The sequence below is a fragment of the Tribolium castaneum genome, chromosome 2 (assembly GCF_031307605.1).
Source record: "Tribolium castaneum strain GA2 chromosome 2, icTriCast1.1, whole genome shotgun sequence".
NCBI classification, from domain to species: Eukaryota; Metazoa; Arthropoda; class Insecta; order Coleoptera; family Tenebrionidae; genus Tribolium; species Tribolium castaneum.
The window spans coordinates 23,489,250-24,034,123 of record NC_087395.1 but is presented as its reverse complement, the minus strand read 5'-3'; the positions used below and the strand labels follow the sequence as shown (position 1 = coordinate 24,034,123).

General features: G+C 36.1%; 74 protein-coding genes, 3 long non-coding RNA genes and 2 other non-coding genes across 128 annotated transcripts; 50 read left to right on the top strand and 29 right to left on the bottom strand.

Moving 5' to 3' along the window:
* The first annotated feature begins 1,473 nt into the window (after nucleotides 1-1,473).
* On the top strand, nucleotides 1,474-21,435 carry fng (fringe). Its single transcript, XM_008200061.3, has 10 exons — nucleotides 1,474-1,836; nucleotides 3,972-4,175; nucleotides 6,165-6,213; nucleotides 6,529-6,631; nucleotides 11,433-11,583; nucleotides 15,262-15,347; nucleotides 20,507-20,577; nucleotides 20,636-20,730; nucleotides 20,867-20,949; nucleotides 21,037-21,435. The coding sequence occupies exons 1-10, from the start codon at nucleotides 1,690-1,692 to the stop codon at nucleotides 21,089-21,091; spliced, it is 1,044 nt and encodes a 347-aa protein (XP_008198283.1). The 5' UTR covers nucleotides 1,474-1,689; the 3' UTR covers nucleotides 21,092-21,435.
* A 240-nt stretch (nucleotides 21,436-21,675) lies between these two features.
* Nucleotides 21,676-23,627, top strand: LOC135265414 (uncharacterized). The gene is made up of 2 exons (XR_010333071.1): nucleotides 21,676-21,736; nucleotides 23,128-23,627. It is a non-coding gene; the product is annotated as an uncharacterized LOC135265414 (long non-coding RNA).
* A 593-nt stretch (nucleotides 23,628-24,220) lies between these two features.
* On the bottom strand, nucleotides 24,221-61,601 carry Orc5 (Origin recognition complex subunit 5). Of its 4 annotated transcripts, none has more exons than XM_015983622.2 (3): nucleotides 61,469-61,601; nucleotides 54,248-54,278; nucleotides 24,221-25,567 (listed from the first exon to the last, which is right to left on the bottom strand). In XM_015983622.2, the coding sequence occupies exon 3, from the start codon at nucleotides 25,535-25,537 to the stop codon at nucleotides 24,248-24,250; it is 1,290 nt and encodes a 429-aa protein (XP_015839108.1). In that variant the 5' UTR covers nucleotides 25,538-25,567; nucleotides 54,248-54,278; nucleotides 61,469-61,601; the 3' UTR covers nucleotides 24,221-24,247. The 4 variants fall into 4 exon arrangements, with proteins under 4 accessions (XP_015839108.1, XP_008198282.1, XP_974215.2 ...); XM_008200060.3 differs by having other exon boundaries at nucleotides 24,221-25,547; nucleotides 61,469-61,600; XM_969122.5 differs by lacking the exon at nucleotides 61,469-61,601 and adding an exon at nucleotides 61,037-61,205 and having other exon boundaries at nucleotides 24,221-25,547.
* On the top strand, nucleotides 26,000-45,230 carry LOC663028 (uncharacterized protein). 4 transcript variants are annotated; one of them, XM_008199940.3, is made up of 10 exons: nucleotides 26,000-26,695; nucleotides 36,725-36,925; nucleotides 38,214-38,350; nucleotides 40,755-41,034; nucleotides 41,325-42,243; nucleotides 42,298-42,540; nucleotides 42,601-42,774; nucleotides 42,820-43,246; nucleotides 43,398-43,801; nucleotides 43,857-45,230. In XM_008199940.3, the coding sequence occupies exons 1-10, from the start codon at nucleotides 26,686-26,688 to the stop codon at nucleotides 44,200-44,202; spliced, it is 3,141 nt and encodes a 1,046-aa protein (XP_008198162.1). In that variant the 5' UTR covers nucleotides 26,000-26,685; the 3' UTR covers nucleotides 44,203-45,230. The 4 variants fall into 4 exon arrangements, with proteins under 4 accessions (XP_008198162.1, XP_064216127.1, XP_064216128.1 ...); XM_064360057.1 differs by lacking the exons at nucleotides 26,000-26,695; nucleotides 36,725-36,925 and adding an exon at nucleotides 39,136-39,232; XM_064360058.1 differs by lacking the exons at nucleotides 26,000-26,695; nucleotides 36,725-36,925 and having other exon boundaries at nucleotides 39,688-41,034.
* Nucleotides 45,264-46,574, top strand: LOC663004 (annexin B9). The gene is made up of 5 exons (XM_969071.5): nucleotides 45,264-45,412; nucleotides 45,463-45,633; nucleotides 45,684-45,888; nucleotides 45,941-46,020; nucleotides 46,069-46,574. The coding sequence occupies exons 1-5, from the start codon at nucleotides 45,401-45,403 to the stop codon at nucleotides 46,546-46,548; spliced, it is 948 nt and encodes a 315-aa protein (XP_974164.1). The 5' UTR covers nucleotides 45,264-45,400; the 3' UTR covers nucleotides 46,549-46,574.
* On the top strand, nucleotides 46,772-47,848 carry LOC662978 (KRAB-A domain-containing protein 2). The gene has a single exon (XM_969046.1). It carries the CDS (start codon nucleotides 46,772-46,774, stop codon nucleotides 47,846-47,848), a length of 1,077 nt encoding a protein of 358 aa, XP_974139.1.
* LOC100141696 (uncharacterized) lies at nucleotides 48,105-51,461 on the top strand. Its single transcript, XM_008200056.3, has 3 exons — nucleotides 48,105-48,572; nucleotides 48,656-48,826; nucleotides 48,877-51,461. The coding sequence occupies exons 1-3, from the start codon at nucleotides 48,360-48,362 to the stop codon at nucleotides 51,394-51,396; spliced, it is 2,904 nt and encodes a 967-aa protein (XP_008198278.1). The 5' UTR covers nucleotides 48,105-48,359; the 3' UTR covers nucleotides 51,397-51,461.
* LOC661404 (annexin B9) lies at nucleotides 51,653-54,181 on the top strand. 2 transcript variants are annotated; one of them, XM_962050.5, is made up of 6 exons: nucleotides 51,653-52,019; nucleotides 52,173-52,217; nucleotides 52,387-52,800; nucleotides 52,852-53,233; nucleotides 53,283-53,791; nucleotides 53,843-54,181. In XM_962050.5, exons 2-6 carry the CDS (start codon nucleotides 52,185-52,187, stop codon nucleotides 53,897-53,899), a joined length of 1,395 nt encoding a protein of 464 aa, XP_967143.1. In that variant the 5' UTR covers nucleotides 51,653-52,019; nucleotides 52,173-52,184; the 3' UTR covers nucleotides 53,900-54,181. The 2 variants fall into 2 exon arrangements, with proteins under 2 accessions (XP_967143.1, XP_008198279.1); XM_008200057.2 differs by lacking the exon at nucleotides 52,387-52,800 and having other exon boundaries at nucleotides 51,659-52,019.
* On the top strand, nucleotides 54,625-56,382 carry LOC662920 (annexin B9). Of its 2 annotated transcripts, none has more exons than XM_008200058.3 (5): nucleotides 54,625-54,760; nucleotides 54,977-55,186; nucleotides 55,235-55,616; nucleotides 55,663-56,180; nucleotides 56,231-56,382. In XM_008200058.3, exons 2-5 carry the CDS (start codon nucleotides 54,983-54,985, stop codon nucleotides 56,285-56,287), a joined length of 1,161 nt encoding a protein of 386 aa, XP_008198280.1. In that variant the 5' UTR covers nucleotides 54,625-54,760; nucleotides 54,977-54,982; the 3' UTR covers nucleotides 56,288-56,382. The 2 variants fall into 2 exon arrangements, with proteins under 2 accessions (XP_008198280.1, XP_974085.1); XM_968992.4 differs by lacking the exon at nucleotides 54,625-54,760 and adding an exon at nucleotides 54,776-54,927.
* On the top strand, nucleotides 56,450-58,889 carry LOC662891 (annexin B9-like). 4 transcript variants are annotated; one of them, XM_968965.5, is made up of 7 exons: nucleotides 56,450-56,646; nucleotides 56,936-57,012; nucleotides 57,106-57,141; nucleotides 57,291-57,725; nucleotides 57,775-58,156; nucleotides 58,202-58,710; nucleotides 58,759-58,889. In XM_968965.5, exons 3-7 carry the CDS (start codon nucleotides 57,112-57,114, stop codon nucleotides 58,813-58,815), a joined length of 1,413 nt encoding a protein of 470 aa, XP_974058.1. In that variant the 5' UTR covers nucleotides 56,450-56,646; nucleotides 56,936-57,012; nucleotides 57,106-57,111; the 3' UTR covers nucleotides 58,816-58,889. The 4 variants fall into 4 exon arrangements, with proteins under 4 accessions (XP_974058.1, XP_015839106.1, XP_008198281.1 ...); XM_015983620.2 differs by lacking the exon at nucleotides 56,936-57,012; XM_008200059.3 differs by lacking the exon at nucleotides 57,291-57,725 and having other exon boundaries at nucleotides 56,456-56,646.
* Nucleotides 58,991-60,463, top strand: LOC662862 (annexin B9). Its single transcript, XM_968937.4, has 5 exons — nucleotides 58,991-59,126; nucleotides 59,188-59,226; nucleotides 59,275-59,671; nucleotides 59,725-60,233; nucleotides 60,291-60,463. The coding sequence occupies exons 2-5, from the start codon at nucleotides 59,194-59,196 to the stop codon at nucleotides 60,345-60,347; spliced, it is 996 nt and encodes a 331-aa protein (XP_974030.1). The 5' UTR covers nucleotides 58,991-59,126; nucleotides 59,188-59,193; the 3' UTR covers nucleotides 60,348-60,463.
* Nucleotides 61,602-61,722: 121 nt separating the features above from the next.
* On the top strand, nucleotides 61,723-66,584 carry LOC662836 (uncharacterized protein). The gene is made up of 7 exons (XM_968913.4): nucleotides 61,723-61,881; nucleotides 61,933-62,840; nucleotides 64,548-64,750; nucleotides 64,995-65,098; nucleotides 65,148-65,369; nucleotides 65,417-65,589; nucleotides 66,196-66,584. The coding sequence occupies exons 1-7, from the start codon at nucleotides 61,857-61,859 to the stop codon at nucleotides 66,382-66,384; spliced, it is 1,824 nt and encodes a 607-aa protein (XP_974006.1). The 5' UTR covers nucleotides 61,723-61,856; the 3' UTR covers nucleotides 66,385-66,584.
* Nucleotides 66,520-69,775, bottom strand: TpnC73F (Troponin C at 73F). Its single transcript, XM_968886.4, has 4 exons — nucleotides 69,643-69,775; nucleotides 69,559-69,586; nucleotides 66,691-67,086; nucleotides 66,520-66,641 (listed from the first exon to the last, which is right to left on the bottom strand). Exons 1-4 carry the CDS (start codon nucleotides 69,643-69,645, stop codon nucleotides 66,610-66,612), a joined length of 459 nt encoding a protein of 152 aa, XP_973979.1. The 5' UTR covers nucleotides 69,646-69,775; the 3' UTR covers nucleotides 66,520-66,609.
* Nucleotides 69,776-70,134: 359 nt separating this feature from the next.
* Nucleotides 70,135-71,823, top strand: rogdi. 2 transcript variants are annotated; one of them, XM_008200055.3, is made up of 7 exons: nucleotides 70,135-70,464; nucleotides 70,514-70,585; nucleotides 70,629-70,763; nucleotides 70,813-70,967; nucleotides 71,016-71,136; nucleotides 71,184-71,393; nucleotides 71,442-71,823. In XM_008200055.3, the coding sequence occupies exons 1-7, from the start codon at nucleotides 70,429-70,431 to the stop codon at nucleotides 71,508-71,510; spliced, it is 798 nt and encodes a 265-aa protein (XP_008198277.1). In that variant the 5' UTR covers nucleotides 70,135-70,428; the 3' UTR covers nucleotides 71,511-71,823. The 2 variants fall into 2 exon arrangements, with proteins under 2 accessions (XP_008198277.1, XP_973922.1); XM_968829.5 differs by having other exon boundaries at nucleotides 70,140-70,464; nucleotides 70,813-70,973.
* A 1,565-nt stretch (nucleotides 71,824-73,388) lies between these two features.
* On the bottom strand, nucleotides 73,389-75,516 carry LOC103314325 (odorant receptor 43a). Its single transcript, XM_064360063.1, has 6 exons — nucleotides 74,909-75,516; nucleotides 74,404-74,864; nucleotides 74,260-74,359; nucleotides 74,103-74,213; nucleotides 73,897-74,052; nucleotides 73,389-73,851 (listed from the first exon to the last, which is right to left on the bottom strand). The coding sequence occupies exons 1-6, from the start codon at nucleotides 75,041-75,043 to the stop codon at nucleotides 73,789-73,791; spliced, it is 1,026 nt and encodes a 341-aa protein (XP_064216133.1). The 5' UTR covers nucleotides 75,044-75,516; the 3' UTR covers nucleotides 73,389-73,788.
* A 120-nt stretch (nucleotides 75,517-75,636) lies between these two features.
* On the top strand, nucleotides 75,637-77,179 carry LOC103314324 (uncharacterized). 2 transcript variants are annotated; one of them, XM_064360062.1, is made up of 7 exons: nucleotides 75,637-75,936; nucleotides 75,988-76,081; nucleotides 76,130-76,173; nucleotides 76,219-76,537; nucleotides 76,582-76,707; nucleotides 76,759-76,818; nucleotides 76,867-77,179. In XM_064360062.1, the coding sequence occupies exons 1-7, from the start codon at nucleotides 75,807-75,809 to the stop codon at nucleotides 77,138-77,140; spliced, it is 1,047 nt and encodes a 348-aa protein (XP_064216132.1). In that variant the 5' UTR covers nucleotides 75,637-75,806; the 3' UTR covers nucleotides 77,141-77,179. The 2 variants fall into 2 exon arrangements, with proteins under 2 accessions (XP_064216132.1, XP_008198275.1); XM_008200053.3 differs by having other exon boundaries at nucleotides 75,640-75,936; nucleotides 76,870-77,179.
* Hpd (4-hydroxyphenylpyruvate dioxygenase) lies at nucleotides 77,138-80,040 on the bottom strand. Its single transcript, XM_968742.4, has 8 exons — nucleotides 79,910-80,040; nucleotides 79,836-79,862; nucleotides 79,624-79,791; nucleotides 79,458-79,583; nucleotides 79,295-79,384; nucleotides 79,145-79,245; nucleotides 78,527-79,079; nucleotides 77,138-77,245 (listed from the first exon to the last, which is right to left on the bottom strand). Exons 1-8 carry the CDS (start codon nucleotides 79,910-79,912, stop codon nucleotides 77,171-77,173), a joined length of 1,143 nt encoding a protein of 380 aa, XP_973835.1. The 5' UTR covers nucleotides 79,913-80,040; the 3' UTR covers nucleotides 77,138-77,170.
* A 3,312-nt stretch (nucleotides 80,041-83,352) lies between these two features.
* On the top strand, nucleotides 83,353-91,586 carry LOC662624 (ras-related protein Rab-37). 3 transcript variants are annotated; one of them, XM_008200050.3, is made up of 8 exons: nucleotides 83,390-83,652; nucleotides 83,702-83,888; nucleotides 87,251-87,361; nucleotides 89,655-89,765; nucleotides 89,814-89,922; nucleotides 89,972-90,082; nucleotides 90,126-90,267; nucleotides 91,157-91,586. In XM_008200050.3, exons 2-8 carry the CDS (start codon nucleotides 83,712-83,714, stop codon nucleotides 91,266-91,268), a joined length of 873 nt encoding a protein of 290 aa, XP_008198272.1. In that variant the 5' UTR covers nucleotides 83,390-83,652; nucleotides 83,702-83,711; the 3' UTR covers nucleotides 91,269-91,586. The 3 variants fall into 3 exon arrangements, with proteins under 3 accessions (XP_973803.1, XP_008198272.1, XP_008198274.1); XM_968710.4 differs by lacking the exon at nucleotides 89,655-89,765 and having other exon boundaries at nucleotides 83,353-83,652; XM_008200052.3 differs by lacking the exons at nucleotides 83,390-83,652; nucleotides 83,702-83,888; nucleotides 87,251-87,361 and adding an exon at nucleotides 87,433-87,776.
* Nucleotides 91,587-93,529: 1,943 nt separating this feature from the next.
* Nucleotides 93,530-116,292, bottom strand: LOC103314300 (uncharacterized). The gene is made up of 20 exons (XM_064354923.1): nucleotides 116,163-116,292; nucleotides 115,961-116,115; nucleotides 115,777-115,907; nucleotides 115,104-115,592; nucleotides 110,557-111,360; nucleotides 107,786-107,934; nucleotides 107,563-107,734; nucleotides 107,282-107,512; nucleotides 106,803-107,120; nucleotides 106,507-106,752; nucleotides 106,241-106,456; nucleotides 106,054-106,194; nucleotides 99,906-100,465; nucleotides 99,789-99,860; nucleotides 99,551-99,737; nucleotides 98,007-98,150; nucleotides 97,752-97,960; nucleotides 97,356-97,699; nucleotides 94,917-95,143; nucleotides 93,530-94,863 (listed from the first exon to the last, which is right to left on the bottom strand). The coding sequence occupies exons 1-20, from the start codon at nucleotides 116,267-116,269 to the stop codon at nucleotides 93,550-93,552; spliced, it is 6,216 nt and encodes a 2,071-aa protein (XP_064210993.1). The 5' UTR covers nucleotides 116,270-116,292; the 3' UTR covers nucleotides 93,530-93,549.
* A 2,974-nt stretch (nucleotides 116,293-119,266) lies between these two features.
* On the bottom strand, nucleotides 119,267-121,692 carry LOC103314323 (uncharacterized protein). Of its 2 annotated transcripts, XM_008200049.3 has the most exons (5): nucleotides 121,552-121,692; nucleotides 121,036-121,506; nucleotides 120,835-120,989; nucleotides 119,700-119,873; nucleotides 119,267-119,643 (listed from the first exon to the last, which is right to left on the bottom strand). In XM_008200049.3, exons 1-5 carry the CDS (start codon nucleotides 121,619-121,621, stop codon nucleotides 119,509-119,511), a joined length of 1,005 nt encoding a protein of 334 aa, XP_008198271.1. In that variant the 5' UTR covers nucleotides 121,622-121,692; the 3' UTR covers nucleotides 119,267-119,508. The 2 variants fall into 2 exon arrangements, with proteins under 2 accessions (XP_008198271.1, XP_064211298.1); XM_064355228.1 differs by lacking the exon at nucleotides 119,700-119,873.
* A 211-nt stretch (nucleotides 121,693-121,903) lies between these two features.
* On the top strand, nucleotides 121,904-124,762 carry Mps1 (Monopolar spindle 1). The gene is made up of 4 exons (XM_968654.5): nucleotides 121,904-122,038; nucleotides 122,082-122,618; nucleotides 122,666-123,053; nucleotides 124,409-124,762. The coding sequence occupies exons 1-4, from the start codon at nucleotides 121,944-121,946 to the stop codon at nucleotides 124,676-124,678; spliced, it is 1,290 nt and encodes a 429-aa protein (XP_973747.1). The 5' UTR covers nucleotides 121,904-121,943; the 3' UTR covers nucleotides 124,679-124,762.
* On the bottom strand, nucleotides 124,687-134,377 carry NSD (Nuclear receptor binding SET domain protein). 2 transcript variants are annotated; one of them, XM_008200047.3, is made up of 10 exons: nucleotides 134,184-134,377; nucleotides 132,310-134,024; nucleotides 132,150-132,260; nucleotides 130,825-130,964; nucleotides 128,919-130,776; nucleotides 128,681-128,867; nucleotides 126,249-126,768; nucleotides 126,020-126,200; nucleotides 125,205-125,362; nucleotides 124,687-125,158 (listed from the first exon to the last, which is right to left on the bottom strand). In XM_008200047.3, the coding sequence occupies exons 2-10, from the start codon at nucleotides 134,006-134,008 to the stop codon at nucleotides 124,790-124,792; spliced, it is 5,223 nt and encodes a 1,740-aa protein (XP_008198269.1). In that variant the 5' UTR covers nucleotides 134,009-134,024; nucleotides 134,184-134,377; the 3' UTR covers nucleotides 124,687-124,789. The 2 variants fall into 2 exon arrangements, with proteins under 2 accessions (XP_008198269.1, XP_064211297.1); XM_064355227.1 differs by lacking the exon at nucleotides 134,184-134,377 and having other exon boundaries at nucleotides 132,310-134,061.
* Nucleotides 134,378-134,853: 476 nt separating this feature from the next.
* Nucleotides 134,854-139,252, top strand: LOC100142393 (cystic fibrosis transmembrane conductance regulator). The gene is made up of 8 exons (XM_015983712.2): nucleotides 134,854-135,792; nucleotides 135,839-136,039; nucleotides 136,087-136,448; nucleotides 136,503-136,659; nucleotides 136,708-138,118; nucleotides 138,168-138,318; nucleotides 138,365-138,583; nucleotides 138,628-139,252. The coding sequence occupies exons 1-8, from the start codon at nucleotides 135,734-135,736 to the stop codon at nucleotides 139,242-139,244; spliced, it is 3,177 nt and encodes a 1,058-aa protein (XP_015839198.1). The 5' UTR covers nucleotides 134,854-135,733; the 3' UTR covers nucleotides 139,245-139,252.
* Nucleotides 139,253-139,386: 134 nt separating this feature from the next.
* Nucleotides 139,387-140,278, top strand: LOC662390 (uncharacterized protein). The gene is made up of 4 exons (XM_968488.4): nucleotides 139,387-139,578; nucleotides 139,625-139,720; nucleotides 139,769-140,051; nucleotides 140,102-140,278. Exons 1-4 carry the CDS (start codon nucleotides 139,490-139,492, stop codon nucleotides 140,189-140,191), a joined length of 558 nt encoding a protein of 185 aa, XP_973581.1. The 5' UTR covers nucleotides 139,387-139,489; the 3' UTR covers nucleotides 140,192-140,278.
* Nucleotides 140,279-141,940: 1,662 nt separating this feature from the next.
* On the top strand, nucleotides 141,941-164,763 carry sprt (sprite). 4 transcript variants are annotated; one of them, XM_008200043.3, is made up of 8 exons: nucleotides 141,941-142,048; nucleotides 147,110-147,263; nucleotides 152,260-152,322; nucleotides 155,633-155,982; nucleotides 158,099-158,251; nucleotides 158,303-158,455; nucleotides 163,303-163,582; nucleotides 163,628-164,763. In XM_008200043.3, exons 2-8 carry the CDS (start codon nucleotides 147,123-147,125, stop codon nucleotides 164,705-164,707), a joined length of 2,220 nt encoding a protein of 739 aa, XP_008198265.1. In that variant the 5' UTR covers nucleotides 141,941-142,048; nucleotides 147,110-147,122; the 3' UTR covers nucleotides 164,708-164,763. The 4 variants fall into 4 exon arrangements, with proteins under 4 accessions (XP_008198265.1, XP_064210928.1, XP_008198266.1 ...); XM_064354858.1 differs by lacking the exon at nucleotides 152,260-152,322; XM_008200044.3 differs by lacking the exon at nucleotides 147,110-147,263 and having other exon boundaries at nucleotides 141,963-142,048.
* A 9,872-nt stretch (nucleotides 164,764-174,635) lies between these two features.
* Nucleotides 174,636-177,080, top strand: LOC103314321 (transcription factor HES-2). Its single transcript, XM_008200042.3, has 2 exons — nucleotides 174,636-174,780; nucleotides 176,639-177,080. The coding sequence occupies exons 1-2, from the start codon at nucleotides 174,733-174,735 to the stop codon at nucleotides 177,029-177,031; spliced, it is 441 nt and encodes a 146-aa protein (XP_008198264.1). The 5' UTR covers nucleotides 174,636-174,732; the 3' UTR covers nucleotides 177,032-177,080.
* A 115-nt stretch (nucleotides 177,081-177,195) lies between these two features.
* On the top strand, nucleotides 177,196-186,128 carry LOC662280 (ileal sodium/bile acid cotransporter). Of its 3 annotated transcripts, none has more exons than XM_968389.4 (6): nucleotides 177,196-177,368; nucleotides 181,251-181,533; nucleotides 181,581-181,807; nucleotides 184,109-184,546; nucleotides 184,586-184,848; nucleotides 184,904-186,128. In XM_968389.4, the coding sequence occupies exons 2-6, from the start codon at nucleotides 181,251-181,253 to the stop codon at nucleotides 185,007-185,009; spliced, it is 1,317 nt and encodes a 438-aa protein (XP_973482.1). In that variant the 5' UTR covers nucleotides 177,196-177,368; the 3' UTR covers nucleotides 185,010-186,128. The 3 variants fall into 3 exon arrangements, with proteins under 3 accessions (XP_973482.1, XP_015839042.1, XP_015839041.1); XM_015983556.2 differs by lacking the exon at nucleotides 177,196-177,368 and adding an exon at nucleotides 177,707-178,016 and having other exon boundaries at nucleotides 184,890-186,128; XM_015983555.2 differs by lacking the exon at nucleotides 177,196-177,368 and adding an exon at nucleotides 177,724-178,016.
* On the bottom strand, nucleotides 185,817-188,915 carry LOC662241 (uncharacterized). Its single transcript, XM_968353.5, has 7 exons — nucleotides 188,732-188,915; nucleotides 188,469-188,566; nucleotides 188,279-188,419; nucleotides 186,930-187,107; nucleotides 186,641-186,776; nucleotides 186,361-186,590; nucleotides 185,817-186,309 (listed from the first exon to the last, which is right to left on the bottom strand). The coding sequence occupies exons 1-7, from the start codon at nucleotides 188,913-188,915 to the stop codon at nucleotides 186,188-186,190; spliced, it is 1,089 nt and encodes a 362-aa protein (XP_973446.3). The 3' UTR covers nucleotides 185,817-186,187.
* Nucleotides 188,848-197,900, top strand: gammaCOP (Coat Protein (coatomer) gamma). Its single transcript, XM_968321.4, has 6 exons — nucleotides 188,848-188,982; nucleotides 189,031-189,161; nucleotides 189,212-189,606; nucleotides 191,555-192,400; nucleotides 194,968-196,064; nucleotides 197,722-197,900. The coding sequence occupies exons 1-6, from the start codon at nucleotides 188,943-188,945 to the stop codon at nucleotides 197,850-197,852; spliced, it is 2,640 nt and encodes an 879-aa protein (XP_973414.1). The 5' UTR covers nucleotides 188,848-188,942; the 3' UTR covers nucleotides 197,853-197,900.
* Gas41 lies at nucleotides 197,845-198,816 on the bottom strand. The gene is made up of 4 exons (XM_968288.4): nucleotides 198,676-198,816; nucleotides 198,333-198,614; nucleotides 198,098-198,287; nucleotides 197,845-198,052 (listed from the first exon to the last, which is right to left on the bottom strand). Exons 1-4 carry the CDS (start codon nucleotides 198,721-198,723, stop codon nucleotides 197,889-197,891), a joined length of 684 nt encoding a protein of 227 aa, XP_973381.1. The 5' UTR covers nucleotides 198,724-198,816; the 3' UTR covers nucleotides 197,845-197,888.
* A 165-nt stretch (nucleotides 198,817-198,981) lies between these two features.
* Nucleotides 198,982-202,419, top strand: LOC103314318 (uncharacterized protein). Its single transcript, XM_008200035.3, has 5 exons — nucleotides 198,982-199,116; nucleotides 199,163-199,280; nucleotides 199,333-199,532; nucleotides 199,578-200,127; nucleotides 201,590-202,419. The coding sequence occupies exons 1-5, from the start codon at nucleotides 199,019-199,021 to the stop codon at nucleotides 202,199-202,201; spliced, it is 1,578 nt and encodes a 525-aa protein (XP_008198257.1). The 5' UTR covers nucleotides 198,982-199,018; the 3' UTR covers nucleotides 202,202-202,419.
* LOC103314319 (uncharacterized) lies at nucleotides 202,368-204,813 on the bottom strand. 2 transcript variants are annotated; one of them, XM_015983558.2, is made up of 8 exons: nucleotides 204,626-204,813; nucleotides 204,398-204,580; nucleotides 204,172-204,351; nucleotides 203,983-204,128; nucleotides 203,317-203,935; nucleotides 203,095-203,271; nucleotides 202,897-203,051; nucleotides 202,368-202,580 (listed from the first exon to the last, which is right to left on the bottom strand). In XM_015983558.2, exons 1-5 carry the CDS (start codon nucleotides 204,647-204,649, stop codon nucleotides 203,893-203,895), a joined length of 576 nt encoding a protein of 191 aa, XP_015839044.1. In that variant the 5' UTR covers nucleotides 204,650-204,813; the 3' UTR covers nucleotides 202,368-202,580; nucleotides 202,897-203,051; nucleotides 203,095-203,271; nucleotides 203,317-203,892. The 2 variants fall into 2 exon arrangements, with proteins under 2 accessions (XP_015839044.1, XP_015839043.1); XM_015983557.2 differs by lacking the exons at nucleotides 203,983-204,128; nucleotides 204,172-204,351; nucleotides 204,398-204,580; nucleotides 204,626-204,813 and having other exon boundaries at nucleotides 203,317-203,698.
* Nucleotides 204,814-204,992: 179 nt separating this feature from the next.
* Hecw (Hecw ubiquitin protein ligase) lies at nucleotides 204,993-247,414 on the top strand. Of its 4 annotated transcripts, none has more exons than XM_968154.4 (11): nucleotides 204,993-205,608; nucleotides 222,848-222,949; nucleotides 223,001-224,362; nucleotides 224,951-225,225; nucleotides 225,276-225,461; nucleotides 225,518-225,619; nucleotides 225,706-225,959; nucleotides 245,132-245,617; nucleotides 245,940-246,237; nucleotides 246,288-246,538; nucleotides 246,591-247,414. In XM_968154.4, the coding sequence occupies exons 1-11, from the start codon at nucleotides 205,326-205,328 to the stop codon at nucleotides 246,847-246,849; spliced, it is 3,858 nt and encodes a 1,285-aa protein (XP_973247.1). In that variant the 5' UTR covers nucleotides 204,993-205,325; the 3' UTR covers nucleotides 246,850-247,414. The 4 variants fall into 4 exon arrangements, with proteins under 4 accessions (XP_973247.1, XP_008198259.1, XP_008198260.1 ...); XM_008200038.3 differs by lacking the exon at nucleotides 204,993-205,608 and adding an exon at nucleotides 215,024-215,181; XM_008200037.3 differs by lacking the exon at nucleotides 225,518-225,619 and having other exon boundaries at nucleotides 204,994-205,608.
* Nucleotides 231,837-240,114, bottom strand: LOC135265352 (uncharacterized). The gene is made up of 2 exons (XR_010332978.1): nucleotides 239,308-240,114; nucleotides 231,837-234,108 (listed from the first exon to the last, which is right to left on the bottom strand). It is a non-coding gene; the product is annotated as an uncharacterized LOC135265352 (long non-coding RNA).
* Nucleotides 247,415-247,710: 296 nt separating the features above from the next.
* Nucleotides 247,711-248,344, top strand: LOC661992 (uncharacterized protein). Its single transcript, XM_968120.4, has 2 exons — nucleotides 247,711-248,039; nucleotides 248,089-248,344. Exons 1-2 carry the CDS (start codon nucleotides 247,904-247,906, stop codon nucleotides 248,262-248,264), a joined length of 312 nt encoding a protein of 103 aa, XP_973213.1. The 5' UTR covers nucleotides 247,711-247,903; the 3' UTR covers nucleotides 248,265-248,344.
* Nucleotides 248,345-248,490: 146 nt separating this feature from the next.
* LOC661947 (death-associated protein kinase-like) lies at nucleotides 248,491-275,402 on the top strand. The gene is made up of 4 exons (XM_968077.5): nucleotides 248,491-248,914; nucleotides 273,459-273,919; nucleotides 273,978-274,224; nucleotides 274,939-275,402. Exons 1-4 carry the CDS (start codon nucleotides 248,793-248,795, stop codon nucleotides 275,231-275,233), a joined length of 1,125 nt encoding a protein of 374 aa, XP_973170.1. The 5' UTR covers nucleotides 248,491-248,792; the 3' UTR covers nucleotides 275,234-275,402.
* A 635-nt stretch (nucleotides 275,403-276,037) lies between these two features.
* Nucleotides 276,038-300,367, top strand: LOC661905 (serine/arginine repetitive matrix protein 2). Of its 3 annotated transcripts, XM_968036.5 has the most exons (10): nucleotides 276,038-276,201; nucleotides 276,268-276,506; nucleotides 276,547-276,651; nucleotides 279,971-280,279; nucleotides 281,978-282,037; nucleotides 282,477-282,636; nucleotides 297,891-297,946; nucleotides 297,997-298,848; nucleotides 299,514-299,693; nucleotides 299,945-300,367. In XM_968036.5, the coding sequence occupies exons 2-10, from the start codon at nucleotides 276,268-276,270 to the stop codon at nucleotides 300,114-300,116; spliced, it is 2,133 nt and encodes a 710-aa protein (XP_973129.2). In that variant the 5' UTR covers nucleotides 276,038-276,201; the 3' UTR covers nucleotides 300,117-300,367. The 3 variants fall into 3 exon arrangements, with proteins under 3 accessions (XP_973129.2, XP_008198255.2, XP_008198256.2); XM_008200033.3 differs by lacking the exons at nucleotides 276,038-276,201; nucleotides 276,268-276,506; nucleotides 276,547-276,651 and adding an exon at nucleotides 276,736-277,176; XM_008200034.3 differs by lacking the exons at nucleotides 276,038-276,201; nucleotides 276,268-276,506; nucleotides 276,547-276,651 and adding an exon at nucleotides 279,770-279,920.
* A 781-nt stretch (nucleotides 300,368-301,148) lies between these two features.
* On the top strand, nucleotides 301,149-301,221 carry TRNAV-UAC (transfer RNA valine (anticodon UAC)). The gene has a single exon. It is a non-coding gene; the product is annotated as a tRNA-Val (tRNA).
* Nucleotides 301,222-301,255: 34 nt separating this feature from the next.
* Nucleotides 301,256-341,298, bottom strand: IP3K1 (Inositol 1,4,5-triphosphate kinase 1). 7 transcript variants are annotated; one of them, XM_064355084.1, is made up of 7 exons: nucleotides 341,280-341,298; nucleotides 339,880-340,023; nucleotides 338,678-338,743; nucleotides 334,625-334,678; nucleotides 304,974-305,174; nucleotides 301,767-302,621; nucleotides 301,256-301,709 (listed from the first exon to the last, which is right to left on the bottom strand). In XM_064355084.1, exons 2-7 carry the CDS (start codon nucleotides 339,949-339,951, stop codon nucleotides 301,626-301,628), a joined length of 1,332 nt encoding a protein of 443 aa, XP_064211154.1. In that variant the 5' UTR covers nucleotides 339,952-340,023; nucleotides 341,280-341,298; the 3' UTR covers nucleotides 301,256-301,625. The 7 variants fall into 7 exon arrangements, with proteins under 7 accessions (XP_064211154.1, XP_064211155.1, XP_973087.3 ...); XM_064355085.1 differs by having other exon boundaries at nucleotides 334,625-334,660; XM_967994.5 differs by lacking the exon at nucleotides 334,625-334,678.
* Nucleotides 324,402-326,112, top strand: LOC135265487 (uncharacterized). The gene is made up of 4 exons (XM_064355090.1): nucleotides 324,402-324,661; nucleotides 324,714-324,907; nucleotides 324,958-325,667; nucleotides 325,732-326,112. Coding segments are annotated over exons 1-4 (1,269 nt in total). The 5' UTR covers nucleotides 324,402-324,660; the 3' UTR covers nucleotides 326,096-326,112.
* LOC135265274 (uncharacterized) lies at nucleotides 326,057-328,365 on the bottom strand. Its single transcript, XM_064355082.1, has 5 exons — nucleotides 327,768-328,365; nucleotides 327,583-327,715; nucleotides 327,330-327,521; nucleotides 326,633-327,276; nucleotides 326,057-326,569 (listed from the first exon to the last, which is right to left on the bottom strand). The coding sequence occupies exons 1-5, from the start codon at nucleotides 328,105-328,107 to the stop codon at nucleotides 326,136-326,138; spliced, it is 1,743 nt and encodes a 580-aa protein (XP_064211152.1). The 5' UTR covers nucleotides 328,108-328,365; the 3' UTR covers nucleotides 326,057-326,135.
* Nucleotides 328,460-330,776, top strand: LOC135265486 (uncharacterized). Of its 3 annotated transcripts, XM_064355083.1 has the most exons (6): nucleotides 328,460-328,629; nucleotides 328,688-329,065; nucleotides 329,118-329,250; nucleotides 329,312-329,503; nucleotides 329,557-330,200; nucleotides 330,264-330,776. In XM_064355083.1, exons 2-6 carry the CDS (start codon nucleotides 328,726-328,728, stop codon nucleotides 330,695-330,697), a joined length of 1,743 nt encoding a protein of 580 aa, XP_064211153.1. In that variant the 5' UTR covers nucleotides 328,460-328,629; nucleotides 328,688-328,725; the 3' UTR covers nucleotides 330,698-330,776. The 3 variants fall into 3 exon arrangements, 1 of the variants encoding a protein (XP_064211153.1); XR_010333177.1 differs by having other exon boundaries at nucleotides 328,462-328,629; nucleotides 329,121-329,250; nucleotides 329,557-330,776; XR_010333178.1 differs by having other exon boundaries at nucleotides 328,466-328,629; nucleotides 328,688-328,877; nucleotides 329,121-329,250; nucleotides 329,557-330,776.
* Nucleotides 330,721-332,427, bottom strand: LOC107399149 (uncharacterized). Of its 2 annotated transcripts, XM_064355089.1 has the most exons (5): nucleotides 332,172-332,427; nucleotides 332,103-332,119; nucleotides 331,926-332,050; nucleotides 331,166-331,875; nucleotides 330,721-331,101 (listed from the first exon to the last, which is right to left on the bottom strand). In XM_064355089.1, the coding sequence occupies exons 3-5, from the start codon at nucleotides 331,980-331,982 to the stop codon at nucleotides 330,738-330,740; spliced, it is 1,131 nt and encodes a 376-aa protein (XP_064211159.1). In that variant the 5' UTR covers nucleotides 331,983-332,050; nucleotides 332,103-332,119; nucleotides 332,172-332,427; the 3' UTR covers nucleotides 330,721-330,737. The 2 variants fall into 2 exon arrangements, with proteins under 2 accessions (XP_064211159.1, XP_064211158.1); XM_064355088.1 differs by having other exon boundaries at nucleotides 331,926-332,119.
* On the bottom strand, nucleotides 334,699-336,232 carry LOC103313364 (TLR4 interactor with leucine rich repeats). The gene is made up of 2 exons (XM_008196417.3): nucleotides 336,094-336,232; nucleotides 334,699-336,048 (listed from the first exon to the last, which is right to left on the bottom strand). Exon 2 carries the CDS (start codon nucleotides 336,046-336,048, stop codon nucleotides 334,780-334,782), a length of 1,269 nt encoding a protein of 422 aa, XP_008194639.1. The 5' UTR covers nucleotides 336,094-336,232; the 3' UTR covers nucleotides 334,699-334,779.
* On the top strand, nucleotides 340,030-340,979 carry LOC103313288 (uncharacterized). Its single transcript, XR_010333180.1, has 2 exons — nucleotides 340,030-340,649; nucleotides 340,694-340,979. It is a non-coding gene; the product is annotated as an uncharacterized LOC103313288 (transcript).
* Nucleotides 341,299-342,205: 907 nt separating the features above from the next.
* Nucleotides 342,206-342,843, top strand: LOC103314316 (hypothetical protein). Its single transcript, XM_008200027.3, has 4 exons — nucleotides 342,206-342,340; nucleotides 342,389-342,433; nucleotides 342,554-342,712; nucleotides 342,758-342,843. Exons 1-4 carry the CDS (start codon nucleotides 342,247-342,249, stop codon nucleotides 342,787-342,789), a joined length of 330 nt encoding a protein of 109 aa, XP_008198249.1. The 5' UTR covers nucleotides 342,206-342,246; the 3' UTR covers nucleotides 342,790-342,843.
* ana3 (anastral spindle 3) lies at nucleotides 342,429-353,199 on the bottom strand. Its single transcript, XM_064355081.1, has 22 exons — nucleotides 352,776-353,199; nucleotides 352,539-352,726; nucleotides 352,226-352,494; nucleotides 351,964-352,180; nucleotides 351,780-351,920; nucleotides 351,517-351,732; nucleotides 350,876-351,045; nucleotides 350,602-350,821; nucleotides 350,292-350,553; nucleotides 350,041-350,246; nucleotides 349,777-349,986; nucleotides 348,395-349,380; nucleotides 348,177-348,349; nucleotides 346,962-347,240; nucleotides 346,508-346,915; nucleotides 346,299-346,462; nucleotides 345,551-346,049; nucleotides 344,349-344,540; nucleotides 343,784-344,308; nucleotides 343,525-343,736; nucleotides 343,209-343,476; nucleotides 342,429-343,093 (listed from the first exon to the last, which is right to left on the bottom strand). The coding sequence occupies exons 1-22, from the start codon at nucleotides 352,816-352,818 to the stop codon at nucleotides 342,846-342,848; spliced, it is 6,096 nt and encodes a 2,031-aa protein (XP_064211151.1). The 5' UTR covers nucleotides 352,819-353,199; the 3' UTR covers nucleotides 342,429-342,845.
* Nucleotides 344,570-345,556, top strand: LOC103314317 (uncharacterized). Its single transcript, XM_008200030.3, has 4 exons — nucleotides 344,570-344,720; nucleotides 344,771-344,938; nucleotides 344,987-345,148; nucleotides 345,378-345,556. Exons 1-4 carry the CDS (start codon nucleotides 344,679-344,681, stop codon nucleotides 345,531-345,533), a joined length of 528 nt encoding a protein of 175 aa, XP_008198252.1. The 5' UTR covers nucleotides 344,570-344,678; the 3' UTR covers nucleotides 345,534-345,556.
* On the top strand, nucleotides 347,625-348,393 carry LOC135265488 (uncharacterized). The gene is made up of 2 exons (XM_064355094.1): nucleotides 347,625-347,795; nucleotides 347,847-348,393. The coding sequence occupies exons 1-2, from the start codon at nucleotides 347,648-347,650 to the stop codon at nucleotides 348,188-348,190; spliced, it is 492 nt and encodes a 163-aa protein (XP_064211164.1). The 5' UTR covers nucleotides 347,625-347,647; the 3' UTR covers nucleotides 348,191-348,393.
* Nucleotides 352,959-354,719, bottom strand: LOC661659 (odorant receptor). The gene is made up of 5 exons (XM_015983588.2): nucleotides 354,591-354,719; nucleotides 353,834-354,546; nucleotides 353,696-353,795; nucleotides 353,534-353,638; nucleotides 352,959-353,485 (listed from the first exon to the last, which is right to left on the bottom strand). The coding sequence occupies exons 1-5, from the start codon at nucleotides 354,606-354,608 to the stop codon at nucleotides 353,270-353,272; spliced, it is 1,152 nt and encodes a 383-aa protein (XP_015839074.1). The 5' UTR covers nucleotides 354,609-354,719; the 3' UTR covers nucleotides 352,959-353,269.
* Nucleotides 354,720-355,519: 800 nt separating this feature from the next.
* Nucleotides 355,520-357,415, bottom strand: LOC661614 (serine/threonine-protein kinase VRK1). Its single transcript, XM_967765.5, has 5 exons — nucleotides 356,979-357,415; nucleotides 356,735-356,928; nucleotides 356,479-356,689; nucleotides 356,262-356,435; nucleotides 355,520-356,211 (listed from the first exon to the last, which is right to left on the bottom strand). Exons 1-5 carry the CDS (start codon nucleotides 357,253-357,255, stop codon nucleotides 355,571-355,573), a joined length of 1,497 nt encoding a protein of 498 aa, XP_972858.1. The 5' UTR covers nucleotides 357,256-357,415; the 3' UTR covers nucleotides 355,520-355,570.
* A 101-nt stretch (nucleotides 357,416-357,516) lies between these two features.
* On the top strand, nucleotides 357,517-359,687 carry LOC661571 (syntenin-1). Of its 2 annotated transcripts, none has more exons than XM_008200023.1 (4): nucleotides 357,517-357,782; nucleotides 357,875-358,089; nucleotides 358,134-358,732; nucleotides 359,334-359,687. In XM_008200023.1, exons 2-4 carry the CDS (start codon nucleotides 357,898-357,900, stop codon nucleotides 359,386-359,388), a joined length of 846 nt encoding a protein of 281 aa, XP_008198245.1. In that variant the 5' UTR covers nucleotides 357,517-357,782; nucleotides 357,875-357,897; the 3' UTR covers nucleotides 359,389-359,687. The 2 variants fall into 2 exon arrangements, with proteins under 2 accessions (XP_008198245.1, XP_972815.1); XM_967722.5 differs by having other exon boundaries at nucleotides 357,576-357,782; nucleotides 357,863-358,089.
* Nucleotides 359,688-359,735: 48 nt separating this feature from the next.
* On the bottom strand, nucleotides 359,736-377,215 carry Akap200 (A kinase anchor protein 200). Of its 3 annotated transcripts, none has more exons than XM_970911.4 (6): nucleotides 377,058-377,215; nucleotides 372,032-372,193; nucleotides 371,304-371,615; nucleotides 360,914-361,789; nucleotides 360,649-360,696; nucleotides 359,736-360,599 (listed from the first exon to the last, which is right to left on the bottom strand). In XM_970911.4, the coding sequence occupies exons 2-6, from the start codon at nucleotides 372,185-372,187 to the stop codon at nucleotides 360,570-360,572; spliced, it is 1,422 nt and encodes a 473-aa protein (XP_976004.1). In that variant the 5' UTR covers nucleotides 372,188-372,193; nucleotides 377,058-377,215; the 3' UTR covers nucleotides 359,736-360,569. The 3 variants fall into 3 exon arrangements, with proteins under 3 accessions (XP_976004.1, XP_064211157.1, XP_008198242.1); XM_064355087.1 differs by lacking the exon at nucleotides 377,058-377,215 and adding an exon at nucleotides 374,438-374,564; XM_008200020.3 differs by lacking the exon at nucleotides 377,058-377,215 and adding an exon at nucleotides 372,301-372,520.
* A 275-nt stretch (nucleotides 377,216-377,490) lies between these two features.
* CSN5 (COP9 signalosome subunit 5) lies at nucleotides 377,491-379,016 on the top strand. 2 transcript variants are annotated; one of them, XM_008200021.3, is made up of 3 exons: nucleotides 377,491-377,811; nucleotides 377,856-378,034; nucleotides 378,084-379,016. In XM_008200021.3, exons 2-3 carry the CDS (start codon nucleotides 377,877-377,879, stop codon nucleotides 378,958-378,960), a joined length of 1,035 nt encoding a protein of 344 aa, XP_008198243.1. In that variant the 5' UTR covers nucleotides 377,491-377,811; nucleotides 377,856-377,876; the 3' UTR covers nucleotides 378,961-379,016. The 2 variants fall into 2 exon arrangements, with proteins under 2 accessions (XP_008198243.1, XP_064211163.1); XM_064355093.1 differs by having other exon boundaries at nucleotides 377,494-378,034.
* Nucleotides 379,017-379,663: 647 nt separating this feature from the next.
* On the top strand, nucleotides 379,664-384,439 carry S6k (Ribosomal protein S6 kinase). The gene is made up of 7 exons (XM_015983473.2): nucleotides 379,664-380,216; nucleotides 380,401-380,441; nucleotides 380,497-380,886; nucleotides 380,935-381,126; nucleotides 381,172-381,262; nucleotides 382,456-382,815; nucleotides 382,868-384,439. Exons 1-7 carry the CDS (start codon nucleotides 380,133-380,135, stop codon nucleotides 383,372-383,374), a joined length of 1,665 nt encoding a protein of 554 aa, XP_015838959.2. The 5' UTR covers nucleotides 379,664-380,132; the 3' UTR covers nucleotides 383,375-384,439.
* Nucleotides 384,440-384,545: 106 nt separating this feature from the next.
* Nucleotides 384,546-386,200, top strand: LOC107398701 (protoheme IX farnesyltransferase, mitochondrial). The gene is made up of 6 exons (XM_015983809.2): nucleotides 384,546-384,749; nucleotides 384,794-384,995; nucleotides 385,044-385,239; nucleotides 385,289-385,464; nucleotides 385,636-385,950; nucleotides 385,998-386,200. Exons 1-6 carry the CDS (start codon nucleotides 384,669-384,671, stop codon nucleotides 386,171-386,173), a joined length of 1,146 nt encoding a protein of 381 aa, XP_015839295.1. The 5' UTR covers nucleotides 384,546-384,668; the 3' UTR covers nucleotides 386,174-386,200.
* Nucleotides 386,201-390,810: 4,610 nt separating this feature from the next.
* On the top strand, nucleotides 390,811-408,497 carry Gsc (Goosecoid). Its single transcript, XM_008200019.3, has 3 exons — nucleotides 390,811-391,533; nucleotides 396,021-396,265; nucleotides 408,055-408,497. Exons 1-3 carry the CDS (start codon nucleotides 391,284-391,286, stop codon nucleotides 408,220-408,222), a joined length of 663 nt encoding a protein of 220 aa, XP_008198241.1. The 5' UTR covers nucleotides 390,811-391,283; the 3' UTR covers nucleotides 408,223-408,497.
* A 9,233-nt stretch (nucleotides 408,498-417,730) lies between these two features.
* pea (peanuts) lies at nucleotides 417,731-422,378 on the top strand. Its single transcript, XM_008200016.3, has 6 exons — nucleotides 417,731-417,907; nucleotides 417,962-418,554; nucleotides 418,725-419,893; nucleotides 420,035-420,995; nucleotides 421,298-421,803; nucleotides 422,123-422,378. The coding sequence occupies exons 1-6, from the start codon at nucleotides 417,814-417,816 to the stop codon at nucleotides 422,343-422,345; spliced, it is 3,546 nt and encodes a 1,181-aa protein (XP_008198238.1). The 5' UTR covers nucleotides 417,731-417,813; the 3' UTR covers nucleotides 422,346-422,378.
* Nucleotides 422,370-423,831, bottom strand: rswl (roswell). Its single transcript, XM_967456.5, has 3 exons — nucleotides 423,332-423,831; nucleotides 422,997-423,285; nucleotides 422,370-422,949 (listed from the first exon to the last, which is right to left on the bottom strand). Exons 1-3 carry the CDS (start codon nucleotides 423,665-423,667, stop codon nucleotides 422,387-422,389), a joined length of 1,188 nt encoding a protein of 395 aa, XP_972549.2. The 5' UTR covers nucleotides 423,668-423,831; the 3' UTR covers nucleotides 422,370-422,386.
* Nucleotides 423,832-423,947: 116 nt separating this feature from the next.
* Nucleotides 423,948-428,251, top strand: LOC103314297 (odorant receptor 94a). Of its 2 annotated transcripts, none has more exons than XM_064355091.1 (8): nucleotides 423,948-424,077; nucleotides 424,126-424,392; nucleotides 424,444-424,512; nucleotides 424,560-425,872; nucleotides 427,213-427,312; nucleotides 427,365-427,469; nucleotides 427,527-427,682; nucleotides 427,737-428,251. In XM_064355091.1, exons 4-8 carry the CDS (start codon nucleotides 425,085-425,087, stop codon nucleotides 427,788-427,790), a joined length of 1,203 nt encoding a protein of 400 aa, XP_064211161.1. In that variant the 5' UTR covers nucleotides 423,948-424,077; nucleotides 424,126-424,392; nucleotides 424,444-424,512; nucleotides 424,560-425,084; the 3' UTR covers nucleotides 427,791-428,251. The 2 variants fall into 2 exon arrangements, with proteins under 2 accessions (XP_064211161.1, XP_015839178.1); XM_015983692.2 differs by having other exon boundaries at nucleotides 424,126-424,395.
* Nucleotides 428,252-428,657: 406 nt separating this feature from the next.
* Nucleotides 428,658-447,250, bottom strand: LOC107398679 (uncharacterized). The gene is made up of 2 exons (XR_001575477.2): nucleotides 447,065-447,250; nucleotides 428,658-428,880 (listed from the first exon to the last, which is right to left on the bottom strand). It is a non-coding gene; the product is annotated as an uncharacterized LOC107398679 (long non-coding RNA).
* Nucleotides 429,520-433,256, top strand: LOC661072 (guanine nucleotide-binding protein subunit alpha homolog). Its single transcript, XM_008200015.3, has 2 exons — nucleotides 429,520-430,079; nucleotides 432,004-433,256. Exons 1-2 carry the CDS (start codon nucleotides 429,603-429,605, stop codon nucleotides 432,625-432,627), a joined length of 1,101 nt encoding a protein of 366 aa, XP_008198237.1. The 5' UTR covers nucleotides 429,520-429,602; the 3' UTR covers nucleotides 432,628-433,256.
* On the top strand, nucleotides 435,100-436,099 carry LOC103314314 (brachyurin). Its single transcript, XM_008200014.3, has 2 exons — nucleotides 435,100-435,245; nucleotides 435,293-436,099. The coding sequence occupies exons 1-2, from the start codon at nucleotides 435,186-435,188 to the stop codon at nucleotides 436,064-436,066; spliced, it is 834 nt and encodes a 277-aa protein (XP_008198236.1). The 5' UTR covers nucleotides 435,100-435,185; the 3' UTR covers nucleotides 436,067-436,099.
* On the top strand, nucleotides 437,701-438,766 carry LOC661012 (brachyurin). Its single transcript, XM_008199933.3, has 3 exons — nucleotides 437,701-437,841; nucleotides 437,888-438,105; nucleotides 438,151-438,766. Exons 1-3 carry the CDS (start codon nucleotides 437,785-437,787, stop codon nucleotides 438,707-438,709), a joined length of 834 nt encoding a protein of 277 aa, XP_008198155.2. The 5' UTR covers nucleotides 437,701-437,784; the 3' UTR covers nucleotides 438,710-438,766.
* On the top strand, nucleotides 441,028-448,638 carry LOC660956 (uncharacterized protein). The gene is made up of 8 exons (XM_967150.4): nucleotides 441,028-441,441; nucleotides 443,882-444,128; nucleotides 444,334-444,459; nucleotides 444,690-444,783; nucleotides 444,957-445,001; nucleotides 445,053-445,377; nucleotides 448,100-448,174; nucleotides 448,230-448,638. Exons 1-8 carry the CDS (start codon nucleotides 441,247-441,249, stop codon nucleotides 448,548-448,550), a joined length of 1,428 nt encoding a protein of 475 aa, XP_972243.1. The 5' UTR covers nucleotides 441,028-441,246; the 3' UTR covers nucleotides 448,551-448,638.
* Nucleotides 448,639-450,217: 1,579 nt separating this feature from the next.
* Nagk (N-acetylglucosamine kinase) lies at nucleotides 450,218-454,910 on the bottom strand. 2 transcript variants are annotated; one of them, XM_064355092.1, is made up of 4 exons: nucleotides 454,641-454,910; nucleotides 454,401-454,584; nucleotides 451,110-451,429; nucleotides 450,218-451,061 (listed from the first exon to the last, which is right to left on the bottom strand). In XM_064355092.1, exons 1-4 carry the CDS (start codon nucleotides 454,729-454,731, stop codon nucleotides 450,496-450,498), a joined length of 1,161 nt encoding a protein of 386 aa, XP_064211162.1. In that variant the 5' UTR covers nucleotides 454,732-454,910; the 3' UTR covers nucleotides 450,218-450,495. The 2 variants fall into 2 exon arrangements, with proteins under 2 accessions (XP_064211162.1, XP_972191.1); XM_967098.5 differs by having other exon boundaries at nucleotides 451,110-451,362; nucleotides 454,641-454,804.
* Osi14 (Osiris 14) lies at nucleotides 454,817-458,714 on the top strand. Of its 2 annotated transcripts, XM_015983824.2 has the most exons (4): nucleotides 454,817-454,927; nucleotides 457,828-457,969; nucleotides 458,017-458,377; nucleotides 458,443-458,714. In XM_015983824.2, exons 2-4 carry the CDS (start codon nucleotides 457,947-457,949, stop codon nucleotides 458,635-458,637), a joined length of 579 nt encoding a protein of 192 aa, XP_015839310.1. In that variant the 5' UTR covers nucleotides 454,817-454,927; nucleotides 457,828-457,946; the 3' UTR covers nucleotides 458,638-458,714. The 2 variants fall into 2 exon arrangements, with proteins under 2 accessions (XP_015839310.1, XP_972144.1); XM_967051.4 differs by lacking the exon at nucleotides 454,817-454,927 and having other exon boundaries at nucleotides 457,040-457,969.
* Nucleotides 458,715-460,280: 1,566 nt separating this feature from the next.
* Nucleotides 460,281-464,019, bottom strand: LOC660796 (uncharacterized). Its single transcript, XM_967000.4, has 2 exons — nucleotides 463,518-464,019; nucleotides 460,281-460,997 (listed from the first exon to the last, which is right to left on the bottom strand). The coding sequence occupies exons 1-2, from the start codon at nucleotides 463,700-463,702 to the stop codon at nucleotides 460,400-460,402; spliced, it is 783 nt and encodes a 260-aa protein (XP_972093.1). The 5' UTR covers nucleotides 463,703-464,019; the 3' UTR covers nucleotides 460,281-460,399.
* Nucleotides 464,020-466,491: 2,472 nt separating this feature from the next.
* On the bottom strand, nucleotides 466,492-467,399 carry LOC660742 (uncharacterized). Its single transcript, XM_966949.4, has one exon. It carries the CDS (start codon nucleotides 467,359-467,361, stop codon nucleotides 466,588-466,590), a length of 774 nt encoding a protein of 257 aa, XP_972042.1. The 5' UTR covers nucleotides 467,362-467,399; the 3' UTR covers nucleotides 466,492-466,587.
* Nucleotides 467,400-470,858: 3,459 nt separating this feature from the next.
* On the top strand, nucleotides 470,859-471,899 carry Osi15 (Osiris 15). The gene is made up of 2 exons (XM_064354789.1): nucleotides 470,859-471,132; nucleotides 471,560-471,899. Exons 1-2 carry the CDS (start codon nucleotides 470,859-470,861, stop codon nucleotides 471,850-471,852), a joined length of 567 nt encoding a protein of 188 aa, XP_064210859.1. The 3' UTR covers nucleotides 471,853-471,899.
* A 572-nt stretch (nucleotides 471,900-472,471) lies between these two features.
* LOC660624 (ras-related protein M-Ras) lies at nucleotides 472,472-475,924 on the top strand. Of its 2 annotated transcripts, none has more exons than XM_966840.5 (4): nucleotides 472,472-472,634; nucleotides 472,687-472,941; nucleotides 472,989-473,305; nucleotides 475,281-475,924. In XM_966840.5, exons 2-4 carry the CDS (start codon nucleotides 472,755-472,757, stop codon nucleotides 475,371-475,373), a joined length of 597 nt encoding a protein of 198 aa, XP_971933.1. In that variant the 5' UTR covers nucleotides 472,472-472,634; nucleotides 472,687-472,754; the 3' UTR covers nucleotides 475,374-475,924. The 2 variants fall into 2 exon arrangements, with proteins under 2 accessions (XP_971933.1, XP_008198232.1); XM_008200010.3 differs by having other exon boundaries at nucleotides 472,681-472,941.
* An 84-nt stretch (nucleotides 475,925-476,008) lies between these two features.
* Prim2 (DNA primase subunit 2) lies at nucleotides 476,009-478,526 on the bottom strand. The gene is made up of 3 exons (XM_966785.5): nucleotides 477,577-478,526; nucleotides 476,353-476,869; nucleotides 476,009-476,299 (listed from the first exon to the last, which is right to left on the bottom strand). Exons 1-3 carry the CDS (start codon nucleotides 478,291-478,293, stop codon nucleotides 476,130-476,132), a joined length of 1,404 nt encoding a protein of 467 aa, XP_971878.3. The 5' UTR covers nucleotides 478,294-478,526; the 3' UTR covers nucleotides 476,009-476,129.
* Nucleotides 478,527-478,541: 15 nt separating this feature from the next.
* On the top strand, nucleotides 478,542-488,328 carry LOC660503 (uncharacterized protein). Its single transcript, XM_008200011.3, has 13 exons — nucleotides 478,542-478,687; nucleotides 478,798-479,573; nucleotides 480,081-480,323; nucleotides 480,377-480,606; nucleotides 480,658-480,934; nucleotides 482,453-482,617; nucleotides 482,666-482,920; nucleotides 482,989-483,871; nucleotides 483,921-484,078; nucleotides 486,645-486,901; nucleotides 486,951-487,105; nucleotides 487,155-487,623; nucleotides 488,177-488,328. The coding sequence occupies exons 2-13, from the start codon at nucleotides 478,803-478,805 to the stop codon at nucleotides 488,277-488,279; spliced, it is 3,966 nt and encodes a 1,321-aa protein (XP_008198233.2). The 5' UTR covers nucleotides 478,542-478,687; nucleotides 478,798-478,802; the 3' UTR covers nucleotides 488,280-488,328.
* Arl8 (ADP ribosylation factor-like 8) lies at nucleotides 488,327-489,744 on the bottom strand. The gene is made up of 4 exons (XM_966673.5): nucleotides 489,515-489,744; nucleotides 489,313-489,467; nucleotides 489,108-489,269; nucleotides 488,327-489,063 (listed from the first exon to the last, which is right to left on the bottom strand). Exons 1-4 carry the CDS (start codon nucleotides 489,635-489,637, stop codon nucleotides 488,943-488,945), a joined length of 561 nt encoding a protein of 186 aa, XP_971766.1. The 5' UTR covers nucleotides 489,638-489,744; the 3' UTR covers nucleotides 488,327-488,942.
* A 104-nt stretch (nucleotides 489,745-489,848) lies between these two features.
* On the top strand, nucleotides 489,849-490,499 carry LOC103314313 (hypothetical protein). The gene is made up of 3 exons (XM_008200008.3): nucleotides 489,849-489,998; nucleotides 490,042-490,235; nucleotides 490,282-490,499. Exons 1-3 carry the CDS (start codon nucleotides 489,995-489,997, stop codon nucleotides 490,387-490,389), a joined length of 306 nt encoding a protein of 101 aa, XP_008198230.1. The 5' UTR covers nucleotides 489,849-489,994; the 3' UTR covers nucleotides 490,390-490,499.
* Nucleotides 490,405-519,729, bottom strand: Mkp3 (Mitogen-activated protein kinase phosphatase 3). 2 transcript variants are annotated; one of them, XM_008200006.3, is made up of 5 exons: nucleotides 518,725-519,729; nucleotides 499,853-500,101; nucleotides 497,767-497,882; nucleotides 497,573-497,708; nucleotides 490,405-492,354 (listed from the first exon to the last, which is right to left on the bottom strand). In XM_008200006.3, the coding sequence occupies exons 1-5, from the start codon at nucleotides 519,098-519,100 to the stop codon at nucleotides 491,906-491,908; spliced, it is 1,326 nt and encodes a 441-aa protein (XP_008198228.1). In that variant the 5' UTR covers nucleotides 519,101-519,729; the 3' UTR covers nucleotides 490,405-491,905. The 2 variants fall into 2 exon arrangements, with proteins under 2 accessions (XP_008198228.1, XP_008198229.1); XM_008200007.3 differs by having other exon boundaries at nucleotides 497,767-497,873; nucleotides 518,725-519,722.
* Nucleotides 519,730-521,842: 2,113 nt separating this feature from the next.
* LOC135265359 (uncharacterized) lies at nucleotides 521,843-523,556 on the top strand. Its single transcript, XM_064354796.1, has 4 exons — nucleotides 521,843-522,105; nucleotides 522,158-522,351; nucleotides 522,402-523,111; nucleotides 523,176-523,556. Coding segments are annotated over exons 1-4 (1,269 nt in total). The 5' UTR covers nucleotides 521,843-522,104; the 3' UTR covers nucleotides 523,540-523,556.
* LOC103314959 (hypothetical protein) lies at nucleotides 523,501-525,867 on the bottom strand. 3 transcript variants are annotated; one of them, XM_015984925.2, is made up of 5 exons: nucleotides 525,212-525,867; nucleotides 525,027-525,159; nucleotides 524,774-524,965; nucleotides 524,077-524,720; nucleotides 523,501-524,013 (listed from the first exon to the last, which is right to left on the bottom strand). In XM_015984925.2, exons 1-5 carry the CDS (start codon nucleotides 525,549-525,551, stop codon nucleotides 523,580-523,582), a joined length of 1,743 nt encoding a protein of 580 aa, XP_015840411.1. In that variant the 5' UTR covers nucleotides 525,552-525,867; the 3' UTR covers nucleotides 523,501-523,579. The 3 variants fall into 3 exon arrangements, 1 of the variants encoding a protein (XP_015840411.1); XR_010332988.1 differs by having other exon boundaries at nucleotides 523,501-524,720; nucleotides 525,027-525,156; XR_010332987.1 differs by having other exon boundaries at nucleotides 523,501-524,720; nucleotides 525,027-525,589; nucleotides 525,648-525,867.
* A 603-nt stretch (nucleotides 525,868-526,470) lies between these two features.
* Nucleotides 526,471-530,194, bottom strand: LOC103314296 (uncharacterized protein). 2 transcript variants are annotated; one of them, XM_064354794.1, is made up of 8 exons: nucleotides 530,105-530,194; nucleotides 529,963-530,051; nucleotides 529,739-529,922; nucleotides 529,520-529,689; nucleotides 529,292-529,470; nucleotides 529,137-529,247; nucleotides 526,709-527,143; nucleotides 526,471-526,663 (listed from the first exon to the last, which is right to left on the bottom strand). In XM_064354794.1, the coding sequence occupies exons 1-8, from the start codon at nucleotides 530,157-530,159 to the stop codon at nucleotides 526,528-526,530; spliced, it is 1,359 nt and encodes a 452-aa protein (XP_064210864.1). In that variant the 5' UTR covers nucleotides 530,160-530,194; the 3' UTR covers nucleotides 526,471-526,527. The 2 variants fall into 2 exon arrangements, with proteins under 2 accessions (XP_064210864.1, XP_064210865.1); XM_064354795.1 differs by having other exon boundaries at nucleotides 529,739-529,909; nucleotides 530,105-530,166.
* Between the last annotated feature and the right edge of the window lie 14,680 nt (nucleotides 530,195-544,874).

Below are 544,874 nucleotides of genomic sequence, written 5' to 3'. Positions count from 1 at the left end.
AATTTGACTTTTTACCCTGATTTTTAAAGTCCTAACTCAGATTTTTCCAAATCATCAAATCAATCATCAATTTTTTAGGAAAATGAGTCGATTTTCAAGTAATTAACTAAATTCTGGGAGTATTAATTAGCAAGATTGTTTTAAGGGCAGTTTTCCTTGATGTTTTGGGAAAATCTGACTTAGAACTTAGGGTTAAAAATCAGGGTAAAAAGTTGAATTCAATGTTGTTTTTTGATGTTTTGGTAGAAATACGGGTTTTTGTTGAAAAAAATTCATAGAACATAGGAAAATGACTAAGAAAACTAGGCATAATAATCTGAGATAAAAAGTTACACATATTAGACCACTAATTATGGTAATTGAATCGAATGAGAGAAACTAGAATCGTCAGAATGACTCGAAAACGTCAGATTACCTCTTGTTATTTGATTATTTTTTAAGAAAATGCTGAATCACCCTGTATAATTATAATTATCGTCCCGAAAAGACTGTTTCATTTTAAAGAGAAAATGATCAAGAAACTCGCCCATTACAACTCGTCAAATCTTCGATAAAAAGCAACAAAATTACAGAAAGTCGTTTCCTGTGAAACCTCCGTTTTGCATGTTAATCTAGTTTGAAAAACGCCTGCTCCACTTTCATGCCCCGTGGGTGCACCGTTGGATGGGAACACAACAATCAATTAACATCTTCATTAATAAATATTTAAGAAGAACGTTAAGCAATGTAAATGCCTGAAAAGACGTTGAATTTATTACCGCGCCCGAACCTTTTAACTGAAAAATTTACATTTCCTCGTATTTATTAAAGTCAGTCGATTTGCACAAAAGCCACAACAAAACTGTTGCGAGCGTAGTAAACAACGCATCGGATATAACACCGAATAAATGATTTCTCCAAAAAAAAAGAAAAATTTATTACGTTACAAGAATCTTTATTCCGTCGGAACGTTATTTATAGGGAAATTATTCCGAATTCTGGTCAGATCTAAATTATAAAACAAATAAATACGTAAATGAGATTGTGACAAAAACTAGTCCGAGATAATTATCTCGAGTAAATTATTGTTATAGTTTCGGTGTTAATTCAAATAAAACTGGAAAAAATCTGACAAATGTCAGGCGCGAAATATGGGTTCAAATGTAGAACAATTAATTCGTGATTTAGCTTGGCATTCTGCGTTAAAAAAAGAAATAGGTAGTCCCGAAAACAGTTTCAAGAACGAGATATGCGGAAATTTCAATGCTAGCACACATTATCACACCGCCGTAGCCATAGATCTAGTAGATAATAAAAAATGGAAGAAATATTCGTTTCTATGCCATGGTTTTCCAGTGATTGAGGCTTTTTCTTTCACAAAGAATGAAACCAATGCGAGACTTTGCACTTTTCCCTTTTCGCCCCTAGTGTCGGTACGAACCTGCGGGCACCCTTTGCCCACGCACCCATCAGTCCTTTACCATTGAAAGGTAACCATCGTGGTCGTGCTTGGCGTGTGCCCCACCACAACTTGGAGGGACGAGGGGGACCATAACAAACAACAACCAGCACACAACATGGTGCCCGAGTCAGTCACACATCGTCTACTTCTCGGAGTCGTTAGTCTCCATAGTGGCCGTTGTTCACGTTCGGCAACACTTGTGCCCTTTTCCACTCGAAAACTATGTTGTGGACTTGTTGTTCAGCCCCATGTCGTGCTCCGGTGACCAGGTGATTTTCGAAATGAACGCCAGACATCGACGATTTTTACAGACTCTTTCGTTGGCCGCTCTTCTCGCATACACCGCGCTCTTCGCCTACCAAACGCTCTCACGTGGAGGAGTCGCCGACGAAGAGGTGAGTTGGGAAAAGTGTCACGTACTTCGCGCCCTCATTGGTATTCTCACAGTTTTTTACTTTTTGAAAATGAAAACTCAGGTGTGGTGCAAAAAACACCTGCCAACGAATTTTCCAAAAACCGACCTTAAACGTTGTGGTCACAATAAAAAAACTGGAAAGCAATATTTTTTTAAGAAGAAATCACGATCGGATTCATGCAGTTTTCGAATCTTTATCTAATACAGATAAGTTTAGTAAGAAAAGCCGTGTTTTTTATAAAATTGCCAAGATCCGTCCCTGATTACTCTGATACAGGAACTCCTCGTTTGTAAACTGAGCCTCTCTCACGTGGATGTCGATGAAGACACACGCACGTTGGAAAAATTGTCACGTAGATTTGACGTTCTCATTGGTATTCTTGGTTGGGAGTGTCACCACTTGTTGATGCGCCTGGCACCGTCGTTTTAAGGGTGCTTTTCTCCCCCAGGATACGCACGCGAAGAGATAATTTCAATTTGTCAACGGCACGGTTTTAGTAGCTGATGTTCATAGAAAACGACTTTCGAGATTAGAAAGTGTCGTGTTTTAACGATGGCTTTTTCACTATTAACAAAGTGAGGAATTTTTGCTCATTTTCTAGTTCCGACGCGCTACAAATCTTCCAGTTCAAACATTCTGTCACGGCCAGAAATTTATTGCTTACAACCCTTGCATATCATTACGCGGGGGTCATTAAATTAATGATGTAAACATACACCAGACATGCGGTTCAACTCCATATATTCGTACAATTAATGTCATAAAAACCTCAATTCCCCATTGAGAAATGATTCTATTGGAGCCATTGTGGGGAATTTTATTTCCTTTACGCACAACACGAGTAAAATCGATCTCCTTTCCATTAAGAAGCTTTAGTTTAAATACATGTTTTTTACAATCGTTTGAATACGTTAAAAGGCATTTTTGTCGCACAAACCCGATTTTTAAAGATTAATGGCTTTATTTAGTACAATTGGGAAAACTTTTCCGGGTAAACACATTCAAAAAATGATCGGTCCTCAGAGAGTAACAAAGCCACTCGTTTGATCACTCCTCCCTCAAAAAATTCTATTTAGTTCGGTTAAAATATCACTTTTCATAATTGAGTTTTGGGCCTTTGGAATGATGTTTCACTTATCATGATTTGAAAAGGCGAGAAATGGCGAAATGGGAACAAACTATTAAAAGTTTTATTGTAACACATGCCGAAGTTACATCATTGATCGATATTCTTTTATTCTCTTTGATGGAACGAGAAATGTTGGCAGCAGAGACGTTGTCAAATGGAAGAAAAACGACCTTTGACCAACACGTTATTTATTCAAGATATCACTAACATAAATAAGATTAATAAATACTTCTTTTTAAGGGTGGTTAGCCATTTTTTGACTTCGGAACCAAGCTTGGGCGCCAAACTAACGGAAGAATTAATTTTAATTAACGAGCTGGCCGATTGTGCAATCTCGGATCTCATAACTTTTGGGTGTTGCTATCCGAAATTAGCCCAAAGGCGTCCATTGCAAACGTAAAATTAATTATAGCTGAATTAAATTTTTGACAGGAGGTATTTTTCGAGATCACCAGATATCAGAATTATAATCCTGAAATGGATATATTAATTTTGACATGCAATCATTAAATTTTATCATATTTCTGATCTGATATTAGCTAACACATTATTTACATTTCTGTGGTCAATAAACATGTTTAAGTATTATTTTCTCATGTCATTGAATAAGGCCCCAGATTTTTTAAACTTGGATCAATATTAGCTTAAAATGCGTAAAACTTTTCCCATTGTCGTCTCTCTTGAACTAGAATTATCTCTTTCACGACTCGTAACGCAACCATAAATTAAAATGATGTACGTGAATAGGTCAATCGTTATTATTTCGGCAACGTGTGAATGAGAACCGCCCCCTACTTTTCGCCCACTTTCAATGTCCCACGGGAAAATCGAAATATCCACAAAGCGTCGAAAACCGCGTAATAGTAGCACCTAATTCGTCGATTAAATTGCTCGGAGGTGTAAGAGCGAATTCTTTCAATTCCGATGTCCAGCTACCGCTCGAAAACAGGTCGAAAAATCCGACTTTTATTTGGCTTGTTTTCAGAACGTCCTCGCCGAGAAACGCCACCAGAGAGCCCCTCTCGAGGAGGCCTCCGTGACCAGCGAGAGCTCCTCGGCGACGGCGACCCTCCGGCCGCCCTCCACCGTCCTCGACGACGTCTTCATCAGCGTAAAAACGACCAAAAACTACCACCGCCAGCGCCTGCCCATCATCCTCAAAACGTGGTTCCAGTTGGCCAAAGCCCAGGTAAAAAACTTGACGTTTGACGCGTGTCACCCTCGTGGGAATTGTTCCCCCTTTGGGGCGCTATCGCCGACCGGAACGCCCTATTATCAACGAAACAAAAACTCTGATCGCACTCCCACGGGTGCATGCCGTTCGGACCCCCGCCGAATTCGTTTGTCCGAACGGTAAATTGACGACATCCTCGTAATTATTATAATAAACATTGCCCGGTCCGGAGTCTAACTAGGTTCATTGTGTGGGAACTACAATTCCCACGGGTTTTATCTCGCGTTAACAAATTTCGATGACCAAGGCCTTATCGACCGAGAAGACGCTGAATTTACTTTAACTCGCTATCTTATTCTTAAGATTGTGTTTGCTCAGACGGTGGATAAGGGAGGCATTGTTGCGAATCGCGAAGGAAATTGCGTTGACGATAAGATCCGACAGGTTCCCACCTGCATTTTTCACCGCGGAAAAATCGCAAACAAAGCCGAATTAGAATTATAATTGCGCGAGGAACGGTAAAATCATCGTTTTATTGAGGTACTAGAACGGAAACCCGCTCTTTTATTTACACCCGAGATTGCGCATTTTTTGGCGCTCGTTTTGTTTGTTCGGCTGATGGTTCTTGGTCGTAATTAGATATCTTGACTGAATTATGAAGCTTTTACGCATAATCGAGTTAATGTCGTAACTCGTTAATTTTTTTATCCTGTCATTGCCATGAAAGATGGTGCACTAACGAGCCGATTCAATGCAACAAAACGCTCGCAAATGAACGGAAATTCGAATCTTTTCCGAAATATTTCACAAATACATCGAAAAACCTAACTGGTAACTTAATTCACGCCCTGACAAACGATACTTGCTCGTTATATTATTACATAGATGCACAACTCGCTATCGATTTTAGATGACGTCAAGTGTTACTCAGATTTCAATAGTCACAATAATTGACTACTTTACTAATTGTTTATACTACAACAACAACCAGTTTTGGCAAATGTATGAAATCGCATGAATTCAATTTTTCCCTGTATCTAGCAAATCTTGCACAACATTTACACAATGACTCAATATATACTTTACATTTCACGGCCAATAAGTAGTAGCAACTCAAAATGGTCAACAGCCTTATCTAATGCCACATCTGCTCACAACTCTCAAAAAGATAAGACAAAGTATTAAAAGAATCAAACTTTTCCTTTTGACCCCTCACGGAGCGATCCGATCCATCATTTTCGGACAATCACTGTCACAAAAATGGTTATTTTCGCCCCTATATCGTTTATCTAGTGAATTTTTGTTTAATGAGCGAAATTAAAACCCTCATGGCCTGAAACAGGGCTCTTTGTGTCTGCCCGCTTCAGGTGCGTGCTTAGATGCAAACATCGATTAGAAATTCGATATAGTCCCCGGGGTGTTGCTGAGTAGGCATATGGGGGTGCGAGACATTTTAATGGTTTTAGGCTTGGCAAAGGCAACGTTTGTTGTTTTAATTTGAGAAGGGACCTGGTCCGCCTCAAATGTGTGTGCTCAAGCGTTTTCCGGATACCTCCTTTTGTAAAATATTTGGATAAGTGGCGAAGGGTTCGAGCTTTACATACAATCAAGTAAATAAATAAGGAATGTACCTGGATGCGGGAGAGGCTCTATTTGCCGTAAAAATGCATTAGAATAGGTTTCGCGCCCCCGACAACGATTTTTCTTTTAGATGGATGAGTGGAGGGTTGCAAAAAACTCGAGGGGGATAAGCTTGGACAAATATGGACACACGTAGGCAAATATTGCCACTTTTATCGCCGGTTTAAAGGCTCCGTTCGGGCACAAATCATGAAAATCATTATCTCGATTGAATTTTTCCCCAGAATGGAGTAAAAGCGAGATCTTGAACATGTGTGAAGCGTGGGAAACGACGCACTCCCCTTTAATGTGGCGCCGTTAATTTTTTAGCCCAACATCATGAAAATAACTCCAGTGACTCAAACATTTTCTTGTCTGTTGCAGACCTGGTTTTTCACCGACACGGACGATCCGGAATTTCAGCACAAAACGAGTAAGTCTATTTTATGTAAAACACTAACAATAAAGAAGATCTCTAATCAAAGAATTTCCTGTTGTTATCCGCCGGTCGGTGATATTATGCAGGTGCTCTCCATGCTTCAGTTACCGCATTTATTTATAAAATCGCCACATTCCAAACCCTTTGTGTCGGTCGTAGTCTTTTTCCCTCCAAAAATCGCTTTGTTTCAAAGACCGAGTTCTAGGTCATTGCCGTCGCTTTTAATTTCTTTTTTATGACAAAAATGTAGTGCATGTGTTCGTCTAGCATGACAGAACTTCCAAACCAGTAATTCACTCTCGATTCCAGATGGCCATATGATCAACACCAACTGTTCTTCGTCGCATAACAGGAAGGCACTGTGCTGCAAGATGTCAGTCGAGTTTGACACTTTCATTGATACCGACAAAAAGTGAGTACATTTTCGAAGCACTTTCCACCATTTCAATTATCATTTTTCACACTCGAGGGAGCACAAAGATTAATGAAAATCGGGGACCGAGCCGATTTCAGCTATTATTCTAATTCGAAACTTTGTAACAGTCACGTGATAAATGATACTCAAATTAAGCTGTAAATTATCCTGAAATTCATATACAAAGAGCCAAGGGAGGCCTGAAATATTGTTTCTTTACTGGAACGTCGCCGACGATATAGAACTTTGGGATTGTGTGACGGGAGTTGGGGATTTTGATGGGTTCTTGCACAACTCGGCGACGCTATTCACGTAATAGGAACGAAAAAAGTGTCTTTCGCTCGGTAAGCGGTTTTGTTAGTTGCTCTGTGATACCTTTAAACTCTCCCCAATAATGAAGACAGAAAATCCGATTCTTAAGAAATTTACTAGTTTCGCTAAACCGTATCGAAAGGACTTTATTGAACGTTATAACAGTTACCTTTCAACGGTTTTGTCCGAGAAACCCTCCTATAGTTTTCAATTAACCCAAGAAAGAGAACACGAAACACATTTTTTCCCTGACGCGAATATCAAATTATTTTTCGGTATTTTATTCACATACATATTTCGTTTTTTCAACCAATTCAGACAATACAAAAGCTTATAGCCAACCGAAGCGCCATTAATGGTTTTCGCTTAAAATAAACATGGAAGTTGTTTTTACAAAAAAGATAAATCACTGAAGATTTTCAATGTGACATTCCAAAAGACAGGTGGTAGCAAGGTAATCTGAAATTTAATACACGAACACCTGAATGACATTAAATGTGCAAGGTTAAATTGGAACCTGACTACCTGAGGTTTCAATTTATTCCTAAATATAGTCTTCCTTCCTCAATCCTCTCGACAAATCTCGATTTCTGGTAATTTACCAGCGAGCAAAAAATAATTGGACCCCACAGCTCTTAGAAAATTTGTAAAACATCTGTTCCAAATTGGAAGCTATTATTTATGACAGATAATTGCCAGATCTCATAACTCGTGTCGGCGGGTCTAGAGGGCACCCTATCTCAAGTGGGACATACATTATTTTTTATCCCCAAAACTTAACCATTGAACGAACGGGTGTAACAATCGCGAAAGAAGCGACCGGTTGAAGCAATTTATTCACCGATTACGCCTCATAAACACACAATTGAAACATCCGCTCTTCATTACCGAGCTGAAGGCAAAAACGGCACAACAGCATTTTACGTTTTAAACCGATCACAGTTTGATATAAAAGTGGCGTCTGCGTGCGACACGCAACCTTTCATTCCCAAAGTCGCCCCATTTGCACGTGAAAAGAAGCGGTCCCCAAGGCGACCCGTGTGGAACGGCCCCAAAATTGACACGTAAAGGCGTTGCATCCGGACTTAAAATTTAAATTTGAATGCGTCTGGCGTCGCCTTACAAATTAAAATTTACGATTATAATCTTGATAAAATGGGCGGATCATGGTGATTACTTTGTATATATTTGTGTTCGAGTTTTAACGCCCGGATTTTAATTGGAAAGCTAATTCGTGATTAAAATTGACCTGTGCGAGGGGAAACATTTTTTTCTTGGAAATAAATCACGACTCGTGATTAAAATCGATCGGATTCGGATGATTTGCGGCCGGTCTGCAAATTACATCGGCTGGAATTTTTTACGGGAGCTTTTCTCAAGTCCATGCATGGAAATGCGCCGCACGTAGTGGGTCCGGTTTTCGGTTTTTGTGCCGCACTGTCGGAATTATTGTTTATGTTTACCGTTACGGTTTAATTAAAGCGCGTCTGGTTTTAATATCGGGGAAAAACGTGACACTTCCGCGACGTCCTACTGACTGCGCCAATGATTTCAAACTCGCCTAGAATTACGCACTTTGAGACCAACTATGAAATAATAGTCTTGATGGACGATGCGGGCCCCGTTCAAAATTCTAAAGCTCTGGCACCTCGTCACCCTTCCTCATCACCGTTTGAATAATCCTTCGTAGCTGTCGGCTTTTGAATTCACCACAAAGATAAACCATCTTTCTTGCATTATGTCCGATAAAAAGCCTGTCTTTGTTGCATCGTCAGACGTTCGAGGGTCGATTTTTTCCCCTCTCTTGATCGATAGAGAAAATATTAATTACCGTGTTTAACACAACCGATCGGAATAATCAAAAGAACAATTAATCTGAGCCTGTATCGATAAAATCGGACGTCCTACACGATTCGTACGTTTATTAATCTTATTACGTTGGCCAAGACTGATCTTTCTCATTTTTCATTCGAAAACGATTATGTCTGACCCAGGGGGTAGCGCAACAAGTTCTGCGCGACTTGCGGAAGAATCACTACATAACTTGTCATAAAACTGGCACGTGACTTAACCTAACCGAACCGAAACAGTTTTTCCCATCCATGAGACACAAAAAAGTCGAAGAGAAAAATAACAACGCACCGCGAGCGCATACTCCTTCTGAATAAATTATAAAATCGCAACGGGGGCACCAATTATCCGATCATTGCGTATCCATGGTAGTGATTTATAATATCCGATGGGGCGACGTCGGGCAGATGCGGACAGGATTATAATTAACAGAACCCGTTCTCTTCACCGTCCACTCAAAACCTTATCTAACATCATTAAATATTAAGCAGATTCGATTTCAATTAAACCAAGGACGAGAAGTTTCTTAATTTGCTAAATTGTCCCGCTGGAGCGTTTCCCAGCCGAAATAAATCCCGATTTTAGGAGAAAATGGTTTTAACCGAGGTTTCGGCTTCTTTTTCTAATCGTTGATTAGTGACGAGTTTGACACGCTTAATTCTTAATGCCGCGCCCAAATTATTTCACTGTTTCATTAGTTATGGGTCTTTTTTTCTCGTTTAGTGTTTAATGGTTTACTTTCTAGTCTGACTAGTGACTATCATCCATCAAGTTTCTTCTAATACTTAATTAAAGCGGAGGCAGCACTTCTTCGTTAATTATCGACTGTGATTTCTTCATATCGAGACGAAAAAGAAGAAATAAGCCACAAAACTGGTACGTGATTGAGTTACAAAGAACCAATCGATCGCCATTTGATTAATTAATTGGCCACTTCAAGTAAACTGAACGTGCCACCAGACTCACTGTTACATGTAAAACTGTGTTTTAATTTTGTCATTTTGAAAAATTCAATAAAACTGCAGTATGTATCCTCTTTCGTCTTTTCTAAGCCTCTTACATTAATATGTTTGCGTCACCCAGAAGATTACAGTGCATGTCACCGGGGAGACGACGGCGACGCTCCGTCGGTTTCTCAAGGAAGTTAACCATTTTCTTCAAAACACGAAATTGTGTGTTAATTGTTCCATTAAAGAGGCGAATCCGATCCGGATGATACGCTCCAGGATAATCCGGCATACTATTCCGAAATGAATTAAATTTTTATGCACGATTTCGTCTTTTAATAGCGCACAAATTTCAAAATTAACCGCCTCAAATTGGATTGTTTTGATCGGTTTTATGACGGAAGAAATTGCTACTGTTGTCTGACAGCCATATGGCGTCCCGTAGATTGGATTTCATGAAGTAACGTGAGATACCGGAAAAATTCGAGAAGGGAAATTTAAGGCTAAATAATACCTTCCTTTTACTGAAAAATAATCATTTTTGCCCACACTGAGGGGAAAACGATGCTTGCAAAAATAACATAAATCAAAAGGCGTTCATAGGTGATTATGTAATGGATATCTCAACTTGCAACATGTGCGAGCTACGCCAAACGATTTGTAAATATTTATATTACGTGGCATATTTTATCTATTTTTTTTATCCAATGACCAGGGACGGTTCATGCCAATTTTATAGGGGGAGATGAAAAATACCACCATTTTTCGTTATTTTTTAATCAATTTCTGACCAGTAACAACGTGCTCGGACAAAAATTATTAGCTTGCGTATAAATTGAACTTAAAAAAAACGTGGATAAAGGGTCCTTGCGACTCATTTCGCCTAACTTTCGGCTCATTTTTATAAGAGAAATAGTTGGTTTTGGATAAAAAATAAATACTAATCTATAAAGCCCGAAAGCGACGAAAGAGTATAATAATCCACCAAATAATTTAACGGTGTTAGAAAAATGTCGAAAAAAATTCACTTTCTCTCAAAAACGATTTACAAACATAAAAGCAAAAAAATTTGCACCTGTTCATCCATTTCCTGGATACTGAAACCGCTCAGAGAAAAAAGGAAAATTACAAATTGTAGTGGAAATAAAAGAATTATGATAAGGACCGTAGAACAAAAAATAAATTACATTTCTAAAAAGCTGGGAGACCAGATTTATAGGAAGTGGGAGGAGTCAATAAAAATGGTATCTTAGCCGACCATTAACACCTGCCTATGGGTTGATCCCGCCCCTCGTAGGTATTGATCTAATTGCTAATTGTGGAATTTTATTGGTAGACAAGATTTTTTAGTCACAATTTGTCTGGTACCCACGAAAACAAATTACGTCCTCGCTTCAAGTTATGTAAAAATTAGCATATCACGTTCTTTAGCATCATCAGCGATCCGATTTGATCGCCGACATCTGTTCGCTGTCTCTCAAACATTTTCGTATCAGGCACACGTCATCCCCGGCAGCCCCTTAACATTATTCTCCGGGTCGGAGCCGTGTTTTGTCAACTTGATTATCGTATTTTTCTCTTTTTGTCCGTCTAATCAAATAAGAAATCTCTCCATTCGGACATTCATCAGTCACGTCTCTTCGTAATTCATCATGCACCCAAATGTACGATCGATCATTTGTTCGCAGGTGGTTCTGCCACTTCGACGACGACAACTACGTCAATGTACCCCGACTAGTCCGCTTCCTGGGGGATTACAATCCGAGAGAAGACTGGTATTTGGGCAAGCCCAGCATCCAAGCACCGTTGGAGATAATCAATAAGGAGAAAAAACCGACGGTGAGTGGAATTAAATGCGGAACTCGGCTTTGGATGGCTTCATAAATCGTGACCTGGGCCGGTAGCGATGCCGCGAGCTTTTCCTGGTGAAGGACCACGCCTTGGTATGCACGCGAGCGGCGTGCGTTACAAGGGGGGCGGAAAACTTACAACTAGCCTTGTTTGTATCGAGTTTCAGCCAAACACAATGTTTGCATTTAGATGCTTTCGGCGAGGCATCGCTCTGGTCAAACTCTAGATGTATCCACAATGCAATAATAAAAAATTGCTTAAACCGGGGACCTCCCCGCGTGGGCGTCCGCCGAAGCGATCTCATCATCGTCGGCCATAATAATACGTATCGAGGTGCACCCAGGGCACCCGTTGATGAACGGCTGCGTGTGCCAGATCTCTAGGCGCGTTCAGCCAAGTGGAAAGTCCGTCCCTATCACCTCCAGCTATCTGCGGACGACCTGGCTGCCGGCCAGGAAGCGATCCACAACTGACTGCAAAACTTAATAAATCGCCTTTTACCGATCAAACGTATTTTTGCCATTTCTAATTGGAACGCGTCTTTTCTTCTTGTTAACCGCTATGAAAACGCTCAAGCCAGTTTTATGACCGCCAAGCGGTTGCGGTTTTTAATTGTAATTATGTAACGCCGCAGGAACACGCATAACGAGAAACGAATCGACGAAACAATGATCATAAAATTCATACAGGGACCTCCGGGTGAAAAAGCCATAACAAAATTGAAACTAAATCTTTCGCGCCGCTCCTTAAGTGCAACGCCATTGCTAATAAAACCAAAAAATTATCTTCAACAATTAAGTAAGAATTTAAACCAAAAGGGAAACTGCATTGTTTAGATAAAATGAAAAAGCATTTTGAATTTATTTCCGTATATTCTTTACCAAATTTCTCAAAACAATTACGGTTTCGCTTGAACAAAGCGAGTAAAACGTTTGAAAAATGGAAAAATAACGAATTTAAGTCCAATCCAGCGATTGTGTGAGTAATTTTTGCCGAAATTTCGGGATATTTTTACATTAAAAATGTACATAAATGCTCGAAAAACGCAAAACCAACACTTATTTTACACAAATTTTTGACAGAATTTAGTTTTAGGTCAGAACAGTGTGTTTTTATCTTAAAAATTATACTATAAACGCTCGAAAAATGCAAAAATTGCCCCTATTTTTGTAATTTTTCGGTTGATTCTTGGTGAAATTTTCCCAAATAATCGCGTTTTTAATTGAAAAAAAAAATGTATTGAGACGCAGGAAACATGTAAAATGTAAATAAAAAAGTACAATATAGAAAAACTACAAATGACACAGAATTTGGTATTTGCTATTAAATACTTCATTTTTTCGCTAAGCATGAATTTTTTTAAAAAGAGGTCCAAGAGAAAAAATACCAAATGTCCTAAAAAATAGAAAACTAAAACTACCATTTTCGACTCAATTTATTAATTATTTGATAAATTGAGCTCTCCGTAAAAATTTTTCTAGACTTTAAACTAAAAATTCGGAAAAGACTGTTATTTATACAAATGTAGCACAGAATTACGATGAACTGAAAATTATTAATGAAATTCATCCATTATGAAATAAGGAGCTGAAAATTTGCTGTACCACTTTGAGTTAAAAAATGCAATTAGGTTTTCTCGGCAATTGAATTTTTTGTTTTAAATCAAGAAACTGATTGAAGCCAGAATGTTTATTATTGTATGGTGTAACAACACCGTTTTTTCGATGCAATTACTAATGTTTACACAGATGTTCATAGCGAGGGATAAAGTAGATGCAAAGTATCAATTTGCACGTAATAACGTTCAAAAAGTGTCAAAAAGCTGTTTTGTGATTACATATTCCACATTAACATAACACGTTTCATATTTCTCGGCTGTGCATCGAAACATTATTTCGAATATTACGTCTTATGTCCATTTGTCTGCACATTTCGGTGTAGATTCGCATTTGTCGGGGGCTCGGTTTCCTCTCGCCCATCACGTCTGATTTATTTAAGGCCTCATTTAACGGTCGACCGCGCTCGACATTTGCTTTGAAAAGTCGAAAACTGGGCGTGTTCGCCGAGATACTGACGACCGACAACGTTGCTAACACACATGTCGGATGGAAAATAAATTGATATACAAGACAAAGTGCGCGGATCGTGACTGGAACACTTAGGCCTTTCTAATTTCTGCACAGAGAGACCGGTCCGTTACAGAGCCACGGGGATCCTCGCCAACGCCCATCATAATCAACTCGATGGTAGTTGAAGAAATAAAGAAAAAAATCTAGGCTTCACTTCTGGTATTTCCAAGTGGCGTCGGCGATTACGTCTATCATTAATCTCGCGCTATTTTAAAAATCGTGTGATTCGGATTTAACAAATATGGCCTCGTTTGGCGACAAGCTATGAAATTAATTGGCTGTTAAGGAAGCTCCAGTTCTTGGTAAACGTGGCGACAATTGGCGACGTTTTCAGAAAGTGATAAAAATAGTGCAATTAGCAATTTTCATGTTAATATAATTGGTCGCTTAATTTATTCCAAGTCATGAATAATAAATCAGGCAAAACATGAGCGCAATTGTTGTGATTGTTAAAATTAATAAATAATCAAGTAAATTCCATTTCATTACAATACTATTTTATCCACGACCGCATTAATCATTCCTACACATTTTACGATTATTTCGAATTCTAAACTATTTTTATAATGACCGGAAATCCAGACCTACGTAATTTCGTGCGAATGCGAAAGTAAAATTGTTTCTTATCTGTAATTATTTCATGTCAGGACGAAACGTTCCAATCGTTAATCGCCGTAAGTAGTACCGCAGTTGCATCCTTTTAATTGTAATTTATTATATGCACAGGTGTTCCACCAGGAAAAACTTCACCCTCGAGTAATTCCTGATCTCGAGACAGTGGACAACATGTGGTTATAAATTTTCAAATGATTTCAAAAAGCATTACTAATTGATTACGCTACGTGTACGGTACGACTTATAAGCCGACATGTCCCATAGTGCGTGAAAATGAATTAATGCACAATTTGTAAAAAACATAATAAATTTATAGTCGTGTCATTTCGTTGCGCAAGCAAGGAATTGTAGGGTCCGGGTGATTTTAGGTCGCTTTGGACTTGTAAGGAGGGTTTTATTCCTTGCCGCGCGCCAGTTAATAAATTTTCAGCAGTCGCAAGTTGCATTTGCATGGAGATATGATGATTATATTACAAGACCTCCCGAATTGAACTTTTAGTTCAAACGCCACTCTGCCATAAAATATGCCTCATGCACTCAAGTAACATAATCTATTTTTATTAACTAGAATGTGAATGTGCATTTGAGAAAATAGAAAAATGACACGTTCATGAATAATCATGTTTCATGGCCGACCGCGATCACGAAACATCGTAATTTTTCACATATTCTACAGGGTGTAGCTCAAATAATTCCATCGGCGGATGTTGTAAATAACGGCTTCGCGGTGGGCCGTGATTTAGTCGTCTCTAATGGCCGTAAACAAGACTGGCGGGTTTTTTCGTTTACGAGTGTTTGGAAATTTTGATTTGTGTAATAATTTATTCGATTCGATTCGTAATTAGATTAAAGCCGAGGCGCGGCGAATGTTGAAACTCATTTGATATACTTTTGGTCTAAGATGTATTTTTGATTTTTTCAGCAAAAAGTCAAGTTCTGGTTCGCCACGGGCGGCGCGGGTTTCTGCTTAAGTCGGGCGTTGGCCCTCAAGATGATGCCGGTAGCCAGGTGAGTCCGAAAAACGATCGACCATGATTCCGGGATGTTGTACAATGTTGATGGGTATTGTACATTATGTGCAAGTTAATCAAACGCGACACCAAAGTGTTACTTCTACCTCGGTAAAGCGACGCTAATTGCCAGACGAGCCGTAAACAATATCGCGTGCACCAAAGGGAACGCCGATTTGGATTATCCCGACATGAAAAAAGCTTTGTAGTCCGGGAAAAACAAAAAGGAATGCAATAGATTGGCCCAGACAAACACTTTTATTTTATTTTGCAATCAATGCTCAAAAATAACGACTCCAAAACGACCTTTCCCTATCTTAAGTACAGTGGAACCTCGTTAAGGCGTATCCAGAAAAAAGGATCGAGTTATCGAAATGTAGGATATATTTATTGTTAGGTATATTTGCAATGTATAAAGTGTTTACAAAACTGAACTGCATTCCGCAAAAAATATACGTACACATAAACATAAATTCTTAAAGTATTCAGGTATATTACGTAGTAATATTTTTTAAGATTTTGGGGTAACAAAAAATCTGATTGAAGACTATCTCATACCTTCTCAGACCTAAAATTTTGCATAATTTATTCAGTATTTTCAGGATTTTTGAGAAAAACAATTTTCACAATTTCCAAAGCGTTTACAATATCTTGGCTAAAGGTATTGTTAATTTTTTTACTTGTCAAAGGTCCACTCCATACATTTTATATTCAAAAATAGACAAAGTTTTCTTGTGACATGCTGTTGTTACTTGGGTTCGCCAGCTTGTGTTTAATAACAATATATGAGTGAGAATCTTAAACTGTAGAATTAAATCCAAATGTCCCAATGCAATAATAATCACTTTTTTGTTGAGCGTTTCGCAGGAATGTGGTGGTATCTTTCCTGGTAATTTCTTCACTCTCTGAATATCCTTTTCACTTCTTGCATCATCTCCGCCTTTTATTAAATGAAAAATCGCGTGCACGCGTATTTTACGACGTTGATCGCTACTTAAACTACCTCTCGGTAGTAGTCTTGTCGCAATTATGTCATTAACTGGTCCGGTTTGATGTATAATTACGTCGGGTTGGGCCGTTAAACCGTTAATAAAATGGGTCTATGAGTGACCACTTAGGGACTGGGACACACTCGAGTCCTTCGATCCCGAAAATCCGTCATTTGCCGTGAGGAAAAGTGGCTTTCAGCCGTCTTGAATCTTTAAAAAGTCTCCACGTTAATAATTCAACAAAAAAATACTCCAACCGGACTGAATGAAGTGTTTGTAAGCTTCAAGCTTTATTAAATTTACCGTACATTATATTTACCTCTGAAGAACCGGTTGACTTTTTTTCGTGTCGTGGAGTCGGTGGTTATTACCGAGCGTTTAGTTTAATTAAACCGAGCTATTACAGAAATTGTTTAGAGGCGATTTTTTTGGTTCACTGAGTAGACAAGACAGTGGTGATTTTGGGCCATAAAGCCACAGGTCCGTAAATTCCGGTAATCGCCCGAGTAATGCCCTCCTAAAAAACATTGTACTCACTATGAAGATGGGTCGACAGCGTCTTATTACAGGGCTAGACTTCGCTGAGCTTTTGAATCGTTTTACGACGTTGTAAAACTCCCGGCGTAAAAAGGGGTGATGTCTTTCGAAATTGGATCGAAATTTTTCGATCGGTCGCCACTTAAAATTCCGGAATCCGACGCAAAAACTGTCGGTCCGGCCGAATCGATTAATCCCTCACTAAAGCCTGAAAAGAGCGCTCATTACGGAATACTCCGGACGTTCTAATTCCGACAACAACAGAAACACAATATTTTATGGTCTCGTTAAGGAACGACTGGCATATTTCAGATTATCCGAATTACTAACGGCGATTTCGTCGGCCAATTACCGGCCAAAATCATTCTTTTAAATGTGTATAAAGATAACTCCGCATTTCAATATCTCATTTTTTTTAATTTTTACACGTGAATGAATTGAATTGATGGGAAATTCGATTTTTTCCGGTGTTTGTGGTGGTGTTTGTTCACAAACGAAATAACCGCGGATTGACGACGACGCAAACGTGGAAGAATCCGGCGAATAAATTGCTTTTGTTCATTTCACACTTGTCCATTATCATAATAGCGAGACAGGAACGAAATTACGCGGTTTTATCGGAATGGGTGGTCAGAAAAAATCGAACTGTTCCACCCACAGGGGCAAAAAAGCACCTAATTGAAACCTAATTCAATCACGACCAAAGAAGAAATTTAAATATTTCCCTGGTCATAATTGGCTCAATGTAAATTCCAACAATAAACCTCTTTTAATTAATTTAAGAGCACCTTAATAAGTGTGGGTTATCGATCATCCTCTGTCAATTAAAATTTAATTTATTAAAAATTATTGCCGTGTTTTTACATGGGATTATTTCGAAAACCTGGCCGACTCGTAAATATTTTCGCTAATTATGATGTTTGCTCCGGGATATTAATAAACAACCGAAATTAACGGAATTTTTCATCCGGGGCCAGAGCAATGCGCGACTCACTTAATGACAATAATTTGACACTTATTTATGCAGAAATGAAGCCATTACCGCACTCTTGGACGCAAGCATGGTAATTTTTTCAGAACTTGAACCGAATGTTCGGATCGTTCAATTTCAATGGGCCACGCTGTATTTTAAGCCAAAGGAAATTTATGTTCCTATTAATTAAAACACAGCCCTCACTATATCTGTCGACTGTCCCAGTAACGTGATATTTTATTTCATTCAAAATTAATGTCTATTTCAGGATATAATAACATGTGGTGACAGTTGAGGCTGCTTCAGCCCTACTATTTCGTTATTTATTATCGAATAAAATTTTCTCACCTTTGGTCGTGGACCGTACTTTCAAAAGTGAAGCAGTTTGTTTTTAATTCATTACGAATCCTTTTATGAATTAACATCGAATCACAATCTCGCCAGGATTTTTCGCCTGGAGAATCGTGTTTTATTAATAAACTTATTAAAAAGTAGCGTGCACGTTTTCGCCGTCAAAAATTATTAATAATAAACGCTTCTTCCGGTGAGTATTGATTCTTGATTTTTTATTTCCGTCGTATAGTTTTGCGGGTCGCTTTTATTATCAGTCATCCTTCATTTTCTTTTCAATCACGATAAATTCGACACTAATCCGAAAAATCCGCCATGAATCAATCGGATGTTTTTTGATAATGTCCATTGTTCGTAAATTTCGCCAGCAAACAGGAAATTAAATAAATTTTAATTTAACCCAAACGAGGAAGTTGCAATAATAAACTAGACCATCCGAACGTTTCTATTTATTTTAATTAAGTCGGCTACCTATTTCCAGGATTTTTCATCCCGTCGTCATCGTTTAAGTGCTTCATTAGTGTAATTGTCGACAATCTCTCGGTTCAAAATTGATTTAATTCACTCTGAGTCATTTTTCTTAATTGCAAGTCCACTTTCCTCCATCACACATCGAACTTTTCCATCGATCGAGTTTGGAACCCACGCGCTTTTAATTGGGTCCGGATTTTTCGGTCCTCATTAATTTTTATCTTTGAAACGAAGACGTTTTAAGAATTTTTTCCGAGAGACAAGGCCGCTGCATCCGTCGATTTAATGCCTCCTATCTAATCACTTGTCAATTAAAAAGATCACCTCTTGAAAATTTGTCGGATGGTTGGAACGCGAATTTTTCAGTCGAGCCGAACGCTCCTCTTCTTCTTCTTCTTTGGAGCGATCGACCGTGGCAATTTCGAGATAATGATGGACTCACACGACCACCACCTGCCACCTGCCGATTCTCTATCTCAGAAACGGACACTTATAACACATGTGGCGAACCAGTGGCGGAGATTTAAACGACTTTCCACAAACCAACGTTTCACACATCGATTCATCATCCCACAGACACGCTGAATATTCATTTATTTGCGCGGAATCAATAGATTAGGTAATGAAAATTAATGCGATAAAATTCCAATGAAACAATTTTCATAAATTTCACCAAAAGCATTTTAAGCCTATGCTAATTTGCAGCAAATACTGTAATTAGCAGATAGCAATTGTAATTATATCGAAAATAAACCAAATTCACAGCCGTCTATTAGGTACATTTTTGTGATTTTATGGGTTTTAAAATATTTAAAAAGTCGCTAGAAAATAACAGAGGCAGCTCAAATGAAAACCAATTCATTATTTCAATAATTGTAGTCCACGGACGTAAATTTGATGAAAAACCTCCGCCAAACTTGCTCGAAACGATGTCGGTTGAAGTGATCAAACAAAGGACCAGCGATTTAAATTTTGATCAAAACCGAAGTAAAGCCAAATGAAATGATGTCAGAATTATGAAGTGACCTTTTTCACTATCGTGGTTACATTTGTTGCAACAATTAAATTTTATTTTAACACAGAAATTATTCCAGTGACCGTCAAACCCTGCACCAATACTTTGAGTTTTTTTCGCAGTAGACCGTAAACACCCTGTGTAATTAATGTTTTGTGCATTTATAAAATTGAAATATCGGCCGAGAAATTTGCTTTTGCGCCCGCAAGTGGCCACAAAATGAGCGACAAAAACGTAATGAAGTCTTAATTCCATGCAGTGCAAACTGTTGTTAACATTCACTGTTTCAATTAGTAAAGTTTTAGTGTGCGCTACGTAGAAATTTCTGCTATTGTTGGGAGTTGAATAAGTTAAAATTGGAGTAAAAAAGCTCCGTTTGCTTAAGCTTTAATGCATATTAAATTTTTTCCCGGATAATTCTGGAGTTAAACAGATGAAAGGAAGTACGTCGTGATATTTTTACTTTGATTAATACAAGAACTGTAATGAGCGAAGAAAATTGTAGGAAAGAACGTAGAGAAAAGGAAACGATCCAAAGTGGCTCAATTTTTTCAAAGAGAAATTTCCTCCGGAAGCCCATAGCACTGTGATTAGAGGCGCAGGGGTCTGTTTAATTTTATTTGTGTTTTGATGGGATTAAAATATAATCAAATCGAATGAATTTTTTTTCAAAGTTTTCGTAATCGCATTAGGAGTCACAAAGATCGCCGCCACCACTGGTTCGCCTCGCTCGAGGATTACAAACTGGTTGTTTTGTGTACGCGTTTATCACTTCTACCACTGTTTTTTCCTCCGTAATGATTTATTTCTCTTATTTCCAGTGGCGGCAAGTTCATCAGCACCGGGGAGAAGATCCGTTTGCCGGACGACGTCACCATGGGCTACATAATCGGTAAGATTTCCCTCCGGAACTGTGCAATTTAATCGACACCCACGTCGAATCATTACAGAGCACCTGCTGAAGAAGCCGTTGACGGTCGTCGACCAGTTCCACTCGCATCTCGAGCCGATGAAGTTCATCAGACGGGAGATACTCGAAGAGCAGGTAATTATATTTTCGAAAAATCAAATTAATAACCGAGGAATGCCCATCCGCCACCCCGGGGCCGGAATTTATGGCTTCCTTTCGGCCGGCTAATTGGTCGGGTCTCCCGCTGGACTAAAAATGTGGGCTTTTGCAGATCTCGTTCAGTTACTCCCGGAACAAAGATGAATGGAACGTCGTCAAGATCGAGGGATTCGATACGAAATACGACACGAACAGGTAAATTTTAATTAGATACAATTTATCGCACCCAACGATTAGATGTTCCGATGACGGACGGTTTAGTAAACAAGGGGGTTTTTACAGGTTCCTGTCACTGCACTGCTTCTTGTTCCCTCATTTCAACTTCTGTCCGCGATGAGGGGGCGCCGGAGCACCACTAAACTATCTGTGATTTTTGTAAATAGAGTTGGTATACCTTAATTCTACGTCGGTTTTTTGGTGACTAGTCTAACGGATTTTAGGCTTCTAGTTTATATTTTAACAATTCGTTAACAACCAAGAATTAACATATTAACAATTTTAGCTGATTGCAATCTCTTGTGATACTCAAATCTTGTGTAGCTATTTTTATATTATCTCACATAGGTTTTAGGTGCAATTATATTATATTTTTGCTCAAAGTGTAAATTGTACATTTTTTGTAAATACTGGATGAATGTTGAACGTTTTTATATATTTTTAAAAATAAAGAATTACGTTATACGATCTCGTTTCATTTGCCAACCCACGTATTTTTCCCTATATTTATGTTGAAAAGATCCATAAAAAATCCCTCTGTTGGACTACAAAGCTTACGAATCGGGCGGACCGCAGACTAGACCAGATAAAGAGCTCTAGATTCACGTTTTTGCAAAATAAAAAAATCTCCTCGGGCTTCCATGCAATTTTTAAATTTTCTGATCTTTACATAGGCAACCAATAATCCCACTCGCTTAGTAAAACCCCTGATCCAGCAGAACCCTCTTATTATTCTAACGAAAGTGCATCAGTTACATCATCTCGGGTGATTTATTTTAAAGTTCTCTCTATGTCACGTTCCGGTCCGTTTTTTCGCTCCTAAGTCTTGAAAGTTCTTTCCTCCGGGGTCTGTTATTGACATTTCGACGCGAATGTGCCTGGATCTTCTCCAGATGGCCTTTATTCACTAGTTTCCATATTTGATTCGGAATATAGGTGCAGTAGCGCCACACTTTTGAGAAATTTATTGCTTATTGCAATGAGACAGACTGAATTTTTTACATGATTTATTCCAGAATACTTTTTTTTGCTAAAGTTAGGCGAAATTGCTACGGACACAATAGATGCTTCTGGGTTTGTAATTTGAATAATCGCATTTGATTGTGTTTGCTTAAGCTTCGGTTAAATATGGCCGGGATACTTAATATAAGCGGGTTTAGGACTGCAACTAACCGTTAATAAACCAATTGTGCACTTGTGATTAATTCAGGTCTAATTTATCGGCGATTAAATTTTACACGAGTCGTTAAGTTTTTTTAAGTTTCTCTAGACGAATTAAAATTTATCAGATCGGCGCAACTTCCCGTGCATTAGTCGTGAACTTTATGTAAAACTACATAATTTACTTTTGTTGATTTCGTGTCGAGATTAAGGGTGTTTTTAAGTCGACAAGAGAAGTTTATTGTACAGACCGCCACGAATTTACTGTCCAAATAAATGGATCTTTTATGTTCCAGTTGAAAAATGAGTTTTTTTGAGTGGTTTACGTCGCTAAAATAATTCTCCGGCTTCAGTGATCGTCGATGAACGTAATCCTTTTGAAAATTACACAACGATGAGCCCTTCGTTTATTTTTAATCAGAGCAAACTAATCCGTTGCCCTCGTGAACTTTTCGATGATCAAATTAACGACGACATGGAAATAGCTCCTCCCGCCTTGTAAAGCAATTATGCACATGCTAGCCACATAGTGATGGCAAATTAACAAAAGTAAAAGCCGCCCCCACCGATCGATACAACTGTTGATGATAGCGAGACGCGCTTAAAATCACATTTTTGACACCACCCTATCAGACTCGCTCTCTCACAAGCGGTCTTTTATATAACAAGATATTTCGCTGCAACTTCAGCACTAAAAGTTTGCCTCGAGAAAACAAAATAAAAGGATCGACTCGAAGAAGTTTTATTGTTCGAGGGGTTTTTAAAATTGCAATTGTATGCGTTTGTTTTGCAGCAGAATAAACAAAGTTAAGTTTTCAGACGCTGCAAGACTGTTGAGACGAAACATTCAATTGAAATGTCCAAATGACCGATGACCGACTAAATCCGAACAATAGCTTTATTATATTGCATGATATTCCGCAAACAGGAGTAATCTGTTTTGCGCCATTTCTCTAATACACTCAGAAATCCTGAACGAAGTTCATACTGTTACAGGACCCAACTCTAACTTACTTCAACACTTTTGGACCGCATGTACTTCGCAATTCGCACTGTAACAGAAGTTTGAAAAGGAGACATTTTCCATATTCCCAAGAAAGATCTGAAGATGAATTTATCAAATAATTTAAAGAAGAGTCCAGATTTTAAATCATCAAGCGGCTTTAGAAGAGAATCTTAAGAAAAATCTAGAGAAGAAAACAGACACAATGCCAAAGAATAATCTGGATGGAATCTAAGGGAAACTAAAGAAGAATTTTAAATATGGAGAATTATGGTGATTTTTATCAAGCTCGTTTGGCAGACCAAGCCTCCGACACAACCGAATCGTTTCATAATTTGACAATGTAAAAGCAAAATAATATTTTGTAATTATAAACTAAATGCGGCTGGTTTGATTCATCTAATTTATAAAGAAAAACTCTGTCACAGCTGAAACGCTCGAAACCATATTATATTGTTCACCACGTCACTAGGTCAATATAATTTCACCAAACTTTACTTCCTTAATTGCCAACAATTAATAATTATTATCCAATCATCAGCCGTCCCGAACCAAATAAACCGAAATAAAATACCCGCAAATTGCGAATTCCCCTCAGTATGGACAATGAACAGTTAAAATATCATTCATCAAACGCCGACTGGCCCATCAATCCCGCTCCGTCCCGTTACCCCCAACGTTTGTACCCGCTGTGCCCTACACACAATGAAACGCATCGATCGTTGCATCGAGGCCGCGGCCTAATGACATAATTCCTCCGTCAATACCATCAAATTTGATATACGCGCGGTCGTAACCTCGCATTAGCAGCTTATTACATCCCTTGCGCGATTTTTTTAAGACACTCCGTGAATATCCATTGACGATGCTTTTACTGCGTTTACCGAGCCAAGCTCTGATTTCCCCTTTGGCAAAAAGAAGACAATCCTCTCGAGACACCCACACTCCTTACCTACCTCGTAACTTCCAGCTATAAACGTTCGCCTCGATAACCAATAGTAAAAATCGGACCAATCGTAAAACAAGGCGCATCATAGAGCTAAGTGATTTAACTTCCGAAGGACGGGCATAAAGAAAAAATCAATCTTATATTAGAAAAATGTATTAACTCATTCACATGTGACTGAAATCACTCAAATATTTGCGAATGTTGAAACCCACCATCTTGCACACTGTTTGGATGAAATCAAAGTTGACGTTACATTTGTATTTGGCTCCATCCAGGCTTGAACTATCGGATAAGCTCGATAGCAATTGCAGTTCCACTAGACTTGACACTTGTACCAATAGATTGTTATTAAAACCGACTTTGTCCTCAACTATGGAATAAAAAATCGCCAGCAATCTATCAAAACTGAAGGGTTTGGGTCCCAGGACAGTGTTCAGCTGTTCGCTCACTTTACTTTTCTTCTTAACATCTCTCAAAGTTTTCGTTTTCTTTCCGTGATACTTCATGAACAGTCTCTTATCGTCCTTTGCAGGATTATAGCTGGCTAGATAGGCAGCAATTAGTAGATATTTGGCATAGAAGGGCAGTTCGAGGCTCTGCGGTAGAGTGACTGTTGAGACTCTCAGATAGAGATTCTGCAGGGCTTGTTTGAGAGTGGGTGCGACTTTTCTCCACAAAGCCAGCGAATCGCTGATGGTGTTTTCTTTACTGATGATCGGTTGACAGTAGTTGAGAAAGTTACTTCTGGCGATATAACGAAGTTCTGTCAAGTCCCGACAGTTTCGATAAAAAACCGAAAGAAAAACATTCAAGTAATTTCGATAAAAGTCGACGTCAAATTCAAACCCTCCACCTTTCGCATTATTGATAATCAGATTTCGGGCATAATCGATATCCAACGTGAGGATCTCCAGTAATTCATCTTTGTTGTATTGAGGAAAGGTGATTTGAATCGGCTCGACGATGTTAGTTTTGGAATAGAACTTCTGAAGGATGATTTGTGAGAGGAAAATGACGCTTATGTGAATCCCTCCGGTGAGCTCTTTGAGTTTGAGAAATCCCGGAAATATGTTGAAATCCATAGTCCGGAGCTTGTCGGCTTTGTCGATAATTAGCACAGATCGGTGTATTTCGGACCGATTCCGCTGCAAATGATCAATGAAATCCATCATGTTCTCGCATTTCGTATCCACTAAGCCACAAAGCTTGCTCAAAATCGTCTCGTACAGGATTTTACTGGTGTAGCATTCGATCATATTGATAACTGCATGCTTAACACCAACTTCCTCCAAAACTCGACTAACAACAATGGATTTGCCGACGCTCGGACCTCCGCTAATGTAAACGCTGCCAGGAAACGGCTCCTCGTTGTGCCCGAAGAGATTATAAAGTTGGCCTATTTGGGAGGAGCGACAGGGCAAAGTCGACTCCAGGCGAGATAGTGTGGACATCATCGCTATTAACCTGCAACCAGAACAAATCCTCTGCTCAAATGTCATAATGCCAAACCAAAAACATATTTCATCTAATCTACTGTCAAACACTCTTAACTTGGCTCCAGTAGAAAAATCATCCGTGGACATTTTAATAACAATTGATGTTCCGGTTCATTATTAATTTTGAAAAACGTCAGCAAAAATCGTCTTGGTGACAAAGAGGGGGGTGGTTAATCTTGAAAAATTCATAAGCTTTTTTTGGACCAAAGTTCTTGAATATTTCACACTAATAATTTCGGTCTTGGTACTAATTTCAAGACAAAACCACGACTTTTCTTGTCTTGCTGCGAGCCATACGTTTCTGGAATAACATTTTGGTTGCATTTAAATAAATAATTTAAATTTGGCAAGAACATCGCATTTCTCAGTTCGAGTGCTCTGTAGACTTTGTCCAATTTTTCCTCCAATTAATCGAAAAAATGATTTATTAAATCTACGTCAGTAGCCGTCCGGCAAAACAATCCCATTCCGAAACATTTCTCCTCCAAAGAATCGATACCAAACACACGAATGCAATATCCGCATCAAATTACTAATCCGACCGAGGAAAAAGTGTATCGTAGCCTTTCGCCCGCCCAACAAAAGCTCACGTCGCCATCAATTCCGGACGATGGGAAGCGTGCCCGGAATACCATCTCCTTCCCATCGACTTTCTTCGATTATCTCTTGATTTACACGCGAAAGCCCCGTTGTGCAAGTCGCCATTCTCGTCGCCTTCATTTCGTCAAAACTTCTTCTTTGGGTAATTATCGTCGAAGTAAGTGCGTCTAATGTCCGATTGCGGGGCGATAGTGTCTAAAAAATGGTGTGTGCGGGGCGCCAGTGACAGTGGAGCTTGCGTAGTCCGCCCTCATCGATTTGCGACCCGCTTGCAGACTCCTGGTGGAAGCGGTTGTGACCTCGAGCCTCCTGCAGTCGAGATTCGTGCTCGCGAAGACGATCATCTGCCGCCGCGACTTGTGTTCGTAAAAGCACCACTGCCACGCCACACACCGACCAAAAAAAGGACGTTGGGAAGACGCACCGCGACGCTGCCGCCGCGACGCGATGTGATTTCTTGCTCCAAGATAAATAAAGAAATGACATTACGGCGCGATTGAGTGACGATGGAAAAGGGTGAGCGATTTTTCCCTTCCATTCTTTGCTTTGCTTACCGCCGCCGACGACAAATATTTAATGTGATCTCGACTGGATTAAGGACGAGATATATAAACGACGCTGAAGAGAAACTGGCCCTTCTTTGACGTTATAAAGAGTTATAGACTTGGGGGAGGTTGCTTTATGGACACATAAAAAATCGGCTTGTCACAGATCTATTGATAGGAGACGCACGGTGGGGCAATAAACGACTAAATGCATTAGGATAAGTGGCTTGTGATGTTTGGACCATGAAATTTCGGAAATTTACGGAAAAAATTGCTCGTAATGCGAACTTAATTCGGTTACTTTTTTATTAACGGTTATAATTACCTCCGAATTTGCAAAGTAACTGAACCATTTGTAACAATATAATGAAATCTTCCCAAATTGCTGATAATTCTGTTATGTAGTTGGAGTTTGGTCTGAAAAATAGATTAGCTTTCAGCAAAAAATTCGGTTTTGTTGCTACAGCGCACAAAAATTTGGAATTCTTCCAATTTTGAGCTCAAGCTCTTTATTTTATTTGGGTTTCAACTAACTTAAAAATTAAACCGTTATAAAACGAAAATATTTGCCGAAATTTAATTTTCGGACATACTCAGAAAATGTAACACTTTTTCATAATTTTTATTTTTAAATAAAGTTTGTGGGTTTTGATTCATTCAACTCCAACAAGAAGATGAATTACTTTATTACTGAATTATTTGTAATTTTTATTTTTTGCTGGGTTTGAAACCTAAAATTACAAATTACCACAGAAAATTGATTATTTTTTCGTTTATTTTTTAGCTTTCTTTTTATTTGAAAAAATTTTTGATTGATGCATATATTGGCCCCACTCTGTGCATGTGATCTTTTCTTAGAAGAGACTCTTAGACTGAATTACAGTTGACCTTTCCTGCAATACATTTGAAAAAGGTGCAGAACGAATTTTTATTACTATTGCTTCCGAACTCGCAGTGATATTGGTTTAGATTTTAAATAATAGACGACAGAAATGTTCTCTATACCAAACATATGTTACAAAGTTTTTATGAATATAATTAAAGCTTTAGGCATCTTAAATCGCATGCTTTCATGTCTTTACATTTTTTCTAATTACTGCCTAATTAACCAGTCACGAAATCTCAAATTTTGTGTAATAACTTGGCGAACATGGTAGGTATAGTGTAATTTGCTCGATTATTCCACTTACATGTGAAAAGCCGTAACAACTCGTATTCAGTTTTCAAACTCATTTTACGTAGAAAAGAAAATTGCTTCGTTTTTCCTAAAAGTATATAACAACCAATCCTGAGGCAAAATTTGTTCTTTTATTTCTCCTTTACGACCCCACCAATTATCATAACATTTCACCCTTTGACTTTTTTTAATTACCTCTTTTAACAACATTTTCAGTTCTTATAAAAATAAAGGGATAAATAAAATTAATTTCCGTAACATCTGACATTACAAAAAGGCGCGTCTAAATTGCTTTTGCCATTTAATCCCCTAACGATATTAATGTCTCATCTTATTACGTACATTAGAATCTTTATTTAAAAGAGATTTTAGGTTACCCTCTAGTTTACCACTCGCCCTAACAAGCGGATTTTCTTGTGATATTTAAACCCCCACGCAGTACTAAATTTAACCCTTACAGCTTGTCGTTTTATTAGGAATTGGAGCATGAAATTTGTTTTTTTGTAAATTTCCGATTTTACCACTACAGCATGTACAAAAAAATGACATGTTTTGGGCCGCTTATATGTAAATTCAGCTATCGAATGATGGACATGAGTGGCATATTACCATTCATTTTGAACGCGAAACGATGGAAAAAACTTGTCGGAATTCTCGATCGGGCCAAGCACCGTTCACATATTTTTATTGAATCACACGGTATGCGTTTAAACTTTCTACCTATGAATATTAGGAAAGTTTTAAAAATTCAGCACTCCTTTTGTGGTTTCGTGTGTTGATTTAAAAATTCAACAATTCCGCATCCGTGCTCTTACTTCCTCCCGGCACTGTTCATCATCTTCACGGCGGAATTTATTACGTTGAAGAACAAATAACACGAGACGTTACATTTTCTCGAGCGCTTTCAAAGTATCCTCATTTGTTACGACACTTTTGTTAGCCGAGATCTGACTCCGTAATAAAAATGTTCGCTGCTCCCGTGCCAGTCCACAATTAAAATCCACGTCGAAAAGGCCCTCGAGGCCTCTGCTTTCGATCCTGATCCGAGGTCGGCGATTTTCAGTCGGCCACCGCAATTACTAAATAAATCATGCACGCGGTGATTACAGCTAATGGATGCTTAATTAGAACGTCCCCGGCGGCACGTTCCTGGGGTTGTTTCCACGACGACTAGATAAAGCCCGATTGTGAGCAACAAGATGACCACCGGATTTGGCATCGAGCCAGTGCTCAAGGTTACAAGCGATTGAAAAAAATCGGGGGATTGGACAACAGCCAAGTTCTGGACGATGGACGGAAGAAGGAGGATTGTTATCAAAAACGAAAGATCTTCGATTTCATAGTTTCACTCCGGAGTTTCTCGACCGGAACAATTTTAAAGGGCTGTGGGGCACCCCAACTGAAATTACTTTGCTCTCATTCAACAAACAAATGGCACTTTCCCACCTGCACAACTTGATGAAACGACTTTTGTCATAACACGGGCGGTGTGTTTAGCAAAGGAAAACAAAGTTTGTAATTACGCCAAAAGACGATTGATGCAAAAATTTTCACCGCATTTAGCTCCTCTGTATTGCAGCACAATTTACCCTTTACACCAACAGCAACAACAATAACACAGAGCGAACGAAATTTCAAATGCGATTTTCTAATAAAAATTGAAACAGGCTTCAAGTTAGCATACAGCACCCAAAAAATATAAAATAAGTACAGTACCCTTTCATTTTCAAAGGTGGGAAAAAATTAGAATTTATTGGACAACGTAATCGAGATAATAATAATAATAATAAGAGGCTTTTATTGCGAAAAACAACAAATAATGTAGGAAAAAATTCAAATAAGTGCAGGCAAAATCAACAAAAAACAGAAAACAAATCCCTAAAATTAAAGAAAATGTAGTATAAAACAGACATTTAAACTGACAGTGTTCTTTATGAAACAAGAAAATAGTTACTGGCACTAAACCTCAAGCAATAAATTAATCTTAGCTGGAATGCCCTGCATGTTACAATTTTTGCGCCGGGAGTACGTAGAGTGGGAAATTTCCCATTTAGAGCCACCCTTTCATCTCCGGCTAGAACTCCGTTAAACCCAATCAATTAAAATTATCAGCGTTAATAAAGTTTCCCGAAAGCTCCTAGACGGCTCCTAGAACCCGAATAATTCCATTCGAGAAAAAAAAGGACTCCTTCTAGCCTTGATCAACGTTCACTTCTCGGCACCTCCCTTCCAAACCAAATTTAAACGACAATCCGCCCCCGAATGAGGCAAACAAGTAGTGACGTAATCGATAAAGCACCAGGTTGTTGTCGTCATAATAGGCTGATTATTTCACCCATCAGATAATTACAGCTTTAATTACCTCGACAATGACAAAGACAGAAAGCGCCCGATTCCATATTCACCCTTTCCACACACACTCACGAAAAAAGTAACGAAGTGAGAATCTCAACACCTGAATCTGGGATTGATACCGCACCGTGGGAATATCAGTGTCGCGTAAAACAAAGCAAAAGATTGGGATACAAAAGCTGAAATTTACAAACACGACTTCTTGTGTAATTACTTCCTACACGAAAAATTTAATTTTCCGGTATGGGCGTAATGAACGTTAAAATCCTTTCATCCCGCTCTGCAGATTGTTACTAATTACGGGTAAAAATAATTTGATACAAACAAAAAAGTGTGGGAGCGTTGAGACATCGCGACGCTGCTGCTTTGATCTCGTTGGTGATAAAAGCACGCAATCAATATTTAAAACGCGAAAGCTTCGATTATCATTGAGCTCTGAAGTAAATATTTTTTCTTTTACGATTTGATCCATAACGTTAAAAGCGATAACTCCGTGACTTTGTGACGATATTTCAAGTAGCTAATACTAGTTGGAAAAATTTCTTTATGTCGAGTTTGCGAATACAAGTAAACCGATCAGTTTGGCTTTTATCGCTCCTACGTGTAACTAATACTTTAACGATATGTCAAGACCCGGCGCCTCCACCATTTCTCTTGTCTCTTTTTAAGTTGAAAATATTCCAGAAGGGGATAAAATAACACTAATAAATGTACGAGACTAGCATTCTCACAATTCAACAATAAATATGGCGTTGTTTACGAGTCAGTTAAAGCATTACTCGCTGAGAAAAATTTATCGGTTCAGGGTTAGTAAAGAAATACAGGAGAGTCTTAAATCCATCCAACAATTTACTTTGTCGCTTTAAATTTTGCTTTGAAAGAATCGATCGAGCCACATGACGGCCTCTTATTACCCCAGCTAACGAACTAGTTAACTCATTAAACGCACCGTGTACCCGATTGCTCGACTCGGTACAGTAAATTATCCAAGAAGTCGGGACAATAAAGTTTTTAATTCGATCGAAGCCCCCCTTTAATTAATTTCGTTCCATCTCCGGCATAAATTTCTCTCATAGTATGCGACTTGCTTCACAAAGCTGCCGCAATAAAATTAATAAAACAACTAAGATAGGGATAAACCAGGACCAAACATCTATCAATGTCCGTTACGTAAAGCTCGTCTCTTCCATAAATCTTTGATTTTTCGAGCGCACATTTCATCCCACTTTTCACTTTAATGTCGCGGAAACGTCGTTGCTTTTGTCCGCAAAAATGGGAAATTATCTATGGGAAAAAAGGTAGCTTGACTCTCGAATCAAGAAATTATTCCAATTGCGAGACATCGCGTCTCTGTTTACCGCCACCGGTGATCGATACCCCTTTTTCCGCCGATTCCTCTTTTTCGCTTTTTCCCCAACTCCTATTTATTAAGTTCATCGAGTTTATATTTCGAGCGGTGGCGGCGCCATTATTAAACGAGCGCTTGATTGACGTTTATACAATTCGCAACTAGCACAGACAGAGGCATTAATAATTCCACCGCTCAACACCACCCAAATTCGAATTAATCGAATAGGTTCGGAAAAACGAACATATGAGACTAGTCACTTTGCTCGATCGAATACGATGACGCGTAACGAGGGCCTGATTGACACTCGCTTAATTAAACTCAACTTCTGAACAAGCAAAACTTGGACTTTCGGGAAAATTACGATGTCCTCGTGCGAGATAATGCGGCTTATCGGCGCACGCCAAGCGAAAATGACGACTTTTCCGACATGTTACGTATGCAAATTACCTATGTGACAAGGGTGGAAAAGTCGGATTACTTCCCAAAGGACGAATTAATTAGTCCGGAGCACGACCAAGAAAAATTACCAGTCGAAAAGAGAACTAAACTTGAAATTCCCCGGAAATGATGGACGAGGAAAAAGTTCGAAAATGTTTAGATTAAAGCGCACCAAAACACTAACAAAGTAGAAATGAACGAGTTAATTGAGAATTAAAAAACATAGTAAGTGTATAGTAACAAAGTCGAATCAAATATCAATTTACAACGAACGCTGAAATATTGTCGATTGGAAAAATATTTCGTTGATTCTCATATTTTCCATCGATTTCTGTGTGGCGTTGGTATGAAAAAGCGGGGAATTCCCTCGAGGGTTGTAAAATAAGGGCCTCCGGTTCAAATTCGAGAAGCTAATCAAAACTTCATAAAACTCTCTTTAAAATTTCACTCAAATATCTGTCAACGTTTGCACGATTTGTAACAAAAGTGTTAATCCTTATTAATATAACCAAAAACATCAAACAAAAAACTTCATTAAACTTGAATCATTAAATAAATGAATAATTTATTCTTCCCGGCTTTGCAAATTCACAAAAATTTACTGAAACTTTATGCCGAAAGTAAGAGTTAATTTGCATAATTACTGCTTAGATTTGGTCAGTGGTTCACAAAATGGGGTTGTTTATTTTCTCGCGATCAACAACCCTACTTCATTTATTTAATGTCGCCTATTATTATTTTGCTTTTGTGTTGTTTATTTCACCCGTTGCCGATCGATCACTTCCATTTTTCTTCCACAACAATCACCATTATTCTTGCATCAAAATTTTATAGTATTAATCTTTTTTCTTATTGGTGTTCCAACTTCATGTAATTATTCATCTTTTCCCATCAGGTGTATTCAAAAAAACCTTCATCTTCATTACTTTCGCATCATGTCATTATTACAATCAATTCTTTCGCGAGATCCGCCAATATTGAGGATCATTAGTCTTCCCCTTTACATAATCCCGATCTATCACCCAATTATAATCCAACTTTGCGCGTGGGTAACTTACCACTGAAATTAGGTACGAGAAAAAAATCACGTGGATCACCATACGATTAAGTTTTAAATCACTCCATTAGCTTAAACGCCTGCGAGATTTATGGTACGACCCGTTAAAATTAACGAGGCGCGAATATATTTTTTAATATCTCTACTAATATCGGAAGCGGTGCTACGTTGTAATGAAAATAAAAAAAACACCGCCGCGCCTCCAAGAAACTTTCTAATTTAATCACGTTTCAAGTTTGAAACTTTATCAATCATTTGTTGCCCTTTTTGCAAATTATTCATCCCTTCATTTCCATGCGAGTTGGTCGTGTTAAACGTCATCGTCGCCGCCGGCTCCGGAGCAATTAGACCGCGACAAACTCTCCCCGGAATATTTCCAAGGTGGCAAATCTGTAATTCAAATATCGTTCGCGTGGTCGGTTATTATTCGGACGAGCACTCGAATGAAATGCGATCTGCAATTACGCGAGATTGTTTGACATGGGTTTAGCCGCAGCGGCCGTTAGTTAACACTGCCCGGATTCGTGACGTTTTCCATTACGTTTGCAGTTTCGGATCCGGTATGACGACGCTAAGTGAACGGTCAAAACGGAAGAGGTTTCCGGAAACAGATGCGACTCGGTCCCGAATTTTATGCCGTTAGACCAATACGATACATCACTGGAACGCTTGAGGTCGACTAAGACCGCAATTCGGACCCTCTTCCGACGTCTACCACTGATAAATACCTACCTGAAAGGTAGCGAAAATTCAATTTGGATACACGCAAGATGAAAATTTTAACAGACGACCCCGAAACCGACGTGATAACGGATAATTAGGAGGGATGTGTTTACAAGGAAACTCGCGTCCGAAGCAAAGGCGAGAAATATAAGATTTCACACAATTTACAAAATCCTTGAGCAACGGCAAGCAAATAAATGATTTGACAAAAATCGGTGTTTCATGTACCCGTCAACCACCCGGAATTCCCCAATTTTCTCAAAGGAATTGAGGTCCCGGAACATGGAGACAAATCAAAGCATTTCTATGATCGGTGTGCTAAACCACCCGATATTTTCTTGTTTTCAGTGAAAATTCGATTTGATTTTAATACAAATTAATATTGAGAATTTGTCTTGTTTTCATTCAATTAAAATACTACCAGAAAAAACAAGCTTTGCAAAAACGTTGCAAGGATAAAAGTTCAATAGGAAGCAAATTGCGGGTTGTACTGGCAGACAATTTAGTAAAATTAGCCTTCATGTTGACCCCAAAAATGAGACGTTTATCTTTCTATCGATCCACCTTATACCCTGTAATTTCGTTATGAAGCATCGTGACGCGAAATGATTATAAATCACGGCATAATCACTTCTTTGCAAGACTATACAGATATTAGCTCTAAATTTAAATACAATTCCAAATTCAGAATCATATTTCCCAATTTCTATAGCAAATGACATCAATATAACTCGACACAGTTGGTCATAAAACCTTCCAAACCTAATTTCCAGCGTCGATAATTTAATACAAACTTTCAACCCCGAATATCCCTAGATTTCACAAATATTTACATCCCCATGGAATTTAATGAAACTTTCAACTATCCAAGTTGTTAAATTAATATCACAATAGATCCAAGTCCTCGCAAGCGCACTCTTTTTGAGTTTATTAAAATTGTTGTACCAGGTTAAGCAACTCCATTGCTCCGGGGAAGGATTAATCCAACTTGAAGCTTATGTTCCATTTTCGTGCATTCGCTTCGAGCACCTACTATTAGTTGTAAAATTCCGGACTCCCGAAGCGCATTTGTCCAAATTTATGTACGTCGGAGATTTCCCCGTGTGACATTCGTCTCTCTCAATCACGCACGTGGCTTTCTTGTTCTTGACACGAGCGTTATGAAAAAATTTCAAATAGAAAAATGCACGTTTTACTTGAAGGAGGCTCGAGATGATGTGCTCCAGTGCTATTTAAAATTTTAAACTTAGGGTCGGCGTCAGAGCGAATGCTAAAAAGGCTCGCTTTTATTTTTCCCACTCGCATGTTGGTTAAATATTTGAACGTAGTTTTTGACACAAAATGTTCCGAATAAAAGTTGCAAATGGTTTAGTGACACAATTTAACTAACCGACTAGTTACTGCGGCATAAACCGGATTACTCTCACTGCAAATTTAATTTTCAATTTTAAGAACGGTCCATTTTGCGAGTGGCTTTTTGAAAATTATCCCTAGCGCAAACTTTATAATGAAATTAAAATTACGTATTTGAATATGAAATTACAAAGTCTTTCTTACGCGATGTACCCTCGAGACTAGACTACATTTATTACGTTTCCTCTTAATTATTTTAAGCAACAATTTCAAGTCGAATCAAATTCTAAACTTTTTCTTTTAAATTGCATAAAGCGACGTTCAACTTCTTTATTCTCGAATTTGAAAACTTTTTCATTAACATATTGCTAATTCTTTTCCTTTTGTGTATAATCCGAGGAATAAATCTAAAAGTTTGTGACTCGTCTCCGACCTCCTAATCATATTATATCTTTTCTTTTTGTGGCGACAACTTTTGAATAACAACTTAACTCGACGGAAATAAATACGACGATAAATTTTCGCTTCTAAAATAAAACGCATTGGTACGATTGTTATTTCGGAGATTTGATCAAGAAATGTCTACACTAGTGGTAAAGCAAAATTGCTTTCTAAGATTCCATCAGAATACGGATCGTTCCTGTCACACAAATCGTCAATCCTTCTGTCTTATAAATTCACACGCAATCAATCCTCATTCTTTAAATAAAATCGTTGCGTGCACGCATTCCCCACCCGCAAAAAACTTGTTATTTAGTCGCAAAGTCAGACCCAACTCTCTTATAAGTACTAAGAACGTAATACTCTTATCTCGACGATCCTCCATGAATTTCTCGACTTGTTGGGACGTTTATGGCAGAGTCAAAGCAACAATAAAAGGAATGACGCTATTCCTTCACTCGTATCCAACTAATTATAGCCTAGTTATACGCAAGCCCATTCATAAAAGAAACAACCGACGTGTCAGATTAACTTAATTTAGACCAACTCGTGAAAAAATAATTTTTGTAATTTTTAAATAAACCACTCATAACTTTTAATAAGCAATTATGCTTCAAACTGTCGAAAATAAAATTTGCATGTTTTTAGCATAATGGTGATAGGAATAAAGTGTTCCTCCGCGTTGTTAATAACGCGGACGGTGCTTTAGAAAATGCCTTCTTTCCCTAATTAACCGATCCACTTTTTATATTCTTCCGAGTTCGCCAACTTCGCAGAATGCGCACCGTAATTTTTAAAAAGCTGTACAAAGAATTGCCTCCCGGCGCATCCACCATTTTTATATCATAAATATTGCCAAATGTAAATTCCAGGCTTTCCCTCGATTCACCTGTCCACTCCTTCTTATTCCTTTGGTCATCCTCTCACCCAGGAATCCAAAAAACCGCATTTGCATAATCCCGTCTCATCAATCACGCTTCCTGCTAGTCGCTTGATATGCAAAACACCTCGTCTTAAATCCACAATAGCGACAAGTTCGTCGTGCAAACGGCGGTAATCTTGTACCACGCTAGCGTTTCGATGATATTAATCACACGTATTGTTCCAGGGCTGCGCTGGCAAATGACGAGCCTAGCGACTGCTGTCTCTCTGCTCCTGCTGCTGTTGGCGGAGGTAGCTGGCGCGCCCGCCACAAACTGCAAACTATCGGAATTCGCCTGCAACAACGGTCGATGCATCCCCCTCAACAAATACTGCAACATCGTGAACGATTGCGGAGATTCGACTGACGAACCGAGATATTGCACGCGTAAGTGTTGCGATATTTAGAGGCCCTAATGAAAAAACCTGCCGAAATGGCTCGTTTATATTCAGCAGGAATTTAACTCGCTGATCCAGAAAATAAAACGTTTTAGAATCAATTCGAAAATACACTATTTATGACGCACCAAAATACGATGTAAATATGGTGGATGCGCTGGGAGAAAACGTAGACGTTGTAAAATGCGACCGAGTTGTTGTTAGTTTATCAAGTTGGTCACACAGGAACGAATGTGAAATAATGTAATAGCACTTTCGTTTGAAAAATTCCCACCTTGACATTCACACCAGAATGTAATTTTGTCGAATCGCTTTCACGGGAAATAATTACACAGGTAAACAAGAAGAAACAAACAAACTAAGACAAATGACAGAACCAATAATGGAATCAGATTACTTTTCGTTGGGTGTAAGTTTTCGTTAGTTTGTCGACTCATCTGTCACGTAAAACGTTATCAATTATTCAAAAGTGACTTTTATTACTAAATTCAATTTGGACGCAATCTGCTCCTGGATTTAACTTTCCAACTAATCTCGATATGCATACCTACACAGACTCGATTTCTGTTCTGGTTATTTTACTCAAAAATGAACTAGAACGTTTTTATTTGTTGCGTACAATAATTACATTTGAAAGATCATTTTAATTATAAATGAATAAATAATTAAACACAAGTCCAATTAATTATTTTATTATAAAATTCATGGGAAACAATCCTGAAATTGTCCTCGCCTGTGGCAGCTCGCATTTTTAATTTTCTTTTTTAACGCCACGACCCCTATAAAATTTATATTAAATTGAAAAAACATGTGAATGTCATAAATAAATGTCAAGCTAGAGTAATACCAACAAACCGCTTGAAAACTTTATGTCTGTAACATCCCAAGAGTGATAAGATAACGTTTGCAATCTTGTTTCACCCTGCTGAATTATTGAATTCTTTATTAAAAATACTATTTGTGATTTTTTATCAACGAAGAGAATTCTCCTCTCTCAATATACATCAACACAATTCACCTCGCAATAAAACAATCTGACCCAAATAGTTCCAGCTTTAACAAACACAAATCCCTTAAGACCTTAGCAATTGTATCTATCTCGACGTGGCTCTCTCATTACCAAAAATCTTATGTTTGAACTCGGGATGTGAAAATAGGTGAAGCATTAAATTTATTTCCTGGGTCAGGAGCAGAGACACTCTTTTATGATTTATAGGTTTTAAGCGCTCGCAGGCATTTTCTCGAAAAAAAGCGATCGATAAACCCCGTTGTTTCAGGATGTAATCGCACCTATTTCGGAGAAGCTGGAAAAACGTACGATTTGGAACTACATCGTCCAAAAGAAGACAAGATACCGTTCATCTGTCACCTGACGTTCACGGCTGGAGGAGACGAATTCGGCGAGCTCGTCCAGGTAAACTTAAAGTCGGTGTGTTTATTAAAAGACGCAGGTGTTTCTCGTCGAAATTAAATCAAGTAAAGCTTTTTAATCGAATCATTTCGGTGTAGTGCTCATAAATTCGATAGCTTTTAATTCGCCCTTGTTTTCGAATGATATTCACTACCGGAAGCTTCCGCTTAATAATTCAAGGCTGCCTAATTACACACTCAATGGAATACACAACAGTAGGACATTAGTTGTTACTGCTGAACCAGGACATTTGGCGTCTTAAAAATCAAGATTGCATCTTACAAATTTAGCTGTTTTCCCAAATGTGAACAACCGAAAAAGTACCCAAATATTATAATCCACTGTAGACCACCAAAACTTGGGCACACGAAAAAAATTGTTGAAATCTCCCAAAATAATGAAAAATTACTTCAAGAACGCTCTAAAAACTAACAAAATACCTTGTTTTTACACACCCCAAAATGGCTTTTTATTTCTGACCAAGCTATTTAGCGCATGCAAAAACATCAAGTTGGTACCACGTCTTAAAAAACTAGGCACAATCCTAAAAATTTATATTTGAATTATCAAATTCAAAAAGGGCCTTATGTTTAGTCGCAGACTGCAGTGAGCTTCAGCTTAATCTTACCTGTTTTCACCGAATTGTATTATTTTCCGCTAGAAGGCAGGTTTTTATTAACAATATTAACAATCGTAGAGGGGAGCGTAATAGATACTTGGTCCAGAAATAAAAAGCCATTTTGGGGAATTTAAAAACAAGAGCTTTTATTTGTTTAATATTTTTACAGGTCGCCATTCCGACCGGTGAATTTTTCGCATGCGCCAATGGATTGGTCTAGAAGTAAAAATCCATTTTGGGGTGTCTCAAAACAAGGAATTCTAAAGGTTTTTTGGGTGCTTTTAACGTAATTATGTTTGATTTTGGATTTTTCCCATGTGAACATTTTCTGGTAGTCTATTGATTTTCGAGTATTTTTTGGGCGCATAAAAATTATGTTTTTTGAAGGATTTCGTCTTTTTCGGTTGCTTACTTTTGGGAAAGCATATAAATTTTTAGGTACCAACTCTCCTTGATTTGGTATTGTTTTTAAGAAATAAAAAGCCATTTTAAGGTGTGTAAAAACAAGGTATTTTGTTACTTCTTGAAGTAATTTTGCATTATTTTGGGAGATTTTTCGTGTGCCCAATTTTTGGTGGTCTACAGATATTTAGGTATTTTTGGGGTGAATAAAAATTAATGCTTTTCTATAAATGTGTAAGATTCAACTTAGATTTTTAAGAAGACGCCAAATGTCCTGGTCCAGAGGTGACGATTATGTCCTACTCACAACGCTGTTTAGTTTAGGACCTTATTGCATTCGAGAGAGCGACTATGGTGCATATTAATTTCCACTCGATGGTGTAAAGAGCAATTCCGGTCGTTCCGGAAAGGAAAGAGCTTCACACACGTGCGACCCGAACAGATGCCGATCAAATTTAACATACGGCGAAAGCCCGAAATTTGCATTTCATGAAACAGCGCCGTTTTTTAATGCCAAGTAAGACGCTTCCTAATCAAAAGCCACTCTTGAAGTGTTTCCGGGCCGGGAAACGGCTTTTGTTTATGGGAAAATCAACTCGACTGTTCAATTCAAGTTAGCAAATTGGAGCAAATAGTTCGAGCTAATCATCTTCTTCGAATTCCCCCTCGTTATCTCATTGATATCGCCCGGAAATGTCATTCATTAATATGCATGAATCGGGATAAACTTTAGCTATTATGGCCACCCTTCAGCAAACTTTGCATCCCACCCGAAAAATTAACCGTTTCAGACGTGTGACGATTAATTAAAAGCCTCGAAAAGTCAGGTCGAGGTGAACAAACTCCCTTTTCATTCGAAAATGGAAACATCTCATGGGAGCCGCGTTATTCATTTGTAAAAAAGGAGTCGTCGACGTCTGCGTTGAAATTCCATCAGACTGACTCGTATTTATCTGGGGATTTTTGAGGACTACACCAGACGATTTAAATGCGCAACGGCGATTGCCGCAACTGAGATTAAAATTCTCCGGAAGCGCCGCATTACATACATCCTGCACCGGTCCACCGCAGGCACGCGAGGACTGTTTGTGTCAACTTGCATCTCGCCGACCGTTTCCACATTTTTACACAAACCAAACCGAAGAAATCAAACGCAAAAGAATCCTTTTGTACGAGAAACATCTCGCAAGAATTATCCAAAGAAGCGGTTTCAAGACGGGCAAAAACAAACGCAACGTCTTGCATGATTAGTCAAACAGATATGGCAACAAAAGTCAATTGTTCCCCCCTAAGTGTAGTTTGAAACTAAACTATTTCTATTTTATTAGAAACTGGATTCGAATTCACTGGAAATGGTTATTTTAAATGGAAAAATGTCTCTTTCAGTTGACGTTCGACAGTTTCACGTTGGGTCGTTTCGTGTCTTTCACGTCCGACGGTTGTCCAGACGGTGCCTTACAAATAACGGAATCCAACAGGCCCCAAGTAGGAGGATCGTGGTGCGGGACGTCATGGGGCCCCGCCATCTATTACAGCGAAACGAAAAGTGTTACGATTTATGTTAATCTTCTTCGTCTTTCTAAAGATCAGAACGGATATAACTTCGACTTTCGTATGGAATACAAGTTTCTCCGGAAAAAACTGGCAACTGTTCGATACGGTGGAGGTGAGTGGAATGGATTTTTGCAACTTTTCAGCGTCGAGAGATAACGTTCCCGGGTCAACCGGACCTCGACCACTTTTATCGATTATGTAAAAATCAGAAGTGAAATAATCCCAGACTCCCGACACTTTATATCCCGTTATCTCTTTCTTGGAAGTTAAGTTCAGCCGCATCATTATTATTAAAGAGTTTTTGATGCAAAATACCTCGGATGATTGATGATTTTGTCTATTTCGAATCATTTTCGCACGAAACAATACGTTTTGTGTGATTTACGGTGCAATTCGTTATAGGTCAGCCATTCGTGAATACAACGGCGCCCTCAGTTGAGCCCGAACCCGAATACTACTTGGGAGATTTAATAACGGGTACATATTGTTCCCGAATTTTCAGCGACTGTGATAGGAAGCACTGCCGTCTCCAGTCCCCCAACTTTCCGGGGGTTTACCCGCGCAATTTAACCTGTTATTACGCAGTGCGTCAGCACGAAATTCCTCCGGGTAAACACGCCCTCATCATTGTACGTCAACTAAAAGGCCAACTGATCTCAATACGAAGCCAATCAGCTCTCTACGGTACCGCGAGCACCCGCGAACTCAAACTCTGGAACGACTGTGACGACGTCCAAGACTACGTCACCATCTACGACGGTTACACGACCCGGGACCCCGTCATTTTAAAATTTTGCGGCGGCGGCGAAGCCGTCCCTGAAGCCGTCTCCAGCGGTCACGAACTCCTCGTCGAATTCTCAACGTCGCCATATGGGACGTTCCTCTACCCAGCCCCAGCTCAAGCTCTCCACGGCTTCCAGCTGGAAGTTGAAGTCAAGTTCGTCGATCAGCAATCCCCGACTTACGTCAAAACGAAACGCCAATGCGAGTTCTCTTTGAGAGGAACTAACAAAGGGGTTTTGGAGAGTCCTTTGCATTCCTTGCCGGCAAACACCACCTGCCTCTATCACCTACAAGGCATCGACACTTCAGTCTCCCCATCCCCGATCCCTTTCCGGCCTCTTTCTTCCCGTTATCCCGACTGGAGGCACGCCGGGATGATCCTCCCGCCGCCTCGTTACCGCGTCTGGCTCTCCATCGTCAAATTCCACGCGTCTGGGCCTCGCGACCCGCAAAAGCCCGACCAGGAGTTGTGCAGAAGCTATCTGAACGTGTGGGATGGACAACTGTGGGCACCCTCCAACTGCAACGATCTCTTCTGGTGAAAAACTCCGAAACCGCCATTCGTCTCCCGTTTAAATCAGATCTGTTTCAGCGGTGGCAGAGATAAATCGAAAAGCATTCCCAGAACGAGTTTATCGGGCTCTTCAGCCGCCAAGAAAAAGAACGTGACGCTATTGGCGCGATACTGCAGGGAGCACGTGCCTCGAAGCTGCGACCATTCACTCCTAGCTAATTCGACGAGGTTCCCTAGGCCTTGCAGCCTCGCTGAAAGTTTCCTCACGTCAGGGGATAGTCTCACCCTGGAGTTGAAGTTGGCAGACTCGACGGCACTCAGGTTATTACTTTGAATAAATTGACACTGACTCGAACCGGGGATTTTTATCTGTGTTTGCAGACCCGTGCAGTTTCGGGCCTTGTACGAATTCGTCGATTTGCACCTCGACGGGGAACCCTACGGACCCGGACCGTGTTCCAGAAGGTTCAGTAGTTTGAATCAGGATGGGCCTCAGAAATTTCGCTCGCCCAGGGATATTTTTCTTTACGGGAGAGGTGGAGCAAAAAACATAAGGTACTGTGATACGTTTATTTCACCAATTGTTGATTGTGTCTTTAGTTGCGTGTATCGCTTTGAAGCTCAGAAGGACGAAAGGATAAAGATAACTTTAACAAGTCTGACTATCAAAAATCGCGATTGCAAGACGAAATTAAGTAAAGACACGGATCGTCTCGAGTGTTTTGGGAATACGACAGCTACAGTTCGTCTCTTTGAGATTCCATGGATGGACGTACCAGGCGTTCCCCGCGACTGCCTTTGCTCGCTCGACAAGGATAAACTGTTACCGTTCAGTTACGTTTCCACGTCTAACGTCGTCGAATTGCGTTTCGACGTGACCGGCATGAACGCATCCGACGATTTCACTACTTTGTCGTTCGAGGGCACATGGAAGTTGATACAAACCCCCGTATGCCCTAGTAATTTACGGATGAAGGGACCGAGCGGAGAACTAGCTTTCATCTACCCGAACAAATCACCGCAGGAAGTAAGTAAACGTGCCATTGTTCTAGCTGCAAGTGCTTTCGGTGATAAAAATCCATCCAAACTTCTCAATTAACCTCCCGATTCCATTAAAATCGCAAACTTTTTGCTTAGGGAGGAGAATCTAATCTGTTCGTCATTTCCTGAATTTCCAGACCAACTGCGAGAACAGTCCTCGTGTGATAATTCCATCGCCAAACAAGTATCTCTACGTGAAGATCAGCGGCGTGATAATGAAACATTCGAGCCGACTAGGCGATGGCGCATCGAGGAGCGTTTCTCCCGTGAGATGCGGAACCTCTAATCGGATTAAGGTACACACGGCCCTTTATTCAGCTCTCATATGTCCCTACAGCTCCTCGTCGCGAAGCAATCTCGTTGAGGTTTTCTCCGAAGGGTGGAGCGTAGGCAACGTCGACGGACACTCGGTCGGAAACATGGCGCTAGACAAGATCGAAATCGACCGACTGGGAAAAGAGCTCCCGAGATCGATCGTCGTCGAGTTTATTGGGAAAGAAGAGGGCTCCTACTCCGTCATGTGGCTCGAACTCGGCCGAAGGTCCGAATTTACACAAAAAAATTTCCTTATCTCCATCGAAATAATGTTTTTCCAGACGCGATGTGCCGCCCAACGGCATGGGCCTCTTCCTGCTCAAGCCCGACGAATGCCAATACCGCTGTCCAGAGCTGGACGCTTGCATCAATGCCACCGTCTGGTGCGACGGCATCGAAGACTGTCCTTCCGGCATCGACGAAGCTCTCACTCACTGCTCCATAATCCTGCAATTGCCGCCTCTTTATCTCTTTTTGGGCGCTTGTGGGATCCTCATTTCGAGCTTCGCCACCTGTATGGCCGTGTGGAAAGCTTGTCGTCGAAGACCGCGTTCGATACTCCAGACGCGTCTGAAGAGTCTTTCATCTGACACTGCCATCATCGACGAAAAGGGAGTGATTTGCTGACACAGCGACAATTCTGTGCGTTATGTCGAAGTCGATCGCGTCACAACCGTGTGACACGTCGAAATCGACCTAAAACACAGAATTGATAAACGGACTTTTATACATTTCGTAATTTAGAAACGGACCAAGCAAATTAAGCGAATTTCTTAGCGTTGTGATTACGATAGGCGTACCTGGTAGAGGATTGAGGGTAGGGCTTTTTGCGAATCGTGGAGTGAGCTTTTTTTAATTAAAACGCATTCGTTACTAAACACACTTTTATTTTCATAACAGAAAGGACGTGACGCAAATCTTTTGGCACTGTACTGACGAGTACAATGACTGATCACACGTTTTGTATATAGTACTTAGGTAAATCAAAAAATTTAGCGAATTTCTCAAATTTGGTAGGTAATAAAGAGCGTACCGAGATTACGTGAGTAGTCGAGCTTTACTTCTATTTTGACAATTTTTAGTGTAATCGAGGTAACGCTGAAATATTTTCAGCTGAAAATAATTACGAAAATGCATATCAAATATGCTGAAAATGCTTAAAGTTCACTGCCATAACTGTGGCGAAAACATCGTTTTATTCTTTTGCTCGATTTTTCGAAATGACGACTTGAGTTGAATTTTTGTTAAACGCACAAGTTATAAAATTCATATCAAAATTTTACACCAAAAAATCGTTGATTTCATTTCTGCAATTGTTACGATAACATTGTTTCAACTTTTATTATAGTGTTTAAAAACAATATCTTGTAGTGTTGTTGAAAAAATAGAAAAAATTCCTAGTAAACACGATTTTCATTGTACATAACTTCCATTAAAAAAGTCTTTTGAATACGTATATGGAGCTATTTTAAGTGGTAGCACAAGTTGGTCAGGTGAACTGACAATAAAGTAGATGAATTTAAGTAACAATAAATCTATGACTAGAACGAAAATTTTGTTACAAAAGTAAGCAGAGAAGAGTTATATTGACGAGTGTGTTGTGACTGTTAAATCTACAATATAGAAAAATAAACTATTTTAAAAAAAGGCCAAAACGGTTTCATTCCCTCCCCTTTAATAAACGAAAACAAAAGAAATAAAACGCCAACATTTATCACCAGAAACTGGTTTTAAACCATCACCACTATAAATAACTTCCTGCAACGCGCAAGCGTTCAATTCCTGCGAGGTTATTCATATTTTAATTTACTCCCACAATAAGAAAATGACCGGCACGGTAAGCACACATTTATCACTTAACCCCTCAATATGATAGAATTCCTGCAGCCTACAATCCGTCCTGCAAGCAATTTCGATCCGGATCAGGATGCCACGGCTCTCAAAACGGCCTTTAAAGGCCTGGGATCGGATGAAGATGCAATCATAGATATCATAACTCACCGAAGTAACGAACAACGTCAACAAATCGCGGCTAGATTCAAAACGATGTATGGAAAGGTAAGTCAATACTGCAAGTTAATTACTTATCCAAACTCAATCCGCTCCAGGATTTAATCAAAGAATTAAAAAGCGAATTGAGGGGGAATTTAGAAGACGTTATCGTCGCTTTGATGACTGAGCCGATCGAGTTTCAAGCCAAACAACTCCACAAAGCGATCAGTGGGTTAGGCACCGACGAGGGGACCATCGTCGAAATACTCTCAATCCATAACAACGACCAAGTTATCAAAATTTCGCAAGCGTATGAAGGATGTGAGTCACTAAATAAAACGCCGTTTAGGTATTTGATCAAAAAATTCTTTAGTGTATCAACGTTCCCTCGAGAGTGATATTAAGGGCGACACCTCTGGTACAGTCAAAAGACTCCTCGTCTCCTTATCGACTGTAAAGTGTCACAAATAACTAAAAAAAATCTGACAAATCCAATTTTAGGGCCACCGCGACGAATCGGGAACCACCGACCAAGAAAAAGCCTTCAAAGACGCACAAACCCTTCTAAGGGCCGGCGAACTGATCCAAGGGACCGACGAATCAACCTTCAATGCCATTCTATGCCAAAGAAACCCCTCCCAACTTCGACTTATTTTCCAAGAGTATGAAAAAATCACAGGCCATCCGTTTGAGAACGCCATAGAAAACGAATTTTCCTTGACCTCGAAAGACTCGCTCCTGGCACTTGTCCACTCTTTGAGAGACCGAATCGATTATTTAGCCACACGTCTCCACGACAGCATGGCCGGAATCGGCACCGACGACCGCACTCTTATCAGAATTGTGGTCGGGAGGTCGGAAATCGACCTGGGGGACATCAGGGACACGTTCCAGAACAAGTACGGGAAGACACTTGCCGAATTTATACAAGACGATTGCTCGGGTGATTACAAAAAGTGTCTCCTGAGCGTCGTTGCATGAATAATTAAAGTGATTTAATTGCAAAACCGAGTTTTATTTCTGCGATAAGAGTGGAAATTCTTACGGACAATTATTACGGTCATAATTTTCGAGCGATAAGGACGATTGCGTATTCCTGGCTGCATAACCCACGATCAGTAAAGTGAATGACTAAAAGTGTTGTGGTTCACGTTTTTTGGCTTCCGGTGGTGTTTGGTGTACAATTGACCAAAAACAGTTACAAATGTTACACTCGCTTTTAAAGAACTCGGAGCAAGCTTTTAAGGCCAAAATCCGGGAGGACCGAGCTTCGGTCAATCGTTTAGGAACGAATCTAACCTTAGATGAATACAAATTCATAATTTCGAAGGTTTTGAAAGCCAAATCGAATCAAGAATTTCAATTACCGAGTGACAAAACTCTATTAGATAAATACGACGTCCTTGAAGTTAGTAACGGTGCGAAAAAATTAATCGTTCCGTCGAATGAAACCTCCAAGACTATTTTTTACGTTCATGACAACGAGCTTTACCAAATTTTACTCGAAGCTCACTTACATTTAAATCATGGCAATTGTGACGAAATGTTGCAATATCTCAACCATAGTTACAAAAATATTACATATAAAGACGTATCCATATTTTTGAGCTTTTGTCAAGACTGTGACGACAAAGCTGCGTTGGATGAGAAAGACCTGATCGAAAAATATTCACATTTTAACACCGTTTGTCAAATCGAATTGATCGACTTTGAATCGTGCCCAGACCACGATTACAAATTCGTGATGATCTACCAGGAATTATTAACAAAATTCGTGCTTCTCAAACCGTTAAATTCGTACGAATCTGAAGAGGTAGCCGAAAATTTAATCAACATTTTCGGTACTTTGGGCCCTCCTATTTATCTCAAATCTAACGTGGGGGGCGACTTCGTCGAGGGGATAATAGACCGGCTGAAAGTCCTCTGGCCCCCTGTCAAGATCGAACATTTAAAATCGGACCGTTGGGATGACTTAATCGGGCCCGAAATCGAAACTATGGTCAAAGTTTGGATGACCAACAATAAGAAAAAACAATGGAGTGAAGGACTTCGGTTTGTCCAACTGAAAAAAAATACAACGATTCATCCCAAATTGGAAAAAACACCCTATGAGGCGCTTTTCAGACATCCAGTTGAGACACTTGACCAGAAAAAGGAAGAATCGGAGGATTTTCAAGAAACTGAAATGGACGTGAAGGAGGAACTGCTGGATGAACCCGAACATGATCCCTTGGAACTGTCTGAAGCTCTCGAGATTGCGAAGACTGAACCTCATGACTAATTTTTTATTTTCCTTTGTATGATATAATTACAAAAATAAATCAATCAAATTTTGGAGTCATTCATTTTTATTTGAGTGGATTTGCTGTTTCAAAACTATAAAAACGCCAACGTCGCATTTTCTCTCACAATTAGCTGTTATAATTATTCATGCACTTCAAAAAAATTAATAGCTAACGTAATTTATGCTTTATTAAAAAAAATAATTTGGTAATATGCGACGTTGGCGTTTTTATAGTTTTGAAACAGATAATGCAAGAAGTGACAAGTTGCGCAGCGCTTAAAACAGTCAGCTGTTTATGAAAAAAGTATTTTTTAACAAAATAAATCATAGTCGAATAAGGAAACTGTCTTAAATTTCGTATAAAATCATTTACAATCGAAAAACTGTTCTCTTCGTGTGAATATGAAAAAATGAGTAATTGCATAACCTCAAAGTGTGCGAATGAGACAAAACAAGTTGCCCAGCTTCACATTTAAATTTCCAAGTTACACTCAATGTAACGCTGAAAATGGTAACAAGATGTGTAGTCCAAGGTTGTAGAAGTACGTCGGACTCCAGTAAAGAAAAAGTTTCGTTTTTTCATGTCCCTAAAAATAAAGTAGAGCTGTGGCAAAAAATAATTCGGACCAAACAACGGCCTCTGACGACTAAAGACAGGATCTGTGAGAAACATTTCAAAAAATCGGACATTATTAAAGAAATTGTAACACCCCTTTACTCGGTAATCTAATCACTAATCATGAAAATGACAATTAATATAAGTTATAAAATTTGACAATGTGTGACCTTGACTTTACTTTTCAGTACAAATTGGCCAGAAATCGACTGAAACCCAACGCATTACCATCGATGTTACCCATTTACCGTAATTACGAACTTCGGTCGCGGAGTTCAGCCATGGAGCCCCCTATCAAAAAAAACAAACTCGAACAACCACCCATCGAGTTTATCGAAATAGACGAATCGGACAAACTTGTTAGGTCATTTTGATGTTAATTTCAGTAAAAAATAAAATCTGTTTTCAGGAAACAACACCTGAAGAAGTTTTCAGGTCCGGGTTACAAATAGCACGTTTAAATTACAATCATTCCAAAAGCTTGACTTTAGAGCAATACGACCAATTGGTGGCTAAGGTTTTGGAAGCGAAAAAAAGAAAAGACGATACTGTATTATCAAAATTTAATTTAGTTGATATAAATGGGCAAAAAAAATTAATAGCGACACATCCGACTGACCTTCAGTATTACGTCCACGACGATATTCTTTTTCAAATTTTGCAACACACTCACATCGCTTTACAACATGGAAATCAGACGCAAATGATGTCAGAATTGAAAAAACGCTACAAGAATATTACCGGTGGTGACGTGGCCACTTTTATCAAGTTCTGTCCCCGATGTTTACGACGACGTCCAAGAAAAGACAGCGAAAACGTACCAATGATTTACAGTAAAATTAGCTCGATTTGTCATGTAAACTTATTAGATAATCGGGCTTGGCCTGACGGTGATTATAAATATATTCTAGTCTATCACAACGAAATGACAAATTTTTGTCAATTGAAAGCACTAAAAACAAAAAAACCTAGCGAAGTTGCCGAACATTTAATCGATGTTTTCACATTTGTTGGGGCCCCCACTGAAATCCACACAAACGAGGGCGAATCCAATTTTCTCGAAGACATTCTGAAAGAATTGAAGAAAATTTGGCCAAGTTTGGTCATAAAATCGGTCGAGCGTCACCAACAGGAAATTCTAGCCAGAATCAAACGCATCGAATACGAAACAAGATCGATTCGAAATCGCACACGGTGGAGTTCGCTATTGCCGTTCATTCAGTTTGAGAGAAACAAAGACATCTCGTCGGGGGTGCGGCCATATGAGAGACTTTTCGGGTTTGTGGAACCCTGCGAAAAACCGGCCTTGCCTGTGCAAAAGGTCGAAACCCCGAGTGTGGAAAAAATCGACCAGGGAATCCCCCGATTTTTTCTCCCGCCATTTTTCAAAATCCCCAAACCGACAAAAACGAACAAAGCGCTCGAGGAAGCTTTCAAAAACTTGGTTCGAGACAACGAAGCCGTTTTGACGAAGGCGGATTATTTGAAATTAATCCAACAAGTTAAAGTTTACCGAAACTTGGAACAATATGACACTCTCGAAATCGAAGGAGTTGTACGGCTTATTACTTCTACCACTCATGGGAAGGGCACCATTAAATATTACATCCACGAAGACGAACTTTTCGATATACTCCACTACACTCACATTAACTACGATCACGCAAGTTACACCGAGATGGCAAAGAAATTTAAGAAAAAATTCGAAAATATAACAAAGGAGATCATTGCCGCTTACCTGTCCTTATGCCCGGAGTGTAACACAGGCATGTATTACATTAATTACGGGTCACCGACTAAGGTGGTTCGTGAAACTATTCCTGTCAATGAGATGTCTGCGAAATGTGCCATCAGTTTTCTGGATTTTGAGGCGCAACCTGACAATGATTACAAATATGTGATGGTTTATGTAAACATGCTGACAAAATTTCACATCCTTAGACCGTTGAAAGATAAAACGTGTCAAGAAGTTGCGGATATTTTGTTAGACATTTTTACTTTCTTGGGCATTTCGACAAAAATCTTCACACAGGAGAGACGTTTAGTGTGGCTTGCTATCTCGCAAGTGAGACAATTATGGCCCGGATTTTCACCACTTGTTGTTCAAATAAGACTAGGTCGTATTCCTAGATGGATCGAAAAAGAATTGAAACAAAGGATGTGCAGTAACGAGTCACACGAATGGACTAAAGGACTCGACTACATCCAACTAATGCTAAACAAGTACTACAATAATAAGATTGGGAAAAAGCCCTTTGACGCACTCTTTGCTGTGACCGCAGGCCAGGACAAACGGCCCCAAACGATATATTCCTCCCAGGACCCATGTACTCCCGAAGTGGAAGAAGTAACAATTCCAGCACCCGACTTGGAAGAACCTCCCCAAATCAAAAAACGAAGACGAACTCGTCGAAAAACGCCCTTTAAAGTTCTCCAAACCTTCGCAATGAGTGAACTATCGTCCCGTTGTTCCGTCAACCTGATCGACTATCACACGAAACCAGACGGCGACTACAACTTTATCATGGTTTATCAAAACACTTCGACAAAATTCTCGATTTTGAAACCCCTCAAAACAAAATTTCCGGAAGAAATCGCCGAAAATCTAGTCGATATTTTTACCCTAGTTGGTGCCTCTAACGTGGTCGAGTCGTACCACGGCCGAGAGTTTGTTCATAAATTGGCAAAAAGTGTCAGTCATCTCCACCCGAATTTAACTTTTGACTACAGCTTGACCACATATCGAAATTACAAAAGTGTGTGTAGTATTGAAAAAGAAATTCAGAAATGGATGTTGCAAAATGGGTCAAAACAGTGGACACGTGCGCTTCCTTTTGTACAATTAGTTAGGAATAAGTGTTTTGATGAAGAGATGGCTATTGTGCCTTTTGAGGGATTTTTCAAAGGGTTGAGATACGCAGGGAGATAGTCTTCAATAGTGTTATTTTACTACAGTTATCATTGTGATTAATAAATTACAATACAATCGTGGAATTGTTTATTACTTCCCGATAATTGAATCATGAGCAAAAAATTAATTATCTATGATGTCTCACATTGAAAAAATTTATGTAAGCAGCAAAGATTATGTGTTTACAAAGTTATTTTTTAACACACTTAAGTGATTATTTATGGCGTAAAGATAAGACAGATAGTAAACTCGCAAATCCCTGATAAAAAGTAGTAGTTATTGAGTTTCCGTTGCGTATCTTGAAAATTATGCCATAAGATAATTTTTTTGCTTTTCAACTGCTTTTATTGTCTGGTGCAATGGAAGTTGCATAACCATGAGTAATCATGGTGGTTTTATCTTAAAAAAATGACCTCCATTTCCATTATCGACCCATTGGTACACTGTTGGTACCAAATTAATTTCCCATTAGAGTAGATGACACAACTTTCACTATAACAAGTCACGTGATGAGTCGACCTTGTTTTGTTTCAGTGTGACGTTAGCAGAGAAGAAGTAACTTCTGAATCACTAACAACGTCTGTGAAAATTCTAATTACTCACGACACGTCACAAGTAAAAACAAAATCTTAATATAAAAGGTGCGTTTGATTTATTTTCTCAACTGTATCGAACTGACGTGGCAAAAAATTAACCATTTCTATTACTAAAAATAGCACAATCTTAACGCCGGTATCACTCAACAGATGTTGTTAAACCGATTTAATTAAATTAAACGATTTGTTGTTTTTCAGTGTAATTACAAAATGAGTTATCCAGGATATCCACCCTATCAAGCGGTAAGTTATTGCGCATCAAAATTTCCTTTTTTTATAACACTTCATAAAATTTGATAACAATTTCCTTCCGTCGCACCTTGATAATAAAATTAATAAAAATATATTAACACATGTCACATGACCATCCAGCCACTTTGGCGCCAAACATTCAACTATTGATTTTCCCCAGGGCTCAAACTACCCGCCGAACCCAAATTCCGGGTCACCTTATCCCCCCAATCCCCCTTATCCCCAACAAGGGGGCGTTTATCCCCCCAGTGTTGGGTATACTTCAGGCTCCCCCATGTACATGCCGCAACCCTACGGCGGTGGCGGGTATCCTCCTCAAACCGGGGGTTCCCCCTATCCACAACCTAGTCCCTATCCCAGTCAAGGGGCAGGTCCCTACCCAGGTCAGGGATCCTCTCCCTACCCCAACCAGGGGGCTAGTCCCTATCCTCCTCCAGGTGGCCAAGGAGCCGCTCCTTACCCCAGTCAAGGGGGCCATCAAGGACCCTCTCCTTACCCCTCCCAACCCTATGGCCAAGGACACCAGACCCCTAGCTATACACCCTCTTATAGTCAAGGCCAACACACAATCAAGGTAGGTCCAAGGGGGCTGAATTAACCCGGAGGATTCAATTCGCGGTTACAGAGATCCCCGACTGTGGTTCCCGCGCACCCTTTCAACCCTCGCGAAGATGCCGAAATCTTGCGCAAGGCTATGAAAGGTTTCGGAACGGATGAAAAAGCCATCATCAATGTCCTAGCCCGCCGTACCAACGCCCAGCGATTGGAAATCGAAGTACAATTCAAAACCCTCTACGGCAAGGACTTGATCAGCGACCTAAAGAGCGAATTAACTGGAAACTTCGAAAATTTAATCGTGGCAATGATGACTCCACTCCCGCAATACTACGCGAGGGAGATTCACGACGCCATCAGCGGCGTCGGAACCGACGAAGACGTTCTCATCGAAACCATGTGCACCCTTAGCAATGCGGAAATCCGTACAATTCGTGACGCCTATCATAGAAGTAACCCACTTATCCCACAATTAAAACTTTGCTAATCGTGAATTTTTAGCCTACTACCAAAATCTGGAGAGCGACTTGAAGGGCGACACCAGCGGTCATTTCCGCCGTCTCATGGTGTCACTCTGCAGTGCTGGACGTGACGAAAGTATGCAGACTAATCCTCAGGCTGCGACAGCCGATGCCCAGGCCTTGCTCCGTGCCGGAGAGCTTCAAGTCGGGACGGACGAATCAACATTCAATATGATACTCTGTCAGAGGAATCATGCCCAACTTCGGTTGATTTTCGAAGAGTACCAGCGCTTAACCGGGCATGATATTGAAAAAGCCATCAAGAATGAGTTTTCGGGTGATATTGAAGAAGGGCTTTTGGCGGTCGTAAGGTCGATTAAGAATCAACCGGCGTTCTTTGCGAAGAGGTTGAATAAATCAATGAAAGGGATGGGAACAAATGATCGCGATTTGATCAGATTGGTTGTGACGAGGTCGGAGATTGATATGGGGGATATCAAGAGGGAGTATCAGGCCAAATATGGGGAATCACTTGCTGATGCCATCAAGGTACGTTTCTTTCTTACAAATTAACTGAGAAATCTAACGATTTTGTTTTAGGGCGACTGTTCCGGTGATTATAAAAAGTGTCTTTTGGCACTTATTGGAGAATCGTAAACTGTTAAACTTATTGTGTCAAATTTTTAAATGTTTGGTGCTTTATTCCATGTATTTTTATCCACATTAATGAAATTTATAGTACATTGTTCTCTATTGTTCAATATGTATTAAACTGTATTTTTATAATGTTATTATTAAACTTGAAAGAATATGGCCAATAAAGACGAGAAAAACGTATTCTATGAGCGAAAGTTCTATATATTGTACAATGTTGATCTGCTATTTATGTACACGTTTTTGCTACTGTTATACAATTTAATAAATGTAACGTGCAACATGTTTTTTCATTTTTATTCCCCCGAGTTCCATACGCACATATTTACATAATTAAAATTAAAGACTTACCTTTGAGCAGATCAGGAAAGCCCAGAATAATCTGAAAAAAAAAACAGTTAAAACCTAGTTTAGATGACTAACTACTGATGTTCAATATTGAAAAGGTAAATATCAAATATTATTCTAGCCCAAAATTTGCTTTCCTTATCTAAAAAGTACTCAATGTTTTAAGCAAAAATAAATATATAAAACAAAAGGCAAATAATTTCCTGAACAGAACAAATAATTTACTTCAAATAGTGCATTATAATAAGCCGTTCAAAGTTTAATACAGATTTTTTCTGAATCCAAAAAGACTTTAAAAGGCATAACATGTGAAATAAAGAGCGCAGTTATAAAAAAAATTACTGACGAGAGTAGTGATGTCACGTCATCGATCAGAATAATTCAGCTATAAAAAAACAGCTGACGGATAAACCATTTCAGTTTTGGAGAACAGGCCCACAATTCAGATTTAAATTAAAATCGCCGCACTGTCGGTGCGCGATTCCAGAAAGTCATATACGAAAACAAGGAAATAAGGTTAATTTTATGTTAAATTTTTAGGTTACTTTTGTATCATAACTTCTTTGATTTTTTTTGACATGGTTACGCTAAAAACTCAATAATTTAATAAATATTATTAAATAATATTTTTTGCGTTGCCCAGTGTCAACAGGCCTTAAGTGTCTTAGCTTACTGAGATCCATGTATAAAAAATGTTAATAGGAAAAAATCGAAAGGAATAAAAATTTTCAGAGCAATATGGGCGATTATGGGGACCCCCCACCTCTATACCCCACAAACCCAACGAAAGAACAAGTTTTTTCTCCCACTATTGGTTTCAACGTTGGATCCCTCATGTCTCCTTCTTTTGCACCAAGTGCACCCCCCGACCCAGGTCTAGACCTACATGAAGACCAGACAGTCCAATCAAACTCTTACATGCCCCAATCATCACAACTAACGGTTTAACTAATATATTTTTAGGGAAAGTGGGCAAATTTTGACTTTTAGGTAACACCAACTGTGGTCCCTGCCGATTACTTTGATCCGCAAGACGACGCGAACATTTTACGAAGAGCCATAAAAAGTTTCGGAACGGATGAAAAGGCCATTATTAACGTTCTAACAAAGCGTTCAAATGCTCAACGATTAGAAATCGCAGACCAATTTAAAGCTCTCTATGACACAGACTTAATTAACTTGATACAACGCAAGCTTGGTGGAAATTTTGCAAAAACGATCATTGCTTTGATAACTCCACTTCCACAATTTTACGCTAAGGAGTTACACGACGTCCTTTCTGGAGAGGTAAATGACGAAACAGTCCTTGTAGAAGTCTTGTGTACTCTAAATAATGCCGAAATAAAGGCAATCAAAGAAGCATATCACTGCAGTAAGAACCCACTTTGTCACCATTTCACCTAATTTTGATTGTCTAGCCTATCGTAACACCCTCAAAAGTCACCTAAAAGATGACACCAGAGTTTTTCGGCGCCTTATGTTTTCGCTATGTAATGCAGAACGAGACGAAAGTATGGCCGTAGACCCTCTTGGTGCAACTGCAGATGCTGAAGCACTTTACAATGCCGAGAAAGAACATTGGGGTAGCATCGATGAATACACCTTTCATACGATTTTGTGCCAACGAAATTATAGCCAACTGAAATTGATATTCCAGGAGTATCACAAGATCTCAAAACATGATATTGAAAAGACCATCAAAAGAGAATTCTCCGGTGATAGAACTCAAGAAGGTCTGTTTTTGGATATTGTGAGTGCGATTAAAAGTCCACAAGGTTTCCTTGCAAAGTGTTTGCACAACAGTATGAAAGGGCTGGGGACGAATAATCGCGACTTAATTAGAGTGGTAGTCACTAGGTGTGAGAAGGACATGAAGGAGATTAAAAGAGAATATCTCTTTAAAAACCACGGAGAATCGTTAGCTGATGCGATTAGAGTAGGAGGCATGATTGTGGTACAATCTGAAAACTAATTTGTCTATTTCAGGAAGATACTTCAGGTGATTACAAAAGGTGCCTCTTAGCCCTCATCGGGGAAGCCTAGTTTTAAACTCAAATATTTAAAATAATTGTGATCGAATATTATTTTTGATATGTCATTTTATTACATGTTGTATTAATAAAGAATCAAATATTTAAGGAGTCTTTGATATCAATAAGATAGACTACAGCGCCATCTCAAGTTTTGCGGTCGTGAATAAATAAAATTAATAAAAACAAAAGAATCGTAAACAATCAATTTCTGGCCAACCTAAAATGCAACAAAATAGTCCTGAAAGAATACATCAGGGCGTCTTTTTTCAATCAAGTAAACAAGTCACATGACCCAGATAATAAACAATTCCGAAACATATGGTGTTAGTTGGCTAAATAAGTTGTTCGACTGTTTTTGTATGACGTTTGGTAAGTTTCTTTTGAAGTTATTCCCCATTGATTTAAAATGTGATAATTAATCAGCGATAATAATATTTACAATGCAGATATTTATGTCAGTAGTTCAAGGTTTTATACAGAGTGATTTTTTAACTCACAACAAATTCAGCCGTTTTTGAGCAATTTTATTATAATGTTGCGCAATAAAGGGCACAATTTTCTTATAAAATATTGACGACAATCATGATGACGTCACTATTAGTCACCGTTTACAATAATGTTTTAAGTAAGCTTGTCCACTTTAGATTTTAACTTTCAGTGACGTATGCGCACCCGGTCTTAAAAGTCGTATCTAGCTCACTGTTGTTGACTTCCAGAGCATAAACAAATCAAAGGGTAGGTATGCATATTTGAAATTAATTAATTTAAAAATGAATAAATGTACAAGGGAGAAAAGAACAGACAGAAACATTTTTGTATTTTTTCTAGATCAAAATGAGTGGCTCCGGATATCCGTACCCCCAGGTATGTAACACAAGTCTTACAAAACATTACCAAATTTTCACAATTATTACATAAAACCCATTTCGCTAAGTAAAACTGATAAGTGATAACATTGTTAACTAGTAAAGAGATAAAAATATCACGGAAATATAAAAATGTATTCTTATCAGGGCTCGAATTATTCACCTTATCCACCATACCCTCCAAATTCGGCACCTCCATACCCTCCAAACCCCCCTTACCCCACGCAAGGAGGAGTTTTTGCTCCCAGTTTGGGCTTCAATGTTGGCTCACCCATGTACATGCCGCAACCCTACGCCGGTGCAGGCTACCCTTCGTCAGCAAGTGGAACGTCTTATGCTTCAAGTGCGCCCCCTTACCCAAACCCCACCCCAACTATGTACCCCAACCCCCACTCGAATCCATATCCAGGTCCAAGACCCAATCCAGGCTCATACCCGAACCCCAAACCGTCAACCCCATATTATGGCTCCAATCCAACCCCAAGCCCCCAGCCAGGCCCATACCCACACCCCAAACCATCAACCCCATATTATGGACACCAAGCAACTCATTCGAATTCGTATCAAACGCCAAAAGTGAAGGTACAACTCCGATTTTTGATGGAAAATTTGACGAAATTCTCGCTTGCAGAGGTCTCCAACGGTGGTTCCCGCCCACCCTTTTGACCCACGAAAGGACGCGGAAATTCTGCGCAAGGCCATGAAAGGCTTCGGAACGGACGAAAAGGCCATTATTAACGTGCTAACGAAGCGTTCAAATGCCCAACGATTGGAAATCGCAGTCCATTTTAAAACTCTTTACGGAAAAGACCTAATCAGCGATTTGAAGAGCGAACTGAGTGGGAATTTCGAGAAAACGATTATTGCTTTAATGACTCCACTTCCACAATTTTACGCTAAAGAGTTGCACGATGCAATTTCCGGGCTTGGAACCGACGAAACCGTCCTCATAGAGGTCATGTGTACCTTAACTAATGCCGAAATCAGGACAATCAGAGAAGCGTATCATAGAAGTAAGAAACAGATTGTGGCGATTTGACCTAACCTTGATTCTTTAGCCTACCACAACAACCTCGAAAGTGACCTCAAAGGGGACACCAGTGGTCATTTTCGACGACTGATGGTCGCACTTTGCAGTGCGGGACGTGACGAAAGCATGGTCGTGGATCAGGCGGCTGCCATTTCCGAAGCCCAGGCTCTTTACGAAGCCGGGGAGGGTCGATGGGGCACCGATGAATCCACGTTTAATATGATTCTGTGTCAGCGGAATTATGAACACTTGAAAATGGTATTTCAGGAGTATCACAGAATTTCAGGACATGACATTGAGAAGGCCATCAAAAAAGAATTTTCTGGTGACATTCAGGATGGTCTTTTGGCTGTTGTGAGATCGATTAAGAACCAACCGGCTTTCTTCGCCAAATGTTTATACAAAAGTATGAAAGGTTTGGGGACCAATGACCGCGATTTGATCAGACTGGTGGTCACGCGGTGCGAAATTGACATGGGGGACATTAAAAGGGAATACATTAAAAACCACGGAGAATCCTTGGCTGATGCCATCAAGGTAAGGGTCACTTCTGGGAAGATTTGCAACTAATTCTGGTAATTCCAGGGAGATACGTCAGGAGATTACAAAAAGTGTCTTTTGGCCCTCATTGGGGAAGCGTAATTTGGAACGAAAATCTTCTTTTGATATCCTTATTCATGTATTAATATTTGTGTAAATAAATGAATCATATTTTGGTTTTGTATTTATTTCCCGAAATTCATTTATCACAAAAATTACCGCCGTACCCATTCTGTGAAAACTGCTTTGTTAATCGGCGATTGACTTAGCCCCCTTCCAAACATTGTGCATAAGGAAGCAAAAATAATCATTCCGATAAGCCGTTTTATTGATTCTAATGTTTAGCTTCACTCAGTCTTCTAAGGTTTCCACTTGCAACAACTTGTCCCAATTTCGAGTCAACAAATTTTCAAGTAAGTGCAGTTAATGAACACATCATTAAAAAAAATTCAATATTAATATAAAACTATTTAGCCCAAAATGAATCACTTCGGATGTTCCAAAATACCAAAGGTATGTTAAGGAGTAGATAAAAAACTAGTTAATATCTTTATTACCCAGCACTCCCAAATTGCCACATCTCCAACAGTAACACCTTCGAAATTTTTCCTCTCAAGTGAAGATGCCGAAGTTTTACACAAAGCAATGACAGGGCCCGGAACTGACGAAAAAGCCATCGTTAACATTATCACGAAACGGTCCTTAGCCCAACGTTTAGAAATAATGTCTCAATTTAATAAACACCACAATAACAATTTAATCTCCGAGCTTAAAAAAGAATTAAGCGGCGACTTGAAACAACTAATTTTGGCCCTAATGACACCACGTGAAGAATTGTACGCTGAGGAATTACACAGGGCTATTAGCGGGTTAGGAACCGACGAAGATGTCCTAATTGAAGTTTTATGTACTTTGAATAACGCAGAAATTATGACCATCAGACATGCTTATCACAAACGTAACTCGTTTAGTTATTGGAAAAATATCACTTTTTCGTACTATTTTTTCTAGTGTTTCACAAAAGCCTCGAAGGTGACATAAAAGGGGACACCAGTGGCTACTTTAAACAACTTTTGGTAGCCCTCTGCGGTGTTCAACGTGACGAGTGTGCCGCGACCGATAAAACCGAGGCAGTTTCCGAGGCTGAAAATCTATACAATGCTGGGGAAAACCAATGGGGGACTGACGAATCCACTTTTACTAAAATTCTAACCGAGAGAAGTTATCCTCAACTTCGGCTTATTTTCGCAGAGTATGAAAAATTGACTGGTCACGGGATCGAGCAAGCAATTAAGAGTGAATTCTCCGGTGATATTAAAGACGGTTTATTGGCAATTGTGGAGACAGTTCAAAATAAAGCAAAATTTTTTGCCAAAAAATTGCATAAGAGTATGAAAGGCTTGGGAACTAATGATCGAGATTTGATAAGAGTGGTTGTGACCAGGAGTGAAATTGACATGGGGGAAATTAAAAATGAATATCAAAAAGAGTACGGGAAGACTTTGGCTGAGGCTATTAAGGTATGACAATTTAATTCTAGGAATGATTAAATTAATTTGTAAAATTGGGCGTTATAGGGCGATACATCCGGCGATTATAGAAAATGCCTTCTAGCTCTTATCGGCGAAAAGTAATTGTGGGGCCAGTTGAGTGTTGCCATTTTTTAATATTCTATTTATTCACTGTATTATTATTATTATTACTATTATTAGATTTTACATTATTATCAATAAAATTTTATTAAATTTTATTCATTTGGTTATTTTTTTCCAACATCTACACCTTTATTTCCGCATGAATCATTCACTTCAGGTGACCCACTGATAACAGTGATAACATAAAACCTGTTACACGAAATACTAAAAATCTTTCCGCTTGCAGTAAGTGGGAAATACTATGATAAGCATTTTGGTGAAAATAAATCCTTTTATGAAATGGAGTAAAAATAAAACTGTATTGATAGCTTAGATAGCTTAAAAATCGAGTGATATTTAAAAAAAACTTGGTTTAATTCTGAATTAAATCTTAATTTTGCTTTCTGTAAACAAAAGTCAGATCACGTGGTCAAACTGAACCAATCAAATGCTTTGATTGACGAACTAATTGGGAATTAACTTTTACCAGCGAATTCACTTTTTAAAAACTGACCCTAGACCTAACATTCCCAGTTTATACATTTCCAAAGCAAATAACTTGGATTTTACACGCATTTATCGACTTTTCCAACAATAACCAACTTTTACGCAGTTTTTTCGCTGGTAAAAACAGTACACAAAGCCGCCTTGTAAATGGGCAAAATGTTTCGTATTTATAAAACACAAACCTTTCCAACTTCCGAAACAAATAATTCTCGAAGCACAAAACACTTTAAACTTGCACGAGAGCCAAACTTTAATGTTTTAAACCGTCACGAAAGGCACAAAACGCAAAATGAAAAATTTGGGAAAACGCTACTTGAATTTTTACGCCGGTGGACGGCGCCACCAGCGATACACAACCACTTGATTTGTTCAAAAAATTCACTCAACTAAAATATAAAACCATTTAAATCGGCAAATTATTCCAGCCAAACAGCTAAAATCATGCTAAATTCTATCATGCCCCCAATTTTTTTATTGAATAAAATTATATATTGCCGGTTTGAGCGCCTATTACCTAACCTTAAAAAACACAATGTTGATTTTTTGTCCACTTGTCAGCAAGTAAATAACTAGTCGAGAATAGCGTTAGGTAAAATAAGATAAATTCCACTTACCCAACTGCTGTCAATTCAAAACAAACAGTTTTTTCGTACAAACAGGCACAAGAATCAAATTTGACGAAAACCTTGAAACTCAATGTCGCCACCCGTAAAAAGTTTCACCAAATGGATTTGATTTCACAGAAATACAACGTACAATGAACCCAAGGTACAATTTTCGATATTTGTGTGAGACGAGGGGGTTGGTTTTGGTAACAATTTGTATAAGTAAACGTGAATTAAAAAAATAAATTTGAATTTGACGGATCGGGTCCTGCGGCTAGTGCACGAGCGAGCACGATCCAACAACATAAACAAAAAAGAGGCGTGACACATTTATTTGTCAAAACAATAATTAATCCAATTATTACTTTCACTTTGGCCGCTTTTACGTAACACCACCATGTCACAGAAGATAGTTTTAACAGGTGAGCCCTTAAAGCGCCTCTTTTTCAATCGCCACCCCATTAATAAATCAGGCACCCTCGACATGCTCCACAGTCTCTACGACTTCAAAGCAACGTACGCAAAAACCCTCAGTTTTCGCACCAACGAATACTTCATCCTGCACCAAAGCAACACCAAGCACAAAAACTGGTGGGAAGTGATAAACGAAGCTGGGGAAATGGGGTTCATCCCCTCGAACTACGTCGAGACTGTCACTGTGAACCCCTCGTTTTACCTCCAGTTCGTCGACAACTGTCTCGAGAACCTGAAGAAGCGCGCGCCGGTGGAGAACCTCACCGACCGCCACGAAATCATCCTGCGCTTGAAAGAAGTGAAGAAGGAGATCGAGGAGCTGCCCGAGGTCGGGGGTCACGGGGACGACCTCAAGACGTTACATTACAAAAACTCGGATATGGGGCGGTTTGAGAGCATGAGCTCGCAGTCTTCGCTCCTAACCGAACTAAAAAACGACATTGAGGAGCCCATCAAGCCTGTGAAAGCGAACAAAGAACGCGTGAGGAAGTCCATCGAAAACATTCACGAGGAGGTGATTTCCGAGTGTTGCAACGACGTGAAAAAGGCAGAGCTGCCCTCGCCCGCAATCACAGACCAGTCCGTCTACGAGCTGGTTGAGAGTGTGAGGATTAATACGCAGTTGTCTTACGAAATGTCGCGGGTGGCTGTGGTTACGGTCGTTCAGGGGCTGCACGAGCTGCTGCCAGCGTCGGTGTTTCCATACTTAAGCACGATTCTGTCACAAGTACAAAAATCGCTCAATGTGGATGACGTCCAAATTGACCAAACGCACGATGCTAGTCGACTTAAGATCATCTTTAATGAGCTCACTTCGTGTAAGGAGGACTCGCAGCAGAGGAGTTGGATGCTTCATGAAGATGAGGATGTGATCAAAGAGTATCTCTTGGAGTTAATCTCGATTTTGGTTGGTAAAATTTGAGACGGTTGGGTTAGCATGGCTTGGATTTTTGAATTTGTTTAATGTTTTCTGAGCTTCAAAATGCAGAAAACCATGGTTTGTTCCACTGATTTTTTTGTTTAAAATTGTGATGGTCAAGCCAAATACCTTCATAAGAATGAAAAAAAAAATTAACTGACTCTAGCAAAGCTTTATGGACTTTTATGTTTTAACACCCACTACAGTTGTTAAAAGTTAAAAGTCTATTTGTTCGATTTTTTTATGTTTGATTGTTCCAATTTTTGTCGCGATTTTGGTCGATTCCGGGTACCCGGAAAATTTATCGAGCAATAACTCCGGAACTATTAGAGATAACCCTATGAAGTGTATTATCGTTGGAAAGCTCTTTAAATTATCTATCTTTTTGAAAAAAGATCATTATTTTCCGACTAATGGTTTTCGAGAAAATTGCAGAAAAAAGCAAAAATAGATAAAATTTTAAAAAATTCATAACAAAAAAACTATTGGGAATTTGCCAATTTTGTCGATGCTAATCGATTCCCCGGATCATTTTACATAGGTAAGGGTTAAAATAGTTTCACTTTTTTGAATTCTTTAGCCGTAATTGAGAAAATAAAAAAAATTAAAAAAAAATTAACACCCCCCTCACAAAGTGGCAAAATTTTTGCGTTTTTCTCGGAAACTGTAAGACATAGGGGAACAAACAACAAATCATCGGAAAGCGCTTGAAATTATCTATTTTTCCGTCTAAACTCGGAGCCGCTCCGGGCAGCGGTTCCGATTACAGAGGCGATTAAAGTTTTACACTAAAAAAATTCATAACTCAAAATCTAAAAGTCGTAGAGCAATGCGATTTGTTCCATTGAATTCTACGACGCAATTTACATATTATATCAATTTTTCACAAGAAATAAAAATTAAAAATTTTAGTGGAAAATTTTATTCATCAAAAAAATATTTTCATAAAAATGAAAAAAATTTTTTAGCTCGCTTTAGCAAAGTTTAATGGACTTTTAAATGTCTTAGCAACCCACTAGGGTTGTAAAAATTTCAAAAACAGTCCATTTGTTCGATTTGTGATGTTTGATTGTTTCAATTTTTGTCGCGATTTTGGTCGATTCCGGGTATCCGGAACATTTATCGAGCAATAACTCCGGAAGTATTAGAGATAACTCTATCAAGTGTATTATCGTTGGAAAGCTCTTTAAATTATCTATCTTTTTCAAAAAAGATCATTGTTCTCCACCTAATAGTTTTCGAGCAAATTGCTGCTAAATGCAAAAATTGGTAAAACTTAAAAAAATTCATAACTAAAAAACAATTGGGAATTTGGCAATTTTCTCGATGCCAATCGATTCCCCGGATCATTTTGCATAGGTTTGGATGAAAATAGTTCCACTTTTTCGCAATTGCAAAAATTTAGGTCGTAATATTTATGCTCGAATTAATAACACGAAGTCGTCGTTGCCGTTTTTCGTCTAAAAAACTTTAAGAGTTGTGCGTTCAGTACACTTAGTTTTCTTAGATTTATGTTGTGATTAAAAATAAAAAAGCCAAAAATTTGGTTTTAAAATACATTTGATTTGAAACACCTGTCCCCATTAGTCTCGATAGATTTTTCATTTAAAAATTACAACTGCGAGAAAATAGAAACGCTATGCTGACTCAACGACGCTCTTTGGACTTTCCCAACCAAAAATCGCCAAATTTCAGTCAAACGCCGATGCGAGCATTTCTCGCCATGTCATTTCCCGAGACCAATACCACTGTATCGTCACCCTGATCCAGTTTTACCAAATGGAAATCCGCTGGTCGATCCGCCAGCTCTTACTCCAAACGTTCGGCGTTCTGTGCAGTCTGGACAAAACCGTCGTCAGCATAATGCTCAACTCGATCCTCCCAGGAGAGCTTGCCAGGTCTGGACTTTTTCTAGTGTCATTAAAAACGTATTAATTCCCCTCCGAAAATAAGCATCCGTAAATTTTCTTTGGCATTTGTTGTACACAATAGTATATTTTGCCGAAGCGTGGGCGTCTCGAAATTCGAACAATTTGACAATTATTTGTGTGTTTTTCGGCGGCCGCCAAGTTTTCGTTCGTGTAAACAATCTCGTGCAATTGCATTTGTTTTATTGTTCGATCAAAATAGATTTTATTGCAGGGATATGATGGCGAACGCTCGCAACATTCCCAAATTAAACTACTCCTCCATTCTCCTCACCATGATTTTCTCCATGGGCGAGCCCATGCCCATCACCCACCACGGTAAAGCCACAAACCACGCTGATCACCACAAAGTAAACCAAATTTTTAGAACTACTCGGGGCGAATTTCTTGTCATTCCTCCTCAATAACATTGAGTATCCGCCCGATACGGACATCGACGAGCAAATCCCCGATTTGTTCCTCAATTGCGTCATTTCGTTCAATTTGCAGTTTGAGGACTGTGACGAAAATCCGGTCCTCAGCGCGTTAGAGGAGCGCGACGTTGCGAAAACCTTCACGGAGAAAATCCTCCTCCTCCTCAACCGCGAGCGTAAGTCGGCAGGAAGTGGGAAATGGGGAAATAATTGAGGTTTGCAGACGATCCGGTTCGCATTTTTGAGCACGAACCGGCGCCGCCTCACGCCCTCCTCAAGCTTTTTGTGGACTTGCTGAGTCGCAAAACCACTGCTGCGCTTTTCTACACCAATGATATCAAAGTTTTGATCGATATCGTGGTGCGGAATGTGGCCGATTTGTCGCCAGGGGACAAGGTTTGTGGTTTTTCGTTAAGGGAACTGGTCATGACGTTCTTTCACTCTCATGCTCGCACAAAAGTTTTTTATTCAAATAATTTGCCTCTAAATCAAAACTTGTTTATTTAAAAAATAAAACTGTTGGTTCAATATTATTCAAAACAGGTAAAAGAGGAAAAATAATTCTAAGAAGCTAAAGCTCTTTGTGTGTAATCTAATCATTATAATTATTATAATTATTATTATTATTATTATTATTATTATTATTATTATTATTATTATTATTATTAATTATTAAATAAAAGTTTATTTTTTTAGATTTAGGGCCGGTTTATAGAATGGTCAATTAAAGATAACTGCGTTGTTGAAAGTTACCAATGGACCAACCAAACTGCTTTAATTTGGTCACGTGGTCAGTGACGCTTCTATAAGCCGGTCTTTATTACTCAAATTGTAAGCAAAAAAATGTACTTGTAGCTTACAATCAACTGATAAACTAGTAAATATTTTTCTTCGGTGTATAACTGCATAACTGATGTATTGTGCGGTAAAATTCCGAATGAATGAAGTCATGGCCAGTCCCCTTGGGGCCAAAATTCGCAAATAAGACGTTAATTTTTGAAGCGGAGGCAACAGTACATCGAATTGTGCCGGCTGGTGATGCGGAACACGAACTACGACGAGCACCGGCACCGCTTGGACGACATTCTGAAAAGCTTCACTCGGATTTTCTGCGAGGAGAGCGAGTTGAGCAAAACCGACCAGCAGCTGGTCCGTGAGATTTCGCACGAGTTTCCGCATTTCTTCAAATAATTTTGTGATACTTTCCGATTAAATCGATCAATGTGTTAGCGTTTTTCATTCCTGGGAATTGTATGTGATATCCTACCTCACGTAGTGGTTTTAGGGTCAACGCGCTTGTGTTAGTCGTGCCAAAGAAAGCGACGATCGAGTCAATAAATTTATTTATGAAATGAAATACAAATTGTAATTAAAATAAAATGTGTACACTTGTCGGGCGTTTTCCTGTCGGCCTGTTCACACCTCCCCGGTCATCATCTCCATGAATTCTGAAAGCAATCACGCTGTGACGCCAGCGCTGCCAAAATTAGCCCTCACCATCGAAGTCGACGGTTCCCGAGCCGTCGGTGTCGATTTCCTCAATCATCATGTCCAGCTCCTTGTCCGTCAGCTGGTCGTCCAGCTCCCGCAGGATCTCCCGGAGGCACGTGGTGGGAATGTAGCCATTGCCCTCCTTGTCGTACAGCCTGAAGGCCTCCTTCAGCTCCTTCTGCATGGCCTCGTCGTCCTCCTCCACGATGAACTTGGCGGCCAGAGTGACGAACTCCTCGAACTCGAGCCGGCCCGACTTGTCGGCGTCCACCTCCTCGATCAGCTCCTCCAGGATCTTCTTGTCGAAGGGCTGGCCCATCAGGCGCAGGATGTCCGAGACCATGTCGCAGGGGATGCTCCCGGACTTCTGGTTGTCGAAGGCCTCGAAGGCTTTGCGCAATACTGAGCCAACCGGAAGATAAAAATACAGTCTGTTATTGTTTTGGGTTTTTCTTGGCGCGGAAAGTTTCCGATTTATTTAGGTTCACACGGCCAAAATAAGCGGGGTGTGGGTGCGGCGGACACGGGGTACACCTGTCTCGGGCGGGCGGAGCCCCAATATTTCAGTGTTGCAAAAATAAAAGTTAACAGTCACGGTCTATTCACTTTTTCTTAATTCATTGTCCTCTTTGCAACACAATCTTACGAATTCGATTTTTTCAGAAACGGGACTAGTACCAAGTTTTTTGAGTGTGTAACGTATTTCTTACGAGTTTTGCCTTTTTTCTGCATTTCCTTGACGTTCAGGAATTATGATCAATAAAATTGCCGACGGGATTATCCCAAAATGTTTCAAAATACAGTTTATATCTCATTTCAATTTATAGTAAAATTGCAAAGTAAAATTTAAAAAAAATCCATTTCATTAAAAAAAAAAAACGCAAATGCGCCATTGCAAAGTTCTACTATGAACTGAAATGGGATATATTTATATAATAGTCACTGTTTATACATTTTTTAAACATTATTTCTATACGATTGCGAGAATTCCACCGAAAATAGTTTATTGAAAAGCGGTTATTTTGTGTACGGTCATATAAATATCTACAAAATAAATAACATTTTGTAACATTTTTTTTTATTTTCACGGTAACGCATAATTGAAGATCGTTTTTTATCACTGTTATGTGACATTTTGTTAAAAGTTTTGCATTTTTTTCTGTATTGTTGTATAAAAGCCATAAAAACTCAGACCACGATATTTTTTTAAATATTTCATCAATATAGCAAGTCAGTAATAACATCAGTAAGTTCTCAAACTGCCTGTTAAAAAATTTAGCACCAGTTACCATTTTTACAATTTTCGTGTTGTGTTGTTAAATTCTTTATTTTTAGGCATATTTGTTCTATTTTGTTGTGCCAAAGGCGAGGAAGTTACGGACAGGGGAATATTTCAGAAGATTCAAAAAGAGAAAATAAATCAACACATTATCAATCAGTGTTTATGTATTTTTTGAATTCATTTTCTATGTTTACAGTTTTGACGGTAATTTTTTTAATCATTCATATTTGGAATTTGACCCAGACAACAAAATTAGCTAAAAAAATGAATATTAAGGCGATAAACTGAAACTGAAAATGGTTCTTTAATATTACGTTTTGCTCGCTTTTTGTTCTTGTGTAACATTTTATTTCAAATTGTGTTAAAAATTTCGTCCCGCGAATAATTTATAATCAATAGTATTTCAAAATTAGAAAAATCAGTATCCTTTTTTTAGGTATAATTTTTTTTAATTTGTATGAAACAAAAATCAGAGCTTGGCGAATGTTTTTTTTTTAATTTTTGTTCTGTTATGTGGATTTTGTTGAATTCTTTATTTTTTTCCATATTTATTTTATTTTGTTGTAACGAAGGCAAGGAATTCATTATACAAACATTCCAGAGAAATATTTCAAAAGATTCAAAATTAAAAGATAAATAATTTGTAACAGTCACTGTTTATAATTTTTTTTTTAATTTATTATCTATGCAAATAAGACGGAAATTGTTTCTAAAAAGGGCTTCAGAAGGAACTGGGATTTTAACGTCGATTTTTATTAATTTGTATACAACTGTACGAAATTTTTAGGAGCCATAAAATTCCAAGCAATAATTTCAAAGAATTTAAAAATAAAAAATGTACTCACACTCACCGTTTATTTCTTTTATTACGTAACATTTGGTTACAATTTTTTTCATATTCTGTTCATTTGTTGTACAAAAGCTATTAAAATTGAAACGACGAATAATAATTCAAAAGTATAAAGTCAGTGACGGTTTATTATTTTTTATTTAGATAGAATTTTTCTAAGCCAAGAGTCTTCATTTTTTCAACTTTTTGTTCTGTGGAGTGGCATTTTGTTAATTTTTTAATTTTTCCCCTATTTATTTTATGAACAACTTACGGACAGAGAAATATTTCAAAAGATTTTGAAATTTCTATATTTTCTATAATCTGATGGAAACTTGTTTTTAAAAGGCGGGCTCTAGAAAAAAAAGATTTTACCGTTGATTTGCATGTTCTTTACGCTTTTTACTCGATTGTTTAAAAGTAAATAATATTCCGAGCAGATAATTCAAGCGATCTTAAAAATAAAAAATATGTGATGCACATTCACCGTTTGTTCATTTATCAAAACAAAGAAAATAATTTAGTTTAATTTATTTCAAAATGTTTTAGAAATAAAAAACTATACATTGTTTTGGAATTTTGTCCGAACTCCCAGATCTCAAAAAAATCGAAGCGCCCTGTTCATTAACGCCTTTTAATTTCCAAAAGTAGACCGCAAACACTTCGAATTTCAAAGCAAAAAGTGAAAATCCGGCGTTTTATTTTCCAACTTTGCTGCACATTTGCGCGTTATTTTCCCCGTAAATATTTATTGCTTACTTACCGGCGATTTGTTCTGGCGGAAGTTCATCCTGAAACGAGAAAAAGATTAGTCTGTTGCAAGACTTGTCGCACTATCACCGTGTACCATTTCGTGTTAATGTTGCAAGTGCTAGCGAAGAACTGGATGGGCCCCGTTCTGTAACCTCTGGTTATTATTTTCGAGTTATAGTGGATTTCTAGCGTTTCCCCGTCCCCCTGGTTTCAGTCTTTTGCAGAGTGTATTTCGGCCCACACTCGAGCATCCTCCTACCAATCGCAGCCGTTGGGAAAACGGCAGCAAAGTAACCCATCGTGGTATTTTTAGCAACAAATGCAGCCTGAGCCCGAGCATTAATCTCCCTCAACTTGTTGATTTTTGCGAAATCGGGCAAACCTCGGGCCTGTCGGTGTTGAATTACCTGCCCCGTTTTGAGCATTGGCGCCCACGCCCCTGTCGCTCACTCTTCTATATCTGTCCGAAAATAAACCCACATCTGGCGCGCCACACATTTCTTTCAAGTGTGTAAAACATTTTAATCTAATTGATCCTCTGACGCGCTCGATCAATTGCCCCAATTGCCGGCAAACAACAGCATTGCGGGTGAGAATTGGCACGGGCCTGCGGTGCAACGAACGACTTTTTTCGAAACGCATTTATTTCGGAAAAACAAGCAGGTGCTCGCCGTTTATCACCGCAATCAACAGGCCGTGTTTGTGTTTCGCGAATTCGTCTAATTAGACAACATCACGGCCTCGGTTTGAATTTGGCGCGCGTTGCGGACGTCGCGCAGGCGTACAAGCCCGGTCAAATGTTGGGTTTATCAAACGTTTGATTCAATTTCGACCGCAGGAAGTGCCTCAATAACTGGGCTTTTTGCAAGTTTTCGGGATAATGGTAGAGTGCGAGAAGGAGGAAGCGCTAAATTTGGTACGTTGTGCCGTTGTCGAAAGTGAGGTTATGTCAAGTTTTTTTGAAGCAAAAGGAGTTCGAGTGGGTGCTGCACCAGGAGGTGCACAAGGGCCTCGACCAGATCCACCAGATCCTGACGGTGAGTGGCTTTGTTGTGTTTGCGGTGCTTGAAGGGGTTGTAGGAGTGCGCAGGGAGGTTTCCTGTGCGGTTATACGGTCATGACAATTCGAGTAAACAGGACAAGTTCGTGCTGTCTGTGCCCTCAGACCAGGTCAAATGCGTCGTTACGCTGACCGGGGACAGCATCACGCATGCTGTAAGTGTGCAGCGTCCGCAGAGCCCCGACCTAATTGTCAATTTTCAAGGATATTACTTTTAAAGTCACTAGACAGACGAACACGACGATGGTTCGCACAACCATCCAGAATGACTGTCCTTGGAAGCTGCAGCAGGTGCAGGATGCGGCCAATCACCTCCAACAGGCCATAAATCACATTGACGATGTGGGGAAAAATTACAAGTTTAAGTGAGTGGGTTGCGGTTGTGTCAAGGGCTAACGGGGTTGTAGGTCCTCGGACGAGGTCTTGCACGTGCTGGGGAACATCTTGGGGAGCCTGCAAAGGGGGCGCACTAGTCTGATCGTGCCCCGGAAGCGGGCCATTGACGACCTGATGCGGAGTCTAAATATGGTAGTTCGGGCGTTGTTTGGCGGCTTGCGCTTATTTTGCACTTTTAGAAATCGCTAAACCCCAATTTGAGCGAAGATCTGGCCATTAGTTTTTACATACAGAGCCATAAATTGATTTTTGCGATCTATCAACTGACTAATAGTCACGGGACCATGAAATATGACTCCACACATGCCGAAAGCTCGGTGCCGTGGCTTAACGAGGTGCTCGTGTTTTTCACAGTAGGCTTGCAGTTGTGCCAGCAACTTAAAGATAAGGTTTGATTTTGATAAGATTTGTGGCGGCGTTTATCTCGATTTTTTCAGATCTGTGTCTTTTCCCAGTATAAGGACTTTACCGTGGGCTCACGTCCGAGCAGTCCGATTCAGACATAATCTCGTTTTTTCCTAGATAATGTTGATATTGTCAATTGCAAAGTGTATATAGACGTCTTTGTTGACGTAAGGTGGATCTAATTTACATTCTAGAGCGTTATCAATAAATGTATTTATTTATTAATTTTTTTCTATCGCGTCATCATGAATTACTCAACTGGCCATAGAGCATGTCGCTTGTACATTTTTAAATATGACTGTTTTGAGTGTAATTTCTAGTTTTATAAGACAATAATTCAAAGTTGCACTTTAAAAATTTACACGTGTATGTTTGTAACTGTTGAAGAAGCAATAAAGTCTTGTTTCATGTTCACTTAGTGTTTCTTCACCTTTGTTTCCTTTCCCCAAAATTATTTAAAAATAAAACAAAAAATCCTACCCATAGATTTTCTCTACAGGCAAAATGAAAGTTCCAAAAAACGAAAACTTTTGAAACAGTTCAGAAATAATGGTTTAATTTTGTTCAATGACATTTTGTTTCGAATTCTGACGTGAAATGTAATGTTGGTTGCTTCAAAAATTTTTTCAGGCTCATTATTACTCGTGGACCACCCCGTATAATTGCAATAATTCACCTAAAACGCAAATACTTTCAGTTCAAAAGTCGGTGAATTAGCTCGAGAAAGCATTTTTTTCCACTTTTTTCAATTTAATTCTCTAATTTTTCACCAGATTTCATCAAAAGATACCGGGCGTTAAAGTTGATTCTACAATTTTAAAATTGTTTTTACCTTTTTTGTGACTTTCAGCACGTTTTTGACCGAAAATGGACATAATTTGTCAAAAAATCACCAAATTTGTGTATTTTCCAGTCAAAAATAGTGGACGTGTGCAAATCCTACTGGATTCGCAGTGGCCATGATTTTTATTAACAATGTTTTTCGGGACTTTACCAAACAAACTTAGTTAACTAAAAATTTTTAGAGATAAATTAAATATTTTCGTTTAATTTTTTTTATAATTTAAGAAGTAAGTCATCTAAGGATTCAACTAAAGTTTGAAGTCATGCTTCACCTTTACGTTCATCTCTTTTTCTCTCTAAACAAAAGGTATTTTCTCTTTATTATAATGTGCTCTTACGTTTACAATTTGGTGCCTTTACGTACTTTTACCTATTGCCGCATTATTTCTTATTTCTATCAGTTTTATGCTCCGCTTTTCGTTTATTCGTCTATGTGTTTTTTCATTCTCTTATTTTTGTTTATGTGTTGTTTCACTTACCTTTTCTACACTTTTTTTCTCAGAAAAATTGTTACCCTGATCCGGGTGCGAACACCCGACCTCCCCCGTCGTAAGTGGCGCTTATACCACTGGGCCACCAGGGCCCTAAGTACTGACCGTCTTTTGCAGATATTTAAACACAAACTTTTTAAATAAATCAACATTACAAACTATATAATTGCAATAATTTACCTAAAATGAAAATACTGTGAATGTTTCAAAATGATATGAAATTCAGTAAAACTTTAATTAAAAAATTATTACAGATTTTTTAAATTCTTATCGAAAAATCAAGTAAAAACATTTATGACGAGAGATTAGTTTGGAAAAATGTTAGATTTTTGCCCTACTTTTATTAATTTTAGTGCGATTGTGTGACAATTTGTTTTAAATTCAGCAATAAATTGTGCTTGCAATTGTTGAAGGAGCAATAAAGTCTGGTTTAGTGTCCATTTTATAATTTTTGTCCCAGCGTTCCTATTCCCCAAATTATACAAAACAGTTGCTACCGAATACATCACTCTAAGGTACTAAAAATAAGCCACCATTCATTTTTTTATTGCTGTTTCTGACGTCTTACTTTTCAAACACAGAATTAGAATCTAATTTGCCGAATCCCACCAATTTTATATTATATTATAATTATATTATTATAATATCGTGGAAATGTTGACAACGAACGACACGTAGAACTGAAAATGGAAAAGCGTCCTAAACGAAGTTTTTATAGATTTATTGACGAATCTGCAATTTGGCAAATTTTTGTTAATACGAAAAATGCGATTTATTTGTTTGGCCGCAGTCTCAATTTTTCCGCAATCAGACTCTGATTTGTAAACTTTACAACAGTGTGAAAAGAGGAAGCCAAACTGCGAAAAACAACTGGAGAGGTAACGTGGTCATGAAAACAATTTCCACGACCTTTCCACAAGTGTGGTTCGGGAACAGGCCCTTATTATTAATTATGAACGATTTTAACTATTTATTTATTGCTTTTTGAATTACAGTCTAATATAATTAATAATTATGTATAAACGAGTGACTGCAAAAAAGACATTCATTTTTTTCCTTCTCTGAGACTGCACAGGACCGTCGTGGTCGAATAGATCATTTTAACGTACTAAAAATAATAATTAATTTTTGTGAGTGCTAGTAATTGGCTCACTTCCGAAACGGAGCTTGAATTCAAACGTCCCAACCCTAGTATATTTATATAAATAGGTTGCACTGAATTGGTCATAAAAATAAGCAGAGTCCTTCTATTTTTACTATTCCATAAGTGCCACGGAAGTTCGAGAGTTGTGTCAAAAATGCGCCCCGTCTGAAATACTTATCAGATAAAACAATTATCACCAAAATTATAATTGTTACCATATCAGGGATCTGTAAACACAAAACAATCAGACACGTTGTCAGCATAAAACTTGTGACAGTGATACACAATGGGCGAAGATTATGTTGCCAGTCACTCCGAGAAAATGACTGAAAAATTAAAACCATGACTGAGCTTTCGAACGGTTTCGCTCACGTTTATGAAGAAGAAAAGCATCGAAATGTTGACGACGAGAAACATGCAGACTTCGACTTGCAGGAGGCCCCAGTACGTTTTAACAACTTTCCGAACGAATCTACAATTCCGTCAAGACATTTTTCGTGAAACGATAATTATTACCCTGTCAAACAAACGTGTCGTCTGATAACAGAATGCAACTTTTCTTTGACCATGCTCTGGTGCCTCAAACCCTTCATCCCTTTTATTTGATAAAGTAACAATGACAACTGAAATTTTATCCCGAAAATTGCGTAAGCTAGCACACAAGCGATCAAAATCGCCCACACAGTCTGAAAAAATAAACCGGCCCAAAACACGACTTCTAGGATTTGCCCCCAATTATGGAACATTTCTCTGATCAGGAATATGTCTTTTTCGTTCTTAAATACGGGAGAAACGAGTAAAACTGAAGTTATGAACATACCACCAGTAACGAATGAAATAACATACAAAAACCGAAATTGTTTTAGAAATTTGCCAGGATTGACGTTATCCAGCGGCCAGTATAGGGAATAGAATTCACACAAAAGCTCTAGGACAGTTTTCTCGTAAACTGTTTGGGCAAGCGCTTGGAAAATGACCTGGAATTAACACTTTTTCCAAAAATTTTGCAATTCCAACTTACAAAACACGAGAATCCCATCATGGGCCCATAAGCTGACATTAACAATATTTTATTAGTACTGGTAATGATGTGAATCGTTTGTAACAATAGAAGTGTCGAATTGAATGAGCAAATGGCGAAATTTAGTTTTTTCATTACGGTGTGAGACACGATGTCGATGGACAGTTTTTTCAGGACCCAAAAAGGGTCGTCTGAAATTAAAATAAGGGTTAGTTGGCTTAAAATTCAATCTACCTTTCTGAACGTAAGGCATGACATCAGAATTAGTTATTTTGGAGCGAGAACACGAAAATTTTGATTGTCTCAAATGAGCATAGTTTTCTAATCAAATTCTTCGTAATAATGGTATGCCCGAATTATTTATATTTCAATTGAAAACCAATACTCGTTAGAGTTATTTACGAAACTTATTACCGAATTACCGATTTGTAAAATTGGTGAAGCCTTACGTATTTGAGTAGTTTTTTATTCTTTCAAAACAGTTGTGATATTTGAAACCATATTTTTAATTCACTTTTGAGATGAAAATTCGTTACATACGTATGTAGGATCAGTTTTTTATTCTTTGAAATGATACAAAAGCGTCGTAATTTATTAATTAACTGATATTGTTAAGAAACCAATGTATAATTTGAATAATTTTAGGAAAAAATGTTGGTCTAAATAATGACTGCATTATGTAACCGACAGTGCAATTCCGTACAGTTGGTTGCATAGTTACATTAATTTTTTGATGCTTAAGAGTGAATAACTGATAATTACCAAATAGTCGACACAAGAATTTCTCTGAAAAGCATAAAATCTAGCAAATTTAATTGTTTATAAGCATTTATTGTAAATAAGAAGTTATTTGTGGTGACCGGCGACATAACCTGAAATTCTGAACTGAAAGTGAAAAATGCCTTCAGATTCTTACAAGGACTGGATTTCCATTTACAGTGACGATATTAAGACAACATGGGAGGCAGAAAGGTCAGAACTTCGAAAAATTTGTATGATTTATTGTGCGTTTCAAACGGAACTAAACAGTGAGTCTTAACAAAGTTTGCTTATTTTCCCCAACCCCTCGTTAATTCCAGGACTTAAAACCACGTTAAACGATGAAATATCGTCCGTTAAGGCCGAATTGCAAAAGCGGGACTTGCTGCTTAAGCGGAAAACCTTCAAAGGATTGTAAGTGTTCTAATCACCTTAAAACCCATTTTTTGTTACATTTCTTAGGGCACAGTCGGAACAATTCACCGAGTTAATTCAGTTGGGAAAAGGTAAATTACGACACTTATGGGATGTCTTACATTACCAATTTTCAGAAAACCAAAGCCCTTCTTTAAAACAGCTTAATGACTCCAAAAGCGAGGCGTTTCTTATCGAGTCGCCCAACACTTGCGCGTTTGTTAAATCGCCCCCAAGCCCCATTTTGAGCACTCGCACTAAGCATTCGCCCCCTTCTTTTAATAAAACGCCCAAATGTGACGACTCAAACATCATGGAGTGTTCCATAATCGAGGACACGCCTGATGTCAAGCCAAAAAAACGGCCAAAATTGACGCAAAAAAGACAGAAATTGAAAAATAGGAGTAGACAAGACACCACTCTCACGCAGATGTTTCTGAAGCCACGGAAGCCAAAGTACGTGAATATTTCACAAAAATTGAGCTAATTGTTTTTTAAAGGGAAATTGATTCGAATTTGCCTTCAATGTCTCTCGACGCAATGATTAATTTGATCAATGAAAGCAGTGGTAGTGAGACTGATGACGAGCTGATGGGGCCCCCCGATGGCCGTGAAAGTCCCGACAAGTATTTTTCTTTCATCTTATTTATTTCGTTTTTTAATTAATTATGTGGTAGAGAGCCGGAGCCCGCTGATGTGACCATTGACGGCCTTGAACCGAGGGACAGTCCCGTCAAGTATTTCTTTCATTTTGTTTTTTTTTTTTTGTATTGATTTTGGTGTGGTAGAGAGGAAGCCCCAAAGATCGCGTTTGAGGAGGTGGTGCGGGGCAAACAGCGCAAAAAACTGAAGGGGTGGTCGTGCCAGGAGTGCGAAAATTATTACGGAGCCCTAAATTTGCCCCCCGAAGAGTTGGAGAAGCGGAAAAATGAGTGCTCGAGACATAGGCGTAGGTTTAAGAGGAATGAGACGTATAGGGGATTTTGGGATTTGACGTTCGGGCCCTCGCCGAGGACCCAGAGTCCGGAGTCGATGGTTTTCAATTATAAACGCAGCTAATGATTATTATTTATTAGGTACATTAAACTATTACAAGTTGCCACGTTTCGCTTGTTCTATTTCAATCGCCTCGAATAGTGCCTTGAAATTCCCGGCCCCAAATCCCTGAAAAAATCCCAATCAGTGAAAAAATTCGGACGTTTTGGCGTCTGGTGATAGTCACGAGAGTCGTAGTTATTTTTTTGAAAGAAATGCATTTTTTTTCAATCAATTAAAAACAGTTTTTTTGGGAGAAATACCGAAAATGATATTTTTTGCCGGCTAAAATGTTTTCGAATTGAAAGATTAATTAATTAGTATCTTATCTCCACTTTATTGTCTGGACTACGAAGGACAAGGTACAAAATCGGACCAAAAAAAAACAGTACACTTCACTAATTACTTGGAAAAAAATGCAGAAATGTTGACTTTGCATTCTCAACAGACTGAAAAGAACTGAGGACTAAAATTTTCATGAGAAAAAAAAATTCAAAATTTGTGCTCTTTCCTGTATTTTTTAAAACGCTGCGAATACGGTTAAAGATACAAGAAAACTGTTCAGAGGAAAGTTGCAGAGAATAAATTTCCATTAAAAAATTCAGCGAGACCATATCTTTGTTTTCAACGGTTTAGGCTTTGAAGACGTTCAAAGATGCTCAAGCGACGGATTTCCTTCATTTTGATTTGATTTTTCTTTTATTTCAAAGATTGTAGATTTAGAAAATTATAATCAGGAATTATAATTTCTTGCTTCTTCGAATTATCTTATTTTTTAACTGGGACTACCCTTAGTAAAAAATTTCGCTCAGATTTATTATATCTTGATTCGTCCAATCTGTTTTTTTAAGAGTTTTGGAAAAGTTGTCGTCAGATAATGGATGAAATTCATCGGGTTTCGGTCGATTTTGAAAGATTTTTTAAGAAAATTTAAATTAAAAAGAAATCTTACAATACGACAAAATTATGTTTTTTGAATCCTTATGCGAGTGCAGGACACAAAAATAATCAATAAAATGTTAGTTGGTTGATTTTGAAAGAATTTTTTGCTTTTTCACAAACGACAAAGCTAGAAATATTCAAGACTTTTAAAAAAATCTGTAATATGATTTTGTAGTCGTAAAATCATGGTTGGAGTAAGATGATGGAGTAAGAATAGTTTTTGAGCGATTTTGAGTGCTTTTGAAAAATTTTGCAAAAAACACAATTGAAACATTTCGAAGTTCTAAATTTGTTTTTTTTTTTTAGAAAAAATTATTAAACATAGGCATAGGGAATTTATGTATATAGATGCAGAATAAATTTCCTTTTATTAAGTCGTCCGTTTTTCGGGGCAGTCAGATTTGAATTTTGTTGAAAACTTAATAGTGTTTTATTTGAATGAAAGGAAAATTTCGCGTAAAATCTTACGTTATGGTTTCTTCTTTGAATAACCTCCAGGAAGAGAGTCGGCCGGTCTTGCATATTCTTGGTGAAGATTTGCAGCAAATACCCCTTGTCGTCATAATCAATCAGAATCTTCAATTTTTGCAAAATATCCAAATCCTCGGCAATCTTCACCTTACTGTGCTTCAGCTGCTCGCGCAGAATGTCGTAATAACTGTCCGGCACTTGGAGAAACTCAACCCCTCTAGCCATCAAATTCTGCACCGAGCTGATGATGTCCTGCGTGTTGAGGGCGATGTGCTGCACCCCCGCGCCCCCATAGTACTCCACGTACTCCTCGATCTGGCTCTTCTTCTTGCCAGGGGCGGGCTCGTTGATCGGCAACTTCACATTCTCCTCCCAGTTGCTCATCACAATGGACCGTAACGCCGAATATTCGGTGTGCACTTGCTTGTCGTCCACCGACCAGAAGCGGTGGAATTGCAGGACCGTCTCGTACCATTTCGCCACGGACTCCATCTCCCCGTCGGGCTGGTTGCCCACGATGTGGTCGATGAAGTCCAGCCTGGCTACGGGCCTGCAATTTTCACTTAGTTGTAAAGCACGAGCGGCGTAGCGAGTGACTCAAATGTTTTAACGTACAAATTTTTCGCCAACTTGTCCTCTTGACACATGACGTAGCCGGGCAAGAAGGGGCCCCGGTAGAGGCTGCGGTCGATGAAAGTATGGGTAGTGTCGCCGTACTAAAATTAAATTTTTTTTTTGGATTTTTTTTTTTTTTGGCAGGGTTACCGTTTGGATTTTGGCGAAGCGGACGATTCCGTGAAAGTCGCTCTCCTCCCAGATGTCTTTCAGTATTTTGGCACCTTTTTGTTTGGCTCGCTACAATAAAATAATTTCCCCTCCTTGTTTGACTCATGGCGTTCGAATCGCTCGCTCCTTGTCTAACACTTACCGCAACGATTCCCTCCAAATTTTCTACAGCCATCGCGATGTCCTTAACGCCGTCCCCATGCTTGACCAGGTGGGGCCCCACCTCGGAGTCCCCGGGTTCGTAAGGGGACATAAACACAAAAATGACCTAAGACAGTTTTTGGGTTTTTCTCATTTTTTGGACTTACTTTGTTCTGGCGGACGACATGGGCGGCATATTTGCGGCTTCCGCTCTCCAGGCCTTTGTAAGCCAAAGGCTCGAAGCCCAGTCTTGTTATGTAATAACTAGCGGCTTGTTTCGCATTTCCGACGTAAAACGTTAAATGGTCGAAGCACAAAAATTTGCCGTTAGTTGGCTAAAATATTTATTATATGAGGCGGTCTTTTTTGGGGGGCTTACCTTGGGGCCCTTGTCTGTGTATGAAGTCTGGGGATTGTTTCGGTTAGTTGTGTACAGAAGCGGCCGATACTTACCATTTTCACTCACTGAAACTTGACTGAAATCTGCTGAATAAGACACGGACTTGTCTTTTATAAGTTCGCGCAAACAACGTTGTTTATCTGATTTTATAATTAATTTGGTGAAATGCAAATTATGTGTAAAAGCAAGGAGATCAGGATTTGATACACTCGTGCTGCTGTGGAAGAAATGTGCTGAATAATAGTCAGCCTGAAACTGACTTTTGGCCAAAATAAAACTTCTAGGGGAAAATCGGCATTTTTTGAAAAATTCTCTCACAAAAAAATGATTCGTCATGGCCCAGGATGGCCGGTAAAAGCCAACAGTCTCGTAATATTTCCTCGTGACTTGCATTTTATCACAATAAATTATTGACTTGAAATTTATTTAAATTTCGAAAAAACAAGATATCTCCAAGATGTGGTGTGTCACCAATAGAGTGTGAGAGCCTTCCAGCGATTTATTCCTGTTTAGCAAGAAACTGTTTTAATTATTTAACAACTTTTTCACATTTACGGCTTTTAGTAACGTTTTGTTTTCATTTTTCAGGCTTAGGACGCTTCAAATTGAGGGCTTATCACGCGCCTTGCAAATATTTAAATTCCATTAGCTTTTTAAACAAATTTAAGTGATGATAAAATGGAAATTATACAGTAATGTCAGGTACAGACAAACATTAATTAAAATTTTGCGTCTGACACGAGATTTGATTAAAGCACTAATTATCGCATTACGTTTCAAATGAAATCTAATCAATAAAAATGGCTGATAGTGGACTGGAAATGCATTCATTGGGCGGAGATAGGCGACTCTGCAATAATTCCTATTGACTTTAGCTGATAAAAAACACGTAAACAAATTATGAATCGAAAAATACTGAGCACAAAACGTACAATTTGCAATTTTGGCTTACTAGATTTTTTACAAGAATTCTTAGACCCACTTTAAGTACTTAACTTTGATAAAAAAGGATCATAATAGTTATCGCGAAAATTACACATGTAGCCGGTCGCCAGGAGCCGCGGCAATTTTACCTCAACACTTGCTGACTTGAAAGAGGCATCCGATAGATTAAAGCTTTTTTTAAGACTCAGAAGACCCATAAAGCAGGAATTTGACGAAAACATTTTGAACAGTAAAAATGTGAAATTTTTATATGATGAAATCAAAAAAAAGTCCACAAAAACATGCTTTAGACAGAAAATAATGTTATCACATTAAAGTATTGAAAGTTCTAATAAAGATATTTATTTGAAAGTTGATACTCAGCCATAATCCGTGAGTTCGGCTCAATGAAAATATTTTCAAGATGGTGGCACTTCCGGTTATACCGGAAGTCGCTATCAGCGTTCTTACTTTAAATGGAAAGTTATGTTTTTCGCTGCGTTTTTGGATTAGTTGAGTTATTTTAAGGCCGTTTTTATCAGCTTTTCCTATACCTAAGTTTAACCGTTTTTGAGATATTTAAGATTTTTTGAAAATTTTTGGATTTGCACCTGTCACTTAAAAAATCGGTAACTCTTTTAGTTTTAGAGATTTCGAAATCATATTTGGAAAATTAAAAGAGAAAGCCTGTATCTGTTCTCCAGTCTGTTCAAAATTGGAAAAAGTTAACAAACCCAAAAATTTTAAGGTTAAGTTTGGACAACTTCAAGTACCCATAATTTATTTTTTTCAAATGGCATGTCCAAATTTTTATTTCACTAGATGGAGGAGAATTTTTTCTGCATCGATCTTATTAGCATTCTTTATACCTATCTGTGATAATTTTCAAGTTATGCTGTTTTTTTTGACATTGTTAATAATTTCTTATTGACCACAGCTATTTTTGCATAGTTTATAATTTCTGATTAAACAACGACATGCTTTGTTCAAAATTGCGTTTATGGAATATTGGTTTAAAAAACTTTAATTTCTCACATTTTTTTCCTCGTTTTCATGGCAACCTATGAAAAACGGCTTATGGCTAATGAATTTCTCAATTCCAACAAAAAGTTTTGTTGTAACTTGAAACCGATTAAACATTATTATAGGACGATCGATGTAGAATTAAAACCTCTACGGTTTAATGAAATAAAACATTTATTTGAAAAAACTGAGTTATGGGTGCCCAAAGTTCTGAAAACTTAACTCTAAAGGTTTTGGAATTCAAAACCACCTACTCTAATTATAAATTCAAATGATCGCTTGGTACTTGTAGAATAAAAATGTTGTTTTAGAATTATTTCTAAAATAGAACAAAAAAATTGAATGTTGAATGACTTAGCTATTAAATCACACAATCACAAGAGTTAAGTTTGTCGATAATTTCGAATTACATAAAAAAATGACAATTCATGTAGTTTACTTCACTTTTCAATTTTCCGATTAGAGTAGCTTGTGATTTTAAAATGAAATTATTTATACTGTATAATTTTTTTGTGTATACAGGATGTTTTACTTGTAATTTTGTACTATTAAATCATTAATTTTTCCTTCACGGTTTTTTGAAAAGTCTCAAACTGGTCAACCAGTTTATGGTTTCTTATACTTTTTTATTTTAAATAAGAAATTACCAGACGGTGAATACCAAACTGAAACACCCGGTATATTATTCGAAAAATCATAAATTGCAGACCATAACGAAGAATTCGGTTTTATTAAAACATTGTTTTAATTCATTAGGAAAACATCAAAGCATTGAAACAAACAAAAAGCTTGATCCTCGTAATTGATTTTTCATTTCAAAATAAAATGATTTTACCGAAATTGCCAATAACGTTTAAAAATATGAAAATAAATAAAATTACATAATGTTCTGACAACGCATGTATTCTGACCGTGACCTTGACATACTTTATTCAAATGAACATCATTATTTTCATAAATGAGCCAAATCAAATTTTTCTGTTTTTTTCAATCCGATACGCAACAAAATAACCGCCAATCGATGCGATTATTAAGGGCAAGAATTCCTCTGTTTCGCATCTAAACGGCAAAAAGTCATTAGCTGTCACATATTTTGTGTACTCTACGTCAACTGGCCAGTCAGTTAAAAAACTGAGTTATGGGTGCTCAAAGTTCTGAAAACTTAACTCCAAACGTTTGGGGTTTTTAATTTTTTTTTTAATGGCAGAATTACTTTTGAACTGAAAGGTGCAAATCCAAAAAAATTAAAAACTCTAAATATTTCGTAAACGGCTAAATTTAGGTATAGGGACACCTTATGAAAACTGCTAAAAATAACTGTACTAATCCAAAAACGCATTAAAAAATATAGCTTCCTATTCAAAATAAGGAATTTGATAGCGACTTCCGGTATAACCGGAAGTGTCACCATCTTGAAAATATTTTCATTGAGCAGAACTCAAGGGATTATGGTTGTATACAAATTTTTAGATGACTATCATTGTTAGAACTATCAATACTTCCAATGTGGGGTTAACACGGCACACCCTGTATATTTTTTTAAGTTCACTAAGTGGTATTGTTTTTTATTCAGACTCGTTTTTTAAGTAATGCTTTATGGAATTTAATCAAAATTTCCAGCACCGAAGCCAAAATAGTCGCTCAAAGCTCGAATCTTCAATGAGCTTTGGGTGTGTGTGTGGGCGTTCATTGATCCTAGCGAGTCCTTATCAGAGTAGGTCGACGGGATCAACATGGCTGCTACCTGAATTCCTTCAGTGCTTAAAACCGCGCAAAAAGCGTCACCAATTCAATTAAAACCTGTCCCTTATGCTAGTTAAAGTGGCGACGGACGGAACTTCACAATTTGGTATGTTTGTGTGGCTGTTTCGATGTGTTTTTCGAATCTTGCGATTCAGTGTCGTCAGGATGGCAGCCGACGATAGCATGGACGACGACGTGTTCGAGGATGTCGATAGTCTGAGAGTTTCGGGACAGAAGAGCACCCCCTCTCCGACGGGGTATAGGGATTACAAGCCCCCGGCTGAAGTACTCAAACTTTGCCAGACTGACGTGCTCGAAGACTGCGAACAGATCGTCCATAAGGTACGGTCTAGCAACAAGTTTTCGATCCTTGAACGCTAAAATAGACGCATAAATAAATAATCGCGCCGATAATCAGCTTCCTGGCGCATATTTTTAGTTTTATTCTGATTCTAACTAACTTGGATTAACAAAGGGCCAACTAATTAATTAGAGAAGCACTGTTATGTAGAAAATTCTTGTCTTTTTATCGTTGTTACGGATCATTAAAAAAATGTCCAACGAATCGATTTTATTTCGGTAAATGCTATATTTGACATATTTAAAAAAATTATGATATTTTTGGTTTTTCAATGACCTTATTTTTATTTTTTAAATGACAACCAATATTTTTTTAATCACTACAATCTTTCTGTTCTTAGTTTATTTTGTAAGTGGTGATTGTTTTTTGTACTTTTTTGTATTCATATTTTATTTTATTTTATTTTTGTATTTTTAGACAACAAATCGGTATTTTTTAATTTAAGTTACTTTCTGAGCAACTTCGAAAAAACTACACTAAAAATACTTATGATGAAGGAAATTCAATTCTCTACAACTTTCCTCTCGACAATTTTTTCTACTTGTAACTGTATTTGCAGCGTTTTGAAAAATCTGGGGCAGAGTGCAAATTGGTAAAACTTTGAAATTTTTTGGAGTGGATAAAAATTAATGATTTTTGAGAGGTTTTAGGCCCTATTCGGTTGTTTGCTTTTGGGCAAACAGCTAAATTTGTAAGGTTCTGACTTGTTTTTTAAGACGCCAAATGTTCTGGCCCAGAAGTAACATTTTATTTTTTAACATTCTTTTTAACACACAATGTTGACGGGAAATAATGTTCAAAGTACACCATTTTTTTTTCAATTTTCGGGATTTTTTCTTGAATTAAATAAAGCATTTACAGCATTTTAAAACACTTTTGGACCTACAGCCCGAACAGAAGAATGTATCCTGTAAATAACTTTCAAAAAAGTTACTCATTGCGGCTGTAAAACACCGAGGAAAATGGCTGAAATGCTTTAAGGCTAGACGCTGGACCATCTAAAATTATTTTCCATTTTTTAAAGTTATTTATAGACCGATTTTTTTCAAAATTTGCTATTACACTTAAAAAAATATTCATTTTATCGTAGCAGGCTTAAATTTTTTTTAAATAATTTTTTAAGAAAAAAAGCTCGATGATTTTTGCTTTGCTCCTTTATATTACAGGGTTTATACCTGCTGTAGTGTCAAATGCCTCAGCTTTGGAGCTGTGTACAAAGTAGAAAAATTATTACCGTTTATCCAAAAAATAAGCTAACCGTTTACTTAGCTCAGAATTTGGCTGTGGTGCTTCACCTCCTGGAGCAGTGATCATGAGGACATTGTTAATAAAAAGCACAGAGATTAGAGAACTTAAAATTAAAAATTGTGAGATCTTTGTGCATATTTTATTACGAATACCCATACAGCGTGCTCAAAAACTGGCGCACCAACTCAATGGTGTGTGGTAGAGAAATGGTTACATATAATGGTAAAAATAGTAAAAAAATTCTTTGTATTAAAGTTATTGATAAATAACTAATTTTAGGTAAATGACATGTGGCAACGTTGTCTAACAGTCATGATCGCTATAGAATTTTATGGTAGCGCTCAGCTCCGTTTGCGTGTGCGTCATCTGACATTTCTGTCACTACGTTTACATAGCAGGGGCATAGCGGTGACAAACTATCAAATATTTTTTGAGGTTACGAAGTGTTTAAATTATGAGTTGTTACAAAAAATACAGATTCACAAAACAAGAACTAATAAACGCAGAATCAAAAACCTAACGAAACGCAAATCACAAAACACAATAAACGAACAGAAAATACTTGCGATTAACACCAATAACACTTTCGACAACCATGCGACGACGTCTATAATTTACTGTCAATGTCAGTTTGACAAATTCATGACACTTGACGGTGTTGTCGAAGTGCACATGTAAATTAATGTTCAAGGATACCACCCTTAGATAGCCCATAGCTGTTTAAATTTGCATTGTTTTTGATAATTTTTTTATAGCTTTGTGTTGGTAATGAAAAAATTAAATTGATGACGCACACGCAAATCGAGCTGACCGCCACTATAACAACGATAAAAATAAATTATTTTGGAAAGGGTTTCCTAGGAAATAATTCCCAGTGTTGGCACATCTAGGGCACATCTACACATTGTGATTTTTTGGATGAATTTTAATTTTTTTAAATTAAAAAATTGCTAAAATCTGCTAGTAAATTTTAAAATAATTATTCATCGTTTTGTTACGGAACGATTACCTGGTATGAAACATAAAAACATAAAAAAATAATGAAAACTAAAGAAGTTAACACAATAAGTTTGTAGCTCCAGATTTTTTAAAATATAACTTTAGGAATTTTTTCAACATTTTTCCCGTAATCTGCACTTGCTTTTTAATAACGTACCACTGAGTTGGTGCGCCAGTTTTTGAACATCCTGTATATAGTTGACAAGTATTTATAACGAAAGTGAAAAATCGAGAAATAATACTAAAACACAGCCACAAATTATTATTAGTAAATACAAGGTCAGTTGGCAAAAAAGCCAAAAATTTTTTTGTTGTTTTCCTATTTGGACTCCACTATAAACTGAGATTGAAAAATTTTTCATTTTGTATAAAAAGCTTTACATACCATACTTACTAATTACTAAATCAAGAGACGAAGAATTTGAAAAATGTCACCTAAACCTAGATAATACCTAGGTATGTATTTTTATCTGTGGGTTTTATTTGAATGTAATGTCACCAAAAAAATTAAAATTAAAAAAAAATAACTATTATTATTATTATTATTATTATTATTAATTGTTAAAAGTTAGTAAACCTCCTTGTATCCATATCTACTCTTCTTCTATAAATTTTCAATTTCAGTTTCTAAAAAAAAGTGGAATTTTGGTAGTGGCACGGATCAGATCATAAACCCATTGTTTATTTTAGGCCTAGATTCGGAAATTTGTATTCCTGTCTCTTTTTTTTTCGTGAGACACTCCAGAAGTAAACGTCCTTCAAATCGGAGTTTTAGCAAAACCAGCGTCTAGCCTTAACTGGCAGTCATTTCATGCCCATTTCGGCATTTTCACCAATCATGCAAGCTTTTCCCCAAGTTTAGAATCACGGTTACCACCCTAATTGCGAGTTGGAGGAATTAAGCTGTGACCACAAAGCGGCTATAAATGAAAATCGCCTTCGGCGGCCACTTTGTGATACCGCTTTTCGATCATTAAAAACTCGCTTGATGCAATCAAAGCCCCAACCAAATTTGAATCAATATTCGCAACTCTGTGCCAAGTAATAAGATCCTATCGCTCTCTCCACCCCTGCAACCAATTCAACTTTGCTCCAGACGATCCTTTTGGGCGACAGCGGCGTCGGCAAGACCTCCCTGCTGGTCAAGTTCGACACCGGGCGCTTCCAGTCGGGAAACTTCTCCGCCACGGTGGGCATCGGCTTCACGGTAAGTGGGCGAAAAATGGCCCGATTTTCGAAAACCATCGCGGCTGATAAGTGGGGCGATAAAGCGCCAGGTGAACAGTCTCCATAGAAACATCAAAATGACTGGGTTGTAGCTCGCGCAATATCGAAAGCTTTCATTAAAAGCTCAGTGCCGGAGGCTGGCGCGCTTTCCCGTGCAAAATCTATCGCAAAAGGAAGTGGCTTATCGCGAAATGGGCTCATTGCGTGGTTAAAGTGGCGACGCGATGGACACCGAAGCCAATTATCGGAGAGTTGTTCGCGTTAAAAGCACGAAAAAGTTGGCCGAAAATGAGCGGCGGAATAGTCAAGGGGGGCCGGGGCCGCTACTCGAGTATAGTTTTTTCAGTCGGAGGGAGTCGCTCAAAAGTGACGAAACGTACGAGCTCTTCGCCAAGGTAATATACAGGGTGTCTGAGCCGAAAACTGGTGGCCGGAAACGAAAAACCATTTTTTGCTTCTTTTCGGTACACCATTTTATTTTCTTACATTCTTGATTTTTGTTTCCCCACTTTTCGATTGCATTTATTTATTTTTACGCCTTTTACTTTTTTATTTTCACTAACGTTTCTCCATTTCCGTCTTTTTTACGTTTTAACAAGATATTCTTGCGTCTATGCGATCTTTTTTTTATTAAGTTTCGTTTATTTTTCTTATCTATTAATGAAAATCACAGGCCCAGTTGCTGGTAACATATTTAAATGAGAGATAAATTTAAACGGCAGTTTAAACACTATCTTAGCAAATTTAAATGAACTCAAGTTTAACTTGAAAAAAAAATAAAAGTGTAAGCACTTGTCAAAGAAAAAAAAAACTAATGTACATAATTTGGAAAACTGAAAATTTTGAGGAAATTCCTAATTTTTTTGTTCTTCATTAATAATATTCCGCAATAATTTAATCCATTTTTTATTGAGCTAACCCGTTTCCTCTTCGACTTGTTTCCAAAAAAAACAAGCCGATATCTCAAAATCATTTCAGAATTTTTTATTTCCAAGTATACGTAAGTATTACGTAATACAAAATATTTTTTTAATTAATTGTAAGGACATTCTGAAACAAACGTAAAAAAGTCGCTGGCTTCAAACATATTAAAAGTTAAGTTTATTCATTGCTTATTAGCTTACATTTTAATCGTACTTTATAAAATTTTAAATTCGCCATTAATCTAAGATTTGTTAAGTAAATGATGGCAGCGAAATTTAATTGAGCACGTAGACTTAATTGATTCATAATTACACAAATTTGAATTAAATTGCCATTAAATAGGAAAAGACATATTAATCAAATTAAAGCTACTCAACATTTTTGGGGGGCTTTTTTTTAGTTAGCGACAATTTTTTTTCCTAATTCCCTCACAGAACAACTTTCAAGGTTAGAATGTCATTACTGATTAGAAATAGATTTTTTTTTCAGCAGCTTAATATTAATTAATCTTGATTATCAGAAATTGTGGAAAAGTTCTGAATAAAGTATTTAATATCAAACGCTTGTTTCTGTGTGATTATTCGTAGTTTTTGAGATACAGTAAAAATGTAAAGTCTTAAATCTTGATTTTTTGTTTGCTATTTCTTCGTTTTCAATTCTAAATTTGTTTGTGTTTTTACGATCCACCTAATATTATTAAAAAAATTACAATAATTGTGGTGAATAGACAAATAATTATTAACCGTTTTAATAAAAATTTGATAGAAAAGGACCACTTTTATTTCTTCCCATTACATAACTATCTTTCACAAGAATTGATCCAGATAATTATTTTTTTAACATTTAACACTTGTTATGTATTATACAAGACGATAAAATTTTACTTTATTTTCGAGAGCGGTTTTCAATGCTTTGAAACGATAGCGAAGATAAAGGTGAATTTTATTATTTCGACTGAATTACTACGTTATTTTGATTGATATTAATTATAAACGTCAAAAAATTCAACAATGAATAAAGCGTCAAAAACAGAAAAACAACAATAGTTTTTTCAGACGATAAAAAAGCTGCCAATTTTCATGTTATAATTTTTCTCGTTCAAGTATTTTTGCCCCAAAATTTTACTCATAAAGTCTAACTTTGTCCCTTTTCACCTCAAAAAAGCAAGTGAGATGTCATTTCCTTCAGAGATTTGCAACGCAATTTACATAAAAACTCTTTAGTTTACATAACGTTTTCCTTCAACCCTCAAGTTTAAATTTTTACGATGTTTTTTTTAATAACCAATACACTAGTTGCCTAGAAGTGAAACTTGCGCCACTTTGTACGTGTTTTTTGGCCACCTGTAGGTGATGCTTTTGGGCGACTCCGGCGTGGGCAAAACGTGTATTTTGATGCAATTCCGGGACGGCCTTTTTCTTTCCGGAAATTATATTTCGACAGTAGGGATCGATTTTCGGGTGAGCCAGCCCTTTCAAACTCCCGCAACTCAATTTCATTTTTTGCAGAATAAAGTAGTTACAGTCGATCAGACCAAAGTGAAACTCCAGATATGGGACACGGCGGGCCAGGAGCGCTTCAGGAGCGTCACCCACGCTTACTACCGGGACGCTCACGGTAAGACTCAGCTCAAAGTCGAATTACGAGCCCAACGGGCCATTTTCAGCCCTTCTGCTGCTGTACGACGTCACGAACAAGACCAGCTTCGATAACATCCGCGCCTGGCTCAGCGAGATCCGCGAGTACGCCCAGGACGACGTCGTCATCATGCTCCTGGGTGGGTGTCGGCCCTTTTTGCCCTTAACTGACTGCTTTTGCAGGGAACAAGGCGGACTGCGGCGGCGATCGGGCTGTGAGGAGGGAGGACGGGGAGCGGCTAGCTCGGGAGTACAACGTTGCGTTCATGGAGACGTCGGCCAAAAGCGGGCAAAACGTCGAATTGGCCTTTTTGGCCGTTGCGAGGTACTTGAGTGGGCGCTTGTTCTGTTATACAGCCTGTTCCGTCTTTCGCTTAATTTAATTCGGAAGTAAAAATACCGTTGGGGGCGCCACTGAGCTAGGTCGAAAACAGTAACCATAAATGGCGGGAAAATGTTTATTCGGATATTTTGAGCGTTGTACGAATTTTGGGGCTTCACAATTATTACATTGCCTATGCGGAATGATTATTGCATCTTTGATGCAAGAAACTTATGTTGACAAATGAGAGATGACGAGGAAGACACGAATAACGAATGACTGTTTGGTTCACTTTCTTTATTGGAAAATTATTACAAAGACATTGAAAAGCCTACCTTTTGGCATAATTTACGTTTAAATGTATCAGCAGTTGTTAATCTTTATTGTAGTTTTGTAGATTTACCGCAGCATTTCATGATTTTTTCAGTGGAAAATTCTAACCTAAAATTCATAACACTTCACTAATTTATTGGTTTCTTGAGCCAAACTTTGTGTTCGCTGTGATCCATTACTTATAATCTTTAATTAGACAACTGTTTGATAACACTTTGTAATCAAAATTTAAATATTTTTCACTTTTTATCCACTTTCAAGTTCCAATAATAAACACTTTATACCACGAAAAACTACAGAACCAAAGTCAACGCTAGTTTTTACCACCACGTACTTTTAAAGTGATTCTTTCTATTGTAAGTAATTAACACTATACACGCAAAATTGTTGAACAATTCATTAAATGTCAGTTAAATGTGGAATTTTTACTGTTTTCGACATAGTTCAAAAGTCATCACCAGAGGGCGTCTAGTTAATTTTATTTCCGAATATCAAACTGATTTCAAATTAATTTGGTATAAATTATCCCTTGGCAAAAGATTTTTTTTGTAATTTTTAGGGAGCTGAAGTATCGGCAAAGCGGCAACCGCGCCGATCGCAACACGTTCTCAGTCCAAGACTACGTCAAAGAGCAGACCCAGAGACCGCCTTGTCCTCCTTGCACCACTTAGACTTTGCACATTTGGGACCCAGAACAATACGAATTAACACCAAAGGAATTTGGATGGAAGACAGTCTGTGATAAAAACAGACTGGGTGGACTTGTAGTTGCTTTTATTAGTGTGCCATCTCTTGTTTTGGTAGGTGTGTACGTATCATATCACGTGGGGCGGTATTGATATTAATGATATTGTTAGAACAATAATTTTTCAAGTATATACACCTTGTATAAAAAAATGGATTCGTTTCACAGTTATCGCTAGGGAATCAAATATAATATATTCTGTTAAGTGGTGTACGGAGTCTTTAAATAAATTATTTCTATGGCATTTGCAATTATTATTATTTGCCTTTCTTATCTAATCACTGGTTTATCTGAATAAACAACGTAAAAGGTAATAAAAAACGCCACACTGGAAGGGACAATTGCCATTTATTCGATAAAATTCATAACTCGGAAATCAAAACCAACACTAATATTTTTTTACATAAATTTACGAGTTCACTGGTCATAACTCATAACACTTACCTTCAAAAAATCAAAAACTAGCAATGTTTTATACACTTTTTACGACCTTAGAATCCCCTCTAGTGGTTAAAATGCAAGAAAGTAAGCTGCTTCTGATGTTTGATTTTTTCAATTTTTGATGAGATTTTCGGAACCCGGAGCATTTATCGGGCAGCAACTCCGGAACTTAGGAAAAAAATTCGTAACCAAAAAATATTGGGAATTTGCAGTCCATTTCTCAGATCATTTTACAGAGTCATACATCAAAATAATTCCAATTCTACGGCTTACTTTACGTATTATGCTGATTTTTCACAAAGTTTACAATTTTGAAATTTTTTGCCTGAAAAATTCGTAATACAAAAACTAAAAATCCTAGAGCAAAACGGTTTGTTACGGCTCACTTTACGTATTACATCAGTTTCTCACGAGATATAAACTTTTGAATTTTTTTGCCAAAATTTCCTGAGTAATACATTTATTTACCTCCAAAAAAGTTAAAAAAATATTTATTTAAACTCACTCTAGCAAAGTTTTATGGGCTTTTATATGTCTTAACAACTCACAAGAGTTGTTAAAAGTCCAGAAAATGTCCATTTGTTCGATTTTTTTATGTTTGATTTTTTCAATTTTTGTCGCAATTTTTGTCGATTTTGGGTACCCGGAACATTTATCGAGCAATAGCTTCGGAACTATTAGAGATAACCCCATGAAGTGTATTATCGTTGGAAAGCTCTTTAAATTATCTATTTTTTTCAAAAAAGATTATTGTTCTCCGACTAATAGTTTTCGAGCAAAATGCTGCTAAATGCAAAAATTGGTAAAATTTAAAAAAATTCATAACCAAAAAACTATTGGGAATTTGGCAATTTTCTCGATGCCAATCGATTCCACGGATCATTATGCATAAGTATGGATCAAAATAGTTCTACTTTTTAGAATAGTTTAGCCGTGAATGAGAAAATAAAAAAAATTAAAAAAAAGTTAACACCCCCCCCTTAAAATCGGTCAATTTTTAAAGTGTCTCAAAATCAAATGAAACCTATTTCATCTTATAGGTTTTGATCTGCTTTTTACGATGGAACAAACCGTTTTCTTCTAGCTCTTTTAGTTTGGCCGTAATCGGCGTTTGAAAATTGAAAAATTTTTTGCGAGATATTGCCTTGAGTCCTATGCCATTTTGTAGAGTTTTTTATTCCGGTTGCCCTCCATTTTTCCGTTTCTCGATATCTTTAATAGTTTCGCCGTAATTGGCGATTGAAAATTGAAAAAAAGTAAAAATGGAAACCTTTTTTTGCGTTTTTCTCGGAAACTGTAAGACTTAGAGCAACAAGCAAAAAACCACCTGATAGCGCTTAATTTTATCTATTTTTTCGACCAAACCCGGAGCCGCTCCGGGCAACGGTTCCGGCTACAGAGGCGATCAAAGTTTTGCACTAAAAAAATTCATAAAAAAAAACTAAAAGTCGTAGAGCATTGCGGTTTATTCGATTGAATTCTACGGCTCATTTTACATATTATATCAATTTTTCACAAGAATTAAAAATTTAAAATTTTTTGCTTAAAATTAGGGTAGCCATTTTATAGTGGAAAATTTTATTCAACAAAAAAATTCATAACTCGAAAACTAAAAGTCGTAGAGCAATGTGGTTTGTTCCATTAAATTCAGCGGCTCATTTTCTGTATTATACCAACTTTTAACGAGATCTAACATTTTAAAATTTTTTACTAAAAATTAATATAAGCAAAGTAATCACGCTCCTCAACTTTTAACTTAAACGACTTTATTTCAACACACTTGTCAGCTCTAACTCAAAACTGGCAAACTTCTCATACAACAGCTTCAGCTCCAAGTCACACTTCCCCAAAGTGTCTCGATTTCTCCTAATCATCGAAACGCACTCTTCGTAGCTTCGACTTGCCTTAACTTCTCCTTCTTCCTCCCTCACTGCCTCCTCGGGGCCTCTCTGTGCCAGCAACGCGCTCACCACACTCGCAATCTTCCCCACTTTGCGTTCGTCAATCAGCGAAATCTTCTTCCCCGAAACCCTCCCTTTGAAGAACACCTCCACTTCTTTGGGCGGCGCCTTCACCAAAAACCGCCGACTCACTCCCAGCATCAGTCTCACGTCCCCGTCGGCCAGTCCCGCGCTCTCCCGCCTCACCATGTTGCGAAAAACGCACCGGACGATGTACTTCATCGTCATCATCCTGGACGTCACCACCGAGAAACTGTTGTCGTACAGGAACTTGTCCGGCTTTGGCTCCACTTGCCTGTGCGCGGTTTGGCCCGACCTCAGCCTCTTGTACTTGTACTTGAGGTACTTGGGGAAGTAGTTGAAGCGCTCTTGGACGTAGTTCTTGATAGTGTAAACTTCAAGTTCGTTGGAAAACTCCATCTGGACCGTGGAGTAGGCCATCATGATGATCATGATATAGATCAGGAAGACGATCTTCACGATAAGCCCGTACAAGACGATGTAAAACGCCGAACTTCTGTTCCGAATGAACTCCTTCAACGGAAACTCCCCGGCACTCAGCGCCATGATGAACATCGGGCGCACCACCGTGATTATTCTGTTCAGTATGGGGATTTCGGAGCCGCGGAGCAGCACCAGAGGCAGGGCAAAGGCGGACAGCAGGCAAATGAAAGCGACCGAGAAACTGAGCAGCGGTCCCAGACTCTTCCAGATGGTGCACTCCATCATGCGGAAGAAGAGCCCAAACCGGAGGAACTTCCACAACCGCACGGTGGCGATGCACACCAAACTGGCGGCGAACACTTGCAAAAAGTCCTCCAAATAAAACAGGAAAAAGTAATTGGAGAACTCGTTGTGCTTCAGCTTGTCCAGGTGATCGAGATACCGCCCGATCATCTTCATCCGCACCACGAACAGCACAGTGCAAGCCACACTCATCAGTATTATGACGCAGTCGACCATAAACCACACGTCTTTGTAAAAGCTTTTCCCTTTGCGAATCACGCCGACCGACTGCTTGAAGAAAAGCACCCCAACCCAGGCGACGAACATGAAGAACACGATCACGGTGATGCTCTCCAGCTCCCTATTGACGAAGAGCATGCGAACGGCGTTCACCTGAAAGCCGAATGTGGTCAAAGTTTTGCCAGAAGGCACTTCGAACGCGCCACTTCGACTGTGTTCACACTGTAGCCGCTGGCACTGTGCTCGTACATCAATCTAATGGCGTTGAAGACGTTGTAGTTGGTGTTGTAAGTGAGAAATTCGATGAAAATGCAACGACTGCCGTGGTCGATCCAGACTTTTTGGAAAAAGCGCCGGAAGTTGGCGTAGGTGTTGTACAGGGTGCGGCCCAGGTAGCCCACGTAGCCGCCGCCCGTGTACGACGATATTTCACCTAAAATTGGAAAAGTTTGGGGATTTTTGGTTTACTATTAGACACGATTTTCAATAATGCGGAAGTGTCCATTTTTTTAATTAATACCATTAATAGTTTCCATTATTGTAAAACTAATAATACTTTTTGTTTTTTTATTTCTATATGAGACCTCAAAGTTCGAAATTTGGGGCTTAAAATTGACATGTTTTCAAAATACTTAGATGTTCCTCAATTTTTTCCATTTAGATATTGCACTCCTATATCTGTTATGAATGTTTAATGAACTATTAGCCCTAAATAAAATAAATAAAATTCAGGAATCTCACGTTATAAAATCGTTTGATATCAAAAAATGAGAACATTCCATTAATTAATATTTTTAATTTTTTTAAATAAAATAATATTTTATTGATGTAAATAATTCTCATTAATTAATATTTATTATTTATAAGAAATTGTAGAATTAATTCGAAGGCATACAGAAAGAAATAAAGCAAAAAAAAACGCAAACGCTGATTTTTGTGTGATTATTAAAATGGATTATTATTAGTTATTAGTGATTTATTACAGTATCTACTTAAACAAATTACTTCAATCATCACAAATAACACAATATCACAAGTAACATTGTTACCTCAATTCACTTCGTCACAAGTAGCAACTCATAAATAAAATTATTTTTTAAAGTTCAAATGTAAAAATCTGATTGATATATTTTTTTCGCTAATTTCGTAAACAATTATCCGAAGTAATACGCGTAGTTTAGTATAAAATTCAAAAAATGACTTTTTGGTCAAAAATTACTGTTTTTCAATCATTATCTTTATCTGTAAGTCAAAAATTACCAAAAAATTAGGGGAGACACCTTTTGAATAGAAATTTTGAGGAAATTTCTAATTTTTTTTGTTCTTCATATTATTAAAGTTTAATAATTTTCCGCAATAATTTGATCCATTTTTTATTGAGCTAACCCGTTTCCTCTTCGACTTGTTTCCAAAAAAAACAAACTGATATCTCAAAATTGTTTCAGAAATTTTTATTTCCAAGTATACGTAAGTATTACGTAATACAAAATATTTTTTTAATTAATTGTAAGGACATTCTGAAACAAACGTAAAAAAGTCGCTGGCTTCAAACATATTAAAAGTTAAGTTGATTCATTGCTTATTAGCTTACATTTTAATCGTACTTTATAAAATTTTAAATTCGCCATTAATCTAAGATTTGTTAAGTAAATGATGGCAGCGAAATTTAATTGAGCACGTAGGCTTCATTAATTCATAATTACACAAATTTGAGTTAAATTGCCATTAAATAGGAAAAGACATATTAATCAAATTAAAGCCACTAAACATTTTTGGGGGGCTTTTTTTTAGTTAGCGACAATTTTTTTTCCTAATTCCTTCACAGAACAACTTTCAAGGTTAGAATGTCATTACTGATTAGAAATAGATTTTTTTTCAGCAGCTTAATATTAATTAATCTTGATTATCAAAAATTGTGGAAAAGTTCTGAGTAAAGTATTTAATATCAAACCCTTGTTTCTGTGTGATTATTCGTAGTTTTTGAGATACAGTAAAAATGAAGTCTTAAATCTTAATTTTTTATTTGCTATTTCTTCGTTTTCAATTCTAAATTTGTTTGTGTTTTTACGATCCACCCAATATTATTAAAAAAATTACAATAATTGTGGTGAATAGACAAATAATTATTAACCGTTTTAATAAAAATTTGATAGAAAAGGACCACTTTTATTTCTTCCCATTACATAACTATCTTTCACAAGAATTGATCCAGATAATTATTTTTTTAAACATTTAACACTTGTTATGTATTATACAAGACGATAAAATTTTACTTTATTTTCGAGAGCGGTTTTCAACGCTTTGAAACGATAGCGAAGATAAAGGTGAATTTTATTATTTCGACTGAATTACTACGTTATTTTGATTGATATTAATTATAAACGTCAAAAAACTCAACAATGAAAAAAAGCGTCAAAAACAGAAAAACAACAATAGTTGTTTTAGACGATAAAATTTCATTTTATCATGAAGTAATCAAAAAGCTGCCAATTTTCAAGTTATTATTTTTCTCGTTCAAGTGATGAGTATTTTTATTTTTCACCTCAAAAAAGCGAATTTAATGGCCTATTCTTTCTTTAAGTTGTGTTCAAAGTTGCTTAATTATTTGAACGACGTGTCGTATCTTAGAAAAAAAACCAATCTACCAATTGATGGAAAGGTGCCAGTATTGATAGCCCCCGAATAGCGCCAAATCTGCTGCAGCCGATCGAATACGAAATAACTGCTGAAATTGCCCCAACCATAGCCATATGGCCTGTGCTCCTGGCGCCACCACGTAATTTCCGGCTCGCACGTCAAATTCAAAAAAGCCAAAATTTCGGGTGGATCACAGAGTTCCTTTTTGAGTCGATGTTGGCGCAAACGGGCAATTCCAATAATTTTGTTGTTCATGTCAAGCATTAAGCCCGGCTCAGCGACCACGTAGTTGCCATACCACCGTGTTGGTTGTATCACTGGTACTAAAGTTTCGTTCAGAAAGTCGTAAAAACTGAAATTTCGGTACCACTTTGGGGGTTTTGGCACACAAACAAAATTTTTACGCTAAAGGGGTTCCAGCGTTCCTAAATGCCAAAGTGCGGGTGTGATTGCCGGCCATTAGGTCCTGCATCGTTTCCTTGCTACCGATGATGAGTCGGTCCTTGTTCGACCACACCACAACGTACAAAATCACAACGTAGATTCCAAACATGACCAAGTCTTCTAATTCGGATATGACGTTGCGGCGGCGCTCCACAACCACCTGTTTTTGCTGAAAAAATGGGACTGAAACGGTGGAAAAGACCGGTGGTACTAACAGTAATTCGTTTAGGGTCCAGTGGTTGGTACAAGTGCAGGAAGTACGGCCTCAAAATAAAATCACCAAATTTCCGATGCAGGAACCCCCTCTGGTACTCAACATTTTTCCAAATGTCTTTGAAACCCCACTCGATTATATCTCCCTACAAAAATAATATAAAATAATATAAAATATAAAATATAAAATATAAAATATAAAATATAAAATATAAAATATAAAATATAAAATATAAAATATAAAATATAAAATATAAAATATAAAATATAAAATATAAAATATAAAATATAAAATATAAAATATAAAATATAAAATATAAAATATAAAATATAAAATATAAAATATAAAATATAAAATATAAAATATAAAATATAAAATATAAAATATAAAATATAAAATATAAAATATAAAATATAAAATATAAAATATAAAATATGAAATATAAAATATATAAAAATATATAAAAATATAAAATTTATTCTACATTTTTTGCATTTTAATTTTTTTCCAAAAGTTGATAGTAAGGACAAAAATGAAAAACAACGACGGCACTACCAGAGAAAATATGCAAAAAAGAGTTATAAAAGCTTTGCGCTCTGCGATTTTTTAATAATGTGCCTTCAGACGCACTAAATCGTAGAAAAAAATTAAATAACTTCTGAACGGTTAAAGCAAATTGCAAAAACTAAAACTAAATATTAATAATAATAATTAATAATAACAATAAAAACCAAAAACTGTTACCTTAATTAAGCGCTTCCATATAAGCAAATTTAGTACTATTAGTATTATTATTATTAATGTTATTGTTATCAATATGACGACTAAAGACCACTCTGAATACTTTAGTGACTTATATGTCTTCTCCTTTTTCCTCTACTAAAGTGTTAGACCCAATTAATTTAGTTTAATTTCAGTTTTTCAAACATTTTATTTTAAAGCAAATTTTTGTTAAAGATTATTTATATCCAACTCTATAACTCGCTTATGGTTGGTCCTACAAAAAAAATGCAAATAACTATTTTGTAGGAAATTTTATGAGCTTTAATTTTGAAAAAAAGATAAAAATTGATAAGAGTAACTGATTTCGAGATATAAGCAAAAAACCAGTAAGAAAACTGTAACTGTTACTGAACAAAAATGTAATTCTGTTTTCAATGTTTGAGACGAAGACGAAAATGCAGCATTTAAAAACGACTCTGAAGACTTCAGTGACTTTTATGTCTCCTCCTTTTTCCTCTAATAAAGTGTTGGACCCAATAAATTTAGTGTATTTTAAATCACAAGACATTTTCTGTTAAAGCACATTTTTTTTAATTATTAATTATTTTCAAACTTATATCTCGCTTATGGTTAGTCCTACATGAAAAATGCAACTAACTATTTTGTAGGAAATTTTATCAGCTTTAATTTTGGTAAAAAGATAAAAATTGATTGGAGTAACTGTTTTCGAGATATAAGCAAAAAACCAAAAACCTAAAAAAGTGCACATTTAAATATGTACTAATATACAGGGGGTGGCATTAAAAAAAACTATATTACTACCTTTTCAAGCCTCAAATTCCACAAAATACTGAGGAAGAACAAGAAAAGTGTTTCGTAAACAATGGCACCAGCAGCAACACCGATACCACTGGAAGTCAACCATCGCAAGCTGTGATTGGGTGGCACCCAAAAGCCCATAATCACCAATGCAGAAATGGAGACACTCATCACAACAATGAGGAGCAACCTTGAAGGTGTTTGGACAAGGTGGTACCACTACCACACACAACATACTCACCAACAAATTATAGTTACATGAAACGATAACTTGGCGTAGTCTTTATCTCGCGAAAACTGCACTTTTGAAAACCTGAAACTCGTTCACTACCCGAACGAAAAGCAGTAATTGTGGTACCTGAAGCAGTACGCGATCGCAATATGGCACGTAAAGGCCACAAGCGCGCTCAACAAACCCACCAGGACTGTGAAGGAATCGACTTCAAACTCGCAATTGTCGAGACCGTCCTTTAGGGCAAGACTTGGTGTTCCGTGGAGGAGAAGGGCGCTGAGGTAGGTCATAAACACCGAGGAGAAAATAGCAGTTAGTTTTTTCGCGTATCCGAAGTTCAGCTCGCTTTGGCACAGGTTCCAGCTGTGGTTGGCGATCCGAAACTTCGGTACGTATTTCCTCTTTGGAGCTTCCTGTCCGCTCGGTGTGGGGGTTAACGAGATGTAGCTTTCGCCCTTCGTGACAGCCAGCCGCTTTCTCACATTAAAGTACCACTGCTGTGTCGTTTGGACGTCGTAAACTATGATGAAACGGCAGTACCAGTCAGGGTTCGGTCCAGTGCAGTCGAACCAAATCTCGATTTTGGTGATGTCGCCCAAATGGGCGCTTGTGGCTAACACAAACACTTCGCGGTTGTTTCGTTGCAAGATGCGCATTTTGGGGTCAGGGTAGTTCAAAACATGGGGCTAAAATAGAGTTCTTAGCTTTGGTACTTCCAAAAAGCGGCCGTTAACTTTGGAATTGTTAAAATCATCTTTGGAATTTATCGAATTTCTGTCGTGCTTTTTGAAATTATTCTGATCCGAGGATACTTGTAATGGAAATATCGTTGTAGGTACGTCTTAAAACCTATCGGATTTATTTTTAATTACGGGAATTATTCTGGAGTGACGAATATTAAATTGTAATTATTTTAGAATTTTGGAATACTTGTGGAATTCCTTTTAAAACTAAGTACATAAATTCGCAATGAAGTTACAGTCGAACTTCGATTAGCAAAATAACTAAAAAGGGGAACTTATCATTTGAAAGCAAATGTTGAATTAATATTGAATAATTGTTGTTGGACACATTTTGATAAGTTAAAGACTTAATTGTGGCACTCATTCCACTTTGTCGTGCTCCAAAACCATTCGTGCCACAATAGAACGTCTTATAAAACTCGCATAATAATATTCTATTTTTTTATTTCTTATAATATTAGAGTAAGGCTACACAAATGTTCAAAGTTTTCCACTAAAAAATTCTTAACCCAAAAACTAAAAGTCGTAGAGCAATGCGGTTTGTTCCATTGAATTCAGCGGTTCATTTTCTGTATTATATCAACTTTACACGAGATTTAAAATTTTCAATTTTTTTGCTCAAATTTCATTTTTCCACTACTTACCTCCAAAGAGGTGAAAAAAAAATTTTTTTTAATCCAACTCCAGAAAATTTTTATGGACTTCTACATGTCTTAACAACCCACTAAAGTTGTTAAAAGTTCACAAAAAATCCAAATGTTCGATTTTTTTATGTTTGATTTTTTCAATTTTCGTCGTAGTTTTTGTCGGTTTTGGGTACCCGGAACATTTCTCGTGCAATAGCTCCGGAACTATTAGAGATAACCCCATGAAGTGTATTATCGTTGGAAAGCTCTTTAAATTATCTATTTGTTTCAAAAAAGATTATTGTTCTCCGACTAATAGTTTTCGAGCAAATTACTAGTAAATGCAAAAATTGGTAAAATTTAAAAAAATTCATAACTAAAAAACTATTGGGAATTTGGCAATTTCCTCGATGCCAATCGATTCCCCGGATCATTTTGCATAGGTGTGGATCAAAATAGTTCCACTTTTTAGAATAGTTTAGCCGTAAATGAGCAAATAAAAAAAATTAAAAAAAAGTTAACACCCCCCCCTTAAAATCGGTCAATTTTTAAAGTGTCTCAAAATCAAATGAAACCTATTCTATCTTCTAGATTTTGATGTGCTCTTTACGATGGAACAAACCGTTTTCTTCTAGCTCTTTTAGTTTGGCCGTAATCGGCGTTTAAAAATTGAAAAATTTTTTGCGAGATATCGCCTTGAGACCTATGCCATTTTGTAGAGTTTTTTATTCCGGTTATCCTCCATTTTTCTGTTTCTCGATATCTTTAATAGTTTCGCCGTAATTGGCGATTGAAAATTGAAAAAAAGTGAAAATGGAAACCTTTTTTTGCGTTTTTCTCGGAAACTGTAAGACTTAGAGCAACAAACAAAAAACCATCTGATAGCGCTTAATTTTGTCTATTTTTTCGACCAAACCCGGAGCCGCTCCGGGCAACGGTTCCGGCTACAGAGGCGATCAAAGTTTTGCATTAAAAAAATTCATAAAAAAAAACTAAAAGTCGTAGAGCATTGCGGTTTGTTCCATTGAATTCTACGGCTCATTTTACATATTATATCAATTTTTCACAAGAATTAAAAATTTAAAATTTTTTGCCTAAATTTAGGGTAGCCATTTGTCAAAGTGAAAAATTTTATTCAATAAAAAAATTCATAAAAAAAAAACTAAAAGTCGTAGAGCATTGCGGTTTGTTCCATTGAATTCTACGGCTCATTTTACATATTATATCAATTTTTCACAAGAATTAAAAATTTAAAATTTTTTGCCTAAATTTAGGGTAGCCATTTGTCTTAGTGGAAAATTTTATTTAACAAAAAAATTCATAACTCAAAAACTAAAAGTCGTAGAGCAATGCGGTTTGTTCCATTGAATTCAGCGGTTCATTTTCTGTATTATATCAACTTTTCACGAGATTTAAAATTTTCAATTTTTTTGCTCAAATTTCCTGAGTAATACACTACTTACCTCCAAAGAGGTGAAAAAAAAATTTTTTTTAATCCAACTCCAAAAAATTTTTATGGACTTCTACATGTCTTAACAACCCACTAAAGTTGTTAAAAGTTCACAAAAAGTCCAAATGTTCGATTTTTTGATGTTTGATTTTTTCAATTTTCGTCGTAGTTTTTGTCGGTTTTGGGTACCCGGAACATTTCTCGTGCAATAGCTCCGGAACTATTAGAGATAACCCCATGAAGTGTATTATCGTTGGAAAGCTCTTTAAATTATCTATTTGTTTCAAAAAAGATTATTGTTCTCCGACTAATAGTTTTCGAGCAAATTACTAGTAAATGCAAAAATTGGTAAAATTTAAAAAAATTCATAACTAAAAAACTATTGGGAATTTGGCAATTTCCTCGATGCCAATCGATTCCCCGGATCATTTTGCATAGGTGTGGATCAAAATAGTTCCACTTTTTAGAATAGTTTAGCCGTAAATGAGCAAATAAAAAAAATTAAAAAAAAGTTAACACCCCCCCCTTAAAATCGGTCAATTTTTAAAGTGTCTCAAAATCAAATGAAACCTATTCTATCTTCTAGATTTTGATGTGCTCTTTACGATGGAACAAACCGTTTTCTTCTAGCTCTTTTAGTTTGGCCGTAATCGGCGTTTAAAAATTGAAAAATTTTTTGCGAGATATCGCCTTGAGACCTATGCCATTTTGTAGAGTTTTTTATTCCGGTTATCCTCCATTTTTCTGTTTCTCGATATCTTTAATAGTTTCGCCGTAATTGGCGATTGAAAATTGAAAAAAAGTGAAAATGGAAACCTTTTTTTGCGTTTTTCTCGGAAACTGTAAGACTTAGAGCAACAAACAAAAAACCATCTGATAGCGCTTAATTTTGTCTATTTTTTCGACCAAACCCGGAGCCGCTCCGGGCAACGGTTCCGGCTACAGAGGCGATCAAAGTTTTGCATTAAAAAAATTCATAAAAAAAAACTAAAAGTCGTAGAGCATTGCGGTTTGTTCCATTGAATTCTACGGCTCATTTTACATATTATATCAATTTTTCACAAGAATTAAAAATTTAAAATTTTTTGCCTAAATTTAGGGTAGCCATTTGTCTTAGTGGAAAATTTTATTTAACAAAAAAATTCATAACTCAAAAACTAAAAGTCGTAGAGCAATGCGGTTTGTTCCATTGAATTCAGCGGTTCATTTTCTGTATTATATCAACTTTTCACGAGATTTAAAATTTTCAATTTTTTTGCTCAAATTTCCTGAGTAATACACTACTTACCTCCAAAGAGGTGAAAAAAAAAATTTTTTTTAATCCAACTCCAAAAAATTTTTATGGACTTCTACATGTCTTAACAACCCACTAAAGTTGTTAAAAGTTCACAAAAAGTCCAAATGTTCGATTTTTTGATGTTTGATTTTTTCAATTTTCGTCGTAGTTTTTGTCGGTTTTGGGTACCCGGAACATTTCTCGTGCAATAGCTCCGGAACTATTAGAGATAACTCCATGAAGTGTATTATTGTTGGAAAGCTCTTTAAATTATCTATTTGTTTCAAAAAAGATTATTGTTCTCCGACTAATAGTTTTCGAGCAAATTACTAGTAAATGCAAAAATTGGTAAAATTTAAAAAAATTCATAACTAAAAAACTATTGGGAATTTGGCAATTTCCTCGATGCCAATCGATTCCCCGGATCATTTTGCATAGGTGTGGATCAAAATAGTTCCACTTTTTAGAATAGTTTAGCCGTAAATGAGCAAATAAAAAAAATTAAAAAAAAGTTAACACCCCCCCCTTAAAATCGGTCAATTTTTAAAGTGTCTCAAAATCAAATGAAACCTATTCTATCTTCTAGATTTTGATGTGCTCTTTACGATGGAACAAACCGTTTTCTTCTAGCTCTTTTAGTTTGGCCGTAATCGGCGTTTAAAAATTGAAAAATTTTTTGCGAGATATCGCCTTGAGACCTATGCCATTTTGTAGAGTTTTTTATTCCGGTTATCCTCCATTTTTCCGTTTCTCGATATCTTTACAAGTTTCGCCGTAATTGGCGATTGAAAATTGAAAAAAAGTGAAAATGGAAACCTTTTTTTGCGTTTTTCTCGGAAACTGTAAGACTTAGAGCAACAAACAAAAAACCATCTGATAGCGCTTAATTTTGTCTATTTTTTCGACCAAACCCGGAGCCGCTCCGGGCAACGGTTCCGGCTACAGAGGCGATCAAAGTTTTGCACTAAAAAAATTCATAAAAAAAAAACTAAAAGTCGTAGAGCATTGCGGTTTGTTCCATTGAATTCTACGGCTCATTTTACATATTATATCAATTTTTCACAAGAATTAAAAATTTAAAATTTTTTGCCTAAATTTAGGGTAGCCATTTGTCATAGTGAAAAATTTTATTCATTAAAAAAATTCATAACTCAAAAACTAAGAGTCGCAGAGCAATGCGGTTTGTTCCATTGAATTCAGCGGTTCATTTTCTGTATTATACCAATTTTTCACGAGATTTAAAATTTTCAATTTTTTTGCTCAAATTTGCTAAGTAACACACTTACCTTCAAAGAGGTGAAAAACATTTTTTTTTTTTTAAACTAACTCCAACAAATTTTTATGGACTTCTACATGTCTTAACAACCCACTAAAGTTGTTAAAAGTCCACAAAAAGTCCAAATGTTCGATTTTTTGATGTTTAATTTTTTCAATTTTCGTCGCAGTTTTTGTCGGTTTTGGGTACCCGGAACATTTGTCGAGCAATAGCTCCGGAACTATTAGAGATAACCCCATGAAGTGTATTATCGTTGGAAAGCTCTATCAATTATCTATTTTTTTCAAAAAAGATTATTGTTCTCCGACTAATAGTTTTCGAGCAAATTGCTGCTAAATGCAAAAATTGGTATAATTTAAAAAAATTCCTAACCAAAAAACTATTGGGAATTTGGCAATTTTCTCGATGCCAATCGATTCCCCGGATCATTTTTCATAGGTATGGATCAAAACAGTTCCACTTTTTAGAATAGTTTAGCTGTAATTGTGAAAAAAAAAATTAAAAAAACCATTAACACCCCCCCTGTAAAGTGGTCAATTTAAAGAGTGTCTCATAATCAAATGAAACCTATTTTATCTTATAGATTTTGATGTGCTCTTTACGATCGAAAAACCCGTTTTCTCCTAGCTTTTAGTTTGGCCGTAATCGGCGTTTGAAAATTGAAAAAAAGTGAAAATGGCAACCTTTTTTGATGAAAATTAGTTTAGAATTACCGAGATTAGTTTGGAATTACAGGAATTAATTTGAAATTGTTGAAATCAGGGTTACACAAATTGTTTATGAATTATTAGAGAAGCTCGGTAGAATTTTTTTGGAGCTACTATCGTGAATTTTTTTAGAAACTGAAACAATTTTTTAATTCTCAAGTTAACAGCCTCTCGGTCTATTGTAATTATTTAGTACCATGCTGGCCATTTTGGTACCAACTAGACGAACGGTCACGTTGGAAGAGGTAGAAGCATATCGTCCAATCCCAGTTTTAATAACAACAAGATACGCAAACCGGCTTTTTCGGTCATTGTCGGGCAAAAAATACACTTGGTACTGAAAATTTCACTGACTGGTACCACCATCCAAAAATGCTACTTACCTTCTTCCCGATCAATGCAAATAACATGAGAAATAAATAAAGCCCAAATGTAACTACGACAGTTATAAAAATAGTAAGGGTACTTTTAAGCACCAGTTCCAGTTCCGCGTCTTCGACTTTTTGCAAGTCGGAGCGGTAATCTCGCAAGTACCCCGCGAGTACGGAAAACTCGTTGCATTCGCAATGAACAACACTGCTATTACCGTGTTTCCCTGACTAAGAATTTTAATAAAAAAAATTAATTGTGGCAAAATTTGGAAACGTACCCTACAGGCAAAAACCCACGAATTGTTCTTATCGATCCATCGAAGGCACGTTGCCACCACGTAACTACTATTATAAGCGAGGCTTCCCTCAGAGCCCACTTTCTTGCTGGCTAGAACCCCCACATAGCCCCAAATGGCGTACTTTCGGTCATTGACAAATCTCAAACTTGTGGCGCCTCCAGGCTTGATTGTGGTGGCATTAGCAAAGTGTTCAGAAGTCGGGAACTCAAATTTGGTAAACACGACCTGGAACACACCACTAGTACTGTGGTACCGCCACCAAATTGCCAAATCACATCGAAAACGTCCGAAACAGCAAACTGGACGTCTATTGCTTGAAAGGGCGGTAGGGCAATCCTTCGGACCTTCACACTGCGGTCCAAAGGCTCACCAGTCAGGCCGTGGTACCCAGCCGGTACCACAAACGTGTCCTCCAGCAGTTTCGGCTTAAATCTGGTACCGTTTTTCACTTGGAAGTAGATGTCGGCCGGTTTTTCGAACTTTGTCACGCGTTGCTTGCACGAGGAGTGCCAGAATTGCACGCTGGCGATCTCAGTGGAGACTCTGGTCTTCGCCGGGTTCCACCACATGATGTCCTTCCACCAGCTGGTGAGCTAAACCATACAACTTAGGAGACAGAACGAGGCACAAAATCGTACCCAAAAAGATATAGTACGCCATAAATTAATCACAATTCACTACAAACTTGGAAAAAATGCAGAAACGTTGAGCTCTGCGCTGCAAACAGACTGAGAAAAAATGAAAAATATTTTACCAAAATGTCATAAGAATGTTTGTCGTCCTTGAAGTCTGGAGACGGAACGACTGTAACTCCGTGCGATTTCACTTGAACTTTAACCAATTCGTAACCAAAATCCTTCGCCGCGACTGTCTTACTTTTCAAGCCTTCGGTTTCGCTGAATTTTTCGCCGGCCACAGCCACAAACGCCATGGTCTTGGCCGCCTGAGCCGACGCATTGATAATATTGTAGGTTGATTCTTTCAACTGAGGAAAACTGATAAATAAAGCACCAAGACAAACCAAAAACCGCGCACGTAATCCAAGTTCTTGTAATAATCGTCACCGAAGTCGACGTAATTTTCATAGTTTTCCGTGAGGATTGGCTCGTCGATGACTGCAGCCTCCGTGGTTATGTTTATATCGTCCAAGGGCTTGATCGCCTTGTAATTTGGATTTGTGTTCGTTTCCAAACAAGTCGTTATAGAACTGAATTGGGAATTTTTGATTATGTGCTACCATGCAGGATAAGTGCGGCACCTTGACATTCTGCTGACTTTATCGACGAGATCGAGAGGATAGTCATTGTTCTGGACCATCTCCAGGTGTTTGTCCATCATTTTTTTGCAAAATGTTGTCGTGAATTTCGAGAACAGTGGATCACTTTCGGGCGCAGCGTCGTCACTTACCTGCGATTTTGAATCATTTAATTTTTTTAAATTAATCATCACGAGTTTAGTTTGTATGTTTCTAAAAAACTAATTCTTTTTGTGAATATTGTTTAGACAGATTCTGTACGTCTGTATTTCTGATCAAAGTGGGCTGTTGTTTTAAAATTAAGTTGGCAACAATGAGATAAGACATGTCAGTATCATACGTGTATAAATGTGCAGCCTACTAAGCATTTTTCAAATATTCTCCATAAATGAGAACCATTTCACTAAATTCAATTACAATTACTTTTCAGGCTCATTATTGCTCGTGGATCACCCTGTATAGTTGATTTATTTAGAAAGCTTATATTAAAATATCTGCAAAAGCCGGTCAGTACTTGGGGCCCTGGTGGCCCAGTGGTATAAGCGCCACTTACGACGGGGGAGGTCGAGGTTCGAACCCGGATCAGGGTAACAATTTTTCTATAAAAAAAGTGTAGAAAAGGTAAGTGAAACAACAAGTAAGCAAAAATAAGAGATTGAGAGAACACATAGACGTATAAACGTAAAGCCGAGCATAAAACTGACAGAAATAAGAAAATAATGCGGCAAAAGGTAAAAATACGTAAAAGCGCCAAACTGTAAACGTAAAAGCACATTATAATAAAGAGAAAATACTTTTTATTTTGAGAGAAAAAAAGATGAACATAAAGGTGAAACATAACTTCAAACTTTAGCGTTGAATCCTTAGATGACTTGCTTCTTAAATTATAAAAAAAATAAACGAAAATATTTAATTTATTTCTAAAAATTTTTAGTTAACTGAGTTTGTTTAACAAATTGTTAATAAAATCATGGCCACTGCGAATGCAGTAGGATTTACGCACGTTCACTATTTTTGACTAGAAAATACACAAATTTGGTGATTTTTGGAGAAATTATGTCCATTTTCGGTCAAAAACGTGCTGAAAGCAACAAAAAAGTTAAAAACAATTCTAAAATTGTAGAATCAACTTATATGCCCGGTATCTTTTGATGAAATCTGGTGAAAAATTAGAGAATTAAATTGAAAAAAAGTGGAAAAAAATGTTTTCTCGAGTTAATTCGCCGACTTTTGACCTGAATATATTTGCGTTTTAGGTGAATTATTGCAATTATATAGTTTGTAATGTTGATTTATTTAAAATTTTGTATTAAAATATCTGCAAAAGCCGGTCGATACTTGGGGCCCTGGTGGCCCAGTGGTATAAGCGCCACTTACGACGGGGGAGGTCGGGGTTCGAACCCGGATCAGAGTAAAAATTTTTCTATGAAAAAAAAGTGTTGAAAAGGTAAGTGAAACAACACGTAAGCAAAAATAAGAGATTGAGAGAACACATAGACGTATAAACGTAAAGCAGAGCATAAAACTGAGAGAAATAAAAAATAATGTGACAATAGGTAAAAATACGTAAAGGCACCAAATTGTAAACGTAAGAGCACATCCTAATAGAAGGAAAATACCTTTTGTTTTGAGAGAAAAAGAAATGAACCTAAAGGTGAAACATAACTTCAAACTTTAGCGTTGAATCCTTAGATGACTTCCTTCTTAAATTATAAAAAAAAAATAAACGAAAATATTTAATTTATATCTAAAAATTTTTAGTTAACTGAGTTTGTTTAGTAAAGTCCCGAAAAACTTTGTTAATAAAAATCATAGCCACTGCGAGTTCGGTAGGATTTGCGCACGTCCACTATTTTTAACTAAAAAATACACAAATTTGGTGATTTTTGGAGAAATTATGTTTATTTTCGGTCAAAAACGTGCTGAAAGTCACAAAAAAGGTAAAAACAATTTTAAAATTGTAGAATCAACTTATACGCCCGGTATCTTTTGATGAAATCTGGTGAAAAATTAGAGAATTAAATTGAAAAAAAGTGGAAAAAAATGTTTTCTCGAGTTAATTCGCCGACTTTTGAACTGAATGTATTTGCGTTTTAGGCGAATTATTGCAATTACATAGTTTGTAATGTTGATTTATTCAAAAAGTTTGTGTTAAAATGTCTGCAAAAGACGGTCAGTAATTGGGGCCCTGGTGGCCTAGTGGTATAAGCGCCACTTACGACGGGGGAGGTCGGGTGTTCGCACCCGGATCACGGCGACAATTTTTCTATGAAAAAAAGTGTAGAAAAGGTAAGTAAAACAACACGTAAGCAAAAATAAGAGATTGAGAGAACACATAGACGTATAAACGTAAAGCGAAGCATAAAACTGACAGAAATAAGAAAATAATGCGAAAAAAGGTAAAAATACGTAAAAGCGGCAAACTGTAAACGTAAGAGCACATCTTAATAAAGGGAAAATATTTTTTATTTTGAGAAAAAAAAAGATGAACGTAAAAGTGAAACATAACTTCAAACTTTAGTTGAATCCTTAGATGACTTGCTTCTTAAATTATAAAAAAACAAAAACATTTAATTTATGTCTAAGAATTTTTAAAAATCTAAAAATCATGGCTACTGCGAATCCGGAGGTGCGATTTTCTCCAACGCCAGTATTTTCGTATAAGAAATCAACATACCTAAGTTTAAAATTTCACAGCAAGAGTTAATCTAAAATTTTTTTGAACGCACTGTACGATCTGAGGATGTAAAGTTGTATCTTTTGTGAAACTTTACCAGCTTTGAAACTGCATTGCTCATTTGAAGCACTTGATCGAGGTCGTCCAGCGGCGCCGCCAACATATCCTCCACCACATTAAACTTCAACTTTGTGAGAAACTCCTTAAGACCTGGACTTTTAAATTTTCTATCGACGATATCGTCAATCACCGCCTTCAGCACATGCAGCCCTCGTTTTCTCTTGTCGGCGTTCTCGGCCAAAATATTCTTGCGAACTTCATTGTGGCCAAGTTTCGCATAGCGATACGTGAGTGCCATTTTAAAATTGTAATCGTTGTATTTCTTCATTTCGGACGTGATGGTGGCTTTGAGCTTAAACTGCTGCGTTGCCCCTCCCAAACTCTTAATTTTCAAAATATACTCGTAGGTGTCCGAGTCGGGCAGCTGGAACTCCTCGTGGTTAACTAGCGGATACGTCCCCGAAACCACCAAATCGGCGTCGGCCAGCTTCCCCGTGTTGGGCTTTTTCACGGCGTACAGCTCGTAGACGTTGTTCTCGTAGATGTTGGTCTGGATGCAGGACACCTTGAAGAAGTGGTGCGTGAGGCCCTTGGGGGGCGAGATCTGGCAGTTGCTGATGCGGGGCATGCCCGCGAAGCTGAGCTCGCCCTGCGAGTAGCCCTTCAAAGGGTGCGACTCTCTGAGCCGCACCGTCACCAGGTAGTCGCCCTTTCTGAGGGCGCTCGCCTCGATCACAAACTTGGACACGTTTCGCCCGAATTGCGTGCTCTTTTCGTAGTCAAAATCCAGCGGCTTTTTGTCCTTCCTCTCGATGGTCCACAGGTAGTCGTCCTCTTTGACCTGCTGGGAAGCGTGGCCGCGTCAAAAATACTTCGCCAAATACGCACAAAGCACACGGTGTGAAAATATTTTCAATTTCCGGTTATACCGGAAGTCGCTATCAACTTCCTTATTTTAGTTAGAAAGCTATGGTTTTTAACGCGTTTTTGGATTTCTAGAGTTATTTTAAGGTGTTTTTGTAAGTTTTCCCTATACCTAAATTTAACTGTTTACGAAATATTTAGGATTTTTAATTTTTTTTTGGATTTGCACCTTCCAGTTCAAGAAACGATAATTCTGCCATTATTTAAAAGTTTGCAAATATTTTTAGCTCATTTGAAAGAGGAAGCCTAGATCTTTTCTTTGGTAATTTCAATTTTCTAAAAAAAAAGATAACGAACGTCAAAAGTTAAGTTTTCAGAACTTTAAGCACCAAAACTCAATTTTTTCAAATAAAGTGCCACAAGTTTTATTTCATTAAAACGTAGAGTATTTAATAATCGATTTGTATTGTTGAATAATATTCAAGTTTTTATAACTTTTTATTAGGATTGAGAAATTCATTAGCCATGGGCTTTTTCTCATAGGTTACCATGGAAACGAGAGAAAAAATGTGAGAAATTAAAGTTTTTTAAACCAACAATCAATACATTTATTTTGTTAACATTACAATTTTGAACAGAGTTTGTCGTTTGTTTAATCAAACTATTAAGCAATTTTCGACAATGTCAAAAAACCAACATATCTTGAAAATTACCACAGATAAGTATAGGGAATGCTAATACAGATCGATGCAGAAAAAAATTCTCTTCCATCCAGTAAAATAAAAACGGAGACATCTCATTTGAAAAAATTAAATTATGGGTACTTGAAGTTATCCAAACTTAACTTTAAAATTCTTGGGTTTATGAACTTCTTTTCCAATTTTGAACTTACTGGAGAACAGATATAGGCCTTCTCTTTGAATTCTCCAAATTTGATTTCAAAATCTCTAAAACTAAGAAAGTTATCGATTTTTTAATTCACAGGTGCAAATACAACAACTTTCAAAATATATTAAATATTAAATAATAAAATATTTTCATTGAGCAGAACCTAACAGATTATGGTTGTATACAAATTTTCAAATGACTATCATTATTTCAACTACAAATACTTTTAATAGTGGTTTAGATGGAACTCCCTGTTTAAAATTACAAGCTAAAAAAGGGAACTTAATTAAACCGTCTTTAAACTACAGTAAGAAATAAGTAAAAATGAAATTATTAGCTGTTTCAAAACTGTAAAAACGTCAACGTCTTCGACCTCAACGGAAGAAAGGGATGTGTAACAAAATGTAAATTTTACAGGAGGGGCAAAAAATTATTAAAGGTTTAGATTTCAATACGTAAGTAGTCCTAATCTAATGCTGTAGAAAGAGATGCAAACGTTGCCATGGAAGTTAGAGACGTTATTAAATTTAATAATGGGATAAGAATTTGGGCCATTATGTTGACGAAATTCATAATCAATGCTACTAATAATAAAGCTGATTCCAATTACAATTGTCATTTAATTCGTATTGAGAATAAAATTAATCAAAAATGGAAATTTTAATATTTGTTGATTCCAATAGTTGACTCGAATACAGTTGCTTAAAAGATCTGATGTTTCTAGTAAATTTAACCGTCGAAACCCTTGGCCGATGAAACCAATTTCAATAAAGATGTTGTTTAATTCGCGTTGCTAAATATGTAATAAAAATAATAAATAATAATAAAAATAAAAAATAAAATAAATGTTCTCCCTATGATATTCACCGAAAACTAATTGCATCACTTTTTGTAACAAAAATCCAAACACGATTACCAAACTGACAAACTGTAAACAAATTTCTGATAAACATTTGCAAATAAAAAAACATAGTTTTGTTTTTAACTGGAGCCATCTTTTCTTTTAATATATTCTATTTCTTGTTGAAGAAATAATAATAATCATTGAACAAGTATCAAAATAGGTAGAATTCTTAAAACGCACAATTCACAAATAGGCCTTTAGAAGCAATTAAATTTTTGTTAATTCATTAATTATTTTTTTTTTAATGTGAAATTAATTTTATTTCACATTGAGAATTAAACGACACCTTCATTAGAATCGGAAAAGGGAATAGAATTATTGGATTAACGAGTTTATTAACATAATGATTTTTAAAATTTCTGAGAACATCATAAAATTAAATCTTATTTTAAACAGTTGAATTCAAATTGAAAAGTAAAATTATTTCCTGACGCAAGTTTAGTTTATTGCCACAGATGTTTGCGGTCCGAGTACCTACCAATCCCAAACCGGGGTTTATTGGCATGACATTTTCAAATCACTCTGCTGTACTTTTAGTCCGAAGTTTGAGTTAAATGTCGCGTGTGTCAAAAGTCGCAAACAAGCTTTTGAAAGTGGATTCTACTGATCACTCAAAAAATAATAAAAAAATTATAGCTCCAAAAAATTATAGATGCAGTAAAAGTTGCAAAAAATGCATACTTTTGCATTATTCCTAATGATAAATTTTAATGTTTACTTGACTTATTATCTAAATTTTCAAAAAAAAATGTCGGAAAACATTATGTATTTATAATACATAGTACATAGCAGTGGCGGCTCGTGGTAATTTGAAGGCTTAGGCAGGCAGGGCTAATAGAAACCGACGCCCCCCCCCCTACCCCCCAAAAAAATATTAACACGTACATATTTAAATTTAAATACCTTTCATTTTTATTCAGAATATTAAACCGTTTTTTATTTTCTTGAAAATAAAGTAAGGATAAAAACAGACATTCCATTTTACACTTTCAATTATTGTATCAGCGTAGGCTGGTAATTTTAATTAAAGGTTTTACTACAATATTTTTGAACAAAATTAATAAATACAACTGAATTTATTCTATTTTCTATTTGATACTGTTTCATTATTTTTTTTCTAAATGTAAAATATTTATTGGTATCCAAAATGTTTTTTAAAAGCATCCAAATTTTTGTATCAACAGCAAAGAATATGACTTTAACATTTTGACACTGCTACATATTTTGCGAAATAAAGAAAAAAAAATCTTTGTTTTACAGTTTAAAGCTCAGAAAAGTTTCAGTTTGGAAAAAAATTGTTAAGGCTTTAATGATTGATTAATTAATTCCGCTAATAAGATTCTCGATTTATGGAAAAATACAGCGTGCTCAAAAACTGGCGCACCAACTCAATGGTGTGTGGTAGAGAAGTGGTCACATATAATGGTAAAAATAGTAAAAAAATTCTTTGTATTAAAGTTATTGATAAATAACTAATTTTAGGTAAATGATATGTGGCAACGTTGTCTAACAGTCATGATCGGAATAGAATTTGAGCAACAATAAAAATAAATTGTTTTTGAAACGGTTTCCTAGGAAATAATTACCAGTGTTGGCACATCTACACATTGTGATTTTTTGGATGAATTTTAATTTTTTTAAATTAAAAAAACTGCTAAAATCTGATAGTAAATTTAAAAATAATTATTCATCGTTTTGTTACGGAACGATTACCTGGTATGAAACATACAAACATAAAAAAATAATGAAAACTAAAGAAGTTAACACAATAAGTTTGTAGCTCCAGATTTTTTAAAATATAACTTTAGGAATTTTTTCAAAATTTTTCCCGTAATCTGCACTTGCTTCTCAATAACGTATCACTGAGTTGGTGCGCCAGTTTTTTAGCACCCTGTATAAATTAAAAAATTTTACAGTTCGTCTCCGACCTGTTCGCAGTTCTGCAGACACGTGACGCGGAAAAAGGTCATGGCGCGAAAATTGGCCGCGTACGATTTTGGCACGCAGTTCTTCTCGCAGGCCAGCTCCAAAGTGACCGAATTCAGCTGAACTTCGATAATTTTTATGGAGGTGATGGAGCTGATGATGTCGCCTTTGCCGGAGTCTTTTGTTGTGGCCTTCACGGAGACCTGGATCACATCTCCGTCCAGCACGTGGGCGGCGGGGATCACCAGGCGGTTGTCGGTCGAAACGGACAAATGTTTGCAAAATGACGATTTTTTCTGCTTGCAACTCCACTCGAAAGCGAGGTCTTTGTAGCTCCGCTTGCGCAGATTCGTGTCAAAGGAGGATTCAGCGCTGACGATGAGCTCACTTTGGGGAGGCACTATCTGGTGGGCGCCGCCCGCGAACAGAATCGTCGGCTTTTTCGAATAATACAAGATAGGGCAAAATTTTATTATTGCCTTCGGAACATCCTGAGAGAAACGAAAATCATTTTGTGTTTAAATTGCTACGGAGGATTATAAGTTAGGAGACGAAACTGCAGGATTTTCTGAACCCAAAAATAGTACAGTTGAGGAAAATGGGGGGCGCTTGGAGCTTTAGACCAGTTCACTAATTACTCGGAAAAAAGCAGAAATGAAATTAGTTGTAACTCACGGGGGTTAGGGGTTTGATGTTGGGGTAGATTTGGTATTTTCCGGGCCGGAGCGCAAAAGCCGGAATGATCATCCTGGCATTGTGTAATAAGTCTATCCATTCAGAAACGTCAACTTTGTGCACGGTATTGCCTGTAAAGTTCGAACACAAATTGCAAAAAATCCAGTGGGAAAACACTATGTACCGTCAATTTGTTCCATCTCCCAATTATAACTGTAATTTATAAAAGGCATGTCAGGAAAATTTAAACGTTCCTGATAATCGTTCCATCTGGGACTAAGGTGAACCGCGTAATCTGTTGGAAAAGGATTGCGCTCCATGATTTTCCAGTTCCAGAAACTGAAGCATTGAATGGATAAACAACGATTTTTCAATCCTGAGATTACCAGTTATGAATTCGGGGGTCTCCTTTCCACCCTTCAGCAACATTTTTTAAATTTAGCGCCGAACACAGAAGGAAACACCTTACTGCGAGTTGCGCAAAATTCGACATTTTTGACGTGAGCACAGCCAACTTTTTTCATAAATTCTACAATTAGTTTCAAGACTCTTCTACATTTTTCTACATTCTTTACCATTATTTCTGTATTTTTTTATATTTCGTAATACTCTTTTCAAAAAGCGTCGGTAGATCGGAAAACTGAACTTTTTTTTATATTATTTTATAAACCCATCTACACTATCGGACAAAAGTAAGGCAACATTTTGAAAAATATAGAAATTAATGTCTATCTAATGTAAATAAATTATGATCAGGCAAACTATGGTATTATTAAAAGAATCAAAAGAAGCTACTGTCATTAATGTCAAGTAATTATTTATTAAGGTTGAAAAAAACCGCTTTGTTGACTTGTGGTGTAAAAAAGGATTATTTTAAGACGACAAAAGTAAGGCAACATTTAGATTTTTTTCAAAAAATGTTGTTATAATGAAAAATTTGTTAGGCCAATATTAACAGTTTGTCTTGTGCAAGAAGAGCCATGCCAACGGGTACACCAATTGGTAAAGAGTTGAAAGAAAGAGTGATAGATGCTTTCTTAAACAATGAAAAACAAGCGGATATTGCAAGAAGATTTCAACTGCCTAGATACAGCGTGTCTAAAATAATTATTCGCTACAACGAAAGAGGACATTTAAACAATAATCCAAAATCGGGAAAACCATGAAAAACCACTATAAACATGGACAGACGCATTAAAAGAATTTCGGAAAACGATCCATGGAAATCTGCATCTAAAATTATAGCGGAAATACCGGAAGTAGGAGTTAGTACACGAACAATTCAAAGAAGACTGGTTGCAGCAAAGCTTTTTAGTAGACGTCCTGCTAAAAAACCTTTGATTTCCGAAAGAAATAGACGCGCCAGACTTCTATTTGCAAGAGAACATTTGAATTGGACAATGCAAGATTGGAGGAAACTTCTGTTTAGTGACGAAACTCGATACAAATCATTTAATTCGGATGGAATGAAACGTGTGAGACGGCCAATCAATACATGATTCAACCCCAAGCATGTTACACCCACTGTTAAACATGGTCATGGTAGCGTTTTTCTCTGGGGGTGTTTTTCGTGGAATGGTGTGGGTCCGTTGAGCTTTATTGAGGGTAATATGGATCGGTTCATCTATAGGGACATACTCCAAGATGTAATGCTGCCTTATGTAGAATGGGAAATGCCTCTTCGTTTTATCTTTCAGCAAGATAACGACCCCAAACACACTTCTGCATTGGTCAGTGAGTGGTTCCAAAATAATAATATTCATGTTTTGCAATGGCCTGCTCAATCACCAGACCTCAACCCAATTGAGAACTTATGGGAAGAGGTAGAGCGACGAATCCGGATACAAAGATTTCCCAACAAGCAATCTTTGATAGATAAAATCAAGGAAGTGTGGTCAAATCTGGATGAAAATGTTATTCAAAAATTAATTTCTTCAATGCCCAGACGGTGCCAAAAAATTATACTTAATAACGGCTATGCCATAAATTATTGAATTTTTCGTTCTATTTATTTAAACTTTAGTGTTGGGTAGTGTTATGTAAATGTAGAATCAAATAAAATTTGAGTTGAAAATATTTTCTGACAATGTTGCCTTACTTTTGTCGCATTAATATCTGGCTTTTTTATATTTCAAGCTAGTAGTATGTCATAATAATTACCCATAGGTTATCCATTTTCAACACGAATAAGAATATCTTTAAACATTTATTATGAAATTAAATTCAAGGTAAATACCAACTCTTAAAATTTAAAATACCAATATTTGTATATTTTTCAACATGTTGCCTTACTTTTGTCCGATAGTGTATATACTAGATTCCTTTACGAATTCTTCTCCTGATGTTTTTTAATTACTGCCTAGACTACTCAAAACTATTTTATATTCTTTTACATTTTTAAATTCCTTCTACATTCTACCACTTGTACATTTTTTTACCTTATAAAAAATTTTTAATATCTTTTAGCATTATTTCTTTACATTTTTAGATATTTCTTAATGTTATCATTTATACATCTGTAGATCGGAAATCTGGACTATTTTTGACATTATTTTATAAACCCATCTTTAGATTTTTTATAAATTCTTCTCCAGATGCTTTTCCAATTACTTTCTTGTCTTTACTCAAAATTATTTTATAAACACTTTTACATTTTTTCGACTTTTCCAAATTTTCTAGTTATTCTTTGGCATTACTTCTGTATACTTCTTTAGATATTACATAATATTCTGTTCTTAAAATTGCTTATTGCACTGTTATTGATGTTGAATATAATTGTGAAAATTAACCAGGAACAACACTGTTCTTCTCTATAGACACATACAGTCACGATCAAAAAGAATGACACTCTTAAAACCGCAGCCACAATTTTTTTCAATATGATAGGGTTAATGTGTATGTTTGACTAATTTATGAACCAGTTGGATATTGTGTAAATTAGCTGGACAGTTTGTAAACTAACTTGTTGGCATTTATTAGCTAAAAAATTTGCTATCCATTCTTTTTGAACGAACTGTACCTGCACTTTTTTGTTATTAACTCGGGAAATACTGATTTGTAAGTTTTAGATCTTTAGTCGATTCTTATTCATTACACTAAATTGATTTAGTGGAAAAGTGAAATTTCCCACATGAGCACTTTGTTTGGTGCACGAGCGCAGCGAGCACTTTGTTTGCCTTGTGAAGGAGGCCTGGTTTCCTTGACTCCAAGTAACCACGGAAAGTTCTTTTCATGACGGTTTCGGGAAAATGATTTTATATTTTACTTTTTTTTTTCTAGTTATTCTTTAGATATTTGTTAAAATTCTTGTCAAAAGCCGTCTGTAGATCGTAAATCTGAACTTTTTATTTTAGAAATCCATGTTTAGACTTCTACGTCATCCTCCAAATTCTACTCTGCTTTTTTCTAAATCTTAGGATAGTTTTTTTACCATTGTTTCTGTTGATAAAGGGCGCAATTTCAGTTGGTGGGGTTAAAATGAAAAAAGTGGTATTACATAATCGTTTATTGTTTCACAACTTGATAAAAAATATAAATAGAAATTCATAATAGTTATAAAAACATTCTAGTATATAAAAATTCAGTATTTGGCAAGTAGACTTGTATTTTAATACTGACATGCGTTAGTATTAGTAAATAAATTGTACAAAATTGTCTTTTTACACAAATCGATAACAATTCACTTTCGTAGCAATCTAAGTGGAATGTACCCCCTCCCAGTTTCTTGTACTACTACCTCGAGGGAAAAAGACTTTCATACGACGGTGGCAAATCCTTATCTGCTTCGATTTGATTGGCACTAGACGCATTCGGCGGAGGGGCCGAAGCCCTAGACCCCGTCTGCTCATTCAATTCTATTACCCTAGGCTAGAAAACAAAAAAATATTAAACATCAAATCGTGCCAAAAATTGCTACAACTTACTGCATCGCTCGGATTTTGGGAGGAAGAAGCGGGATTTGCGAAACTTTGCGACCAGCAAAAAATTTTGTACGACTTGCAGATCCACAGGCATAGGATGAAAAGCGCAAACACCACAAAGACGGAAGACACAGCCCCGATCAGGACTTTATTGCCATAGTAAACATTGACCACTTCCTGTGTTTAAAATAATATGACCGATTTTCAGTCCGTTTTTAACGAATTTTTGCGAAATACTAGTTTTATTTGTAATTAGTAAACGTGTTAAACTAAACAAACAAGCAAAATTGTTACCATTTTCGAACAAAAGTCAGTGTTTTTTCAAAACAAAAACACAATTTTAAATTATGTTATAAATGTTTTTTTGATGATTTTTTGGTTCATTTCTCGCAAGATTTAAAGACAAAATCGCTTAAAACGCTTTAAAAAGACAAAATCAATGTCATTTTTGATCCGATTTGGTAATATTTGGCCTAATTTAATGAAGTTTCACAAAAACATGAAAACTTGGTGTTAAAAACAATTTTCTACCAAATTTTCGGTTTATTTCAATCAAAAAACAACGAAAATCGAGCGAAGCAAACAAGATGACATCAATTTCGATGTAATTTCGTGATTATTTTTATATAAAAAAATAACAGTACAAAGCCAAAAGCAGGGCTAACTACATTTGTGAGATGTGTTAAAAACAAGAGATGTTATAGAAATTACATGTTACGTTAGTTTATTTATAATTTACTTCAGTTTTGTTAAAATTAAAATGATGGCCAGATTCAATGTAAAGCCAAGCTAGTTTTATCTTTTTTATTTATTCCGAAAGAATTTAGTAAACTGACCATTAATAAAGTAATTAATAGTAATTCTTTAAATTAGAAAATGTTTGTTATATTTTCTAAGTTTTCTTCCAAAAAGCTCTCGTGACTTTTTCCTAACATTTTTATTGCAACATATGGGACAGAATACAAATTGGTAAAAGTTTGAATTTTTTCAAAATATAGTTTACGACAAAATTTTTGTTTATCTTTTACTACAGAGAATTTAACTCTATCTGCCTTGTGCTAACCGTTATCCAAGCATTTTAGTTCCGAAAACTTGCCCGATTTGTGTATAATTAGTTTTAGACGTTTTGAAAACTTACGATTGGCGTTTGTGAGCAGCCTTGCTCATCCTCGCAGTCCGGAAACGGACAATTGACGAAACTGTCCATGAAAAACCCGGAATAAATGCAATACTCGCGCCGTTTCTCGCTACACGGCCTGTAACTCGTGTCTCGCTTCAGGACTTGTGAACAATCTGCAACTTTGCGTTAGAAAAACCCAAACAGCCACGACCGCCGTACGCCTAAACGCTGTGAAGACGATGCTCAAATCCATCTCCTCGTCGTTCTCCAGGTGCTCCCGCGACACCGAGATGGCCACCTCCAGCTCCCCGCTGTCGTCCACGAACGCCGTCCCGGACGAGATGGGATCGGCCGTATTCACGAAGTTGTGGTCCATGTAGAGGGCGGCGTTGAACCGCCCACAGTACTTCTGGCTCGAGGAGCCGTCTTTCCGCGTGAATTGCACGTAGTCCACGCACTCATCCGTGGAGGCATTCTTGCGAAAACTCAAGTGTTGTATCACAGCTATTACGCCCTCGCGCGAGCTCGAAGGAGTGACTTCGAACCGACATTTGAAGTTCCTAGTCCAGTCTAAACTGTGGTCCTGCAGCCGGAACTGGCGCACCACGAGCCCCGACCGGTGCCCCTTGTCCAGTCGGACCCGACGTTTCTTGTTTATAGGCGAACACAACTCGTCGTTCTCCATGCTCACTGCAAAGAAGGCGTTACAAAGGACCACAAGGGGGCCGCACTTACGCTCCTTGTACCCCCACGACTGCCGCACCACGCACACGACCAACACGAAACCCAGCAAAGACACTCTCATTGTATTTTTCTTACATTGTTTGGTAAAACACTATTTACAATTTCAAGTGACAGCTGTCAGAGTGACAGTGACTGGTGATTTTAGCTCCGTCACGATTGGCAATACAGTCAATCAAAAACCATTTTTTTTCCAATTTAATTGAAACAATTAGTGCGGCCACGAGTAACATAGCGTTGCTTTACCAATAATACGATGAAACACCAACGATTTGCCCCAACAATGCGCGAAAGTTAGCCGTATTACGTTTGAGCGCAGTAACTTTGTCGTTTCGGTTGGCGCCCCGCCAACATGGCGGAAAACCGTTGAAAAACAAATTCAAAAAATGAGTTCTCTGACTAGTGAGTTTTCTTCAGTGCGGAAGCCGAAACGGGAGGGCAATTTAACGGAGCCGCCGTTCAGCCTCAGTACGATCAAAGGGTGAGTGCTTGTCCCGGCTTGCGCGCCACTGACCGGTTTTTAGGCGGTCATGCCAGCGCCTCAAGTTCATGTCAATAAAGCCGCTGCGGCTTGACGAGATCCAGAAAGAGATCGAAGAGGCGGAAAACAGCGCCGAACGCGCCAATGTGTACTGCCCCCCCAGCAAGGAACCCCGGGGTTGCGCCCCCTTGCAGGACAGCTTCGACCTGAACTTCTCCCCGCTGGCCACCCCGTCCAAGGAGCCCCCGTGTGACAAGTTCGTGACCCCCGATAACAGGATCCCGGCCAAGGTGCAATGCAGTGTGAGGGTGAAGCCCGCACTGCCCGGTCTGAGCGCCGGCTCTCCGGAGGTCTCGTTTCGGAGAATTCGGGTCAATGAGGTGGGGTATGTGGTGCTGAATGAGTTGGGGAAAGGGGGCAGTTCGCAGGTTTTTCACTGTTTTAACCCCGAGACTAAGCAACATCGGGCGATTAAAGTCGTTTCACTGGAGAATAAGGTCTCGGCTGTGGGGTTCATCAACGAGGTGAAGATGCTGCAGACGTTGCAAAAGTGCAATCGCATCATTAAGATGTTCGATTAGTAGGGTAGTAAGTCGGTAGTTGCCCGAAACTCAGTTCTGGTTTTAGTGAGATTAAGGAGGAAGAGAAGAAGTTGTTGGTGGTGTTGGAGGTTGGAGGGACTGATCTGTCGAAGATTTTGAAAGAGTCGGCGCTCAACAACGCCCATATGCCCCTCTACATGCTGCTCTACTACTGGATGGAGATGTTGTACGCCGTTAGGCAAATTCATGAAAGCGGAATCGTTCATTCGGATTTGAAGCCAGCGAATTTTCTCGAAGTGGAAGGTTATTTGAAACTGATCGATTTCGGAATCTCCAGTTGCATTCAGAGCGATATGACGAGTGTCATAAAGGCGGTGCCTGAGGGCTCCTTCAATTACATAAGTCCCGAAGCGCTAAGCAGTGAGACTAGTTCGAATGCCAGCAGCCCCTCGTTCGGAAAACCAAAGTACAAAGTAATCATGATTCCAGCAAACGTTATGTTGAAAATGACTTATAGCCCAGTCAAATTAGACAAAAACAAGGCGATCGGTGAAAAAAATTCCTAAAGAGTTGGACTTTTTTAAACCGGACGGCTTGTTGAGCCTTCGAAAGCGATTTCTTTGCAGTAACTGCTGTCCATTGCCATTAAAGTGGCTGATAATAATTATCAATAACACCAAATGTTTCGAAATGAACATCGTGGTCGTTTCCGAAATTCACTCTGTACACATTTTTCACTTGCGAGTTTGCGAGTTTCACCGAAACACTTGAAACAAATTTACCTTAACGCCGGTAAAAATACTCTCCTACCACTTTCACTTGGAAAGTGGTATCGTGGAGCCGTTCGATTTTATTCATTCATTTAATTAAATTCAGATGAATATATTGGGAATTTTGTTTAGGAAGTGTATTTTTCGCCAAACAAATTCCAATTTAGAAATTATAATTTCGTGAAAAAACGTTTAAGAAATTTTCCAAACTTGTTGATTTATAATTGGCTAAAACAGTTTTTAAAATAAAACAATAAAGAGATGTGTGTCAAAAGGAAAAAGTAGTTATTATTATTATTGTTTTTTGTAAATTTTTATTTATAAATAATGTTTTTGTAAAAAAAGTAAATTTATTTATAATCTGTCTAAGAATTAAAGATTGAGATGCAAATTTTTGTCCTTTGTATTAAAAAAAAATCAATTTAGTTTTTTTGATTGAACACCGTGTTAATTTTTTATTATCTATTTATTAAAATATCTGTCATTTCCATAAAAAAAAGAAAAACATTTGATTGGCATATGGAAATTTCAATATAGGCAGCATTTAAAAAAAAGGTTTTACTAAAAATATGTATAGTCTACTTTTAGTTGACTCACCTTGTTTACATTTTCTGGAAACTTTTTTTAAATGCTATCTATCTTAATTTTTTTTAATAAACACACAGTATGCAGCGTTTGCTACTTATTATATATATTTTATATTTTTTTTACCCCTTTAATATTTTGCAGAAATTTTCTATAAACTTTACAGCTAAAATGAATGAATGGAATAATTAAAAAAAAACATTATTTCCTAAGTTATTTAAGAACAAGCGTTGCTTAAAAATTTTTTTGCAATCAATCGCTAAAAAAATGTTACTAACCCCGAAAAATTCGACTGAATTAAGTAAAAAATAAAAATTTGTGGTCGAAATTGGTGAAATAATTACGTGGTTGTCTGAAAAACGTAGGAAATACTCAAAATGTTTGGAAAAACTTAAACGTTCAGTCTGAGCAACTTTAGAAAACAAACCAGGGACAATTTTGTCGATGTAATTTAAACGTTAACTTTGTTTCAGATTAGTTATAAGTCTGATGTTTGGTCGCTGGGTTGCATCTTATACCAGCTGGTCTACCGCCGCACCCCCTTCCAGCACATCACCCAGATCTGGGTGAAACTTTCGGCAATCGTGAACCCGGACCACAAAATCGACTACCCGGACGCCCACTGGGTGCCCCAAAAACTGATAAATACCATAAAAAAGTGCCTTCAACGTAACGCAAAAGCCAGGCCCTCGATCGACGAACTAATCACCGACTACGAAAACATGTTCCATAGTTTAGTGTAAATAAACCCTTTATATAATTTTATACAAAAAATTTATTACTTGCCTTTACAAACACTGAATAAATAAAATAAGGCATAATTAAAAGTTTACAAATAATTAAAACCCAAATTTCTACAACGAACTTCCACATCTAAGTCTGGTACGTTTTCGAATCGGGAGGTCCCTTTCAGGGTCACTATTCCTACTCCTACTAGTCCTCAAATACTTCACGGGCGCGAAATTATTCAGCTTGACTTCGTTTTCGAGTAAAAAATTGGCAGTGTTTTCAACTTTCTTCTTTTTAACCTTCTTCGGTTTCTTTTCGGACGAACTCACCACACTCTCATCGTACGAATTGTCGTTTTTCTTCACCGGCGTGGAGGTGACGAATCCGTTCATTCGTGAATCATCGGAAGTCGTCGACGTGACCACGCCCTCATCACTGACGCACGAATCGGGTGCGGGCACGTGGCTCGTCACGACCGCGTTGGACTCCTTCGACTAATCAGATTCGTCAAAACTCAACCAATCAGGGGCGAATACTCACCGAGTCATGCTCACTACAGACGAACCCTAGCAGCTTATCGTAACGGACGTTGCCGTCAGAGTGAGACGGACAATACGAGTTAATGCATCGCACGCAACAGCGAATTGTGCGCTTGGTGCAAATGTTGCAATTGTGCCACTGACACACCCACTTGTTCCCTAAAATCACGCACTTGGTTTCAACCGAAATTACAGAAGCCTGCAATTCCAACCAACGAGGTCCAGAGTGCTCCGCAAATTTTATGAACGCATGAAGTTCATTATTTTTTATCGTGCTGACATTAAAAAACTTACTGACGACACTATATTTAATAATTCTTTTAAACAAAATTATATTTTGTCAATATTTTTATTAATTAATAATTATTATTTATAGGGAATTGTATAAAAATTCGCAAGCATACCGAAAGAAATAGAGTATTTTATTGCAAACACTATACGCTAGTTAAACAACACTTCCTTTTCTGTCAGGCTGGCAGCCAAAAAAGCTCATATTTTTGTTATTTTCAAATTTATCGAATAATTTTTTCTTGTATTTGAGTACTATTATGCTGATATTAAATTGGGCGCAACAAAGTTGTAGAGAATTAAATTGTCATGTTTCTTATGAAATTTTGGTCGTCAGTTGATCTTAATTCTGCAAGTAATTAGTGAACTGGTTTCGCAGTCGTATTTTTCTGGGTTCAGAAATCGTGCAATTTTGTCTCCTAACTCATAGTCCTCCGTAGTGAACACATTAAAATTTACGCAATGCAATACATACGCTCATGAAGTTTTCAGATCACTCTGGGCCATGTTTAAATTGATTGTTATTACCTTCCGGCCATGCCTCAAGCCCCACACAGGCTAAATGATAATACTTTGTACAAATCTTATTATTGCACGCGGCAACGTCGCCTTGCTTGCCGCAAATAAAGCAGGGATTGTCATTATCGACATATTCAAGCGGTGGTGTTTTCTTCTTCTTGGCTTTAGTCGACTTTTTCGGGGGATTATCCTAGAGTCACAATCGTTATTACCAACCTAACAAACGGGAAAAACTCACCGTTTTCACTTTAACACCAATAAAGCCACTACAATTGGGGGCGCCACAGTGACAGATCTTCTTTTCTTTCCCAATGCATTCTAAATTGTAATTGAAGGTGAGCTCAGTGCCGGCTGGAATGTCGCAATTTGCGAATAATCCAACTCTGGTGTCGCCATTCACTGTCCATTTTTGTGTCTCACAGTTCGGGTCACACGAATGGTTCATAAATCTGGCAACGTTGCCTTTCGGACCGGCATCCAACATCCTGTCCTTGTCGATCGTGAGGAAATAGTAGTTTTCTTCTTTTTGTTCGTGCATTTTTTGGACGCGACGTTGGTACTCCTGTTCGTCGATCATTTCGCCAACGTATTCGATTACGAATTGGCCTTTTCGGATTGGAGCAAGGGTTTTGAGGCCCCAACCGCGGTAAAGTGTGCGGTGGGGCACCAAAGGGGGGTATTCGCGTTTTTCAAAACATTGGTTGTTGCAACGGTCGCCGGCCGGGCACACGTCGGGGTTGCATTCGGTCAAAAGCAGCCTTGAATTTAGTTTATTCTTTAATTTCTCTCCAAATTCAACCAGTTGGCAACACTGCATTGTCTAATAATGTACATGATTTTCTTATTTGTATTTTTTCAAACATCTAGTAAGAGGTATCGTATTTTCCTCCCACAATCGCGATTATTTCTATTTTTATTATGTTCGTTTTTTGAGCGTTTAAAATTGGTATAAAACATCACATTTTTTTATTTCTTTTATTCGGAAGTAAAATTACCGATGGGGGCGCCACTGAGCTAGGTCGAAAACAGTAACCATAAATGGCGGGAAAATGTTTATTCGGATATTTTGAGAGTTGTACGAATTTTGGGGCTTCACAATTATTACATTGCCTATGCGGAATGATTATTGCATCTTTGATGCAAGAAACTTATGTTGACAAATGAGAGATGACGAGGAAAACACGAATAACGAATGACTGTTTGGTTCACTTTCTTTATTGGAAAATTATTACAAAGACATTGAAAAGGCTACCTTTTGGCATAATTTACGTTTAAATGTATCAGCAGTTGTTAAACTTTATTGTAGTTTTGTAGATTTACCGCAGCATTTCATGATTTTTTCAGTGGAAAATTCTAACCTAAAATTCATAACACTTCACTAATTTATTGGTTTCTTGAGCCAAACTTTGTGTTCGCTGTGATCCATTACTTATAATCTTTAATTAGACAACTGTTTGATAACACTTTGTAATTAAAATTTAAATATTTTTCACTTTTTATCCACTTTCAAGTTCCAACAATAAACACTTTATACCACGAAAAACTACAGAACCAAAGTCAACGCTAGTATTTACCACCACGTACTTTTAAAGTAATTCTTTCTATTGTAAGTAATTAACACTATACACGCAAAATTGTTGAACAATTCATTAAATGTCAGTTAAATGTGGCATTACGAAAATTTCTTTACTGTTTTCGACATAGTTCAAAAGTCATTATCAGAGGGCGTCTAGTTAATTTTATTTCCGAATTTAGAATAATTTCTCAAAACTACGCGTAATCATCGCTAAATTGAATTGTAAATAAAGAGTCCTGAGCTAAAAATACCCAGTTTTTAAAAATTGTCAGTTTACCATAGCAACCCTTACCTAAAAATGAATGGATAAGCCCCGTCCCCTTACTCTTCTCATTGGTGATACTTTGGTGATTATTCGAGCAGTTTCGGGGAAATACACAAAGGAATATTTCGTTATACTCAAAAACTCAAAAAAAAACAAGAAATACACCATTTATTGCCAATTTTAGAGTCTTTTCAATGAGTTTGTAACAAAAAGTTGCGAAATATTGTGAAAAACGCCCCAAAATGCATGAAAATGGCAAAAAGTATGTAATGTAATTTTCAAGGCAAAAATAACACAATTTTTGACTAATTTTGCTCAAAAATTAATTAGATCGAGCAAATAAGCTAAAACAACTTCTCTGTCTGAGAGAAAATACGAAAATACACCTACTTTTTACCAGAAAACGTGCTTAAACATTCAAAAAAGTCAAAAAATACAGTATTTTCACACAAATTTGAAGTTTTTAAATTGCAATCCAAGCCCTAAATCGTAAAGAAAGGCTTTAAAAAAAGCAAAATTTACGTAATTTTCGAGTAAATGTGGCGATTGTAACGCTTGTAAAGACTAAAATAACACAATTTTGATCAAACTTCGCTCAAAAACGAACATCATTGAGCAAAAAAGGGTAAACAGTATGAATTTCGGCCTAAATTCTACTCTGAAAAATTTTGCAAAATAGTTACTTTTTACCTGAAGTCGTGCTAAAACTCAAAAAGAGTAAAAAAATTGAAACTTTTCGAAAAAAAACGTAAGATTAAACCTTTGTTTGATTATTCAGTGCTGCCAACGTGATTTTAAAATCACTAAAAAATGTTTTTTTCCAACAAACCTGTTTAGACAGTCGCTATCAGGTCCACACGGATGCGGCTGGTTCGGATCACAATCACAAGAGGTCGTATTACTCGTATTCCCATCAAACACCCTCACATTCCCCACGGGTTTATTCACCTTAATCCGAACGTACGGTGGCGGTTTCATTCCACTATTCTTCTCTTCAAATTTCCTCGCCTTAAATTCTAAAAAAAAAAAAACTCTCAACCCAAACCTCCACAAATTAAATTTTTTACGTTTCTTCAACTCGTGCGCTGCTGCCGCCTCCTCAATCGCCTTAACGAACGCGTTATCGACTCGCTTCTTCACCGAACCCGAATGTCCCCGATCGCCTTCCTGAAACAAGAACGTCCTCCCTCTCCCGACCCAATAATGGTCGTACGTCCCGTAAAACTTGACCACAAACTCCCCCTTACTATGCGGGATATTTTTCACGTTATCTGGAACCTCATTCGGGAACAAGATCACGGCCGGCCACCACCGAAACGACCCGAGCTTCACCCAAACGATCTCATCATAGAGGGGCAACCGCCCCGATTGGCAGTCCTCACAGAAAAACGTCTCAACCTCGCCCAAATCACCCGGAAGACACTCCCTGTGCACACTGGTCGGACACGTCTCGCAGCAGATCAAGTCGCCCCCGTTCGAACAAATGAAACACCAATTGGCGTTGATCGTTGATTGGTAGTTGCGCTTGTTTCTGGTAAAATGCCTCGGGCATATAATCTGGGAGGCGGTCAGAATTTCCGTGCCCGCAGGCACGCAGTAATTGCTCGAGTGGTAGGTGGCGGGGCATTTGAGGCATTTTACGATTTTATCGCTCGAACAGCGCGAGTTCGCCGCTCGGGGATCGTCGGAAATGCACGTGTGGCACACGTGCCGAGGACACACGAAGCTGTCCGACGCGTTCAGCGACCACTGCGTCTGCGGCCACAGTTTGAGGCACTCGGGGTGGTAGAAACGGCCGCATTGGTGCAGCGAGCACTTCTGGCGCCCTTGGGCCCCCATCTCCCCACACACGAGGCACAAGGGGGCCTCGTCTGAGGCACACCACGTGCATTTCAAACCCGTGGTGTCCTCCTTTGGTGCCTCATTACTCACGCAAATGTAACTGATATTGTCGGCAGTGACGTGCTTTATGATTGGTACTTCCTTCTTCGTGGGCGTGGCGGTGACGGTGAGGGAGAGTTTCGATTGGGCTGGGGGCGAGGCTTGTCTAACCACCTCTTCTACAACGTACTCATCGCTACTGGAATCGGTCGATTCGCAATAAACCGATTGGTCAAACTTTTTCATTATTTCTTTCATCCGATGGTCGATTTTCTCAGCTAGGGACATTCCCGTGTAGTTGGGGGAAGTACCCAGGTCGGGCAAGGGTTGCTTCGATTCGAGTGAGATTATTTCGACGCTGCTTTTTTGTTCCACGACGCGATTCATGGCACACTCGGGGTGGTAAACGCCGTTACAGGGGCCCTTGCATTTGAAGATTTCCCCGGATTTTTCGCATATTTGGCACACTTTCTCGCGAGGGATTCCCCGGAAGATGTTGTTGCGGCGAAACAGGGCCGCCTGCGATTGCATGGAGGGTGGGAGCGAGCTGTTGTCGCTGAATTTGGAGTCGGTGTCCGAGTTTGAATTTTCACCTTGGGGCTTTTTACGCAACTTCGGGGCGCTCGAAGGTTGGGGGATTTCTTCCCGCACTTGTGGATTGCGTAGTTTCTTGCGCGCTTCGAGTTGTTCGTCGGAAAATTCTTCCTTCTTTAAGAAATTCTTCTTTTTGGGGGGTTTTATTAAAGTGTCGGGGCTCGAAGTAACTTCGACTGGTTCCGGTTTGATCAATTCAAGTGTTTCAATTTCTTCGATTTTCACTTTTTTCGACAAGTTTTCGGCGGCTGATAACCGCGCACGTTTCAGTTTTTGTCTTTCTTGCTTCAGTTCGTTTTTTCTGGCAAACATCTTCGAAAAGTAATTCAAGCGTTCGTCGACTGTTTTGAATTGTAAAGATTCGGCTTCAGCGACTCCTTCTTGCCATTTCTTCATTAGGGTGCGTCTTATAAAGCAACATTCATTGATATAGGATGGTTTAAATTTTCCCTAAGCAAAGTAAAATTAAAAAAAAAAGATATTGAAGTGATTAATTACCTCGACTTCGAGCGTTTTTGCAAGACGTTCGAGATCGTCTTTGGCGTAAAAAGGCATCACGTTTGGGCCATGCACCCATGACCTTCGGCCTTTATCACCGAAAAATCTCACGTGATAAAGCGGATGGATCCGATTCACAACTAAAATAATTTAAAAATATGACACAAACCAATTTTAAACGAGACGTGCACATGCAAATAAACGAACACAATCACAAAAGACGTGCAGTCTTGCTGTTTTTATCGCAAAAAACTGATAACTTTTGAGATAAATATCTCAAGTGAAGCAGACAAAGATTCTTAGGAAAAAAACGGGCAGGTATTAAATAAGTATCTGGTTCAAAAACACACGAAACGAAGCAAAATAAGTCTGATTTGATAATTTCTCAGTCAACTTTATTGAAATTTGGTAAATTCTCGCCTTATCCATACCATAATTTTGCGAAATAATTGGTTATCTGGCAGTGAAACGTAAAAAATTGACGGAAATTTTTAACTGAATTGGGTGATTTTTCTGTGTGTTTTAGCAAAATCTAACAAAAAATTTGGTTCAAAAATGCGCTCTGAGATCTTGTCAAAAGCAAAATGAACACAACTTTTGCCCGAATTTAGTAGTTTTTGGTGTATTTTGACTACGAAGAATTTTTTAGTCTAAATCTTTAGTTATCTGTAACGAAATTTTGCTCAAAACCAATTAAGTCAAATGAAACAAGAATTTGTGGTTTGGTATTTGTAAAATTCATCGAAGAGTTGAGATTTTACGACAAAAACATGTTTTAGCACGGCTTGTTTCAACCAAAACGCCAGAACAACAAAATTTTCGACTTAATTTGTTAATATCTCAGTCGGTAATAGCGAAATTTGGACGAAACCTAACTCTTTTACTCCTAAAACCTGCTAACCGGCTTGGGAAAGGTTGAAGAAACAACATTTACAACAAAATTTTGTGTTTCTTCTGCATATTTTAAGATTAAATCAGAATCAACCTGAAATTACATCAATTTCAGTATGATATGGTCAGTGTAATTGGCAATTAGGGTTTTTATGAAAAACTGTTCGGGAAATCTTTTATTAATTCTTGCAATACGTTTAATAATTTCCGAGAAAATAGCGTGAAAAAATCTAGATGGTTTAGAAAGTGTTTAGTCTGCGGTCCGCCTAATGTATTTATATCAATTTTTCCGGTAAAACGCATTGGAAATAACTTCAAGTCAAGAGCAATTCTTCCATCATCACTACGAGTTTCTAACCAGAAAATGTTTAGTCTCCGGTCCGTATCAACACCGTCAGTTTTTAACAACCACGTGACCAACTTAAACCAATTACCGTATTTTTGATGCGTTCCACTCGCCGGTTCTTGCGTAATCAGACACGGCCAGTAGGGAAAATTGCCAAGTTTAGCCCAGGCCAGAACCCCAACTTCGAGCTCTATTACTTCTGCAAAAAAATTATACCTAATTTTTTGTCGAAAAAATACAATACCGACCTTGTTTAATAACTTTCAATTCCTCTTTCGTCTCATTTTCGGGTACTTGATTTGTTTCGGCGGAAATTTCTAAGACTTCTTTTGTTTTACTTTGTGTCATTGACGGCTCGCTTTCTGCAGCCTCAGGGCCGTCGTTTTTTACAGCGGAAAATTCTTTCATGATTATTACAGGATTTAAAAAAACTTCTTTTGGTTTATTTTTTGGACCACTTTCCTCCGTCCTGTTTTCTGCCACATCTTCCTGTACGTTATTCTTTTCGGGAGAAATCTCTGTCACTATTACTACAGGATTGAAGACTTCTTTTGTTTTAGTTTGTGTCATTGTCAGCGCGCTTTTTGTCACGGCTTCAAGTCCGTCGTTTTTTTCGGCGGAAGTTTTCACCATTTTTACCGGATTTAAGGCTTCCTTTGTTTTACTTTTTCCAGACGAGCCATTTTTTAGAGGATTTTCTTCCGCCGCATCGTCCTGTACGTTATTTTTTTCGGGAGAGATCTCTTCGACTGTTACTACGGGATTTAAGGCTTCTTTTGTTTTACTTTTTTTAGGCGACTTGTTTTTTACAGTACACTCCGTCCCACCAACCCGTATTTTATTTGTTTCGGTGGAAATTTCTTTTGCTGTTTTTACCAGATTTAAGCCTTTTTTTGGCTTACATTTTTCAGGTGACTTGGTTTTTATTTTATTTTTTTCGTGGGAAATTTCTATTCTTTTCTCGGGTGACTTGTTTTTTAGAGTGCTTGATCTTAGTGACTTGTGACTTATATTTGGCAACTCCTCTTCTGATTCATTGCCCGCACTTGGCAACTCTGCCTCCACTACACTATCATTTGTTTCATTTTGTGGTGAAACAGACGACTGGATTTTCACATTTGACTCAAAATTCGACCTGAGAACCCTCTTCGGGGGGCTACTCCCAACTTTGGCTTTCTTTAACACTGGTGAAACTGTAACTATTGTGCCCCCTTCCTCTGCAGAACTGCGGAACAACCTCTTCTTTCCTGTAGTACGTTCGAAGGCGTTTTTGGCCCCCTTGGGGGTGAGCGTTTGTTGAAAATCGGTGTTTTCATCAAAGGTTTCTCCATTCGTGGGTCCCTTCATCTCGTTGGTAAAAATCTCATCAAACGTCCACGGATTCGGCAAACTCACGTCGTTTTCGGCCGCAAAATCGACATCAATTTTGCTATGTCGCTGGAAAGCGTGGCCTTTCACTGGAATGATCGGTTCGTCCGGCAAACCAAAACTCTCAACAACGCGCTCGTTCTCGGCGTGTTTCCGCCGATTTGAGTACGTCTTCAGGACGGTTTTCGGCGGGCTTTTGGCCTGGGCCTCGGCACCGGGCGTCGAAACCAACTTAAGCACCTTGCTCACGTCAACAACATCCACCGCCTTGCTTACAACCGCACTTTTGAAAAACTTGCGCTCTTTGATCGAAGCATCCAAGCCTCGGTTCGTTTTGAAGTTGTTCGCCACTTTCATCCCCAAGTCGTCGAGTTTCGTAAACTCGTCCTTGATCTCGAACACGACATCGCGGGCCTTGAGGGGCGACTTCACTTCCGGGGGGTTATCGTCGATGATAACGTCGTCGATGTTGCAAAAGTCGTGCGAGATTTTGGGGCGCCTGGTCCGCCCATAGCGGGACTTGCCTCCGGGGCTGACTATTTCGGGACTAGAACTCAGGCAGGCTTGAGGCGAAGCCATCACACAAGCCAACAGCCTGCGGACGAAAGTGAGGTTATGGCGCCTTTGGCGACCTTTTGCAAGAATTAAAACGACAAGGGGGCCATTAGCTACACAATTAAGGGGTCTGGGGGGATTTTTCAGGGTAATAACGAAATTTTCGCACGAGGGGAAAAGCTAGCAATGACACACTCACCATTTAACTGCCTGGACGTGGACCCTGATAATAATTTTGAACCATTTTGGGGCGACAGTGGAATAGGAACTTATCAATATTTTTGTTTTGGATCGGTTTTTAGTGCAAGTTTTTGGATGTTGTGACGTGAAGTTGGCGCCGATTCTTTTTTGCACTTTCCCGCTTTTTCATTTTTTGGATGGCGTGAAGTTAGCCGCTCGGACAAATCGATAAAAATAAATGATTTAACATTGAATTATGTCCGTTTTCGGTACTACTGTCCTAGTACGTGCTTCTAACTCATTATCAAACGTTTCAGACTCTAATTTAATTTATTTTTAATTTTTAATGAGGGTGCGTTCAACAACTAAACCGGGGTGAATGACACCTCGTGACCCTAGTCTTGCACTCTTGATGAATTCACGTCATAAAGAAAATAAAAATAGTGGACAAACATTAAATATGTCAGTTGTTACGCAACTAGTGTGAATTGCGTTACTTTTGTAATTATTTTAAAGTCTCAAATACGAGTACGTTCACAAAGGAAAAGCTAACCGCCCGCTTTTTCCTTGACTAACAAAAAAACGGCAGTAACCTCCTGCATCACGGTTGTTTTTACCCCGAATTTCATGTTACAACAGTTCGTTTTTATTTTGGTTTTGTTTTAATGATTAGTTTGAAATTGAATGTCACTATGGCTGTGGAACAGCAGCGGCGGTCGCCTTGCCAACGCCTGTAAACAACTCATTTTCGAAAAACCTTTCGCGCAGTTTAGCTGTTCAAAGTCAAAATTCTCAGTGTTTCAACCCAGTTTTGCAAAAACCAGGAAAAATGTCTTGCTGCCCTAGCCCCTGCTGCGCCCCGTGTTGTGCCCCCTGTTGCACCCCGTGCTGCGCCCCCTGCTGCGTCCCGTGCTGCCCCCCGCCCTGTGTGTACGTGCCCTGCGTGGTGCCCTGCTGCGCCCCCTGCCCGTGCCCCTGCCCCCCGCCCTGCTGCCCGCCCTCCAACGGGAACGGAAACGGAAAAAAATGCTGCTAGAGGAGTAGACCAAAAAAGTCGCATTTTTTAATTTTCGGAAGTTTGTCAAAATTTTTGTAATTCTAAATTTCATGTAAATATATTAATAAATCAAAAACCCAATTAGTCGCCTGTGACCCCCATCGCCCTGGTAACCCGCGTAAACAACTCAGTTTGGAAAAAAACCTGAACCGTTTAGACGCGTTTTTCAAAATTCCCAGTTCTTTTCCTTAAAATGTCGTGCCCCCCTTGCTGCTGCCCGCCTTGCGCCCCCACGTCGTGCTGTGTTCCTGTCCAGGTGTGCCCGTGCGCGCCGCCTCCGCCGTGTCCCTGTGCGCCCCTTTGCGTGCCCTGTTGCCCCCAGCCGTGCGTCCTGATGCCCTGTTGTCAGATTTGTCCGCCGACTTGCGCTCCTTGCTGTTGCCCCCCATGCTGTGATGGGGGCTCCTCCTGTTGACCCAATGCGCTGTAATAAAGGCTCTTGACGAAATTTGCGTTTTATTTTGCGCACCAGTGATAAGCGGTTATTATGCGGTTAGAGAGTGATAAGAGTTATGGAAAGTGTGTTAAAAGCCGAACGGAAAAAGAAAATTAACACAAAAAGTTTCTTTTCGTACGTATGGTTTGATTCTGATTAATTTTTAACTAACTAAATCCAGGGGTTTCGTGAGAAATGAGCACTTGTGTGAATTACCAGAGAGTTTAAAATCGAGGTTTTTGAGTGAGAAATTGGAAAAGCTTTGGTTTGGTTTGAAACCAAAAAAGAAAAAGCCTTCAATCATTGAGCCGCTCTTAAAATGTCATTTCTTGACTTACTTTTTCTTAGGTCTGACTCAATTAATCGTTAAAACTTTGTTAATGTTAGTTTTGTTAATCAATAAGGCAAATTACTGAAGTGTTTTTCCAGTGTTGGGTACCCTTTCCTTATTGACAGATTTTTCGGCATTTCATTGGTTGTTTTATTTCTTTTGGAAACTGCCTACGACCAGTGGTATATGTTTAAACTCAAAATTTTGCAATTACAAGTCGAAACGGCCCTTTGTGGCCTCATTTACCGCAAAAGTCTAAAGCTGCCCCAAGTGCCTTTCGGCAAAATTTTGACTTTTATGACAAAGGATTGCCACAATCTTAACACTTCTCTACGAAGAGCAAACGACGTCTGGATCTATACTTTGCAGTCAATTTTCTTGATTTATTTGATTTTTAGAAATGTTGGTTTGGCGGTTTTAGTGCCATTGTTCTGTTTCCTAATCATACTACCACAGCAGAGTACTGTGAACACTCCTAAGTTTGAGCAATGTATTAATTTAGTACCATTTTTAGTCCGCTTGGCCCTCAAATCAAAAATTTTGAAAACGAAATTGTTGCAAACAACAGATAGCCGGTTCAAACTCGCTCAAACCGTCCTACCCGGCATAAAATCGGTGAAATTGAACAAGGCGGAGGCGTATTTCGGGGAAAAACTCCACAAAATTCGACTGTAACCCTCAAACTTGGATTTAGTCATTGATTTACTCAGTTTTTTAAGGGAGGAGGTCGGTTTCACTCACAAACTCTTCCTCCTCAAGTTCCTGATCGCCTCAAACGCCAGTCTCTGGATTTGCGCCAGTTTCTTCCCCTGGACGGCCATCTTCCTCAAAGACACGTCCCTGGCCGTGATTTTCTACCTCTTCCAGATTTACCAAATTTTGGGACACGTGCTTTTATCAACCGTGCCGTTTTCCATAAGTCAGAGTGCGCAAACTTTGGCCACCATCGCGCGAATCGACGATTTTTTGCAATCGGGGGAAGTACCACCAAAAGCACAAGCGTTTAACAAAACTCCACAAATAACCCTAAAAGGGGTGACAGTGGCCGTGAATAGGGAAACCGTCCTTCGCGACATTAGCCTTGATCTCAGGGCGGGTCTACACCAAGTAATTGGCGCAGTCGGTAGTGGCAAAAGTTTCCTTTTGAAAACCATTCTTGGCGAGTGCCGACCAATCAGAGGCGAGGTTTTGGTTCAAGGTTCGTGCTCTTATTCGGCGCAAAAACCTTGGGTTTTTGCCTCCACGGTGCGGGAAAATATCGTATTTGGGGAAAATTTTGATGAGGGGAGGTATAATAGGGTTTTGCACGTTTGTAGTCTCCAAAAACTGGACTTGGACACGGTTCAAAGTTTGAGTCAGGGGCAAAAAGCCAAGATTAACTTGGCGAGAGCTATTTACAAAAACTGTGATGTTTACTTACTCGACGACCCTTTGGCTGGTTTGGATTATGCGACCAGGAGGTTGATTTTTCAAAAATGTGCCGCATTTCTTCGAGGGAAACTTGTGATTTTCGCAGCGAGGGAAATGTACGACTGTGCGAATTGTGTGGTTTTGGAGAAGGGAAAAATAATATGTTTTGAAAAGTTTGATACAATAAACGAAAATTTTGACCACCAGTGCCCCGAAGGAACAATTGAGGAAGACAGTGTCGAAAACGCGAGCGAGGAAACTCAATTGTTGGCGAAACCTTTGCTCGGGATTTTTTTTGAGGAAAAAATTAAACTCGGGAGAGTTGATTTAAAAGTTTACAAGAAGTGGACCAAAACAAGCGGTTTTCCGCTCTTCATTTTTGTCATTTTTCTAGTGGCTTGTTTGCCACCAATGGCCAAAATTTTTGACTCGTCTTTAACTTCCTGGAACACCGCTCAAACCGAGCGAAAGAATGTCATAACGAGACATATCGCTCTATTTACGATCTATCTCATTTTCGTCGTACTTTCCACTGTTGTGTTCCTCATTTTTGCCAAAAAGGCCTCAATCAAGCTTCATAAATTATTGTCACAAGCCGTATTAAACGCCGATTTGGCGTTTTTTGACAAGAATCTAAGTGGGCAAATTTTGGGTCGATTTTCGCACGATTTGCTCGTTTCGGACGAAGTTTTACCGTTCTTGTTTTACGACTCATGTCAGGTTTTTATCCAAAATAGTCATTTTTTGAGATAATGTCACAATTTTTTAGACATTGTTTAGCGCAATAGGGGGCATGATTGGGCTAATTTTGGTACAAAAAATATTTATAGTGGGTGTTATACTTCTTATTTTTGGTGTCGCAACTTTGCGAAGAAAATTTCTTTCGGTTGCGACTGACTTGAAACGACTGGAGGCCACAGGTAGTATTAATTAAAGAGGAATAAATCACGGTTTAATTATTTTTAGCCAAAAGTTCAATTATTGATTATTTTAACTCAAGTGTAGTTGGATTGGCAACAATAAGGGCCAGAAACAACAATTCTTTGTTCCACCAAGAGTTCGAAACCCGGCTCGATTTGTACACATCTGCCTCTTTTACGTATTTGTGTACCAAAAGTATTTTTTTTATTTCCTTCAATTTACTTGTTTCGGTCTTCCTTGGTGTAACAGTCACCCGATTTTTGGGTACTACAAGTCATGGGTCAAAACCTTACTAAATCACTTTTTAGAGCCACCTGTTATACAAGCTGCCCTTTTTGCCGTCCAAATTTTGCGCAAGGGGTTGTTAAAATGGACCGAATTCGAAACAAACTTAGTTTCAGTGGAGCGAATTTTGAACTATTCTGATCAGGGAAAAATCAAATCGAAAATCGACAAAATTCCATTCGGAATTTCCCCTAAAGCAAAACTTGGCATAATGGGCGAGAGTGGGGCCGGAAAAACAGCCCTACTTTTCACGCTAGTCGCTCGGCATGGAAAAGTTTCAGGTTTTTCAGAAGACTCGATTTTTTTTCAGTCAACAGTGCGCGAAAACGTTGATCCGTTTAGAAAACACAGAGATGCAGAAATTCGGAGCGTTTTGAAAACTTTGAATTTCAATAGATTTGTCTTTGATTTGGACGAAGAATTGTTTGATCTCAGTGAGGGACAAAAAGAATTGATTTGCCTGGCAAGGCTAGTCTTGGACAATAGTGATTTCGTAATCATTGACAATCCTAGTGTTTTTCTCGACCTCGAACTTTTCTCGGGCCGTACTGTTGTAGTCGTTAGTCACAATCCCCGGATCTTGGAACAGTGTGACAAAATTGTGTTTTTGTCCGGAAATGGTGTATGGTGTGTTGCATAACCGAATCAATAAATGGCAAGGACACGTTTCGAGGGGCACAAATATTTGAGCTTAAACCAAAGTGTTTGTAAATTAACAACAACGAGCACAATAAAAATAATAGTGATTAAATAGTTTAGAAATTATATCTGTTGCAACCAAGTTGCCATGCACCCAAATTGCCATTGCTCCGAACTCCTTGACTTTTAACCCAACATAGATAAAAAAGTGCATTTTAACCGTCCTAATCCACAACAACAACAAAAATGGTCCTCTCGAAGCCGTTATTCAACGCTTTAGGTTTTTATTTCGAGCAGCTATTCAATCACCCGATTCGAACCAAAGCAATTACATGGTAAGCACCCTGAGCAGCAAAAACCCGATAAAAAACACAATTCTAGCTGTGTCATAGCCACTGCCGGGAACTACGCCTCGCAATGCATCTCCGGGAATAAGGTCCTCAACCAGCACAGCCTCCTGGCTTATGGCATTTTCGGGTAAACCCCTTTCAACCCTCACTAACAAAACTACAATTGTTGTCACAGCTTGCTCTTTGGGGGCACCATCCCGCACTATTTCTACGCGTGGTTGGAGCGGGTGGTCCCCGAGGAGGCGGCGTTCCCCATCGCCAAGAAGCTGTTCCTCGAAAGACTGATTTATTCGCCTTTGTACCAAGCGTTTACGTTGTACGTTCTGGCACGGTTGGAGGGCAAAAGCCACGAGGGGGCCCTCGACCAGTTGCAAAGCCTGTACTGGAGCGTCCTTTCGTCGAGTTGGAAGTATCTCACCGTCATACATTTGCTCAATTTGAGCGTTGTGCCCCCGATGGTACGGACGGTGTTTAACTGGTTGTCTAACTCTGATGATTTTTGTTGCAGCTGAGGGTCTTTATCATTAATCTTGTGGGATTTTTCTGGACGATTTATATTGCCAATAAGAGGCGTCAACAAGCCAAGCGGGATAAATAACGTTATAAAATTGTCATTCCGTAATTTAAGGGTGTTTGAAATATTGTGTAATTTGGTTATAAATAAATAAAGCGCTACTCAAGTTTTGTTGGCTGTTTAATTTCTGCGAATACGGTTATAGATCCAAAAAATACGTAAGGAACAGAATTGTAGAGAAGGTAATTTCTTCTAAAGAGGCCTCACTGGCATTTTTCTATCTTTAACGGTTTCGGTTTAAATTATGTTATTAAATGCAATGGACATGAAAAAGCCGCTTGATCAAAAAAAAAAGTATTTTCTCTTTATTATAATGTGCTCTTACGTTTACAGTTTGGCGCTTTTACGTATTTTTACCTTTTGCCGCATTATTTTCTTATTTCTGTCAGTTTTATGCTCCGTTTTACGTTTATACGTCTATGTGTCTCTCAATCTCTTATTTTTGCTTACGAGTTGTTTCACTTACCTTTTCTGCACTTTTTTTCATAGAAAAATTGTTACCCTGATCCGGGTTCGAACCCCGACCTCCCCCGTCGTAAGTGGCGCTTATACCACTGGGCCACCAGGGCCCCAAGTACTGACTGGCTTTTGCAGATATTTTAACACAAACTTTTTAAATAAATCAACATTACAAACTATATAATTGCAATAATTCACCTAAAACACAAATACATTCAGTTCAAAAGTCGGCGAATTAGCCCGAGAAAATATTTTCTCCCACTTTTTTTCAATGAAATTCTCTAATTTTTCACCAGATTTAATCAAAAGATACCGTGCGTATAAGTTGATTCTACAATTTTAAAATTGTTTTTACCTTTTTTCTGACTTTCAGCACGTTTTTGACCAAATATGGACATAATTTCTCCTAAAATCACCAAATTTGTGTATTTTCTAATCAAAAATAGTGGACGTGCGTAAATCCTACTGCATTCGCAGTGGCCATGATTTTATTAACAATGTGTTTCAGGACTCTACTAAACAAACTCAGTTAACTAAAAATTTTTAGAGGTAAATTAAATATTTTCGTTTTTTTTTTATAATTTAAGAAACAAGTCATCTAAGGATTCAACTAAGGTTTGAAGTTATGTTTCACCTTTACGTTCATCTTTTTTTCTCTCAAAATAAAAAGTATTTTCCCTTTATTATAATGTGCTTTTACGTTTACAGTTTGGCGCTTTTACGTATTTTTACCTTTTGCCGCATTATTTTCTTATTTCTGTCAGTTTTATGCTCTGCCTTACGTTTATACGTCTATGTGTTCTCTCAATCTCTTATTTTTGCTTACGTGTTGTTTCACTTACCTTTTCTACACTTTTTTTCATAGAAAAATTGTTACCCTGATCCGGGTTCGAACCCCGACCTCCCCCGTCGTAAGTGGCGCTTATACCACTGGGCCACCAGGGCCCCAAGTACTGACCGGCTTTTGCAGATACTTTAACACAAGCTTTTTAAATAAATCAATATTACAAACTATACAGAGTGGTCCACGAGTAATAATGAGCCTGAAAAAATTTTTGACGCAACCAACATTATATTTGAAAAAAAATTACTCAATTTTTTCCAAAAAACTTACACAATAGATAGTAATGAGTCGGTTGATTTGAATAAATTACCAGTGCTATAGTCACTTCATTTTGCATTTTGTGTAAATGGTTCTCTAAAATTTGAACCAAGCCTAAATGAGGCTTTTTAAATAAATCGTTAGAACACGTTCCTTAGCACATGTTATTAAATTGGGGGTCTCGTCCCCTCCAGCTACCACGCACCGATGGTTCTTCAGCGGCCAAAAGCACGTCAGTCTCGCGCTGGCTTGAACCGAACCAACTCTAGTGCTCCAGTTTCAGTGTTGTGACCGCTTGAATGGATTATTTTTAAAACAGGGTGAGGGTCGCAAAAATCGCACGCTTAATTAATTGGCCATTGGGCGTCCGAGTAGGCGTCCGATTTTGCAACAGCGTATAATTGAACTCGTTGTTTAAATAATTCATACAGCGATAAGATTGTTAGATGAATGGTGAAGCGAACACTCGGTATTATGTGCTTTGTTGGAGGGTTTTAAATCGGATTGGAAGCGAGCCAAGCGCTTTCAATGGGCTTTAAATCCGGTGAATGTTTTGGTCGGGTGAGCGATCGATCCATATTTGAATAATTATTCAATTTTTAGTCAAGGTTCTGTTTGTAAATAAAGCATTAAGGGTACGGGAGAGTGGATTTTTATTCAAATTGAAGTTATTTATTGGACTGGGCGCGAAACGGTAAACATTTATCAAAGTTTACCAGAAATGTCGACTGGTTTTGACGAAAGTGGAGGGTTTTACGTAAACATTTGGATTATTTAGCGTTTTATTTATCTACTGGTGTGGTGTTGAATTTGTTTGATCATCATGGAAAGCTCTGAAAAAATACACATTCGCAAAAGATCTGTTGAGTAATTAATTAAGTATCATATGTGAAATCCCATTTCTCGAAAAAAATTATAAATAAAAGTTTATGTTTCTAAGTACAGGTTGTCTTAGATTGCAACTTTGTAGACTGGAAGTTCGTTAAAATAATAGAATAATTCCGAAATAGCATCCATTTAACTTGTTGGCAACTTTTGTGTATCTAAATTTTATATACAGGATGTCCGCTTTTCGAGCTCCACCATGGGGATCCCAGTTATTAGTCGGTTAAATTAGGGCAAAGTTGCGCATTTTTATGCTGAACAGTTATCTGAAAGAAACTTTTGTGTCATTTATAGTTTTTGAATTATTGAAAAAAATCTAAAATTTGTAATTTTTGGTTTTATTTTTTAAGCGAAAACTAAAAAAACGAGACGTTTTCAAGAAGAATATTTTTCAGGTACTTTTTACAAGTAGTTTAATCTGTCATCGCCTTTTTCAAGGCCTTCAGTTACAACACCCTACTTTGGTTTTTCTTATAGACGTCATGTATTTTTGAAGACTTTTGTTCCAGATATGATCGCAAATGTTTTGAGCTAATTATTTTAAACGGTATTGTTTTTCTTTTAAGCGGACGCTTCAATAAACGGACGCGGACAATGCATTTTGGATCCTTGGAAAAATCGCTCTTTTAAGCGGACATCATATCATATTATTATTATTACGCTATTAAGTAGTTTTTCTTAAGACTGTCCCTCAGAAAATTCGGGAGTTACATAAGCGAGTGCATGTTTTATTTTAGTGGTAAACTGATTCAAATTCAGTCAGAACAATATAAGTTTAAATTACATTTCTGACGAATCTGCGAGTATTGATAAACAAGATCTAGTAAAATTTGAAGAAAAATTATGATTTTTTTCTATGAAATAGTTTATAACTTTATAAGTATTGTCGCATAATCATGCTGTTACCTCCATTAACCGGACAAAAATCGTGCCATCGCCGGTGTCCGCTTATGGGAAATTTTACTTTTAGTTTTGGTTTTACATCTATCTAAAATAGAATTGTTAACGAAATATTTAGATTTTGAGAAATGTTAAGTCAGGTTTTCCTCGTGTCCTGAAAAATTAATAAACGTGGAGACTACATGCACTCTGGTCTTACAAATTTTTGTTTTTTTCCAATCATTCAAAAACTAAAAAACTGTGCTCTAATTTAACCGACCTCGTATCTCTTATAATAATGGTGGAGCTCGAAAAACGGACACCCTGTATATTTGTTATTAAATATATTATATGAAATTAAATCGTTGTTTTATTCTTTTAATTTTTTTAAAGTCCAAGTAGTGTTGTATTAAATTATATTATAATCAATCTCTTAAAAAAATTGTGGAATTTAAAAGGCTTTAAAGACTTATTGCGGACTAAAACATTACTATTGGGAATTGTTTGGAGCGAAAGAAAGTGAATCTTATTTATCCTCGCCCGGGCGCTGTAGCAAACAAATCATCGAGTCGAAACGGGTTTGAATTTTTTCGTCCGATGGGAGGAACACATAATAAATCATCTGTTTGGAGAGAAAGAATGCTGATAATCTCACACTCGGCCGAGTAATCCGATCCTCTAAGGGCTCGCCTTGATTTACACAAACTCCTCAACATGCCTCTCCAGCCGGAAGAACAATTAAAAACACTTGAAATTTAATTAAATCCCATCATTACACGTAATGATTCCACGCAATTTGCATTTAAATTATCCGGCAAGGACAGCGTTTCGCGTCTATGATTTAGAGCTTAATTCCATGGAATTACCGAGGGCTGGGGCCCTCCGAGTCAACGGTCGGTCGCAGTCAGCCGTGACACCCATGGCCGACCTTCGACCCGAGAAATTTGGAAATTGTTGACGAAAATCACGATTGTGCAACTTAACGACGGTTTCTTTGCGATTTTTGGATGAGTTTCTTTTTACGTAACCCAGAATTTGTTGCCTAATGGCCTAGTAATTGCGGTAATTTTAAGTGTCTTGCACCTGGTGGTCGCCACAAAGACTATGATAATGACGGCAGTTACGGAAGGCATTTAATTGTCGCGAAGAAAAGAGAAATAACAATATAAATTTTATTGCGATTGTTTTGTTGCCATTTTTGTCGAATGTGTCCATTACAGCGAAACAAAACGGCGAAAAATTGCAATAAATCGTTAAAATCGCTTCATTTGCTCACGGTATTGATAAAACTGCCCAAGAAGGACTGAAATTCTCGGAATAACACTGCCAAACTAGAACGCAAACATAGTGAGATCAATGCCACATCAAGACATAAACCCAAAAAATAGAAGAGAAATTTTTGCTTGCTCGCAAACGTGTGCGGAATATGAATTTTTTACGAATCTCAAACTGCTTCAGAGAAGTTGGTTTGATAAAATCTCTGAAAATTTTATTTACAACTAAACTATTTTAAACTTGAAAATTGTAAAGAAAAGAAATGTTTTATTTTTATTTTTTTGAAGCATTTGAATTTAATTCTCAATTTAAACCTTGGGGAAAACACGAAATAATTTTTACCTAAGTACACCTGTCAATATTTAGGTTCGTGTCTTCATCTAGCATTGATATGACAATTGTTGTGGTTGATTTCATCTGTTTTTGTTTAAAAAAAAACACATTTTTGTTTGTGATTTAGTTTTAATTTATTTCCTCTTTGACACGGCATTACGAGGTCGTTTTACGAGCGCTTGATCACGTCATAAAGTCATTACCAGTGGGAAAAAAGCCCTTAATCGCCTCCAAGAACAAAATAAAGCGAGTAGGAGAAAAAAAATGCTTGCAAAGTTGTGTCAGAAGCGAATCGACAACTTTTTCACAAATCCATCAATTTGTTGACATTTCCTCAAACAAGCAAAACGTCCCAAGCATCCATTTATAATTTAATTAAGCCTGAAACGGCCGCTTCTTGCATTAATCCATTCCGACATGGAAATGACGTCGGTTTAATTACTTCCACGTTTTTTACCGCCGATCCTGAAAAGGCTAAACGAGTTTTCAGCCGTTTCAGTAATTGTATTAGGAACAATAACAGATTTGTTACAATTCATCATTCCATTGCATAACGCGATTTCTTAAAGGCACTTCATCGGATTTGATTCGAATATGAAATTTATTGCGAAAGTCGCTCGTTATAGCCGCTAAAGGAAATTATTACTTTCTAACGAGAAGTGTCTCTGCTATTTTGCAATTGCAGAAAAACACTTTTCGGCCGGAATTTCAGAGGAAAAGTTCAGGCTTCGGGCCACGCTCGTCTTTCTTTTGTTCTGTCATTAAACATGCGTGCCGTGCCGTGTTATAAATTCACGTGAAGGTCGAGGATGGCCTCTGAAGACACGCCAGTGAAATTTTTCAGAGGAGTTGATTGCTTTCACGGTGTCATTGCACGAAATGATGAGTTTAATCGGTGCAGGAGATATCGAGAAAGAATGAGAGATTGTGTTTACATCAACTGGGAAAAATTCAGACCACAAAACCTTCATAATACGGAAGAAAAAATGATAAATTAGCTTGTTTTTGCTCGCTTAGTCACGATTTGTGTGTTGATCTAGCATTGAAGTCTCCAATATATTACGGTGTAATTAACTTTTTCAAAATGCTAAACTACCGAAATGCCTGAAAATGTGTGGTCTAGTCGGCATTGAGGTCTCCAATAAATTATCCCGTAATTAACTGGAAATTAGTGAATACACCAAATTGGTTAGCGATAGCAACGCCAGATCAGAACACGAACCCAAAACTTCAGGTTATTTTAATGACCCCATGTATAAACAAATCTATATCGATGTAAACTTTGTGGACAGAAAAAATTGTAATTCTAGAAAACCAGATTTTGCATTTTTGGCAATGATATATAGGGTCACCCAAGGGTGTGTATCGGTCTATAACTATTTTAATAATTGAAATATTGCCATGCTGTAGTTTTTTTATGTTTTCAAGTTTGAATTAAAAACCTTATTTCTTACATCAGGAATAAAAAGCAAAACAAAGCTTCGAAAATAAAACAAGAGATTTCAATGCAAAACGAGAACACAAATCTGGTGATATCAGTATTATCAATGGTAGATTAATAAGAAACAAACTCAAACATTCAAACAAATCATGACATACTTATTTTCCAAAATAAAATTTTTCACAAACACAAATTCGGATATTTTGCGGTGACGTTAATGCAAGAAAAGCGGCGAACCTAAAAAGAAAAATTTTTTGATAGTTTTTGACTTTGAAACTTCCTAATATTTTTTTCGAAATGCGTAATAAAAGTGCCAGGAAGCTAAAGTTTAACCATAACTGGCGATATGAATGCGAAACGAGGACACAAACCCGGCGATTTCGATGCCCTATCAGAAATGGCTGGACTATTTTGTGCTCGTTTTGAACGCTGTTCCCAGCCAACCACTCATAAATTCCCTTGCAACCCGATCGCATCACCGGCGCAATTTGATCCTAATCGCGTCTGTTCAGTCATCGAACTCCCCATAAAGTGATGATCGGGCAATGAAAGCTTTGTTCGTTCGTAGGCGCGATGCTGGGATGAATTCGCCGCTCCCGCAGAGTCCCCGGACCCGCAGGCAATCCGGGGGTCGTCGTCCCCCGACCCACCTCCACTCGGACTGTCCTCCGGAGCCCGAGGACTGCGACGCGCCCGGACTGGGACAAAGATCGGTCTCTTTGGTAAGTGACGAGTCACGAACTCGTGCACGGAGAGGTTGCAGAGCGTGCGAACTTAATTGGAGGACACAGCCTCACTGTCAAGGTTCCGTTGACCCTTTCCGGGATTAAATTCCGGGCGGAAACCACACCGAAAGGTGGCGAAGGCCAAATTTTTTTGCAGGGAGATTCTTTTTTTTGAAACAAAACTCCTGCAAATACTCCTGTATCACTATTCTGTATAAAACTCCCTACATTAAAGATGAAAAACTGAATTTAATTAACTAAAGGAGTGGAGAAACAATAAAACGGTTTTCTTATCTAAAATGACTCGCATTTAAATTGTTGACTAATTCACCAATGCAAAAACACAATTTTAAAACACCCATGCTTACGTAACAATAAAAAAAATAAATTATGGTAATAAGCGGTTGGAGACTTCAACAATGGATCAAGCACGAAATGATAGGTGACTTCAATGCCAAATTAAGAAATATACAGGCTCGCTAAAAGTTTGCATACAGTTAAATATTTTCACTGAAATTTGAAATTCCACCATCTGAGGAATTTTTCAAATTTTTATCGTCATTTATTTTTGAAATACAAGGCTAACTTGATTTTTTTTAATGGCACGAAGGGTCAAATTTTTTCATTTGTAAAAGAGCATTTTTTTGAATTCAGTAATGTAACATAATACCCACCTTTACTTTATAAAAGGTAAAAAAATAAAAATTAAAAATAAAAAATGGAATAGTAAAACTGAGAGAGCTTTGAGAATACTGTTATTAAAGATATCTGTCACTTGTATATTGGTATATTTTTGTTGGTTTATCATGGAGACAGAAAACCGAGAAGTTAGTGGAAATCATTTTTGTGGCATAAAAATCAAGTATTCCGTGTTTAATTTTTTTCAATTAAAACGTGTTTTTTTATTTTAACAATAATTTTCAACTTTTACTTATTTTTTGGCCAATGTTTAAACGGCAAAGAGCTATCGATAGACAAGACAACATTTCCAGGGCTAACAAAATTTTTCATTTTTCAAAATTTTCGATTTTTTTTAAGTTTCCATTAAATTAAACTATGTGTTATACCGAAAAATGCTCTTCTCGTAGATATTAAATTTGACCCTTGTTGCAATTTAAGAAAAATCAAGTTAGCCTTGTATTCGAAGAACAAACGGAGATAGAAATTTAACAAATATCTGAAACGACAGAATTTATACACTCTTAAGCATACACCAAATTTCACTAAGTTTTGATTCATAGTTTTTATAATATTTAACTGTATCCATAATTTTAGCGTCCATGTATATTTGTTATACACTATACAGGATGTTTGTATTAGGTGTTTTTGAAACAATCAAGCAGGAATTTTGTGTTTCTTAACGTTTATGTAGTTTTTAATAGTGGAGATTGAGAGATTTTAATGACAAATTACGACACAAACTCTTCAACATTTAACCTTTTTTGTCACCATCGTAATTAATTCTTGCAATTATTGTTGAAGATTAATAATGTATTTAATTACGACGTTATGTAGGAAGTAATCATAAATTTTCTTCAATTCCTCGGCGGATTATTGAGTCCTTGGGCAGGATATACCATAATAGTAATAATCGTATCTGGATGTAAACACTTTTACGCCCTAAGTTTGCCAGTTTGTAACAAGAAAACATAGATTCAAATACGAATAATACAAAATAAAAAAGTTTATTATCATTATTCTGTTCTGGTCTTCTTATTAAGTTTCATATTTTACTTGTTATTATTTAAAAATTATAGAAACTAATCGCCTTTTTATAAAAAACGGATAAACCGTTTTGTTGAAAAAACTGAAAAAAAAAACAAAATGTTACCATATAACTTCGATAATAATTAGGAGATTTTAATGATAAATTAGACACAAATCCCGTCACACTTTACCATCTTTGTTACGACGGTAATTAACACAAGTATGTAATTATGAATGATTAATTAAATAAGTTGCCATTCTATCGGATGTTTGAAGAAATAAATTTTCTTCAATTAGGTGCTACTAGCGGGTATTTAGTAAATTGTAAACAATGTGTCGATTTTCGTTCGTTCAATTGGAGATTAAATTCACTTTGTCTTTCAACAAATAAATATGCAAAATAGCAGCCCACCTTATCCATCATGTAAATCCGACCTACATTTGAGTCAAATTATTAGCGATTTCAATGCCACATTAGACCGCATTCTTTTTCTATTTATTACCATTTTTACGAGCAAGAAATTTCGCAACAATTTTGGGCTTTCTCGCAATTTCCAGCGTCTCGTAAATTTATCAATTTGTAATCTAATCCTCTGCCGGTCTTTTTCCTTTCCGATCGTGCAACAGGCCAAGTTTACGATCACGTCTCCGTCATTTGCTCGTACGCGGAAGGAGTTAACGGCCAAAGATGAAAAAATCCAAAAATTCCCACAAACACTTCGATCGGCCATTTTTGGCATCGTGCATTTTTCTCGCGACATTCCTGGCAGAACCGGTGCATCGGCTCGCATCTGTTTCAAGCGAACCGCAATTAACCGGCGAAATACAGACATCAGGAGAGGACGATAACGGGCGACAGTTAGCCAGCTTCCGCGTCTTGGTGTAATCAGTGACACGGTTTCAAAATCGGGCGGTTTGACAGCAAGCTGGGCGTGGGCGGGTTATTTGTCGACAGATCGTTATTAGATTCCGCACTAATTAACATACAGGAGGTCGCTGGCGCCGCAGCGTGGGCCCCCATTGTCTCCAACCCACCCAGCCGGAGCCCGACTTTTCAGCACTTTCCCTTTCGAAAAATACGGGAAATTACAACCCGATTTTCACGGAAAGCTACTAACTTAATGAGTTTCTCGGGCTTACGAACATTATTTTCTAAAAAAAAATTCTGAGAAAAAATTTTAATTTTATAACCAAAATATTTCAGTAGATCAGTATTGAAGGTTCCAATAAAGATATTCATCTGAAAGTTGCTACTCGGCTTTAATTTGTTAAGTTCTGCTCAATGAAAATATTTTCAAGATGGTGGCACTTCCGGTTATACCGGAAGTCGCTATCAACTTTCTTATTTTATATGGAAAGCTATGTTTTTCAGTGTGTTCTTGGATTAGTTGAGTTATTTTAAGGCCGTTTTTATCAGCTTTCCCTATGCCTAAGTTTAACCGTTTTCGAGATATTTAAGATTTTTTGAAAATTTTTGGATTTGCACCTGTCCCTTAAAAAATCGGTAACTCTCTTAGTTTTAGACATTTTGAAATCTGATTTGGAGAATTAAAAGAGAAAGCCTATATCTGTTCTCCAGTGTTTTTAAAAGTGGAAAAGAAGTTAATAAACCCAAAAAATTTAATGTTAAGTTTGGACAACTTCAAGTACCCATAACTTAATTTTTTCAAATGGGATTTCCAATTTTTATTTTACTAGATGAAGGAGAATTTTTTTCTGCATCGATCTGTATTAGCATTCCCTATACCTATCTGTGATAATTTTCAGGTTATGTTGGTTTTTTGACATTGTAGAAAATTTCTAACTACAGCTATTTTTGCATAGTTTTTAATTAAACCAAAAAAAAACTATGTTCAAAATTGTGTTGTCCGTCCGATGTAAACAAAATAAATTCATTGAATATTGTTTTAAAAAACTTTAATTTCTCACATTTTTTCTCTAGTTTCCATGGCAACCTATGAGAAAAAGCCCATGACTAATGAATTTCTCAATCCCAACAAAAAGTTCTTGTAACTAAAAAACTAACAAAAATAGGTATAGGGAATGATAATACAGATCGATGCAGAATTAAATTCTCTACGATTTAATAAAATAAAACTTGTGGCTTTTTATTTGAAAAAATTGAGTTATGGGTGCTTGAAGTTCTGAAAACTTAACTTTGAACATTTGGGGTTTGTTATTTTTTTTCAGAAATGTGAAAACACCAAAGGAAAGATCTAGGCTTCCTCTTTTAAGTGAGCTAAAAAATATTTTCAAATTTAAAAAAATAGCAGAGTTATCGATTTTTGAATTGGAAGGTGCAAATCCAAAAAAAAATTAAAAACCCTAAATATTTCGTAAACGGCAAAATTTAGGTATAGGGAAAGCTTATGAAAACTACTTTAAAATAACTCTAAAAATCCAAAGATGCATTAAAAAATAAACCTTTCCATCCAAAATTAGGAATTGATAGCGACTTCCGGTATAACCGGAAGTGTCACCCTCTTGAAAATATTTTCCTTGGGCAGGACCTAAGAGATTATGGTTGTATACAAATTTAGTGACGTCTATCATTATTAGAACTACTAATACTTCTAACGTGGAGTTTAGACGGTACACTCTGTACAACAATTTCTTTCAATATTCGCTAAATTTCAGAATTGATTTTTGATTGTTAAAAATCCAGTTAATTTACATTAGTAATTAAATATTAAATTGGTATCAATTTTGAAATTTAAAATAGTAACCACATATTTTTTACATTTTTGAAATCAAGTTTAAAAAATAAGTAACAAAAAACGAGTCTTCTAACTAGGCATTATAATTTTAACAGCGAGAGAATTTCCAATCTGGATGTTTTCTTGTACATTTTTAATTTTGCAGAAAATTTGAAATAAAAAGCTTCCTAAGTTACGCGCAAATTTATGATGTGTTTTTTCTGCTAAAGGACATACAGTTTTCTGATAAAAAAGATAGTAAAAAAGGAAAAAAAAGAGTTAAAGTAGAAAAATTAAAAAGTATGAGGAGAAAATCTGTTTTCAACAGCATATGTTAACTATGATTAGCATCTTAAATCTGTGGAAAACTGCAGGTGTGTATCCAGTTCAGTAAAGTCAAAAATATTAAGCTGGCAAAAGCTGCAAACCCACACCGTCATTATCACTTTCAAATGCCTGATATTTCACACTTTTACCAAGAAAATCGCTTCTTGCGCAACTCTCACTAAATGAAGAATCATCTGGCCGCCGGCAATCTATAATTAAAAGGCGTGTAACAACAAATCGTGCAATAGAATTATTTGTTTCAGACGACTCTTCAGCCGACCATCATCCAGCCCAGAATGGCCCAACTGGAGACACTGGAAGCCAAGGTAGGCCGAATTCCGGGCGCGGATTATCATGCGGTACCGTTAAAGTCGCGACATTTCGTCAGAAATATTGTGTTTTATGGAGTCATTTTGAGCAAGTTGTTTAAAATGGGATGTCGTGTCGTGCGGTGAGGCTGCGAGGTAATTAGCGAGTTGCGAGGTCTAAATTGGCTCGATGGGAGTACGGCTACGTACTGGGAGTAATTAGAGAGGAATTTCAGGAGTTTGCCTAATGGCCTTTTGTAATTATGGTGTTTTATGGGATCGCAGCGAAATTTGCTCGCTACCAGTTGTTTTACCGAATTTTTACTCGCTTGGACCATTGGTGGCAAAACTAACATTCCGGTGTGAAATTTCACCAATTAAAAATGGTGAAGAAAGGTGCGAATTTACAGTTTTTTGATACATTGTTATGTACCATTTTAATATCTGCTGTTGTTACCAACAGTAAAAACAATAAAAATATTAGTAAATATTGAAGTAAATGTCTCATTTTTTAAAATATTTTCTCAAATTTTGAAGCCGACTTTTGAGACCTAATGTACTAAGTTCGAATAAAATTGGCCAAAAAATCGTCGAATGGAGTCAAAGAAAATTTTTTGGGCACCAGATCGCCATTTTTTGAGACATTTCGTTTTTTAGAAATGCATCAAATATTTCTCAACAATCAGACGAAAAAACACAAAATTATTGGATCGAAAAGTACATTATTTTACCTTTTCGGTTGTTTCAGCACACTTTTGGTCAGTAAAATTTTGCTAAAAATTAACCGGAAAACGGCAAAATGAGTTCAAAAATAGGAGAGTTTTTACATTTGCTGGGCATTTAAGCCTATTATTGAAATAAAAACATAAAAACTTTGCTAAAACGGGATGAGTATTCAGAAATTTACCTAATTGTATTGAAAATGAAATGATTTTAGCAATTTTGCCTTGTAAAATAGCACGGTTTTTTATCCAGAAACGCAAATATTTAAAATTTCGTCAAAAATTACCCAAAAAAAAAACAATTTTTTGACATAAATGTGATATTCTTGGCCTTGGCAAAGCCTTGTCAGGTGTTTAAAGACGATTTTGAGTTGAAAACTCACTTTTTGAAAAGTTTTTTATACACATAATAAAAAAAAAACACCAAATTGAACCAAGTATACTGTTAGTTTTGATCTATACTAGCATATCACATTTTTCAGTCAGACAATCGAATTATTTAACGAATTTTTTTCAAAAAATGCCAAAAAAATTGTGAATTGGATTGGAAATGATGTAATTTGAGTTTTTTCGGACGCTTAAAAATATGTCAAGACTCAGTGTTTGGAAAAACCAGAAAAGCGCCGCATTTGGTTGAAAATGTTGGTTTATTTTACCATTTTTTTGCCTACTTTTACTACAAAATTACGAGCAAATAGTTTAGTTTGATAAGTTAAACTAAACAAAATCAAACAACAAAAATAGAAAGTAGAAAAAATAGTATAATACACTCGTTTTATAAGACTAATTGTGGCACTCCTTCGTCGTGCTCCAAAACCATTCGTGCCACGACAGGACGTCTTTAGATTTATTTTACCAATTGTTTAGTCAGTGTGGTACCATTTCAACCAACATGCCTATCTAGTATGAACAAGAAAGTACTTTTTGCATAACGTTTTCCCAACCGTTCCACAGCCTGCGTTGGTGGTACCACCACATAAAATTGCAAACACCGTCCGATAAGTGGCAATTTTGCGAATTAATAGCAGCTTTATCCTTGTGGAACTAAGTACCATCGTCCACCCGCGCCACCTCTCCCATAAATCATGCTTTGTTTCCAGGGCCGGATTACCCACTAAAATGGGGCGCCAACGAAAACAAATAAAAAAATTTGTAACAATTTAAAAATAAAATTAACTTAAGTAAAACACAAAACCTTTAAAAGTTGAGGCGCACTTTTTCCAGATGTGGATGTTTTCCCTTCGACGGGCTTGATAAAAAATAAAATACCAAGTTACCGACACCAGTTATGCATAAATACCCCAAAACATGCGTTGTTTCTTTTCTGGATATGAAATCACTTGAAATACATTTTTCTTTGCAAAATATAAGCACAATAAGTATCAAACGAAACTGACGAAATTACAGTTGTGTACAATAGTTTTCGAGTTTATAAATTAATAAAAACTTATACAAAATCAAAATGTGAATAATAAAAGTTTGTGAGGAAAGAAAGAAAATTAGTTTCTAAATCCTATACAATATTAATTACGAGGTGAGTTTTCTAAAAATATTTTGTATTACTTATACCTATCTCAAAAAAAAAAAAAACTAATCACACAGAAATCAGTGTTTGTTATTAAATACTTAATTGTTTTTTCTATTCATTTGACTTTTATTAGAATTTTTCTACGATTTCTCATAATTGAAAATAATTAATTAAAAAAAAATTAACAGTAGACACATTAATTTAAATAAATACTAAAATATTCACGAATTGAAATTTGTAATTTCTAGTCTCATTCCAATAAAACAAACGATGCTTAGTGCAGCTTGCTAGTCTCAGAATTAGGTTTATTTCAATTTTCTATATTTGTTTAATTAATTAAATGTTGAAACTAGTGACACTTTTTTAACATATTTTTTATACAACCCAATATTTAAGCATGACTTAGCCAATTAAAAACGTACATGGACAAAATGGTATGCCTACTTATTTTTTTATTAACTCGTACAATTTGCTTGAAAGTTTTACATTTATCTTAAAAAATTAAGTGTGCACATAAAAAATTGTACGGAGCGGCAAAACTTCAATTTACTACTCTGATACCAGTAGGTTAACAAAAATTTAAAAACCGTTAAAAAGGACACACTTTAAACCTATTTAGTTTTGTGTAAAAGGAGTCGTACTTTTTTCAATTAAGAATTGTAATTTCTGTATGAAATGTCGTAAAATTCGATTTATAGCAAGTAGGTAAGGAAGACTTTTTTGTTTATTTTTAATTTTTTAATGTGTTTACCTTGGTTAAAAAACTACACTGTTTAATAAATCATATAAAATTAAACATGAGTGAAGGGGGCGCCGTGTCAGATTAGCCCAGGGGCTCCCACAACTACAATCCGGCCCTGCTTGTTTCTGTTTATCCAAGAGGATGTTCCGCGACAGCACCTCCTATTAATAGCAATGATTTATAAATCCGAGCACCGGCACTACATGAACATTCCGCTCTATTGTGTTTTAGGGCATGTGGGTGGGTGGTTGGTTGCGAAGTCGGCTTTGCAACGCCTCAGGTCAAACAGGTCCATGCATATTCTAACAAAGAAATTTTTTCGTCTTCTGCTTGCAGATGGCCAGCATCGAGGTGTCCCTCTCGAGCACACCCAGACGCAAAAAGAACACCGGAATTAACGCCTCGATCCGGTCCGCTCCCAAGGAGATCGCCGCCAAGGAGCTGGAGACGTTGAGGAACGCGCTGCGGGACAAGGAAAATATCATACAGAGCTTGAAGGGCCAGCTGACCATCCCCGGACTGAGGCTGACGCAGATGCGCAACCCCTCCAACACCAATCGGGAGCTGACAGAAGTTGAGAAAAAACAAGCCGAAGAAAGGCTCAATAGGCTCAAGACGGACGTGGATAACAAGCGCTTGGCTATCAAGAACCTCAAAATGGCTCTGGAACGGCTGGATATCACTGAGTAATTATAATTAATTTTTAGCGAAGACCGAAAAAAATTTGTTTCAACAGCGGCAGCGGTAAAAGTTAATAATATTTCCACACACTTCCTAGCCCATAGTGGACGATATAATAAATGGACGATTAGTTATTTTACGAAATTTCTTCAGACAATACCGAAAAAATTGACTCAGTTTTAAAATTTTGTCAAAAAACACGATTATATGATAAACAGTTTTTTGGAAATTTTAATATTTGCTGTTATTACCGACAATAAACACAATAAAAATGGTAGTAAATATTGAAGTAAATGTCTCATTTTTTAAAATATTTTCTCAAACTTTGAAGCCGACTTTTGAGACCTAATGTACTAAGTTCAAATGAAATTGGCCAAAAAATCGTCGAATGGAGTCAAAGAAAATATTTTGGGCACCAGATCGCCATTTTTTGAGACATTTCGTTTTTTAGAAATGCAATCAAATATTTCTCAACAATCAGACGAAAAAACACAAAATTATTCGATCGAAAAGTACATTATTTTACCTTTTCGGTTGTTTCAGCACATTTTTAGTCAAGAACACAGTAAAATTTTGCTAAAAATTAACCGGAAAACGGCAAAATGAGTTCAAAAATAGGAGAGTGTTTACATTTGCTGGGCATTTAAGCCTATTATTGAAATAAAAACACAAAAACTTTGCTAAAACGGGATGAGTATTCAGTAATTTACCCAATTGTATTGAAAATGAAATGATTTTAGCAATTTTGCGTTATAAAATAGCACGGTTTTTTATCCAGAAACGCAAATATTTAAAATTTAGTCAAAAATTACCAAAAAAAAACACTTTTTTGGCATAAATGTGATATTCTTGCCCTTGGCAAAGCCTTGTCAGGTGTTTAAAGACGATTTTGAGTTGAAAACTCACTTTTTGAAAAGTTTTTGATACGCATAATACAAAAAACACCAAATTGAACCAAATATACTGTTAGTTTTGATCTATACTAGCAATCATTCACATTTTTCAGTCAGACAATCGAATTGTTTAACGAATTTTTTTCAAAAAATGCCAAAAAAATTGTGAATTGGATTAAAAATGATGTAATTTGAGTTTTTTCGCAAGTAAGTATTTCACCAAATTTAGTCAGACAATCGCCAAATTATGTCTAAAATAGTGTTAATTTTGCTTTTTTTGCTAAAATGGAACGAAAATGTGGAAAAATATGTAAAAAACATGGTTCTTTCTTTTTCAACCGCGTTTTAAAACGTTATTTTTTAACAGATAAGTTTTCGATAAAAAAACGAGTAGGGTTAATTATCTTTTTTACGTTTTCACGTTTTTTAGTCAAAATGGCAAATTTGTGCTTAAATGTTTCAAAACTTTGTTTTTGGCAAAATTTGGTCAGTTTCCAAAGATTTTAATACATTGACAAGCCAGAAATCTGAAGGCAGTAAAGTATTACGCCAAATTTAATCCAAAATCCTCAAAAAAATCGTCGAATTGTGTCAAAAATAGTGCTATTTTTACTTTTTTGCTAAAACGGAACCAAAAGCTACTAAACAAAGGCAAAATATTTTCTTTTTGATTATTTTAGCACGTCATTTTTTAATTTTAAAGGCCAATTATGTTGAGAAATGTATAGTCCAAAATGTTAAATTAAAAGTCAAAACAACAATTTCAGGCGTTTGTTCGTTGAGATAGTGAAAACGGCATGGCAATATTTCAAATAATAAAAAAGTTATAGAGTGATTACGCACCCCTGTATATCTATGCCAAAAATGCAAGAATTAATGTAGTTTTCTAGAATTAGAAATTTTTTCTGTCCACAAAATTTATGTGCTGAAAAAAACACACCAAAATTTTGGGTTCCTGTTCTGATCTGGCGTTGCTATCGCTACCAGCGTCAATATTTCCGGTTTTCGCAGTTTCCATTCAGTGATTCGCACAATTTTTCAGAAATTTGGTGGATGATTAAATTAACTTATTCACTAGTTTCAAGTAACGGGGTAATTTATTGGAGACTTCAATGCCGACTAGAACACACTACTTATATCGGTACCAGACTTGTGTAAATGCCGCTGCTGCATTTTAGCATGAATGAAATTATGATTATCACATTTTGGCACCTACTCGATTTTCCAGCAACATCGACGTGCGGATCCAGCAGGCCGAGCTCGAGTACCAGCTGGGTCGCGAAGAGCTCAATTTGTTAACACTGCTCGAGGAAACGCGCGCTCTCCAATTATGTCTCGATGAGTCGAACAAAAACTCGTCGGAATCTCATACTTTGTACAGGTAGCATCTTCAAACCGTGCCAAATCGGGAAAATGGCGTTTTTGCTTCCAGTTGCGTTAACGGAAGCGTCCACGTGATCCTTCGAGGTGTCGAGGTCGAGTTCGACCCGAAAAGCCCCAAGTTCGGGGCGAGTCAGAAGGAGGCCGTGCCGGGCTTGTGGATAGATTGGGCGCTCGAGGAAACGGGGCTGTGCAAAGGAGACAGGTGAGCTGTGGGAAAAAACACCTAATCGACTATTATTTTTTCATCGCGATTGCGTGGCCATTGTTCGGGTACTGTTATTGATACAAAACGTATCTTAATTACCGATCGGAGGCACTTCACGTGGATAATTTCGTTTATGGCTGGGAATCGGGGCAGAGAGAGTCATTTTGTTTGCATAATTGGAGGAGTAGCTAGTACTTACGTGTACTCTGTACTGCTCGCAAAAATTGCAGGGATGTGGTCGTATGTAATTTATTTGAAATTAAACGAGATTAGTTGAACTAATTACCTTAAGTAGTTTTTATTTGTTTATTTTTGTTTTTTTGATTTTTGTCATTTACGTATTTACCTACAATAATTTGGTAGCAATCTTTTGAAAACACTTTTGCTTAAAATTATACAAAAATTCAATTTTTTGAAACCTTGCTCTGGCAAAGTTTAATTCACTTGTAAATATTGGAAAGGTAATAATTTTATTATTTTATATATTTTAAGTCGTAGATACTAACCCTCTGCTTCACCTAAAATTATTTTCAAATATACTGGGTGTTTCTGAAATGAGCTATAATACAAACTTATGTTTTACTTAAATGGAACACCCTAAATTTATTGCATTTTTTGCAATTGGTCGATTTTGCTTAGTTTTTGAAGGAAAACACGCTTATTGCAAAAATGTATTACTCAAAAACTAAGACCTCTAAAAAAGTGGGACTTTGATTACTTTAAAGTAGAATGTCCAAACATTAAGAATGTATTTTTTCTTAACTCACTTCGATCAAGAAAATAAAATAATAATAAATTTGTTAAAAGTTATATAACTTGAAAATTTTAAATGGAGCACCTTCTTTAATATTCGTATCTAAAAGACTTTTAAACTGTCTATCCAAAAACACTGACAGAAAAAGAATAAGAAAAAGAAAAAGAAAAAGAAAAAGAAAAAAAAAGAAAAAGAAAAAGAAAAAAAAAGAGAAAAAAAAGAAAAAAAAGAAAGAGAAAAACAAAAAGGAAAAGTAAAAGAAAATGAAAGCAAGAAAAAGTTATTACTTTCCTCACACTTATAGGTAAGACTAATCGACTTTACCAACTCGCTGGGAGACCTTGTAGAGTTTTTAAAATCAAAGAGAACGTTAATAGATTTTAAAAAATTTGATTTTACCGATTTTTGCCCAGATTTTGGTCGATTTTCGGTTATCGGACAATAACTCCGAAATTATTAAAGATGAAGGTTATTGTCGTTAAAAAGCTCATTTAGTAATCTATTTTCTTCAAAAAAAGACATTGTTTGAGAAAATTGCAAATAAAAGAAAAAATAGGTAAAATAAAAAAAATTATCAAAAAACTATTGGGAAATTGGTGATTTTCTTGACGCCAATCAATCGATTGGCCCCCGATCATTTTACAGAGATTAGGATCAAAATAGTAAAATTCGAAAAAATTGAAAAATTTGTTTTTACATTTTTATATTTATATATTTTATATATTTTAAGTCGTAGATACTAACCCTCTGCTTCACCTAAAATTATTTTCAAATATACTGGGTGTTTCTAAAATGAGCTATAATACAAACTTATGTTTTCCTTAAATGGAACACCCTAAATTTATTGCATTTTTTGATGTAGCTTTTAAAACTAATAATTTTGATTTAAACTTTTATTGGTCGATTTTGCTTAGTTTTTGAAGGAAAACACGCTTATTGTAAAAATGTATTACTCAAAAACTAAGACCTCTAGAAAAGTGGGACTTTGACCACTTTAAAGTAGAATGTCCAAACATTAAGAATGTATTTTTTCTTAGCTCACTTCGATCAAGGAAATAAAATAATAATAAATTTGTTAAAAGTTATATAACTTGAAAATTTTAAATGGAACACCTTTTTTAATTTTTGTATCTAAAAGACTTTTAAACTGTCTATCCAAAAACACTGACAGAAAAAGAAAAAGAAGAAGAAAAAGAAAAAGAAAAAAAAAAAAGAAAAAAAAAGAAAAAGAAAAAGAAAAAGAAAAAGAAAAAGAAAAAAGAAAAAGAACTAGAAAAAGAAAAAGTAAAAGAAAATGAAAGCAAGAAACAGTTATTACTTTCCTAACATTTATAGGTGAGACTAATCGACTTTACCATCTCGCTGGGAGACCTTGTAGAGTTCTTAAAATGAAAGAAAACGTAATAGATTTTAAAAAGTTTGGTTTTCCCGATTTTTGCCCAGATTTTGGTCAATTTTCGGTTATCGGAATAACTCTGGAATTATTAAAGATGAAGGTTATTATCGTTAAAAAGCTTATTTAGTAATCTATTTTCTTCAAAAATAGACATTGTTTGAGAAAATTGCAAATAAAAAAAAATAGGTAAAATAAAAAATAATATTAAAAAACTATTGGGAAATTGGGGGAAATTGGTGATTTTCTTGGCGCCAATCAATCGATCGGCCCCCGATCAATTTACATATACATATTAGGATCAAAATAGTAAAGTTCGAAAAAATTTAAAAATTTGTTTTTAAATTATTAATTTAAAACTGAGGTTGTTCTAACCAAATTTTTTTTCTTTTGTATCAAAACAAAAAAGGCTGTTACATTATGGTAACTTGCTGTTAGATCTTGTTACCATTCTCAAATATTATTCTCAGATATCTCTATATTTTTATATTTATATTCTTGTATATTGTTATTAATTATGCCTTTCTTCAAACTTTTATGGTGGGCTTGTTGTAGGTAACCCACGGATATTATCAGTTTTCTTCTTTAAACCCATCTTATCAAAATATTAAATATTGTTTTCCTCGATCTTTTAATAATATGGCATTTCAAACATTTAAAAACGCTGAATTAAATCGTTCTTCTAGAGAACGCTTTCTATTTTATTTCGTGATTTTTTCTGATTTTATTTCATGCTTTTACACACCCTTTAGGTAAATAACTCGAAACTTCGCCGCTAGTTTGTCACTGTCGGTTATTATTATTTATAACCTTTTTCTGTAATTTTGGTAACTGTATTTTTCAAATAGCGTGCGAGTTGAGATAGAACAAGTGCGGCCGGATATACGGGTGGAAGGTTACGTGTGTTGACTTGGGTTCCCATTGTCGGCGTTTCCGGTCGCTTATCTGACGCTTTCCAACCGCAAAATTACACAAGAGTTGCACTTGACATTATTTTTTGAAGCGCAAACTATATCGAGCAAAATTCGGTCTCACTTTATATCGCTGTTTTTTTCCGAATTCTTGTCATTTTTACAATCGCTGTAGCACTTTCTAAATATTACGTTATGCAAAAACCAATTAAAACGTCCGAATTTGTTCCTAGACATTGAGCAAATTGTTCCAAGTATCAGTGATTTCGTGAAGGATACGCTCTGGTTTAGTGCTTAATGGTGGTACCACAGGTCCTGCTGTGGCAGAATAATGCTTCAAACGGAAGTTTTCTGCTTTGTTTTAGGACCGAAAGAAAATAAATGAATAAAAATTAACATAAAGAAAATTATGTTAGGTGTTATTTATTTGAAAAAAACACTTTGCTCCCACAGTTTGTATCAAACATTCTCACAATTTTTCATCCATTTGTCTAATAAAAAGGAAAAGGATTTTTCAGTTTTATGTAATTTTGCATTCAACAAAGATTGCTTCACACTCGCACAACGGTAATTAATGTGGGTATACCACTTACCTGCGTGATCTACCTAATAGCAAGTTATCATTATATAACTAAAAAAACTACAAAAAATCTGCTCAGAATAGTCTAAGTTTTAAATTATTTTAAACTGAATTGAACCGAATAATGTTAGAACAGAAAGTCTTCTAGAACTAAGACTAAAACTAAAGACAACCTAAAGAAAAGTAACAGAAAATAACAAAAAGCAAAAGGAATTCCGGAGAAAAAATAAGATCAGAAATAAATGCTTTTATTTTATTGCGAAAATTGTTCATCAGAATTATTATTATCACTGGGTATTTAGATTATTATACCAAGCACTCACAATAACAATATTTTACTTTGCAAGTTTTACTCGTACTTATTTTAATACCAAGCCCTCTAGATTATTCCACCTAGCAGTATATTACTATCCTTTTTTGCTCAATCTTATCAGAAAATATAATTTTCCACCTTGCAAAAACCAAAAAGACTAAACGTTTTTAAGTAGGGCACTTTTCAGGCGCTTTTTTACAAGTAAACTAAATCTGTCATCGTTTTTTCCAAGGCGTTCTTGATGTTAGAGTTACAAAACACTCAACTTTGTTTTTGCTTATGGAAGCCATTCTTCCTTTTTGTATTTTTGAAAAGTGTTTTTATTCCTGATTACAACGATGTATCACATAATATGATCGAATCTTACTTGCTGATCAAAATTGAGAAAAAAGCATTTTTGCGAAGAGTGCTTTGGAAAAAACGTCAACAATTTTGTTTTTAAACAAACTAGATTTTAGACGTTGTATGGAATTCGGATCTGGAAGGTTCACATTTCTTTTATTTATTCTTTGACTTATTTATTCCTCGCAAAACAAAACAAAACAAAATTTTTGACGTTTTTTCAAAGCACTCTTTGCAAAAACCCTTTTTTCTTAATTTTAATCACCATGTGAGATTCCATCATAACATTACATCATTGTAATCAAGAACAAATAAATTTTTCAAAAATACAAATTGAGTATTGTAACTCTGACATCAAGAATGCTTTGGAAAAGCCAATGGCAGATTTAGATTTTTTGTAAAAAGTGCCTGACAAATGTCCTACTTAAAAACGTCCAGTCTTTTTGGTTTTCACTTAAAAAAATAAAAACGAAAATCATAAATTTTTTATTTTTCTCAATATTTTTTTTTCACATAATGGTTCAGCATAAAAATAAGGTAATGTCTTGCAGATTGGTCGAAGTCAACGGCAAAATCGTCTTGACCAAAAACCGAGACGACCTCACTCGCCTCCTTGCCGCAGCACCGGACCCAGCCCAGATAGTAATTTTGCGAAAACTGCCCCAAAACGGCTCCACCCCCACTATTGCCACCACCTCCAAAGAGGTGGCCTCGTTACGCTGCGAGCTGGAGGCGGTGCGCGAACGCGCCGAAGAGGCGCAAAAAACGAAAGAAAACCTCATCTCGGACAACATCAGACTGACACACCGAATTTCCTATCTGGAGGAACAAGTAATCTATTTTTTACTTAAAACACCCTCTATTCCACCATTCCAGGTTTCCGAGCTCCTCTGTCGCAAGAAATCCGACACCGACGTCCGGATCTTATCGAAAACTCCGGTGATTTCGACGGTGAAAACCAACCAAAACGTCACAAACATCAACATAACGACGCCACCACCGAAGGACCTCCAGGTGTTCCAAAAGGGCCAGGTTACGGCCCTCGTGGCCAACATCCCCGGGCTGGAGACGTCCAAAGACACGCTCCCAGTGCGCTCCAAAAGCAGTCTCTCGAACGTTTCCAACACCCATATCCCGGCGCCGGACCACCATTGCCACAAGCCCCATCGGCACAAGCACCGCTCACGCCTCCAGACCTCCACCAGCACCCAGCACCTGGACCAGAACGACTACCGCAAACACAACCACCACCACCACCACCGGGAGAAAGACTACAGCTCGGAGACCAACTCGGCCATTGAGCACGTCTCCAGGTACAACAAACGCAACACTGAGAACGGCTTCGAGCACATCATGGACCAAAGCTACAAGAAAGCAACGAAAATCGTCCACGAGCTCACGCGAGACACCCTCTACGAGAAGCACAGACAGAAGTGCCTCACAGCCTCCGAGAAGTACAACTCGGACATCCTCAAGCACTACAACGCCCGGAAGTCGGCGTCGGTGCTGGACTTCCGCTCGGAAATCCACATAGGGCCCAAGTGCCCAGACTCGAAGAGTGTTGAAGACCTGGAGGAGAGAAAAGCCAAGAGGATCCAAGACGCGCGCAGCGTCAAGTCGCTGGATTTTGACAGCGATTGCACGAGTCTCAAGTCCAAGTCGATTGATTACACTTCGGAGCCGACTGAGAGCCGGAAATTGTCGGGATATGGGGGGTGTTGCGAGGTGAAGGCGCGGCCGACGCCGCCGAAGAAGCCGCTGCGGCTGTCGCTGCACAAAACGCAGAGTTTGCAGTCGGTGGAGACGCCCACTCCGGGGAGTTCCCCCGGGAAGGGCGAGTCCCGGAAACGGAACTACAAGGGGGAGATGGGGCTGCAGAACGGCTGCCAGGAGGTCAAGTGGGCCGGGTTTGGCCACAAGCTGGAGAACGGAGTGGAGAGCGGGAGCTGGTGTTAGTGTAAATTTGTAGACTGATACGATTTTATAATAAATATTTAAATACCTACATTAAATTTTGTTTTCTTTACCTTATAATCATACCGACCAGTGCCGAAACTAGGTATAGGCGAAGTAGGGGCGCAGCCTCAAGGGACAAAAATTTGTGCAACCTTATACACAATGATTTTGCAGAAGCGTTTGTTTTGGAATCTCATTTTCTAAAGTTATGTACGTACTTTCTTTGTTTAGTTGTTAATCAATTTTAGTTCTGATAATTCTTCAATAAGGGATTAAGTACTTTTTGCTGGTTAAGCTACTCGTATACTTCAAGATTTAGTTCAGTTTGCATTTCGTCGGCAAAATGGCTTTCAGTCTTTTGGGTCGTGTCACTGAGTCTCTAGTGGTTGTGTTAAATTTGAGTTTCAAGTGAACTAGAAAAATTGGCTTAAAAATGTCAAAGAGACCAAATAAAAAAGCGTGAGGGCCGTTTTACAGAAAAATTCGTGAAAGCAGACAATTAGAGCGAGCTAGCGGTGCCAGGTTTTTACAAAATTTTGTTCAAACCGAGTCTGATGATGACTGGATGAACGCAGTAAGATAATTCATATTAAAAAGACTATTAAGGTGAGTTTTATTTTTGTTCCTGTACCAGTAACAAGTGCATCTTGCGAAAACATTTTTTCGAAATTAAAACTGATAATTAAAAATTAAAATAAGATCGTCAGTGGCACGAGGACGTCTGTCAGGTTTAAGCATTATAAACAAAAGTCAAATTTAAATTATGATGAAAAATAATAAATAAGTTTGCCAGGTGAAAGCAAGAAGAGTTTTTTTAAAAATTTCAATATTTGCATTAAATTTAGCGGATTCCTACATTATTATTATTGAAATATTACACACCAGTCTTATTTTTTCTATTATTTTTGTCTTTATATTCAGCTATATGCACATAGACTAAATCTCAAATTGGAAATTAAATGTGTACCTATTGTTTAAATAATTTTAAGTATGCCTTTAATAAATTGAAATCGGGACCATTTCTTTTTTTCAGGTTTTCATACTCTATAATTTTTTTGTTTTCATATCTTTCTAAGAGATGCCTCTCTTAGAGCCTATTGTCAATTAGCACCTAGTTTCGGCACTGATACCGACAGCGTTTGCACTATTAAATTATTTATATTTTTCGCTGTACAAGTGAATATTTTCAGAATTTTTCTACAATTCTTTATAGTCCGCAAAATAGGTACTAGCCAAAAAATATTCAAACAAACGTAATTTTGGGTATAATTTGACGTTTTTTTGCACAAGACATCATCAAACCACCAGTTGTTTTAACATAACACAATAAAAAGATAAAATTTCGATTAATAAAAATATTTTCATATTTTTGTACAAGGTGTCCGAATAGGAGATTTCCGAAAGTAAGAGGTTTAGAGAAAAACAAATAACACATTTGTGGGTCCGTTTGTCGACAAAATAAATCTAGTCAAAACCGCATCTCGCTATTGTCTTTTGTTATAAACAAAAGTTGACATTTTAGCGAAATCTTAAAAAAATCGAATCTTCCTTACTATAAAAGATGCACATATGAAACAAAGACATTAGGGCAATTTTTACAGAGAATTTGGAATGTTATCAGCGATTTTTTTAACTGCAATAACATAAAGTTTATTTTTTTTCAAAGGAAGCACAAAATTTCTAGATTATTCACACCTTTTATGTGAAATAATTTTTACATGGCCAACTACTTTCAAATATTTTAAATACAGGGTGTTGCCAAACGTTAGGATGTTATAGAGGTCTCTAAGATAGAAAAAATTTCTATATAAACCCCTGGTCGGAAATGAGCCGTTTTGTGTCTGCCTAGATCCAAAATGCAGCACCCTGTACATATAAATAATTTTTGTGAAGTTAAAGGCAAGCCTTGCAAAATAATCTCGACACTCTATACGTTTTCGTTTATTTTGTGTTGCATTTTATTTTTATATCACACGGTATGCGTTTCTGATTTTATGCAACGTGCAATGTAGCACAGTATATAATGTGGCCGGCGTTTAAAGAACTGATTGCCCCTCCCTTAGCTACCAATGAAACTGGTTGCTAGGGCTAAAATTGGTCAGTATAATCTCGGTAAAACACCAATAAAATAATAGAATCTGAAGCCCATCCCACTTGTCCGAATTTTTATTGGTGAATAATTATTTATCCTGCCCCATTTATTTCAAATATAAATTTAAATAAAGTGCATGAAGTCTCCACGTTTATTAATTTTTCAGGACACGAGGAAAACCTGACTTAACATTTCTCAAAATCTAAATATTTCGTTAACAATTCTATTTTAGATAGATGCAAAATCAAAACTAAAAGTAAAATTTCCCATAAGCGGACACCGGCGAAGGCATGATTTTTGTCCGGTTAATGGAGGTAACAGCATGATTATGCGACAACACTTATAAAATTATAAACTATTTCATAGAAAAAAATCATAATTTTTTTTCAAATTTTACTAGATCTTGTTTATCAATACTCGCAGATTCGTCAGAAATGTACTTTAAACTTATATTGTTCTGACTGAATTTGAATCAGTTTACCACTAAAATAAAACATGCACTCGCTTATGTAATTCCCGAATGTTCTGAGGGACAGTCTTAAGAAAAACTACTTAATAGCGTAATAATAATAATATGATATGATGTCTGCTTAAAGGAGAGATTCTTCCAAGGATCCAAAATGCATTGTCCGCGTCCGTTTATTGGAGCGTCCGCTTAAGAGAAAAACAATACCGTTTGAAATAATTAGCTCAAAACATTTGCGATCATATCTGGAACAAAAAGACTTCAAAAATACATGACGTCTATAAGAAAAACCAAAGTAGGGTGTTGTAACTGAAGGCCTTGAAAAAGGCGATGACAGATTAAACTACTTGTAAAAAAGTACCTGAAAAATATTCTTCTTGAAAACGTCTCGTTTTTTTAGTTTTCGCTTAAAAAATAAAACAAAAAATTACAAATTTTAGATTTTTCTCAATAATTCAAAAACTATAAATGACACAAAAGTTTTTTTCAGATAATTGTTCAGCATAAAAATGCGCAACTTTGCCCTAATTTAACCGACTACGTACTAAATCTGACCAAAAATTACTTAATTAAGCCTTTTGTCAATGCAGTTTAGACTTTTTCCAATTGAGAATGATTTGTCACATAATCATTCTTCCATCTGCGACGTGACGGGTTCATAATACAAAATATAACTTTTAGGCTATTTGACATTTCAGACGCAGGTGTTGGTAACTCATAGAAACTCATTCGACTTTGAAAATTACCATTCTTGTTATTTATAATAGACTAATACCGGAGTAGTCTATTGCCTGTCGGTACTTTAGACACGTAGCAACAATTTTCAAGTAATAAAAAATAGCACATTTGTTAAAAGAAAACAGAGAAATCGAGTCCTTGAGAACGTGGAGTTCTCTCAGACACCTCATCATTGACAATGGACACAATGCCGCCACGATCCGTCGAAAATTTCGGCGATTCTGGTAGTTTTGCCCGAGAAAAGAAGAAAGAGCAGCAGAGATTCTTAAATAGTCAATAATAAGCCACTTCCTGCCTAAACAAGAAGTAAACTGAACCGCTCAGAAATCAATAACAATACAGTTGTATTTCGCTCGCTCTGAACCCCATTCATGGATCGAGTACCTTCGCCCACCCCTCTTGCACTTGCAATGGAATAATGGACTTTACAATTTACTACGATGTCTATTATTACCCCCAAAGTCACGAATTCTTGCTCTGGCAGGCAGTGTCGGAATGTGGGCTACATTTTTTTTATACATATACCTATATATATATATACAAGGTGATTTCAAAAACGACGGCTGGCGCTGTAGAATTTTTATTTATAACCCAATTTAAAAAATTGAAATAAAATCGTTTTTGACGTTGTACAAGCTAATACTTTTAAAATTTTTCTAAATGTCATTATTTTTGGGCTATATTTATTAAACTTTTTTATTTTTTTTTTCTTCTCGATCCGAAAGATTTCAGTTTTTTGTACATTTGTAGTGCAAACACGTGCAATATTTGATTTTTAAAAAATTTATAAAGTTGGGAAAAGTTAATAAAAATAAGAGTTAATAAAATCTAGTTGCAAAAATTATTAGCGTTCAAATATTCATCTTACAAGTAATTTGAAAAAGTATTGGCAGTATTTTCTTTCATTTGCTTTTTAGAAAAAAGTAAGTCACACATTCTCAAGTTCTTGAGGAGATTTATTAAGTAATGAATGTACAGCTGGTTTACGAAAAAAATTTTTACATAAAGGCTGCAACTAGTAAAAAAATGCAAAATTATAAAAACAAGCTGAAGGTGGCGTTGATATTGTTAATCTTTCTACCACAGATAATTTAGAGGTTTGGTCAATTTTCTTGACGAGCAATAACTATTACAAAAAAGTACATCTAGTAATTTTATTTCATTGTTACTCGTACTTATAATTAAAAATTTCAAATTGTTTCAAGCCTAAATACAAACCAAAGATTAAAGTAATTTATGTAAGAAATAAAATGAGCTATTCAACACTACTACAGCCACCTATGGCTTTAATTTAAAAAACTAAACTTTACAACTGATCAACCCACTAAAAGTGAGAAACTTGATTACATTTAAATTCAAAGAAAAGGAAAAGAATTTTTTAATACATCTTCAAAATGTCGATGTGTGTACATGGAAAAATAAAAAGCGATATGATTTTATGTCCTTTTACATTTTTAAATTTTATTTGGTCTTTTCCAAATTTGCTAGTTATTCTTTAGCATTATTTCTGTATTCTTTAGATGTTTCTTAACATTCCTTTCTAAAATTCATCTGTAGATCGGAAATCTGAACTATTTTTTACATTATTTTATAAACCCATCTTTAGATTCCTTTATAAATTTTATTTTTTATTTTTCATTTTATATTTCTTTACAACTTGTTTCGCCTTTTCAAAATTTTCTAGTTATTCTTTAGCATTATATTTCTGTATTTTTCTTTAGTTATTTGTTAAAATTTCTGTCTAAAGCCGTCTGTAGATCGTAAATCTGAATTCTTTATTTTAGAAATCCCTGATTAGATTCTACTCTGCTTTTTCCAAGATTCTGTGATAGTTTTTTACCATTGTTTCTGTTGAATAAAGAGCGCAATCTTAGTTGGTGGGGTTGAAATGAAAATCGAGTGGTATTGAACAATCGTTTATTGTTTCACAACTTCATAAAAAATAAAAATTATATTATATATTTATTATTATATTTTTTTGCTTGACGGGCAATAACTATTTTTTCAACACTTTATGTTCACTAGAAATTAATCGCAAAAAAGTTCATCTAATAATAATTTCATTGTTACTCGTACTTAAATTAAAAATTCGAAATTGTTTAAATACAAATCAAAATCCTAAAAATTAAAGTATTTCATATGAGAAATAAAATGAGCTATTCAACACTATTACAGCCACCTACGACTTTAATTTAAAAAATTAAACTTTACAACTAACTAACTCACTGAAATAAGTGTGAAACTAGAGAATTACATTTAAATTCAAAACAGGAAAAGAATTTTTTAAAATATATCTTTAAAATGTCGATGTGTATAGATCGAAAAATAAAAAGCGATAACGGGTTTATTTTAATTTTATTTTATTATAATCATAACAAAAAATGACCAAGGCGGCTGGCAGGTGGCCTGCAAGGCCGCGAAAATCTCAAGTTTTGTCCGAAAAATCGCTTGATTTCCCCTGTTCAAAGGGGCGGATTAAGGGTGTCATCCCTCAAAGGGCCGCTGACCGTAGGTGCGAAAGGGTAGGATTACTTACACCCTCGCTATTGTGTGCGGTGTCCAGTTGGGCGCCTTTTGTTCAAACGGCTTAATTGGTGGTGGAGGGTTGGCACGGGAGTATCCGGTCAAGGATATGGGCGTTTTTCTGGCGCGAGCAAGGAAGCGTAGCGGACCCATTGAATATTGATGAGACGTGATTTCATTCATAAAACAAACAGTTTTTGCGCGTGGTGATGGAAAAGAGGGAAAAAATTTTCGGCTTGGTCGAGCGGAACGGACGAGGCGACAAGAAATGGAAGCGACAAAGCGGGCTCGACACACGACTGGAGTGTGGTGCACATTTTTCAACAAGCATTTACAACAATTTCAAGTAAACAAGAGACAGCAAGAATTTAAAATTGGGCATTTTAGAAAATTAAAATTTGTGCCATGGACCCATAATTACCAGTGCCGAAACTAGGTATAGCAGCCAAATTAGGTTTTCCAAATTATTTTGTGCAACCTTATACACAATGATTTTGCAGAAGCGTTTGTTTTGGAAACTCATTTTCTAAAGTTATGTACGTACTTTCTTTGTTTAATTGTTAATCAATTTCAGTTCTAATAATTCTTCAATAAGAGATTAAGTACTTTTTGCTGGTTAAGCTACTCGTATACTACAAGAGTTAGTTCAGTTTGCATTTTATCGGCAAAATAGCTTTCGGTCTTTTGAGTCGTGTCACTGAGTCTCTAGTGGTTGTGTTAAATTTGAGTTTCAAGTGAACTAGAAAAATTGGCTTAAAAATGTCAAAGAAACCAAATAAAAAAGCGTGAGGGCCGTTTTCCAGAAAAATTCGTGAAAGCAGACAATAGAGCGAGCTAGCGGTGCCAAGTTTTTACAAAATTTTGTTCAAACCGAGTCTGATGATGACTGGATGAACGCAGTAAGATAATTCATATTAAAAAGACTATTAAGGTGAGTTTTATTTTTGTTCCTGTACCAGTAACAAGTGCATCTTGCGAAAACATTTTTTCGAAATTAAAACTGATAATTAAAAATTAAAATAAGATCGTCAGTGGCACGAAGACGTCTGTCAGGTTTAAGCATTATAAACAAAAGTCAAATTTAAATTATGATGAAAAATAATAAATAAGTTTGCCAGGTGAAAGCAAGAAGGGTTTCTTTAAAAATTTCAATATTTGCATTAAATTTAGCAGATTCCTACATTATTGTTATTGAAATATTACACACCAGTCTTATTTTTTCTATGATTTTTGTCTTTATATTCAGCTATATGCACATAGACTAAATCTCAAATTGGAAATTAAATGTGTACCTATTGTTTAGATAATTTTAAGTATGCCTTTATTAAATTGAAATCGGGACCATTTCTTTTTTTCAGGTTTTCATAGTCTAATTTTTTTTTGTTTTCATATCTCTCTAAGAGATGCCTCTAACAGAAATTAAATTAAATAAATATGTAGTATAATAAAAACAGATCTGATAAAAAAATGAAGGTTTTTGATAACGACAAGTTTGAAATATAGGAAACAACCCGTGTGTAAATTTGTACAAAATAAAATTCCAATCTTCACTAATCCCTTTCTCGCAATAAAACGCAAAACCTCTTAAATGCCGCCTTATTATGTGCACTGCAACCGACACAAGTAAACATCCTCAAGCCGTCCGTTGCGTCTTTTAAAGCCTGTGCTTTTGTCCAACTCCAGGTACGCGAATCGCACACACGGCCACGCTTTTCTCCCACATCCACGCGTATTTTTAGTGCGCTTAAAAAGCTCCATTAAAGACTTTGAAATTTTATGAGAAGTTTCAAACATATAAGCTTCATGTTATCTTTGTCATTTGTCATACCACTAGTCGTATGTTGTTGAGAAGTATCTAGAAAAAAATCAAATTTTCAAAAATCTGGAGCTACAATCTTATTCTGTTAACTTCTTCAGTTTTCATTATTTTTTAAGGTGTGTATGTTTCACTAACAAAACGATGAATGATTATTTTTAAATTTCCTATTAAACTTGAGAAGTTTTTTAATTTAAAAAAATTAAAAACAAACAAAAAAGTCTTCCTTACCTACTTGCTATAAATCGAATTTTACGACATTTTATACAAAAAATTACAATTGTTAATTGAAGAAAGTACGACTCCTATTACACGAAACTAAATAGGTTTAAAGTGTGTCCTTTTTAACGGTTTTTAAATTTTTGTTAACCTACTGATATCAGAGTAGTAGATTAAAGTTTTGCCGCTCCGTACAATTTTTTTATGTGCACTCTTAATTTTTTAAGATAAATGTTAAACTTTCAAGCAAATTGTACGAGTTAATAAAAAAATATGTAGGCATACCATTTTGTCCATGTACGTTTTTAATTGGCTAAGTCATGCTTAAATATTGGGTTGTATAAAAAATATGTTAAAAAAGTGTCACTAACTTCAACATTTAATTAATTAAACAAATATAAAAAATTGAAATAAACCTAATTCTGAGACTAGCAAGCTGCACTAAGCATCGTTTGTTTTATTGGAATGAGACTAGAAATTACAAATTTCAATTCGTGAATATTTTAGTATTTATTTAAATTAATGTATCTACTGTTAAATTTTTTTTAATTAATTATTTTCAATTATGAGAAATCGTAGAAAAATTCTAATAAAAGTCAAATGAATAGAAAAAACAATTAAGTGTTTAATAACAAACACTGATTTCTGTGTGATTTGTTTTATTTATTTTTTTTAGATAGGTATAAGTAGTACAAAATATTTTAGAAAACTCACCTCGTAATTAATATTGTATAGGATTTAGAAACTAATTTTCTTTCTTTCCTCACAAACTTTTATTATTCACATTTTGATTTTGTATAAGTTTTTATTAATTTATAAACTCGAAAACTATTGTACACAACTGTAATTTCGTCAGTTTCGTTTGATACTTACTGTGCTTATACTTTGCAAAGAAAAATGTATTTCAAGTGATTTCATATCCAGAAAAGAAACAATGCATGTGTTGGGGTATTTATGCATAACTGTGTCGGTAACTTGGTATTTTATTTTTTATCAAGCCCGTCGAAGTGAAAACATCCCCATCTGGAAAAAGGGCGCGTCAACTTTTAAAGGTTTTTTGTTTTACGTAAGTTAATTTTATTTTTAAATTGTTACAAATTTTTTTTATTTGTTTTCTCTGGCGCCCCATTTTAATGGGTAATGCGGCCCTGTCTTTGGGAACATTTGCTCATAATATAAGTTTTGACTTCACACTATCCACGCTTCATATGTGCGAAATTCTGTCCCTCCAAGTGCCTTAGCACAGTCACACTCCGCCTCGCTCCACTAGCTCTCGCCACTCGAGCGTGCTTCCAGATTTGAATAAACCAAAAGTTGAAAAACAATCCGAAATTGCCGTAGTTTGACCGTTTTGAAGCTCTCTTTTCCCTATCAAAGAAAACGCAAGTGGAGCAAAGGTTCACTTGTCTCTTCTCAGTTTACAGCACCTCCTCCTTCCTGCCCTTTGTGTTGATATAAACGTTGGGCCTTTTTGCATCGAGAGCGACAGTATTCTAATATATCGGTTATCTCTAACGAATTTTTATTGTTGCTGAAAAGACAGGATATCGCAGCGCGCGCGGGCTCTTGCCCGAAAACGCCAATTTTCGGTGCTAAGTGCCAGAAAAGAGCACACAAAAGGACCATATTTTAAAGCAATTTGACCATATTAAAGGCAATCAATTCCGGGCCCAGCAACATCTGGCCAGGGCCATAAATCAAAGTGCCCTAAACGACGAAAAATCTCCAACTAATTGTTCAAACCCGACCTTTCAGCCATTCACAGCGGCTTCAATGAGCTGATGCCCTTTTGCCATTTGTCCACGCAACCGTAAAGCACACACAATATCGACCTAAGGCGGAGGAAAACTCCCCAGAAAAACATAACTAAGTCGATTTTTTAGCAAATATTTACAAACCCTTTTAAGCGAAAAAACAAAAATTGTGAAATATTTTTCCTTCAAGCCGCCGTGGCGTCTTGTATTTTCTGCTCTTTGTTTTATGTTTTTTTATGCGTCTCAGATGAGACTCCTTTGATAGATTTTCGTTCCCACCGAACGAGCTTTTGTAAATAGTTCAACAGGTAGCAAGGTGGGGCAAAAGAGAGGGGGCTGTTGAGCTTCTTTAAGACCATGTGATCCCATCTTTAACTGTCATTCACAAGAAGCAACAAGTACAAGCAAGTGACTACCATGAAAAGTGAAACCGAACGGAAAACTGTGATATCTGAGAGCCGAAAGGTATTTTTCATTTTTCAAAAAAAAAATTAATATTAGCCGTTTCAAAACTTTAAAAAAGCCATTTATTTTTTTAAAACAAGATTGATAAAATTGGAAAATAGTTACTAATGGTTAGATCTCTTATTGAAACTATAAATTACATTAGCTATTATTTTTTTAAGTGCATGAATAATTTTGAAAGAAAATGTGACTTTGGTGTTTTTATAGTTTTGAAACAGCTAATAAAAAATTTAGTATTTTTATTTTAATATTATTTAATAATTTTGTCCTATAGTAGATGTTAAAGTATTTCTTTATCAACTCTGTTGGGTTGACAAAATGTTTGAAGAATTAATGGGTTATTAATAACTTTTTCTCTTAAACTTTATTATCGTCTTAACTGTGGCAATAAGTGTAATTAGTAGGTATACAATCACTGAAATAAGAATAATTATTATAGGAAAGTTTGCATATTTTCTTAATATAAATTAGGTTATAAAAATTTCTTTGAATTATATCATTTCATTACTGTAAATTATTTTTTCTGTTTTTTGATTAATTAGATAGAACTGATAGAACTATGTTAATGAAATGATTCCAAGAAGTAGTTTAATTAAAATATTAATTTTGACATTAATGATAAGTGAGTTTACTTTTTCTTGACTGCTTATTTTTAGTTTACAAGACTAATATTTTAATTAAATTATAAAAACTAATAATGATTTTAAAGTTTATTTTATTATTTATATTTCTGAATGCATTAACAGTTTTTAATTTAAAGCGGAAGCATTTATTAGAGTATGTTGTTTTATCACTTTGTTTAATAATATTTTTGAAAATAAATTGAGAAATTAATTTTTTTTCAACAACTTTTTTAACTTTTGCTGTTTGAGGGAGCTGTAGGTTTATCTGTTGTTTTAATGTCTTTAATTCGAGGACATGGATTTTCAAAAGTTTAGCAAATTTTTATTAGGGTTATTATTAACTTTTTTAGGAAGATTCAATTTATTGAAAAATCAATTTATTTGATTTATTATGTCTTATACGTTTATTTACAGTTATTCTTTTAGATGATTATTTGTGAGGGTTTCTTAAAATTTGGTGAAGATTTACTTTCTTTTTTAATGTTATTTCTTAGCATTTGACTAGAGAGAATATTTATAATAACAAGAACTGATCTGCCTTATATTTATCTTTTAGTTTTTTAAATTTATTTATCTTTTATATTTTTTTCGAGGTTGATTTAATTCCGACTTTAATTTTAATTGTTGGTTGAGAATATCAACCGGAGCGTTTACAAACTGGTGTATATTTGCTATTTTATACTTTTTTAGCTTCATTATCGATAATAATTTCTTTGTTTTTGTGTTACAGTAAGTTTTATTCTGCACATTATTTTTATTTATCTGAAATCATTAATAATTTATTTACTAATTTATTGGTTAATATCATGTTTTTTTATTAAGATTCCAATGGTTTTTGATCATTTATTCTTCAATGCGAGATAAGAAATTTAAAGCAGTTTTAAACCTTGTTAAGTCTAAGTCGAAGAATAAAATGTTGTATTGACCTCGTGGATGATAAACCTCTCGTTATTTTTGGGGTATTCGGGAATTTCTTGATTATTTTTAAATTTGTTTGTTTTAAGAGGCGATTTATTGGTTTTATGAATTTGTTTAAAAAAAATTAGATAATTCATATTTGTTTAATTTTTCTGGATAGTTTTTATTTCCAAGAGTATGATTTATTCTCTTTAGAATTGATTTTGTTTTGTTAAGATTGACTTGATTTTTATAATCAAATAATTGCTTCATGTAGAGTTGTAATGACATTCTTATTTGAGTATAATAAATATAATTGTTTGTTATTTATTTTTTAGGTTCGCAAACCTCTGATGGAGAAAAAACGCCGCGCCCGCATCAACGACAGCCTGGAGGCCCTCAAGCAGATCCTCCTGGACTCGAAAACCACCCTCAAGGAGTCCTCGGGCAAGAAAAGCGGCCAAAGAACGGCGAAATTAGAGAAAGCCGATATTTTGGAAATGACTGTGCGCTACGTCCAACACCTTCGCAGCAAAATCAGCCAAAATGAAGCCCAAGACGAGCGAAAAAATTGCGATGCAACTCCGGCGATAAAAATGGGCGTTACGCTAATTCCCACCAAACTAACCAACGGTGACATTGTTTTCGTCATGCCCTCGAACCTGAAGACCACGCAGAACGGCCAAGAGTTCGGAATGAAAATTGGGGGAAATGTGTGGCGGCCGTGGTGAACTTTTGTACATAGAAGACTGGTCTCGTGCTGTGATATTCAAGTGTAAATAGACGTTTTTCAATAAATTATTTAAGAAATTTTGGATTTTCTTTGCTCGAGACAGGCAACCAACTATACACCTTTCACTTTTGAGGCGAGTAGAGAGGCGACTCTCGCTGTCTTCGTCCAACTCACGGTTACAAAACAGTCCCCTCTATTTATCCTTCGTTTATCAATTTTTTCAGTCTCCCATTGGCACTCGATTGTGATGTGCACGTGTTTTTTATTATTTTGCAATTATGTAAAATAACTTGTGTTTTGTGATTTGTGACTCGAAAAAGGTTTTTGTAGCTAAGGTAAGAGGTTATGTCACGTTGGCCTGATTGGGTGAAAATTACAAGTTATTGCAACTTTCTAAAAATCGGGTCCTTGGCCATAGGGAGGTCCGAACCGGATACAAATACTTTATTATTGCGCAACTAGACAATTAATCCTTACATGCAAAAATAAACAACTTGTTTAAAACCGAACTTGAGCGTCAACACGTAGCCGCAGTCCTGTGGGTTTCCCCGTTTATCTTTGGCGGTTTGGTGTTTATTCCAATTTAATAAAAATTTCTATCTTTTCTGATTACTTGTGAACACAAACCGTATAAAAGCCCAGTTTTGCCTGTCTTTTTGAAACACCTTGAACTTGCGTATTTTAATTCCGACTTAAATTTGAATTGGTAATGGTCGCGTGTCCCCGAATTTTGCATGTCCGGAGTCACTTAAGAAATTAATTCGATTAATAATAACTCCGGTGTCTTCGTTATTCATTCGAAATAAATTTCGAACACGAACAGGACGCTTGTTTATCGCGCGTACGTGCATTGATAAATGTTAATGCGGGATTATTTGCGTTTTTCGGTATCTTGGACATGACGATATTTTTTTAATCGCTTGAAAAAGTGAGAGGACGTAGTGAAAGTGGTCGCTGGTTGTCCTATAACTGGAGACAGAATGGTGAGTGTAGTAAAAAAATCGAATTAGATTCGTGCGTAATGTGCAAATAACGTTGTTATTGTCGTGATTAATGCCCACTCATCGTTAAAAGACACAATTTCAAACGTCTAAACGTTTGTTTGTCTAATGAATAGGGTATTTGCGTAGCAAACACCGAAACTAAATTTTTGTTGGTCTTTTTCCACTTGAAGCGATTGATTAATTTTGACTTTAAAATTCTGCGAATTTTATCCAATAAACGAGTTTTGAGATAAGAATATTTTGTTTAAAAATGAAAGTGTTGAGTATTTACGTGTTTTTTTTTCAACGGATTTTACAAATTTTAAAAAACTTGGGTTCCGAGGCTCATGGATGTCTCAGGATTAAAAAAAAATGGCGAAAAGTTGTAACTTGATTGAAGCAAATTTTCCAAAAAAAGTTTTCAAATATTAAAAAAAACATAATGTAGTGTTTTTTATTATCTACTTGTACGAAGTATCTTAATACTACTAATAATTTAATTTTTTAGTAATTTGATAATTACATTAAAAATCTAATCTAATTAAATAAAGTCAGGTCAGGTCAGGTTAGGTTATTATCTACTTATACAAAGTATCCTAATAATAATAATAATAATAATAATAATTTTATTTTTCAATATATTGCTTAGATATAAAGTCAGAGTCAGAGACTTCCTAGTTTTAAAATATCTACATTAAAAATCCATTTTTTATTAGATTCAGACAATAATTGTTCGCTTCATCCACATTCAAAATAAATAGCACAGTTGTAAAGGCCTATTAGTAAGGCTTCTGATTATCAAATAAAAATCATATCGTCACATTTAAAAAATTCTGTGATGACGCCATATTGGCCGCCATAACTGAACCAGTTATGTCAAATTTGAGCCCAATTAAAAGCTAAGTGGTAACTTACGCATTTTTTATTTTTGAAAAATAAAAGAAATATGTATTTTATACGTCACTTTATAATGGTGATTAAAAAAAATACGTGTTTGGTTCATCCATATTCAAAATAAGTAGCTCTTTGTAAAGGCCTATTAGTAGGGCTTCTAGTTATACAAGAAAAATGATTTCGTTCCATTTAAAATGTGATGACGTCAAGGCGCCGCCATATTGGCCGCCATGACTGATCCAGATGGGTCAAATTTTGCATATATTTTTTTTAATAAAAGACTTACCGATAATTACCAATTTTATGCGTACTTTTTTATAAGATTTTTGAAATAATTAAAGTGGGGATAAAAAATGACTATAAAGCGCAGGAATTGTTATATCGTCATTTTTGTTAACTGGCTAAACTGAAGAGATTTCGTTCTACTTACATTATGAAATGTCAAAACACTCAAAACCGGTCGAATGTTTCAAAACGTTAGTTGTCTTAACATGAAACTTAATAAAACTTGAGTTCGAAATTTAGTACAAAATATCATTATTAAAGACCTATTGCGATTTTTATGAGACGAATTGTTTTGAAATTATTTCAAAAAACACAAATTACTTCTCTTCTGTTAGAAGTATGGAAAAATGACTAGTAATGCAAGCAGTATTTTGATTTTTGAGCCGAGGTCGTTTACTCTCAATGATAAGATCCTTTTGTTTTTATTTTTTGTGTTCCCAAGACAAACTCCTACCAAACCTTAACCCACTTCCATTACGTTTCACATATTTACAAAGATAACAACTTAACAAAAAACGCTCAATCACAAGCGTAGACACTCGATAAGTATTTTTTTGTGTTGATTCATTTACACTCTCTTCAATTAAATTATTACAACAGCAATAAAACACCGATATCGCAATTGCTGCTAATCCTTTTTACGTCACCTCAAAGCAATGCGCCCAACGATGAATGAAAGAAAACCGGATTATGGAAAATAACACAAAAATAAGCGTTAAAGAAAAAACATAGTTACTATCTCCATGTTAATTAACCTTCTTGCTGGGTTTTCTTGATGTTAAGTGAGTCAAAAACCCAATTTTAGTAATTAATTTTATCAATTTATTTTTATACAGGGTTAATTTTTTTGATAACTCTGGCATTTTTAGGAGTTTGTAAATATTTTCTACCTCATTTAAAAGAGGAAGCTTAGATCTTTCCTTTGATGTTTTCATGTTTCCAAAAAAGAATAACAGTAAACCTCAAATGTTTAAAGTTAAGTTTTCAGAACTTTAAACAACCATATTTTTTCATGTTTCATTCATTCTTTTCAAATGAATTGTAAATCGTAGAGAATTTAATTCTGTATCGATCTGTATTATCTTTTCAACTTTTTGTTGGGATTGAGAAATTCATTAGCCATTAGCTTTTTCTCATAGGTTGCCATGGAAACGAGAGAAAAAATGTGAGAAATTAAAGTTTTTTAAAACAATATTCAATGAATTTATTTTGTTTACATCGGACGGACAACACAATTTTGAACATAGTTTATTGTTGGTTTAATTAAAAACGTTTTTATGGCAAACTATGCAAAAATAGCTGCGGTTAGTAAGAAATTTTCTACAATGTCAAAAAACCAACATAACTTGAAAATTATCACAGATAGGTATAAGGAATGCTAATACAGATCGATACAGAAAAAAAATTCTCCTTCATCTGGTAAAATAAATTGGAAATCCCATTTGAAAAAATTAAGTTATGGGTACTTGAAGTTGTCCAAACTTAACCTTAAATTTTTTGGGTTTATTAACTTCTTTTCCAATTTTGAAAACACTGGAGAACAGATATAGGCTTTCTCTTTGAATTCTCTAAATATGATTTCGAAATCTCTAAAACTAAGAGAGTTAACGATTTTTTAAGTGATAGGTGCAAATCAAAAATTTCCAAAAAATCTTAAATATCTCGAAAACGGTTAAACTTAGGCAGGGAAAGCTGTTAAAAACGGCCTTAAAATAACTCAACTAATCCAAGAACACAGTGAAAAACATAGCTTTCCATTTAAAATAAGAAAGTTGATAGCGACTTCCGGTATAACCGGACGTACCACCATCTTGAAAATATTTTTATTGAGTTGGATTATGGCTGTGAACCAGGTTTCAAATAAATATCTTTATTAGCACTAATGCGGGGTTTAGACGAAACAAGCTTAAACAAATTTTATAATCTTTTTCTAAAGTTTTTTCGTTGGTCTACAATTTGTTGGTTTGTGTATTTTTTGTTTCTCGCACTTGAAACCAAAACCCCAAACGCAAATATTTTCGCAACTATTTTCGCCGCCACACGTTGTTTCCACAGATGTGTCCCATCTCGGGAATGGTCCAATTCCTCATCGTCGTCGTCACCCTCCTCCTCCTCTGCCACGCGGCCGTCGTGCGCTCCCTGCAGGTCGTCTTCGAGCCGAAGAACGCCACCGTCCACATGCACGACACCATCCCCATAGCCTACCAGATCCTCGCAGCCCCCGACGAGAACCTCAGCCCGGTGCGGCTGTACACCGAGAACCCCAACGTGGCCAAAGTCGACGCTTTCGTCATAAAAAATCAGAGCGGGACGTTCAACTTGACTGGAAATTTTCTAGGTATTTTTTGGCTCAAGTCCAGCCGATTCAGACCGATTTGTCTGCAGGTAAGACGGAGGTGAGGTGTCAGGGGGCATATGGGAAGTTGGACGTGACTGTAATTCGCAAAAAACGAGTCATTGATACGGTTTTCACCTCGTCGGTGGCCACACTTGTCAGCATTTTGTACATCAACTTTGGCTGTGCGCTTAACTGGGGGGAAATGATACGGAATTTGAAGCGGCCAATTGGGCCCGCCATCGGCTTCGTGGGACAGTTTGTCGTAATGCCATTGGTAGGTCACAGTCGCAAAATTTCAAAAAAATTGTTTTTTTTTCATTTTTAATTCTTTTTTTCATGTTAAATTAAGGTGCATCAAGTAGGTTGTGGAAGTTTAAATGCACCTTTACATTTAATGACTGATTCACACATATGCTATTCAGAAAGACTTTAGTGACATTGCTTTTTTCTTCAGATTTTTTCGTAAAATTATTTTGTAGACAGCGTTCAAATTTTTTTATAAACACTTCTACATACCCACTCTAATTTTTTTTGAGGTTGCATTTTCTTTTTGTTTTTTTTTAGATTATCCTTTAGGCTTGTTTCTAGATTTTTCCTAAGATTCTTATTCTATAAAGCCGTATGAAGATCTAAACTCTGGAATCCACCTTTAGGTTGTTTTATAAACACTGTTTAAGTATTTTTTCAAAAATAGAAATTTTCTTTAAAATTGCATTCTGCGTATTTTTGATCTTTTTCTATGGTTTTGTTTAGAATTTTTCTAAATTTATTCTGTAACATTCTTTCTGCACTCTTTTCTATATTTTTCTGAAGGTTCTTCTCTGATTCTTCTAGATCTAAAGTCTTGACTGTCCTTTAGATTGAATTATAAATTCTTTTGAAATAAATTCTCCCTTAAAATTAGTAGACTACTCAAATTATTTTACAAACACTTCTACATTCTTCAAATTCTCTTTCAGATCATGATCTGCTCGTTTCAAAATTCCTCTATGGTTTAGTTTAGTAGATTTGAAATCTGGATTTTTTTGGTAGATTATATTTTATATATCCACCTTTAGATTGTTTTATAAATTCTGTTCCAGATGTTTAATTTTTTTTTTATAAACACTGCTTAAATATTTTTTCAAAGATCCAATTTTTTTTTTAAATTGCACTCTGCGTATTTCTTAAGTTTTTCTATAGTTTTTTTAACAATTTTCTAAATTTATTCTGTAGCATTCTTTCTGTACTCTTTTTTATTTTTCTTAAGATTCTTCTCTAAAATCGTCTTTAGATCTAAAATCTGGATTGTTCTTTATATTATGTTATAAATTCTTCTCTAGTAAATGCTCCTTTAGAATTATTTTGTAGACTGTATTCAAAATTATTTTACAAACACTTCTACAATCTCCAAGTTCTCTTTCAGATCCTAATCTGCTCTTTTCAAAGTTCTGCTATGGTTTCGTTTAGAATTTGTCTTGCGATTTTTCTAGATTTTTACCCTTCTTTCTGTACCTTTCTCTAGTAAGATTTTTTTTTCTGCTTCTTTACTAAATGTCATCGGTAGATCTGAAATCTGGACTCTTTTTTGGTAGATTATATTTTATATATTCACCTTTAGATTGTTTTATAAATTCTGTTCCAGATGTTTATATTTTTTTTATAAACACTGCTTAAATATTTTTTCAAAGATTAAATTTTTTTAAGTTTTTCTACAGTTTTGTTTAACATTTTTCTATATTTATTCTGTAGCATTCTTTCTGTACTCTTTCCTTTATTTTTCTTAAGATTCTTCTCTAAAATCGTCTTTAGATCTAAAATCTGGATTGTTCTTTACATTATGTTATAAATTCTTCTCTAGTAAATGCTCCTTTAGAATTATTTTGTAGTATTTTGTATTCAAAATTATTTTACAAACAGTTCTACAATCTCCAAGTTCTCTTTCAGATCCTAATCTGCTCTTTTCAAAGTTCTGCTATGGTTTCGTTTAGAATTTTTCTTTCGGTTTTTCTAGATTTTTACCCTTCTTTCTGTACTTTTCTCTAGTAATATTTTTTTCTGATTCTTTACTAAAGTCGTCGATAGATCTGAAATCTGGACTCTTCTTTATACATTATTTTATATATCCACCTTGAGATTGTTTTATTACAATAATTTTGTGGAATTTCCTTAATTTTATTTTATAAACACTGCGTAAATATTTTTTCAAATTGGACCCGAATTTTTCTATAGTTTTGTTTTGAATATTTCTAGATTTATTCTTCAGCATTCCTTCTGTACTCTTTTCGATATTTTTCTGAAAATTCTTCTGATTTTTTCTTAAAGTCGTCTCTAGATCTGAAGTGTGGACTATTTTTCAGATTCCTATTTAAACTTGTATTGTACACTGTATTCAACACTATTTTATGAACACTTCTACATGCTCCTTTAGATCCTAATCTGCTCTTTTCAAAATTGTTACGAAATTTTGTTTAGAATTCTCTTATATCAGTTTTTAGCGTTGTTTCTATAGAAAATTTAACATTCTAAAAATGGATTTTCTTCCAAATTTTATTAGTTGGATGCATATTACTATGATAAATTTTTAATATTCTAGCTCAGTTTTGGCGTGGGAAAGCTGCTGTTTCCCGCCAACCCCGAGATGCAGCTCGGTATGTTTTTCACGGGGGTTTCCCCGGCCGGCGGTGCCTCAAACATCTGGACGGTGGTCCTTGACGGCAACATGGACCTGTCCGTCACTATGACAACAATCAGTACCTTAGCAGCCTTCGGGATGATGCCCATGTGGCTCTTCACCCTCGGCAAAGTGATCTTCGATCAGGGCGACATCACAGTGCCTTATTCCCAAATCTCCACCTACGCCATCGCGCTGGTGATTCCCCTAGGCATCGGGTTTTTGCTGTCGCGCTATTGCAAAAAAGTCGCCACGTTCCTGGTCCGCATTTTGAAGGGTTTTTCTGCCGTCCTCCTCCTGTTCATCATTGTGTTCGCAATCGTGACCAACTTGTACTTATTCGAGTTGTTTTCGTGGCAGGTAGGTGGCATTTGGGCGCAAATAGCGTGATTGCGGTAGATTGTCCTAGCAGGGATGGGGCTGCCCTACCTGGGGTACCTTCTGGGGTACCTCCTTGCCAAGATCCTCAAGCAGCCCGCCCCCGACTGTCTCGCAATTGCGATAGAAACGGGGATTCAAAACACGGGGATCGCCATTTTTCTGCTCAGGTTCACACTGCCGCAGCCCCAAGCCGACCTGACCACAGTGGCCCCCGTCTCAGTGGCCATGATGACGCCACTGCCGCTGCTAATTATGTTCGTTTACAAGAAAATTAAAGCCAGGTTTGGGCCCAAGTCAGGGGCGTGCCTCATTTTTGCTATAGGAACGATGTTTTAGGTTATATCCCGCTCGCAAGAAGCTGAACATGGCGGTGCAAGAATTGACAATTGACGGAAACTCAAATACGCAAAAGGAGGATCGGCTTATACCGACCATTTCGTAATCTCTGTGATTGGTTAAAACGCGACTTAAATTACCAAAAATTCGGCTAATGTGCAAAAGTGGGACTCACCGCAATTATTTCCTCGCCAACTCACTCGTGAAGTAAATGAGTACCCGTTTCTGATAAAAACATTAAAATCATCGGAGCTTGGAGATTTTTTGCTCAAAACTGCGTGTTTAGGTCCAAGATTAACACAAATTTTGTGTTTTTTTGGCTAATTTTCAACCATATTTTCCCAAAAAAACGAGGTAAATCGAGTGAAACGGGCAGAATAACCCCAAATGCGATTTATTTTTGGGGCCGGTTTTATAAGAAAGCTCCATTAAAATTTAATGCGCTGTTAAAGTTAATGTAATGACTGATGAATAAGAGAAGCATCTGATTGGTTCAATTTGATCACGTGATCAGTAAACCAGGTATTGAATTACGGATTAAATTAATGACGCTTCTAGACTGTTTTAACATTATCTTGAGTGAATTTCGACTAGTTTTTTGCGAAATTTGAGATATGATCACGTTTAGCACTTAAGAAGTGCTAAATTTCATTCTTTTTTGGGTTTATCTATAACATAAATTAACTCAAAAATGTGCTTTCGAAACACAAAAATATCAAACACAATTTTTTGGGCCGATTTCGTAGTTTTTAGCTTGTTTTTAAGGAAATTTTGAAAATAAACCGCGTTTTTGGCTGTAAAGCCTGGTAAAATATTACAGGTTTTGAAAATTTTGCGATAATCATTGACTTCACGAGTGAGTAGTGGACATTAGCCGATTGTTTGACGGTGGCGGGAAATTCAAACAGCTTGACGCCTTTGAGTTTTTATTGTATATATGTTGTATAATAAATACATTTCGTTGAGTACACGTAAGTACATTCAAAAAACGAGAATTAATTGTATTATCACAAGTAGTACGTAAAACCCCACAATATGAGAACTGTGATGATTTCGCAGTATGTATAGTAATAAATAAATTGATTTCAGTATTACGTCTAAATTCCTACATTGTATAAAATTGTAAATAAATTAATAGACAAAATATACAATAATTACAAAAGCTCTCTACTATTTGTTGTGAAAAATTGCGACTTTGTATAAAATAAATTAGGAAATTATTTAAGGCTCACTTCTTTTCTATTCTACTAGAAAAAACCTAAGATCGGAAACCTAAAGCGGCAATTATACGTTGTTCACTCTCGTCGTCCCGTTTTCCTTGATTGAGTTGCTAACCGTTTGAGTGTGATTGTAAATAGACTGGAGCGGCACGTGGAGCAGTTCCACAATTTTGATAAACTCCTTTTCTGCAAAACATCCGATAACATTCTAGTTTATTCCAGTCGCGCGAAATTTACCATTCTCTGACGTAATCATCCCGTGCCTAATCAAAAAATCTAACGCTACTGGAACACTCGTCGTCTTAAAATCAGAACTAAACAATTTCTCTAGACACTGTTCAGCTGGAAGCAATTCAAAAGTTTCAACTTCCCCATCCGCATTTTCTGGAATAAAATCTAATGGAAGTTCCAAATCGAAAACAAACTCTGTATTGGGGAATAAGCCCCTTTCAGATTCGAAAAAAAACCTACAGAAATCCAATCAATCCTCAAAACGCCCCTAAAATCGCTGACTTACGAGACACATCCCGCGCTGACCAAGTTCTTCATCAACTCGGCTGGGATGGACGCCTCCTCCATGGCCTCCTTGTAGGCCGTCTCGAAAATGCCGTGCCCCACCGACAGCCCCCCGCCCACCATGTTGTCCCATTTACCTAAATTCGGACACCATTAAAAAACTTGTACACGTTAGCAGAAAAACGCGACAGATGCTTTTTGATGTTTTTGTAATACACTATCTTTATAATATTCTGAATTTTTGGTTTGTGTCTGTTTTTTGGAAATGTTCTCGCTGCTTGGCCACCTACCTGGCCAGGTCTGCTTGGTGGCGGCGCGCTTCTGCAGCCACAGACACAGCCCCAGCTTGGGGTGCCGCACGTACCCGTTGATGTCCACCCCGTAGTTGCGTATGCCGAAGAGACACGTCGCCGAGCGGTCCATCTTGAGCAGACTCTTCGAGGTGAAGTCAGTCTTGACCTCGTAGCACTGAAAGGGGCCCTTGTTATTGTTTCGCGGCATGAGGGGGGCTCAGTGCCGAAACTAGGTACTAATTGACAATAGGCGAGTTTTCACTTTGACGCACTTAAGCATAATTTTCTTAACACTAGATTGCTACTATTATAATTTCTGTTAGAGGCATGTCTTAGAGGAATATAAAAACCAAAAAATTATAGAGTATGAAAACCTGAAAAAAAGAAAATGGTCCCGATTTCAATTTATTAAAGGCATACTTAAAATTATTTAAACAATAGGTACACATTTAATTTCCAATTTGAGATTTAGTCTATGTGCATATAGCTGAATATTAAGACAAAAATAATAGAAAAAATAAGACTGGTGTGTAATATTTCAATAACAATAATGTAGGAATCTGCTAAATTTAATGCAAATATTGAAATTTTTAAAGAAACCCTTCTTGCTTTCACCTGGCAAACTTATTTATTAATTTTCATCATAATTTAAATTTGACTTTTGTTTATAATGCTTAAACCTGACAGACGTCCTCGTGTCACTGACGATCTTATTTTAATTTTTAATTATCAGTTTTAATTTCGAAAAAATGTTTTCGCAAGATGCACTTGTTACTGGTACAGGAACAAAAATAAAACTCACCTTAATAGTCTTTTTAATATGAATTATCTTACTGCGTTCATCCAGTCATCATCAGACTCGGTTTGAACAAAATTTTGTAAAAACCTGGCACCGCTAGCTCGCTCTAATTGTCTGTTTTCACGAATTTTTCTGGAAAACGGCCCTCACGCTTTTTTATTTGGTCTCTTTGACATTTTTAAGCCAATTTTTCTAGTTCATTTGAAACTCAAATTTAACACAACCACTAGAGACTCAGTGACACGACTCAAAAGACCGAGAGCCATTTTGCCGATGAAATGCAAACTGAACTAACTCTTGTAGTATACGAGTAGCTTAACCAGCAAAAAGTACCTAATCCCTTATTGAAGAATTATCAGAACTGAAATTGATTAACAACTAAACAAAGAAAGTACGTACATAACTTTAGAAAATGAGATTCCAAAACAAACGCTTCTGCAAAATCATTGTTATAAGGTTGCACAAATTTTGTTTAAAAATAATTTGGAGAACCTAATTTGGCAAGGGCCTACTTCGCCCATACCTAGTTTCGGCACTGGGGGCTCACCTCGTCGCGCCAGCCCTTCAGCGCGATGAAGACGCTGCCGGCGCGCAGTTCGCGCAAGACGCGGTCCACCTGCGAGCTGCGCTCCTCGTAGTCGCGGAACGCGGGGTTGAGCTCCACGCAGCCGGACGTTATGCGGAAAACCTTGAAAAAGTCGCGTTAATATCGGCCCGACCGTGCATAATTAGGCTACTTCGGGGAACTTGAGGAGCTGGCTCATGACGTCCGGCCGGACGAGCCCCACCTGGAAGCCCTCCACCACGAAGGGCCGGCAGTCGCCCGACGACAGACCTGCAACTTTCTGAATAATTGCCGAGTCGTGGCGATTTTTTAAATCATGGGTGTATGCCAGGATCAATATCACCAGCAGGAGTTAATGCACGACTTTTCCCGCGTTTGGTGAATGTGAGCCGGTGCGAAACGCCACGGAGGCGTTGTCGCGCGGCTAGAACTCACCTGACAAGTAGAAACAATTAAATTTTTGGGCGAGTTTAAGTAATCTTGACATGTTCTTGTTGGACTGTTGCACTGACATTGGAACACTTGACATTTTTATTGACAGCCTTGTTGACGTTTCTGGGGACTTTCGTCCCCACCTAGCCACAGAATTGTCAACCTCAAAACAGTGACGTGTAAACATTTCCAATTTTCACGGGATTTTCACGAAATGAGTTCGTTTAAACGCGACAAGAAGGAGGAAGAGGACGGTTTGTACCCCCTTTTGTCTAATTCTGGCCCATTGACCCAAATTTCAGGGGGCGGCAACCCTTTCCAAAACATCGAGAAAACCACAGTCTTGCAGGAGGCCCGTGTCTTTAACGACACGACCGTCAACCCTCGCAAATGCACCCACATTCTCACCAAACTCCTCTATCTCCTCAACCAAGTGAGTCCAAAACCGCCCTTTGAGACATTATTTTCCGGTCAAAATTGCAGGGGGAGCAGCTTGGGACCAAAGAGGCCACAGACGCGTTTTTCGCAATGACTAAACTGTTCCAGTCGCGTGATGTCATCCTACGCCGGATGGTTTACCTAGGGATTAAGGAATTGAGCTCGATTGCTGATGATGTCATTATTGTTACTTCAAGTCTCACTAAGGACATGACGGGGAAGGAGGATTTGTACAGAGCGGCCGCGATTAGGGCCCTTTGTAGCATCACAGATGCGACGATGTTGCAAACGATTGAAAGATACATGAAACAGGCGATTGTTGATCGGAACTCAGCTGTGAGTTCGGCCGCACTTGTCAGTTCCTTGCATTTGACCAAGTTGGCTCCGGAGGTGGTCAAGCGGTGGGTCAACGAGGCACAAGAGGCTGTCAATAGCGATAAGTAAGCAAAATACAAAAATTATTTAGCGAAGTTATGCAACCAATAATACAAGTTTTTTACTGAATTGTTATTGCACTGAAAAAATTACTTTATTTTGCATTTTGAAAAGTTAGAAACGCAATAACTTTACAAAATTTTGTAAAAAATAACTCGAAAAATCCTGTAATCGGAAATTACGTTACTGTTGCCTTTTTCGACCAAGATTTTGCTAAATCGGTTCGATAAATGTTATAAAAGAAAGGCCGCTGGAAAATAAACTCGCATGAGGCCAAAAAAAAATTTTCAAAAGAAGGTTAAAAATGACTTTATTCGTTTATTTTTCCCCAGGTTTGTTTTGTTTTGTAGCGAGAAACTCACTTTTTGGCAAAGTTCGTCAAAATATAACCAAATTAGACTGAAAATAAGCCGAAAAACTCCAAATATTGGTCAAGAAGTGTATCATGTTTACTCTTCTACGTACGTGTTTAAGCGTAAATTCTCAATTTTTTTGGATTCTAAAAACAAAAAATTACCAAATAGTCGTCAAAACGTACATAATTTTTGCATAATAGAGACGTTTCGCACGTTTTTCAGTCAGGTCAGGTCAGAATTAAAAATAATGGACTTTATCTATGTGGTGGTTCTTAACTTATTTTATAAGCGGCAATTGTTTTTTCTAATTTATCTATTCAATTAACATATTAGCTGTTTGAAAACTATAAAAACGCCAACGTCGTAACTTCTTCGGTCACTAGAGAGAGCGAATCAAAGAATTTTAACATCGCTAACATCAACTAATGAATTAGTCCAATAAGTGGAAAAACAGCATAAAACTTATTATTATACTTGTTGATGTCTACTTTTAATTTCCAAGTCCATCTTCTGTAATTTCTTCATTATTTTGGGTTTTCTTGTTGATAGTTCCGTGCTGACTGTTGTTTCAACATTAATTATGCTCTCAATTTTTAAGTATCATTTCTTTATTTTCTTGTGGTAATTTTTTCTTCCCTTCCTTACTATTTCGTCTTTCTTTTTGAAGAATATTTTTAATATTTTAAAGAAAATTTCTTTCGTTACTTCAAATTTTGTTAATTGTTACTCATTGTTTCTTCTGCACGCTTTCTTTCATTCTGTGTACTATTTCCAATACTCCTTCTTTATACCCTTATTTTCCACCCTGATTTCGTTTCGTTTTGCATTTATTCATTTTTTAATTAAATATTAGTTTTTCATTTTTCCAGTTATCTCCAGATCTGTAATTTCTTTCTATTTTCCTTTTTATTTATTTATTGTTCTTTTCATTTACCAGTTATTCTTCCATATACTTTGTTAATTATTTGACAACCTTTTTGATATTCTATCTACTCCTAATTTCCAAAACCTTCTTCTTTAATTTCTTGGTTTCCTTCCTGTTTAACAATGGGGTTATACAGAATTTTTTGGGAAAATTCTAAATTAGGGCAAGAATTTGCCATGAAAGTTGTCGCAACGGTTAAATTTACTCGGCATTAGCGAATGTCAGTAAAATGACTTAAGTGGGTCACCTGACCAGCGACAACTAAACAATAACAATATTTTTAAAATTTAAATGGACAAATTACTATTAGAAGGAACATTGTTTTAGAGTAACTGTTTTAGTTTATAAGTAATTTTTGTATATATTCGTAATAAAATCAGTATGAACTTAACCCCGAGTTCCACCCATTCATGGTCCTTCGAGCCGGATATGAATCAGCGACCTATGGATTCGTTTCCACTCTTATAGTTTTAACATTGTAGTATTAGTTCTGTTTTTTTTTATTATTTGCTACTGTCTCTGGTCAAAGTGTGTTTATTTTTTTAAGCATTTTAACATCGCTAACATCAACTAATGTATTACGTACCTCAAATAACTAAGCTTATTATTTACAATGTTATCAATAACTCGATAACGTAGGACAATTGTAAATTTTTTTCTCGTAAATTTCAGCATAATGGTGCAATACCACGCCTTGGGCCTCCTGTACCACATCCGCAAAACGGACCGCTTAGCTGTAACGAAGCTCGTGGCGAAGCTGACGCGCATTTCGCTCAAGTCGCCGTATGCCGTCTGCATGCTGATCCGCATCGCGGCCAAGCTGCTCGACGAGGAGGACACCGGCGCTGATTCGCCTCTGGCCGACTTCATCGAGTCCTGCCTGCGCCACAAGAGCGAGATGGTCGTGTACGAGGCGGCCCACGCCATCGTCAACCTCCGGCGCACCACCAGCCGCGAGCTGGCGCCCGCCATCAGCGTGCTGCAGCTGTTCTGCGGCTCGCCCAAGCCCACGCTGCGGTTCGCCGCCGTGCGCACGCTGAACCAGGTGGCGATCTCGCACCCGGCCGCCGTGACGGCGTGCAACCTGGACCTGGAGAACCTGATCACGGACTCGAACCGCTCGATCGCCACGCTGGCCATCACCACGCTGCTGAAGACGGGCGCCGAGTCGTCGGTCGACCGGCTCATGAAGCAGATCGCGACGTTCGTGTCGGAGATCAGCGACGAGTTCAAGGTGGTGGTGGTGCAGGCGATCCGGGCGTTGGCGCTCAAGTTTCCGCGGAAGCACAGCGTTCTGATGAACTTCCTGTCGGCGATGCTAAGGGACGAGGGCGGGCTGGAGTATAAGGCGTCCATTGCCGACACCATTATCACCATCATTGAGGATAATCCCGAGGCGAAGGAGGCTGGGTTAGCGCATCTGTGCGAGTTCATTGAGGATTGTGAGCATACGTCGCTGGCGGTCAGGATTCTGCATCTGTTGGGGAAGGAAGGGCCGAGGACCAAACAACCCTCGAGGTATGTTTTGGGTTTTTGGTGCTTTCTATCGCTGTTTTTTTATTTTTAATGTTTCGCCAGTCGATTCCCCAGGCCATTTTACGTTCAGAACATATCTAGTTTGGCTCAAAATTTTGCCCCAATTCACAAAATAGGAAAAAGATTTTTTGGGGACGATTACTTTTGCGTAATAGTTGTTTGAAAGGTGCAATTGTAAAATGCTTTAGTGTAATTTTAGGGAACTCTAAGGTTTAGGATAAAATTCAAGGAATCTCCTTCACTTTGCGAAACGTAAAATTTTTAGTTGTAAAATTTTTGCGAAAATTCACCTACCAAATTTCATGCGTTTGTGAGTGGAATTTTGTCAAAAATGAGCTAAAAACCATTGTGTTATTTTTTATTAAGCGAGAACATTTTTGGGACTCATAACTCAAAATCTAATAGTCTTAATTAGGTCAAAACAGTTTAGGCAGTGAATTACGTGGTTAGTTTTACGTCGTATGTAATAAAACATTATTTTTTTTACTCATGACTGCAAGTTTTTTTGAAAATTATCGCTTTAACTGTTGAAAATTCATTAAATCATATCGAAAGTGAATTTATTTTGTTTGTTTGATACGTTTTTGAGTGGGATTTTGCCAAAAATGAGGTGAAAAATCATTAAACCTGATAGAAAGTAGGGTTGCAAAGGCAGTATATTTTGTGGCAAAAATCGCTGGATTTTTTCGAGTTTTTGCTTTTTACGATAGTATTTGGTACATTTTACAGCCAAGTAGGCAAAAGCAAGTTGAAAAAAAAAGTATTAAATTCGCTTTTTTTGATTATTTTTATTCGAAAAATTTTGGTAAAAATGCCTAACAAATCTAATTTATTTTGAACCATTCATTTTGTAACACTTTATCAAGACACGAGTAATTTTTACAAAAATTAATCAAAATTTAAGTCATTTTATGTCCGTTTTACTCGATTACCTTGTTTTTGAGTGAAATTTTGTCGTTTTTACCTTTTTTAAGCCTTCTTTAAGTGTATTTTTAAATTAAATTATTGAGCATTTTTGCTAAAACAGATCGAAAAATTTAATAATTTTGTCATTTAGCGTCAAAAATAAGCCGGAAAACACAAATTTTGACCACAATTGCCTTGTTTTTTTACTACTTTTAAGTTTCTATGTACGTTTTTAAAGTAAATTAATTATTGGTAATATTTTCAAAATTAATCGAAAAATCGCCAAAGTAAGGCAAAAAATACAAAATCTGGTTGCAAATTGTCTTGTTTTTAACTTTTTGATGTTTTTAGCACGTTTTTGAACTAAGTTCTTGAGATTTTTTGCTAAAAGTAAGTCGGAAAATATGTTAATTTTGTCTTTTGTCGCCAAAAATAAGCCGAAAAATACAAATTTTGACTGAAAATTTATTTGATTTTTCCTTTTTCAAGTTTCTATAACCATGTTTTTAAACAAACTTTTCGAGAATTTTTTCTAAAACACATTGAAACACACGTTGTTTGTCTTTTCCAAGCCTTTAAGCACATTTTTGATTCAAATTTAGAAGAATTTTTGCTAAAACAGCTCGAAAAAACACCATAATTAAAAACAATTTGCTTTTTATCGTTTAAAATAACCCGAAAACACAAATTTTGTTGAATTAATATTATAGACAACTTTTGCCAAAATAGATCGAAAAATCACCAAACTAAGTTGCCTTTTATTTTTAAAAATAAGCCAAAAAAACATATTTTTGTTTAGTTACAAGTAGAACACAAAAACATCAAATTAATTCGAAAAATTTGTTAATTTTACATTTTCTTGTCAAAAATAAATAAAAAAACTACTAATTCATCGGAAAAGTGGTTTTTAATTTTTTCTAGCCTTTAAACACTTTTTTGAGCTAAATCGCCAAATTAAGTTGAAAAATACATTGATTTTGTCTTTTATCGTCAAAAATAAACCGAAATAACACAACTTATGGTTGGAACGGGTCTTGTTTTCACCATTTTTAAGCTTTAAAGCACGTTGGTGCATTAAATTATTGGGAATTTTCGCTAAAAGAGGTCGAAAATTGGGCCGAAAAATGTCAAAAATAAACCTTTTTGAAGGTGTTAAGCACGTTTTGAACGATTTTTACTGCCAATTTCTTCTAAAACAAGTAAAAAATCACTGAATTAAGTCGAAAATTACATTGTTTTTGTGCTTTATTTCAAGCAGAAACATCCGAAGGCTTCATAGAACAGTTCAAAACATGGCCTCCTTGATATATTGAGACAACTTCGTTGTCGAAGTTACTCAATACATCAAGGAGGCCATGGTTCAAAACTGTTGGAATATAAAATTGTCGCAGGTTGCTTTGGCGCCAAAAACAGTCAAAAAGTCAAAATTCCGGCGCATTTTTGCAAAATCCCCCAATGACCCGCGGCAACCAACGCGAACTCGCGCGCGCAAAATTCCAGAAGAGGCAAGAAAAAGCCAAAAGCAAGTTACGCAACGACGGCCTAACCCTCGAACAGCGCAAATTCCGCGACGCTGAAAAAATGCGCGAGAAGCAACGAAAAAAATCCGAGCAAAGCCCAACCCCATAATTTTGTAATTCCAGGTGCATTCGTTTCATCTACAACCGCGTCATTCTGGAGAACCCCACCGTCCGCGCGGCGGCCGTCTCGGCCATGGCCCAGTTCGGGGCCACTTGCCCCGACCTCCTCGAAAACATCCAAGTGCTGCTGGCGCGTTGCCAAATGGACTCGGACGACGAGGTCCGCGACAGGGCCACTTACTACAGCAGTATTTTGGGGCAGCAAGACAAGGGGCTGTACAATAACTACATCCTGGAGACACTCCAAGTGTCCATCCCGGCACTGGAGCGCTCGCTCAAAGACTACGCCCTGAACCCGGGCGACAGCCCCTTCGACATGAAGTCGGTCCCCATCGCGGTGATTCCAACCCGCGAGGAAGCCGAAGACAAGCACAAAGCCGACGGAATGATCATCTCCAGCGGCCCCCCGAAGCCCCCAACGGTCTCACGCGAGGAGAGCTTCGCCGAGAAGCTGGGCCACCTGCCGGGGGTCGCCGACCTGGGGCCCCTCTTCAAGAGCTCGGAGGTGGTCGAGTTGACCGAATCCGAGACGGAGTATTTCGTCAGGTGTATCAAGCACTGTTTCACCAATCATGTGGTCTTGCAGTTCGACTGTTTGAACACGCTGAGCGACCAACTGCTGGAGGATGTGCGCGTTCAGCTGGACCCCAGCGAGGGGTACACTGTTCTGAGGGAGATAGCGTGCCCCAAGTTGCCGTATAATGAGACAGGGAGCGCTTATGTCGTTTTGCAGTTTCCGGAGAACGATTTGCCGAATAGTGTTGGGACGTTTGGGGCCGTCTTGAAGTTTATTGTTAAGGATTGTGACCCCAATACGGGGCTGCCGGACACCGATGAGGGCTACGATGATGAGTATATGCTCGAGGATTTGGAGATTACGCTCGGGGATCAAATCCAGAAGATCAATAAGGTGAATTGGGGGGCGGCCTGGGACGAGGCCGTGGCCACGTGTGTCGAAATGGAGGATACGTATTCGCTGAGTTCGATGAGTACGCTGGAGGAGGCGGTTAAAAATATTGTGCAGTTTTTGGGGCTCCAGCCGGCTGAACGCACCGATAAAGTTCCAGAGGGGAAAACCACTCACACTTTGCTATTAGCAGGTAATTACTCACATTTTTAATTGCGTGATTTTTTTTGTTTCTTTAAACCAATATTAAAATTTCTGGCTAAAGGCTGGATTTTTGGTAATATGTATTAGGTTGTGTCACTTTTTAGCCTAGACACAGACCTTGAGCACTTTCCCGAATATTAATCTGATTTTTTTTCCATTTTTTCAGTTAAATTATTGAAAATTATCAAATTATGTACATAAAAGGTAATGTGATTTTAGCTGGTTTCCACCAAATAGGTGCCTTTTTGAAATTGCATTTATTGTATTTTCGCTAGATTTTACTCATAGCTCTTTTGTGAGCGAAATTCTGTCTGAAATACGCCTTTTTATGCTTGCAACCCTTTAGGCATGTCTTTGAACAGACTTTTTGCCTTTTCGAGAAACGCGATTATGTTGCAGTTTTATCGAAAGTAAGCCTACAGAGAAGACAAGGTAGGAATTAAAGCGAAAACGGTGTCTAAAGGACATTTTTCAGTAAGAATGGCAATTATGTCGCAAATTTTTGATAAAAACAAGCGGGATAATGAACGAATTAAGTCACGACGCTAAATTTATCTTTTCCCGCACGTTTTTGTATGGGTATTTTTCGAAAAATACTTCTGGAACCAACTGGAAGATTAATAACAAATTAGATCGAAACTAGATGAGCGATTTAGCTCTCTTTTTAAGCGGAATATAACGCCAAAAATAAACCTTTCAATAAGCTTTTCAATCATCTCTTATTTTTTTTGTGAAATATTGTTAAAGCAGACCAAAAAAATCGCGACACTGGGGCAAAAGATACTTTGTTTTTACATTTTGCGGAGAGTTTTAACACATTACTGGGTCAGAAAAGCAATTACATCGCAAACTTACATCAAAATTAAGCCGATAAATCACAGAATTAAACCAAAACCGGTGTCTAAAGGAAATTTTTCGGTTAAAAATGCAGAATTTTGGTAAAAACATGCGGAAAAATGAACGAATTATAAGGTGTTTAAGTACCTTTTACTCTATTAATTTGGAAAACTGACTGAACGTTCAACAAATTAATTATTAGATAGAAATTGATGTAACTTGATTTCCCTTTTTTTAAAGCGGAACTTCGTCAGAAGTAAAGCCTTTTTTCTTTTCAAGTCTTTAGCTACGACTTTGAAATAAATTCTTGGGTTCTATTTGCGAAAAACAATTTTTGTTCGAAAAATTTTAATAAAACTGGACCTCATTAGACCAATTATTTCGTTTGATCTACTCGATTTAGCTTATTTCTCACCTAAATTTGGGTTCTATTTGCGAAATTTTGCTAAAACGGACCGAAAAATCGCCACATTTTCGATCGAAAGATACTTAATTTTTGTGTTTTACCGCGAGTTTTTACACGTTTTTCAGTCAGAAATGCGATTAGTTCGCAAAATTAATACATTCGCCGAGAAATTCGGCCCAAAATAGCGTTTTAGTCTGTTTTTCAGCTAGAAATTGTATAAAACACACCGACATTACCGGAAGATCACCAAATTAAAGCAAAAAACGGTGTTCTATTTACCGTTTTCCACTGTTTTAAGCACGTTTTTGTATTTCTTTTTTTTTTCGAAAAATACTAAAAGGGACTGAAATATATTTTACAAAAAAATTGTTTATTCAGATTTGAGTAATTTCTTAAATTTCAGGAATGTTTAGAGGCGGCATTGACATCCTCGTGAGGGCCAAACTGGCCCTTGCCGACGGTGTAACGATGCAACTAACGGTGAGGTCAACAGATGGCGATGTTGCCGAATTAATTACGTCAACAGTAGGGTAAAAAAGTTATATTCATGTTTATTTCCTAATAAAGTTATTAAACCACGTATTGATTGTCTTGCACTTTGGCTATTTCCTCCTTGAACTGCGAAATCGTCTCTTTGGCCAGTTTGAGTCGGTTTTTCAGGACCCCAATCTCGGCCTTGACTTTTTGCTTCGCTTCTGTGATGCTTTTCAAAGTTTTCTCCTTCTTTTCCTCAACTAAAACACATAATTAATTCGGGAAAAACCAAAAAAGACGCCGACAATTCGTATTGTGCTCCCACCGCGCCAAAGTCAACTGTTTGGTGTTCGTCAGTAAATGGTGCATGAGCTGTGTGGGGTCCTGGAAGACAATCTCGTCGTAGCTCTCCGACAGGAGCCCCTTCCCCTGCTCCATCCCGATATCCATGGTGCCCCCCGAGTGAAACAACTTCAAAATGTGGTACATGGTGACCTACAACCCCAAATGAAACCAACCAAAAAAAATTTAAAAAAATACCGGGCGTTCATTGGGGTCGTGAAAGTGTATCTTTATGACGATTTCGAACTCGCCCCAGCCCGTTTCGCTGATTTCGTAAGGGGGCTTCACCACGATGCGGTTCTGGTTGGCGTAACTTTCGTGCAACTTGAAGTGGACCTTTTTCACGTAACAGGAGATGTCCTCGTTGTTGTAGGGCTTGACGTACACCGTCCATTGGTGCGTATGCCCGTCCTCCTCCCGTTTTTTCCCGAAATAGCGCGCTATGTTCCCGTAAACTATGGGCTTAACGATGCAAACCCCCTGCGGAAAACAACACAATATGCACAAATGGGGGCGTCCGGGGACGCGGAAAGGGACGTACTTTGAGTCTACCGCCGGAGTCGGGCCCAAAATCGGTCGGGAGGCTCATTTCCTCGACTCAAAAGAAATCCTTTGGGGGTTATGCTCGTGCTACCAACCTTAGGCAAGTGTCAGGTGGGATTTAATCGGGTTTTGAAAAATCCACGAGCGATATTGCGCCCCTATGGCCAACGTGTTGTTACAAGCGAGTGGTGGCCTATCGATTTAGGGGCAATTGATAATTTATTCGGCTGGTTTTACGAGTTGGTGATTTTTTGTTGTGTTGGCGCCGGTCTCTTGTCGGTGTAAGGTTATGTCCAAAGCCGCCAAGTTGGGGCGAGTTTGGGCATTCCCTTGTGTTCACAATGTTAGATTTACTTCCCTTTTTATCAACTATTTTACCCATAATAGCCTCAAGCCTTGTTATCTGCGTTTTTGTGGTAAATCTTTATTTGAGGATAAGGTGAGTGCAACTGCCGGTAAAACGTGACCTAAATTGTGACTTCCAGACGCAAATTTCCAATTAGTGTTAATTGCTGGTTTTGCAACTCATGGACCAAAGTACCATACGACGACCGGGACGGTTTCGATTGCCCAACTTGCTCGCAATATAACGGTTTCACGAGCGTGGGTTTCGCCCCATTTTCGCGATAGCTATTTGAATTTGATGGTTTTTTAGGACGGCGGTTACAATAAGATAATCCCAGAGCAACATGACGAGTTTATGAATAAATCGACGAGGGTTAAAAGCCGCAAAAGTGGCGCCTCGAATGGGCTGTGCGCTCTGTGTAATAACAACCAGCAGTTGAAGGTGTTCCAACTCGCCCACTTTGTTCCCATGAACGAGGAGAATTACGACGTGGAAATTGAGCATTTCCAGTAGGTCACACGTTTTTGTCCGTTTTCGACTTACATTCTTTGCAGGGAACAGCTGGAAAAGGCGTACAAGTTATGCAAGAAATGTGACAAGGTCTTGAAAAAGACCATAAGCAAGCAAAACGCCTGGATATTCGGAAACCGCGTCAGGGATTTATGCCACAACGGAATTTCCAAAATTGCAAGCCAGATCAGAAAGGAGACAAAACTTACACTAGTGAGAAAACTTGACGGCTGTTTATCAATTTTATGCGTTCTCGCGGTTATTTTTACCACTTTGTTGGGAATTAGAGTTTTTACGCGAAGTTTATCCAGTTATGTTCCAACGGCCTATTTACCTGTTTACAAAAGTGTTGTTGCTCTAGCCAACACTTCAAAAATCATCGAAGTTAAATTGTTCCCTTTCACGAAGAATCTCAAAATTGAACCTCATTTTGTCATTTCTGGCCTAGGTTTTTTGTTTCAAATGATTAGAATGTGTTTGAGTCAATACAATGTGAACACGAAAGTGAATCAGTTGCTTTGTTGGGTGATTCTTTTGTTAACGTCGTGGCTGCGTTTTAGCAAAACTTATACACCGTATATTTTATTTATTGAGGTAAGTTTTAATGAAAAATTAACACGGGGGACTGAATAGGGGGTGAAACAAGTCAAAACAAAAAAATATATTTGAAAATTTTTAAAACTTTACAAATACTCATTCTAGGATTTACTGTTTTCTTACAAGTGTAGAAAATCGTTTAAGCAATTTTTTCAGGGTACTTATTTAGTTTTTTTAGTCGCTGTTTTTGCAGCTTTTATGATTTTATTTTCATTATTGTAATTTCTTCTTCCCATTGTTGCATGAGTTCACATAAAAACTCTTAATTTGGTGTTTCAGTTTCTTCGACTTTCTTTCATAGCATAATATCTTGGGAAATCTCTGCTGAAGTGTGTTTAAACTTCAGTTTCTTCTTAATTAACTCGATAATTTATTCTTTACAAAATTTACATTTTTTATGGCCGCTGCAGAATTTTTTTAATTGATGTTTCTGGATAGTTTTTTAATTTCTTAAACAGTTTTTTTTCAGCTCGCTATTGTAAAAAATCTTCGCTGAAATATCATTTAACTGTCTATACTTTGTTAAAGTGCAGAGCTGGTTTTTCAGGTTAGTTTTTTCACAGCTCGATATTTCATATAACGAAGTAACAACATAGTGAAAAAAAAAACAAATTTTGAAAAATTTCTCTTGAAATATTTTTCAGTGTTATAGTTTATTTCTTACTTTGTTTAAAGGTTCCAACAAAATCTTAAGTTGCTTTTTCAGAATATTTTTTCAGTTTTTTTGACTAACTTTTATGGTTTGATATTTTAAAAAATCTCAGCTGAATCGTCTTTAAAATTCAAGTTCTTCTGTCTTTGCTTTGTTGCAAGTTTAAAATTTCATTTAGCTACTTTTTTGTACGATTTTTTACAAAACTTATGGTTTTTATGGCCACTATAGAATTTTTTCACTTGTGTTTCTGGATAGTTTTTTAGTTTATTTGACTATATTTTGCAGCTCGATATTTTGGGAGGTTTTAACAAAATCTTAAGTTGGTTTTTCAGAATATTTTTTCAATTTTTTTGACTGACTTTCATGGTTTGATTGAAAAATCTCTGTTGAAGTGTCTTTGAACTTCAATTTCTTCATTGCTTTGTTGCAAGTTCAGAAATTTGTTTGGCTTTTTTCCGTTCAATTTGTTAATTATTATTATTTTATTATTGTTATTTATCTATTTTTTACAAAATGGATTTTTCTAATAGTTTTTTAGTTTCTTTGACTATCTTATCTTGCTTGATATTTTGTGAAGTTTTTTTATTATTTTCATTTATTTTACTATAATTCCGTTCTTGCTTTTTTTAATCTCTTCAACTGAGAACTGAAAGATTCTTAGTCATAGTTCGATATTTTGAAAAATCTCTGCTGAAATAATTTCACACTCGCGTGGATTTAAATTGATTTAAACACCTTGGGCCTCGTTTCGCCCCAATTTTTAGTCCTCCGTGAGACGGATAAAACCTCACTCGTCAATTTTAGGCTTTTTCCTGCATTTACCTGCTCAGCACTGCCTTCACAAAACCCGAGCCAAAGAAGCCTAACCCTAAGCCAACCGGGATGCGCAAACTGGTCAAAAACCTGGAATACACAACCAGCGACATCTCCGACTGTAGCGACTTTGAAGACATTTCAGACAAGTCCAACTCGAGCCTTAACACTGCCACAGTACTTAACTCAAGTTTCAAAAGCGCCCCCGACTTGAACCGCAGCCTCAACAACCTGAGCCTAGGCTTCAAGCCGCCCCCGCGCCCAAAACCCGTCTTGTCGCCCCCCAAACTCCAAACCGTCAATTCGTGGGTGGCCGGCGGGTTTTGGCGCGAGGGCGAAGGCCTGCTCTTGCCCCCGGCGCAGCGGACCAACCTCAGTCGGTGCTCCAGCGAGAGCTCGGGCTTCGGCTCCCAACTGGAGGCCCCCTTTGTCCCGAAATACTACGAATTCGACCGATTCTCGCACGTTTCGGAGCCGAACTTCCGGGGGTTTCACCCGCGGTTCGACGCCTATCAGCGGAAAAGCTCCGAAAACTGGTCGGAGAAAATCAACTCGCAAGCCATGATGAGTTTCCGGGACTTGAGTCTGCGCTCGAATTATTGACTTTTATTTTGTGATTTGGATAAGTGTTAAGTTTGGAAAAATCAAAAACGAAGGGTTTTTTATCACTGCCATGAGCTACCTCGACTTTTTGATTTTCTACTAGATTTAAGAATAACGCGGTTTGAATTTGCCGCCACAACTGCCAAATTAAGGCACGACGTTTGAATTAATTGTATGAGATAAGCTGTATTTGTTTTAAATACATTTTTTTGAAACTTTTGGTTTTTCTGGTATGCATTCCCACGTTATGGGGTTCAGATGGGGGGGTCTGGGGACCGGGACCAAGTCTTGAGGGGGTACCACCTTAAATGTTGGTCGGTTTCTTAAGTTAAGGGCCATGGTTGTTAGGTTGGTAGCGTCCATTATGGACGAATTCGCCCTAAAAAACAACGTAAAAACGAAAAAATCACCAGGAAAATGGTGGTCAGAAAAAAGCTTACACGGAATAATGCCTATAAAGAAAAAAGCTCTGAAGGAAAAAAATAGTATAGTGAAAAAATTTCACACAGAAAAATACCCATTTACCAAAAAACTCAGAGAAAGGAGATAACTATAAGTTATGTTTAATGTAAATGACTCTTGTTTCTATTCGTTGATAATTTTTTTTTTCATTTTGTTACTTTCAAGTTAGTATTAGTTTATCCGTGAGCTTTTTTCTTTTGTAAATTTTCCGTGTGGGCTTTAGAAAGATATACAGAGGGATCGCGAATCGCTTAAATTTGTAAGCACTGAGTTCGGGGGCCGCGTAATGGTCACTGTAGTGTGTGACTTTATTCCGACGCGGGTCCTGCGTTTCGCACTTCCATTGTTCCTGCTTGCTCTCCACGAGTCCAAACTGCGTCATATTGCCCTAAAAAAAATTAGAAACATGTCCAAAACGTGCCCAAACTCACAAAAGTGGGCAAATACTCCTCAAGTGGGATACAATGACCGTTCCTTTGTCGTTTCCGCGCCAAACGCCCGTCCAGACATTTGGGAAAATGATTAAAGGACAAGTCGTAAATACTGGAAAAGTTGTCAAAGTAATTGGGGAAGTCGCTACGCCCGGTTTGGGGGATGAAATTACTGTCCTGCAATTTTTATATAACTCTAATCAAACTGTTTTTTTTTACTACTTCAGATTTTAGTTTTTGGTCCCAGACTGCCGTAAGGTCGCTTCCCGAATTCTGTTTCGGTTGAAAGTGGTCACGGTAGGTTGTCACGTGGTCTTTGTGCTCCGGGGGGCTGTACTGGGCGTTAAGACGGTCGTAAACCCAAGGCCCGATTAGCACTTTATTCGAATAAGTGGACGGAGTTATGAAAACTAGGCGGGATTGAGACACTGAGTTTTTGCCGCGCATTTTTAATCGAACCTTTCGACATAAAAAAATAATGACTGTTCGGGTGTCACGTTGACAAAAATTCAAACGGACTTAAAAAAACTACGGATATCTTAAAGTTAGGATACGAAACGACGTACAAATAAAACGGTCCCATCCTTGGTAGTTCTGTTAATGTCGCCAGAGAGCGCAGTTATTATTCTATTAGCGTCTAAGTTTTCAGAATAATGGTCGTATTTGTGTAACGGTTAACACGTAACAAACAAAAGAGTACAGGCAGATGTAATCCTATAATTATTTAGTCTAAAAAATGGCTTAAAATGGATATATTTCATAAAAATAATGTGTATAAACATAAAAATAAATGTTGGTTTATCGCTGTTTCCTACTTTTTGTGCCACTTACACAGTTGACTCTAAAAATAAGAATAAAAATTGTGATTAATTCAACAAGTGCCAATACTTGGGAAACAAGAATTTATCAAACTTGTAATCCTCTGGTCTAGGGGCCCTAAAATCAGCTTCGTAGCTTGTAAACAGTCCGAAGTTCTTCTCACACTCCCACTGGCTCTTTTTCTGTTTTACAAGTCCGAAGCTGGTCAAATTGCCCTTAAAAAACGTATCATTTAAGTCAGCCTGACTGCAGTCTTACAAAACTGGGGAGAAACTCGTCGATGGGCTCGTGCCACCCTTTTTTCATCCGCCACGTTCTGGCAATCGGCTTTTTGACACATTTTGGGAAATAATTGTAGGCCAAATCGTTGGTACTACAGTAGTTATCGAAAAAGTTTGTACTCTCGTAGCACTCGTTTTGAGAGATAAAATTACTGTCCTGGAATAATAATACAGTTTGTTTGTACGGCTTTACACATCCTGACTTCGTTTTTCATGAGGTGGTCCCACATGAGGGCCGTGTCCCATTTTGAGTAGGGTTTTGGAGTGAACGATTCGCGATAAACTGTGAGAAAATCGTGGTTTTGAGGCAACGGTGGTTTCACATTGTGGCGACGGTTGAACCATTCGCCGATCAGTACTTTTTCGGAGTACGAATCGGTGGTTTTCTGGAAATTGACTGTGTTTGAACGAAACACAGGTTTAGGACTCACCGAGTACAAAATTTTCCGATTCATGACATTAAATTATTGTCTTGTCAAATGGATTTTCCAACTGTTACGAGCAAGATTCAAAAACACAAGTACAAATCTCTGTTTTGTTTAATAACGTAATTGAGTAAATAATGGAAAAAGTGTGTCAATATGATAAAGTTTGAGTGTGGGCAAACAACCGATACCGTGTAACTTTGGTACTGTTAGTGTGTACAAAAAGATTGTGTTTTCATGTTTGTTCAATGTGCGTGGCCGGTTTTATCGGTGTTTTTTCCAAATTAGTATTTAAAAGTTTGAAATTATGGTTTTGGCGCGCAATGGCGCGCGCATGCGCTCTGGGATTTTATCTGTCAAAATACTCAAAATGCATCCGTTTGTTGTCAAATCAGCTGCTGTACACAAATAATCTCCCAAAAAGGCTTTAATTAGTAACAGTGGCACCAAACGGCCTAAAATGCGTCCAATTAGTGCGCTTCGCGCGTTCGCCTAAGTGCGTCAGTGTCGTGCGTCCGCTTGGCCCAACTGCCTAACCCCGAAAAAACTTTGAAAAATGCGTGATTCACCCAATTTGTGAGCCTTCGATTATGTTATGTGCACTCCCTGGTGCCCGGACGTCCGGCCCCCGACGCCTGGTTGTCTGTCGCCATGACAACGTGAGATGATAGCGCCGGCGACGATGGAGTTGGAACGGTGATGGGAGATGGACAAAAGCGCCGAAGAAATCGAACAAATCAATTGTGATAATACTGCCAGTCCTGAAGACGCCAATTGCCAGTTCCTCAAGTGCAATGTCGGGAAGGAGAAGCAGCCGATCTACGTGGAGGCCGTCGACGAGGAGCCGCAGAACAGGCACGAGGTGCTCAAGAGGACGAGGAATGGGGGCGACAGGATTTTCGCCAACCAGAACGAGGACGGGACCTGGCTGCTGCGCTGGGACGTGGGGTGCCAGAAGGAGGGCGATTTTGTCGCGTTGTGCTACCAAGGTAAGGGGGTGTTGGCAGGGCGCCAGGCCGGGGTCGATTTTAAGAAGTTTGATTTTTCCAATTTTTGTCGCGATTTTGGTCGATTCTGGGTTCCCGGAACATTTATCGAGCAATAACTCTGGAACTATTAGAGATAACCCCATGAAGTGTATTATCTTTGGAAAGCTCTTTGATTTATCTATCTACCTCAAAAAAGACTTTTGTTCTCCGAGTGATAGTTTTCGAGAAAATTGCAAATAAAAGCGAAAATAGGTAAAATTTTAAAAAATTCATAACTAAAAAACTATTGGGAATTTGGCAATTTTCTCGATGCCAATCGATTCCCCGGATCATTTTGCATAGGTGAGGATCAAAACAGTTACACTTTTTCAAATAGTTTAGTCGTAATTGGAAAAATAAAAAAAAATAAAAAAGTTAACACTCCCCCCTGCACTAAAAAAATTTATAAAAAAAAACTAAAAGTCGTAGAGCATTGCGGTTTGTTCGATTGAATTCTACGGCTCATTTTACATATTATATCAATTTTTCACAAGAATTAAAAATTTAAAATTTTTTGCCTAAATTTAGGGTAACCATTTGTCATAGTGGAAAATTTTATCCAACAAAAAAATTCATAACTCAAAAACTAAAAGTCGTAGAGCAATGCGGTTTGTTCCATTGAATTCAGCGGTTCATTTTCTCTATTATACGAACTTTTCACGAGATTTAAAATTTTCAATTTTTTTGCTCAAATTTTCTGAGTAATACATACACACTTACTTCAAAGAGGTGAAAAAAAAATTTTTTTAAACTAACTCCAGCAAATTTTTATGGACTTCTACATGTCTTAACAACCTACTAAAGTTGTTAAAAGTCCACAAAAAGTCCAAATGTTCGATTTTTTGATGTTTGATTTTTTCAGTTTTCGTCGCAATTTTTGTCGGTTTTGGGTACCCGGAACATTTCTCGAGCAATAGCTCCGGAACTATTAGAGATAACCCCATGAAGTGTATTATCGTTGGAAAGCTCTTTAAATTATCTATTTTTTTCAAAAAAGATTATTGTTCTCCGACTAATAGTTTTCGAGCAAATTGCTGCTAAATGCAAAAATTGGTAAAATTTAAAAAAATTCATAACTAAAAAACTATTGGGAATTTGGCAATTTTCTCGATGCCAATCGATTCCCCGGATCATTTTGCATAGGTATGGATCAAAACAGTTCCACTTTTTAGAATAGTTTAGCCGTAAATGAGAAAATAAAAAAAATTTAAAAAAAGTTAACACCCCCCCCCTTAAAATCGGTCAATTTTTAAAGTGTCTCAAAATCAAATAAAACCTATTCTATCTTATAGATTTTGATGTGCTCTTTACGATGGAACAAACCGTTTTCTTCTAGCTCTTTTAGTTTGGCCGTAATCGGCGTTTGAAAATTGAAAAATTTTTTGCGAGATATCGCCTTGAGTTCTATGCCATTTTGTAGAGTTTTTTATTCCGGTTATCCTCCATTTTTCCGTTTCTCGATATCTTCAATAGTTTCGCCGTAATTGGCGATTGAAAATTGAAAAAAAGTGAAAATGTAAACTTTTTTTGCGTTTTTCTCGGAAACTAAAAGACTTAGAGCAACGAGCAAAAATCCATCTGATAGCGCTTAATTTTCTCTATTTTTTCGACCAAACCCGGAGCCGCTCCGGGCAACGGTTCCGGCTACAGAGGCGATCAAAGTTTTGCACTAAAAAAATTCATAAAAAAAAACTAAAAGTCGTAGAGCATTGCGGTTTGTTCCATTGAATTCTACGGCTCATTCTACATATTATATCAATTTTTCACAAGAATTAAAAATTTAAAATTTTTTGCCTAAATTTAGGGTAGCCATTTGTCATAGTGAAAAATTTTATTCATTAAAAAAATTCATAACTCAAAAACTAAAAGTCGTAGAGCATTGCGGTTTGTTCCATTGAATTCTACGGCTCATTCTACATATTATACCAACTTTTCACGAGATTTAAAATTTTCAATTTTTTTGCTAAAACTTCCTGAGTAATATTATAAAACACTTACCTTCAAAAAGGTGAAAAAATTAAATTTTTTTAAAATTTGTTCTATCGTAGGTTTTAGGATTTGTATATGTCCTTACATTCCTCTACAGTTGTTAAAAGTCCAAAAAAGTCCTTATAAAGTTCTTATGTTCGAATTTTTGATGTTTGATTTTTTCAATTTTTGTCGCGAATTTTGTCGATTTCCGGTACCCGGATCATTTATCTAGCATTAACTCCGGAACTATTAGTGATACCTCTATGATGTGTACTATCTTTGGAAAGCTTTTTTAACGATCTATCATTTGCAAAAAAGATTATTCGTGTCCGACTTATAGTTTTCGACAAAATGCAAATAAAAGCAAAAATTAGATCATATACCCAAAAATTCATAACTAAAATACCATTGGGAATTTGGCAATTTTTTCGATGCCAATCGATTCCCCGGACTATTTTGCATCGCTAGGGATTGAAACAGGTTCAGTTTTTCGAATAGTTTTGCCGTAGTTGAGAAAATAAAAAAAATTGAAAACTTTCTGAATTGAGTGAAATATTTTCGATTGAGTTCACGAACGTAAAACCTTTTCATTCATGACTTAAATGGTTCCCCTCAATGAATAACTCCGTCAGACTTTCACTGCAAGCAACAATTTGTACATTTTTCCTGCTTTAATCAGCTCGTGGGTTCCCAACGGTACCAACGGCCTTTAGCGGCAACATTTTATCAAAATGAAACAATGCATTCGCAACCGCACATCGCCGGAAACGTCACCAATTAACAATCAACAGAACGCGGTTTTTCAACCAAATAATACACACACAAAAAAAAACAATGAATAATCAAATACGGATCGAACTTCTTCCATTGAAAACTAATCCGTTTGACGAAATCGGATGTTACGTAACGAACGGGGTCACCGGAATAAACACCATCATTCATTTCAGTCGCGATGAATGAAATCCTTTGACACGCACTTCCACCGCGTGACGAAAAAATCGCAAGTTGAGAAAAAAATCCAATTTTTCACCCAGCCTTCGCGGCCTTAATTTCACCCTTCCTACGCCTTCTTCATGGGCGTAGACACGCTCCATGTCGTGATTTGTGTAAATATTTGTTGAGTACGTCCTTGGCACCTGAAAAACACTCGTGCACAGCACAGGTAAGGATTGATCGAACGTTTTGAAAAAATCACTTGGCCTTCCGGCGGAGGCGGCTGCTTTTTCTTAATTTCGACGTCCGGTCGACCGGTAATCGGATTGTCTTTTATTCGACCTCCGGAGGAACACACACCTGTGGTTCTTAACGTTGGTCGTGTTGACTTTGGGCGGACGAAACGTGAGAAACGGACGGAAATCAAAATAAACACCACAACGGCCCAATTGGCTCAAAAGATTAGCGCCCAAAAATTAAATAAACACTGAAAAAGTGACTCGAATTCGTCCAAAAGGTCACGGCATGGTGTCACAAATCGATCACCTGTTCGCAACATCCGCCAGACGGGCTCTATTACAATACATTAGGGTCCATAGCCGAATAACATTATTCTAATTTGGAGCCGTTGACTCGTTTTTCAGCTCCGTGTGTTTGTCGAAACTTTTCCGTCGAAAAGTCGAATCGAATCGTGCGCAAATATTTAGAATATCGGTAATTTCGGGCGATTCCACCTGCACTATTTGCGTCAGGTATATTATGATTATCGATTTTTAAAAATAGCATCGCGCGAAACTATTTATTTACAAGAAATTTCAGAAGGATGTTATTCTTAGACCAACATTAAACAGGAACAGGAAATTAATTATAACGTAATTGTGAGAAAAAGTCCGCGAACGGCGGGGTATAAGCTGGAGGAAAAAGAAAGAAGACAGTGTTAGGAGTTGGAAATAATTAGATATTAACTGTAATTAGGGCCCACATCCGCCCTTGAAACGCACCAGCTTAAATCTTGACGAATTACGGAGGCAATTAAAGAGGCAAAAGGTCAAAGGCGGCGACGGTGACGAGCCAGAACTAAATATTCGAATATTACATTGTTAAAAGTTGGTCTTATACTACTATTATTTCTGCAAAAAATACATTTTTACTCTCTCATACAGGATTCTGGATTCGCTATGCATAAAAATTTTCAACAATTTTTTTTAATTAAAAATAAAGTCATTAATCAATTAAGTAATATTAAGTCCCTTCAGAAAAACTATTCTTTTTTAAGTCAATTTTTCAGCAGTTTCTTATAATTAATAATAAAGTAATTAATCAATTAAATCATACCTATTAAGTCTCTTCAGAAAAACTATTTTCTCTCAGGTCAGGTCAGGTCAGGTCAAGTCAGTTCCTTCAGAAAACTGTTTTTTCAGGTTTTTCTGTTTTCAGTTTTCAAGCTTAAAACAGTGGATTTGTAGTCCCAAAAAATAATTCTTAATAAAAAATAATTTTTAATGTTTAAAGTTAAATAATTAATTTTTGAGTAATCAGCAAGAGACACTTAACTGTTATTGTTTTTAGATGCAAAAATTGAAAATATGGTCTGGAAAATTTTCAATTATTAAACTTTCAACAAACCTCTATTTTTTTTCTTGATTGCAGTGATTCTAAAAAGAAATGTATCTATAAAGTTTGAATATTCTTCTTTAAAATGGTGAAAGTCTTATTTTTGTTTAAAAAACTAAACAATAGCAATAAAAGCTTAGGTCAAAATCATTAGTTCAAAAAGCTACGTCCAAAAATGCAAAAAGGTAACATAAGTTTGTATTGTAGCCCATTTTCGGAACACCTGTACATTCGAAAATAATTTTAGTTGAGGTAGGGGGTTAGTATCCACGGCTTATGGAAAAAAATAACATTTAGAGGTGAATAATGGACTTTACCAACTCGCTTGGACAACCTGTATATTAAAAATATTTCTAACAGACCCACCTTGTATACTCACTTTCAAGATTTTTGTCGTTTTTTAATGTGTGATGAACTACGTTTTGAGGATTTTGATTTAGTGAACATAGAGAAAAAGAGGTGAAAAAAATGCAGAGTAAATTTTGGGATGAACAATAAATTTATTAATTAACAATCTATGATATTTTTTTAATCTTTGTGTGTTAATTGATTTCACTTTTCTCAGTACAAGCTTGAAAAAATCGAAGATCCAAACGATGTCTTTTACATTTTTTTTTAATAAAAACTGGCGAAAAGTTTGTTAGAAGGAATGATAAAAAAAGAAAAATAGTTAATTTAATATTTTGGTTTTCTGTTTGTTTTTCTGCAAGCGAAACGTCGAGGCGAATAATGAGAGGTTTCCGTTCAGTTTTGCGTCTGAAACTTTCAGTTTTGTTCCAAGTTAATGATTTCAATTAATTATTTTTCAAATAAAATTACCAAATCTCGTTATAATGAGTCATTGAGTCATTATGGCCGTCATTAGAGAACGTTGAATTTCCGTCAACCTACTCGAATTACAAAGGAACCGCCATCGTAGACACACCTTAAAACTCCATTTCACCACGCTTTCACACAATTTATTAACTTAGTTAGTGGTAATGGTGGTGTATCCCACGCCAGTCAATAAATAAATTTTCATTTTTTTCCATAAGTTTTGAGTAAAGTCCCAGATTTGTTATTTATTGTGGGCCAACTGTTTTATTTCAAAATTTCGTTACGAAATAACTTTAAAATTGTTACACAGCGCGTGATTGAAAAATACGTTTTGCATTGAGCATAACCTTGACGAGATTCCGCGAGAATCCGGTACAGAATCGTCTCGGATGCAAGTAATTAAAGCTCCATTTGTAAGTGTGTTGCACTCGTTATAATTATTTAAATCTCGCACACTTAATTACGAAAAACCGGTCCGCGTCATTGAAATTTTTGCGAAATGCCAGACATCCAGCCGGTAAACAAATGAATTAAGTGTTTAGAAAAAAAAGAAACATGTGGAAAAAATAACACAAACCTCCAATTACCCATCATGTAAATAAAGCATAAATCTCGTGTGCGAATTCTACCAATTACGACTCTCTTCTCAGACATCATTTCTCATTAATACAATTGATTTTATTGACTTATCCGCCCGTAATTCAATCAACGTAAAGAGATAACTCGATGAAATGGCTGTCAGCGGGTCGCGCTCAATCGGACTCGGATCCGGTCGGTGCGAGGTATTGAATTTTGATGGGGAGCGATTTTTCGGGGAAGAACAAACATTTCCTCTGGCACGTGACCGGGGCTTCTGATGAGGGATCTGGGGGCTGCTAATTCGGTCAAAGACGAATGCTGTGAAATGGTTCAAGGACGACGATTGTAAGGGAGATGAGATGAGGAGCAATTTGGTCTAATGCGAGGACGCGTTGGTTTAATTCATTCGAATGTATAAAAAAATCATTAAATTTTAGTCAGGAAAAAAACACTTCAAATCAACATCTTGGCAGAAATACTCGTACATACTGTTATGTATGTATTTAGAAACGTTAGAATTTTTTCACAGACTCCTACATAGTCGAGATGAAATGAAAAAAAAGTTTTTTTTATAATTGAAGACCAAAATTCCAAATTAAAAAAAGAGTTCGAGTCCTTACTGAGCAGAAAATGTTATGATTTTTTCAAATGAATACTGGAAATCGCTTTAGCGTGTCCAAAAACCCCCAAATATTGAATTTCAGGACGATCGGAGCAAAAACACCAAATCCAAAATTTCGAAAATTTGATTTTTTTGAATTTTCAAGGTCGCCCAAACTTGACGAAATTCGCACAGTGTATGTAGCGGGGTCCACCGTGATTAAAAATGCAATCGGTTTTAACTTTTAATTTTTCATTTAGACGAAATGGTGCTAAATTAAATTTTATGATTCTATTGCATGTTTTTTTGTAAGTTGACACCGGAAATCGGCTCAACGTGTCTTAAAACCTCTAAATATTGACTTTCAGACCGATCACAGCAAAAATCCCAAATTCAAAATTTCGAAAATTTGACTTTTTTGAATTTTCAAAGTCATCCAAATTTGACGAAATTGACACAGTTTGTGTAGTGGGGCTCACAGTGATTAAATATGCAGTTGGTTTTAATTTTTATTTTTTGGTTTAGACGAAATGACTGAAAAACCACGTTCGAGTTTCATTTTTACGATTTTATTCTATGAATTTTTTAAGTTGGCACTGGAAATCGACTCAGCCTGTGCAGAAATTTTCAAATATCCATTTTCAAAACGATCGGAGCAAAAACACTAAATTCAAAATTTCGAAAATTTGATTTTTTTGAATTTTTAAAGTTGTCCAAATTTGACGAAATTTACACAGTTTGTGTTGTGGGGTCCACAGTGTTCATAAATGCAATTGGATTTAATTTTTATTTTTTGGTTTAGGCGAAATGACTGAAAAACCACGTTCGAGTTTCATTTTTACGTTTTTATTCTATGAATTTTTTAAGTTGGTGCCAGAAATCGACTCAGCCTGTGCAGAAATTCTCAAATACCCATTTTCAGAACGATCGGAGCAAAAACACTAAATTCAAATTTTCGAAAATTTGATTTTTTTGAATTTTCAAAGTCGTCCAAATTTGACGAAATTTACATAGTTTGTGTAGTGGGGCTCACAGTGATTAAATATGAAGTTGGTTTTAATTTTTATTTTTTGGTTTAGACGAAATGACTGAAAAACCACGTTCGAGTTTCATTTTTACGATTTTATTCTATGAATTTTTAAGTTGGCACCAGAAATCGACTCAGCCTGTGCAGAAATTTTCAAATATCCATTTTCAAAACGATCGGAGCAAAAACACTAAATTCAAAATTTCGAAAATTTGATTTTTTTGAATTTTTAAAGTTGTCCAAATTTGACGAAATTTACACAGTTCGTGTTGTGGGATCCACAGTGATCAAATATGGAATTGGATTTAATTTTTATTTTTTTGGTTTAGGCGAAATGACTGAAAAACCACGTTCGAGTTTCATTTTTACGATTTTATTCTATGAATTTTTAAGTTGGCACCGGAAATCGACTCAGCCTGTGCAGAAATTTTCAAATATCCATTTTCAAAACGATCGAAGCAAAAACACTAAATTCAAAATTTCGAAAATTTGATTTTTTTGAATTTTCAAATTCGTCCAAATTTGACGAAATTTACGCAGTTCGTGTTGTGGGGCCCACAGTGATCAAATATGCAATTGGATTTAATTTTTATTTTTTGGTTTAGGCGAAATTACCAAAAATGTGAAAGTTTGAGTGCTAAATTAGCACCGATACTAACTCGTCTCCCCCTTGATCGAATTGAACGAAATTTGTATCACACTTTTCAAGTGTCTCAATTAACTCATATGTAAAATTTGAAAACTGTAGAAGCGATAGAAGTGAAAATAAAAATAAAATAAATGGAAATAAAATATATTAAAATTTTCCAAGAATTGCTTTTTTAGCTTAAGTTTTGTCATAACGTTTTACAATCTATTGATTCCTAAATTAGATTTTTGAAAAAAAAGTATTATCACTGTTGAATTAATAAGTTTCTTTAAAATCACTACTTTCAACCAATATCAAAAAAATTAAAAGCGCATTTTTACGTAAAATTTGATGCTTTACTATTTTTATTAAGAATTATTTTTCCCAGTTTTAATAATAATCTTAAAAACACTATTTTCGGGGGTTTGAAAAAAATTCTTTGATTCAACGTTTTAAATAATTTTGATGTGACTATTTTCACCGTGTTGTTTGAAAAATGACATTTTAAGCTGTGAATCCATTAGAGTCGAGGGTAGATTTTTTACTCGATGGTTTTAATATTTCAACACTCGGAAGTGTAAAGAGTTCAGCTTTCAGTAGCGTATAAATCATTTTATCGCGTCTAAAAACCTAAAGAACAACGACTTGAAAACGCCAATTAAAGGTGGACTTTATTTCCTATTATAATGACGAAGCATTTAGCTATCAGGAACGGAAGTGCTTATAATGATTATCAATTCGCCTTGTTTTTATCATGAAATCTTAAGCCACTTAAGCAACTGTTTGTTTTACTACACTACTTAAATTACTAGAAAGAAACAATTAAACTTACTCAACTGTGAGCGCAATTTAATAATTCATGCATTTTAACCGGAAATAGCAATAATAATAATTCTCAATCAAGTGGATCAGTCCGTAATATTCGTTATCGGCTTCCGTTGTGATTACGATAAGCGAATCAATCGATCGTAATCTCGCTGATAAAAATTCCGGAAGCCGTTAAAGAGTGCACTTTCGTCCCTTGTGTGCAGACAATGCACTCCGGTGAAGAATTTTCGACGTATCAACCGTCCACGCTAAGGTAAGACCGGATCTGCCCCTCGGCCCCCGCCTCGTAAAGGTCGTGCGATTATGAATGAACGCCCCCTTGGCCCCGCTGCCCCTCGCCCAGCCCCCCTCGCTCCGTATTCTCGTTCATAACTCCCCACCGTCGGTTCGAAGGCGTGTGCTCAGTTGTAAAATTTGATAGCGAAGAGTCGGTCGTTTTGTGCGGTGAAACAAAGTGATAATTTGCGCAGTTGCTGGTAATTCGGGGGCGGTTGTTGGCGGCGGCGGCGGCCATGGCCATGGAGGCGGTTTGAAGTCGTAAGTTCAGTGAATGAGTACTGCGCTATGAATGGGTAAAGGTCGAGTCGCGCTGGTTTGTAGTAAGTCGTGTGTGCCACGTTGGGAAAGCGCGGGGGATTTTTTTCGAGAAATCGGGAGGAAAATCGTGACGATTCCGGTGTTGGTTGCCTTCTTTGGTTTACGAGAGATTAGAAAGTAAAGCGGCCACCGGCCGTGATATAATGGGGCTTGAATGGGAAATGTCGTGACTGAATGAAGGCAGAGAGAGAAAAAATCGTTGTTTGACATTTTCATTCTGGGGTTTCATTTTGTCAAGTGGGCGATGTTTTGATAGTGATATCAATGGGGTTTCTATTGTCACATTGCAAGATTGCGGGTTTGATAAGGTTTTGATAAGTTGTCGGAAAAGATGGGTTTTGATAATCTGGTTATCGCAGGTTTTCATACATTCTTTACATTGATAAGACTTTTTTCAAAAAGATGGAATGACAGTTATCTTACTTTTGGTGCCAATTTATTTTATTTAGTTTGGTAGCATTAGTTTTTTGAGTTCTGGGTCTCTAGTGCCTCTAGAGATGATATACTCAGTAATAATTGATAATTATTTTGATAGATTTTATTTAGTTTTTCTAGAATTTCTTTGATTGATGTTTTAAGTGAATCATAAAGGTTTAAACAAAAACTATCAAACAACTATTACTCCTGATGATTCTTGGCAAATAAGTCATTACTTATCACTTATTAGGTACATTTTAATAGGTTTTGATAATGTTCTTACTAAGTGATATCCGTGCATATTAATTTCTCCTACATATTGAAACTTGATAGATATAATATGATATTAAAAAAAATACGAGAAGCATAACAATATTGATATTTGATAGTTTTAGGATTTATTAAAATGTCATAAAACAGGGATTTAAAAAGGACTAAAAACAGTTAATATGAATGTTAGTATTTCTACTAGTACTTAGTTGTCGAGAAATTTTGATATTTTTTATAAACTTACTGAAAAAATGTTTATATTTATTAATAAGTTATAAAAAATCACTTGCTATAATTTCCTACATGACCTTAGAAACTTTTAAATTTTTACTCTTGATTAATATCAAATAGGTAAAGGAATGATAATAATAATTGGGCAATTGGATCTACAGAAGATAAGTTGTACTTTGATAATTAGTTTTTTTTTGGTCAAAAATATCGGTGGAGGACATACATAACACACTACATTATGTATTTATTTTTCTTGAACTGAAAGATAATTCACACTGATTTTGTTTTCTATTTCCTCTCTTGTCACTCTTATCAGCTTATCACGTGTTTATCACGTCCATTTTTTTAATATACTCAAAAAGTTTTGAAGGAAGCTACTGTTACTGCTTAAATGTTAAACGTTTTTTTTTGCTTTAACGTTCCCAAGTGAATGGAAATTAAGCCGAAACCACTTTTACTATGTTTGTGGTAAATTTTCCTAACAAATAAAAAGCACTAAAACTTTGGTTACTTCAAATTTTGGCGAGAAACTTTGATAAAAAATGAGTTGCTGGATTATTTTATGATAAATATTTAAAATAGACAGGGTGTTAGGGAATGGGTCAACAATTTTTTTTTATGATTTTTCCATCAACTGTTGAGAGCCACTGAGTAATCTATGGTAGTTTATTAATAGCTAATTTTTTTCTTAAACAAAATGGAGATAGTGGGGCATGGTTGTTTTGAGAATTTTGAAATGGTGTTGCCTATCATGTTCATTTGTGTAGAAGGTTTGAATCCCAGCTCTGGCATAATTTTTTTTATTTTTTGGTAAAATTTAATAATAAAACATAAATTGAAATAGAAGAATGACGGAGTAATATTATGTACCTACATATCAGAATACACAAAAATCTTGCAAATATTTCGCGAAACGAAGAAAAGTCGTCAAGTTTATTTCCATATTTTTTTTAATTTGATTAAGTCATTGGAAAATATAAAAATGTGTGTTTTAATTGTTATTTTTTTCACCGGCAAAACTAAATTTAAACAGAAATGTACAGTCACAATAAAAAAGAATGACACTCTTAAACCGCAGCTACAGATCCTAAACCAGCTGGATATTGTCTAAACTAGTTGATTAACTTGTTTGTTGAAATTTATGACTTAAAAGATTTTAGTCGGATTTTTGCTCATTCTTTTTGGTCGTGACTGTACCAGATTTTTTTTTGTGAAAGTGTAGAAGTTAATTTTTTGCGAATAATTTTGGTAGCAATCAGGCTCCAGAAATAGCAGGATGTGATGGAAATGAGTGATCCTTCCTGCGCCATAATTTGTTGGAATTTGTCGAAACCGTGACGCAGCGCATCTCCTATCACACGTTCCGACCATTTGTCGCTTCCCAATGAATTTTTTCGGCGAAAAGCTTACGGTACCCATAACGACGAATCATTAAAATCGCTTTAGCTAATTAAAACAATTTAGGCGTTTGCCGTATTCCAACCCAACTTCCGTTTATATTTAATAATCCTCGTATTGCGTCACGCAAATATCCCCCCGTCCAGAGACACAATCGTCGATAAATAACCGAAAAAGTGGCCGTTTCTTCACCGGAATCCCGCCTCCGCTCACCTACCGCCACCATTCAGGTGTTGCTTTTTATTGTAGTAATAATAATTCCCACACGAATCACTATTTTTAGTTGATATAATAAACGAAAATTTCCACATAATATCGAGCGGATGTTTACGTAATCGTAATTCTGTTTAATTTTGAAAGCGGCGCTGTTTATTATATTTTTTCGCCGTCGCTTCTTCGTGGCGAAAAGACGTATTGTTTCCGCCGAATATTCGCGCCCCGGAAAAAAAACGATTAAAAGTTAGGTGGTCAGGGAGATGGGACGCCCACACACATCCTGTCCGAGGAATGCGCCGCGCAGTGTTGCCAACCGGCGGAAATTTCCCGTCTTGTGCGGAAAATTAATTTTGGTTGGCAACGCTGGCCGCACACGCCGAACCACCTCTCCCGAGACTGGGCAAAAAATTATTCGGATTATTTTGCACGCCGATGAAAAAATTCCTCCGAAAAGAATACCAATTAACACCTGCATTCCAGCGGCGAAATTTCGGCCTCGGTGGGGACTTATTAATAAAATGATTAATTATTAACCGCATGTCCCACCGAATGCGTGTCATATCCGGCGGTCGGATGCTGCACATGTCGCCGCTTCCGGTCCGCGTCATCCTATTAAGTCCTCCACACATTGGTGGACACAGATAAAACGCAATTTCGTTGCGGAGATAAAAATTAATCTCGATTTTGGGCACTTTTACTTAATTTGTAAAAATATCGGACAGAAATTTTGTTTTTAGTTTTTATCAAAAATTGTGTCTGTACAGGGTGTTTCAAGTTTTATTGCTAGTCAAAAAGTAAATACTTTCACTTGCCCAATAGAAAAAAATTAAATCGCAAACGCATATTTGATGCTTTAACGTTATCTCGAATTCTATTGCCATCAATTTTTTATAATAAAATTTCTCCTATTTTTTTAAATGAAAATTCCGAAACTGAAATAGCAAAAAAAAGTTTAGTTAAATGTTTTATCTTTTTGAATTTTTGAAAAATCAGAGCTTGTGTCGGACTAAAAATAAGTTTGATTTGTCACTTAAAAAGTGCCCTAATTATTATTGATGAGAAAAAAATGAAAAAAATTGTTATGTATTTATTACAAATACAGAGCTGGCTGGGAAAACCTGGACTGAGGCGAAAAAAATAGAAAAACTGCCTTAAGTGGTCAGACTTCAAATATTAATATTAATACGAAGTAACTAAATAAATGTAATGTAGGTAATTTATTTTAAAAATGATTATCTTCCAAGCTTGATAACGTGCTAAAAAACTGCATTTTTACCTAATTTAGTGTTTTTTTCGGTTTGCCAAAATTTCGCGAAAAAACTGAGCTTTTATTTCAAAGTTAAACAAAGACAAAAATTGGACTAATTCAATTCAACGATTTTTTTTTCATATTTAGTAAAATCATCTATTGTCTGACTGAAAAAAATATGAGGTCTTTTGTAAAAAGCAAAAGTAATTTTCGAGCCAATTTGGCGATATTTTGGTTTATTTTTGTCAATATTTTGTGTTAGGTGCTCAAAATCCGGTGCACTAACTCAAGTGTTATAGAGAAATGCTTTTATAGACAGGTAAAAGTAGTAAAAAAATTCCTATGTATATTAAAGTTACTGATAATTTACGATTTTTAAATAAATGAATGTGACAACGTTGTCTGACAATCGTGATCACAATACAATTAATTATTTTCGAAACGGTGTTGACACATGTACAAATTTTTAGTTTTTGATTTTTTTTTTACTCAAAACACTGCTAAAGTTTGATAGTAAATTAGGGAACTATTATGGAAATATTAAAAAATAATGAAAACTGAAGAAGTTAACAAAATAAGTATGTAGCTTCAGATTTTTTAAAATATGTGTGACTTTCGGAATTTTTTCAAGATTTCTTCTATAATCTACATTCTATACTTTACTCCTCAACTACGTACCACTGAGTTGGTGCGCCAATTTTTAAGTCAATTTTTTTATACAATTTTGTGATTTTTCAAACTTTGCGAAAAGTGAGTTTTCACTTCAAAAATGTGTTTAATATGCGACTGTGAAAAACAATTGACACGATTGGGTGATTTTCTGGTAATTTTTACGAAATTTTGCAAAATAATTTGAATGAAAAACGTGTTTTAAAACGCAAAAATATCATTTTCGATGCGATTTATTGATTTTGAGAAAAACTCTTCAAAAACTGCATTTTTATCTCTTTTTATCAATAATGTGTTTTGAAAATTGCAAAAATTGCTCCATTTTTTAAGTAATTTTGAGATTTTTGTGACACAAAAAACAGGCAAAATAATGTACTTTTGGTCCATCAGTTTAGTGCTTTTTGAGCCGATTTTAGAAAAAAAGGCAAAACTGTACCTAAGTTGACGTTATTTTGAATTTTCGCCTTGTTTTTAAGGAAATTGTTTGAAATAATCGCGTTTTTGGTTAAACAAGGAAAATTAAAAATTTTATCCAATATATAACTTACACTCTGTGTATTTGAAAAAACTCATCTTTTTTTAAATATTGCGACATTTGTTTATGTAAGATTTAATTGTACACATTAGGTCACCGTCAAATCCAAGTGATTTTTTTTATTAAATATACGTACTATTTATTCCGAAACAAAGATGGTTTTAACGATATCAACTTTTTAAAAGCACCCTAAAAAACAAATATCGTTCGAGATTTCTTAAGACAATAAAAACATAAAATGTGTTACGCTAAGGGAATTTGATTCATAAAAAATCGACAAACAACGAAGCATTAGATAAATTAGATCTTGAAATAAAAATAATTACAGACCAATTCATCAAAAAGTCTTGATTGTTATTTAAACACATTTGCATTTGTGCGTAATTAACGTACAGTTTGTTGTAATTTTAATTTTTCATTTCGTGGAATTCATCAATTTCAATGTTATGCAGCCATTAGTGTTTATCTATTTAATTATGTTTCTTATAAGCCAAGTTAATTGTTTTATTCGCCCTTTCTCTTGTTACATAAAAACAGATTTTTCTCCCGACTTCTTCCTCCTTTACCACACACTGTAATAATGTGGGTACACGTCGGGTCTTTCACCGAGATGGGAATAGCAGGTTGAATGTCGCGTACGACACCTCTGCACGTTCTCATTACCATATATACCGTTTTCTATCTCGAACATGTCATATGGCCAGGTGGGCAGGCGATCGTTCGCCCCTAATTAACCACCTGGTGGGTTTCCAGGCGCCCGGAACGGGGAAAGTAGCCCGGAAGCGCGCTTTTCCCCCCGGAAAAGTCGGCCTCGACCTTCAAACGTCCTATATCTGATCAAAAAACAAAGCTTTCCCATTAGCGATAATTCGCGTTTTCGGTGTCGATCGTTGTGTGATGATGTGTGCAAAGAAATGGTGATTTGTGTTTTTTTCCCGCTTTGGCGTGGATTTATTAATAACCGCGCCGTTTTAAAAACGGAAACGCACCCCGCCGACCGGATACACTTCTCGGCAATTACACAAATAAACACAGGAAACTTTGGCAGTAAACATGGTTTTATTTGCGTCGATGCGGCATCGCTTCGCGATTAATCAGTTCGATTGGAATAAAGTAATGTTTCAAAGACGGATTCGAGGCCGCACGCACTGACACAATGACTCGCATATGCACTTCCGGCCGGAAATCTAATGAAGTTATTATTCCTCGGCCATTAGCGCAACCCTTCTTCCGTTTCTTCGTTTTCTCATGGGAATTTCTCAAGATCGAAATCGCGGACGTGAGCTGCATTAGTCGGAAAAATATTAATCACGACTTGATGATTTTTCTCGAAAGCGCCATGAAACGGTAAAAATAGCTTGACTTTTGGAAGCAGAAATTAGGGGTGCACCACCAGATGGTAGGAAACGGAACCGGTATTGTTACCTGCGATCGTAAAAGCCGGATCGGACGTCCTATTTCCGGCACACGAGGCACAATAAGACCGGAAGAATGGTTAAGCCATGGAATGTTGGCCATTTCCTAAAACCACAGATTTGACTCATTTGGGGTGATTCACGCTAGGGGCGGCTGTCGTGGCATTTATTTTTAAAATGACGCACATTTTCACACCTTCAAAGGTGTCTCCACGGAATTCTGAATATTTGAAGCGTTAAGAACAGAAAAAAGTAATGTGGTTTGTAAATTAATTGTTATCCGAGAAATATCAATACGTATTATTATTGCTACTTTTTTTTTTTGACTATGCAACAGGAAACAGTTTCAGGTGTATAGTTGGTTGCATACCACAAGGATTAAGACCACGGAGGACTATATGTTAGGAGGCGAACTTAGATGCAAAATCCCAGTATTTTAATTCAGCCAATGCGTTAGTAACTTGAAAAAAAAAAGCAAAAATGTTGCACTTTGCCCTTTTTACAGACTGAGAAAAACTGCCGACTAAAATTTTCATAAGAAACATGACAAAAAATTATTTAACATTAAAAATTTGCGCTTCGTTTTGTATTATTCAAAACGCTGCGAATACGGTTAAAGATACAAGAAAAATGTTGGGAAGAAATTTGTAGAGAATTAAATTTCCTTTAGAAAAGTCAGCGACACCATGTATCTATCGCCAACAGTTTAAGCCCCAAAGGCGTTCAAAGACGGCGATGCGACGAATTCATGTCGTTTTACCTATAGTCAAGTAACGGAAAGTTAATTTATACCTAAACCGTTGAAGATAGCGATTTGGTCTCGCGGACTTTTTTGTAGGAAATCTAATTGTCTACAACTTTCTTCCTAACATTTTTTTGCACCTGTAACCGCATTCGCAGCGTTTTGAAAAATACGTGTAAATTGGTAATAGTTAAAAAAAATAAATATAGTTTACGATTAAATTTTTGCATTCCGTTTAACTCTTACAATTGAAAATTTAATGCTCTATCTGCCTGTACTTTTTTGTTTGCTATGCGTTATTCGTTATACAAATACGCGCTCTGGCGGCATTAACGGAACTATCGAAGACGGGAACGTTTTATCTGTACTCCGTTTTGCATCCTAGCCTTTAGTTATCCGTAAAGTAAAATCTACAAATGTTAGAATTAATTGGACCAAGTTGTGAAAATGTGTTTTTTTTTCAGATAGCAGCAGCGCGGAAGAGTGCCTGGCTCGGCAAAAGGTGTCCGGTCAGGAGTCGAGCACCATGTGGCTCCACTGGCACCTCGATATCCCCCCTCACAATGGTACTTCCCCCAAAAAATAATTTTGGCATTTCGCTGACTGTCTTGTTTCAGACTGTGAAAAACTGCTGTGTTTCCGTTATTACGACGGCTCTACTTTAGATTATTTAGCACAGACCGACTCTCTGATAATAAAACATCCAACTGACAAATTAAAAAAACTGATAAAAGTGAAACAAAAACACAAGTGTAATGGTATCGAAAACAACGCGTTCCAGGACGAATCCGAGATTCCGACTTTGAAAAGTTCAAACTCACTCGAAGATTTGAACACTGGAGTGAAGAAAAAGGCGGTGAACGGGTTAGTGCGTTCGGAGAGTACAAATATGGGCGGTACGAAGAAAAAGATTCGCTCCAAATTGAACCAGAAGAGTCCGAACAAGGAGTATTATCAGATTTGGACGGCTTACAGTAATTCGAGTGCCAAAGACGAGGAGGAGGCGTGCAGTTTTGATTTGGGGGCGGGGTCGGCGCCGCCTTTACCGCCCAGGACCAATCACAGGCCATTGGAGCGCTCACATGCGCTCGTGGCCCCGCCCCCCGCCGTACTTCGGCAAAACAAACCGAAGAAAATGCAAAAACCTGAAGATACCTTCAATTTCGAACTAATCGACACCGATGAAGATTACAAGACGTCGTCAGCGGCGTCGTCAGCGTCTGACGACGCCACCTTGTCCACGTGTAAAATCAAAGCTGCCTTTCTCGAAAACGGGAAAAAATTAATCGGGAGTGACAATTACATAACCACGGTCCTATCGAAAAATTTAGACACTAATTCTAGTCCCAAAGCAAATGCTCATTTAAATTTAGAACCTAAAGATAGTCAAAGTTCAGTCTCGACTCAAAGTAGTAGTTCGCTTGATGGTGATAATAATCCAGAGTTGGTCTTGAAACCGCACAAGCCCCTCACTCGCCAACTCCCCGAAGACACGCCCGACACCCCCGTCCACAAACCGCGCCCTAAAGCACTAGATCGCGTTGCGGGATTGGCTGGTGCGCTGCCCGTGTGCCCGCCCACGCCCACTCACCGCTCGCGGAAACCACGCAACGCCGAATTGAGACCGCCCACGCTCAAATCGAGCGAATCGTCGCTGGAAGGGGCGGAGAATGCGGCGGGGCTGGAAGTGAAACAGGCGGATGTTAGGCCCTTGGAAAGTCTAGAGGGGTGGAGCGAGGCTAAACCGGCCAAAGACAATCCCAGATTGAGTCTTATCGCGTTGTCCGAATTGAGGAATGTTGATAGGAGGAGTCCGGAAGTGAGGAGTCATGATTTGGTGAGGGCGGAGGCTAGTGGAGGGATGCCGTTGACGTTGCAGAGATTGAGCACGACGCGGTTACCCTCCATTCCGGAAAGGAGTCACCGGATTTTGACCGTGGCCGAAATTCCGGGCGAGCACGAAGAGCCCTTGCCTCCTTGTAAGTCACTATGTTTGTTGTTTATTTTATAAAAGTGAAATTTAAAGAAAAATTATAAAAAAAACTCGCCGAGATCGGGGTTAGAACCTGCAATTTTTGAAGAAAAACAATGAAAAAAAAAAAACTCGGCGACGACCGGGTTCGAACCTGGAATTTTTGGGACAGTTTTTTCGAATTATGTTTTTTTGTGGGGATGTGCCACTGCCCCCTCGTAAATTTAATTTTATTTGGTAAATAAAAAATAATGTTTATCGTTTTTTTTTTGGTTTAGTTCATTTGTAAAGCCGGTAAAAGTGCAGAATTTTGAGACAAAATTTATTTTCCTGTACTGTAGATCTGCTATTTATTCGTAATTAAAAACGTGACTGTGAAAACTGGGTTTCGAACTTGCAATTTTTCGTGTGTTTGAATTCAAAATTTTAGGGTTTCTACTATTGCATCACGTTTTGGACGCTATTTATTGATAATTTAGCCGCTGTAACTCAAATTTGGGCAAAAAAAAATGCGAAAAAAAATTGTCCGGATCGGGGTTCGAACCTGCGTTTTTCGAGTCGATGGCTCCGAATTACAATTTTTTTTCGTATTTAGCGTGGGAGGCGAGGATGGATAGCCACGGCCGCGTCTTTTACATCGACCATGCGACTCGGACGACGTCCTGGACCCGTCCTGGGGGCAACAGTAGTTCAATTTTGGGTAGTGGTGGCGCTGAACAACAGCGCCGCCAACTGGATCGAAGATACCAAAGTATCAGACGAACAATAAGTTCGAATCGATTGGTGGATGTGATGGATTTTTCAGCCGCCCCTCCTGGGTGTCGTCTCTTGACACGGCCTGATTTTTTTACGATTTTACACATGAATCAGGTACATACTTTATTTTTTCTACGACTTTGAGTTATTCATTTTTGCCATAGGATGCCTTATCTTTATACAATCGAAACCCTACACTTAAGCATATGATCGTGAAAATTCGGCGCGATCCGGCCGTTTTCGACAAATACCAACACAATAAAGAACTAGTCGCTTTAGTGAATATGTTTGCCGACACTTCCAGTGATTTACCGGAGGGTTGGGATACGAAGAAAGACAGAAATGCAAAGGTTGGTATTACGGGTGGGTTTCCCCCAAATTACTAACACTACTAACCCTCGTTCAGCAATTTTTCATCGATCACACGCACAAAAAAACCACTTATATGGACCCGAGAGTGCCGACGGAACCGATTTCGTATTCGCGCCGAATGTCGGAAGATGGACAGGTAAAAAAATTAAAAAAAAATAATTTCGACTAACCTAATTATTTTTCGAAAATTTTGGTTTTTTAATATTTTTGGTTTGTTTACAGGTTCCTGTCCCTCCACCGAGACCTACAACTACAACGAGCTTCGTTTCGACGAATGTGCCCGAAGTACCGGTGGCTTACAACGATAAAGTGGTGGCCTTTTTGAGACAGCCTAATATTTTCGATATTTTACGCGAAAGACATTCGCCGATTGGAACAAGTTTGTCGCTGAGAGATAAAGTGAATGCAGTGAGGGTTGACGGAACGACAGCTCTGGATAGGTTGAGTCATGATGTTCACCTGACAATTCTTTTAAGGTAAGAAAAAATTTCCTTGTTTTTGTTACATAATGAATAGAAAGGTTTTCGTTTAGTTACAATTTGATTATGTGTTTACGCTGATTATTTAGAGATTATTTTGCGGTGGCGATAACTAAATTGTTTGTATTTTTGTGTTTAAAAAGTTATTTCATATAAATTGCGGCGGAATTCTGGTTAATTTTTTACATTTTGAATAAATTGAAAGCGGAAATTAATCATAAATGAGGAAAATGTAACAATAAAGAAACAAAAAATACTATAGAAATAAAAAATGCAATAAAATTTTATAAACAAAGTGAAAAAAAACATGAAAATTAAGATAGATCTGAAAGAAACAATAAAAAAATCAAATACATTTTATAAAGTACAGTAGAACAAAATAATAGCAAGAACGAAAACGACATACTAATCGAAAGTTAGAAAAAATTCTTCTGGTTTCTGATTATTTAAATTCAGGTTTATTGTAATTGTTTTGTAATGATAAATTATGTGAAAAATAAAAAGTTGAACTTCTGAGAGCTTTGAAACTGTTGATAACAAAGCTACATAATTCTCTGAATTAAGAAGAAAAGGGAAAAAAAAGAAAAAAAAAACGTACAAATTTGGAGGGTAAGAGACTGTAGAAATTCAATTTATCCTTATGTACATACAAAGCTGTATAGAACAATAACAATACAATTAATAAAAAGCAACAAATAATGGTAAATAAATAGTAAAAAATTTGAATAGAAAAGACGACAAAACAAAATGAAAGCATAAAAAAATAATAAAAAAATTGTGTGGAAGAGAAGGAATAAGTAAGTCAATGGATATAGGTGCATTTGTAGAAAAGAAAGAATAAGATATAAATGTGTAAACAGAACCTAAAAAACAAACAACAACAAGCATTAGAAAGGAAGAGAACTGAAAATCAAAAAATGGTATTTTAAAAGAATTTGAATAAATAAAAAAAGAGAAGCGAAAATTGCGTTTCTCACATTTTCTGGAATAAAAGTGAACAACAGATAAAAAACTTTAAGGGATAAACAAAATTGAATAGGAAATAGATGACAAAAAACTACTAAAGTTAAAAGTGAAAAGAAAAGAATTTAGTCATTTTTGAACACAAGAGTAGATAAAAAAATATTGCGAAAGAGGAAATCAATAAAAATAATAAGTATTATCGATAAATTTATAGATAGGAAAATCCAGATAATAAATAGTGATTTGAAAAAATCTTTGAAAAATAAAAAGAGAAAAGGTGTGTTGGAAAATACATGTGAAAAAAGTTAGCGGTAAAAGTTAATTAAAGAATCTATGAAATAAATAAATCGTAGCTGAAATAAATAATATGTATGTATTAAAATAAGCCGAAAAAAGAACAACCTAAAATTTTGAAAGAAGAGAAAATAATGGTAGAAAAGCTGGACAAATCTGAATAGAGAAGAGATGACAACAAAATTAAGAAAGTTAAAAGTGAAAAGAATTACGTCAACTTTCTAACGCAAGAGAGCATTAAAAGAGAATAGTCCGAAAGAGAGGGAAAAGCAAGGGAAAAAATAGAAACTAGAACAATAAGAAGAATATGCATAAGAAAGAAAAAGATGGGAAAATCTGGATAATAGTAGTTTAAAAAAATGCATAGAGAAGAAAGGATCATGAAAAAGTATAAAAGGTTATTTAAAGAAAAATATAAAAAAAGGCACATGGTAGCAGAAGTAAAGAATAATACAAGCAGGAAAAAATAGAAAAAAAAATTGAAAGGAGAGGTGGAAAAAAATCTAATTGATCGGAAGAAAACAATAAATACAAATCAGTAGACAAGTTGTGATGTAAATAACAACAAAAAAACTTAATTTAATTTTAGTTTAGCTGCTCAATAATAAAATATGGATGGAAAAAGTAGCAAAAAATTCTTAAAATAATAGAAGATTAATACAAAATTGGACGTAAAAAATGATGCAAAGTTGATAAAACAATAGTGTAAAACAAAGAAAGCGTAAAGTAGGAAAATTCATAATCTTTTACTAAACAAATTGCATTAAACATTAAAAAAAAAACTGAAAGGTATCAAAAATGGCAAAAACTCTTGGTGTTTGTTTATCTCCAAAAATAATGTTGTACGTTGATTGTGCGCTATTTTCCCAAAAACTTTGAGTTATCTAACACCGAAAAAGCGCGGAAGTGTTGGAAATTTTCTCGAAACACCACTTGGAACTTAATCGTTGTGTCGAAACAGCTGTCATTTTTGTTCGGTCAGGTGCTTTCCCTGCATTGTTAAATGTCCACAAATCGTCATATTTGGTCATTCTTCCGCACATATTCCCATTTCCCACCTGTTGGCTTGCAATCGCGTCGTCCTTGATTACCCCGGCAGATGTCTTTTGTAATTTTTCCGGCGCGCGAAGACGAGGGTGAATTAATAATTCGCGCTTGCGTCATTTCTAATCAACTCAACCGCCACTTCATGCACTAATTCACAAATACGTTAAATGTTAGGGCTCGTTTACACACGCACATACGGGCATCGGACGTATGTAGTTGATTGGATCACGTGCGGCGTCTTGAGCAACTCCGTTTTTTTGAACGATAATTTCAAATTGATTGTTTAAGAAATTATTTCAATACAATCGGCGGCCTCGCTACACTTTCAGTGGGCGAAAATTTGCCCAAATCAAATTTGTGGAAAAATTCCCTTGTTGCATTTGGGCGAAAATACAGTTGGTATGCAGGTGGGAGGATGCGGATTGAAAGGGCCGTAACGGTAAATTTTTACCTGGACTTGTCGAAATCGCATCCACTTTCCGTTAAGTTTCGAGAGTTTTGTTGTTGTTGAAATCGAAAGCATGCGTGCTCTCGCAATTATGCATACAATGAGTTGAAATGAATAAAAATTGTTTCTGGTGAGGTTAAATGCTAAAGGAAACAAAAACATTATTGGGTAAATGACATTCAAGCCGAGACACGAATGCATTATTGTATGTGAACGTCGAAAAATTGCTCGCTCATTAGTCGAATTAATTAAGATTTTCGACTTTTGCACGCGCTGGACGTTAAGGTCGCCCCGTAAGCCGATCCCGAGTTTTCAGTTACTTGCGAAACGCAACAGCGATGCTGAAAAGATTCGCCGATTTGGAGAAATATTCCGTCGCCTTGAAACATTTAGCACATGAAAATTGATTGCAATTTGAAAACTTATGTCACGCTCTGATTTAATTATTACTTGCGACGGGAGCGGTCTATTATATTTTTCGGAGTTGATATTTTAACGAGTTTATGACTTAATCATAATTTTTATTACTGGACATTAGTTCCACTAATGCACCATTTCGCTAAACGAACTAATTAGTTTTTTCAGGCGTTCTAAATTTCATTGCCTGAAAGTAAAAGGTAGCTATTACTAAGCGATTCGGATTGTTATTATTAAGCCCGATTTATTATTTAATAGACCCCTATGATTATCGCTTTATCTCGCCGATTTTTGGTAACATGTGGGACTCAATTATCGAATGGCCTCGATATGTGATGCACCTGCAGCACGTGCCAGGTTTTCCCGCCACTAATTTAGATTTTGGACAAAAATCGCCGTAAAAATACGAAACTATAAACGATAAAAAAATCGATAAAAAAATATATAAAAAAAGTAAATATATAAAATGGATGTACCTAACGAAAAATTATCAAATTGATAATTGATATTCTAATAAAAGAAAAATCGTTGCTTTCGGAAGATTTATCGATTTATCTACTCGATTGATTACACCTACTATGATAATCGATTCATTACAAAATGACGAAATAATCGATAAAAGAATTAGGCGCGAATTAGTTCATATGTTACCTGATTCTATTTTTTTAAACATGTGATTGATAATCGATATTGTATGATAAAAAAAGATCCTTGCTTTGTCGATTTATCGATTTATCTACTTCGTTGATTATGATTCGCTCTAATAAAAGTATACAAGATAATCGATGAAAGAAAGCACTGGGTATATTATTTTCAGTAATGATCTGTAATTTTGATGAATTTTTAATTTATCGATTTATCGAATTGGTTTAAAAATATATTCTAGAAATCTGTGATTATGGCATTATCAAATCGATAATCAGTTGCTTGTTAAGCAGAAATTATTGCTTTAACAATTTTTTTTTATCAAATTCTTATTTTTTGTTTTATTATTTAAAATGGTCATTTTGAAATTGTTGATTAAATGTTATTATACTGATAATTTATTTTGTATTTTGTAAATTATCTTTATAATGAATTTGGCGAAATAATCGATAAAGAAGCTCAATCTTGCTGTTAAAAAAGATATAATCGATAAGTTTAATGAGTTTTTGGTTTAGGAATTATTTACTAATTAATTCGATTCATTAAAAAATAGCGAAATAATCGATAATAAAATATAGTTGCGAATTGTTCCGAAAAATAACTCAAATTAATAATCGATATTATATGGTAAAAGAAAGATTTTTGGTTACTCGATGGACTACAAACCACTATAATCAAACTGTTTATGAAATAATCGATAAAAAAGTACTATTTTACTAAATTTTTTTATCTTTATCGAATTGGTTTAAAGATAATCTATTTATTATACCTATAGTTAACTAATTATTATTTTGATAATATATAATCGATAGTGTATATAAAAAGAGAGATTCTAAAATCCACAACAGCAAAAAATCGATGAAAACACATTCTTAGAAAATCGGTAAGTTGGGTGGATTTTTCCTTAAAAGTTTTGTAAAAAATTGTCTATTTTAATTTTTTTTATGAAAATTACGAGGATCTTACATTGATATTTATCTAGTCGATTGAGTTTTAATAAAGGCCTTTTCAATTTATCTTTGTAATAACTAAAGAAGCACATTATTATTACTAAGGATAATCGATAAGTTTGATACATTTTCGGTTTACCAATTATTTATTTGTTAATCTGATTAATTAAAAAATATCGAAATGATCGATAATGTAATATAAATTATCTGTTTTAAAAAATGTGCTGAAAAGTAATTCAAATTGATAATCGATAGCTATTTTATGGTAATAAAATAAAGATCATTGGTTTGAAGATTTATCGATTGAAGATAATCGATAAAAACAGTACGTAAATATCGGTAATTTTGATGAATTTTTATTTATTTTTATGGAATTGGTTGAAAAATAATATATTCTTTAAACCTGTGCTCAACAAAATATCTTGTTAATAATATAATCGATTGTGCTTTGAATCTCAATCTAGTCGATTGAGTTCTAACAAAAATTGGCAAAATAATCGACAAAAAGCACAAATTTAGTACAATCAGCAAAGATAATCGATACTTTTTAAAATTTTGAAAGTTATAATCGATTTTGTAAATGTTACTTTAGAAATATCGCTTTTTGAAATTTTTGCATCGATTATAAATATTGTAAATCGGTTTTAATGCGTTTCTTTCACAACTCGTGCTTTAATCGATAACAAATTTGCTGAAGTATTTCATTTGATAATCGATAATGACCAAACAATTCATTAGAAATCCAAACAGCGATAGCATCAGCTCAAACAGACCGAAGTTTGCGTTCGCTAAACACTCATCAATTGATAAATCGACATGAATCATGATGTATATGTAAATCATCTGGCGCACGCTTCACACACGAAAACCAGGTCACGACATCTCATTTCTTCACAAAGCTCTCGTCTTTTAAAACCTTTATAATCGTCTTAATTGTCGCATTAAATCAAATCCTTTTCGTATCGTTGACCCCTGGATTGTTTGATCTCGGACACACGTCCACCCATATTTCGAAATGTCGCCATGAAATCATCTGAATTTTATGCAAAATCGGCACTTTTCGAGAAACATGTGTGATGGTCCGGTGATGGGAAAGAGAAACTCCAGCACTTTACTTCTAACTACTACTATAATTTATTAAAATTTGGAATTTGGAATTGACATTAGGTCGTACAGTAACAACTAACTTATTCTGACTGCCCTATAACATAAAAATGATTTCTTATATATAGAGGGATGAAAGGCGATAAGCGGAAGAATGTACAAATAAAAGTGGACTCGAGATAGTAAAGTAATTAGGTACAAAGTTGAACATGCCGGATGTAGATGATACAAATTAAATTTAAGACGTTTGCTAATGATAATGAAAGATGTTTACTAATGATAATGATAATTATAACGTTAAAGGGATATTTATAATGGGTACATTACACCTCCCTCCGTAAAAGAAAATTAAGAATACGATTTATCGGTTCTTAATTTTGGTAGTGATGACGATGTATTTGGCGCAACCGGACTTATATCTACTGCTGATGAATGAGATTCTGAATGTGAGCCTGCTGAACTATCATATTTTACATTATAAGATGGAGCTGATGATGATTTTTTACATAGATTAAATATCGAGTGATTTGAGTGACGTTTCTTACAATATTTGGACAGCGAATATAATGAGAATATTATGAAAATTACGAAAATCAAAAGAAAAATATGATTAGTATAACTAGTATCCTGGAAGAAAGTTAAATCTTTATTTAATAATAATTCGTCTGTTGATTTGGCAATATCTTGTAATTTATGGCTTGCTTCTTTTAATGTGTCGATGTGAAGATTAGTAGGTGTTATAGGTAATAGATTTAAAGAAAAATTTTTTGTTTTAGTTAAATTAATGCAACAATCGTCATTTAATTTTAACTGAGGTACAACAGCATTGTGTGTACTATTACGAATTGTTTTATCGGTTAAGAAAGTTGCGGAACTTGTGTATAATTTACAATTTGAGTTAATTTTTAAAATTCCAGTATTTTCTAAGAAAAGGGTTATGTGTGACATTTGAAAGCAATTTAAGGCGATATCAGTTCTTTTGGGTAAAATATAAATCCATGTATTCGGTTTATCCAATTTATGCCAAATTTCTAAGCGAGAGGTTATAATTCTTATGTTGCAATTTATTGGGATATTGAGAGGAGATTTTAAAAGTTCGGTTTCACATATAGGTCTAGAATTTGTATAGTAGAAAGGTTCCGAAGTTACACAAATAAAAGTTGATTCATCTAAATTTTGACAATTAGTTAACTCATTTAAACCTAAATACAAATTATGGTTTTCGGAGATTGCTAGATAATTGAATGACGGTAAAATAAATTTATAATAAGAGGTTGAGTTGTCTAAAACCGGTAATGGAATTAATTTATAAAGATTAAATTGATTTCGATTTACAAGAGGTATTGATAGAACATAGCCAATTCTGTTGTCGGTGAAGAAACATTTGATTGTGAGTAATTCTAAATATTTGTGTGCATTTTCGCGGCTAACTGGTAAAGGATACGTAGATGAACTAGGTAAATGTGGAATTGTTTTACTCAATTCTTCGATCAATTGAAATGGTGTTATGACATAAGGGTGTAAAATGTTTGATCTAGAAAGTAAAATCGTGTCCATAACGGTCGTTATTTCGTTTTGTAATGTTGTAATAACTAGATTTAATAAAGAAAAGTGTTCGTCTAAATTTTGTTTTAATTCTAATGCAAGATACCTATTGTTTATTTTACGGGAATAGTTACTTATTTGTATAAGATTTTCTTCAAAAATTTTGGAGTTCTTATTCAAATCTGTGATGGTATTGTTAAAGTTCGCTATTGTCGAATTTACTACCATTATTTGTTGTTTTAAAAGTTTGCCTAAATTATATTCGTTTTTGTTTATCTGATTTATAATTCCATTATAATATTTAGCATCTGCTTCATCAAGTGTACCAAAAGCAGTTTTTAGAGCATCGCCAACGATATTTAACCAAGCGCGTTTAGTTCTCTTATTATTAATAAGATTTTTGAGATCTACTTCTGATTTATGCAAATAAGGTACTATATGTTTTAATAGTTTTAACGATGATTGACATAACGCCATTAATGAATGTTGATTACTTTGGCAAAGATGCAAAGTTTGATTATAAGCATGATCAATGAACGATAACTTATCTTCTAATGAACTTATATCGAGGTAGGATACTATTTGCCAATGTGTCTCTTGAAATTTCACATTATTTATGTGTTCAAAATATATACCAGAGAAATGGTTAATCGGTGTTACGGTGTACTGTTGTTGATCGGTGATTTGTGCGTATTCAAGTGTTGCTAATAAGCTGATAGACAGAATGAGTTGCCTGGAATAATAAAGGAAAATTAGTGATAAAAATTGATAAGTAAAAATAGTATAAAAATGCCTTAAATATAAGCAAGTTTTAATTTATTACTATGAACTTTATGTTTTTTATTTTTAATCAAAATAGTGTAATTTACTGGTGAATTAATTTCTGTAATTTCATAAGGACCTGAATAATTTGGAGAAAGTTTCCTTGACCTATTTAATTTTGATTGTTCGTTTAATAGGAATACTTTGTCACCAATTTTAAAATTTTGGTTTTGACAGTTCTTATCATAATATTTTTTAGATTGTTCTTTTGAATCTAAGATGTGCTTTCTCGCAATTTCGTGAGATTTTTGCAGTTTTAAAGTTAAGTTATCCATGTAGTCATCGTAAGTGTACTTAAATTCAGGAGATTTTGTTATGCTTGTAGGCAAATTTGCTTTAGTTCCGAAAATTAATTCAAAAGGTGTATATTTGGTTGAAGTATGAACTGTTGTGTTGTAGGAAAACATTGCAAAATCTAACCATTCATCCCAGTCTGTTTGGTTTTCTCTAATGTAGTGTTTTAAATAATCAGCTAAAGTGTGATGACTTCTTTCCAATGCACCATTAGATTGGGGATGGTATGCCGTACAGTTTATCTGTTTAATTTTAAACAGTTTTGCAATTTGTTTTAATAAATTTGAGGTAAAATCTTTTCCTTGATCAGTTACAATTGTTGAAGGTATACCGTGTTTGCAAATAAAGTCGTGAACTAATTTTTTAGCAATTGTTCCTGCTTCATGATTTGGAATTGCATAAGCTTGAGAATATTTAGAAAGATCATCCTGCAATGTCAAAATAAATTTATTACCATTTTCTGATAACGGTAGCGGTCCTACTATGTCCAAAAATATGCGTTCAAAAGGAGTTTCACTTGTTGTTGTAATCACCATTGGTTCTTTACTTTTCTTTCGAACCAATTTATTTTTTTGACATGACTCACACGTTTTTATAAAATTCTTGATATCAGATTTCATTCGTGGCCATTTATAATATTGTTTGATTCGATTATAGGTTCTATGAAAGCCCGAATGTCCAGCACAAGGATTTGAATGATATTCCGTTAAAATCTTCTTAATTTCTTCTTGAGTGTTCGGAATTACGATTTCATTTGAAAGTATGTAAATTTTAATGTTAGTTTTTCTAAAAATGTATCTTATCATTGAACGAATTTTGTGAAAATGGAGTTTATCAAAGGAAGAGTTTAATTTAGGTAAGCTTATGGATTTTACATTATCAGCAATTAATCGGTTTTTTAATTTTTGTAAAATATTAAACAAATCTTCGTATGATATAGATTCCCAATAATGTTCTTTTGTTATCATATAGTAAATATTTTTGTTATTTGCTGAATTTATTGGTATTTTGATTACTTCGTTGACGTTTAAAGTTTCTGTTTGTAACATTTGATAGCTGTTAGTAAATTTCTCTTTTATTTGTATTTGGACTAATTCCTTACATTCGAGATCCTTTGAAATGCATAAACAGATGTTATCGGTTGAGTCGATAATATTACCATTAACTTCTTCAATATTATCATTGGTGATAAGAGTTGTTCTTATTTTTTTTAAGAAATTCGCATATGATTCATCGTCGTCCTCAGTTCGGAAATGATTGACACACAGATTATCTAGAGGAATTCGGCTGAGGGCATCTGCATTTTTATTTAATTTACCTGGTTTATAGAGAATTTCGTAATCATACTCCTCTAATGCTAGTCGCCAACGTATTAATCTAGAACCCGGATCTTTCACATTAAATAACCACGTTAATGGACGATGATCAGTTATGATTTTAAATTTTCTACCATATAGGTACGGTCGAAAATGTTTTACACTCCAAACAATAGCAAGAAGTTCTTTTTCCGTCGTTGAATAGTTTGATTCGGCCCTATTCAAAGTTCTACTAGCGTAAGCTATTGGTAAATCATTAGGAGGTTCACTTTGCGACAAAACTGACCCGATAGCAAAATTACTTGCGTCCGTTGTCAAATAAAATGTTTGTGTAAAATCTGGATACTGCAATAAAGGTTCATTGGTTAATATTGATTTTAAATTTTCAAATGCGCGTTGTTGTTCACTAGTCCAAATAAATTCTGCGTTTTTTCTTAATAATTTGGTTAACGGTTGTGTTAAAAAAGAAAAATTTGGAATAAACCTTCTGTAATATCCGATTAATCCAAGGAATGTTTTGACATGCTTTTGTGATTTTAGAATAGGATACTCTGAAATAGCTTTAACTTTATTGGGATCAGGTTTAACACCTTGATCAGTGATTTTATGTCCTAAATACATTACTTCGTGACGTAGAAATTCGCATTTGTTTGGTTGAATTTTTAAATTGTGTTCTGATAGTCTTTGAAATACCTCTCTTAATTTTTTATTATGATTTTCTAAAGTATCTGCATGAATTACTATGTCATCTAAATAAACAAAACAACGGTTATTTTGAATTCCAGATAAAACATTATTCATTAATCGTTGAAATGTCGCTGGTGCATTTTTTAATCCAAATGGCATACGATTAAATTGATAGTGACCTGTGTGAGTAGAAAAAGCAGTTTTAGGAGCATCTTCTGTAGACATTTTTATCTGATGAAAACCTGATGTTAGATCTATTGTTGAAAAATATTTTGAATGTCCTAACTGGTCCAAAATTTCAGAGATATTAGGAAGCGGATATGAGTCACCGACAGTTATATCATTGAGCTTACGATAATCGACAACTATTCGCCATTTTTTCATTCCGGAAGAGTCTGATTTTTTAGGTACAACCCATATAGGAGAATTCCATGGTGAATTAGATGGTTCGATAATATTTTCATCGAGCATTTGATTAATTTGCTTATTGACTTCTTCTTTATGAACTTCTGGAAATCGGTATGTTTTAGCGTTAATTGGTACTTTCGATGATGTAGGAATATTATGCGCGATTGTATCTGTAAATGTTAGTTTGTCACCATCGATATAAAAGATATGATTAAATTCATGACAAATTTGTAGTAAAGATTGTTTTTCTTCTGAATTTAGATGATCAGTTCGTAATAAATTTGAAATTTTTTCTAAACGTTCTGATTTGAAATTATTATCAGAGGTACTCGTACGTAATGAGGAAATATTCGCACTATTTTCACTATAATCGATTGGATCTAATGTGACTTCGATATTTTTAATATTAACGATTTTTTCGGTAGTGTTTAAAATTGAGGTTATTATGTTGCTATCTTTGTCAACCTTTACAAAACTTGGACAGAGATAAACGCCTTCAAGTATATCAATATTTGGACAAATGCCTTCTTTTATTTCTCCGTTTATGGCTTTAATTTTTACAATTGTTTCTGTTCTAGGAGCTAGTTGAAATTTTACATTTGAATCAGTTTGATTGTTTTTTATTTTATTTGAAGAAAATTTTTCATTGTAAGCAGGAATGTTCTGACTTAATGGAGGATTAGAATTAGATTGTGAAAATTTTGATTTGTAATCGCGTTGAATTTGCGCACGTATGGGATATTCTAAATGGAATATATCTAGATGTTTATCATTTATAAATAGTTTATCATTTTGATAATCAATTAGGCAGTTGAACGATTTTAAAAAGTCGTTACCTAAAAGACCGTCGAAAGGAATCGGGAAATTATCGGGAACTGCATGAAAAATATGTGTAAATTTCTGATTGCCGATATAGAAATCTAAATAAGTATAGCACAATGTTTTCGTATGCTGAGTCACGTTTATATCAATACCCTTCAGAGTGATAAGATTGTCTTCATAACAATGAGTTTGACCTTTAAGATGAGAAATTTTTACAAGCGAAATGTCAGCACCGGTATCTAAAAGGAATTTACCTGGATGATTTTTTAATTGAGCAATATTTAATGGAATATAACTTGTTACAGCAGCAATGTTTAATGTTGCAATTCGGCGGAAATTTGGTGGGCAGTCCTCGAGTTCTCCGCCAACGTCGAAGAGCCCGGGCAGTTTAAATTACTGCCGTTTGAATTTTGTAGGGACTGTGATGAAGATCTAATGCGGGAATTATTATTTTGTTCCTTTCGCGACTGGTTATATTGTAATTTACGACACTCGTTAATTAAATGACCATTGTTCTTGCAGTAATTACAGAATTTTCTTTGAAAATCATTGTTAGATCTTGGCTGGATTTTAGAGGAAGAATTATTATTATGGAAATTGTTACGATTAAATTTTGAGGAATTACTGGTACTTGGAGAATTGATATGTGTGTGATTCTGAATTCGGTGAACATTATTAAAATTTTTGTTCTGGTTGTGTTGTTGATTTTTGTTCCGACAATTAAATGAATTATGACCCGATTTGTTACAATAATTACAAAATCTACTTGACGAATTATTATTTACGTTTTGATATTTATGAATTTCGTATTTGGATTTAAGTTCCTGTTCCTCGTTAATCGCGATCGAGATTGCTTTTTCTAATGTATCCGGTTTTTGAGCTTTAACTAAAATTGACAAATCTTTATTTAATCCCGTGATAAAAACGTTCAAAGCTTCATTTTGCAGTAAATCAATGTTTCCGTTGCGTACTTCTTCGGTTAAATTGTCACTTAACGAATTTATTAATTTTACGTAGCATGTTTCTACACGATTTGAAAAAGAAACGACACTTTCATTGTGATTTTGCCGACAGGAATTTAACTCCAATTGCCATTGACCAACTGTACGTTTATCTGAATACAAATCTAGTAAATGTTTCTTTAATTGTTTCCAATTTGCAAATTCTCTATTACGTGTTAAAGTTCTCGCGTTATGCGTTAATTTGGTTTTAATAATTGAAAGTAAAAGTGGTTGATTTGCAACTCCAACAAGATTATGAGCTTGATCACAATTATCTATAAATTCGAACAACATTGATTTGGTTCCATCAAACTTAATTAACATTTTTTCTGCTAACTCTAGTGAAATCGACATGTTGGTGAGATTTAAGTTAGGGTTAATTAAATTACTAGATGATTGAATACTTAAATTATTGAGGCTACTTTGATCCGAATTGGGCGTAACGGAATCAATCGTGTTAGTTTCTTCTGAACCGATTGAATGTGGATTAGACGCGGTAGCTCCTTCTAAATTCGTCGTAGCTTCCTTTTTGTGTTTTGACATAGATCTCGTTGTTGGCATCAAACAAATAAATTCACTTACACAAGGGAAGATAACTGCTGGAATCCCATTATGTTACACTGGACCACACGATTTTCGAAAACCTTCACGTCTGGGGTTGAATATCGCCGTTTGTCACCTATGGTAGCGACGATGCAGCAGGTAGCACGAATACACGAACCTTGAAGACCTGGATGTTGCACCACTGGATGATGGACGATAGCCCAAATCGAAGTTTCCCAAACTTGCTGATTGAAATTTCAAATTGAATTTGAAATAAATTTTCCAACCGCACTATTACGATCCCACTTCTGACACCAATTTTGTGATGGTCCGGTGATGGGAAAGAGAAACTCCAGCACTTTACTTCTAACTACTACTATAATTTATTAAAATTTGGAATTTGGAATTGACATTAGGTCGTACAGTAACAACTAACTTATTCTGACTGCCCTATAACATAAAAATGATTTCTTATATATAGAGGGATGAAAGGCGATAAGCGGAAGAATGTACAAATAAAAGTGGACTCGAGATAGTAAAGTAATTAGGTACAAAGTTGAACATGCCGGATGTAGATGATACAAATTAAATTTAAGACGTTTGCTAATGATAATGAAAGATGTTTACTAATGATAATGATAATTATAACGTTAAAGGGATATTTATAATGGGTACATTACACATGCTTCCATAGTAATATCCAGTGATTTACGGCCGACGTTTCGACGAAAGAGGAGAAAGTTCGGGGTTTATGACACCCCTGCTGGACGATTTTGTTATAAATTTTTACTGCCCAGAGAGCTATGATTACGAAAGGGTTCGGCCGGTAATAAGGGGTTGTGGGTAACAAAGGTTCGGCCCGTCAGAATTCGGCTCAAATTCCGGAATTTGGGGACAATGGCATGGTCGGGTTATTTTGCAGCACAGTGGCGGAAAAAATAATTCAACACACTGATAAGATAACCGCTCTTTTGGGTGTTTCGTCAACGGAAATTCGTCAGGCCGGGATTTTTCCCCGATTTGTACCAATTTTTTCCGATTTGTTTCGGAAGGGACTCGGCGAGCCCCCACCTCGTAGCGAGTAGTTCATTTCTGTCCACCTTCGAGCTATTAGAGTCGGTGTTACTCCTGCGTTAGTATGTAGTGGATCGCTCGTTTCGAGGGTGGATTTTTTCAGTGCGGGTTCAATGGCTTTTGTGACATAAAATGGGCATCGTGACCAAGACAATAGGAGTCATATTCAGTCTGTGAGTGAGGGAAAAGTCGCGTCTTTTCGCGCACCAATTGCTCCTCTAACCCTGATGCGTCCGTTTATGAATTAAAGATTACACTTTCGATCGAATTTTTCGGAGCGGAATTGCATTTCACGCGATAATTGTGGGATTGTTTATTGAGACTTTTAACGGAAATTTGGTTTTGTTTTGGCCGTTGGACTAATTGATAAGTTATCTATCGGTTGCGGGTCTTCTGCTCGCATTTGTGCGGAGTTCGCGAGCAGTGATCCCGTGCGGGAGTATTTTTGGACCGTCAGCATCCTGTGGGATTTTTTCCCGCAAATGCGCGATAATTGAAATAAATGGAATTCTCAAAGCATTACCTGCAATTAGAGTTATTTTAATTATGATACATTTTCTTAATTAGTACACTCAACGATTATTTATACTCGTACAGTAATTCATTCGCCAAGGACGGAAATATGCGGAGCACACGCTGCTGATGTTTGTTTTTGTAAATATTTTCGGCGCGCTGTGTCATTTTTGAACTTGGGAGGTAATTATTGCAAATAGAGTAGATGAACTAATCTCAGTGACTCATTACTAATTACGAGACTTCGTGTTGTCACTAATCTTGTTATAACATGTAGATGTGTTAATAAAAAATTGTAAAAATTTGCTAAATTGGTGGCCTTGAATGGATTAAAAAGTTTGTAAAACAAATTAATAAGTGATTATAAAGAAACAAAGCTTTTTTCAAAATTTATTCAATGTGAATTTTTCAAAATAAATAAAACTGTAATTGGCACATAATTGCTAAAAATGTCATTAACAGCCAAATTAATTTGCGTTTTTAATTAAATATGAACATTTCCATTGGAAGCACTTGGTGAAAACAAGTGTTTTAAACTTCTTGTACCACAATTTCACTTTTTCTACTCTAAAATAAATTAGAAACAAATGTTACGAATTTTTCATTTTGTCTACATTTGATTTTTTTTTCTAGAACTAAAGCTGGGAAACAATTTTTGACTGTCCTCAATTAATAGAAAGCTTCATTAAATTTTAATTCGTTGTTAAAAGGTAACAACGCAATTGACCAATCAAACTGGTTCAATTTGGTCACGTGATCAGTTAATTACGCATTTAACTGCGGATTAAATTAGTAACGCTTTTGTACATCTGCTGTCTAAAATCCTGAACTGTCATGTGTTCTGCTGTCACTCTGTCAGTAGACTTCGTGTTGGCTTTATCTAATCAGAGTCAAATTATTGGTAAAGTAATTTTGTTTTCAAACATGCATTTGTTTTTTAACAGGAAGTGCAGATGTTACGAAAAATTGTGGCCCCATTTGGTCATGAAAAATAAAATTATTGCAAAAGTATATTATTATTCTGGGTCATGGAAGTCAAGGGTGCTGCTGTCATTATTTTGTGAAATTTTACAGGTTATTTTTTGACAGCACTGTAGAACACTAACATAAATTAAATCGGGAAATTTTGTATTAATATGTATTTTTTTATTTGTCGATATCTGTTTTATTATAATCGATTAAGGTCTAATCTGGTTTTTATGTCACGTTTGATAACTGAATAAAACTTCAATAAATAATGATATTTTTTTACGGACGCAGTGTATATTAAATTTGTTAGCTTCTGAATCGAAGAAATCAAGGGTGCTTCTGTCATTATTTCCAAAATTTAGATTTCTTTGTTATTTTTAGGCTGAAATGACGTCGTTTTCAATTGAGTTGTTGATTTTTCAGCCTATTTTGAGTAAATAATTTTGAAAAAAAAATCGTTTTTACTTCAAAAATGTGCTTAAACACGTGAAAAAGTCAAATTTAACACTATTTTTGGCCCAGTTTGGTTCTAAATTAAGAAATGCGTAAAAGGCCAGGGATCGAACCCACAACTCTTGGACCGCTCTTTGATTTTTGTTGTCAACCGAAAACAGCTAAACCATCTATGAAACACAACAAATTGTGAAGGCTAAAAAAAATCAAGTGTTTTCCAGCTTACGCAGATCTAGTGCCTTCTTGTAATTGTTTGCGTAAAAAGTTACCTCTGTTTTATAGTTTTATAAAATATGGTAATTTTATCCAAATAGTTTGTGAAATTCAGTTGTAACCTCAAACAGATTAGAATCATTGACATTAGCCACTTTGTGGTACAATTTGCGTCTGGAATCTAAAAAATAAGGATCACAAGATTAGGGAAAAATGTGTTCGCAGTCGGCCATGAAAAGTAAAAGAGGTGTGAAAGTATTCTGATGGAAGAAATCAAGGGAACATTTGAGAACAATAAAATAAAGACGATAACAAAAAATTAATTATGTTTGCTTACGACATTAGCAGCGTCTTAAAATAAAAATCGGTAGATGAATTCAGCATGGGGTATTGAAGCTAAAACCAAATGAAGGCCACCGAATTGTCAAAGTTGCGATAATAAAATAGGAGTTGTGTCCTTTAGTTGCGATTTTTATTTTAATAAAAATTATGTATGGCATTGAACGAATAGAGCCTGCAAACCTCGGCAAACATTTTTTATGCGAAAGAGCATCAAATGTATCTGTAGCAACTGTGATAGCTTTATTTAATGTGCAATAACTTGGCGAATTGCCGTCTTACAGCTTGTTTGTCCTACATTCGTTTGAAAATTTCGGTTCCGAGTTGAAAAACCTCGCGTGTCAGCCACCCCATGTCGGGGACTTCCTACAAGCCTTGCCGCTATAATTTTGTTGCTATGAGTCAAAAACCGCATCACACAATCGATCCGCTTTATCACAAAGTCTACAAAGATTGGAGATAACGCTAATTTCGTTTTTCATATTGTTTACTAACAAACCCAGGATATGATTTCATGACGAACAGCACAAATGCCCGTTGCATAACGTCTATAAATACGACGAATAAATAAAACGTTTCGAAATTTTCCTCCTGCACATGTGGGCACCAAATCCAAGAGTTACTGTCTGACCTTGACCAACACTATAATTAAAAGGGTATCATCATTCCACAAACCTCCCTAACGTTTAATCAAGCCGTAAGGTATTATTCGCGACTACGGAAGACTATGAGTTAGGAGAAAATCGCAGGGTTTTCAGAACCCAGAAAAATAGTACGGCGGAGTAAATGAGGGCGCTCGTTTCGGCGCCAGATCCCAATTCTCCAATTACTTGGAAAAATGCACTTTTAACAGGATTTTCATAAGAAAAATCATTTAAGATTTAAAATTTGTGCGTCTTTTCGTATTTTTCAAGACGCTGCGAATGCTGTTGAAGATACAAGAAAAATGTTAGGGAAGAATTTGTAGAGAATTAAATTTTCTACAAAAAAGTCCCCGACACCATATTTATATCTTCAACGGTTTAAGTATAAATTAACTCCAATACTTGACCACCAGCAAAATAAAGCAAATCAGTCGCTTGAGCGCCTTTTAACGCCTTTGGGGCCTAAATGGTTGAAGATATGGAAATGGTCTCGGGGATTTTTTTGTAGGAAATTTTATTCTCTACAACTTTGTTCCTTACAGTTTTTTTGTATCTTCAACCGTATTCCCAGCGTTTTGATAATTATGCGACGGTGCGCATAGAATTGCCGCTTAGAATTATATTTTTGCGAACGCTGCGTATACGGTTGAAGGTACAAAAAAATTGTAAGGAACAAAGTTGTAGAGAATTAAATTTTCTACAGAAAAGTCCGCGACACCATATTTATATCTTCAACGGTTTAGGTATAAATTAACTCCAATACTTGACCACCGGCAAAATGAAGCAAATCAGTCGCTTGAGCGCCTTTTAACGCCTTTGGGGCCTAAATGGTTGAAGATAGGTAAATCGTCTCGGGGATTTTTTTGTAGAAAATTTAATTCTCTACAACTTTATTCCTTACAGTTTTTTTGTATCTTCAACCGTATTCCCAGCGTTTTGATAAATATGCGACGGTGCGCATAGAATTGCCGCTTAGAATTATATTTTTGCGAACGCTGCGTATACGGTTGAAGGTACAAAAAAAAATGTAAGGAACAAAGTTGTAGAGAATTAAATTTTCTACAGAAAAGTCCGCGACACCATATTTATATCTTCAACGGTTTAGGTATAAATTAACTCCAATACTTGACCACCGGCAAAATGAAGCAAATTAGTCGCTTTGAGCGCTTTTGGGGCCTAAATGGTTGAAGATAAGGAAATGGTCTCGGGGACTTTTTTGTAGGAAATTTAATTCTCTACAACTTTGTTCCTTACAGTTTTTCTGTATCTTTAACCGTATTCCCAGCGTTTTGATAATTATGCGACGGTGCGTATAGAATTGCCGCTTAGAATTATATTTTTGCGAACGTTGCGTATACGGTTGAAGGTACAAAAAAATTGTAAGGAACAAAGTTGTAGACAATTAAATTTTCTACAAAAAAGTCCGCCACACCATATTTATATCTTCAACGGTTTAGGTATAAATTAACTTGACCACCGGCAAAATGAAGCAAATTAGTCGCTTTGAACGCCTTTGGGGCCTAAATGGTTGAAGATAGGGAAATGGTCTCGGGGACTTTTTTGTAGGAAATTTAATTCTCTACAACTTTGTCCCTTACATTTTTTTTTTGTATCTTTAACCGTTTTCGCAGATTATGAACAAAAAAATTCTCTTGCAGCCTCTTCGAGCAGGAGATTATGTCGTATGTCCCTGCGGTGGACTCGCGCAGCACTGCACGCAGTCCTCGGGGGTCGCCCCAGCCCTCGCCCATCGCCTCGCCCGGACTGAGCCGCCACCGCGTCCCTGCGCCCCACAAGCGCGATTTCGAGGCCAAATTGAGGAATTTCTACCGGAAGTTGGAGAGTAAGGGCTACGGTCAAGGGCCCGGCAAATTTAAGTTGCACATCCGGCGCGAGCATCTGCTCGAAGACGCCTTCAGGAGGATTATGTCCGCGAATAAGAAAGAGTTGCAGAAGGGGAAGTTGTGCGTGGTCTGGGATAATGAGGAGGGACTGGACTATGGGGGCCCCAGTCGGGAATTTTTCTTCTTGCTTTCAAGGGAATTGTTTAATCCCTATTATGGACTTTTCGAGTATTCAGCCAATGATACTTACACCGTGCAGATCTCCCCCATGTCGGCGTTCGTCGACAATTACCATGACTGGTGAGTGGCAATTTTTTAACTTTCAATTTTTGATCAGTAAAAATAATAAATGCACAGTAAAAATGATGAGAGTTCCACATTTCGAAATAATAATATGTGGCTAATTGCTTTTTCTACAGCAGAAGGCATGTGTTATTATTATTATTATTATTATTATTATTATTATTATTATTATTATTATTATTATTATTATTTCAGTGCAGTCCAAATTGTTTATTTACGTCTATGGACGGTAGTCAGAGGTTTTGACATTGCTAGTTTTATGAAAAATCTATAAATGTGTTCTTTCGACCCCTAAACGATTTTTGTTCTTTGATTCCAGGTTTAGGTTTAGTGGTAGAGTCCTAGGTTTAGCCCTCGTCCATCAGTACCTCCTGGACGCGTTTTTCACCCGTCCCTTCTACAAGGCGCTGCTGCGCCTCCCGGTGGCCCTCTCGGACCTCGAAAGTCTCGATTTTGAGTTCCACCAGTCCCTGCAATGGATCCGCGAGCACGACGTCTCCATGCAGGGGGAGCTCGAGCTGACCTTCGCCGTCACGGAGGAGGTCTTCGGCCAGGTGTTGGAGCGCGAACTCAAACCTGGCGGCCGAAATGTCCCAGTGACAGAGAAGAATAAAAAAGTAAGAAACCGTCTCATCTAGTTGTGTTTATTTCAATTTTTCAATCACAGGAGTATTTGGAGAGGATCGTGCGCTGGCGGCTCGAGCGCGGCGTCTCCGAGCAAACCGAATCCCTAGTGAGAGGCTTCTATGAAGTCGTCGACCCAAGACTGGTGAGCGTCTTCGACGCTCGAGAACTAGAGTTAGTGATCGCTGGCACCGCCGAAATCGACCTGGCGGACTGGAGACAGAACACGGAGTACCGCGGGGGCTACCATGACCAGCACCCGGTGGTGGTTTGGTTCTGGCAGGCGATTGAAAGGTACTGTTTTTGTTCACTTATTGATTTTTTGTTTATTGTTCGATTTTGAAAGGTTTAGCAACGAGCAGCGACTGCGACTGCTGCAGTTCGTGACGGGGACGTCGAGCATCCCCTTCGAGGGCTTCTCGGCTTTGAGGGGCTCCATTGGCCCCCGGAAGTTCTGCATCGAGAAGTGGGGCAAGCCAAATAGTCTTCCAAGGGCCCACACGTGTTTCAATAGGTTAGATTTGCCCCCTTATCCCACGTCGGAGGTTTTGTACGAGAAGTTATTGTTGGCTGTTGAGGAAACGAATACTTTCGGGATTGAGTAGTTACTTAATTGGGGACTTGAGGACTGGCTGGAGGGTTAATTGTTGTTCCTTGCGCCGTTTAGAGCCAGTGTTGAGTTTGCTGCTGATAGCTGGTGTATTGTTCACGCCACAGCCTCCTATGAACCGAAAAATTGGAAAGTGACGTTACGTTCAAATGGAGGAGGCCGTGGTTCAGTTTACTTACCAAATAATTTGTACATTTTCTGTCGCATTTCTAATGTAAATAATATTTATTTGTCTAGAATCTGATTAGTTGTATGGGTTTCTTTAGTCATTTGTGGATAAAACTGTTTTTATTTATGTAATTTATTGACGAGTTTTAATAAGTGTTTCGTTGCTAGTTACCACATAAGATTAATCATTTTTATGAATCTGAAATACGAAAAGTTGTGATTTATGTAATTCTAGTCAGTTATCATTATTCTGGATTCTTTTAAATGCACAAAATGTTTTATATTAAGGTTTAAATATGCCAACGTTCTAGATTATAATTGTTTGTGTATTGGTATAAATATATGAGCTAAATTTGTAACATTCCAAGAAAATACATATTTGTTACACATTTTTCCGTTTGTTGGTATTACTGGAATTTATTACCTCCGCGGACGGAAGCAAGTATTGTTTGAAATGTTCGGACATTCCAAACATATTACAAGAGTTGATTACAATGTCTTTTTTGTTCGTATTTTAGTAAAACCAATTTCATTAACTGATTCAAATTTGTCACCAACTTGACTAAACGAACTACCAGGTATACCAATAACTCAGTGTTCCCAGTATATTTTTAGACACAATCTTTAATAGTCACCCAGTATATAAATCACATTTAGTGCTAAAATTCAGCCAAAAATTGCTAATTACAGTAGCTCTCACTGCATCATTTTGGAAGAGATTATTTTGGGTATACTCGAACTGAACATCGATACTCTTAAGTCATTCTTTGAAGAAATAGGAATTTGGTGTAATGGAACCCGACTTTAAACTTGGGGTTATGCCATAACCCTTCAAAAATAATTAATCAAGTCAATTTTTGTAATCTCCCAAGTGAGTGACAATGGCCCAGAGACCCCTAGAAGCGGACGAAATGGAGTTCGACTGGATCCAGCTCCAGAAGGAGATCCGGGCCGGCGATGAGACACGCAAGGAGAAACTACTGCGCAAAATTAAGGAGAACCCGATGATTCCGATAGGTGAAACAGCCCCCCGGGCGCCGGTTTATCAGTGAAAAAATGCTTTCAGGTTGTTTGGCCACAACTTGTGCCCTATGTTACGGTTTGTGGAGTTTCAGGACCGGGAATCGGAAAATGTCGCAGTATATGATGCGGACCCGAATCGTGGCCCAAGGCTTCACCGTCGTGGCCCTCCTCGCGGGCATCGGCACGGGGCTCTCCAAAATCGAGCGGCCCAAAAAGTAAACGGGGGCCCAACTCTTGTACATAAATGAGTGATATTTATTTAGTTACGTGTTGTCTAATAGATCCAATAAAGCCTTAAACTGTGTTTTTTATTTATATAATCATTGTTAGCATCGTTTTTGGTTAATTTTGGTGCGCGGGTACAGTTTCCTGTAATTGGGTACGCGGTTCGCTTACGAGATGGCGCCGGGGTCTGACAGCGCACTTCCGCTACCCGTCTTGACTTGCCGTTGAAATTGTTTGCTCCAGTCGTTCAGTTTGAAGAGGACATAGCAAGTGTACACAAGTTTGTTACCTTGAGTGTGTTCATGTTGTATGATAAGTGTCCCCGCGTTATGTGGCCCCAAACAGTTATCATGTAAACGCGTTTTTCTGTTAATCGAATCGATCAAGTCGCCTGCCCTATTGTTATTTCTCAAGGATCGCGTATCCTCAGGTAGTGAGGACCTGGCTAGTTTTTTCCGTCGTGTCAAATAAAACGTTTCAAATTTTTGCGATTTAGTGTGTGTTAAGGACTTTTGGAGCGAAATGCTGGGATTTAGTACTTCACGCGACGGCCTTCTGCAGCTGTCGGAGGAACAGCTGGCGGCCGTTGTGCACAAGGAGCCGATTTTGGACCATTACGGGGTGGATAAGACACCACTTGGCAGGTGAGATGGCGGCCTCTAATTTAGTTCCCCGATAACGCTATCTCTTATCAGCAGTAAATTAAAATCGGGCCGAATTCCCCAGTAATTAGTTGTCGCAATTTTTATCAAGTTGACGTGTGTCACTTTCTTATCACTTGACATTGGGCCGATAACGGAAATTAATGCTGTTTTTCGCGCCCGAAAGTGTCTATTCCTTCGATTTATTGTTGTGCAAAAAATTCCACGGCCCCGGGAGCCCGAGCTGCCATTTGGCCGAATTCGCCAACCCGGCCGCCTCCGATTCGGACTAATGCAAAAATTAATTAGGGAGCGTCTTCATTATTGCACACAGGATGCGCCAAATTAGATTCCCACAATTATTATCGGAATTTGATCGTAATTAGAGTACATAAAATGCGATTTTTCTACCAGCGGAAAAAACTAAGTGGAGATCCTGATGTGCCGAACAAAATCTCATTACATCTAATGTTCGTAAGAACAATAATGAACATAAATTACGATGCGAGCAAATTCCCCGAGTTATATCCGGTCGGTTTCTTCGTATTGCAGACAATAGGTGTAAATTAGTCGGTGATTTCAAAGAAATGTCACTCCGACAATTAAAATGTCCCGGTTTGTACCTGCAGTTAAGGGCTGGACGCCCCGTAGGGTCGTAGGAGGCTGCTGTCATTTCGTAAGTCATGGCTTGCTAGCTACGACATAAAAATGTAAATTTGGTTATTATTTACATTAATATTGTTAAGTGTAATAAGCTCGTGCTGTGTGAAATTTCATTTGATTATCGTAACGACTGTTTTGGAATTATTCGGCCGGAAATGCCGCGGAATAAACAGTCGACTTCTTGTCGATTTTATGGATCGTTTTGGATTTTATTGCAGGATGTTTTTGTTTGGGCATATTTTTAATTCTCTGTTCAAGAGAATTAGTTTCAAAATAAGTTTATAATTATCTCAAAATTTTGGTTACAACTTACTTAACACATCTTATGTCAAAATTAATACAGTAACATATTTAAATCATGTACAATATGCCAAAAAATAAATTAATAAAAAATAAAATGACTGAAAATTGAGTTTTTCTTTCACCTTTTTGTTTTCATTTTTTTTTTTGAAAAATGACCGATAACAAAGATGAACTTGGTGTTATTTTAAAACTCATCGTGAAAGCTAGATTATTTTTTGGCTAAGTAGCCATTTCAGGAATAGTACTTACAACGTGACGACGAACTTTTCAAAATAACTTTAGTATGCAAAGTTTCTTTCAAAATACATGATTCGGTTTATATTTAATGTATTTTGCGACAAAAGAGTTTTTTGTCGCACATTTAAAATGAAAGAGGATAATCATTTAAATTGAAGAAATACATCATAAAATACTTATTGAAATACATCTACTGAATAATTTCTGAAATGTTTTTTCAATTTCTGGTAGTTTTGAAAATGGAAGTTAGTAAATTGATTAGAAATATTATTTTTTTATCTTCGTAAATATTGCTCTATTTCTTATTTCGTAAAACAAGACCAATTTTTTTTCGCTGTCTAACTTTGATATTGTTAGAGTGTTTAATAATTAAACCATGTCTGAATAAATTTTTTAGAGTTATTTTCATACACAAGAATTTTTTGTCTCGTCCGTCATGTGTGAACAAACATTAAATTAAACGAAAGTTGTTACACGTTGTCTTGTTCCTCTGTTTCGTGGCTTCAAAAGTTTCAACAAGTTCCACTTTTTACTTCAAAAATTATTGTCGGAATTAGTGCCTTTTAAATTATCAGAATAATAAAATATAGTAATAATAAAAATATTGAACATTAAGTTTTGTTCTCTAAAAAATGAACCTATTACAAGTTGTATTTCAAATAACATTTACATTTAAATTAACAAGAAAAAATTAGGCTCTTGTTTAATCATTGAAATCAAATTGTCAGTGAATAAATTTGGCAGTGGTGCGACCGCTAAGACTTCCTTTTAATCAAAAAGCAGTTTTACAATGATTTGCGGTTTCGAGTGGGTTATGTTTACATTACATTGTTTCTGTAATAATTATATAAACTCAAATCTGGGTTAGAATAATTTCATAAATGCGCGCGCGCGTCACGTAATTCAGTGTGGTGAATTTTGCTTTCTATTTTTCCAACTTTTATCGCAAAAATCACAGAAAATGCGAAAAACGTCGGTGATTTTCCACAATTGCCTTATCAAATTTCGCAGTTTTGCGGCACAACTTTCACGATCCGCATGCATATTTAGTATTTTTTTGAAAAAAATAATTTTTTCGAAAGCTTAAAGTCGACTGGAACCGCTTTGTTTTTGAGAAATAAACACTTAGCCTACTTTCTCTGCAATCTCGAGTTGTTGCTGGCGCGACTCGACCTTCTATGTCCCCCGAGAGAGGAGACAACAACGCGTTTTGCAACGAAACGAATTTTGAATGGAAACGAGTCAACAACCCCAAAGATGATCAGCTGCCGTCGTCTGTCGGGGAATTAGTCGGTTGAGGAATGAACGGCGTGTCACGATTTTTTCCCGAAAAAATTTGCGTTTTTCAACACTTTGTGGGCGTTTTTGTGCGCGTTAACGCAGAAGTCGGTCGTTGTTATCTGGTCGTTTGTCGACCTCGAATCGCGCTCTCGGTTCACAGTTCCACGAACATTAACACTTTATTAAAAGAGAAGGATTTACCGTTGTTCAAACAGTGTCGTACAATGGGCATTTGAAATGTCAACATGGACCCGGAGCGCTCCGGACGAATCCGGGCCCATGGTAGGTTATGGTCCCAGATTTGGTACTTTGGAAAAATCGTCTAAATGCGTTCATTCACCTGATTGGGTCACGTGACGAGATACCGTACCAATCGTCTCGCTTGACAATTTTTTTTATCTCGGACACGACGTTTTGTGTCTTGCGAGGTGAGTGGGTCGTCGGTTTCATTCAGTACTGGGTTTATGAGGTCGATCGACTCTTGTGGTGACCACTCACCAAGAGAAGATCAGCTTCTTGTGTGAACGAAATGATTTATTTGTTTTTGGTCATAAATCCAATTAAAATTTAGTCGGAGTGTTGGTAATTGTGTCTAATGCGGCCATAAACTAAACTGACCTTTTACGTCCATTGAGATTTTAATTGTTTAGAAGCGGAACGGTCAAAGGAAATTATTATAAACAGCTGCACCATAATTTCGCTGAATAATTGCTCTTGATTAGGATAAATTTTTGATATGTGAGTGTGGATGCTGTTATCTCAAGGTCAAGACGAAGAAAACAAACAACTGACGCTTCATTAATTAATAATTACACCACCAAATTGATTTCATCCCAAAAACCAGAAGTCGAAACAACACTCCGGAAGCGCACAAATTGCCCAACTTTGTGAGATCTAATTCGCGAAACAATGAGCGCACTAATAATAATCAGGAACTTAATTGTATCGCCGAGGTCGCATATTTATCTAACCGAAAAAAGGAAAAAATCTCCATACAATGTACCAGGAAGGTGCTCCGCAACGATCGCAAAATTGGAAACAAATCATAAAATATGACTCGAATTATTAAAGGTGAAGGTTGTGCGATTAAAGTAATAAATAATTATCGCAGACTTTTGGCCGCGTTGTTTTCACTCATTTAGTGTGTTTCTCGTTTTTTCTTTTTGGGGCAATGATAGTTATTACCGAAAGCAATTACCGATGAGAATCCACGCCGAGCTGTGCGAAACATCGGCCATCCATCAATTTCTGCTCAATTAAACTCTTGAGTCCGACACGATCTAACGACGGGAAAAATGCCTTACTTTGTGACGCAATCGTTGTGAGAACGTGACTTTTCCGAAAAAAATACGCTTGTATCGATTTTATTAATATGGAGTGCACGGGTGTCACCGTGTTTGGGAGAGAACAATGGAACAAGGAGCTATTATTCCGCCAACAGCGCAAGCACACCGTCGATGATTTGTGAACGACACGATTTTGTCTACGAGATGATTGCGTACATACGAAGGCATTAATTATTGAAACGGAAAACGTAGGGGTAAAGCCGTTCACTCAAATATGTGAATAATGAGCACAGGTGCAGTTTGGAAGGAAAGTAGTTCGCCAAAACGGGCACGCAGACGGACACATACCAGACGAGATGAAGTGCCGACCTGGAATTAGCGCGATCTAAGCACCGAAATCTTATCGGTTGAAAACAATTGTTGTTGTTATCAGTTTGAGCCCTCGTCGAGTGTCGGATTCGAAAGTTCGCCTTGTTTTTCTATCGTCTAATTTTCTCGATTGAAAAGCGGGTCATCGCGCCACGGCGAAGACGCTGGTTTTGGTTTCCTCCCGAGATGCGTTTCCGCCGGAAACCCAAAGTCCTCGTCGTGTACAAATCGTCCGTAATTGCTCACCGTGTCGTTGAACCGTTTTAATAGAGCGACAAAAGTACGACCATATTCGGCCTTATATCGGTGTTGTGTTTTTCACAAAGCCGAGTAAATTCTTTACCGTTAGTTCTTTTATATTCCCTTTCAATCTGTTGCAAAGAACCGTATCTCATGGCATTAAGAAAGCAACGGCCTTGCAGTCGATTGTTATTCCGCCTCTTGTAGGTTGTCTATGCCCTCCTATATGTAAATGGTGGCGATTTCATAGTGTAAATGCAAAACAAGTGCTCTTTCGACGCGAATTTCCTTTATTCGAGATTCGTTAGATGGCCGACTTTATTTTTCCATTTTCAAGGCTTGTAATATCTATGAAATCATCATCGCGGTTTCTTCATACGTTGGTTGGATAATCGAATTTAAAAACAAACATTATGGTACCACCAAGAAGGTCATACGCGTTCGTTGTATACATGAATTTTTATGTTTCCTCTAACAATCCGACCAAACATCCGGTCTGTAATGGCGTTGAGGGGTGATTCCAGTCTTATTTTCTCGTTGCGAAATTAAAGATACTATGGTGAGATAATTGCAGCAAAAAAAATAGAGCTGGGCATCCGAACCCGGAACTTGTCTTGACCAAAACGGCACTAGATGATGATAGTCGCGACCGTAATTTCTTAATTATTCCACTTAATTGCAACTAACGGTATCATGGGACTTCTGCAATACATCTCAACTACTACCGGTATGTGGTACCATTTTGCGAGAAAATCACACCGAGATGAAACTGTTTTTAAACTTTGTTGGACGAACAATGTAAAGAATCCCAAGAAATATTAATAAATTCCATTTTATTCAATCCCAAAGTTGAATCAAGCTTATTTGAAATTTTTCGCCTTAGAAGGAAATTTCGCAAAATATTTGAACATAATTTTTTTGTTTTCGGCGTGTTTTAACGGAATTTTACAAAAAGTGAGCTTGTAATTTACAAAACCAGCCACAATAAAAATCAAAACATTGGTAGTTACCAAAGAAAAATTATTTCCGATCTTGAATGGTTTTCCCGAGAAAGGTTATAGTTTAACTTAAAATGTGCTCATTCATTTATTAACTATTATTGTGTTAAATGTAGGGAAATATCTAAATAACATTTTCGACCTTTATTAGAATTTTTTTCTGTATTACAGAGAAATTTTCTAAAATTTAGTTTGAAGATTAAGTGATTGTTACTTTTTTGCGAAATTATTCTAAACAGGTCAAAAGAATTTGAATTTCACGTAATTTATTCAACTTAGGCCCGGTTTCTAGTACGATTAAGCTTCAGTCAAATTTTATCGCTTCGTTGGTTGCTAAGGTAGTGCGTATCTGATTGGTAGAGTTTCGACTTTTTAGCACAAAAATAACGAAAATAAGCAAAATATGCAATAAAAAAGCACAAAGACTCTAAACATGCATACAAATCTACTCAAAACTTTTTTCAAACTTCAGCGTTATGCAAAACAAAACTTATTTATTGAATTTTTAACAATAACAAACCTTTACCTGTAAAAAATGACTAATTATTACATCATCAAGTAATTAAAAAAAAAACAGGAATAATTTTTTCGAAATTTCCTTTAAGATCTAGTTATTAAAACATTTTTTTAATGACACTCCAGTTCGAAATTTTTTTTTTATTTTGTTCTGGAAATGACTTCTAATAATTCAAAAATATTGCTTTCATTCGTCACATTTTTTGCTACGACACGACGTCTTAGTTCATTAGTTCGAAAAGTTGGAATTTGGAAAACTCTAAAGCTGAAAAAAACCATCAAAAACTTCAAATGCTTTATTTGAAACAGAAAATAGGCCCATGTGGAGAAAAAAAGGCCCGAATGTTGCAGAATAATTGAATGTCTTACTCGAATACAAGCTAAAGAAATAAAAACGACCAAAACAAACTTTTCGCTTGTGATAGAAAATAAATGCGTTTTTTTGGTCGAAAGTCGAATAAAACGCGCGAAAAAAGCTTATATAATTTTCGACTTTCATAGAAAATTTCCCAGTGGCGGGAATAGTGATTTTTTATTTATTTGTTGCTTTATTAGAAGGAAACTTTGCAAGATAGGTGAGTAGGGTTCATTAACATTGGAAATGAATTTTGTATTAGCTTTTCTGGTTGTGAATTTACGAACCGCCACTGGAACAGCTCGCCGTTGCCAAAACGTCCATTTCCTAATTAATCCGTTTAATTGCATCTAACTGTACGAAGTGACCGGTACCACCATTCAGTACCTCCACGAAAACAGTTTTTTGAACTCGAAATCGATCAACCATCACTCCAACAAAGACATTCCACGGAAGGACGCGGCCTGCCGATTATTGCATGCGTATCCGACACGCCATTCCTTCTTCTTTCAATCAAAAACCCAAAAATTTTCTCACGATTCTCTTCCATCATCATCATCATCATCATTGAAAGGAAAAAATACACACACGTCCGCGACCGTCCCATGAGGCATGATGTTTCGGCAAACCGTCAAAATGCCCATCGTCTTAGTCATCATGATCAACACACACAGAGTTTGTGATTCACGTCTGTCGAAGTAAAGGTGTGCGTTCATGTTTTATGCAACAAGGGGGGAAAAATCCGTACGGACGACCCGATACGAATACCATTGAAAAGCCTTGGAGGTTTTCCGATTACGCAAAAAAGCGATTGTTATGCCGTTTGTAGTGCACATAATTGTTGCGACATCGTGTACGCTGATCTAATATCGAATTCACATAGTGATAGTGTTGTTGGACTTTCACTAGTTCAATCACGTGTTTTCGTTTCTTCGGTACGGTACCATGAGATTTAAATGTGAGGCATGATCGTGCTCAACGGGCAACTCCCTCTCGCGGGCATTTTGTCGCGCCGTCGAATAAAAATCCGGTGGTTTCCGGTGCAAATAACACCAGCGATAAAACACCGTTTGTGTTTGTCGTCGTTGGTAACACTTTTGCTGATTTGTTTTCCTCGCAATAAAGATACGGCGATTCCTTTAATTATTTGTTTATTAAACGGAATAATGTGGTTTTAGCGCCGCACAAGCAAATATTTATGTAGATTGTTACACAGCTAGGAATTTTTTGTTTGTTTCTTGTTGCAAATTAGCATAGTCTGGTGCGTTTTTTCGCGCCGCAAGGCACCAAACGTGGCCCTCTTCTTTGTCGTAGGCATTGTGAGGTCGATCGCAGAGGCGGTTTATCACAGCATACACCGTGTGTGTAACTAACAGCTATTAATTTAGTCGCGGAAACGAGTCTTTGTCGCTAACCAACGGACCGTGACTCCTCCAACGTCGTTGGTTCTCGTCCGATTTTTCGCCAACCGGTCTCCAACAAGAGACACACTTTTATCAATCTTCTCGTGTTTGATTATGATTTCTATTTGGCTTTTACGAGTTTTTCTAAATTAATGACCTCACCCAAGACTCGAGAAGGAATTTCTAAAATCTACTTTCCCACCGTTTGTGATTTTTTTCTGACATTTCTGACTCGGTCATAAGGAAATCGATACGATTTTATGGTCGCATTGGCAATGAGCGTTATTGTCATCGATTGACGTCGATTTTGTTCTTGCTTTCACCGGCTAGGGAAACAAAACGAATTACTAGCGTTTTTTGTGCGACCTTGGGCCGTAATAGGGATGAGCACCGATTGAATCTTTTGTGCCCGAACCACTTAAAATTCATCCTTTGTAATTTATACGGCTCGCAATAACCCGATCTTAATTAACCGGGCGTCTTAATTAAAGCGAAATGTCAGTTCGATCGAGTCGATGGAATGCGAATCGATAATGGACTTTCTCTCGTCTCTAATAACACGACCGAAAAAACTCGATCGAACGAAAATATTTTTTTAGCCACAAGGTTGCGATTATTATGATTTTGATCGTTTGATTTACGCATTCTTGAAATTTCTAATGTGCGCAAATGCGCGCAATTGACGGCAAGGCTGAAACGATATTTAATCGGTTGTAACGGCTTTATAATTGTTCCAAGATTGGAATGGACGCATACACACGTGTGACTTGACTGTGTGTTTGTTCCTTTTGTTCCCGGATTGATTTTCTATACGAATATCTTGGTTGTTTGAATTGGTTCAAGGTAAAGGTGCTGGCGCTACCGCTTCGTGTAATTAGCGGTTGTAATGTAGCAAGCAAATGCCAATTCCGCTTAATGATCGTGATTGGAACGAGAAAAATCGTTTGTAATTAAATTTTTTTACGTGTTGGTAATTGTTGCACCATCGGGGACTTAAACCTGATCGCTTTTTTCGCAACAGGCTGTTGCGAAAAGGGGAACTTTCCAGCGCGAAAGCGCGATTTTCAATCCGAGAACCGAAAACGCTCACCTTTTTTTTTAATTTAAAGGCTAAACTACTCGTATAAATAAATGCTTAATTTAGGTACTTGTACGGCATTTCTTTCAATTTTTTTCGCACAAAACATTAATATTTTGAATTCTTTGATAATTACTACATACAGTCGAACTTCTCTAACTCGAATCGTCAAGGGAAACGAATATTTGTTCGAATTAGAGAAATTTCGAGTTACAGAAACTGAAAATATTTTTTTATTAGAAATGAACATTATTAAAGATTTGTATGAACATACATATATATTTTCTTTCTCAATGCATATAACTTGTGATCAGATTTTGACGTACAGTTTTGTTGATACAATTGGTTTCATAAAATCGCTCGATTTTATTTAGTGAATTATAAACAATATCAGTAGTCATATTGGCAGAATTTCCAATTTCCTGAGCAAGCTGTACCGTTGACGCTCTGTTTTTAATAATTCTAGATAATGTACTCGACGGAATTTCATATTTTTCAGCTATCTTTTTCTTTTTCACCTACTGTCCACTTCTTTCAGGATCTCCAACTTTTTTTCAATAGTTAGACTCTTAAGTTTACGTTTAGATGCCATTTTTCTAGAAAATGTGCCAATTTTTACGAAACTAAAACTTCACAAAAACAAGACAAGCTTTGACACGCATTCGAGGTTAGAATTGTGGGTATTCCAGGAAATGCATAACACTGGTCCGAATTACGACGAATATTTCCGAAAATAATTTCGAGTTAAGGAAGTTCGCGCATGCTTTGTTCATTAAAATAATTTTGAGTTAGAGAAATTTTCGAGTTAGAGAAATTTTAGAGTTAGAAAAGTTCGAGTTAAAGAAAGTTAAACACATGTAAATAAGATTGGCAATGAAGGGGAAACAAAAATTTTCGAGTTAGAGAGAAATTCGAGTAAAAGAAGTTCGACTTAAAGAAGTTTGACTGTATAAGGAATTGCACAGAGATACAGAAAAAAATATGAAGGGAAATAAAAGACAGACAAAACCGATTCTTTACTAAATGACTTCTAGATATTGGTGGTAAATTTTTATCTAATAAATAATTTTTTTCTATATCTTTGGAAATCTGCTGCTGTGGCTAATTTCCACACAGCTGCTTCCTAGCAGTGCCTTCTTCACTGCCCAACCAAAAGATGATTGAGGCAATTTTACAAAATTCGCGTTTTGATAACTTTTCCGTTATCAAATTTTGGAAACCAAAATACATTTGTGATCAGCAAGAAATGGAGATTCGTTGTATTACCTTGGTTTTCGAAAATAATTATTTTTTTAATTTCAGGTTTTTTTTCAAAAATAAGTCAAAAAATAAAAAACTGTTTCGTTGCCGCAAATTTAATTACGATTCTGTGATGAAAACTTTTTCCGTTTCCGAAAAAAGATAATAGAAAAACACAATAAGACGTGTTCCCCTGTAACCTGAATTTTTTTTCGAAATTTAAAAACGGATTGAAAGATGTGCAACTGGAACAGGGTTTTCGGTAAAAAATGCGAGAGGTTTGAAATTTTCTCTCGACCGGTTTGTGTCTCCTAATTTATGTATTTCAGCGCGATTGCATGATATAGAAAGCGTTTGACCCTTTCGTTCTATTGTTTATCGGTTGACCCCCTATTGCAAAATCACGAATTTAAAATGCTCCAACTCCGGTTTCTCCTCCTTGTACAAATTTACAACCGTCACGTTGTTGGCATTCCCTCCGACATTTTACAAGTGTTAAACACACTAACGAGTATGTTCCACCTCTAAACGATCATAATTCCCGAGTGTTAAGTGTATACATACATTTCATTGGCCGCCCTTCTTCAGACCGTATTTATTTCGGCGACAAGTGTGTAATAACACATTCACAACGATTTAACGATAATTACGTGTTAAGTGTCGAGATTTTCCCGACGCTTAACACCCATAAAACCCGTTGTTTTCATTCAAATTTCTCGCTACAGTGCGAGAAAAATCGTGACTGGTACATTTTTTCGTCGTCCACCTCTTCGAGGGGATGGACGTAGTATATGCCATTGTGTGCGCTTGAAACCGGCGCCGACTGGAGATGTTATCGGTTTCGGTTCGTCGGAGAGAAAGTGCATCGAGATTTTTCCGATCGACGAATGCGAAAGCGAATCCGACAAGGCTTTTCGGTTTCGAACGAATGACTTTTCGATTTTATGTTTTATGCGTTCTAATCGACACCGTGCGAGATTACAACAATAAAACGCCGACCCACGTACGGGTTTCACTTTTGACGCAAGGTTTTTTTTTTCAAAAATTTGTTTGGTCAATTATCGCAAGTTTCGAAAAAATGCAAATTGCGTTAGCCGGAGGTCGAATCAATCCATTTGTGATTAAACAAACCGTAAAGCTGGCGTTTATTAGCACCGTTCGATAATTTCAACTTTCGTTTACCTAATTCAGCATCAAAAGCCACCTTGAATGCGATTCTTCAATCAGCGCGGTGACTTTAGAGCTAAGGTTAAGTTTGGGCGTTTTTACGACTTAGATCATCGAAACGGCCAATTAACGTGTGGTGACCACCAGATTTCTAATTAACACAAGGGTTGCAGCCGCACGATAAATCAGCGATTTTATAACGAAATTACGAAAGATTTTAATTAAGAAAAAAGGTTGAGGGGATTAATGTTAATCCCGAAATAGAAAGTGCCTCGCCCAAAAAATATTTGTCCTTTTAAAAGAACGTCGAGTAACATCCTTGACGTGTCGTTAAGTTGGCGCCATCGAGACTCTCTTCACGCTATTTTTTTTCCAATTCCAACACTCGACCTCTGCTATCAATAAGAATAGAGGAAAATCGAACATGTGGCCTGTTAAGTGCGTGTGGGTGCGTTTCGTAACGTCTTTATTGCGCTATTAAACTTGGCTTTGAAATTATCCACTCCGAAAGTCGTAAAAACTTGGATTGGATGCACCTTGCACAATTTTCCAGGCTTCCAAATTAAAAATTCAATCAATCAGACATGTAATTTAATTTGCAAGCAATCATCTCGCGGCGGCAAAAATCAATCAATTACATAACGCTTCCGCCGAAATTTTCCCTTCAATAAGGCACCTCCCTGGAGGGAAAAAGCCGCACCAATTCGACCGCATCCGTTTCGGTACAATTCAGCTTTTTCGCTCGCAGCAAGGCCGAATAATGAAATGGTAATTGTTTTTTCCTATGGTATGGACGACCACGCCTATGCTATGGTCGGTCGTACGTGGCGCGAGATACCAACTACACGTTTACGTTGGTGTTTTTTTCTTACGTGAAGCGAAACCCAACCGAAAAATTAACCACAAGAGAAGAAGGGGAACCGAAAAATCATCGTCCATAACCGGAACAAAGAGCAACGCGCGTCCTTGCGTGAGTCAGAAGGCCTTGCCGTGAACTCTACACAGCGGCCGAGAGGTGGTGTTCTGCTGATGGACCCAGGAGGTGCAAAAACCACATTTTACCGAAAGTTATATCATTCGTTTTTCTGCCAAAAATTTACTTCTTTAGCGAAATTTCGTCACAAGAAATAGTAAAATGAAAAAATGGTGCGTCTTTGATCGTTGAAAGACGATTTTTGACGAAATAAGCTGAAAACTTACCCAATTTGACCGAATGAACTTATTTTTCATCCTAAGACCGATTTATTTCGCGAGTGTTTACGGAAAAACCTTTGAATTGAGTCGGAAATGAATTGTACAATTTTTGTCTTTGTTGCTGATCTAAAACGTAACAACTGTCTCGCAAAAATTTGGATCAAAGACTCAATTTTCCCTTAAACACGAACTTGAATTCACTAAATTACAGATAAGAAATATATCATTTTTCCATTTTTTTTTCGATTTTTTTCTTTAAAACTGTTTTGAGTTTTGCTTAAAAAGTCATTTAAAACACTATTGGAAGCTGAGAAGAGCCTCTTACAGTTAGTTCTACACTGGAATTTTGAAAATAATTTGCACATATTTTAAGAAAACAAGAGTTTTTAGGGTTATTATTTTATTTATTTATTTATTATTAAATAGGAATGACTTATCAATAAAATGTGTAACTGTCTTATTTTAGTCATACAATTCGGATGTTGCAAGAGGGAAAATTATGAGTTTTGCCGTTTTGAATCATCTTTATGTAGCTCCATTCTGGCTGTTTTGAAGCTCAAAAATAACAGAGATATTTTGAACTTGTTTATCGAATAATTCCGTCGTTTTTCATTAAAACATCTGGAGTGGCAAAATGCTTGCCAAATCTGAAGCTCTTAGATTACACTTTGAAGTATCCCTAGATCTTTTATTATGATTTTTTTGAGGGAAGTGTGTTGGTCGTTTCCTGCTTTCGACAGCCTGAGTAATAAGTGCGCTTGTTTTCTCGTTATTATTTGAATAATAAAATGGAAACGGTTTATTAGCGTTATAGATCGTCGCGGAAGCTTTTATTGATGACATAACTGATCGATTTTGACAAAATATCAATTAGTTTTTTGTTTTTGCGCTCGCTTGGCGAAATGGGCGTCATTAGCAATCGATTTCCTCTCTAGTGAGATAATTTACATCGCGAGGCGAAAGCAAAGTGAAGACATGAACAAACGTTACATATTACATTACGGAAACGTTATTGATTACATAGCTGTTTGATTTTGCGTAATTATTCCACTGAATGATCAACTTCCCACGAACGAAACGCCGTTTATTTGTGAGAGTTTTCATAATGTAATAATTTTTATTTTGTTGCAGGTAAGAGTCGTGGAATCGCCACTATATACCTACCCGAGGATAAAATAGTAAGGTGTAGTTTTTTCGTAATATTTTCTCAATCGAGAAATGTCCGTAAATTGAAACAAATTGACGTTAATTTTGCTCTTGGGCGGTCCGCAGACGGCTTAACCTTGTCGCAACAATAAAAATCGTTGCGCTTTAATGCACGCACTGATTTTTTTTATTATTATTTCATAAGGGGGGCAATTAACGTCGTCGAGGAATTCCATGGATTATGATTTTTGCCGCTCTGACAAAGTCTCATGCAAATAACTAAATGCACACGCTTGAGAGAAGAAAAATTCTCGCAATCTTAGTCATATTTTACGGATGAGTAACTGAGAGTCATTGTTGCGATTCGGTTCGTAACTTTGTCGTTTTCTCATTACGACAAGGCACAATTATAACTCGAAATGCAATCGCAACATTGCAGAGCGTTCTCGATTTAGACGCAACTGGGCTAAATATAAGTTAATAGATTCGTTGGGGAGTGATTCACGGTCTTAATTGTGGGACGATTTTAGCCTCGCACGCCGATGAAGGAACGACTGTTTTTTCATTCATAATTTTATTGCATAAAAGTTTTTTCGTCTATTGATTGTTTACGAGAGCGGGAAAATATTTATTCTGCAATTACCGCTAATTAGAGAAAATATTCGCTTGTTCCCACAGCTCGGCGTTCGATTTTTTCCTCTTCGTTTTCCGAACAAAGTACATAAATACGTCTCTGTAAATCATCGCAGGAATGTTCTTAATCGACGCCGTGCAATAAATGTAAATCACGAGTCGCTAATGCGGTTGTGCACGTAAATAAATAGCCGAGCAATCCGCTTACGGTACGTAAACTTTAACCGCATAATGCGTCTTGCGACGATTTTTATTCGCAATGGAGCGAATGCACGGCTGGGCATCGCAGGAATACGTCGTAAACATTCCGATCGCAAGAAGAAGAATCTCTTCTTCTTCTCCTCCTCCTCCTTCTTCGTTGGTTTTATTTCATGGGTTTTTTCCTTCTCTCCTGGCAAAGGTTCCCGGAATGCGGCTCCGGAACGCCGGGACTAATCTAGGATAGCGAATTTCAGGTTCAAGCCGTTATGTAAAACGTAATTATCCGGTTATGTTTAGATGTGCCGGAATGAGGCGCTCGTGCCAGAGGTACTTTGTATAATTAGACGCCGGATTGGCGATGGTATGCCATCGACAGGATCGTTTATCGTGGCGCCGGCTCCCACGACTGATAATCGACGCAAGGGGCGGAAAAATCGATTGCGATTTTCAGACCAAACTCACATGACGGTCAAATGTTGATAATAGATGTGATAGCGAGATAATGCTTGACTATCAATTTTCGTTACAAGATAACAAAAAAGCTAATCTTTGAGGTATTTGGAGTATTTTTGTAGTGAAACAATAACACTTTAAATTGTTTTTTTTCGTTCATTGAAAGATTTTCGATTTGGTTTTAAATGGTCATGTCACTTTTTCTTAACCTTTCGGCAGGTCGTCGGACCAAATTGGCGCGATCCGATTAGGCAAAAGCAATTTCAGCGCTCGATTATTATAATGTCACATTGTCTGGATCGATAATCGATTTCGCCGAGCTACCGTCGCAATTGGTCGGTCGTGTGGGCCGAAAATCGCCGCCTACAGTCGCCCCATGCAAAAAAGTGTCAAATATTTTTCGACTTTGGTCGCCTTTGTCACAAAAAAATCTCACGTGCCACACACCACCGACGAAATGAGTTGTGGTGGAATGAAGCCAAAATGTTCGGTCTCGTCCCGATAATTTACGAGTTTCGGTTTCGCTTCGCAAATTATAATTGATGATTCACTTTAAAACGTGCAAAAGAGATTTTCTGCTGCGACGACGACGACGTCGGAATTTCGAAACAAATTCCTATGTCAGAATAATTAGGAGACCGCGTCTTCTCCACAAACACGTTCTTGTATTTTTTTTAAGCGATTTAAAAGTCTTTTTTTCGATCGCGCCAAACCGGGCTAAATTTGGAATTTGAACTTGTCACTCGAGTTTATTTTAGCCCCCGGAAATTCCAGTCCGAAAACTCTTTGTCTCTAAGCGAGCATGTAGGCAGCGTTTCAATGACAAAATGCAAATCGCCACAGATAATGACCAAAATATTAAACGGAAAAGTAGTAAAAAACGAGTTTTTAATTTACGTGATGTGAATTTGGACGAAAGTGAGATTCGTAAATCGCGCACAAGTCGTAAATTTTCATTACACGAAACCGTCGCTTGGCAATAAATAATAATAAAACGCGCCCATATGGTCACACAAGCCCTTATTTCATTAGGACCCTCATGGTGCCAGGAGGCTCCCCATTGTGCGGCCGCACTGCGGGAAAACAAACAAAATATCGAGATGAAATCTCACCCTCACCCACGATCCGATTCATTTGCATGCTCTTTACTCCATTCTTGTAATTATCGTGACATGGTTTATGTTGTTTACGGATTATGTAAGTCGTTAATTTCCTTTTTGTATATGGGTGCGTGTATCAACAATGATTTAATAAGGAGTGCTGTCGCGAAATGTCGAAAGATTCGCGAGTAATTGTGGTAATTGAAAGGTCAAAGTCGGCCTTTGTGGAGGAGAAAACGGCACGAAAGTGCACTCTTGGGGGAAATAGAGGCTCTCCAGAGACCTCTAGGGGATTATCAATAGTGAACTTGTCTTTGTTTGGTTGGTTTTCGAGTTTTGATTGCGAGGAAGTCCCACTTAGCTTGGCGGTTTCTCCGAGGATGAGCGCAACAGGAAATGGGAACAAATGGATGTCTCGTTCCGTCGTGACGCCCCGAGGCGACCGTTGAACGGTCAAACAAAGCAGAAATATGCAAATTTTTAACGGGTCTCGCGTAAATTGCGCTGGCGGTACTAATACTCGTCCAGTTCCTCATTTCACGCAAATTTTGCCGTATGATATAACAAATATCGGCTTTCTATCGGCGTAAAAAATTACATAAAGTGTCGATCAATGATCGCGCGCGCGGGAGCGTCGTCCGGCGCCGTTTGAATGGGCGATGCGCTTGGCGTCTAGACGCAGGGCGTCGACACATCCTTTACGTTGTTTACGCATTCACGAGACGCTCACGTTCCGTATAAATAGAACAAGAATGTGCGGAAACGTCGAAAAACTCTCGAATTCTTTCCTCGGTTCGTTCTTTCTCCGTCTCTCCCATCGTTAATCACCGATTCTGGGTCAGAAGGTCTCACGAAAACCCATCACGAGGAGTTCATTAAAACGTACCATGGGAAAATATCGCCGCGATGCGAATTAAAACCGTCCAACATCCGTCCGGATTAAAGAAACTCGTTATCAATTAACGGACTCTGTTTTTGCCCAAAAAAAACGAATAGTAATGTAGGAGACACCGCTACTCGTTATTATTATTGCGTGAAGTATTGTTTAAATGGGAACTGGGACTGGGGGAGGCAAAGGTCGCTCGCACGGACCGAATTCTCCTCCAAGGCCGTCAGAGTTTGTCACAAACGCACGTTTTTGCCGCGAAACGAAAACAAAGACAAGGCCAGTGTGTGCAACAACAAGGTGATGGTGCGGAAAAAATTGGGGAAAGTCCGAATTGGAGAAAGTCGACCTCCGACCCTTCGTTATTCACACACACATACACACACATTACTGGCGTCGTTCCAACGATTCGGACGCATTCCACGGCTAATCCGTAAAAGATAACACATCAAAAGATGCACGAAATTAGCGACGTCGTCGATTCGCACGACCGAAAATCGGCGCTCTCTAATTAGAATTGTTTTGATACCTGGTGCCAAATACCACCAGCAAAAGTCGAGAACCTACACCAAGCGTTGAAACGATTGGTAAAGGGTTGGACGATGGCCAGTCCGTTATCACGTGCGCGACGTTTTTACCGTTATTTTAAATCGAGCGACACGTAAACGGACGCACGTGGGGGTGGATGCAGGAAGTTACTGACCTCACGGTTGCTACAACTTGGAAGGAAATGGACGGATGACGTGGCGTACCTGATGATGACACAAGGTACTTCCGCCACAATAAAGATTGTGCGACACGAAGAGATTAGGAAAATGTGTCATTTTTTTTTGATAATTTAATCACTGCAAGCTTCCTAATGAAGAAATAATAGCAGTGGTAATAGGTCATGGCTTCCTAGCACCGATAACAAATGACATACACGTGTGGACGTGCGGTACTGCAAGTTTTACCGCCCGCCAAAAATACTGTGTTACTTAAGAACAAATGTTATCATTACCTTAATTAAGCGCTTGCATATAAGCAAATTTAATACTATTAGTATTATTATTATTAATGTTATTGTTATTAATATGACGACTAAAGACGACTCTGAAGACTTTAGCGACTTTTATGTCTCCTCCTTTTTCCTCTACTAAAGTGTTAGACCCAATTAATTTAGTGTAATTTCAGTTTTTCAAACATTTTATTTTAGAGCAAATTTTTGTTAAAGATTATTTATATCCAACTCTATAACTAGCTTATGGTTAGTCCTACAAGAAAAATGCAAATAACTATTTTGTAGGAAATTTTATCAGCTTTAATTTTGAAAGAAAGATAAAAATTGATAGGAGTAACTGCTTTCGAGATATAAGCAAAAAACCAAAATGAAAACTGTAACTGTTACTGAACAAAAATGTAATTCAGTTTTTAATGTTTGAGACGAAGACGAAAATGCAGCATTTAAAAACGACTTTGAAGACTTCAGTGACTTTTATGTCTCCTCCTTATTCCTCTAATAATGTGTTGGACCCAATAATTTTAGTGTACTTTAAATCACAAGACATTTTCTGTTAAAGCACATTTTTTTTTAATTATTAATTATTTTCAAACTTATATCTCGCTTATGGTTAGTCCTACATGAAAAATGCAAATAACTATTTCGTAGGAAATTTTATCAGCTTTAATTTTGGTAAAAAGATAAAAATTGATAGGAGTAACTGTTTTCGAGATATAAGCAAAAAACCAAAAAACTGTTACCTTAATTAAGCGCTTGCATATAAGCAAATTTAGTACTATTAGTATTATTATTATTAATGTTATTGTTAATAATATGACGACTAAAGACGATTCTTAAGACTTTAGTGACTTTTATGTCTTTTTCTTTTTCCTCTACCAAAGTGTTAGACACAATTAATTTAGTTTAATTTCAGTTTTTCAAACATTTTATTTTAGAGCAAATTTTTGTTAAAGATTATTTATATTCAACTCTATAACTCGCTTATGGTTGGTCCTACAAGAAAAATGCAAATAACTATTTTGTAGGAAATTTTATCATTTGTTCAATTAAATGTTATCATTTAATCTGTCAAGATAACTAATTGTTACAAAGGTGCGAACAAGGTGCATCGGATAATTTTCAATACAAAATTCATTTTTTCCCAAACATATTTTTTTTCAACTGACCATGTATATTGCTATAAGATGCAATATGTACAAATCAAACAACCCGTTTTAACGTAACATAAAACTTTTAACCCCTTTCGGGGGCAATTAACTGTATAGAATTACATTATCATGCAGATAACGTAAGTATGTAAGATTTCGATTCATTCGGACAAGTGGACCCTCGCAAATTTGTCTCAGAAGATATGAAACTTAAAAAATCATCAAAATTTCTCATAAATGGCTAAAGTTCTGTTTTGTTTTGAGAATAAAATGCATTTGCATTTTTGCAAGGGTTTCCTTACGCAAGAAAGAAAAGGCGGTCGAATTCGTGCGGCACGTATGCACCTGCAGCACTGGCATGCAATTAGTTTTCGATATTTGAGCACCTCGAGGGGTGCGTCGGGTACGACCCCGGGGAGTCTCCGTAATAATCGTTTGGAATATAAGGAACGTTAACTCTTGTGACCCCGGCTCGTGACCTAGCCGGAGGCACCGAATACGCGCGTGAGAATCGCTCGTCTTTGTGTGTGTGGAGCGACCGACGAACCGCGTCCATCATGATGAAGTTGAAGAGATGGTACTACAACTTCTACGAAAGTAAACTAAGCGTTACCGGAAGCCGAATGCTAGAAGTTGTACCGGGGTTAGTGTACTTGAAAAAATCGGCAGTTGACAAGTCACTTTATGTGCACATGCGGCGTGCCTAATGCCTTGTCTACGACGTGTACCCGGTACTATTTCATGATTTTCATGCTGGTGTTGTATGTTATTACGCACGGCCGGGGGGCCTTTTGTGAGAAAACGAGCGAAAATCACGACTTTTGGTTGTATACCGCGCCCAGAAAGGGTGGTACCGGAGGTGAAGTACCGCAAGATAGGAGCTTCAAGTGTTTGTTTTTGTAGCTAAGTAGGGTGGTACCGAAGTACCGCAAGATAAGCTTCTGGTGCATAAGGTCGTGGGGAACAACAACGTGTCATGACAGGACCAAAAATAACTATTTCTAGTCGAATAATTATACGCATAAACTATAGAAAATTACGAGTAAACTCAAGTTGGATTTTTTGATACATATTTAATAAAATTAGATATCTGCCGAGTTATTGTAAGAAAAAACAATTTTTCTTTTAATAAAGAGACTACATTTTTTAACTTGTCAGACAATTTTTTTCTTTAGAGCTGACTTAATTTAATTTTTTATTATTCTTTGTTACGTTACTTTTGTTTTTTTTTACTTGTTTCGCTGGCAAAATGTGACCTTCAGTCATATCAGTTCGTAATTTGGTCAAATTCGGGCGTGAAAAAGCGACCTTAATCGAGTAGGTTTTTTGGTTTCGAATAAATTTTCCACACGAGTAAATTGCGTTGTTTATTTTCCGTCCAAAAGCACTTCACAGTACTTAAGTACACTTGTTGGCAAACACCGTGTTGAGTAATGAACGGAATTAACGAAAAGTCGTCATTATCATTCTCGCCTACGGCTCGCGCCGATGGCTTTGTTTGTAATAATTTTATTGTCGAGGATGGGTCAATGTCAACTTGTTATAACACACAAACCAGATACGAAAATGACCTGTTATTATGTCCTACCGGCTATTTATGGCAGCACCGTATTTTTCTTTCTAACGAAACGGTGGCTTCCAGTTTTCGTACAAAGCCAGACCACGTTGTCCATATACGTGCAATTTCCCAATAACCCGTCGCCCATGGAATTTTCGCGCGATTTCGCCGATATGGAGTGAAAAAATCGACCTGCGTGGGTACTACCATAAAAAACGCTCCAACCCAGCGACACTGTCCCCAAATAAACCAAAAATTCGTTCACCTACGTGTTTTATGACCGTTTTGCCATTGTTGTTGATCGCCTTGTGTTCAATTACGAAATTTTCACTCTAGTTATTTATCCCTTTGTCTGCTCTATGTGGGCTAAACCGATCAACCAAACCCTCAGGTACCATCGGACACGTGTCGAGCGGGCAAAAAACACGTGTAGGTGTCGCGACTATTAAAATCAACATACGCCGTCATTAAGAAGTCTTAAATTGTATTTGTAAAACGCGCAATCTCGTTTATATGGACATCGGCCTTGGGAACTGACCGTATCAGACGCCGGTTCCTTATAGTACTGCCCAGCGATGATCACTCTTTGTGTTTTTGCGCAATTATTTGTTTACATAACAGTCGAATTTTGATTGATCGGTTCGGGTACCACCTCATACATACAAAATTATCGATGATAGAATAAATAATTGCGTTAATTATTTATGTTCGCCCGTGGCGTGAAGTCACCAAATCGAGCGGAGCGTGACTTATGCACCACCAAAGGAAACATCAATAACACGCTCACACAATCGATGATAGCTGGAAAAGGAGTTCGCCAAACGTAGGCCCTTAAATTTATCGCATCGGTGGGAGAACACGTCGTTTCCAGCACGACGAGAAATTTTAATAAGACGTTATTATCGGACACATCCGTTCACACGCATTCCTAACACCTCAAGTCGCTCTCGACCGAATATGGACGTAATTAGATGCAGTACGACCACACGCGAGTGGTACTTGAGTTGGAATCATAATCGAAAAGGCGCCAGTGCCGCGGAAAAGCCACCCAAAGGCCGGTGGAATCAGGGAAAATGCTTGATCGTGCGAAAAGTTGGGCTCATCGAACCGCAACGTGGAGTCATCTTCGTCCGCCAAGGTCACTCGAGGCCGTCCTCGGAAGGATCTCTCAAACCCGTTTCCTCCCGTTGAACGAACGCACCCGGTTTCCATATTCATGGTCGCCCGTATATACATCCGCATGCACTATACGTTTTATATACGTGTAAAAGTCGACCGGTAATGAGGGACCGGTTCGGTAATTGATTTGAGGCGATCTTTTCGCGATTCCACCACAAAAATGCGACGATGGCACGCGGTTTAAAACTCATTTTTCTTGTTTCGATCTTGTCGTTTTATTGGAAATTGCATGCGCCGAGGTCGAAGACACCACCCGAGTGTTATATACTGGCAGGATAGGTAAGTGAGGGGTGGGTGTGTTGGGGGATTTTTTTTACAGGCTTGGAAATGTTAGCGACATTCTTGCGCGAATATTTGAACTGGTCGCGGACAATGAAAAAATGTAACTGTATTATTGTAGATCCTGTTTGTTGACATTTGCCCTCGGCCAGCGATGGAAGGTTTTTTACGTGTCTGACGCGAATTATATTATTATGAAGGAATTTGCTAATAAGAGGTATCAAATAACCGACAGTTTTACTAAATTCCGAAATCTTGAAGCGTTATTTCTAGCGCAAAGTGGAAATCACTTTTTTCAGTCTCGTCTGATTTTTGAAAATACAAATTGATTTCCCCAGTTTTTATTTCATTTTTGCAAGACTCGTCACGTTACTCGAATCACCTTGTATATCAGCAATATAAAAATCATGTCAGTAGAGTTTGAAAAAAATGACGATGAAAGTTAATACAACAGAATATGTTTTAATAGGCACTAGGCGGAAAATACATATTTTTAGTAAAACGATTAATTGGTTGTTACATAGTAGGCACCTTTGCAAAAAATATAAAAATATGTTTTCCAAGTCAAACGATTGACTGAAATGCTTTTGTTTTGTGTAAAAAATTGTCGCTAGACACAAAAGTATGAATGGTGGTGGAAAAAGTGCGACTCTCTCTTCAGAATTCGTTACACCAAAACCAAGAATAATTAAAAAAATAAATTAGTTCAACTTAAAAGAAGAAAGTATGAACTTTTGTGCTTTAACTTTTTTTTTTTGGAGGTTGCAGTCTAGAAAAATGAAGAAGTCTCCTGAAATTTTTGAATGAAACTCCTATTTTAAATTCTTGCAACTAAGGATTTTAAATTGTCTTTCTAAACATTACCAGTTAATTATCTCTTACTGACTGCTCAAAAGATATTTAACTGCTAATTAGTATTTTTTTTTGGATTGTACAAAATAGTCTGACAATTGTGGCAATCTTTATGTTTAAAAACAAGCAATTTTTATTAATCGCACATATGCTCATCTAATAAGTTATTATTTTGTTGTTTTTATAAAACTTAAATTATTAATACTTATTAGGGAATTTTATGAAATTTTAGTTGAAGATCAAAAAAATGTTTTACATATTGTGTTTTTTTAAAGATCACCAATAAAGCTAATGTAATTCACGAACACACGTTTGAAATCAGAAAAAAAAGCTTTTTGAAAATGTCACAGCCACCTTAGGCATAACCATCATTTAAAAAAATATATAACTAAGGGCCGGCTTGTAGAAAACTTGATTCATATTTAACTTTTAAATTTAAAAGTTAACACCGAGAATGGACCAATTAAATAGGTTAATTTTGGTCACGTGATCACATAATCACGCATTTAATTTAAATTTAAATTAATGACGCTTAAACCAGTCCTTCTTCTACAACTATTAGAAACAAATTAGTAAAAAAATCGTTACTTTACTATTAAACTCTAAAAAAGTACCTAAATAATGTCTTTTTATTCATTTATTTTTTAAGATTTTGCTGAAATTTCGGCTTTTGTTTTATAACTCGAAAATAAAAGAAACAAAACGAGCTGAAGAGTATGTCACTCGTTTTTTCTAAACCTTTTCGTTTCAAAGATCCCTATTCGGGCATTCAAAATACACCACCATAAAGTCAAATATTTAACAAACTTTATCATTTTTTTACGTTCCTAACTTCAATACAGTGGAAAAATATTCCAACTTTTCTCTTTCTGCGTCCAAAAATTAATTAATTAATTACTTTTAATAATAATTCAAAGTAATTCAGGGGCAATATTTGGCGGCTGCTTGGTGACATAATGGTCCTTTTCCGTCGTCCAGCGAGCACTAAACCGAGCAACGCCACTTATAATTAAAACGGTCACTTCGTTTCAAGGTAACAACACGGCATTCACTCTTATTACGCGTACGAAACACACCGGGAAACAGAAACGCGATCAACCGTTAGATAACGATGCAGAAATCGACGCTTTATTGTTCAAGCGAGACGAAATACGGAAACGAAATTCTTTCAAAACAACGATTTATGACTTAAGACCATCCCCCTCTGTTGATGATTAATCATTACGATAGTGAAAAGCGTATCTCGATTGATTTAGTACCTCTCTCGAGTTTCCAGGTGCACAAAAAATGTAATAATAATGAATGCGAATTTTTTTACTTCGTCGTAAATTCAAACCGTTTGACAACAATTCAAAATTATCGCTCGTATAAATTTTATTTAAATACACGAACATGACAATGCGAAATGACTTCATCTTATGATTAATTATTTACATGAAGTCGCTTGAAAGGTTATAAATTTCACTTTTTTACGAGCGTTTTATGCGCCAATTTCGGGCCGAATGAATTAATTCGCATTGATAATTTGAAGAAAAAAATTGATTAAAATTTTCCTGATTCATAAAATATTAAGCAAGACGTCGCCGTCACTGCGAGATGTTTATTTACGGCAATGTTTGTTGATATCATTACGAGATAATGTGGGAAATGTCACTGAGAAAAACATTGCGAAATTGACGAAACTTTCCTCTGGTTTTGTATTTGTTTGCTCGTTGCTGTGACGCATCTTTGGTCACATTTTGTCACGTATTCGATCACAAACTTAAAGAAAAAATCATTCTAGGGGCAAATACGCGACGGTGTGTCGCGCCGTCCACAAGGAGACTGGTGTCGAATACGCGGCGAAATTCGTGAAGAAACGCCGCCGTAACCAGGACCAGATGAAGGAGATCATCCACGAGATTGCCGTTTTAATGCAGTGCTCGTCGACGAATCGCGTGATTCGTCTGCACGAGGTCTACGAATCGGCCACGGAGATGGTGTTGGTGCTGGAATTGGCCGCCGGCGGCGAGCTCCAGCACATCCTCGACGGCGGCCAGTGTCTGGGCGAGGCGGAGGCGCGCAAAGCCATGAAGCAGATCCTGGACGGAGTGTCGTTTCTCCACGAAAGGAACATCGTTCATTTGGACTTAAAACCGCAGAATTTACTGCTCTCGATCGAGGATAACTGTGATGATATCAAGCTCTGTGATTTCGGCATATCGAAGGTTTTGGAGCCCGGCGTTAAAGTACGGGAGATTATAGGTGAGAGATGCCAGGCGGTGGGAAATTTGGGCGGTTCGTAAAGTGTGCATTATTACAGGTACTGTAGATTATGTAGCGCCGGAAGTGCTTAGTTACGACCCGATCTGTCTGTCGACTGATATTTGGTCGATTGGAGTTTTGGCGTATGTGCTTTTGTCGGGCTATACGCCGTTTGGGGCCGACGATAAGCAACAGACTTTTCTTAATATATCAAAGTGTGCCTTATCTTTCGAGCCAGACCATTTCGAGGATGTTTCCTCGCCGGCTATAGACTTTATCAAGAGTGCCTTGGTCACGGATCCCAGGTAAATTACCCACATACACAGGTTTTAACTTTTAGAAGTAGGTATTCCCCCAATCTGTTTGAAAAAACAATCTCCCACGTGAGTAGTTTGTTTACAGCACGAGCGCAGGGAGTGCTCCAAAAATTGTGAACATGGGAAATTGCTTTTCAAATAAGTTACGTACAACAACTAACTCAAAAACATTAAAAAAAATGTCCAAACGACAATTTGATAAGATTGTTATCTCCATCTCTAAAAATATATGTCTGATAGATTACCTTAACAAAAGGTTGATTTTGAAATAGTTTTTTCTATTTCTGACTCAAAAAGAAAATGGTAGCCCATATTTAACTACTTTGCTCTATAATTTTTTCTTTAAACGTCATAAAAGTGAAATTTTGATGACTGAAGGGGCTACTAGAAGTTTCATTTTATTATCAAGCAATCGAGCGAAGCAATGAGTGCTTTAATCAGTCGAAATTCAATGATTCCGTGACTGATAGATTGTCAGACAACGCACGGCCTAAACCACTGAACCTAGAAACATCAAATTTGGAAGCTACGTTCCTTAGAGGGTGAGGGCATCTGGTAAGAGGTGATTTTTCGAAAATCAGTCTCTAAGGGGGTGAAATGGGGTGTTAAAATTTAATTGAAAATCGGCGGATGAAGTAGAGAGTGACCGCTAGTGTACCAATAATTCAATTTAATTGTGACTTTGTGTGTAATTGTTTTTAGGAAGCGTCCGACCGTCCACGAGCTGTTGGAGCACCCGTGGATTTCGCTGAAGTGCCCCCTCCTGCCGGCGCTGCCGCTGAAGCCTTCGGAGTCCGTTCCGTCGATAAAAAGCATCTCGGAGACGCCGAAATCGCAGCGGAAAACATTTTGCTCAGACGCTTTAAGCGGAAGCTTAAGTACGTTCACGGTATCGAGTAACTGCCTTTGTCCGCAATGTGGAACGGCTTGCCGTCATCTGACACACACACCAGTGCCCAAAACCGCTATCACCGTCGATAGAGGCATTCTATGTTAGCCAAAGTTACTTTGTTTGTGCCCGAAGAGGTTGCGAAACAAGCCGATTGTTTCATGTGCTTGGGTTATGTACATTTGTTTAGTTTAAGTTACGATAATTTATGTTTTATTGCTTCTTTTTTGTTTATGGTTAGTGTACCTAAATAAAGTATTCTTTTTTGTTGTGTATATTCTTTAGTTTGACTTTCTGATCATTGCAGAATCAAGTTTCGGACTGATTTATACAACTAGAGGCTAGTCACAGTTTTGCTTGTTGTGCCCAAACCAATCAAATTTTAGCACAAAGTGCAGTGTTGATTTTGTAACGAGTCTACTCAGGAGAATTTGTGTTGAGCACAAATCAGAATTTATTGTATGTTTGGACGGTTGGGGCGGCAAGTAGGGCTAGGGTAGTTGCCGCCCCACAAATATTTATTGTTCGGATTAATGTTGTGTGTTGTGAAGGTCTCATATCACTAGTTGTACGCAAATCTTGACAATACTCAGTCTTTTCTTTGCAGGAGAGATGGACGACGGCGTTGTAATAACCTGATCACGACTTTCAGTAATTTTAAGTTAGCAATAAAATTTGATTCGAACTTGGCGCCCTTATTTCCACCCCTTTGACAAAAGCACAAATCACCGCAAGTTAGGACCACACAAACCGCACTCTGCAATACAATAAACACGAACCCGAGCCCAAATCTAGCAAAATTGCACACTTGTTTCGTACAATAGTCGTTTTAAACAAGAATAATGCCAGGCACTTGTGTTTGTAGCGAAAAACCGTCACGTTGGTGCCACTTTTATGGCTAATGGCAGTTCGGTTCTGTGGGATTGGTTGGCATTCCTGCGCCTGTCTGACATATTGCGATAACAAATATTGTGCGATGTGAAACGTTTTAAACAATTTTCCGACCCCAAGCGTCCAAATTGTCTCCCCAGACCGCAATTTGACGAAACAAAGACTGCGGCGTCGTATTTATCGAGGTGAGTACGCGCCGCCGACTGCCCCAAAATCGATACCGCACAGTGCCCCCTTGACGCAAATTTAAGATGTACAACGGGATCGGTCTGCAAACCCCCCGAGGTTCCGGGACCAACGGGCACGTCCAGCGCAACTGGGCGCTCGTGAAGCCGCGCGAGAAGGAGAAAACGTACAAGACCGAGCAGGAACTGTGCAACCTGGACGTCGCCAGCCACAAGCCGCCCAACCAGGAGATCCTGGACCACGAGCGCAAGCGGAAGATCGAGCTGAAGTGCGCGGAGTTCGCCGACATCCTCGAGGAGCAAGGGTGGGTGAGTGTTTGCCCAGGCGGCTTAACCTCGGTGCAGTTTTTCGCAGGAGGCGATCAACAACAAGGTGGGCAACTACCGCAAGCTGCTGCTGGGGCAAGGGGGCAAGCTGGAGCGGCCGGTCAGCCACTGGGGGCGCCCCGCGTGAGTATTTCCCTGTTTTGGTAACGCGTCGGCGTGCGATTTCCCGTGATTATCGATTGGGATGCTGCGCATCCGGTGCATCCCTCAGTTCAAACAGGGCGATGGTGGCGCTCGGACGCAATCAGGCGTCATTACGGACGCCAGAATGTGAAACTTAAGCCTTTGCACAAACACAAAATCCGATATGTCTTCCATTTACCAGTAGTAGTGTGTAAGAGATCAAGTCTTCCAGAGAGAAATTTTAAAAAACGTGTGATAATAATCCTTTGCTTCCCGCGTTGTTTCAATTTTTTTCGTAAGAGTGTGTGGTATGATGTTTTACTCAGCGCCGAGGAATCGCTGTCCAGTGGACGAGCGGATGATTTTTGAGCGCTTGTGGCGAGGGGCGTTTTGCCAAGCGTTGGCCAAGCCGGCCCTGCATGCCAGGACCGGGCCCAGGAGGCAGTGCTGCTGCCATTGTCATTGCAATAACGAGGTCTATTTGAGGCCAGGGCCGCAGAAGAAGACCATGAGGTCCGTCGTGAGGTAACAATTCCAACCAAGGCCGCGAAAAATAGCAATTTTATCGTTGATAAGCATTAGTTTTCACAACGGTAATTAGCCAAGTTTGGGTGGTTTAGCGGTTGCAAAGGTATTGATTTACGTCTCCCTTATCAATTAAGACGTCGCCGCGGAAAATTACAACGCTCCGAAACGCTTAATTCACGAAACTGCGTCGTTATTCCCTTCAAAAGTTGAGCCGATGTGGAGGAAAGAAATAATTCGAAATTAAATAATCAGTGTTTAAGTTTAAGAAAATAAGACAATTTTCAGTAAATTGACTCGAATTTAACAAAATTATTGTTAGGCGAAGTTGTTTTATTTGTATGTTATTTACCACGAAGGAATCGCGATTTTCTACGTGATTGTTGAAGGAAATTTTAGCGGGTTTGCTCTAAACTCTGTTCCAAAATGTATGGCAAAATCATTTTTTTATACCAAGTTTTACCGCCTGTCGGAAAAATACTTTTTTAAAATTGAATATTTATTGTGTTTCTCTCAAAAATTGCACAACTGCACACGTCATTTGGCGATACGCGAAAATAATTAAAATGCACTCACCTTATTTCTGCTACTATTTGGCATTATTGAGCAAACCTACTGTAATCAAAAAAAAAATAAACAAAGTCAGTATAATATGTCATGACTTTGAAAATATTGCAAATTTCGTGTAGTGTTTCTAGAAAAATAAAAAAGGAATTTTGGAAACTAACCCTTTGTTCCGGATTCCTTGGCACGATTTCTCCTCAAGATCCATTTCACTGACACACACTATAATCACTCGAAATTTCACAGCACGCGCACTGTTCTTACAAGTTTTAAAAATGTTAATTAATCAACAAAACTAATTTTTATTTTATTTAATAATTTTCTGAGGCGTCCGTTCGCAACAACAGCAAGTGACAAACTGACTAACAACATTAAACGGCCCTTCAGTAGTTATGTGAGGGTGTCGATAAATTATTATCAAGAAAAATTTTAATCTGTTTGTGTAACAAATCGCTGCGAAGGTGCAAACAAAGATTTGTTTCATTCATTAACTTTTTTTGAAATAATTAATCTATACAGGACTGTGTATTTTTAATGTCCACTCTTTTTGAGAAAATAATTCTAATCTCGTTATTGTCTTTTGATTTCGATTTATAAACAAAATTTCATCTTTTATTAGCAAATTTTGCTGACAAAGTTTTCACAACTAATTCGGTAATTGCTTTACAAATGAATAAATCAAGAAAGAAATAATTACTTCTTTGCAATAAAATCATATTTCTCAACACACAAAGTCACAAACTAATAAAATTCCATTTTACTCACATAGAACATGAAATGCAGAAACTAAATTTTTAGCTATTTATTGCCTTATCCGTGGGTAATCATGGAAGCATTTCAAAATTTTCAAAGCATTGCTAATTAATACAAGCGTAAACGTTTTTACCTTGGAAAAGAACACTTTTTTACGCAACGTGTTATTTTTTTAAATTATTTTTGATAAAATTTAGCACAGTAATAGCATTTCTACCTGAAAATCCTGCAAAAATAATGCTACCTTTGGCCAAGTTGGGAAAACCTAAATTTTTAACTCAAAATATTTATTTAAGCGCACAAAAAAATACTATTTTTGATCAAATTCGGTGATTTTTTTTATTTAATTTAGGCGTAATTTTGCGACAAAATTGTGTTTTTGACAAAAACTTGCGAAAATGCTCAAAAGTTTTGGTCGAATTTACGATTTATTTTTGTTGAATTTAAGTAAAACTAGTTTTTAACTCATAAACGTGCGTTAACCCTCTGAAAAGGGCAGGATCTAGCCCTTTTCGACTTAGTTTACTGTTTTTGAGAGAATGAGAAGTAAATAAAAAAAATCGTGCTAAAATGCTCACAAAAGGGCAAAAAATAATACAAAATTTTTACCTTTTTTATAATATTTTTAAAGTGAGGATACTTTTTTCTATAATCGTTTTTGCTTATTTTAGCTCATTTTCTTCAAAGCAATGTTATAGGTTTTGAAGAACTTACCTCAAGGAGCTTTTTATTTTCAACTCATCCCTTAAAATAAATGTACAACCTTCAAATTCACTTTGTGTTTGATGCAAAAATAAACAGTTAACAGTTATATTCCTTCTTTCATTATTTTTTATGAATTCACAGCAAAATGAGATGGTAAAAAATCCCTGTTTGTTATTATTGATTCATAAAAACAGAGCAGTAAATTTTGAAATTGTGTTGGAATTACGTGTCGAAAATTCTGTCTTTTTGCTTTCGCCGCCGTAAATTCCACTCAAAAACCGCTCTTTGGCAATTCGTAACGTTTTGCGGCCTCTCAAGCGGCTTTCGTTCTCGTTTAATCCTTTAAACCGCTTTCTGTCGTCGTTTCAATTTTTCATTTTGCCATCAATTTACCCTCGGCGATCGATGCGTTGATAAAAATCAAAATAGCGCATTTCCCTTTGTTTTATTTCGTCCATAAGTCGGTCGAATGCAACGCTTAGTCACTCACCCCGGCATAATGCAATAAAAAGGGGGAGAAAGTATTGATCCTGGAACGCCAGCCGACGACGCAAAGGTCGGCCCGCCAACCCTCGACTACAATACGGATTTTTTTCAGTCGAGGGTGCGGTCGCTCATTGACCCACCTCATAAACCTATCCTGGAAAACACTATTTCTAGTATTGCGCTTGTGACAGTCGCGTTATTACCATGGTCTGCTATAATTCGGACCTGAACGAAAAGTAATAGAAATTTTGTGATAACGTTGTTTTTTTTTTAAATTGATTTTTAGTGTCACTGAGACTCATCAAGTGGCCGAAGCCCAACAAGAGAAGAACGCAAGGCTTCGTGAAGCCTTCGGAATTTCGGAATATTTCGTAGATGGCAGTAGTTTCGATCCGGATCGCGAAGCCAAAGAAAAAATCGCACGTTCGAATGCGATACAAGAGAAGGAAAAACAGAAAGCCATAGAGGAAGAGAAGAAGAAGGACGAGGAGAAGAAGAAAGATAAAGACACGACGCGGTACGAACTTGTGCACACGCCAAGTCCCGAACCCGAGGCCAAAAGTGTGAAGAAGAAGAAACGCAAACGTAAAGAAAGGTGATTTTTTTCTTTATTTTTAACGTCATGTATTTATTTATTATTGATTATTTACTAGCAGTTGCCTGTTCACAAAAAGTAGAAACACATAACTTTAAAACTGTGACTCAATGTGAACCCGAGTATGTTTTGCAATTGCAAACTAAGTCATTTCCTATTTAATCCTGAAATTTGCAAAAATCCTGAAACACAGTTTTTTTCTTGTTAACCGTAAGTCCATATGCCAGTTCTCTTGAATATAACTTAAAAAATAAAGGAGTTTTGCGTTTAACTTCATTGGGGGTGGAATTTCTAAAAATGCTTTTTAACTGACTGTCTAAGATATTAATTGATATTTATAACTTCAATAATAAAGGATTTTTTTATATGTATGTATTTATATGAAAATGAGATTTTTATATTCAACTCCAAAATCCAGAAACACGTCTTTTTTCATTTTCACTCGAAAATGAGAATTTTTTTTATTTGTAAAAATAATAAATTTCTTGTTTCTTTATTTTCCACCAAATGCCCAAATACCATTTTTATAGATAGCAGTTAAAAAATGACGGATTTACATATTTAACCCAAATTTTCATAGATATAAGTTCAAAAATGCCGGATTTTTAACCAAAATACGTGTTTCTTCACTTTTCGCTGAAAGCCCAAATACCAAATTCAAAAGTTACGAATTTTATACAAATTTTATTACGCCATTTAACCCTCTTAGGGGTTGATTTTTCGAATATTTTGAACACGTCTTTCTCCTTTTTTAACTGACAGCCCAAATACTAATTTTCAAGAAAACAGCTTTAAAAATGACGGATTTTTATTCAAATTTTTACACCCTATTTAACCTCCTTAGGGGGTGATTTTTAAAAAATCCTAAAACATGCCTTTCTTTTTTTTACTGAAAGCCCAAATACTAATTTTCAAGGACGTGAGTTCTATGTAACCTTGAAAATGACGGATTTTCTAAATTCTAATTCTAAATTCAACTCCCCATTTAGATTTTTCAAAAATGAAATACGTTTTTCTTTTTTTTAACCGAAAGCTCAAATACTATCTAATAAGTGTTCAATAATTGTTCTAGTCAAATCGCCTATGTTTGGCACTTGTCACAAAGAACGTATGTCTCGGTTAACATTGTAAAATAATGACAGATGACAGCTGTCAGTGTCAGACCAAAAATGCGGCCAAAAATTCACACTTCAACTGAGCTTGCAGAGTAAATTCTTGAACATCTGCATACAATTATCATGATTTGCAATGTGATTTTTATCAAAAACTCTTAAATGCAAAAATAAGACAAGATTTAAACAGTTGACAGCAAACCATATGAACCTACGTTCATGCTAGAAAGAGAAAACCACAGCAAACCACGACCAGAACAATTATTAAATACTTGTTAATTTTAAATTTTTGGATTTTTGTCCAAATTTTAACACCCCATTTAATTTCCTTAGGGGCGGTTTTCCAAAAATCTTGAAACGTCTTTCTTCTTTTTTCAAAAATATAACTTAAAAAATGACGGATTTTTGTTCATATTGTAACTATTTAACCCTTTAGGGGGTGTTTTTTTTGTAACTGAAGCCCAAATACAAATTTCCAAAAATATAACTCTAAAATTGACGGATTTTTATTCAAATTTTTACACTCTATTTAACCCCTTTAGTGTCGAAGAATAAATTTATTTGTTTATTTAACTTTTGGTTACAGCTCGTCGAGTGAAGAGCCCGCAAAAAAGAAGAAAAAGTCCAAGAAGAAGAAGAAAGAGAGGTAAGTCGCAGCGGGCGTTTGTCGCTTTAGTTTGTAACTTCGATTGAGTTCTCGTTTTTGTGATTGTGCCTTTTTCACTCAAATAAACTGTTTTTTTCTTCAAATAAACGTACCTTAATGTTGTATTTCCTCGTACTAATTCAATGGTGGTATATTTTTTTGCCGTACGTGTTATGAAGGCCCTTGTCAGGTAAATGTATGGTTTGGTTTCTCTCCTTAATCATTACATGATCTTGCGTATGTCTAGCTCGACCGTTTTTTTTGGACTGAAGGTGCGTTCAAGCATTAGAATTTCACTCGTTTCAGTCTACACTACAGTTGTGTCAGAGCGGCTTCCAGAAACCGACTGACGGTTTCTGGAAGCTTTTGCATCCCTTTAGTATGTTTCCGGACGCGGCCTCAGACCCCATCATTGTTGGTTTTCTCTCTGTGTCTCTAGGTCCGGCAAAGTGAAAGAGAAGAAGAAGTCGAAGAAGAAGCGCCGAAGATCGTCGGCGTCGAGCGACTCCAGCGACGATTCGGACTCGGAGTCGGAAAAGTCCGACGATTCGAGCAGCGAAGAAGAGAAGAAGCGGAAGAAGAAAGTCAAGAAGAAAGAGGTTAGTGGCTGGTTATTACGATTTTTCCGGATTTTTTTTCAACATTTCTTAGTGCTTTATACGTAGTTTGGTGGGGGTTTGGGGGCGTTTTTCTTGTTTTATGCATGAAGGCGACTTTTTGTTGATTGAAGTAAAAAAACATTGTTCTGTTTGAACCTTGCGCATCATTACATAGGATAGCCAGACTGGCTTACAACATCGATAGTAAGTACCGGCCTTAAGGCCTCTAGCACACTCGACTGCATGTTACCATTAACAAATTTCAATAAACTGCTACGAAACGAATTGTTTTTCCAAAACAGTGAAAGTAGATTTTCTGATCACTTTTATCGCACAGATTACGCGTAGACGAGCTACTTTTGCGCCTCACATCTCTAGGCGAGATAAGCTATACCTACAGGGTGGGCAAAAGAATGGAACCAAGCGTTTTGTGCCGAAACTATGTACCTTACTTAATACCTTAATTAATATTTCTTCAAGTACTTCTAAAATGTGATCTTCTTTCACGAATATTTTTTTTCGAAATTCTGTATAGTTTTCGAGTTATTTAAAGAAAAGTTTAATGGCATTCTACAACGGCGGTTTTTTTGTGCAAAAACGGCAAATGAACCACTATCGCTTGAATATTTTTGATTTTTTGTAAGTTGAAGATGAAATTCGGCTAAAGTTGTAGCAGTGGTTCATTTTCTGTATTATACCAACTTTTCACGAGATTTAAAATTTTAAATTTTTTTGCTTAAATTTTTAATGGTCAAGGCAAAAATACCTTCATAAAAATGAAAAAAAAAATTTAACTCACTCTAGCAAAGTTTAATGGACTTTTAAATGTCTTAACAACCTACTAAAGTTGTTAAAAGTCCACAAAAAGTCCAAATGTTCGATTTTTTTATGTTTGATTTTTTCAATTTTCGTCGCAATTTTTGTCGGTTTTGGGTACCCGGAACATTTCTCGAGCAATAGCTCCGGAACTATTAGAGATAACCCCATGAAGTGTATTATCGTTGGAAAGCTCTTTAAATTATCTATATTTTTCAAAAAAGATTATTGTTCTCCGACTAATAGTTTTCGAGTAAATTGCTGCTAAATGCAAAAATTGGTAAAATTTAAAAAAATTTATAAAAAAAACTAAAAGTCGTAGAGCATTGCGGTTTGTTCCATTGAATTCTACGGCTCATTTTACATATTATATCAATTTTTCACAAGAATTAAAAATTTAAAATTTTTTGCCTAAATTTAGGGTAGCTATTTGTCATAGTGAAAAATTTTATTCATTAAAAAAATTCATAACTCAAAAACTAAAAGTCGTAGAGCAATGCGGTTTGTTCCATTGAATTCAGCGGTTCATTTTCTGTATTATACCAATTTTTCACGAGATTTAAAATTTTCAATTTTTTTGCTCAAATTTCCTGAGTAATACAACTTACCTTCAAAGAGGTGAAAAAAAAATTTTTTTTTTAAACTAACTTCAGCAAATTTTTATGGACCTCTACATGTCTTAACAACCCACTAAAGTTGTTAAAAGTCCACTAAAGGTCCAAATGTTCGATTTTTTGATGTTTGATTTTTTCAATTTTCGTCGCAATTTTTGTCGGTTTTGGGTACCCGGAACATTTGTCGAGCAATAGCTCCGGAACTATTAGAGATAATCCCATGAAGTGTATTATCGTTGGAAAGCTCTTTAAATTATCTATTTTTTTCAAAAAAGATTATTGTTCTCCGACTAATAGTTTTCGAGCAAATTGCTGCTAAATGCAAAAATTGGTAAAATTTTAAAAAATTCATAACTAAAAAACTATTGGGAATTTGTCAATTTTCTCGATGCCAATCGATTCCCCGGATCATTTTGCATGGGTATAGATCAAAACAGTTCTACTTTTTAGAATAGTTTAGCCGTAAATGAGAAAATAAAAAAAATTAAAAAAAAGTTAACACCCCCCCCTTAAAATCGGTCAATTTTTAAAGTGTCTCAAAATCAAATGAAACCTATTCTATCTTATAGATTTTGATGTGCTCTTTACGATGGAACAAACCGTTTTCTTCTAGCTCTTTTAGTTTGGCCGTAATCGGCGTTTGAAAATTGAAAAATTTTTTGCGAGATATCGCCTTGAGTCTTATGCCATTTTGTAGAGTTTTTTATTCCGGTTATTCTCCATTTTTCCGTTTCTCGATATCTTTAATAGTTTCGCCGTAATTGGCGATTGAAAATTGAAAAAAAGTGAAAATGGAAACGTTTTTTTGCGTTTTTCTCGGAAACTAAAAGACTTAGAGAAACAAATAAAAAACCATCTGATAGCGCTTAATTTTCTCTATTTTTTCGATTAAACCCGGAGCCGCTCCGGGTAACGGTTCCGGCTACAGAGGCAATCAAAGTTTTGCACTAAAAAAATTCATAAAAAAAAAACTAAAAGTCGTAGAGCATTGCGGTTTGTTCCATTGAATTCTACGGCTCATTTTACATATTATATCAATTTTTCACAAGAATTAAAAATTTAAAATTTTTTGCCTAAATTTAGGGTAGCCATTTGTCATAGTGAAAATTTTTATTCATTAAAAAAATTCATAAAAAAAAAACTAAAAGTCGTAGAGCATTGCGGTTTGTTCCATTGAATTCTACGGCTCATTTTACATATTATATCAATTTTTCACAAGAATTAAAAATTTAAAATTTTTTGCCTAAATTTAGGGTAGCCATTTGTCATGGTGAAAAATTTTATTCATTAAAAAAATTCATAACTCAAAAACTAAAAGTCGTAGAGCAATGCGGTTTGTTCCATTGAATTCAGCGGTTCATTTTCTGTATTATACCAATTTTTCACGAGATTTAAAATTTTCAATTTTTTTGCTCAAATTTCCTGAGTAATACAACTTACCTTCAAAGAGGTGAAAAAAAAATTTTTTTTTAAACTAACTTCAGCAAATTTTTATGGACCTCTACATGTCTTAACAACCCACTAAAGTTGTTAAAAGTCCACTAAAGGTCCAAATGTTCGATTTTTTGATGTTTGATTTCTCAATTTTCGTCGCAATTTTTGTCGGTTTTGGGTACCCGGAACATTTGTCAAGCAATAGCTCCGGAACTATTAGAGATAATCCCATGAAGTGTATTATCGTTGGAAAGCTCTTTAAATTATCTATTTTTTTTTAAAAAGATTATTGTTCTCCGACTAATAGTTTTCGAGCAAATTGCTGCTAAATGCAAAAATTGGTAAAATTTTAAAAAATTCATAACTAAAAAACTATTGGGAATTTGGCAATTTCCTCGATGCCAATCGATTCCCCGGATCATTTTGCATGGGTATAGATCAAAACAGTTCTACTTTTTAGAATAGTTTAGCCGTAAATGAGAAAATAAAAAAAATTAAAAAAAAGTTAACACCCCCCCCTTAAAATCGGTCAATTTTTAAAGTGTCTCAAAATCAAATGAAACCTATTCTATCTTATAGATTTTGATGTGCTCTTTACGATGGAACAAACCGTTTTCTTCTAGCTCTTTTAGTTTGGCCGTAATCGGCGTTTGAAAATTGAAAAATTTTTTGCGAGATATCTCCTTGAGTCCTATGCCATTTTGTAGAGTTTTTTATTCCGGTTATTCTCCATTTTTCCGTTTCTCGATATCTTTAATAGTTTCGCCGTAATTGGCGATTGAAAATTGAAAAAAAGTGAAAATGGAAACCTTTTTTTGCGTTTTTCTCGGAAACTAAAAGACTTAGAGAAACAAACAAAAAACCATCTGATAGCGCTTAATTTTCTCTATTTTTTCGATTAAACCCGGAGCCGCTCCGGGTAACGGTTCCGGCTACAGAGGCAATCAAAGTTTTGCACTAAAAAAATTCATAAAAAAAAAACTAAAAGTCGTAGAGCATTGCGGTTTGTTCCATTGAATTCTACGGCTCATTTTACATATTATATCAATTTTTCACAAGAATTAAAATTTTAAAATTTTTTGCCTAAATTTAGGGTAGCCATTTGTCATGGTGAAAAATTTTATTCATTAAAAAAATTCATAACTCAAAAACTAAAAGTCGTAGAGCAATGCGGTTTGTTCCATTGAATTCAGCGGTTCATTTTCTGTATTATACCAATTTTTCACGAGATTTAAAATTTTCAATTTTTTTGCTCAAATTTCCTGAGTAATACAACTTACCTTCAAAGAGGTGAAAAAAAAATTTTTTTTTAAACTAACTTCAGCAAATTTTTATGGACCTCTACTTGTCTTAACAACCCACTAAAGTTGTTAAAAGTCCACTAAAGGTCCAAATGTTCGATTTTTTGATGTTTGATTTCTCAATTTTCGTCGCAATTTTTGTCGGTTTTTGGTACCCGGAACATTTGTCGAGCAATAGCTCCGGAACTATTAGAGATAATCCCATGAAGTGTATTATCGTTGGAAAGCTCTTTAAATTATCTATTTTTTTCAAAAAAGATTATTGTTCTCCGACTAATAGTTTTCGAGCAAATTGCTGCTAAATGCAAAAATTGGTAAAATTTTAAAAAATTCATAACTAAAAAACTATTGGGAATTTGGCAATTTTCTCGATGCCAATCGATTCCCCGGATCATTTTGCATGGGTATAGATTAAAACAGTTCTACTTTTTAGAATAGTTTAGCCGTAAATGAGAAAATAAAAAAAATTAAAAAAAAGTTAACACCCCCCCCTTAAAATCGGTCATTTTTTAAAGTGTCTCAAAATCAAATGAAACCTATTCTATCTTATAGATTTTGATGTGCTCTTTACGATGGAACAAACCGTTTTCTTCTAGCTCTTTTAGTTTGGCCGTAATCGGCGTTTGAAAATTGAAAAATTTTTTGCGAGATATCGCCTTGAGTCCTATGCCATTTTGTAGAGTTTTTTATTCCGGTTATTCTCCATTTTTCCGTTTCTCGATATCTTTAATAGTTTCGCCGTAATTGGCGATTGAAAATTGAAAAAAAGTGAAAATGGAAACCTTTTTTTGCGTTTTTCTCGGAAACTAAAAGACTTAGAGAAACAAACAAAAAACCATCTGATAGCGCTTAATTTTCTCTATTTTTTCGATTAAACCCGGAGCCGCTCCGGGTAACGGTTCCGGCTACAGAGGCAATCAAAGTTTTGCACTAAAAAAATTCATAAAAAAAAAACTAAAAGTCGTAGAGCATTGCGGTTTGTTCCATTGAATTCTACGGCTCATTTTACATATTATATCAATTTTTCACAAGAATTAAAAATTTAAAATTTTTTGCCTAAATTTAGGGTAGCCATTTGTCATAGTGAAAATTTTTATTCATTAAAAAAATTCATAAAAAAAAAACTAAAAGTCGTAGAGCATTGCGGTTTGTTCCATTGAATTCTACGGCTCATTTTACATATTATATCAATTTTTCACAAGAATTAAAAATTTAAAATTTTTTGCCTAAATTTAGGGTAGCCATTTGTCATGGTGAAAAATTTTATTCATTAAAAAAATTCATAACTCAAAAACTAAAAGTCGTAGAGCAATGCGGTTTGTTCCATTGAATTCAGCGGTTCATTTTCTGTATTATACCAATTTTTCACGAGATTTAAAATTTTCAATTTTTTTGCTCAAATTTCCTGAGTAATACAACTTACCTTCAAAGAGGTGAAAAAAAAATTTTTTTTTAAACTAACTTCAGCAAATTTTTATGGACCTCTACATGTCTTAACAACCCACTAAAGTTGTTAAAAGTCCACTAAAGGTCCAAATGTTCGATTTTTTGATGTTTGATTTCTCAATTTTCGTCGCAATTTTTGTCGGTTTTGGGTACCCGGAACATTTGTCAAGCAATAGCTCCGGAACTATTAGAGATAATCCCATGAAGTGTATTATCGTTGGAAAGCTCTTTAAATTATCTATTTTTTTTTAAAAAGATTATTGTTCTCCGACTAATAGTTTTCGAGCAAATTGCTGCTAAATGCAAAAATTGGTAAAATTTTAAAAAATTCATAACTAAAAAACTATTGGGAATTTGGCAATTTCCTCGATGCCAATCGATTCCCCGGATCATTTTGCATGGGTATAGATCAAAACAGTTCTACTTTTTAGAATAGTTTAGCCGTAAATGAGAAAATAAAAAAAATTAAAAAAAAGTTAACACCCCCCCCTTAAAATCGGTCAATTTTTAAAGTGTCTCAAAATCAAATGAAACCTATTCTATCTTATAGATTTTGATGTGCTCTTTACGATGGAACAAACCGTTTTCTTCTAGCTCTTTTAGTTTGGCCGTAATCGGCGTTTGAAAATTGAAAAATTTTTTGCGAGATATCTCCTTGAGTCCTATGCCATTTTGTAGAGTTTTTTATTCCGGTTATTCTCCATTTTTCCGTTTCTCGATATCTTTAATAGTTTCGCCGTAATTGGCGATTGAAAATTGAAAAAAAGTGAAAATGGAAACCTTTTTTTGCGTTTTTCTCGGAAACTAAAAGACTTAGAGAAACAAACAAAAAACCATCTGATAGCGCTTAATTTTCTCTATTTTTTCGATTAAACCCGGAGCCGCTCCGGGTAACGGTTCCGGCTACAGAGGCAATCAAAGTTTTGCACTAAAAAAATTCATAAAAAAAAAACTAAAAGTCGTAGAGCATTGCGGTTTGTTCCATTGAATTCTACGGCTCATTTTACATATTATATCAATTTTTCACAAGAATTAAAATTTTAAAATTTTTTGCCTAAATTTAGGGTAGCCATTTGTCATGGTGAAAAATTTTATTCATTAAAAAAATTCATAACTCAAAAACTAAAAGTCGTAGAGCAATGCGGTTTGTTCCATTGAATTCAGCGGTTCATTTTCTGTATTATACCAATTTTTCACGAGATTTAAAATTTTCAATTTTTTTGCTCAAATTTCCTGAGTAATACAACTTACCTTCAAAGAGGTGAAAAAAAAATTTTTTTTTAAACTAACTTCAGCAAATTTTTATGGACCTCTACTTGTCTTAACAACCCACTAAAGTTGTTAAAAGTCCACTAAAGGTCCAAATGTTCGATTTTTTGATGTTTGATTTCTCAATTTTCGTCGCAATTTTTGTCGGTTTTTGGTACCCGGAACATTTGTCGAGCAATAGCTCCGGAACTATTAGAGATAATCCCATGAAGTGTATTATCGTTGGAAAGCTCTTTAAATTATCTATTTTTTTCAAAAAAGATTATTGTTCTCCGACTAATAGTTTTCGAGCAAATTGCTGCTAAATGCAAAAATTGGTAAAATTTTAAAAAATTCATAACTAAAAAACTATTGGGAATTTGGCAATTTTCTCGATGCCAATCGATTCCCCGGATCATTTTGCATGGGTATAGATTAAAACAGTTCTACTTTTTAGAATAGTTTAGCCGTAAATGAGAAAATAAAAAAAATTAAAAAAAAGTTAACACCCCCCCCTTAAAATCGGTCATTTTTTAAAGTGTCTCAAAATCAAATGAAACCTATTCTATCTTATAGATTTTGATGTGCTCTTTACGATGGAACAAACCGTTTTCTTCTAGCTCTTTTAGTTTGGCCGTAATCGGCGTTTGAAAATTGAAAAATTTTTTGCGAGATATCGCCTTGAGTCCTATGCCATTTTGTAGAGTTTTTTATTCCGGTTATTCTCCATTTTTCCGTTTCTCGATATCTTTAATAGTTTCGCCGTAATTGGCGATTGAAAATTGAAAAAAAGTGAAAATGGAAACCTTTTTTTGCGTTTTTCTCGGAAACTAAAAGACTTAGAGAAACAAACAAAAAACCATCTGATAGCGCTTAATTTTCTCTATTTTTTCGATTAAACCCGGAGCCGCTCCGGGTAACGGTTCCGGCTACAGAGGCAATCAAAGTTTTGCACTAAAAAAATTCATAAAAAAAAAACTAAAAGTCGTAGAGCATTGCGGTTTGTTCCATTGAATTCTACGGCTCATTTTACATATTATATCAATTTTTCACAAGAATTAAAAATTTAAAATTTTTTGCCTAAATTTAGGGTAGCCATTTGTCATAGTGAAAATTTTTATTCATTAAAAAAATTCATAAAAAAAAAACTAAAAGTCGTAGAGCATTGCGGTTTGTTCCATTGAATTCTACGGCTCATTTTACATATTATATCAATTTTTCACAAGAATTAAAAATTTAAAATTTTTTGCCTAAATTTAGGGTAGCCATTTGTCATGGTGAAAAATTTTATTCATTAAAAAAATTCATAACTCAAAAACTAAAAGTCGTAGAGCAATGCGGTTTGTTCCATTGAATTCAGCGGTTCATTTTCTGTATTATACCAATTTTTCACGAGATTTAAAATTTTCAATTTTTTTGCTCAAATTTCCTGAGTAATACAACTTACCTTCAAAGAGGTGAAAAAAAATTTTTTTTTTAAACTAACTTCAGCAAATTTTTATGGACCTCTACTTGTCTTAACAACCCACTAAAGTTGTTAAAAGTCCACTAAAGGTCCAAATGTTCGATTTTTTGATGTTTGATTTCTCAATTTTCGTCGCAATTTTTGTCGGTTTTTGGTACCCGGAACATTTGTCGAGCAATAGCTCCGGAACTATTAGAGATAATCCCATGAAGTGTATTATCGTTGGAAAGCTCTTTAAATTATCTATTTTTTTCAAAAAAGATTATTGTTCTCCGACTAATAGTTTTCGAGCAAATTGCTGCTAAATGCAAAAATTGGTAAAATTTTAAAAAATTCATAACTAAAAAACTATTGGGAATTTGGCAATTTTCTCGATGCCAATCGATTCCCCGGATCATTTTGCATGGGTATAGATTAAAACAGTTCTACTTTTTAGAATAGTTTAGCCGTAAATGAGAAAATAAAAAAAATTAAAAAAAAGTTAACACCCCCCCCTTAAAATCGGTCAATTTTTAAAGTGTCCCAAAATCAAATGAAACCTATTCTATCTTATAGATTTTGATGTGCTCTTTACGATGGAACAAACCGTTTTCTTCTAGCTCTTTTAGTTTGGCCGTAATCGGCGTTTGAAAATTGAAAAATTTTTTGCGAGATATCGCCTTGAGTCCTATGCCATTTTGTAGAGTTTTTTATTCCGGTTATTCTCCATTTTTCCGTTTCTCGATATCTTTAATAGTTTCGCCGTAATTGGCGATTGAAAATTGAAAAAAAGTGAAAATGGAAACCTTTTTTTGCGTTTTTCTCGGAAACTAAAAGACTTAGAGAAACAAACAAAAAACCATCTGATAGCGCTTAATTTTCTCTATTTTTTCGATTAAACCCGGAGCCGCTCCGGGTAACGGTTCCGGCTACAGAGGCAATCAAAGTTTTGCACTAAAAAAATTCATAAAAAAAAAACTAAAAGTCGTAGAGCATTGCGGTTTGTTCCATTGAATTCTACGGCTCATTTTACATATTATATCAATTTTTCACAAGAATTAAAATTTTAAAATTTTTTGCCTAAATTTAGGGTAGCCATTTGTCATGGTGAAAAATTTTATTCATTAAAAAAATTCATAACTCAAAAACTAAAAGTCGTAGAGCAATGCGGTTTGTTCCATTGAATTCAGCGGTTCATTTTCTGTATTATACCAATTTTTCACGAGATTTAAAATTTTCAATTTTTTTGCTCAAATTTCCTGAGTAATACAACTTACCTTCAAAGAGGTGAAAAAAAATTTTTTTTTTAAACTAACTTCAGCAAATTTTTATGGACCTCTACATGTCTTAACAACCCACTAAAGTTGTTAAAAGTCCACTAAAGGTCCAAATGTTCGATTTTTTGATGTTTGATTTCTCAATTTTCGTCGCAATTTTTGTCGGTTTTGGGTACCCGGAACATTTGTCAAGCAATAGCTCCGGAACTATTAGAGATAATCCCATGAAGTGTATTATCGTTGGAAAGCTCTTTAAATTATCTATTTTTTTTTAAAAAGATTATTGTTCTCCGACTAATAGTTTTCGAGCAAATTGCTGCTAAATGCAAAAATTGGTAAAATTTTAAAAAATTCATAACTAAAAAACTATTGGGAATTTGGCAATTTCCTCGATGCCAATCGATTCCCCGGATCATTTTGCATGGGTATAGATCAAAACAGTTCTACTTTTTAGAATAGTTTAGCCGTAAATGAGAAAATAAAAAAAATTAAAAAAAAGTTAACACCCCCCCCTTAAAATCGGTCAATTTTTAAAGTGTCTCAAAATCAAATGAAACCTATTCTATCTTATAGATTTTGATGTGCTCTTTACGATGGAACAAACCGTTTTCTTCTAGCTCTTTTAGTTTGGCCGTAATCGGCGTTTGAAAATTGAAAAATTTTTTGCGAGATATCTCCTTGAGTCCTATGCCATTTTGTAGAGTTTTTTATTCCGGTTATTCTCCATTTTTCCGTTTCTCGATATCTTTAATAGTTTCGCCGTAATTGGCGATTGAAAATTGAAAAAAAGTGAAAATGGAAACATTTTTTTTGCGTTTTTCTCGGAAACTAAAAGACTTAGAGAAACAAACAAAAAACCATCTGATAGCGCTTAATTTTCTCTATTTTTTCGATTAAACCCGGAGCCGCTCCGGGTAACGGTTCCGGCTACAGAGGCAATCAAAGTTTTGCACTAAAAAAATTCATAAAAAAAAAACTAAAAGTCGTAGAGCATTGCGGTTTGTTCCATTGAATTCTACGGCTCATTTTACATATTATATCAATTTTTCACAAGAATTAAAATTTTAAAATTTTTTGCCTAAATTTAGGGTAGCCATTTGTCATGGTGAAAAATTTTATTCATTAAAAAAATTCATAACTCAAAAACTAAAAGTCGTAGAGCAATGCGGTTTGTTCCATTGAATTCAGCGGTTCATTTTCTGTATTATACCAATTTTTCACGAGATTTAAAATTTTCAATTTTTTTGCTCAAATTTCCTGAGTAATACAACTTACCTTCAAAGAGGTGAAAAAAAAATTTTTTTTTAAACTAACTTCAGCAAATTTTTATGGACCTCTACTTGTCTTAACAACCCACTAAAGTTGTTAAAAGTCCACTAAAGGTCCAAATGTTCGATTTTTTGATGTTTGATTTCTCAATTTTCGTCGCAATTTTTGTCGGTTTTTGGTACCCGGAACATTTGTCGAGCAATAGCTCCGGAACTATTAGAGATAATCCCATGAAGTGTATTATCGTTGGAAAGCTCTTTAAATTATCTATTTTTTTCAAAAAAGATTATTGTTCTCCGACTAATAGTTTTCGAGCAAATTGCTGCTAAATGCAAAAATTGGTAAAATTTTAAAAAATTCATAACTAAAAAACTATTGGGAATTTGGCAATTTTCTCGATGCCAATCGATTCCCCGGATCATTTTGCATGGGTATAGATTAAAACAGTTCTACTTTTTAGAATAGTTTAGCCGTAAATGAGAAAATAAAAAAAATTAAAAAAAAGTTAACACCCCCCCCTTAAAATCGGTCATTTTTTAAAGTGTCTCAAAATCAAATGAAACCTATTCTATCTTATAGATTTTGATGTGCTCTTTACGATGGAACAAACCGTTTTCTTCTAGCTCTTTTAGTTTGGCCGTAATCGGCGTTTGAAAATTGAAAAATTTTTTGCGAGATATCGCCTTGAGTCCTATGCCATTTTGTAGAGTTTTTTATTCCGGTTATTCTCCATTTTTCCGTTTCTCGATATCTTTAATAGTTTCGCCGTAATTGGCGATTGAAAATTGAAAAAAAGTGAAAATGGAAACCTTTTTTTGCGTTTTTCTCGGAAACTAAAAGACTTAGAGAAACAAACAAAAAACCATCTGATAGCGCTTAATTTTCTCTATTTTTTCGATTAAACCCGGAGCCGCTCCGGGTAACGGTTCCGGCTACAGAGGCAATCAAAGTTTTGCACTAAAAAAATTCATAAAAAAAAAACTAAAAGTCGTAGAGCATTGCGGTTTGTTCCATTGAATTCTACGGCTCATTTTACATATTATATCAATTTTTCACAAGAATTAAAAATTTAAAATTTTTTGCCTAAATTTAGGGTAGCCATTTGTCATAGTGAAAATTTTTATTCATTAAAAAAATTCATAAAAAAAAAACTAAAAGTCGTAGAGCATTGCGGTTTGTTCCATTGAATTCTACGGCTCATTTTACATATTATATCAATTTTTCACAAGAATTAAAAATTTAAAATTTTTTGCCTAAATTTAGGGTAGCCATTTGTCATGGTGAAAAATTTTATTCATTAAAAAAATTCATAACTCAAAAACTAAAAGTCGTAGAGCAATGCGGTTTGTTCCATTGAATTCAGCGGTTCATTTTCTGTATTATACCAATTTTTCACGAGATTTAAAATTTTCAATTTTTTTGCTCAAATTTCCTGAGTAATACAACTTACCTTCAAAGAGGTGAAAAAAAATTTTTTTTTTAAACTAACTTCAGCAAATTTTTATGGACCTCTACTTGTCTTAACAACCCACTAAAGTTGTTAAAAGTCCACTAAAGGTCCAAATGTTCGATTTTTTGATGTTTGATTTCTCAATTTTCGTCGCAATTTTTGTCGGTTTTTGGTACCCGGAACATTTGTCGAGCAATAGCTCCGGAACTATTAGAGATAATCCCATGAAGTGTATTATCGTTGGAAAGCTCTTTAAATTATCTATTTTTTTCAAAAAAGATTATTGTTCTCCGACTAATAGTTTTCGAGCAAATTGCTGCTAAATGCAAAAATTGGTAAAATTTTAAAAAATTCATAACTAAAAAACTATTGGGAATTTGGCAATTTTCTCGATGCCAATCGATTCTCCGGATCATTTTGCATGGGTATAGATCAAAACAGTTCTACTTTTTAGAATAGTTTAGCCGTAAATGAGAAAATAAAAAAAATTAAAAAAAAGTTAACACCCCCCCCTTAAAATCGGTCAATTTTTAAAGTGTCTCAAAATCAAATGAAACCTATTCTATCTTATAGATTTTGATGTGCTCTTTACGATGGAACAAACCGTTTTCTTCTAGCTCTTTTAGTTTGGCCGTAATCGGCGTTTGAAAATTGAAAAATTTTTTGCGAGATATCGCCTTGAGTCCTATGCCATTTTGTAGAGTTTTTTATTCCGGTTATTCTCCATTTTTCCGTTTCTCGATATGTTTAATAGTTTCGCCGTAATTGGCGATTGAAAATTGAAAAAAAGTGAAAATGGAAACCTTTTTTTGCGTTTTTCTCGGAAACTAAAAGACTTAGAGAAACAAACAAAAAACCATCTGATAGCGCTTAATTTTCTCTATTTTTTCGATTAAACCCGGAGCCGCTCCGGGTAACGGTTCCGGCTACAGAGGCAATCAAAGTTTTGCACTAAAAAAATTCATAAAAAAAAAACTAAAAGTCGTAGAGCATTGCGGTTTGTTCCATTGAATTCTACGGCTCATTTTACATATTATATCAATTTTTCACAAGAATTAAAATTTTAAAATTTTTTGCCTAAATTTAGGGTAGCCATTTGTCATGGTGAAAAATTTTATTCATTAAAAAAATTCATAACTCAAAAACTAAAAGTCGTAGAGCAATGCGGTTTGTTCCATTGAATTCAGCGGTTCATTTTCTGTATTATACCAATTTTTCACGAGATTTAAAATTTTCAATTTTTTTGCTCAAATTTCCTGAGTAATACAACTTACCTTCAAAGAGGTGAAAAAAAATTTTTTTTTTAAACTAACTTCAGCAAATTTTTATGGACCTCTACTTGTCTTAACAACCCACTAAAGTTGTTAAAAGTCCACTAAAGGTCCAAATGTTCGATTTTTTGATGTTTGATTTCTCAATTTTCGTCGCAATTTTTGTCGGTTTTTGGTACCCGGAACATTTGTCGAGCAATAGCTCCGGAACTATTAGAGATAATCCCATGAAGTGTATTATCGTTGGAAAGCTCTTTAAATTATCTATTTTTTTCAAAAAAGATTATTGTTCTCCGACTAATAGTTTTCGAGCAAATTGCTGCTAAATGCAAAAATTGGTAAAATTTTAAAAAATTCATAACTAAAAAACTATTGGGAATTTGGCAATTTTCTCGATGCCAATCGATTCCCGGATCATTTTGCATGGGTATAGATCAAAACAGTTCTACTTTTTAGAATAGTTTAGCCGTAATTGGCGATTGAAAATTGAAAAAAAGTGAAAATGGAAACCTTTTTTTGCGTTTTTCTCGGAAACTAAAAGACTTAGAGAAACAAACAAAAAACCATCTGATAGCGCTTAATTTTCTCTATTTTTTCGATTAAACCCGGAGCCGCTCCGGGTAACGGTTCCGGCTACAGAGGCAATCAAAGTTTTGCACTAAAAAAATTCATAAAAAAAAAACTAAAAGTCGTAGAGCATTGCGGTTTGTTCCATTGAATTCTACGGCTCATTTTACATATTATATCAATTTTTCACAAGAATTAAAAATTTAAAATTTTTTGCCTAAATTTAGGGTAGCCATTTGTCATGGTGAAAAATTTTATTCATTAAAAAAATTCATAACTCAAAAACTAAAAGTCGTAGAGCAATGCGGTTTGTTCCATTGAATTCAGCGGTTCATTTTCTGTATTATACCAATTTTTCACGAGATTTTAAATTTTCAATTTTTTTGCTCAAATTTCCTGAGTAATACAACTTACCTTCAAAGAGGTGAAAAAAAAATTTTTTTTTAAACTAACTTCAGCAAATTTTTATGGACCTCTACATGTCTTAACAACCCACTAAAGTTGTTAAAAGTCCACTAAAGGTCCAAATGTTCGATTTTTTGATGTTTGATTTTTCAATTTTCGTCGCAATTTTTGTCGGTTTTTGGTACCCGGAACATTTCTCAAGCAATAGCTCCGGAACTATTAGAGATAACCCCATGAAGTGTATTATCGTTGGAAAGCTCTTTGAATTATCTATTTTTTTCAAAAAAGGCTATTGTTCTCCGACTAATAGTTTTCGAGCAAATTGCTGCTAAATGCAAATATTGGTAAAATTTTAAAAAATTCATAACTAAAAAACTATTGGAAATTTGGCAATTTTCTTGATGCCAATCGATTCCCCGGATCATTTTGCATAGGCATGAATCAAAATAGTTCCACTTTTTAGAATAATTTAGCCGTAAATGAGGAAATAAAAAAATAAAAAAAGTTAAGTTTTTAAATGTACTAATTTTTTTCGTAAGTAAATAGTTAGGGCGCTAATCACGGAGTTCCATACTTTTGTCCAACCCTGTATGAGATAATAACGGGTGAGAGAGAGACAGAGGGAAAGAGCGGCCGTCTCTATTTTAGTCTGTGCTTATTATATGTTTTAAACGTGACCACGTGACTTTTAATACCGCATTTGTTTGCACAGAAAAAGAAAGCAAATAAGAAGAAGAAGCACTCGACTTCTGACAGTTCACGAGAAAGGTAAAATTGAGCCGAGTCTCACTTTCTAGTTTTAATAACCAAAAATTTAGCTCTCCTGAACCGAAAAAAACGAAAAAAACAAACGACAAAACTAGAGAAGAACCCCGTCACAAATCACCATCACCCAAACGTAAACCCTCCCCCTCGCCACCACCCCCTCGTGCCGTAGACAAACGCCGATCACCAACGCCTCCCAAGACCAAACCACGGCGTAGTCGATCGCCCCGTCGCCGCTACTCCCGATCAAGAGACCGTAGAGATTACCACCAAAGTCGTAACAATTACCCGCGAAGATACGAAGAGCCGAAAAAACGGCGACGATCACGTTCGAGAACACCCGACCGTCGCCCGATCCGGCGCACGAAAACGCCCGAACGGCGTCCAAAGTCGCCCGAACGGCGCCGAAAGGAGCCCGAAGTGCGGACGCCGCCCCGGAAACAGCCGAGTCACTCCGATTCGGATTCGGAGCGACGGAGGAAAAAGAAAGAGAAGAAACCGTTGCCGGTGGTGCGTTTGCGGTCGTCGAGCGACGAGGAGCCGGTGGCCGGGGATGTGAAGGAGGAGGAGGTGGAGGAGGACAAGGATTTGAGGATGTTGAGGTTGCTGAAGTCGGGTTTGGCCGCCAAGGCCAAGGAGAGCTTGCAGAGGAAGATGCCGAAGCCGGTTTTTGAGGCGCGGAAAAAATCGCCGAGTCCGGCGAAAGTCGCCGAGAAGAAGGGCATCGAAGCGGATGTTTTTGATATTAGGGTTTTGCCCCTGAAGAGGGACAAGTCGAAGAGTGAGAGTCGGGAGAAGGAGGTGGATAAGGATCGGTTTGATTTGAGTAATGCCAATGGGAAGGCGAGGAGTGCGCCGAGCTCGAGCAAGTCGCGGTCGAGGAGCTCCTCCAGGTCCAGTTTTCGGTGAGTTTGGGCAGAATTTGGAACGAACGACGTACAAATCACACGTTTTCCGTCTTCATTAAAATAAGTGGCTGTATTTAAGAAGAAAAACATTACAAAACAACAAAAAAATTTTGAATAACATTCATACGAGGTATGCCACTCGCATACGCTCGTTGCATAACGACAGCCCTTGTGTTTCGCTCTCGTATTATTAATAACTCTAAAAGGTTTCACAACTTCACCTCCAACTCTATCTTTTTAATTGAAGCTGAAATTATATTATTACCTAAAACTATATTCATTCACGAAACCAAGACAAAAGCAAAAATGAAATGGCGGTCTTTTTACAAGACTTTAATAATATTAATATTGGGATTTACAAACAGAAACTTCATAAACGTGATAACAGAAGAGTCACACTTACATAACACTGTGCAGATTATGTTCTGTAAATGTAATTTTAATTTGTTTAGTTTATATTTTAGGTTTAAAAAGTCATGATGTTTTATTTGAAATAAAATTATTATCGATGGTAATATTAAACAGATGAATTCAAAAGTTAACAGGAATTACTAGTTTCCTCTGCAGGAACTTTGTATTTTTTGGGGACGGAGATTGTTTTGTATCTCGTTTCGCCTAGTGTTTAGTTTCTTTGGCGTGAGTTGAGGGTGGTGGGTGTGCAGGTCGTCGTCGTCGAGCAGCAGCCGCTCCAGGTCGGGGTCCAGGTCGGTGTCGAGGAGCAGTCGCTCGAGCTCCGACTCGGACAGCTCCTCGAGCTCGAGCAGCGCGTACAGGTCCAGGTCCCCGTCGATTCCGCGGCGCCATGGCTCCCCCAGCTTCCTCGACAGGAGAAGAATCACGAGGTAATTTAGTCGTCGGTCGGGCACTTTTTGTTGTTTTTCCCTCATTTATAATTTCAGTCGCAAGTATGAGATGTTTTAAAATGTCTTTTTTATTTATAAGGTGTAGACTTGATGAATAAACTTGTTTCTAGATTTTGGTGTTTTTTTTATTTGTTTTGTTTTTTTTTTTTTTTTTGGTAGTGCGAGCATGGCTTGTAGCATTGGTGTGGTTAACTGACTAACTAATTAGGTGGTACTAACTGACTAACTAGCGCAAGGAAGAGGCCTATTCCGTATCATAGACAGACGCCGAGTTCGCCCTCTTCGGAGAGCAGCTACAGCGGGAGTCCGTGGTGCTCCCGAAGGAGGTCGACGAGTCGGTCGGTTAGCCCTTCGTCTAGGTCCCCATCGCATTCTCCTCTTCATTCACCGCGGTCACCTTAACTAGTGCAATAACTCGCTTTTACTCATTTCTAACACTTACTAACGGTGACAACCCTTAGATAATCACGATTATGACTCTATGGTAATTGTTGGTGGACATGATGTAACATAATTAGCTTTCAGTTCTAGCCTTGTGCAATTTTTCTAGTCAAATGATATTTTGTGATATTTTCGCTGTTATTTATTTATTTCGACTCATTATTTATTGTAGAAAAGGTATTGTAAACACTAATAAAATATCCACATAACAAGTCTTTTCTTCTTCAACCTCGCCATAAACCAGAGCGTCAACCTTTGTCCTGCACACTGACGATAGAACACAGCCTATTTTGTGATTTTTAAATTCAGCCTGAATTGAAAAATTGTTGGCAACGATTTTTTGCTCCATTTTTTGTGACCCCGGCGATTTTATTGCGAACTAAATTTTTCGACAAAAATTTTGTGCTTTCTAAATTTTATCAAAAATTGAGAAATTGTTTGCGAAGCATTTTTGTGACTGCCGATATTTTTTGTCCCATTTTTTGTGACCCCCGGCGATTTTTTGTTCCATTTTTTGCGAACTAAATAATTCGATAAAAATTTTGTGATTTTTAAATTTTAGCAAAAATTGGGAAATTGTTTGCGAGTCATTTTTTGCTCCATTTTTTGTGACTGTCGATATTTTTTGTCCCGTTTTTTGTGACTGCCGATATTTTTTGCTCCATTTTTTGTGACCCCGGCATTTTCGACAAAAATTTTGTCATTTTTAAATTTTTACAAAAATTGGGTAATCCATTTTTTGCTCCAGTTGTGCCACCAAATATTTTTTGCCTCATTTTTTGTGGCCGTGTTCGATTTTTTGCTCAATTTTTTGCGAACTACCCCCACAAAAAATACGACAAAAAATGGAACGGCGAATTTTATTTTTAAATTTTTAGAATTAAGAATAATTTTGTAGAAAGTTGAGGTGACTGGTTCCGCAGTGTAGCGGTTATCACGTCTGCTTTACAGGCAGAAGGTCCAAGAATAATTTTGTACAAGGTTCAGGTGACTGGTTCCGTAGTGTAGCGGTTATCACGTCTGCTTTACACGCAGAAGGTCCCCGGTTCGATCCCGGGCGGAACCACTTTTTTTTTTTTGTTTGCGGTTAATAAAACAACTTGTTTCAACGAAATTTTTATTTCTAAGTACATGAATATTGAAAAAAGATAATTTAACAGTATACAAATTACTCGCAATTATATACAATTTTCCCTTATTCGCTGGTAACTTTATTTCTTACACTACATAACATAAATAATTAGCAATTAAATTAAAGAACAGTGACTAGAAAAACGAATATTAAGTAATAGTCAAGTACAAAATAATAAATCACTTGTTCATTGTAATACTTGCAAATTGTCATAAAAACATTAATACAAAAGCCTTTCGGGCCACAACACGAACAACAACAAAGTACCCCAAAAACATGGACCACATCTCCGCCCCACGGACGGCCAGCTCGATTCCCAACAATTCAACGCAAACTGTTCAAGACTTGACACTAACCGCCGGCAGCGACTTCTCGAACTCCCCGGGTTTCCGCTTCTCCGGCATTTTCAAATCCTCGATCACCTGCAACAAACAGCAACACGGTCAGAACAGCCCCGAGCCACACCGCTCGAAACCCACCGAAATGAGCCGATCCAGCCCGAACAGCAGCCCCTCCTCGTGGTTCCCCTGCACCCACGGCCGCCTGTGGTCGACCACCGTCCCCTCGGGCAGCTTATTCGTCTTGGCGAAGTCGATCAGCCACACCCCGACCTTCGCATCGTCGTAGATGATGAAGAGACTGCTCCCGACCACTTCCCGCGTCTTGAAATACTCCGCTTGTTCGATCTTACTCCTAATTTCGCACAGTCTTGCGAGCAGTCTTTGCCTGACATCCTCCCGCCCGCCCAGGAACATGTCCAAAGTGTTGAACACCTCTTGACTCGACTTGACTTTCTTGAGATCTGTGACCGGGGGCGAGCCCCGACACTTCATCGCCTCGATCCGGAAGCCGTGACTGCACGTCGACGACTGCAGCTCCCGGAACTGCATGTACCGCAGCTTGGTGACGGCCTGCTGCCGGTGCTCCTCCTCGGTGGGGGCGCTCGGGTCGATGGCCACCATCTTCTGGTAGAGGTCCGAGCGCGCCGCCTTCTTCTCCACCTCCGACTCGAGGAACGTCCGCGTCCCCATCTTTATGTCGACCACGTAGGGGTCCTGGAAGCCGTGCAGGAGGTCCTGCAGCTCGATGAATTTCTCGCCTTGGTACTCCACCTCCCGGTAGTACTTGGGGATGATGTCGCACAGGACCGGGTCCTGCGACAGCTCCTCGTAGACGCCGCGTTCGGTGTCTTCGGCGCCCCCCGACCGCTTCTTCCACACAGTGCCGGGCCCGGCTGGGGCCAAACTGTCAGGGTGGCCGCTTAATTGAAACCAGTTGCTGCTGCGACTTTTCAATAGGACGTCGCTGGCCGGAGCGCTGAGGTCTAGCGCGTTCTGCAATAACAAAAAATTTCGTAATGCGAGCAAAACAAGCGTGATTTTTGACGATCTTCACGTGATTCAATTACTAATCTCTCTAATTACGTGCTGGCGGTGTCGTTAACCCGGCCACAGAAACAAAATATTAAAAGGGACGCGAAATGGCACGAACGAATGTATTAGATATTGAAGGAAGCTTTTAAAAACATATTTTATCGTTACTTTGCAATAAAATCGCAGTGTGCCTTGAATATTTGAAATGTTGCGTAAAATTTCTGGTTTCGGATAAAAAACGCAGCATGCGCTTGAAATAACAAAATGACATTAACTGAAATTTTGTGCAAGTCTTAGTGTGCTCTGGAAATGTTAATTGCTAGGGAAACTACCAGAGCCAACTTGAATAAACCTATCTGAGAAAGACTTCGTTAGATTAAATATACAGTAATCGAAACATATGTTCGGGATTTTTTTTTAATTTTTAATCGCAGTTGGTGTTGAAAACGATTGGTTTTCTCTCATTATTAAAAAATACGATTATTATGTAAAATTAGCTGTGATGATGTTATCACGTTGCGTCAAATTTGACGACCGAAAGCACTTAAAACATGTTTTTACCTTTATTATTTTAAATAAGGTTGCAGTATGCGTTGGAAATAAACAAAAATATTGAAATATTGCGTCAATTTTTTGTTTTTAAATAAGAACGCAGTATCTATGAAATAACAAAACAAATGTTACAAAGTCAAAGTCCACTAGGATTTTTCGAAAAAAGGTGGTTAACAAGTGAAAAAAAGCAAATGTAGAATGTAAAAGACAAAAAAATGACCAGTGTTTTTAAAATAAAAGCACAGCTGTCAACTGTTGTATTATTTATTTATTTATTTAATTATTTGTAATATCACAGCTTACTAAGACAAAAATTTTATTCATTGAAAGAAGCACACTAAATTTTAGAAATCTCGACAGTTAACATTTTTTTCAAAACTCGAAAAATTTAAGTTGTGAGCAATTCTATTACTCTAGTATAGTAGGTTATTTAAAACCAGTGAAATTTCACAGCACACCAAGATGATTTTTCTTTGCTATTTTTAACCCAAAATTCGTAAAATTCAACCATCAATTATTCCAGTCAAAATAAAATATGTAACAAAATAACCCAAAAAGGTGGTTTTGATTTATTATGTGGGGCTATATTTTAGCTCAAAAACATTTTTTACGTTTCAAATCCACTTAAAACATAATTTTACATTCATTTTTATATAAAATCGCAGTAGGCGTTAGAATTAAAAGCAAAAATGTGGGTGATTTTATAACTAAAGAATCGCAGCAAATTTTCTAAAATCTCTAGAACTGAAGATTTTCTTCAAAATTGGAAAATACAGTGAAATTTCGTAACAATCACAGCGCACTAAGATGAATTTTTTCAATCCAAAATTAATAAATTTTAGCTCTTGTCTTATTATTTAAAAAAAACAATTATTATCGTATTGCGTCAAAAGCACTTAAAAAAACGCATTGTTACCTCAATTTTGAAATAAAATCGCCGTATGCATTGAAAATAAAAACAAAAATTAAAATATTGCGTCTTTTTTTGTTTTTAAATGAGCCTAGTATGCGCTGGAATAACAATACAAATGCTACAAAGTCGAAAAATTTCAGTGAACTACAACTGAAAGTATTGAAGAATGTTAAATTATGATTGAAAATTACTAAATTTTCAGTTATCGACTGTTATTTCGCTTAAAATGCAAAATAAAATTGTTCAAGTCGCTAAAAATTATTATTTATCGAAGTAGACTATGAAAAATGACAACTATCTTAAAAATCAAGCTATCAGGTGTTAAGTTTTTTGTATTGTCACTGCATACTAAGATGAATATTTTATTACCGACTTGAAGAATCACAGATTTTTGGAAAATATCAAATAGTTAAAATTAGAAAAATTAGGATAATAAGAAAAAAATTGGTATCAAAGAAATTTAAAAAAATTCAAAGGCTGCGATTGATTATCAGTTAGCACTTTGGTATTGGGCTAAAATTTCCTGAAAAAAGTCCTTTCGAAGGTTAAGCGCACGAAACTGAGAGCTGACTATCACCATATGCCTCGGTTATCACAGCCAACTACAACTATCGCGAATTGAAATATTGCCACCTGCCAAGTGTCATAATTGTTTGATCCCAGCCAACTGTGAATTGGTGTTGTTTGTCCGAAAGCGTCTAGATTTGTCCACTTTGTTGAAAAACTAGTTACCGAACGAGTGTCAAAAGACGTCATGTATGCAATTAACTGTCAGAAAAAACCTATTATTCCGTCCCGGGTCCGGTTTTCGTGTCGCTCTACTATAATTATGATCGAATCTCACTTACAATGGCCAAAAATTTGAGCAGCGACATATCCTCCTCTCCGCTGTTTTTGTCAACTTTGGTTCCGTTGATGGCACTCTTCGACTCCGCCAGCTTCAACCCCGCCGACTTGCGCCATCTCTTGAACGCCCCGTGCGGCGATCCGGCCCTTACCGCCTTCTTCCGTTTCCAAAAATCGCTCACTTCGATATCCTTATCGCCATTCTGCAAAAACAACAACACACTTTTATAGAACAGGCGACCTCACACGACTTCCTTAAATGCGCTCAAAAGACGTAACCGACGACCCTGATTTGGCGCAAATCTTCGACAACAAAACCGCATCGTGACGCAAATCTTACCGAAAATCCTCGACACTTGATGCAAGTGAACTCCGAAATGAAGCCAGAATAGGACTCTTTGCCCTTTGACGCCACAAAGTTTACAACGGCAGGCACCATCGCGATCTGATTTACACACATGTTTGATGAACAACTGTTAACGCACTCGCTACGAACCGCTTGGACGTATACTCATCGTAACGCAACCTTTTCAACTGATTTCTCCGGCTCGAAGCTCGACATAGATATTCAAGCCGTGCGTTTTGCGTCACCTTCCACTTCCAGCGCAATGTTTTAAACTAGGATAAGCCGTGTATACAAACACGACTTGACGATACCGCCGATCAACCACGCACAACACATTTTTCCAGAAAAAACACTTTTTGCCCCACATTTTCACCATTGTGAATTTTGTACACCCCTGCACCAAAATCTTACCCATTTTGAATTTTGTACAGCCCTGCACCAAAATCTTACCCATTGTGAATTTTGTACACCCCTGCACCAAAACTCTACCCATTTTGAATTTTGTACAGCCCTGCGCCCCAAATTCTGTCTAGTGTGAATTTTGTACAGCCCTGAGCTAGAGTTATGTCCACTGTGAATTATGTACACCCTTGCGCCAAAATACTGTCTATTGTGAATTATGACAACCCTGAGCGAGAATTATGCCCACTATGAATTAAAAGGTTAAAATAGGGAGTTAATTGAAGAAGTCCGGACTTGCATAATTTTTTTATTTTAAGTCGACTTTTCGAGTTTATCTTAACTCTTATTCACCACTCAAAACATTTTTCCTAAGTTAAAATGAGTAGACATGGATATACAAAAGTTGTTCGTTATGAAATTGTAATTTAGAATCTCATAAATTCGAAACGTCGACTTAAAATAAAAAAAATTACTAGTCCGGACTTGTTCAATTAACTCCCTATTTTAACCTCAATAATTATCACGGACGATTAATCAATCAACATGTCGAGTAATTATGTCCATTGTGAATTTTGGCCAGCCCTGCACCCTTCCCATTTTGAATTTTTTTACAGCTCTGTGCTAGATTTATGTCAATTTTGTATTTTGTATAGCCCTCAACGAGAATTATGCCCGTTGTGAATTTTGTACAACCCTGTGACCAGATTGATTTAAAATTTTTGTTGGTCCCAGATTTATTCGCCGACCAAAACTCTCTATCTTATCAGAAATTACCAATATTCGGATAATGCAAGTTAAATTATTTGTATTTAAATTTTTATTTAAATGTAATTAAAAATATATATAAAAAAATATATAAAAATAACTGCTAAAAAAATATTTTTTTTAATTTGCCGCTTATAGCAAACTTCAGTTATTCGTTCTTTTGTGAATTTTGGACAGCCCTGCCTTCAAATTCAAACCCACTGGATTTTTCACAGCCCTGCGCTAGAATCATCTCCATTGTGAATTTTGTGCACCCTTGCGCCAGAATTATGTTCGTTGTGAATTTTGTACAGCCCTGTGATAGAATAATGTCCATTGTGAATTTTGGCCAGCCCTGCACCCTGCCCATTTTGAATTTTTTTACAGCTCTGTGCTAGATTTATGTCACTTTTGTATTTTGTACAGCCCTCAACGAGAATTATGCCCGTTGTGAATTTTGTGCAACCCTGTGAAGAGATTGATTTAAAATTTTTGTTGGTCCCAGATTTATTCGCCGACCAAAACTCTCTATCTTATCAGAAATTACCAATATTCGGGTAATGCAAGTTAAATTATTTGTATTTAAATTTTTATTTAAATGTAATTAAAAATATATATAAAAAATAAATAAAAATAACTGCTAAAAAAATATATTTTTTAATTTGCCGCTCATAGCAAACTTCAGTATTCGTTCTTTTGTGAATTTTGGACAGCCCTGCCACCAAATTCAAACCCACTTTGGATTTTTCACAGCCCTGCGCTAGAATCATCTCCATTGTGAATTTTGTGCACCCTTGCGCCAGAATTATGTCCGTTGTGAATTTTGTACAGCCCTGTGATAGAATAATGTCCATTGTGAATTTTGGGCAGCCCTGCGCCAAAATTCGGTGACTAACAGCCCACTTGCGTTTTTCTCCATTTAGGGAGTTTATTTGTGGCCAAATAAAGCGTCGCCTGACCCCGTTTATCGTATCATTAATTTTTTTTTAGGCGAATTAAGCCACATGTAAGGAACTGGTTTTAACAATTGAGCAATGTTTACGTTTGTGTGTAAACAAAGCAGAAAAAATTGTCAAAATACTGGTGTGTGCTACGGTTGTTAATTTTTGCGTCAGTTCATTTTGAAAGGATTAAAGTTCACTTGCACTCTCTTAAATTTAGCTTTTATCGAAATTGGGATTGAGTTGTGTGTCAAATGTCAGATTGTGGTCATTTCTGTGAATCATGACAGAGTTTTGGTCCAAAGATCGGGTTCGAAACTGTGTCGGTGGAGTTTCGGGCGGTCAGTATCACAAACGATGGAAAAAATCTATAATTTTGTGGAAAAATTTCAAATTTTAGAAAATGATGCTCAAATCTGTTGTAATTGCGGTAATTACTCCAATTCTCCCGCGGGCCTTACGTAATTAAGCGGAAAATTTCAAACCGAACGAGTTTTCCGTTTTCTGATAAAGTCTATATTGCGGGCAACACGTTGGGCGCCAAATTTTCGAGTTTGTTATTGATTTATTAACCAAACTCATTAATCCATTTTAAGTAAAATCGAACCAATAACAAAAACAACTGTCGAAATATCACAGCTTACTATGATGATTCTGTTGTAAAATTGCAGTTGTCAACTGTTGCCGGGCGCTGGAACTGTCATTAGAAAGAAAACAAGTAGGCGTGGGTACGGCGAATTCGTAAAATCCATCAACTGTCACTATTAAAATCTCAAAATCAAGTACACATCACCAATTAATTTTTTTATTGAACACTAATATGCACACAAATTGGGCGCCACACTTTCAAACAGATAGCAATTAATTAGCTTTATTAATTTATTTTATTTGTCGTTTCTTAATGAAACTAATTAGCCTTATCTTGCCATGTTCATGGTTCAGTACGCGTGTCGGGCGCCAAAATTCGGCCACGTGTTGGGCGTCTTTGGCCCATTCTATAGCCCCGGCCCCACGTTGGGCGCCAGGTTGGGTCGCGCCTATTTGCCCAATTGTTTCGACCGCGCTAACTCGAAACAAAAACACAGGAAGATTTTCCCTGTAACAATCATCCATTGTTTATTGATTAGCTTACTTCACACTTGTGAAAAAATTGATGTCAATGGTGTTCACACGAAAAGCGCGCAAATTCTTCGTAAAAATAGTTTCGAGGCGCCGTTAATTCCTATTCAAACAGTTTACGCCTGACTCACATTTTTACCTTCACGTCCCTACGTCAACAAACCGAATTTCCAATTTAGATTTCGATTAAAATAAAATTTTTCAAAAGCCGTATCACCTCAATTACCATAAATCAGCATTAAATAGTGATTCACGCGCGATAAAAATAAAAAAGGGTCAAAAGTATCAAATCACACCTGTTGTGATTTGGTCGGTTTTGTGGCGCCCAACGTGGGGCGCGTAGGTGGCCATTACCCCGCATGTTTTGCGTTCAAATTAGGTGCTTGTGGTGAAATACGTCATTGTGTAATTACGTATGCGGGATACGTCGGCTTGCTGCGATTTCCGTATTGAAAATCCTTCCGAGCCAACTGACGGAAAAACACGGACCGTACCAGGAAGACGATTTCTTATCACCGAACGCTGATAAGGCGAATTCGCGTGCTTATTGTTCGGTTTAAATGATAAACAAACGGTAGAATTTCAAGGGTTTTTTGACCAGGAGCGGAATCTGGGTCTGGGTTCCGCGTCCGGTTCGACTTTCATTCAGGTCAGTTGAGCTCGAGATCCATTTTAACCGTCACCTTCGTGCCGGTGATGAGATCTTCGGTTATTTAATTGCGCCGGCTGGTAATTTCGCGTTTTCCGGTCAAGGAAATGCTAAATTGGACGAGCGAATGTTTGCTGCGCCAACAATGCAACGGATAAAAATTCATTTATGTCAGAAAATTATTTATAGACTGAAGGATACGCTAAAGTAATGGGAGGAATTAAAAATGTGACACGGCGGATTTTTTTCGAAACTTGGAGAAAGGACAAGGTGAAGCGAAATTTTATGTGCGATTTGATACGAAATGTCCAGTGACCTGACCTAACCTAACGTAAAACAATACATATTCAAATTCGTTTTAAATTTAACACAAGGCCGATGTTTTCAACGTACGCACGTTGCACGTATTGATAAACAATTGTACCGAAATTTTCCAACTGAATGAAATTGCCACAAAATTTCGAATATTACTTTAGTCCCGTGTGACATACATATTTTTCCTACCAAATGTAAAGAATGAAATTTTAATTCTTTGAACTGCTTAGTTTCCGACTGAGCAATAATAAATAATACAAGGGAACCAGAGATTCCCATGGTCAAAATAAAACGCTTTAACCCATCATTTAAACTTCAAAAATTATTTTCATTTTTCTTTAATAACTTTAATAACCACATGTTTTGGCGTAATTTCTTTTATTTTATTATTTTAGAAAATAATCAATCAACGATTTCACACATTTTAGGATATACAGGGTGACCCAGGGGTGTGTACAAGCTCCATAACTTTTTCTAGGCAAGTTCTGTCGATTTGATTTTTTTTAAACGATAAGTCTGTTTCTATTACAATATACAACTTGTTGAAAGTATGGTATGAAAGTGTTAAATTACGATAACAGTCTACTTGATTTTTTTAACCGAAAAAAAATTCTTTTTATTTACGAAAATCTGACAGATTTTAAAAATTAGAACCCACAGACTCTATATCGACAAAAAAGCTCATAAAAAATGCCACAAAACAAGTAGTATTGCATTTAAAAAATCGAATTATTGCCATTTGTAATTTGTCATTTTCAAAAAATCGTAGTAGGCGATGGAATATCGACTCCGAGTTCGCCTTCATTGCAAAAAATGCGCTAAAACTTAGCGAAGCGACTGGAAAAGAGATGCTTAAGGTATCTTGATTAGTTGTGAAGTTATATATTTTTTTTATTTTCACATATAAATTTACATAAGTCAAAAACTATGACAAAAACTAAGAAATCCGGGTGCGTTGTATTGCCTGTAACAAAAATTTGGGACTTTTATTTAAAGAAAGAAATCTTAGTTGAGTATTTTATTTTGAAACCGCCTGTATATAAAGTGAAGCATTTTTTTAAAATGTTGTAAGCCGTATCGGTTAAGAAAAAAAATCAAAGTGATAACTTGCATGGGGCTTGCACACATCCTTGAGTCACCCTGTATTTTTACTATACTTTTGTTATTTGAGCGACGTAACTCTTTTTTTGTTCAAAAGGCACATTATTTTTGAAGAATTTTTATATCCTTAAATTTTTTGAATCAGCCTTGGTTTTGGAGCTGAACTATTTTAAACTTTATTTTGATTTGGGGAATCACCCATAAAAAATGAAAAAGGCGTTAAGACAGCCAAAATTAAAAAAAAAAGAAATTATAGTAAATTGAATGTTGTTAAACAAAACTATTCGATTAAAAATATTGAGAAACAGCGATTTCAACAAGGACACAATTATACAATTTCGGAAATTGTAGCTGGACAGAGTTGCACTTTGTAATTCTTATCTAAATTACAGTAATAATATTTTAATTAAACCAATGAGATAATACGAGTGTAACTTCTCGAAATTAAAATAATAACGCTTGATTTTTTTGTGGACTTTGGTACAAAGTAAATAAATAGAGTGAAATATGACGAAACGAGTAAAACACTGTTTAAAAAACGAAAAAATATGTTCAATTATTAGTAATCGTCGTGTTTTTTTTAAACTTCTATTGGCTTACATGTAAATAATTGCGCTCGTTTTTCTATTTTCCTCAATAATGAAAACCTGTTTAATTTTTTCGCAATATGTGAATTATTGACGCGCAATTAACAATGCTACTGCGGCCAATAAATCAAACAAAAAGCGAACGTAAAATAAACGTAAAACCGCCATAAATTACCCGCTGGCTCCCATCTAATAAACAAAAGATAATTGATAATCGCACACTGACTAATGATCCGTCTGTCTGCAGAACATAGAAAAACCGGTTAAAACCTCACCAATTTCGCCAATTCCTCTAATTCTCCTATAAATAGACGGCACTAATTCAGTGTTTTTCGCAGCTCGTCGCACATGTGTCGAAAAAAGTGCAGACGCTGCAAAAATCCTGTTTATTGTTTATGGCGTTCAAAAGTCACCATCTAGGTCATTATCCTACTTTTGGTCCCTCGATTCGAAAAAGGAAAAATCAAAGGCGCGGTAATGACACCTTAATTTCGCTTTAATATGTTTGTATTATTCTGTTGTAAAATTTTCCAAATAATTACGATAAAGCCGGGAAAAAACCCCGATCAAGCGTCGAAAATACGGGAAGAAAGCGCGAAAGTCGAGCTTTCCGCACTGATATCTGGTCGTCGACCTTCGCGTTAAATATAACCCGCGAAGAAATATTTTTATTATACAACTTTCGAGGACGAAATTAATTAAACAATTTACGTCACGCGGCGATTTTTTTCGTAACAAATGCGATAAATAAACACCTCTGAATATTCATCGGATTTATTGTTTGGCGATTTTTCGTAGCGCGATAAGACTCGAGGTCCCGCAATTTGTATTATGTTAATGCTTCATTGATATCGTGCGTACGTGCTCGCGAAAACGGATTTTTCGCGCCGGTTGGTACCCCTGAAAGATTCCGCGTTTATTTATGGATACTGTGACGTTATCAATTTTAATTAATTTTCTCTTTTTTTCTTCGATGTTATTGTTTGGCTTTGTGGTAAGCTTAGGTGCAAGATTTATGCGCACTTGCCGATATATAGGGTGTGCGTAAATACTGACGTCTGGCGCATCCACCATTTTTCGACCTTTCGCACTTCGGACGGAAAACAAACCGATGTTTATGGTAATTTCAAAGGAAAACTACGCAAATCAACGAGAATTAATTTAACACGGCTTGTTTAATGTAAATTCAAACATTCCGCGTGAAATGTTTGCACAGTTTGGAGCTGTCTGTCAGTCGGAAGCCGCATTTTCCGAATTTTTCACGAAGGTTACTAACGGTGCAATCTGACTCAGTTTCGTAATAAAATCGGAAAATTTCCGCGAAACTGCACCGGGAAATGTTTTTCATTCAGAAAAACAAGAACAAAGTAGCAAAGCAAATAAATCACCAATAACCAATTAAAAAAAATCGTTAATTAGCAATTAACTAGCAACTGTTATCTCAGGTAAAAATTTGGAAAGTCCCGAAAGACATTGTAAAAAAATCAAGGCCCCTGCTATCTTCTATGTTAGAATGAAAAAAGTTGGAATAATTCACTGAATGTTCAAACAACGAAGAAAATAATTATTATTAAACATTATTTTCACTAATCAACGTTTGCAGAATAAAGCTGTATAAAACAAAAACTGTAAACAAATCACAGAACACTAGAAAAATTTAGTTTTCTTTAAAAATATTCAAAAATATTAACGGATAACAACATTACAATAATGTAGATCTCATTGTTGTCGTTTAATTTAAATTATTACCAAATATTTATTTAACTCAATTCTCACAAAATCTCAAGTCTCAGTTACATTTTTGATTTATTTTTAATTGAAAAAATGTAAAAATTCAAGAAATTTCCTACTAAATGCGTAACATGCGACAAAGAAAGAAACAATAAACCGTGGAGGGAGAAACTTATGGAGAGAGCATAAGCGACATTTTGACACCATTCTGTCATTTATGACGTGCGTTATTTTCTTCTTTTTTTCGATTTTTTTTTTGAATTGTTTTATAGTCAATCTTTGTTTTCAAATGTCAACCGAAATTTTTGTTTACCGTTTCTGTATTAATAGTAAAGTTTATTGTCATAAATCTTATACGGGCATCGACGTGGTGAAAAAAAATTTCAAGCATTGAAAAATGAAATATAAAACAAGTTAATACAGATGTGTTAGTAAAAAAATCGTCGCACGAGTAAAAAAACAGTTACTTGAAAAAGATAGTATAAAAAATTCCAAAAGATAAAGCAAAGAAAATGCAGAAAAAGAAAACAAGTTAAAAAAGTTATTGAAAGAGCCTTATCTTTTTGTTATTGCTCGATTTATAAAAGGTGATTGTTTTTTGTTTATTTTTTTGGGTTTAGGTTTCATACTAGCGTTTTCATGCTTATTATTAAAAAACAAAAAACAATTGCCTTTTATAAAATAAGGCAAGAACAAAAGATAAAGCCTTCTGTGTTTAAATGTAATTTTTTTAATTTTATTAAATTATTTCTATTTTAAATTTCATTTAAAAGAATTTTTTTCACATTATCGGAAAGAAAAAGATGTGTGGTACTTAAAATACTAAACAAAAATATGGGTTGTCATTAAAAAAATGACTTACAACTCAAAAACGCATGGTATTCCAAATGTCACTATGATGTCAAAATGTACCATTTAAAAAATAAAATCGACCTGTTCGGTAATTTTTTTGAAAAGTGAACATTATCAAAGATATGAATTTTGTGCGTTACTTTTTATTTTAATTTTGGGGACACTTCCTAAGTTTGCAAAATATACAAAAAAGGTGTTTTTATTGGTGGCATAGGACATCTCCTCTCCACAAGTTCCTTCCTCCATGGAATAAACGAATAAATTGCAACCCAAGCAACCACCAAATATTTACCACAACTCTCAATTAACTATCGATTCATTTTGTAATCAATTTGTTTTCTAATTTAAAAATACACATATTCAAAAAATTCCACAAAGTCGTAACATGCGACAAACAACTGCAACCACTCAAGTCTGACAGTGTGATTTGTCGTTAAAATCAACGGGAAAAGGTCAAAATTTGATTAAAAAATGATCCAAATTTTGTGCCAAAGATACGAGTAATCTTTTGAACCATTTTTAAAACAGAAATGATCTCTCTAACCCGAACTGACCTGCTCCATTATAAGACACGTCTTTTCCACCGTTTTCATTTTTATCACTTTTGCATTACCTAATTTATCAGTTTGTTTACAGAATCTGGCTAAAATTAAACGCAAACAATAAAACAAAGTCGGTATCTTCAGCTGAAGCAATAGTTTATCGCTCTTTTACAATTTAATGGTTCTGTCACTTTAACTAAATTTTATCATTGGAAAATCTTCCACAGAAAAGAATAACAGATTCAAAAAAATCAACAATTTTCACCTAATTTATAATTGGTTCAAGGAAGCCCCAATTTCAACGTGCAAACACGTTTTTTGCGTCACTTCACACCACCGTGTTTTTTTAGGTCACTTATTACCGTTCCATTTTCCACAAAACCGACTCACATTTCCGCTCTATCTAAAGCTGGAAAGTTACTATCGGTCGTGAATCATGCACTTGTGAGAAAAATGCGGTCGTTACCTAAGCAGATAATCGTCCACATTTCACACGTCACCAATTATCATTAAATATCAGAACACACCTCCGTTCGCACATAGTGTAATAAATTTTCGCCGCAATTAAGCCATTACTAACTAACTAAATCATTTCCAATTGAGAAATATTGCAAACAACACCTTTTACGGCAACAAATAATTATTACAATTTATGCGAAATGTTTTGACAGCTTTGCCCCAAACGTATGACTCAACGGCTCTTTGCAAATTTTCATCGGATGCAGCAAAGTAATTAGTACCGGACGATTAGATAGGAATATTTACAAACAGCGGCCGCGGCCTTGGCGATAGGCCGAATTTTCGATTTCGACTTCCCTTCGAATTAACATATCGGCGTGTAATCTCATCCTTGGGCAAACAATGCACCTGGAAGTGCTTCCTTCCGATACGTCAATGTCTTGCTTATCACTATCGGTGTTTTTGTGCGGCTTTTTCCGCCCGTTCTTGTGAAATGTGGCAGTTTTTAGCGCAGCTTAACGACAATGCATTGTAATGTGCGAGCAATTTTCATAATATTGTTTTGTTTTTAGATATCGGATTGACGCAAGTTACGTTTTTAATATGATTATTTATAGCGTAACATAAAACAAATCTTGAAATTTTTATCAAATTACATGTTATGAATAAATCGAGGATAGCATCGGGCCGGCGGTGGAGACGTGCGGCGCATTGCCAACGACCAATATTTCCGGTCACTTTTATTAGACGAAAAAATTTGGGCGAATACAGTTATTTGCGCTCATTTGAATTGACGTCAAAATTGCAAATGTTTTGTAACAATGAGATAATCACAGCGAGAATCTGAAGAATCTCGAAGAAGCTCTCAAGTCCACCTTGTAACACTGCTTAAGGTCAAAAATTTCATTTATTTTCATTTTCACACGCAAGGAGGGGACGATTCAGCCGATTTACGTAAAGGAAATTTTTTCGCATCTATTAAAATTGAGATTTAACGACACGACATAAAATACATTATAATATTATTAAAAACAGTTTCTTATCAACACATGATGGGAGAAAGAAACTTTACGACTTTCTCGACACGGAGAAATTTATGGCAAAATTTTCAGTTTTAATAATTTTTAAAAAACAATTTTTAGTAGATTTATACAACTTTGGATCAGAAAACAAATATCTTTTAAATTATGAAAAAAAAATGTGTCCTGACTTAAAATAAGAAAAGTAATGCACAAAATTCATATTTTTTGTTAGCCTTTTTTTGAAAAAATTCTCGAATAGGTCGATTTTTTTAATGCTAAAAAAATTCTCGAATAGGTCGATTTTTTTAATGCTACATTTTGACACCATTATGACATTTCTGAGGTGGTGCGTTTTTAAGTAATGTCGTCATCTTTATTTTTCGGGGAAGAAATAATAAAAAAAATAAATTAAGAAAAAAAATTATTTAATAAAATGAAAAAATATTGACAATTAAGCATAATGACCTTTATATTTATGTTTTTGACTTATTTTATATAAGTCAAAATAAGTTAATAATATAATAACTAACTTTTTTTTTATTATTTTTTTTTTGTAAATTAGCATGAAAACATTGGCAAAAGCAAAAAAAATAAAACTCTGGGTAATACTCTAAATAATTATTGTAACTTTTTTATTTTATTTTCTTATTTTTTTTGTTTAATTTTTTTGAATTCTTTTATAGTACTACCCAGGAATATAAAAATGTGTACAATGTGTAATGAAAAGAGTCAATTGTAATTTAAACAAATAAAAACAACCTGTCCGAGAATTTTTTTTTTTTGAAAATTTCATATTTTTCATATTTTAGTCATTTTTGAAAAAAACCTGGAACAAGTAATACTTGGTGTCATTCGTTTTCGAGTGTGAAGTCATTTTTTATTTTTTTAAATGACAACCGACATTCTCGTTCACTGTTTAATCATTCTAGTAATAAAAAAAATTATAAAAAAATTAAATTAAAAAAATATTGAGAATTAGTCATAATGGCCATTATTTTTTTGTTTTTAACTTATGACATAAGCGGTTATAGTTTTTCCAATTTTATCGGAAAATTAGGACGAAAACCTATTTAATATGACACCAAATCACAAAAAATAAACAAAAAAGCAAGAGCAAAAAATTAAACTCTGAATACTCGCAGTACCTTTTATAATTTTTTTGTTTCTTGTTTTTGCTTAATTTTTTTATTTTTTTATACTTAGCAGGAAGATAAAAATGTGTACTATCTTAACCAATTATGAAAAAGGGCAGTAAAAATAACGTCATTACTCAAAAACGCCCGACGTCTCAAATAGCATAATAAAAATAAAATCAATCTGTTTGGGGATTTTTTTGAAAAATTCATATTTTTGTTATTGGACTTATATTGCAAGAAAAATCAAAAATAAAAAATTAAATAAAAAGTTAAAAAATAAATTTAATAAAAAAATATTGTCAATTTATTAGACATAATGGCCTTTATTATTTTACATAATTTTATAATAGTTTCTTCAAAGTCAGCACGAAAACATTTAATTTCACACCAAAAGACAAAAAATAAACAATAAAGCATTACCCCTTATAAAATGAAACAACAAACAAATTAAACTCTTTGTGTACCTATTACTCTCAATAACTTGTTATAACTTTTTTAATTTATTTTCTTCTTTTTTTGCCTTTTTTGAACACTAATAAAGTCAGATGTCACATAAATAAATTGAAAATGACGTCATCAGTGAAAAACGCACATTGTCAAAAATGTCATTAAGTTGTCAAAATATAGCATTTAAAAAAATTAAATCGATCTCTACGAGGCCTTTTTTTAAATGACTCATAACAAAAATAGTATAAATTTTGTGCACTACTTTTGGCCCAGTCTGTATACTATGCTATTAAAAAATATTAAATGATGAAAGTAAATTAAAATAAAATATAATGAAATTTTATTTTTAGGAAGGAGAAAAAATATTGTATGATACACGTGAATAACGAAATTTTATTCGTTTCATTTTCATTATTATTTTTAATGCTTCATTCATTTATAATTTATAACACCATAAATAGCTATTATAAATAATAAAAATACGGCTTATTTCTGACGAAATTCACAAAATCACAAAAACATGCTAAAGCGCCCGAAAAAAGCACCGAACTTTTCACAAAGTTTTATTCATTTTTGACGATTTTCGGTCCAATTTACCGAAGAAAAGTGAAAATAAAACCTTTAGCCCAAGAATCTCGTGATTGCGTTGGTAATGTTTTCGGGGTAATGTAACATCAATTGACGTGTCGTGATCTAAAAATAAAGTCGTATGTGTGCGTAAAAGGCTGAAGAATCGTCCGATTACAAAGCGCATTAAGCGCAATTTTGGACATTATTAGTAATAACGCCAATTACGGCGTGAATAATAATCCTTTAAAGTTTTGCGGTTGTCATCTTGTGAGGTCCCAAAGTCGGCCCGTGAATCACTTATTCAAGGAACGAAAATTTCGGCTCGTCAATTATTGCGCAATTTTCGCCATTCCTAATTATTATATTTCATTACAAACCGTGTAATAATAGTAATTACATATTTCACCGATAATTGCATCCACGAGTACCTGTCTCCCATCAACAAATGACGTTAGTACACCTCTGTTTATTTATTGCCATCCAAGATGCAATTTCCGCAATCGTGTTTTCGCTCACGTAGAATTCAGCGTCTTTGACTCATCGAAAAACCGATCCGTAGTACGAGAGACAACTGCTTATCTTCCCAGAAGCGCGAAGAAAATGTTTATTTCCAAAATCGCGTGTCACGAAAACATGCACTTTCTCGAGAAAAATACAACTGGGGCTTAGATCATTGACGTCAACCGGAAATGTGGTTATCGAACTGGAAGTACGGTTTGACGATAATCGGGGCTTATTTTCGGACAGAAGGTTGTGTAAAGCGTGTCACGAGTCATTATTTGATCGATTGATTTTACAAACAATCGTATTTCCCCGACTATTATAGGTCAATGTCTTGCAGGTGGAGCGTCCGACTTTTTACAACTTCGGAAAAACGGCGGGGTTTTAGAAGCGAGCGGGGAATTTCAAACATTTTTATTTTTAAATTGTGAATTCCACTCGATTTATTTGAGAAGCGACCCACAAGACGTAAAATTAATAAATAATAAAGCAATAATTTGTAGCCGCTGAATTAATTAATTATCAAATATTAAAATTAGTTGACCTTAAGTATGCTAAATACAATGATTTATTAGACTTAACGTTTGCGAAAGTAGTAGTTCTAGGCGTAGTTAAACCGATTAAGGGTAAAAACATATTATAATCATTTATTCAACTCTAATGAAGATGATTTTATTTATATTGGACAAAAAAGTTTTGGCAAAACTAACGTAACCTAATGTTTATTTAAAGAATTTAATATTTTATTCGACACTTTTGCAAGATAAAGCGCGCTTTTGTTGTATTATTTTATTATTAGGTATTATACCAACTTTACCGAAACTATCCAACAAGAAAACACGATTACGGCCCTTTATACATATGTACAGTCGAACAAAGTGAAAATGACGCTTTAATAAACAAGTGACTGCTGAAGATTGCAAACTAGACGTACTTTCAAGATAAATTCCTTTAGAAGATCAGGAAAGTAAGGAATTTTTATTTTTATTCATCAATGTTTGAAAATTATAAATGTAATTCGTTTCGTTGTAAACTTAAAAAAACCCTTGAGTTGTTTCTACATAAGCGCACATAAGTCGAAACTATTTAATAATATTTAGTTCTGAATAATTTCATTTGAAAAGCTTTAGAAAACAAAAATAGGAAAGTTATAAATTTTTATAAATATTATTGTTTCACATAAAATCAAGGAAAGCCTTTTGTACAAAAATTATGACAGTTTCATCTTATTAATGCCTAATTTCCTTTAAGAAATGGTTTTGTCAAATTGTTAATTATTTAAAAACTAATTAATTTAAATTAGCAAAAATAAATGTTATAGCAGAACTAAAAAAGTTTACCACTCCAATCAGGCGTCATTTTCACTTTGTTCGACTGTACGTTGTATGAACTCACCAAAAATAATATCAAACCAATGCCTAAAATCTTTGGAAATGCCTTAATTTTTAGATATCCAAAAAACATGATAAACCACCAAAAATACCACAAAAACTAAAAAAAAACTGCCGGTTACTAAATCTTTTAAAATAGCTTTTAAAAAAACTGAGTAGGTGACAAAAAATGAACGCTACGCAACGAAATTTTTGGTGGAAATTTTTTTTCGTTCATCCTTTTGATTAAACTATTATTCTAATAGTAAGATTTAGAACCGGTTAACAGAAAGCAAATTAAAATTTAATTCAGAATTAAACTAATTCGAATCAAATGGCTATTTAGTTTGCATTGACAACAAAAATTGTATGACACACGTGATAAAAAAACAAATTCACCCAAAAAAATAACTAAACTTTTTTTATTGTTCCTCTCTATTCTTTAAAAAATATAGAAAATATGTCAGTGACTTAAAAAAATTCCTTAGCAGCAATTCCTTAAACATTTTAATTAATTGCCTATCGCCTAGAATATTAATTAATTTTTTTACTCGACTAGAAATATTTACACCCTGTACATTGTATATCCAACAAAGTCACGAAATTTTATATTTAAAATCCATGTAGTAAAACGTAACAATTTTTACGCAACGTGTTTTAAAACAAGTACCAGCCATGATTGGCATTAATTAATTAAATAATCGTAAACATACCTTTTTACAGCAGACTAGGGCACAGAGAACAAAGAAATCGCTCAAATATCAACTAAATAATGCCTGAAAACTCTACAAAAAATTGAATTTTACTTCTTCAATTGAAAAAAACATGAAAAAAATTGTTAAAAGTAACAATAATGTGGACCTAATTAGCGTGAAAACACATTTTTTCTGAAAAATCTTTGCAAGTTTGTAATTTTATCCAACATTTTTGTTGAAATATTTAATTCAGCATTAGCATACAGCCCTTGATGGCCACTAAATACGTTCATTGTTTTTCTATTTCATAAAGTTACGAAATTTTTCATTTAAAGTCCATGTAGCAAAACGTAACAATTATTTTTACGCAACGTATTGTTTCATTTTAAACAAATACGAGCCGTGATTGGCATGAATTAATCAATTAATCGAAATATGTATATCAAGATTCAACTTAAAACTATTAAAGAAGAAATAAAAAATCGTCAAAAACAGCCAAACAATGACAAGAATTCCACAAAATTTGAAAACATAAAAAAATGGTTAAAATGACTAAAAAATTAATTGTCCAATGAAAACGTCAACGTAACGAAAATTTTTGTTTTGTAAAAAATCTTCATTAAACTTATCAATTGAGTAACTAGTTTGAATAAAATAAGTTAAAATCTAGCAAATGAAATAATTACACGGCAAACAGCCGTTGAAGACAGAAAAAACTATGTCGTCAGTATTAATTAAACAAATAGTTGAAGCGTAAATTTGTGTAATTACAGCCGTCGCTTAATTTACCACAACTCTGTCAATATTAAATTAAATTAGATTAGCAACAATTTTAACTGCAACAACAATTAAGTCGAATTTTTTCATCAAGAAAAATGACGGATGTCTCGCTTATTACCAACTGCAAAACCTGCCTATCTGGCATTTATAAGATATTTGCTTAAATTAAAACCTAATTGACGTCACTCGCCGCCGACTCGCTTAAAATAAATAAAACAAAAATCGAACATAGTTGTAAAAACAACAATTTTCGCCGAGTTACCTTGCCAACAACTAGCGTAAATATTTCCAATAAAATTATCACGAAAATAAACAAACAAAAGTGAAAACCGCCAACCCCTCACCTTGAAACCGCTCCCGGAAAACGCCAACAGGGACAGCACGTGATCCATCCTTTCCCGCACACAACATTCACGCTCTTGGACGCACCATCACCATCAACGCGGCGAAGACCCGAACGAATGGGCGGCCGCTGGGGGCGGTTACCACCTCCCGGAGTCAGCGGACATTTCGCGCGGTTTCCGGGTGCAAAAATCGTGAAAATCGCACTCCGACGATGGTTTTTTTAACGTTATGCAACATGACTGAAATTCAGAAACTGCTTGCTTGGCTAGGTGGAAACGTGAGCCACTGGCATCCATTGACGTCAATGCAAAGCTTTCTCTCTCTGTGATACGATGACTCGTTGGTTAGGGCGTCCCAATTATACGCGAAACGGTGGAAATTATTCCTCACTGATGGAGCGTCACGGTACGGCGAAAACAATACACTGCCGCATCAGTTGGAGAATAAATATTTGGAGGATGTGTGTACTATAAATAATATTTGAACAAGGAATGTTTACGAAAATTCGAACATGTGGTGCTATTTCGCGCTAGCAATAAAGCAGTAGCGATTTTTTTTATTATTTCCGGTGTTCTGGATTCTTTCCGCGCGAAATTTGCAGTCCGGGAATCCGGTTAAATCCGGTCAAGTCCGGTATTGTTTCTATTATTTTCGGTAAAAGAGAACGTGATTTATGGTTTAGTTTAAAAACTCTATTTATAAAGAAAGTAAAATTTCCATAAATGCCATAAACTGTATCAAAACAAAGAAACTATAAACTTAAATTGCATTTTTTTTTAAAACATTTTACTAAAAGAATGTTTCAACACCTGCCAGATAATTAGAGTATTAGAATGAAGATTGATTTTTTGAGTTGATTGAACAAGATTAAGCAATTAACGATCTTCAAAAGCGATCTTGGAATTTTATAGAAAAAAAAACAAGATATTTAGATCAAAAGATAAAAGGTCAGAGAATTAATAAACTTAAAATTTAAAATGAGCCAAAGTCTTAATTGAATTGAGAGAAAAAAACACTAGGAAACAGATATTTGAAGGTTTTTTTTCATGAAAAAGCAAAAAGAAGAAAACATGAATTAAAAGAAAGTAAAGATCTTTCAAAATGTTTGTGCAAAACAACAAAATCCGGTTAAATCCGGTGTGTTTTTTTATCACTTTTGGTTATAAAAGTGCGTAATTTATTATTTAAGTACTTTAAAAATCCTATAAAGAAAGTACAAATTTGCATAACGGCAATAAACTTTGTCAATATTTAAAGAAAAGTTGTAAAAAAAAAACTACGAACTGAAGAATCAAGAAATAAACACAATCTTAAAAAAAAAGCAATTGACAAACTCACATTATTTAGAGAAATGTTCTAAAAGAAAATAGGCCTATTCACATCAAAATAACATTAAATTTTAGGATTACAAAATTAGAGAGGAATTTAAGGGAAAAAGAACTTAAAAAACTCTGGAAAACACAAGACAATACATGTTTTGAAAAATTTGAATGAAGTAAATTATGGTTAGAATCTATAATGATTTTAAAAAGTTAAAAGAAAAACACACGAATTAAAGAAACTAAAAACACTTCCTAAAAAATTTAAGAAAAATTGTTAATAATTTCACAAAGCCAAAAGAACACGTAAATTAAAAGCGAGAATAAAGATCTTCCGAAACGTTTGCGCAAAACATAAAAAGTACATAATTGTAATAATAGGCTTTTTATAAGTTATGACTTGAATCCGGTTAAATCCAGTGTGTTTTTTATTATTTATAAAAAAATTATAAAGTACTTTAAAAACTCTATAAAGAAAGTTTAAATTTACATAACGGCCATAAATTTTGTTAATATTTAAATAAAACAAAACTATAAACTGAAAAGTCAAAAAATACACAATAATCTTCAGAAAATAAAATTGACAAACTCATTTTATTAAAAAAAAACTGTTCTAACCTGATACATAAAAAGACAATAAAAATCTGTCAATCTAAATTCCACAGCAAGAGTTGATCTAAAGACTTTTTGAATTTTTGATTGTGTTACGCTTTTTGGCACTGATTTATTTACGATTTAGAATTGAAACGCCACACATTAAATAAACCATAACAAAACGCCTCGTGATTAAACATTTACCTGCGCTGATAAGCGATAAAGTGGCTCAAAGGATTAGAAGCAATAACAAAAAATTAAACATTTCGCGAAGCTCATCCACAAAAATAAATATTTTCAGCGAAACATCAATTTCGATTTTAATACATCCGTTGACTTTTTAACAACGTGCGTAAATAGCTCGGAAGTACTTAACCTAAATTTAGTTTTTCGTTAGTTTACAAAATTAATTAAATCGTCCGAATCCTTGTTTACTTTCGAATAAACTTTATTATACACAAAACCAATCTAAACAGATGTTTAACATTCGGCAAAACGGTACACATCGTGAGTCAAAACTATGACATACCATAAAAAAATCATCATTGTCGTCAGTCGATTAGATAAAAGACACTTTATTTATTACAATTCGGTTACAAAATCGGTTTTTTCCCACATACACATACGAGGAATTGACGTGTAAAAACCCTCAAAATATGAATTATCGACACATTTAACTATTTATAGAACTGGAGTACGTCAAAGAGCGCGTATGACCCCAGCAATAAACAAATAATTGGATACGAGGACAAGGATTTGAATTGGGCGCCAATTGGCAGCGCCCTCTGGTAACAAAAACCCGAACAATGCGTTCAAATTTGATTGATTGACTTGACGTCAATTCGAGTCAACGCACGACTTGGAATACGCGCTATCAGTCGTGACGTCACCTCCCCACTCTTATTACGGTAGGTCAGTTGCTCAAAGCTAAACAACCAGTCTTTTACATGTGGTGTAATACGTTTTTCGGTTTTTTGGTTGTGTTTGTGCGTTAATAACGTGTCAAATAGCTGCAGCGGGTGTAATTTGTGCCACTAGAGACTTTAATTTAATTTAGAAGTGACTTTTTGTGAAAATACGAACTTTATAAAAGAATACAGGGAACCACGTTGTCGGTGAGAAAGTGAGTAAGCTTTAATTATACTTTGAGAAACTATTATATTTATGCATTTTAGTGGCAGAAAAGCACATTGTTAAGTTTCACTTTATTGCGAAATTTTTTGGGGACGGTAATCGCTTTTTAGTTCGGGGAGAAAATGCTTTTACCAGCGGTCACGTCACCAAATTTAGGTTTGATGGCACAGTACAACCGATGAGAATTTCTGCAGAAGTTCTACCGAGCATGAAAAAGCTAAATTATACTGTGGAGGTTTGTATTTATTTAACTGTTAGACATTTCTTCTACAAAGTGTGTTTTAGATTTCATATGACCTAGAAGAAGGGGTTAAGACGGCACATTGTACCTGCCCAAGGGGCAACGTGGCTTGCCATCATATGGCTGCAGCATTATATTATGCTCATTATAATGTAAGTGCTACTGACATTGAGTGTCAGTGGAGTGCCCCATCAAAAACAACACCACAAACAGAAGTCATTAAGTTAGCTGATGTTTACAAGCCGAAATTATCAAACTATACGGCACTGTCTAGGTCCTCTACTGAGGACGAAATTATTCAGTTCCGTGCCGAAATAGGCGTCACGAATGTGGTGGGCTTCACTTGGCTCCTAAGACCAGAAGCAAGTGAAGAAGCCAGAAAAATTATTGCAGATATCGAAGAAATTCTACAAAGCTTAGAATACGTGCAGGCCATAGACAAACAAAAGTTTCTTTTGGAGAAGTGCAGAATAGATGAGGCACGCATTAAACTGGTTGAGGCGTGCACTCGGGGCCAACATGTTAACGAAAATTGGCATGTAGCAAGGAAACATCGTTTAACGGCCAGCAGGTTTGGCATGGTACTATCTGCTTGCAGTAGACGAAGATTCCCACCCTCTTTATTTAAAAATTTGGCGGAAGGCTATTCGCTTGACAGGGTTGCTGCTGTGCAGTGGGGTAAGACCCACGAGAAGACAGCGCTCAGAGAATTTGAAGAAGCGACGAATCTTAAAGTCCAAGAGACGGGATTTTGGTAGGTCGAAAATAATTAACACGTATAACTTAGATGAATAATGTAATATTACTTTTTTTTGTAGGTTGGAAGAATCAGGCTTTTTGGGAGCAAGTCCTGATGGATTAGTGGAAGAAGATGGGATTCTCGAAATTAAATGCCCATATAAATATAGGGACACTGACAGTTTGTCTGAAGCCCTGAAGGATAAAAAATATTTTTATTGGAGGGATGAAAATGAGGACATTAATCTTAACAGCAATCACAATTATTACCACCAAGTACAGGGGCAAATGCACATCACTGGTCGAAGTATCTGCTACTTTGTCGTGTGGACACCAAAGTGCACAGAGATATTTCAAATTGAAAAAGATCCGGGGTGGTCAGAAAATATCAATATTTTAAAAGAATTTTATCTTGACCAATATATTTCCTTTATTTCACAATAATAAACTGTATATAAATAGATGGTTTTTATTTTACATTATTTTAATCATCACAATCCTGAAACAATTCTGCTACCTCTTTAATTAATGGAAATTGGAGGTTTGTTAAAGCGGCAGTCGCTTTAAAAACAATATCTCCATAGTGGCACAAAGACTCTGGCAAAAAATTTAAAATATGATAACATTTTAATCGGCGTATTGCCCTTTCGACGTGTATTCTTGCACGTGCAATATTTTCGGTACACTTAACTTGCTCTGGTGTAAATTGGACATTTGATAAAAAAGGTGGAATATTCAAAGTGACCCCTGGTGGCAGAATATTTTGGATCAAAAATCCCTTATCGGCTAAAATCATATCTCCAGTTTTTAACATGTCGATTATTCCACAATTTAAAACAACTTTTTGATCAGAAGTTGATCCCACGTATAAATCACTTACAAATGTGATGACACCATTGGGTGCAACTCCAATTAGCCCTTTGAAAGTATTATGATGTTTGTAAGTACTATATGTTAATTTCTGTGTTGACATAGACTTACGTGATACCACAGTGAAAATTTCGGTACAATCTAGAACTGCTCTACAATTAGTAAAATTGCTAAAACATGTTGGCAAGCAAGATTTATTTTTTTCGCGCGAAGGCATTGTCGTCATAAACTGTTTATATAAAATTTCATATATTACATGGACAAATGTTAAAATAATATTAGAAACTGTGCTTTGGGCAACCCCAAAGCGTTGCGCCAAATCAAGTTGAGGGAAATTGAGTCGTAATTTTACTAGGGTTAAAAAGAGTTGGTCAATTCTAGTTAACTTTTGGACTGTCCATTTGTGGTAATATTTTATGTCCAACTTTTCGATTAAGTGAAACAATGCTTCGAAAATCTGGCTATTGGGAAGACCGGTATATAAAACAATGAGTTTGTCATTTCCTTGAACATTTTCATAGCAAAATCGTACTGTCAGATATTGTATTTTTGCTTTAAGTTCAGCATTTTCCTTTTTGAGAAAATACATTTCTGCTTCAAGAGCCGCATGTGACACCAAGGGTGCTTGCACACCCATAGATTCTAACGGAGCATCTTGAATTATATCTGCTGGTGCTGCAACTACGGCTGTAGACGTCGATGGCACTTCCTCTAAATTCATTGTCGATGGTACTGTTTCTTCCGGTATATCAACACTATTCAAATGATCAAATTGTAAATCAATTTAAAACTAGGATTCACTTTTTACCTTAATGATTCAGCGGAACTAGAACAAGAAGGGAGTCCTTGTTTTTTCATCTTTTTTTTTTCTGGAGATTCCACTTGAAAATAGGCTCTTTTTGCGATATTGTGCAAAAATAATTCAGGACCATTTTCCTTTCTTCCATCCCGAAAATGGCAGCTGCAAACGTAGGCTCCTGGTCCGGGTTCTACATCTCTTCTACATTTAACAATGAAACAAGCAATTAAAAATTAATATCAAAACATCTATTAAAAATTACCTCAACAATTTTTTCCATAGTGCTCGTTCTTTTCCCGACTTAGGAAAACTAAAAAAATGGCATTTATCGCGAGTACTATAGTGTTTGCAATCTGGAGCCCAACACATTCCCATAGTTGTGATGTAAAAACCTACTACACATGAACTATCAAAGTATCGCAACAAAATATTATTCACAAATCATACCTAATGATGTACCACAAAAATGAGATAATGTCTTGGAAAAACAGAATTTTAAAAATTCAAGAACACGAAGATATGGAGAACGATCGGAAAAAACACGATAACAAAAGACACTCACGAAAGAAGCACAGAACTCACAACCCGTACTACTTTCAACCATGTATGTGCCTGAACCCTCTACCCTCGTATACCTGCTATTCATCCCTCGTGATGGGGGAGGGGGACAGAAAACAACCCGTTTATTGGGGTTGCGCCGGTTGCACCCCATGAATTCGTCATTCAGAAGAAATCCAATGTCATTAGTGTGGCAAACCATTTTTCCCTCAGTTTTAAAAGGCCACATAATAATTTACATCAATATGATGTCCAAATTAAGAAAAACTGAATTTTGAAGTTTGAAAAAAGTTAGGTTAGAAAAGGATTTATGTGTTCAACTTACAGAAATATTAGCTCAGTTGCTAAAATCTTTAAGAAACGACATTGCATTTTTCATAGCTATCATTTCTCTGTAAAAGTAATGTTCCTACACTTCTAGCATTAAAGAAATACGAAAAACTTTTAAATGCCCATAAGAAAAGCATTGAAAATGGCGATTGTTTAGCTTTAAGGTGCTGACCTACCTCAAATGTCTACGTCACACTGATAGCGCGTATACGCGCTATCAGTGTGACGTAGACATTTGAGGTAGGTCAGCACCTTAAAGCTAAACAATCGCCATTTTCAATGCTTTTCTTATGGGCATTTAAAAGTTTTTCGTATTTCTTTAATGCTAGAAGTGTAGGAACATTACTTTTACAGAGAAATGATAGCTATGAAAAATGCAATGTCGTTTCTTAAAGATTTTAGCAACTGAGCTAATATTTCTGTAAGTTGAACACATAAATCCTTTTCTAACCTAACTTTTTTCAAACTTCAAAATTCAGTTTTTCTTAATTTGGACATCATATTGATGTAAATTATTATGTGGCCTTTTAAAACTGAGGGAAAAATGGTTTGCCACACTAATGACATTGGATTTCTTCTGAATGACGAATTCATGGGGTGCAACCGGCGCAACCCCAATAAACGGGTTGTTTTCTGTCCCCCTCCCCCATCACGAGGGATGAATAGCAGGTATACGAGGGTAGAGGGTTCAGGCACATACATGGTTGAAAGTAGTACGGGTTGTGAGTTCTGTGCTTCTTTCGTGAGTGTCTTTTGTTATCGTGTTTTTTCCGATCGTTCTCCATATCTTCGTGTTCTTGAATTTTTAAAATTCTGTTTTTCCAAGACATTATCTCATTTTTGTGGTACATCATTAGGTATGATTTGTGAATAATATTTTGTTGCGATACTTTGATAGTTCATGTGTAGTAGGTTTTTACATCACAACTATGGGAATGTGTTGGGCTCCAGATTGCAAACACTATAGTACTCGCGATAAATGCCATTTTTTTAGTTTTCCTAAGTCGGGAAAAGAACGAGCACTATGGAAAAAATTGTTGAGGTAATTTTTAATAGATGTTTTGATATTAATTTTTAATTGCTTGTTTCATTGTTAAATGTAGAAGAGATGTAGAACCCGGACCAGGAGCCTACGTTTGCAGCTGCCATTTTCGGGATGGAAGAAAGGAAAATGGTCCTGAATTATTTTTGCACAATATCGCAAAAAGAGCCTATTTTCAAGTGGAATCTCCAGAAAAAAAAAAGATGAAAAAACAAGGACTCCCTTCTTGTTCTAGTTCCGCTGAATCATTAAGGTAAAAAGTGAATCCTAGTTTTAAATTGATTTACAATTTGATCATTTGAATAGTGTTGATATACCGGAAGAAACAGTACCATCGACAATGAATTTAGAGGAAGTGCCATCGACGTCTACAGCCGTAGTTGCAGCACCAGCAGATATAATTCAAGATGCTCCGTTAGAATCTATGGGTGTGCAAGCACCCTTGGTGTCACATGCGGCTCTTGAAGCAGAAATGTATTTTCTCAAAAAGGAAAATGCTGAACTTAAAGCAAAAATACAATATCTGACAGTACGATTTTGCTATGAAAATGTTCAAGGAAATGACAAACTCATTGTTTTATATACCGGTCTTCCCAATAGCCAGATTTTCGAAGCATTGTTTCACTTAATCGAAAAGTTGGACATAAAATATTACCACAAATGGACAGTCCAAAAGTTAACTAGAATTGACCAACTCTTTTTAACCCTAGTAAAATTACGACTCAATTTCCCTCAACTTGATTTGGCGCAACGCTTTGGGGTTGCCCAAAGCACAGTTTCTAATATTATTTTAACATTTGTCCATGTAATATATGAAATTTTATATAAACAGTTTATGACGACAATGCCTTCGCGCGAAAAAAATAAATCTTGCTTGCCAACATGTTTTAGCAATTTTACTAATTGTAGAGCAGTTCTAGATTGTACCGAAATTTTCACTGTGGTATCACGTAAGTCTATGTCAACACAGAAATTAACATATAGTACTTACAAACATCATAATACTTTCAAAGGGCTAATTGGAGTTGCACCCAATGGTGTCATCACATTTGTAAGTGATTTATACGTGGGATCAACTTCTGATCAAAAAGTTGTTTTAAATTGTGGAATAATCGACATGTTAAAAACTGGAGATATGATTTTAGCCGATAAGGGATTTTTGATCCAAAATATTCTGCCACCAGGGGTCACTTTGAATATTCCACCTTTTTTATCAAATGTCCAATTTACACCAGAGCAAGTTAAGTGTACCGAAAATATTGCACGTGCAAGAATACACGTCGAAAGGGCAATACGCCGATTAAAATGTTATCATATTTTAAATTTTTTGCCAGAGTCTTTGTGCCACTATGGAGATATTGTTTTTAAAGCGACTGCCGCTTTAACAAACCTCCAATTTCCATTAATTAAAGAGGTAGCAGAATTGTTTCAGGATTGTGATGATTAAAATAATGTAAAATAAAAACCATCTATTTATATACAGTTTATTATTGTGAAATAAAGGAAATATATTGGTCAAGATAAAATTCTTTTAAAATATTGATATTTTCTGACCACCCCGGATCTTTTTCAATTTGAAATATCTCTGTGCACTTTGGTGTCCACACGACAAAGTAGCAGATACTTCGACCAGTGATGTGCATTTGCCCCTGTACTTGGTGGTAATAATTGTGATTGCTGTTAAGATTAATGTCCTCATTTTCATCCCTCCAATAAAAATATTTTTTATCCTTCAGGGCTTCAGACAAACTGTCAGTGTCCCTATATTTATATGGGCATTTAATTTCGAGAATCCCATCTTCTTCCACTAATCCATCAGGACTTGCTCCCAAAAAGCCTGATTCTTCCAACCTACAAAAAAAAGTAATATTACATTATTCATCTAAGTTATACGTGTTAATTATTTTCGACCTACCAAAATCCCGTCTCTTGGACTTTAAGATTCGTCGCTTCTTCAAATTCTCTGAGCGCTGTCTTCTCGTGGGTCTTACCCCACTGCACAGCAGCAACCCTGTCAAGCGAATAGCCTTCCGCCAAATTTTTAAATAAAGAGGGTGGGAATCTTCGTCTACTGCAAGCAGATAGTACCATGCCAAACCTGCTGGCCGTTAAACGATGTTTCCTTGCTACATGCCAATTTTCGTTAACATGTTGGCCCCGAGTGCACGCCTCAACCAGTTTAATGCGTGCCTCATCTATTCTGCACTTCTCCAAAAGAAACTTTTGTTTGTCTATGGCCTGCACGTATTCTAAGCTTTGTAGAATTTCTTCGATATCTGCAATAATTTTTCTGGCTTCTTCACTTGCTTCTGGTCTTAGGAGCCAAGTGAAGCCCACCACATTCGTGACGCCTATTTCGGCACGGAACTGAATAATTTCGTCCTCAGTAGAGGACCTAGACAGTGCCGTATAGTTTGATAATTTCGGCTTGTAAACATCAGCTAACTTAATGACTTCTGTTTGTGGTGTTGTTTTTGATGGGGCACTCCACTGACACTCAATGTCAGTAGCACTTACATTATAATGAGCATAATATAATGCTGCAGCCATATGATGGCAAGCCACGTTGCCCCTTGGGCAGGTACAATGTGCCGTCTTAACCCCTTCTTCTAGGTCATATGAAATCTAAAACACACTTTGTAGAAGAAATGTCTAACAGTTAAATAAATACAAACCTCCACAGTATAATTTAGCTTTTTCATGCTCGGTAGAACTTCTGCAGAAATTCTCATCGGTTGTACTGTGCCATCAAACCTAAATTTGGTGACGTGACCGCTGGTAAAAGCATTTTCTCCCCGAACTAAAAAGCGATTACCGTCCCCAAAAAATTTCGCAATAAAGTGAAACTTAACAATGTGCTTTTCTGCCACTAAAATGCATAAATATAATAGTTTCTCAAAGTATAATTAAAGCTTACTCACTTTCTCACCGACAACGTGGTTCCCTGTATTCTTTTATAAAGTTCGTATTTTCACAAAAAGTCACTTCTAAATTAAATTAAAGTCTCTAGTGGCACAAATTACACCCGCTGCAGCTATTTGACACGTTATTAACGCACAAACACAACCAAAAAACCGAAAAACGTATTACACCACATGTAAAAGACTGGTTGTTTAGCTTTGAGCAACTGACCTACCGTAATAAGAGTGGGGAGGTGACGTCACGACTGATAGCGCGTATAATTAAGTGGAGTCAAAAATTTTGAGGGAAAAAACCGTTCGATGGTTATTACCGGTTTGATCGAGTTCCGAAATTCGAAAAATTTTGCCAAAGATAAGAAGCGGTTTCCTCCGGTGCATTGGCGATGATTTCTTACCGAGCATTGCGCTCCGGAGGAGCGAGAGAGAGAAGAAAAAATGGTTTTGAAAAGTGTCACGTGACTCTCGATTGACGTCAATGATGACCTCCGAGTTCCTAACAGTTGGATATGGTCGGTTTCTGCTCCAAATCCGAAGACCTTCCACGACGCCTGATTTTATTAAACACACGCGAAGGAACGTCCACCAAAAAGACCAACAAATTCGACCGATGAGAGAATATAGTTTGAAGAGAAAAAATTCGATATTTGAGTCATGTCTGAAGCATACCGGAATTGAAACTGAACGTGAGTCAGTTAAGGTGTAATTAGTTTTTTTCGTCGGAAAAGCTAATTAAGTCATTCGAAAATTATGGGAGTGACACGTAATGGCCGCGGTTATGCAAAGGTGTGGAAATTGGAAGCCTTGGAGGAGAGAAAGATCGAGAGGAGTTACATCAGATTTTCAGGAAAATATGAAACTATCAATCACAAGGAATTGCAATTTTGTTTCATAGAAAAAAAACTGCAAAAAAATAAATACTGTCAACTCTTAGCCATAAAAACTTACTAAACTCTGGAAATTGGGGTTTCACATTACAAAACATAAGTCAATATTTTGAGATATTTCAAGGGTTTTTTTATTAAAAAATCCTTAATAATTTCAAAAGTCAACAGAACACATTCCGAAATGTGTGGTCAAGAAATTTTGTTTCATAAAAGATAAAGTGTAAAAAAATAAATACTGTAAATTCTAGACTGTCAGCTCTAAAAATTGGATCTTTAAACACCAGTTCTCGCATCTACACATGCAGAAGTTTCGATTAACCAAATTATCTCAAGTACAATTTTAAGTCAATAAATCCAAAAAATTTACCAAAAAATTACATGATGAATTCGAAACTAATTGGCAGTTTTAATCTAAAAAGTATGTCACTATTTACTAAGTATGTAAGTATTATCTACTTAAAAAATTTAATTAAATAAAATTAATGCTGGAAATTCTAGGCCATAATTTTTTCAGCCACAATTCAATTCTAAAAATCGTAGAAATTTCGATTTGAATTAAAAAAACACAAGTTCGATTTTTTTAAACTGACCTATTACATGAAATTAATTAAGAATTTTTTATAGTTTTTTGCAGAAATACACTAAAAATCATTAAATTTCGATTAATAAATATAGTATTTACCTATTTTTAATATTTTAAATTAGACAATTAATATTTATTATAATAAAGAATTGTAGAAAAATTCTGAAAAAATTCACAAGCGTAGTGAAATATAATTTAAATACAAACGCTCAATTTTGTGTCAATTTTAGTTTTTGAAATATTTTTGGCTTTACCAGACTCTCCTCTATAGACGCACATGGGACAGAAGCGTAAGTATCTTATTTTGAAATTCTTTTTTAAAAATCGAGTATTTCGCTGAACATTTCGTAAAATTATTAAATTTTTGCCTTACGAAACCATCGAAGGAAAAAATTAAATCTTACAAGTATTGACAAAATGGCAAATCAGACCGTATTCATTCGAAAATTATATTATATTCTTTTATTTTGTGAGCTGAAAACGACCTCAATTGGTCAGAAAATCACATTTTATTGCATTCGTGTGTTTTAGAACAGCTAGAAACGCAATTATTTCGCAAAATTTCGTTAAAAATAAGCTTAAAATTCACAAGATTACGTGGGAAATTATCTTCTTTTAAGAAACTCATCTTGTACATTTAAAATTACAAAAATAGTAAAAATTCATAAATTCAAAAAAATATTTGGCAATTTTAAATAGTTTAAAGAGTTTTAAATTTTCGAAATGCATGTATTAAAAAAAACCGCAATGTGAATTGTTTTTATTCAAATGGGTCATCCAAACGAGAGTAAAAAGTGGCCGCTTATCGTTTATGCATAAAAAACAATTAAATGTTGTTATTTACAGTTGTAACAGCCACAACAAATTCATTGAGCAATCGCACTACCTCTGATTATTGTTAGTGGCGCCATCATGCGACAAACCGTCCAACTACCAGCATTGTTAATCACAATTACAGTGCAATACCTAGTCGCACGTGCATTTACCTTTTTCTTAGCTTTAGTTCCGTTTTTCGATGAGCGCTTCTCACCGGAAAGAAACTGTAAAATAGAAAAATCAATTCTTTTATCACAAAATTTATTCAGAAAAAAAACGGTACAAAAATATCACATCACAGGCAATAATAGGTGAACGAAACGAATTATCTGCCTAACAGTCTAAAATTTTCAACGTCATTGTTATCAACATACAGTTCATTGCCTCCCCGGAGCCTCCCGATAACACTCCGGCAACAATCAAGCCGTACTAAAATTTCAAACAAGATAAAAAGACAAACGAGCGCAAACACGAAAACAACAAAGCTTCGCAACGTCGCAATCGAGCTCTCGATTTTCTCACTGTTATTTGCAATTTTCCGCTCGACGTATCGCTCCAGCTCGTCCTTTTTCACCCAAGTCGGGGTTTTCACGCTAGTTGTGACAATCAGAGTGGTACCCCTGGTTGAATACCCCGGTACTTCACTGCAGGCAATCCCGCGCACTCCCCTTGTGTGATTCCCCGGCGCTGCTTTGATCCTTGAATCGTTCAGTTCGCGAACAATTCGCTCCAGATCGTCGCAGAACCACGCATTTCCGTTCAAATCGATCAACTCAAGCCGGGGCAAGTGCCGCTTGATTTCGAAAACGTTCAACTGACTCAGAGAATTCAAGCTCAAATTTAAACCGCGCAAATTGCGAAACGTGAAATTGTAACTCGGGTCAAAATGGTCCAAGTTGTTCGCAGCCAAGTCCAGAAAATGCAAATGTGCCAAACCGTGCCATTTCTCCGGCTCCACATTCAACATGTTCCACGCCAAAGTCAAATTACTCAAACTTGTCAACGGGAGAAATAAATCGGGCGCAATTTTGCCAATTTCGTTGCGTTCCAAATTCAAATATTCCAATTTTGTGAGGTTGGCAAACGCCAAATTTTGCAATTTCTCGATTCGGTTATTCCCCAAATTCAGGATCTTCAGGCTTGCCAACTGGGAGAACACAAAATCGTCGATGACTTCGATGCGATTGTTGCTCAAGTCAAGCTTTTCCAAGCGTTCCAAGTCGGTGAAAATATTTTTTGCCAACTTTGTGATATTGTTACGGTCTAGGAGGAGCTCTTGGAGGCAAACAAGCGTCACAAAGGCCCCGTCTTCCACTTCTTTGATTTGTTTTCCGCTCAGTTTTAGCGAAATTATCGCTTGTGAATCATAAGTGACAAAAATATTTTTCGTGAGTTTGTTTATTGTGGTAAATGTGAACTGGACGTCACTGCCTTGCCAGCCCGCTCTGAGAACACTGAAAGGGATGCGATTTCCCTCATAGTGAATTATCGAATCGAAAAAACGCACTCGTGGTTCTGGAGGGATCGCACACTCGAGGGTTGTGCCCTCGTGGGACAAAAGTAGCACCAAAATAATTGAAAATAAGCAACGCATCTGCAAAAATCGATTTGGAATTGGCGTTAAATTGAACGATTTTACCTTGAGTTTTAGCGTCGGTGGTTTGGAAACAACTACGACATTTCGAGATTATCACAGTGACCAGAGTTCTGTTTGTTTTCTAATCGCGAAATTTGTAGAAATGTTCCAGCAATTAGAAGATTCAATAACAGATGGTGTTTACATGCAAATGCGAGTTATATTTAGATTTGTTTAATGGGAAAGTCAGATAACTTACTGAGCAGTGTAATGCTAGTCAGGCGCAAGGGAACAACTTCAAATACGGTTAAAAAACTAAATATTTTCAGTTGAAAAAATCCTCAATCCTCAAAAATCCTCATTTCAAGTGTAGGATGAAGTCCGAGCGGTCATAATTTTTTTTAATTTTATATTTTTAATTTAATGGTAGTTTGTTTTTTTTTTTTACTTTTCGTCATAGATTAGCATGTAGATAATTAGGGTAATTAGTCAGTAAAGTTCCGAAAAGACCCCGAGACTTTTATTTCGAGAAACATAAACACTTGAGCCTAATTTATTAGCTAGTCAGGGTGACAAGCAGACCACCCCAAGTCGACCGTGAGAAAGACGCCTTCGAATATGCAATTTTGCATATGAGTTTTTAGTTTTCACCCACACTTTAGAGGGGTAGTGTGAGCTAGAGTCAGTTCCAAGTTAGAGTGACTTAAAGTAATTGCTTAAGTGAATCAAGGTGAGTTATCACAGAGTAATCCCAGTTTGTTGGTGTGTGAGGTTTTTCAATCCAATAAGGTGTAGAGATTTATGATAATTACCATATCAACGGTAGGGTGAGTCGTTCAATCATTATTTTAATTGCTGCGGTGTTGATTTTATAATTGTTGATAACGTTCATCAGAAACCTGCGTGAGTATTGAGTACAATATCAAACTGAAGTTGAATTAATGCGCTATTCATCAGTTGATAGTTTATTTAATTGGTTGATACTAAAGTTGGTGATATTTGATGAGAATGATATTGAATTGAGAGTTGACGAACTATGAATAAGATTGAGTTGAGCCCCGACATGTCGAGCTAAACTTTGTTAGTCTGTCTATCCTTAATTAATCCACGGTTAAGCTTGAGGCGGGGCGGCGCTCGAAAATGCCCATTGCACGCCGAGATTAACCCAACAGGGGACGCTGGAGGGTCGCGGCGTCGCGAGGCCTCCAGGTCTGGTTTATGTTTATTTGTGGACGCGGGGGATCACTAGGCAGCCGCGTTCATTGCACCCCCAGGTCTAGGTTGCAGAATAGGTCGTGGGGAGAGCGCTGGAAGGTGATCATTGCACTTGCTCGTTGGTCCGTGAGACGGCTTCGGCTATGAGGTTAAGGGACTTGTTCACCACCTGCACTATGAAGAGGGCTTCCATTGCACGCTCAGGGCTATGTGTGATTAGCAGTTGAGCAGGTTAGCCAAAAAGGTGTTCATTGCACTGCCCGGAACCGCCCCTGAGATACGGCTGCGGCCATGAGGTTTATAGGGACTTGTTCACCACCTGCACTATGAAGAGGGCCTCCATTGCACGCTTAGGGCTATGTTTGATTAGCGGCTGAGCAGGTTGGCCAAAAAGGTGATCATTGCACTGCCCGGAACCGCCCCCTTTTTATGTTGGTCATAGGCGAGTACCATGAACATAATATCCATTGCACGCTTGGTGTTGAATGACCTGCGGGTCTCGAAGTAGACGCTGGACGGATATTACCGGGGTACTCATTGCACAACCTAAGACAAGTGGTGGATGACAAGGCAGCGTTGCCTATTGCACGTCAGAACCGCGAGGTGGTCTCTCGATTGCTGCTGATCCAGAGACAAGCGGGCTGGATGGTATCTATGAGCAAAGGGGTAACCCTTTGCCTGGTTTTCCCTATGCTCCTGGAGTCCTATTGACCAGGACTGCGACTGTTAACCTTTTGGACCCCTTGGACAGAGCTCAACCGATTCTATTCGAATTACATATTTTATTGATGGCAGATTTGCATAATTATTTTGGGTTAACGACTGTTACATTTATTGGTTCACAAATTGCGATTGTGGACGTCTCACTCTGATGGACTGGATTACTCACACCCCCATTTTATATTTTTCAGACGTTGTCTTAACTAAAATTGATGACCTGACCCCGACACCTCGGCACCAGCTCTCCTGACAGGATTATTTAAAGTGGTTGAGTACTTTCAAAGTTAGTAAGGTAGTGAGTTGCTAAAATTGCCGCCGGTCCAAAGATTTTCCTGATATTTGATAAGCATATGTTTGTAATTTGCGATAATTACGCTTCTGTACAAAAATCGGTTCATCAAAGGCCATTGTGATTGATTTTGCACGTGTTCAAATTAGCTGTTATTTTGCGTGTCAAAAATGGCCCTACACAATGAAATAATGCGTATTTTGGTGGGAATTCCGCGATATATTGTTCACAGGTCCAAAAATAAATCCGTAATTAGAATGCATAGTAGCCAACAATAAACATCTCCATTTGAGATTTGAGAAGAAACAATTCAGGGAATGGTCAACGTAAAAAAAGGTCAAGAGAATGTGTGACGCAAACGAATCAATTCCAATCGATTCAATTGAGATTCTAAATTGTTTCAACTCGAATTGACAATCCTACCGTTATGAGGCAGTCCAGAAGGGGAGCATTGTCTTGTTTCGCCGCCTCGCTGCTGTTTTTCTCATCCTGGAAAAACAAACATTTTTCAAATTCATTTCCAAAAAACGCGTCATTTGATTGTATTCAAATCACTTGTTTACATTTGAACAAAAGACGAGACGAGATCCTTGTTTGCCGCAAACGGATTAGAAAGGACAAAGCAAATATCAATTATTTCCACAAGACAAAAGTAGGATTTGCTTATCGCCACCATGTGTTCCACTCCAAAAAACAATTTACATGAGTTATTTACGAGCAAAGCGTGAAGTTTTACATTTTAACGACACATTGTTCCAGGACTGTTAAACTATTGCGTCTTTGCGGTGAAATTGAATTCGTGGATGAAGTTAATTTAATCAAATATTTTAACGAGTAAAAACCAAGGTTGGGCAAAAGTTGGCCACCGGCTAATGTCAATGTCGAATTGTCAAATTTTCACGGCCAACTGATCAAGTTGGCTTGACAATTTGTGATTCAGTTTTTGGCGTCAAATTTAAACAGACAACTTTTAAATTAACTTTCCATTAACAATATCACCTTGCTTATCGAAGTGGTACGTAATACATAAAATTTGTAGCAGGTCAATGCTAAAAAGCGTGTTACTTTTAAAACAATTTTGCACAAGTCCCAATTATCAGTAATTAATATTAAGTGTTGTGATGGCACCCAACTGACGTCATTTCCGGTGTACCAGATAACCAAGGAAAAAATCCGCAGACATAAACAGGGTTATGGTCGCCACCCTGTATATTCAAAATTTCGCCGAATTCACATAACTGATCATCTTTGGCAAACAAAACGTTACTTTTTGACTAACGAGGTGCGAAATAATGAAATAATTTGGAATTACATACCGAAGGTAATGTAAACACACTTCGAAAATAACTTGGCAAAAAACTGGTCTCTACCAACTTGACTAAAATAAATACCCGGAAAAGTCGGCACTTATTAAATTCAAATTAGCGCAAAAACACCCGGCTTTTATAAACAAAGCTGCCACATTGCACTGTTTTAATTAACGAGATGTTTATTATCTCTGGAAATGTGAGAAATCGCGTTATTTTCAAGTTTCCAGTAACAATTTCCCGAAATGTCATCTCGCACAGCCACCTGCACCGAGGGTGCAATGCACCCAATGTTTATCTAAACTTAACCTAACTTACGTCGGTCAAAGAGTTGAGGAAAAACGACGAGGAGTACGTCTGGGGCGGGAAATTCGTTGCAATTTCGGCCATGGGGGCACAAGTCACTAAAATTGCAGTCAAACCGTGTGAACACACATAAACAAACGCCGTCCCATCGCCAACCATGGGGGTGAAAGTGGGATACGCGCATTGGCAACACGAGAGTATAGGCGAGGGGGGTTTTGCACTCCCGGGGAGATGAAAAGGGACGACCAATGACGACTGCTTATTTTAAAACAAGCGCGTATTTATTAGGGATTTCATTAAATTATATTTTTTGACGTAACAATGACATCTACGCTTGCGCGCAGATCGCACCGAAAATATCGCGCCAAAAGTGTTGTTTTGTCACTCATCGTTCAACGTGTTACCGGAAGTATGTAGCAATTATTTGTTTAATCGTTTAATCAAAGCAAAAATTCTGATTACAGTTCGTTAGTGAGTCAATTCCTGGTGTTGAGCGCCGACCAAAAAGATAAGTATCTCTTATTTTATTAATATAACCTCATCTTTTTGATTGGTGTTTCTTTCTATTTTAAAGGCATTGGTCTGGAGTGACGGATTTTTGATTTCTACTACTCAACTGAACTTTAGTCATGGCTGGTTATCGCAAATATTCCTGCAAATACCCCGGATGCACCAGTGATTATGTTCCCAACAAAGGACAGTCCAATAAGCATTTCTTCACCTTCCCTAAGAATCCAAAGCTTCAAGAATTGTGGAGGAATGCCTGCAAAATTGAGGATCCTGTAAGTTCAAAATTTTGGCGTTTTCGCTATTTAGGGTATTTCAGAATTTACTTTTAAGTTTCTTATTTGCGCTCGAGTGTGTCAGTGCACTGCATGTACCTCCTCGTGGTCGTAGCGTGGGCAACTGTTTGCTGACAGACAAGGTAAAAGTCATTGCAAAGCAGACCTTATTTTGTTTTAAGTCTCGAGCAGACAGGCAAAACATGCCAACACTGACTGATTTAATTTTTTTATAATTTTTGTATAATTAAGAAATAATACAATACTTTAATTTTTTGAAAAATTTAATTTGTTATGTTACTCAAGTGTACAATAAAAATGTTAACAAAATCTGTGTTTTATTACCCCAAAACAACTTTTTTTGTAAGTTTCATTTCAAATTTTGTTTAAAATAAATATAAAACGTTTTCATTTTGTTTAAAATGAAAATATATTTTTTTATTTTAAACAATTTGCAATGAAACTTGTAAGATAAAAATAATAAAAAACAATATAAAAGGAATTTATTCAAACGTGGCACTTTACCGTGGTAGTAACGCACTTCAGCACCAGAGGCGCTGGATTCTCGTGTTGCCAGTGATTTACTAGGGAATTATCACTTCTTAACCCTTTCTGTTCTGTGTCGCCAACTATCCATTCGTAAACACGCCTTCTGTGGATAAAGGCCGAGTTGCGCATGCGCCGACTTTGATTTATGCGAAATTTCAGCAACTATTATGTAATTAAATTAATTACAGGACTTTCGGGTAATAATAATGACAAAAAAGTAAAATTGGCCTCGCTGTGCCCCAAAAACTCAAATACAAGTACAGGTTTCTTTAATTTGCGTGTCGGGATGTGTCGTTTGTTTCCGGAAAACCGACCACATTTGACTAGTTTTGGGCAGGGTGGTGAAACCTAAATGCACCAAGCCAAGTATAGGCGCCAAATTCAAAATCGACTGTAGTTCGGCTTGCTATCGCAGATGTCGCACACACGTATAGTCAATTTTAGCGAAGCTACCTATAATATCGGCAGAAATTAACAGTGGACCTGTGACAGTTGCCATTGTGTAAATCGCCATTTTGTGCTTGGTTTGTTTGGTGTTCGCCCTCGGCTTTGTTTTATGTGAAATTAGTACTGTTTTGTGGTTTTTTTCGTGTGTGTGCTTTTTTGAACTTTTTTATTGTGGGAATATAAATAATTTGATGGATCAATCATTAGTTTATAGTTATCGTATCGTGTATATTGACTAGTGATAATAAATTTTTATTACAAGTTTATTGTCTTTATTTATTCTCATATTTTATTTTTCGTATTCTTTGTAAATATTCAGCAACAATAGTTGTCTAACATCAGAAAGTGTTATTAGCAACTATTGTTGTGAATATTTACAAACAATACGAAAAATGCAATCAAACTTTAAAAGAAAAGTAACTACGGGCAATTCAAATCGCCCGCCGATAACGCTTAGTACGCGCTGGCAACAATAGATGTGCTAGTGACACTTTCGCTCTATCCGGACAAGGACAGATGCGTTTCTGTAAAACCTGTTATTCTGTGGTTTTGGGTTTACCAGCGTTTCTATTTTGCGTCGTATTTACGATTTTTGGTTAAAATGAGCCACACGTTGAGGAGCCGGCAATTAAACCCGTGCGACCCTTTGTTCTGGAAGTCCAGGGGTTACCCGGGGAGACCGGTGGACTGGCGAGGTAATTATGTGACTTAATTAACCATATTTCATTTGTTCGCATTAATAGAACGTCTGGAAGACATGGGATATTACGATGATAACAGCACTGACGGTAAGCATTATTTTAATTGTGGTGACGTTAATACAAGTTGTTTTCGTCAAAATCAAAATAATTATTCCTGATTTATGGTAGAAACGTGCAACAATAACTTAACTTATTTACAACTTCTAGAAGAAAGCACAGAGTACGAGACCGAGTCTGAGTACGACAGTGAGTCGGAAGATGAGAGTGATTACGAGGACCACTGTCTCAGAAGCAACCAAAACAACCCCAACAACGACGAGTTCTGGCGTCTCAGAGGCTGGACTAGACGTCCGGACGACTGGCGAGGTAATAAAACAACATCATTTCTTTGTCATAATTTCCAACTTCCAGAACGCATTAGGAGCGTTTACGCAACACTATGAATTAAAAGTTTAATTACACTTACGTTAGAAATAAAATAAATACAAAAGTAGAAACATCATAAATCCCTGTCCCCGATCACACTTAGAACATATTTTATTGTCTCAAGTTCCTCATCTGGCACCTCTGACGACAACTGGTAATGCTTCAACATTTGCTCCAACTGCGCGTCCAGTTTTGCGGCTTTGAAGGCGATTTTCGCTTTCTGGTTGTTGGCAGAAAGCGACCACATGATTAAAACAACAGTGGCTTTCTCCTCGCGGGAGCCACTCTCCAACTTACCCCTCAGCAAGTTCAAAAATTCGCCTGAAATTCACAGTTAAATGCCAGTGTTGGTTTAGCGCCCCTTGATAGATAGGGAAAACAGGGTTCAATTAATTACTATCTACCAATCAGAGGGCGCTGATGATGTGGTACCAACCTGACGTCATCAGCCTCGACCGGTTGGGTTGGTAGAACGCTATGTTTCGCAAAACCAAAAGCGCGGTTGTGCGATTCGGTAATTTACCGGAAGTTAGGGACAAAATTAAGTCGAAAACGTCGCTATTTTTGGCAATGTGGGACTGTCCTTCCGGATGTAGGGAAAAAATTTGCAAAAATTCGAGCCAAAGAGACTCGACAAAGTCCCAAGGTTTCTGCTTTTTGGTGATGGCGGGGTGTAGCCGTCCCGCACTGTTCAATAAAGCGCTCTAAAATTTTTATTTTATTTTTTCATCCAATTTTTGGTCGTTACTCACTTTACAAATCAAAATTCGACACTCGAGAACCGAGCAACAATTTCCCAAAATAACAAAACACAATTCAAGGACACTCAAATTGCGTGTTCTACTGACTTGCTCCATCTCCTTATCAATCGTATTGATAATCACATGAAGTAGTGATATTTTGGTTGGTAGCTTGCGAGGCCCAGTGCCGGCAACTGCGCTCGTCAGCGGCAAACTCTGGCACGCTAAAACCCCCAAACTGTGGGTGAATCCCCGAAATAGTTGCACAAACCTGTGGCACAATCGGCCGTAAATGTTGCCAACATCCTCAAAACGTCGACAAGATGCCCGTTTTGCAGCGCAAACCACACCCATAATTTATGGACGAAATCGCCCAAACCCAACTGGGCGAATTTATCCTTGACACTACCATCACCTACCATGAAATTCGTAACCAAACCGACCAACTCATCCAGGTCTTTCAACACGGGACAAACTCTCTTTTTCTCCAAAACGCGCCGTAAACAATCGACAGACTCCAAACTCAACTTGAGATGAAACTCCTTCAGTTGTTTAACAATGACAGTTGGCAACCCTGCCCCCAAGGCGAACTGTTTCGCCCCGGGTGACGCCCCCAATAATGACGTTAGCGCCCCCGTTATCACGGATTTTTTCCGAACTAGGTCTTTGGAAGCTTTCAAGTCGCACAATTCGTACAAATTTAGCAAAATTTCGGTTAAATTTGAAAAATTGTGGAGCAAGTTGTTATCACGTGACAATAACGCAGTCAGTGACAAGAGGGCCGAAGTCTGCAAATCTATAAAACAGTCGAGGCGTGAGACATGAGCGCCACCTACCGTCAAAAGCCAGACTTTTGGCAGCTTCACACACAGTCTCAAGAAATGGCGCACCCGACTCTTCAATTGTTTGGCTTAAAATGCCGAGCGCTGATTGGTCGAAACTCTTCGCCGTTGTGAGAACCGACAAAAGTCTGAAAATTTCGCTCCAAAGTCGGTTACGCAAACACAATAATTGGGGCAGATGGGTATCTAAAATCACCGAAATTATTTAATTTTAATCGTCATTAGAGCTACAAATAGCGGAAGAAGATAAAATCGTGATTGCGTCCTCCAACTAATGACAACCACTGTATATATAAAAAAGCACAATTCGTTCATTAGTGCAAAATGATGAATTTTGTGAGTGTTATCCTGTCCGTGGTGGCATGCGTAAGTATACAACCAAACGCCAAATGGCTTTCTTTGATTGGCTGGTACAGTATCACGTGACACAAGCCAAGGTGACTGTGACCAAATTCGAAAATTGTGACAACAATGCCGACTATCCGATCAAAATGACGTTTAAACTGAAGCAAGGCGGCGACGGAATGCAGGTTTTGGAGGAAGGGAGTCTCTCCACCAAAGTGCCACTCGGGAACGACATTCTTGTAACACTTTTGCCAACTTAAGCACACAAAATTCATAAAGAATTATAGGACATTGCTGACGTGTCATACAAGGAGGATAATGGAGCCTACGAACACCTGATAACAATCAAAGAAAACCTCTGTGACGCTGTTAATAAATATATGGGCGAGTTTATGCATGACATTCAGGAAGCAGCAGGCCTTGAGCGCGGGAAATGTCCCGTACCCCCTGTACATACAGTTCATTCTTTTTTATTATCAACTGTCAGTGTCGCAATCCTGATTTTTAATTCAAAAATAGTATACATGATAATGCCAACCTGACGGCACTTTGACAGTTGATTATAAAAAATCGACTATAAATACACCACCGCCTCCTACGTTCTTACACTGACCTGACCTGACCGGACTAGACCGTGTAAGAACGAATTACTGGCCCCAAATTTAACCCATTTTTTAGGGCGACTACAAAATCAAGGACCACACTCTCGACTTCCAAAAATTCAAGTTCAAGAAAATCCCAGATGGGGAATTCCTGGTCAAAGTGAGCCTACTTGATGCGAAAACAAACGAAACTCTCAATTGTCACAACCTCGAATTTACTATTGAAAAGTGATTAAATAAAATACTTACGATATAGTTTCGTGTTCAGTAGTGACACCAAAACCGTCAAACAGTCCCTAGTATGTAGAATAGTCCCCAGACAAGTTGTGTTGGCATTAGCCACCTGACCCAATAAAGTACAAATAGTGGCATCCATTTCGATAATGTCACAATAGAGTGACAGTTTTTTCGTATCATTGACACACATACTGGGATTGCAAACGGCCTTAAGTAACAACTTAACAATCCCAAAATCCTGTAACTTATAACTCAAAAGGTCCTCATTCAAGTTAAATAAATTCAACAGCAAGTTGGCCAAACTTTTAACAAAAGATGGCGCGACTGGTGCGTAGTTTTGCTCCGTACTGTTGGTACTACTCGAAGAGGCGTCACAGCACACTTGTGACACACTCCCAGTGTCAAAATTAATAATATTGAGGGTGTAAAGACGGCTCAGGATAATAACCAAGTGTTTATAAAACTCATAATCTTCGAAAAGATCAAAAATTGTGGTAACTTCGTCTTTACCCTGAAAAAATCATTGAAAAAAAATTAAGAAAGAATGTACAGAGTGACCCAGGGATGTGTATTCGGTCTATAACTTTTTTACTGTTATATATATTTCTTAAAGTTTTCAAAAAATTCATCTTTATTTATTCATCTTATTATTAACTGTGTTATTAATTATTATTGTTATTTTAAAAATTAAATTATTTTGTTATTAATATGGCAATATTTCAAATAGCAGAAAAGTTATAGACCCTGTATGAGTCCATACCTTTCGCAAGGTATTTGGCACAAGACTGGTCATTAAGGAAATTGCATCCAAATCTACAGAGTGTCCCAATAAATTGGCCAACAAAAACGCGCAATTTTCCCTTACGACGCTCGCCTCCTCGTGGTCGATTAAAACCCCCAAAGACAGGTCCCAAACATTTAACTCTGTGATAAAAAATGAGAAAAGAAAATTGAAGCAGTGTTACCAACCGTTGACGATTTTAATGGCAAGCATCGGTGATTTGGCCAATCCGGCAAACAATTGCACCGCTCCAGCGCGCAATAGAACATCACGACTTGACCAAAGCACTAGAAAACTTTTCAACCAATCGCTTTCGTCCACGTTGAGAAAACAGTGTTGCCAATTTTTGATTTTAGAGTTGTGCATTTCGGCCACGAGATGGTTAAGTATTAAAATCACGTTTCGAGTGATGTTCACGCCCATGACCGAAATCGTGGCCGTTTGGCCTTTGCTACAGTGAAACACTACGACTAATTCGCACAAGGATGAGACCAGTTCAGATAGGGTTTGTTTTGTGTGTTGGTTGGGTTTCGAACAAGTCCAGCCTAAACTGGCCGTCAAGTGTACCAAACAATCGAGCAACGAGTCCAAATAAGCTAAAATCAATTCCTGAAGCTGTGGTCAATTCAAGTTGGGACTTACAAAGGTTGTAAAAGTGGCTGCTGTCGGTGAATTTCAAACAATTCGAGATTATCTCAATGACATTAATCCATGATGTTTGGCCAGTTTGTGGCACTTTTGAGGCGAAATAATTGTAATAATCCAAAAAATGTTGCTCCAATGTGGCGCACAAAGTAATTAAATTTAGTAAATCTCGGCTCAAATTTTTAAAATCGTCACTCGTTGACGGTTCCACTGATATTAAATCAAGGAGACACGATGAGGGGTTTTTGAGCAGTTGTGTGAGCCAAAAAGGCCCCTCTGAAACGAAACATTCAAACAGTGTAGGAGATTATTCGTGTAAAATAATAAGTCTCTCACACAAGCCTCAAGTAAATTGAGCGAAATAAACATAATAACAAAATAAATATTATCCAAATTTTTTGAAAGTTTTGAGCAATTTTTGTGGCTTTTCGACTTATTGCTCCCAAGATTAAGCACAAAAATGAGCCAAACCGAATGAAACACGAAAAATATTATCAATTTTGATATATTTTTGTAATTGTTGTTTTATTTCGACAAGTGAAATAAATAAGTTCGTCATTTAAACACGAACTAATAGAGCTAAACAAGCTAATATCATAAATTTAGCAGCAATTTGGCAATTTTAGTTTAAATTTAGCAAAAAATATTTCGAAAAAACGCGTCAGTGTTGCCAACCCGCCAAAATGGTGAACTGGTACGCGGTCGGTTTAGCGGCCGCTTTGGTCTACATTTTACCAAAACGTGCAATTGCCACTCGCATAATCAACTTCTACAAATACCGAACTCTATTTGTGCCCCCAAAAACCGTAATTGTGATTTTAGACGACATAGGTTAAGTGACATAACCTCACTTCCAAACGTCAGATAACCGGTCGATTTCAGGGCTAAATTACGAAAAAGCACGCAAATATTTACAAAAAGGGGCCCGCGTCATAATCGCCGGCCTCAACCAACAAAAATTAGAAACCGCCAGAAAAGAATTAATCCGTTCGACGAAAAACCACAACGTTTGTGTTGCGTCAGTGAACCGCTATGAAAAAAAATCACTGAAAAAATTCGCCGATCACGTAATCAACACCGAAGTGGCGATCGACGTGCTCGTAAACAACAACGGCGTCGAATTATCCGACTTGGACATAATTTTTAAAACACAGGACTTGGCGAGGGAACGATTTGAGAACCACTGTTTGAATTTCCTAGGGGTTTGCCTACCTGAAGACTTGTAAAAGGGGGCCAAGTGGCGCAGAAACTTCAAGACGTGGCTTAGCAGCTTCGCGTCGTCTTCGCTCGACGGAAGGACTTTCAAAAAGCGCGAAAACGTGGCCTCCCAAGCATGATCCAAAAACTGGTCGTGCCTCGGCATTAACTTGCACAAAATCACGTACCTTCAATTGTAAATTAAATAAGCCATTAACTAATTAACCACTCACGTTGTTAATTTATTTATCGTGTTGGTGACACACTCGTGCATCGTCCCGTTTTGTGCCTCAACCAAGTGGTGCCTCACGCAAAAATCAACACTCGAAGCTTGCAAAACCGCCAAGTCGTACTGCCTCAGCCTCAGCCCTTCCACAACCTCACAATCATCCCGTTTCCGTGCCAACAACTCGTCCAAACCGCCGAAAATCTCACAATTCCACTGGATTTGAATCGAGGCAAGACAACAACGATCCGAACCCAATAATTCCATGAGGCTTGCCTCATAATACTGACTAACCTCCCAGTGAGTGTTGCACGTAAACGGGACGTGTAACTTATAAGTAAACAAGTGAGGCACTGAAAAGTTGGCCTTGGAAGGGCTCCCTTTGATGAACTCGTTGTAGCACAACAGAAACAAGAGACAAACGGCGTCGTGCCTCAACTTATCCTCGGTGAAAAACATAAATAAACCGCGCAAAACATTGTAAAAAACGTCGATGTTTTCGGCGAGGCACTGCCTCGCACTTGTCTGATACAGGCACAGGTTTTTCAAAATGGCGACTGCGGGAATCACAGAATCGGGGTAATCCATGAAATTTTTTTCAGTCAGTGCCGACTTGATCACGCATAACAAAACTTCGATGCCGTTGTGGGCCAGGAAGGTTGAGTGTAGTAGTGGATCTTCCATCATGACGCTGATTTGGGTTAGGGCTGATCTTCGGATCACCGGTTCAACATTTGACGATTTCAGGAGTTCCAAAACTTGGTTTAAACTGCTCGGTTGATAGAAATGTTGCGTGGTTCGGTTTTTGTTAACGTCGAAAAGGCGCTGAATTTGACACACGTTTGGTAAGGCTTTGTCGTAGAGATTGTTGAGCCTTGGTAACAACTCTCTGGAGTCGGTTTGCGAAGCTAGGAGCCAACAAAGGCGCGAAAAAGCCTCCTCGCGGGCTTGATTTTCGCACGTGAATAACAAACAAATGTTGGCTTTTACGACCTAGGGCACAAAAGTAACGTTTCGAACAAATTGAAAAACAACGGTGAATAGTAAGAATGACTTTGAAAAATATTAAATGCAGCTAGATATAATAGAATTTTGAAAAATTGAATCTAAAAAAATGGGAAAATGTAGAATGTGTTTATGTAAGAATTTTGAATACAGCCTACAAAAAAGAATTTATAAATGAGTCCAAATTTAAGATCTACAGACGGCTTTTTACGTTGTTTATTATTTTTACTGTTTTGTGCCTTTTTAAGTTTGCCATTTCATTTTTCCATAAGTCTATTCTTTTTATTTAAAAAAAAACAAGAACAGAAAAAAATGCTACAAAGGTGCAATTCGTAACATTGTTTTTTGATAAAAACAGTGCCTGGCAAAGGAAAAACAACTTACCTCACTTTTGGGCAAAAATAAAGTTTCGGCCGTGTCAGGATCGGTGATATCGAGCAGGTTGCGCCCGAGCGATTCTTTTTTGTTAACATGACATAACAAGATCGGTAATGAGCCAATCAAGGCCTCCACTATTCTATCCCAAATATCGCCAGAAACGAGTATTTTACATTTAATTAAATGAATTAAAATATCTTCGGCACAGTCCCTTATCTTTAATTTATTTACAATTAATTAATTAATTAATCGTGAAATCGAGTTACCCACCTGTGAATTGTCACTAGTCAATCCATGGCACGCTATTTCAACTAGAATTTTATTCCGACAGAGAAACAAAATCTGAGAGCCCGGCACGCCAGTCCCGGACTTGTTCAATTTGGGCCCGATCGTCGCAATTATGCATTTTTGGCACAATTTGTACGTTTCCGCACGGACCGTTTCTAAATTATGTCCCAGCAGTTTTAAAATGACGGCTAAAAATGGTAATAAATGACTGAAGTCAAGTCATCTTGACTCACTTTCAAATGTTTCAATTAGTGTGTCGTCGCTGGGGTAGAGGGGTAGTTTATTGGCACTTAGATCAACCACTTGTTTCACAAACGTCAAATCTCGGTGAAATTCAAGGCATGGGAGAGATTTTTCGGCCAAAAGTATGCCTTCATGGGCATTTAAACTTTGGTATTGTTTCATAAACTCAACGGCAGATGTCATGCTATCACAGACGCGTTTCGTTTCATGGTATTTTACGATAGAATCACTGTCAAGGCCTGCTTTAAAAGACTAAAAAATAGTGTTGAAAAAAATTCAACCTTGAAAAAATACCAATACTTGGACGTAACTAAGAAGGGTGTTGTATAAGTCCGGGTATAGTTTGACTAAAGTGATATCGACGAGACTATCAACGAGCGAATTTTTCAAATTTCTCGGTAAAATCACTCCGGTTTGTGCCAAGGGCACAAACCGGGTCAAAAACTCGCCACAATTGTGTAAAACACACAACTGAATGACTCGGTTTTGCAAATTTGAATCATCACTAACAGCTTCCACTCTTCAAAAATAACTCAATCAGTTGTTTTAACACATAAATAACGCAAAATAAAACCTGAAAAACTCCAAAGCGTCGCCATAATCAATCAAAACGTCGTTCATTTGCCTCCGAATTTCGTGAATCAGAGGCGTCTGTGCCTCCTCGTTCCAAATTTCGGGCCCGACAACTAGATTTAATAAATTTAAAAGCTCCTCCAGCATATTCAGGGCCAAATTAACGCCTCGCTGAGAAATGTCAATGAGAAGAGTAAGGGGGCGGGGCCTATTCATTCGTTTTGGGTAAGGGTTGGCCATGGTCAACTGACAACAATTTTCCAAAACGCGGTATTTTTAGCTCAAAACTCATTATTTACAATTTATTTTAGCAATTTTTTAGCTTAGTTTTGAGAAATTGTGCGAAATAAAAAAATGTGATTTTTTGATTAAATTTCTCGAAATAAAATGCTCGGAAAACGCAAAAAATGTGTCACTTCTTTTGTCCTAATGTAATACTTTTTAATTCAATTTTTAAATGCTTGAAAAAGCGAAAAATACGAATCATTTCAAAGTCAAAAACATTTTATTAACCAATTTCCTGGTCTTTAACTAACTTAACCGTGCTTAAATGCTCCAAAAATAATAATTTAAAATCAAGTTTCGTCAACGTAAAAAACCACCCCTTATCCAAAAATTATCCGAACGTAATATTATACTCACCTGATTATTTCTCCGCCCACTTGACCTAATACTTTCGGGCTTGACACACAAAAATTTCAAAACACACCTAAAATTCATAAAACAAAAACGCGGAAAAGAAATTTGTTGCGTTTTCAAATAGTCCACGTTTTCAGGACGTTCAGTTTCGTCACGTGACCGCCCAGAAAGGCTCGATTTTGGCGACCACGTGACGGGTGTTGTGGCCTTTGATTGGGCCTTAAAAATTTCAATTAGTCAAATTTTAATTTAATTAAAATACTCACATTTTCCTTACATGTGGACAAACAAGGGTCATTGTAGTGATTGATCCGAATTTGTAGTGCTTTAGTCAATTGACTTAAACAGTTAAGGACCGAATTTGTGACTCTAGTGGACGTACAATTGTTGATTAAATCGTGAAACACCTGAAATTTGTTACAAAACGGGCGAGAGTTTTAAAAAACTCACCATTATAATTGTGGGTCTTTGGAGGAAGACTTCGGCCGGAAAATCGCGCAAAAGCACGCTAGCGAAAAACTCAGCTGAGTGGAGCAATGCTGCGGGTTGTGGCGGACTTTTGAGGGAATTTTCGATCGATTGTAACACTTGTCGGTCTGCTTCAATCAGCATTTGCCACCTCAGAGGATAAATGTTGTTTATTAGGGGGCTGTCTAATTTCCGGGGGCTGCAAACGAAGGTGAGACCAGGCGGTTGCGTTCGATTTTTTTACGTGTTGCGTTGGTGTGCGGAGGGCTCCTGGTGCACAAACCCCTCAATGGGGGTTGCCGTGCTCCCCACCAGCTCGGACTGGCCCGTCCTGTGGCTGAGGGGCACCTCGGGCTCCAGTGGGGGCACAATGGGGTTACACTGGTCCAAAACCCGCACGATTTCCTCCAATTGGGGGTAAAATCTGGGCTCAATGTACGACCGGATTTGCGCGAGTTCCTTTTTAAAGGGGGCGCTCCCATGATGGTTTAGTAAAATTTGGCCACTTGCTGACTATTACCACGTACGTTAAATAATTTTTTTTCGTCACAACTCACCTCAAGAATGCGTCGAATCAGCTTGAAGACAAGCTCCTGCTTCGTGCAGGGTTCAAGCAAAAACCATTCAAACAATTTGGTCAAAATCTCACGGCTCCGGGCCAAGGGGTTGTCGAACTCGAACCCGTGGTCCAGTTTCGAGATTATGTTAAGGAGGGCACGTTCTCGTATTTCTTGAATTTCGTGTCCTTTGAATTTTTGAGGTTAGGTCAGGTTTTTTCGCCAAGAAAGACTCACCCAGCTTTTGAATGTGCAAAGATGAGACACATTTATCGGCCATTTGAAGCTTTGGGCTTAAATGTTGTGTAAAAACTTGTAAATGGGCGCAAATTGCAAAAATTAGGTTGTAAACAAAGTTTCACTGGCGGGCTGAAGTGGCATCATTTGAAAGTTTGAAACTAGAAAAATGAAAGTTAGAACAAAATTCCCCAGACATTTATTTGAAATTAAATGTTACAAAGTGTTCCGCAATTTCCATACTAGCACGCCCCAAGAGAAGAGGTGGCAAAAGACGAAGAATTGGTACAAATCGTCGGTCGTTTTTATGTCGAAGACCTCAAAGTTTCGAAAAGCTTCGACCAAGCCTTGCACATTGTACCACATTTTTTCAAACAGACATTTTAGTGACATTACCAACATTACTAACTAAGCCTACCAGAGATTTTTGAAAATATTTGTACGTGTCTTCATATCCTAACATGTCATTAATTACGTGATGTGCTTTAATCAAATTAGGAATCTTTATACAGGCGTTGCAAAACCGCGAAGTACGAATAGGCCGACCGCAAAATCTGTGTCAGCGTGGCCAACGACAAGGTGATAAAATTCCCCGCCTTGACAATGGTCGGTTTTTTAGTTTTCTCCAAAAAAATCATCACGATTTTGCGGATTTTGACATGACTGGCGTACCAGTTCGACAAATAGAGCGACATTCCAATGGCGTCACTCTGGAAATAATTTTTGAAAAACAGTAATTTAGGGATTTAGATTTATACGGTTGTCATAACTTCATGCCCGTAGTAGCAGTAGGTGGCAACCTGCGTGGTCATCCCGCATAAATACGTCCCCAAAACGGCGAACTGGACGCTAGGGATTGGCACCTAAAATACACAACTCGTCGTCTGGCTTAATCCCAGACCTGCCTTTGGTTTTCTTACGACTATCAACTGGAAACCTGTAGTGCATATGACTATCACGCTCCCGAACAACTGGAGGAATATCCCTTTGGAAAAAATGGCCTCGACTCGCTCTGTGTAACTAAATTTCAAATTAAATAGGCAATTAGTTGCGCTTACTTGACGATTTTCGCGTGGTGTGTTATACACCTGACTAGGGCCCCTTTCGTTTCGTTAAAACCCCCCTCATAGTCGATTTTAGTGAGATTTTCCTTCAAAATCTCGAACTGGGCCGACGCTAGCGTGATCAATTTCCACGTCAGAATATCAATAGCAGTGTTGCAATAAGCGCTAATAAAGAGACTCAAGCTTTGCACAAAAAATGTGGAGTAATAATAGTTGGTTGTATCGTACGGAAACCAGCCCGGAAGTGGCAGAATTTTCTTCCTACTTTCGTCAATAAAAGGCACTAAGCAGTAGAAAGAGCAGGTGAAGGTGCAACAGATTCTGAAAGCGTTAGAAATAAAGGCGCACGAACGAATCTTGGCCTTGATTATATCAAGTTGCTCGAAGGAATATCCGTAGAAAATGGGGTCAGTCAGGAAATTTTCAATCTCGATCAAATCCTTGCTGTAATATTGAAAGTTGAGTAACTTGCAGAGGAACGTAAAGTGGGTGAAAAAATATAGTAGAGACTCCGTGAGTTTGGATAAGTCGCTTCGGTCAAAAACCATCTGAATGATCATCGTAGTGAGCTGTCCGTACGAAATCAAAAGATTGAAAAAGGCGCTCAACCAATACAAAATTTCGTGCTTGTTGTCACGTTTGGGGTAAAACCCCACCACTAACATCAGCTTGCGTTCGAGAGAAAAGGCGTTTCGAAGATCGTAGTCCTAAAACACGTAAAAATTTGCGGTCTAATTGGCAATTGTATCACCTGTATCATAAAACCCATTTTGCTAGTCTTGAGGCGATAACAAACTGAAATGTTTCAAAAATAGGTTTCGTCCAAGTCAAAGCAACATCCAATTAACGCAATTTGATTAATTGTAGCTTTCTGGAGGCTAATTATTGGAGTCAACTCTTTAATTCAAATCATAATCAATAATTTTAGTAAATTAGAGAGAAGATTTGGTCGATTTCTGGAAGTGGGATCGGAAAAAACAACTATTTGAATGCTGTGCTTTACTGATTAAATATACACACTGTTCAGAAATGATTGTTCGTCAATTTTTTTATGAAATGTGACGGTGACAGATCTGTCAAAATAATGCAAAAAGTCTTCGAACTAAAAACGAAAAATACACAACAGAAATCACGGAAATGCAAAAAATAAGCAAAAAGCTATTCAATTCGACAAAGCAGCTTATTGAATTTTAATCCACAGTGTGTCCATAGTCGTCTTGAACAATCATTCTTGAAAACAGGCTATGTGCTATTAAAACTTTTTAATTTCGAGTCAAAGGAAAGTGCAACGGTAATAATTATAGCTTGAGGAGGGTAATTATGAAGCCAATTCTTCAATATCTAATAACCACTTTGTTTGATGTTTGCAAGGACGTGGACGATTTTTTGCATTCTCTGAAGAACAGACGTTTTATTCATAAGTTTTTTGCACGACTTGAAAATCATTTCGTAAGTGAATAACAATGAGTATTCGCTATTTGATAACAAAAAATAAGTGTTTTTTCAAAATGTTAGACTGCTGTCAAATGCTCAAATAAGTGCTTCCCGTTGGTCACCAGTCGTCACGTGGTCGTGCTACCGCACTCTGATTGGTCATGTCACATTGCAATTTCCATGAGGTTAAATAAAATTGTATACGATATTAAAAAAATGATTATGGTTACAAATAATGGACCAAAGTTTACTTTTAAAATCTTTATTTTTATTAATTCGTAAAAAACAGTAAAGGTACTAAGTCTTCTTCCTCGGTTGTCTGGGAGTTCGCTCGTCGTAATTACAAGCCGGGAGATGGCGCCTAGGTCTTCCGTTCTCTCTCACTTCTTCACTTCTTCCTTTGTTAATCTTCTGTTTTATTTCGAGCATTTCGGCATTGTATACTTCGCCATCGCTATCATCACTACTGGCTTTCGTTTTCTTCTTTCGTGCCCCAAGATGACCATTTGTCTCTTCACTAGCTTTGTCTTTTTTCTTTCTTATTTCCATCATTCCGGCGTTGTCAACCTCACCATTTTTATCATCACTAGTTTTGGTTTTCTTTTTTTTGAGCGCATTTTTCTCCTTCTTGGCTAAGATTTCTTTCATGGCGGGTGTCATCACCTCTTCAGTCTTATTTTCTATCACTTCCTTCTGTTTCTTCTCCTTTTTTTTCGCCAGTTTCTTCACAGGTGTGACATTTTCATCATCTCCATCATCCAATCTATCCCCACATAAACTTCTTCTTTTTTTCACTGTCCCAAGGAAGTCAAAAGGACTGTCCACAGTTTTGCCATTCTTGCGAATTTCGTCCTCAAACAACGACCGAATTTTCTTATAATCAGGCACCTCATCAAACTTTAAACTATTAACGTATTGGAAATATTTGATTAAAGTTTCTAAAAAAACATAAAACAAAACAAACCAAACAACACAATTACACACTAACCGGATTTCTTGCCCAGGCACGTTTTAATAAACTTTGGGACGTCTTTTAAATTGTCTTCCTTCAACTGTTGGACGGTTTTGGGGTCGCTTAAGTGCGAGTCCCAGGGGAGGGTGCCCCCCAACCAATGAATTAAATTAAAGCCCAGAATTTCGAAATCGCCACGTCTGGTGGGCACTAGCAAGAAAATAAGATTGGAGCTACGCGAAAAAATAGTTACCCCCATGATGGGCGTCCCGGCTGGTGTACTCAATGGTGCCATCGTGGGCTTTTTTGGGGTTCGGTTTAAACTCCCGCTCTGTGCTAAACTTGGTCGCGAGACCAAAATCCACGAGGTAGACCTGGCTTTTATTGACCCCCAGAAGGACATTGCCCCCTTTTATGTCCCCATGGATGTACCCAAAGTCATGAATATATTCCAGAACGTAGGTCTACGAATAACTGTTACCACCCTGTTACGAAAAGTGAAAACGTACAATTTGCCACCCCATTTGAAAAACGGACGTGCTCGAAAGGGCCCCCTTGTCCCGCCTCAGTTGGTCAATATCAGCCCCGAATTTCTCCATGACAATAAACCGGTATTTGGAAGCCCCCATTTCGTGCGACCCTGACCCCAAATACGCCGGCATTCCGAACGTTTTCAATTTGTGCTTTTTCATAAAAGCCTCAACTACAACCCCAAATAACACAAAAAATATAAAAAAGGGGGAAAACACTTACTGTCGGCCTGTTTGGCGTTTTTCATGTAGAAGTGCATCTCGACGAAAAGGGGGCCGTTGCCGTGAGGCTCCACCTTCACAACGTAGGGGTATTTGGGGGACTTGGAGGAGGCCTCCTGAGCTGCGTAAATCTCCCCAAAGCCCCCTTTGCCGATGGACGGCCCCAACCTCCACTGGTTCTTCCCCACATCAACCAGGACTTCCCCTGCAGGCAGCGGCTCCGGCATTTTATAGCCGGTTGTTGCTTTTTTGCGAGGTTTTTTCACCGGTTTCGACATTTTGAGGTTAGAATCAAACGCCAAAAAACGAAGCGACACGAGCCACGCACACACGCAACACTTTTTGCACTTCCTTTAGAGCGAAACTAAACAACAAAAACGCGGTTTTAAATCCGAGATAACGAATTATGAAGAGATAACGAAAAACGCGCGAAAAAAAAACGGTGGTATGGCGGACGAAGGCACCAACTTAATAGCGCCACGGCTAAATTCCCTAAAGGCCGGGCGTTGTTGGCTGCCTAAGTGTCAATAAAATATTCAATTAGAACGCAATAATTGGGAATAAATTCGACTTTGAATGCGTTTGTTGCATTTGATCATTATTGTCTTATCACTATAAATCGTCGCGACCGCCAGATGTCGCCCAATTGAACAAAACACCATTCCGGAAATGTCAAACTGACAATCAACAATTGACTCGTGTTAGAACAGTTTTTTGAGCTGTGATGAATCATCAATGATAAATAAACCACTCAAGTGTGTGAAAAACAGTTAATTGAACTTAACTTTACCAGAAACCAGTACAGGTATGTATTGTCAGTGCCCCTGTCACTATAAATAACCCCCCAATTGTCAATTGTGTCATTCACTGATAACAGATATCAAGTTTCAATTCTAGAACTCGTGATTAATTGTGCGAAAATGTCGCTGTACCCTAGTCTCGAAGACATGAAAATCGACCAACTGTCGCGGGCTTTGAGTGGCCAGAGCCCCGCGACAGCCCCCCAGGTCAGCGCTTACCCGGCGCTGGGAGACTTCATGGGGCTCGAGCTGACCGAAGCCGTGATCAAGGAGAACATGCCAGAGTACCTGCAAGTGGCGGTGCCCCAATCGGTGAGTGCCCCCCTTAGCCCCACCCCCCTGACCGTGTTTTGCAGTCGGCGCCGATCGCCGTGGGGGCCACCAGCATGATCGCCCCCCTGTCGGGCCAGTCTTTGGGGCTGCACCGCGCGCAAGTCACCAACGGCGTGCGCCAGCTCACCCTCTGCAAAGACAAGGACGGCAAAGTGGGGCTGCGGGTCAAAGCGATCAACAACGGGGTTTTCGTCTGTCTGGTTGTTGATAACTCGCCGGCGGCGCTCGCGGGGCTCCGGTTTGGGGACCAGATCTTGCAAATAAACGGGGCCACAGTGGCCGGCTTTACAATGGATAAGGTCCATGAGATGTTCAAGAAAAGCCCAGTTAATGGGATTAACGTCGTTGTGAGGGACAGGCCCTTTGAACGCACCCTAACTTTGCATAAAGACAGTGCGGGAACTGTCGGTTTTCAGTTCAAGAACGGGAAAATTACCACGATTATTAAGGATTCGTCGGCGGCGCGAAATGGGGTTTTGACCGATCACCAGCTGCTGGAAGTTGAGGGGCAAAATGTGGTCGGGTTGAAAGACAAGCAGATCAGCAAGTTGATCGAGGAGGCCGGGGAGGTGGTTACGATCACGGTCGTGCCGAGCTTTATTTACGACCACATGGTCAAGAAGTAAGTTGTATGGACTTTTTTATGGCCTTACAACCCTCTCGAGTAGTTAAAAGTTCAAAAAAAATCCGTATGTTCGATTTTTGTCGCGATTTTGGTCGATTCCGGGTATCCGGAACATTTATCGAGCAATAACTCCGGAACTATGAGAGATAACCCTGTGAAGTGTATTATCGTTGGAAAGCTCTTTAAATTATCTATCTTTTTCAAAAAAGATCATTGTTCTCCGACTAATAGTTTTCGAGAAAATTGCAAATAAAAGCAAAAACAGGTAAAATTTTAAAAAATTCATAACTAAAAAACTGTTGGGAATATGGCAATTTTCTCGATGCCAATCAATTCCCCGGATCATTTTACATAAGTTAGAATCAACACAGCTCCACTTTCGCCGTAATTAATAAAATAAAAAGCTGCACGCGCGTACGTATAACCGCAAACCGCTTTTTTATTTAAATATTGGACGTTATAAGCGAGCGTTCCTAAAGCGGGCTTTAAAATGTTCGTTGTATGCATAACCGAGCATTTGGTCTAAGCCGGGTTCGTTATAACTGCGTTTCACTGTATTACTCTTCCCGGTTTCTGGTCTAAAGGCAATTATTTGCAGGATGGCCGGTTCTCTGCTGAAGGATTTGATGGACCACTCAGTCCCCAACCTCTAGAAGATGTTTAGCTACTCTTAAGCATATTTTATCTCATTATATCATACGTTATTTTGATTTTATTGTTACAATAAGTGCAATAATTACACGTTTAAATGAGTTGCACCGCGTGTTGAGCACTAGAATGTTTTTATATTGTTTATTAATTAACCGGTAATGACTAAGCTGTTGCATGCCTATCTCCGTATAATCACTCATACATTACATTACCAAAGAATGTCGGATTTGTGATTGCGTCTGTGCCAGAAGTGTAAAAATGTTAGTTTTATATCGACAAATAAATGAAATATTTAGCGCAATCTCGTGTTTTATTGCTGCGCAGGGAGGGAGTGAAAGAAACGTGTAGGAAACATCCTATTTATATATTTATATTATAAACACATTCACACTTACATGAAGTCTGTATTACCTACACACAGCCATTTTGATAAGTCGATGAGTAATAATGACGAAATATCAAAGAGCTGTGAAGAATATAGTTTCGAGTTGGCGAAAAATCAAAACTAAATTCCGTTCAAAACCTATAAGCTAGTTCATTAAAATTTGGAAACACCGAACAATTTCGTTGTAAAATGTACAATTTCAAGTCGAAATGTGGGCGCAGCCGCCGCTGAAACATATGAAGCACACCGTATACTAAGACAGCCCATTCCTACCGCTACACATCAATGAATTTATACAATTTCGGTCAAAAAATCGAACGGCGCTTTTCAAGCGTGCCAATACAGACTTTTTGGTAGATATGTCACTAAAGCTACGAAAGCATGTTTGAGAAAATATAAATACGGCGAATAAAAAACTATATTCAAACAATCGTGAAGGTGTACAGAGAATTTTAATAAACAATGCAGGCCATCTAAACACTAAACTACGCTAAATTCTTGTATTTTACAATTGTATACGATAAAAAGGTCGCCTTAACGACATATAAAAACTGTCCAAAACTCCACTAAACATTAATATAAAATAGTTAATATACGAGTATTAAATTTTTCAACTATTCCCATTTTTGCGCTGTGGACATCCATATTTCTAAAGAACTCTAATTTAAATGGCAGTTTTGTTTTTCTTCTTTTGGTCGAACCACGGTCACTGCCAGGAATGATCCGTTAACTTTTTTAATTTTAACTTGTAATAATAGTTCATATACATGTATAAAAACATTTATTTCAAAGAAAAACTTATTCCTCAACTGTCCCGGGGATGGATTCCTGCCAAGAAAAGCTCGAAATAACAACCAAAAAATCAAACCCTACTCACGATTGGCTTTTCGGCTGTTGTGCTCTCTGACACCGGCTCGACCGGAACCTGAAATACACCAGTCAATGACAAAATTTTCTGCCGCCTGAAAATCTCTAATAAACTGGTTAGCAAGGAACGACTGTTAGTAAGAGACAAACTCTGTTAGCACAATCAAACAAAAGACAGCCCTAGGGGAGCCACTAATCTAATCGCAAAACAAAACAAGACAATGTTAATGCAATCCAAACTGTTTTCTGTTTCTATCAACCTCCACTTTATTCACCTGTTTGATTGGTCCTTCTACCGGGGGCGGCAGCTTATCGTCGGTGCTGATTGGTGACGGCAGCCCATTCGTGTTTCCATTGGTGAGAATAATTTCGTTTTGCTGTTGTGGTTGTTGTTGGGGGGATGGAGGTGCTGGAGGAAGAGTCTCTTCCGTGGTCGCGATCGGTTCCGGTAACGATTCAACGGGCGGGAGAGACATTGGTTCCGGGAGACTATCGGACACGGGTTCCGGGAGCGAAGGGAGCGACTCCGTCGAGATATCCGGAAGGGAATCGGCGGGTTCGACGACCGGAGCGGCTGCCTCCTCGACGGGAACCGGAGGCGAAAGAGGACACTCCTCCACGACGGGAGAAGCGACCTTCTCTTCCTCCGGTTCCGGATCGGCTTTAGTCGACTCGGCAAACACCGTCACCGGACTGGGGGGGTTCGAGGAGGGCAAAGGCGGGGGGACCTCTTCGGTACTACGCACCTCTTTCGTTTCCTCCTCCTCCTGCTGTTTGACGGGAGAAGAAGGGGCGGGTTCGGGGGCTTCCGGCTGCGCTGGGGGCACCACTGGAGACACTTCCTCTGGTTTTGGGGGCTCTTCCTCAACCGCCGCCGGTTTGGGTGGTTCTTCAACCGGTTTCGGTGGTTCTTCGACTGGCTTTGGTGGTTCTTCCACCGGTTTGGGTGGTTCTTCGACCGGCGGTTTGACCTCTTCGGGGGCGGCTACGGGTTCAGGTTCGGGGGCTGATTTGGGGGCGGGCGTTTCAGTTACAGGAGTGACGGGGGCGGCTGCTTCGGCTGGGGCCGCGGCTGTTTCAGGGGTTTTCGCCTCTTCGGGCTTGGGGCCTTCAGACGGTGGGGAGGTGGGGGTCTCCTCGGCGGCGGCGTTCTGAAAGAAACAGTAATCAAAGTGAAATTTTGCCTATTCCAAGTTGGGACAATCAACTTGAAGTTAGTTCATTATTTGTTATTTATTTTTAGGACGGACAATTTTTTTCGAGTTTTTATTTTATTACCAAATACAATGCTATCTAAGTAAATAGTGATGTGACAAAAGAGTAATGATAACTAATCTGAACAAAAGTACAGATTGAACAAAAAGTAACGCACAAAATTCATATCTTTATTAGTCATTTTTCAAAAAAATTCTCAAACAGGTCCATTGTATTTTTTCAAGTGCTAAATTTAGGGGTCATAGTAACACTTATCATGTCATATCATTTAAAAGAAATTTAATTTTAATGAAACGTCGTATCAAAAATATTTGTAGCTACGATTTTAGGGTGTCATTTTTGATAGTGACTGTACTTTATTTTTGGCATGCCTTAAATAAAACTCCTGGTGAAGAACAAAATATAAATTAGAAACAAAGCCAAAAAGTTTTCCCTCGTGTTTACAAAACAGTCGGGTGGATATGAGACCCCTAATGACAGAAATTCCTCTCCTCCGGTTGCGTTCTACACCGCTGTTACACTTTTATGCCATCCGATATCCAAAGTCTTGTATAACAAGCATCTGGAGTATCAATTACAAGTCTGGAAAAGTAAATAAAACCACAAATGATTCATAACAGAGAAAACAAGGAGGAAAAACTAATCGAACAATCCAATTAGATAACACAATTGAGGATGTCTGAAAATATCCTTCCGTTCTTTTTGTCACCATTATTCACTCCATTAATCGAATTAAACCGCCCCCTTATCAGACGCAAAAGAACGACCTTGGAACGGCCGCAAATTTGTTGATTTGGCATGAAACAGTATCATCTTTCATCATCGGTACAAACGTTTCTATTTTGAGTCGGGTGGGGTCCTCTCATTTGGACGTCATCCAAATATTAATTTAATCAATAAATAACTAGCACTCGAATCGCCCGAAAAAACATGCAATTTATTCGTCCGCCCAGCGATTGTTAAAATAATTGCCGGATATCGATTTAATTTATTATTAGTGGTTACAGAGAGTGGTCCGTTTCATCTCAGATTTTTCGCACGTTAGTATTTTTTTAACAAGAAATATAAATACAACATTGATGAATACCCTGCCAGAGTCCTCTCGTTGGAACGCATTGACGATAATTTTGACCAAAACGGCCATCATCATCGTACAGGCCGCGCAAAAAACCAAAGGTCCCACATCACCGAACCATTGTCTAGCTATTGCTGTTACCTTTGGCTCCATGTTACACCACAGACGAGTTTAGCAATTAAATCAAAAAATAAGCCACTCAAATGTGTCGCAAAGACCTTTCGAATTTGACTGAAGGAGAATTTGCCGGCGAGGCGGTATTTATAGCCCGTTCTTAGGCTTGGTCGCGTCTCTCTGTACACCCCATGTGCCCACACACCTCTCTTACTTACGCAGGAGTTACTTAAGTCAGTCTGCATCGCAAATGCACGGCTTTTAGACACCACTTCCGCCACTGATTTGAATAAAACGGCCATGAGAAATACGCCAACATTGGAAAATGTTTTTTCCCATCGGAGAAATTCCTCGTTTCGGTATTGAATTACTCTTCCATCTTCGTATGTACAAAAATAAATCGGTGAGAAACTAATGCGTAGACCAGGGTGACATTACGCGCCTTCAAGAAACTTAATTTTATTTACAAGGACACAAGTTATTTGAGGCTTTTTGATGGATTAGGTGGGGGATGTAAAACGCATTAAACAGGTGCGAAAAACACGATTTATGAAAATATGCCAAACTTTTTTCCAAAGAGAAATATTTCTGCGATGTGTTTACGTATGGGGGCGATTTTACAAGCTTTTGTCTACGGCATGACAGATGTTGCGAATTATATTCGACGAGAATAAAGTGTTTGTTTTCGCACTGATACGTATGGGGGAGATTCGTAACGGCCATTAAGTCGACGTAATGTGGGATTATCGAGCAAAAATAGACTGACATGGCTGAATTTGGGCAAAACAGATGGAAATTTTAAAAACTGGCCTCACTAATTCAATCATTTGTGTATTTTTTCAACTATAAAAATTTGATTTTTGAACCAAATTCGATTAAAAGCTGTCACATTTTTTATTTTATTCCTACATTTTGCAGGAAACCCAACCCGACTCCTACAATATTAACTGATTAATCAGTCAATATGTCAAATTTGAATTAAAATTGTAATAAAAGAAAATAAAAATTCCCATAATTTCGCACGATTAATATTTTATCGCTTCGGATTGGTGCTGCTATATTTTAACTACGGTTTAAATTTATCTGTTCGTTAAATGTTACAATAAACTGGGCCTTAAAGAATTAGTACATTAATTTGGGACGGATCTTCATGAAACTTCAATGACTATTGTTTTTAACCACATTTTAATGCGTTCTGGACTAAGCATCTTGATTCGAATAATTTAATTCTCCATTAAATTTCAATTTGAATTCGTTTTCTGTAAAGCAACACAAACAAATTAAAAATACAGTAAAACCTCCCATAATTTTTGTAGGAACGTAACGCATTAGAACATAATGTAAAGAAACCTCTCTACAACGGACTCTCTGTATAGCGGACACGGACAGAAAAATTCCCCAATTATTCCATGATATCATATAAAATTATCTCTGGTAGAATTCAATGAAAAATTCCATACCCAAAAACCAGAATTAAATATCGATGAGTGTGTGAATTTTTTTTTAAAAACGTGATAAAGAGAAAACTTGTCTTAGAGCCACAGTAAACTCATGTTATCTAACTATTTCGAAACTTTTAAAATATAGCTGAAATTACGTGTCATGTAAAAAATCTGTTTGTTTCTATTTTAAGTAAATTTAATTTTTTTGAAGAGATTTTTAATTATAATAATACCTAGCTAAGAATAAAAACTTTAAAAACAAAATGTGCGTAAAATTATTTATTTAAAATTGCCCACCTCTCCACAACGGACAATTAGAGATTGTCCACCAGTGTCCGTTGTTGAGAGGTGTTATTGTATGAATTTACAATAAAAGACAAAAGTGAAGCTCGGCCAAATTTTTACAATTTTTTACAAAATTTAAAAATCTGTAGCTTCATCGCATAAAATAAAAATAACCTAGTATTGACTCATCCTGTATTACTTTTTTGTTACGAAAAGTTAAAGCAACACACCATACATTTGACAAATAATTTGTAATAAATTAAATTGCAAATAAGACGGTTGAGGAAGAGGTTTGTAATTATTAAAGGTGGGGTTAGACGTATTTGTACAGCGAATACGAAGATAACATACAAAACATAAATTCTATTAGATAATTAGTGTTGTGTTCAAGTAGTATACTAGGCACAAAAATTGGGTGGACAGAAATAATTTCATTCATTCTTTTGTAGAGACGGAAGTCCAAATTCCACAATAAATCTAGCGTCAAAAAATAAAAACGCGAGTTTATTTATATTTAGATAAACTGATTCACATTGTTTTGAAAATAAAAACACGCCGAAAACCTCGACACTCATTAGCATAATAAGCGTACATTTTTGTTTACTGTTAAAATTTGTACCCAGATATAAACACCGTAAAAAAGTTGCTAAATTTAAACCAATTAGCTTGACACGACCTAACAAGATTCTAATTTTATCGCAACCTTGACTGACAATTTTCATAATCATTATAAAATGCTTAAAAATCTATACTAATTTTATTCATCCCTGATCGCCATAAAAGCACACGCCTGGTTCGTATGCCTACAAGTTCTGTGATAAAAATTCTAAAATCAGCCTACAATCGCATTCCACGTGGCAAATCGTAACAAAAGACGTACCAAATCACTATCGTATTGTCTCAGGTCAGTTTTACGATTTTCCACGGTCACGCCCACTTGATACGACCGAAATACGTTCAGTGCTGCCATCTCACAATTGACATTTCGACGAAATTACAGGTTTCTATCGACGGAAAACGAATTACTTAATAAATGGCGCGACGAGTTTTAAAACGGCCGTTTTAACGACAAAAATATGTATAGTATATTTTATACATCGAGCAATGTGGGAGTGCCCCCTTTGCATGTGAACGCTCGAATGAGTCATGCGACTGAAGGAAATGCAATTCGACGACGGCGACGGGGAGATTCTCTTTGTTTTTATTAACACAGAGAGAAGAGAGGTTTATGCGTCAGCAACGGTGCAAGATTCGATTTTTCATCGAGTGCGAAGTAGTGATTCACTGACAATGTTCCTCCTTTTTTTTTCGCTCTTCTTTACATGTGTTAAGAGATAGTGACAGTTTCCGGCACTTCCGGAACTTTTCAAACATTTCAACGCTTATCAAAGTGTGTGGAAATGGAATTTCGTTGCTGTACGACAAGGACACGATTGTGCCAAAGACATAAAACACACCTTGTTGTGTAAAAGAAAGTCAAATTTTTGCTCTATTGACTGGTGGTTCAATAATAGCGACGTAGACGTATTTGTTGAAATGCTAACGGAACAAACAAATAATTATAATTATCAGATTTTAACTGGCGCCACTGTGGCAGAAAAATTCGTTAATTTGGCATTGAGATGTCATTTACTTGGATTCTTGCAGGCTGTTAAATATTTTTTACTAACAAATGAACGCAATTACTCATTTTATTTGTCCAAACTTAAATTTTCCTACGTATTTACCCATTTTAAATATTTGTATTTGATCGATATTTTGGTCAAAAGTGGGCTAAAACGTACAATCGTGTTTATTTTAAGAGACAATATTTTCACAATATTATCAGGAAACATTAAAGCAAAGATAAATTTTATAGTATAAAATATTCTAAAATTAGAAAATCCTTTCTTTGATAAGCGATTACGGCGAAGCAATAAAATAACTTGGCTACAAAATAATTTCAACAATTACCCATAAACATAAGTTTACGTTTCCTTGTCTGATTTTTATTTAATTAATTTTTTTCTTTAAAAAACAAACAATACTTTTACGTAGTGATGAAATAAAATATAGAGAATTGCATTTGAAAATCGAGTTATTGCCATTTGTAAATTGTCATTTTCTGAAAATCGTAGTAGGCGATGAAATACCGAATCCAAGTTCATTTTCATTGCAAAAGATGCACTAATGCGTAATGAATCGACTAGAAAAAGTTGGTTAGGTTATCTTGAATGGTTCTAAAGTTATAAATTTTTCTATGGAACGCCATTTTCACACATAAATTGACATAAATCAAAAACTATGACAGATAACTGAGATAACTCAATAAAACCTGCATGTATTATATCAACAATTTAGTCGTGATTCCAAAAATATAACAAAAATTTGAGTTTTTAAATGAAAAAACAGAACTTAGTTGAGTATTTTATTTTGGAACACTCGGTATACAAATTGAAATATTTTCAAAATGTGCCTTATTGTAACACCTATTGTTCATAAAAAAATCAAATCGAAAGCTTGCACAGAAAATTTATGGAGCATGCACACATATCTGGGTCACCCTGTATATTGTATTTGTTCGATATATTTTTTTTCCTAAAATATTATAGTAACTGTTCAATTAATTCATATTTTCTCATCAAAACAACTGAAAGGAAAATAATGTTCTTACTTTAGAAAATAATAAATCAGTGTAGAAAAAAAAAATAAATTCAATTGGAAAAATCGTTACTCAATTGTCCTTGATAAATAAAAGTGTAATTTTATTCCGACTCGTATTTCATTCTTAGCAATTCCAATTTTGTAAGCTTAAAATTATCTTTATCAGATTAAACCGCCAAAAAAAAATTCCGGGAATAGAATTTCAAATTGAAAAACCCTGTTTCGATAACAGATTACGCCGAAACTTTCTTACAAAATAATTCATAAAATTCCGCGTTGAGAAACACCGAAATTTTTCCCTGTCATTTAATTCGTCCTAATCTCGCCCTGAAACTGAATTCCTCCCACGTCTTTTAATTACATAATTCCCAAACTTCCACAAAAGCTCAAATTTCCCGTCCGTAATCCCCAATTTTTCACGTCGGATTTACCCTCCGTCTCTTACACCGACAGACACACACACATAATCGTCAAATTTAAATTTCAAATAAACCCCAGGTCCCGACATGGGTCATTCCATATTTTATTTTCTCAAATGACGGGCAACTGAGGCAACAATAGACCCACACACACATGACACAAATTCCGACGACGTTTCGTGCCTATTAAAAGTCATTAGGGTGTAGACGACGAAATTAGACGACTCGAAAAGCCCCCCTCTGTAATTAGAATACTGGGGCACCGGGACGATAGTGTTAAAAGATGCGTCTTTTCAAGTCGGATTGTATTGTTTTTCAAACGAAAAAAGCCAGCACACGGAATGCTTGTTTGACGATACAAACTGTGTCAACAATGGTGTTTGTACGACAAACAAAATGCGGATTGCGGATGAAACGGTATTGAATTTTTTTAATACTGTTTCGGCTTTCTCCACTTTAGGGATTTTGCGACAACAAAACGAAAAAACTCATCGCAGAGTAAACAAAATTTAATTTTCTAATGAGGTGTACAATTCAATTAAAAATTTTCCTCTCTATTTTTAAATTTATCATCGTGATTAATGTTCACTTGTTTGTTTCCAATTTTTTATGTGACATTAAAACGCATAATGTGTCATTCAATTTTGCGATAATAGCAAATAACAACGAAAGAAATTACCTACCGCCCTACAACTTGTACAGAAATCGGTAATTTGCTTATTAAAAAACCGGGCGGAAATTTGTACTTTTCCCAGACATAGAACCACTGTATCGTCAAAGACAAATGTTTGTTTTGTTTCGAATTTCATTTTTGGCCCCTCTTGCCCGCCCAGTCCCCTCAAAACACACAGCAGATTACCCGGATAAAACCTATCAACTTCAACGAGACGGCAAAAGCTGCCAGAACAGAGCTCAGAGCAGTTTTATTCGAGTTGACACGTTCTGTAAAAGGGTGCTCGAGATAAATGAGGTTTTAGGTATCACACCGAAATTTGCAAATTGATAGTAACACGAGCAAGCACCACGACCCGACTCAATTCGTTTTTCCTTTTTTCATCCGGAAAGAAACCATACTATCTTTGCCCACCCTTCGGTGACAAATAATTTTATGAATAATTTATCATTCGTCGTCCACGTCGTGAAGCAAGAGGGGAGGAAAAAGTTACCATCCGTCACCTGGACACCTGGAAACCGATATCGAGGGCAAATGTCACGTCCATCTGTCATTCTTTCGTCGGGACAACGGCGGCTGTACGTACACCCGCACCTCTCCCGGATTTTGTGTATCGGGAGGACGATATTCCCGGATCGATAGGAGACGCGAATGGCGGTCGCCATGACGACGACGGGATCCCAAAACCGGCGGCCGGCCGGTGCTCCAGCTCTCCCATTCATCTCCAACGGGACCTCGTCGTCATCATTACAATTATTATCGATTATTTCGACGATTTCAGTTCTCACATTCAAAGGCAACCAACCAAAGAATCATTTACATTTTTCGGATGCGGGTATACGGGGCGCATACCGAAATTGATGACGATTTAATCTCTTTATTTATCAATTTTCGGAGGGGAACGCTGTCCCGGAAATGACTCCACATTTCGGCTTTTTATATTCAAATTAGATTAATTTTAATATTCGATTATTTATCGAAAAAATTTAGTGCTCCTAAAGCTGTTTATCGGACGAGAGAGGAAATCTCTAAATTACGCTAGATCCAATTAACATAACTGATTTTATTGCTATTCTCATTTAAAACGTCAACTGTGACGCTATAAAATTTTATTCTTACTTAGAAATAGAGCGGCTATGATTTAATGGACTCGGAGGCAATAATACTTGTCAAAATGGACAAAAATTACACAAATTGTGACTTTTCGGTGTATTATTATCAAAATAATTGGGTTACTACTTAAACAAGGTGCTAAAACACCAGAAAAATCAAAAAATAATTTCATTTTTAGATGCCTTTATTTAGCTTGCTTTGTTGTATGTCTGTCTGTTTCATATTTTTCGAACCAAATTCGAAAAGGGTCATGTTGTGCGAATGAATCGAAATTTGGCATACTTACGTAATCTGCGTAAAAATGAAATCTAATGTGTCATATGATTCATGGTTGTAATCAGGAATAAAAACACTTTTCAAAAATACAAAAAGCGAATATGGCGCCCATAAGAAAAACATAAGTTGAATGTTGTAACTGACATCAAGAATGCCTCGAAAAATACGATGACAGATTTAGATTCCTTGTATAAAAGTGCCTATAGAACGTAATAGTTAAAAACGTCTAGTTCTTTTGGTTTTCGCTTGAAAAAATAAAAACGGAAATTTGTATTTTTTTCCAATAATTCACAAACTAAAAATTACACATCAAATTTTCTTTCAGCATAAAAATGCTCTTCTTGAACCAACTTCGTATGTTTATAATAACTAAGATCTCCATAGTGGAACTCGAAAAACCAACACCCTGTATAAAACCTTCTTTTTAACACATTCTTAATTTTTTTCTATGTAATTTAGTGGTTTCACCTTCCAGTTTAATAGTTTTTTTCAAAAACTTAAAAGAATAATACTACTGGCAACCATTAAGTAAATTTCTGACAAATGTTTCCAAATAATTGGGTTTTTAATGAAAAAAATAACACCATTTCCTGCTCGATTCTGCGACAAAATAAGCGTGCCAATTGAGAAATATAATTTATTTCTGATTTTTTTGAGTTATTTGTTACAAAAACACCTAGCATTCCCTGCACTTGTGCTGCAAAAAAATTACGCATTTAGAAAATAGTATTTTATCATTAAAAGAGGAAGTGACTCTTTTTTAGTAAATATCAGAATTTAGTAAATATCAGAAATACTCTATTGACATTAAAATTTACATGAATGAGTTTTTTCCCGAAAATCTCGTTATGCAAGATTTAAAATTTTGGTATTCGTATTACCATTTCGACAAATTAATAAATATTTCTGTAAAAAAATTTGCGATTTAAAAAAATGGTCGGACAAAAAGTTTACTTGTGTATTAACCCTTTACAATAATTATTAACAAATGTAAAATGTAGGTTCAAAAAGAAAATTAATCCATTCGAACATTTTTGCTAAAAAAATACCTATTTTCAGTTGTAATAAAATTATCCCAAAAATTTGCCGCTCACTGTTTCATTTCTCGTTCAAGTGGAAATCGCGGCCGTTGTGTTGCAACAAAAGGGCCGGAATTAAAATTCCACACGTATAATTTCCCGGCCTAGTAGCCACCTCTTACTTAATCGCTCTTTACACGAAATTGATTACGCAAATAATTATTACCGTCACGTCCACTTATCGATTTTTTCCATTTTCCCTATCGTTTGGAAATGAGCATTACCGTTGTTGCGCGACAGGAAATTGCATTAGAATCACGTCTGGACACCGGAAACGCGTCGTCCATTCCAAACAACACTCGAACTTTCCGAAAATAATAAAAAACCCTACCTCTTCAGCAACTTCTTTAACATCGCCATTCTTGTCCGAATCCTTGCTCGGTTTCGATTTGTCCTTCTTCGAAAATGATATGCTTCTAAACGACCATTTTTTCTTTTTCGATTTCTCTTTACTCTTCTTACTTTCGGGCGTTTCTTCGACTTTGCTGTCGTCAGCCGATGTCGGCGATTTTTCCGATTCGTTCAACTGATCGCCGGCCGCCGTTGTATCGCCCTCTGGTGTTTTCGCATCTTCCGATTCCGAAACGCCGTTTTCTTTGATTTCGGCCGTTTCGGTCTCGTCTTTGGTACTTTCGTCTTTATCCTGGAAGAGAGAAAAAAACATCGAGGTTCATTTCCCGCACCGGAAACGTGACAGACCAGAACCTTATTGCATTTAGGGCGTTGTGGCAGCGAAATAATTAAATGGACGCCACTGGATTCATTGTCGCTGCTTATCAAGCGCAGCAAAAGAACAAATCGAGCCTGTCATATGCGACCTTGACCACGTGCACCAACCCAACCCTCATGGGATCCCCCTCATCGGACGCGTTTAATTTCGAAAAAGAAAAACCCTTGTAATGGTTCGTCCAATTGACGCAGCCACAATATTAATAATAATAATTAACAAGAGTCGTCGTCTGGAGGATTTTAAACGTTGGACAATTAAGTCTAATTTCCCACATGAATTGCATGAGACAGGCCTGCCACAACACTCCAATTTAATGCAAAATTCCTTACGGCGTATTCAATTTCGCTGTGTATGGCACCGTTCGTGGTGACTTTGTCGATTTCGGCGATCTTTTCCACCTTGCCCTCGCCCTCAACGGCGACCTCTTCGCCCTTTTTGGGGGTTGTCGTAATGTCCACCGACCTCTTGGACTGTCTAGCACCCATTTTTATCTGAAACAAACAAAAACGCACCATATTTACCCACCGATAAGGCGCATTTTTCCGATTACGAAAATATTTGTTCTCAGATACGGGGGACAACAACACGGTTTACTCACACTACGGGGGTGAAAACCACTCGAAAATTATGCAAAAATTGATGTAAAAACGTGTAAAATCAATGACGGGACTCGTATGTCACCAGAACTGACATGGGACCACTTGAATTTGTCCGTCTGGTGTGTCAGTACGCCAGTACCGATCAAGGCCAACGAAAAATTAAATCTTTCAACAAACTGACTAATTACAATTCCGTGAAAATTATCAAGTTGAGTCAACTGCTCGTCACTAACCCACTGACAAGATTATTTTATCGTCCGGAAAACTTCATGGTACCGAATACCAGCGCATAATTTTTCGTCCGTTTTAGGCCGAAGGAATGCCAATTTGCATAAAGGTTGTCGTTTAGTCGCGACGTACGCGGATTATTGAATTATTTATGACGGCAAGATTTATGGTACATGTGTGATGATAAGTTGGAAAAGTTCGTTTCGATGACACTCCGAATTTTATCTCTGGGTTATTTTGGAAAACCGCGCCCATCTCCGGATATAAAAGTCAAAGATGTGATACGATGCATGTAACACAAATAAACATACAGTGTCAACAAACTTAAATACACGAAATTAATCAAAAACTGTTGGGAGGAAAAAACTCGTGTCACATTTGGACACCCTCCAACTATTGTTACAAATGTTTCCGGTGGTTTTTCGACGCAAGGAATCGCTAATGACCCTAATGATGTCACGTATTCGGCGCTTGCATTCTTCAGACTTTGGCCGAATTGCTCCGAAAAATGCAATGAAACAATCAATTGAATTTTGATAACAATGCGGTTGTGGGTTTTAACGTCGAACAAACGAAACGCCATTTCACGTGCTTCGAATGCATTTCCGTTGGGAGAAAATGTCATAGGGACAGACGGAAATGTTTAAAAGTGATAAAAACCAAATAGACACAGCACCGTCAACAAATACTATTTAAACAGAATTCAAAATTCTAATATTGATTTATTCACAACATCTAAATATTCAGACCTGATAAGGTAAGGCGTAGTAAATGGAATAACAGTAATTCTGGGAATTTTTTTTTTAATTTCCAAAAAAATACCAACACCAACTTGCAACTGAGCAAAAAATTCATACATTGCTAGGTTTTGCTACACATTTTAACCCATTATCTGCTAACCCAAAGACTTACGTCAAAATCTTTAAAAAAAAAAATTTTCAACTCAGAAGAAAATTCGTTACTACAGTAGAACCTCGATTATCCGTTTCTAGTCGTTTAATAGACTTCGCATTTTTTTGTTCTAATTCTAATTTTACCATTCGTAAGCGTTTAAGGCCACCGATGATTTCGAGTTTGTGTGAATATTTTGACACAGAAAGAAAAAAAATATTTCATTGAATTTGAATATTTTTCTCAAACAACTCCAATTTTTTTTTATAAAATGTATCATCTTCCATAAATCATTTTGAGAATGTCACAAAATTCGGAATATTGTTGTTCTCTCAAAGAAATATAGAAAATTGCAAAGTTAAATTTGGAAGGCGTTAATTTCGCCTGTTTTAATACATTTATATCATTTTTGAAATCTGAAAAACGCTCTGTTTTCTAAGGATTTAAGAAAATTTCCACAGAGAAAGGTCAGACTACTTTTTAAACCAGGATAGAATCTTGCACAATTAATAAAAAATGCAGTATTTTGGTCTATTTCGAGGTATTTAGAACGTTTAATACAATAAAAAAACTTTCATCGTACCAAATAAATAAAGACTGAATTGTAATTTATCCGACTTGGCTTTGCCCAAGACTGGGTAGGATAATAGAGGATCCACTGTATTTCGCCAAAATCATAATAGCCACAGCAGCAGCGTCCAACTTTCTTTGTCTTGCTTTTGCATTACGTTCCGTTTTAAAAACCTCAGTTTGACCTTAAAACACTGCTTCCACCATTACCATAAAACCACTCTGGCATTTTTTAAACTAGGCCAAAACAAACCGTGAATCACCACATTTTTCATCATCAGGCAAACCATCAATTTCTTACATAAATAAAAAAAGAATCACGGCAATTACACCGGAATAACGAGCCTAACCGAGCCTCAATTTTTTCCCTCCTCAAAAACCCAATCAAAAAACTCTCAGGTACGCCGAGATCACGAATGACCTCAACCAGCTGCACGCTGACTTTACCTTTTTTTCTCCTAATCCAAAGCAAGTAGAACATTGTAATTCTTCACCGAAATTCACGGAAAACAATGTACGGGTGACGTAGCTAAAAGCGCCATCAGATGCACAACATATGTGTTGTTGAGATGAAAGTTAACAAAGATCGCGGAGTCGACGACCATTAACTTCGAGGCCAATTTAAGCCAATAAGTTGAGGCATCGTGCCAAAAAAATACACACAGCGCGCTGTTATCGACGAAAGAATGCAATTGATAACAAACAATGTGTTTTGTGTGCCTTTATGGCCGGCTCCCACCCGTGCTCTTGACCTGTTGCGTTTTTCAAAGCCTTATCAGTAAAAATATGAAAATGACCCTTTATTAGACCGGTTTTGTTCCACGATTATCAATAAATGTTCTTCATTTAGAAGAGATAAACTTATTTGCAATTCAAGCACGATAATAGCTCTCGACTGACATTTACTTGAGCATGACATTAAAACAGTCGGAATTGAATTACAACAAAACAAATCCACCGTTTGCCAATAGTCCAACACGAATCTCCAGCCCATCCAATGGAACCAAACGGTGTTAGACCACGGTTTTAACAAGTCGTGGGCGTTTCCCATTGTCCCGGAAATGGTAAACTGACTGCATATCGTTCCAATGTTATGATAAGCAGCCAATTCGTTCGGATAAGTAAAGGAAGTGTCTCGTCATCAATATTCCGAGGTTACATTTTTCGAATAATTTGTAAGCAGGAGGCTACTTTATTTTAAGCATTCTTTCAATGGAGACATTGTACTCGAGTGATAAAACCCATCAATGGACTCGCACAAATCGGTGCTAAACCAGCTCATTGTAACAACTCGAAATAGATACAAAACAGGCAAAGGTTAGAAATGTGCCCCAAGTTTATCACAAACGCATTCCAGAGACGCGACGCAAACACAACTCGAATTTGAAAAACAGGACAATTTCCTATTACAGCCTTGCACCTGCAATTATGCTTGCATGTTCCTTAATAACGCAACAAATCAATAATAAACCCTTCGGTACTCAGCGGAACGATCACAAATAAAAGACCAACTCTAAAACATATTAAAGCAATTTCACTCGGATTAATAATGGTCTACAGGTGATGAGTTCCGGTACACTTGCAAAAAACGACAGGAAAAAAACATTACAAATGACCACAAGTGTGTGAAAATGCTAAAGAAGTCAACCGCGAAACGGAGAATATCATTATGTAACGAGAAAAACGTTCTTTGTTGAAAATTAAATTTCAAGTAATGATTTTCCGGATTTGTGCGCGCACCGGAAACAACCGGACTTTATTTTTAGATAGACGAATTTTCTACGTTTTACTCCACTGATAAGTGGCTCGCAATTAGATAGCTATTAGTAAACAAAAGTGTGATTCACATTGAGTCACATTTCAGAAGCGCTTATCACTGCATAACCCGAATTCTCGCCAAGTTTCTCATACAGGGTGTCTCAACTAAACAAAAAAACGAAAGTAGCTTAATTTTAATGAGAAAGTTGGCAGCTAAAAGTCAAAATTTTGACTGACTTGTTGGTCCCAAATTTATTCGCCAACCAAAACTCTGCATATAAAAATTTTTTGCTATATATACTTATTTATTTCGTCTTATTTCATATGTAGGGTAAAAATTACTGCTAAAAAACACTTTATTTGAAAATTTACGCTTATAGCGAACTGATTTTGATGTATTTCGTTATAACCGGACCCCACTGTAATAACGAGAATAGATCGGGACTGCTTTTCACGTTTCTGTCAATAATTTAAAAAGCGTCCTTCACGCAATATTACAATGTAAGCATAACAATTATTAATTTAATTGTCACGATTTAGAGCCGTAAACTTTTACTGGAGAATAACCGGTTGGGAGTCAAAATTAATCTTGAAACTGTCACAGCTTAGAACATTATCCGCACTACAAAGAGCCTATACATCACGAAACTAGTTGGAAATACCGTTGAACCCACCAAAAACTCACCTAAATTGAAACAAAGCTGCATTCGCTGGAAATCCTTGCGGTTATTTTAAAATTCGCAGCAGGTGGTATCTGGACTCGTTTAAAAACCCGGTTTACGCGTAAAAAACCTGGTTATTTTTAATTCGGGGGTAAAATCCCCTAGTCTAAATTTAGTTCGAACGGGAGGAAAGGAATTCATCGTGTTTCAATACGCGAGTATGTGGCCTTGGATTTGAATTTTTTACAGGCGCGTATTACATTGCAAGAAGACAGATAATAAACAAATTGCGTTTGAAATAAGCGATAACCGAACAATGCAAGTGCACCACAATGGTCGTTCCGTTGGGGATTTTCGGCACAGACATGTGGGTGCCACACCGACACCCTGACTCACCCTCGGACCCCAAGTCACGAATTCGCCCCTAATTACGGGGGACGTGCACTAACAAAGAACGCGGCCTAGCAACAGCCCCCAGCCTCAAGCATGGCCCCAATTTTTGAATTCTGCGACAACCGGCGCGCATCCCTCGACTCTAACGTCCCAAATCGCGAAAACTACGACATTTTCGCCGGCATTTGTTAGCGGAAATCGCCCCCCGGACCCAAAAATATGCTATTTAATTGACCACTTGGCCCAAAACTCACCTTATCCTCCTAAAATCCTATTTAAAACGAGCACAAATTCTACAACACAACGTTACCACACTACTTATTACAAACTTTTCTTTAACTAAAACGCGCATAATCTCGAATCAAAATGGCGGGCGCCCCACCATTATGCACCGAATGCCGCCCGCTGATTGGTCGGTTTGATTTAAGACGCTTTAGAATTGCCAACTGCTAAAAAACCACCCTAATAAAACTGTCAGGGTGTGGTTGGACTTGTTTATGGGTTTTAAACGATGAGACTCCAATTATACTCCCATAACGTTACACCGAATTACGGCCGGGCTTTACGTTCGCAAAAACCAACACAAAGTCGTTTCGTGCAAATGGGAAAAAAACAAAAGAAAAACGCTAATGGGACGACATCTGCAGGACTGTTAACACACTTTGCGAACACCTGTCCCACCTTGAAAAACACAATTCGGTAAAAATAGCCCAATGAAGGCAATAACGGGCCACCAAATGCCAAGCCACTCGTAAAATAATTATTTTCTGTGACAAAACTCCTTGTCGGTTTGTGCCACAAACAATTTATCGATTTTTTTTCATTACCATTATGCATTGTCTCATTATTACAGCAATTAATACGTAAATCGTCCCATATCTAAAAAAAAAAATTAAAAAAGTGTCCTTCCAGTTTTTATATTTACGATTGGTAGCGCTGTAATTTGACATCTGTGTTTTGACAGGTCCGATTTTTTCGAATTTTTGCCCAAAATAGCCCAGAATTACGGTAAATCCTCGTCATTTTCGCAATAACTCTCCATTTGTGATTAGCTTTTGCCCCCTTTTGCCGCAATGTCGAAGCCGGGGACCTCCGAAACCCAGGAACAAATCGCACAAAAAACCTGGGAAATGGCCAATAAAGTCGAACTGGTGAACTCGGTCGACGATATTTACCGCTACGACAAGAAGCAGCAGCAAGACATCCTCGCCGCGAAGCCCTGGGAGAAAGAGTAGGCAAAAGTCGGCCCTAACCTCACTTTACCTAATCTCAATTTCCAGCCCTCACTTCTTCAAAGATATCAAAATCTCGGCCTTGGCCCTCTTGAAAATGGTCATGCACGCGCGTTCGGGGGGCACCCTGGAGGTCATGGGCCTGATTTTGGGCAAAGTCGACGGAAACACAATGTTTGTGATGGACTCGTTTGCGCTGCCTGTGGAAGGGACAGAGACCCGAGTCAACGCACAAGCTCAGGCTTACGAGTACATGAGTTCGTACATCGAGGCTGCGAAGCTGGTGGGCCGCCAGGAGAACGCGATAGGCTGGTACCACAGCCACCCGGGATACGGGTGCTGGTTGTCTGGGATTGACGTTGGCACCCAGATGCTCAACCAGAATTTCCAGGAACCGTTCGTTGCCATTGTGATTGATCCTGTGAGAACCATTTCCGCGGGGAAGGTGTGTCTAGGGGCGTTCAGGACGTACCCGAAAGGGTACAAACCAGCAAATGAGGAACCGTCAGAGTACCAGACCATTCCTCTGAACAAAATCGAGGATTTTGGGGTGCATTGCAAACAATATTATTCGCTTGAAGTGTCGTATTTTAAATCGTCACTTGATAGGCGATTGCTTGATTCCTTGTGGAACAAATATTGGGTCAATACTTTGAGCTCGTCTAGTTTGTTAACGAATGCTGATTACACAACTGGGCAAATTTTTGATTTGTCGGAGAAGTTGGAACAGTCGGAAGCGGCCATTGGGCGCGGGGGGTTCATCGTAGGCGGCACTGATCCGCACGAAAAACGAACAGAAGACAAACTGTTGAAAGCTACAAAGGACAGTTGCAAGACTACGATTGAGATTATTCACGGACTGATGGCCCAAATGATCAAAGACCGGCTTTTTAACAGCACTTCCTTGAATAATTCGACCCATTAACGCGTTTTAATCTGTCTGATTTGTTTGGATTTAATAAATATTTATTTATAATCTAATTGGTGTGTTATTGGTTACCTAGTCCTAAAAAACTACGGATATCTAAAGGTTAGGATACGAAACGTCGTACAAATAAAACGTTCCCTTCCAAAGCAATGGATTTGAAAAAATTGTATTCGTATATCGGTTAACACAGCAAAAAAATACAGGCAAATGGAGCATTAAATTCTCAATAGTAAGACATAAACATAATGAAAAAAAAATACCGTAAACTACATTTAAAAAAATTTCAATCTTTGCCAATTAGCACTCTATCCCATATTTTTCAAAACGCTGGGAATACGATCAGCTTTTCTCAGTCTGTTCAGAGTGCAAAACTCAACATTCCTGCATTTTTTTTTTCAAGTAATTAGTGAATAATTGAATGAATTTAAATTAATTTAAAACGACTTGGCGCCGGTATAACGCTCGAAGTGCCCACATTTTTGCTTCACTTTTTGGGTCCAGAAAATCCCACGATTCTGCATCTCGTTCCGTCTCCTAAGTCATAGTCCTCCGTAGCAAAAACCCAACCGGATGCATTTATATTCCAGTGCAAACATTATGCAAACGATAATTGCGTCAAACACAAATTCTAGAATCAATCCTTTAAAAATAAAGATTTGTTGACACGTCGGAAGTACCAAACAAATTCTTGTTTTTCTAAGCCAGTTTCAAGGATAAGTGGTGCAGGGCAAATATTTTCCTCAAATATTTGCCTTTAATCTCCATATGCGATTCTGTTGACAAGTGAACGTGTTAAACCAATTAAAAACAGGCGGATTTGTTGGAGTTATGTTGTTCCGGGCCACTTTCATTTGTGCCGAAAATGTTTGGAAAGTGCTTAACTTTCGTCTCATGTCATAAATCATCGAATTTGAAGCTCCCGCCCCCGCTCGGCCAATCACAGCCGCGTCTGGCTGGGTTTTCCGCCTTATCGCATTGGCACGCCTGGAATCCGACATAACCCAATATTCTTGAGTGGTCCGTGGTTTGACTGTGGTGTTGTCTTGGTGGATTTCGGCGCATTTCGGCGAAAAATCCGCACTGTGGGTGCAAATTGGTGCAAAGCGCGCTCGCCTCACCCGTTTGGTGTTATGTTCAGTGCGAATCAGTGCGTGGTTTGAGGAGGAATCATGGCAGGAATCTTCGATATTGAGTTACACGACGGGCTGCCCCAGAGCTCCGACGACGAGGACGATGCCATAGACATCGCAGAGGTGATCAAATTGTCCGAACCGAGCCCCCGATCCGATTTCCCGTCCTAGAATCCGAGTCCAGTGTCACACCTTGTGGCATTTGCATCTTGTGCAATGCGAAATTTCTCTCGGTTTGACGCAGATTGAGAGGCTCCTGGAGCCGCATTGTCGAGTTGTGTTTTAAATCGTTGCGAAATCTTTGCAGGATCAATACGACGAGCAGCCAGATGTTTCCGACATGATTGAGTAAGTGTTGATAAGTTTGGGCGATAAGTTGGTTGTTTTCATTGATAACGTTTAGCACGGCCGACACCGAGCGGGTACAGGTGGACGAGCAGAGCGTGAACAAGGGGAAGAAGATCGGGAACGAGGATTTCCGCATACTCAGCGTCTTGGGGAAAGGGGGCTACGGCAAGGTGTTTCAAGTGATCAAAGAGACGGGAAGCGATAAGGAAAGCATTTACGCGATGAAAATCCTACACAAGGCTTCCATTGTACGCAACCAGAAAGACACTGCACACACTAAGGCTGAACGCAATATTTTAGAAGCTGTCAAGCATCCTTTTATAGTCGAATTAATTTACGCCTACCAAACGAACGGCAAACTCTATTTAATACTAGAATTTTTACAAGGGGGCGAGCTCTTCACCATGCTGGAGAAAGAGGGGCTCCTGTTAGAAGAAACAGCCATGTAACCAACCACTGTTTAAAATCCCCCAAATAATTCTCTCAATTCCAGTTTTTACCTATCTGAGATTTTACTCGCCATAGAACATTTGCATTTTCTCGGGATCGTTTACCGGGATTTGAAGCCGGAAAACGTCCTGTTAGATTCTAAAGGTCACGTTAAATTGACCGATTTCGGATTGTGCAAGGAACATATCAGGGATGGTGTTTTGACGCATACTTTTTGCGGAACAATTGAATACATGTGAGTGCTAAAAATGCCAAAAAATCCGACTTATCATTGGTTTAGGGCGCCTGAGATTTTGACGAGGAGTGGGCACGGGAAAGAGGTGGATTGGTGGTCGTTTGGGGCTCTGGCCTACGACATGTTGACGGGAGCTGTGAGTATTGAATGCGGGTGGTTATTGAATTGAGCATTGACGTCATTTGATTTCTTTATTGTTGTGTGGTGAGATGCCATCAGTTAGGGTTCCATTGACTTAAGTACATAGTTACAAGAAATCGATTTTAATGAGGATCTTACGATTGAAAGTATTTAAATGGTGATTTTTCAATGTCATATTTGTTTGCTGATGGAACGGCTTAGTTTTAATCTCGAGAGATAAGGTCGCAATGACCTTGACTTTTCCTAAATTATATCGCGCCACACTAATTAATGAAGTGTGTCGAATCGTAAATATTTTTATAAAAATTTGCACAATTTAATTTAATTTCAATTTTTAATGCACTACTTTAAAAGGTAAGTAGGTCATTTTTTAATAAAGTGAGTCTCACCGTTTATTTTTTTCCGAATAAAATGTTTTGTGTTAATTTACTCTCAAGGCGAGGCAAGTATTATTATTTTTTGCGCTCTATCGAAATAATGGTCAGCGTTTTAGCATCATTGTTCAATTATTACACGAACAAAATAGTTTTGATCCGAATTTAATAGACTGGAACTTGACGTTTTCATTCCGTAATTTTCGCACTTCGTAAATGTGATGAAAATAGTAATTTATTGATCCATGAAACGTTTTATGAATATTATCGAGGTCGTAAAAAATAAATGATTTCTAATAAAAGCTGAGTTCCGTATTTACGTGGAATTAAAGAGTCTGCTCTAGCGTTTTTAATCAAGAAGCACACGATTTTAAACTTGTTTTGGACAAAAAAAATAAAAACTGCCAGTGCTAATTATTTTATTTTTAATAGTTGCAATTTTTAAATGTTTTATTCTGGAAAAGATCGCACTGTTTTTTAGTGCTTTGCAATCTAAATGATAAGAAATGAAATTTTGTAAAGGTTGAATGACCGTTTTTTTTGTTTATGTATGAGTACATGATTGTTTTAGGCGAAAATTATACAAATAATTATTCATTGCATTTTAAACGAATGTCACTAAAGGAAAACGTGGATAGGTCTTACGATTCTTTGGGGAACAACTGTCCGCGTTGAAAACATGCAAACGCAATTAATTCGTGGTTTAAAATTTTTGTGTTTTGATACAAATCGTTATCTATCGATGATTAATTGCGTCCTTGTTGTAATGTTATTTAGATAAGAGTGTTGTGTAATTTCTCTCACTGAATTTCAGCCACCGTTTCAAGGTGATACTCGTAAAAAGACAATAGAGAAGATTCTCCGAGGTAAATTATTCCTTCCGCCGTACCTAACCCAAGACTCCAAAGATTTAATTCGCAAATTATTGAAACGTCAAGTCAGCGCCCGTCTGGGCACTGTCGAAGGCGCCTCGGCAATAAAAAATCATCCATTTTTCAAGAACGTCAATTGGGACGACGTTCTCGCCAAACGAATAACGCCACCAGTGCCCGAAAGTATGCTAAAAAAGAAAGAGGACGACACGTCCAACTTTGACTGCAAATTCACCAAACAAACGCCGGTCGACTCGCCCGACGACTCGACCCTGAGCGAGAGCGCCAACGAAGTCTTCAAGGTGGCGAACATTCATAGCTTGACAAAACCGAGCCAAATAACCGAAATTTCAGGGTTTCACCTACGTGGCGCCCTCTGTCCTCGAGGACATGTACAAGAGCAGCGTCAAGAGCCGGCCTCGACGCCAGCAAAGCCGTCTCGAGACGCGCACGCCCTCTCACATCGTCGACCACAACTACGTCAACAACCACGGCGAGCAATTTCGGGTGGATAACACGTACTTGAATAATCACGTGGCCGCAGGCCCCGCCCGCTTCGAGCCGTACAACCAATTGGACAACCACGTCCGGGGGATTCCCATGAATGTGAACAATCACGTGATTGCGGGCCCCGCCCCTCGGGTCATCAACCACTTTGAGCCGTTCGGCCAATTGGATAATCATGACGCTGTGATGGGCGGGCCCTCGATGGATACGAATTCGGTTAGGTTAGATAATTACACGGGGGCGGCACGGCCGCCCCCGCCGTTTCAAGTCCGCAATGCGAATAACGACGACTTGATGTTTATCGATCGCAGGCTTTCGATGATGGATGTCAGTCATGATCTACCTCCTGTATAATAGTGTGGCATTTTTGGGTTCAAACGCAATGTTTAGTTCAATTTTGTTTATATAATTTATTTGTTGTGGTTACCAATAGTTTAATCGAGAGGAAAGTGGACGTTGAGTGATTTTAACTTAATTAGAGAATTATAGTTAGGTCAATTTTTTCTTTTCGTTACCAATATTATTTAACCTTGCCGCGGATAACATTATGATGATTCTCGAGATTTGATTTCTTCGTGGAGAGATGTCGTAGGTTAAGGTTCGTTGTTTGGTCAAGTGTGTAGTGCACTCGGAACGCATTGTAGAATTGTAAAAATTAATTGTTGTAAATTAACTAAGTTGTCTCGTGGAGTTCTTGGAAAGATAGTTTCGGTGTGGTTAACGGTTGGCTCTCCAAACCGGCACTAATATAACTGTATCGCGTTTTATATCAATTTCTCCTCTAAGCTTTGTATTGTTTTTTATGATATTTAAACATATTAGGTAGTGGTGGGGCTTCAAATTACTTAGTTAATTTTTTTTTTGAACAAAAATAATAAAATTATTATATGACAAGGTGCTTTTATTTTAACTTTCTTTCACGTTATTTACGGGTTGTTTTATTTAAGTGTAGGTAACTCACCTTGCACTCTAAACTTTCAAATTTGTGTTCGAAATGATATTACGAAACCCCTATGAGGTGCAAAAATGTGTTCATTATAAGATAAATTTACACCAATATAGACTTTTTTATACATGAATGTAAACGTTATAATTGAAGCTAAAAGTGTTTAGGCACAAGCTGGTCATAATTTGTGCGAGATGCAAGGTTGGTTATTGTATAGATGATGTCTAAAGATGTAGTATAATTCTAGTTAAGTGGAATATGTTATTCATATTAATCTTTTATATACATATTTATCTTCATACTTAAATAATTTATATTTTACGATATTTATGTTGGGTTTTGGCCCATCCGAAAAATGGGTGATATTGTTTCAAGCTGGGTTGATTCTTATTTCCCCGAGAAGCTCAATTTTGCGTAACGATTTTATTTATCAATATGTTTGTAACAAAACTACTAATAAAGTGTAATAAATACGAATTGTCTCATTAGTCTCCAACGTCAAAATCACGCAATAATTTCATAAAAACTACGGAATTGGCGTATTTTAATCGAATAAAAATTTGAAAAACCCGCCAAACGACGGCCCAGTCGGTATGGCCAAAAACCACCTGACTGACCAAATGTCAAAACCTTGACCTAACCTAAAAATCACGCAATAATTCCGCCAAAAACCGTAAAAAATGCCCAAACTGGCGTGATATAATGTCAAGACTATTGTTCCAAATCACATTATGCAACCCGAAAGTGTTAGGTAATTCATACAGCCCCACTTTGCTCCTCAAGGTGAGTCAGGCGCCCCCTTGGCCCCATCTAACCCGATTTTGTAGCAACACGTCTACTTCACGTTACCTGCAGCCACTTATGTAAATAAATCCGACCGGAAGGCGACCACAGTCGCCCTCACTGAAGACGTCACCAAAGCATTTCCCGAAAAACCATCGATAATCCCAGCATGGCGGCCCACGCCTTCCACCGACCGTTCAAACATCATCCAACACTACCTCAAACTGTCCAAAATCCGCCTCACAAGTAACACAAATCGCCAAATGTTATTACATAACTGAGCCCATTTTTCAGCCCTTGTTGTGGTCACCTCGATGGCGGGCTACGCCGTCGCCCCCGCGCCCTTCGAATGGGGGCCCTTTGCCCTGTGCATTGCCGGGACGGGGCTGTTGTCGGCCGCCGCTAACGCCGTCAACCAGTTCCATGAAGTCCCGTTTGACGCACAAATGAACAGGACCAAGCATCGGGTGCTAGTCTGCGGCCGCTTGACGTAATTAATTAATTAAATTAAGTTAAATTAATTAATTGGTAATCCCTAGCCCCCTTCATTCAATCTTATTTGCCGCAACTACAAGTTTGAGTGGGTTGGCCATTTTGAATTTTGGGGTTAATGGACTTACTGCCACTTTGGGGCTAACTAATTTCATCCTCTATACGTCGATTTACACCCCAATGAAGCGGATGAGCATCCTGAACACGTGGGTGGGCTCAATCGGTAGGACTTCGCCCCTTTTTCCCCAAAAAACACTCTAAAAAACAATTAAAAAAAAAACTATTTTTACCAAGAAAGTTGTAGTTGTCCTGGATTTTGTTCGTTTCGTGTCTTCCGTAGTGCTGACTATTATTTTTATAGCGTTGTCAGTCCGTTTTAGTGTATTTTTTGCAGTTGGTGCCATTCCCCCGTTGATGGGTTGGGCCGCCTGTGCCAATTCCCTGGGGCCGGGAGCGTGGCTCATGGCGGCCCTTTTGTACAGTTGGCAATTCCCGCATTTCAACGCCTTGTCCTGGAATTTGCGCCCGGATTACTCCAGGGCCGGCTACCGGATGATGGCGGTCACAGATCCGGGCTTGTGTCGACGAGTGGCCCTGAGACATACCGTAGCCCTTGAGGCGATGACGATAGCAGCGCCCTTTTTAGACGTTACCAACTGGTGGTTCGTTTTAGAAGCCTCACCGTTGAATTTGTATTTTATTTATTTAGGTAAATGACAACACAGGGTTGTAAAATTCTTGATTGAATTTTTTCAGCGTATGATTTTTACAAAGATTCGTCCAGTCAGAGCTCCCGGAAGTTGTTCCGGTTTTCGTTGATTCACTTGCCGTTGTTGATGATTTTGTTTCTAGTAAATAAAAAGAAGTGGTTCGTTTTCGATGAAGACACCGAACGTAGTTGTAGTGTAAAAAATGTAGAAACTGTTTGTTGAATCAATAAATAAATTATTTTGGAAAAATTGTTTTCTTGTCTCGGGATTACCCCGATTACGCGAAAAACACTTATGCGATTACCCCGCCTCTAGGCCAATAAAACATGGCATTCTAAGGACTCCGCCCCTCGGTGATGGGAGGGAGGGATATCCTTGACGATACAAGCCATTCGTGATGTCAGGTCTCATCTGTAAAGAGGCTTTGATGTGCTTTGAAGGCTTTACGGCGAATAAGTTTCGACGTTTGGACTATTGTGTCAATTATCATTATTATTATGATGATGCGAAGAAGAGACGGCTTTTTTTTCCAAAGGGCTTGTATAATTAGTCGGGAAAGATAAACAGGGTTGGGGTAAATAAAGAGTCGATTGATTAAAAGTGAATTCGTGTCGAATCTGCATTGTTTTTTTACGGAGGCTCTTGTTGGAAGTATTTAGGGTTTACGCTAAAATCAATACGCCGAGCTATCGGATTGATTACGAACTGTTTTAAATAGTTAAACAGACACGACTGGGGTTTCATATTGTATTCGCAACAAGAACAAAGCTCTGGCCTTTATTAATCCTTTTCTAGCGCAAATAAATCATTTTCAGTAAAAAAAATACAAAAATTAACAATGCAATAAATAAATAAATAGATTTTTTTTGAATCACGTTCTTACATACGTCTACCCTAAAAATCTGATTTAAAATGAAGGTACTCAGGTGATTCAGTTTTTTCCAACGATAATTTTAGTACCTAATCATCTATATCTATCTACAGAATGAGGAAAAACATCATCCAATGCAAACTGCAAATATACAATGTATCTGAATACATTGAAGGTCTGGGAGAATCTATAGTTAAAATCAAAAAACTCTTGTTTGATGCCTAATTTTCAAACATTACCTGTATGATGTGGACGACACTTTTTTTGAGCTGCATATCTAAGTTGTGAAGGACAGAAAGTCCATTTTTAAATGCTATTAACTTAGAAAAAATGTGCAATTGAAAAATGAAAAAATGAGCAATTCCAAATTAACTTCTGTATTTTCAACCAAATTTCGAATGTAATTCCAAAATAATATACTCCGATAATGCTAAGAAATTCAACCTACTTACGTAATTTCCATTCTAATTAATTTCAGATAATAAAAAAAAATACCACAAATTCGCAAAGACCTAAAGTATTTATTATTATTACATTAGGTTTGGGTAAGTAGTAAATCTAATTTAAGACTAAACCAATAAATTCAAGAATTTCAAAATAATTCCCGTAATTTTTTCTTAATTCATATAATTCCTGCAATTCAAAGAAATTTTACGTAATACCGGATAGTTCCACAAGATAATTTGACAATTAGGTAACCTAATAATTACCTATACTTTCAAATAATCCCGAGAATATTTCCAAGTAATCTGGTTAGGTAAATTCCAAAAATTTGTACAACTAACTTCATCAGAGTTAACGGCCCCTCGCAATTTTCGAATTTTTATTATGTAGTTTACTACAGTATTTTAAATTAAATAAAAAAATTACATTTTTTTTTGAATAAACTAAATTGAAAAAAACGATGCAAAATGCAAAAAGTCGCGTTTAAATAGAATACACTTCTCCTTCAAAAAATCGTTATACCTACTTTCTCATTTTTAATAGTATTTTGAAATCTGTTTGGACATTTGGAACAGGACGTTTCGATAGGTTTTTACCGTGTTTCAGCTGGATATTTTTAAATTTTTATTTCTATGTTATTTTATTATTTATTTAATTTGTTGGGAATTTGCAAAAATAAAATGTGGGTTAGTTGCTTATGGAAGTTGAGTATTATTCGCAAGCTTCGGGTAATGAATTTGCAATGCATTGTTCTATTATTTTTTGCTGTGATTTAATAGTTATTTATTTAATGAGTTTGAGTGTAAATCGGACGCTTTATTTCACGAGTGGATTTTTAAACCACGAGTGAAAACGAGGCGAAATAAATGAACCGATTTACACAAAAAGGAGTTGAATACAACATTTTATTCTTCGAAATAGACTCAGCAAGACTTAAAATTGCTTTAAATTTGTTAAAAATAATCTGACGTTGCGTACTGAGAAAGGCCAAACAGTTGTCAAAACTTCCTTACACAGGAGAAAAACCGTAAATTTTGACAGTGTCGAAGAATAAATAAATTTACCTACACTTTATAGTAGTTTAATTTCTGAGACTTTTCTTCTCATCTACGCCAAATCTTACCTACAGACTTTTTTATTCAAATTCTTATTATTATATCACTTTAAGAATAAAAATTTAATAAACCACATTTAGTTCGGGGTATTTTTATTGCTGTTATTATTAGATAATCCTTGATTTCTTAAAAAAATTGAACATGAAAAATAGAATACATTTCGATTTTTTCGCCATGTTACTACATTAGATACCACATGTATTTTGTTATAGGTAGGTATTGCTTTTAATAATAAACCTTAATAATAATACACCATCCCAACTTATAAGTCGTGATAACAATAAAAAAAAAAACTTTGAAAATCTGGTGCACTGGTTAAAACAAAGGCAATTTAAATTTTGCTGTGTATTGTAAAATCACCGTGTTTATAGTAGGTACCTAATTTCAAAAAATTATAAGAGATTTTCAAGCATTTTCGTGTATACAGTTTGATTTAAATTAAATTTTGTATGCAGTTTGTTACCTGTCTATGGAAGCTTAATACAAAAAAAAACGTTTCGATTTGCTATATGTTTTCTTTAGTATAAATACCAAAGATTCAGGATATAGGTACGCCCTGTACTGTTAAGGCTCTAGACCCTCTGGGAGCTGGCGCATACGTTTTACGTGTAAACTGTTTTCACTGTTTTTAGCCGCAAATTTAAACTTGAAGGGTTTCTTGACATTTGCAGTGTTTCTTTATAAGTAAATGTAGGTCGAAGAGTCATTTTTGATTGAAATAAATGCCTAGATATTTTTTTATTAAATAAAATGTCTGTTAATGAAGTTGATACGAATTTTTGATAACGGTGCATTGTATTGAGAATTAAAAAAAAACATTTTATAAGAAATTTAAAAATACAGACTTGAGATATTTTAGATTTTTGTTAACTGCTCTTAATTGTTAGATATAAAGCAAAAATTAAATTGTAAGTAGGCAACTTTTAATGCATCCTTCTTCGAATGCGTAGCTAGCTGGAAGAAGATTTATGACGGGTTTAGGACGCACCGCTGGAGGTAACCACCATTGGAGTGACCCACAAGATAATAATTTTATTGCATTTGTTCAAGACAGAGAAATGTATCGGCACAAATAGGAATTTTAGCGATTTCTCTAATTGTGGTAAAGCACATGATTTCGGAATTAATTTTTTTAACAAAATAATTAGGTACCTATAGATTTGCATTACGTTTTTTTTGTAGACACTGCTATTAACGTATCTTATGAGATTTTGAAATACGAGTAATCACGCTCGCTATTTTTTTGAATACTTTTAACAATAAAATTATTCCTGTTTTAAAAAAAAATATAAAAAAAGATGATTAAAACTTTGGTTGTACTTAGCTTCGTTCTGCACAGGTTTTGTGATAGAATTATTGAGCTCCCTCACCACGACAAGGTGTCAACCCACTGAGGAAGTTTTTTTTTACTTTTATTGTTCAAATTAAAAATTATAATTATTATTAAAATGCTTATCATCATATTATGTATTTATGTAAAAATCTCTAAAACTAAACTTGAAATATTATTTACAAATCCTTTTTTATTATGCTGCGTAATGGTAAATTGCGACTATGTCTTGAATCAATTATTTCTGGTAACATGGCATTCATATAAAAATTTTCAAGACAATCTATCATTCTTCCGTTCCAATATTTACTATCGTCTTTCTCAATAATACAATATTTTAAATCTGTAGAGGTGTACACTATAAAATAACAAGTTTGGCGATTAGTAATGTGGAGCTGACCTTGTACTTGATACATGTAATTATCTTTTTCTTTTAAAACTATTTTACTATCATCTTGAGAATCTATTTCTAAGTATTTAATCAATTTTTGTTCTATGGCAGTTTTAATATTTGTGTTTCTTGCGCTAAATGGACATTTAATTTCAACAATAGCATTTGAACCCACTAACCCATCTGGTGTTGCACCTAAAATGTTTTTCTTTATCAACAAAAAAGCCGCATGAATCTACCTTTATACCTGTGATCTGTTCAAACTTCTCCTTTGCTTTCTCTTCATTATCAATTCCCCACTGTAGTGGTTCGGGTAATTTTTTAAATTTAGATAATCCCACACGATACAAGATATCTTTTACAGCATTCGCTGTATTGGTCGTACATTTCATATTAATAATTCTTCCGAAATTACTAGCCGTTAATCTATTATTTCTTTCTTTATCCGGTACCCTGAAGCCTTAAAGGTGTTACAGTATTTACCGACCAAAGTTCCAAAATAACTTACTGTAGATTCAAAATTTGCAATTTTTTTAATTTCCTGTTAGCTTATTAGTTGGTATGTTTTGGATTTCCTTCTACATTTTTTCTGTATATTTATACCTGTGATTGTGCTACTTATCCCGTAATAAAAATCGTAATCTATTGTAAAAACTGGTCGTCCTTAATCCTAATATTCATAATCTGCATCCCCCTGCGTCCACCCATTGTCCCGTATACCGAGCAATTTTTCCCGTCCAATCTCGCATCCGTTAAAACCCATCGCGTCGTAAATAAAACGCTTTTCTCATCATCTCCCATATCCCAGCCTCCCTAATCCGTCCCTTCGTAATGAGTAAATACGCCCCGATTACTAATAAACACGTCTGCGGCCCTTTCTCACCGTTGACAGCTCAATTCGTATCATTCAGCGCAGGGAGCCCTCGCGGGCCCCCGTCAGGGGCCACTCATTGGAGCGGCACGTACCAATCGAATCGAGGGGGGCGTTCCCCGCCGTCGTCGACTTGTTCACCACTTTTTCCCGTCGACCAGTGATGGTCTGTCTCAGCCAGCGACCATAAGCCGAAGGAAAACTGGCGGAAGTCAAACGCGAAAGTGAGCCGGAGTGGTGCGACGCCGCCGCCACTGCCACCGCCGATTTTCACGAGGAGACGTACGCCGCCACCGACGACGACTACAGGATGGTGGAGGCGGCGCCGCCGAGGCACCACCACCAGCTGCTGGGGAACGTCTTCGGAGAGGGCTTCAAGCCGGTGTTTAAACGAGGAGCGACGCCGGCGACGGCCACCTCGCTTTTTACCATCGATAGCATTCTGGCGCCGAGGCCGAAGCCGAGCAGTCCGCAGAGGCCGGTGCTCCAGCACCCGGGCCTGCATCTGGGACATATCGCCGCCGCCGGGGGGTTTGGCGCCTCCTCGGCGGATTTTCTAGGTGAGTGAGCGAAAAAACAAACACGAAAACGTTTGGTTTTCCCACAAATCGCTCAATCATTTCGAAAAATATTCAAGCAGAATCGCAAATAGTCAAAAATAAACCGAAAATTAAACTCTAAAATAGTAGGTAAATGTTAGGTAAAAAATTGTAGACGCTATAGGAAAAACTCTCGGAAAAAAATAAGTAGTAGGGGAGCGTGGGGTAAAGTGTTTTATCACTATTTCGCAAAATAGTCACTTTTTTTTTCAAAAATAGTTTGTCCGCAAACGCAAAAGTTCTAGTTTTGTGCGTAATTATTTTTGCTTTTAAAAATGTATTACCAATTTTTACCAATATATTAAACACTAAAACGAAAATACAAATAACAAAAATATTATAAAAAATATTTGATGCAGAGTGCTCCAGCAATTTGAAAAAATCCATTATTGACCTTTAAATGTTAAAAAATTAGTCGCCTTGCTGCTGAAATTAACTGTTAAAGTCCAATATCTCTTTAGTTATGTATTAAATTTAGGCATTTGAAACTTTGTTTTTACATCGACAATTTAATAAATTTTGAGAAGCAAAAACAATAAATAGGGTGTCCCATTGAACTTTTTCAAGTTATTTTGTGTATTAAATTTTCAAAAAAATCAAAAACTAAGCAGAATCAACAAATACAAGTGTAAATCAATATAATCAGCAATAAACTAATAAAAGCTATGTCCAAAAATACAATAAAATTTAGACTGTGTCATTTAAAAAAACATAAATTTATATTGTATCTCATTTCTGAAACACTCAATAGTGGACCATTATTTTCGCCTAATTAAACTCTATGCATTATGCTTGTATCTATTCACATAATTAAATTACAAGCAAATGCGTCATTTGCGAGAATTTCAAGTGTTTTTGAACCGGAAGCTCATTCATTTTGTCAAAACAAACTACAAAAGACCAAACTAGGTTCTTTTTAAGCCAGTTCTGAGTAATTTTGCTTTTTATGTTTCAAGAGATTCGTGACAGGTTTTAAAAACAATAAACAACAAATGACTAGGGTATAAAAATGCCACAACAAAATACATAATGCATAACTGTATACATCCACATATTTATTTTTCATTTACTTATTCGTTATTACTTTGGAAAATTTTTAATGATTTAGTTGCCTCTTGCCAGAAATTCGCTTATTTCAAGATGTCTTACCGAAAAAAATAATATAAAATTGTCAAAGTATTTACAAAATAATTTAGTAAAATGCGACGTTTTTATAGTTTTGAAACAGCTAATACCTACTTCTAAATAAAAGAATTGTCTTTTTGCGTAAAAAATAAACAATAAACAAGAACGTGTTGACAAATTTGTTAAAAATGACGATACCAGAGACCTAACGCGCTATTTTGTATACACACTGTATTGTACTATAGTATTTTTTATCATTTAATGTTTTTTTTGTCCTTTGTTGCAATATTTTTCTTTGAATCCTATTGTAAAAATAGACCCTCTTGACTACGTATTTTATTACTTATTATTGAAGAAATAGTGCACAAAAGTTTGGTATTTTTAATAAAAATGAATTTCAGATGCCAATTGACTGCCATTAGCTTATTTTTTTATTATTCTTATTATTAAATACTTACACCTACGACTTTCTTCAATTTGAAACAGAATTAATTATTTTGCATTAAAAAACCGCCGTGAAAAGTATTTCATTTCGCAACTAATTCCGAAAATTTAATCGAAAATTCATTTTATCATAATTATAATCCGGTATTCACTAATTCAGATATTCTGATCGCAATTACAACGTACGAAATTAGCAATTCAATATAGACAACCTAAACGTAGTATTGATTATCCTAATTACGAAGATAATGTAATTTGGAAGATAATTAAATTCCGATATTAACTAGAACTAGCCAAAATGGGAAGTCAAAATATGGACTAGAGCTGGCTGGTGATTTTCAACACTCACAAAAATTGGAAATTTGGCTTCTTGAAAAATACTGTTAGTATCATCAGACCTATTTTTTCTTCTATGCATATAATAAACATAAAAGGATAAACAATTTCATTTTCCATTTTCTAAAGAAAGAATAGGAATGTTTTTAGTTCTCAGAAAGTTCTGAACACTTAGTCTTGATTTTTTGGACGACCCCTAATTTAATTTTTGCTTTGTTTTATGTAACCAGTTAAAATTTTTGGATTTTTTTTTTGAGAAAAAATCGTAAAATTCGGTTTTCTTTTCTTAATTTAGTTTAATTCTGGAACTTGTAAACATTTTAGCAGGGATCTTTGTTAATCGCTTTGTGTCAGTGTGCAAAAGTGTGAAGTTTCCGTTTTGAAAGCCGTCGTCATTTGCCCGTGATTGTGTGTGAATAAATGTATCAGCAGAATAAAGCCTTTGTAAAAATCTCGCTCGGTTATAGAAGTGATCAGTATGCAGGCATTCACGCTTGAAGCTCGGAATAACTAAGTAGAAAATCAATAAGTGTTGAGTAAATCCCGTAAGAATATGGAGATTCGTTGGTAATGTGTCGAGGATTGGCGTCTGATCAAGTGTGAATTCACGCCGACTTAAACTCTGCAGGTGTGGCATTCTATGTTTTCGTCCATTTCGAACATTTCTTTACACTGAGAGATGAAGAAAAAAACTTTGCACGAATAAAGTAAGCTTTTAAACGTAATTCCCACAAGATTAAAATCGCCTTATTTAAAAATCCGCCAGTTTTTAAGTTACTTTTAAGTTCTGCGATGCATACGAATAAAAGGGGAAAATTCGCCGCCGGAGGCCACCCTAAATATTATTATTTAAAACAAAATCTAAACAGCGGTGATTGATTCGGGGAGGGCGCTCTCAGCGGAAAAATACGCCGCGACACATGGAACAACATGCAACCTTCGGCCCGAATTGCAAAGCTATGTCCCCAGCAATTTTACACAAATTTTTAAAAAATCTCTTTTTCTCAAGCAGATTTTAAACCATTTCTACATCAGCTCTTTTGATCGCAAGAGTCATGTTTTAAATTTATTCCATTCAAACAATAATTTATTTTCTCTTCAACTCCAAGTATTGTTATAGAAAAAATGTTATACACGACGATAAAGATTCTGTGACTTGAGGCTCTTGAACTTTTTTTTAATTTTTTAAATTCAAAATATTTGAGAAAGCAGTTCTGAAAATTGCAAACTAAGACTTGAAAATGCGTTAATTTCATTCGTTTAATAACCTTAAAAAAATTACCAAGCAAGTCACCACGTTAGAAAAACAAATTCGAAAAAAACTATAGAAAAAATATTAAAATGCACTTTTTTTTTAGCAAAAAAATTGAAATATTTTTGACAGATTGCAACAAAATTAGACCAAAAAATGCGCTTTTTTTTCAAAATTGGACCTAAAAATGTGCATTTTTTTTGTTAATTAAAACCAAGATAAAAATTATAAAATGCACTATAATTTCGTAATTTTTACAATTTTACTTGTTTTGGTAAATTAAAAAAATACAGAATGCTTACTTAACTCTCGTAAAGGCTAAAAAATGATTCGTTTTTATGCATTGTAAGCATTTTTCAGCGAGAAATTCTAGAAATTCAAAAAATATTTGTTGAAAAAAGCAAAATTTCAAAATATTTTGATAAAACAATTCTGAAAATTGCAAATTAGACTTAAAAAAGTTTCTTTACCAAGAAACACCCTAAATTTGATAAAACCAGTAAAAAAAAATTATTTCAATTTCGTAATTTTTATTAATTTTCATGAATTTAGAGCATTTTTAACAAAAAAATCCAGAAAGATTTATAACAAAACATGATCGAAATACGTTGCAAAATTAGACCTAAAAATGCCCATTTTTGTAAATTTAAAACGTGCAAGAAGCTTGCTAGATCCTAAAAAACCATAATCCGTTCAACATGGCTGCACTTCCGGCTGTTTTTTTCTGCGTTTTTAAATTACTCGAATTATTTCAAGGGAGTTTTCATTACCTTTCCCTATACCTAAATTTCGTCATTTTCGATATATTTACGGTTTTTTGAAAATTTTTGGATTTGCACCTTTGACTAAAATTTTTTTTTTAATTTTGAAATCCTCTTAAGCTCATTTGAAAGAGAAGGTTTAGATCTTTTCTTTGGTGTTGTCAAATTTCTAAAAAAAAGTTAGCAAACCCCAAATTTTTAAGAGTAAGTTAAGATTAAGAAGAAAATTTAATTTTAATTATTTTTTTTCCATCTAGTGAAATAAAAATAAGGGCATTATTATAGCTCGTAAAAGTTGTCCAAAAATAACGTTGAGATTTTGAAATTTGTATTTTTTTCCAATTTTGAACACACTGAAGGAATGATCTACGATTTTTTATGATTGTCAAAATACGATTTCTAAAACTCTGAAAATGGCAGAATTACCGATTTAAAACCAAAAATTTTGATGAAAAACAATAACCTATTGTAATCTCAAAAACTAGAGCTGAGGCAACAGATGTGCTGTAAATTAGTGTAATTATTTCTAGCGATGGCGTATCCTGGGCTGTACCCCGGATACGTGCACGCGCTGGCGGCGGCATCGCAGGCCGCCTCCATGGCGGGCAGCCACCCCCAGCACCAGCCCCCGAAACGAAAACGTCGCCACCGCACCATCTTCAGCGAGGAGCAGCTGGAGCAGCTGGAGGCGACGTTCGAGCAAACGCATTATCCCGACGTCGTCCTCAGAGAGCAGCTCGCTCTCAAAGTGGATTTGAAGGAGGAGCGGGTCGAGGTGAGTCAGTTATTAACTGCTTAAAGCCGAGATTAAACACTTTGTTGGTATTGGCGACAATGCGTAAACAAGTAGTTAATGTATGTGAAGGTAAAGGGCCCTCAAAGAGATGCTGACGCATCGGCAGCCACCCAGATTCTAGCGCCTTTCAAATGCCAAATGACGTCTCGAGGATGAGGAATGCTCGACTCGAGTGGAATTGGTTAAAACATAAGTCGGTAGCTTGTTTATATAATGATTTAAATGTTTACCGGGGACACATTCGAGGCTTGAGAGCGACATTTTTCACGAAGGTGGAGAGGACGGGAAAGTGGTCGCGGGCACAGTTAACAAAACTTTGCCTCTGTGGTAGAAAATAACATTCAAAAGCTATTTCGATTCTTATACTACTTATAATAATACGAAATTTTTGCAAATTAAATGCTTCAGTTATTGAACTTTCTGTCGTCACAATTATGCCGAGTACAAATTTTTTTCTGAATTTAATATTAAATTAACATGTTGTTAAATTCACAAACTATTTTAAAACAAATTAAATTATAAATAAAAAGAAATTGAAACTAAAAAGCTTTTTAACCTTATTATAAGCCCCATGCAAATACGTATTAGCTGTTTCAAAACTATAAAAACGCCAACGTCGCTTTTTACCGAACTATTTTTTTAATTGTAAAATAGTTATTAATGATTAGATTTCTCATTGAGCGTATAAATTATATTAGCTATTATTATTGTGAAGTGCATGAATAATTTATTACAGCTAATTTTGAGAGAAAATGTGACGTTGGCGTTTTTATAGTTTTGAAACAGCTAATACATCAAAAATGAAAAAATATTCCATAATCCGAGAAGTTACGAGTATTTATAACAAAAAGTTTGCAATTTATTAATATTCACATAAATATAGCATCAAAGAGAAAAAATAATCAGAATTACATTAACAATAAAAAACAGAAAAAGAAGGAAATTTCCATAAGTCAGAAACAAAAAAGAAAATATTTTAACCAGAAGTAAGTACGTTAAAAAATTATATTTTCACTTTTATATATTTTTTGCAACATTTGCTACATGATTTACTTTTAATTTTTATTTATGACATGTCACAATATGACAAAATAATAGTCCTAAATATGTTATTACAAAATAAAATTATCAGATAAAAAACTAGATGACAACCAAATCAATTACTATTAGGAACTTTGAAGAAGGTCACGAATGAAGTGAGAAGTGAGAATGTGTCTATCTAAAAATTTAATTTAAGAAAAATTATTATTTTGTTGGCACTTAATAAAAATCATGTTTTAATTTTTTTATACCATCAACAAGCTGCCATGATTTTGAAATTGTTTTCATAAAATCAAAAGGTAAGGTAGGAAAAAAAGTTGACAATCACCGTTCTGATGATGTCATCGTAAAGGTAAATTGATAATTTTATCGCATAGATTTTATCAGTTATTGTTGTACTACCAAATGGTTTAAAACATAAATAAAAAAGGTACAAAAGAGCAATCAAACTGAAACACCCGGTATAAACCACTGAGAAAAATCGCCTAACTAACAGTGTAGACTGAACCAATAGTTAGGGAACAAAAACTAAGAAACTGATGTTTTTTATTTCATTTTTAATATGTTTGTATTATTTTCTATTTCCTAGTTTTGTTTCATTCAAATTAGCTCACAACATGTTGAACAAGCAATATCTTAAGTAAAAGTAGACAAATCGTCTCTCAGAAATTAATAAAAACACCAAAATTTGACTAAAGCTTCAACCTAACATTTTCTGGCAAAAAATTGATGTCGGATAAACCAAATGTTTCAAAAATTACTTCAAATGAAAAATATTTTTATATAGCCATTTGCGAAGGTTTTTTGATAGCCTAGAAAGTGTTAAAATTGTTGGACTTTGTTTAAATAAACGATTACCCAATCAAAATTTTTGAGAAAACCCATGATTCAGAAAAAAAACTAAAACGCAGAGTAGCTTTAAAAAATGATAAAAAGAAGCAAAAATAATTTTAATCTTTTAAAAAATATTTTAACTTTGTTCAAGAAAAACGTGAAATTAACAGCAAATTCTAAAAGTTCGGAGGCACAGCCTGTTTATTAATAATAAAATACATTTTTTTGGCTTGGGATTTGGCTGAGCTTCTATTACACATAATCATGGGCCCTGCGCGAGAATTAAGCAAATTTCGTCTGAAAGCTCGTCTTAAACCAACAGCGTACGAAAACATTAGCTAAAACTTCGGCGAAACTAGGATTAATTTGTGCCAAGCTCCTAGTAATATTTGATGTTTGAAAATGTTTCATTTTGCGAAATGGTGCCTTTTTGCGTATCGCATGCACTCATTTTATAAATTTTTTCGCCGTATGAATATGGAAGCGCAAGAGCTTAACAAAATTGAAAAATGTTATCCGAAAGATAGTTATTTGATAAAGTTAGAATCCTCCGCTCGGAGGCACGTCGTCGCCAGACATATTTGAGTCGTCGTCAGAGATTGAATCTTTTTCTTTGTGCTCGATCTGCGAGGCGAAAGCTTTATTTGATTATATTATACATTCAGAAATAAAGCATTCCTCGAATTTCTCCTCCTATTTCTTTATTTTCCAACGTATCGAAATATCTCCGGATCAATTAGCATTAGCTGTTTTCGTCCGGACCTCCGTCTCGTGTTTTGAGTGAAAACAGCCAAAGATTCGCCTTTTCCACCGGAAAAACCGGCCCTTTCGCGATATTTTCCCGTCGTAATCGAGCTATGATAACGTCTAGCGAACGAAGACTGGGAAAACATTCGCTCCATTTGCTAAACTAACTAAACTGCTTTGCCTGGTATTTATATTACGGGGACGGGCCCACAGCCCATCTTTCACCGACGTTTCTCATATTTAAATATCCGAGAGACGACGGCGAAGAAAAGAAAACCAAAACGGATTCGTTCTGGATAAAGAAACACTTTTTCAACGCTAAGTGTATTAAATTGGACTCGATGGATTTAGCCGCGGGGAAGTAATTAATACACCTGACGGTGACGGAAATCAAAGCGGGGATCAACACCCTCTGATTACGACGATATCTATGGCGGCACACGACACACCCTGTCACTGGGCTTTAAACCAAATTAGAATAATTGAAAGCGCCACTTGACGACGAGCTGCCTGCAAAAGGGATCATTTGCTTTATTGATACTTTTAAAGCAACTCCGGGTGCTTTTATTTGAAACAAGTTCGCAAACTGCCACTGGTTTGCTACGAAATCCTCCTTCAAATAAAAATATTACTGAATCATTATTGTATTTTTTGCTACTACGTTTATTTTTTTTATTAATTTATTCTCACTGTGGGCTCTTTATAAATCGAATCTCTTGGTTGTGTTTACGTCATAATTTACTTTTTTAGACTTTTTTTATTGAAAAATTGTCAGACCTAATCCGGGATCGAACCCCTGTCTTTTGCTCATATTTTCACACAAACTGTAACAGCCTAAAACGCAAATATTTTGCACGAATCAGCTTCAAAGCCGTCAAATTAAGTCGAGAGAAATAATAGGCAAAAAAAACATTTTCAGCTAGTTTTTTTTCAATTTACAATTCAAATTTTTCACAAAATTTCATCAAAAAGTAAAAAAGACAATGTTCTAGAATTTTCCAAGCGTGTAAAGTGATTTTTCAGTTTAAAGTTTCCGTATTTGGAAAAACGAAACTAAGACTAAATTAAGAACAGAAACTTAAGAATTAAGATTAATTATTTTCAGCACATTTTTGGCTCAAAAACACGAAATTTTTGCCGAATTTCATCATAATTCTCTAAAAAAATCACGAAATTCGTATATTTTTTGTGAAAAATAATAAAAAATAGCCAAATTTGCGCCGTTTTTCAAACATTTTTGCACTAAAATTATTGTACGATTTTTTATCTGTTTAAAATAATTTAGCAGCTAATTCTCCAGTACACATCGTCAAAGGTTTAAGTTGCAAAACTGGCATCACTGTTAATTTTATTTTTTTGATAAACACATAGTTATAGAATTGAACTCTTTAAAGTCCTACAATATTTGTGCAATTTGGAGGTTTAAATCTGTCCTTCAGTTAGTTCAAAATTGGAAAAAGTAAACAAACTCCAACATTTTAACTTTAAAACTTAACCTTACGTTTCCACTAACCCCCGGTTTTTTGAACTATTTATCGATACATAAATTTTGTCGGTTGGATAGTTACTAAGGTAGAGATGATCTGATTGGTGTTTCTACAGAAATTATGGAACCGATGGAATTCATCGGTCAAGAAACCGGGGGTAAATAACAATTTTTTTTCAAATACAATGCCCCAGTTCTTACTTCACCAGATGGAAGAGAATTTAATTATTTTATATCGATTCCCTATGATAGTTTTTTTTGAGGGAATAATATTTTTGCGTAGTTGGCCAAAGAAGCATTTCTTATTTTTGTTCGAAATTATGTTATCCTTTCTCTAAAAACAAGTTAAATTTTATTGAGTTTAGGTTTGGAAAACTTATTTCTCGTATTTTGCTCAGCTGTTCCAGGGCATCCTGGTATCAACAAAAAGTTATGTAACTTGAAAACTTTAAACTTAAGTAGGTTTAGGGTTAGAGAATGTTAATACAGATCGATGCAAAATTAAATTCTCCACTATTCAGTTAAATTAAAATTAGAGTATATCATTTGAAAAAATTGAGTTATCGGTACAAATGTTTAGACTCTGCTGACTTTTTTTTATTTCAAAAATATCAAAAAAAGACTTAAGCTTTCTCTGTCAATGCCAAAAAAACCATTGCAAAAGCTTAAAAAATGGCAGAGTTACCGATTTTTGAACAGTGCAAATACAAAGTATTTCGAGAAATCTTAAATATTTTAGAAACGGCAAAATCATGAGAGATTACGTAAGTGGTATGAAAGTTATGTATTTTTATAACGATATATCTAACTAAATCGTTGCAATTTTTTAAAGAGGTGGACCAGAAATCGAGAAAACTACAGTTTTTCAAAATTTGTAATCGAGTTTGTGTCGCATTGATTGCCTTTTTCTGTTTAATAAATGTAATTTTTCGGTTTGTTCCGCTTTTAGTTGGGGTTGTTTTTGTAATCTTTCGGTTTATTCTGCTTCTAGCTTTTCGTTCAAATGAACTTGTGGTAGAATTTTGGACGAATCGATGAATTCGAGAGTTGTAGAAATTGTCTTTTTAGCTTATAGACTTGCAGTTGGTCCGAAGTAGTTTGGAGTGTGTTTTTCCAGCGATTTAAATAAGTGATGAGTCAATCAATCGGTTTGGTCTCGTCGAAGAATAATGTTTCTTTTGGGTTTATCAAGGGAGGAAGTGTGTCTATCGTGCGCATCCGTCCTTTGGAGGTTCCTAGTTTGCCGTGGATCCATTAACTATGTACTACCTCCGGCTCAGAGTCCCTTAAGTGGATTAGGCACTTTTAAATTTTGCAGTAATTGCTTTACCATGTCTGGAAGCCGATTTCTTTGCGGCTTTTTCCCGAATCGATGGCCGTTAAAAGCCTTCAGAAGCGCCGACTGGTGACTTTTCATTCGGCGGAAAAAATGTCGTTTCGGTGTAGACAGGCGAAAAATTTCCAATTAAAACTCGATTCTAATACATCGGCAAAGTTGCAGTCAAGTTTATGATTTTATGTTATTAAATTTCTATTTAGTGAATATTAAGCAGCAACTCCCTAATTGGTGTAATTAAGGACGTAATAAAATATCTTAAAGAAAAGCGCGCTGAAATCAACTTCTCTCTCGCAAATCTAAATTTGTAATTAACTAACCGTTCGGAAAATAATCAAAGTTAAGCAAGAGTTAATGAGGCAAAAGTTGAAGCTCAAGCTACAGTATTAATAAGAAACATGCAAATCGTGAAACAACTTCATTAATATTCTTTGGGTTCGTTCCGAACGTTAATTTGATACAACCCACGGTCCGCAAGAAAAGCGCCCCGCGAGAAAACCTAAAAGCGATCAGAAATTAAAGCATTAATTTGCGCATTTTTAGCCCTCACAATTTGGCAGGAGAAAAAATATGTTATTAAATTTGGGATTGGCTGTTTGTGGTTAGTTTGCGTCAATTATGTTGCTTCTGGGGCGGCGGGAAAGGGGGACATGCGATACCATACAAGGAAATCGTTTTATTTACATAAGAGAGCGCGGGGAGCGCAATAAAACCGCACTCAGTCGAAAGCCTCCCTATTATCACAGCTTTATATGGGAAGCCCTGTTTCTTATGCGAGCAAATTAAGCTCCGTTCTGGGATTTCAAAATAAGCAAACAGCTTTTTTCCCGGTTTTATAATATGAAAATCGACCCGCGGAGATTCTTAAAAATAAAACAAAACAAGAGGAAATTTTTCCCTCTTCGTATTCCATGTCGCGTTTAATTTCGGGCGTTTCTGGCTAATAAATAATACCAATTAGGTCGCTTAGTTGGATCTCAAAGACTTGATAAGTCAGTTTTATATAATAATAAGCCTCGTTGTCTACTTTGTTCGCGTCACCTGGCCTTTGATCCGATGCTGTCAGGCGAGATGCTGTCGACCTGCTCGTTTAGAACTAATTCCAATTTATCATCCATTCTCGTTACACGCGCGTCGTTATAAACGTATGATATGATGTTTGCTGGGACTATTCTTCCGGAAATCCAGACTCGCACTCGACTATAACAAACGCCTCTTCTCTCTGATCCTGCGATAACATCTACAGCGAAAATTCAAACAATCACGCCCACGAAACGACACAAAATAATGAGACACACACACACACGACAAACTTAAGCATAATCACGGAAAAAATTCATTATTTTGGCACGACACCCTAATTTCATGATTTTAAAAAGGCCTGCGTCTGTAAAACAGTGAACCGACAGTCACCTCTTAGGACATTGTTTGTTTTTTTTAAATATTTTGTCAATTATAGACGAATTATTTTCTGACGAATCATCCGTTGAATTTTCCTAATTTTTGTAGAAAACTAATAAAACCAATAAAAAAAATTTTTTTTTAAACTCACTCTAGCACAGTTTTATGGATTTTCATAAGTCTTAACAACCCACTAGAGTTGTTAAAAGTCCAAAAAAAGTCCATTTGTTCGATTTTTTTATGTTTGATTTTTTCAATTTTTGTCGCGATTTTGGTCGATTTCAGGTACCCGGAACATTTATCGAGCAATAACTCCGGAACTATTAGAGATAACCCTATGAAGTGTATTATCGTTGGAAAGCTCTTTAAATTATCTATCTTTCTCAAAAAAGATTATTGTTTTCGGATTAATCATTTTCGAGAAATTTGCAAATAAAAGCAAAAATTGCTTATATTTAAAAAAATTCATAACTAAAAAACTATTGGGAATTTAGCAATTTTTTTGATGCCAATCGATTCCCCGGATCATTCTGCGTGGGTGAGGATCAAAACAGTTCCACTTTTTCGTTTAGTTTAGTCGTAATTGAGAAAATAAAAAAAAATAAAAAATTTTATCCAACAAAAAAAATCATAACTCAAAAACTAAAAGTCGTAGAGCAATGCGGTTTGTTCCATTGAATTCAGCGGCTCATTTTCTGTATTATACGAACTTTTCATGAGATTTAAAAATTTGATTTTTTTTGCTAAAATTTCCTGAGGAATAACACTTACCTTCAAGAAAGTGAAAAAATTATTTTTTTTAAAAATAGGTTCTATCATACTTTTTCGTATTTATATATGCCTTTACAACTCTCTAGAGTTTGTTAAAAGTCCAAAAAAAAGTCCATATGTTCGATTTTTTGATGTTTGATTTTTTCAATTTTCGTCGCAATTTTTGTCGATTTTGGGTACTCGGAACATTTGTTGAGCAATAGCTCCGGAACTATCAGAGATAACCCCATGAAGTTTGTTATCGTTGGAAAGCTTTTTGAATTATCTATTTTTTTCAAAAAAAAAATATTGTTCTCCGACTAATAGTTTTTGAGCAAATTGCAGATAAATGCAAAAATTGGTAAAATTTTAAAAAATTCATAACTAAAAAACTATTGGGAATTTAGCAATTTTTTTGATGCCAATCGATTCCCCGGATCATTTTGCATAGGTGAGGATCAAAACAGTTACACTTTTTCAAATAGTTTAGTCGTAATTGGACAAATAAAAAAAATTAAAAAAAAGGTAACACCCCCCCCCTGCAAAATGGTCAGTTTTAAAAGTGTCTCAGAATCAAATAAAACTTATCCTATCTTATAGATTTTGATGTGCTCTTTACGATGGAAAAAAGCGTTTTTTCCTAGCTCTTTTAGTTTGGCCGTAATCGGCGTTTGAGAATTGATTTTTTTGCGAGATATCGCCTTAAATCCTATGCCATTTTGTAGAGTTTTTTATTCTGGTTTTCCTCGATTTTCCCGTTTTTCGATAACTCTAATAGTTTCGGCGTAATCGGCAATTGAAAATTGAAAAAAAGGGAAAATGCCAATTTTTTTGCGTTTTTCTCGGAAACTGTAAGACTTCGAGGAACAAACAAAAAATCATCTGATAGTCTATTTTTTCGTCTAAACCCGGAGCCGCTCCTGACAACGGTTCCGGCTACAATCAGAACCAGAACAGAACAAAATATTTCCAGTTTTTCGAATGATTTTGCCGTAATTGAGAAATTTGTCTATATTTTTTGCCTAAAATTAGCCAGTTAGTAAAACTCCAGAAATTAGATTTTTTCAAACTCGACCTAAGACCGTTTTATACATCACATTTCTGCTTGTTTAGGACTTTAGTAATTTTAAATTCACGTTCTTTTGAAAAAAATTAATCGCACTTACCTGTTCTGTTTATTAAGTATATAATATGTATTTTATTACGTTTTACTTACCTTTTCTTTTTATTACATACACACCTCCACCACCACAATTTTCTTTTATTTCCTGATGATTTCGCGCAATGGTGATTAATTTTTGAGATAATGAAAATTGATTTTTTGATTATAAAATCGCACAGAAAAGCAAGACCAAAAATTTATCCCGCAAACCAATAAAATTTTTTTGCAAAACGTTGAGTATTAGGTACTTTTAGAAAATTTTTGAGAAACGCAGACTGGGATCAGTCCAAATGCTGTTGGTTTGTTGCTTCATATTAAATATTCGGCGTGAAAGAGCCTAAAGGAGTCGATTTGCATGGAAAATAGCAAAAGCAAAGCGCTTGAAATCGGTCGAAATTTGGCATTTTTGTTCGGATTATTCGAATTTGTGCATGAAACGATCAAGCTGACAGTGTGCGCGTTTCTTTTTCGCTTATATACATAATACTCGTTGTGTTCGCCCCCGGTTACGATCAATGTAACTGTAATTAACCTTCCGTTGAATTTTTGATCCACTTGAAACAATGAAATGTTTTGAGACTAAACAAAATTAGCCCTCCCCGATGTTGATACGCGGTAATAGAATAATCTGACTGCGGAACGAGTACTCTGAAACCGTCTCTCTGACTAAACAGCGAATGGGAAAACAGCTAACTTAATTGAATTAGAGCGATGCTGGGAAATAGTAAATAATGAAGCGCATTGTGGCCATCGATGGATTATTCGCGGCCGAAAAGCGAGCAAAAAATCAACGACGCGATTTTGCAATATTTAAACCAATTACCTGATTATTTCCGACAGCGACGTTAAGAGGGGCGACGCGACGCCGACGACGCCTCTGGAAAAAGCAACCGAGTGTGTGTACTCACGTTAACCTAAAACAAACATTCAAATTATTTCAGAGAAGTGATTGTATTTATTAATGCGATGATATGAGGTATTGGATGTGGATTTAGCCGGCATTTGCAGCCGAACAATGGAGGGATTATTAAATATGTTATTGTTAGTCCTAACCCTCTGTATTATGGGGGCTTTAACTCCATCTCGAGAACCGAAACGACGACCGCCTCTATTTATCTTAAAAAGTGACGGATAATCGAACCCCGAACGATTCCGCTCGATACTGCCGCCAACAAATTCACCACAAAGAGCCAAGACTCGAATGCCATCCAGCTAATTAAAAACATTTATTTTGAAACTTTTGAAAAATCAAAATTCATGTTTTTAGGCTTCAATTTTTTAACAAGCCTAAAATTACCAATTTTTTTATACATCAGGCGTTTATTTATATATCAAAGCGGACTTCAGTTCCTATTATTTTTTCGATACGTTTTTTCAACTATTAGTTCTAGCTCTACGGAAAGTAAAAACGAAAAATTTAACTTCATAATTCTGAAATAACTAAGGTTTTTAAAGGAGTGTTCTTTTCCGAAAAAGTGTTGAGTAAAAAAAACATTTGTTGGCAAAATAAAAACTTGAATATTTTTGGCAGCTTTTCTTTTTTATACCTACATTAACTTGGTTTTCTGACTTTTCTATAAGTTTTAGTTTAACTAATCTAACTAGTTTAAACTAGTCTCAATTTTGGAGTATTTTCTGCACAAAACCACATCTGACTAGTTTTCTAAAATCTCTGAGTTGTAAAAATATGATTTTTAAGTTAATAAGTTGATGAGATAATGTCAGTTATTGCAATGACGAGTTATTTTCGAGTTAAATATAAACTACAGGTTAAAGCCAAAAAAACATATTTCCAACCTTGAAATCACCTTAACTTAGACTCTTTCTAACTCAACTACTTGGCTCTTATTTTTTTAACCTTAATACCTTCGTAATTTAACCAAATACTGTCTTAATTTTTCGAGTTACACAAAAAAAATAGCTTGAACTAGAAATCTTCAGTTTTCAGTTTTTCTAGAAATTTCTTACCAAAACTGGTTATGGTTTTTAAATGTGTGCATTACTAGTTCTAGCTAGTTATTGAAAACTAGTTCAACTTCAGTTTCATTTGGTAAAAACTAGTTTTAACTGCTACTAGCTAGTTCGGAAATTCTAATTGATTTTAACAAAACGTAAATTTAAGGACTGTCTTATAATAAATACTATAATAAAACTTAGTTATGGTTCTTAACTATTTCTAGTTTTTCTCCACAAATACCTAAACTTAAAAAAGGGCAGTTTTTCTTGTTTTCTAGCTTTTAGTGTAAATTAGTTTTAACTGGTTCTTCAATTATAGCTCCAAATACTTTTCAGTTGCATAAAAATTTACCTTGAACTTGAGATTTTCAATTTCCTATTTTTCTAGGTATTTCTTAATAAAACTGGTTACGTTCTTTTAAGTGTGTGCATTACTAGTTGTAGCTAGTTTTCTATAGGTAACTTTTTTGAAATTGGTAGTTTGTTTATTACCATTCTAAACATGCTTTAATAACTAGTTTTTAGTTCATTTAGTCTAGAAAATGATACAAAAAAACAATTTGTTTTTAGTTGGTTTAACTCTGTTATTTACTCATTATTTTTTAAATCAGTGAGAAATTGCGGTAATTAATTAATATTTGTAGTTTTTTAAATTGGTCCATTTTGCGCAAACTTCTCGCTTTCAGAGCCACCATTGAATAAATGTCTGTATAAAACTGGTAAACTCTTGTTTGTGTGTGCAAATGCACTCGGCGTAACTCTAAAATTCCATTAGTTTTCTTGAATAAGCGCGATTTTTTTGTGTAAAAAATCTGAACGTCCGGCTTTCCTCTCCGCTGTATAAAATTTCTTTTAATTTTTTTGTTAATTCAATTGGCTCTCTCGGAATAAAAAGCCGGCATTGTTCCCATTGTTCGTGCAAAAAGCGGCTCTTAACCGGAATTATTCTGATGCAAATATCATAATTGTATTACGGCCTCGTCCGTTTCAGCGCTTATGAATATCTGAAAGTGGCGTCGAGGATAATGAGTTTGATTGTTCTTGTTAATTTGCAGGTCTGGTTCAAAAACCGAAGAGCCAAGTGGCGGAAGCAGAAGCGCGAAGAGCAGGAGCGGATGAGGAAGATTCAGGAGGAGGATGTCTGCAGGAGTGTGGAGCAGCAGAGACTCCTGCAGCCGCAGAACTTCAGCGACGAGGATTCGAGCGACCTGGAGGTGGCTTGAAAGAGGGAGGAGGGGTTTTATCTAGTCAATTGTTGCTGTTCTGTATAAATGTATATTGTTTGGGGTTTACTACATTTTGTGCAAATATCGGCGGACGGAAGGTTCCGAGATTTGAGTTGCGGTCAGGTTGTTTCGGTTCGTGTAAATATTAGGTTAAGATGAGTTATGATCAAGTTGTTGTATTTTAAATTACGTATCGACAGGTTAGACTATTGTGCATGCAAATACCTATTTAATAACTGTAACATATGAGGAAATAAATATCATTTTCGTAAGCCGACTTTTATTTACCGCATCAAAAACTTTTTAATCTCAGAAAACGGGAATGCTCAAAGAATCAAAAGACCGAAAACAGAAAGATGATTTAACCAGAAATCGTAACAAGATTCTACAAAGACAAATACAACAAAGTAAGTTAAAACTAAAAGAAAAAAACTGAGAATATCGTCTATAAGAAATTAAATTTATAGAAAGCAAATTTTCATTTAAACTAGAGCGACCTGCGAGCAAAAGTTGTTAATGAAAAAATTGTTAAATCTTGTAGAATTTTTTTATCAAAATATAATAGTTTCCAAATTTTGAAAAAAACAAGAAAGCGAAAGTTTATCAATAAAATCTTGCAAAATAATAATTAACAACAAAGATTCTATAGAGGCAAATATATTAAAAAAATAGGTAATAAAACTTAAAACTCAAACATAAAAAAGTTGCAAAGTTAAAAAAAATTGAAACCAATTCTTCATTTAAACTAGAATTATTTAAAAAAATACTTTATCAAGAATTTGTTGAATTCCAAAAGACACAAAAAATCAATTCTTTAGCAGGATGACCAATCCAAAATTTATATTTTTTACTTTATTTTTATTTATCTCATAACGAACAAAAAGCTAAAAGATCTTGTGTAGAAAGAAAAAACTAGATCAAGTTTTTAATTAAAACTGAAAATCGAGTAAAAAAACTAAAGTTTTTACTTGAATTTTGCAGAAATCTGTGTCAATAAAATATTGAAATTGATATAAATTATACAAATTTTTACAAGAACGGGAAAACACAAATAAATAAATGAAAACCAAAAATTTCAGGTTATGAATTACAGATAAGTTTCTAAGTAAAATACTTTTTAAAAGATTTTTATTTAGTAGTACAAAGACAAATACAACAAATTTGAAACGAAAAAACTAGCAATATTATCTATTATAAGAAATTAAATTTCTAGAAAGCAAATCTTTTAAACTAGAATGACCTGCGAGTTTTCAATTAATAAATTATTAAATTTTTACATTTATTTGCTTTATTTTTATTTTGTTTTTTTATTAACAAAAAAAGAAACTTGAAGATATTGTCTAGCAACAAAAAACTGGATTAAGTTTTTAGTTAAAACTTGCAAACGCCTTAAAAAGCAAAAGTTTTTGCTTAAATTATGCAACAATCTGAAACCCATTTTTTTTAAATTGATATCAAAATTTTACAAGAAAGGAAAAACACAAAAATATGAGAACAAAAAGAAACAAAAAAAATCATGTTATGAAATAATAAATTAAAACTTCAGACCGTTTTATTTTGAGTGAAATAGATTCTTAATTATCAACTAGAATCTACAAAGATAAATACAGAAAAATAATAACCATAAACTAAAAGAAACTCAGAATGTGGCCTAGTTACAAGAAATTAATAATTTTTTAGTTCAAATAAAGTTATTAAAAAATATTTGGTTTGCAAAACATCGAATTCGTTTTAGTGTTACCTAGGTACCTAAACCTGAGCATTGTTTGGTCAGCGCCCAACTTTTTTTCGAAATTTATAGCTTTTGGTTTTTTTAAAGCATTGTTATTTTTAAGCCATCTGCAATGACACAATGCTTTGGCACAAAGCGGTCTAAGAAATGCGCTCAATTGCCCAAAAAGGCCAATTTTTATTATCAACGATCGAAATAATCTATCCGTCCTTTTAACCCATTGTGGGTCGTTTTTTGACGTCGTCTTAGCAAGGATTACACGAAAAGAACATCAAACAGCCTTCAAACTCCTTTTGTCCAATCGAATAAAAACCCAATTTAATAGTTGTTTTCTTAATAAATTGTTGTGAATATTATATCACTATTAATGAACAATAAACACAATTAGCCCGTCCATAAATTATTACTAAAGCCAAAATTGATTTTAATAATCATTAAACGTTAAAGCTTAAAAATGATGTCCACATTTGTTCGCGCAACGAATTTAAACAAAGTTGGTTATTTTAGTGCTCGTAATTATTAAAGCAAATATTGTGTTCCAATAATGGGGAAAACTAATTAATCTATTAATTATTGTATTCATAGCAAGACACGCTTAATTTCCATCAAAAACTAGACAACTTGGACGGTTTCGCAGATAATCAAGTGGTTATTTTGTTTGGCTTCGTGTATCGCATTAACTTAAACATGCCTATAAACCATAAACTAGGGTCCGAGCAATTATGCCGTCCCAAACCTGTACAAATAAATCGTTTTAATTAGAAAATTCGTACGGGGCTGATGTCGCAGGCCGCTCCCTTGCATTTGAAAGAAGCTCAGGTTTCACATCCGTCGATGTGTTAATGGATTTACATACGACAAACATTTGATCTGGTCACATATGCCAGTGTATCGCCGAAAATGGGTTAAATTGTCTAGAAAGTCGGCAAACACCAGATTTAAAAAATGCATTTTATGCAACGAGCACTCACCGAGCACGAGTGACTTAATTGCTATATTAAATTCATCCGGGCGGTCATAATAAAAAAACATTTTTATTTTTTAAATTAATGAATATCCTTAAGGTACAGTTACCAAAGTGAAAAAAAAAAACAAAAAATCACCAACTTCAATCCAAAATTATGTTATTTTTGCTTGTTCGATTCATATTGACATTAACAAACGGTTAGCCGCTCAAATTCGGGAATTTCAAGTTGGCCTCATGTGTAAAGAGGGTCGAATCAAATAAATTACAACTTAATCCCGGTAAGAAATCCGCAAATCCCGGGTGGCCGTGATTTAAATGAAGTCGACGGAGCGTGCTTTCGAGGGATTGAAAATCTTTCGGCATTTTGAGTCGCTTTTTGAGCGCTTTCAAGCGACCGGATCTAACACGAACCACAAACATGGCTATAAAGCGGTTGCATGATGTGCTCCATACGGTATTTTTTCTCCGAATTGTTTGACTGCATCTAGCGTAAAATAATGGAAATGTTGGTGAAAAAATGATGGTCAATCAAGCGAGCGTGTTATTCCAACGTTATTTTTCATAATGATTCGAAAACAATAAAATACAAAAGCGAATAACAAAAAGCGTCGCGTTAATTAATTTTTTATTTATACGTGCGCACTAAACACATTAAATAAACAAAGCGGGGAGGAAATCAGTTGGTCGTGTCTGCATTTAGGCGCTGCTGAAAGTCATCTTTTCAAATATTTGCCAGAGGTGGGCTAAAATAATACATAAGTTGTAACAATTTGTCGGTGACGTTTTGCACGCAGCTGCCGAGTCGAGTGTTTGCTCGACGGACATGGATGATAGACCAGCATCAATTAGATTCAAGTTGCCGTGAAAATTGTCAGGGTAAACAGCCCCTCTAATTCACCACCGGTGTCGGGTTGCAGGGAAAAATGTCGACGACGGGCTAAGGAGATTGCTTGAGGAGAAATACATTTTTATAAGTTAGGAACAGCTCAAGAATTAATAACAACTTCAATCCAACGAATTTGCCAAAAGATGCACATACTGAACTAGCTTGCTGAAAATTGTTGATACCAACTCAAATATAATTATGGAAAAAGACCGAACCATTTTTTAACCAATGTACAGGGTGTCCACCATGGGGATCTCAGTCATTGAGAAAAATCAAAAATTTGTAATTTTCGTTTAAATTTTTTTAAGCGAAAATCTGACGTTTTTAAGTAGGACATTCTTCAGGCACTTTTTACAAAAAATCTAAATCTAAAACGCCAAAAATTTCGTTTAACTAGCAAACTTTTACAGTTCTATTGAATATGCGAGCAGAATTTTATAACTTTGTCTTGTTTTATTTTATCGTTTCGTTTTTAAATAAGTAAGCTAGGCGGAAATGTAAATCTTCTAGATCCAACTTTCAAAATCTAGTTTGTGTAAAAACAAAATTCAAAGCACTCTTCGCGAAACTGCTTTTTCCTCCATTTTGGATGTAGCATGTAAGATTCGATCATATCATGTGACACATCGTTGTAATCAGAAATAAAAACTCTTTTCAAAAATACTAAAAGCAAATGTATCTTCCATAAGAAAAACCAAAGTTGAGTTTTGTAACTCTGACATCAAGAATGCCTTGGAAAAAACGATGACAGATTTACAGTACGTGTAAAAAGTGCCCGAAAAACGTTAAAAACGTCTAGTTCTTCTGGTTTTAACTTGAAAAAAATAAAAATAAAAATTAGAAATTCCAGTTTTTTTCCAATGATTCAAAAACTAAAAATGACACATCAAATTTTCTTTCAAGTAGTTGTTCAGCATAAAAATGCCTAATTTAACCGACCTCGTATCTCTTATCTGAGGTACTCATGATGAAGCTCGAAAAAACGGACACTCTGTATATTATTGTTAAATTCCAGCCCAGTTTGTTACTTCAAGTAGGAGAGGTGTAGTAGTAAAAAAAAGTTAAAGCAATTATTCTAAAAAACCCTTTTCAAAGACTCATTACTACTCATAAGAAGACAGTTTTAGTTGAAGAATAAAATGAAGCCTAAGTGCAACCAAGCTTTTTTATGAAATAAGAAAACAAAATAAATATCATTATTAGTAATAATACAGATAATAATATTCATTTTGATCAGAATTTTTGTTCTATTTTAAGTTTATTAGTTATTACACTACGGCAGTTTGTTAGAAATTGAAAAAAAAACCAAAACATCGAAAGTAGCTAAAATTTCTAAAGATTATTAATATTTTTTAGAATTACTGTTATAAATGATTATTCTGAAAAGGAGTTAAGTTAGAACTTGGAATTTTTTTCCCGAATATTTTTTTAAAAAAAGGTTGATAAGATAAAATTGTAAAATAGTTATTTCATTGAAACTATGAGCCAAATTTGCCATTAATTTATTGAAGAGCATGAATAATTTACAACAAATTTCGAGTTTAGCTATTTTATTACAAATTTCTTGCGAAGGAAATCTTTGTAGTATTCATGATTTGATAAACAGGCGTTTGAATTTCAAGCCATCTGGGATTTGTTAGCAAATGAACTGGGTTTAGCCTTGGATCCAACCCTGTGTCTCGGGTTGAGCCTTGCAAATCCCGCCTTAATCCGTGCGGTAGATTAAGCAATTTGAATGCGTCTATCAATGGGTTTGACAGTTGTGATGTAGGTCGAAAGAGATTAAAACCATGTCTGAATCCGAAATCAGATCGTTGGAAAAAAATCGATTTCTTAATCCAAAAATGACCCCATCATATATGAATATTCCCCTGACAAAGGCTCACTTAAAAAGGGTTCACTCCGCAAAATTCTCCAACCTTTGAGAAGTTAATGTGCAAAATTGGTCGGTAGTTTACAACCAGCTTAGTTAAATCTAGCGTAAGCTGCCAGACCTCCCGCATTTCCCCAAAAAAGCCCTTAATTAATTAAAATCGAACATGTCGCCGGTTTAGCGACGATGGATAAAGTAATTACAACGAGTTGATCCAAAGCACAGCAGCTTTGCGGCAAAGTTGACGTTGCCAGGATAAACTTTCACAAATCCCCTTGTGACGGCCAGACGCGACAAGAGTCCCGTTAATTCGTTAAAATAAAAGTTGGAAATTAAATCGCACGAGGAAAAATTGCCAACAGAGGTTTACCTGGGGCTTCGCTAATGCCGCGAGTTAATTAAAAAAATTATATTATATACTGAAGCGAGGGCCTGGTCAGTCGCTGTCGAGTGCACGGATCGATTACAAACAGTTTAAGAGCACAATTGATAATCCCGTGTTTGTTGACAGGACCTAGGCGGGTACCTGGCCGGACCCCACACGCCGAACACACCTTGGAGCGCACCAAGGGCGAGATTGAGTGGCCAAAATGGGGCCACGACAGATGAATACACGATTGTGTATTATGTGCTCTGACAAATGAGCTTGCAAAATTTTCATATTGCCAGTTTCTAACACGAAAACATGGGGAATTCAGCCTTTATTGGCTTGGAACCCAAGCTGCACCGTATTAGACGGTAAAGAAACTTGCTAGATGTGATGTTAGTTACTTTTTTAATAAATTGTCGTTACACAACTACATATCAGACTTTTTCTTTCAACGATTGTTAAATTGATATTTTTATTGTAATTATGCTTAACAACAGTTAGTAATTTTCGAAACAGAATTTTCTTAGGTCTTTTATAAAATCTTTCTCTTTTTTTGCTTCTTTGATAAAATTTCTATTGCATTTTCAAAAATTACAGGTTCTAAATTAACTCCTTGCCAATGTAACTCTTTAAAACAGAAATCCTAGAAAGAAAAGATTTCTAGTTTTAACAAATGAAGCGCATTAAGAACCGACAAAATTGTTAAGAAATCTGTTTATTTAATAAAATTACTAATTAATGGACGCATAAAATAAAGAAAGATCGAACATGCTCCAAAATTTTCTTAAAATCAAAGAAGAAAATGTAAATAAAGGTGTTAAAACATTGTTTAGTTTTATAGAAAGAGCTGGTAGGTAAATATAGTTGAAAGAATTATTTCAAGAAACAAAAAAAAAATAAAAGATATAACGATAATAACCTAAGATATAACGATATTTCAAAAATATTTTTGTGGAAGAATCGAGAAGGAAGAAGAGGAAAAATAAAATCACACATATTTAAATTGATTTTCATATAAATATTGTGGCAATATACAGAAATTAAAAAATTGCACAACCTAGCTACCTACCCTTAATAAAAAATCACTAAGAAAATGTTTAGGATTTTTGATATAAAATAATATAATGAAAAGAGGTTTATGAGATCTTGAAATTGTTGAGCAGTGTAGATAAAGATGCTAAAATAATTTCATAGAAAAAGGCATAAAAAAGAAGAAATTTGTGAGAAGAAAATCTGGAAAAAAATTGCTACCGACATTATTAAACAAATAATAATTTATTATCAATAACTAAAAACCTGATAAATTAGTGTCTTCCATTTGATAGGTTTTTTTTTATTTTTAAATTTTACCTGAAATGATACCGCAAGTAAAGGAAAACTGAAACAAGGCAACATGGAGTGTTTATGAAAGTGTGTTAAATATTAGAAAATGAAAAAATGACGACAGATTTAAGGAGCGTTACCAATTTTTTTCTAAAACTCTAACTTAAGAATAATATAAAAAAATATAATACCAACATTTGAAATTAAATAAAAATTTGGAAAAAGACGAACAAATACTTAATTTTTTTAACCATGATTTTTTAACTTTTAAAGTATTTAAATAAAAGCAAAGTCTAAAGAAAAAAAAGTAATAAATGGTGGATTTTATTAGCTCAAAACGTGTCTCTGGGATTTTCTTTTACAAAAACTGTTAATTTGTACTTTATTTTTCACTCTGAAAAATTCAAATGCGCTGTTCCGATTCTAATGTGAACTGAAATAGGACATACTAATACAAATATTTCTCTAAAAATTCTTTGTGGTAGGAATAGATAGCTCTTATTTTTGAGATTTCTATTACAAAATAATTAGAGTTGTTATAGTGGAAAAGCGTTGATAAAAAACTTGCAACTGTTGAGATGTGTAAATGAAAACGCTACAAAAATTTTATAAGAAAGCAAAAAAAAGAAGAATACTGTAAAGACTGGTAAGAAAATTCCATGTCAAAGTAGATAATGATTAATGGCTGTTAAAATATACCTTGAATTATATAAATATGTAACCATTTAACAATTGAGGACTAAACCGCAAAAAAGACGTACAAAATTAAGGAAATCAGAGGAAATCTTGGGAAAACCATGGATCTTAAGATATCAAAAAAAAACAAAGAAAATCATTATTAAATCAGAAGAAAATCTGGTGTACAGAAATTTGGGGTGCAGTTTATGTACTCCTCGTAAAAAAGCACAAAAGTACCTGTATCCAAAAAATGAAGAAACAATTAAAGCCGCAACCAAAAACTATTCAAGTCAAGTGATGGATAAAGTTGTCGAAAATTTCAATTTTCAAGTGGGGCAACATGAAATTCAACCTGTTTGTGTTAAAAATTACGGGTTATTAGGTTTTGAAATAGCCAGTCCGGCCCTGTGCGCTTAGTCTTATCCCCATCTGGCCGCCCTGGAACAACCAGCCATTGTTGGGAATTGGGCCGAATCCAACCCCACCCTAATAATAAATTTGTAACATTTCGAAATTGCATCGCATCCTCAAAACTGAAAATTGCATCGAATGTAACAATAACAAGTCACACAATGCAATTCAATTGCAAAATAGACGCCAAAGTTATATTTCCGTTGTTATTACAATGAGATTTTTCTTTGGGGATGAATCGTCAGCTGGCGAACTACTTAACGCCCTTTCGACACCTCAATCTTCCCCTGACTTGATATCGGACACCCCCTTGGTATAATGGACTGTTGTCTTATCACTCCTTATCACAATAGTACTTGACTATACCCCGATTGCAGCCTATTTCGGACTATTGTTGGCTCGAGGATATGAGCTGACATCCGCACACTCTCATAATACTCCGCGGAAATACTACTCTAAAGCAAATTTAAACGATAAGCGAGAGCGCTGTTTGCCCCTTTTAGGGCAATTAGCCCAACAAAGGCCCACGAAATACCGCGCAAAATATTTACGCATTTGCGCGATCGGTCTCAACTAACGGGGGCCGAAAGTGGTTATTGCATCTCTAGGAAAAAATACATTTCCATCGACTTTTCCCTTGATTTAAGCAGATTCTAGCGTCTCTTGAGAGACTATTTCGGCTTTCTCGGCGCGGTCTAAAAGGGATTATTATTTTTTACGCTCTTTGTGACCCTTTTTAAAACGGAATGTGGGTCGTTACGTCCCTTGAGAAAAAAAATTGCAAGAGAAATAACACCAATAACTGAAAAAACGCCAGTAAACAGATTTTCCTAAGCATTTTAATTTTTATAAAGGTTATTTAGAAAAAAATTTTAGAATAATATAAGTGCTCAAAATTTGGAGTTTCCAAATTTTTTTAAAAATTCAAAAACACTAAAAAAAGATCTAAAGCTTCTCTTCCAAATAAGTCAAAAATTAATTCAAAACATTAAAAAAACGGCAGAGTTATCTATGTATGATAAATGAAACCAAATTCTTCTGAATAAAGTTTTGTGTTAGACAACCAAATAAACACACAATTTAATTTTTTTTTACAAACCATTTTTTTTATTTTTGTACATTTTATTCTAACAATACAACGTGATTAAAACGTATTGTTATAAAAATAAGGCATTTACTACAATTTATGAAAATAATTATTAACAATTATGTGATAGTGTTATGTAACCAACATTACATCACTGACTTGCGCATGCGCCAGTAATGCCAGAATTGTCAGAAATTTTTTGACAATTGACAATTTAGACAACAAAACGTTTTTGTGGTTTTTACCCTAAAATTAACAAAAATGAACGAAGTTGAAAAACTAGAATATTTATCCCTCGTATCTAAAGTATGCACCGAATTGGAAAACCATCTCGGGATGAACGACAAGGATTTAGGTTAGTTAACCCCAACTCTTGATTCCGCCCCAACTAACCCTCATTTCTCCCCAGCCGAGTTCATAATCCACCTCTCCGAAAAGCACGACACTGTCGACAGCTTCAAGAAAGTCCTTGTCGAGAATGGTGCTGAATTTTCCGACTCTTTCGTCTCAAATTTGCTCCGTATTATCCAACACATGCGCCCCAAAAAATCAAGTCAGGCGAGTAAAGTGAACTCGAGTCATGAACAGGATTCACTAGCTGCGAAATTCCCGGGTTTGGCGTTACCGAACGAGGTGCAAAAACCCCTCACACCAGTGGTGGAGACCAAGGGGGAAGATGAGGATATTGTGGCTGATTTGATGGCTCAGTTGGAGGCTGATGCCCCCTCACAGGCGAAAAATGATAAGGAGAAGAGGGAAAGAAGTCGGAGTCCTGAGAGGAAGCGGCGCAGGAGGGAAAAGTCCAGGTCCAGGTCGAGAGATAGGAGGAGGAGGTCGAGGGAGAGGTCTGGGAGGAGGCGCAGGAGCCGGAGCAGGTCGCGGAGGAGGAGGAGCAGGAGTGCGTCCCCGAGGAGGAGGGACAGGAGTGCCTCCCCAAGGAGGAGGGACAGGAAAATCAAGCGGGAGAGTCCGGAATTGGACGAAGATCCAATCCCTGGAAAAGTAGGTTTTTCTTATTTATAAAAATCTGAATTAAATAGAAAAAACAAGACAAATACTACAAAAACAAAAAACTTAAAATTATGATTCAGTTGAATCACATTTTTGCCGAATGAAATTTTCATCTTTTCATTTAATTTTCATAACAGTGCTAATTCTTAATTATTTGGCAGATTTACACAGGAAAAGTGGCAAACATTGTCCCTTTCGGTTGCTTTGTCCAGTTGGAGGGTTTACGGCGCCGTTGGGAAGGTCTAGTGCATATTTCGCAATTAAGGGCTGAAGGTCGCGTCACAAACGTCTCTGAGGTCGTTTCACGTGGAATGAAAGTCAAAATAAAAGTACTATCAGTAACCGGACAAAAAGTCTCCTTATCAATGAAAGACGTTGATCAAATAACCGGAAAAGACCTCAATCCCCTTTCACACGCCCCTGCAGAACGTGAAGATAAAGACCGGAACCCGGATCGTCCAATGAACACCGGAACTTCCGTTTTGCGCCTTCCTGTCGGCATCGACGAAAACGAGGAAAACTCCCGCAAACGTGTCACCCGGATTTCGAGTCCGGAACGCTGGGAAATCAAACAAATGATTTCGTCCGGGTGTATCGATAAGAGTGAGTTGCCGGATTTCGACGACGAAACCGGACTTTTGCCCAAGGATGAAGACGGAGAGGCTGATATTGAGATTGAGTTGGTTGAGGACGAGCCTCCTTTCCTCCAAGGTCACGGGAGGGCGCTCCACGACTTGAGTCCCGTCCGTATTGTGAAAAACCCAGACGGTTCGTTGGCTCAAGCCGCAATGATGCAATCAGCTTTGGCGAAAGAACGTCGTGAGCAAAAAATGTTGCAACGAGAACAGGAAATTGATTCGCAACCGTCTGGGAAAAATAAAAACTGGATTGATCCACTGCCCGAGGATGAGAGTAAAATGAATTCGGCACGTGGGATTGGTTTACAATCGCAGGATTTACCCGAATGGAAGAAACACGTAATAGGGGGGAAGAAATCTTCGTTTGGGAAAAAAACCAATTTGAGTATTTTGGAGCAGAGGCAGAGTCTGCCCATCTATAAGTTGAAGGAAGAGTTGAGGAAAGCTGTGACCGATAATCAGATTTTGATAGTGATTGGGGAGACAGGGTCTGGGAAAACGACTCAAATCACGCAGTATTTGGCGGAGAGTGGGTTCACAGCCAGGGGGAAAATTGGGTGTACGCAGCCTAGGAGGGTGGCTGCCATGTCGGTGGCCAAGAGGGTGGCCGAGGAGTTTGGGTGTAGGTTGGGCCAGGAGGTGGGCTATACGATTCGGTTTGAGGATTGCACAAGTCCAGAAACGATCATCAAGTGAGTATAACAAAACAATATATTTGGTTTCAAAAGTGGGTTTAAAAATAAAATAAAAAATTACCACATCGAAACATATTTAAAAAATAATCAAATATTATCACAATTTAAAGACATTTGAAAGGAAACTATTCTTTGCAGATACATGACGGACGGCATGTTGCTTCGTGAGTGCCTCATGGACCTCGACCTCAAGGCCTACTCGGTCATAATGTTGGACGAAGCCCACGAACGCACCATTCACACCGACGTCCTCTTTGGCCTCCTCAAACAGGCCGTTACGAAACGTCCCGAACTCAAACTAATCGTGACATCGGCAACCCTCGACGCCGTTAAATTCTCACAATATTTTTTCGAAGCCCCAATTTTTACAATTCCAGGCCGGACATTTCCCGTCGAAGTCCTCTACACGAAAGAACCCGAAACGGATTATCTGGACGCAAGTCTAATCACCGTTATGCAAATCCATTTACGGGAACCCCCCGGCGATATACTTTTGTTTCTAACCGGACAGGAAGAAATCGACACGGCTTGCGAAATTTTATACGAACGTATGAAATCATTAGGACCGGATGTCCCCGAATTGATTATACTTCCGGTGTATTCGGCGCTTCCGTCCGAGATGCAAACCCGGATTTTTGAACCGGCGCCCCCCGGAAGCCGGAAAGTTGTCATCGCGACAAATATAGCAGAGACTTCGTTGACCATTGATGGGATTTTTTACGTTGTCGATCCCGGTTTTGTCAAACAGAAAGTTTATAATTCTAAAACTGGGATGGACTCGTTGGTGGTCACGCCCATTTCGCAGGCACAAGCCAAGCAAAGGGCGGGGCGTGCCGGGCGGACGGGGCCTGGGAAATGCTATAGGTTGTACACGGAGAGGGCGTATCGTGATGAGATGCTGCCCACTCCTGTTCCGGAGATACAAAGGACCAATTTGGCAACGACTGTCTTACAGTTGAAAACAATGGGGATTAATGATTTGCTACATTTTGATTTTATGGACGCTCCGCCTGTTGAATCGCTGATTATGGCCTTAGAGCAGTTGCACTCGTTGTCGGCGTTGGATGATGAGGGGCTTCTTACGCGATTAGGGCGGAGGGTAAGTGATTTGGGGGAAAAACACGTTTGGTTTTTCCTAGCTACCGTGGGGGCAATACTGTACGATTCAATTTTATTTTTAATTTTCACATTATAATCATTGTACCTCAATCACTTTCACTTAAATTTATAAGATAAGTTCATATGACCTTCTAGATTATTATTCGCAAATTGTGTATTTCTTTGTGTCACTTTTTTTGGATTCTTATTTATATTTTTAGAAATAAATTGCATATTCAGTACACTGCCCCCTCGCTAGCCAGTCAATACGTCAATTTTTAATTCATAACAAAATTTCAACAGATGGCTGAGTTTCCTCTGGAACCCAACCTATCAAAAATGCTGATTATGTCCGTGGCCCTTCAATGTTCCGACGAGATTTTGACAATTGTGAGCATGTTGTCGGTTCAAAATGTCTTTTATCGTCCCAAGGACAAGCAAGCGATCGCCGATCAGAAAAAGGCCAAATTTAACCAACCAGAAGGCGACCACTTGACACTTTTGGCCGTTTATAACAGTTGGAAAAATAATAAATTTTCGAATGCGTGGTGTTACGAAAATTTCGTACAAATAAGGACGTTAAAACGGGCACAAGATGTTCGTAAACAATTGTTAGGGATTATGGATAGGCACAAGTTGGATGTCGTATCGGCTGAAAGAAATACAGTGAGGGTGCAGAAGTGTGTGTGTTCGGGATTTTTCAGGAATGCAGCGAAAAAGGATCCACAGGAGGGGTACAGGACGCTGGTGGATAGCCAAGTGGTTTATATACACCCCTCGAGCGCCCTCTTCAACAGACAACCAGAGTGGTAAGCTTTAAAGAGATTATTTATTTGGGGTTGTTTTTCTCAAAAATAATGGAGATAATTAAGTTTCTTCTTGAAAAAAGTATGCAACTGCTTGAAAAAAGCAAAAAGAAATTCATTTTTGACAGTTTCATTACTGAAACAATTAAATAACACCTTTTTTGAAATTATTTTAGTTATTTTTGATAAAAGCTCGCGTTTAGGGCTGTAAAAACCTAATAAAACTTTTGAAGAGGCTAAAAGGACATTACTTTCGGCTTAGTTTCGCGAAAAACCGAGTGGTTTTATTTTTTATAATTTTTTGTCTATGTGCGTTTTCAAGGGTGATCTACCACGAACTGGTGCAGACCACGAAGGAATACATGCGCGAAGTGACCACAATCGACCCAAAATGGCTCGTGGAGTTCGCCCCCGCTTTCTTCAAATTCTCAGATCCGACAAAACTGAGCAAATTTAAGAAAAACCAACGTTTGGAGCCACTTTACAACAAATACGAGGAACCGAACGCTTGGCGAATATCGCGAGTTAGGAGGCGGCGTAATTAGGCATAGTTAGGTGTAAATAAAAAATTAATAATCTACTGTGTTTAATTTTCATCATACATGATACTCCTAACTTCTACTCTCCTATCCTTCCTGGATAAATCCAGTTTCTTGCCTGGCTTCCAGAACCTGCTTTTGAAGGATTTCTGTTCTTTTTGGTCGGTCATTTGGATGATTTTCCGTCTGGGGACGTGCCTCAGAGCGTATTCCCAGTCGCCGGTGTGCTTAACGTCCAACAAAATTGCCACACATTGATTTAAAGTGAGGCTTTTGCCCGAACCGGAGCCCCATTGGAGGTAGCGGTCAAGGGGCAGTTTGGCCATTCTCAGCCCCTCACGCTTGGCCTTGGCCAGGGATAAGGGCTGAGTGTTGACCTTGTCGACAATTGCGCCGATAATGTAGATGGCGTCATGGTCATACTTCACCAGTTCTTCCCGGCAATGAGGGGTTAAATAAACCAACTGTTCCCTCGGGAATTTTTCCAAATAACTGGTTTCGTGCACGTTGAGGGGGAACCAAGGTTCGTGCAACGTTGCAATATTACTCTGAAGAGTTTCGTGGAGGATGGTGTCAGGGGCGAGGCTACAATAATGCAAATCGAAGGGATCTGAAATTTTGAATAAAATTTTCGGCGGATTTTTGCAGTTTTTCTACCATCATGGGCCCGATTTTCGGCAAATAATAAAGTCAGTTGTTTGGCACAGTTTTTATTTTCCCTGACTGTCATATCCTGGTCATAGCCACAATCCACCACCAGTTTTTGCCCAAATTGCATCGCTTGAACCAACCGGTTATTGTACAACTGATTGATTGTGTTATCGTAAACCCGCAGAAAAATATTATTGTGGGCCAAATCGTACGTCGAGACGAACTCTTCAAGCGTTTCGTTTTCCTTCTTTTCGGGCTTGTCCCCGCGTTGCTGCTTTTTCTCTTCTTTTTTGATCTAAATAAAACGTAATGCACTTCCGGGATTAGAAAAAAATTATTACCAGTCTGTTTTCCTTCTTTTTTGAGATTTTAAATAGATATTCTAACAAGCGCTTGCGGGCCGAATAAGTCGGCAATTCGAGCAGTTCTTTCCAATGCTTGTCTTTGAGGAACTCATCGTCAGGAACCAATTTACCCTCCTGTCTCATGACATCAACTTCCAGAATTAAAACTTTCAACTTATGTTCCAGTTCTTTGTCCCCATTTGTGAGTGCCTCAATATTGGGACCTTGAGCCGCCTCGGCACAAAAAAACGATCTGGGGGGCCGATAAGGGGGCACACGCACGAAATTACCTAACCTCACTAATTTCGCCGACTGTCTAACCGCACTAAACATGTTGTAATTTTCTTAATAAATTTAAACCGAAACTTATGCACGTGTTTTTTACATTAAAAATTGTTTCAAGTTTTGAAATTACGACTTAAACCTAACCCCTATTTTCGGTTTGGTACCAACCGTACGACGCAAAATCACCATTAACAGTTGGTTATTGGACTTATTTATTAAATTATTCGTTTGCAAATGAATAATAAACCTGAGCCAGTCTGTAATTTATGCTCCTTTTATGATAATAAAACAAATTACAACGTGATAAACACAGTCCATTTCACCAGTGGCGTAGCACAGGGCCGGGTTAGGGGTCACGTCAAAATTCAAAATTCGTCATGTCACATCTTCATTCCACCAGTAAGGAGCCCCTCAATAAAGGCATTACGACCAGAGTCATGGCCTCGAAGCAAAAAGACGTAATTTTGGTGCCCACACTTTTGAAAATTTCAATTGGGAATTTTTAGTCTGGGGCTCAAAAATCGCCCCGTGGGTCCATAACCGAGCGCCGAAACTCGCGGTTTTTGTCCGGCGCGTCAATCCCCAACTCTACTATACGATCCAGTTTGGAAAACCCCGGCAAAATTGAATTACCCGCCCAAAAAATCCCCTCCTCAACTAACACTTCTGTTACGTCAGCTGGTAAAACCCCCGAGGCTGAGGCGAACGATACAAGCGAGAATGAAAAGCGGGGGATGGAACGGATGAGGCAAAAAATTCGCAATGCCCAAACCGTTGTAATTATCTCATTATAATGTGTTGATTTTTTTCAAAAACTGTTACAGGAACTTCCTGTTGTCAGTAAAGAGCGTCGCAGGTCTTCAACCGTCAAAGATTTTGATTTTTCTATTCCTGTACGTGCCTTTAACCAGCGAGTTTTTGCGCAATTTTGTGATTCCAGCAAAAGCAAATGCGTCGCTCGACTCTCGAATCAATCAAAAATGCAATAGATGAGTCCCCAAGTCACGTCACAAAGCTCGTAAACGCTGACAGTATTGAGAAAAGTAATGTTGGGCAAACTTTCAAAGTTCTGGATGATCCAGTCTTAGTTCTCAAACCTAAAAACAACGACCAAATCCAGAAAAAAGATCTCCAGACGCAGACCAGCTTCGTGCTTGAGAAACTCATCGTCCAGAAGCAATAACTTTAACCCTAATTGATAACTTCTTGACAAAACAAGGATTTTAAAGAAAAACGTGGACTTTTAGCTCAAAATCATATTGGAATAACATTATTTTGGCTTGAGTTTGAATTTTTTTGGTCAAAAACCCAGAAAAAACCCCACCTTAGTCCTTGAAGAACTCCAGAAGCAATAATTTCGCTTGAAATATTAAAGTGTGAAATTACAAGGCGCGACGCCTCAATTATTCACACCCCGGTCATCGTTGATATAAAAGCCGTAAAAGGGGGCCAAAAAATAGTAAAAATGATGTCAGACGAGTACGTCAAAGACGTGTTTATAGCAAATCGGTGGATGTTGCGTTGTGCTGGTCTTTGGACACCAAGCACTCGCTCAAAACTCGTCCAAATCCCTTACAAAATCTACGCAATTGTTGTTTTTCTCTTCGTCAATGTTTACTTCACTTCGACGGAATTCCTAAGTTTGTTCTACACCCACAAAAACTTGTACAACTTTATCAAGAACGTGAACTTTTTCCTGACCCACTTCATGGGGGCCGTGAAGGTGATTTTTTGGTTCTTCAAAGGGCACGTTTTAAGGGACTTGATGCGAACGTTGGAAAGCCCCGAGTTCCACTACGAGCCCTGTGAAGGGTTCCAGCCTGGGCTAATTTGGAGGAAGTACCGCCGGATCGGCTTCAAGTACTCCCTAGGGTTCCTGGCTCTTGCCCATATGACCCTTTCCTCGTCCTACATCCCCCCTTTGCTCACGGTGACTCTGAACCCGCCACCTTACCAAAATGGTACTCTCAGTCCTTTTTACCAGAAACTGCCCTATTTTAGCTGGATGCCCTTTTCGTACTCCACCCCCAGGTCGTATCTGCTGGCCCTGGGGTACCAGGCTGGGCCTATGTTCTCCTATGCTTACAGTATAGTTGGAATGGATACGCTTTTTATGAATATTATGAATTTTATTGCTGCTCATTTGGTCATTTTGCAAGGGGCTTTTGCAAGCAGTAAAATGCGGGTTTTGGACCCGGGGCAGATGAACAATGAGATGAAAAGGAATTGCCGACACTTGCAGACAATACTCAGGTAAAATTTCGGGGGAAAAGTAACCGTTGAAAGTTGTTGAAACGAGTGTCAAGTGCTCAAATGCAAAACTAAGAAGAAATCGTTCACCTTGTTCTGAGGAAATTTTGGAAAAAATGCTCGAAAACGCCAAAAACTTGAGCAAAACAGCAAAATAAGTGATTTATTGTTTGGCTCAAAAATTTGAAAATTACGCAATTTTTGTCATCATATTTTTTGGAAAAAAAATTTTCAAACCGGAACAGATTTTAAGAAAAAACTCAAAATTTTAGCTCAAAACCATCCCCAACTGATTGAAAAAGACAAAAATAATGTTGTTTTTGACTTTAAACGTGTATTTTTGAGTCTATTTTAGAGAAATTTCACCAAGTTAGTCAATTTTTAGATCAAAAAGATGGTAATAATCACTGGAAAATGACCAAGTTTGGCCAAATTCGATCACAAAATTCTCCAAAATGATGACATCCCTGGCCCAAACAGTTTTTTTTCATTTTTTTTACCATTTTTTTACCGAAGACTCGTGAAAATAACGAGTTTGATCTCAAAATTCGGTTATTTTTAGATTATTTTTGACAAAATTTTGCAGAATAAAAATGTCCCTGGACTTTATGGCTCAAATAAATAAATCTTTAAAAACATCAATTTCTATAAAAATTTCTAAAAACCACGCCTGAATTGAAATTAAACTAAATTAAAAAACATGGTATGTATTTTTTTCAGCGTATCCGAAAGAAATCTTGCTATGTTTTAAGTATCAAATGAGAAAAATACGTTAATTTTTCAGTTAATTCCATAATGTTCCAATTATTTTAGGGAAGAGTCGTAAAACAAGCGTAAAACAAGCTCAAAAAGTGCTTAATCAATCAAAATTGGCTAATTTTGACCAAATTTGGTTATTTTTAGACTTATTTTGACAAACTCTTGCAAGCAAGTGTTTGAAAAATGCAATCAAAATATAAAATTTCTGCCCATTTTTAAAATTTGATTTATTAATTCAATTTAAGTTTGAACAAAAATTTGCAAAACAAATAAGACTAAAAAAAGTAAAACCCTGCCTCAAAATCATGCCTTACATAACTATTTTTTCAGTCTCGAAGAAAAATCTTGCCAAGTTAGTGAATTTTTAGATGAAAAAAGAACGTCATACTGAATTTCTTAACTTTTGACCAATAGATTATTTTTTAGCCCAATCTGAGCAAAATGGCAAAAAATAAGTAATTTTTATCTCGAAAATGTACTTTGATCGAAGCTCTAAAGAGTCAAAAATGATGTTATTTTGCCCTAATTTGATGATTTTTTATTAGTTTTTTCATTTCAATAGTTTCTTTTTACCTACTTTTCAGGGTTTCCGAGGACCTTGAAAGGGTGCACAGGTACTTAACTTTGGGACAACTAACTGCAACATTGTTCATACTTTGCACCTCCTTGTATTTAATATCGACAGTAACACCAACACAAATTTTAGCCGATAAATTTAATTATAAAAAAATTGTAGACCCCAGCTAGTAGTAAGCAATTTTACGCCGAATTGGTCTACATGGTAGCCATGGGTTTCCAATTATATCTCTACTGTTGGTTTGGTAACGAAGTGACTTTGATGGTACCACCTCACAAGTTCCAAAAAAATAAAATAAAAATGTTGTAAATAATTTTATAGGCTAGTGAGATTCCTGTAAACGTATGGAAGGCCGATTGGTACGACTGCGACCAATCGTTCAAGAAAAGCATGATTTTTACCATGACTCGAATGCAAAAACCGATTTATATGACTGTGGGGAAATTCGCACCTTTAACACTACAAACTTTCGTCTACGTGAGTCCTTTGATGCAAATCCTGGCATTTTTTGCATCAAATTTTCGATTCCAGATTCTCAGAACTTCATATTCTATTTTCGCAGTGATCAAAAATACAAGTATTTAAAGCAAAATAAATCATATCTCGAGTCTAATGGTTTTGTTTGTGGTCAAAAATGACCGTCGCTGCTGGATACTAGTCTCCAGGCTATAATTTTTCTTGTTTGGATAAATATTTTGCACCCTGGGGTTTATTTTCGATGGGTTTATTAGGGCCAAGTGATTTTTCTGAGTCAACTTTGGTATTTAGCCACTTGTTTTGACGTGTTCTAGATTAGAAAGTGTGTTTAGTCTGTGGCCGCACGATGCAAATTGCATCAAAATAACTAAAAAATTCGGTTTATTTATGAAAACTGATGGAACTTGGTTAGTTGTAACAGAAAAAACGTAAATAGATAAAAGCGGATTAGGTAATTTTTATTTTAATTGTTGCGGTTCTGGAACAAATATCACTGATAGCTTTTTGTGGTAGATAATTATTATTCATAATGATGTTAACATAACAATAAATGAGTAAGAAACCTGGAAAATGAAGTGTTTTTCTTCTAATTTTAAAACAGGAAAATTTTTGGTTTGATTCTTTCATTTAAATCCAAACCAGAGTTTAAATAACTTCCATTTTTGGATTTACACATTTTATTTTTAAATTAAAACTCGTAGCTCTGATTGGTTCAATTTCGTCACGTGATGAGATAATCTGACGTTTGATTAACGAAAAAAAGTGGCGACAAATCAAATGACCTTGACCCAATTTGAAGATTCTTATCTCACTTATTCAGATTTTTTTGAACGCCGTTTTGGCACCCCTGTCTGTTTAGTCTGCGGTCCGTCCTGCCTTACAGGCAGTAAAGTTGGTTATTTTTTAAATTTCCGTTTATAATAATGAGGTAAATAGAGAATAAAGGAGCTATTTGTGGAAAGGAATGTTTCAATGAAATTTTTAATATCATTTTAATGACTAACACTCCGGAAGCTGGGCATCAGCTGACTTTCGTTTAGTAGGTTGTTTGATTAAAATAAATGACCCTTCCCTGTGATGTAATTGTTATTTCGGTGAACTTTTGGCGCACTGTGCCGGTTTTTGAACTCGAAAAATTGTCTTCTATAATTATCCGGACCCTCAAATCGCAATCGCACTCACCTCTTATCAGCCAAACCTGAAACAAAAAACAGAGGTGTTACTAAAGTCACTTACTTCAAAATTATTTTTTTTTAATTTAATCAAATGGTTGTGTTAGCTTAATGGTTAGTACAAGACAAATAAAAAAATATATAGGCAGATAGAGCATTTTATCGCAAACTATTACATAAAACCCATTTCAGTTCGTAGTAGAATTGCAACAGCGCATATGAATTTTTTTGATTGAAAAATAAAGTACTAATTGTGAGTTTCTGTATAAGAAAAAAATTCAGAAACTCGCAATTTGTGCTCTATTTCATTAAAAAATGCAAATGCGCTGTTGCAATGAAATGGGCTATGTTACTGTTTCCCAAAGAATTCAGGTTTTTTACAAAAACCTACCTAAATCTTTTAATTTTGCTAGTAGATACAGAATCTCTGAAACTAAAATTCTATTTTTGGCGGGAAAAAGAGAACCGATTTTTTAAATTTTTATGAGACAATAATCAACAATTAACGATTTTTTAAGAATGTCTTTACTGTCAATAAATCGCAGCACTTCAGTGAATAAAGTTATCACTTGGATTTTTAAAATTTTTCAAGAAAATAAATGAAACTTGTTTGGATGAATTTTTTTCCCCAAAAAAACCCTGGTGCCGCCACTGTCGCCGTTTGACATTAAGTGCGCAGGCGTACCAACCATTCAGTCATTTCCACCGCACAGCTATGTAGTGGACTAGTTGTGGTGTTTTATTAAAAATGTCCACTTTAATGTGGTCCTGTCCGTGTTGTTTACGGTTCAAGTTCAGCCCCGAAGAGATCGAGCAGCGGTACAAGTCGTTAGAAATCGACAAAATGCTCGAGAAGGACAAGCAAGCCCTCAAACGGCAAGTCAAGCTGCTGTTATTGGGCGCTGGGGAGAGTGGCAAGTCGACTTTTCTCAAGCAGATGAAGATCATCCACGGTGTGAAGTTCGAGAGCGAAATGCTGATGGAGTACCAGCAGATCATCTACCAGAACGTCATCAAGGGGATGCGGGTGCTGGTGGACGCCAGAGACAAGCTGGGCATCCCGTGGGGCGACACCTCGAACGCCGCCCTCGGCAAGGAGCTGCTGCAGTTCAACGCCTCGGTCCTGGACTCCAGAACCTTCATCCAGTATTGCCCTTTGCTGGTCAAGCTGTGGCGGGATAGCGGCATTTTAAGGGCTTTTGATAGGAGAAGGGAGTTTCAGTTGGTTAGTATGATTCATTTCGACGCCAAATGAGGATTATGCACGGATTTTGACTCACTGTTGAAACAATGTACCCAAATCCTTACTTCTATTTTATTCATTTTGTTTGGTTAGTGATAATTTGCGTTAATTAGTAATGTGTTGGAGCAATTAAGACGTTTACTTATGCGGTTAACAGTTAATTCCACCAAGGAAGTGACATTTTATTTGTACTAAAGGGGATTTTGACCACTTGGAGTTGGCACCTTCAAAACTGGAATGTGGTAGCACTGGAGACAATGCGTTCTGTTTTTTAAGTTTGGTAATTTTGCTATTGTTTTGAAAGGCAGTGGCGCACTGCCCTTTAAGGAATTTAATAAAGTAATTCTTTTCACACGTTTTTTATCATGCATAGCTCGGGGCTATTTGTTTACCGGGAATAGGAATTTTCATAATTTACATTAATTTTGCTTCATAACGAGTTGGCAATACTGACACTATTTTGAGAGGCATTTGTTGTATTGCACTGTTTTTTTACTGAAACATGGTTTTATATTAACAGGGTATTTTTTTTCTGAAATTTGCACTACAAAGTGGACAAAACAGGGTATGTATTTAAAAAATACAAGTTAGCTACTGCTTTGTATTTAAAGAGCTACCAACTTATTTTAAAATGAGAAGCGATTTAGTTGTCTGTCTCTTGATCTTGAAACAAAAAATAATTGATCAAGTAAAAATTCAGTTAAAGATAGCAATAATTTTTTTATTTATATTTCTAATTAATTAATATTTATTATAATGACTGTGATAAAATCCACATGCATGTAGAAGAAAAATTAAGGTACAGTCGAACAAAGTGAAGATGACTCCTCAATAAACTAGCAAATATTTCCGACTTACTTACGCTTATGTAGTAACAAGTCAAATGTTATATTAGGTTTGACATCGAAACAAATTAGATTTAAATCAGCTTATGTTGATGAATAAAGATAAACATAAAAAACAGCAAATTTTCCATAGTTGTTACATTTTTCATTTCACTCGACGTTTGTCGGCATTCACAGCAAGGACTGGTTTACTAAGTCGTCATTTTCACTTTGGTGGACTGTAAATATATTTTTTTAAAAACCCACTAACATGAAATGGTAATTATAATGAAAGTGAATTTCAAAAAAAATAATGTACTTTTTAATAAGAAAAAATTCGAACTACGTTGTAAACATTGATAAACATAAAAAAAAATAAATAAATAGGCATAGAGTAATAAAAACCCTTCGGAAATACTTGGTATTCTTACGTATAATTCCGTATTTCTACGTCAAATACAAAATCCAAATCTATAGCACGACCTTTTCGTTATTTAAGTGTTTATTAACTCGGAGAGGGCGAGAGGTGTTAGGTGCATTATTTTTGCAATGATGTAGTGATAACTGGTCACAATGGCGTAACTGTTTTTATCGCCAAAAAGTGCGATTCTCTTTTGTTTATCTCTGTTTCAATTTGTTGCCAAATGTTTTATTTTCATATATTTTATTAGTTTCATAAAATTTATTAGTTGCGGGGTCATTTTATCTATGACCTGAACGTCCAAATAAAACACATCTGGTTTGAAAGTAAAATTTCAGAAATTCAGTGACGTGTGTGTGTCCCTGATTTATTTCCCCTAAAAATTTCGTAATATTTGTCAAATACTAACATGTGTTTTTGGAGGCTTCGTTCGAGGCTCAACAGTTGGTGCTTATTTAAACTCGATCAATTAAAATAATACAAGATGATAATTAATTCGTCTTTGATAATTTTTATTGCGGCAATTAATTTCTCGGAATCGTGTAATAAATTTCAACTTTCTGTCGATTTTACACCTCTTGGAGGTCGCCGATAATGAACCATGTTTTTAATTAACGAAGTTTTGTAAAAATGTTATCACGGTTTTGTTTTTTTTTTGTAGAGTGACTCTGTGGAATATTTCCTGAACAATTTGGACCGTGTCTCACGTCACGACTACATCCCCAATCACAAGGACATTTTGCACTGCCGTAAAGCCACCAAGGGAATCACCGAATTTGCGATTCCGATAAACAATATTCCGTTTTTGTTCGTCGACGTCGGCGGTCAAAGATCGCAGAGACAAAAGTGGTTTCAGTGTTTCGATTCGGTGACGTCGATACTGTTCCTCGTGTCGTCGTCCGAATTCGACCAAGTGCTGCTCGAGGACAGGAAAACGAACCGCTTGGAGGAGTCGAGAGATATTTTCGACACGATAGTCAACAATCGGATATTTGTGAACGTCTCCGTGATCCTCTTTCTGAACAAATACGACCTGTTGTTGAAGAAGGTGGCCAATCCCGAGACGAACATCCACTGGTACTTCCCCCAGTTTGCGGGGAATCCCCACTCGATCAACGACGTGAAGGAGTTCATTCTGGCGATGTTCACGGGGGTGAAGAGGGAGTCGCGGAAGGTGCTCTATCACCACTTTACGACGGCCGTTGATACGGAAAATATCAAAGTCGTTTTCGAATACGTAAAAGAGATTATTCTGCATCGAAATCTGGAAAGTCTTCTGCTCTAACACTGACTGAAGTGTGCTATGGCTGTGTATCACACAATCGATTTTCGCAAGACTGACTAAGTTTAATTAGTCTGATAAGACTTTGGGAATTTTAAGTGTACAAGAAATTACACAAATGTGATACTACTTTTTTTAGAATTTTTCGGAGAGGGCAACCAAAGATTCAAATTGCAATAACCAAATACTCACATTTCTGTAATTTTGACCGAATATATTTATCAATCGTAGTTAGGAATACTGCCAAACGTGCCTCATTTTTACGTATTTATCGAAGGTTTTACAGTCCGCCGGGTTCTTATGTAAAATATTGTAATATATTTTTTATATTTTAGGTTTTAGTAATGTGATCCGATTTTAGAACGGCCTAAATTATCGATAGTTTGTATATAGTCACATATTTTGTGAAATTTTACCGATATTTTTCGGCAGCTGTGTGTCTGGTGAATTATTTACAGGGAGTTTTATAGTGCCTTAAAACGCATCTTCTAAAAATATACTCAATACAACATAAACAACGTAATTCTCGAAACAGTTATCTGATTTTCATTGTATAATAAAAGTGTATATAAGTATCTTTTATTTCTTTATAAATATTTTTCTAATTGTTAATAAAAAGTATTCCAAAATGATCGTGTATTATTAATTGCCTGCACTGCCGCCAATTATGAACCTTTGAGAAATTTTATTATAAAATTGGAAACTATACCGAGTATTGAATAAAAAAATGGAACAAAATGGCTAGGAATGGGCTGAAATGGTTTGGGAAGTTTAATATCAGCGATATCGTTGATGATACGTTAGGCGTCGTAATTGTCATGAACTTTGATTTCTTTGCTCACGATTTTCACCTGGGTGTCTTCCTCTTGGAGGAGTTTGCGGCCCACAGTGAGCGGCTGTCAGAATGTAGTTTTGCGAAATGAGGGAACCCCCGCACTACCAAAAATAGATTAACGGGTTAAAAATTTACCTCAAAGTAATGATGACTACAATAAGTATAATTGAGTTGACTTTTGATACATCAGTCGGAAGATTTCGCAATTTTATACCTGGTTAAGTGGCTTATCAGGGTGACCGGATGTAATATTTTCAAAATTGTTATCTTTAATTGGAAACTGTAAGAAGTTCATCCGTTTTAATCAATGGATTGAAACTTAATCAGCAGTTTTTGCACACTTCGTTGTGATAAATTACATTATAAGTGCTTGACAAAGTACCTATACAGGATGTCCCATCTAAGATGCAAATATGCAATTCGATTGTTTTACTACCTAAAATTCAAAATTCAATAAATTTTTGTACTTTGTGTGGTATCTTTTTAGTTGGAAAGCTTTTACGAATATTTAAATATAAGTTATGCGGGGTATCTTTTTTAACAATAATAGAGGACCTTAATTTAATATAATTTATCCACAAACGTTACAAAAAATATTGAGTCACTAAAATAGTGATTTAATAAATTAATTAACTTCTTGTTCTTGCACTTGGGATAATATTGCATCTACGAGTTTACGATTTATACCGTGTAACACAAAAGAATAAACCAACATTAAGTCGTAAAAACTGTATATTATTTACAATTTAAATTACTCGAAATTACAAATCATTGTAGCAATAACATACAAAGTGGTGTGTAAAAAATTCATTTATTAACATAAGAATTTTAATAATGTGGTTTACACTTTTTTATTACGTCGTTTAGAGGAATAAAAAAGTCTGGTTGTTTCTCGGTGCTGTTGTTCTTAGGACTATTCAAAAAATAAAAAAGTTATATTGTTTGATTCTAATCTTACTATTTTTAACTATATTTTCGATTTATCACCACTATTCGATCCTTGAGACTGCAATCTCGAACGATCTTAGGGTGATGTCTCTGTTCCTAAAATTGCATCATAAAAATACTATGTTGCAGCGTAATATTTTCCAACTTTTTTATTAATTTTCAATTTTTTTAATAAAATTGTTAAAATATTTTCTGAGTTGGTAGATACTCTTTCAAATATTATTTTTATGCTTCACATTCCTTAGAGAAATTTTATTTGATAGGTATGTGCGTAATTTCTAAACACACACTTAAGTACAAATGTTAAGTAAAAATGTATACACGTGTAATTGGGATTAGGAAACTTCAAAAACAAAGTAACATCTTTGCGATAAGCCAAATTTTACATCAGAATTACGTTTATTTATTCACAAGGGATAACTAAATTATTATTTAGGGGCACCATGATTTGGCCAATTTTATCAGCCAGACATCTCAAGTTTAGGACAAATTTTATCAAATCTATAATTTGATTATTTTTATTCAAATTTATGCAAGTCCGCAATAAACAAAAAAATGCTAATAATAATTAGCGTTTGATAGAGGTATTGTTTTAATTGGCAAGACGCAATTTCCGGCTGATAAAAAACTGGAACGTTTAATTTGTATAGAATCGTCTTTTCTAATTGCTCAAACTAATCTTGAGACAAGATTAGCTAACAAAAGTCTCGTGGCGAGTACTCCAAAATCAGTATAAAAGCCTGAAATTTTCGGTTCAAATCATCACAACCGAACCAACATGAAGGCATCACTTATCCTTATTTTGGGCATCGTCGCTTTGGCTGCTGCAGCTCCAAAGGTAATTTTTTAACCCGTTAATTTATTTTTCTACTAATAAAAATCCAGCCAACCAAACTGAACTACCGCAACTTGTACAAACCCCCCGTGGGCCCGCTCAAGCACCGCCCCAGCCCCAAAATCATCGGCGGCCATGAAGCCACCCCTCACTCCATCCCCTACCAAGCCTTCCTGGAAGTCTACTCCGGGAGCGAGGGTTGGTACTGCGGGGGTTCCCTCATTTCGCAAAACTACGTCCTGACCGCCGGCCACTGCGGAGTCGACGCCACCGAAGCCCACGTCACCCTCGGGGCCCACAAACCCCTCCAAGACGAAGACACCCAGGTGAAGATCGTGAGCAAAGACGTCAAAGTCCACGAGCAGTACAATGCCGAGCTCATTATCAACGATGTTGCAGTTATCAAGCTTCCAAAAGCTGTGACTTTTACCGATGCTGTTAAAGCTGTGGCTTTGCCGAGCAAAGCTGACGCTAATAACACCTTCGAGGGTGAAACTGCAAGGATCAGTGGGTGGGGTTTGACCGATGGTTTTGATAATAAGCTGTCCGAGGTTTTGAATTATGTGGATGTTAAAGTTATAAGTAATGCAAAATGTGGGGAAGCTTTCGGGGATCTTAAAGATTCGATTGTTTGTACGTCGGGGGATGAGAATACGGGGTCTTGTAATGGGGATTCTGGTGGTCCGCTTGCCATCGATGATGTCCAGATTGGGGTGGTTTCCTTCGGGATCATGTACTGCTTGTCGGGATACCCATCAGCTTTTTCGAGAGTTACCAGTTTCTTGGACTGGATTGCAACCAACTCTGATGTGGTTATCAACTAAGTAACTTATTCCTTCAATTTGTATTTATTTTGGTAGGAATAAAACTTTCCCAAAAAATGCAGCTGTTTTAATTACCATTAAAAATACATCATTTATGGAAATATTATTTTAGATTTTAAATTAGGAATAAAAATAAAATAATAAATAAATAAATAAAAATATGAAATTATTAAGTGATAAAAGAAACACATTGTATTTAAGTACCTATTCTGAGTAAGTTCTCATTGATCTTCATAAATCATATCACTTGTCTATCTTTGTAAAAAACTGGTTAAAGCATTTCCGTCTGATAATCTTTACTGTCGTTTAGCTCAATTTCAAGCATTTGTACAATATAGTACAAGTAGAAATTTATGAAACTTGCAAAATATGGAATTTTTATTCTACACATACGAGAAATGCAAAAAAAATTACAATGAGCACAAGCTTAGTTCTTTTTTTAGACAAAATTCACTTATTAATCAAGAAACTTTACCGACAAATGTTTAGCTCATTCTTAGGCTTTTAAAATTTTGTCAAAACTATCAGCCAAAAAATTATCATTTTGGATCAATTTTGTATTTTTAATATGTTTAAAAGTCAGTTACACACGACATAGTAAAGTCACTTAATTTAAGCTAAGATTCAATTAGCCATTTACCTTTTGTTCAAAGTGTGCAAACGATAGAAAAAAGCCAAAAATTATATATTTAATTGGATAAATCTTTAAAATTTTAAGAGTCTAAACTAAAATTCCATGCAATTTGTTCAAAGAATCTACAACTCTAGGTTTGAATCTTGTAATTCTCTAGAACTGAGCTAGAATTTTCCATAGAGGATTCCAATCTAAAGGATTTCTGAGATATAAAGATTTTCCATAGAACCCACGACTTTCTAATAACACAAATTTCTAATAATTCTAAAAATTTAAGCTTAACTTCTGAGGATTCCAATTTATTTAAATTTTCTAAGATGTAAAAATTTTCCACAGAATCTACAAGGTAAAAATCTCCAAAAGAAAGCTAAAAATTGTACTAGAATCTGCACTATGAGTAATCTCTATTTTTATGATTTATAGAGTTCTAAATCAAGATAAAACATTAACCTGTATGTATTTGTATTATAATTTTTACTACAACATAATACTTTACAAGTAGTATTTCGTGACAAGATAAACTATCTGATTCTGATACAGTGTGATTCATTTAAATAAAGGAACTTGAACTTGCATTACCACAATTACCTACTACCCTACAATTTTTGACTGAAACAGCCTATGATTTTGAAATAAAATGGGCCACGTTGAAAAAACGACTTATCTTGCCTAATTTATTCAATGCTGCCAATTTAACTTAAAAATTTTTGGCTACCTTGAACAGAAAAATTATTAAATACTTGGTATATAAACCAAACACTTTAAGTTTTATAATGCTTTTGTTCATATTTACGAGTATCTCTTTTGTTGTGCAATTTTACTAACAATTTGGGTTCACTGACCTGTTTTAAACCAAAAAAAATGTACTTCGCAATTTTTTTCTTTGTTTTTAATTAATAAATACCAAATTACGTATTAATATAATTCGAGTGGCATCTACTTAACTTTGTGTCTACCTGAGCCAAGATAATGCAAATCCATGGAAAAATAAATCCAATATCAGGAAAACGTGCCGTGATAAGAGATCTATTTCACTATAAAAACCAAACTTTGGCAACTTAATGCCACTAAAACCTTAGTCAACATGAAGACCATCATCCTTTTTTTGACCATCACCGCTTTAGCAGCCGCCTTTCCGAAGGTAAGTTTTCCCAACTTTTATTTTTTTCTATTAAAATATTGTCCAGACAACCAAACTGCATTATCGCAATTTGTACAAACCTCCAATCAGTGGCGAAACCAAACATAAACCCAACCCTAGAATCATCGGAGGCCACGAAGCCATCCCTCACTCCATCCCTTACCAAGCTTTCCTCGAAATTTACGCCGATGGTGAAGCTTATTACTGCGGGGGTTCCCTTATTTCGCAAAACTACGTCCTAACTGCGGCTCATTGTGGCGTTGGGTGAGTTTTTCTCTTTTGAAAAACATTTATTAACAGTGCTTTTAGAGTCACTGAAGCCTTGGTGACTCTCGGTGCCCACAAAGTCTTCGAAACTGAAGACACCCAAGTCAAAATAACCAGCAAGGAAATCAAGGTTCATGAAGAATACGATGATAATCTTATAGTTAATGACATTGCCGTTATCAAACTCCCCCAACCTGTCAATCTAACTGATTCGATAAAAACTGTTGCTTTGCCCAACAAGACTGATGTTAATAACACGTTTGTTGGCACCACTGCGAGGATTAGTGGCTGGGGGTTGACTAGTGGTTTTGGTGATGTTTCCAAAGTCCTGCTCTACGTCGATGTTAATGTTATTACAAATATTGATTGTGGAAATCAGTTCGATGAAGATTTTGCTGATTCAGTTTTGTGTACGTCTGGGGATCAAGAGACTGGATCTTGTAATGGTGATTCTGGTGGTCCCCTGGTTGTGGATGGGGTGCAAATTGGGGTTGTTTCGTTTGGAGTGATGTGGTGTCTGCCAGGTTATCCGTCTGGATTTACCAGGATTACCAGTTTCCTGGACTGGATTGCAACCAATTCCGATGTTGTAATTAATTAATTGATGTAATTTACGATTTTTAAATGTGTTCTCAGTATAATAAAAAACTTACAAAAATTTTGCAACTATTTCATTTATTACCTCCCCCAAAATTGAAAAAAGGGATTTTTTTACTCAAAAATTTGATTTTTGCATAACATTAAACATTTTTTTTTGACTATAAACTATAAACTACCACGAAAAATATAGGAACGTTAGTTTTTTGCGTTTGAAATTAATGAATAAAAAATAATAAAAATAATTAATAAAAATATTAACTCGTTCTATCAAAGTTTTATTGACTTTTCTATGCCTTTAAAACCCTCTTGAGTTCAAAAACAGTCAATAGGTTCTATTTTTAAAGTTTTATTTTTCCAGTTTTTGTGCGAGATTTTTGTCGATTTTCGGTACCCAGATCATTTATCGAGCAATAACTTCGGAAATATTAGAGATAACTTTGTGAAGTTTACTATCGTTGGAAAGCGCTTTTAATTATCTATCTTTTCCAAAAAGAATTATTGTTCTCCGACTAACAGTTTTTGAGCAAATTGCAGATAAATGCAAAAATTGGTAAAATTTTAAAAAATTCATAACTAAAAAACTATTGGGAATTTGGCAATTTTTTCGATGCCAATCGATTCCCCGGATCATTTTGCATAGGTAAGGATCAAAATAGTTCCACTTTTTCAAATAGTTTAGTCGTAATTGGGAAAATAAAAAAAATTTAAAAAAAGTTAACACCCCCCCCCTTAAAATCGGTCAATTTTTAAAGTGTCTCAAAATCAAATGAAACCTATTCTATCTTATAGATTTTGATGTGCTCTTTACGATGGAACAAACCGTTTTCTTCTAGCTCTTTTAGTTTGGCCGTAATCGGCGTTTGAAAATTGAAAAATTTTTTGCGAGATATCGCCTTGAGTCCTATGCCATTTTGTAGAGTTTTTTATTTCGGTTGTCCCCGATTTTTCCGTTTTTCGATAACTCTAATAGTTTCGCCGTAATTGGCGGTTGAAAATTGAAAAAAAAGTGAAAATGGAAACTTTTTTTTGCGTTTTTCTCGGAAACTATAAGACTTAGAGCAATAAACAAAAATCCATCTGATAGCGCTTAATTTTCTCTATTTTCTCGATTAAACCAGGAGCCGCTCCGGGCAACGGTTCCGGCTACAAAGGCAATCAAAGTTTTTCACTAAAAAAATTTATAAAAAAAAAACTAAAAGTCGTAGAGCATTGCGGTTTGTTCCATTGAATTCGACGGCTCATTTTACATACTATATCAATTTTTTACAAGAATAAAAAATTTAAAATTTTTTGCCTAAATTTAGAGTAGCCATTTGTCATAGTGGAAAATTTTATCCAACAAAAAAATTTATAACTCAAAAACTAAAAGTCGTAGAGCAATGCGGTTTGTTCCATTGAATTCAGCGGTTCATTTTCTGTATTATACGAACTTTTCATGAGATTTAAAAATTTCATATTTTTTGCTAAAATAATAACACTTACCTTCAAGAAAGTGAAAAAATTAATATTTTTTAAAATTCGTTCTATCATACTTTTTCGTATTTATATATGCCTTTACAACTCTCTAGAACTGTTAAAAGTCCAAAAAAAGTCCATATGTTCGATTTTTTGATGTTTGATTTTTTCAATTTTCGTCGCAATTTTTGTCGATTTTGGGTACCCGGAACACTTGTTGAGCAATAGCTCCGGAACTATCAGAGATAACCCCATGAAGTTTATTATCGCTGGAAAGCTCTTTAAATTATCTATTTTTTTCAAAAAAAAAATATTGTTCTCCAACTAATAGTTTATGAGGAAATTGCAGATAAATGCAAAAATTGGTAAAATTTTAAAAAATTTATAACTAAAAAACTATTGAGAATTTGGCGATTTCTCAACGCCAGTCAATTCCTCGGATCATTTTATATAGACTTTGATTAAAAGAATTCGACTTTTTCGAATGGTTTTGTTAAAAAAACTTAGTCTTAGACTTAGTACGTTATGTTTTTTGATTCAAAAGTAGGCTTAAGGAGGTGGTAAAATAAAAATTGCAGTCAAGCTTTGTAAGGACCTAGTTCGAGAAGTTTCAGCTGTCTAGATTATTAAAAGAGTATCTCAGGGAGTCATTTCTGAAGGTCCAATTATGAAAAAATTGTCGACAATCACGTCATAGTCCTTCCACATCCACATTGTGATGCAAATAACTTATCGTGCATTTTAAAAGACTCAATTAACCCATCTTTGTAGGCGCACCAAATGACTAAATTGCCACTTCCTCAAATAATCTCGTCGCATTTTCGTCGACAAAACCCACTCACTCCACCACACTCAAGTCAAAGTTTGAAAAATCGAGATAACACCCGTGAGGTCGCCTCACTTCTTGTTTTATCTCGCATGTTTTGGTAAACATCGTTTCATAACGTTCGAATTTTCGAAATGTCCACGCGACGTTGCTTTAGGGCATAGTAGGGAGCGAATGGTCCAGATATTGATCGTTCTCCTCCTGCGAGTGAGTCGCTAAGACGCGGGGTTGGCGCACACACAACCAAGCTCTCGGCCATGGAGGGTGCCAGCAAGCAGCCCGACGAGGAGATCGCCCTCAAGCCCAAGATGACCCTCGTCAACGGCATCACCGTCATCGTGGGCTCCATCATCGGCTCCGGGATCTTCGTGTCGCCGGCGGGCGTCCTCATGCACACCGGCAGCGTCAACGTCTCCCTCCTGGTGTGGACCATTTCGGGGATTTTTTCCATGGTGAGTTATTACCACATTGAATAAGCAGTGATAAAGTGTTGCTGGAGCAAGGTTGGACGAAACCGCACTTTACGCCAACTTCTTGGTGGTTTTCGCGATAACAAGGACGAAGTACCGGTACTTTGCGGTATTAAATTACGGCTGTAATTACGGATACAATGAGGAATGCTTTTTTGCGGTAATTGGGACTGGACAAGTGGGCGATGCGAAGGCTGGAGGGAAGTACGTGACGAGGGAAAGCTCTCAAGGCACGTGAGGACTTGAAGGAGTTTAATGCGAGTTTTAGATCCACTAAATCAAATTTATCCCAAAAACAATAACAGCGAAAAATTCGAGTACATCTACTTTTAGGTCAGAGTGAATCAAAAACGGCAGCGCTACTTTATTTACTGTGTAGGCACATACTCGTACAGGGTGATTCATCTAAGTTGTCCACTTTGACGTTAAAAATAATAACACCAAAATTGGTGTTTTTCTTGTGTCAATAATAATTAATATTTATTTCACTATTTTGGAAAATAAATTCGGGACCAGTTAAAAAAAATTTCGTTTTCTAGGTTGTCATGGTAATATCTGCCCAAACCAGGATTTACGACTGAAAAACTGTAATGTTTTTCTAAATGATTTGACTTATTGTTTTTATATTATGATTTTATACGTTTTGAGAAAAAATTCTATATTATTTGAAGTATAAGCTGTTTAATTGTTTCGGCAGTTTTTTACCACATAAATTTTCGCATATACTATTATGACTATACATTTTGTGGTGAAATTGGTGAAACTCAACCTAGATTATATTTTTTCTTTGTATATAGGTACAGTGTTGCAAACTTAATTTTTATATCACAAACTACTCTTTTTTTGAAAAGTGAAGTCGTATCCCTTTTGAACGTTTTTTATTTGTTAGAATCTTCAGCCACCTGACTTTTGTTCAGTTAATAAGTGAATTTTGTCGATAAAAAATTATAAATTATTTAGTACAATTTTTTAAATGGCTATCAGTTTGTAATTTTGCTTCCAAACCTCTGTTGACATGGAAACAATAAAATTATTTTTTATTTTTGTGAAAGAATGTTTATTTATTTATGTCACCCCGTATGTTATTCCAACGCTGATATGATCTAACACGACCTGACCCGACCTAATTTTGTTTCATCTGTTTTATGTAATTTGTTTTTTATCTAGAATTGCAGAAAACAAATTGCGTTCGGAATTTTTTTATATCTTGTATTATTTTTCTTTGGCGTTAATTTGAATAGCTCAAGCTAGACTTCACCTCCCTATCTGTTTATTATTATTTAATTTTATTCAACAAACTCCCTTTTATTATTATTATTATTATTATTATTATTAATAAAAAATTAATTAAGCTAAATGGAGATTGTTTTCTATTGTCTATAATCCTAGGTAATAATTTTTCAAAACTTCCAAGTCCAAAAAACATGAAAGTCTTTTCAAAATTGGCTGAATTAGAGCATTTTTTTAATTTAACGAATTGCTTTCGTTTTTTCTTTTCTTCAAAATTTGAGTTTTAAATAAGGAAAAGAAATATTATTATGTTGAGGACTTTTTAAATTAAGTAGAATAAAAAATAATTACAACATTTTATTTCTCTATTTTTAAATGAGTATTTAGCAATTTTTCTACCTTGACGAAATTTTGTGAACAAAACTACAAAAATAAAAAATCTAAGAAACTTAACTGAATGGATCAATTCACGAGCTTTTTCACGTCTCAAAGCTCAAAGCGCTATGAAAGCTTTTTGAATTACTCCAATTAGTCCAATTCAAATTACATGATGCATCAAAACTAATTTTTCTGAATAATAATTTAAATAAAAAAACATTTCTTCTTGATTTCTATATAAGATGAGCCTGTATCTGTATCTCAAAAATTAATAATTACATAGAAATCATCAGCGTTTGCTATTAAATGTGCATGTGAATTTTTTAAGAATTAATGGGTATTTTTTAATTTAATAAAAAAAACGTTTTTTCGGTGAGAAATTCCTCGACAAATTACTTAAAAAGACGGATGAAATTTGGACAACTAAAATCTACATTTATTTCAAAGTATTTTGCTAAAACTACCTAAAAAATTACTAAATTAGGTCAAATTTGGTTTATTTTCACCAGATTTAGTTCATCAGGAGCCAAACACTCGATAATTCTGTAATCGAAACACACTTAACGATCAAAAAGTAAGTCCAAATTGATTGGATTTTAGCTGTTTCACTTAATCTAGATCAGTTATTCGGTTTTTTTTTGTGAAATTTTGCTAAAACAGACTGAAAAAGTTAAATTTTTCGCCTATTTTGCCACTGCGGTCCCTATTCAAGACGCTTTTTAGCCGTCACCCCTTAATTAACGATCAAGCCCCGCATTTCCACCCCAACAAAACAACCTGTCACCGCCACACTTCCTCATTTGATTTTTTTAAGGTCGGCGCCTACTGCTACGCCGAACTTGGCACCATGATCAGGAAAAGCGGCGCTGATTACGCCTACATCATGGAAACCTTCGGCCCTTTCCTTGCCTTCATCCGCCTATGGATCGAATGCATGATAGTACGGCCGTGTTCTCAAGCAATAGTAGCCTTAACTTTCAGTGTTTACGTGATGAAACCCTTCTTCCCTGAATGCCAACCACCTGAAGACGCCGCACGTTTGCTCGCCGTTTGTTGCATCTGTGAGTCTACATTTGATGTAATTGTTTAATGTGCGCTTTATTGGACTATAAATATCAGTTTAATGAAGCACTAAGCTAAATCCGTCCTGAGCTTTGATTGCCTCTAATTGGACGCGAAAATCAGGCAATGCTTGATTTCCCACGAGGGCAATTAGAAAAACGAATCACTTTGAAATTAATCGCTAGACTGAAGGGATTTTTTCAGGTGTTTTAACGTTCGTTAACTGCTACGACGTGAAGTGGGCGACTCGCGTCCAGGACGTCTTCACCTACGCCAAACTCCTGGCCCTGTTCATCATCATAGCGGCAGGAGGGTATCAGCTGGTCAACGGTAGGTCTCTCCAGGCTGTTTTTTTGAAGCATGCTTTGGTTCTTCTGCTCAAACTACTTAGACTTGTGATGTTTGTAGGATTGTTTTTCTATGCTATAGAATTTCACTTTTTCGAAGTTGTCTTGAAAAAGTGGAGTTGATTAGGTGACGATGGCGAGTAGTTTAAAAGGTGGAAGTATCAAAGGGTTGTCTCGGTGAACATCTGCGAGATTTTGCACTTACTATTGCAGGGCACACGGAGCACTTTTCATTCATCAACACAAAGAGCGAAGTTACGTCGCTGGCATTATCATTCTATTCCGGCTTGTTCGCCTACAATGGCTGGTGAGAGAAGAATAACCGCAATGAATAAAAAGAACAGGAAAATCGGGCCGATTGTAACCCTCACTCGAATTTTGTAACGATTTTCCTGTTCGTCTATGGTTCAACGAAAACTTAATTCTTGTCACCAAAAACACACTTTTTTAAACGAATAAATCCACTTTCTCTCATTGCAGGAATTACCTGAACTTTATTATCGAGGAACTCAAGGATCCAGTCAGGTATACACCTAATAAATAATTTCAAACATTTTTTTTTCGCTTTAATTATAGAAATCTCCCGCTTGCTATCGCAATTTCGTGTTCTTTGGTAACAATCGTCTACGTTTTGACCAACGTGGCGTTCTACACAACGCTTTCACCCGCCGAGCTTTTGGGGTCTGAAGCAGTGGCGGTGTCGTTCGCCAATCGACTTTTTGGTCCTTTCGCGTGGACGATTCCTGTTTTTGTGGCCCTGTCGACGTTTGGGGCCGTTAATGGTATTTTACTGACATCGTCACGACTGTTCTATTCGGGGGCTTGCCATGGACAAATGCCCGAAATTCTGACCATGATTCAGGCGCAGAGGGTCACCCCCACACCCTCGGTGCTCATTATGGTGAGTTATTGCAAGTCGAAATTAAAACAGGGAAGGCTTTTGTGAAATTATGAAAAAAAATGTATACAAACAGAATAATAATATCAAAAAAAGTTACTTTAAATAGAAGGGTTTTTGGATTACTCGAGTTATTTTAAAGAGATTTTTGTCAAGCTTCTCTATATCTAAATTTAAACTATTTTCCAAATAATTGTGGATTTTTGAAAATTTTTGGATTTGGACCTTTCACCTCAAAAATCGCTAATTCTGACATTTTTTTGTGTTTTTGAAACCATATTTTTTACAAACAAGAAGAGATGTAAGCTTTCCCTTTCAAATGAGCCAAAAACGATTAAAAAAAAATAAAAAATGACAGAGTTATCGATTTTCGAAGTGCAAATTCAAAAATTTTCAAAAAACCCTAAATCTTTCAAAGACTACTAAATTTAGGCATAGGGAAAGCCCCTTAAAATTCCTTTAAAATAAGCCAAAAATGCAATAAAAAACAGCTTTTTATTTAAAATAAATAAGTTAATTGCGATTTCCAGTATAACCAAAAGTGCTGTCATGTTGAAAATATTTTCATTGAACAGGAGCTAACAAATTATGATTGAATACAAATTTTCAATAGACTATCATTATTAGAACTCTCAATATTTTTAATGTGGTGTGGACTTTAGTCGGAACAGCCTCTAGAAAATATTTCTGGCTTTGAGACAGGTTTTAATGAGTTTATTAAGTAACCTTACAATGAAAAAAAAAAGTAAATTGATTATAGCTTTATGCAGTAGTTTTCTTAATTCATAATTTTTTATTTTAATTTTTTTTCATTTTCGTGTTTATTTTATGTTTTTCACAATTCAATATTATGAAATAAAGCAAAAAAAATAATATTTGCATTTTATTCTAGGCAAAAATATGTTAAATAAAATAGTTTTAACTAAAATTTTTACAATTTTCAAACTCGCATGATCCCTTGAAAAAAATTAGAGAGGTTGGAACACTTTTTTTAACAAAATTGGTATGTACATTATTACTTTATTATGTCAAAATTTTTAATTTAAGATTCAATAAAGCCTTAAATTCTACACGGCGTACAAATTTAAATTAGATAAATAGGATTAGGATTAGGATTAGGATAACATTTAAAGTCGTATTCAAATAAAAAAAATAAATGTTGACAGCTTGAATCTATTTTTTTTAATTAAATGTCAATATTTGTCAACGTCTAAATAGTTAAAAAACTAACTGCAGCTTTTTTAGGCTAAAATCTACGAACGGACACAAATTTGAAAAAAAGTCATGCTCATTGTGATTATGCTGTGTTTAGGCAACCAAATATACATATTTTCAATTTTTGGTATTATTAAAAAAAATCAAAATTGTCGAAAATCCACCAAATTAATTTAACTCGCCAGAATTAATAACAATTTATTTACCAAAAACTCAAAAAAATCTAAAGGAAATCTAGTCGCAAACTCGATGACGTCACCGCCACTTTAAGCGCGTCTCTGAAAAAACCGAGACGCGCTAGTAGGCTTTGAAATTCTGCTTGGCCCTTCTTGGGGTCAATGAACTTAAAAAACAAACTCATTTTACACAATACTGTGTTTATTCGACGACCAATGTGTTTTTTACTCAAAATATTCAACGCAAATGCGGAATTTACGAATTGCTCCACCACCAGTAACCCAACTTTGGTACTTACTCGACAGTCGACGAATTCTCAAAATCACGGCATCCCCTCAACACTGATTAAACACTCAAAGTCTTTTCGCACTTTTGCACAATTATTTGTCCGAAATCACTGATTTAACACCGTGTTTGCCGAACTTTATTGAGCGAAAAACGGCCATCGCAAAGTTTGTTAAGCCGCCAATTGTTTCAATACCAACCCCACAACCAATCAATCACTAGACGTCAAGGCGCCTAGTCTAAATTTATTTTTTTATTGAACCATTTTACAACTCACCTTTACGCATATGTTTCAAATAATCTACAATATTGTCATTTTTGGTGGCTGTGCTACAGGGGCTTATCTGAGTGGACGATTTGTTCCCCAAACATATTAGAATGAAAAAAAAAACAGTAAATTATGTGGCGTTTCCCGACAATGCCTAATAATGGAAGAGAACACCACTTAAATGTGTGTTCTTAATGAAGAATAAAGCAACAAAGTTTTAAAATTTAGTAATTAAGCAATATGTAACTGTTGTGTGTAGGCAACCAAATATGCAAGCATTACGTAATTTGCTATTTCCATTGTTATTTAAAATTTTAAAACTGAGTCTAGAACCAATATCGTTTAAATTATTGCTTACTGTCTGTATGAACAAACGTTTATTAACCCTCGCTTTCTTAGATTTTGAAGGTTTTGTTTGTGGTAACAATCTTGAAGTAAAAAAAACTGTACCAATGTATTTTTTATTTATTAAAAATCTTGAAAACAAACCGCGTTTTTTCGTATAATACGGCAATTAGTGCAAACATATTTAGAGCGTAATGAAGTCCTTATACACTCACTGATGACATAATCTCCACCTAACTCAGATAATCAAATTACGACTATTACCCAGATTGCTCCTTTGTCGAGTTAAGAGGTGCCAATATATTAATTTAAAAATAAACAGCCGGTCGCTCGTATCTTTCAATTCACGATTTCACAACTCTTCCGATAAAATAAGCAGTTATCGTCGCAATTTGCGACATTTATTCCCAATAAACCAAATTTATTTATTTGCAGGCGCTGTTATCGATGCTCTATCTCACAGTATCAGACATTTTCGCTTTAATAAACTACGTCGGCTTCGCCACATGGGTACGCAAAGCAATCCCAAATCCTCCACCCCACCAATTCCCGATTTTGCTTGCAGCTGAGCATTGGGGTGTCCGTGCTGTGCGTCCCCTGGCTGCGCTGGACGCACCCGGACCTGGAGCGCCCCATCAAAGTGAACTTAATCTGGCCCATCATCTACTTACTCGCCACCGTTTTCGTAACAGCCGTGCCCATGGTCGCCAGTCCTGTCGAAACCGGCATCGGCATGCTGATGATTTTGACATCGGTACCAGTTTATTTGGTATTTATTTATTGGAAGAACAAGCCGCTGTGGTTCCTTAAGGCCACCAACAGCATAACCATCACGCTCCAGCAGCTGCTGGTGGTGGTGGGCAAAGCCAAAGCGGCCAACTTGTAGGTAGTGAGTGCGAAAGACCAAAGATTACTTATGCCTACATCGACAATAAATGTTTGTATGCATGGAAAATAAACTATGTTACGATTTACGCGGTTTTTAACTTGAACCACGGAGAACTATGTGCTAGGAAGCGAAATAAGGTACAAAAATGTCCCCGACGACAGATTCTATTGTTTTTTTTTATTTGATAGCGCAGTTGTTCCGCTACTATGAAAAAAATAAAAATTGAAAAAACTGGGCATTAAATTTTTAACAAGAAGAGATAAAACTAATGCAAAAATTATATCGTAAACTAAAAAAAAAGAAATACGGTTGAAGTTGGAAAATAGTTCTAAAAAATTATTTTTTTTATTAAATAGTAAATCATGTTATTGGGAGTACAAGTGATAGTTTAACCGGCGAAGGTGAACGTTTATTTCACCGAACGTAGTGAGGTAAATAATTCAGCTGAGCCACATAAACTCACTTTTCCTACCAATAACGTACTATTGTGTCCGCAAAAATAATTATTTAGATAAATTCAAGGAAATTTTTAAAGTTATACCTACTGTTTTTGCTCAGTTTTTACGTATTTGTCATTCTGGTATTTCATAAGAAATCGTCGATCTTCAAAACACTTTAAAAAACACAAATATCTACACTTTATTACCTTGTCAAATACTCCAAATATTCTTCTTCTATACCTAATAATAAATTATCGCCATTTATTTGAGATACGAGGGTAAAAATTTGTTAATAATTAATAAAAGTAAATGGTTAGAGTCAAAACTGAATTTTCTTGAAAAGTAAAATTACTAAGGCAATTTTTTTAATAAAAAATTATGCTCTAAAAATGACATAACTCAATAATATTGTTTTTGAACCAGTGTTTTTTTTAATAAATTATTAAAATACGAAGATTTTTCGAACTTGAGCGAAGTGGTTGTAATTATTAAAAAAAACACTCGTTCAAAAGCAAAATTATTCAATTGAAAATTATTTTTAGAGCATAATTTTTTACCAAAAAAATGACGTAGTAGTATGGTATTAATTTTTTTTTTAATAACTCGAGAACTAAAAGGATATTTTCGAAAATTCCAAATCTGTATGCAGTTTTATTCGTGAGTAAAATATTTAATTCGTGAGTAAACAGAAGATTAGAAAGATAGATGAATTTATAAAAATAAATAAAGTAGACGGTACTTCTTTTTCAGCAAGTATTAAAATGGAGAAATAAGTTTTAAATAGACAAAACCAGAGAAAAAAAATAGTGCAAACATTTTATCGAAAACACAGAAAAAGTACATATTATCAAAACATTATTTGGGTGAAAACACAAAAGAAGTGAAAAGCCCCGTACTTTCATCTTAAATAACATTTTTTAATTAATTTTGTGACATTTGAACACTGGTAAAATCTGCCGCTTGAATATCTTTTTTTTAAGTAATTTTATTATCTATAATTTTCCTTGTTACATTTTTCTCGTATGACCGTATTCTCTGGAATGAAACGCAAATTTTGAATATGTAATTTATTCTCATGTTTTCTGATTTTTTTCCAAGCAATTCGTGAACTGGATGAAATTAAATTAATTAAAAATGATTCGAGCGCAAATCAAGCGACTTTGTATCTCGTTTCATCTTCCGATTAACTTATTAAGCACTGAATAAAAAAATAAAAACAGTAAATACGAACATTGACTTCTTTATTTGAGTATAAACTATATGTACATGGAGGAACTAAGCAAGAATAAAATAAACATGTCGGCAACAAAACAATAAAAATATACACGTCTTTATACACATTTAGATAATTACACAAACTGAACTCTCTTAGGTTTTCAAGCTTTAAAGGCACTCGTGACGATATATTTTCGCCCAAATTTAAATTTCCCGCGTTTTTGGCGGTTATAACCCATCGAGTTCGCTTTAAAATTGACTTTATTCTTCATTATTACAACAAGTGACTAGTCCGAAAAGGCGGATTTTCTCTCATATTTGTAAAAAACGTTATAATTTTGGCCATAGTCCCTTTTGATTTCCAAGCCGGCCTTATCGGCGGCCAGGTAGCAGGCGCCAAAAGCCATACTTTTGGTCAGTCTCATTAGGGACATCGTTCTAACATCAGTGTGTTTCCTTAACCAGGTCACAAAGCCCGGTTTCAGCAAATCCCAACTTAACCAAACCGAACCGACGCACAAAATATGCACCCCCCCCTCCCTCTCGAGCAATTCCGGCGCCGCCTTCGACAGCACGGCCGCTATAGACCTAGCTAGGTGCATCCCCGCTTCCTCAAACACAAACTGCGCCAACTTATCGCCTTTATTGGCCAACTCTGCGATTCTCTTGCACAGGGAAGCGATAAAAGCCTTGTCGAAGTTCGCATAAAAGTAGTCCAAAATTTCGGGCTGCGTTTGGATTTTGAAATGCTCCTTGACCGCCCCCCAGACGGCCTCGGTGGGAAACGGGGGTTCGATGAAGTTGTCCAGGTCATCGAAACAGTATTTGATCGATCGGTGTGCGATTTTCCAGGCTGGAAGCGCCAATTATTTCTATTCTGGGACGGTAGGTAAACACTTACCGCTGCCCTCGTCGCCGAGGAGGTTGCCCCAGCCGCCGCACTGCACGCGCGTGCCGTCGGGGTTGATGAGGAGGGTGTTGGAGCCGGTGCCGGCGATGCAGGTGATGCCCCCGCAGTTGGAGGTGGTGGCCACGGAGCCCTCGGTGTCGCTGCCCACGGCGTAGCTTTTGCTCAAGTTGGGGTACGACTCCTGGAGGCCCTTCACCACCTCCTGGTTGGTGTCCTCCTGCTCGCAGCCGCTCAGACTCAGACCCTGAATTGTGTTACATAATGGTTGAGTGTGTTGTTCAGACTCGAGTACGTAAATGTTTTGTAGGAAGCTGATGAAAAAATACACTGTGGTGATAATGTGATAATGAAACTTGGCCATATTTGCTTATCACGAGCGATAACATCGCGATTTTTTACTGAATATGTTTTATTTTAAATTTTCCGTCAAATGACAATTGTTGGTGGCATCTCAAGGTCGTTCAACTTTGGTATTAATTTATTTTCAGAGATTACAAAAAAGATAGCTGTTTTATTAACAGAATTGATAGAACAAAGTTCTAACATGTTAATCGTTATCCTTACAAAAATCTATCAAAAAACCCACTTCAAACAAATTACTTATCAGTGTATTGTAATACATAATTAGCTAAAACAGTTCATTACTCCATATTTTGTTTAAAAAGTTCAATTTTTTTGCCTGCTTTTTACAAAGAAAATAAAAATGCATAAAAAAATAAAAAAAGATATGAAATCTGATATCTCAAAAGAGATGCAATGCTACCAACTTGATCCCAAAATCGGAGGCCACTTTGATTAGAAATTTAATTAACTAAATAACCTAAACGACATACATTTCAACTTATTTTAACGAAATTGAAACTCTAAAACGAGTTGTTTCTAAGCAAAGAATCGTTGGAAATAAAGTGTTTTCAACTAAAAACTTGTACGAAGTCCTCGTTTTCAAGTCAAGTTGTTTGAAGAAGTAAGAAAATTGTCGTTTTCGGTCAAAATAAGGCGATTTAAACCTCTAAAAACATTTAAAAAGAATGTCTATTTTTATTTTTAAACAAGGTTTAATCATTTTCATTAAATATTTCACATGTTGATAAAGTAAAATGACTGGCATTATGTCACTGTGCTGCTTTTTTTGAGGTACTAATATTTATATTAAAAAAAGTTCTAATAAAATTTAACATTTTCGGTCCAAGTCCTGGTATGAAATTTACAATTATTTAAAGTTATCATACTATTATTTTTGTCTAAATTTCTAAATAATCTCCTATTGCAAAATAAAATTTTTCTTACAACTGCAACAAAACCACAAAAAATCTCAGATTCAAACATTTTTCCACATCAAAAAGTAAATGTTCAAAGTTTCTATACACATTTCAAGGTAAAACTTATTACCCCATTTTTCAACGTTATAGTATTGTCAAAAAATTGATTTTATTAAAATAAAAGCACTTTAGTAAATTTCTCGAAATTTTTTATTAATACGACTATTTGACAATTTCACTGCACAAAGTGATGTGTTTTTTTATCATATAACATTTAATAATAATTAAATATAAAAAAAAAGTTAAACAGGGTGATTTAAAAGTCTCGGACAATCTGAAGGGCGGATCCAAAAACTTTAATTTTTCTATAAATAAATAAAAGCCTAATGGACAAATGTTTTTTTAAATAATAATATTATAAGTCCTTTTAATGCACATTTATTCATAAATTAATAAATAAATAATTATTTCATAATAAAACACGGGGTGTCTCAAAACTGACGGCCGTGTTTTGGAAATTTTGAGACACCATGTATTGTAGAAAGATTCTCGAAATGTTTTAGTTTATGTTTAGAAGCAGTTTTTACTTCAGAAATTTTTATTACTTAAACAACTGTAGGTAAACTTTTCCTTTTTTTTCCTTTTTACAAAGAGTGTTTTTTTTCTCAATGAGGTCTAATTATTTAAAAAATTTAGTAAAATAAAAACATTAAATAAAAACACATATTTTTATTTAACAGAATAGAAATTTGCATTGTAACATTTCTTTAGATAAAAAATTTTAGGGCTTAATTTTTTTTCAAATTAATTATTTCAACATATCTACAGTAAAAGTTGCATTTTAACTTAACTTAATTAATTTAAAACCTTTACATATGTAAGTCCCCCTCCCAAAAAATTATTTACTGTATCCGTCCCAGGACCATATGTTGGGCAGCGGTAAAGAAAATCCAGTTGAGTTAAAAGTTCTTTTTTGGGTTAGTTTTTGGCATTTAAGTATTTTTTTCTCTTGAATTTAGTTAGCAGAAATAATAGACCTTGCAATATAAAGCAAATATCTGTTGAAAAAAATCACCGATTTATGTCTGATGTTGTACAAAATATTTTTAACGAACTAGAAAATTCGAGAATAAATTAATTTCGTTGAAGAAAAAACTAATCACACGATATATCACACTATATAGTACAGTGAAATCAGAGAAAATTGACTTGAATAAGATTAATTATTAATTGAATTATTGAATTGTTTATTTATTATTATTTTATTTATTATTTAATAAAGAACCTAAACTTAATTCTATAACATTTTTTAGCTTTAAGGAGTTTGAGGAAAAACTTATGAAATAACACTTGATACAGAAATAAATAGTAAATTTTTATTAGTTAAAGTCTCTAATTTGGGTTTTATTATTTCATTGTCCTTATCATTAAATATGTATTTATAAACAACAAAATACTAAAAGCATACGAAATGTTGAATAAAAAAAATTATCAACAACACATTATCGTTATTTAGTAATAATGTGTACGCATTTACTTCAGTTGCATTTTTGTTTGTAAAACAGTCCACGAAAACAAAATAACGGATTTTTGAGTAGATAGTACTTTGGAAAATTTCTCTAATATTATATCTCGATAAAATACCTTATTAATGAGAAATAAATGACGTCAGGTGCGATAACGCCTGGAATTAAATTCGCTGTTTAAAAACCGATTTCCTCGAACGGAACACGAGATTACAAAAACCCATAATCAATAACAATAATTGTAAAACACCACTTTGATCCATTGTTATTTGAGCAATTTTATCTTTATTTCGCCATAATTCAGCGAAATTAAACCCCCGTGTCAATAAAAACTCATAATCGCGCCCGCAACATTCAAAAACATTCGATAAGAGGCCCTCGAGCAATGCAAACAAAGTGGCGAATTCGCAGCCCTGTCTATCAAAACCGCATTTGAATCGATACGGGGCCACTTGTGATAACCCGACACAGTTTCATCACGCTGACCCAGCACTCACCAGGGCGTCCAGCGGCTGGTGGAAGCCCATTTTGGCCTTGAGTTTGGCCGCATTGACCATGTCGGCGATGCGCCTCTGGCACTCCGGCAGGCCGGTGAGGTGGTGGTTGGTTCCGGGGCCCGGAGCGCTCGCCAGCACCGTCCCGGACGAGTCCAGGAGGATGATGTTGGAATGTGTTGCACCCCTGGAATTAGTGTCAGTTAGGAACGCACCCCAAATGGCGAAATGACAGCGGGTTACCCTTCAATTCCGCCGATGATTTTGCCCATTTTGCGTCAGATTTTGTAACATAACACGCTGTCTGTGCCACGCAGTTCGCGGTGCAACACATTCACTTAGTTCTAACCTACTGAATGAGTGAGGTTGTAAAAAGGCTGAGTTCACGAACGTACCCGAGGCAGGGTCGGCTTCAGACACGCCTCTTTTTGATTCGGGTAATAAGAGCAATTGGGCCAATTGCAGACGGGGTCAAAAAGATGAACTTGACTTATTGGGCCTAGAAAGTGAATTAGTTGATTGATGAATACGTAAGTGGTGTTATTACCCAATCGATTATTTCCGAGTGGAATTTTTGACATGTTTAATTTGACGTGAGACCACTTTTTGAATCGTCCATTTTGAGTACGACGCTGTTTCCGGAAAATTAAACCAACAATTTTTTTTAAAATATTCATTACTTATGTTTATGATAGTAGAAATAAATTAAAAAAAAAAAACAATTTGGGTAAAAAAAAACATTGCGACCTCTAAAATTCCTAACTCAAAATTTCAATTTTAAACTAAAAATTCTTATTTGCTTTGAATTTGAAATTTTTTGTCGCACTAAATCAAAACTTGGAATTTCGATCTGCCCTTCAAAATTAAAACTTCGACCCGATTTCTTACTTTTAAGGAAAAATTTTGCTATTTTATTTGAGAATTTTGAGTTTTCGAAACTGGACATTGAAATTATGGAATTTAAATTATCACGTAATTAAAAAATCTTGAGCTAAAAAGTCCAAATTTAAAATTTGTAGTTCTCTAAATTTGATATTTTTTTTTAAGATTTGGAAATTCCACCTTCAAAATCGCAAAAATCATAAAAATATTTACTAAACACTTTTAAACTGGAGATTTAGTTTTTACTTTCAAGAAAACTAAAAAAAAAATCAAAATTTTTGAAATCTTTATTTAATTTTTGAAATTCCGGCTTTGAATCAAGGAATTCCAAGTCTTAGAGCATGAATTTTGAGTCGTAAAAGGTAATTCTCCACTTTTGTAACATGAAATTCCATTTTTTTTTCAATTTCTTCCCTGTTTTGAATTCGAAATTTTAAACGAAATCCAAAATCCTGATTTAAAAATTGTAAATTCGTTCGCCCAAACATTTAAAATTAATATTTCAAGTCGTTTTTATGATTTTTAAAGAAAAATTTTGACATTTTAATTACAAAAATTGTGTTCCTCAAGCTGGGAATTGAAGTTTTGGAATTGATAACATCTAAAATTCAGAGCATGATATTACAGTCATCATCTAGAATGTCAAAATTTAAAATTCAGTGACTCGTAGTTTGCAAATTTCAGATTTAAAACTTAAAAACTTTGTAATACAAGTCATCCACATTTAAAATTGCATGATCATGGAAATATCTCCTAAAAATTTGTAAAAATCCGACTAGAAATTCAGTTATTCAGTTAAATTGAACGAAATTTAACAAAACAAATGAAATAAAACAAATGACAAAGATTTATTTTTAATGTTAGATTTTGTTCTTTAAAATATTTTGCTGACTTTAAAAAACGATAAAAAAACATTCTGAGTCATCCGATCAAAACTTAAAATAATATTGAAAATTTAGAACGCAAAATATCGTCTTAAACCCTTAAAGATGAAATTTTAAATTACAACTTGATTATTCTGCCTTTCAAAAATACCTAGGTACACTCGATTCCAAGCCTTTACATTAAAAAATGGATATTTAACTTAAAAATTTCGGCCCCAAACTAAAAATCCATGAATTTAAACGAGTCAGATATAGGAATGGTTAAAAAAAACTATTTTAAATGAAAAAAGGTAATTAAACGGCAAATAAAATCTAATTTTTTCTCTTAGAATTTTATGTAAAAATCGTACCTTTCAAATTAAAAAATCGGTTTTAAATTCATTGACTGTCCTGTCCTCAGTTATAAATTTTAGTAATTTTGGAATTTGAAAATAAGCCGCACCAGTTAAAAGTAATAAATTTTTAATTGTTAGACGACAAATTGTGCTATTAAATTAATGGTCAAATAAATTTAACGAGAAATATAAACTAAATAATTGTGATTAAGATAATAGTAATCTAAGAAGTAATATTTTATGGCACTTGTTTTTGAACAGGAATATTTCTAAGTTTGAAAAATTTCCCTTGGTTTTAAGGTAATAAGAATCGAATCAGAAATACACAAATATACATTTGTAAGTTTAAAGGAACGAATTTAACATTTTAAATTTAGTTTAATTTTTAAAATCGGAATACGTTTGTCCAATTTAAGTCCAATAAGAGTATTGGGTTATAAAATAAATTCCGCCTTTCTAACTTGAAGTTCTAATTTTCTGTTTAAAGTCTTCTGAAATTTCATCGTTTATGGTTCTGATTTTAAAATATCACTTTTTTGTATCAGCTTGATTAGTGACTAGGAATTCGCCTCAACCTGGAATTACGCTTTTTTTAAGTCACATTTCGGCGACATTTTTATGTAAATAAGCATTATTGTTCATATTATGACATTCAACTGACTCCCTGACTGAAAAAATCCATGATTAAAATTATAAATAGGTTTTAAAAATTGGTCATTAATTTATTGTTTTATTAAATTATTACTTGCAATATTTAACATGACGATTGGGCAAAAATGTTGTAGGTCTAGGTTTGTGTGCATCGTTTTTTTTAAGTCGTTATTTGGACTTTAATTAGCAGATTTAGTTTTTTAATAAAATTTCATAACAAGGTGTTTATGCAACCAACAAAACAGCCGCATTGCAAAAATGCCTATAGAAAAGCGTAAAATCGCACCCGCTCATTATTTTGCATTTTTCTTGAATTCGTCCAATTTTCCGCCAATGTCAACTTCCTCACTTAAGTAGATTAGGGCCTAATTTTCGCTTCCTCTTCTTGTTTACCTAACACAATTCCCGTCTTCACCGAAACCGAAGAATGTTTTAAGCACACACCACTTCCGACTTCGGAACAATACAGAAACAATAGCCTTTCTGTGGGTCAAACAAGGCAGGGCCAGTGTTAATACTTGCTTAAAATAAAAACCTAGTTTCGCATATTGTCGCATTATCTAAAACCAACAAAGCCATCCGTATAAAATGGTCCCAGTTTTCCACGTTTGGTATTCATTTTCACGCCTCCACCGAAAATGTTGCACTCTCGAGTCTTCCTTTTCATTTTACTTTCAGTGAGTGTGAAGTGCGAGTTATGTTCGTGGAAGGAGAATTTCGAGCAAGTGGCGAAATGTGCAGCTGTGCGCGCTTTGAAGTCGTTTGAAATTGCCGAAAGACAGGACGGGTTGGAAATAATGCCAGGGGTTGCGCTCCAAAGGTATAAATCTCCTTTTTCCCACCAGAATTGTAAAATTGAAAATCCAGAAATGGGTCCTATTCTGGGAGAAGTGCAAAGAAGCTGGAGTTTTCGGTCCGGACGGCTAACACGAGCGAACTCCTGGACTTGCTTTTAAGCCAAGCGTCGCGTTTCCTCAATTCTAGGGTTTTGCAAATTAAGTTGCCACTGCAAGTGCCGCAAAACCTAGCCAGGTCTTTCGAGGAAGCCCGTGGCAAGGTGAAGAAGACAATGGGTGGCCTAATTCTGGGGCTTGGGACCAGGATGATGTCCATGATTCCGGTCATGTTCGGGGGCCTCGTGCTTTTGACGACGAAGGCCCTCATTGTGGGGAAATTAGCCTTCGTTATCTCTATTATCCTATTCATTCAGGTGTTCTTCAGCGGACGGGTAAATATTATTTCAATACTTTGTGTGCGTTTTTTTTATTTTAATTTTTTCAATTTTGTTTCTAGCCTTTTCCGTTCTTTAATTATGGAGGAGGTACTTTTAACATTCCGCCGACTTATGGGGTACCTACCACTTATGGTACCAATTTTGGGACCAACTTTGGTACCAACAGCCTGGGCGGATGGAGTTCCGCGCAAAATCCATACGCTAGGTCGTTCAATGTTTCGCAAAATGAGAGCAACAGTGAGGACTATTCGTAACAATTGGAATAAAAAAATATTATAAGCATTATTTATTGTTCTATTTATTTTTTCGTAATAAAAATCACGAATTTTAATACGAATTTCATTTCTCTACCACTGGCACTTACCTTCATAAAAATAAAAAAATTTTTTTTAACTCACTCTAACAAAGTTTTATGGACTTTTACATGTCTTAACAACCCACTGGAGTTGTTAAAAGTCCAACAAAGTCCATTTGTTCGATTTTTTGATGTTTGATTTTTTCAATTTTTGTCGCGATTTTGGTGGATTTCGGGTGTCCGGAACATTTATCAACAATAACTCAGGTACTATTAGAGATAACCCTATGAAGTGTATTATCGTTGGAAAGCTCTTTGAATTATCTATTTTTTTCAAAAAAAATTATTGTTCTCCGACTAATAGTTTTTGAGCAAATTGCAGATAAATGCAAAAATTGGTAAAATTTTAAAAAATTCATAACTAAAAAACTATTGGGAATTTGGCAATTTTCTCGATGCCAATCGATTCCCCGGATCATTTTGCATAGGCAAGGATCAAAACAGTTCCACTTTTTCAAATAGTTTAGTCGGAATTAGAAAAATAAAAAAAATTAAAAAAAAGTTAACACCCCCCCCTGCAAAATGGTCAATTTTAAAAGAGTCTCAGAATCAAATAAAAGTTCTCCTATCTTATAGATTTTGATGTGCTCTTTACAATGGAAAAAAGAGTTTTCTCCTAGCTCTTTTAGTTTGGCTGTAATCGGCGATTGAAAATTGAAATTTTTTTTGCGAGATATCGCTTTAAGTCCTATGCCATTTTGTAGAGTTTTCTATTCCGGTTGTCCTCGATTTTTCCGGTTCTCGATAACTCTAATAGTTTCGCCGTAAATGGCGGTTGAAAATTGAAAAAAAGTGAAAATGGAAACCTTTTTTTGCGTTTTTCTCGGAAACTGTAAGACTTAGAGCAACAAACAAAAAACCATCTGATAGCGCTTAATTTTCTCTATTTTTTCGATTAAACCCGGAGCCGCTCCGGGCAACGGTTCCGGCTACAGAGGCGATCATAGTTTTTCACTAAAAAAATTTATAAAAAAAAAACTAAAATTCGTAGAGCATTGCGGTTTGTTCGATTGAATTCTACGGCTCATTTTACATATTATATCAATTTTTCACCAGAATTAAAAATTTAAAAATTTTTGCCTAAATTTAGGGTAGCCATTTGTCATAGTGGAAAATTTTATTCAACAAAAAAATTCATAACTCAAAAACTAAAAGTCGTAGAGCAATGCGGTTTGTTCCATTGAATTCAGCGGCTCATTTTCTGTATTATACTACAATTTTGATTTTTTTGCTAAAATTTCCTGAGTAATAATAATAACACCTTCAAGAAAGTGAAAAAAAATTTTTTTTAAACTCGTTCTATCATAGTTTTTCGGGCTTATATATGCCTTTACAACCCTCTAGAGTTGTTAAAAGTTCAGAAAAGTCCATATTTTTCGATTCTTTTATGTTTGATTTTTCCAGTTTTTGTCGCAATTTTGGTTCATTCCTGGTTCCCGGTTCACTTTTGTAACCGTATTTTGTAAAAGCGCAAATATTCAGTGACGGAGTTAGACAAATTGACGCCATTTTCACAGGGAATTAATAAAAATTATCCAAAAATTCAATGAGAAAGTTATTTATTTACACAAAAGACAAATAAATAATCACAAGGAGACGAAATAAATTAACAACAAACGGCCCATCATCATAAAAATCATAAATAAACATCGGTTACTTAATTACTGGGGTTTATAACCCGGTTGCAAGCCCAAAGGCAGCGGCACGTCTAGACTCCTCCCATACCCCGAGTGTCCATAATGCCCGCCTCCCCCATGCTCCTCATGGGAGACCGAGTGCGTGTTGGAATGCGTGTAGATCGGCTTGGCTATAACCTCGTACGTGGTGGACTTGCCGCCGCCATGGGTCAGCGATTTCAGTCCGATGATCGCCGACAACATCAGCGAGATCAACGCCGTCATCAAGGCCTTGCCGGCGAGCGCCGCCAGCCCCCCAAGTGCCAGGGCAAACAGCGTGCCCTTCATCATAGCGCCGGCGGCGAGGATGGCCCCCATGCCTTCGCCGCCCTTCTTGCCGCCGCCGCCGCCGCCACCGCCGCCCTTCCCGCGGCCGGTCACCTCGTCCGACTTGCCGGCGTCGAAGAGGTTGAGACGCACGGCGTGCGAGTTCAAGTACCCGGTGACTTTCTTCATGAGGAAGGCGTCCAGACGGGCGTCCGGGTCGTTGGGAAAGTCACGCGCCAGCTCGGCGACGATGTCGGCGGTGTTGGGGCGCGTGATGTTGGGGTTCTCGCGGATGACGGACACTCCGGGGAGGACGCTAAAAAATTTAATTTTTTTTGAGTTTCTGGTCATTTTTCAATCAATTTATGAGAAGTTTTGTAAATTGAAAAATTTTTGACCACAATTTGCGGGTTTTTCTTCGGGAAACTGAGATGTATTTTTACAACTCATTCGATTAAAAGTCCTTGGACAAAAAGAGAGCGTTGAAAACTTTTAAAATTCTGCTAAAAAAATTGGAAATTCAGAAAAAAATTCTCATTTTTTGACATTTTACCGTCCAAGTTATTATTTAAGGTGTTGTGAATATGGTATTAAAATTTGAAGTTTGTGAGTTAAATTACAGGTTAATTATTTTTCTGGGAAAATTTTAGTGTAAAGACGAAAAAAAATTTAATTTTTAAGTTTAGCAGAGGAAATTTGTGTACAAAATTGAGAAAAGCGGAAGAAATCACAGAAAACCATTTTAAAAAATTTGGGGAAAACTTGAAGAATCTTGGAGAAATTAAGGAAAATCGGAGAAAAATTTTGGATGTGTTTTACTCCTTGGGTTAAAATCTACAGGGTGATTTAAAAGTCTGGGGCCATATCTTGGTCACTATGAATAAAAAAGTAGGTATATTAAAAATTCAAAACCAAAAAGTTGGTCCCACACTTTTGAATCACGCTGTATAAAAAAAAATCTGTTATTCTAAAGTCCAGTTCAAAAATGGTCCAAGAAAGATGATAAAAACGCCTAATTATATGGAATTATTAGCTAAAATAATAAATAATAAATAATTTGTGATACTTCCAGTTCGGCAATAGAAAAGTCTTTCACCTTTTATTATTTTACTCGAAAACGGTACATTTTCCAAAAAAATACAAAAGACAGAATTTTTTTTAAATTGAATGGGCTTTTAACTTCTAGTAATACCAAGATCAAATTAATTTGCCCTAAAGTGTTCTTAAATAATTAATTGAAAAACGACTACATTGATGCCAAATTGTATAAAAATTGGATATGTATTTTCAAAGATAAAAAATATCATCTGAATTTTTGGGGTAAAAAATGTTTTTAGAAAAAAATTAAAAATACAGATCAATTTCTATTTAATGCCTAAACTGCCGTTTTTTTTGTGATTGATAAACTAGTGCAAACTGACACAAAAAATGTATTCTACAGTTCATTCAGCGTTTTAATACAAGTTAAAAAAATATGAAAACCTACTCTAATTATAAATTCAAATGATCACATAGTGTTTAAAAAGTAATAAAAGTAGGTTTTTTCCAGTTCAAAACTTATTTAATTCTGATATAAATTTAATTGGTTTTCTTTAAATAGGCTTTGAATATAATATTAAAAATTTATTTAAAAAAATTCAGTACAAAGTCCTGTTCAAAAATGTCTGTGGAACTATTTGTATCAAAAAAAAATCAGAAAAAAAATGCTTACACTCCCAAGCGTTTCTATACATTTTATCACTTTCAAAATATTTTGTTGTGTCCAAATTGTGGCTCAGAAGCCTACAGTTTTTGCAACAAAAAGAAATGGCAATAGAAGAGAAGAGTTTTCCCATTATGTATGATCTAATTTAAAAAAAAGGGGTCTGTTACTAGTAAGTAGGTTTATTTCAACTAATCGTAAGTAAAAAAATATTCTGAATTTTCTTTATCAGAACTTACCTTTTCCATTCAGGATCACTTTAAGGTAATAATAAAAATAAATTAATTATTAATATTATATCTTTTAACAAAATTTCTATTTATTGTCCTGAAGAAGCCCCAAAAAAGGTGACGAAACGTCGGCAATAAACCATATAACCAAAGTAAGCTTGTCGCTAATAATTCACCACACCATAATAAAAGCAAGCAGACGATGAACCGTAAATATAATATTTTTTATATTTATGTTATTTTCTCGTTTGGCATTTTGTATTGCATTATTCATTGTCGTTAGTCTTTTCCAAAAACACAAATTAATAAACAGGATAATTAACATTATTAACTCTAGATATAACTGGAACAATAAAAAAATTAAATAAAAAAAAATAAAAAAAGAAAAATTGAAAAAATTGTTCTACTGAATAATGATTTTTAAACCAGTAAGTATAGCATTTGCTTGTTGCCAATCTAAACTAAGTAATAAGTATTTAAACTTGACATATTTATAAAAAAATCGTCTTTGATCGGTAAAATGTTACAACTGTCCTTGATACCTACTTAATAAACGTACTATAACTCAGAAACTAAGTTGGCAACAATGAGAAATGTTAAAAAATATTGCAACAATTATTGATATCTCTTTTTACTTTGATGCAAAATTTCAGTGAAGTCACCAAATAAAAAAAAATAACTAGGTATTAACCGGCACATTAATCAAAAAAAAAATTAAATCCAATTTTTTAAATATTGGTATGCAAATATTACTACGTTTTTTGAGAATACAGACTACTTTCATAACATAATTTTGTAATAATAGAAGAATTAGATTCAAAGTTTATACCAAAAACACATAAATAGTCGAATATTCATTTTAAAAATGGGATAGGGTTGTAGAAAAAATAGAGAATAAGCTGACCTGTAGTTGTCCTGCTCGTTGAGTTTGTCCACCCATGAGACAATGTCGAGTTTGAGGCACGTGGTGGAGTACGAATTGGCGCAATCCCTCGAGAGCGACTTCTTGTATTCACTTTTGTCACTTTTTTCGCTCCGAGCGCCGGCGATAAAAACCACGAGGATGAGAACTGACCGAAGAGGAGTCATGATGGTGAGGAACTGATGTTGCGATTTGGAAATATGGTGGTTTTATATAGCTCTAGCATCTAGAGTGAGAAAAAACGCTGCTTCCTATTCTTTAATTTAGTGACCACCGATAGATGAATGGAGTTAGTGGAGCAAGAAGGCATTGTGGAGAAGTGACGGGGATATAATTCGATAATCTCACTGAACATAAGGAACAAGTGCTGGTACTGCTGCTGCCGCTGTACTATCACCGCTCTAATTTTTTCATTAATTTTTCATTAACTGTAACGAGATTCACACTTTAAAGCGAAGACGCGCTACACTGATGATGCACTTTACATTAAACGCACAGGATTTTATCGCAAATTGATCATTAGAGGAGCGAATTCTTAATTCGCACGCTTTGATACCCAATTATAATTCACCCAAAATTGCGCTCAAACGGTAAATGACACCCAGGCGGAATGTATTACACATTAATTAAAAAATGACCGCAATTATTTTGCGAAAAAAGCCGAAAAATTACAAAGCTGCCTTTTAAGAAAGTTTAAGCATCTTAATAGTGCCCAAATTTCGTTCAAAAAAGTTACCAAATTAGGTTAAAACGGTGCAATTTTTTCCTCTTCCTGGACGTTTAAGGACGTTTTTTAATTATAAAATGCACAATTATGTTAAAATAAAGTTATTTTTATAAAGAATTTTATCGAAAATACGCCGAAAATTGCCATATTAGGTAAAAAATAATGCAATTTTTCCTTTTTAAAAAGTTTAGGCATGTTTTCGTAGCCAAAACGCAATTTTTTGAAACGTTTAACCACGTTTTTGAGGTTTTTCAAGAGATGTCCAAAACGGTCGAAAAAACTCAATTCAAAAATTACTTTTTGGGACCATTTTTGACACTTTTTGAGCCAGAAACCCATTTATTACCAGCAATTTCGTTGGAAAAAAGCTACAAAATCACCAAGTGAGTTATAAAAAGCAAGATTTTCAAAAAAATATGTATCAAAAACGGCAGAAAAAAACATAATACTATGTCAAAAATGTTATTTTTTCTAAGAAAATAAACCGAAAATAACTACAAACTAGGTAGAAAATGGTGTAATTTTTGCAGCCAGACGTAATTATTTTGCGAAAGTGTTATTTTGTCTTTTTCCAAACATTTAACTACATTTTGAGTCATAAAAGGCAAGTTTTTCACAAGATATCCCTAAGACTGTTGGACATTTTGTTTTTTTTCTACACCGTTTTGGGTAATTTTTGACTAAAAAGAACGATTATTTTGCGAAATATTGAAGAAAATCGACCGAAAAATCACAAGGTAGAAAATGATGAGTCTTTTTATAGAATTTAGAAAAACTATTACGCTAAAATTATGAAATTTACAAATTAATTTGCCTTTCCTTCAACGTATCTCAGCTTTATAACATAAGAGATGTTTTTTTTGAACCTTTTTTAGAATAATTTTGTAAAATTTCCATGAAATTAAACCGAAAAATGACTAAGATGGATAGAAAATGACGTAATTTTTGGCTTTTAAAAAGCTTTAAGCACGTTTTCGCAGTCAGATGTAATTATTTTGCGAAAGTGATATTTTTGTCTATTTCCAAATATTTAAGCACATTTTGAGTCAAAAAAGGCAAGTTTTCCGCAACACTGTTGGACAAATCACAAAATTGTGTCAAAAATAAAATTAATTTTGTTATTTTTTTCGAACATTTTGGGCAATTTTTGGCTCAATTATTTTGCAAAATATTGAAGAAAATAGAACGAAAAATCACCAGTAGAAAATAATGGGTCTTTTTAAAGAAACTATTATGCTAAATTTCCCAAACAAATTGATTAATTTACTTTTTTTACCGTTTTTTAGCTAAAAAACTAAAGAGATGTTGCTGAAACAGCCCAAAAAATCACAAAATTATGCAAAATTAAACTTATTTTTGCTTTTTTGGACCGCGAGGACGCCGAAAAATGACCAAGGTAGTAGCAAAATAATGATTTATTTTTATAAATTTAGTCAAAAAATAAACGCCAAAAAATCAAATTGAGTCGGAAATGGTTTTATTTGTACCTTTTTTTAATTCTTGAGCTATAAAACAAACGTTTTTTCGTATTTTGAACAACTTTTTTCAGCAATTTAAATATAAACATAAATCACATTGTTTACTTTTACTATTTTTAATGTTTCGTGTTATTTGTATAAAAACTTTAAAATTTACATACATTGTACTAATTTTAATGACTGAAGATTAGATTAGAATTAGTAAAAGTATAAAACCATTAAAATGACTAAAAACCGAATCACTTATTTTAAGAAATCTGAGAAACATTGGCTTTTTTAAAATTGGAAAACTTCCAAAAAAGTCTAACTCATAAATCACAGGTCACGTTAAATTTGGTCATAAAATGCAACGAAATTCAAAAAACTGGGACATCATTTTAATTTTGTTTTGAACAAACTGGACCTGACCCGAGTTCACAGGTCAGTTGTTCTGGAAAGCGCACTAATTACAAATCTACAAATTTGAAATTTAATTGCTCTCTCAAAAGAAAAAACTTAATTTTGTTAGTAATGAATAATCAGAGTAATGACACAGTTAGTACGGATGTTAGTGTCGGTCTATTTATCCCCATCTCTCGACCGCCAGATGAGCAAAAAAACGATCAAACGTTTTACCTACATTTACTCCAAGTTAGTATTTTTCCCCAGCTTTCACTGTCAGAAATTTTGATCAGGAAATTGGGTCAATAGTAACAGAGTTCTTGCTCATTTTCGTTTTTGTTTATGACTTTCACATGAATAAAAAACAACATAAAACAAATAATTTATTAAAAAAAGGACAACAGAAATAAATAATTAAATAGAATAAATAAAAACAGAACGGAAAACAATTCGCTTATCCTCCCGGTCATTGAGGGGGCTTGTACTCGTCCTGCAGTCCTAGAGGTAGTGGCATATCGAAGCTTCTTCCATAGGAAGAGTGTCCATAGTGTCCATGGTCCTCATGCGACACCGAGTGCGTGTTGGAATGGGTGTAGATGGGCTTGGAGATGACCTCGTAGGTGGTGGACTTGTGCCCGTGATGGGTCAAGCTCTTCAGCCCGATGATGGCCGACAGGAGCAGGGAGATGAGTCCCGTCATGAGCGCCTTCCCCGCCACCGCCGCCAAGCCCCCGAAAGCCAAAGCCATCAACGTCCCCTTCATCATGGCGCCCGCCGCCAGGATGTACTCCAAGCCGCCGCCGCCCTTCTTTCCGCCGCCGCCGCCGCCTCCTCCGCCGCCGCCGCCCCTGGCCTGCACGTCGTTGTCGCTCTTCCAGAGGTTCAGCCGCACCGAGTGCGAGTTCAGGTACCCGGAGATCTTCTTCATGAGGAAGGCGTCCAGCCGCGCGTCGGGGTCGTTGGGGAAGTCGCGGGCCAGCTCGGCGACGATGTCGGCCGTGTTGGCGCGGGCGGTGGCCGCCTCCCGCACCACCGACACCCCGGGCAGCACGCTGTAGTCGTCCTCCTCGTTCAGCTTGTCCACCCAGGAGACGATGTCCAGCTTGAGGCACGTGGGGGAGTAGGCCTTGTCGCAGTCCCTCGACAGGGACTTCTTGAAGTCACTGCGATCACTTTTCACCGCATCGTCGGCAAACGTCGCACTTATCAACAGAACTAGCACCAGGTACTTGGTGGTCATTGTGCCCCAGGTTGCGAGACTATGCTTGGCTGGACGGCCACTTTAGCTTATATATGTAGCGAGATGAGAAAAAAAGTATAACATCCAGTGTTTTTCCTCGAGTTTCTGCGTTTAGAAAAAATTGTTTATCGGATTACGCCTTTCTCGGGCGCCGTATTCGAGCTGGACATAGAGACGAGAGTGGATTTAGCTCGAGAGATTAATTTTCCAATAACAGGTTTCATTAGACGATTTGGAAGGTAGTTTAGATCGAGAGACGGCCGAGGAGCCGCCGATAAGCCCACCAATCGGGTTCTATAATTGTTTCCAGCTGGACTAGAGGCACTAGCTCAAGAATGCATAAAAAAGTTCATTAAGAAAGTATGGCAAATGATTGTTCTATATTTTAGAAACTGTCTCTCCGAGATGCTCTACATTCTACATTTTATCAAATCGACGCGTTTTTCACCTGATTATTCATATCTGCAGCAGATAGAAATTATTCATTTGCAATTACAAACCGTTTTTCACTGAATTTTAACTAACAGACCGGAAAACTTAACACGGATGGACAACGCAGCGAGAAAGAACGCATCACAATCAACGAATCTGCATTTTTTAATTACACACCTCGTTAAAATGACCAAATAGAGCTGCAAACTCAAACTCTGATTCTCGAAAAAGTTACGCATTATTTCGGGCTGCGGCAAAGTTGCGTCATTTTGTGTCCTCTCGTGAACTCTTATCCTTAATATCTGACACGAACGCATTCTTGTGGCCCAAAATTTTAATTATGAATATTTTCCCAAGTGCACTGGAAATTTGGCTGCTTAGCTTCAGGTAAAAATTGGATTTTTTTATTACAAGATTGTCCACGAAAACTCATTTCATAACACCTACCTATTGGTTTTGTGACAAGAAAATTCAACTTTGAAATGTATCAAGTTTTATCTATGCAAAGCTGTTAAATTAAAATGGAAACTTGTCAGCGGTTCCACGTCCGATTTTACGTCTAGACTCCAGAGAAACGCATTTCAGAATTTTATGCAATCGGAAGTTTTTCAAAAAAAAAAAATTTTTTTACGTTAAAATTTAAAAATATTTCACGCATGTTTGTTGCTCATCAGAAGAATTAAAAAAACATGTAATTTGATTTTATAAAGAATTTTATGCAAACATTAAACAGTTTTTTAGAATTCTAGAAACCAGAACTAACAAGCATTTTTTTAAACAGTCTGACTCTTGACAAGAAGACTAAGACAACGAAAAAGAACTGTTCTTTATTTTCGTGAAAAACTGTTGCTGATTTTCAAAAGAAACTGCTCAGAATCAAATTTTTTGCATTTTCTCCTTTGGGTATAATTTTACTTTAGACACACTCACGTGGCTGAGAGCAGGTTTAAATGAAAACGTTTTATCACTGATAACAGTGATAACAAGCCCACTTTTCTTTTCTTGTGCAAATTAAGTTTAAAAAATAATTCCCCTTAATGTTATTGTTTCTAAATTTATTTCGGTACATTATTTCGCAGTCTTCTCCAAAACAAATAATTTAAAAGTTAAAAAAAAACGGAGAAAAAACTAAAAAACAAGTTAAGACAATGCCATCTTACAGAAAAAAGCGGGATATCTATTGAGAACAAAATTATGTTAGGAATAATTTGTTATTATTAATTATTAATTTTTCAACCTAGTAAAGTGCTCTATCGCAGTTGCATTTGAGTTTTCTTCAAAAAAATCTTCGTCCTCCAAATCATCATCTTCATCAATACCTTCTAACCAGTGTATTTTTTGTAATTCTAAATCTTTGAAAAAAATCTAAAATCTAACTCGTAAATTTAGAAATATATGAACTAATAATTCTTCTAATATTGCACTTTTTTTCGTCTCGTCTTCGCAACCAGCACTCTCAGAAAATACGAACTAATTGAAAGTATTACGTTTCGTTGTTGATTTGCAGTTTTTTTACATAATACCTAATTCAGTTGCAGAATTAAATATGTTAATGGGCCAAGATTGTGGTTTCAGCTTTTAAATGTACAGAAAGAGAGTTTCAGTTCATAGTTTTCAGCTTTTTTTATGCAATCAACTGTACTTTCTTCTTTTAATTTTCTATAATAATGGCAAACGACTACAAAACTCCATGCCCAAAAATATTGGAAGAGTTAAGAGTTGAAATGGTTGAATTTATGGGGATTATTCAAAATATCGTACCAAAAATACAATACAATAAAAAAAATTCGTTTTGTAATTCTTGTATATATAAAAGTCTAGCTTTTTATTTTTTTGACACAACAAATTGAATTAAATTTCTAACATGAAATGAAATTCAAGTGCGGTTTTACGTCTATTTCTTTTTTTTTTAAATCACGCATTTTATTATGAATCTCTTCATTGTGATCGGAAATGCTACAGAATCTTTGTTTTCTTTTCACAAATTAACGAAAAACACAGTTAAGTTCAAACGAAACTGCTGAAAAAAATTATCTGAACTGAGCAAAATAACACAAAAATTTCGCTACTGGAGAATAAAAAATTATAAACGCCGACTTAGAACGAAAAAAGCCTACAGGTCATAGAAACACTTTTTTTATAATTTTCTAAAAATAAAAATCTGTTTCATTAGATTTTGCGTGAAATTTCCACAAATACTATCCCGAAAAACCCCAAAATTTAATCGAAAGTGAAGTTATTTTCCATCTTCAGTCTTCTAAAATAGTTCTGGAAACGGAAATTTCTGTTTTTTTTTTGTGAAATTTCCATAATAAAAATCGCCACAATAACATTATTTGTGCCTTCTTTGCTTGTTTTAGTTCATTTTTCAGCCAGAAACGCAATTATTTACATATGTATACATATAAACAGTTTATGTTCTTATGTCGACTTTTATTGATTTCCTCCAAATTAAGTTGAATTTTTGGCATTTGCCGATTTGGAAAAAAAATAATTGATCGTATCGTAATTACGTTCAATCTTACAATTTTTTTCATTACAAAAAGCAAAATTTTTATTGATATTGTTACTTTCAAGAGCAATTTAGGTCACTGAGAGCACTCACACGTTTGATTATGAGATCAAAGAAACGGATTTGATTAGTTCGACTGATTAACCAGTAAATCGATTCAGAAAATTTTTAACATTTCTCATGCATTTTTCGAAAATTTCCGTTTGTTACAAATTCCTTAAGAGAACAACCGTTGTTTACAACTTGGTGTAATTGGACGGCAAAATTATTATTAATTTCATAATAGCAGCCAATTAATCAAAAATTTGTTAATTGAGCCCAAAAGCGGTTTTCGCTGTTTTATGCCACACGTCCCGTTATTGGGGTACGTCTGCCATACCAACGAACCTTTGTAGTCCAGAATGGCTGATTGTGTCCCAAGACACGCATTAACACGGAATTTTTCTTTATCCGTGTTACATATTTTACGCAAACCCCTACTATCATTATCACCACATAAATAGTCAATTACCACCCGCAAGATCGCCCAAAACCCGAAACCAACGTCGAAAAAATGCTGCGTTTGATTGTCGTTACTTTGTGCGTTTCTGCGGCGACTTGCGGTGATTCAAAGTGCGCTAACGGTGATTTCCAGTGCGAATTGGTCGAATTTTTGGACGAGCTGGACCGCGAGCCGGCCGTCGACGTCCTCGGCCTGACTCTGGTGCGAAAATCCGGTCATTTCCGCGCGCGAACCGATCCCGGATTAATAGAACGTTTCGTCCAATTTGTGGAAAGCCATGAAGTCAAAATCGCTCCATCCATAACGGACCGGAACTGGGAGAATGGTAAATCCTGCTACTTGCGCTTGCCATTGACAATTAAAGATTCCGCGGAAAATCGAGGGCAAAATTCTTTCACTTCTAGCGAAATACATATTATTTGTTTTATTTAAATCGTTTGAGACCGCGGTCAGCTGACCCGGTTAAGGCTAGGAGCGGTCGCCGGTGATTTAAATTAGGTGACACACTCATTTCACGCGACATTTCCACAATATTACGTTTTTTTCACTCTTGGATGGAAATCTCGCGTAATCCGCCGGTTTTGTACCGAAATTATCGCCAAATTTCGAGAAATGTGGAAGCGAAGGCGACTTACTGACCTACAAAATGTAGCGTTAGCCGTCCCTGCTCTTGACCTTGTTCACATTTCATTCATAGATCAGTTTTTATCGCAAATCATTGTCGTTTTTTACAAAATAATTTTGTTTTTTAGAAGCGAGGACGAAAAAGCTGAAAAAAATCCTGTTCCCGATTTTGATGTTCCTGAAACTGAAAGCAGCGATTGTGATTCCGGCGGTTCTGGCCCTGATGGGGGCCCTTGCTGTTAAGGGATTCGGCATGAGTTTGGTGGCGCTGACGGTGGCTGTTGGGGTGGCTCTGAAGAATTTTGTGGCCGAGGAGCACTACCACCATGGGCCTAAAGTGGCCTACGAGATTGTGCCGCAGGTGTGGCAGAGGAATGCCATGGAACAGGGGGCCCCGTTGGCCTACCAACCGATCTCTTAATGTGAACGCTTCTTTATTTATTGGTTTTAATAAAATATTTAAACAAGTTTTGTACGAGTTTTAATAATGACCATAAAAATTATCGAGTGGTTTCAAGAGCTAGGCAACCAACATTAGCCACCTGCACACCTTGTGGACTATTTTGGCAAAATTCGAGGATGATTTTGCGACAAAAGTAGTCAAGTAAATGAAGATTCAAATAAGTTTAAAGATTCAATTAGTTTACATTGACAAAAGTCAACTTAGCCGCGGTAAAGAATAATATAATTCTACGTAAAAATACGTAACGAAGCGCTAATTTTGAATTTTAAATGTTTTTTTCTCATATTACTTATGAAGATTTTAGGGTCAGTTTGTTAAGAGCGCAAAGCTCAACATTTTTAATTTTTTCCGAGTAATTATTGAATTGGTTGGATTTAAATTAATTAAAAAAAATGGCGTCGAAACGGTTTATTATTTTGGGTTCAGGATCTCAAGCAATTTATCTCGTTTCGTCTCCCACGTTATAGTCCTCCGTAGAACGCGCCTAGGGCCCCATTTCAGGTAAATCCGCGTCTGTTGGATCATAAAAATTGCTGCTAATTTCGCTTAATTGAGATGATTCAAAATTGGCGCGGTTTTTTTGGACAGATGACGCGGCGCACGCGCACAACGCCCCCACCCACACCACCCTTTTTGTCCGTTTTCTCGGCGGTTTTGCAATGATTTAGCCAAAAAACAACGAAAACTGCAACAATGAAAGGTTATGGGTCGCCGACGGAGCATCCCCCACCGATTATCATGTTCGTATCGCCCCCTTATCTCCCCCGCTCAAGTGGCCACTTGCAGGCGTAGTAATTGACTGAAACGCACCAAAACTCGCCAAAATAGGCAAAAAACGCAAGTTTAGTGCCAGGACTGCGATGACGCGCCCCCCGAATGAGCAAACCCCGACTGTGAAGCTCGTGGTCGTGGGGGACGGAGGCGTGGGGAAGAGCGCCATCACCATTCAGTTTTTCCAAAGGCTGTTTGTGACGGACTACGACCCCACGATCGAAGACAGTTATTTGCAGCATGTGGAGGTGGACGGGCAGTGCTGCATTTTGGATGGTAGCCCGGTTTTACTTTTTTTCGTAAATGAAATGTAAAAATTGCAGTGCTTGACACAGCGGGGCAGGAGGAGTTCAGCGCAATGCGGGAGCAGTACATGAGGAAAGGGGACGGTTTTCTGTTGGTTTACTCGGTCACTGATAAGAACAGTTACGAGAACATTGTGAATTTCCACACTCAGATTCTGAGGGTTAAAGACAGGGACACATATCCGATGTTGTTGGTCGCTAATAAGGTGGATTTGGTGCATTTGAGGAAAATCACAGAGGAGCAAGGGCGGGAGTTGGCGCATAAATTGGGGATTCCGTACATTGAGACGAGCGCCAAAGACCCCCCAGTCAACATAGACGCCACTTTCCACGAGGTAGGAAATTCAAAACTGGGGAAATGTGTAAAAACAACTGTTGGGGGAGATACGAGTTCGCGCGCCAATGGAATCTATTTATTTTGGTTTGAAACTTTGCTATTTTTTTTTGCAAAAAATGTTCCCAATCTTTGGAAGTCAAGTAATAATAAAATACTTGGGTTTACAGAACATATTTCAATTTCTACATCTAAGGATCGGTTTATAGAAACGTCATTAATTTAATTCGCAGTTAAATGTGTGATTAACTGATCACGTGACCAAATTGAACAAGTGTGATTGGTCCATTCGCCTTAACAACGAATTAAATTTTAACAAAGTTTTCTAATATAATCAATCAATTAATCAGACTTGCAATTTTTTAGAAAACTTAAATTTGTCAATAAACCAAGAGTAAAAACAAACCGGTAATATGATCTATTAATGAAGAATTATGTCAAAAATGCATTATATTTGCAATTTCTGAAGATTTAAACACGTTTCTAGACTAAAAATCAAGTTTTTGTCTGTTTTTATTAAACTAGAACGAAAAAAAATCACCCAATTTGGTCGAAAATGACCAAAAATTTACTCTTTCTAAGCGTTTATTCAACAAAAACTCAATTATTGCGCAAAAATTCGTAAAAAGTAAGCTAATAAATCACAAAATTATGTCAAAAATGACATTATTTTTGCAAGTTTTGAGGATTTAAACACGTTTTTAGGCCGAAAATCAAGTTTGTTTCATTGTTTTTATTAAACTAGAACGAAAAAATCATCAAATTTGGTCTAAAATGACCAAAAATTTACCTTTTCTAAGCGTTTATTCAGTAAAAATTCAATTATTGTACAAGATTTCCTAAAAAGTAAGCCAATAAATCACAGAAATATGTCAAAAATGACATTATTTTGGCAAGTTCTGAAGATTTAAACACGTTTTAGATCAAAAATCAAGTTTTTTTCCTTTTTTTATTAAACTAGAACGAAAAAATCACCAAATTTGGTCGGAAATGACCAAAAATTTACCTTTTCTAAGCGTTTATTCAGTGAAAACTCAATTATTGCGCAAAATTTCTTAAAAAGTAAAGCAGAATTATGTCAAAAATAAGATTATTTTTGCAGGTTCTGAGGATTTAAACACGTTTTAAGAACAAAAATTAAGTTTTTTTTAAGTTTTCCCCTATTTTTATTAAATTAGAACGAAAAATCACCAAATTTGGTCGGAAATGACAACAATCCATCGATATTTTTTCATTTTAAAAACGTATTCTAGAAAGATATAGCGAAACTTGCAAAGGTGACACACATAATCGTTATTGAAAGACTTAACATTAATTGGCTATATAAATTATTTAGAAAGAATAAAATAAAACAGTTTTAATAATTTTTTACAAAGGGTTTTATCGTTCTTTATTTTGTAAGAGGCATCTTTTTAATTTTTTAAAAGCGGGAAGTAATATAGAATTTTTATGTATGCACCGGTTTCAAAAGTAAAAAAAATAATTAAATAGTTTTAAATGTAGTTTTCTAAGCTGGTGCTTTTAATTTCATTTCATAATTTTTAGTTTTTTCGGTACAAATATGTGCAATATATTCCATTTTTACCAAAACTTATTATTTAAAAAAATTAGCAAATTGGAAAAAGACTACAAGTTCGATTATTTTGCATTTTTTTCACTTCCTTGCTAAAAATTGTAGAATCTTAAGCACACTTGTACGTATTTACATATTGCATCTTTTTATGACTCCTGCTTTCACATTTATTATCTTCTCAACGTTTACAAAAACTATTACCGGTACGGAATTTGTCCCAGTTTCTACAACTTCTTTTATTTTTAATTATTTTATTTTGTTTTGTTTTTAATGTTCACAATTTCGTTCATGTTCCTGGTATTCTTTATTTACTTAAATTTTGTGTTCCTCACTGTTCTGTACTTATAAAAGTGTAGATTTAAAAAAAATGTGCCAACACCATAAATTTCGGTGTTGTTTCCAGGTTGTGCGCATTATAAGGAATCAGCCGCAGCCCGACCACGAGAAGCAAAAGCGGCGGAAGCTCAGCAAGCTTGGAAAATGTATTATTATTTAATTTGCTTTTCTCTATGTTAACAGGCCTATTAATTGTATCCTATAGCTTTAAAGTCAAGTGTTCAATGTTACGTGTCATAGATTATTGTATTCTCTGTATGATGAGTCCAAGGCAAACTACATCATGTTTCAAGAGGACCAAAAACTGCTCATTTTGCTTAAAATTGGCTCCCGATGGTACGAAAAACACGGCACTAATTTATTTCAGACCTTCAAAACGACATTGTGATATTTTCGATTTTTATACATATGTTTAGAGGGATGAAAACAGTAGTCTTGTTGACTTGTATTATAACCCGCTCATGTTTTATTTGATAACCGATTTAGCTATTTTTTAATACTAGGCGTTAATCTAGAGTTTCAGCACGGGCTTCAAGTATTAGCCAAAGAAACGTACAGTTGTTAGGTCAAACAATTGAATGACTCAGTTTTATTTACCAAAGTTATTTTAGTAGAGATAGCTTAAACTCTAGATTACAATATGTTTTTGACACTTTATTACGAATGTAATCTTTTGTGTACGATGTGTTAATAAAATTTATTTGAATGGAATTTTTGGGCCATTGAAGTCACGAAACACAATTATTATTCTCCAAAATATTTATTTAACTATAAAATACAACGTGAAAGCATGTATCAACAATTAAAGTCTTTGGGACTTTATTAAAACCAAATTAAAAAAACGGATGCAATTTAGACTGAAGGGTAAATATAAAATAAATTATTAAAAAATAACGTTTAATTGTAGTAACAGATATTATTTCTTATTGCCTGAAGCTCCTTTTTCAATATTCATGCTCTCTTCAAAATACTGATTAGGGTGATTAATTCCATTTCCCAGCGCTTTTCCGTGAGTGTATTCGAAATATTTTCCACAAGCTAGTTGATAATGACCATCAGAAACAAGCTGCTTGATTTCATTAGCACCTGTAATAGGTACAAAAAGTACTTCATTTAAATAAAAAAGTAAGCCAACTTACCATCAACGCTCACACCACATTCGATAACTTTCTGCTTAACAAGATTAACATCCCAGTGCTTAAACGGACAGCCATGGTGCTCCCCAGGCCCCACACTACTCGTAATAATTTTAACACAACTGTAGGGCGAATAACTGGCCCTTTTCCCCACCAACCCATACATGTGTTTGATATTGTAAACGTAACCCTTCTCAAACTGATTCAAATCCATTTTTTTCGTGAACTCATCCCTCCAAAATTTGAGCGCATCTTCGTACAAAAGCCCGATAGCTTTCAAGAAAAGACCGTAAGTTAGACGGCCTTGGTGTTTATGGTGGTGTTCAGACCGCAAAACCTCATGCATGTGTTTCATGCAGAGAGGGAAGTGTTTTTTAGCATATGTGTCCAGATCTGCTGGATCGACACTTTCGTGGTTTTCACGGACTCGGTAATTTTGGCCCGTGTGCAAATTGTGGAAATTGGACAAAAGGGGCCCAATACGCTCGTCGTCGAAAAGGTGGATGCGGTGGCTGTACCACTGAAAGTTTCGAATTGGAGTTATTTTAGAGCACGACGAGCGTAGCGAGCGAGTGCCTTCAATAGTTGAGAACATAAGCGCCCATTTCGTTTTACAATAAAATATAAAAAAATCATCTTACGTAAAATAGAATATAAGAAAAAATTTGGTTATTAATTTTGGTTCCACAAGCTTTATAACACTTGTCTAAATATGATTTTTTTCTAAAATAGCAGGAATTAAATGTTTAAACATCAAAATCACAAATTGTTAAACGGTCAAGGTGGCGTGTGTCGAAATAAAAATCGTAGTCACGCGTGCTGTGAAAATTTCATAGGTAACTACCAATTGTTGCTGAAATTTACAAAGCACTCTTGACCACGTTTTTATTGGGGTGCTCAGTTTTAAAACGAAATAGTAAGTCCATAAAAATAAATAAAATATGCAGTCGATCTCAAACCATACATCACAGTATTTTTAAATTAAACTGCTGGATTTCAAACCTGTCAGAGTGCAAATGTTAAACGTTTTAAAAAAAAAATTCCGTTTGATGTTTTATTGTTATTGTAGAAAAAATAGGTTTCAGTTAATAATAAATTTTCGGTACTTATAACAAAATTCTTATAGCATTTATAGCAGAATATTTTTAAGATACGTTTATAATTTCTCTGAAAATGACTAAAATTGGGCTTATTTCGTTATATATGTTTTTATATAACTAGACTTACAGTTAGCTCTTCGCTTAATTCAGCCCTGAACTTCGACTGGATGCAGACCACCAGCTCGCTGGACGGAATATAGGCAAACCCAGCCTTAAGAAACACTTTCCGGCCCCTCACCAACGAGCAAACTTCAGTAAAAGGCACTTTAAAAAATTCAGTCTCCTCGAACAGAATCAACCCCGCAGTTGACGCCTCCAGTTCATGCCTTAGCGAAACCTTCTCCTCCTCCGAAATAGGAGTATATGAGAATTTATAAATTCGTAAAAAATTCTTGACCCCCTCGCGCGACTGAGCCGTGAAACGAATCCAAAACCACTCGAGTTCCCTGCTCAAAAACCACCGTCGCAATTGCTCCGAGCGGCAATACGCCAGCCGGAGGATAAAGTGTGAGAGGTAATCGGCCTTGCGGGCTTGGTAATCCAAGTCGCTCGTGCCACTGGTGCCCCCCATCAAGCGCACGTATTTTTTCAACCCTGCCTTGGCCAAGTCGTCCTTAATGCACGTCTTCCACTGGTCGCTGTACAACCGGTTGCCTTTGGGGGCCGCTTGCTCGATAATTCGCAGCAATTTGAGCCGGTCCAGGGCGATTTGCTCGAATTCCAGGATGGAAATCTCGCTTTTGGGGCTTTCGCGGTACATGCTCACGTCGTGGGGGTACAGCTCGGAGAGGGGCTCCTCGGCGGTGGCTTTTCGCACCGTGCGGCGATACGACGTGAAATCCATGGCGAAAATTCACAATTTACAGTGTTTAGTTAAAACTTAACTCACTTAACCTCACATTTAAATGGTATCCCGCCAAAAACTGGCACCAATATCTGGGGACTAGCTAAAATCACTGCCCGGTTTTTGGGGGCAAAACCAACGCTCAGATATTTTCCAGGTGTGGCGTTCCACCCCGTGTGGCATTTGAAACAATCAAAAAGGAATAATGAGTCGAAATATTGGGCCAAATTAATTTAATTTGAACTTTCTTGTAATTTTTTTATTTCACGGTTGGTGAAAGTGAAACCCACCACGTGTGGCAAAGTTAAATGTCAACTATCAAGTTTAAATAAGTTTTTTTTTGTGTAAATATCAACATTATCTAAAACCAATTGCTGTTAATAAGTGGAAAAACGTAAGTTTTTTCTGCTTTTTGTCAATACAATGCGTAGATTTGCACCAGTCGATAAAAAACGGCACGTGTCGTTAAGTGAGGTTATGTTTTTTTGATCTGTTTTCCTTTAGCAAAAATGGGGAAGTTCCGGTCCAAGCTGAAGGGCCAGGCCAAGGGCAAGCGGTGGCCGAAGGGCCAGAGCTCGAGCTCGAACCCCGAGACGCACAAGTACCGTGATTTGGCCAAATCGCGTTTCTTTCAAGAAAATCTGGGCTCGAGCGGTTTAACGTCTGAGGCTTTGCGCAAACACGATGCAGTTCAGGCCTTCAAGCCGCGGCCGGACCCAGAGCCCATGGGCGTGGACGAGGATGTGGAGTCGTCAGTTGGCACCTACTCCTCGTACAAAACCATGGAATCGTTTGCGTCCGAATGGTCGAGTTACAGCAACATGTCGTTCACCCGCTTTTTGAAAGTCTTCCGGGCCGATTCCGCCCTGCATAAGGAGATGCTGGCGATGCTTGCGGCGATTAGCGAGGTGATTAGGGAAAACGGGGGCTCTGAGACGGCCACTGAATATTATTGTTCGCTGATAACTGCACTTGAACGTGTGTATGAGGGGGAGGAGCGCAGTGAGGAGCAGTTGACGGCGGCGTTGGCTTTGCTGAATATGGGGATCAAGACGGTGCCAGAGCCGGTTTTACGCCGGACTTTTAGCGATTTATCGGCGAAAGTTTTGCACATTCTTAATGATTACGTCGATTCTGATAATAATACGATCGTTAAGTCGATTTTTGGGATTTTGGGGACGCTTCTGAGGAAACAGGAATTGATTGTTTGGACTAACGAAGCAACGGTTAAGATTTTTACCTCGATGTTGAACCCCTTTTGTCTTCATACGAAACCAAAAGTGAGGCACACCTGAGGTGGATTAAGTGGACTGGGGTCCAAAAATATATTTCTACTACGTTTCAAAAATTAATCTCACAGATTTTTTTTTATTTTAATTACTTAATTAGTTAATTAAAATAAAAAATATTTTTGGCAATTAAATGGCAGCACGTTTAATTGAATTAAGTTGCCATTTACTTGAAAATGGTCGACAAACTTTAACGGGACTTTTTCAACATTCGAGCATCGTTAATTTTTTTCATCCTCTCCATAATAATTTATTAATTTTAATTATATAAAGAATTGTCGATAAATAAAAAAAATCATGCTTAGGAAAAAAGTTATCCAATCGTAAACCCTGGTTTTTTGTGTCGTTATTTGTTTTTGAAATACAGCAAAAATATATATAATATATAATAAAAAAATAAAAATATATAATAATACAATTTTAATAAAAAACAGGTTCGCAGGCCCTTAATCCACCTCTGAAAAATCGTAAAAACTGTCCCTAATTTGTGATTTTTAGTGGCGTAAAGCAGCCCAACAAGCTGTAATTTTAGTCGTAAAATCTGACTATTTCACCTCAACTAACACGAATATTGCGGCTGATAAAATCGCCGAATTTTGCGAGCAAACTTTAGACACTTGTATGGGAGGTAATTCGGGCGCTATTTTAGTTTCTTCAATACAGGCAGGTCAGACGACCATTTTACACACTCTGGGGTTGTTGAAAGACACAATTTGTAGTTTTTCAAAGTCGCACATGAAGGTACAGTTGTTTTTTTAGCTGCGACGATAATACGATTTTTTTTTTTTTTTTAGAAATGTTGCGAGATTATTTTAAGATTGATGACTCTAAACTACCCAATCGTCACGTCATGTGGCCTACAGGTGCTCCATGCGCTTTTTTCGGCCCAAACGGCTGTGGTTCCCCCAAAATTGAACGCCCAGTTAATTTCAGCGTTGTACGAATACCAGCCGGCTGCAGGTGATGTCCAGCCGACTTTAGCCTGGTTGGCTGTGATGCAGCAAGCGCATGTGCATTTGGCCGAGTCGGTGTTTCCCCCAACTTTTTATTTTTTTTTATTTTAAATTTTTTCTAGTGTTGATTTGGCCGCATCGTGTGCAGCGTTACCGAAAATTTTCGCAACAATAAGTCAGTTGTGGCTGTCGGAAAAAAGCGAAATTATGACTGCAGCCACTCATGCCTTGGAAAATTTACTCAAAGATGCTGTTGGTCCAGCTTGTGCTATTAAAGAACAAGTGGAACAGTTTAGCTCGAAAATTAACAAGTGTTTCAGTTGTGTTGAAGCTGGTCTTGGGTACCAGTACCATAGTGTGTGGCATCAGGTTCTGCATTTGATCGCGGTCATGTTTGAGGTAAAAAATAAAAAAAACAATAGTTACTTATTTATCAAGGCACTAAGTTCATTACGTGGGTAACGGAAAATTATTAAATTTTAAAAATGCTTGCAGATTTAAAACCGAAAAGTTGTAAAAAGATACATGTTAGCTATTCTACAAAAAAGAAAATTCATAAATTAACAGAAATGTACGATTTTATTTTTCAGCGAGACAGTTAAAAAATTGCTGCCAGATGAAACTGGAGAATTGTTGATAAATTAGGTTTGAAATTTTCTGTTTTTTTTCAGTGACGTACTAAATTAGAAGATTTGCCAAAACAAAGCAGAAATCGAATGCATTGTTTTTTGTTAATTTAGGAAAATTTTAAGCGAAAGACTGATGATTTGCACTAGAACAGATATATTTTAACAGAAAGACAGAAAACTAAAAAAATAAATAAAAAATAACAAAAAAACATTAAAATAAAATTAAGTCTGATTTTTTTTAAATTTGTTTCGATCAGTCTAGAGTGTTTTTTGATGAGGAATTTAGTGATTTTAAAAGATTGCTGAACAAAATTAAATGAACGTTAAAAATCCTTAAATAATCAGGTCTAAAGTGTGTTATTTTCTGTGAATTTCGGAATATTTTTAAATACAAATATAATGCATAAACGTATAAAATTGCAAAATGGGGACAGAAATGCGTTCCTTACGCTTGTATTGGCGTTTTTGGACCAGAAATTCACTAAATTCACCAAGTTTTTTTTTTGAAACAATACAGAAAGTTTTCATTTTTCGACAGATTAAATTCAATCGATTTTGTTTAAATTTCGACGTTAAACTTACAAAATTTGAAGGACTTTATCAAAACAGTGTGGAAAATTGGTAAAGTAGGTGTAAACTGTATTATTTTCTCTTATTTTAATTACAGAAAAAACAATATGTGTGATTGTTTTAGTAGTTTTAGAGCATTTTTAGACGACAAATTCACTAATAATTTCGATAGATTCCTCAAAAATGAATAAAAAAATCTGAAATTAACAGAAAAGTGTAACTTTCTATAAATTTAAGTTCTTGTTTTTCAAAGAGAAGTTTTAAAATTTTAGAAAAATTGCCAAAACGTAGATTTTTTTTATTAATTTAGGAGCATTTTCAGTGACAGACTGATTCAGACAGCAGAAAAAGTGCATGACTTTCTATCTGTTTAAGAACATATTTTAAAAGATTTTACCAAAACAAAGACAAAATCATTAAAGTGAGCGTTTTTCATCGTATTACAAAAAATTAAGCCTATTACACTATAAAGGAAACTGAACAACAAAATAAATAAGTGATTACTAATTTGTTGTTGCTTTGTCTTATGAAATATTTTTTTAATAATCACATAATGTCGATTTCTAAAGGTGACCTGGTGACTTTTTTATTTATTTATAACTTGAGTAAAGGTATAAATAAATCGTAGATAAACACACAACACACGAAATTGAAGAATATTCTATTTTTCTACGGACTATTTTCCGTAACTTTAGTGACAATTTCTGATTTTTTGAAGGTTGGTGGCCAAAACTGCAGTCATATGTTACTCAATTGTTTAAAATCGTTAAGCGAGTTGAGAGATTCGTACAAATTTAGTTATAATAACGAACTGGAGCATGCTGTGGGGGCTGCCATTCGGTCAATGGGCCCTGAAACTGTCATAAACGTCATCAGTCTTAAGGTACTTGACTCTTTAATGAAATAATTAAAGAAAAGTTAAATATTACAGAAAGACAACGGTGATTTGAATTTAGACAGGTCTTGGATGCTTCCTGTCTTAAAAGAAAACATAAAAGCATCAACTATTGAGTATTTCATGAAAGGAATTTTACCGTTGGCTCTCTACTGCCAACGGCGATCAGCACAGCTTGCTGAAGCCAATGATGGCATAGGGGCGCACAGTTCTGAGCTTCTCTACATGCAGTTGTGGAACTTGTTGCCTTGTTTTTGCAACCACCCGACTGACATCAAGGACAGTTTTAAGGTAAGAATTGTAACAAACATGCTTCCAGTAAAAAACAGACAAGATATTTATTTATTTTTATTCCCTAGAGCGTAGCAAAAGTGCTGGGCACTGCGATATCAGACCGCAAAGAACTGCGATTGTCTGTGATGGCGTCACTGCGCAAACTAATCGCAAGTGCGAAAGAGTCGGAAAACCAGGACGACATTGACGAACTTGCACGTTTCGATAAAAACTACCTTCCAATTTTGTTCAATGTTTACACAACTAAGCCGATGGGCAGCGACGAAGAGGGCCAACGATTGGCCGCTTTGGACACGATTAAAGTCTACCTAACAATTGCCAAGCCCGAGCTCACCCAACAACTCCTAACACATGCGATTGAACGCCTTAATAGCTCGTCGGAAGATCCCGAAGATTCGTTCATCAAGGAGAGTATTTTAGACCTGATACGAGCTCTGGTGCCGTATCAGGACGTCGAAAATATCAAGGTTTTGTACGAGCAGTGCGTCAAGCCTTTGCCGGAAATAAAAAGTAACAAGGAACAGAAAAAGGCGTATCGGTTGTTGGAGGAGATTTGCGGGAGCGAGTCCGACAGTTGCAAGCAGTTTATCAAGAGTAGTAGAAAAGAGGTGCAAGCGTTGCTGTGGAAGGCGCTCGAAACGGCGGCGGTTTCGAGCAAGGGGGCGCGGTTGCGGTGCTTGAATTATCTAGTCAAGGCGCAGCCACAACTGGAGTGTGACAGTAAGCTGATCAAGAGGGTGGTGCCAGAGGCGGTTTTGTCGTGCAAAGATATTAACGAGAAGACAAGGTATATCGCCTACGAGGTGTTGAATACTGTGGGTGAGACTTTGCAGCAGCATAACCAGTTGAATCGGTTTGTTGCGATGGTTGTTGGCGGTTTGGTTGGCAATGTGGGTCTGATGAGTTGCAGCGTTCTAGCATTGGCGTCAATTCTTCACAATTTTTCAGGTAAAGTAAGTTTTTTTTGGGTTTATTTTTCTTGGAATGTTTTAATTAGGGAGTCTTGGGCAAAACAACATTCAATGGATTTTGGATAAAGTCACCGAATTGATGTCAGCGGCTACGAGAGAGTTGGTTGCAGCTTGTTTGAGTTTTGTTAAAGTCTATTGCAAGGCGATTCCTAGTCCAATGGTTGCCGCATCTCTGCCACAAATTGTGAGTTTCACATTTTATTTGTTATTTCGTTCGGTGTTACTTAAGGTGAAAGATGATGCGAAAATTATTTTTATTTTTTAACCATTTATATTATTCGAAAACGGAAAAGGGCTTTGTACTTGAAATCTTAATTAAAAAATCGTCGAATTGGTCGTTTACTAACCTATGAGTTAAAAATTTCAATATTTTTAATCGTTGTTTAACCAGAAACGTTATTATTTTGAGGAATTTCCTCCAAAATAAGAGAGTTAACACTTATTTTGTGCAACGAAATAATAGTGATTTTTTTCATTCTAGACGTAAGATTTTTTATCGAGACAAAGCCGAGATAAAAAAACACGTCGTGAACGGAAAAAGTTGGTGAGAAACTTTGTTTTCAATATTTATTTGAAAATAAATATTGATAAGTTATAGAATTCTTTACGAAATTTTACAAAATGTTTTGTTTGAACATTTTACCTCATTTTCCAAAAGCGCAAAAAACACTAAATTGGTTCGAAAAGTAAAACTATTTTGACGTAGACTTACGTAAAATGATCTGGGAAATCGACTGACGTCAAGAAAATTGACAAATTCTCAATACTTTCTAAGTTATGATTTTTTTTCCAATTTTTGCATTGGTTTGCAAATTTTTCGAAAACTACTAATCGGAGAGCAATGATCTTTTTTGGGAAAAATAGATTATCAAAAAAGCTTTCCGACGATATTAAACTTACTGGGGTTAAGTCTAATAGTTCCGGAGTTATTGCCCGATGAATGTTAAAAAACATGGTGAAAAATTCACACACTTACTTTTCAAACTATGATACGACAAAACTATTTGAAAAAGTTAAATTATTTTGACGTAATCTTATGTAAAATGAGCTGGGAAATCGACTGGCGTCAAGAAAATTGACAAATTCTCAATACTTTCCAAGTTATGGTTTTTTTCCAATTTTTGCATTAGTTTGCAACTTTCTCGAAAACTACTAATCGGAGAGCAATGATCTTTTTTGGGAAAAATAGATTATCAAAAAAGCCTTCCAACGATATTAAACTTACTGGGGTTAAGTCTAATAGTTCCGGAGTTATTACCCGATGAATGTCAAAAACGTGGTGAAAAATTCACACACTTACTTTTCAAACGATGATTACGACAAAACTATTTGAAAAAGTTAAATTATTTTGACGTAATCTTATGTAAAATGAGCTGGGAAATCGACTAGCGTCAAGAAAATTGACAAATTCTCAATACTTTCCAAATTATGATTTTTTTCCATTTCTTGCAACTTTCTCGAAAACTACTAATCGGACAGCATTGATCTTTTTTGGGAAAATTAGATTATCAAAAAAGCTTTCCAACGATAATACACTTCATGGGGTTAAGTCTAATAGTTCCGGAGTTATTGCCTGATAAATGTAAAAAACATGGTGAAAAATTCACACACTTACTTTTCAAACGATGATTACGACAAAACTATTTGAAAAAGTTAAATTATTTTGACGTAATCTTATGTAGAATGAGCTGGAAAATCGACTGGCGTCAAGAAAATTGACAAATTCTCAATACTTTCTAAGTTATGATTTTTTCCAATTTTTGCATTGGTTTGCAAATTTCTCGAAAACTACTAATCGGAGAGCAGTGATCTTTTTTGGGAAAAATAGATTATCAAAAAAGCTTTCCGACGATATTAAACTTACTGGGGTTAAGTCTAATAGTTCCGGAGTTATTGCCTGATAAATGTAAAAAACATGGTGAAAAATTCACACACTTACTTTTCAAACGATGATTACGACAAAACTATTTGAAAAAGTTAAATTATTTTGACGTAATCTTATGTAAAATGAGCTGGGAAATCGACTAGCGTCAAGAAAATTGACAAATTCTCAATACTTTCCAAATTATGATTTTTTTCCATTTCTTGCAACTTTCTCGAAAACTACTAATCGGACAGCATTGATCTTTTTTGGGAAAATTAGATTATCAAAAAAGCTTTCCAACGATAATACACTTCATGGGGTTAAGTCTAATAGTTCCGGAGTTATTGCCTGATAAATGTAAAAAACATGGTGAAAAATTCACACACTTACTTTTCAAACGATGATTACGACAAAACTATTTGAAAAAGTTAAATTATTTTGACGTAATCTTATGTAGAATGAGCTGGGAAATCGACTGGCGTCAAGAAAATTGACAAATTCTCAATACTTTCTAAGTTATGATTTTTTCCAATTTTTGCATTGGTTTGCAAATTTCTCGAAAACTACTAATCGGAGAGCAGTGATCTTTTTTGGGAAAAATAGATTATCAAAAAAGCTTTCCGACGATATTAAACTTACTGGGGTTAAGTCTAATAGTTCCGGAGTTATTGCCTGATAAATGTAAAAAACATGGTGAAAAATTCACACACTTACTTTTCAAACGATGATTACGACAAAACTATTTGAAAAAGTTAAATTATTTTGACGTAATCTTATGTAAAATGAGCTGGGAAATCGACTGGCGTCAAGAAAATTGACGAATTCTCAATTTTCCAATTTTTTGTTATTACCCCATGAATGTCAAAAACATGTTGAATTATTTTAGATCAAGGCTTTGTGTTCGATGACGGACGATTGTAGCAGACACTTCAGGTTAAAAATCCGCGATATTTTAAATAAGTTAGTGAGGAAATACGGAAGTGAGTCAATCGCCCCCTACATACCTGAATCGAACACAGTTATGTACAAGAGATTGAGAAACATTCGGAAGCTTCTTGCCCGAAAGAAGCGACAGAAGGAGGGACAAAAAGAAGAGGACGGAAGTGAGGATGAAGAATTTTTGATCAAAGCGAAACCGAAGAGGTTTAAAAACACGAAACGGGCGACTTTATACTTATTAAAAAAATTTTAGTGTTGAAGAAATTCTAGCGGACTCCGATTCCGAAACCGAAGACATGGAAACCGACCACAAAGTGGTCAAGCGAAAACAACCGAACACCTGGATTGAGGAAGATCCCGAATCAATCGTCGATTTTACCGACCCGAACGTGGTCAGTAAAATAACAGGTGATTGGACCTTTCTCTTGGTTTTTCCCCGACTGTTATTATTTTTCAGCCACTCAGCCCGGCTCTGCACCGTTCTGCCCAGCCACCTCGAAAAAACCCAAACCGGGGAAAGACCGCGGTTTTAAGACCGCTCCAGACGGCCGACTCATTATCACCGATGACGATTCGTCAGACAGTGATTCAGACAAGAAGAAAAATAAAATCGATTTTGATTCTGATTCAGATTCGGAAGTTGACGATAAAAGCGTGGCCGAAACTCTAGTTTTGAGTGATAGAAAGCGCAAAAGAGCGGCAAGTGTTAAGAGTGGAGTTAGTTCAGTTAGTCAGCCTCCTGCGAAGTATAAAACTGGTGGAATTGGCATACATCGGGCCACGAGTTCGGCGTCCGTCCGCAGTGGCGCTAGCAGTGTCCCTGGAAGCGAATACAGGGGCAAAAGGGCCAAAGGTGATGTTAAGAAGAAGGGCAAACCGGACCCTTACGCCTACTTGCCCTTGCGCAGGTCTGCCATCAACAAAAGGTGAGTCTAAAAGGGCGGAGGACTAAAACTAGGGGGCGAAAAGTTTCAATTAACTTTGATTCGTTCATGAAAAAAATTTGAGGCTTGAATTTTACAGATTATGATGCCCATTTGTTTACGCATAAGCAATATTTCAAAATTTCGTAATTTTTATGAGAATCTATTTTGATAAATGAAACAAAAATAAAATAAAAAAAAGTTTTTTTGTTCTTGTCTTATTTTATAAGCTGCGATTGTTTTTTACAATTCTCCTTTAATTGACATGACAACATGAAACCTAAATAAATCACACCAACTAAAGCAAGAATTGTCGTAATTATTATTTTTTTATTTTATTTTTGGGTATAACTTTGTTTAAGATTTTTATTATTTTTTTGTATCTACCAGAAAGATAAAACGATGTACTATCAAAACACTGAAAAAATGTTATCTCGTACCATAAAGTTGTGAATGTTGTACTTTGTTTTAACCGATTTTATAAGCCTTTGATTTCTGCCTCCTAGTAGTTAGTCCTCCGTAGTTTGAGTGGGTTTAGCTGATTTGAAACTTGTAGAAAAAAGTCGAAGGCAGCAGGACAGTTTAAGAACATTATCAGGGGGGCCAAGGCCGGGGCCTTGAAGGGGGCCAAAGCCAAAAGAAATCGCAATAAAAATTGATTTGTTCTTTGTACCAGCTTGTGATAGCTTGTAATAAAAATTAAGCGCACTTAATATATTTTTATTCCAGACCTAGAATTTCTACAATAAATGAGAAAATAATAGATTGATTGAATGAATTCAAACAAATACTCACTTAATTGCGATAATTAAAACTATATAAAAAATCTCACTTTGTACAAATAAAATGTGGAAAAAATAATTGAGAGAACAATTTGTTACTTTCCCTGTTTCGTATCTATGAAAGCAATCGAGTCATGAGACTAGTGACGATCGGCAACGTTCTAACAACGATGAATGAAAAAACCAGCGTGTTAACAGTTGTAGAGTTATGGTAACTTACATCTACATTGTTTAGCAAGTGATTAACCTATCGATATAAATTTCTATTTTTAATTTCAAAAGGGATAGCTCTATCCATCACACAATTTAGTCTTGAACTTAACGCAAAATTAACGAAGGGGGCACACGATGAAGCGCGAATGGTCCACAACATTTTGAAATGGAAAATAGAAATTTCGCGCCAAAGTAAGCATATTTTCCGGGATTGAGACTGGTGTTAATGCACAGCCGACCATAGGACTAAATTAATAATTGCACCATACGAACCAAAATTTGGCATTTTGTTAAAATATGATTACTTTGACCTGACACACAGAGCTATTAACGCATGCCTGACTTCGAATGTGCAATCAGCCACTGGAGCGTGATGTCAATGTTGTCTTTTTCTTTACAAGAGATGGAATAACAGCAAATTTCGCGGTCTTGGATCGCGGATAAATTCCTAAAGGAAAAGTTAACAAACGAACCAATCACAAGTCAACTCACATTCTTTCAATAAGGCCATTTTCGTCTAACGCCTGCGGCATGTCCCGCTTGTTCCCCAGCACCAGGACCGGGATCCCCGCCAGCTGGGGCTTGTCCAGCAGGTTGTGGAGCTCATTCCGGGAGGCCTCGATTTTGTCGGGGTCTGCGGCATCTACCATATATCTAAAGACAAACATGATGAAATTCACCACCCAATAGCACGTACACTATCGCGTTGACGCCCCGGCAGTAGCGCTCCCACATGGACCTAAACCTGGGCTGCCCCCCGATGTCCCACACTTTGATCGTGACGTTCCCCTTTGTTATTTTCCGCATGTTGAAGCCGACCGTCGGGATCATGTCCTCACTGAACTGGCCAGACTGCAACCGAATCGTGACTCAACGGAACTACCCCAAACCCCACATACTGCAATAACGTTCACGAACGTCGTCTTCCCGGAGTACTGGAGCCCCACGAGCGTCAGCTCCATCTCCTCCTTCCAGAACAGGCTGCGAAACCAGTCCAGTATCCGGTTCATTAAAGCTAACATTTTGGGGCCGCAGTCACACCAGTAACCAATTAATGTTTAATAAATAAACCAAGTGTCATTTACTACCCAACCCGACCTGACAGCCAGCGTCAAAAGTGGCACCGGCGCTGCCAACCGTTGGTTATTCCAACAATTTTGGGCCCTTCCACGCCCAGTTCTTAACATTGTAGCTCGCTAAAGCGCCCCTTATTTCTCAATATGTGACTTTGGGCCCCAAACAGTCCCTGGTAATGACCCGGAACTCAAATCTTTAATTTGAGACGAACCCGGTTGGCGACAGTGTTCGCCGCCATTGTCACGATTTGAAAAGTTAACCTCACTTGTGCCGTCAACCGTCCAGATTATTTGGCTTTAAATATGAGTAAGTGACACGATTTGTGGGCACACCTAATTGCAGCTTTCAGACGAGTCAAACAGCCGGGAGCTGCAAAGGGCGCAGACCCACTTGCGGACCCTTTTCCGGGCGTTCGTCCAGGTCAGTGAGAGCAGTCTGAACCGCAAAAACCAGCAGCTTCTGGACGACCTCGACAAGCTGGAGTTTGGGGCACCGCTCCCGGAGTTGGCCCAGTTTGCCGGGGAGTTACCCGAGTTGCCGTCAGTACGTTGCTACGTTTAGTGGTTGGTGAAACTGTTTTGTTGTCTAGGTGGACCCCACGGAGCTAAGGAGCGAGATGGTCAAGGCGCTTCAGCTGCTCCAGGTGCTCAAGAACAAGGCGGACTGCCCGATATCGCGTATCGTTGATGAGGTTTGAGTAAGTGAGTGGAGGTCACATTGAAAATTTATTATCCAAAAGTTATGAAGAAACATGGATTAATAATATACAATAAATATTCACATATAAAATAACATCAATAAGTAAAATATGGAACGTTATTACCTACCAATAATTCTGTAAGATTTGTCACCGACAAATGGAAGAATAAATATTTTCTCATAAGAATAATTACAAAGTTAAATTCAATAGGAATGTTGCAAACATAGTGAAACACTGACTCACCAATTACGTGATAACTGGGGCGCGGCGCCCTTTTGCTTAAATAAGAAAATAACAAACATTCATTATATAGGGCTCTGCGTTACTGTCTAACAGTAAGTAAACATTACATATTTCTATGTTTGACACTTTCATGCCGCGAAAATGCCGTCCCTACGTCTAATGACTGGATCCTTTCTTTTAATATAATATAATGCACAGCCCCCCAAAACTGACGCGTCAGGAGGCTGCGTTAATCACTACTGAGTTAAGCTATGTATAACCTATGTCATGAAAATATATACTTTAACATTTATTCGTACGTACAATAATTTCTCTATGGATAACGATATACAGCATAACAATTTGTGTGTCTACTTATGGCAAGATTGTTCCTACATGCATGGAAAAATAAATAATATGGCACTAATGTTACAAAATGTTCCATATACAGGGCGAGACAACAACAGGCCACCGGAGCACGTTTGAAATTATTAAAATTGAGGCCATTTTAATAATACCCAAATCGTCGGTGCAAAAACACCCACTCTGTATATTTAGCAATTTTCGAAACATTTCGTACGTATAATCCTAAAAATACATCTCGATATGCAGTACAATTTGTAAAATCTTAATTCTCGTAAACAAGTAGAAATTGTGCCCTTTAATAGCAAGTAATATTAAGTAGGTTGTCGTATAAAATACAAAAGTTATAAATACACGCTCAATTGTTTGCAGGCTGCCCAACAGTCTTTAAGAAAATAAACGCTTCCGTCAACAATATTCATTTGGTGGTGGGATTAAGTTGGCAACGGTGCTCCAACACAGTTAATATCACCAATCATTCAAGGTTGCCAACTTATTCCCCGTCCATTCACGGTCAGACCGGCTGTGGAAATTGACAGTTTTGTAACTGGTGACTTGATTTCGAAAAATTAACTACGGAGGACTATAAGTTAGGAGACGAAACGAGATGCAAAAACGTACCCAGAAAATGAGACTGCTTTAAATTAATTTAAATTCAACCAACTGCCTGTATGTTTTTGTTTGCGCTCTCTGGCGACGTTAACGGAACTAGCGAGGACGGGACCGTTTTATTTTCGGTCGTCCGCCTCCTAGCCTTTAGCTGTCCGTAGTCTAAACTGAAGGCTTTGAACGAATTTGTGCTGAATAATACTGGCAAAAACGATGAAGGAATAAGACACGGATGAATATCAAAGGGGGGATGACAGTGGCACTGGGGCCTTCGGCCCTTGCCACCTTAAAAGTGCCACTGCGACCCCCCCTTGTTGTCTCATTCGTTGGGTGTGCTGGACGCCCACCGGTCGAACTCAATCCCCGAGTCCGGACTGACGCCGATCTGTGCCAACGGACTGAGAAAGTCCATGTGTTGCCGACATTTGCAGTTTTCTGTAAGTCCGCAATTCTGGCAAGCGCCTCCTCGCTGTCGCGTTTGGTCGCCTTTGCTGCCTCGGCTCTTCTGCTCCTGTTCGAGCTTCTCCATGAGGGCGACGGGGCTTTGGGAAGACACGTTTAGCTTCAATTCGCGCTCGAAGTTGTACAACTGTTCCATGAAGTGGAAGTTGGGGGCGATGTTGGATTTGCGCGAGCGGACCACGTTGAAGGCATCGTTCAGGTTCAGGGAGCATTTGTACATGAGGTAGGCCACCGTGATGGTGACGGAACGCGACACGCCGGCCAGGCAGTGCACCAGGATGCCCTTCTGGTTGGACCGCGCCTCGTCTGCAACAAAAAGGCAATTTCAAATTTAAACAAAATTGAAAAAAAAATTTTTTTCGCTGAAATTGTGTTTCCTGTATATTTTTCAAGTTTGGACATAAAAAAACGTTAACTGAACAAGTCGTAACATAAATCAGTGAATCAGACAACTTCTTTTTTCATACCTTCTAAGTCACAGATTTTATTTTTTATTCAGGTTGGTACTTCTTTTATAACAATTACATTAATTTATTACAGTTTAATTAAAACATTACCTCATCAAGTGCATTTTTTTAAACTCCAATGCGATGTTGAATATATGATATTATTGACATTTTTGTTTTCTGTTTTATTTAATTTATTTTTAATGTCTTGCTACAAACTGTAGCAGAAAAAGATGCCATAAAGGAAAGTGAAATTTATTTTTGTGTTGTATTTTATATTTTATTTTACAAACCAATAATGTCTTTATTTCCTTCATTTTTTTAATAATCATTGTTTACCTCATCCTTATTTCCTTTTTTCCTCCACCTGATTCTTTCTGGACAAATTAGTTATTATATTGACTAAGTAGAGCCTTAATTATGTGTTGTTCAAAATAAAAAAAAACTAGGCTGGGTGTTTAGTGACCAACTCGTTTATTATTAAATTAAATTACATTATAATTACAAACAACAAAAAACTACTCGGCCGTTTCTTCCTCCTCTTGTCCGAGCCCCAGATTTTTCATGATTATTCGAACGTAAACCTCGATACTTAATCCAAGACCAATAAAAATCAAACCCCAACTCAGTTGGTAGAGGATTTTGTCAGTAGCGCCGTTTTTGAGCCAAACTGGCAGACCATCATCGCAAGAGAATCGTTTTTGGGTTTCTTTCAATTTAGCGAATTGCTTTCGTACCACGATTTTTGGAGGCTCCTTTTTGGCAGCGTACTGTCTTGTAATTAAGCGCAAACCTGGCACAAGTTTTCGTGTGAAGCTCATTGTGAAATTTCGAAAACGCTTGACAAATTGTGCGCCGTCAACAGGCGAACGCCTGCTAAGTTTTTGAGTTCGGAAAAAATGCACATATGCTTAGGTTATTACATTGAGCAGTTTTTTGGAGAGAATTAAATCTCAAAAGTCCCTAAAGACAGTGTTTCATTTTACCAATGATTAAGTAGCTAAAAGTTAATTTAGGCCTAAACTGCAGAAGATAGAAATCTGGCGCTTGAACTTTTTTATAGGAAATTTAATTCTCTACAACTTTGTTTCTTACACCTTTTTCGTATCTTTAACCGTATTCCCAGCGTTTTGATAAATATGCGACGGTGCGCAAAAAATATCGCTTAGAATTATAAATTTGCGTTCCACCTTATATTTTTGCGAACGCTGTTAATACAATTGAAGATACAAAAAAAGTGTAAGGAACAAATTTGTAGAGAATTAACTTTTCTACAAAAAAGTCCGCGACACCATATTTCCATCTACAAGGGTTTAGGTATAAATTAACTCCAATACTTGACCACCGCCAAAATGAAGCAAATCCGTCGCTTGAACGCCTTTGGGGCCTAAATGGTTGAAGACAGGGTTATGGTCTCGCGGACTTTTTTGTAGGAAATTTAATTCTCTACAACTTTCTTCCTAACATTTTTCTTGCATCTGTGACCGTATTCGCAGCGTTTTGAAAAATATGGGGCAGAGTGTAAATTGGTCAAAGTTTGAATTTTTTTTAAAGATAGTTTACGATAAATTTTTTACATCATGTTTATGTCTTACTATCGAGAATTTAATGCTCTATCCGCCTGTATTTTACCGTTACACAAATACAACAATTTTTTCAATTTCGTTCCTCTGTAACTTACGGTAACTGCGCTCTCTAGAGACATTAGCGGAACTATCAAAAACAGGAACGTTTTATTTGTACGTCGTTTCGTATCCTAACCTTTAGATATCCGTAGCCGTGAATTTCAATCCGGCCAATTAATTTTTTTAACAAAACTGAATATTTTTTTAGCTAAAAACTCAGTAAAAAATATGAATTTGGGAAAGAATGTAAGCATTTCTTTCATTATTGTTGTCCAAAGTCGGAAAGTCCGCCTTGTGCGTGATTCATAACTGATAAAAACTATGAATCGCGCCCCAACCCCTACCTAGGATGAATGAACCCCAGCCTATCACAACGTCTCGTCTAGCGCGAAAAAGCCTCATGAAGCAACCGAGGCGTGCTGAAAACAGTTTCCTACATAAAACGAGATGGGGTTGCAGGGGATAAAAACGTGATCCCGAGCTCGGTCTGAGAGGGATTTGCATAGAACCTGGAGCAACGTGAATGGGAGCGGCGCTCCCTCGATGACCTAGATCAGAGCGCGCCATTCATGTCTCTGCTGAATGAAAGGTGGAGGAGGGTGGAAAAACGGAGACAGAAACTCGCTTAGTCAGCCGGTCTATCGTCCCTTGGCACACAACATAATAATATCTTTGCGTATTGTTGACATCTCACTTCCCCCTGCTCTTATACACCGAGCAAGGCTCAGGCCCTATTGATTTTCGAGTATGTGTGCGTGGGCGGCGGGCGGGCTCGGGGCCGCCGCCGGCGAATTTTCAACACGGCACCGACGCCCACACACACCCGAAATAAATACCCACGGATTTAGGGGAAAGAGCGGCAGCGGCGGCGCTCCACCAAGGGCTGAAGCCCCAAAACCAATAACGTGTTCAATATTTAAGATGAAAAAGACCAGACAATCATCAGTTCAGATGCCACACTTGGGCTGATTTTAAACTGATTCAACGCCCTTTGAGTCAAAAATTAGCCAATTTTGGGCCAAAAATGTACCGTTACCGTGTATTTGGCCGAAACTGAATTGTTTTGCTCTATTTGTTTGAACCAAAAGGTTCCGTAAGCTATTCGGACCAATTTTGCGCTTTTTGAACCAAAAAAAAAATCTTTAGGTCTGACTTAGGTCAGAAAACAATCGTTTAAATTGCGAATTTTACGCAAATCTGGGTGATTTGGTGCATTCTTTAAGCCAAAAAGTTAATTACCAGAAAAGATTTTGCCGAAATAGAAAAAAATCATCGTTTCAAAGACTGTATTACGCGATTTTTGACCAAATTTTTACCAATTCTCCCGAAACAGGTCGGAAAATGGCTATTTTGGTGCTTTTTAGGCCAATTCCCACCGATATAGCGCTATTTTATACCGTTACTTGAAGTGATTTTGGGCCAAAAAATTTTCATTAACAGTCAGACAGACCCAAAACTCCATTTAAACTAATTCCAACTAACTCTGCTTGTTTTTGAAGACTTTTTCCTGGAAGAAACCAGAAAGCGTTCGTTTCAGATGTCAGTTTTACTAATTATTTCAAGCGTTTTTGTTCGAACTGTGCAAAAAATTGTTGCTTTAAGATTCATTTATGTTATTTTGTACATTTCCCATCTCAAGAAACATTTTTGTCAAAAAAGCCAGAAAATCGTCGTTTCAAGTCAGAAATACACGATTTTAACCAATTCTATGATCTGGCACGTAATTTTTTTAGCCGGAAACTCAATTATTTAAAAATATTTTGACCTGTAGACAGAAACTCGCCTAATTTAAGTGATTTTCTCAAAAATGACTAAAAAAATGTATGAATTAGGGTATTTTAATCAGTAAAAAGTTCTAAGTGATTTGACACATTTTTATTAGCCAGAACCAGAAACTTGTATGCGTTTTTAAAACAGTATCTTAACTACCTTACGAGGTAATGTTGAAAGTAGGCAGAAGAAATACCTTTCCAAAATATACCAAAAAATTGCAATTTCAAAGACAGAATTACGAATTTTTTTAACCAGAAACTTGTTTATTTTACAGTAACTCGCCTATCCTCAGAGATATTTTCGAAAAAAGGCCAGAAAATCGTCGTTTTCAGTCGGAATTAAAAAAATCAGGGTGATTTGGTGCATCTTTTAGTCAGGGACTAAAAGGTACTTAAAAGGTTTTGCCAAAATAAACCAAGAAACGTCTGAGTTACGTACGTTATTTCAGCCAATTCCAAGCATTTTTTTTATCGGAAACTCACTTATTTTAGTGGACTTTTATGTTAGCAGGTAAATTCCAAACTGCCTTAGCGGACCAAAAGTTGCTACAAATTTCAATTTTTCAACGCTCATTTTGCGGTTTTGGAGTCAAAATCTTTCCGTAATTTTGCTTAATTTGTACGTTTTTAAGACAGAAACTCGATAACCTTACGATCAATTGTCGAAAGAAGCCGGAAAATGGTCGTGTAAATTATACGAATTTTCGGTGATTTGGCGCATTTTTAAGACACAAACTCTATTATTTAAAAAGATTTTGCCAATATTGGTAAGAATGTCGTCATGTTCATTATTTCAGCCAATTCTAAGCGATCTAACTATTTTTTTTTAACCAGAAACTCGCTTTTTCCGCAGATCGGAAAATCCTTGCTTGAAATATTTGCGCCAATTCCAAGCGGATTTAGCGCTTTTTTAAATCAACCTCGTTTATTTAATTTTTCATGTCGTGAATTATGCCACAGAAACTTTCAGATACTTGCCCAATTCTCGTTATAGGTAGATCTAATTTTTACCTAAAATCGCCAGAAAATTGCCATTTTGGGGCAAATTTCTACTCCATTTAAACCAATTTCACTCTTGAACCACTCACTTATTTCAAAACATTCTGCTGAAAATCTTAGTTTCGAAAAAATTTCACGCCATTTTTAATCAATTCTGGCTTATTTTGTACGTTCTTAAGCCAGAAAGAAACTCGATAGTGTCGAAAAAAAAATAAAAATTCGTCGTTTCAAGGGAGATTTCGTGCATATTTGGCCTTAAAATTCACTTACTTAAAAAAATTTTACAAAAGCAAACCAGAAAATCATTATCTCATGTTCTAGTGATTTGGCTGTTTAAAATTAAAATTTATTACCGATTTCCAATCAGGAAATTGTCGTCCTTAGTTTTTTAACCAGAAATTTAATAATTACCATCGTTTTGTTGAGATGAATAGATTTTCAAAAACATCTCAACTTCTATAACTCCAGCGAAACGCAGCGGGCGTAAGCCGTTCCGGAATGAAAGCAAGTAAACAACGGCACAGCGAAACGTTCATTCAGAAATGAAATTGGGGTGTTATGAATGTTACACAAGCCGTAAACTTATATTACGTTGGCTCTCTTTTTCGCGCCACAAGATACACAAAAAGACGCGCCCGATGTTTATCCAACAGCTTATTAAATCAGCGACGAAAAAACTCACCTATAAATTCTATAGCCTTTGGAAAATGACTCGCCAAGTTCTGCGACCAATGATCCGTGATGGGAATCTGCATGTACTTGTAATGTCCGACTTTTTCGAACACATTAGGCAAGTCGGGAGTGACGTTCAGTATGTACTGTAACAACAAAACGAAATTATTCCCTGATTCGGTTATTGGACGTTTAATGGCTTGCCTGAATGCCGTGCCGTTCAAGCGACTGGCTGTCCTCGCTGTTGGCGGCATTGCCGAGGAACAAGTGAGGAAGAATCTCCACCGGAAACTCTCTATCATCTTCCAAACCTGAAAGGACTTCAAGTCTTTACTCGCCGACCTGACACGTGTGTGAAAACACGGAACGATTTTTAATAACTTGGACAATAACAATAATTAGTAATTTGATAATCATCGCGCTATATTTAGCAATGACTGGCACCTCTTTTATAAACCGATTCATGAATGAAAGCATCAATGAAACGACCTGTCGACCATTTAGATAATTCCATTGATAATTACAAACTGCTGAAAAAGTGCGCACTTTGAATGCTCATTCACGACCACGGAAAGACAAATTAACAATTAACCATTTTTTTAACTAGTAATTTTGTTGCAATTACGCTGTTTTTTCTCTGTTTTCGCTTACAAGCCGAGAAATTGCATATTTACAAAAAGCTTATAATAATAATTAATAACAACCCTTTTTATTTGAATTGCAAGTAAGTAGAAATCGGGGGGCGAAGTCTAAACAATTGTTATTCAAACTTAACTCCTTTAACAAATAAACAAATACATGAACAAGTAAATGAAGAAAAATAAAAACTAAAAAAAAAAAAGAAAAAAAACAAGTGAATTATTCGGCGACGTTTCGCCTAAAATTCTCTTAGCTTTGATTAAAATGAAAATTTTAAGTTGTGTTGAGTCCCCCTTAAGGCACGGAAGGAGAGATAATAAAATTTCGAAACGTCGCCGAAAAATTCATCGTTTTTTTTAATTCCAACTTTAAAAAACCAGGAAAATAAAAAAGAAAAACCTACAATAAATTAGAAAAATATGACTTAATTTTATTACGAAAATTGTTCACCGAGAGTTTCTCCGTTAAATTAAGAAAACAGAATTTGGAGTGCGTTTTTTCATTAAAAATACATATTTTGCGTAAATGTGTGCCTCAAAAAATTCCATATTTAGGGCACACAAGTAGTTTTGTCCATTTAATCACTTCTTTGAACTTAGAAACTCTTACTTTTCAAGGATTAATGTTTATTCAATGAAAAATCAACGAAAACGTCGTACTTCGTGAACGTCGTACCTCGTGAAAGTTATACAATATTAATACACATTTAGTGTATTGCGGGTCATATCTAGAGAAAATATTAATTTTGTTTAATGGCTAAATGTTCACGTTTATTTACAGATACGGAATTTACAAAAGAATTTGTTGTTTTTTTATATACAACGTAAAAAAATATTTAATATTTTTGAATGTCGTACTTCGTGACGGTTATGCAATATTGGTATTTGTCCATTTAATCACTTTTTTGAACTAAGAAACTCTTACTTTTCAAGGATTAATTTTTATTCAATGAAAAATCAACGAAAACGTCGTACTTCGTGAACGTCGTACCTCGTGAAAGTTATGCAATGATAATACACATTTAGTGTATTGCGGGTTATATCTAGACAAAATATTAATTTTGTTTAATTGCTAAATGTTCACGTTTATTTACAGATACGTAATTTACAAAAGAATTTGTTGTTTTTTTAGATACAACCTAAAAAAATATTAAATATTTTTGAACATCGTACTTCGTGACGATAAAAACTGCATAGCATGAGCGTTTTAAAGCTGAGACAAGCTAAAAAATTAATGCATTAAACCCACATTTAATTTAATTTAAATGAGTTTGCGATTAAGATTTTTTTCTAAAATTTTGTGAATTTACAGTATTTTTTAATGAATAAAAGTTCGGTTTACTGAACATTTTTTCAGAAAAAAAGAGTTAGAATTGCGTTTTTTCAAAACAATAAGTAACTGTCTTTCACTCTCTTCGAATAAAAAAGTTTGAACAAAATTTTGATTATTTTTTGAAAAATAATCTACCTCAAAATAATATCATCTAAAAAGAAAATTCTAATGGTAGAAACGCCATAAGCCATTTAAACTTTTGAAGTGATGGTTTTTAAGTCTAAAAATTTCAAGCATTTTCCTTTATTTTAGGAAACTTTTGAAGCGACTCGTTCTAAACCATCCTCGCATTCTTTGTAATTAAAAGTAATAGTCTCACCTAATGAACTATCACACCGATCATCGGTGTCTGAACTGTCGGTGGAACTGTTGGCAGTGGACGACAAACTGTCGCAGCTTCGATGGGGTCTGTGCAAAGGTGGTGCTGAAATACGCAGCGACCGCAGCCCCATCAAAGGCAAGGGGTCAGGTCCGGCTGCCGATGGCATTGTCCCACCAGAATTGTCCAACAGTTCCGAACAACTGTCGCACCACTCCGGGTACGAATTTCGGAATGTTTGGAATTCATCTAAAACAAACAAAAAATGATTAAATAAGTTTTACCACACTTTTTTGGAAGAGATTTGAAACAAATAATAAGCTTAAAAAACGGTAACTAATTAGTTCCTGTTGCGAAAAGTGAGGGCCTTGGAATTAAAAACCAAAATGTTTTGTTTAAAGAACAACACAAGCGCGCCTTTACTTTCAGTTTGTCTTTTATTTTAACACGAAAACATTCTTTATGGCCCTCACTACTCAAAATGACTACTAATTGAAACGTTGTAAGCGACTTCCTTTGACTAACGCAACAGCGGTTGTAATTTTACGTAAAGTTTACACTACGACTACTGATGATTTCGTGGAATTTTGTGCTACCCGGAAATCAAGACAATGAATGGTTTGATTACTAAATCGGTGAGTGCGATGGCACTCGCTCGGAAACGGCCTCCAAATTTACAATCACACATTTGCAACCATGAGCAATGTTGTGGGAAAGTGGCTGATTATTATTGTCGTCGTTTAAGATTATAATAATAAAGTTATAAAATTTGGTGATTTTTTGAGAAATTATGACCATTTTCGGCCAAAAACGTGCTGAAAGTCACAAAAAAGTTAAAAACAATTTTAAAATTGTAGAATCAACTTATACGCCCTGTATCTTTTGACGAAATCTGGTGAAAAATTAGAGAATTAAATTGAAAAAAAGTGGAAGAAAATGTTTTCTCGAGCTAATTCGCCGACTTTTGAACTGAATGTATTTGCGTTTTAGGTGAATTATTGCAATTATATAGTTTGTAGTTTATTTATTTAAAAAGTTTGTGTTAAAATATCTGCAAAAGCCGGTCAGTACTTGGGGCCCTGGTGGCCCAGTGGTATAAGCGCCACTTACGACGGGGGAGGTCGCGGGTTCGCACCCGGATCAGGGTAACAATTTTTCTATGAAAAAAAGTGTAGAAAAGGTAAGTGAAACAACACATAAGCAAAAATAAGAGATGAGAGAACACATAGACGTATAAACGTAAAGCGGAACATAAAACTGAAGAAATAAGAAAATAATGCGACAAAAGGTAAAAGTACGTAAAAGCGCCAAATTGTAAACGTAAGAGCACATATTAATAAAGAGAAAATATTTTTTGTTTTGAGAGAAAAAAAGATGAACGTAAAAGTGTAACATAACTTCAAACTTTAGCGTTGAAACCTTAGATGACTTACTTCTTAAATTATAAAAAAATTAAACGAAAATATTTAATTTATCTCTAAAAATTTTTAGTTAACTGAGTTTGTTTAGTAGAGTCCCGAAAAATATTGTTAATAAAAATCATGGCTACTGCAGATCCAGTAGAATTTGCGCATGTCCACTATTTTTGACTAGAAAATACACAACTTTGGTGATTTTTTGAGAAATTATGTCTATTTTCGGTCAAAAACGTGCTGAAAGTCACAAAAAAGTTAAAAACAATTTTAAAATTGTAGAATCAATTTCTACGCCCGGTATCTTTTGATGAAATCTGGTGAAAAATTAGAGAATTAAATTGAAAAAAAGTTGAAGAAAATGTTTTCTCGAGCTAATTCGCCGACTTTTGAACTGAATGTATTTGCGTTTTAGGTGAATTATTGCAATTATATAGTTTGTAATGTTGATTTATTTAAAAAGTTTGTGTTAAAATATCTGCAAAAGCCGGTCAGTACTTGGGGCCCTGGTGGCTCAGTGGTATAAGCGCCACTTACGACGGGGGAGGTCGGGGTTCGAACCCGGATCAGGGTAAAAATTTTTCTATAAAAAAAAGTGTAGAAAAGGTAAGTGAAACAACACAAAAGCAAAAATAAGAGATGAGAGAACACAGACGTATAAACGTAAAGCGGAACATAAAACTGACAGAAATAAGAAAATAATGTGCCAAAAGGTAAAAGTACGTAAAGGCACCAAATTGTAAACGTAAGAGCACATCCTAATAAAGAGAAAATACCTTTTGTTTTGGGAGAAAAAGAGATGAACGTAAAGGTGAAACATAACTTCAAACTTTAGCGTTGAAACCTTAGATGACTTACTTCTTAAATTATAAAAAAATTAAACGAAAATATTTAATTTATCTCTAAAAATTTCTAGTTAACTGAGTTTGTTTAGTAAAGTCCCGAAAAACATTGTTAATAAAAATAATGGCCACTGCAGATCCAGTAGAATTTGCGCATATCCACTATTTTTGACTAGAAAATACACAACTTTGGTGATTTTTTGAGAAATTATGTCTATTTTCGGTCAAAAACATGCTGAAAGTCACAAAAAAGATAAAAATAATTTTAAAATTGTAAAATCAACTTATACGCCCTGTATCTTTTGACGAAATCTGGTGAAAAATTAGAGAATTAAATTGAAAAAAAGTGGAAAAAAATGTTTTCTCGGGCTAATTCGCCGACTTTTGAACTGAATGTATTTGCGTTTTAGGTGAATTATTGCAATTATATAGTTTGTAATGTTGATTTATTTAAAAAGTTTGTGTTAAAATATCTGCAAAAGCCGGTCAGTACTTGGGGCCCTGGTGGCTCAGTGGTATAAGCGCCACTTACGACGGGGGAGGTCGCGGGTTCGCACCCGGATCAGGGTAACAATTTTTCTATGAAAAAAAGTGTAGAAAAGGTAAGTGAATAAGAGACTGAGAGAACACATAGACGTATAAACGCAAAGCGGAGCTTAAAACTGACAGAAATAAGAAAATAATGCGACAAAAGTACGTAAAGGCGCTAAATTGTAAACGTATTAAAGGTAGAAACTCTTTTTGTCAACTTGAGAGAAAAGGACGTGTCATTTCATACGAAAATTTAGAGTTATGGGTGCTAACTTTTTAGAAATTTGAAAACACCAACGAACCGATTTAAACCTTCTCTTAGGAACAGCCTGTATGTTGGTTATTCGCAAGCGTGAATAAAGCAGTTCACAATGAACCGAAATTGTTCATTGAGTAAACGGCTGTATCGATCAGCAGCACCGCCTCCGCTCAAGGGTCACTGGGACAAACCCCAAATTGGCCGTCCCTCTCTCTCTGCTCATGGCGTGTTGTTTTGATAATCTCTAATAACGTAAATCCGGGGGCGGCAGTTCGCCGTCCCCGGCATGCAGCTGGACCTACTTTCTCTCTAATGCATCGTTGCCTAGGTGATGGAATAAACCACCTTGTGGGGTAAGTACCTGCTGGAGTAGTGCCAACGCTACAACAATCCGCCTTGTCTCGGGCCCTTCCACAGATACAAATCTGGTTCTTAGAAATATTTAACGAGGAGACAAGCAGGACGGGTTTTGGAACCCATGCATGATGGCAGGAAACGATTAAATGATCGGACATTAAACATCTTCAAATTGAATGCCACAAAAAATTATTTCGCTGAAAATTTTCGTCACAGAATTTTGCAAAATAAGTAAGCTTTTAGCTGAAAATATTCAGCGTTTACTAACAAAATTTTACTAAAAAATCAAGCTAAATCACTAAACAGGTCAACTTGAATGATAATTCTTGCGAAATGTAAAAGGGATAAATAAGCATTTTGAGTAAAAAACTATTGCAAAAATGACGTAATTTTTGGTATTCTAACAAAATATGCAAATTGAATGAATTTTTCGATACAAATTTCTCGGTCTGTTTAAACAAAAGTTTGTGATAAAAGTGAGTTTTCACTTAAAAACGATATTCGACAAATTTTTCGCAGAATAAGTGAATTTGTGGCACATTTGGCGTGTTCCGGCGAAATTTCACTCAGAAATCTGTCTAAACCGGACAAAAGCACGTAAATGTCCGTATAATTTAGTCACTTTTTGATAAAATTTCACAAGATAATTGAGTTTCTAGCCTGAAACAAGATAAATCTAACGAAAAAGATCAACAGATGTCATTTTATTTGTGTTCAAGCGAAATTATAAGAAATAATGCATTTTGGGTGAAAAACGTGCTAAATTACTTAAAATGTAAAAATTTCGTTATCTTTGACCTTCACTGCTAATCTTTAGGTTTGCTTGAGAAAAAGTTCAGGAGAAAAATGTGACTTTGGACTTATTTTTTGAAGAGAATTTCTCAAAAGATAAAAAATTTTGAAAAATAAGTAATGTAATTTTCTACGTAATCTGGTGACTTTTTGGTCGATTTTAACGAGTTTATGCCTTTTAGCAGAAAAATGTTTGGTTTTGGTAACGAACCGCCACTGCAGCCCACACTATTAGTCTGCGTGTCTATAAATTAGCGAACTCTTTTGAGCGAGAATCCTCATTATTGGGATTCTGCTATTATTAGAGCGATTTATTAATAATGAGATGAATTATTTCCTCCGCTCGCTCAAAAAATGGTAGAAACATATCGATTTTCGTATTTAAAATAGATTTATGTTTGTCGATTATGCAAGACAGGATAAGATTACACTGTCATAAAATACAAAAATATAATAAACGTTCACATTTATGCCACATTTGCGTCATGAAAACCGTTTTTTTACCAACCTACCGGAATTTTCGGCTTAAATAACAATATTTTAATTAGAAACAGCGCCCACTGGGACCACACTTTAACAGTGCAAAATTGGACTTGTCTTAAAACCTTCGGAGAATTAGCGAGCAATTACGAGGGAAGTGAATTTGGCGCCACGGTAATTGGTGGAAATTTTTGCTTGCACTGGAAATGTATTGTAATCCAATTAGGCTGACTTGTCATCAGGTTCCAGTAAAAGACGGTTAGTCACATGTTTTTGCTAAATTTTATAACTGTGAGCCCACACAACTTATTCATTTGTATACGTATCTGGAACGCTTTTAGACCCACTGGCAGGGAGAAAAAATGCTTCATCCTGTCTTATTCCACTCGAGATAAATTCCTTCGCATTATTTATACTGACAGATAATTGAGTAAATGTTGCACAATTTCCCGGTTTACATAAATGTGAAAAATACATTTGCTTGCACTTTCGGTGAAATCAAATATACAGGGTGGCCCAGCTCTGTAGCTGATTATTAGTAAAGTTAGAGTTTTGATGTTTTGTAGACGTTTTTTATACTCCAGGACGTATTTCAGGAAAATATTTTTTTATACAGAGTGTCCTATCAAAGTATGACGTCAACATAATATTTTTTAATGGAAAAAAAGTTGATTTTTGCTCTAAGATCGTGTTTAATAAATCCTCAGAACTTGCAAAAATAATGTCATTTTGGACATAATTACTTTTTAAGAAATTTTGTGCAATAATTGAGTTTTTGCTAAATAAACGCTTAGAAAAGATAAATTTTTGATCATTTTCGACCATATTTTGTAATTTTTTTCGTTCGTTAAATCGTTAATAAAATAGGAAGAAAAACGTGATTTTTGGTCTAAAAACGTGTTTAAATCTTATTACTTTTACAATTAAAAATTTTCTTATTACTTAGAAGGCTTAGGTTGGTGATCTTTTCACTCTACTGTAGAATTTATTTCTATTTATTTTTGTGATGTTCCCTAGACTACAAAATAAATGAGTCCCTGATTTAGAAAAGAACTAAGGCTCATTTTCTGGAAACACATTTAACAGAGAGATTAATTTAAACCTCAGTTAAAACATACGCACTATCGTAGCAACTAACTGAGAGATAAAATTTAACTGAAGTTTAATTGTACAGTCACCCAAAATGAAAATGACCGTGTATTTTTGAATCAGGTGCTCATTTATTTTGATCAAAAAACATCTAAAATCCTCAAAATAAGTCTAAATTAATGGTGTTTTGACAAAACACGCCTCAAAATTACAGAAATAAAGCGAAACTGATGTTACTTTACACTAGATTTTGATTGTTTTTGAGAGAAATTTCGTCAAAAATTGGCTGAAAATGACAAAATTCGGTAAAAAAGGAGTCATTTTTAGTTGTTTCGAGCTTTTAAATACGTTTTTGAATTTATCACCTAAATAAACCGAGGAATAACCGCAAAAATTTAAACTCGAATGATACAGAAACATTATTTCGTAAAAATAGTCAAGAATAAGGCAAAAAATAATGTGATTTATTGGCTTATTTCGTAAGAATTTTTTTGCGATACTTAGTTTTTGCTGAATAAACACTTAGAGAAGGTAAATTTTTGGTCATTTTCGACCAAATTTGGTGATTTTTTGTTCTAATTTAATAAAAACAGAAAGAAGAACTTAATTTTTGGTTTAAAAACGTGCTTAAATCTTCAAAACTTGCAAAAATAATGTCATTTTTGACATAATTTTGTGATTTAGTGGCTTACTTTTTAAGAAATTTTGCACAATAATTGAGTTTTTGCTAAATATACACCAAGAAAATTTAAATTTTTGGTCATTTTCGAACAAATCTAGTGATTTTTTGGTTCTAATGTAATAAAAATAGAAAAAAACTTAATTTTTGGTCTAAAAACGTGTTTAAATTTTCAGAATTTGCAAAAATAATGTGATTTTTGACATAATTATGTAATTTATTGACTTACTTTTCAAAAAATTGCACAATAATGGAGTTTTTTTTGCTGAATAAACGCTTAGAAAAGGTAAATTTTTGATCATTTTTGACCAAATTTGCTATTTTTTTCGTGCTAGATTAAGGAGAATATGAAGAAAAACCAAATTTGGTGATTTTTCGTGCTTGTTTGCTAAAAACAGTTATTTTATTTTGGTAACAATGAAAATGAAATTGAGCAGAATCCATTGGGCAAATAAACGTAGCCTCGATAGCGTAATCTAAAGCCAGTGGATGTAGAACAGTACTTTGGCTCACCATGAATGAAATAAATTATAAATAAATTCACCCACACGCGTTTACTTTTCATCAATCTAAATAAAACTAAGATGTAAAACTGAAGCCTCGTTTAATTGGCTTTTGCTTGCCGTTCCAGGCCATAAATTCGGCCGTTAAGCCTTGTTAGCCCGGCAAGACAAGTAGTGTTATCATCGTAGGTAGTAATCATTGCCGAATCGATTACAATTTTTATGACAGATTGTTTAATATCAGCACCGAGTAAACAATTTGCCCCGTTTTAATGGTTTACGATAAAGATATTTTCGCTTTGATTCGAGCACCGGATTTCCTGTTGCCGCATAAATACACACTCTTTGAATTTGCAAATGTGTTTGCACAAACCAACTTGCACCTGCACCATGTGCGAGCTCTTTATCAGGCCAATTAAAAATGTTGACCACAACAATTAGGCAATTAGGCGAGATAAAGCAATGAATCATCATTCATTGGACGAACGCGCTCGTGACATTTCACCTTTTAATCCGGGAAGGAATGCGAGCACCACATACCAGCCAACCTCAATAATAAATGACTCCATCATCCGGCAAAAACGCCGTAATAATGCATAGGGAGAAAATCAATTTCCAGTAGACAAAAACCACGGACTCGGGGGACGCGCACCAGGAAAGAGTATTGAAGGAGCTAATGGGGTTTGCGATATGATAAATTTACATTACAACTGAAGCGGATCCACGGACTTGGAAAACGCAAAACGAGGAAATCGCGCCCGTGATTTGTGAGGCCGGAAAATTTGACGCAATTTTCGGAAAACTAAATTACGGTTATAAATAGAAAAACTAAAAAAAAAGTTTTTTTTAGAAAAAAAACAGTGCTCATATTGAGAAAGTAATTCTGTAATGCCGTATTATTATGACCGTTCCCAAAGCTTTTGTAAATTTTAAAATACTAATTTGTAAGCAAAAATATTCTTCTCTGATAGAAAAACTTTTTAGTACATCTTTTAAATAAAAGCTTTTCTCTAAAAATTTTTTTTATTTATTGCTTTTGTAACCATAACCTAAAACTTCAAAACCCCATTTAGGGGGTATTTAACCACATAGGATTGCATTGTCACGCTTATTACGTAAGTATGCAAAATTTCACTTCATTCGGACAACAGGAACCGTGTCAAATTTGGCTCCGAAAAAATGAAAACAGACACACAGACAACAGAGCAAGCTTTTAAAAAAATCGGATTTTCTATGTTACTGAGAAAGATCCTCACTGAAATTACGATTTGATTCGGGGAAACAATTGTTAAAAATCTTGTATTTAATAAGCATTTGGACGAAGTAAAAATCTCTGTGGCCAATTACGCCAGCCCATAATAATCGTTATTAGTTGCCATTAGGCAGTTTATGTAAAATCCTACAAAAAGCGCCGGTTCAGATTAATAGAGTCCTGTTACAGACCGTGATAAATATCGCTATACAAAGTCGTATGATTAGGTAATTATTTTTTATAGTATGTATTCGAAGCTAGGTATGCGGTCGTTAAAAACGATAGGTTCTTAGCAAGATTCCCACGCGTTCTCAAAGTATTTATTCTCTATAGCGATCAGTGTAGCGTGCCTTCTCCGTCTCCCGTGAATGTCGCCCATCCGGCCGGAAGTCGTATTCATCCATCACGATTTCCGCTGCACCTTACTTTACCTTGCCCTGGCCCCCATCGCTATCAATTTTTAATTGACACGCCTTATCAACGGATTTCAAGATTTCATCTGCTCTTATCGCCATTACATACATGCTGGAGAAGTACTTTTCTGTGATTCAAATTCAAACACCACAGGGTGGTAAAAGTTGGTTTTCATGTTGAACATTCATCAAAATTTAGTCTTTCAAAATCCGAACCCAATGCTTATTAACAGGAACAGACATAATATTATGAGTAAAAATGAGCTTTTAAAAAGACGCTTCAACTGAAAAAAATTATTCGTCGCAGGAAACAATAATCAAATTACAGTTTTCTGTAATTTATTTGAAATGAAATGGGCTTGAAGTTGAGGCAAGTTCTAAATTCTTCTTCAGCCTTATTGTTTTTCTATTCCTTCGTAATTGCTTTCTATTTCTGTTTCACATAATTATTTTGCATTTTCCTTACTTTCTTGATAAAAATTGGAAATTGCAGTGTTTGTCTCAAAACTATTATTGATACGTAATTTTCCCCTGTTTCTGTGTTTTCGTATCAGTACATCATATAGAATTTTTTCCCAAATAAATTAAACACTGAAACTGACTTCCTTTACTAAATTCCTGCGAATGAATTGGCATCCCTTACATAATATTTCCAGCACTCTGGTACTAATTTTAAAAGAAAAATATTTAAAAAATTAAAAAAAAATATTTTTTCAATTCCTGTTCCTTAACATTTATTTATTCAGTTCCAAAGTGCAAGAAGGAAAATATGTTCTATCAAATTTTATTGTTTTCTTTATGGTTATCCAAGAGGTTCGCAAGGGGAAAAAGGTTAGGGACCACTGCTTTACACACTTTTTTTTTGGAATAAATATTTTTTAGACAGATTGGACTAAAAGTAACGAACAAAATTCATATTTTTGTTATTAGTCATTTTTCAAAAAAATCCTCTTGACAGGTCGATTTTATTTATTTATTTATTAGTCATTCGTTTTTGAGTTGCGACGTCATTCCTACTTTTTTTAAATGACAGCCGACATTTTTCTTTACTGCTTTACTTTATGTATCTTCCTGGTATAAAAAAATAAGATAAGTAAATATTAAAAAAATTTAAAAAAAATAGTTTTTCAATTACTATTCATTAACATTTATTCATTTCCAAATGTGCAAGAAGGAAAATAAATGTTCTATCAAATTTTATTTTTTTCTTATGGTTATCCAAGGGGTTCGCAAGGTGAAAAAGGTTAGGAACCACTGCTTTACACACTTTTTTCTTTTTGTAATAAATATCTTTGAGACAGATTGGACTAAAAGTAACGCACAAAATTCATATCTTTGTTTTTAGTCATTTTTCAAAAAAATCCCCTGACAGGTCGATTTTATTTATTTAGTTATTTATTAGTCTTTTGACTAATTTTTTGAGATGTGACGTCATTCTTACTTTTATTAAATGACAACCGACATTTTTGTTTATTGCTTGACTTTATGTATCTTCCTGGTATTAAAAAAATAAAATAAAAAATATTTAAAAAATCAAAAAAATATTAGTTTTTCAATTCCTATTCATTAACATTCATTCAGTTCCAAATGTGCAAGAGGGAAAATAAATGTTCTATCAAATTTTATTGTTTTCTTATGGTTGTCCAAGGGGTTCGCAAGGTGAAAAAGGTTAGGAACCACTGCTTTACACACTTTTTTCTTATTTTTTTTTCTCTCTTATTGTAATAAATATCTTTTAGACAGATTGGACTAAAAGTAACGCACAAAATTCATATCTTTGTTTTTAGTCATTTTTCAAAAAAATCCCCTGACAGGTCGATTTTATTTATTTATTTATTTATTAGTCATTCGTTTTTGAGATGTGACGTCATTCTTACTTTTATTAAATGACAACCGACATTTTTGTTTATTGCTTGACTTTATGTATCTTCCTGGTATTAAAAAAATAAAATAAAAAATATTTAAAAAATCAAAAAAATATTAGTTTTTCAATTCCTATTCATTAACATTCATTCAGTTTCAAATGTGAAAGACGGAAAATAAATGTTCTATCAAATTTTATTGTTTTCTTATGGTTGTCCAAGGGGTTCGCAAGGTGAAAAAGGTTAGGAACCACTGCTTTACACACTTTTTTCTTTTTTTTTTTCTCTCTTATTGTAATAAATATCTTTTAGACAGATTGGACTAAAAGTAACGCACAAAATTCATACCTTCGTTATTAATCATTTTTCAAAAAAATCCTCTGACAGGTCGATTTTATTTATTTATTAGTCATCGTTTTTGAGTTGTAACGTCATTCTTACTTTTTTTAAATGACAACGACAACAGACATTTTTGTTTACTGCTTTACTTTATGTATCTTCTTGGTATTAAAAAAAATGAATAAAAATAAAATAAAAAATGATTTTTTCGTTTTTCTTCTTTAATTATTTTATAAGCGGCAATTGTTTTTTATAATTTTTTTGTTAATATGTCAGCATGAAAGCACTTAATAAGGCACGTAAACACAAAAAACTAACTCATCCCACATAAAAAAGAAAGAACAAAAAGATAAAGGTCTTTGTGTAATACTCTTCATAACCGTGACAATTTTTTTATTTTAATTTCGTATTTTTTTATTTATTTTTCACTTTTGGTTCAGTCATTTTTAAAAAATCTCCGAATTGTGTGAATAGCTCTTTGGGTGCTTGGAAAGATTTAGGAAACATTTTGTGCCTCTTCAGTTTTTTTTTTTTTTTTTTCAATTTGGAACATTGGAGTCTTGTGTCCGTGATTATAAGCATTTTGGGTATTTATTTATCACCAAGCCGGTGCTCTTTATTTGATTATCGCCGGTTGGTGTATTTCGGTACCGCTGTGGCCCACATCCCGTGCTTTGGCGTGGGTTTGTGCCAGTCATCAGCGAGCTAAAATTGCGCCGACTGGTGGTGGCCCTTTCAAGGACGCCCTTGAGGCTGTGTGTGTTTTTAAGGAGGGTGAGAATGAGCGTGGGCGTTCGACATCGCGTTCGACCCACGCACACCAACATCACCCACGCTTTCCCGGTTCTCTCTGTGCGAGCGTGGGACGGGGGCACCATCGAACATCAACTCGAACTGCCGAAGACCGCCGGAGTTTCCATGCAAATTGGTGCCCCCAACCCCCATGCTAGGGACACTTGAATTATTTATGATTTACAACCCCCGACTCGATTATTGTGACAATGATGGATTTTTATTGCCACTTTTATTTTTAAAACACTTAGTCATATCACGTGATTTTATATCAAGAAGGCTACGAAACGTCACAATTTTAATTTTAGAAAATCGGTTATTTTCTGCCATTGTCACGTTTATTGCCCAATTAATTTTTGAATGAAACACTACTCTTACACAAGGTTTATCAGTTTATCAATTCTTATCGCAAAGTTCCAGTTTCTGTAAAAATTACTATCACTATTAAAACTACCTAGCAATTTTTTAAATGTAAAATTAAACATGCTAAAATGCTTGGGTTTTATTTAACTTATTTAACTTGCTTTGTCATTTGTCTGTCTGTTTCATTTTTTCGGAGCCAAATTTGACAAGGTTCCTGTTGTCCGAATGAATTGAAATTTTGCACACTTACGTAATCTGCGTGACAATGCGATCCCATGTAGTTAATTACCCCCTAAGGAGTGTTAATGACTATGATTACACAATAATAAACAATTTTCTTTACACTTTCCATGCAATAATTTTTTAGTTTTTGCTTTCGTAACTTAAATAAATGAATAATAAGAAATGTGATCAAGCCCTGGTCATTTTAATTTGGATAAACAAACCTTCAGTCTGTGTCAAAACCCACCACCCATCAAATTGTTTGAGAAGGGTCAAGTGTCCTAAGTTGATTTGTACATTTACATAATTGACCAATTGTAGGTGGTATTTACCTAGCTATAAATAACTCCTCAGCATGAATGGATCGTCCGCCTTACCTATATGTATCCAGGATGTGCTCGCCTCTACCGGCTTTACCAATAACAAAATTAAACGATTATTTACCTCCTAGGGCAAATTTACTTAAACCTACTGCATTACGAAAAAAAAATATTTTCTTATTTTTCCTCTCTATAATTTTGTTAAATAGAATTAGATGTTTTTTTATTATATTTTTTTTATTTTTCTTCAATCACATTGTTTATTTATATTTTATATTTCATATTTCATATTTCATATTTTATATTTTATATTTTATATTTTATATTTTATATTTTATATTTTATATTTTATATTTTATATTTTATATTTTATATTTTATATTTTATATTTTATATTTTATATTTTATATTTTATATTTTATATTTTATATTTTATATTTTATATTTTATATTTTATATTTTATATTTTATATTTTATATTTTATATTTTATATTTTATATTTTATATTTTATATTTTATATTTTATATTTTATATTTTATATTTTATATTTTATATTTTATATTTTATATTTTATATTTTATATTTTATATTTCATATTTCATATTTTATATTTTATATTTTTATTTTTAATTGTATAAAATTTTAATTTTTTTATCTTATTTTTTTTTCTTGTTGTAACTAATTATATTGTAACTATTTTACTGCTACAAATAAATTATTATTACTATTATTAAAAATTTGTTCGTCTACTGCGCCAAAAGCACATTCAAATGATCGTTAGACTCGTGTTAAAGACTGCAGACAGGAGTCCAAAACCCTTCATTACTGCAATTATTGTTTTTGTCTATTTTTCGGGTTAATTAAATCATGCCGGAAAAATGTCCAATCTTCCCACAATGGAAAATTTAAATTTCCTTGGAGGAGTTCGAGACAGAATATTAAGTGGAAACGTGAATGTGAAGTTTTGTTTAACATGTTGTACCGTCACAACAATGTGTTAATAGTCCTTGAAAAGTGTGCTTTATTTATTTACAAATGTGAGCCGACGTGAGTCATTTGATTGGCGATCGGGGTGAATTAGACGTTGATTCATAAATCCCTCATTCATGCCCCCTCTCTCGTGTGCCGACTGTATCACCTGGGTGGCATGAATCAGGGAGAAACTACAAAACTACCACAAGAGTGAGTAATGTTTGGGTAATTAAAATAACGAATTAAAATTCAAGAGGATCGCAATGAGCGGAGGAAATACGCGTCCATTGTGTTGATTCTCCATAATAAAAGTAATAATTGTCGCGTAAAGAGGATATCCTTTACAGGATAACATCAGAAAGACGGCGGATACTATGAATTACTCGCGCCGGAAACGGGAATATCCCTTTTCAGGTGTCGAACAGAAATAGCAAGGAACTGTGCTTTGAAGGAACTTCATAATCAATTCATTAAGGAAGAAACTTCACGCTCGTAAAACATCCATTCCACTGTTTATGTTTATTACTTCGGGACGGAACGATCAGATTGACGACAGGAAACTTAATTTCTTGCAGCGCTAACCCAAAAACTTCGACCAAAATTTTCCAAAATGCAAAAAACTGAAGCGTAATATAACTTTTTTATCTTTGTAAATTCTGCTGTCCCGTCCGTTATTGCAAACATATAAGTCAACAAGAGCAATAATTTTTAATTTCCACTGTTTAATTTTGATATTGTTAAAGTCATTAATAATTAAAACCTGACTGAATAATTTTTTTAGAGTTATTTTCATACACAAGATTTTTTGTCCTGTCCGTCACGTGAAAACAAAAAGTAAGTTAATCGTTACACAAAATTTCACCAAGTTCCAACTTTTACTCCAAAAATAATTGTTGGAATTAATGCCTTTTCAATTAAGAGGTCTTATTGGTCCCGTCCGTCATTTCTGTTTCCTGCTCGTATTTCAAAATTTAAAAATGTAGCTCTAATTGCAAACTGTTTGACTGGTAATAAGTTCCTATAAAGAAAAACTTCTACTGATACTGTTCATAAACACTAAAAATAAATTCCAAAAATTTGTGCAGTGTCCCGTCCGTCATAGAATGGCTGTTTTAAGATACTGAGTTCAAAAAAAATTTGTCAAATCTGATAAAGAACTACGTTTCGGTTAAGAAATAGGCAATAAATATAAATTACAAAAGTGCAAACCGTCTAACAACACATTAAAAACAAAAAATATTAAAAAAAAGGAGAACATTTTTCCTTCATAACCCGGATTCTAAAATTTATAAAAAGTTTGGGACTGGTCAGAGCAATTCTGTAATGTCGTGTACACAGGATTGCATTGTCACGCAAATTACGTAAGTATGCAAAATTTCAATTCATTCGGACAACAGAAACATTTCACTGAAAATCCTAAAATTTCTGCTGAAAAAATGAGAAAGTAATACGTTTCTGGAAATTTAAGAGTTTTTTTTGTTTTTTTTGCAAAACTAAAATTGTCAAAAAATTAAGTACCTAATCCTTTTAATGTAATTTTTAGTAATTGGGACTAATATATTATTAGAAAATTAATTATAAAAATATGCTTATGCCCCATTGGCAATTAATTACCAAGTATACGAACGACATTAAATTAATTATCGTCTGATGAGACCCTTGCGAAAAGTAGATTTTTAATAATTTGAGAGTTTGCACACTTAGTTTTAATTAATGATGAACAAAGTTGATTATAAAAGGTGCGGTGGTGTATCTAGGGGCCTTGCATAGCTGTTATTTTTCCAAACCAATAATTTAAATAACAAAAAACGGAAAACAGGTGTTCAATGCAATAGATAATACCTACGCAAGAGTGTATGAACTTTTTGTTGTAAAATGTCAGTTTCTCTAGCAGCTTATTAGAAAATCTATCGATGTGGGATTACAGTGACGTAATCCAAATTAGAGGAATTAAGTGATGTCAATTTGCGAAATTAGCACACTTCTGTTCTTCCTCCACCTGTGTGAGTGGCAAGAGTGGATTGGACAGCCTTGCGAAAGCAGGAGAAGGTTGAGCAGTCGATCGCCCTCAGAAAATTCTTTAAATCTTTGATTACACGAGCGCTGATCTTATATGGTAACGGTGTGAAGAGGTGGGTGGTGCTCCCAATCGCAGCAACTGCGCTTCATTCAAATGATATCTGTGATATCCCCATGAATATTCAATTGGGTTCAGGTCCAAGGCCTCCAGAGGCCAACAATTCCAAAGATTCGTCTGGTGACGTCCCGACTGTTGTTACGTCACAAGAAAGTTCATTCTTGTTACAACCGCTTGCGTGCCCGTTTTAATCAAACTTGGTGCAATTGATTGAAGCCATTGCATGAATTAGTCACCCCTCCACAAACAACACCGTAATTGATTTTGCGATAACAGCAATTGTGAGCGCGGTCACTTATTTTATAACGGGCGACTTTCATTGATTACAATTTTTTGCTTTCTATAAAATGGTTTTGCACTACAGGAGGCTGTTTACACACAGCTGATTACCGAATCGATGGGTGGACTTGAAAGTTTTCCAACAAAATAGAGTAGTGCATTCAGCTTCCTGTAATTTGATCCTTACGGTTTTACAGCGCATTAGGCAAAGGCGTAAAGGCAACAACTGCGGTAATGCTAAACCGAAGTGTTTTAAATCGAGGCTTTAATGTACTACTTGACTATATTCGAGAATTCACTTCGCAATAATCTAAAGATCATACCAGTTGGTCTATGAAGCTAAAATTAAGTTTGCAACATTGGGTAACGTAGCCGCAAAAATTCATACTTCTCACAATAACACCTATGTTTAGAAGGTATTTAAAAATTTCATTTATGTCACGAATTTACAAAAAAAAACCATAGCTGTACAACCAAATTTATTCGACAGTTTGTCAATTAAATTATGTAGTTTAGTTCCGAAAAAAACTTTTAATTTGTTCTCTGCAAATCTTTCAAACTGCTGTAGCGTTTAGTTTACAAGAAATAAATAACTTAATTTAAAAAAAATGTATTCAAATTCTATGGTTTGAAATAACACACCTATTGCACCACCACACTAAAAATAAAAATATGCTTTTCTTAAATATTTAAATAAATCAAGTAAGTTAGTAGTATAATTCAAATGAAATATAAAAAATAAAAAAAAAATTGAGAATTTATCGTTTTTCAACGAGAGTTCTTACTTTTAAAAACCTGTAAATCCCACTAGACGTGAAAAATTCCACCTCTCAGTATTAATTTTTGATGATTTCAATATGTTTAAAAACTTCGTTTATTGGAGACTGAAAGAAAAAATGGGAAATAAAACAAAAATAAAGTAATACAATCATCAGAAACTTTCTATACAAATTGTTGAAACTAAACAAAATAAACACGTATATCTAATGCCAATCACAATTTAATTCAACTGATTCTTGAATTCGCAGAGTATTTTAATAACTCATATAATAAGCGGGATTCTCTTATTCTCTATGCATCTATTTTTTTTTACTTTTTCAGTCACTTATAATCAAAATTAATTACTTCATTAAATAATATTAAGTCGCTAGCTCCAAAAAATTATTTATTACATAAAAATTCAAATTCAAAACGAAGTACAGTCGAACAAAGTGAAAATGACGCCTCAGTAAACAAGTCCATGCTGTGGACGTAGATAGCAAACCAGATGTAGTTTCAAGATAAATTCCTTTAGAAGCCAGTTTATAGAAGGCGAAATTAAAATTTAATCCAGAATTAAACAAATTCGAACCAAGTTGCCATTTGTTTTACATTGACAAACGTCAAGTTAAATGAAAATGTATTTTTTATTAAAAAATTTAATAACCATAAAAAGTCACAATTTTTTATGTTTATCTTTAATCATCAATGTTTGAAAATTATAATTACCACAAAATAGTTTGACAAATATAACGTAAACTGATTTTATTTCGATGTCAAACCAAAAAAAAAACGCTTGAGTTGTTACTACAAAAGCGTAAATAAGTCGGAACTTTTTAATAACAATTAGGTCTAAATAATAAATTGCATTTTAGAAATTTCAGAAAATAAAAATAGATATAGATACACTTTACGTTTGTCAATGCAAAATAAATGGCAACTTAATTATGATTAATTCTAAAATAAACTTTAATTTCGCTTTTTTAATTAAACCTTCTTCTCGCAAATAAACAATGGTTCAAATCTTTAAATCTATTTCGTACAAAAAATATATTAATCAATTATATTTTGAAAAAAAAAATTTTTTTTTATTTTCGTTAAAAATTGATTTGTTAATGTTTCATTACAAAAACTCAACATATTCATATAATTAACTTGACGTTTATCAATGCAAAATAATTCGAATTAGTATAATTCTGAACCTAATTTTTATTTCGCTTTCTGTAAACCGGCTCGTAAAGAAATTTATCTAGAAACTACTTCAAGTTTATAATCCTATAATAGAAGGCGGCAGCCACAGCAGGGGCTGGTTAATTGAGGCGTCATTTTCACTTTTTTCGACTGTACATGATTTTGAAAACAGCGATTTTTTTTTCGTATTTTATTTAATATTTGAATATTTTTTATATTAATAATACATATTAATAAAATATTATCTCTCTTGACTACACATTTATTAATTATTACTATTACGAAGAATTATTAAAAAATTCTAAAAAAAACGTACAAAAAGGTAAAATAGGAACAGCCAATGTTTTATTAAATGTTTAATCAAGAAGGCTGTGACTCCGAAATAATATTAGCAACATTGAAAAACAGAGTAGGCTCCCATTACACGCTAACTTTAAAAAAATTGATAAAATGAAAATTATTATTATTTTTTTAAAGACCTGTCAAGACTGTCGTGTTGACAAAAACAAAAAGCAATGTCACTTGATAGTTCAAGAAATTAGGTTGGCAGCACTTAGCAATGCCCTTTGCCTTTGATGGTCAATATTGCCAACAAAATTCACCCATCATCTTGCACAAACTGCTAAAACACAAAATACGACCGGAAGTGCGTTCGTCCGTTGCAGTTCCCGTTTCCGGCCTACTCCAAACAAACCTAATTGTCCCCGAACACATTCTATTGTGTTCAAAAAAAAAACACGCACGTTTGAAACAATCATCTTCCCGAGTAATGAATGAAATCAAATCACGTCTCACGTCTAATTATAAAAATATTCAATGAGTAGTTCTAGATGCAATTTGAGCTTTGAGCGCGGTCACGCATGCGAACATCGGCAACATGGCGACAACTCACTTGCCCGACTATACCTGTGGATCAAAACAATGGAAGCAAACGTGTTACCGCCGCCCACCGCGACCTGCGAGCCCCACAGCCCCCGGGGCGCGCCTCGGCCCCATTTTGGGGCACACGGGCGGGAAGGACTAACCTTTAAGGCAGACGACTCGGCAACCATCTTGCGTCAGCCGTCGCAGCAGAACGTTGAGCACCGAGTCGGCCTGGTGTTGTTGAACTCCGGAGAGATCGTTGTAGAGCACGAAGAGGTTCTCCTTGTAGGTGCTGCAGATCTTCTGCTTCAGCTCCCTGCACTTGACGGTGGCGGCGAGGTCGATCTTGCCCGCCGCCAAGCGGCGCAGCATAATCGAGGGGATGGAGAAGTTGACGGCGTCCCGAATGTGGCACTCCCCGTACTCGATGGAGCTGCGGCAGTCCAGGATGACGATCTTCTTCGACTCGTTCCGCAGCAGGGAGAGCAGGCCCTCGTTGGAGACGATGTCGTAGTCGCACTCGGGGGTGGTCGGCATCTCGGCACTAGGCGGGCACTGGGGGAACCATCCGCGGCACGGTCAGAAACGGCCGAAAACTGGAACTGTAAGGGGGCGCACGGTGGCAGACGTGCAGCCTGGCCACGGCTAGAACTCGGAATGGTGATGAGTGCAGTGTTGCCGTTTCGCTGGGCGATTGTGCGAGGGCGTGCGAGTGAAAATCGACACTAAACGAGCCAGGGGATTGGCTGCCGATCATGTGGGATCCCCCCCATAGGCCAATCGGCCGGCGATTACGTCATTTCATTGATGAAGACACCCGACGATGTTTGTTTTCAATCAAGTTACGATAAATGGGGACTTTCCATCTCGGTTGCGAGAGGGGCTTGCCGTTCTAATGTGACGTATGTCCACTTTCGATACCGCCGAAGCAGTGGCGGATTAGTGGCGAAGTATCAACAACACAATCGAAAGTTGCCAAGATGATAGTACTATATGGAAATGATGATAAAAGGGCCCCAAAAACACCTTTACTTGTAGCTTTTTTTCTACAAAATGGTAACTTCGACCTTGGTTCACCCTAGCACCCTTGATTTTGGAAAATTCTTTGTCGAAGTAGCCACTTAACTTAAGCAATTACTTCAAAATCAAAAAATATGTACTGCTTATACTGCAACTGTCAATTACCACCTTAAATAAATTTTGACCATACTTCCGTGTTTTTTTGACATTGTCCAGTTCCTTTTGCTAAACGGCAACATCGCAAATGAGTTTTTCGGTTAAAATCACCAAGTTTGGTTGAAAATGAGCAAAAATTTACTTTTTTTAAGCAAAAACTCAATAATTGCGCAAAATTTCTTAAAAAGTAAACCAATAAATCACAAAATAATGACATTATTTACACCAAAAATCAAGTTTTTCTTCCTGTTTTTATTAGATCAGAACAAAAAATTATAAATTTGGTCGAGAATGACCAAAGATTTACCTTTTCTAAGTCTTTACTCAATAGAAACGTGATTATTGCGCAAAATTTCTGAAAAAGTAAGTCAATAAATTACAGAATTGTGTCGAAAATGACATTATTTTTGCAAATTCTGAAAATTTAAACACGTTTTTAGACCAAAAATTAAGTTTTTTTTCTATTTTTATTAAATTAGAACCAAAAAATTACTAGATTTGTTCGAAAATGACCAAAAATTTAAATTTTCTAAGTGTTTATTCAGCAAAAACTCAATAATTGCGCAAAATTTTTTAAAAAGTAAGCCAATAAATCACAGAATTATATCAAAAATGACAATATTTTTGCAAATTCTGAAGATTTAAACAGGTTTTAAGAGCAAAATTCATGTTTTTTCCCCTATTTTTATTAAACTAAGAGGAAAAAATTACCACATTTGGTCAAAAATGATCAAAAATCTACCTTTTCTAAGCATTTATTCAGCAAACTCAATTATTGCGCAAAATTTCTTAAAAAGTAAGGCAATAAATCCCAGAATTACATTATTTTTGCAAGTTCTGAGGATTTTAACATGTTTTAAGACCAAAAATCAAGTTTTTCTTCTTGTTTCTATTAAACTAGAACAAAAAATCACCAAATTTGGTCGAAAATGACCAAAAATTTACCTTTTCTAAGTGTTTATTTAGCAAAAACTAAGAATTGCAAAAAAAATTCTTATGAAATAAGCCAATAAATCACATTATTTTTTGCCTTATTCTTGACAATTTTTACGAAATAATGTTTCTCTATCATTCGAGTTTAAATTTTTGCGGTTATTCTTCGGTTTATTTAGGTGATAAATTCAAAATCGTATTTAAAAGCTTGAAACAACTAAAAATGACTCCTTTTTTACCGAATTTTGTCATTTTTCAGCCAATTTTTGACGAAATTTCTCTCAAAAACAATCAAAATCTAGTGTAAAGTAACATCAGTTTCGCTTTATTTCTGTAATTTTGAGGCGTGTTTTGTCAAAACACCATTAATTTAGACTTATTTTGAGGATTTTAGATGTTTTTTGATCAAAATAAATGAGCACCTGATTCAAAAATACACGGTCATTTTCATTTTGGGTGACTGTACAATTAAACTTCAATTATCTCTCAGTTAGTTGCTACGATAGTGCGTATGTTTTAACTGAGGTTTAAATGAATCTCACAAAAACAAATAGAAATAAAGCTTAAAGCAGAATGAAAAAATCACCTCCCTAATCCCTTAAAAAAAATAAAAAATAAAAATAAATAAAAATAAAACATAAACCTTCTAAGTACAATAAGAAAATGAAAATAGCTCACCCTTCTAACTCGGATTTTTAATCTAAACTGCCAAGGGTCATGTTTGACCACTCTTTCTCATTTACCAAAGGACTTAATACCCCAGCAGATAAGTGTCTTTTAGTTAAAAAAATATATTTATTACGATAAAAATGATTGAGTTGAGAGAAAGTCGCTCTCGTACGCCACTGTTTTCCGCCGCTTTCAAATATAAGCGCGTGGGCGTCTGACGGCTCAACAAAAACGCGATATTTTGCGATTAGCAATGACGTCATTGCAGGCCCGTCATTGCAAATTGATTATTCGCATGATAATACTTTGGCCTTTTACTTGAAACTATGCCGACACCTAAACAATCAATATTATGATGACCTTAACACCCCCGCACAATTTGATGGTCGAGTTTTTATTTGAACAGGGCGCAGAGCAGAAAAAAAACAGGAAGTTGATTGACGACGATCGTTATTTTGTTGACTTTGCATTTCCCTCCCTCACTGGTGCAATCTCGAAATTGGTAATACGCGCTATCAGTCGTGACGTCACCTCCCCACTCTTATTACGGTAGGTCAGTTGCTCAAAGCTAAACAACCAGTCTTTTACATGTGGTGTAATACGTTTTTCGGTTTTTTGGTTGTGTTTGTGCGTTAATAACGTGTCAAATAGCTGCAGCGGGTGTAATTTGTGCCACTAGAGACTTTAATTTAATTTAGAAGTGACTTTTTGTGAAAATACGAACTTTATAAAAGAATACAGGGAACCACGTTGTCGGTGAGAAAGTGAGTAAGCTTTAATTATACTTTGAGAAACTATTATATTTATGCATTTTAGTGGCAGAAAAGCACATTGTTAAGTTTCACTTTATTGCGAAATTTTTTGGGGACGGTAATCGCTTTTTAGTTCGGGGAGAAAATGCTTTTACCAGCGGTCACGTCACCAAATTTAGGTTTGATGGCACAGTACAACCGATGAGAATTTCTGCAGAAGTTCTACCGAGCATGAAAAAGCTAAATTATACTGTGGAGGTTTGTATTTATTTAACTGTTAGACATTTCTTCTACAAAGTGTGTTTTAGATTTCATATGACCTAGAAGAAGGGGTTAAGACGGCACATTGTACCTGCCCAAGGGGCAACGTGGCTTGCCATCATATGGCTGCAGCATTATATTATGCTCATTATAATGTAAGTGCTACTGACATTGAGTGTCAGTGGAGTGCCCCATCAAAAACAACACCACAAACAGAAGTCATTAAGTTAGCTGATGTTTACAAGCCGAAATTATCAAACTATACGGCACTGTCTAGGTCCTCTACTGAGGACGAAATTATTCAGTTCCGTGCCGAAATAGGCGTCACGAATGTGGTGGGCTTCACTTGGCTCCTAAGACCAGAAGCAAGTGAAGAAGCCAGAAAAATTATTGCAGATATCGAAGAAATTCTACAAAGCTTAGAATACGTGCAGGCCATAGACAAACAAAAGTTTCTTTTGGAGAAGTGCAGAATAGATGAGGCACGCATTAAACTGGTTGAGGCGTGCACTCGGGGCCAACATGTTAACGAAAATTGGCATGTAGCAAGGAAACATCGTTTAACGGCCAGCAGGTTTGGCATGGTACTATCTGCTTGCAGTAGACGAAGATTCCCACCCTCTTTATTTAAAAATTTGGCGGAAGGCTATTCGCTTGACAGGGTTGCTGCTGTGCAGTGGGGTAAGACCCACGAGAAGACAGCGCTCAGAGAATTTGAAGAAGCGACGAATCTTAAAGTCCAAGAGACGGGATTTTGGTAGGTCGAAAATAATTAACACGTATAACTTAGATGAATAATGTAATATTACTTTTTTTTGTAGGTTGGAAGAATCAGGCTTTTTGGGAGCAAGTCCTGATGGATTAGTGGAAGAAGATGGGATTCTCGAAATTAAATGCCCATATAAATATAGGGACACTGACAGTTTGTCTGAAGCCCTGAAGGATAAAAAATATTTTTATTGGAGGGATGAAAATGAGGACATTAATCTTAACAGCAATCACAATTATTACCACCAAGTACAGGGGCAAATGCACATCACTGGTCGAAGTATCTGCTACTTTGTCGTGTGGACACCAAAGTGCACAGAGATATTTCAAATTGAAAAAGATCCGGGGTGGTCAGAAAATATCAATATTTTAAAAGAATTTTATCTTGACCAATATATTTCCTTTATTTCACAATAATAAACTGTATATAAATAGATGGTTTTTATTTTACATTATTTTAATCATCACAATCCTGAAACAATTCTGCTACCTCTTTAATTAATGGAAATTGGAGGTTTGTTAAAGCGGCAGTCGCTTTAAAAACAATATCTCCATAGTGGCACAAAGACTCTGGCAAAAAATTTAAAATATGATAACATTTTAATCGGCGTATTGCCCTTTCGACGTGTATTCTTGCACGTGCAATATTTTCGGTACACTTAACTTGCTCTGGTGTAAATTGGACATTTGATAAAAAAGGTGGAATATTCAAAGTGACCCCTGGTGGCAGAATATTTTGGATCAAAAATCCCTTATCGGCTAAAATCATATCTCCAGTTTTTAACATGTCGATTATTCCACAATTTAAAACAACTTTTTGATCAGAAGTTGATCCCACGTATAAATCACTTACAAATGTGATGACACCATTGGGTGCAACTCCAATTAGCCCTTTGAAAGTATTATGATGTTTGTAAGTACTATATGTTAATTTCTGTGTTGACATAGACTTACGTGATACCACAGTGAAAATTTCGGTACAATCTAGAACTGCTCTACAATTAGTAAAATTGCTAAAACATGTTGGCAAGCAAGATTTATTTTTTTCGCGCGAAGGCATTGTCGTCATAAACTGTTTATATAAAATTTCATATATTACATGGACAAATGTTAAAATAATATTAGAAACTGTGCTTTGGGCAACCCCAAAGCGTTGCGCCAAATCAAGTTGAGGGAAATTGAGTCGTAATTTTACTAGGGTTAAAAAGAGTTGGTCAATTCTAGTTAACTTTTGGACTGTCCATTTGTGGTAATATTTTATGTCCAACTTTTCGATTAAGTGAAACAATGCTTCGAAAATCTGGCTATTGGGAAGACCGGTATATAAAACAATGAGTTTGTCATTTCCTTGAACATTTTCATAGCAAAATCGTACTGTCAGATATTGTATTTTTGCTTTAAGTTCAGCATTTTCCTTTTTGAGAAAATACATTTCTGCTTCAAGAGCCGCATGTGACACCAAGGGTGCTTGCACACCCATAGATTCTAACGGAGCATCTTGAATTATATCTGCTGGTGCTGCAACTACGGCTGTAGACGTCGATGGCACTTCCTCTAAATTCATTGTCGATGGTACTGTTTCTTCCGGTATATCAACACTATTCAAATGATCAAATTGTAAATCAATTTAAAACTAGGATTCACTTTTTACCTTAATGATTCAGCGGAACTAGAACAAGAAGGGAGTCCTTGTTTTTTCATCTTTTTTTTTTCTGGAGATTCCACTTGAAAATAGGCTCTTTTTGCGATATTGTGCAAAAATAATTCAGGACCATTTTCCTTTCTTCCATCCCGAAAATGGCAGCTGCAAACGTAGGCTCCTGGTCCGGGTTCTACATCTCTTCTACATTTAACAATGAAACAAGCAATTAAAAATTAATATCAAAACATCTATTAAAAATTACCTCAACAATTTTTTCCATAGTGCTCGTTCTTTTCCCGACTTAGGAAAACTAAAAAAATGGCATTTATCGCGAGTACTATAGTGTTTGCAATCTGGAGCCCAACACATTCCCATAGTTGTGATGTAAAAACCTACTACACATGAACTATCAAAGTATCGCAACAAAATATTATTCACAAATCATACCTAATGATGTACCACAAAAATGAGATAATGTCTTGGAAAAACAGAATTTTAAAAATTCAAGAACACGAAGATATGGAGAACGATCGGAAAAAACACGATAACAAAAGACACTCACGAAAGAAGCACAGAACTCACAACCCGTACTACTTTCAACCATGTATGTGCCTGAACCCTCTACCCTCGTATACCTGCTATTCATCCCTCGTGATGGGGGAGGGGGACAGAAAACAACCCGTTTATTGGGGTTGCGCCGGTTGCACCCCATGAATTCGTCATTCAGAAGAAATCCAATGTCATTAGTGTGGCAAACCATTTTTCCCTCAGTTTTAAAAGGCCACATAATAATTTACATCAATATGATGTCCAAATTAAGAAAAACTGAATTTTGAAGTTTGAAAAAAGTTAGGTTAGAAAAGGATTTATGTGTTCAACTTACAGAAATATTAGCTCAGTTGCTAAAATCTTTAAGAAACGACATTGCATTTTTCATAGCTATCATTTCTCTGTAAAAGTAATGTTCCTACACTTCTAGCATTAAAGAAATACGAAAAACTTTTAAATGCCCATAAGAAAAGCATTGAAAATGGCGATTGTTTAGCTTTAAGGTGCTGACCTACCTCAAATGTCTACGTCACACTGATAGCGCGTATTGATTCGATATTAAACTTAATTAAATATCGGCGAAGATGAAATTTTCATCAATTCGCAAAGCGGAACACGGGCAATCATCAATCATGGACACTGTCTATTCGCATTTATATTTAATTACGCCAATTTCATTTTCTTATTAATTATTATCAAGAAAAAGGAACAATTAAATCTGGACTACTCAGCAGGAACGACTTCAATTTGTAGAAAAATAGTTATATCACTTTCTAAACCAATTGTAAATGACAGTGGCTGCGCTAGTGTTACCCTTCTAATACTTTCAATAATTAAAAACTAGTGTCTTCGCAATAATTAAAAAATTAAAGCAAAAAATGATGTGCTGGTAGGCAACCAGTTATACAGTTCAAGTTTGAAGGAAACATCAATAAGCTGATAAAGCGCACCAAATAGGAAGTAAACTAGCCAAAGACAGTCTGTAGCGTAATATTTTCCTGGACTTACGTTATTAATAGAAATCTTCCGTAAAGTTGACAAAAAGACTGTAAAATGTCTAGTTTGTAATGTTTTTTAAAATTTGAAAAAAATACCTTTCCATTTATTAAATAACTATTGTTTCTCTGAATAAAAGTGTTTAAAAAATAAAAGACAGCTTGCTTTTCAAGTATTATTCTAGTTTTGACTAAAACTCCGATAGGAGACCAAACACCTCATTTAGTTCCGGGACAGTTAGGTAGACATAAGGCACTACTTCGACTCTTTTCGTACAATTCCCCGTAAAATTTTTGCAAATCTCGGTAAAGTTCGGCTCTGGATGACGAATCCGGGCTTTCGCAACACCGACATCTGGAAAAAACATTAACACCAAAAAATAATAAAGACAATATGTACTCGTATTCGTTGTCATAACACGACCACTCAATCGACCTCGGAATGGAACTAAGCGTTTTGGCGAGTTTGGCGTGCAATTTAGCCGCCAAACTCGGTTTCTGTTCGAAACACAAGCACATTTTTTGCCTCTCATCATCAGATGTTTCAACTTCTTCACTTGTGGCCCAAGCTTTTGCGCGACAACAACGACATTGCACATTTTTGCTGTGCTTTGAACACAATCGATTGGCATCAAATAAGTTGGTTCGTGCTTGAGGCGGAGAGTCCGCTTTTTCCTGCTCTTCCGTGTCAAAATAACCCTTGTATTGGGAACAGACTGGACACTTTTTTGACACACAAGGGCAGTCTTTTGACTGTTTGCTGACCAGTTCTGGTTTTTCGATTCTTGCAGCACTGATGCGTTTGCACCTTTCCACACTTTTCGATTCCCTACAACTAATAATAGGTCATTAACATTAACATCAACATCAACATCAACATTAACATTAACATTAACATTAACATTAACATTAACATTAACATTAACATTAACATTAACATTAACATTAACATTAACATTAACATTAACATTAACATTAACATTAACATTAACATTAACAATAACAATAACAATAACATTAACAATAACATTAACATCAACATTAACATTAACATTAACATTAACATTAACATTAACATTAACATTAACATTAACATTAACATTAACATTAACATTAACATTAACATTAACATTAGCATTAACATTAACATTAACATTAACATTAACATTAACATTAACATTAACATTAACATTAGCATTAACATTAACATTAACATTAACATTAACATTAACATTAACATTAACATTAACATTAACATTAACATTAACATTAACATTAACATTAACATTAACATTAACATTAACATTAACATTAACATTAACATTAACATTAACATTAACATTAACATTAACATTAACATTAACATTAACATTAACATTAACATTAACATTAACGTTAACATTAACATTAACATTAACATTAACATTAACATTAACATTAACATTAACATTAACATTAACATTAACATTAACATTAACATTAACATTAACATTAACATTAACATTAACAAACTGAGATAAACTGCCGAATAAAATTTTCTTGGGAAACATGAGAAAAAAATTATTTATAATTTAAAATTTGCGCTTCGTCCTATATTTTTCAAGACGCTGCAAATACGGTTAAAGATACAAGAAAAATGTTAGGAAAAAATTTGTAGAGAATTAAATTTCCTTTAAAAATGTCCGGGAGACCATATTTCTGTTGTCAACAGTTTAGACCCTAAAACTCAAGCGACGGATTTGTTTTATTTTACCGGTGATCGAGTAAGAAAAAGTTAATTTGTATCTAAACTGTAGAAGATAGAAATATGGTGTCGCACACTTTTTTATAGGAAATTTAGTTCTCTACAAGTTTGTTCTTTACACTTTTTTTGTATCTTCAACCGTTTTCCCACCGTTATGATAAATATGCGTCGGTGCGCAAAGAATTATCGCTTAGAATTATCAATTTGCGTTCCACCTTATATTTTTGCGAACGCTGCAAATACGGTTGAAGATACAAAAAAGTGTGAGGAACAAAGTTGTAGAGAATTAAATTTTCTACAAAAAAGTCTGCGACTCCATATTTTTTTCTTCAACGGTTTAGGTGTAAATCAACTTTCCATTACTTAACCAGCGGAAAAATGAAGCAAATCAGTGGCTTGAGCACCTTTGAACCACTCTAGTGCCTAAATGGTTAAAGATAGAAATAAGGTCTGGGGGACTTTTTGTAGGAAATTTAATACTCTACAATTTTTTCTTTTATATTTTTTGCATCTGTAACCGTATTTGCAGCGTTTTGAAAAATTGGAGCCGAGTGTAAATTGTAAAAAGTTTATTTTTTTTAAATGTAGTTTATGTTTAAAATTTTGCATTATGTTTTTGCCTTACTATTCAGAATTCAATGCTTTATCTGCCCGTATTGTTTTGTTTATACAAATACAACCATTTTTTCTGAAAACTTAGACGCTGGAAACTGCGCTCTCTGGTGACATTAATGGAACTATCGAGAACAGGAACGTCTCATATCCTAACCTTTAGATATCCGTAGACAAAACCTAAAGTTCAAATGGCTTAAAAAAAGTGTCATAAACTTTAGCCAAAAATTATGTAACATTTTTAATAAAAAATAAAATAGCCATAAAATGATTTTTTTTTCATTTCATTATTAAATGACCCGAATTTTTTTGCCAAGGTCCTCAGAAAGTTACGATATTTTTTTCATGCGATTTGAATTTAATTTAAAAAAACATAATAAAATAAAAAAAAATAAAAAAATTAAAAAAAAATAGAACGAGTTTTTGACCCTTTAACCTTAACGAGCAAAAAATTACTGTAGTGTGAACTAACGTGCATTTATCTTCCGTTTCGTAATTCGGCTTCCGCAGGATTAAATCGTCCTCAGCCTTGCGGTAGCAGAACGGAGGCCGGCCTTTAGCGCATTTAAACGGCCGTTTCTTCCTGTAAAAATGTGTCAAAACCGTTCATAAACCCAACTGCCACACCTGCTGTACGAAACGGAATGGCAGACCCTCCTGCACACATTTTTCTTGGTCCTCCTCTGAGTCGAAGTTATGACTTTCGGGTTCACTACAACCGTACTCGGGGTCGGTTTCGTGCAAACACACAAAGTTTCCTCGATCGTAGTTTTGGTGCTAACTTCAACTTTCGGCGCTATTGTTCCCTGCGGAGCGAATTTCACATCAGCCAGCGAAAAACCGGGCGTTTTTTACCGGAAATGTTTTCGTGGGCTCCATTAGCAAATCCAAATCCACGCCGGCAATCGATCCGTTAACTGTCGACGGGAATAACAGCTCGTCTAACGTGGTCTGAAACGAGGCCAGGACGTTACCGAGCTCGCAGCTCTGCCACTGGACCAGTTCGATGTAGAGCCAGTGGTCGTCTGAAAGCTTTCATGTAGCGACAAAGCACAGTTTCGGCCACAAACTCACGTAGTTCCTTCTGGAGCTCGTGCAGCTGGTGTTTGGCGAGAAATGTCTTGTAGAAGACGAACGTTTCGTTGCACTGGACGGGGAAGATGGGCTTGTACCTGGCAGTTTGGACGCAGGAGTCTAGCATGTAGATTTGGAGAGACACTTTGCCGTTGGAACACAACCAAACACCTGGACATGTCACCTAGACGGAGTTTAGGAAGTGGGTCAGAGTGGGTGCTTACGGCTTGCACGTCGAGCTCCACTTGGACTTGAAAAGCTTTCCTGGACATTCTTCCCAATGGGGGCAAATAAAATATCACATTGTTTGAACCTAAAATAAAAACTGACTTTGGAAAATAAAAGTGACACGTAAATGTCGATCACTTGGAAATTTTGCGGTTGTGGACGCGGACACGTTGCTGGGAGACCATCGACCCATATCAACAAAATTGGTGGATGCGCCGGGAAAATTTTTAACACTAGTGTTTAATGCACTAATTTATTAATTGTAAAAATTTGTTTAATTGTTTTTGCGAGTTCTGAGAATGTTAACACGCTTTTAGACCAAAAATCAACTTTTTTTTTTGTTTTTTAAAAACGAAAAAATCACCAAATGTGGACGAAAATGACCAAAAATTTATCTTTTCTAAACGTTTATTCAGCAAAACTCAATTATTGCGCAAAATTTCTTAAAAAGTAAGCCAATAAATCTCAGTATTTTGCAAGTTCTGATGATTTCAAAGATCAAAAATTTGGTTTTTCTTCTTATTTTTATTAAACTATTTTTAATGTTTCACACTTTTTTCTTTATGTTATTCAGTGTTGGTAACTTAGTTTGAAAATCGCGGCAAACACTCGAAATTTGCAGATTTCCTTGTGTGTCGTTGCTTTGGGCGTGCAGATGGCGCCTCGAGTATTTGCCCAGCCTCCCGCGACATTCGTGCATCGCAGTAGGCAGGACAAATCATTTCATAATTTTTTAATCAAGTGAGCGAGTTATTCAGAGAAGTTCAAGGCTTGGCATATATGGGAAATTTATTAGGTTGGAAATAGTCGACATGCAATTACGATTATTACAAGTGAAAGGTTTCCATTTCCAGTATTAAAATTTAGCACTGGTGTCGAATTGTTGGAATTAGATTTTTGATCACACACAGGTGATACGGTAATGGAAAGTCGATTAAGCTTAATTGCGAGGACTAATTGGAGTCAGGTCTTGGTAAAATTCGAACTGAATTAGAGAAAATTGAGGTGTTTAATCAATCACGTGCAATGACACCTTCATTAACTTGGAATGATTTCAATTATCAGCGAGTTAGGGTGTCTGGTGTAGAGTGTGTTTTCTGATTAAATTTCGAGGGCTAAATATTACTCTAATGAAATACAGAATGACAACTTATTATAATTCGTCAATCATAAGATCAGTTTATCAGTTTTTTAAGTTTTTAATAACTCGTGCTTTGTAAAAATAAGAGCTTTGGTTGGTGATTTTAAAAGTTTACGTGGCCACAAGCTGAAGATCTTGCACGTAAATCACTCTTTTTTACCTCAATCAAAGCATAGAAAAAATTTACTAGAAAATCAATAACTCTATTTAATAAAAAATGTTTGTCTAATTTTAAGATTTTGTTATACAGAGTGGTTCATATTCACATTTTTGTTACTAAAATAATTTCTGACTAAATACAAGATTTCAAATAACGATTTAAAGACATAATTTTAAAGTTTGTGACAAGAATGTTTAAACTTTTTTAGTTTTTCTTCCATTTGAGGCTTAAATTGAACTATGTAATGTATTATGTAATTAGTAATTGCAGCTATTTCTTCATTTAGTTTTTGTTTGTTGTCTTTTAACGCTTCAAATTCGAGAATTTCTCTTTCAGTTCTTTACTACAAATCTAAAAGTTTTGTTTTGTAGTTGTCCTAACTCTGTTTTATTTGGTATTTTAAAAGTTTTCAGTAACATTGTGTTTTTGAATCGTTTTTTTTTCTTAATTTTTTTTGTCTTGAGAATTTTTAAGCTAAAATTTCTGGAGATTTTTACCCTAAATTATTAAACTTTACATGACAAAAATATCTAGGTGATCTATTTTTAGATTTTCACCGATACACCATGAAAACTGTGACGCAAACTAATCAATTTCTAATGCTTTTTAAATTAGGAATTACACGTTTTCTGCTTTTGTAATTCACTCTGTTATGATGCATATGTAGGTCGTCAACTTATTATTTGTGCATTTTTTCTCCACTATATTAAAATGTTAGGCTGACTTGGAATAATTTTTGGAAGCTTTTTTTTGCTTTGTTGCAGTTTAGAAATTTTAAATCTGGGTAGTTTTTTAGTTTACTAAACTGCCTTTTGCAGCCTGAGGTTCTAAAAAATTTTTAGTAACATTTTTTTAATCTGAGAGTTCCTTCTTTTAGAAGCTTTATTGCGAGCTTAAAAAAGTAAGTTAAGTTGAAGTATTCCAAACTGTCTTTTGCAGTTAAATATTCCGAAAAGCTTATTAATTTTCTTTCGGTTGGAGAATTATTTTTCTTTATAGGATTTTTTGGAAGGTTTTTCTAGTTTGTTTTTTACTTTTCCTCCACATTTTAAATTTTTTCTACATATTAAAAAGTCTTCGATTTAATTAATTTTTAGAAGACAGTCTTGATTCTTTTCCATTTGTTTGCACGTACACATTTTGTAACATAGGTAATTCAAACATTTACCCAGAGATTCTTTACTAAGATATTTTGTGGAATTAAATACAAAGTTTTAAATTTTTCCCAGTAAGATTATGAGTTTGTTGTTCTGATACTTTTCCCCAAATTATGAAACTTTCCATGACAGGATATAGTTTTTCACTGTCACAAATTCTGTATTGAAAACTAATTAATTTTTAATGCTTTTTAAATTAGAAATTACACGTTTTCTGTTTTTTTAATTCACTCTGTTATTAAAGAAAACATTGCAAATATCGCTCGCCCATTTATTCATTTTTATATTTTTTCTCCACTATATTAAAATGTTATGCTGTCCCCAAATCAGCCTTTTGCAGCCAGATGTTCTAAAAATTTTTACTTACAATTTTTTAACCTGTCAATTACTTTTTTTTTGAAACCTTTTATGTTTTATTGCAAGCTTAAAGAAATTAAGTTGAAGTTTCCCAAACTTTTTTTTGCAGTTAGATATTCCGAAAGGTTTATTAAATTTTTTAGCTTGTAGATTTTTTTTTCGTAAGATTTTTTTAAGCTTCGTCTAGATTTGGAATCCTAGCGTTTTTTATCAGTTTTTCTAGTTTTTTTAAAATTTTCTTCCACATTTTAAATTATATGCATCTCAAAAAGTCAAATTTTCTTTATTTGTAGTAAGAATATGAGTTTGTTGTTTTTTCTAATTATTTTTTATTATTTATATAATTAATTACAATCATTTAATGATGAATGTGCTTATCCTGTCCCAATTCGAGCCAACAAACCAAGCACGAGTTGTAGTTTGTGGCAACTCCAGTCAAATCCAAGCTGAAATTGCATCAGAATAATGAAACAAAAAATTACGGTCTAATTTCGTCGTAAAGATTTCAGGTGAGATAACCGTTGTTGGCTGAAATCACATCAAAGGAAACTGTAAGTGTGCACTTTATCTCAGTTATGAAAGAGTCAATGTTCCTTTAACAAGGTCTGCGCCCCCCTGTTGGACTCTTTCTCCTTTTGTGAGGTGAATTCGATATGGAAATTCAGCAAAATAAGTCTCAAAAGTGTAACACGCGAAGAACATCGAAAAACAGGAAGTAGTTCCGCAAATGAAAAATCCTCCACCTCGCTCGAGATCTTATCCTGCACACTTTTCTCCTGGATTGTTTACAAGTTAAATGCGACTTTTCGGCGATAACCATCGCCAGGTGCAAACTTATTTGCTTTTATCAGCGCCAATGATTATTTCAACTTAAAAGCTGCCCGGTAATAAAGATTCGCTCGTACAAGGTGGGATCAAAAATTTTATGGCCGAATAAAAATAGATTGGACGGTTCAGTCAGTGGCTTTTTCAATTTAATCGAAATCGCTGGTAAATTCGTGAGCGCATTGATGACGACAGCCCGCCAGTGACGTCACTACGCCCACGCACGGAATTTACGCTGTGGAATCGATAAACTGCGGCCCTTTGTTCTTACACAGCTGGGCGCCCACGTCTGGACCGATTCAAATGAGGGTTTAGCACGTTTATCAGAGGTGTTATAATCGGATCGATTAGCTCGGCTTTTATGGCACTTTTCTGTCGATTGCTGGTTTTATTTTATGCGGTTGCGAGCAATAAATAAAAGGAATATAAGCTTGTGTATTTGTGTCGCAATCAAATCGTAAATCGCGTTAGCTTACGAGTTCGTGACAAAAAATCTTAAAATTAATTTACAAAGCATTATAATTTTTCAGGAAGTAAATTTTCAGCCGAAATAATGCGTTCTTTAACAAGCAGTTTTATCGAAGGAAAGAAAGCTAAGTAAGCCTTGAGATTATGGAAAACTCGAGGTCGAAAGACTCGTGAAATGTTTTATATTTTAACGAAGATAAGAGGCATTTTGATAAAAATTCTAAATTAGGGACGCATTTAAATACGTAAATAAATATAACTATTTTTTACAATTTTATATTGTTTGTGTATATTTTTTATACAGTGTAAATACTTTTTATTTTTCTCTATGCGTATAAATTTTTTCAGAACTTTTTCACAGTTCCGTCTAGATAAAGTAAAACGTGTACACTGAGGCACCTACAAAAAATTAAAAATATATTTTTTTAAACCTCACTCTAGCAAAGTTTTATGGACTTTTATATGCCTTAACATCCCACTAGAGTTGTTAAAAGTTTAAAAAGACTCCATATGTTCGATTTTTTTATGTTTGATTTTTACAATTTTTGTCGCGATTTTGGTCGATTAGAAGTACCCGGAACATTTATCGAGCAATAACTCCGGAACTATTAGAGATAACCCTATGAAGTGTATTACCGTTGGAAAGCTCTTTGAATTATCTATTTTTTTCAAAAAAAAATATTGTTCTCCGACTAATAGTTTTTGAGCAAATTGCAGATAAATACAAAAATTGGTAAAATTTTAAAAAATTCATAACTAAAAAACTATTGGGAATTTGGCAATTTTTTCGATGCCAATCGATTCCCCGGATCATTTTGCATAGGTGTAGATCAAAACAGTTCCACTTTTTCAAATAGTTTAGTCGTTATTGGAAAAATAAAAAACATTAAAAAAAAGTTGACACCCCTCCCTGCAAAGTGGTTAATTTTAAAAGTGTCTCAGAATCAAATAAAACTTGTCCTGTCTTATAGATTTTGATGTGCTCTTTGCGATGGAAAAAAAACTTTTCTCCTAGCTCTTTTAGTTTGGCCGTAATCGGCGATTGAAATTTGAAAATTTTTTTGCGAGATATCGCCTTGAGTCCTATGCCATTTTGTAGAGTTTTTTATTCCGGTTGTCCTCCATTTTTCCGTTTCTCGATAACTCTAATAGTTTCGCCGTAATTGGCGATTGAAAATTGAAAAAAAGTGAAAATGGAAACCTTTTTTTGCGTTTTTCTCAGAAACTAAAAGACTTAGAGCAACGAACAAAAAACCATCTGATAGCGCTTAATTTTCTCTATTTTTTCGATTAAACTCGGAGCCGCTCCGGGTTACGGTTCCGGCTACAGAGGCGATCAAAGTTTTTCACTAAAAAAATTCATAAAAAAAAAACTAAAAGTCGTAGAGCATTGCGGTTTGTTCGATTGAATTTTACGGCTCATTTTACATATTTTACCAATTTTTCACCAAAATTAAAAATTTAAAATTTTTTGCCTAAATTTAGGGTAGCCATTTGTCATAGTGGAAAATTTTATTCAACAAAAAAATTCATAACTCAAAAACTAAAAGACGTAGAGCAATGCGGTTTGTTCCATTGAATTCAGCGGCTCATTATCTGTGATATACTAACTTTTCACGAGATTTAAAATTTTTATTTTTTTTGCTAAAATTTCCTGAGTAATTAATTAATACAACTTACCTTCAAAAAAGTGAAAAAATTATTTTTTTTTAAATTCGTTCTATCATACTTTTTCGTATTTATATATGCCTTTACAACTCTCTAGAGTTGTTAAAAGTCCACAAAAAGTCCATATGTTCGATTTTTTGATGTTTGATTTTTACAATTTTTGTCGCGATTTTGGTCGATTTTTGGTACCCGGAACATTTATCGAGCAATAACTCCGGAACTATTAGAGATAACCCTATGAAGTGTCTTACCGTTGGAAAGCTCTTTTAATTATCTATCTTTTTCAAAAAAGACCTTTGTTCTCCGACTAATAGTTTTCAAGAAAATTGCAAATAAAAGCAAAAATTGGTAAAATTTTAAAAAATTCATAACTAAAAAACTATTGGGAATTTGGCAGTTTTCTCGATGCCAATCGATTCCCCGGATTATTTTGCATAGGTGCGGATCAAAACAGTTCAACTTTTTCAAATAGTTTAGTTGTAATTGGGAAAATGAAAAAAATTAAAAAAAAGTTAACACCCCCCCCTGCAAAATGGTCAATTTTAAAAGTGTCATAAAATCAAATTAAACTTATCCTATCTTATAGATTTTGATGTGCTCTTTACGATGGAAAAAAGAGTTTTCTCCTAGCTCTATTAGTTTGGCCGCAATCGGCGATTGAAAATTGAAAATTTTTTGCGAGATATCGCTTTGAGTCCTATGCCATTTTGTAGAGTTTTCTATTCCGGTTGTCCTCGATTTTTCTGTTTCTCGATAACTCTAATAGTTTCGCCGTAATTCGCGGTTGAAAATTGAAAAAAGTGAAAATGGAAACCTTTTTTTGCGTTTTTCTCGGAAACTGTAAGACTTAAAGCAACGAACAAAAAACCATCTGATAGCGCTTCATTTTATCTATTTTTTCGTCCAAACTCGGACCCGCTCCGGGCAAAGGTTCCGGCTACAGAGACGATCAAAGTTTTTCACTAAAAAAATTTATTAAAAAAAAACTAAAAGTCGTAGAGCATTGCGGTTTGTTCGATTGAATTCTACTGCTCATTTTACATATTATACCAATTTTTCACCAAAATTAAAAATTTAAAATTTTTTGCCTAAATTTAGGGTAGCCATTTGTCATAGTAGAAAACAAAAAAATTCATAACTCAAAAACTAAAAGACGTAGAGCAATGCGGTTTGTTCCATTGAATTCAGCGGCTCATTTTCTGTATTATACTAACTTTTCACGAGATTTAAAATTTTTATTTTTTTTTGCTAAAATTTCCTGAGTAATACAACTTACCTTCAAGAAAGTGAAAAAATTATTATTTTTTTAAATTCGTTCTATCATACTTTTTCGTATTTATATATGCCTTTACAACTCTCTAGAGTTGTTAAAAGTCCACAAAAAGTCCATATGATCGATCTTTTGATGTTTGATTTTTACAATTTTTGTTGCGATTTTGGTCGATTTTTGGTACCCGGAACATTTATCGAGCAATAACTCCGGAACTATTAGAGATAACTTTATGAAGTGTCTTACCGTTGCAAAGCTCTTTTAATTATCTATCTTTTTCAAAAAAGACCTTTGTTCTCCGACTAATAGTTTTCGAGAAAATTGCAAATAAAAGCAAAAATTGGTAAAATTTTAAAAAATTCATAACTAAAAAACTATTGGGAATTTGGCAGTTTTCTCGATGCCAATCGATTCCCCGGATTATTTTGCATAGGTGAGGATTAAAACAGTTTTACTTTTTCAAATAGTTTAGTCGTAATTGGAAAAAAAAAATTAAAAAAAAGTTAAGTTATAAAATGGTCAATTTTAAAATTGTCTCAGAATCAAATAAAACTTGTACTATCTTATAGATTTTGATGTGCTCTTTACGATGGAAAAAAGAGTTTTCGGCTAGCTCTTTTAGTTTGGCCGTAATGGGCGATTGAAAATTGAAAATTTTTTTGCGAGATATCGCCTTGAGTCCTATGCCATTTTATAGAGTTTTTTATTCCGATTGTCCTCGATTTTTCCGTTTCTCGATAATTCTAATAGTTTCGCCGTAATTGGCGGTTGAAAATTGAAAAAAAGTGAAAAAGGAAACCTTTTTTTGCGTTTTTCTCGAAAACTGTAAGACTTAGAGCAATGAACAAAAAATCATCTGATAGCGCTTAATTTTCTCTATTTTTTCGATTAAACCCGGAGCCGCTCCGGGCAACGGTTCCAGCTACAGAGGCGATTAAAGTTTTTCACTAAAAAAATTCATAAAAAAAAACTAAAAGTCATAGAGCAATGCGGTTTGTTCCATAGAATTCTACGGCTCATTTTACATATTATATCAATTTTTTACAAGAATTAAAAATTTAAAATTTTTTGCCTAAATTTAGGGTAGCCGTTTGTCATAGTGAAAAATTTTATTCATTAAAAAAATTCATAACTCAAAAACTAAAAGTCGTAGAGCAATGCGGTTTGTTCCATTGAATTCAGCGGCTCATTTTCTGTATTATACGAACTTTTCATGAGATTTAAAAATTTGATTTTTTTTGCTAAATTTTCCTGAGTAATAACACTTACCTTCAATAAAGTGAAAAAATTATTTTTTTTAAAAATTCGTTTTAACATACTTTTTCGTATCTATATATGCCTTTACAACTCTCTAGAGTTGCTAAAAGTCCAAAAAAAGTTCATATGTTCGATTTTTTTATGTTTGATTTTTTCAATTTTCGTCGCAATTTTTGTCGATTTTAGGTACCCGGAACATTTATTGAGCAATAGCTCCGGAACTATCAGAGATAACCCCATGAAGTTTATTATCGTTGGAAAGCTCTTTGAATTATCTATTTTTTTCAAAAAAAATTATTGTTCTCCGACTAATAGTTTTTGAGCAAATTGCAGATAAATGCAAAAATTGGTAAAATTTAAAAAAATTCATAACTAAAAAACTATTGGGAATTTGGCAATTTTCTCGATGCCAATCGATTCCCCGGATCATTTTGCATAGGTGGGGATTAAAACAGTTCCACTTTTTCAAATAGTTTAGTCGTAATTGAGAAAATAAAAAAAATTAAAAAAAGTTAACACCCCCCCCTGCAAAATGGTCAATTTTAAAAGTGTCTCAGAACCAAATAAAACTTATCCTATCTTATAGATTTTGATGTGCTCTTTACGATGGAAAAAAGAGTTTTCTCCTAGCTCTTTTAGTTTGGCCGTAATCGGCGATTGAAAATTGAAATTTTTTTTGCGAGATATTGCTTTAAGTCCTATGCCATTTTGTAGAGTTTTCTATTCCGGTTGTCCTCGATTTTTCCGGTTCTCGATAACTCTAATAGTTTCGCCGTAAATGGCGGTTGAAAATTGAAAAAAAGTGAAAATGGAAACCTTTTTTTGCGTTTTTTTCGGAAACTGTAAGACTTAGAGCAACAAACGAAAAACCATCTGATAGCGCTTAATTTTATCTATTTTTTCGATTAAACTCGGAGCCGCTCCGGGCAACGGTTCCGGCTACAGAGGCGATCAAAGTTTTTCACTAAAAAAATTCATAAAAAAAAAACTAAAAGTTGTAGAGCATTGCGGTTTGTTCGATTGAATTCTACGGCTCATTTTACATGTTATATCAATTTTTCACAAGAATTAAAAATTTTAAATTTTTTGCCTAAATTTAGGGTAGCCATTTGTCATAGTGGAAAATTTTTTCCAACAAAAAAATTCATAACTCAAAAACTAAAAATCGTAGAGCAATGCGGTTTGTTCCATTGAATTCAGCGGCTCATTTTCTGTATTATACGAACTTTTCATGATATTTAAAAATTTGATTTTTTTGCTAAATTTTCCTGAGTAATAACACTTACCTTCAAGAAAGTGAAAAAATTATTTTTTTTTAAAATTCGTTTTATCATAATTTTTCGTATCTATATATGCCTTTACAACTCTCTAGAGTTGTTAAAAGTCCAAAAAAAGTCCATATGTTCGATTTTTTTATGTTTGATTTTTTCAATTTTCGTCGCAATTTTTGTCGATTTTGGGTACCCGGAACATTTGTTGAGCAATAGCTCCGGAACTATCAGAGATAACCCCATGAAGTTTATTATCGTTGGAAAGCTCTTTGAATTGTCTATTTTTTTCAAAAAAAATTATTGTTCTCCGACTAATAGTTTTTGAGCAAATTGCTGCTAAATGCAAAAATTGGTAAAATTTAAAAAAATTCATAACTAAAAAACTATTGGGAATTTGGCAATTTTTTCAATGCCAATCGATTCCCCGGATCATTTTACTTAGATTCACATTAAAATAGAACCATTTTTGCGGATAGTTTTGCTGTAACTAATTTAGAAACTAAACAGTCTATGAATGTAATGACTACTGATTCTTCTTTTATTCGTTATAGTGTCAGTGTAAATTGGTAACAGTAACATGATTATTTTTCAATATTATCTTATCGGTTTCATAACGCATTTTAGAGCACAAATGCTTTATAAAGTAAAAATCACCATGAATAACTTTTGAATAATTTCCACTTATTTTGAGTGGAAATAAAAATAACGTCATTAATTCACTATGGACTCTTTAAGTGTTTCATCAATTCAGTGTAATTTAATTTAGTTTTTTGTGTAATAAATGATTTTAACAGTGTTCACAAATTACGCACATTCCATTTAATTACTACAATAAAAGCAAAGTGGTTGTTAATGAATGTTAATATTTTAGTGAGCCTGAAGCTTGAATTTTACCCTAACTCGGTTTTTTGAAACATCACAACATTTAGCTAGTTATTGAACTGCCTAGTCATAATTATGCGAGACGAAGTTAAGAACTTTATCGATAATAATATACAGTTTCGGTCGAAAGTTTGGCCGAACTTTGTTTAGAAAAATTATCGGCTAGACTAATCAGATCATGAGCGGGGACTAGAACTCACTTACCTGTGCTCTAATGATCCGTTTTAAGACAGATCAGAGGATTTCTTTGCCTTTTATCCAGAAGCAAAACAGGAAACTGCACCGTTTAGTTCCCGAATTACTCTAATCTTCCGGGAACGTAACTAGCGCAGCTTTAAACAAGAGCAAGATTATCCTGCAGCTTCATCCCCCAATTTTTAATTAGGAGGTTAAATTTGGGGTGAACTTATGTAAAAGCAATTTGATCTAAGCCTCGACTTGCAACTTAATAGCTGTAATACAGTATTATAAGTGTAGGAAAATCCCAGCAGTGGAATATCGATCCGATAAAATGCAGCAACTATTAATTGAATTCGGGGGATGAAAGTTAGTTTCCAATTTCCACGTCACTGTCTTGGAATTATTCCTGCCGAAAGTTGCTTTATAAAATTTGCAAATCTGGTGATTCAGACAGGAAACGTACATAATCTGTATTTTTAACAAATTTGGAAACGACCTTAATTTCATAGGTCCTGTTCAGTGAAAACAGTTTCAAGATGGTGACACTTCCGGTGTATTTTTTTATTTTTTTCAATTTTTATTTTTTTTTATATTTGTTAATGCGTTTTTGGATTGCTATAGTTATTTTAGGGTAGTTTTTGTAAGCTGTCCCTACACCTAAATTTAACCGTTTACGAAATAATTAGGGTTTTTTATTTTTTTTTTGAATTTGCACCTTCCAGTTCAAAATTCGATAACTCTGCCATTTTTTACAATTTGGAAATATTTTTCAGCTCATTTGACAGAGAAGGCCTAGGTCTTTCTTTTGGTGTGGTCAGATTTCTAAAAAACTATAACAAACCCCAAATATTTCAAGTTAAGTGTTCAGAATAACTCAATTTTTTCCAAATGAAATGTCACTAGTTTTATTTCATTAAATCGTAGAGAATTTAATTCTGCATCGATTTGTATTGTTTAATGGTTTTCAAGTTACAATAACTTTTTGTTGGAATTGAAAAATTTATTAGACATAGGCCTTTTTTCATAGGTTGCCATGGAAACGAGAGAAAAAATGTGAGAAATTAAAGTTTTTTAAAACAATATCCAATGAATTTATTTTGTTTTTACAGGACGGACAACACATTTTGAACAGAGTTTGTCGTTTGTTTAATCAGAAATGTTTTTATGGCGGCAAACTTTGTAAAAATAACTGGTTAGTAAGAAATTTTCTACAATGTCAAAAAAATTAATATAACTTGAAAATTATCACAGATAGGTATAGGGAATGCTAATACAGATCGATGCAGAAAAAAATTCTCCTCCATCTAGTAAAATAAAAATTGGAACATCCCATTTGAAAAAATTAAGTTATGGGTACTTGAAGTTGTTCAAACTTAACCTTAAAATTTTTGGGTTAGTTAACTTCTTTTCCAATTTTGAACACACTGGGGAACAGATATAGGCTTTCTCTTTGACATCTCCAAATATGATTTTGAAATCTCTAAAACTAAGAGAGTTAACGATTTTTTAAGGGACAGGTGCAAATCCAAAAATTTTCAAAAAATCTTAAATATCTCGAAAACGGTTAAACTTAAGTATAGGAAAAGCTGATAAAAACGGCCTTAAAATAACTCAACTAATCCAAAAACGCAGCGAAAAACATAGCTTTCCATTTAAAATAAGAAAGTTGTTGCGACTTCCGGCATAACCGGAAGTGCCGCCTACTTGAAAATATTTTCCAATGTGGTGTTAAGACGAACATTAATTGATTGACAATTTTTTGAATAAACCAGGGCGCCCTCACGCCCTCCGCCTCAGGCCCTGATTTACTGCGACATTTACACGTTTGCTCGCTTATTCCGCAACAATTTTTCTTGGCCACAGCGCAAACATTTGATCAATCAATGAGGAGAAAAAATATTAATTATTGGTGCCTCGCACTCCGCCAATATTTGTCCAGCGAAAACGAGAGTTATTAAAAATTCATCAAAATTAGCATAAATTTCAATTTAAAAGTGAAAAAGAGCCGGAATAATTTAGCGCAATGTGGCACATTTTGCGGCGTTATTTAGCCACCCTGGAGACAGGCCTTGCAGCTTATTCAGAACTAGAAGTAATATTTTGCAATTTTTATTCCGGGCTTTTGTGCTTCTTGTTGAAATTGCAGGATTTAGAAAAGCAGCAAATGCGACGTGCAATTTTCATATCGATTATTTAAAAAATGCCAATGTCGGTTCTCCCAGGACAAGTAAACACACCCCTTGGGCCCTCGACTGGAAAATGAAGTATCTGCACTCAAACGCCGCAGTTGTGCTTAGTCGTTGCAATTCGGTGGCGTATTAACAACCCCGTTCATTTTTTATTCATTTAGCTGGAATAAATTAGCCGCACCACATGTTCCGAATAATCAGAGGAAAAATCTACGGTTTTTAATTGTGCGGCACGAACTTTCCCGCCCTATGAAAATTCACCGCCTCTTCACTCCCGTTTTACACAAACACTCGATCTCGTCTTGATGGGCCCACGCAAAAACACGTTAACGTAGGACGGCCGGAAAAATGCCGCTGTTTTAGTTAATAGAGTAATCTGTTTAAATATTGGACAGGATTGCGCTCATTCATCGCGAACAATTCCCAGGTTAAAAAACAAATATACAGTGGAAATTCTACAAGTGGAAACTCCAGTGAAAACCTCTACAATTTTTTTCTAATTTTTTTCAAATTAATTCAGGGGTTACTGTTAAAAAAAAATTTAAAACTAAATTTAAGGGCATGTAAAAAGCTGAAAGAGAATCTTAATAATCACAAAAAATAATAGCATGTCTTTAAAAAATTATTATTATGACGTCATACTTTATTGAGACACTCCGTAAAACAAAAAAAATCAAAATTTTCCTGAAACGCATCGTAGAGTATAAATAACGTCTAGAAAATTTTAAAAGTCTAACTTTACTAATAACTGAGCTACAAAAGATGGAAGCTGAACTGGACCAGCCTGTATATGAAATTTTGCGTTTCAGTTCGAAAAAGGACTGAATCGCTTAGAAAAAAAAACGAATTTGTATTTTTTCCGAACTTTCGGAAATATGTTTCTGACTGAAAAATGCACTGAAACCTTAAAAAAGCTGAAAAATAATGCAATGGTGAGCTAAATTTGGACTAGTTTTGTGCAAAAATGCTTGGAAAACGACGCAAATTTAACGATATTTATTTTTATTTTTGAACTTTAAGTATATTTTAAGTGATGTTTTAAGTAGTAAAAAAGTTATTACACTTCCCTGAGCCACCCTGTATATCAAATTTATTATTTATATTATTATATTATATTATATTATTTATCACTTAAATCAATAAAAATGTGTTGTTCAGAACTGTTTAGTTTAAGTTACTTACTTAAGTTTACTTTAAGTTTGGGGATTATTCAGAAAATTTAGCGAAATATAAATCTTTCTATAAAAAAAAACATAAAAAGCACACAAAATTTCTCAAATGTGTTGGACGAAATTTTGTAAATGTTTTGTGTTTTAGCTCAAAAAAGTGATAAAATAATCGAATTTGTATTTTTTGACTCAATTTGGTATTTTTGATTTTGATTTTCGCAAAATGAGTTTTCAGACTGAAAATCCATTGATATCTTAAGAAATTTCAAAAATAATTTAATGGTGAACTTGATTTAGTAATTTTTGTGTGAAAATGTTTGAAAAACGGCGAAAATTTGACGATATTTCTTATTATTTTTGATTCAAAAATATTAAAAAATACACAAATTGGTAACTTTTTGAAAATTTATGATAAAAAAAAGTAGAAATAAGTACAATATGACGAAAACATAAATATCGCAGCAAAAAGTAAGCATAAAAAGACGCTAAATTGTAAACGTGAGATCACAACTTAATAAAAGTATAAATACCGTTCTATCATCGTGGTTACGAAGTAATTACAAGAAAAAGGACGTAAGCGTAAAAACATAACATAACTTAAAGCGTAAACGTAAACCGTAACACAACTGTCTTTTTAATCCATAAAGACAGTAATTACAGCCAAAAGACTTGCTATTTCATTTCGAAAAAAAATTTTTCAGTAGCAATATAAGATATTAGCAAATATTTTTTTACATTTTGCAAAAATTTCGAAAAAAAATGTAACTTAAACATATAACATACGGTGCGTTCAAAAAAATTTTTAGATCAACTCTTGCTGTGGAATTTAGATTGACAGATATTTATTGTCTTTGATGGATCTGTTGAAGTGTCAAACGCGTTACTTGCGATTTTCTCCAACGCCAGTATTTTCG

What these genes read in the sequence shown, in the direction of transcription:
- LOC660796 (XM_967000.4), bottom strand. Translation starts at nt 463,702, where the DNA reads ATGACTCCTCTTCGGTCAGTTCTCATCCTCGTGGTTTTTATCGCCGGC. An exon ending in AACGAGCAGGACAACTACAG is followed by an intron (nt 460,998 to 463,517) that starts GTCAGCTTATTC and finishes TAAATTTTTTAG; the next exon opens with CGTCCTCCCCGGAGTGTCCG.
- LOC661659 (XM_015983588.2), bottom strand. An exon ending in CACCACGCGAAAATCGTCAA is followed by an intron (nt 353,796 to 353,833) that starts GTAAGCGCAACT and finishes TTTGAAATTTAG; the next exon opens with TTACACAGAGCGAGTCGAGG. An exon ending in CAGGTTTCCAGTTGATAGTC is followed by an intron (nt 353,639 to 353,695) that starts GTAAGAAAACCA and finishes TGTGTATTTTAG; the next exon opens with GTGCCAATCCCTAGCGTCCA.
- Orc5 (XM_015983622.2), bottom strand. Translation starts at nt 25,537, where the DNA reads ATGATGTCCACACTATCTCGCCTGGAGTCGACTTTGCCCTGTCGCTCC.
- LOC103314297 (XM_064355091.1), top strand. Translation starts at nt 425,085, where the DNA reads ATGATGTCAGACGAGTACGTCAAAGACGTGTTTATAGCAAATCGGTGG. An exon ending in CACTTGCAGACAATACTCAG is followed by an intron (nt 425,873 to 427,212) that starts GTAAAATTTCGG and finishes CCTACTTTTCAG; the next exon opens with GGTTTCCGAGGACCTTGAAA. An exon ending in CACTACAAACTTTCGTCTAC is followed by an intron (nt 427,683 to 427,736) that starts GTGAGTCCTTTG and finishes TTTCGATTCCAG; the next exon opens with ATTCTCAGAACTTCATATTC.
- LOC661905 (XM_968036.5), top strand. Translation starts at nt 276,268, where the DNA reads ATGTACAACGGGATCGGTCTGCAAACCCCCCGAGGTTCCGGGACCAAC. An exon ending in AGAAAGTCAAGAAGAAAGAG is followed by an intron (nt 282,637 to 297,890) that starts GTTAGTGGCTGG and finishes TTGTTTGCACAG; the next exon opens with AAAAAGAAAGCAAATAAGAA. An exon ending in GACAGGAGAAGAATCACGAG is followed by an intron (nt 299,694 to 299,944) that starts GTAATTTAGTCG and finishes CTGACTAACTAG; the next exon opens with CGCAAGGAAGAGGCCTATTC.
- S6k (XM_015983473.2), top strand. Translation starts at nt 380,133, where the DNA reads ATGGCAGGAATCTTCGATATTGAGTTACACGACGGGCTGCCCCAGAGC. An exon ending in ATGCCATAGACATCGCAGAG is followed by an intron (nt 380,217 to 380,400) that starts GTGATCAAATTG and finishes AAATCTTTGCAG; the next exon opens with GATCAATACGACGAGCAGCC. An exon ending in CTGTTAGAAGAAACAGCCAT is followed by an intron (nt 380,887 to 380,934) that starts GTAACCAACCAC and finishes TCTCAATTCCAG; the next exon opens with TTTTTACCTATCTGAGATTT.
- Gsc (XM_008200019.3), top strand. Translation starts at nt 391,284, where the DNA reads ATGGTGGAGGCGGCGCCGCCGAGGCACCACCACCAGCTGCTGGGGAAC. An exon ending in CTCCTCGGCGGATTTTCTAG is followed by an intron (nt 391,534 to 396,020) that starts GTGAGTGAGCGA and finishes AATTATTTCTAG; the next exon opens with CGATGGCGTATCCTGGGCTG. An exon ending in TGAAGGAGGAGCGGGTCGAG is followed by an intron (nt 396,266 to 408,054) that starts GTGAGTCAGTTA and finishes GTTAATTTGCAG; the next exon opens with GTCTGGTTCAAAAACCGAAG.
- IP3K1 (XM_064355084.1), bottom strand. Translation starts at nt 339,951, where the DNA reads ATGGCCGAAATTGCAACGAATTTCCCGCCCCAGACGTACTCCTCGTCG. An exon ending in TCCTCAACTCTTTGACCGAC is followed by an intron (nt 338,744 to 339,879) that starts GTAAGTTAGGTT and finishes TTGTTTTTCCAG; the next exon opens with GATGAGAAAAACAGCAGCGA. An exon ending in GGCTGGATCGGCTCATTTCG is followed by an intron (nt 301,710 to 301,766) that starts GTGGGTTTCGAG and finishes TGTTTGTTGCAG; the next exon opens with GTGATCGAGGATTTGAAAAT.
- LOC662280 (XM_015983555.2), top strand. An exon ending in CTTGACTGGAAATTTTCTAG is followed by an intron (nt 181,534 to 181,580) that starts GTATTTTTTGGC and finishes ATTTGTCTGCAG; the next exon opens with GTAAGACGGAGGTGAGGTGT. An exon ending in TCGAGTTGTTTTCGTGGCAG is followed by an intron (nt 184,547 to 184,585) that starts GTAGGTGGCATT and finishes TGATTGCGGTAG; the next exon opens with ATTGTCCTAGCAGGGATGGG.
- LOC660742 (XM_966949.4), bottom strand. Translation starts at nt 467,361, where the DNA reads ATGACCACCAAGTACCTGGTGCTAGTTCTGTTGATAAGTGCGACGTTT.
- LOC662862 (XM_968937.4), top strand. Translation starts at nt 59,194, where the DNA reads ATGAATCACTTCGGATGTTCCAAAATACCAAAG. An exon ending in GATGTTCCAAAATACCAAAG is followed by an intron (nt 59,227 to 59,274) that starts GTATGTTAAGGA and finishes TTTATTACCCAG; the next exon opens with CACTCCCAAATTGCCACATC. An exon ending in CAGACATGCTTATCACAAAC is followed by an intron (nt 59,672 to 59,724) that starts GTAACTCGTTTA and finishes TATTTTTTCTAG; the next exon opens with TGTTTCACAAAAGCCTCGAA.
- LOC103314321 (XM_008200042.3), top strand. Translation starts at nt 174,733, where the DNA reads ATGAAAAGTGAAACCGAACGGAAAACTGTGATATCTGAGAGCCGAAAG. An exon ending in TGATATCTGAGAGCCGAAAG is followed by an intron (nt 174,781 to 176,638) that starts GTATTTTTCATT and finishes TTTATTTTTTAG; the next exon opens with GTTCGCAAACCTCTGATGGA.
- LOC135265274 (XM_064355082.1), bottom strand. Translation starts at nt 328,107, where the DNA reads ATGTGGCCTTTTAAAACTGAGGGAAAAATGGTTTGCCACACTAATGAC. An exon ending in CTATGGAAAAAATTGTTGAG is followed by an intron (nt 327,522 to 327,582) that starts GTAATTTTTAAT and finishes TGTTAAATGTAG; the next exon opens with AAGAGATGTAGAACCCGGAC. An exon ending in AGTTCCGCTGAATCATTAAG is followed by an intron (nt 327,277 to 327,329) that starts GTAAAAAGTGAA and finishes TCATTTGAATAG; the next exon opens with TGTTGATATACCGGAAGAAA.
- LOC662920 (XM_008200058.3), top strand. Translation starts at nt 54,983, where the DNA reads ATGGGCGATTATGGGGACCCCCCACCTCTATACCCCACAAACCCAACG. An exon ending in CCCAATCATCACAACTAACG is followed by an intron (nt 55,187 to 55,234) that starts GTTTAACTAATA and finishes TTTGACTTTTAG; the next exon opens with GTAACACCAACTGTGGTCCC. An exon ending in CAAAGAAGCATATCACTGCA is followed by an intron (nt 55,617 to 55,662) that starts GTAAGAACCCAC and finishes TTGATTGTCTAG; the next exon opens with CCTATCGTAACACCCTCAAA.
- LOC663028 (XM_008199940.3), top strand. An exon ending in AACTGTTCGATACGGTGGAG is followed by an intron (nt 41,035 to 41,324) that starts GTGAGTGGAATG and finishes AATTCGTTATAG; the next exon opens with GTCAGCCATTCGTGAATACA. An exon ending in AACTGCAACGATCTCTTCTG is followed by an intron (nt 42,244 to 42,297) that starts GTGAAAAACTCC and finishes GATCTGTTTCAG; the next exon opens with CGGTGGCAGAGATAAATCGA.
- LOC661947 (XM_968077.5), top strand. Translation starts at nt 248,793, where the DNA reads ATGCTGGGATTTAGTACTTCACGCGACGGCCTTCTGCAGCTGTCGGAG. An exon ending in GATAAGACACCACTTGGCAG is followed by an intron (nt 248,915 to 273,458) that starts GTGAGATGGCGG and finishes AAATCATTCTAG; the next exon opens with GGGCAAATACGCGACGGTGT. An exon ending in TAAAGTACGGGAGATTATAG is followed by an intron (nt 273,920 to 273,977) that starts GTGAGAGATGCC and finishes GCATTATTACAG; the next exon opens with GTACTGTAGATTATGTAGCG.
- rswl (XM_967456.5), bottom strand. Translation starts at nt 423,667, where the DNA reads ATGTTTAGTGCGGTTAGACAGTCGGCGAAATTAGTGAGGTTAGGTAAT. An exon ending in AAAAGAAGGAAAACAGACTG is followed by an intron (nt 423,286 to 423,331) that starts GTAATAATTTTT and finishes CGTTTTATTTAG; the next exon opens with ATCAAAAAAGAAGAGAAAAA. An exon ending in CGAAAATCGGGCCCATGATG is followed by an intron (nt 422,950 to 422,996) that starts GTAGAAAAACTG and finishes TCAAAATTTCAG; the next exon opens with ATCCCTTCGATTTGCATTAT.
- LOC661614 (XM_967765.5), bottom strand. Translation starts at nt 357,255, where the DNA reads ATGTCGAAACCGGTGAAAAAACCTCGCAAAAAAGCAACAACCGGCTAT. An exon ending in TTCAAATGGGGTGGCAAATT is followed by an intron (nt 356,690 to 356,734) that starts GTACGTTTTCAC and finishes AGTTATTCGTAG; the next exon opens with ACCTACGTTCTGGAATATAT. An exon ending in GTGCCTGGGCAAGAAATCCG is followed by an intron (nt 356,212 to 356,261) that starts GTTAGTGTGTAA and finishes ATGTTTTTTTAG; the next exon opens with AAACTTTAATCAAATATTTC.
- gammaCOP (XM_968321.4), top strand. Translation starts at nt 188,943, where the DNA reads ATGAGTTCGTTTAAACGCGACAAGAAGGAGGAAGAGGACG. An exon ending in CAAGAAGGAGGAAGAGGACG is followed by an intron (nt 188,983 to 189,030) that starts GTTTGTACCCCC and finishes CCCAAATTTCAG; the next exon opens with GGGGCGGCAACCCTTTCCAA. An exon ending in TCACACTTTGCTATTAGCAG is followed by an intron (nt 196,065 to 197,721) that starts GTAATTACTCAC and finishes CTTAAATTTCAG; the next exon opens with GAATGTTTAGAGGCGGCATT.
- LOC103314959 (XM_015984925.2), bottom strand. Translation starts at nt 525,551, where the DNA reads ATGTGGCCTTTTAAAACTGAGGGAAAAATGGTTTGCCACACTAATGAC. An exon ending in TTTTTGTGGTACATCATTAG is followed by an intron (nt 525,160 to 525,211) that starts GTATGATTTGTG and finishes GTTCATGTGTAG; the next exon opens with TAGGTTTTTACATCACAACT. An exon ending in AGTTCCGCTGAATCATTAAG is followed by an intron (nt 524,721 to 524,773) that starts GTAAAAAGTGAA and finishes TCATTTGAATAG; the next exon opens with TGTTGATATACCGGAAGAAA.
- LOC103314325 (XM_064360063.1), bottom strand. Translation starts at nt 75,043, where the DNA reads ATGAAAAAACTAAATTTCGCCATTTGCTCATTCAATTCGACACTTCTA. An exon ending in TGCTTTTCTTCTTCATAAAC is followed by an intron (nt 74,214 to 74,259) that starts GTGAGCGAAACC and finishes TTAATTTTTCAG; the next exon opens with TCATTTTCTCGGAGTGACTG. An exon ending in ATTCAAGCTCCGTTTCGGAA is followed by an intron (nt 73,852 to 73,896) that starts GTGAGCCAATTA and finishes TATTATTTTTAG; the next exon opens with TACGTTAAAATGATCTATTC.
- LOC107399149 (XM_064355088.1), bottom strand. An exon ending in AGCTAAATTATACTGTGGAG is followed by an intron (nt 331,876 to 331,925) that starts GTTTGTATTTAT and finishes AGTGTGTTTTAG; the next exon opens with ATTTCATATGACCTAGAAGA. An exon ending in GTCCAAGAGACGGGATTTTG is followed by an intron (nt 331,102 to 331,165) that starts GTAGGTCGAAAA and finishes TTTTTTTTGTAG; the next exon opens with GTTGGAAGAATCAGGCTTTT.
- LOC103314324 (XM_064360062.1), top strand. Translation starts at nt 75,807, where the DNA reads ATGCCTTCAGATTCTTACAAGGACTGGATTTCCATTTACAGTGACGAT. An exon ending in CGGAAAACCTTCAAAGGATT is followed by an intron (nt 76,082 to 76,129) that starts GTAAGTGTTCTA and finishes TACATTTCTTAG; the next exon opens with GGCACAGTCGGAACAATTCA. An exon ending in GTTAATTCAGTTGGGAAAAG is followed by an intron (nt 76,174 to 76,218) that starts GTAAATTACGAC and finishes ACCAATTTTCAG; the next exon opens with AAAACCAAAGCCCTTCTTTA.
- LOC661571 (XM_008200023.1), top strand. Translation starts at nt 357,898, where the DNA reads ATGTCGCTGTACCCTAGTCTCGAAGACATGAAAATCGACCAACTGTCG. An exon ending in AAGTGGCGGTGCCCCAATCG is followed by an intron (nt 358,090 to 358,133) that starts GTGAGTGCCCCC and finishes CGTGTTTTGCAG; the next exon opens with TCGGCGCCGATCGCCGTGGG. An exon ending in TACGACCACATGGTCAAGAA is followed by an intron (nt 358,733 to 359,333) that starts GTAAGTTGTATG and finishes AATTATTTGCAG; the next exon opens with GATGGCCGGTTCTCTGCTGA.
- LOC135265359 (XM_064354796.1), top strand. An exon ending in AGCTAAATTATACTGTGGAG is followed by an intron (nt 522,352 to 522,401) that starts GTTTGTATTTAT and finishes AGTGTGTTTTAG; the next exon opens with ATTTCATATGACCTAGAAGA. An exon ending in GTCCAAGAGACGGGATTTTG is followed by an intron (nt 523,112 to 523,175) that starts GTAGGTCGAAAA and finishes TTTTTTTTGTAG; the next exon opens with GTTGGAAGAATCAGGCTTTT.
- Mkp3 (XM_008200006.3), bottom strand. Translation starts at nt 519,100, where the DNA reads ATGCCGACCACCCCCGAGTGCGACTACGACATCGTCTCCAACGAGGGC. An exon ending in TTGAACGGCACGGCATTCAG is followed by an intron (nt 497,709 to 497,766) that starts GCAAGCCATTAA and finishes TTGTTGTTACAG; the next exon opens with TACATACTGAACGTCACTCC. An exon ending in AAAGGCTATAGAATTTATAG is followed by an intron (nt 492,355 to 497,572) that starts GTGAGTTTTTTC and finishes TTTTTGTTGCAG; the next exon opens with ACGAGGCGCGGTCCAACCAG.
- Osi15 (XM_064354789.1), top strand. Translation starts at nt 470,859, where the DNA reads ATGCTGCGTTTGATTGTCGTTACTTTGTGCGTTTCTGCGGCGACTTGC. An exon ending in GGACCGGAACTGGGAGAATG is followed by an intron (nt 471,133 to 471,559) that starts GTAAATCCTGCT and finishes TTTGTTTTTTAG; the next exon opens with AAGCGAGGACGAAAAAGCTG.
- Mps1 (XM_968654.5), top strand. Translation starts at nt 121,944, where the DNA reads ATGAGTTCTCTGACTAGTGAGTTTTCTTCAGTGCGGAAGCCGAAACGG. An exon ending in ATCATTAAGATGTTCGATTA is followed by an intron (nt 122,619 to 122,665) that starts GTAGGGTAGTAA and finishes TTCTGGTTTTAG; the next exon opens with TGAGATTAAGGAGGAAGAGA. An exon ending in TCGGAAAACCAAAGTACAAA is followed by an intron (nt 123,054 to 124,408) that starts GTAATCATGATT and finishes ACTTTGTTTCAG; the next exon opens with ATTAGTTATAAGTCTGATGT.
- LOC663004 (XM_969071.5), top strand. An exon ending in TTCGCAAGCGTATGAAGGAT is followed by an intron (nt 45,889 to 45,940) that starts GTGAGTCACTAA and finishes AAAATTCTTTAG; the next exon opens with TGTATCAACGTTCCCTCGAG. An exon ending in TCCTCGTCTCCTTATCGACT is followed by an intron (nt 46,021 to 46,068) that starts GTAAAGTGTCAC and finishes ATCCAATTTTAG; the next exon opens with GGCCACCGCGACGAATCGGG.
- Hpd (XM_968742.4), bottom strand. An exon ending in ATTTGGAGGGAATCGTTGCG is followed by an intron (nt 79,385 to 79,457) that starts GTAAGTGTTAGA and finishes ATTTTATTGTAG; the next exon opens with CGAGCCAAACAAAAAGGTGC. An exon ending in GACAAGTTGGCGAAAAATTT is followed by an intron (nt 79,080 to 79,144) that starts GTACGTTAAAAC and finishes TGAAAATTGCAG; the next exon opens with GCCCGTAGCCAGGCTGGACT.
- NSD (XM_008200047.3), bottom strand. Translation starts at nt 134,008, where the DNA reads ATGGCTTCGCCTCAAGCCTGCCTGAGTTCTAGTCCCGAAATAGTCAGC. An exon ending in AGCGCACGAGTTGAAGAAAC is followed by an intron (nt 128,868 to 128,918) that starts GTAAAAAATTTA and finishes TTTTTTTTTTAG; the next exon opens with AATTTAAGGCGAGGAAATTT. An exon ending in GATAGCGACTGTCTAAACAG is followed by an intron (nt 126,769 to 128,680) that starts GTTTGTTGGAAA and finishes ACTAAATTCAAG; the next exon opens with GCTGCTTTTGACCGAATGCA.
- Osi14 (XM_967051.4), top strand. Translation starts at nt 457,788, where the DNA reads ATGTTGCACTCTCGAGTCTTCCTTTTCATTTTACTTTCAGTGAGTGTG. An exon ending in CCAGGGGTTGCGCTCCAAAG is followed by an intron (nt 457,970 to 458,016) that starts GTATAAATCTCC and finishes TTGAAAATCCAG; the next exon opens with AAATGGGTCCTATTCTGGGA. An exon ending in AGGTGTTCTTCAGCGGACGG is followed by an intron (nt 458,378 to 458,442) that starts GTAAATATTATT and finishes TTTTGTTTCTAG; the next exon opens with CCTTTTCCGTTCTTTAATTA.
- LOC662891 (XM_015983620.2), top strand. Translation starts at nt 57,112, where the DNA reads ATGAGTGGCTCCGGATATCCGTACCCCCAG. An exon ending in ATCAAACGCCAAAAGTGAAG is followed by an intron (nt 57,726 to 57,774) that starts GTACAACTCCGA and finishes TCTCGCTTGCAG; the next exon opens with AGGTCTCCAACGGTGGTTCC. An exon ending in CCTTGGCTGATGCCATCAAG is followed by an intron (nt 58,711 to 58,758) that starts GTAAGGGTCACT and finishes TGGTAATTCCAG; the next exon opens with GGAGATACGTCAGGAGATTA.
- LOC100141696 (XM_008200056.3), top strand. Translation starts at nt 48,360, where the DNA reads ATGGTAACAAGATGTGTAGTCCAAGGTTGTAGAAGTACGTCGGACTCC. An exon ending in TTGTAACACCCCTTTACTCG is followed by an intron (nt 48,573 to 48,655) that starts GTAATCTAATCA and finishes TTTACTTTTCAG; the next exon opens with TACAAATTGGCCAGAAATCG. An exon ending in TAGACGAATCGGACAAACTT is followed by an intron (nt 48,827 to 48,876) that starts GTTAGGTCATTT and finishes ATCTGTTTTCAG; the next exon opens with GAAACAACACCTGAAGAAGT.
- LOC103314296 (XM_064354794.1), bottom strand. Translation starts at nt 530,159, where the DNA reads ATGGGTCGATGGTCTCCCAGCAACGTGTCCGCGTCCACAACCGCAAAA. An exon ending in AGCCCACGAAAACATTTCCG is followed by an intron (nt 529,471 to 529,519) that starts GTAAAAAACGCC and finishes TTCGCTCCGCAG; the next exon opens with GGAACAATAGCGCCGAAAGT. An exon ending in GAAACGGAAGATAAATGCAC is followed by an intron (nt 527,144 to 529,136) that starts GTTAGTTCACAC and finishes ACCTATTATTAG; the next exon opens with TTGTAGGGAATCGAAAAGTG.
- Prim2 (XM_966785.5), bottom strand. Translation starts at nt 478,293, where the DNA reads ATGGATTTCACGTCGTATCGCCGCACGGTGCGAAAAGCCACCGCCGAG. An exon ending in AATTAAGCGAAGAGCTAACT is followed by an intron (nt 476,870 to 477,576) that starts GTAAGTCTAGTT and finishes CGAAACTTTCAG; the next exon opens with TGGTACAGCCACCGCATCCA. An exon ending in ATGTGGTGTGAGCGTTGATG is followed by an intron (nt 476,300 to 476,352) that starts GTAAGTTGGCTT and finishes TACCTATTACAG; the next exon opens with GTGCTAATGAAATCAAGCAG.
- LOC662978 (XM_969046.1), top strand. Translation starts at nt 46,772, where the DNA reads ATGTTACACTCGCTTTTAAAGAACTCGGAGCAAGCTTTTAAGGCCAAA.
- LOC103314300 (XM_064354923.1), bottom strand. Translation starts at nt 116,269, where the DNA reads ATGTCGAATTTTGCGCAACTCGCAGTAAGGTGTTTCCTTCTGTGTTCG. An exon ending in AAAGTCAGCAGAATGTCAAG is followed by an intron (nt 107,735 to 107,785) that starts GTGCCGCACTTA and finishes TTCCCAATTCAG; the next exon opens with TTCTATAACGACTTGTTTGG. An exon ending in CTGTTTCGGACGTTTTCGAT is followed by an intron (nt 106,753 to 106,802) that starts GTGATTTGGCAA and finishes GGTGTGTTCCAG; the next exon opens with GTCGTGTTTACCAAATTTGA.
- LOC103313364 (XM_008196417.3), bottom strand. Translation starts at nt 336,048, where the DNA reads ATGCGTTGCTTATTTTCAATTATTTTGGTGCTACTTTTGTCCCACGAG.
- LOC103314317 (XM_008200030.3), top strand. Translation starts at nt 344,679, where the DNA reads ATGATGAATTTTGTGAGTGTTATCCTGTCCGTGGTGGCATGC. An exon ending in CACTCGGGAACGACATTCTT is followed by an intron (nt 344,939 to 344,986) that starts GTAACACTTTTG and finishes AAAGAATTATAG; the next exon opens with GACATTGCTGACGTGTCATA. An exon ending in GGAAATGTCCCGTACCCCCT is followed by an intron (nt 345,149 to 345,377) that starts GTACATACAGTT and finishes CCCATTTTTTAG; the next exon opens with GGCGACTACAAAATCAAGGA.
- LOC660503 (XM_008200011.3), top strand. Translation starts at nt 478,803, where the DNA reads ATGGGGAAGTTCCGGTCCAAGCTGAAGGGCCAGGCCAAGGGCAAGCGG. An exon ending in GCGCATGTGCATTTGGCCGA is followed by an intron (nt 480,607 to 480,657) that starts GTCGGTGTTTCC and finishes AATTTTTTCTAG; the next exon opens with TGTTGATTTGGCCGCATCGT. An exon ending in CGTGGTCAGTAAAATAACAG is followed by an intron (nt 487,106 to 487,154) that starts GTGATTGGACCT and finishes ATTATTTTTCAG; the next exon opens with CCACTCAGCCCGGCTCTGCA.
- LOC660956 (XM_967150.4), top strand. Translation starts at nt 441,247, where the DNA reads ATGGAGGGTGCCAGCAAGCAGCCCGACGAGGAGATCGCCCTCAAGCCC. An exon ending in AGGGTATCAGCTGGTCAACG is followed by an intron (nt 444,460 to 444,689) that starts GTAGGTCTCTCC and finishes TTACTATTGCAG; the next exon opens with GGCACACGGAGCACTTTTCA. An exon ending in ACGTCGGCTTCGCCACATGG is followed by an intron (nt 448,175 to 448,229) that starts GTACGCAAAGCA and finishes TTTTGCTTGCAG; the next exon opens with CTGAGCATTGGGGTGTCCGT.
- LOC103314318 (XM_008200035.3), top strand. Translation starts at nt 199,019, where the DNA reads ATGTTAGATTTACTTCCCTTTTTATCAACTATTTTACCCATAATAGCC. An exon ending in AATCTTTATTTGAGGATAAG is followed by an intron (nt 199,117 to 199,162) that starts GTGAGTGCAACT and finishes TGTGACTTCCAG; the next exon opens with ACGCAAATTTCCAATTAGTG. An exon ending in CGTATATTTTATTTATTGAG is followed by an intron (nt 200,128 to 201,589) that starts GTAAGTTTTAAT and finishes CGTCAATTTTAG; the next exon opens with GCTTTTTCCTGCATTTACCT.
- sprt (XM_008200043.3), top strand. Translation starts at nt 147,123, where the DNA reads ATGAATTCGCCGCTCCCGCAGAGTCCCCGGACCCGCAGGCAATCCGGG. An exon ending in TGGAGACACTGGAAGCCAAG is followed by an intron (nt 152,323 to 155,632) that starts GTAGGCCGAATT and finishes TTCTGCTTGCAG; the next exon opens with ATGGCCAGCATCGAGGTGTC. An exon ending in TTTCCTATCTGGAGGAACAA is followed by an intron (nt 163,583 to 163,627) that starts GTAATCTATTTT and finishes CCACCATTCCAG; the next exon opens with GTTTCCGAGCTCCTCTGTCG.
- LOC661012 (XM_008199933.3), top strand. Translation starts at nt 437,785, where the DNA reads ATGAAGACCATCATCCTTTTTTTGACCATCACCGCTTTAGCAGCCGCC. An exon ending in TAGCAGCCGCCTTTCCGAAG is followed by an intron (nt 437,842 to 437,887) that starts GTAAGTTTTCCC and finishes AATATTGTCCAG; the next exon opens with ACAACCAAACTGCATTATCG. An exon ending in GCGGCTCATTGTGGCGTTGG is followed by an intron (nt 438,106 to 438,150) that starts GTGAGTTTTTCT and finishes CAGTGCTTTTAG; the next exon opens with AGTCACTGAAGCCTTGGTGA.
- Hecw (XM_968154.4), top strand. Translation starts at nt 205,326, where the DNA reads ATGGACAAAAGCGCCGAAGAAATCGAACAAATCAATTGTGATAATACT. An exon ending in TGTCGCGTTGTGCTACCAAG is followed by an intron (nt 205,609 to 222,847) that starts GTAAGGGGGTGT and finishes TTTTTTTTTCAG; the next exon opens with ATAGCAGCAGCGCGGAAGAG. An exon ending in TGACAGAGAAGAATAAAAAA is followed by an intron (nt 246,238 to 246,287) that starts GTAAGAAACCGT and finishes TTTCAATCACAG; the next exon opens with GAGTATTTGGAGAGGATCGT.
- LOC103314319 (XM_015983557.2), bottom strand. Translation starts at nt 203,541, where the DNA reads ATGCGCGGCAAAAACTCAGTGTCTCAATCCCGCCTAGTTTTCATAACT. An exon ending in AGGAGTATTTGCCCACTTTT is followed by an intron (nt 203,052 to 203,094) that starts GTGAGTTTGGGC and finishes AATTTTTTTTAG; the next exon opens with GGCAATATGACGCAGTTTGG. An exon ending in AAGCGATTCGCGATCCCTCT is followed by an intron (nt 202,581 to 202,896) that starts GTATATCTTTCT and finishes GTTGTTTTTTAG; the next exon opens with GGCGAATTCGTCCATAATGG.
- LOC662241 (XM_968353.5), bottom strand. Translation starts at nt 188,915, where the DNA reads ATGTTTACACGTCACTGTTTTGAGGTTGACAATTCTGTGGCTAGGTGG. An exon ending in AGCTCCTCAAGTTCCCCGAA is followed by an intron (nt 188,420 to 188,468) that starts GTAGCCTAATTA and finishes GACTTTTTCAAG; the next exon opens with GTTTTCCGCATAACGTCCGG. An exon ending in TGAAGGGCTGGCGCGACGAG is followed by an intron (nt 187,108 to 188,278) that starts GTGAGCCCCCAG and finishes GGCCCCTTTCAG; the next exon opens with TGCTACGAGGTCAAGACTGA.
- LOC103314313 (XM_008200008.3), top strand. An exon ending in AGTTACCCGAGTTGCCGTCA is followed by an intron (nt 490,236 to 490,281) that starts GTACGTTGCTAC and finishes TTTGTTGTCTAG; the next exon opens with GTGGACCCCACGGAGCTAAG.
- LOC660624 (XM_966840.5), top strand. Translation starts at nt 472,755, where the DNA reads ATGACGCGCCCCCCGAATGAGCAAACCCCGACTGTGAAGCTCGTGGTC. An exon ending in GCAGTGCTGCATTTTGGATG is followed by an intron (nt 472,942 to 472,988) that starts GTAGCCCGGTTT and finishes TAAAAATTGCAG; the next exon opens with TGCTTGACACAGCGGGGCAG. An exon ending in TAGACGCCACTTTCCACGAG is followed by an intron (nt 473,306 to 475,280) that starts GTAGGAAATTCA and finishes TGTTGTTTCCAG; the next exon opens with GTTGTGCGCATTATAAGGAA.
- LOC135265486 (XM_064355083.1), top strand. Translation starts at nt 328,726, where the DNA reads ATGTGGCCTTTTAAAACTGAGGGAAAAATGGTTTGCCACACTAATGAC. An exon ending in CTATGGAAAAAATTGTTGAG is followed by an intron (nt 329,251 to 329,311) that starts GTAATTTTTAAT and finishes TGTTAAATGTAG; the next exon opens with AAGAGATGTAGAACCCGGAC. An exon ending in AGTTCCGCTGAATCATTAAG is followed by an intron (nt 329,504 to 329,556) that starts GTAAAAAGTGAA and finishes TCATTTGAATAG; the next exon opens with TGTTGATATACCGGAAGAAA.
- LOC661404 (XM_962050.5), top strand. Translation starts at nt 52,185, where the DNA reads ATGAGTTATCCAGGATATCCACCCTATCAAGCG. An exon ending in GATATCCACCCTATCAAGCG is followed by an intron (nt 52,218 to 52,386) that starts GTAAGTTATTGC and finishes GATTTTCCCCAG; the next exon opens with GGCTCAAACTACCCGCCGAA. An exon ending in CACTTGCTGATGCCATCAAG is followed by an intron (nt 53,792 to 53,842) that starts GTACGTTTCTTT and finishes ATTTTGTTTTAG; the next exon opens with GGCGACTGTTCCGGTGATTA.
- LOC661992 (XM_968120.4), top strand. Translation starts at nt 247,904, where the DNA reads ATGGCCCAGAGACCCCTAGAAGCGGACGAAATGGAGTTCGACTGGATC. An exon ending in GAACCCGATGATTCCGATAG is followed by an intron (nt 248,040 to 248,088) that starts GTGAAACAGCCC and finishes AAATGCTTTCAG; the next exon opens with GTTGTTTGGCCACAACTTGT.
- pea (XM_008200016.3), top strand. Translation starts at nt 417,814, where the DNA reads ATGAACGAAGTTGAAAAACTAGAATATTTATCCCTCGTATCTAAAGTA. An exon ending in GATGAACGACAAGGATTTAG is followed by an intron (nt 417,908 to 417,961) that starts GTTAGTTAACCC and finishes ATTTCTCCCCAG; the next exon opens with CCGAGTTCATAATCCACCTC. An exon ending in TTACGCGATTAGGGCGGAGG is followed by an intron (nt 420,996 to 421,297) that starts GTAAGTGATTTG and finishes AAATTTCAACAG; the next exon opens with ATGGCTGAGTTTCCTCTGGA.
- LOC107398701 (XM_015983809.2), top strand. Translation starts at nt 384,669, where the DNA reads ATGTCAAGACTATTGTTCCAAATCACATTATGCAACCCGAAAGTGTTA. An exon ending in GTCCAAAATCCGCCTCACAA is followed by an intron (nt 384,996 to 385,043) that starts GTAACACAAATC and finishes CCCATTTTTCAG; the next exon opens with CCCTTGTTGTGGTCACCTCG. An exon ending in TTTGTATTTTATTTATTTAG is followed by an intron (nt 385,951 to 385,997) that starts GTAAATGACAAC and finishes GAATTTTTTCAG; the next exon opens with CGTATGATTTTTACAAAGAT.
- TpnC73F (XM_968886.4), bottom strand. An exon ending in TCCGCCAGAACAAATCGCCG is followed by an intron (nt 67,087 to 69,558) that starts GTAAGTAAGCAA and finishes CGGTTGGCTCAG; the next exon opens with TATTGCGCAAAGCCTTCGAG. An exon ending in GGGAACCGTCGACTTCGATG is followed by an intron (nt 66,642 to 66,690) that starts GTGAGGGCTAAT and finishes GATTGCTTTCAG; the next exon opens with AATTCATGGAGATGATGACC.
- ana3 (XM_064355081.1), bottom strand. Translation starts at nt 352,818, where the DNA reads ATGGCCGATAAATGTGTCTCATCTTTGCACATTCAAAAGCTGG. An exon ending in GTGGGCGGAGAAATAATCAG is followed by an intron (nt 351,046 to 351,516) that starts GTGAGTATAATA and finishes GACATTTCTCAG; the next exon opens with CGAGGCGTTAATTTGGCCCT. An exon ending in ACGATAAATAAATTAACAAC is followed by an intron (nt 348,350 to 348,394) that starts GTGAGTGGTTAA and finishes TTACAATTGAAG; the next exon opens with GTACGTGATTTTGTGCAAGT.
- LOC103314314 (XM_008200014.3), top strand. Translation starts at nt 435,186, where the DNA reads ATGAAGGCATCACTTATCCTTATTTTGGGCATCGTCGCTTTGGCTGCT. An exon ending in TGGCTGCTGCAGCTCCAAAG is followed by an intron (nt 435,246 to 435,292) that starts GTAATTTTTTAA and finishes ATAAAAATCCAG; the next exon opens with CCAACCAAACTGAACTACCG.
- LOC103314316 (XM_008200027.3), top strand. Translation starts at nt 342,247, where the DNA reads ATGAGCCACACGTTGAGGAGCCGGCAATTAAACCCGTGCGACCCTTTG. An exon ending in GAGACCGGTGGACTGGCGAG is followed by an intron (nt 342,341 to 342,388) that starts GTAATTATGTGA and finishes TCGCATTAATAG; the next exon opens with AACGTCTGGAAGACATGGGA. An exon ending in ACGTCCGGACGACTGGCGAG is followed by an intron (nt 342,713 to 342,757) that starts GTAATAAAACAA and finishes TCCAACTTCCAG; the next exon opens with AACGCATTAGGAGCGTTTAC.
- LOC103314323 (XM_008200049.3), bottom strand. Translation starts at nt 121,621, where the DNA reads ATGAGAGTGTCTTTGCTGGGTTTCGTGTTGGTCGTGTGCGTGGTGCGG. An exon ending in GTCGTGGGGGTACAAGGAGC is followed by an intron (nt 121,507 to 121,551) that starts GTAAGTGCGGCC and finishes CCTTCTTTGCAG; the next exon opens with TGAGCATGGAGAACGACGAG. An exon ending in GCTGCTCACAAACGCCAATC is followed by an intron (nt 119,874 to 120,834) that starts GTAAGTTTTCAA and finishes TTTTAAACACAG; the next exon opens with GAAGTGGTCAATGTTTACTA.
- LOC662390 (XM_968488.4), top strand. Translation starts at nt 139,490, where the DNA reads ATGGTCCTCTCGAAGCCGTTATTCAACGCTTTAGGTTTTTATTTCGAG. An exon ending in CTGGCTTATGGCATTTTCGG is followed by an intron (nt 139,721 to 139,768) that starts GTAAACCCCTTT and finishes TTGTTGTCACAG; the next exon opens with CTTGCTCTTTGGGGGCACCA. An exon ending in TGAGCGTTGTGCCCCCGATG is followed by an intron (nt 140,052 to 140,101) that starts GTACGGACGGTG and finishes TTTTTGTTGCAG; the next exon opens with CTGAGGGTCTTTATCATTAA.
- rogdi (XM_968829.5), top strand. Translation starts at nt 70,429, where the DNA reads ATGGTAGAGTGCGAGAAGGAGGAAGCGCTAAATTTG. An exon ending in AGATCCACCAGATCCTGACG is followed by an intron (nt 70,586 to 70,628) that starts GTGAGTGGCTTT and finishes AAGGGGTTGTAG; the next exon opens with GAGTGCGCAGGGAGGTTTCC. An exon ending in GGGACAGCATCACGCATGCT is followed by an intron (nt 70,764 to 70,812) that starts GTAAGTGTGCAG and finishes TCAATTTTCAAG; the next exon opens with GATATTACTTTTAAAGTCAC.
- LOC662624 (XM_008200050.3), top strand. Translation starts at nt 83,712, where the DNA reads ATGGCAGCCGACGATAGCATGGACGACGACGTGTTCGAGGATGTCGAT. An exon ending in GCGAACAGATCGTCCATAAG is followed by an intron (nt 83,889 to 87,250) that starts GTACGGTCTAGC and finishes ACTTTGCTCCAG; the next exon opens with ACGATCCTTTTGGGCGACAG. An exon ending in TTACTACCGGGACGCTCACG is followed by an intron (nt 89,923 to 89,971) that starts GTAAGACTCAGC and finishes GGCCATTTTCAG; the next exon opens with CCCTTCTGCTGCTGTACGAC.
- LOC100142393 (XM_015983712.2), top strand. Translation starts at nt 135,734, where the DNA reads ATGGAAAGTGTGTTAAAAGCCGAACGGAAAAAGAAAATTAACACAAAA. An exon ending in ATCGTTAAAACTTTGTTAAT is followed by an intron (nt 136,040 to 136,086) that starts GTTAGTTTTGTT and finishes GTGTTTTTCCAG; the next exon opens with TGTTGGGTACCCTTTCCTTA. An exon ending in AATCATACTACCACAGCAGA is followed by an intron (nt 136,449 to 136,502) that starts GTACTGTGAACA and finishes TACCATTTTTAG; the next exon opens with TCCGCTTGGCCCTCAAATCA.
- CSN5 (XM_008200021.3), top strand. Translation starts at nt 377,877, where the DNA reads ATGTCGAAGCCGGGGACCTCCGAAACCCAGGAACAAATCGCACAAAAA. An exon ending in GCGAAGCCCTGGGAGAAAGA is followed by an intron (nt 378,035 to 378,083) that starts GTAGGCAAAAGT and finishes CTCAATTTCCAG; the next exon opens with CCCTCACTTCTTCAAAGATA.
- LOC661072 (XM_008200015.3), top strand. Translation starts at nt 429,603, where the DNA reads ATGTCCACTTTAATGTGGTCCTGTCCGTGTTGTTTACGGTTCAAGTTC. An exon ending in GGAGAAGGGAGTTTCAGTTG is followed by an intron (nt 430,080 to 432,003) that starts GTTAGTATGATT and finishes TTTTTTTTGTAG; the next exon opens with AGTGACTCTGTGGAATATTT.
- fng (XM_008200061.3), top strand. Translation starts at nt 1,690, where the DNA reads ATGTCGTGCTCCGGTGACCAGGTGATTTTCGAAATGAACGCCAGACAT. An exon ending in GAGGAGTCGCCGACGAAGAG is followed by an intron (nt 1,837 to 3,971) that starts GTGAGTTGGGAA and finishes GCTTGTTTTCAG; the next exon opens with AACGTCCTCGCCGAGAAACG. An exon ending in TTCATTGATACCGACAAAAA is followed by an intron (nt 6,632 to 11,432) that starts GTGAGTACATTT and finishes ATTTGTTCGCAG; the next exon opens with GTGGTTCTGCCACTTCGACG.
- Nagk (XM_064355092.1), bottom strand. Translation starts at nt 454,731, where the DNA reads ATGTGTTGCACCGCGAACTGCGTGGCACAGACAGCGTGTTATGTTACA. An exon ending in ACCAGCCGCTGGACGCCCTG is followed by an intron (nt 451,430 to 454,400) that starts GTGAGTGCTGGG and finishes TTTTTTCATCAG; the next exon opens with CTTCCTACAAAACATTTACG. An exon ending in CCTCGGCGACGAGGGCAGCG is followed by an intron (nt 451,062 to 451,109) that starts GTAAGTGTTTAC and finishes TGGCGCTTCCAG; the next exon opens with CCTGGAAAATCGCACACCGA.
- Gas41 (XM_968288.4), bottom strand. Translation starts at nt 198,723, where the DNA reads ATGAGCCTCCCGACCGATTTTGGGCCCGACTCCGGCGGTAGACTCAAA. An exon ending in ACTCCGGCGGTAGACTCAAA is followed by an intron (nt 198,615 to 198,675) that starts GTACGTCCCTTT and finishes TGTTTTCCGCAG; the next exon opens with GGGGTTTGCATCGTTAAGCC. An exon ending in ACGACCCCAATGAACGCCCG is followed by an intron (nt 198,288 to 198,332) that starts GTATTTTTTTAA and finishes TTGGGGTTGTAG; the next exon opens with GTCACCATGTACCACATTTT.
- Akap200 (XM_970911.4), bottom strand. Translation starts at nt 372,187, where the DNA reads ATGGGTGCTAGACAGTCCAAGAGGTCGGTGGACATTACGACAACCCCC. An exon ending in TTAAAGAAGTTGCTGAAGAG is followed by an intron (nt 361,790 to 371,303) that starts GTAGGGTTTTTT and finishes TGTTTCTTTCAG; the next exon opens with AACGCCGCCGCCGAGGAGAC. An exon ending in CAACAGCCGAAAAGCCAATC is followed by an intron (nt 360,600 to 360,648) that starts GTGAGTAGGGTT and finishes TTTTCTTGGCAG; the next exon opens with GAATCCATCCCCGGGACAGT.
- LOC135265487 (XM_064355090.1), top strand. An exon ending in AGCTAAATTATACTGTGGAG is followed by an intron (nt 324,908 to 324,957) that starts GTTTGTATTTAT and finishes AGTGTGTTTTAG; the next exon opens with ATTTCATATGACCTAGAAGA. An exon ending in GTCCAAGAGACGGGATTTTG is followed by an intron (nt 325,668 to 325,731) that starts GTAGGTCGAAAA and finishes TTTTTTTTGTAG; the next exon opens with GTTGGAAGAATCAGGCTTTT.
- Arl8 (XM_966673.5), bottom strand. Translation starts at nt 489,637, where the DNA reads ATGTTAGCTTTAATGAACCGGATACTGGACTGGTTTCGCAGCCTGTTC. An exon ending in CGGGGCGTCAACGCGATAGT is followed by an intron (nt 489,270 to 489,312) that starts GTACGTGCTATT and finishes GTTTGTCTTTAG; the next exon opens with ATATATGGTAGATGCCGCAG. An exon ending in AATGGCCTTATTGAAAGAAT is followed by an intron (nt 489,064 to 489,107) that starts GTGAGTTGACTT and finishes CTTTTCCTTTAG; the next exon opens with GAATTTATCCGCGATCCAAG.
- LOC135265488 (XM_064355094.1), top strand. Translation starts at nt 347,648, where the DNA reads ATGGTGAACTGGTACGCGGTCGGTTTAGCGGCCGCTTTGGTCTACATT. An exon ending in TGTGATTTTAGACGACATAG is followed by an intron (nt 347,796 to 347,846) that starts GTTAAGTGACAT and finishes GGTCGATTTCAG; the next exon opens with GGCTAAATTACGAAAAAGCA.
- LOC662836 (XM_968913.4), top strand. Translation starts at nt 61,857, where the DNA reads ATGTCACAGAAGATAGTTTTAACAG. An exon ending in CTCCCAGGAGAGCTTGCCAG is followed by an intron (nt 64,751 to 64,994) that starts GTCTGGACTTTT and finishes ATTTTATTGCAG; the next exon opens with GGATATGATGGCGAACGCTC. An exon ending in CCTCCTCCTCAACCGCGAGC is followed by an intron (nt 65,370 to 65,416) that starts GTAAGTCGGCAG and finishes TGAGGTTTGCAG; the next exon opens with ACGATCCGGTTCGCATTTTT.